Source organism: Homo sapiens, chromosome X (assembly GCF_000001405.40).
Source record: "Homo sapiens chromosome X, GRCh38.p14 Primary Assembly".
In the NCBI taxonomy this organism is placed as follows: Eukaryota; Metazoa; Chordata; class Mammalia; order Primates; family Hominidae; genus Homo; species Homo sapiens.
This window is the reverse complement of record NC_000023.11, coordinates 132,584,753-133,161,468: the sequence shown is the minus strand read 5'-3', so window position 1 is coordinate 133,161,468 and position 576,716 is coordinate 132,584,753. Positions and strand designations below refer to the sequence as shown.

Below are 576,716 nucleotides of genomic sequence, written 5' to 3'. Positions count from 1 at the left end.
AATTTGATACTGTCGTTATGATGCTAGCTGGTTGTTTTGCCAGTTAGTTGATGCAGTTTCTTCATAGTGTCAATGTTCTTTACAATTTGGTATGTTTTTGCAGTGTCTGGTACTGGTTTTTTCTTTCCATGTTTAGTGCTTCCTTTAGGAGCTCTTGTAAGGCAGGCCTGGTGGTAACAAAATCTCTCATGTGCTTGTCTGTAAAGGATTTTATTTCTCCTTCGCTTGTGAAGCTTAGTTTGGCTGGATATGAAATTCTGGGTTGAAAATTCTTTTCTTTAAGAATGTTGAATATTAGCCCTCACTCTCTTCTGGCTTGTAGGGTTTCTGCAGAGAGATCCACTGTTAGTCTGATGGGCTTCCCTTTATGGATACCCCGACCTTTCTCTCTGGCTGCCCTTAACATTTTTTCCTTCATTTCAACCTTGGTGAATCTGACGATTATGTCTTGGGTTTGCTCTTCTCGAGGAGTATCTTTGTGGTGTTCTATTTCCTGAATTTGAATATTGGCCTGTCTTGCTAAGTTGGGGAAGTTCTCCTAGGTAATATCCTGAAGAGTGTTTTCCAATTTGGTTCCATTCTCCTCGTCTCTTTCATGTACACCAATCAAACTTAGGTTTGGTCTTTTTACATAGTCCCGTATTTCTTGGAGGCTTTGTTCATTCCTTTTTATTCTTTTTTCTCTAATCTTGTCTTCTGTCTTTATTTCATCAAGTTGATCTTCAATCACTGATATCCTTTCTTCTGCTTGATTGATTTGGCTATTGAAACTTGTGTATGCTTCACGAAGTTTTCGTCCTGTGTTTTTCAGCTCCATCAGGTCATTCATGTTCTTCTCTGAACTGCTTATTCTAGTTAGCAATTCCTCTAGCCTTTTTTCTAGGTTTTTAGCTTCCTTGCTTTGGTTTAGAACATGCACCTTTAGCTTAGAGGAGTTTGTTATTACCTACCTTCTGAAGCCTACTTCTGTCAATTTGTCAAACTCATTCTCCGTCCAGTTTTGTTCCTTTGCTGGTGAAGAGTTGTGATCCTTTGGAGGAGAAGAAGCATTCTGGTTTTTGGAATTTTCAGCCTTTTTCTGCTGGTTTCTCCCAATCTTTGTGGATTTATCTACCTTTGGTCTTTGAGGTTGGTGACCTTTGGATAGGGTCTTTGAGTGGATGTGCTATTCCTTTCTGTTTGTTAGTTTTCCTTCTGACAGTCAGTCCCTTCTACTGCCAGTTTGCTGGAGTTTTCTGGAGGTCCACTCCTGACCCTGTTTGCCTGGGTATCGCCAGTGGAGGCTGCAGAACAGCAATGATTGCTGCCTGATCTTTCATCTGGAAGCTTCATCGCAGAGGGGCACCTGCCAGATGCCAACCAGAGCTCTCCTGTGTGAGGTATCTGTTGGCCCCTACTGGGAGGTGTCTCCCAGTCAGGATACATGGGGGTCAGCGACCCACTTGAGGAGGCAGTCTGACCCTTAGCAGAGCTCGAATGCTGTGCTGGGAGGTCTGTTGCTCTCTTCAGAGCTGTCAGGCAGGTACGTTTAAGTCTGCTGAAGCTTTGCCCACAGCCACCCCTTTCCCCAGGTGCTTTGTCCCAGGGAGATGGGAGGTTTTTTTGTTTTTTTTTTTTTTTTGATGGAGTCTCGCTCTGTTGCCCAGGCTGGAGTGCAGTGGCACCATCTTGGCTCACTGCAAGCTCTGCCTCGCAGGTTCATGCCATTCTCCTGCCTCAGCTTCCCAAGTAACTGGGACTACAGGTGCCCACCACCACACCCGGCTAATTTTTTGTATTTTTTAGTAGAGATGGGGTTTCACTGTGTTAGCCAGGATGGTCTCGATCTCCTGACCTCATGATCCGCCCACCTCGGCCTCCCAAAGTGCTGGGATTACAGGTGTGAGCCACCGCACCCAGCCTGGGAGTTTTATCTATAAGTCCCTGAATGGGGCTGCTGCCTTTTTTTCACAGAGGCCCTGCCCAGAGAAGAGAAATCTGGCAGTCTGGCCACAGCAGCCTTGCCGAGCTGCAGTGGACTTCACCCAGTTTGAACTTCCCAGTGGCTTTGTTTACACTGTGAACATAAAGCCACCTACTCAAGCCTCAGCAATGGCGGACACGCCTTCCCCCACCAAGTTTGAATTCCCTGGGTTGATCTCAGACTGCTGCTGTGCTGGCAGTGGGAATTTCAAGCCAGTGGATCTTAGTTTGCTGGGCTCTGTGGGGGTGGGCCCTGCCAAGCCAGACCACTTGGCTCCCTAGCTTCAGTACCCCTTTCCAGGGGAATGAACGGTTATGTCTCGCTGGGGTGCCACTGGGGTATGGAAAAAACTCCTGCAGCTAGTTGGGTGTCTGCCCAAATGGCCGCCCAGTTTTGTGCTTGAAACCCAGGGCCCTGGTGGGGTGGGCACGGGAGGGATTATCCTCATTTGTGGGTTGCGAAGACCGTGGGACAAGCATAGTATCTGTGCTGGAGTTCCTCAGGCTTAGTCCCTCACGGCTTCCCTTGGGTAGGGGAGAAACTTTCCCAACCCCTTGTGCTTCCCACGTGAGGTGGCACCCCAGCCTGCTTCGGCTTGCCCTCTGTGGGCTGCACCCACTGTCCAACCAGTCCCAATGAGATGAACCGGGTACCTCAGTTGGAAATGCAGAAATCACCTGCCTTGTGCATCGATCTCGCTGAGAGCTGCAGACCGGAGCTGTTCCTATTCAGCCATCTTGCCAGCAATCCCCATCAGGAATTTTTATTTAGAATTTTATCTAGATATAAAAAAATGTATCTATAAAAATATATCTATTTGATATAGAATTTTATCTATGTAATCCCCTTGTTGAAGAGTTATTTAAGAATAATGAACTTAGTGGATATTCTCAGATAAACAAAAGCTTAAAAAGTTCATTACCACTAGAACTTCGCTATAAGAAATGCTTAAGGGACTCCTTCAGAATGAAATAAAAGGATGTTAGACAGTTACTCATAGCCACATGAAGATATAAAGATCTCCAATAAAGGCAAATACATGGGCAAATATGAAAAGTCATTTTTTATTGTAATTTTGGTTAGTAACTCCACTTTACATTTTCTATGGAATGTAAAAGACACTTGCAAAAAATTATAAATTTATGCTAGTGGGTACACAATCTATAAAGATATAATTTGTGATATCAATAACATGAACAGTATGAGGGGATAGAGCTGTATAGGAATAGAGTTTTTGTATGCAAGTTAGGTTAAGTGCGTATCAACTCAAAGTAAATTTTTATAACATTACCGTATTATATGTAGTCTCATGGTAACCACAGATGAAATATTTATAGAATACACACAAAAGGAAATGGGAAGGGAATCAAGATATGTCATTACAAAAAATTACATAGACACACGAAAAAGGCAGTAATGAAGGGAATGAGGGACAAAGAAAGCTCTGAGACGTATGGAAAACAGAACAGGTTTTTAAAAAACATGATCTAACTATATATTGCCAACAAGAGACTCACTTTAGACATAAGGACCCAAATAGACTGAAAATGAAAGGCTGAAAGAAGATACTCCATGCAAATAGTAACCAGAAGAGAGCAGAAGTGGCTCTATTAACATCAGACAAAATGGAATTTAAGTCAAAAACTATTATAAGAGATAAAAAAAGGACATTATATGTTGTTTAGAAGGTTAATTCATGAAGAAGAAATAACAATTATAAACATGTATGTACCAAACACCAGAGCTCAAAAATATATGAAGCAAACATTGACAGAACTGAAGGGAGAAATAGACAACTCTACAATGAAAGTTGGATATTTCAATACCCCAAATATCCCACTTTAAATAATGGATAGAACAACCAAACAGAAGATCAACAAGTAATGAGAGAACTTGAAAAACACTACAAACCAACTGGATATAACAGACATATGTAGAACACTCCACACAACAACAGCAGAATACACATTTTTCTCAAATATACTTGGAGTATTTTCCAGGATAGACCATATGTTAGGCCACAAAACAAGCCTTAATAAAGTTTAAAGGACTGAAATCAGACAGAGTGTCTTTTCTGATCACAATGGAATGAAAATAGAAATCAGCAGAAGGAAAACTGGAAAATTCATGAATACATGGATATTAAAAAACACGCTCTTAAATAACCAATGTGTCAAATAAGAAATCACAAGAGAGAGCATATCTTGAGACAAATGAAAATGAAATACAACATGCCAAAAATTTTGGAACGCAGCAAAAGCAATGCTAAAAGAGAAATTTATAACTAAATGCTTACATTAAAAAGGAATAATGGTCTCAAATCAACAACCCAACTTTATACCTTAAGGAAATAGAAAAAGAAGAACCCTAACGCTAGCATAAGAAAATAATCAATAAAGTTTAAAACAGCAATAAATAAAGTAGAGAATAGAAAAACAGTAGAGAAGAATGACAAACCATAATTTGATTCTTCAAAAAGATCAGCAAAATTGACAAACCTTTAGCTAGATTAACTAAGAAAAAAATTTGGTAAAAATTATATGTTGGGGCTGGGTGCAGTGTCTCATGCCTGTAATCCCAGCACTTTGGGAGGCTGAGGCAGGAGGATCACTTTAGCCCAGGAGTTTGAGAGCAGTCTGGGCAACATAGTGAGACTCTGTCTCTACAAAAAAATTTTTTTAAATAGCAGGGCATGGTGTTGTGCACCTGTAGTCCCAATTACTTGGGACAGTAAGGTGGAAGGATCATTTGAGCCTGGGAAGTTGAGGTTGCAGTGAGCTATGATCACGCCACTGCACTCCAGCCTGGGCAACAGAGCACACTCTGTCTCAAAAAGAAATTATGTGTTTGCAACATCACACACTGGGGCCCGTTGTGGGGTGGGGGGATGGGGGAGGGATAGCATTAGGAGAAATACCTAATGTAAATGATGAGTTAATGGGTGCAGCAAACCAACACGGCACATGTATACATATGTAACCTGCACGTTGTGCATATGCACCCTAGAACTTAAAGTATAATATAAAAAAAATATTTGTTTGCAGAAGGCAGAAAAATATTTTAAAATTACTAAAATCAGAAATGAAACCGGGACATTAGTAATGATTTTAGAAAGATAAAAAGGATTATAAGAGAGTACTGTGAACATCTGTATGCCAACAAATTGGATAACCTGGATGAAATGAACAAATTTGTAGAAAGACACGACCTGCCAAGACTGAATGATGAAGAAACAGAAAATCTAAATAAACCCACAACTAGTTCGGAGATTGACTCAGTAGTCAAAAGCCTCCCACTAAAAACATGCCTGGATGAGATGGTTTCACTGGTGAATTCTATGAATTACAAGAAGAACTAACTCCAGTCCTTCTTAAACTCTTCCAAGAAATTCAAGAGGAGTAACACTTTCTAACTCATTCTATGAGGCCAGCATTACTCTGACATCAAAGCCAGACAAAGACACTACAAGAAAAAAAAAAACCTAATATCTCTTATAAATATTGATGCAAAAATCCTCAAGAAAATACTAGCAAACTAAATTCAGCAGCATATTAAAATGATTATATACCATGACCAAGTGGGATTTATTTCTGGAGTACAAGGATGGTTCAACATATGAAAATCAATCAATATATTATACTATGTTAACACAATGAAAAAAAACCCATATTATCATTTCAATGGATATAGAAAAAGCATTTGACAAAATTCAACTCCGCTTCATAATAAAAGCAATCAACAGATTAGAAATAGAAGAATACGTCAGCTGGTGGTGGTGGCTTATATCTGTAAACCTAGCACTTTGGGAGGTCAAGATGGGAGGATTGCTTGAGTCCAGGATTTCAAGACCAGCCTGGGCAACATAGTGAGACCCGGTCTCTACAAAAAATTTTTAAAATTAGCCAGGTTTGGCATGGTGGCACACGCCTGTAGTCCCACCTACTTGGGAGGCTGAGGTGGAACGATCACTCAAGCCTGGGAGGTTGATGCTGCAGTGAGCTGTGATTGTACCACTGCAGTCCAGCCTGGAAGACAAAGTGAGACCCTATCTCAAAAAAAGAGAAAACTTCCTCAACATAATAAAGGCTATATATGAAAAGCCCACAACTAATGTCATACTCAATGGTAAAAGACTGAAAGCTTTCCCTCTAAGATCAGGAAAAATAGAGGGATGTCTGCATTTGCCACTTCTATTCAACATAATATTGCAAGTTCTAGTTGAAACAATTAGACAAGAAAAAGAAATGAAAGACCTTCAAATTGGGGGAAAAAAAGAAGTAAAATTATCTCTGTTCACAGATGGTATGATCTTATGTGTAGAAAACCTTAAAGATTCCAGAACATTTCTTACAATAAATGAACTCAGCACAATTTCAGGATACAAGATAAAAACAGAAAAAAATCAGTTGTGTTTCTATGTGCTAACAAGGAATCTGAAAAGAAAATTAAGAAAATTCCTTTTACAATAGCATCAAAATAATAAAATACTTCGAAATAAACTTAACCAAGGAGGTGAAAGATATACAGTGAAAACTATAAACCATTGATGAAATAAAGACAAAAATAAGAAGGCATCATGTGTTCATGAATTGGAAGACCCAATATTGTTAAAATGTCCATACTACCCAAAACAATCTACAGATTTCATGCAATCCCTGTCAAAATCCCAATTTTTTGCAGAAATACAAAAATACATCTTAAAATTCATATAGAATGTCAAGGGACCTCAAATAGCCAAAATAAGCTTAAGAAAATAAAATTGACCAAGCACAGTAGTTCATGCCTGTAATCCCAGCACTTTGGGAGGCCAAGGCTGGCAGACTGCTTGACCCCAGGAGTTTGAGACCAGCTGGGCAACATGGGAAAACACTGTTTCTACAAAAAATACAAAAATTAACTGGGCTTGGTGGCATGCACCTATAATCCCAGCTACTGAAGAGGCTGAGGTAGGAGGATCACCTGAGCTCAGGAGGTCGAGGCTGTGGTGAGCTGTGATCATGCCACTGTACTCCAGTCTGGGTGACAGAGTGAAACCCTGTCTCATCTCAAAAAAAAAAAAAAAAAAAAAAAAAAAAAAAAAAAAGAAAGAAAGAAAAAAAAAGAAAAAAATTGGGAACTGACCTTTTCCAATTTGAAATCTTACTACAAAGCTATGGTAATCAAAACAGTATGATACTGGAATAAAAACAGACATATAGACCAATGAAATAGAATAGAGGTCCAGAAATAAACCTTCACATATATGGTTAAATTATTTTCAGCAGTATGGTGCTGTATTAATCTGTTCTCATGCTGCTAATAAAGACATACCCGAGATTGAGTAATTTATAAAAGAAAGAAGTTTAATGGACTCACAGTTTCACATGGCTGGGGAAGCCTTATAATCATGGCAGAAGGCAAATGAGGAGCAAAGTCACATCTTACATGGCAGCAGGCAAGAGAGCTTGTGCAGGGGAACTCCCCTGTATAAAACCATCAGATCTCGTGAGACTTATTCACTACCACGAGAACAGTATAGGGGAAACACCTCCGTGATTCAATTATCTCCACTTGGCCCTGCCCTGGACGCATGGGGAATGTTACAATTCAGGGTGAGATTTGGGTGGGGACACAGCCAAACCATATCAGGTGCCAAGACCACTCAATGGAGAAAGACAGTTCTTTCAACAAATGGCACTGGGAAAATGGAATATCCACATGCAAAAGAAAGAAATTGGACCCATACCTTATACCATATACAAAAATTAACTCAAAATGGGTCAAAGACCTAAATATAAGAACTATGATTAGTGCTTCTCTGTAAATGCATTCAGCACCCCCAAGGGAGTTTACTCTTTCCCTGGAAAGGCTTAAGCAGAAGCTGCAAGACCAGGTAACTTGGTAGGAATGCAGTGTAGGCTAGTGGCTAACAAATGCCAAATCAGACAGCTGAAAATCTGGTTGTATCAACATCACCTGGGGAGCTTTTTAAAAAATCTAGATATGCAGCCTACAAGAGAATCTGACTCAAGAAATTTGGAGTGGAACTCAAGGGTCTGCATTTCAAAGCTCCTTGGGTGATTCTGAGGCAAAGCCAGGTTGGGGAAGTTCCAGGTAGGGGATTCAAGCATCAGATTTGGACTAGAGGCCTACAACTCAATGTGTGGTCCATAGACAAACAGCATTGGTATCACCTGGAAGCCTTTTTTTGTTTTGTTTTGTTTTTAAATCAATACATTTTTATTCAAGGAATTTTATGTTGTAATCCCTTCTACTGTCCATCAAGGTCACTTTGGATCCTCTAAAGAGCTGGAGTCAAAATTTGTCTTCAAGAGATTTATTAATATCTTCAAGTTAGCCCTTTTTAATAGAACTGATGCTTAATCCAGTTGTCCTGTCAGCCCGTAATTCTTTTATTTTGGTTTCTTTCATCTCTTTTTAATATGAATATACTGATGAAGGCATCAGAATTCACCAAGAATCTTTGGGATCTAATTTCTTCAACCAATTTACTTTAGGGTCATTTTCACAGTAGGAGGATCTGCTTCATTCTCAATTTGACACCTTAGAAAAAGAAAAGCATTGCTTACTCTTAGAATATATCAAACTGAAGAGTATGAGAAACCTATACAAATGCTGTATCAATAGAAATACCAGGTTTAACAAGCACAAAGCCAAGAAAACCAATGAAACCAGATACTGGATTTCTATGGCACTGACCTTTGAACACCCTAGCAGGAGTAAACTGCTGAGTGCAGATACCACGCAGTGCATCCTGGAAGCTTTTAAGGAACAAAGACCCTAAGGCCTCACCCTAGACCTCCTGAATCAGAACTTGCATTTAATTTATATATATTTATATATATATATATATATTTTTTTTTTTTTTTTTTTTTTGGAGGCAGGGTCTCACTCTTTCACCCAGACTGGAGTGTAGAGGTGCAATCATGGCTCACTGCAGCCTCGACCTCCTGGGCTCAAGGGATCCTCCTGCCTCAGCCTCCTGAGTAGCAGGAACTACAGGTGCATGCATTACCATGCCCAGCTAAATTTTAAGTTTTTGTAGAGACAGGGTTCCACCATGCTGCCTAAGTTGGGTCTCAAACTCCTGGGCTCAAGCAATTCTCCCAGTGTGGCCTCTCAAAGTGCTGGGACTGCAGGCGTGAGCCACTATGCCCGGCCAGAACCTGTATTTTAAAAAAATTCCCAAATATTTCTATGCACATTAAAGTTTGAGAAGCAGTACGTGACATGATCTTTGCAGTCTTCTAATCCTGAGAAACTAGGGTGCCATGACCTTTTGTTTCTGTATTTTGTTACTGAATGATTATTAAATACAAACTGTGTTACTGGAGAAATATTTCCTATGGCTATGGCTCAACTTTCAAATATAGTTATCCAGTAAGGTTGTTCAGGGAAGGAGGAGAACCCTGCTCACTGTAAGGAGTGCTAAGCTTGCTCTGACTGGCCATTTAAAGACCCAGAATTCTTCAGCCAGGTGTGGTGGCTCACGCCTGTAATCCCAGCAATTTGGGAGACTGAGGTGGGAGGATGCTTGAGCCCAGGAGTTTGAGACCAGCCTGGGCAACATGGCAAGACCCCCATCTCTAAAATGAAATAAACAAATACATTTTAAAGACCCAGAATTCTACTCTAAGAACGGGGCCAACCACAACCACCTACAACAGTGGTTCTCAGACTTAAGCCTGCATCTGAATCGCCTGGAGGGCTTACTAAAATAGATTGCTGGGCCCCAACCACAGTTTCCAACTCAATAGATCTTGGATGGGGCCCCACAATTTGTATTTCTAACAACTTTCTAAGTAATGCTGGTGTGCTAGTCTGGGAATGACACTTTTGGAACCATTTGCCCAGGTTAAAAGGCTTCAGTCCATAGGAGAATTTCTTTAGATTAGCAACCTCCTTTAGGCCGGAAGTGGCCTGGTTGCAATTTAACTTGCTTGCTTGGAAATGTGCTGAGGTTTACAGCATGGTATGCAGTCTGGCTACATATTCACTTGGAGCCAGGTCAACCAGCCTGCCAGTGGCTGTGACCCATGGATGTAAAGTGCTTGATGTGTCAGCTTGGGATTTGCTGAATCTTGCTCAATGAACAGGATCTGTGTTGGCTTTATGGTTTTCCCAGATCAATTGTGGTATCAAGATGATGAGGCCACCCCTGCACAGGCTTTTATAGCTTTTATGTATAGAGTGTTTCCAAAGGGAGTTATTAAATTGAATTCACTTATAATCACAGGTGAACTTACCCTTTATTTCATATCACCCTGCTGAAAGCCAATCACAAGTGTCCCTGATCTTTTTTACTATGTGGTTTCAGAGTCCCTAGCCTTCCCTTTCTATAGTAGTCTGAATTCTAAGATAAAATTTGTCTTTTGATGGAAAGCTGCCTTTCTGCAACTCTCCTTTAAGAAAGAAGCCAATCTTTGGGAGCATTTCTCTGCCATGTGATTTTAAAGTTTTACAATTTCCTTGAGCATGTCTCCTTCCCCAATGTCTTCCTGAGGCGAGCCTTTCATCTGAGCTCTTTTCTGCCTTTCTGTACTAGAAGCCTGTGGTGAGGCCACTCTGCTTCTGTTGATTCTAAGCAAGCCCTTCAAGGTGAAACTAGGCAAATAACATGGCCAGTTGCTCTTTGAAAGGGCCAAGTTTATAAATGATTGCTGCATGCTGGCTTTAAACAAATTTGACCATGGAATAATTCTAAAAGCAGAGATTTTTTACGTTTGGAGCAGGGCAAGTACCTTGTTCTCATTAAAGGGTAGACAAGTTAACTTTTGCTGTGTAAGAAACTACCCCAAAATAAGTGACTTAAAACAATGTAGTTCAGAATTTCCTGGGTTGGCAATTTGGGCAGGGATCATTTAGTGGTTTACTTGGTCTTGGCTGGGTTTTCTCTGACAACTGTGGCCAGCTGTTGGATCAGCTGTGGGCTAGCTGGTCTAAGATGACTTGCCTCAGCTGAAATGGCACATCTCCATTCTGGGGTCTCTCATCCTCCAGTGGGCCAAACCTGGCTTCTTCACATGATAACTGTGCAGGGTTTCAAGGGAAAAAAAAGTGTGTAGGGCATGTTGAGGCCTATGTTCCAAATTGGCACACTGTCACTTCTGCCATGTTCTATTGGCCAGAGCAAGGTACAAATCCAGCCCAGATTCAAGGGGAGTAAAAATAATTTCCACTTCTTGGTGGGAGAAGCTGAAAAGTCACATTGCAAAGGGACTGGATAGAGTAAGAAAAGACAGATTGTTGCCATTTTGCAATAGACTGCAAAGAGCTAACTCAGGGCCCTTGAACATGCCAGTCTCTCTTCCTAGAACTTGTTTTTCTCCACTTTTCCTATGGCTGGTACTTCTCATCTTTCAGATCTCAGCTTACATATCATGTTTTCTGAGAGGACTTCCTACCAGCATGTCCTGCTATTCTCGATCTAAATCCCTGTTTTTCTTCTTTCATATGCTTCTCTCATTTTGTAATTGTTTCATTTATGAGATTATTGGTTTCTCTTGATTACATTCCTAGAACAAAAATTCCATAAAGTCATGGAATAGTTTTGTTTTGTTTTGTTTTGTTTTGAAGAGACAGTGTCAGAACTTCTGGACTCAGGTAGTCTTCCTGTCTCAGCCTCCCAAAGTGCTGGGATTACATGCATGAGCCTCTGTGCCCAACCAGTTTGTCATTTTTATTTAATTATTATATCAATAGTACTTAGCATAATGCCTGACACATAGTAGGCCCTCAATAAATATATATCCAAAGAGTGAATTGAATGAAAGATGGAGGTAACATAATCTATTTGATTAAGGAAAAGATTGAACATTTCAGAAGAGGATAGAAGAGTTGGCCTGGCAGTGTGATATAGAAAATAATCCAAGGAGATCAATAAAAAGGTTTGGGGAGCTCTCACTACCTGCACGATATCTTTAAAAGGCCACTGGTAAAATATTCCCTCTCCCAGATGGCCTGAATACATGGGATTAAAGCACATTGAGGCTTAGCAAGGACCTTGAAGCCCAAGATAACTTATTTCCAACCAAGAATTAAGGTACATAGTTTTCCAAGGGATCATTTCTTCTGGTTCATGATTATGTTAAAATAAGAGTACCAGATATGTAATAGAAATAGCAAGTTTTAAAACATTTTTTTGAGACAAGGTCTTGCTCTGTCAGCCAGGCTAGAGTGCAGTGGCACAATCATGGCTTACTGTAGCCTCAGCCTCCCAGGCTCAAGCGATCCTCTCACCTCAGCTACCCAAGTAGCCGGGACTATAGGTGCATGCCATTACACCCAGTAATTTTTGTATTTTTTGTAGAGGTGGTGTTTCACCTTGTTGCCCAGGCTGTTCTTGAACTCCTGGGCTCAAGCAATCCACCCATCTCGGTTTCCTAAAGTATTGAGATTACAGGTGTGAGCCACCATGCCCAGCCAGCAATTTTCTATGTTTCACAAATCAATATCACCAGAGGAATAAACTGATGAGAAATCAAGACTTTTGGAGGGTGGGAGGGAAGGAGGATATATAGTTACCATGGTTCAAGGCCACCTAGAGCTGGAAATTTCAGTGTCAGAGTGTCAATCCTTTAAGTCTTGAGGCTTTTAGCATTTAACCCACTGCTAATCTACAATTATCCTGAGAATCAGCCCTGTTTCCAGCCCTACTTTGCTGGACTGTAACTCCAGGGAAATGGTTCTTACCTAGGCTGACTGACTTTGCTCCCCAGGTGATTTTGACAATGTCTGCACATAGTTTTGGTGATCATAATTGGGAGAGTGTTACCAGTATATAGTGAGTAGAGGCCAGAGTTTGCACCATTACCCTCTAGCCTGGGGAACAGAGCAAGACCCTGTCTATGACACCCCTCCCTAGTAGCTGGGACCACAGACATATGCAACCATGCCTGGCTAATTTCTTTCTTTTTCTTTTATTTTACATATATTATTTGAAACAGGGTCTTACTCTGTCACCCAGGCTAGAGTGCAGTGGCATGATCATGGCTCACTGCAGCCTCAATCTTCCAGGTTCAAGCGATCTTTCCACCTTAGCCTCCTGAGCTGCTGGCACTACAGGCATGCACCACCACACATGGCTGATTAGTTTTTATTTTTAGTAAAGACAAGGTCTCACTATGTTGCCCAGGCTGGTCTCAAGCAATCCTCCTGCCTTGGCCTCCCAATCTTTTCATTTTTTGCAGAGACAGGGTCTTCCTATTTTGCCCAGGCTGGTCTTAAAATCCTGGTCTCAAGTGATCCTCCAGCCTTGGTCTCCCAAAGTGCTGGGACTACAGGCATGAGCCACTGCACCCAGCCTATCACTATTTGACCCATCTGCCAGTTCCCAGGAAAGCTCCATTCTCGGAATTTGTCTTCATTTAATCTGGCTTAGAGGTTACTCTGTGTGAACAGTCTTATCCCTAGGTCATTTGTGGGGAAAAAAAAAGTGATGATGGCTTAGTATCATAGTCATTGGAGGTGGTGTTACCAGTTGGGGTTAACAAGAGGCTGACCAAGAAAGTTAAAAGGAAAAACTGGGGAATGAGATGCCCAAAAGGGTCTTTGAAAAGCTCCAGTATATTCTTGGGACATAGAAATCCACTGACATATGCAAGACTTGTGCACATGCCAAAGAAAGTCCTATAAAGGCCCTAATCTCTCATCTCTGGCTGATCTTAAGGCTATGCACATGCAGGAGATGAATGCTAAAGCAGAATTGCTAACTGCCTGGCAGAGTGTTGAAGCTATGCCGCAATCCACATGAAGAAACCTTCAACAAAGGGACAGGTAGGGTGGCTCATGCCTGTAATCCCAGTACTTTCAGAGGCTGAGGCAGGAAGATTGTTTGAGGCCATGAGTTCAAGACCAGTCTAGGCAACATAATAAGACTTGTCTCCCTCAAAAAAGTAAAAAAAAAAAAAAAAAAAAAAAAAAAAGCTGAGCATAGTGGTGCTTGTGCCTCTAGTCATAGCTACTTGGGAAGCTGAGGCAGGAGGATTGCTTGAGCCCAAGAGTTTGAGGCTGCTGTGAGCTATGATCCTGCCACTACACTCCAGCTTGGGTGACAGAGCAAGACCCTGTCTCAAAAAAAAAAAAAAAAAAAAGACAAACCATAAAATGAAACCTTCAGCAAAGACTGAGAGACTTAGTGGTTGAAGGTATTAAAGGAGATCTCTGTCCAATTATTAGCTGACCACTAGGTTAAGCAAGCAGAGACTTCGGTGGCCACACACAATAAAAATTACAGACAGGATGGGCATGGTGGCTCATGCCTGTAATCCCAGCACTTTGGGAGGCCAAGGTGGGAGGATTGCTTGAGCCCAGGAGTTAAGACCAGCCTGGGCAACATGGGGAAACCCCATCTCTTCAAAAAAATATAAAAATTAGCTGGGTGTGGTGGCATGTGCCTCTGGTCCCAGCTACTTGGGAAGCTGAGGTAGAAGGTTTGCTTGAGCCTGGGAGGTCAAGGGGATAATGGACCATGATTGCACCACTACACTCCAGTTTGGACAACAGAGTGAGACCCTGTTTCAAAAATTAGAAAAAATTATAGACATAACATAATTAATTCTGAAAGGTTATTAAACAAACAAACAGCAGCAGCAACAAGAACAACAAAGAGAAACAACAAACCCTGGGGGAGAATCTGATTTCCAGAGTTGCCATATTATTTTAAACATTGAGTTTTCAACAAAATTATAGGGCACACAGAGAAACAGGAAAGTACAGCCTTTATACATGAAGGAAGAAGTAATAGGTGAATTCAGCAAATTTCCAGGAAACAAGGTTGGTTGCTATTAAAAGAATGAGCAAAGTATCTGAATAGACTTGTATCCAAGGAAGATATATAAATGGCCAATAAACACATAAGACTCTCAACTTCATTAGTCATTAGGGAAAAGCAAATCAAAAGCACAATGAGATACTACTTCAAACCCAGTAGGATAGCTAAAATCAGAAGCAGACTAGAAAAGTGCTAATAAGGATATGGAGAAAGTAGAACCTTCATAGCTTCTGCTGGAATTGTAAAATGGTGCAACCACTTTGAAAAACAGCGTGGTAACTCCTCACAAAGTTAAACATATAGCTACAAAATGATCTAGCAGTTCCACTCCTTGGTATATACACCAGCAAATTGAAAAACCTGTCTACACAACTTGTGCACAAACGTTTTACAGCAGCATTATTCCTAATAGCTAAAAAATAGAAGGAACCTAAATGCCCCTCAACTGATGAATGGATAATGAATATGTGGTGCAGTTGACCCTTGAACCTTGAACGACATGGGTTTGAACTGCATGGGTCCACTTATACGTGATTTTTTTTTTCAATAAAATTTACACTGAATGTGCCTGCCTCTCTTGTTACCTCTTCCACCTCCTCCATTTCTGCCTCTGCCACCCCTGAGACAGCAAAACCAACTCTTCCTCTTCCTCTTCCTCCTCCTCCTCAGCCTACTCAATGTGAAGACAATGAGGATGAAGGCCTTTATGATGATCCATTTCCATTTAATGAATAGTAAATGTCTTTTCTCTTACTTATGATTTTCTTAATAACATTTTCTTTTCTCTAGCTTACACATCACATACAAAATCTGTGACAATCAACTGTTTATGTTATTGGTAAGGCTGCTGGTCAACAGTAGGCTATTAACAGTTAAGTTTTAGGGGAGTCAAAAATTATATTTTCTTTCTTTCTTTCTTTCTTTCTTTCTTTCTTTCTTTCTTTCTTTCTTTCTTTCTTTCTTCTTTCTTTCTTTTGGCAGATTCTCACTCTGTTGTCCAGGCTAGAGTGCAGTGATGCAATCAAGGCTCACTGCAGCCTTGAACTCCCTGGCTCAAGCAATCCTCCCACCTCACAGCCTCCCAAATGGCTGGGGAGTACAGGCATGCACCTCCATGCCTGGCTGATTTTTGTATCTTTAGTAAAGATGGAGTTTCACCATGTTGGCCTAGGCTGGTCTCAAATTCCAGGGCTCAAGCAATCCTCCTGCCTGAGCTTCTCAAAGTGCTGGGATTACAGGCGTGAGCCATCATGCCCAGCCTATACTTGAACTTTTTACTGCACAGGAGGTCAGTTCCCCTAGCCCCCACATTGTTAAAAGGTCAACTGTATATGTACACAATGGATTATTATTTGACCATAAAAAGAAATGAAGTACAAATACATGTTACAACATGGATGAACACTGAAAATATCAATGCTAAGTGAAAGAAGCAAGTCAGTAGAGACCACATACTATATGACTCCATTTATATAAAATTTCCAGTATAGATGAATGTTACAGTCACCAAATAGATTAGTGGTTACTAGAACCTGGGTGGAAAGGGAACTAGGGAGTGACTGCTAATGAGTACAGGATTTGTTTTGAGAGTGATGGAAATGTTTTAAAATTAAATATTGGTGATCATTTCACAATTTAGTAATGTGCTAAAAACCACTAAAATGTAGACTTTAAACGAATGAATTTTTTAGATGTTCCATGATATCTCAATAAAGCTGTTTTTTTGTTTTTTGTTTTTTGTTTTTTTTGAGATGGAGTTTCACTCTTGTCACCCAGGCTGGAGTGCAATGGCATGATCTCTGCTCACTGCAACCTCCGCCTCCCAGATTCAAGCAATTCTCCTGCCTCAGCCTCCTGAGTAGCTGGGATTACAGGCACACACCACCATGCCTGGCTAACTTTTGTGTTTTTAGTAGAGATGGAGTTTCACCATGTTGGCCAGGCTGGTCTCGAATTCCTGACTTCAGGTGATCCACTCACCTCGGCCTCCCAAAGTGCAGGGATTACGGGCATGAACCATCACACCTGGCCAATAAAGCTGTTTTAAACAATGTTAGACAATATTGTTATTAAAAACTAGAATAAAACTACAATTCAGAATCCAGTGTTGGTACTGTTGCATTCCCACTTTCTGTTGTAAAAAATTTAACAAAGACTACAACATTGTTATAGAAAATCAGCCATGGATAGTATGGGTCCAAATTCTAGCACATATTATATAGTGGGAAAAACAAAAGTGGGCAGATTTACCTCAGATTAGTAGAAATGTTTATGTATAGTCAGCAGTAAGTCCAATGTCATAAGTGCAAGCAGACAACTGGAGATAGGAAAAGTGTAATGTAATGTGTGAAGACTTGAAAGATGGTGAAAAAGGTCTCATCCCATCTCACTTGCAAATTTTATGATGTCTAAGTTTTATCCTGAAGTTATTTATTTTTTATTTCTTTCTTTATTTTTTGAGATGGAGTGTTGCTCTTGTTGCCCAGGCTGGAGTGCAGTGGCCGCGGTCTTGGCTCACTGCAACCTCCGTCTCCCAGGTTCAAGCTATTCTCCTGCCTCAGCCTCCCAAGTAGCTGGGATTACAGGCACCCGCCATGTCCAGCTAATTTTTGTAATTTTAGTAGAGATGGGGTTTCACCATGTTGGCCAGGCTGATCTTGAACTCCTGACCTCAGGTGATCTGCCCACCTTGGCCTCCCAAAGTGCTGGGATTACAGGCATGAGCCACCACGCCCAGCCCTGAGGTTATGAAAAACACAAAAAGGCATGTTTCTAATGCCAACTCCAACTCTGTCACAGATATAACCAATAGTTCTTCAGTCAATAGATGTTATGATTACCAAACTGGAAGAGAGAAGACACTGTCTTGTACAATGCCTAGACTCATTTTCCTTAAATGAGAAAAGGAATGGGCTTGGCATTGTAGTTCTTACACCTACTAGAGTATTAGCTCTTCAAAAAGAGGCTGAATGTTCTAAATCAAGCTTGTTCCACCTGTGGCCCATGGGCCTCATGCGACCCAGGATAGTGTTGAATGCGGCCCAACACAAATTTGTAAGCTTCCTTAAAACATTAAGAGATTTTTTTGCAATTGCTTTTTGTAGCTCATCAGCTATCATTAGTGTTAATGTATTTTATGTGTGGCCCAAGACAATTCTTCTTCTTCCACTGTGGCCCAAGGAAGCCAAAAGATTGGACACCACTGCTCTAACTATTCGTCTTGTCCTATTCCATTTGTGTTGCTGTAAAGGAATACCTGAAGCTCGGTGATTTATAATGAAAAGAGGTTTATTTGACCCACAGTTCTGTAGGCTGTACAAGAAGCATTGCACCAATGTCTGCTTCTGGTGAGGGCTCCAGGCTACTTCCACTTATGGTGGAAGGCAAGGGGGAGTCAGTGTGTACAGAGATCACATGGTAAGAGAGGAAGCAAGAGAGAGGGAGAAGAGAGGTGCCAAGCTGTTTATCACAACCAGCTTTTGTGGGAATCAATAGAGTGAGAACTCACTCACCCCAGCCACCTGCCAGAGAGGACATGAATCTACTCATGAGGGAACAGCCTCCATGACCCAAACACCTCCCATTAGGCCCCACCTCTAACACTGGAGATCACATTTCAGCATGAGGTTTGGTGGGGACAAAGATCCGAGCTAGAGGACACATGATAGCCTTAAAAGTGTTTGCATAGGTGGGCACAGAAGCTCATGCCTGCAATCCCAGCACTATGGGAGGCTGAGGTGGGAGAATCACTTGGGTGCCAGGAGTTAGAGACCAGCCTGGGCAACATGGTGAAACCCCATCTCTACAAAAAACATTTATTTTAATTAGGCGGGCATGGTCAAACCTGCATGTAGTCCTGGCTATTCAGAAGGCTGAGGCAGGAGGATGGCTTGAGCCCAGGAGTTCGAGGTTGCAGTGAGCTATGATCACGCCACTGTACTCCAGCCTGGGAAACACAGCAAGACCCTGACTCAAAAAAAAAAAAAAAAAAAAAAAAAAAAAAGCATTTGTATATGTGGTGATGGAAACAGAGAGGGAAAAATTCAAGACTTTATCAAAGGTATAGAAATCAGTGTTGAAATTCTTGAAAGACTGGATGATCTGTAAATGAATAACTCTGTCAACCTGAAAACCTGATTTACTTGATCTTATACAAAGCATATAAGATGCTAGGCATGGATTTTAATGCCAGATAATGCAAATTGTATTAGATGTATGTTCAGACAGACAGACAAACAGACTCTTAGGGGAAGTACAGCTTGGCCAGACCCTATCCATTGACTTGCACAATCTTACTTATAAGAGCCTTATGAATATACATATATTCACACATATATATGTATATATGATCCAAAATGTGTGTGCTATATAACTATATATGCACTGTATAAGTACAAACTCATATACATATATATGTACTTTGGACCTAGTTGATGCAAACACAGTGAAACAAAATATAATTGTTACCACAGGTGAAGGGAAATAATCTTTTAGCCAAATACTCCTAGAGAACATATCTCCCAAATACAAAGTCATCATGTTTGTCAGCAAAAAAGTTGTTTCTGATTATTTCCCAAGTGATCTGAGTGACCCAGGCATACCAGGACAATATCTTTCTTCTTTTTTTGAGACACAGTCTCATTCTGTCACCCAGGCTGGAGTGTAGTGGCACGATCTTGGCTCACTGCAGCTTCTAACTCTTAGGCTCAGGCAATCCTCCCACCTCAGCCTCCTGAGTAGCTTGCACTACAGGTGTGCATCACCATGCCTGGCTAAGTTTTTTGACTTTTTGTAGAGATGGAGGTCTCGCCATGTTGCCCATGCTAGTCTCAAACTCCTGGGTTCAAGCGATCCACCTGCCTCAGACTTCCAAAGTACTAGGTTTATAGGTATGAACCACCACATGTGGCCACCAAGACAATTTCTTTATGGCAATAGAGAACAGAGAAAGGAGGGTAAGCATTAAAGTACTCTAAAAAAGGAAAAGTGACAATACTGATTGCTACCAGTCTAGCACCCCAAGTTCGTATTGTTCATAATGTCACACTCATCTATGACTTCCCCCAGAACATTGAATAATAGGTCCACTGAGTGTGGTGTTCCAGAAAAGCAGAAATGACAGGAATATCTGTTACCTTTATCACTAAACATGATTGGAAGATTGCCACAAAACTGTTTAAAATTCTGAAAAGAGAAAATTAGAATATCCTGGATGGTCTTGTGTCAATAGGTGAAAAGTATAAGTTATATAAGCAAATAAGCAAAAAGGAATAGAAATAAGATTAGTAAAACTCAAGGAAAACCCAAGAAGTTTTCTTGATGTTTATATGCAAAAGTGGACCAGGCCATTGGAGAATTCAAGATTTCTTTTAAAATATATAATATTTAAGATATATTTGGAAGTACTGGAAGCATACTGGCAGTCTGAAGAGATTTGAGCAGCCAGAGTGAAACTCTATTTGTCTGCAGCACTTAGGCATGTGAGGAGAGCGTGAGTGATTAAATAGCATCTGAACATTGTTTCCTGCAGAGAGCATCCAGTGCTCATGGATGGGGGGAGGCTCTGCTGCATAATCAGTTTTGTGAATGGGTCTAAGACTAGTGTTTACACCTGACTGATATTAATACTTAGTGTTTTGGCTTTCTGTTTTTTTTTGAGACAGGGTCTTGCTCTGTTGCTCACACTGGAGTGCAGTGGTGTGATCATGGTTCACTGCAGTCTCAATCTCCAGGCTCAAGCGATCCTCCCACCTCAGCTTCCCAAGTAGCTGAAACCAGGTGCATGCCATACTACCTGGCTAATTTTTGTATTTTTTGTAGAGACGGAATTTCACTATGTTGCCCAGTCTGGTCTTGAACTCCTGGGCTCAAGCAATTCTCTTGCCTCTGCCTCCCAAAGCATTGGGTTTGCAGGCGTGAGCCACCGCACCCCGCCTGTTTTGGCATTTTTAAGAGTTGTTTCTGTTCTCCCACCTTTAAAATAATTGCACACTGTTTGCCTCAGAGAGCTGGGGGTCTTTGTCAAGATTGTCTCCAGCTCTTCATTTCACAGACAGGGAAACTAAAGCCAAAATGGAGTTAGTGGTACTTAGTTCTTAACGCAAAGCTGAAACAACAGCCTAGGTCTTCTGATTTCACGGTCAGCACCTGTACTACATTGCCTCTGTTTTGTTGACATCTTTCTAAAAGCCACTTATACACTTTTTAATTTAAAAAACTTTGGGAAACAACCCCTACAGTTACATTTCCTTTTGCTGTTATTGTTTGGGAAGCAATAGAGGAGGAAGTAAGTCAAGACCCACAGGCCTCAGAATGAAACCATTTTGGGTTTTCTTCCCGGCTTTAGCCATTGCTAGGTGTGCACCCTCGGGAAGATTTCTTAAAGTCTTTGAGTCTCTGTTTCAGCACTTTTCAATGGGGTAGTAACAGGACTACTTCATGGGATAGTGAAAAAGTAAATTAATGCATGTGCAGCACTGGGAACATAACTCTTATCAAGATATAGCTGTGATCATAATGATGCTGACCATCGTGATCATGGGGCTGTTTTGAGCCAGGCTACACCTTTTTGCCAGCCAGGGGCCTATTGGGAGGATCCTGGTGCTGGGATGGCACTTAATATTCTTTGAAAGCAGCTTTTCAGTCCCCTTCAATACTTCCTGGCACCCTGAAACTGCCACCCCTAGCTCTTCCTCTTGACAGCTCCCACATCTAGTTTGCTGCTGGCACAACCATTTTAAAGTCTTACACAGCCTATGGTAATAGGGAGAACCAAAATATTTCTCTTTCAAACTTGTCTCTCTCCTATCTTCCACTACCTCAAATACCACTACCTCCCCGAATAGATACTCCTCTCTGTCCTAGGCATTACCAGCATGATGGAATTGGGGCTGCGACAGCCTCAGGCTATTTCCTATGAAAAGAAGTACAGAGGTGATTTCTCACCCTTGAACTCTACATTTCACCCTTCTCCCTTTATCTCCAGTAGTAAGGCCTTGGAATCAGCCAATCTCTCTCTCTCTCTCTCTCTGTCTCTCTCTCTCTCTCTCTGTGTGTGTGTGTGTGTCTGTCTGTCTGTCTGTCTCTCATTAAAGATGACACATTGAAGGCAAGTATTTGCGAGGCCAAATACCCTCCCTTTATAAATATTCTCATAAAAAGAAAAAGAAAACATCATTTAAAAAATTCTTTAAGCGTCCCTGGATGAAGATTCCCAAAGCAAGATACCTGGACAGGAAAGCACCTACAGTCACAGTAGAGAGTTAATGATTGGAAAAGAAGGAGGAAAACCAAAACGGCCTGAGCCACTGCTTTCTGGGGTCATTGGAGCCCAGCAAAGCTAGTAGAAAGAAGTAGTGATGACTATATGCATGAGAAAAATAACTTTTTTTTTTTTTTTTTGGAGACAGAATCTCACTGTGTCGCCCAGGCTGGAGTGCAGTGGCACTATCTCAGCTCACTACAACCTCCACCTTCCGGGTTCAAGCGATTCTCATGCCTTGGCCTCTCGAGTAGCTGGGATTACAGGCACGTACCACCACAGCTGGCTAATTTTTGTATTTTTAGTAGAGAGGGGGTTTCACCATGTTGGTCATGCTGATCTTGAACTCCTGGCCTCAGGTGATCTGCCCACCTTGACCTCCCAAAGTGCTGGGGTTACAGGTGTGAGCCACTGCGCCTGGCCTGAGACAATAACTTAATAAGATAGAGCATACTTGCCCTTCAAATTTTTTATGGTACTCATTATTTCATTTTGGTAAAGGAAAATGTGACAGTATGGTATCAGTGGAGTAGAATGTGGCATCAGTGGGCAGTATCACCTGGTTGCCAGTAGGCCTTAATGAGATCCATTGTATTCAGGCCATACCTGTGCTGGGGAAGAACAGATAGAAGAGAAAGATACGAAGTTTAAGAGAAATGCTAACTTGACTGTAACCATTTACTCATAGAAACCAGGTAAGAGTCACTACAGTGACAAATGTCAAAGAAAAGAGGGACAATGGGGCATTGCACCTCTGATCCAAGCAAGGCAGAACCAGTATCCTCTTACCTGCCTTCCAAGAGTGTTTCAAGGGTTTTTCTTGTTTCAAAAACTCTCCAAGAGTGGAGGCTGTTCTATTTCTCTCTGTTTCTGTCTTTGTCTGCCTCTGCCTCCCTCCTTTCTTTTCTCCCTCCCTCTCTCGCCTCATGCCTATATCTTTGTCTGTGCCTGTATTTTCAGTGTATATTTAACTTGTAGGTAGCCATGCAATATTACCCAAACCCACTTATTCATCTTACCTTTGGGACAGGGGACTGAACTGGGGAAGGGGGAGTACTCAGATAGGTTTTCTTTGTAGTTGATCACAGCCATCCATGTGGCTTCAGTTAACTGCTGGAAATGACATGACACCCTGGAAAACAGTAGAGGGTTAGCTTCAGAGTGCCATTTGCTGTTCTCTGTGGGCTTTGGAAGCATGCAGAGGAAATACCAAGATGTAAAGCCAAATGCATGACTAGGAATACTAAGGGGGTCTAAAGCAGCAGCTACAACATAGATGAAGTACAAATTCTGTCTGGAATATGTCTCTGACATCCACGGGAGAGAAATATTATACACTGCTTTTCAGGCTAGCATAGAGTCTTAAAATGCATATGAAAATACGCCAATGATTTTTAAAGCATTTTGATTTCTTCTTGCTCTGCAAAGCATATAGAGCAATACCAAAATCAGAAAACTTCCATTCAGCAGAAGATCCCTACAATGGACTTTCATTAAAATGTCTTGTTTTATGTGGTTCCTTAAGTTCCCAGTGCCTGTGCCCATGGAAATCTGATAGATCAAAGACATTAATGATTGTGTAAATACTAGGTGACCTCTTCTGGGTATTTTGTATGTTCTTGATTTGATGAGTGAGTGCTCTACTACTAGCGATCTTTAACAAAGATACCTTATTAGAGAACCCCCGCATGCTGACTCTAGCTATCTTTATCCCTGGCTATCTCTGCAGTTTGGTCCAATAGTTATTTTGGTTTAATATAGCTACACTATCACTGTTGATGGGAATGTAAAATGGCACAGCCACTGTGGATAACAGAAAGGAGGTTCCTCAAAACTTTTAAAATAGAATTACAATGTGATCCAGCAATCCCACTGCTGGGTATCTATCCAAAAGAATTGAAAGCAGGATCTCAGAGATGTTTGCACACATATGTTCATGGAAGCATTATTCACAATGGCCAAGAGGTAGAAACAAATTAAACCTCCATCCATGGATGAATGGATAAACAAAATGTGTCATATACATACAATAGAATATGATTCAGTCTTTAAAAAGGCTATCACATGCTACAATGTGAATGAACTTTGAGGACATTTTGTTAAATGAAATGTCAGTCACAAAAAGACAAACACTGTATGATTCCATGTATATGAGGTATCTAAAGTAGTCTAATTTATAGAAACAGAATGTAGAGTGGTGATTGCCAGGGGCTGGGAGAAGGGAGAAATGGGGAGTTGTTGTTCAAGGGGTATAGAGTTTCAGTTTCATAAGATGAAAAAATTTGCTGCACAACAATGTGAACAGACTTAACACTATTGAACTCTACACTTAAAAATGGTCAAGATGGTAAAGTTTGCTATTTTTTTTAACCACAATTAAAAATAAAAATAGGCTGAGCGTGGTGGCTCACACCTGTAATCCCAGCACTTTGGGAGGCTGAAACAGGAGGATTGCTTGAGCCCAGGAGTTTGAGACCAGCCTAGGCAACAAAGCAAGACCCCATCTCTACAGTTTTTTTTTTCAATTAGCCGAGTGTAGTGGCATGCACCTATAGTTCCAGTTACTCAGGAGGCCAGGACGGGACGATTGTTTGAGCCTGGGCAGTCAAGGCTGCAGTGAGCCAAGATTGCACCACTGCACTCCTGCCTGGATGACCGAGTGAGACCTTGTCTCAATAAATAACCTGTTAAAAATAAATAAAAAATAGAACTGCACTATGAAGTTTCTGTTTTTGTGTAGGTCTTGGAGTTAGTTTTGTTTTAAAGACTCCTACGGTGTGCTATTGTTGTGTTAGCAGGAACATTAAAAGTTAGGCTTTTCCTAATATGCTGATTGTGTTGAGAGGTGGAGTTAGCCCCTTAAGATCTTTGCCTTGGCCAGGTGCGGTGGCTCATGCCTGTAATTCCAGCACTTTGGGAGGCCAAGGCAGACAGATCACCTGAGGTCAGGAGTTTGAGACCAGCCTGACCAACATGGTGAAACCCCGTCTCTACTAAAAATACAAAAAAATTAGCCAAGCGTGGTCGCAGGTACCTGTAATCCCACCTACTTGGGAGGCTGAGGCAGGAGAATCACTTGAACCTGGGAGGTGGAGGTTGCAGTAAGCCAAGATTATGCCATTGCACTCCAGCCTGGGCAACAAGAACGGAACTCCATCTCAAAAATAAATAAATAAATAAATAAAAATAGAGATATTTGCCTTCTTTCCCTCTATCCCTGGGCAAGGTATGGCCTTGCAGACAGATCCTCCATGTACGTTCTGAAGACCTGGCTTTCAGACAATTCAGGTGAAAAGATGTGTATAGAAATCACCCCAGATCTGACCAAACTGTTCTGATTTCCAACAGTGGCATCGTACACCATGAACAACGTCAGGGGTTACAAAGTTGGGGTTCTATTTTTCCTCTCCTCTACTAATGTACACTAACGTGGTTCTGCAGACGACTCTTTTCTCATCTTTATTCCATTTTGTTCTAGAGGAGGAAGTGGCAGCAGTTTATTACGTTTCTACTCATTAGTTATTTGCTTGAGAGAGGCTTTGGTTCCACATCTCGGGGAAAATGTGGTAAATAACGTTAAACACAAGTACAGACAGTTCCCAACTTAACGATGTTTTGACTTATGATGATTCAACTTTAGGATGTTGTGAAAATGATACACATTAGCTTTTGTTTTGGATGATTTTGCCCAACTATAGGCTAATGTATGGGTTTTGATCATGTTTAAGGTAGGCTAGGCCAAGCTATCATGTTTGGTAAGTTAAGTGTATTAAATATGATCCTGTCTTAAGTCAAGGAGTATCTGTAAGGTCTTCTTTGCATTTATTTTCACCATGATAATAATTGTTTTAAAGAGACATCGATCTGTCACCCAGGCTGGAGTGCAGTGGTGTGATCATAGCTCAATACAGCATTGAATTCCTGCAATCAAGTGATCCTCTCACCTCAGCCTCTGGAGTAGCTGGGACCACAGATGTGCACCACCACACCCAGCTTATTTTTTAGAAAGTTTTTTGTAGAGATGGAGTCTCAAACATAGGAGCTCATACACCAGCCTATGTTGCCCAGGCTGTTCTTGAATCCCTGTCCTCAAGCAATCCTCCTGCCTCAGCCTCCCAGTGTGCTGGGACTACAGGCATGAGCCTCCGTGCCTAACCGATATTAGTTCTTTAAAATGATTTGACATAGTTTTACTCCTTCACTCCAATTTTTAATTTCAATTTAGGAAACCAGAAATTGCTTATCTCCCTCCTGTTTGTATTCCTTTTCTTCAATATACCCACTGTCTCCTGTTTTTCTTTGCTGTCTTTCATTTTTCTCTTCCATATAATTTTCTTCTCTCTTTTTTATTTTTTGTTGAGTGGGGTCTCACTATATTGCCTAGGCGGGTCTCAAACTCCTGGGTTCAAGCAATCCTCCCACCTTGGCCTCCTGAAGTGTTGAGATTACAGGCGTGAGCCACTGTGCCTAGCCTAATTGTTCTTTATCCATGTTTCTCACCTCTTTTAGTTTATCTCCTTTCATTTTCTTTCTCTTTCCTTTTTTCTTTCCATATCTCTCCTTTCTCTCTTTTTCTATTATCCCCATTGCCCTCTCATCCCCTCCCCTCCCCATTCTCTTTTCTCCTTTCCCTTTCCCTTTCTTATCCTCTCCTCTTCTCTCACCCTTTAAATTTAGGAAGCATAAAGGAACTTTGGAGAGAAGTGAAACAACCACTGACCTACCACCCACTGTACCCATTACAGAGAGACAGGCTGCCTAGGTGTTGTGCTTCCTTCCTGGTGGCAGGAGGTACAAATAATATGCCCTTCACTTTAGAGAGGATATCCTGGCATGCTACAAATCACTGAGTATCTAGAAACTTCACTGATGTGGCATGTTCTCTGAATCTTCATTGTGTTTTTTGTCTACCCTTCGGATATGTATGTGTTTTACCAAGGTCTCCAATGCACTTACTACTTCTTCCTTATCTGGTCCAATTAGCATGACGTCATCACTATAGCCCACTGAGTGATGTTTCAAGGTATGTCCAGATCCCTTTGGACTATGTTGAGATAGAGGCCTGGAAAGTTAATATAGCCTTGGAACAAGATCATAAATGTATGCTATTGGCTGGACGTCGTGGCTTATGCCTGAATCCCAGCACTTTGGGACACTGAGGCAGGTGGATCACTTGAGGTCAGGAGTTCAAGACCAGCCTGGCCAACATGGTGAAAACACATCTCTACTTAAAAATAATAAAAAATACAAAAATTAGCTGGGCATGGTGGTGCACACCTTTAATCCCAGCTACTCAGGAGGCTGAAGCAGGAGAATCACTTGAACCTGAGAGGCAGAGGTTGCAGTGAGCTGAGATCACGCCACTGTACTTCAGCCTGGGTGGCAGAGCGAGACTCCATCTCAAAAAAAAAAAAAAAAGGATGCTATTGTCTTGTCAGTTACATGTGAATATGAACTGCCTCTGGTAATCTTTCCTGACTGGGGTGGAAAAGAAAAGTAGTATTTTTCTGATCTCAATGACCACATACCATCAACCTGAGGCTGTGTTAATTTACTCTAGAAAAGATACTGTATCTGGCACAGCAGGAACAATTAGGGGTACTACTTGGTTGAGTTTAGAGTATTCTGTTGTCATTCTTCAGAATATGTCAGCTTTTTTTGTAGTGTTCAATCTGGCGAATTAAATGGGAATATGATGGATACAACAACCCCTACATCATTTAGGCGTCTAAAGGTGACACTGATCCCTGCCATTTATCCAGAGTATTTTAATTCACCATTTTTCTAGGGGTTAAAGGGCTGTTTCAGTAATGCAGGTTGTCTTATAAGACAAAGGCCTTTTTGTTGTCTGCAAGCAAGGGAGGAGGTACACTAGTTTTTCACAGGGAGGAGTGGGCCACTTCTACAAGCCTAGAGGGTTTAGAGGAATTGGAGAATCGAGATTTTTGAGTGCATCAACCCAGATCTACCAGCCGAAGTCTCAGCATCCTACTCCTTCCTAACCAGGGCCCTGACCTTAGCATACAAGACTTGCTGTGGTTGAGGATTCAACGTCCTCTGGAGATCTGCTACTCTTTCCCCCGCCAGCTTTACTGTGGAATGATTGACAATTAAAAATGGAATATATCTACATTGTACAACATGATGTTTTAATATATGTCTAGATTTTGAAATGACCACATACCAGCTAATTTATAATTAAGTCATCGACTTGATATTTAGCTTTTTTTTCACATGCCAAGGAGCAAACTTAAAGTCATAGGCACCTTAATGTGAGTTAATCTGTAAATAATATAGGTGCATCATGTATAGATTAACATAATCACATATAGATGTAGGGAGCGAGATAATATACATCTCTCTGCCTAGTAGCATGATTCAGAATAGCATGAGAATTCTGAGTTTCAGACTGATTAAAAAAGACAAAGTAGGGATGTGGATAAAGAAAGTGGAGGCAATAGAGAGGATGGTAGATAGAAAGTACACAGAAGAAAAACTTCATAAACTTGGCAATTTTTGTTCTGTTGCGGTGCTAGACTTCATCTGTAGCGGTGTGCTAATGAGCCAGGCTATCACAAAGCTCCAGCTTTGATGGGTGAAGAAACACCAATCTGCAGCCCTGTTGGGGCCCTGTGGGGGAGGAAGATTTGTTTGCTGAGCAATCTGGTAGCAGGGGATTCATACCTTCCATACTAGAATTCTTGGCCTGAAGGTGTGACTGAGTTGTAAGTACAGTATGTTGTCCCTGACTCCAGTGCCATCATAACAAATCATTTACCTCAGGTTGCTTTTTAAAATTTTCATAAATAAATAATTACTCTGGCTCTCTGGGCAAAGTCATTCTAAGCACTATTGTGGACAAATGAATATCTTGAAATGCTTCCTTGAAATTGCATACCAGAAAGAAAACAGCCAAGGCAGTAAGTTTTTCACTAGTTTACAGTGAGAGCTGGGGACCACCATGTGCTTTAACTCCAGGTGATCAAGTGGCCTTATTATCTGATAAAGGTATGTACAGGTAACCAAAAGGATCTGTTTATCACGTGGTGTTTTGCTTTTGTTTGTTATTGTTCTAAACAAGAAGAACATGATATATCTGCTTAATCATTTATGGCATCCATTTCTATTTCTACTACCCCAGCTCAGCTATCTCTCGGGCTTCTCCTGGACCACTACAATAGTTTCCTAATTGATTTCCCTGTTACCAGTCTCATCCCCTCTGATTTTTTTCTTCCAATTAGCCAAGATAAATGTTTCTATACCACAACCCTGTTCTATACCACCTCCCTTCCTTAAATCCCTTCACCTAGTATCTCGAAGTTTCTGTGGGTCAGAAGTCTGGGCACAGTTTAGCAGGCCCTCTGCTAAAGGTCTTAAAAGAGACCTTCAAGGCAGTCAAGGTATCAGCTGGGGCTGTTGCCTTTTCTGAGGTTTGACAGAAAGGATCTGCTTCCAAGCTCATGTAGTTGTTGACAGGATTCAGTTCCTTGTAGGCTGCCAGATTGAGAGCCTCAGTCTGTTGTTGGTCATTGTTGGAGGCCAACTTTAGCTTCTTCTACGTGTGACAGCTTGCTTCTTCAAGGCCAGCAAGGAAGAAAGTGTCACTCTTAGCTAGATGGGCATTAGAGTCTTTGTTTTTGCTTGTTTGTTTATTTTGTTTTGTTTTGACACAGTCACATTCTGTCACCCAGGCTGGAGTACAGTGGTGCAATCTCAGCTCACTGCAGCCTCAACCTCCTGGGCTCAAGCAATCCTCCCACCTCAGCCTCCTGAGTAGCTGGGACTGCAGGTGTGCACCACCACGCCTGGCTACTTTTTGTATATTTTTTAGTCGAGACGGGGTTTTGCCATGTTGCCCAGGTCGGTCTCGAACTCCTGACCTCAGGCAATCCTCCTGCCTCAGCCTCCCAAGTAGCAGGGACTGCAGGCATATGCCAGCATGCCCAACTGGGCATTAGCACCTTATGTAATATAATCACATATATGTATTTTTTGTTACCTTTGCAGTTTCCTATTAGTTAGAAGTAGTCATAGCTCCTACCAACACTCAAGGGGAAGGAATCACACAAGGGTGTGAACACCAGGAGTAGGGATTATGAAGGCCAACCTGGAGTCCATCAGCCACAGTATTTCACCACCTAGACATAGAGCCACTATATTGCACAACTTCCTGGAGTTGTGCATTATGACAATCCTTTGCTATGTGTTGACTGGAAGAATAGATAAACCAGAGTTGGACCACCTTAGGCATAAAATTAGCTGAGATGTAACATTATAGAAAGAGTTTTAATGTGGGAATCCAGCATTTCCTCTGTCTGGGCCTTGGTTTCCTTATCTGTAAAATGAGTGACATAAACCAGCTGATCTCTAGATCAGCTTTCATCTTCAGAATTCTGAAATTCTACAGCATCTGTTTGTTTTCATCTTCATCCATCCCTATCTTCTTCATGACATAATAATAGCTAGCACTTACATAGCACTTACTTTGTGCTGGATATTTTTCTAAATGTTTTATATGTTTCAAATTCTCACAAAAACACTAGGGATGTAGGTTTTATTCTTTTCTGCATTATATGAATGAGGCAGTTGAGATTCAGATAGTTAAGTAATATCAGTCTTCCCCAAGGTGTATGCAGTAACCCCGATGCAGTACTATCTCTCTAATAGACACAAACAGAGGAAGGAGTGAAGGAAAGGAAACTAGTTTATGAGGGCTGACTGGTTATATTTAGGATTTTTTTTTCTTCAAGGTTCAAATTTGAGGGTTAGGCCCCATGAGATTCAGAAAAGGAAAACCAGACAGTTATTGCAGCTCTTTCTCAAACCTGGCATCTCCCCAGAGCATGGAAAGGGTATTAGTGGAACCAAAGCTCAGTACTTCCAGCAGTGGGAAGGAGAATACTGAAAAGCTGTAACGGGAAATTGAAAGACTCCCTCCTCCCTCTCCTGCCCCAGGCAATGACAGGCAGGTGCCCTCTCCCTTATGTCCTTTCTTCATCTGTCTTGGCTGAACAATGCCCCCTCCATGTTGGGAATTTCCAAGGAGAAAGACAAGTAGATAGGGGTCAGTCTGCTCTGGATGGTGCAAGGGAACTGGGTGAGAAAGGCAGTGAAGCAGAACATACCCAAGAGTGACAGTTTCTTGTTCATTAAATGATCAACTCCCCGACAGAACAAACTGAGTCAAAGTAAATCCTTATTAGCCCTGAACTGGACTGGCCTAGTCCTAACACCTTGCTCTGCAAGTCATTCTTTTATTTCTCCACTAGGCATAATCCTATATCAAGGAGCAAGGTGCATTCTGGCTTTGTATTACTTTCCTATGAAGTGGTAGTTTCTGGTGCATGGAAAGGTATAAGGCTAAATCATGCACTGTGATCTCTCAACCCCTTTCTATCTAAATTAAATAGAAAGTCAGATGCATGGCAAGCCGCCTACTTTGTCCCACACTTGGAGACTACATTTTAGCTTTTATAGAATGGAATCAACAATTTAATGGAGAGAAATAAAAATGTATGTCCTTAATGACAACCTTGTAAAGAATGAAAACTCTGTCAACCTCCTTGACCCAGCCTGCAGACACAAAATGGGATGTGTGGGCTGAAGATGCATCCAGGCAACATCGTGGAGTGTGGGGTGGGTAGGGGGCAGGCTCTGAGGCTCCAGGGCCCCACCTCTATTTATTTAGCAATGGTACCTAGGAAAATTTGCCCTGGGAGACAAGGTAACTTGCTGCAGTGTTTCTGAACATGCTGCCAGCTAATAGTGCCTCCTGCATCAAAATAGCTTGCAGAAGTTCAAATTTAATGGGGGAAAATAAAATACAAAATCCTTCTGTTTGGATAAATCATTAGAAGGTTTTAATGACGGAGACTTCAGAAATTGCAGCTTAACATAATGTTTAAGTAATATAATGGTTAAGAGTGCAGACAGACTCTCAAGCTAGACTGTCTGTGTTCAAATCTCGGTGCTCCTGTTCACTATCTGTGCAACCGTGGGCAAGTCACTCAGCCTTTCTGTGTCTCAGTTTTCTCATCTCTGCAATGAAAATAATAGCATTTATACCTAGTAAGTAGTATTTACACCTAGTATTTATACCTAGAAAGTTGTTATGAGGATTAAATGAGTTAAATTTTGTGAAGTGCTTAGAATAGTGCTCAGCATGTAGTAAGTATATGTAAACAAAAAATAAATATTTGTTCACTTCCTGCTAGGTCTTATACAGATTTCCAGTTTTTGAGACAGGCTCTTGCTCTGTCTCCCAGGCTGGAGTGCGGTAGCACAGTCATGGCTCACTGCAGCCTCAACCTCCTAGGCTCAAGTGATCCTCCTGCCTCAGCTTCCCAAGTAGCACGGACCACAGGTGTATGCCACCATGCCCAGTTAATTAAAAAATTTGTAGAGACAGAGTCATACTATGTTGCTCAGGCTGGTACTGATCTCCTGGGCTCAAGCAATACTCCTGCCTCAGCCTCCCAAAGTGTTGGGATTACAGGCATGAGCCACTGCCTACAGCCAGATTTTTTTCTTGTTTCACGTAATTACCCTGGAAAGTACATACTATTATTCGCCATTTATTGATATGGAAACTGAGCTTCAACTAGGTTACACGGGTTCCCAAAGGTCATACCGGTTGTATGTTTGAGATCAAGATTCCAAATAGAATGTGCCTGATGTAAAAGTGAAGACTCCTTCCATCACACCTCAATAGCTTTCCATTTGTAGCTCAGTGGAATTTTGCTCCCCACTTTGTTGAAGGATGTGGACTTTGAACAAACTTCTCATATCAACCCCTCCAGCTGCCCTGGAGCAGTGGCTGCAAGGGCCTTCAGCTGTCATAGGACTCAGTGTAGGTAGCTTCTTGTTTTGTTACTTCTCACTTTCAGACTATTCCTCTGGACAGTTATAAGTTCTCATAGTAGGTACACAGAAATGTATTGAATCCATATCCTCTGTTATCTCACAAAATAACTTGTTTAATTCTTCTCCAACAAACCATATTGTTGTTCACAAGCAGGTTACATTTAATCTCTGGCTCATTGTAGCCCTTTACAAATTTTTCTAACTAGCCTGATTTTGAGCAGACTGTATGATTCCAGCTGCTGCTCCTCCCTTCCAACTTTTACTGTAGATCTGTAAATCCTTACTTCCCTTAGACATCAGCCATCAGGACCCCTACCCTGGTTCTTGTACCTTAGAGGACCGCCTCTGGCCCCATCAGGCAAAGGAGTTGGAGTTGGACATAACTGAATTTGAAGGTCCACTTATTTATTTATTTATGAGACAGGGTCTCACTGTGTTGCCCAGGCAAGAGTGCAGTGGTGTGATCATAGCTCACTGCAGCCTTGAGCTCCCAAGCTTAAGCAATCCTCTGGCCACAGCCTCCTGAGTAGCTGGGACCACAGGCACACACCACCACACCCGGCCTCCACCTGTTTATTAGGTGTGATAAGTTGGGCAAGTTAATCTAATTTTCTGGACCCCAATTTCCTCATCTAGAGAATGGAGACAATAAAATACACCTCAAAATGCTGTGAAAATTAAATAAGGTGATTAATAATATAAAATATTTATAATGGTGCCTCGCACATAGACACTAGAAAATTTGGGCTCTTTTTTGCAGAATAAATTTCTAGAATCACAGACTATACATTTTAACAAACAGCACCACAATTTCTCCCTTGAACTCCTTAAAATCCTCAGATAGATATTGCCTGGTTCCATTCCCCGTGATTGATCTATACTGACATAGTTTGCAAACTAAGAGCACAACATCTTGTGCACTTAATATATTCTAATCTGGTTCATCTACCTGATCTGATTAAAAATCCAATATATGGAGAAAATGAGAAGTAAAGCAGCAAAGGGGAAAGTAAAAAGCAAATTTCAGGATTGTGGTGGAATATGTTACTAAAGCTGGTTGCAGCATGAACTCCCATCCCACATGCTCTTTTGCAATGTGCTTTTGCCATTCCTCCCACTGAGAGGTAAATTTGGACTGGCCCTGTGACCTGTTTTGACCAGCAGAATGTGGTGGAAGTGACAGTGTATTTTCCAAGGTTGAACCTTGAGTGATCTTCAGTTTCTGCCTTTCTGTTTGGAATGCTTCTTCTTGGAGTCCAGCCACCACACCATGATAAAACCCAAGAAGCCCCATAGACAGGCCCACATGGAGGAAAACTGAGGCCCCCAACCAACAGCCTCAGCCAAGCTCCCAACCAGGAGCCAGCACCAATTGCCAGCCCTGGGAAGAAAGCCACTTTGGATCTTCCAGCCATCCCAGGGACCTAGGCAACACCACACAAAGTAGAACCACCCAGTCAATCAACACAGCATAAGAAATTAAGAAATTGATACTGTTCTAAGCTGTGGAGTTTTAGGGTTGTTTGTTACACAGCAATAGGCAACTGACACTGAAACATTTAGTAATCATGCTGTGTCCACGTACACTGTTTACCAGAGAACATCTTTAAATGATGAAAATCAGGAAAAAAGAAACACATCACATTACCTTGTAACAGATTTGAGAGGAGAGGCTATTAGAAATATTAATGGAACTTCCGAATTAGTAGTACGTAAATTTATTCATATTTATAGAAGTGACCTCTTTGCTATTTTAATGTTTTAAACAGATATGCATAGTGGTCAACGTAAAGAATATGTATCTATTTCCCATTGTGATTTGAATTGGTAACCATTAAAAAAACCCTGCTGCTGATAGGGGTGGAAATTATTGAGTTCTCTGTCTGACTTTCACATAAAGGCACTGAGACCTGCTGAGGGAAAATGTGTGTCTTTCTGTGTCATGACTTTGGATTCTGTAGATTTTTCTTGTCTTTGTAACAAAATGTTATTTCCTGCTCTATGTCACAGGTATAAGCAGGAATAGGATGCCTAGCAAAGAAATATACATATAAGAATCCTAACATGAATGGCATGTGTGATGGACAATTCTTCATTTATTCTTTTAAAAGTCATGGCCTCCAACCTCCTCAGGGCTCAAGTGCTTTTTTTGGTATGAAGACTCTAAAACTGTAATATACTATAGTAAGACTAGATATTCTGTTTTTGCTCTACCATTGTCTCATTGTCTTGAATATATGATTGTACAAATGTAATCCAGCATCTTGCTCAATTAAGGTAAGACCTTCCACATATGCCTAACTAGAAATTATCATTTGGCACTGAACCCTGTGAAGACCTAGATGAGAGGCCTTCTCTTTAGCAATGGCATCTACCTGCCTAATGTTCTATTCTACATCTAGCAGCTAAAATGCCTCCAGGAAAATAGAAACCATATTTTGTAGACCTACTCTAAATGAAAACCTCCCTTGGAAAACACAGTCATCATTACTAATTATTGTTCAGTTGATTTTATTTGGATGAAGAAGGTATCTGATCAGAGGTAGCCAGAATTTTCAGTTGCTGTCAGTGAATTCTCTGAATAAGAGAAAATTTGTTTTCAAGGCAAAGGAGCAAATATTCACTTGATTCATTGTTGAATATTACTTAGAAAATTATGTCTGGGAAGTAAAAGATCCACAATGAAAGGCATTTAAATACTGACCTACTGAATGCAAGTGCTGGGCCTATTTCTTCACTTGGCCAGTCTCTTTGACTCATTTTTTTTCTGTCTCTAAAGGACATTTCCCTCAAATGACAGCGCTCAAAGAATAGATAAAGCAAGCCTGTGATGCAGGCCATTGAGTTATAATTTCATTTAAACTACAATTCATTATTTTCTTCCTGCACTTATTCAAGAACCCATTGTTCATTACTCTTTCACTCTGAGATTAGAACAATTTGTATGTGTCCCTTGTACGTTGGTCAGATAATGAAATAATCATTTCTGCATCTACAAAGTATTTTTCACATATTGTTCACAGTCTAATTCACTCTACAAAGCCATTTTATCATTTTCTAACAAGAGGGAGGTGAATCTCTGAGGCATCTGGTTAGTGAAGACAGTTCATTTATTTATGAAACAAATATTTACTGAGAACCTATTATGTACCAGGCACTCTTCTAGGCACTAGGAAAACAGACAAGAATCCCTGTTTTAGAGGAGCTTACCTGCTAAAGAGAAAAGACAGTTGAAGGAAATTAAAATATTTTATCCCAGCTGGGTGCTGTGGTTCATACCTATAATCCCAGCACTTTCAGAGGCCAAGGCGGGTGGATCACTTGAGCCCAAAAGTTCAAGACCACCCTGGGCAACATTGTGAAACCCTGCCTCTACTGATAATACAAAACTTAGCTGGACATGGTGGTGCATGCCAGAAATCTCAGCTACTTGGGAGGCTGAGGTGAGAGGATTGCTTTAGCATGGGAGGTCGAGGCTGCAGTGAGCTGAGATCATACCACTGCACTCCAGCCTGGGCAACAGAGCAAGATCCTGTCTCAAAAAATATTTTTACTCCCAAAATATATGTATTTGACATATTTTTAAATGGCTGCCACCTGACCATCCCTACAGAAGTGGCCTTGCAAAACTGTCTTAAGTAGGGAAAATTTGTATCTATAAAGAATCTCCATTAATGCAGCCATGCCCCCTCCCCTTTCTCTGCCTTTCCCTGGATCCAGGAGAGATTTAGAGTCTGACACCTTTAAAAGTCTGAAAAGAAGAGATAACAAAAACAAATGGAAAAATATTCCCTGCTCATGGATAGGAAAATCAATATTATTTGAATGGCCATACTGCCCCAAACAATTTACAGATTCAATGCTATTCCTATCAAACTACCAATGACATTCTTCACAGAATTAGAAAAAACATTCTAAAATTCATGTGGAACCAAAAAAGAGCCCAATGCAATCCTAAGCAAAAAGAACAAAGCTGGAGGCATCACACTACTCAACTTCAAACTGTACTACAAAGCTACAGTAACCAAAACAGAACGTACAAAAACAGACACACAGACCAATGGAACAGATTGGAGAACTCAGAAATAAAGCCACACAGCTACAGCCATCTGTTCAACAAAGTCAACAAAAACAAGCAATGGGGAAAAGACTCCCTATTCAGTAAATGGTGCAGGGGTAGCTGGCTAGCCATATGCAGAAGATTGAAACTGGACCCCTTCCTTTCACCATATACAAAAATCAATTCAAGATGGATTAAGGGCTTAAACATAAGACCTAAAAACTATAAAAACCCTAGAAGAAAACCTAGGAAATACCATTCTGGACATAGTCCCTGGCAAAGATTTCATGATGACTCCAAAAGGAATTGCAACAAAAATAAAAATTGACAAATGGGACCTAATTAAACTAAAGAGCTTCTGCACAGCAAAAGAAACTGTCAACAGAGTAAACAGACAACCTACAGAATGGGAGAAAATATTCGCATACTATGCATCTGACAAAGGTCTAATATCAACAATCTATAATGAACTTAAACAAACTGAAAAGCAGAAAATGGCTCCATTAAAAAGGGACAAAGGATATGAACAGGCGCTTCTCAAGAAAAGACATACACACCACCAACAATCATGAAAAAAATGCTCAACATCACTAATCATTAGAGGAATGCAAATCAAAACCACAATGAGATATCATCTCACACCAGTCAGAATGGCTATTATTAAAAAGTCAAAAAATAACTGATGCTGGCAATGCTGCAGAGAAAAGGAACACTTATACACTTCTGGTAGGAATGTAAAATAGTTCAGCCACTGTGGAAAGCAGTTCCGAGTTTTCTCAAAGAACTTAAAGCAGAATTATTCAACCCAGCAACCCCATTACTGGGTATATACCCAAAGGAATATAAATTGTTCTACAATAAAGACGCATGCATATGTTCATTGCAGCACTATTCACAATAGCAAGGACATGTAATCAACCTAAATGCCCATCAGTGGTGGGCTGGTTAAAGAAAATGTGGTACATATATACCACGGAATACTATGCAGCCATAGAAAGAATGAGATCATGTGCTCTGCAGCAACATAGATGCATCTGGAGGCCATTATCCTAAGCTAATTAATGCAGAAACAGAAAACCAAATGCCACATATTCTCACTTATAAGTGGAAGCTAAACATTGAGGTACACATGGACACAAAGAAGGGAACAACAGACACCTGGGCCTTCTTGAGGGTGGAGGGTGGGAGGAAAGTGAGGATGGAAAAACTACCTGTTGGATAATATGCTTTATTACCTGAATGAAAAAATAATCTGTACACCAAAGCCTCACGACACACAGTTTACCCATGTCACAAACATGCACATATACTTCATGAACCTAAGATAAAAGAAAGAAAAACAAAGTCTGAAAAGAAACATTTACCATCTGTTCTCTCTGAGGGAGGCTTCATCAGCATAACAAGGCCACCTTTGCTAGCCAAGCCTCTTCTCTCCTTTCCATAAACTTTTTACCAGAATCTAACCCCCATTCTTTCTGTAATTTCAAAATGGTATATAAGTTTCTGTAACTCACTGGAAAGTTGGATCTTCATTCTGAAGGCTCCCATGTATGCACATTAAATAAATGTATGTGCTTTCTCTCCTATAAATCAATCCATTTCATGTCGGTGATTTTTAGCAAACCTTTAGGGGGCCAAGAGCCTGTGGCTTCCACACAGACAATAAACAAATAAGGAAGTAAAATACATGATGTGTAACAGGATAAAAAGTGTTATACAAAAGATAGATAAGAGAAGGAGGGAAAGGCATACTTGGCAAGAGATGTGTGTAATTTTAAATAAGATTATTGAGGAAGGTCTTACTGATAAGATGGCATTTCAACCACAATCTGAAGAAAGTGAGGGAATCAGTATGCTCTGTGGATACCTGGAAAAGAGCTATCCAGGGCAGGGGGAATAACAAATGCAAAGACCCTGAGGCAGGAGAATGTCTGGGTGTGTTTGAGAAACAGACAAGAAGCCCTGTGTCTGGAATGGAGTGAGAGAGGGGAAGAAGAATAAAAGATGAACTTGCATTGCCAATGGGCAGAGCTATTGTTTAGGTTTGTATAGGCCACTGTAAGGGCTTTGGACTGATATAATCTTACATTTTAACAGAATCCTCTGTTACATAGAGAATTGTGTAGAAGGCAGTAAGATCAGAAGCAGGAATACAGGCAGTAAGATCAGAAGCAGGAATACAGGAGGCTACTGCAATCTAGGTGAGAGATGATGATGGTTTCCATCAAGGATCAAGCAGTGGGCATGGTGAGAAGTGGTGGCATTCTATATATATTTTATAGACAGAAATTGCAGGATTTGTTAATAGATTGGGTAGAGGGTGTGAGAGAAAGAGAAGTCAAAAATAACTGCAAGATTTTGGCCTGAGCAACTGAAATTAGGTGGTTGCCATCTCCGAAGATGGAAAGATTGGTGGAAGAGTTATTTTAGGTAAAAAAATATAAACAAATAAATTAAAAATGAGGATGCTTTTTTTGGACATGTTAAGTGTGAGGTGCCTATTAAGCTCCCAAGAAGAGATGTCTTGTATGTCATGGGAGAGCAGCGACTATCTGAGTTCGGTGGCGTGGGGGTAAGAAGACTTTACTAAGACAATTGTAGGTAAAGAAAGGTAGATTTATTAGAGGAAGTATGAAAATATGTTTCAAGGGAACAACAGGCAGACCAGCAAGAGAGAAGCTGACTGCAAGGAGACAAAGGCTTGCTGGGGATTTTATAGAATGTTGCTGTGTGCTAAAGGGGGCTTTGTGCAATAGTGATAATGCCAAGGTTGCATGGAGCTAACTTGCATTTTTCTATCAGTTGAGGGTCTAGGGATAAGTTGGGTGCAGGAAGATTGTGAGTTATTTGCGCAGGAGGGCTATGTGTCCTGGATCACAAAGAAAGGCAGACTTATAGCTTATCTGCTTTTTCTTTTTGCTTTCCCCTGGTCCCTCCAGACTGACTCCTCTTCCCTAATTTGGATTCCACACTGTAGGCAGTTGGGTATATATGACTGTAATACAAAGGAGAGGGCTGGGCTGAGGATATATATTATGGAGTCATCACTGTTCAGATGGTATTTAAACCATGAGAACAGATGAGGTCACTACAGGGGTTAAGAAAGATGGAGAAGAGGCCCGAGGTTTGAGCTCTGGGTACTCCAATGTTTAGAAGTACAGGTGAATCAGGAACCAGCAAGGAGTCTTAGAGAAGAAACTAGCTGTAGCTAGTTGCAGCTGTTTGAATGTTGCCACCAATGGACAAAACACAATGGACAAAAGTGTTCATGACTAGAATCCTTTGGTAAATCTAACTGATCCTCTAACAAAGACCCTCTGATGAAAATCAAATGAAAGGGAGCAGGATGATTCTTTGTATTTAAAACACTAGTATTATAGAACGTTTAAACTCAAAGAGACTTTAGGGGTCATCTTGTCCAAGTCCTTCAGTGTTTAGGGAAACAGAGGTCAAAGTCATAGGTCTGTTAGGTACACAGCTAGAACTCAGGCATCCTTGGGTGCCCAGCTGAGGTCTCTTATCATCCTGGCACGTGATCTTCAGTACAAAGCCAGTTCCTTGAGAGCACCATGGCAGCACTAAAGATTTCCCTCAAGTGTCAAGAGTTGAGGTTAATAAAAGAATTATTATGCCATAAAGGAGGACTATTACCAGCTGGTGTTTCCATTTCCTTTCATACGACTGTTTCTAATCAATTAATTAAAAAGACATATGCTTTGCTCTCCAGATAGCACATATCATTATATAAAAGCAGGTTTAGTTGTTACTTAGAAAAGGTCAGAGCCTGCCTTTTAATGCTGTAGTGAGCTACTGTTTCTCTCAGAAACTTTGTAATCACTCATTCATTGAGATCTTATGATGGTAAGTGGTTTCTAGGTCAAAAGATTAGATGTCATTCTTGGCGACAAAATTGCCCATGAATGACAGTTTCAATTTACGCTTATTCTTTTGACAGTTATTGAGGGAGATAATTCAGGCGCTCTGCCTCCAAGAGAATGAACTTCCCTGCCCAAGTGCAAGTTGACATCTTATGCAACATACAGTTAAGTAACACGAAAAGTGCTCTCACCGCCCATCCCCTCCTTTGTAGTAGCTCATGATTCCATGATAGGAAGAGAGGTTTGATGTTCAGAAATAGAGTTGTATCTTAGATAGGTCCCAGCACTTAGATCCAGAGCTGAGTTCAGCTCAGAAAGGCAACCATGTGAGGACTGGGACTTTCATATGATTTTTGCTTTCTCCGCATTTAATGCTTATGTAGCCATGGGTAGTCCTGAATAATTTTGATAGAAACCGTTTTGAAGTGGCTGAATTTTCCCTTTTGGTGATATCAGATTGAGCTAGCCAGCTCCTTTTCATCCCTGTCTCCCAGAGAAAGGGATGCATTAGCCTGAATTCCCTAGGGAATTATTTCCGTGAAATCCTTGTCAGAACTAGGACAGAGCTGAGCCTCTGTGGGCCAATGGTCATCCAGCCAACTGTGACAGATGCTGGATTAGGCCAGGTGAGGTTTGCAAAGAGCTGATCATAGAGCATCATTTGTGAACAGAGTCAAATAATTAGCCCAGAAGGCAGATACAAAGATGTATGCCTGTTCCCCATCTTTAGTAGGAAGCCTAAGGTCCCAGTTATGAGATGAGAGTGAGAGGGAGTGGTTGGAGGATGCCCCAGAGACAAAGGAGGGCAATTCATGAGTACAAGCAGGGAAGGAAGTCATATGTGCATGGGAGCCAACCTAAGAACAAGAAAGAAGGGAAGGAACTTTCTGGCACCTATTTTGAGGCAGGTACCTTATCTGTGATAATAACTACTATTTACGCAGAAACAAATACCATTTTTTAATCAGTTACTATGTGTCAGGTATTATGCTAGGTTGCTAAATGCTTATGTACATGTATATGTACACATATACATACATACATACATACACATATGTATACATGCACACATGTACATGTGTGTCTGTGTAGATAGATAAATAATATTTAAGCCATGACAGCAGATTAAATCACGACCTGGGTAAGGGTGGATAGAGTCTCAAGGCTGAAGCCCTGGGCACTCCATTGTTTAGAAATAAAAGAGAAGCAGAAAAACTAGTGAAAAACCCTAGAAAGAAGCAGATAGTTTGCTGGAATATGTTATGTTATATATAATGCTTCACTGTATAATTTATGATTTCCCTTCTTTCACTCCTGATATTGATGATTTTTATCTTCTCTGTTTTTTTTCTCCCCCAGTCAAACTGGCTAGACTTTTCTTATATAGGCCTGAGTCCAATCAAGAGACTGAATCCATACAGTAATTTGAACAGAAGTTTAATATAAAGAATTATTAAATAAGATAGGAGATTAATATAAATATTGAAAGAGAAATAAAACATGTACCCTAGGGCTGAGGAGAGTACCGAACAAAGTTGGAAGGGGAATTCCTTTTTTTTTTTTTTTGAGACAGGGTCTCGCTCTGTCACCCAGGCTGCAATGCAATGGCACAATCACAGCTCACTGCAGCCTCAATCTCCAGGGGCTCAAGTGATCCTCCCACCTCAGCCTCCTGAGTATCTGGGACTATAGGCCTGTGCCACTATGCCTGGCTAATTTTGCATCCTTTTTTTGTAGAGACAGGGTGTCACTTTGTTGCCCAGGCTTGTCTTAAACTCCTGGGCTCAAGTGATCCTCCTGCCTTGGCATCCCAAAGTGCTGGAATTACAGGCATGAGCCTCCATGCCTGGCTGAAGGAGAATGCCTTACCAAGGCTGAGGAAAAGGTGTGGATGCAAACCACTGGATGATGGAGAATTTCACTGTGTTTCTGGGCAGTGAGAGTCTGCAGTCACTGGACAAACAGGAAACAACAACCATCCAGGGTGCTGGTGAGGCAAAGCTAGTGGGTGGGTGCACAGCATGAGTTTTGGGATACTATTGCTGCTGTGAGGCCTGGAACATGAAGTGTTCATATTGGCAGGGCTGCAGGGAACAACTCTTTGGTACACAGCTGTGTCACCACTGGCAGGCAAACTTGCAGAGGGAGTTGGGATGTGGCTGCAGATATAAAACATGGAGCATGTGGAGTCCATATTCTGAAGACCACACAAAGGTAGGCACTAGGGATGGGCTACAACTGTGAATTTGCAAAAGGACTGCATGTTTCTGGTATGCATCTTGGCTTGGGCTTCACTGGATATCCCCACACACCTGCATCACTGACTGACAAAAACAAAACCAAACCCACAGCGCACCAGTAAGAGAAGCCTCCTTCCTCATGCAATTCCTCCATCTTCTTCTGCTGACAAATCTTATCATGTTTACTACAAAGGAGGAATACTAAACCATCCAGTGCAGTTTTGCAGAGCAGACACTGAAGGGCAAATTCAGAGATGAGAAGTAATGAATTGATAACTGGTACAGTCCACCCTTTGGCTACTAAGCTTCCATATGCACCCTCTACACACATTTAAATTGCCTCATAATCTAAACTGTTTACATTTTGACATAAGAAAATACCACTAACATCCTTAGAAGTGTTCTCGTCCTTTTGCAAAATGAAAAGACATGCAGTCTGAAGTCATTATATCCATAGATATATTGAGTGAGAATTATTCCTCAAACTCAGTCACAGTCTCACTGAATATGCTGTTATTTAAACACTAAGCTATAGAACTAGGCTCCAATAATGTGTATATAAGAACAAAGATAGGAAAAAAGAAAGAGGAGAAAAAATGGTTAGTATATACAGATTAACACATGTACATATCAAGTAAAGAGAAAATATGAAAAGCTACCACAATTCTTGTTTCTCTAATTGTTCACATGGTTGTAGTTGATATCTATGGCCATTTTCTTCAACTAGTAGTTGAAAAAATTTCTATTTACTTTGCCCTCAGCCAGAACTTCAGCTGCTCTTAGTTTTTTTTACATGGCAGAGTGCTCCAAACTTTTATTCCTAAAGGGTATGATTACTCAGTCATCTTGCTTTGGGTGGGGGTGCTATAGTTTTCCATTAACCTTTACTATTGGACATAGAAGTATCAAGAAGCACCTCAGAGAATCTCCTGGATTCCAGATATAGTAATTCTTGATTGCATTGTATAGCAGCAAACAGATTTCCTCTTGATAATCTGGATCAATCTCTCCAGTCAGTAACCCCTTTTTCTCCTGTTAGTTCAGTGGTATGAGAAGCCCTATATATTCAGGCAGTATAGTCTCAACTTCCAATTCAGTGTAACTATTTTGTCTCTCTTGGTGGAAGCATGTGATCGCCAATCCAACAGAGCTCCAAGTTGCTGGAATGGGAGGCAAAAATGCTGTGAGTTAGTTATTAGTTGTAATAGTGACAGGAGTTATTCCCACTTCTACACCTTAATTTCTGGAACTATGTGATCTGGCTATGGGGGAAACAGCACCAGATAATTCTGCTCTGATTTAAAGCAAAAACTACATCCTGTGAGACTGAATCCCATCCTCGCAAGGTGTTTTCTCCCATTTGGTGTTGTAACTGAGTGTTCAGTAACCAATTTCACCTTTCAGTTAGACCAGCTGCTTCTGGATTGTGTCATAAGAGCAGTTATTTCCATGGCATGAGGACTTTGCTACACACTTCCTTTGCTGTGAGATGAGTTCCTTGGTGATGCATACAGTCACGCACTGTGTAACTACATTTTGGTAAATGATGGACCACATATATGAAGGTGGACTCATAAGATTATAATGGAGCTGAAAAATTCCTATCACCTAGTAACATTATAGTGCAATGCATTACTCATGTGTTTATGATGATGCTGGTGTAACCAAACCTATTGTGCTGCCAGTCATAGAAAAGTCTTGCACATACAATTATGAACAGTACATAATACTTGATGATGATAATAAATGATGATGTTACTGGTTTATATCTTTACTATACTATACTTATAATTATTATTTTAGAGTGTACTCCTTCTACTTTTTTTTTTAAAGTTAACTGTAAATCAGTCTCAGGCAGGTTTTTCTTTTTTTTGCCATTTTATTTTATTTCATTTTATTTTTATTTATTATTATTATACTTTAAGTTTTAGGGTACATGTGCACAATGTGCAGGTTTGTTACATATGTATACATGTGCCATGCTGGTGCACTGCACCCACTAACTCGTCATCTAGCATTAGGTATATCTCCCAATGCTATCCCTCCCCGCTCCCCCCACCCCACAACAGGCCCCAGAGTGTGATGTTCCCCTTCCTGTGTCCATGTGTTCTCATTGTTCAATTCCCACCTATGAGTGAGAATATGCGGTGTTTGGTTTTTTGTTCTTGCGATAGTTTACTGAGAATGATGATTTCCAATTTCATCCATGTCCCTACAAAGGACATGAACTCATCACTTTTATGGCTGCATAGTATTCCATGGTGTATATGTGCCACATTTTCTTAATCCAGTCTATCATTGTTGGACATTTGGGTTGGTTCCAAGTCTTTGCTATTGTGAATAATGCCGCAATAAACATACGTGTGTAAGTGTCTTTATAGCAGCATCATTTATAGTCCTTTGGGTATATACCCAGTAATGAGATGGCTGGGTCAAATGGTATTTCTAGTTCTAGATCCCTGAGGAATAGCCACACTGACTTCCACAATGGTTGAACTAGTTTACAGTCCCACCAACAGTGTAAAAGTGTTCCTATTTCCCCACATCCTCTCCAGCACCTGTTGTTTCCTGACTTTTTAATGATTGCCATTCTAACTGGTGTGAGATGGTATCTCATTGTGGTTTTGATTTGCATTTCTCTGATGGCCAGTGATGGTGAGCATTTTTTCATGTGTTTTTTGGCTGCATAAATGTCTTCTTTTGAGAAGTGTCTTTTCATGTCCTTCACCCACTTTTTAATGGGGTTGTTTGTTTTTTTTCTTGTAAATTTGTTTGAGTTCATTGTAGATTCTGGATATTAGCCCTTTGTCAGATGAGTAGGTTGCTAAAATTTTCTCCCATTTTGTAGGTTGCCTGTTCAATCTGATGGTAGTTTCTTTTGCTGTGCAGAAGCTCTTTAGTTTAATTAGATACCATTTGTCAATTTTGTCTTTTGTTGCCATTGCTTTTGGTGTTTTAGACATGAAGTCCTTGCCCATGCCTATGTCCTGAATGGTAATGCCTAGGTTTTCTTCTAGGGTTTTTACGGTTTTAGGTCTAACGTGTAAGTCTTTAATCCATCTTGAATTGATTTTTGTATAAGGTGTAAGGAAGGGATCCAGTTTCAGCTTTCTACATATGGCTAGCCAGTTTTCCCAGCACCATTTATTAAATAGGGAATCCTTTCCCCATTGCTTGTTTTTCTCAGGTTTGTCAAAGATCAGATAGTTGTAGATATGCGGCGTTATTTCTGAGGGCTCTGTTCTGTTCCATTGATCTATATCTCTGTTTTGGTACCAGTACCATGCTGTCTTGTTTACTGTAGCCTTGTAGTATAGTTTGAAGTCAGGTAGTGTGATGCCTCCAGCTTTGTTCTTTTGGCTTAGGATTGACTTGGCAATGCGGGCTCTTTTTTGATTCCATATGAACTTTAAAGTAGTTTTTTCCAATTCTGTGAAGAAAGTCATTGGTAGCTTGATGGGGATGGCATTGAATCTATAAATTACCTTGGGCAGTATGGCCATTTTCACAATATTGATTCTTCCTACCCATAAGCATGGAATGTTCTTCCATTTGTTTGTGTCCTCTTTCATTTCCTTGAGCAGTGGTTTGTAGTTCTCCTCGAAGAGGTCCTTCACAACCCTTGTAAGTTGGATTCCTAGGTATTTTATTCTCTTTGAAGCAATTGTGAATGGGAGTTCACTCATGATTTGGCTCTCTGTTTGTCTGTTGTTGGTGTATAAGAATGCTTGTGATTTTTGTACATTGATTTTGTATCCTGAGACTTTGCTGAAGTTGCTTATGAGCTTAAGGGGATTTTGGGCTGAGACGACGGGGTTTTCTAGATATACAATCATGTCGTCTGCAAACAGGGACAATTTGACTTCCTCTTTTCCTAATTGAATACCCTTTATTTCCTTCTCCTGCCTAATTGCCCTGGCCAGAACTTCCAACACTATGTTGAATAGGAGTGGTGAGAGAGGGCATCCCTGTCTTGTGCCAGTTTTCAAAGGGAATGCTTCCAGTTTTTGCCCATTCAGTATGATATTGGCTGTGGGTTTGTCATAGATAGCTCTTATTATTTTGAAATACATCCCATCAATACCTAATTTATTGAGAGTTTTTAGCGTGAAGAGTTGTTGAATTTTGCCAAAGGCCTTTTCTGCATCTATTGAGATAATCATGTGGTTTTTGTCTTTGCTTCTGTTTATATGCTGGATTACATTTATTGATTTGCGTATATTGAACCAGCCTTGCATCCCAGGGATGAAGCCCACTTGATCATGGTGGATAAGCTTTTTGATGTGCTGCTGGATTCGGTTTGCCAGTATTTTATTGAGGATTTTTGCATCAATGTTCATCAAGGATATTGGTCTAAAATTCTCTTTTTTGGTTGTGTCTCTGCCCGGCTTTGGTGTCAGGATGATACTGGCCTCATAAAATGAGTTAGGGAAGATTCCCTCTTTTTCTACTGATTGGAATAGTTTCAGAAGGAATGGTACCAGTTCCTCCTTGTACCTCTGGTAGAATTCAGCTGTGAATCCATCTCGTCCTGGACTCTTTTTGGTTGGTAAGCTATTGATTATTGCCACAATTTCAGATCCTGTTATTGGTCTATTGAGAGATTCAACTTCTTCCTGGTTTAGTCTTGGGAGGGTGTGTGTGTCGAGGAATTTATCCATTTCTTCTAGATTTTCTAGTTTATTTGCGTAGAGGTGGTTGTAGTATTCTCTGATGGTAGTTTGTATTTCTGTGGGATCAGTGGTGATATCCCCTTTATCATTTTTTATTGTCTCTATTTGATTCTTCTCTCTTTTTTTCTTTATTAGTCTTGCTAGCGGTCTATCAACTTTGTTGATCCTTTCAAAAAACCAGCTCCTGGATTCATCAATTTTTTGAAGGGTTTTTTGTGTCTCTATTTCCTTCAGTTCTGCTCTGATTTTAGTTATTTCTTGCCTTCTGCTAGCTTTCGAATGTGTTTGCTCTTGCTTTTCTAGTTCATTTAATTGTGATGTTAGGGTGTCAATTTTAGATCTTTCCTGCTTTCTCTTGTGGGCATTTAGTGCTATAAATTTCCCTCTACACACTGCTTTAAATGTGTCCCAGAGATTCTGGTATGTTGTGTCGTTGTTCTCGTTGGTTTCAAAGAACATCTTTATTTCTGCCTTCATTTCGTTATGTACCTAGTAGTCATTCAGGAGCAGGTTGTTCAGTTTCCATGTAGTTGAGCGGTTTTGAGTGAGTTTCTTAATCCTGAGTTCTAGTTTGATTGCACTGTAGTCTGAGAGACAGTTTGCAATAATTTCTGTTCTTTTACATTTGCTGAGGAGTGCTTTACTTCCAACTATGTGGTCAATTTTGGAATAGGTGTGGTGTGGTGCTGAAAAGAATGTATATTCTGTTGATTTGGGGTGGAGAGTTCTGTAGATGTCTATTAGGTCTGCTTGGTGCAGAGCTGAGTTCAAGTCCTGGATATCCTTGTTAACTTTGTGTCTCGTTGATCTGTCTAATGTTGACAGTGGAGTGTTAAAGTCTCCCATTATTATTGTGCGGGAGTCTAAGTCTCTTAGTAGGTCTCTAAGGACTTGCTTTATGAATCTGGGTGCTCCTGTATTGGGTGCATATATATTTAGGATAGTTAGCTCTTCTTGTTGAATTGATCCCTTTACCATTACGTAATGACCTTCTTTGTCTCTTGTGATCTTTGTTGATTTAAAGTCTGTTTTATCAGAGACTAGGATTGCAACCCCTGCCTTTTTTTGTTTTCCATTTGCTTGGTAGATCTTCCTCCATCCCTTTATTTTGAGCCTATGTGTGTCTCTGCACGTGAGATGGGTTTCCTGAATACAGCACACTGATGGGTCTTGACTCTTTATCCAATTTGCCAGTCTGTGCCTTTTAATTGGAGCATTTAGCCCATTTACGTTTAAGGTTAATACTGTTATGTGTGAATTTGATCCTGTCATTATGATGTTAGCTGGTTATTTCGCTCGTTAGTTGATGCAGTTTCTTCCTAGCCTCGATGGTCTTTACAATTTGGCATGTTTTTGCAGTGGCTGGTACCGGTTGTTCCCTTCCATGTTTAGTGCTTCCTTCAGGAGCCCTTTTAGGGCAGGCCTGGGGGTGACAAAATCTCTCAGCATTTGCTTGTCTGTAAAGGATTTTATTTCTCCTTCACTTATGAAGCTTAGTTTGGCTGGATATGAAATTCTGGGTTGAAAATTCTTTTCTTTAAGAATGTTGAATATTGGCCCCCACTCTCTTCTAGCTTGTAGAGTTTCTGTCGAGAGATCAGCTGTTAGTCTGATGGGCTTCCCTTTGTGGGTAACCTGACCTTTCTCTCTGGCTGCCCTTAATATTTTTTCCTTCTTTTCAACTTTGGTGAATCTGACAATTATGTGTCTTGGAGTTGCTCTTCTCGAGGAGTATCTTTGTGGCATTCTCTGTATTTCCTGAATGTGAATGTTGGCCTGCCTTGCTAGATTGAGGAAGTTCTCCTGGATAATATCCTGCAGAGTGTTTTCCAACTTGGTTCCATTCTCCCCATCACTTTCAGGTACACCAATCAGACGTAGATTTGGTGTTTTCACATAGTCCAATACTTCTTGGAGGCTTTGTTCATTTCTTTTTATTCTTTTTTCTCTAAACTTCTCTTCTCACTTCATTTCATTCATTTCATCTTCCATCACTGATACCCTTTCTTCCAGTTGATCGAATTGGCTACTGAAGCTTGTGCATTTGTCACGTAGTTCTTGTGCCATGGTTTTCAGCTCCATCAGCTCCTTTAAGGACTTCTCAGCATTGGTTATTCTAGTTAGCCATTCGTCTAATCTTTTTTCAAGGTTTTTAACTTCTTTGCCATGGGTTCGAACTTCCTCCTTTAGCTCAGAGAAGTTTGATTGTCTGAAGCCTTCTTCTCTCAACTCGTCAAAGTCATTCTCCATTCAGCTTTGTTCCATTGCTGGTGAGGAACTGCGTTCCTTTGGAGGAGGAGAGGCACTCTGATTTTTAGAATTTTCAGTTTTTCTGCTCTATTTTTTCCCCATCTTTTGGTTTTATATACCTTTGGTCTGAATCCAGGAGCTGGTGTTTTTGAAAAGATCAACAAAATTGATAGACCGCTAGCAAGACTAATAAAGAAGAAAAGAGAGAAGACTCAAATAGACACAATAAAAAATGATAAACGGGATATCACCACTGATCCCACAGAAATACAAACTACCATCAGATAATACTATAAACACCCCTACGCAAATAAACTAGAAAATCTAGAAGAAGTGGGTAAATTCCTCGACACATACACCCTCCCAAGACTAAACCAGGAAGAAGTTGAATCTCTCAATAGACCAATAACAGGCTCTGAAATTGAGGCAATAATTAATAGCTTACCAACCAAAAAAAGTCCAGGACCAGACGGATTCACAGGTGAATTCTACCAGAGGTACAAGGAGGAGCTGGTACCATTCCTTCTGAAACTATTCCAATCAATAGAAAAAGAGGGAATCCTCCCTAACTCATTTTATGAGGCCAGATTCATCCTGAAACCAAAGCTTGGCAGAGACACAATAAAAAAATAGAATTTTAGACCAATATCCATGATGAACATCGATGCAAAAATCCTGAATAAAACACTGGCAAAGAGAATCCAGCAACACATCAAAAAGCTTATCCACCATAATCAAGTGGGCTTCATCCCTGGGATGCAAGGCTGGTTCAACATACACAAATCAATAAACATAATCCAGCATATAAACAGAACCAATGACAAGAACCACATGATTATCTCAATAGATGCAGAAAAGGCCTTTGACAAAATTCAACAACCTTCATGCTAAAAACTCTCAATAAATTAGGTATTGATGGGACGTATCTCAAAATAATAAGAGCTATTTATGACAAACCCACAGCCAGTATCATACTGAATGGACAAAAACTGGAAGCATTCCCTTTGAAAACTGGCACAAGACAGGGATGCCCTCTCTCACCACTCTTATTCAACATAGTGTTGGAAGTTCTGGCCAGGGCAATTAGGCAGGAGAAGGAAATAAAAGGTATTCAATTAGGAATAGAGGAAGTCAAACTGTCCCTATTTGCAGATGACATGACTGTATATCTAGAAAACCCCATCGTCTCAGCCCAAAATCTCCTTAAGCTCATAAGCAACTTCAGCAAAGTCTCAGGATACAAAATCAATGTACAAAAATCACAAGCATTCTTATACATCAATAACAGACAAACAGAGAGCTAAATCATGAATGAACTCCCATTCACAATTGCTTCAAAGAGAATAAAATACCTAAGAATCCAACTTACAAGGGAAGTGAAGGACCTCTTCAAGGAGAACTACAAACCACTGCTCAATGAAATAAAAGAGGACACAAACAAATGGAAGAACATTCCATGCTTATGGATAGGAAGAATCAATATTGTGAAAATGGCCATACTGCCCAAGGTAATTTATAGATTCAATGCCATCCCCATCAAGCTACCAATGACTTTCTTCACAGAATTGGAAAAAACTACTTTAAAGTTCATATGGAACCAAAAAAGAGCCCGCATTGCCAAGTCAATCCTAAGCCAAAAGAACAAAGCTGGCGGCATCACACTACCTGACTCCAAACTATACTACAAGGCTACAGTAACCAAAATATCATGGTACTGCTACCAAAACAGAGACATAGACCAATGGAACGGAACAGGGCCCTCAGAAATAATGCCACACATCTACAACTATCTGATCTTTGACAAACCTGAGAAAAACAAGCAATGGGGAAAGGATTCCCTATTTAATAAATGGTGCGGGGAAAACTGTCTAGCCATATGTAGAAAGCTGAAACTGGATCCCTTCCTTACACCTTATACAAAAATCAATTCAAGATGGATTAAAGACTTACACGTTAGACCTAAAACCGTAAAAACCCTAGAAGAAAACCTAGGCAATACCATTCAGGACATAGGCATGGGCAAGGACTTCATGTCTAAAACACCAAAAGCAATGGCAATGAAAGCCAAAATTGACAAATGGGATCTAATTAAAGTAAAGAGCTTCTGCACAGCAAAAGAAACTACCATCAGAGTGAACAGGCAACCAAAGAATGGGAGAAAATTTTAGCAACCTACTCATCTGACAAAGGGCTAATATCCAGAATCTACAATGAACTCAAACAAATTTACAAGAAAAAAAACAAACAACCCCATTAAAAAGTGGGTGAAGGACATGAAAAGACACTTCTCAAAAGAAGACATATATGCAGCCAACAGACACATGAAAAAATGCTCATCATCACTGGCCATCAGAGAAATGCAAATCAAAACCACAATGAGATACCATCTCACACCAGTTAGCATGGCGATCATTAAAAATTCAGGAAACAACAGGTACTGGAGAGGATGTGGAGAAATAGGTACACTTTTACACTGTTGGTGGGACTGTAAACTAGTTCAACCATTGTGGAAGTCAGTGTGTTGACTCCTCAGGGATCCAGAACTAGAAATACCATTTGACCCAGCCATCCCATTACTGGGTATATACCCAAAGGATTATAAATCATGCTGCTATAAAGACACATGCACACGTATGTTTATTGCAGCACTATTCACAATAGGAAAGACTTGGAACCAACTCAAATGTCCAACAACGATAGACTGGATTAAGAAAATGTGGCACATATACACCATGGAATACTATGCAGCCATAAAAAATGATGAGTTCATGTCCTTTGTAGGGATATGGATGAAGCTGGAAACCATCATTCTCAGCAAACTATCGCAAGGACAAAAAACCAAACATCGCATGTTCTCACTCATAGGTGGGAATTGAACAATGAGAACACTTGGACGCAGGAAGGGGAACATCACACGCCAGGGCCTGTTGTGGGGTGGGGGAAGGGGGGAGGGATAGTATTAGGAGATACACCTAATGTTAAATGACGAGTTAATGGGTGCAGCACACCAACATGGCACATGTATACATATGTAACAAACCTGCACGTTGTGCACATGTACCCTAAAACTTAAAGTATAATAATAAAAAACAGATAAGAGAGCACAGAGTAGCTACCCCTACAGATATTTAAAAAATAATAATAATAAATTCTATGGTAGTATACAGTAATGTCCTAGGCCCTAACATTCACTCACCTCTCACTCACTGACTCAAAGCAACCTCCGGTCCTGCAAGCTCCATTCATGGTAAGAGTCCTATTAGATGTACCCTTTTAAAAAATTTTTTTATAACATATTTCTGCTGTACTTTTTCTATGTTTAGATACACAGATACTTGCCATTGTGTTACAATTGCCTACAGTATTCGGTACAGTAACATGCTGTACAGATTTGTAACCTAGGAGCAAGAGGCTATACCATCTATTTGTGTAAGTACATTCTGTGACATTTGCACGTTGACAAAATCACCTAGTTATACATTTCTCAGAATGTATTCCCATTGTGAAGTGACACATGGCCATAATTCTCTATAGAATGCCACGATGGTAGACAAGACATTCTATGAATCCCCAGATGGATGCTACTGGAAGAAGCATTATAGGAAAGGAAGACAAATTCATATACAGAGTACGTGTCCATTCCTGTGAGAATGAAACTCTTCCCCACCAATGATGAAAGACATCTAATGGAATCCATCTGCTACCAGGTAGCTGGCTGGTCACCATAGAAAATGATGCTATATCGGAGACTCAATGTTGGTTTCTACTCTTGGTAGATTAGGTACTGAACTGTAGTATTATGCAAGCCAGCCTTGATAAGAGGACACCTATATTGTTGAGCCCATCCATAGCATCCATCCCTGTCACCATTGACTCTTATATTCATGGGCCCATTGAGCAAACACTCAAGTGACTAGAGAAAGAAGCTGACTGCCATTCACAAAGTGTGTCATTTTGTTCACCTATTATTATGTCCTTTGATGGACATTCACATGGAACACAAATATCTTTATAGCTTGTACCAATTCAAAAAGATCTATCCCATACCTTTCCCCAGACTTCTTTGTCGCCTGTCTTCCAATCCTATTCCTTTCAAATCTCTAATCATTCAGCTAAACCCTTAGCAAATGCTTAAGAATCGCTGTAGGTATGTACTTCTGGGCATCCTTCAGCTCTCAATTTTAAGATGATATAAGCATATCTTGCAGGCCCATTTGTAAACTAAGCTTAAGGTTTTTCCTGCCTCAGTCAGCTAACCACAAGGAATGCCCCAAGGACACTGTAGGCATGGATTGAGAGAGACAGGGCGCTATAACAGGAATTGGTGTTTAAGGGGTTTGCCCATTTGCTCATGCAACTTATCTGTACCTTCTGGATCTGCCAAGCTGAGTCTATTATTGTGGTAGACAGAATTCTAAGATAGCCTTTGATATAGTTTGGATGTTTGTCCCCTCCAAATATCATGTTGAAATGTGATCCCCACAATGTTAGAGGTGGGACCTGGTGGAATGTGTTTGGGTCATGGGGGCAGTAGCTGGAGTTAGGTATGCACCCCCATGCCCAGCTAATTTTTAATATATATTTTTTAGAGACAGGGTCTTGCTATATTTCACAGGCTGGTCTTGAACTCCTGGCCTCAAGCAATCCTCCTACCTCAGCCTCCCAAATAGCTGGTATTACAGAAGTGAGAAACTTAACTTGGCTACTATAATTCTTTTTCTGTGTTGCTGGATCCAGTTTGCTAGTACTTTGTTAAGGAATTCTGTACCCATATTAATAAGATATTGGTCTGCAGCATTGTTTTTGTTTTTGTTTTTGCATATCTTTCTCTGGTTTTAGTATCAGGATAATGTGGGCCCCATAAAATAAAATGAATCGGGAAGTGTTCCCTCCTTTTTTAATTTTTGAAGAATTTATGAAGAATTGTGTATTAGTCAGGGTTCTCTGGAGAAATAGAAACAATAGGGTACGTGTGGGTCTGTGTGTATAGTCACGTGTCACTTAATGACAGGGATACATTCTGAGAAATGCATCATTAGGCAATTTTGTCATTGTGTGAACATCATAGAGTGTATTTACACAAACCTAGACGGTATAGCCTACTACACACCTAAGCTACATGGTATAGGCTATTGTTCCTAGGTTACAAATCTGTATGGCATGTTACCGTACTGAATTCTGTAGGCCAGCAGTCCCCAACCTTTTTGGCACCAGGGACCAGTTTTGTGAACGACAATTTTTCCACAGACAGGGAGGATGGTTTCAGGATGAAACTGTTACACCTCAGATCATCAGGCATTAGATTCTCATATGGAGTGTACGACCTAGATCCCTCGCATACACAGTTCACAATACAGTTCACACTCCTATGAGAATCTAATGCTGCCACTGATTACACAGGAGGTGGAGTTCAGGCGGTAACGCTTGCCTGCTGCTCACCTCCTGCTGTGCAGCCTGGCTCCTAATAGGCCACAGACCAGTACCAGTCCATGGCCCTGGGATTGAAGACTCTTGCTCTAGGCGATTGTAACACAATGATAAATATTTGTGTAACTAAACATAGAAAAGATACAGTAAAAATACAATATTATAATCTTATGGGACCACCATTGTATACATGGTTGGTCATTGAGCAAAACATAAATATAAATAAATTAAATTAAATATATTTATATTATAAATATATATTTATATATATATAGTGTGTGTATATATATCCATGTGTGTGTATATAGATATATATACACACATATATAAAGAGACCCACATGATAGTGTATATATATGAGTATATATTTGTGTATATATATATATATATATATATATGAGTATATATTCGTATATATGGAGAGACTTATATTTATTACAAGGTAATTATTATAAAATATTGGTTTACATTTACATGATTATAGAGGCTAAGGAGTCCCACAATCTGCCATCTGTAAGCTGGAGACCCAGGAAAGCCAGTGACATCATTTAAGGGTGTGAGAGCCAGAAAACTGATATTGTAGATTCCAGTCAGAGTCTGAAGGCCTTAGAACCAAGAGCACTAAGGGCAGGAGAAGACTAATTTCCCAATTCAGCCATCAGAGTTCACTCAACTTTCCTTCACCTTTTTGTTCTATTGAGGTCCTCTATAGATTGGATGAGTTCACCCACACTGGGGAGGGCCATTTGCTTCCCTCAGTCTGCCAATTCAAGTGCTAATCTCTTCTGGAAACATCCTCACAGACACACCCAGAAATGTTGAACCAGCTATCTGGGCATCCTGTGGCCTAGTCAAGTTGACAGATTAAATTAACCGTGACAAATTGGTATTGTTCTTTGAATGTTTTATATAATTGATTGGTGAAGCCACCTGGCGGAGCCTTGTTTTGGGTATAGTTTTTTAAATTACTGATTTAGTCTTTTACCTTGATATAGGTTTGTTCATATGGTCTATTTCTCTCAAATTACTACTTTAGCTGCATCCCATCTCAAAGTATTTTCTCATTTCCCTTTTAATTTCTTCTTGGTCCATTAGGTGCTTGAGTGTGTTGTTTAATTTCCACTTATGAGTGAGTTTCTCAAATTTATACTTATTACTGATTTCTATTTTAATTGCAATTTCGTTGGAGATCATACTCTGTGTTCTAGAGATATTTGTTAGCACTAATTGGTTTATAGTGTTCTGCAAGTTGATTGCTTTGTTGATCTTTTAAGTTGTTCCATTTATTATTGAAAGTGAGTTACTAAATTCTATAAATGTTACTGGTGAATTGTTTATCTCTTCAGTTCTGTCAGCTTTGTTTAATGTATTTTGTATTATATTTTTGTTTAATGTAATTACCATATATATTTATACTTACTATATCTTCCAGATAGATTGACCCTTTGCCATTATAAAATGTCTTTATCTCAATAACATTTTTTGTTTTAAAGTCTATTTTGTCTGATATTAGTATAACCATTCAAGTTTCCCCTTGATTGTTATTTGCATGATATATCCTTTTGTATCCCTTTATTTTCAATTTCTTTATTTTGTTTAAAGTATATATTCTATAGACAGCATGTAGATGGATCACATGTTTTTAAAATCCATTTGGACAATCCCTGTGTTTTGGTTGGATTGTTTTATCCATCCACAGATAGTAGTTTTTTTTTTTTTTTTTTTTTATACAAGGTCTCACTTTGTTGCCCAGGCTGGAGTGCAGTGGCACGACCTCTGCTCACTGAAGCCTTGACCTCTGGGGCTCAAGTGACACTTTCACCTTCACTTCCCTAGTAGCTTGGACTACAGGTGTGTGACACCATGACCAGCTAATTTTTTTTTGTATTTGTAGAGACAGGGTTTTGCCATGTTGCCCAGGCTGGTCTTAAACGTCTGGGCTCAAGCGATCTGCCCTCCTTGGCCTCCCAAAATGCTGGGATTAAAGGTGTGTGCCATGGTGCTTAGCTAGTTTTCATATTTTATCCAAAATTTATAGTTATAATCAGCAGGAGGAAAAGGCTGTTAGGATCTCACACTGCTTTTGCAAAACTAGAATATGCTTGCCTATTTTGTGTTAGGTACAATTTATATATAATGAATTTACTAATCTTAAGAATATCATTTGCAAGCTTTTGACAAATCTATGCATCTGGGCAACCAAAACACAAATAAGAATATAGAATAATACTATCAACCAGAAACTACCCATATATATGTATATGTATTTCCATTCAGCATCTGCTCCAATTCCCCCAAACAACCCCAGTTGTAATTTATGACACCATAGTTTAGCCTTTTCTGTTCTAGAACTTATGTGGATATGATCATGATGGAAGCTGACGATTTTTTCCTATTGTTTATAGCTTTAGTCTACAATAATGTAGGATAAAAGGGAAAATTTTATTTTATTACAAATATGTGTTTGGATGCAGCCAATAAACATGAAAAAAAGCTCATCATCACTGGTTATTAGAGAAATGCAAATCAAAACCACGATGAGGTAACATCTCACGCCAGTTAGAATGGTGATCATTAAAAAGTCAGGAAACAACAGATGCTGGAGAGGATGTGGAGAAATAGGAACACTTTACACTGTTGGGAGTGTAAATTAGTTCAACCATTGTGGAAAACAGTGTGGCAATTCCTCGAGGATCTAGAACCAGAAATACCATTTGACTCAGCAATCCCATTGCTGGGTATAAACCCAAAGGATGATAAATCATTCTCCTATAAAGACACATGCACACGTTTGTTTATTGCAGCACTATTCACAATAGCAAAGACTGGGAACCAACCCAAATGTCCAACAATGATTGACTGGATAAAGAAAATGTAGCACATACACACCATGGAATACTATGAAGCCATAAAAAAGAATGAGTTCATGTCCTTTGCAGGGACATGGATAAAGCTAGAAACCATCATTCTCAGCAAACTAACAAAGGAACAGAAAACCAAACGCTTGCATGTTCTCAATCATAAGTGGGAGTTGAACAATGAGAACACATGGACACAGGAAGGGGAACATCACACACTGGGGCCTGTTGGGGGGTGGATGGCTAGAAGAGGGATAGCATTAGGAGAAATACCTAATATACATGATGGGTTGATGGGTGCAGCAAACCACCATGGCAGGTGTATACCTATGTAACAAAACTGCACATTCTGCATATGTATCCCAGAACTTATAGTATAATAAAATAAAATAAAATAATATAATATAAAATAAAAAAATACACATCTGTTTCTTAATACATTTTACTTTTCACAAATGAAACTTGATCAAATATCAAAATTTTACAAAAACATATTTTCTAAAGCAGGAAAATAGTCAAGTTACCAGGAATCTTTTATACTTAATTCACTTAAAAGTATTATACATTCTTTTATACAAAATTATTTTGCACTATTTTTTTCTTAAGCAAATTTGTCTGGAAACCTAGTGAGTAATTTTCTGCTGTTTGGTGCAAATTGTTATTTTTGATGCTAAATGTATGTGCACATATTTGATTTTAAATATTATAATTTATATTAATTAATTTAAAAGTTATATTTGTTAACTAATATAACTTATATGAACGAATTTAAATTATATAAATTAATCAAATCTTTGCTATGTTTTTACTCGTTAAATGTATTCATTAATAATAAACATTTTAAATACATACTAAACATTTTTTAGACAAATATGGCATACAAACAGCTAAGTGGTGCAATGTTTAGGAAAAGGAGAAATATCCATGTGGAAAGGAATTAAAAGTATAAAAGCAGTTAGAAATTTAGATAGAAAAATGCAGAAAATTATCATGTCTTTAACATTATTAGAACAAAATAACTATCAAATTCAGAGTTAAATAAAGAATCTTCTGTCAACAGTGAAGAAAAAAAATGAAGGAAGGGAGATTTTAGAAATTTCAGAAACTATTGAACATAATTGTAAACAGATAAGTAAGATGATACTATTTGAAATAAATTTGACCAGGCACAGTGGCTTATACCTGTAATCCAGAACTTTGGGAGGCCGAGGTGGGCGAATCGTTTGAGCCCAGGAGTTTGAGACCAGCCTGGGCAACACGGTGAAACCCCATCTCTACAAAAAAATTTAAAAGCTAGAAAGGCGTGGTGGTGTGCATGTGTAGTCTCAGTTACTCGAGAGGCTGAAGTGGGAGGACCACCTGAGCTCGAGAGACTGAGATTGCAGTGAGATAAGATCACACCACTGCACTCCAGCCTGGGCGACAGAGTAAGATGGTCTCAAAAAAAAAAAAAAAAGAACGAAAGAAATTTTTGAAATCCTCTATTATGACCACCAGTTTCTGATAAAGTAAAAATGAATTTAATAGAACATGTACTCAATTGAGAACAGACTTTGCAGTTTTAGAAAGTCTATTTAACATGACAGGCAAAAAATTTCACATGACTTTTTAAAAACTTAAAATGATGAGTTGAACATTGAGACTAGCTAATTTATTCCAAAAGGTCCTTGTCTTTATTTTGTTTTCCATAGGTATTTTTTAGCAGTGATATAATAGAAAACAAAGTTGTAGAACTCTTATTATTTAAAATAGTTTGATTGTAGATTTTCTTGCATTTTCCATATAGACAATTATGGTATCTGCGATTAATGGCAAAATTCTCTCATCATTTTCAATTTTCATCCCTTTTATTGGGGGTGGTCAATTCCATAGTGAGCACCTCCAATATAATGTTGACTATTAGTAGCCATAGAAGTTATCTTACTTCTATTTCTGCTTTTGGTGAGAACATTTATAAATTTTTGCCATTCATTCTGATATTTTTTAAAGGTTTTGTTATATATCCTTTATTGATTTAAGAACATTATTTTCTATTTCATGCTTGCTGAGACTTTTAAAAATATGTGAATGAGTTGACATTATCCAAAGCTTTTTCTGCAACTGTTGATAGGTGATATGGTTTTTATTCATTAATGTGTGCATCACTCAATGCCCTCACGAGCACCACATACCATTATCAGAAGATTAATTGGGCCAGGCATGGTGGCTCATGCCTGTAATCCCAGCACTTTGGGAGACCAAGGCAGGTGGATCACTTGAAGTCAGGAGTTCGAGACCAGCCTGGCCAACAAGGCGAAACCCGTCTCTACTAAAACACAAAAATTAGCCAGGCATGGTGGCACACGCCTGATATAAACTCAGGGTCTAGCAACTATTGGAATCTGTTACTACCAATGCCATAAAGGTACAAGAGGAGAGAATAGAGTTATTAGAATGAGGAAAATCTGCAGTTGTGAGAGATGGGCTTTTTTGCAGGCAGTGTAACTCTAGAGGGGGAATACAGACACTGCAATGACCTCTTTAATGTCCTCTCAAATTTCTTACCTCTGCTTCTCTGTGGTTTAACACAACTGGAAGACAAAAGACAAGGCAGACTGGATGATGTAGTAGTCCATAGAGGTCGGTCCTCAGGTAACATAGAACAAGATAGAGAAAGTAAAGAATGAATTTGGTTGGGTGAATGGAACATATGTAGCTCAGTGCTTTCATGTGGTGAACTATGATCAATTTTCCAAAGGTGAATTACACTTGCATTAGTGGGATAAGCAATACCTGCTTTATATACTGATGGGTTTGATTTAGTAATGTTATACGCAGGACTTAAGCATAAAATGTTTATAAGCCAATTTGGCCTGTAATATTTCTTCTCCTGTCATTTCCTGAGTTTGGCTATCAAGGTTATCCTAGCCTCATAAAATGTTGGGATTATTAATCAGTATTTCAAAAGCCAAGTTTTAATTTTAGAAGCATCTTAGCATATCTGTATAATTCTTTTCATCCCAGCCCATGGACAGTCACAGTAGGTTATTTTTAATCCCAACCTAGACTATGATTCCCACCCCAAACTTCAGCCAAATGATTCTGAAATTATCAGAATCACCTGGAGTTCTTGTTTAAAATGTAGATACCTGACCCCATCCACAAAATTCTGATTCAGAAGGGTTAAGGTGGAGTGAAAAGCCTGCATGGTTAAGAAGCCCTCCAAGTACGTGTACATGAATATTCATGGCAGCACTAATCACAGTAGCCAAAAGGTGAATACAGTCCATATGTTCATAAATGGGTGAATGGATAAAGAAATTCTGGTATCGACATATAATCAATATTGTTTAGCCATAAAAAGGAATAAAGGACTGATACATGTTATAATATGAATAAACTTCAAAAACAGTATACTAAATGAAAAAGACTAAACACAAAAGGTCATGTGTGTGATTCCATTTATATGAAATGTCCAGAATAAGCAAACTCATAAAGATAAAAAGCAGATTGGTGGTTTACAGAGGCTAAGGGAAGGAGAATGTTATAAACAATGCTACTGAGATTCCTTCTGGGGTGGGCCAGATGTTTCAAGATTGTGTAGAGGTGGTGGTTACACATTGTAAATGTACTAAATACCACCGAATTGTTCACTTCAAAATGCTTAATTGTGTGTTATGTGAATTTCACCTCCATAACATAAAAAAGGCAGCTTCCCAACTGATTTGGATGGAATGGAAGACCATACTTTGGTCATTCAATCTAAATCATAAAACAATGGGCCTCCAAGGAATGAGGTCTGTAATCTTTGGTGTTCTTTCAACTTGAAGGACGCTGAAGAGTTAAGTAGAACTGAAGTAGCAGAAGATACCCCTCCCACTTCATCCCATTACTGTACACGTACACTTGTTTATTTCAGTCACTTTATCTTATTGGGAACACTCTTCTAGTTTCTTCTCTTAATGGTTTCTTCCTACCCATCCTCAAATGTGGTTAACAACATAGGTTGAATTCCTGGCTCTGACCAATCCTGGGGGCTATTATACCTTACTTGGTTTACCAACTTTGTTGTTTGGCTTATTTACATTTTTTTTTTTTCAGATGGAGTCTGACTCTGTTACCCAGGCTGGAGTGCAGTGGTGTGATTGCAACTCACTGCAACCCCCGACGCCTGGGATCAAGTGATTCTTCTGTCTCAGCCTTCCGAGTAGCTGCGACTACAAGTGTGTGCCACCACGCCTAGGTAGTTTTTGTATTTTTAGTAGAGACGGGGATTCACCATATTGCTCAGGCTGGGCACAAACACCTGACCTCAGATGATCCACCCGCCTTGGCCTCCAAAAGGGCTGGGATTACAGGCATGAGCCACAATGCTCGGTAAATAGTATACTTTAATATGTTTAATAGCATACTTAAACAGTCTAGAGGGCTTTGGATTTAAGACAGTTTGGGTCCCTTAGCTGAATTTGGTCACAGTGTTGTGTTTTACCTTCCAAAGTGATGACTCTAACATTTTACTTGTTTAAATATTGTTTTTGGTCCCCTCATGTATGCTGTCTAAAGTTTTGTGGTGGTTTTCACTTAAAAATAAGGAAATACATGCCACGGTTGGTTGAGCAGGTGCAGGGACAGCACAGTGGCTGTCAGGAAACTGATTTTGCATTTTATCTTATATTTTGCAGTGCTTTTTTTCTTTTCTTTTCTTTTCTTTTTTTTTTTTTTCTTTTTCTTCGGACAGACTCTCACTCTGTCGCCGAGGCTGGAGTGCAGTGGAGCTATCTCGGCTCACTGCAACCTCTGCTTCTGGGATTCAAGAGATTCTCCTTCCTCAGCCTCCCGAGTAGCTGGGATCAGAGGAACGCACCACCACGCGTGGCTAATTTTTTTCTCCTTTTAGTAGAGATGCGGTTTCACCATGTTGGCCAGGCTGGCCTCAGACTCCTGGCCTCAGGTGATCCACCTGCTCGGCCTACCAAGGTGCTGGGATTACAGGCGTGAGTCACCACGCCCAGCCCTACCAAGTTTACTTTCAACTGTAGTCTAAATTTATAATTCTCTGACCAGTCAGGAGACAGGTATGGGCTAGGTTATTTTTTTGCACTGGATTTTGCAGAATTTCTGCAACCTAACAAATGCAAACATCCCAGTACAAATCTGGGTCCTTCTCGCCACATCCAGCCCGGTGCTAACTGATGCCAGTGCTGACAGCACTCCCTTGCACCCCAATTCTAATGTTTTCCCATATTCCCCACCTGATAGCAGCAAGAGAGGGCCTGGTAAGAGAGGGAAAGGATCAGTGAATGCATCATGGAGGCGGCTGTGTTTGAGCTGGGACCTAATTGGTGGACAGAGATGGGGGGAAAGGAAATTCTAGTAGGAGGCTGATTACTCTTAAATAGTGGTCTACGACACAGACATTGGTGCTAGAGGGTCATGGATTCAAACGCTAGTATGGCCATTTCCTAGTTCTACTCGTGATCCCCTTCCTCAGTCCTCTTATCACCCCACATCCATTCTCCCAGTCGTATAAACTCTCTCCTAACTGCTTATGCTCACTTAGTTTAATGCCCATTCTGTTTAACTCACCTGCAATGGCGGCACCATCCCCAATTTAATGCCCTTACTTCCTATGCACAATTGTTAGGTGTACAGCTATTTAGGCTCATTTTTCACTGTAGATCCCCGTCCTGGCATCACGCCCGTTCCTTTTTCCCAAACGTAAATGCTGAGGGGTGGGTTTCAATTCCCTGCTACGAATTGAGTCTCATCCCAATGGTAGAAATGGCTGGGAAGATCTTTCCCGTACAAGGCAATAATATGCAAAAAATGTAAAAGCGGTTGGCGCGTTATTTGAATTCATTGCGGGAACCACGCAGAAAGTCTCGTGGGAGTTACTTTGTGATAGTTTTTTCCTTCCATTCCCCACAGTTCCTGCCACTGCACGCGCAACACCTCCAAGCAATAATCCTTCCCACCAATAAGGAGCAAAGGCCCGGGGTGTGGACGGACTTTCCTGTTATAGAGAAGGTGGGAGTAGACAGTATCCTGGTCAATTGTTTCAGTCACAACCAATCAGGATCTTTGAGGGTGGAGCCATACACTGGCAATAAAAGAAGCCTGCCCCTGTGGCGGGGCCCATTTTGTTTTCGATCGTTAAGTGGGCACGTGGTGGAGCGTTGGTGTGTCAGGGGTGTCGACTTCTTCCACAAACTATTGTAAGATCAATTTGCTTTTCATTTGTAATAGTTATTGAGAGTTAGATATTTGTAGTGTGCTTTCTATATGTGGCTATATGAAATGTAGTAGTATACTTTTTCTTTTCTTTTCGTTTTTCTGTTTTTGTTTTTTTTGAGACGGAGTCTCATTCTGTCATCCAGGCTGTAGTGCAGTGGCATGATCTCGGCCCATTGCAACCTCCGCCTCCTGGGTTTAAGCGATTCTCCTGCCTCATCCTCCTGAGTAACTGGGATTACAGGCGCCTGCCACGACGCCTGGCTAGTTTTTGTATTTTTAGTAGAGACAGAGATTCACCATATTTCTCAGGCTGAGCTCCAACACCTGACCTCAGGTGGTCCACCCGCCTCAGTGTCCCACACTGCTGGGATTACAGGCGTGAGTCACCACGCCTGGCCTCTCTTTCTGTTACTTTGGACCTGGAAAGAATCAGCTTCCCATTGGGAGGGATTGTGCACGGTATTAGGACAGTTAATGGCCATTAGCTGCTGCGATGTTGTTTGTATTTCTTTCTTTTAAAAATGTAATATTTGTGGTTATCTTTTGGAGTCGGTTCTTTCATCCACTCACTTTCAAATAAAAGAAAAGTTTTCTGGTGTTTAAAACTTGAAAATGTTGTCTGGTCAGTGCAGGAATTGTTCATTGACAACTTCAGATAGCCTCCTGTTGGTCATTCGCTATTTTGCATTTTTATACAGTATAGTTGTGAATTTAATTGTATTCCACGAAGAGTGCTTCTCATATTTTTCATTCATTTGCCTTTAAAAGTTTGGTCTTAATTGCAGTTGATGTTTTACAAACAATATGGATGCTCTGCCTCTCTAGCTGTGGTGGCTAGTGTTTGTAATCCCAGTGCTTTGGGAGGTGGGAAGGAGGCTTGAGTCCAGGAGTTAGAGACCAGCCTGAACAGCAGAGGGAGACCTCATTTCTACAAAAAAAAAAAAAAAAAAAAAAAAAAAAAAATTAGGCCGGGCGCCGTGGCTCATGCCTGTAATCCCAGCACTTTGGGAGGCTGAAGTGAGTGGATCTCCTGAGGTCAGGAGTTCGAGACTAGCCTGGTCAACACGGTGAAACCCCGTCTCTACTAAAAATATGAAAATCAGCCAGGCGTGGTGATATGTGCCTGTAATCCCATCTACTGGGGAGGCTGAGGCAAGAGAATCACTTGAAACCAGGAGGCGAAGGTTGCAGTGAGCCGAAATTGTGCCACTGCACTCTAGCCTGGGCGACACAGTGAGACTACATCTCAAAATAAATAAATAGCCAGATGTAGTCTCCCCGAGTAGTCTTGGCCACGTATGAGGACCTCTTTAGCCCAGGAGGACGAGGCTGAAGTGAGCTGCGTCTGTGCCACTGTACTGCAGCCTAGGCGACAGAGCGAGACCCTGTCTCTTAAAAAAATATTGTTGGCATTGGAAACTTCATAGGTTTCTTATGAAAGGTTTTGTACAAGTTTCAGTTTGCAGTAGAGGAAATTAACTGTCGATTGAGTGCATTTTATAACAGAACAGCCTATTTGGTATAATTTTATTTGTCCAAATTCTGGTCTTGTTTCCTCTTCATTAATTTCCTTATAAAATAAAAGTTTTGGAGTAATCTTGATTTACAAATGCACAATTTAATCATCTGGCTGTGTCCTTAATGTTTTGCACCAGTGACTGCACTTAAGTGTCTTATCATCGGCTGCCATTTAATGGAATTTGGAATTTTATTTTACAGAGGAATTCTGTGTTAGGTAGCATTTTATTCCATTAAATGTGGGTCCTAGTCCTTTTCATAAATTTTGTGTGAAGAAAGTTTTGTATTATCTTCAATTTACAAATAACGAAAAGAATTTTCTAATTGAAAGAATGTTTTGTGGCATTTTCTTTCTTTTCTTTTCTTTTCTTTCTTTCTTTCTTTTTTTTTTTTTTTTTTGACAAGAGTCTTGTTCTGTCGCCCAGGCTGGAGCGCAGTGGCACGATCCCAGCTCACTGCAACGTCTGCCTCCCAGGTTCAAGTGATTCTGTTGCCTCAGCCTCCCAAGTAGCTGGGATTACAGGTGCCCGCCCCTATGCCCAGCTAATTTTTCTATTTTTAGTAGAGACGGGGTTTCACCAAGTTGGCCAGACTGGTCTTGAACTCCTTACCTCAGGTGATCCACCCTCCTCGGCTTTCCAAAGTGCTGGGATTACAGGCGTGAGCCACTGTGCCCAGCCCGTTTGTGGTATTTTTAATGTAAAAATGCACACATTGCTAATTTGCCTGAGAGCTTGTTTTAGGACACTAAATTGTCACAAGTGCCAATCACCAGCCACTGCAGAAAGTTTTTTGGGATATCATATCCTGAAACAATTGTGTGTTGAGGTTCAATGTATTCAATTCTGCTCGAGTTTTTTGCATACGTTTCCTTTAAAAGACGGAGGTATTTCAGTGTGTAAATGAGGAAATTAACTGTAACGTCAAATGTTTACTTTCTGGCAGTGAACAGCCGTTGGAAGTCATGTTGCCTCATCTGAATTTTATTGTACAGTATAGTTGTGTGTTTAATATAATGGTATTTATACATTTTGGCATAGGTCCTCTTTCCAAGGTGTTCCTTCCCAGAAAAAAAAAAAAAAGGTTTCTATTTAAGAATAAGGAGGACAGAAGTTGTCTAGGGCCAGGTTAGGAGAGAAAATGGAAGTAGATCCTTCTAGATCCTTCTGGATCTTCTGCTCGCTTCCTGGCTGGCATGCACCAACCCTGTCCCTTAGCCACGCAGTGTGCCACAGTGCTACAAGTAACACTTAAAAGGTAGCCGTTTTAAATTGGCAGCACTGGCTTCTTTACATTCCTACTGCCATTTTGTGACTCCTATTGTGTATTCAGTGGGATAATTAAAATTAAAGGAAAACTTTAGTCTCTCTCAAAAACTTGAGCATAATCACTGAGAAACAAGATTTTTGCTTTGAGGATAAAGTGTAAGTATTTTTTTAAATGGTGCTGATTGAATTTACTTATTAGTCTTTGGCCTGGTTTACTCTTTTTTTTTTTTTTTTTTTTTTTTTTGAGACAGGGTCTGGCTTTGTTACCCAGGATGGAGTGCAGTGGTGTGATCACGGCACTCTACAGCCTCGACCTCCTGGGCTCAAGTGATCCTTCCACCTCAGCCTCCTGAGTAGCTGGGACTGAAGGCATATGCCAACCCACCTGGCTAATTTTTGTATTTTTTATAGAGACGGAATTTTGCCATGTTGCCCAGGCTGATCTCCAACTCCTGGGTTTAAGTGATCCACCCCACTTGGCCTTCCAAAGTGCTCAGATTATAGACGTGAGCCACTGCACCTGGCTTATATTTCTTTTTTGACATTATCTGTTAAATAATGCTATGAGAGTTGAGGATTTTTTTTTCTTTTTTGGACACAGAGTCTCACTCTGTCGCCTAGGCTAGAGTGCAGTGGTGCCATCGTGGTTCACTGCAGCCTTGACTTCTGGGCTCAAGCAATCCTTCCACCTCAGCCTCCTGAGTAGCTGAGACTATAGGCATGTGCCACCATGCCTGGCTAATTTTTCTTCCTCCTCAATAGACTTTAAGCTCCATGGGGGCAAGAACTTTTTTCTTCCGTGCTATAAACGTGGTGTCTCTAATAGTGCCTGATATATAGCAGGCACTCAAGTAATATTTGTTGAATGATTTAATCTAGTAATTTTTCTGGATACTGATTAAAATGTTTATTTAATTTTACTTTTTGTTTTTTTGAGAGAGAGAGGTTTCACTCTGTCACCCAGGCTGGAGTGCAGTGGCAGTAATCTTAGCTCACTGCAACCTCTGCCTTCCTGGGCTCAAGTGATCCCCCCACCTCATCCTCCCAAGTAGCTGGTAGCTGGGATGTGCACACCGCAATGCATGGTTTGTTGTCATTGTTGTTGTTTTGTTTTGTTTTTCTTTTTGTTTTTGAGAGATGGGGTTTTGCCATGTTGCCCAGGCTGGTCTCCAACTCCTGGGCTCAAGACATTCACCTGCCTCAACCTCCCAAGTGTTGAGATTACAGGCGTGAGCCACTGTGCCTGGCCTAGCCTGGTTTATTCTTGATTTGGATTTGAATTATATATATTATCTAGCATCTGAATGACTTATTAGTACCTTTATTGGTAGAAAGTTGGTGTTTTCCAAATATCCTTCTAGATTGAATTTAGAAACCTGAAAAATCAGTTGCTGGTAAGAATGAAAGTTACCTCTGCCTTTGCTAATATAAGGTGCCAAGATTTCAGGAATTAAGATATTAACTAGCCTCATAGATCCTGACTTTTTGAGCAGAGCCCTAGATCTTAAATAATAATTTAACCCTAGAATTTAGAATTTAGATCCAGGTATTAGGCCGAAGGCACTTTTCTTATGTCCACTTCGCCCATAGAATCCTAGAGGGGATATTTTCCAAAGAGCATACCCACAAAAGCCAATATTAGCAACTGTAAACTTTTGTGGATTATTTCTTTGAAGATCTATTCTCAGTGTCAGATGGCACCAACATTATTTAATGGTTGCAATTATTCGTGAAATTATCCTAAATGATACTAGCTTCCTTCTGATGTCCATGTTTTTCTAACTTACTGTGTTACTAATTACTTACACGAATACACCATGAGAATGCTATTGTATAAGCTGGTGAACAACTCAAACCTCCGATTTCAAAAATTTGTTATCTGTGATCCTGTATGAGTCTTTTTCACCATGGTAATGAATACAATCAACTGACATCTTTGAGACTCCCCTTTCTAGAAGTTGAGATCTTGCCTATTAGCTTAATATATAATTCCCCTATAATGTTTGATTAAAGCAAGATGAACTATAGTTTATTTTGAAGGGACAATCAAACCTCTGAAGCAATAGTCTTGTCTGATCTTGTAACCACAAGATTAATGCAGTTCCTATTATATTATGTTTCACCCTGTATGATTGGGTACCTTGATCCAACCAACCATTTTCAGAAGTTTCTCTGAATAAGTGGAAAAGGAAGTGTTCCCCAGCCATCCACCAAAATGAGTTCCAAGTTATGTAATTTTCCTGCAGTGGTGCTGGGCTGTCCATCCACAGGCAAGTCTCTTGGCAGATTCATACAGTCACCATCTCCTTCAGAACCTGTGATGGAAAAGTCCAGTACCAGTGAGCCTATGGTTCTGTAATGTGAAAAAGATGGAATTGGAATCAATTGTCAAGATCACCTAGACAAGTTCAGGGTGTCCTTACATTGTGTGAGGTGACTAGTGTCTTATGAAGGGCAGCCCCCTCCTCCTGTCCCCTGTGCATCATTAATGATGGCATTGAAACCCCTTCCTAGAGTTCTAGAGATAGGGACTACCAACAGTGGTAGTCACTCTTCCTAAGTACTGCTGACTCCATGATACTGACTCTGTTTCTACAACCTGTTCCTTTCATTAGACAGGGGCATATTTTTCTACTTCTTAATTGTGTTCCTCATGTACACTGTGGGTGCCGCTGTTACAGAGACATTGACAAACTTAGACTGTTCTGATTTCAAATAAACCTGATTTTGACTTTTTAACACCAAAGTTCTGATCTTTATTTCTATTTTTTGGAAAACCAGTAAGAGACAGCAGCAGGAGGGACTGGACTGGATTGTAGAAAACTTCAAGAGTTAAGGAGTGCGGAGTGCTGCTCAGGTGCCTTTGTTTCAGGTATGAGAATATGGGTCTGAAGGTAATTTGAAAGCCAGCCTTATATATACAAGGAGGGAAAAGATAGGTCCTGAGGACCAAGTAGGTGTCAGGGAATGGTAGTCTGCCAGCCTGCTCCACTTGTGACATTTATTTGCTAGGGTTCCTGAAGGTATACGCCAGCAATTAAAGTAATATGTAGGTTATTACTCCTTCAGATGTTTACTGTTCCATACATTGTTGTCCATTTCCTTGCTCTGCAGACATTGCTGGTATGACAAGGTTCCAGTTTCTGAGTCTGAAAGACACTGGGCTCATTTTCACTCTAAGGCAGTAGTCTGGCAGCTCAGCTGGTTTCTAACATAGTATTTTCACACTTTGTGACACTGTTAAAAATTGTCAATGAATTCAGGCATTGGAAGCTGGGGACAAAGATTTGGGGTTTGCATGCTAAGGCTCCCTAAGCCTTGTGTTTCCTGTCTTGTTACACAAAAGAAGTACAGTGGGATGAATGAATTTGGGTAAATAGATCATGACAAAAAGTGCTAATGTTATTTGGGTTATGTTGAATGCTCCCATATAATAAATGCTCTCTCTTGTGCCTGTCCAGGTCATAGTCTCTGTTCTATATAGCAGCCAACCACAAGGGTTGATTGGTAAGCATTCCTGCATCTGTGCTGTTCCCCCTAGATTGCTATCTGATATGTTTGTTTCAAACATGTGGAGATCCTGTGTCTGAACTTGATTTCACCATTGCTGTCAATTTTCAGGCAAGGTATACAGTAACTGGGTCAAAATTCCTTTCTGATGAATGATAGAATTTCATATCAATTTGGGATTCAAGCTTTCAGTACATGGGAATACCAAACCTTAGAGTGGGGATCTTCTAACCAAAGTTTACACTTCTGGAGTTGTTGCCTGCTATGGCATATGTTCTGGAATGTGGTCTTTCCCTGTAGCCATTTAACAGTAAGCCTTATGATTTGTACTTATTAATAACATCTGTAGAGTAAATGCCTGAATTATGTAGTTTTCACTCTTGGTGCTTTGTAAATTTCCTCTTGGATTGCTTTTGAGTCAGACAGACCTCAGTTTAAGCCTGATTTACCAGTAACTAACTTTCTTTCTTTTTTTTTTCTTGAGACAGAGTCTCACTCTGTTACCCAAGCTGGAGTGTAGTGATGCAATCACAGCTCACTGCAGCCTTGACCTCCTGAACTCAAGTGATCCTCCCACCTCAGCCTCCTAACTGGGGCTACAGGTATGTCACTATGCTCAGCTAATTTTTTATTTTTTGTAGAACTCCTGGCTGTTCTCAAACTCCTTGGCTCAAGTGATCCTCCAACTTCAGCCTTCTGAGTAAATGGGGCTACATATGTGTGTCACCACACTCAGCTAATTTTTTATTTTCTGTAGAGTGGGGTCTCACTGTGTTGCCCAGGCTATTCTCAAACTCCTAGGCTCAAGCAGTCCTCCTACCTCAGCCTCCCAAAGTGCTGGGATTACAGGCATGAGCCACTGCATCTGGCCATCAGTAACTTTCTATCCTTAGTTCCCAACTAACTCTTTGGGCCTCAGTTTTCCTTTTCTGCAAAACAGGAATCCTTCTTTGCTATCAGAATGTTGTAAGAATCAAGTGTCATAATCTTTGTAATGCATCTAGTACACAATAGGCACTCATGAATGAGCTCTCCATTTCCTGAATGCACATATTGGAGGGAGGACATACAGTGCTTGGTTTAGCACCTCTCCCACCTTCCTTTATTTATTTTCTTTCCTTTCTCAGGTATTGCACATTCCTCATAGATTATACTGTCTTCTCTTGGGAAACCACAACCCTGTAATCTGGCTAAGGATCTCAGATTTTTTCTTGCTCTGAGCTGAGTTCTGTTCTGACCAACTAGGACACATTACACTGAGGCTAGCATCATAGTTCAGCATCCAGCAGGACTCTAGCTATCTGGGATGGAAGATGCCTATTAACTAGCAGTCCTAGAAATTTCTTTCCTCGCCTGTAAAAAGTCACATTTGGGTTGTGATTAGTTCACTGAAGATTAGGTGAAGACACTTGACAACGTAAGAAATGGAGGATTAAATGCTAAATATAAATATGCACTATCCTAAGAGTATCTTTTAACCTTTAGTCTCAGTAGATACCTGTGATTCCTCTACTTTTCTGTTAGCACATATTTTATTCTGGTAGCATCATGTAATCTGAAGTTCACCCAACCAAGGTAAAAAAAAAAAATCCTCATTTCTTTTTTTTAGAAACTAAAGTGTCTGTTACATAGCACATTGACATTTCAAAGCCTTTTGATTTATCCCTGTAAATGGCTAAATTACTTTAAACCATGGAAGGTGGAAATCATTGTTGTTATTTCCTGTCCAGTAAAAACTGGGGCCAGAGTTATTTAGAAAAAAAAAAAAAAACTCTACCTAAAACCACTTAATGGAGCTTTGCCACCAAGTTCCTTCATCAAGTGGTCTGATAGTGACCTTAGCTCGTTTGCTAGATGAAAAAAAGAGTGAATCCTAACTATAACTGTGACACCTTCTCCTTTTGCACACACTTGTTCTACCCACTGCTCTTCACAGTCATCTTGGGTCTCTTCTTTGGTAGTTTCTCTAAGTATTGGCATTTAAAAAGTAAGTCACAAGGTAGAGGAATCCAAAAGGGTTAATCTCTGTTTGGGCAGATAAGCCCAAGAGGTAGAAACCTAGGAAAGGTGAAAGTGACCCTATTCAGAACTTAAAGTGGGACCTGGCTTCTTGATTCCTAAGAGGTCCAGTCCTTTGCCCTTTAACTCAGGGGTTTCCAAACTCCGGGCCGTGGACTGGTACTGGGCGGTGGCCTGTTAGGAACCGGGCCACACAGTGAGAGGTAAGCAGCCGGGCGAGCAAACATTACCACCTGAGCTCCACCTCCTGTCAGCTCAGCAGCGGTATTAGATTTTCATAGGAGCATGAACCCTATTGTAAACTGCACATGCAAGGGATCTAGGTTGCACACTCCTTATGAGAATCTAATGTCTTATGATCCTGAGGTGGATCCAATTTTATCCCGAAACCATCCCTCCACCCCCGGTCTGTGGAAAATTTGTCTTCCACAAAACTGATCCCTGGTACCAACAAGGTTGGGGACTGCTGCTTTAACTCATCTGGGGTCTACTCTGTCAATGGCTACTAATTGAAAGAAAAAATTTTGAGACAGGGTCTCACTCTGTCACCCAGGCTGGAGTGCAGTGGCATGATCATGGTTCACTGCAGTCTTGAACTCCTGGGCTCAAGCAGTCCTCATGCCTCAGCCCCCTGAGTAGCTAGGACTAGAGGCACTACCACCATGCCCAACTGATTTTTTACTTTTTTTGTTGAAATGGGATGTCCCTATGTTGCCCAGGCTTGTCTGGAACTTCTGGCCTCAAGCAATCCTCTCACCTTAGTCTCACAAAGTTCTGGGATTACAAGTGTGAGCCACCATACCTGGCCTTGAAATTTTCACGTTCTATAAATTCTTGGTGTGACTTCCTCTCTCCACACTCATGTTTTCATGCTTGTTTATATGGGTACAGGAGAGAGATTAAATTATAGCAGAAATTTTAGGGCAAGGCTATTTGGGTTTATAGATCTTTTATGGAGAAAAACATATTTTTCTTAATACTTCATGAAAACGTGCTATACACACAAAGATTAATTTGCTCAAATTTCATTTTCTTTAAAAGTAACCTCAAATTATAATTTTATGTGTTCACAAGGAAAGTCTAGAGACTACAAAAAGTGGTATGCTTTTTGTTTAACAAGTGACTCTCCAAAAGAAGAGAAAAAACCTGATATGTGGCATTTGTCAATTTCTAAGGTGTAAATAATTCCACCATCACCAATTTCAAGTGTTGTCACACTGAATGCAGATTTTGGAAGAGATGTGCACTTACCACCTCATATGAGCCAGCTCTTACACAACACTGAATAAATTAAAAAATTACTGGCAATCAAACTGCATAGAATTATGACCACTGCTAACATTTTAATGTTCTTCTAACTAATCTTTCTATGAAAAATATCCATATTTGTTCTAGTGAGGAGTCTTTATATTGAATTTTAGTAAGTACAGTAAGTCCTCACTTAATGTCTTCAATAAGTTCCAGTGAACTGCAACTTTTGAAGCAAAATGACTTATGACAAAACCAAATTTACCATTGGCTGATTGATATAAGCAAGAGTTAGGTCTCCATGGCGTATATTTCTGGTCATGAAAACATCACCAAACTTCTAAATAAAGACTGAAAACACTTTTACTATTAAACACTGAAATAAAGGTGAGCTATCTATACCTTTAAGAAAGGTTAACAAAAACAAGATACAATAATTACCCAGCTCTTGGTGAATCAGTGAGTCGTGGTGGTCATTGTGGTGGTGGGTTTATTTGTTTTTATTATTGTTACCTTTTTTTTTTTTTTTTTTTTGAGGCAGAGTCTCTCTCTGTCACCGACACTGAAGTGCAGTGGTGTGATCTCGGCTCACTGCAAACTCCGCCTCCCAGATTCAAGCAATTCTCCTGCCTCAGCCTCCCGAGTAGCTAGGATTACAGGCTCCTGCCATGATGCCTGGCTAATTTTTTTGTATTTTTAGTAGAGATGGCGTTTCACCATGTTGGTCAGGCTGGTCTTGAACTCCTGACCTCAAATGATCCGCCCGCCTTGGCCTCCCAAAGTGCTGGGATTACAGGCGTGAGCCACTGCGTCCGGCCTTATTATTATTACTTTTTAAGAGTTGGGGTCTTGCTGTGTCACCCGGGCTGGAGTGCTGTGATGTAAACATGGCTCACTGCAGCCTCAAACTCCTGGGCTCAAGTGATCCTCCCACCTCAGCCTCCAGAGTAGCTGGGACTACAGGTGTGTGCCACCATGCCTGGCTAATTCTTTTTAAAAAATTGTGGAGACAAGGTCTCACCACGTTGCCCAGGCTGGTCTTTAACTCTTGGCATCAAACAACCCTCCCACCTCAGCCTTCCAAAGTGCTAGTTTTACAGGCATGAGCCACCATTCCCAGCCGTGATGGTGGATTTAAATTAAGGAAGAAACATTTGCAAAGTGAAAATTCTAAGAAGTATCTCCTACCACCATGCAGTTCAAAAACAATCACAAATATGGCAAGCTCACTGAGCACTTTAGCACAACGTCATTTATTGTTGTGCATTTGTATGATTATCATAGACTTTCTGAATTTTTATTTTACAATATTTTGTATTCATTCATTGAGTCATTTTCTAACCTACTTACTCTGTTTCAAGCGGTCACAGGTGGCTGGATCTTATCCCAGCAGCTCAGGGTGCAAGGCTGGAACCAACCCTGGGCAGGACATTACATCACCAGGTGCACTCACACACACACCCACGCTGACTCACACTGGGACCATTTAGGCATGCCAGTTAACCCCATCTACACATCTTCTGGATGTGGGAGGAAGTGAGTACCTGGAGAAAACTCATGCAGACTCCACCCAGACAGTAGCCCCAGCCGGGAATTGATTTTTTTTTTTCCTCATCAATTTTATAAGGAAACAATGTTGTAGAAAATGACCTTATTTGAGGACCTGCAGTAAATCTATGCTTTCTCATTCAGATATCTGACTCTAGTCCATGTTACTAGACTCAAATATTATGCATACAATTGGGAAAGACATAAAAATTCAGTGAATTTATTTTAAAGATTCTAGTTTTCGTTGAATCTAATGTTCTGAAAAGCACTGTACAGTGTAGCATTTAACAAGTTGTATGGTTAATGCAGATGTATCATCTGTATGACTTCAGTAGCAGCATATATAGGAGTGGTGAAAAGACCTTGTAGGATCCTTGTAGGAACAGTTGCAGTTCTGTTCATTTGGCTTGATGCAGACCAGTTGTAGGACTGCCCATTGATGTAAACACAAGTGAGAGAGGCTTTCTATGTCCTGTTCATATTTCTATTCTTAGTGTGTGGAATTGGTACTAGGAATAAGCTGCCTCCTAGTGAAGGACCTCAGGTTTAAGTGAGGCATCTATTATTCTAAGTGAAGTAACTCAGGAATGGAAAACCAAACATTGTTCTCATGCATAAGTGGGAGCTAAGCTATGAGGATGCAAAAGCATAAGAATGACGCAATGGGCCAGGCGCAGTGGCTCATGCCTATAATCCCAACACTTTGGGAGGCTGAGGTAGGTGGGTCACCTGAGGTCCTGACCTCAAGTTCAAGACCAGCCTGGCCAACATGGCAAAACCCCGTCTCTGCTAAAAATACAAAAATTAGCCAGGCGTGGTGGTAGTCACCTATAATCCCAGCTACTTGGGAGGCTGAGGCACGAGAATCACTTGGACCTGGGGGGCAGAGGTTGCAGTGAGCCAAGATTGTGCCACTGTATTCCAGCCTGGGTGACAGAGTGAGACTCCGTCTCAAAAGAAAAAGACTGATACAATGGACTTAGGAGACTCAGGAGGAAAGGGTGGGAAGGGGGTGAGGGATAAAAGACTACAAATTGAGTGCAGTGTATACTGCTTAGGAGTTGGGTGCACCCAAATCTCACACATCACCACTAAAGAACTTATTCATGTAACCAAACACCACCCGTTCCCCAATAACCTATGGAAATAAAAAAATTAAAAATAAAGGGGACAAAAGACACTTACACATGTTTGTGTGTAGACACAATTTAAGAAGTTATGGGCCAGGCACGGTGGCTCATGCCTGTAATCCTAGCACTTTGGGAGGCTGAGGCAGGAGAATCGCTTGAACCTGGGAGGCAGAGGTTGCCATGAGCCGAGATCGCACCACTGCACCCCAGCCTGGGCGACAGGGTGAGGTTCCATCTCAAAAAAAAAAAAAAAAAAAGAAGTTCTGCCCCAGGCCAGGCCCGGTGGCTTACGCCTGTAATCCCAGCACTTTGGGCAGCCAAGGCAGGAGGATAGCTTCAGCACAGCAGTTTGAGACCAGCCTGGGCAATGTGGCTAGACCCCATCTCTACAAAAAATTTTAAAAAATTAGCTGGGGGTGGTGTCACGCCTGTAGTCCCAGCAGCTTGGGAGGCTGAGGTGGGAGGATCACTTGAGCCTGGGAGGTTAAGGCTGCAGTAAGCTGTGATCACACCACTGCCCTCCAGCCTGGGTGACAGAGTGACACTAAATAAATAAATAAACAAACAAACTAAATAAATAAATAAGAAGTTGTGCTCAAGGCCTAGAAGAAGCTGATGAGAGTGCTGTACTGTGGCTGGATCAGGCAGAATCTTCAGGCCATTGGAGTGGAGTACTGCATAAGCACTCTGGATAGCCACAAGTACTTCAGGAGAGCCTCATACTGCCAGATTTCTCAAATAGAAGACCTGTGAGCTTTGGCTTGAGCTCTTCTCCCAGAGTCAGGATAGAGGCTCTGCTCTCCTTGCATGGGTCCTTCTGGTGATATAGTGATTGATGACGGGGCAAGGACTTCAGTAGAAGGGACAGGGAAAGATGGGAACTGGAAGCATGGTGGGAAGAGAGCAAGAAGAAGTATTTATAGTACACAAAGGAGTATGTATAAACTGCTGCTTAGAGCAACTTCTTTTTTCCCCTAATTTTGACCTCTTCCCAACAGATTCCCTGTTTCTGCTTTAACCTGGGCTGCTTGCTAAGTGCTTGCCTCTCAGGATCCTTGTGGAGGTAAGGATATATATAAGTCACAGAGGAGAATTATTTTAAAAATATGTATTATTTTGACTCACAAAACAAAATGGATGCAGATGAAGGTTTTCACAGCCTATATGAGTGTTAATTAGAACCAATTAGAGGCCTTGTCCATCAAAGGTGCTTATTTAATTCAAATATGTACACAAAGAAACTGGGCCTTATCAACTAAATCCATAGCTGGCACCAAGCCATCAGGAAACCCACAACCCAACAAGTCCTGTTTCCTTGGATTTTTGATCAAAACGAAGTCACCCTACACGCCTGGTCAGTATAAGCATAGGTCATTTGGGTATTTAAACCCAGTGGATATTTTGATTCCTCTATTAAGCAGAAAACACTGTCCAGCTACCAATTGTCAGCCTCTCTCATTTTTGGCCATTACGTAAACCTGTCCTCCATTTGCACATGTATGTTAGCTTGGAAATATCAAGAGATCACAGAGGGATGTTTATAAAATTCCATAGAAAAATGCTTTAACTATACTGAAGTTTATTGCTATTCCAGAGGAGTTGATAATGACTTGTTTCCCATCTGAGTCTGCTCCTCGCCTCCTCCCCTCCCCTTGAACTTTTACTGGAGTCTAGGAATCAATTTTATCTAATTTCCAAATGTTTCTTGTCCATGGTTTAGCTGGATTCATTATATATATACCCAGAGTAGAAGGTAACTTGGTGCATCTTAATGACATAAATATTGCCCTTACCTTGAAAAGCTTTTTCTCCCTTCTTGCTACCTTATTTTGTCATTGTTAGTAGAATCAAGGGCTGTAATGATTATTTTATTAAAATGAGGGGTTCTCTCATAGTGCATTGACCCTACTGTCTCATTTCATTTTACTTATCACATGCAGGCATTTTTTGAAACTTTTATTTTTCATGGTGTTCTAATGAGTCAGAAGTGATCCCAAAAATCTTATCTCTTGGTCACTGAGAGTCCAGCTCTGGGACTGACATGCATTTCCTGCAGTTTCTCTGTGCAGGGCTCTTCAGAGTAGAGGTTAGCCAGCTACTCATTGGGTATACAAACCAGTTAGGAGCTAGAGGTTTGTGTTTTGTTTTAATTTCTATCAAACTTCTATGAAATGTGTGGAGTTTAGAGACTCAAATATCTCCAGGAGGTTTACTCACAAAAATAATAGTTCCTTAACCTACCATCATTCCTCCATTTCTTAATCACTTTGTTTATCCAGAAGCTACAACATGTGGTTGTGTGATTGTAGAAAAAACTACTGAAAACCGCTCAGAAAAATGTGAGAGCACTAAAAGGCTTTAAGATGTGGTTCTCTGACCACTTTTGTTGTCTGTCTGAGGGGAGAAGAGTTACAGGGGAGAAGTGTTACAGAGGTTGGATCCCCAGAAAACGGGGATCAGGAAACATGGAATAACAAATAAAAATGGTTTCTTACCTTCAAGGACCTACAGTCTAGAGGTAGGGAGAGGGCTGTGAACAGCGGCTTTTTGTAGAGCTGCTTTTGAGGATGACAATAAAGCAAACAGGAAGACAAAGGCCTTTGATGTGAAAGGTGATGTGGGCCATGTATGTTCAAGGCACTGTCTCCTGTCTGCTTCTCCCTTCCTACTTCTCTCTCTGCTTCAACATCTCCCCAACTGGACAAGCAACCCAAGGGATATCACAGGTCTGGGACTTTCGTTATGTGGCCCAAGATACAGCCAGCAAATATGGAAGAACATGTATATATACATAGCTAGAGATAAAACTATGGCATTTTGCAGACACTACTCCTCCCTCTGGCTTTCAGCTTTAGAATGTGGGCATTCAAAAGAAATGTCCAGTACTGTTGCCGCTCAGTTTTTTTTAAACTTTCATGTCTCTTCACACCCTGTGCCTTGTAGTTTGCTTCAACTAATAATAATACCTAAAGATGATTTTTAGTTGGACATTAGATGAATCTTTAAATTTTAGTACCCTTGAAGGCAATCTCAGTTTGAGATGTATCAGTTGCTTTAAATACTTCACTTAAATGTGTGTTACATCTGTGGTCCACTTTTTAAACACTTGGGCAAAAAGCTGGTAGCTCCATGCTCCTAATGCTATCATCTTTCTGTCTGTTATTAAAGTGACATAGCCGGGCATGGTGGCTCATGCCTGTAATCCCAGCACTTTGGGAGGCTGAGGCTTGTGGATCACCTGAGGTCAAGAGTTCAACACCAACCTGACCAACAAGGTGAAACCCCATCTCTACTAAAAATACAAACTTAGCCAGGTGTGGTGGCGCATGCCTGTAATCCCAGCTACTTGGGAGGCTGAGGCTGGAAAATCTCTTGAATCCAGGAGGCGGAGGTTGCAGTGAGTGGAGATCGTGCCACTGCACTCCAGCCTGGAGTGACAGAAAGACTGAGTGCTCTTTATACATGAGAAAAGGATAGTAAGTAGTGTTAATCATCATCTTTTTATCATCTGGAGACTGAGAACAATTTTTTTTATCCCAGAAAAGTATTTTTATTCACCAAAATGCAGGAGATTTGGGCTCCACTGCAGGTGTTTTAACTACGAATTTATTAGTCGTAGCTTCTCAGCCTGCAAAATGATAGCTCAAAGTCTTAGGCATATGAGCTTCATGAGTTCACAGAAAACCAGGAGGAGACAGGCCAAATTAGGCAATATAAAAGGAGTAAAGGGGAAGTGTGTGTGAGCTGGGAAGTACTTTGGGGGCAATTTGATCATCCCATTTGTAAGGGTATCACCGTCTGAGAACCTTTCCCTTCTTATAATTAGTTTATATATTTGATTCATTTCTTTCTAAACACCTTTGCCTCAGTGGAAAATGAGTAGTTCGGAATTGGATTGGATTGCCTCTGTTCAGAACAGCAGGGCATCAAAGAATTACAGAGAAATAAAGGTCCTTGGTAAAATGCTCTAAATAAGTGTAAGGAAGAAGCAGATACCAATGCCCATTTTGAGTATATGAGAGAGTACTACCTTCTTGCAAAGTTGGGATATTGGTGATGGGTGCAGCTCCTTTCCATTTTCGCTGTGAATTCTGCAATTCTGAGCTGGTATAGGTTTTGCTGCTATAGGGTTTGCTGGCCCTGCCTTTTTTGTGGATTTCTTTTGGGCCTGTGAAAAACGGTTCTGGGGAGAGGTGGCATCTTAAACTCCTCACTTAATTGGGGAGTTGTGTTACTTAGAACAGACTTCTAAGTAAGTGATGTTGTTCCAACATAATCCTTGACAGTTTTCCTTCAGCTTTTCCCTATTCCATGTCTTTCTGCTGTGCCTTAATCTGCAGTGGTGGTTGCTGCCTGTAATACTTCAGTTCCCTCTTGTAATCCCTCACTGATTTTCAGGAGGGCTTAGCTGAATTTAAAATTTTAATTCCTTACATTTGTCAGTGTCTTTTTCTGATGTTGGGCTAGTTCTATGTACCAGGTTTCAGTGCCTTCTTTCTTCTGATTCTCCTGGTTTTCTGGTCTAGATCTTTATTTTTTTAAATATGATCTTGTTTGTGAGGCCTAACTATAGTGACACCTCTGAAATGATATGTTTTATGTCTGTTAAAAGCATCCATTCTTCAACTAAATCCTGCTTTCTTTTCATGAACTTCATCAGACTATCCACAGTAAACAAAACCAAGCCTCGTTTTTGTCTGTACTTCTTCCATTTGGCTCTTCTTTATCATGTTTTTATCTTTGATGTGCCTTTCCTCTGGACACTAATTCCATAAATTTTTCTGCCATGTGGCCTTAGGAAACATGTAACTAATATATGTCCACCTACAATAACTGTCACTAGAAAATCATCTAGTAAGTCTTGTTAGTATTTTATACTGATATTTCTGCACTTTCCTTCTCATTCATCTATATTTTTTATCTTAATTTTCAAGAAGTGATTTCCTAATTGCCAGTTTCCCAATTACCGCCACATTTCTTCTGCAGCTCCACCATGTGCTTCTTAATAATTTTCTCTTTCTTGGCTTCTGTAAGAAATGGGAATTGGAGTCACTCCATTCCAATGTTTAAATTCTTGCCTCATTTCAATTGTTAGCTTCTTGGGTACTGGTCATCCTTTGTCATCTTTAACAATTTAAACATCCTTCTGTATCTAAATGCACTCTTGAAGAGAATGGAGGCCTGGGTTTATGTCTTTTCTATTTTTATCTGTCCCTTCTGGTCTTCAAGATCTTTTATTCCCCTGTATGTACAGGTCGACTTCTAAGATCTCATACTTGGTATTAAGAAGTCTCTTATTCTGTTTTCTTCTATTTAAAAAAATTCTTCCACTGCTCATGATCTTTGATTTGGCAGATTACTTAACTCCTCTGAACTTTCGTTTCCTTAACTATAAAATGGAGCTAAGATCTGTTCCAGCTTCTTAAAGGGGCTGTTGTGAGAGTAGAAGGAGTTAGGAGTATTGTTAATTCTGGGTCCTCAAAAATGCCACCGGAATAATCTGTTGCTAAGGCAAAATTGAGTTTATCCTGACTGTGGTGAGGAGGAGCACTACCTTGACAGAGTCTTAATAGCATGATGGAGGGGCATGCACAGTCTGGATATTTATGAGGTTTTGGAGTGTGATTTAAGGTAGCTCTTTGAATGTAGAAGCTTGATCAGGATTGGGTAAGGATCATGATAGAATAGTTTTGATTGGTGGACACAACTAGGGGAAGCTTTTGAGGGAAGAGCTTTGATTTTAATCCTATCATCTGCTGAATGTCTGTTTGCTGTTCATTTGAATATTTCTTCTGGAAGTTTCTGAAATGAACAGTTATTTTCAGGTTCTTTCTTCCTGTGCAAGAATGACCTGGACTAGTAAAGTTATGTTGATGGGTACAGTAGAAGTTTCTGAAATGAACAGTTATTTGCATTTGTTCCTTCCTGTGCAAGAGTTACCTGGACTAGTAAAGTTATGTTGATGGGTATGGTAGAATAATAAAATTATATTACTGAAGACAACCAAAGAGTAGAATCTTGTCCATGCAGACAGTGAGCTGTAAGGAGGTAGATGCTTTTAGTTGTCAGCATACAGAAGCACTTTGTACTTTATGAATGGTTGTGGTAGCATTGATAAGGCAAATGATTTTGCTTGTTGTCGATTTTTATGCCTTTCTACCTAAGTGCAATTATGTTTTCTGCTTAAACTTAGTCGAAAAGAAAATATTTATTCAGGATGACTAAGCTTCTGAAATGTCATTTAACTAACTTTCTTCAATACCTGGGCTCAGCCTAGCTTGAAAAAGTCAAGTGTATATTAACAACAGCGATTGTACATGATTTTCCTCTACTCCTTCAGAAAGTGACTAATCAAGAGAGAGAATGGAGGGCAAGTTCAGAGGGGTTTTCATTAAGGTTAATCCTTAAAAACAAAATAAAATATTTGGGGGCTGTGTTAGTCTATTTTGGGTTGCTACAAAGGGATACGTCAGACTGGGTAGTTTATAAAGTAAAGAGACTTATTTGCACTCAGAGTTCTGCAGGCAAATAGAGGCATGGCACTAGCATCTGCTTGGCTTCTGGTGAGGCCTCAGGAAGCTTACAATCATAGTGGAAGGCAAAGGGGGAGCAGGCGTGTCACATGGCAAGAGCAGGAGCAAGCAAGGGAGGAAGTGGCTGGCTCTTTTTTTGTTTTGTTTTGTTTGAGACAGAGTCTGACTGCCGTTGCCCAAGATGGAGTGCAGTGACATGATCACGACTCACTGCAGCCTCAACTTCCTGGGCTCAGGTGATTCTCCCACCTCAGCCTCTTGAGTTGCTGAGACTACAGGCACACACCACCATGCTTGGCTAATTTTTTTGTATTTTTAGTAGAGGCGAGGTTTCATCATGTTGTCCAGCCTGGTCTAGAACTACTGGTCTCAAGTGATCTGCCCGCCTTGGCCTCTCAAAGTATTGGGGTTACAGGCGTAAGCCACCGCACCCAGCCAAGGTTATTTTAAACAACTAGATCTCACATGAACTCAGAGTGAGAACTCATTTATTACTGCAAGGACCAAAACATTCATGAGGGATCCGCCCCATAATCCAAACACCTTCCACTAGGCCCACCTCCAACATTATCGGTCATATTTCAACATGAGATTTGGAGGGAGCATACATCCAAACTATATTGGGGCAGATATACTCTAACATGCTGAGTGCAACACTAGAAGCAAAACTCATCTGGCCAACCTGAGGCAGCTTTTTGCCTTCTTTGTAGTATATCTGAAAATGAAATCCTGGTGATTCTTTCCTGTCTAGCTTCCATTCTGGTCCTATTGCTGGCTTCACTAGTTAGCTGCAGCTACAAGCTACATAGTATAGATTTTTAAAAAATTCATCATGCTGTATACTGGAGAATGGGTTGCTCAGCTCACAGATTAGGGTAGGTAAAATATAGGAGGATTATATTTAACATTGGGCCAGCAGTTAAAATTTGGTTCTCCCAAGATAAATAGTTACACCAAAGTCAGATAGCTCTAGGCTACACAAACATCAAGTCAATATTATTGATTAGTTCTCTTAACTTAATAGTCAGGTGTGATTTCCTTCTAATGGTTCTGACACTGTTGTAGAAAATAAATGGACACAGGGGAAAGTACATTGTACTTTGGCATATGTTATGGCTTCTTGATAACCTAGAGCTTGTGTATTCGTTTGTTAATTTTGAAGAGCTTTTGAGACTTTGTAGTGAAGAAGGAAATTGCTACAGGAGGCTGTCCCCAGTACTTAGTATTGGTTACTCTTCCAAATGGATGTCTGTATTAGCTATATATTGATTTATAAGAAATTACTTCAAAGCTTAGCTTAAAATAATACACATTTATTATTTCCAAGTTTCTGTGGATGTGGAATATGTGAGTGTGGCTTATCTGAATGGCTTGTAGCACAGGGTCTCCTAGGAAGCTATGATCCAGTTGTTTGCCAGAGCTGTATTATCTGCAGGGAGCACCTTGAGGAAGATCTGCTTCCAAGATCACTCATGTGGCTATTGGCAGGCCTCAGATCCTTACTGGTTGTTGGCTGGAGACATCAGTTCCTTGCCACCTGGGCTTCTCCATTGGACAGCTCCCAACATGGCAGCTAGTTTCTTTCAGAGTGAGTAATAGCAAGAGAAGTCTGTCAAAATGGAAGCCAGTCTTTTTGTAACTCAATCTTGGAAGCAACATCCTGTCCTTTCTACTGTGTTCTCTTTGATAGAAACTAGTCAGTAAGACCAGTCCACCCTCAAGGGGAGGAGATTGCACAAGGGTGTGAATACCAGAACATAAGGACTGTTGGGGGCCATCTTAAAGGCTGCCTTGCATAATTTTTGACCCAGTCCTATAGTTACTTCAAAGGCCCAGCAATCAGCAGTACTCTCTTCTGAGTACCCTGAGTATCATAAGATTGCATAAGATTATGCAATCTTATGAACTCAAAGAGTTAGCCTTTATATGAGTCTGTCACCATTGTGGAAGAGGAAATTTCATAGCATCATAAATTCATTCTGTTTCTTGCTAGATGAAAGGCATCACGTAGTTTAAAGCTCCATAGCATCTAGAGCACCAAGAGAAACCCTTTGATGGTTTTCCCTAGAGACTGCATGTTTGAAAATTTCGTATGAACCAAATAAACTACATTATAGTGAATTTGGTTCTTAATCATATGGAAATTTTTGGTACTGGAAGCTATCAGTTTGGGCTTCTGATGACCTGTTAATCCATCAAGTTGATAAATTCCTGCCTTTCTACCTATTTGTACATATTTATCCTAAACTCTCAGACTTTGGTAATTTAAATAATACTGTAACCCTATTTGCATTGCCTCTGATTTCACAAAGGATTTAATAGACTAATGCAACTCTAAAAAGATGGGATAACGTGTGTAAAGGTACTCAAATAGTCTGGATTTCCTATTAAGCTAGAATAGGATTTTCTCTTCTTCTAATTTCCCTTCACCTGTAGCTATAGGGCTGTGGATAAAATAGCTGTATTTAAAACACAACACCTCTGCATCTCAGCTCTGTTTAATGTTGGTGAACTGTCTGACAACCTGTCTGACATATTTTTTTTTCTTATTTTTTACCTCCTCCTATAACTCTGGGACTTCTTTTTGTTCCATTTGCATGCCAAATACTTTCCGTCTAAGGGCTTTTACTTGTGCTGTTTTCTCTGCCTGGAATGCTGCTCTTAGCGATTCCTGCCCTAATATCTTACCATCTCCCATTGCAGTGTGGTACTAGACCATCAGAGTACAAATCTGTACCATCATGAAATAGGAGAACTGGAGAGAACTTCAGAGTAATTTTCCTATCTCATTTGGTAGATACAAACATTGAAGAAAATAGATTTGCTCAGGAAATAATGCATGACATACTTGAAATAACTCAGGACAAGGCCAGACATTGCAGAAAATGTGAAAACACGTGGCAAAGAAAGAAATTTTCCCTCAGAACCTCACAGTCTAGTTAGAGAGGCAAAAGTAACTTAAATTCACTCTATCTGTATTATGACTTGAAGGAAAGGATACATTGCAGTTTAGGTCGAGAAATCTTAGAAAATCTTAATGGTGGGGTGCAACTTGTTCTAGCTTTGCAAGGATAGAGCGAGAGTAAGAATCAACAGAGGGGAGGGAGAGAGTACTGGAGAAGAAAAAGGTATGTGGTAAGGGTATAAAAGTGGGAGGACACAATAGGAACTGCCGTCTTTAATGCTGAGTTGCTGATTGCAATCTGCTGCTGCAACCAGACTTACATCTTTCCTAAGCACTAATGTCATTTGACCCTGAGTACAGAGGCTTTATTAGATTATTACATCTGTGACACTATAGCTATTAGTCACACTCAGCCATAGGACTTGACAATCTATTGGTTTTCTATTTTTACTTCTGTCCTGGTAATATCCCTGAAGTACTGAAATTATGACCAGAAAATTAATTTCTTTGCATTTGAATGAGAAATAAAAGAACAGCAGAATAATTCTACATTCAGGCTATAAATCTCTAGAGTTGTCAGAAACACTGTGTTAAAAGTTTGGACTAAATTTTGCATTAAGCTTTGCTGCTCCTCTCCAGAGGAACTGATGAGAGAAATACCAGATCATAGCATGTTAATGTAGTTCAAGGCTACTAAACAGATGCATGCACATACATGTACACATGGTTGTAATGTTGATTATTTTGCAAGATCAGGAAAGGAATGGCTGTTTGTTGTGCCACATACAATTTTCTTTCCTGAGTATGCAAATGAGACCAGCTACTTCTTAATCTAAGCTTCTCAGAGTTGTTTTTCTGAGGGATCTGCTTATGTGTGTGCAGTGTGTGTCTGTATGTTTGATTCCTCAACGGAGTATTCAAAGAACTATTCCAGTGCACTCTGGAAGTGAAAAAAGCACAGGGTACATAGAGGTTAAGAAGTTACATACATGTAAAGAAAGGACATCACATCTAATACTGAGAAATGAACACACAGGACCATATATGTTCTCTTTCATATTGAATTCCTGATAAGATGAGCTAGGCCACGTTCAAGGGCTTCCCAGAACTCTTCCCTAATACTTAGTCCACAGTCTGATACTGGCAAAGCCAGAAGGGCTCTTGGGGATCACTTCCCAATGTTTCAGTAAAGAAGTGGCCTTTAGTGGGATAAAGGCCACCCAGATTGTGATTGAGCTGAGACCAAAGTCTTGCCTCCTGCTATATGTTGTTGGTTCCATTCCACTGTGCACCTTCCCTCTCTGGAGAACTCAAAACTCAAACTTCCAGGAAGTTGATAGTTATAAAGGCAGTACATTATCTCTTTTTTTCAGATGGAGGAATGGAACTATAGTGAAATGATTTATCTACAGTCACAAGGCCAGATATGGGACTAGGTCAGGAATCTCGGTGACCATGCTCTGGCCACACCTCTGTTTAATAACTGCATCAATATTTAGGAAGAAATGTCATGCAACTAAGTGGTGAATGTTATTACTTAGACTAACTAATATGTATTGCATGAGACATTTGGTCATTAGAAAGGCTTTGCCATCCTTCTGGAATTCAAAGTCATACAGGGTTTCTTGAATGCTTATTTCCAGAGCTAGACTGGGGTTAGGGTTGAGGTATTAGGGGTAGAAGGGGAGAGTGGTGTGAGCATGCATAGTTGAAGTTAATAGGGGTTTAGCTGTCCAGCAGCTTCTAAGCATATAATAAACGTGCTTTGTAAGAGTGAAATTCATAGGTAGAAAGTAGTAAGCGCTACCTTTGAGGTCTGGACCTGGATCTAAGGCTTTATATCAGCATTCAAGTGTTTCTATAAGGTATAGGCACAAGGGAGTTTCTTAGGCACTTATTTTCTGTGAAGTTGGAGAACTCATTGGGCAAAATAAGAAATAAATAGAACCATTAGATGTCCTTGGAGAAAAGTGGTTTTTTTTTTTTTTTTTTTTTAGTCCCATGAAACAGCTTTGGACAACCGTCATCTCTAGCTCCATGAACTCAGCAAATAAGCATGGAGTTCTATTATATTAATAGAGTAGATTGAGGACATTTAATAACTCATTATTTTGCTTATATATTGAAATGAGTAATGAGAGTGAAGTACAAAGCCAATGTTAACTCTGTGAATGGAGTACTGGTTTTCTACTTAATAAAAGCTACAATTAGTATGAATGTTGTTGTACACTGATTGCCAACTGCCTTGGAGTGCATATCACCCCCGTTTATTGCAATTTCTTTGACATTATTCCATTTGAATTATTTATCCTAGTTTTAAAGGGACTCTACGAAAAAATGCAATAAATGCTTATAATACTTTTTCAGAAAACTGTATTCCAAATCATTTTATAAAGCAGTGTGAAAACAGTAAAACAGTTATGAACCAAGTTGGCTGTCTATTGTTCTGGCTGATTGTCCAATTCAGGCCAGTCTGTGTTCACAGGCTGTCAAGTGCTATGAAAGGGTCTCCTCAAGAGGGTAGGAGGTCAGCCCATGTGACCTATAAGGTTTCTTCCAGCTCTTGAGTATACAATTTGGTGAAAAGCTAAACTGGTGGTAGACAGGATACAAACCATCTGCAAATGTCATTTAAAGTGTTTTGGATTTTTTTTCTTAGAGCTTATAAGGACCAAAATTCTTGCCAAAAGGCACAGCTTATACCTTCCTGTTTATGATAGCCATTATTCATTTGTTCACATGATTTGAAATAATAGTGTTATGTTCAAATGCACAGTGCTATCACTTTAAAATGTAGTAAATTTTTCTTTACATGCCATTTACAGAATGCTCTGTCATACTTAACCATTGTGTTATTGAAGGGTGAAGGCAGTCAAGGACTTTATAGAGGTCCTATATATGTGAATGTATATATTTGAAATGGCTGAGTAGAGAGTTAAAGGATACGTGATAGCGTGCCTGTTTGTGGGTAATACTTTTCCTCATCTGGTGCATTTTCGTGTGCCGTGCATGCGCATGCATACACACATGCACACAGAACAGGGTTATCATAGCAGGTTATACCATCTGTAAGGCCAAGAGTTCTGTTTGTAGGGCTGCATTTTTATTTGTTCTAAAGTAGTGATTCTTAACATTTTCTTTGATCACAGATCAATTTGTTACTCTGTTGACATTGTATATTATCTACTTGGAAAAATAGGCCTTTGCACATAGCCATACACTTTTGTAGTTTTCTAGAGATTCAAGGATTACATTGGGTGCCCAATGTATTACCCAGGGTAGGAATTCCTGTTAATCTTACCTAAGTAGTTATTTCTTTATTGGGTAATAAGATATTTGACTGCCTACCATGTACTGTGGCCCCTGTGCTGGATGTCTTTACTAAGCAGCCAGGTGACCTTGGGGCCAACCCTTTACCTTCCCAGGTTTCCTATGATGTAAAATTAGAGCGTTCCAATGGATGATCCCTAAAGTCCCTTATAATGTTTTATTTACTCAGTCTTATTCTAGGCAATGAAGGGAATGCACAGTCCAAGCATCCAATAAGGTAGGACAGTGCCCAGAACCAGGCAAACGAAATAAACAAAGAGAAAAATGCTCTCACTAGGTAATCTGAAGACCAAACATTTAGGCAAAAAACTGTGTCACATTGGTACAAGTGTACTGCAGCACCAAGCCTGCTTCTATATATGGCATTTGATATTAGAATAATAATTAATTATGTTGTTAATCCTTTTGGACTATTGCATGGTTGTTTTACTTTATTGTTGGGTTGCTTTTAAAGTTTTTTTTTTTAATTGAATCTTTTTCAACCTAATATTTAATGAGTTGAGTTACTGTTTCTGGACTGTAAGAGGTGGGAGGAGATATATCCTGTGTGAGGAAGCTATGAGTGGTATTTCACACAAATCCTTTCAAATAAATCAGATTTAAAGTGTTTATGTTATTATAGGCTGTACTGAAAACATTTCAAAAGCTCTTAGTAAACTTGTCCCTAGGCTGCTTATGTCTGCATTTATTCAGCTTTCAGATGTTCATTTGCTCATGTTGGGGGTGTGTTTGTTTTAGTTTTTATCCAGTACCATTTATTTATGTATTATTATTATTATTATTTTTGTGATGGAGTTTCACTCGTTTCCCAGCCTGGAGTGCAGTGGTGCAATCTCAGCTCACTGCAACATCCGCCTCCTGGGTTCAAGCAATTCTCCTGCCTTAACCTCTCCAGTAGCTAGGACCACAGGGGCGTGCCACCATGCCTGGCTAATTTTTGTATTTTTAATAGAGATGGCGTTTCACCATGTTGGCCAGGCTGGTCCCGAACTCCTGATCTCAGGTGATCCTCCCGCCTCAGCCTCCCAAATTGCTGGGATTACAGGAGTGAGCCACCACACCCGGCCACCATTTAATTTTATAGTCAAGGTTTGTATAACTGAGGCTTCAAGCTGTATCAGGATGTCCAAATAGGTTCATTAATTCTGGAAGATTTTCTCCTAACAAGTAGAAATTCATCAGCATGGAATGATGACATCTTAAACCTATTAAATTGAAAATATCTTTATACTCACCCTGGAGCTTAAATATGTCAGCCAATAATAATTAAATACCACCCAAACACTCACAATTTTCTGAGAAGAGAAAATTAGCTGGTTTTAATATGACTGGAAGATAAATCAGACCATCAACATTCAATCATTCATATGAGAAATTTATATAACTCACATTAAACACATCAGATCAACTGGAAAATTAGAGTAATTAAATGTTAGAGGGGAATGAATTTTGTTAGAAGAGCAACAAAGAATTGACATGCTGAGAGTGCTGCAAAGACCACATCCTAAAGACTCTCGAGAAAATGCAGACATACAAGACTGGAGGGTATCATGAATGAACAGATTCCCTGGAGTTCTTAGGAGTAAACAGGAGGAGTCCAAGGTGTCCAGATTCTTAATAGGTGGATGGCTAGACCTGGAATATAACAGCACACTGGAGAAGAGGACAGAAATACCATAAAGGTTGACTTTACTCCATTTATCTAAATTAAAAGCCTTTTGAAGTTAAAAAAATATAAATGTCTTCAAATGTACAGATGGGTTTCTGATAAAGATCAACAGCCTTCTCTCCAATGTTTCTCTATCCCCTTCTACCCTCTTCATATTTGTTTTAAATTCTTCTGGCTATTTCTCTGTCTCCATATACTAGCTTGACCATTATTTAAATTTTTATCTTAGGAGATCCTCTATCGTCTTTTGCTGTAATAGTTCATGTGCCCTACCCTCATCTTTCCTCTTGTCTCTTCTGCCAAAATGTATGTCACTACTAAGTTCTCTGTTCGTTGCTTCTGCAACTTCAGCCACTGTACTTCAACTTCCATCTCTTCTTGGGTCAAGACTCCATGCTTACAAGGACATTTATTTTGCAATTCTCTCCTTCCTTTCACTTCTGTCCCTTTCACATTCTGCCCTCTGCCCTTTACTTTTACATTTCATGGTTGTCAAGAGCACTCTTTCTTTTTTATGACCCTCTTATTTTGTTGGAGAAAATCATTAAGTAAACTCCTAGGAAACGTGTGTGTGAGGCAGTTTCTGAATTGTTGACTTTTTGAAAATATATTTATTTAGACCTCACATTTGATTGATAGAATTCGAAGTTCAAACCCATAAGCCTATGGTTATTTTCTTTCCTCTGTTTTCTTTTTTCTATCTTTGTGGATCTTTTATTACTCAGATATTGTGTCTCCTGGACCAGTCCTCTGTAATATTTATATTTCTTATATGTGTCTCTTTGACATTTCACCTTTATTTTCTGGGAATACATTCCCAAGATTGTGAGACTCATACTTCACTGGACACCTTTTTTTAGGCTGCAGTGCACTCCCCACCACCTCCATTCCCTGGGTCTTTCTGGGTCCCATTCTTCTCTCTTAAGCTTCTCATTCATAATTGTGACTCCAACCATGATGTTAGTAGACAAAGAAGTTTTTGTTTCTAATCCTTAGATTTGTTCTCTAACAAATAAAAGATATTCGTTTTCCTTTCCTCTCTGTCGTCCTCCTTAATTTCTCATGAAAATGCACCTTCTCCTTCTCTTGGAATGCCATTATGCAATGTAAGGCACAATTAAAGACTTCCTTATAATTGTCAAAATATCACGTAATTGCCTTTCACAATGCCAGACTTGGGCTTTGAGTAGAATTTATCATGTGAACTGTGCTACAACTGATTTTTATACCATTTTCTCTGTAATTGGAGTAAATAAAAGTAGTATAAGGGTCATACATTATTAAATGAGCCATTAAAAAACATCTCGAATAACAAATGGAAGAAGAGGACATGTTACTTGCGTAGGAGTCTCCCTATCAGAAAATTATGAATTTTTAAATCTACAGTAAGCACTCTATTGATATGAGTTAATAATTAGCTCATTCTTAATTAGCGGAACACCTCCAAAATAACCGCCTTGATAATCCAAATTGTTTTTGCTTATTATATATAAAGAAGTAATTTAATTTAAGCACTGCATCTAACTTTACATCTTGAAATATATTGCATTCCTCTTGTTCCACAAGTTCTTTAGAATTTTCCTGCAATGTTGTGTTTTGTGCTGATTGGAATCTCCAGATAATGGACTCATCCAGCCACTTACTTGCTGCAAGATTCCTGGCACACTTAGCTCTAAGCATTTCTCTTGCTGGGTAATTGACCAAAGCCTTCTGCCTACAGGCAATGGGTAAATGAAAAAATTTCCCACCATTACTTAAACTGTCTTGGGATGCTGAAAGCAAGATTGAGAGAAGGGTGAGGCTTCTGATTTTAGAGCTTCGTCTTAGAATTTAGAGCTAGAAAGCACCGCTTATTTTTCAGAGTGTAATACTATTTTATATTTTATTTTTTAACATTTCTTCTTGATATTTTATTTTCTCTTTCCAACTTTTAGGTTCAGGAGGTATATGTGCAGGTTTGTTACATGGGTAAATTGAGTGTTGTGGAGGTTTTGTGTACAGATTACTTAATCATCCAGGTAATTAGCATAGTAATCAATAGGTAGTTTTTTGATCCTCACCCTCCTTCCTCCCTCTACCCTCAAGTAGGCCCTGGTGTCTATTGTTCTCTTCTTTGTGTCCACTGGTATTCAATATTTAACTCCCACTTAAAAGTGAAAATATGCAGTATTGGTTTTTCTGTTCCCATGTTAATTTGCTTAGGATAATAGCTTCCAGCTCCATCCATATTGCTGCAAGGGACATCATTTCATTCTTTTTTATGGTTACATAGTATTCTATGGTATATATGTACTACATTTTCTTTATGCAGCCCACCATTGATAATAACAAGTGTTTAGGCTGATCCCATGTCTTTGCTATTGAGGCACTGCTTCTTTAAGGAACTGTTTTCTTTATCTATTTTTTTAATTCATTGTTAACATAAGCTGCTCTTACTTTGTAAACTTTACTTTAAGTTCTGGGATACATGTGCTGAATGTGCAGGTTCGTCACATAGGTATACATGTGCCATGGTGGTTAGCTCTACCTATCAACACATCATCTAGGTTTTAAGCCCCACATGCATTAGGTATTTGTCTTAATGCTCTCCCTCCCTTTCCCCTCACTCCCTGAGAGGCCCCTGTGTCTGATGTTCTTCTTCCTGTGTCCATGTGTTCTCATTGTTCAACTGCCAATTATGAGTGAGAACATGCGGTGTTTGTTTTCTGTTCCTGTGTTAGTTTGCTGAGGATGATGGTTTCCAGCTTTATCCATGTCCCTGCAAAGGACATGAACTCATTCTTTTTTATGGCTGCATAGTATTCCATGGCTATATGTGCAACATTTTCTTTATTCATTCGGTCATTGATGGGCATTTGGGTTGGTTCCAAGTCTTTGCTGTTGGAAATAGTGCTGCAATAAACATATGTATGTGTGTGTCTTTATAGTAGAATGATTTATAATCCTTTGGGTCTATACCCAGTAATGGGATTGCCAGGCCAAATGGTATTTCTGGTTCTAGATCCATGAGGAATCACCACACTGTCTTCCACAATGGTTGAACTAATTTACACTCCCACCTACAGTGTAAAAGAGTTCATATTTCTGCACATCCTTGCCAGCATCTGTTGTTTACAGACTTTTTAAAGATTGCCATTCTAATTGGTGTGAGATGGTATCTCATTATGGTTTTGACTTGCATTTCTCTAATGACCAGTGATGATGAACTTTTTTTCATATGTCTGTTGGCTGCATAAATGTCTTCTTTTGAGAATTGTCTGTTCATATTCTTCACCTAATTTTTGATGGGGTTGTTTGCTTTTTTCTTGTAAATGTGTTTAAGTTCCTTGTAGATTCTGGATATTAGCCCTTTGTCAGATGGATAGACTGCAAAAATTTTTTCCCATTCTGTGGGTTGCCTGTTCACTCTGATGATAGTTTCTTTTGCTGAGCAGAAGTTCTTTAGTTTAATTAGATCCCATTTGTCAATTCTGGCTTTTGTTGCAGTTGCTTTTGGTGTTTTATTCATGAAGTCTTTGCCCATCCCTATGTCCTGGGTGGTATTGCCTAGGTTTTCTTCTAGAGTTTTTATGGTTTTTGAGTTTTACATTTAAGTCTTTAATTCATCTTGAGTTAATTTTTGCATAAGGTGGAAGGAAGGGATTCACTTTCTGTTTTCTGCATATCACTAGCCAGTTTTCCCAGCACCATTTATTAAATAGGGAATGCTTTCCCCATTGCTTGTTTTTGTCAGATTTCTCCAGATCAGATAGTTGTATATGTGTGGAGTTATTTCTGAGGCCTCTGTTCTGTTCTATTGGTCTACGTATCTGTTTTGGTACCAGTACCATGCTGTTTGGGTTACTGTAGCCTTGTAGACTAGTTTGAAGCCAGGTAGCATGGTGCCTCCAGCTTTGTTCTTTTTGCTTAGGATTCTCTTGGTTATGTGGGCTGCTTTTTGGTTCCATATGAAATTTACAGTAGTTTTTTGTAGTTCTGTGAAGAAAGTAAATGGTAGCTTGATGGAAATAGCATTGAATTTATAAATTACTTTGGGTGGTATGGCCATTTTCATGATTTTGATTCATCTATCCATGAGTGTGGAATTTTTTTCCATTTATTTGTGTCCTCTCTGATTTCCTTGAACAGCGGTTTGTAGTTCTCCTTGAAGAGGTTCTTCATGTCCCTTGTAAGTTGTATTCCTAGGTGTTTTATTATCTTTGTAGCAATTGTGAATGGGAGTTCACTCATGATTTGGCTCTCTGCTTGTCTATTATTGGTGTTAGGAATGCTTGTGATTTTTGCACATTCATTTCGTATCCTGAGAATTTGCTGAAGTTGTTTATTAGCTTAAGGAGATTTTGGGCTGAGACGATGGGGTTTTCTAGATATACAATCATGTCATCTGCAAACAGAGACAATTTGACTTCCTCTCTTCCTATTTGAATACCCTTTATTTCTTTCTCTTGCCTGATGGCTCTGGCCAGAACTTCCAATACTATGTTGAATAGAAGTGGTGAGAGAGGGCATCCTTGTCTTGTGCCAGTTTCAAAGGGAATGCTTCCAGCTTTTGCTCATTCAGTATGATATTGGCTGTGGGTTTGTCATAAATAGCTCTTATTATTTTGAGATATGTTGCATCAATACCTACTTTATTAAGAGTTTTTAGCATGAAGGGGTATTGGATTTTATCGAAGGCCTTTTCTGCATCCATTGAGATATTCATGTGGTTTTTGTCATTGGTTCTGTTTATGTGATGGAGTACATTTATTGTTTTGGGTATATTGAACTAGCCTTGCATCCCAGGGTGAAGCTGATGTGATCATGGTGGATAAGCTTTTTGATTAGCTGCTGGATTCAGTTTGCCAGTATTGTTGAGGATTTTTGCATTGATATTCATCAGGGATATTAGCCTGAAATTTTCTTTTTTTGTTGTGTCTCTGCCAGGTTTTGGTATCAGGTTGATGCTGGCCTCATAAAATGAGTTAGGGAGGAGTCCCTCTTTTTCTATTGTTTGGAATGGTTTCAGAAGGAATGGTACCAGCTCCTCTTTGTATGTCTGGTAGAATTCGGCTGTGAATCTGTCTGGTCCTGGGCTTTTTTTGGTTGGTAGGCTATTAATTACTGCCTCAATTTCAGAACTTGTTTTTGGTCTATTCAGGGATTTGACTTCTTCCTGGTTTAGTCTTGGGGCGGGTGTATGTGTCCAGGAATTCATCCATTTCATCTAGACTTTCTAGTTTATTTGCATAGAGGTGTTTATAGTATTCTCTGATGGTAGTTTGTATTTCTGTGGCATCAGTGATGATACCCCCTTTATCGTTTTTTATTGTGTCTATTTGATTCTTCTCTCTTTTCTTCTTTATTAGTCTGGCTAGTGTTCTATCTATTTTGTTAATCTTTCCAAAAATGAGCTCCTGGATTCACTGATTTTTTGAAAGGTTTTATGTGTCTCTATCTCCTTCAGTTCTGCTCTGACATTGGTTATTTCCTGTCTTCTGCTAGATTTTGTATTTGCTTGCTCTTGCTTCTCTGGGTCTTTTAATTGTGATGTTAGGGTGTCACTTTTAGATCTTTCCCACTTTCTGCTGTGGGTATTTAGTGCTATAAATTTCTCTCTTAATACTGCTTAGTAGCTGTGTCCCAGAGATTCTGGTACGTTGTGTCTTTGTTCTTATTGGTTTCAAAGAACTTTGATATTTCTGCCTTCATTTCATTATCTACCTAGTAGTCATTCAGGAGCAGATTGTTCAGTTTCCATGTAGTTGTGTGGTTTTGAGTGAGTTTCTTAATCCTGAGTTCTAATTTGATTGCACTGTGGTCTGAGAAGCTGTTATGATTTCTGTTCTTTTGCATTTGTTGTGGAGTGTTTTACTTCCAATTATGTGGTCGATTTTAGAATAAGTGTGATGTGGTGCTGAGAAGAATGTATATTCTGTTGATTTGGGGTGGAGAGTTCTGTAGATGTCTATTAAGTCTGCTTGGTCCAGAGTTGACTTCAAGTCCTGAATATCCGTGTTAATTTTCTGTCTTGTTGAGCTGTCTAATATTGACAGTGGGGTGTTAAAGTCTCCCACTATTATTGTGTGGGATTATAAGTGTCTTTGTAGGTCTCTAAGAACTTGTTTTATGAATCTGGGTGCTCCTGTATTGGGTGCATGTATATTTAGGATAGTTAGCTCTTCTTGTTTCATCAATCCCTTTACCATTATGTAATTCCCTTCTTTGTCTTTTTTGATCTTTGTTGGTTCAAAGTCTGTTTTATCAGAGACTAGGATGGCAACCCCTGCTTTTTTTGCTTTCCATTTGCTTGGTAAATATTCCTCCATCCCTTTATTTTGAACCTATGTGTGCCTTTGCACATAAGATAGGTCTTCTGATTACAGCATACCAATGGGTCTTTATTCTTTATCCAGTTTGCCAGTCTGTGTCTTTTAATTGGGGCATTTTGTCCATTTACATTTAAGGTTGATATTTTTGTGTGTGAATTTGATCTTGTCATCATGCTGCTAGCTGGTTATTTTGCACATTAGTTGATGGAGTTTTTTCATAGTGTCATTGGTCTTTATATTTTGGTGTGTTTTTGCAGTGTCTGGTACCGGTTTTTCCTTTCCATGTTTAGTGCTTCCTTCAGGAGCTCTTGTAAGGCAGGCCTGTTGGTGACAAAATCCCTCAGCATTTGCTTGCCTGTAAGGGTTTTTATTTCTCCCTCACTGGTGAACCTTAGTTTGTCTGGATATGAAATTCTGGGTTGAAAATTCTTTTATTTAAGTATGTTGAATATTGGCCCTCACTCTCTTCTGGGTTGTAGGTTTTTTGCAGAGAGATCCACTGTTAGTGTGATGGGCTTCCCTTTGTAGGTAACCTGACTTTTTTCCCTGGCTGACCTTAACATTTTTTCCTTCATTTCAACCTTGGAGAATATGATGATTATGTGTCTTGGGGTTGCTCTTCTTGAGGAATATCTTAGTGGTGTTCTCTGTATTTCCTGAATTTGAACGTTGGCCTGTCTTGCTAGGTTGGGGAAGTTTTCCGTGATAATATCCTGAAGTGTGTTTTCCAACTTGGTTCCATTCTCCCCATCACTTTCAGGTACCCCAATCAATCGTAGGTTTGGTCTTTTCACATAGTCCCATATTTCTTGGAGGCTTTGTTCATTCCCTTTCATCCTTTTTTCTCTAATCCTGTCCTCACACCTTATTTCAGTAAGTCGATCATCAATCTCTGATATCCTTTCTTCCACTTGATCGATTCGGCTGTTGATACTTGTGTATGCTTCACAAAGTTCCTGTGCTGTGTTTTTCAGCTCCATCAGGTCATTTTTGTTCTTCTCTAAACTGATTATTCTAGCTAGCAGTTCCTGTAACTTTTTTCAGTGTTCTTTGCTTCCTTGCATTGGGTTAGAACACACTCCTTTAGCTCAGAGGAGTTTGTTATTACCCGCCCTCTGAAGCCTACTTCTGTCAATTCATCAAACTCTTTCTCTATCCAGTTTTGTGCCCTTGCTGGAGAAGAGTTGTGATCATGTGGAGATGAGGCATTCTGGTTTTTGGAATTATCAATAATTTGTGCTGTTTTTTCCTCATCTTTGTGGATTTACTTTGGAAGGGGTTTTGTGGCGGGGGGGTCCTTTTTGTTGATGTGGATGTTATTGCTTTCTCTTTGTTAGTTTTTCCTCTAACAGGCCCCTCTTCTGCAGGTGTGCTGCAATTTGTTGGAGGTCCACTCCAGACCCTACTTGCCTGGGTATTACCAGCGGGGGCTACAGAATAGCAAAGATTGCTGCCTGCTCCTTCCTCTGGAAGCTTCATCCCAGAAGGGTGCCGGCCTGTTGCCAGCCAGACCTCTCCTGTATGAGGTGTCTGTTAACCCCTCTTAGGAAGTCTCTCCCAGTCAGGAGGCACAGGGGTCAGGGACCTACTTGAGGAGACAGTCTGTTCCTTAGCAGAGCTCAAGTGCTATGCTGAGAGAACCCTCCTTGTCAGGATCCACTGCTCTCTTCAGAGCTGGCAGGCAGAGATGTTTAAGTCAGCTGAAGCTGTGCCCACAGCTGCCCCTTCCCCCAGGTGCTCTGTCCCTGGGAGATGGGAGTTTTATCTATAAGCCGCTGACTGGGGCTGCTGCCATTCTTTCACAGATGCCCTGCCCAGTGAAGAGGAATCTAGAGAGGCAGTCTTACCACAGCCACTTTACCATGCTGTGTTGAGTTCCACCCAGTCCTTACCACTGAAGGGAAAACCACCTACTCAAGCCTCATTAATGGTGGAAGCCCCTCCCCACGCCAAGCTCGATTGTCTCAGGTCGACTTCAGACTGCTGTGCTGGCTGTGAGAATTTCAAGCCAGTGGTTCTTAGCTTACTGGGCTTCATGGGAGTGGGACCTGCTGAGTGGGGAGGGAACTTTTCAGGGGAATGAATGGTTCTGTCTCGCTCAGGTTCCAGGCACCACTGGTGAGGGGGAACCTCCTGCAGCTAGCTCAGTGTCTGCCCTAACAGTCGCCCGGTTTTTTGCTTGAAACCCAGGGGCCTGGTGGTATAAGCACAGAGGGAATCTCCTGATCTCTGGATTGCAGAAACCCTGGGAAAAGTGTAGTGTCTAGGCTGGATAGCAAAGTCCCTCATGGCTTCCTTTGGTTGGGAAAGGGAGGCCCCCCAGCTCCTTGCACTTCCTGGGTGAGGTGATGTCCCACCCTGCTTCTGCTCGCCCTCTGTAGGCTGCACCCACTGCCTAACCAGTCCCAGTGAGATTAACAGGGTACCTCAGTTGGAAATGCAGAAATCACCCGCCTTCTGCGTTGGTCTTGCTGGGAGCTGCCGACTGGAGCTGTTCCTATTCGGCCATCTTTCCCCCATAAGCTGCTCTTATTAGGGCAAACATTTCACATGCCATTCCTCACTTTACAATCATTACAATACAGATTGTAATTTTGAAAGTGACAGATGGGGGCGTGTCAGCATGTCTTCCATACTTAAAAGTGATTGAGAGAAATAAGACCCTCAGCACACATTGCTATTCATTCTGCCTCATTGGAGCTTTCATGAAAGACTCTCAAATGACCATGCTTTTGCATATCTGGATTTAAGAAGAAGAGAAGGTGTTCCAGAGTACAGTATCTTAGGACTTGAGAAATCATTAACTTCAACCAACCAACCAATTAATAAATTCCTGTTATAGTCTTTCTTTTTTTTAACATGTGTCAAGGTAATGAGCAAACTTTTTTGTTATTAATATTTAGAAAAACCACCATAAATACAATTGTTCTTTGGTATCTCTGGGGGATTGGTTCCAGGAATCCCCACAGATACCAAAATCCTTGGATGCTTGAATCCCATATGTAAAATGGCATAATATTTGCATATAATCTACCTATGTCCTCCTGTGTACTTTAAATAATCTCTAGATTACTTAGAATACCTAATATAATACAGTGACTACATATCAATTCATTCCTGAAGATTCAAAGTTTTGCTTTTTGAAACTTTTTGGGATTTTTTTTCTGAATATTTTTGATCCTTAGTTGAATCCACAGATACAGAACCCATGGAATACAGAGGACCAACTATTTAGCTTTAGTGTATTCTGAAACTGAGTCTTAAACTATTCTGATAATATTAAGATAAACTTAGCTTTTACAGAGTTTGGAAAGGGTTTGCCTTTAAGATTGCCCCAGTATATTTGTTAGTGAATTTTTTACATGAATTAATGCAACTTTAAAAAATATTAATTTTTTTCTCTTATGTTTTCTTTAATTATCTTTATTTTAAATAGATATTTTAGAATAGTAAATTATCTTTCACAGCAGTGCCTCCTGGACTGATAATATAGTACCCAATTTCTAAATGTAAAGATTTTAAAGTGCAGTTATAATGTTCTATATAAGCATTTGAAACAACTGTAAGAAGAAGGATTTTTCTTTTTTGCTATCCAGGAAGAAAAAGTAAATTATTAGATCATTAGCATTAGAAAAATAACATTTAAGTAAAATATTTATACTGTGGTGAATAATGGTTTCTTTTTATTTTTGTCTAATTTCAAGGCAAGATCTAGTGTCAGATTTTAGTACTTTCAGCATTAACCTACTGAACAGAATGCATTTCAACAGAGCAGAACCATAGGGTATTAGGAATTATTAGGACTCCTGTATGTCACACTGTCTCCTGCTACAGCAGAAGAGGGCTTCAGGCTCTTAGAGAAGTGCTTACATAAAAATAAAAACTATTCTCATACACTAAATCTTCATTTCACTGCAGTATTGAATACCAGTTTGATTAATGCCTATTTCTGCCATTTAGCATCTTGGACTTGGGAAATTTTGGGTTGCAGGGAAGGATTTGGCAATGGCCTGTTGTCAGTCTTCTGTGCTCTTATACTAATCTGCTGAACAGGCTGCATTTCAACAGAGCAGAACCATAGGGTATTAGCAATTATTAGCACTCTTATACCTCCAAATTATTAGCATTTTCTTGTATCGTAAGTCTGAGATCATTCATTCCTTTGTAACAATCTGTTGGAGATCATTGTCAGTGATTTTAAGGAAGAGGAAGAGTGGAAGGTAAGCAAGCTTCTGTTAAACAGAAGTCCTTATCTAGGTCCTGAACCCGTTTATGGAGTAGTCTGGATCTTTGAGGGTTTGAAGTCACTCAGAAAAGTGGCCTGGCTAGCCAAGAACTTTAGGGGGAGAGAAGTCCTAAGAATTAATTTAATAGACTGTTTTGTACCTAGAGCGATCCTGTGATCCCAGGGAGCCTCCAAATCTAGGATGCTTGGATTCTTTTTGACATTGTCAACTTTGTCACCAGATTTTGGTTCTGTGAAGTAATGGCACCAACAACAATAACAATTAGCATTTGTTGAGTGCTTAATATGTGCCAGCCAAAGTGCAAATACGTTAAATTCTTACAGCTACCTGGTAAGGTAAAGTCTAGTTCTCAGTGTATAAATGTGAGATAAGATGCTGAGCCTTAAAGAGGTTGGGTTATTGTTCATCCAGTGAGGCTTTTGGATTTAAACCACAGGCATTGGAACAATAGAGCAGTTGCTCTTAACTGCTATGTGTGTTATCATGCCTCCTGTTACAATAAAATGATTGAGAGAGACTCAACTTGTATTAGGAGCTCCTGAAGTTTTTTGTCTTACTTTGGTAAAAGTATTATTAATATGCTAGGAGAGGGGATGAAAGGAGATCGTATGAAATGCTCAGTTAAAACCAGAGATGGCAGAAATGGAGGGGAAGAGAAAAGAGACTGGGCACAGTGGCTCACACTGTAATCTCAGCATTTTGGGAGGCCGAGGCAGGTGGATCACTTGAGGTCAGGAGTTCGAGACCAGCCTGGCCAACATTGCAAAACCCTGTCTCTACTAAAAATATAAAAATTACCCAGGTATGGTGGCAGACGCCTGTAATCCCAGCTACTAGGGAGGCTGAGGTGGGAGGATTGCTTGAGCCCAGGAGGCAGAAATTGCAGTGAAACAAGCTGAGATCACGCCACTGCACTCTAGCCTGGGCAACAGAGTGAGACTCTATCTCAAAAAGAAAAAAGAAAGATAAAGAACAATAAATAGAAAATGGTTACCAACATAGTAGTTATTAATCCATCTATGTCAATAATCACTTTGAATGTGAATTGTATGAATATGTAGATTAAAAAAGACTGCCAAAGTAGATGAAAAACTAAGGCCCCAAATATATGTCGTCTAAAGATTTAAGTACTTCATAAGGAAAGAGATGGAGGAAGATAAATCAAAAGAAACATGGAGTTAACTATATCATTTTCAGACAGAGCAAACTTCAGAACATGGAATTTTTTCAGGGATAAAAGTAGGCATTGCATAATGATAAAAGGGGTCAATTCACCAGTAAGACATAACAATCCTTAATCTGTGTGTATCTAACAATAGTTTGTTGAAATGTGTAAGACAAAAGCTGATAGAACTGCAAGAAGAATAGACCTCCACTATTTATACTTGGAGGTTTTAACACACCTCTTTAATTAATAGATCAAGCAGGCAGAAAATCAGTAATGTGTGGTTGACTTGAACAGCACCATAAATCAACTTGATCTAATTGACATTTATAGATTACTTTGACAACAGTAGCATACATATTCTCAAGCTCACATGGAACATTCATCATTATAGAACAGGTTCTGGTCCATATGAAACACCTAAACAAATTTAAAAGAATATATATCATGCCTGTAATCCCAGCACTTTGGGAGGCCAAGACAGGTGGATCAAGAGGTCAGGAGATCGAGACCATCCTGGCTAACATGGTGAAACCCCGTCTCTACTGAAAAAAAATACAAAAAATTAGCCAGGCATGGTGGCGGGCACCTGTAGTCCCAGCTACTTGGGAGGCTGAAGCAGGAGAACAGCGTGAACCCGGGAGGCGGAGCTTGCAGTGAGCCAAGATCGCACCACTGCACTCCAACCTGGGTGACAGAGTGAGACTCTGTCTCAAAAAAAAAAAAAAAAAAAAAAAAAAAAATATATATATATATATATATATAATGTAAAGTATATTCTCAGACCCCAATGAAATTAAAATTAAAATAACAAAGATGATTGTAAACTCCCAAAACATTTGGTGATTAAACAGCACATTTTTAAGTAACAGCTGGGTCAACAACAGAGTGTACAGATAAATTAGAAAGTATTTTAAACTAAGCAAAAGTGAAAATACAACTTACCAAAATCTGTAGGGATGTAGCAAAAGCAATGCTTAGAGGAAAATTTATAGCGTTAAATACGTATACTAGAAAAGAAGAAAGATCTCAAATCAATTAGTTTAGCTTATACTTTAGGAAACTAGAGAAAGAAGAACAATTTAATCCTAAGGCAAACATAAGTAAAAGAGACAATATGAATTAAAGGGGAAATCACTGAAATTAAAAATAGGAAAACAATAGAGAATGAGAAAATCAACAAAACCAAAATCTGGTTCTTTGGAAAGCTCTGTAAAATCGACAAACTTCTAGCAAGGCTAACAAATAAAACAAAGCCACAAATTACTAATACCAGAAATGAAAGAGAGAGGTCATCACTACTGATCCTGTGGTATATTAGTTTTAGTTTTAGAAAATCTAAAACTTTCTAAAATAATAAAGTCTGTTTAAAATATTAAAACTTTTTATACCTAATGCATGCAGGGCTTAAAACCTAGATGAAGGACTGATAGGTGCAGCAAACCACTATGGCACATGTATACCTATGTAACAAAGCTGCACATTCTGCACATGTATCCCAGAACTTAAAGTAAAATAAAAAAAAAAATTAAACATTTTTAAATGAATAGTGATTGATCAGGAGTTTGCTGAAGCATAGGGGTCTCTATGTAGATGATAGAGTGCATGCAAAGGCTGACTCATAAAAGATCTTGTTTAGTTTATGTATCAGTGTCTAGCATGCTATGGCTGCAAGGGATAGTAGAATAAAGACTCCAGAGAGCCTGGGTTACTTAGCCAGACCTGTGAATGCATTTGGGGGCCATGTTTAATTGGCACTCACCAGTCTTAGAAGCTCTGTTGAATTAATATGTTTCACAAGAATTTAAGCGAAATTTTTCAAGGTGAAGACTGACTTGCCTTTTATTTTCCCTTAAGAGGAAATGGGCCGTTGGTAGTAAAAGGAAGAAAGATTGAATATAGTGACAACAGCCATAATAGCAGCTGATAATGAACAGTGCCTATCATTTGTTTTTTTCAACTGCCTTATGCCAAGGTTCTTTGAGCAAATAACTTTTGAATGACTTTTAAAATTTACATTAAGGATGACTCACCTGAGGTATACCTTATGATTGTATGTAATTTCAAATGCTGAATTCCTGTCCCAAATCTCTGCCTGTGAGTCACAGGGCTGCTAGTCTAGCTTCTAACAAAGAGAAATCCCCTAATTGGCTCTTCCTAGGAATCTCTAGCTTTGGGTTTTCAGAAAATAAAATCATATGGGTCACAAAGGACTGACGGTGGGGAATGTCAAGGGGTCCACAGATAGGAAGAAGGAAAAGGCCCAAACCAATTGTCATCACACCTTCCCTATTAGCAGCCAGGGATTGTGAGAGAGAAGAGTTAGAAAATGGGAGGGCTCAGATATTTGGGGAGGAGGATCCAGACATCCACAGTTTGATGTACCTGAACTAATATTGCCAAGATTTATTTGGCTCTTTGAAAAATTTGCTATTAAACACTACTGTGCACTTACTTATGTTCTACATGGGCAGTGTGTTTAATAGATCACTGCAGGACCCTGATTATACCCCTTTTGCTTATTATATTCTGTGGATTATTTCCACGTAGAGAAAACAAGTCTCACTGGAACAAAATAATCATACTCACTCCCAACCCAAAAGGGCATTACCTCTGTTACAGACTGAATTGTATTTTCCTGCAAAATTTATATTTTGAAGCTCTAACCCCCAATACGACTGTATTTGGAGATAAAGCTTTTAGGAGGTAATTAAAGTTAAATGAAGTCATAAAGGTAGGCTTCTAATCTGATAGAATTGGTGGCCTTACAAGGAGAGATCTCTTTCTCTTCCCATACGTACATACACACCAAGAAAAGGCCACAAGAAGACAAATGACCACATCTGCAAGTCAGGAAGAGAGGCCTCACCAGAAACAAAACCTTGCTGGACTTTTTCTTGGACTTTGCAGCCTCCAGAACTGTGTGAACATACGTTTCTGTTGTTTAGGCAACCCAGTCTTTGGTATCTGTTATGGCAACCTGAGCTGACTATGACATCTTCCATCTTTTTCTCTAGCCCTGGAGGATCATTAGAGGCAATAGCTACTGAGTATTGCCTACATGTAAAGGACAAATAAATTCCCTCAGTGGAAGCTTGGTGTTTACATGTTTAAAGGGCAGTTTGGCTTGTCTCTTTGTCTCTTTGTGTTTTAATAGCAGAATGGCATTTCACGTAATAATTTAACTCCATGGCTGACTCTAATCTGGGTCTGCCAATGGGGGTTTGCATTCCTTGCTTGTGATTTCCATCACCTGACACCTAATGTAATGATTTCCACTGCAAGGGCCATCTCTGTGTCTATGAAGCTCTAATCTCATTGGCAACCTTGTGATAGCTGGGATATCCTATTCAATCAGGAAACTAGTGCTGTGTATAATTAACTACATCCCTTCCCCAACCCCAGCAACTGTTATACATCACTTCCCCTAAAACTAAGTGAAAGAAATATTTTTCCCACTTCCTTTTCAGTAAGTGCAGACAGCCACTTTAAGCTTTTTTTGTCATTCAAAGTATTCATCATGAGCATGTATCTGTTGAAAATTTCAGATGCATTCTTTTAAGGATGTCATTAGTACCTGAGCTCCCTCACTAGCTACTGTACTTCAGGTCAGTCATTGTAACTGGAGTTCCAGCCATCTGCATTTAAGCAGCAGCCATCTCTGTGATTGTCCTCTAGGACTACAATAGATCTTTAAGCTGATAAATAGTACATGTAATTTTACTGTCAACACTGCAGTTCATTGGCAGTACCTAAGAACCAGTTATTCTGTAAGTTAGGCTGATTCAATAGCCTTATGGGGTAATAGGATATGGGACTGGGATCTTGAGGGCAGGGTTTGCTATGATTATTTAGGTTGTATCGTTAGGCATTATTACACCAAATAATTTATCCAAGTGGATGGTCTTCAATTTTCAAGTCACTCAGATTTTGAGTGACTGATAAATTAAGAGAATGAGGTTCATTTTGGGGAGTGAGAAGAAAAAAAGTACATCAGAAGCTTGGAAAGGGCCAGAATCTTAAAACCAGCTAAGCCCATAATGCATTCCAGCGAATTGTTAAGATGCTATTATTATGTTAAGAAGTCCTCTGCTTTCCTATAAAGGTCTCTGAGAGTATTTTCTGTTGGCCATTAAGCAGAGCTAGGCAAACCAGACAGCAAATGTGACTTGAATGCTCAGTGCTGTAAAACTATTATGTGAATCCATTTCAGTTTAGGTATGGAAGATGATGGTGCCTCAGTGCTGTTTGCATCATTAAAACTCAGGAGGGAAAATGTAAAGTGAGTGGAAAAGAGGAAGGTAAAATAATTAATTGGAGCTGTAAGACCAATGACACTCCCACCCGGTCAAACCCCATCTATAGTTAAAGAATTAAATGCTGTCTAGAGGACTCTGAATGAGTCACTTCTTGAGAATCTCTGAAAGGCTGTTAACCTTTTGCCCGTATGTAGGAAGCATAACCCCTAGAACATATTCTGACTGTAAGGACTAGAAAATAGAAATCAGGATTAGGCAGACATTCTTAGAGCTTATCCAGGAGAGTTTAGTTACTGAAACAACAAATATCCTCATTACCCAAACTCTCCTCTCTAGCCCAGCACAACTCCTTGTACTTTCTGACTTTTCTGTTGCTTCCCATCTCTGGAATGTGCCCTCCCAGCCTTTCACTTAATGAGTAAAAAGGCTTAGCCCAATGCTAAGGTAGACTGGAAAAAGGAGACTGTACTTAAGTAGGTACTTTTTCTAGTCTTGGTTCAAACACTTAAAACCTCTCTGACCTGAATTTACCTATCTGACAAACTTGGTTGTGAAACTAGGGATCTCTTATATCCCATCATCACCAAGAATTCTTAAATCCCTACATTTACCAACCTAAGAGATCTCCCTGCTTTGTGGCCCGTTGCCGTGCAGGATTTACTTACGTCTAGAAAAGAACATTAACTTGGCTCCTGAGTTTTCACATTAAAAAATTAATCCTATACTCTTTGCTTGTCTCAGGTATGAATCTGTTTTATACCAGCAGGGAATATTAGCCCTCTATACTTTTTTTTTCCTTTTTTTTTTTTTTTTAAAAAAGAGTCTCACTCTGTTGCCCAGACTGGAGTGCAGTGGTACAATCTCAGCTCACTGCAACTTCTGTCTCTCAGGTTCAAGTGATTCTCCTGCCTCAGCCTCCTGAGTAGCTGGGATTACAGGCATGCACCACCGTGCCTGGATAATTTTTGTATTTTCAATAGAGACAGGGTTTCACCGTGTTGCCCAGACTGGTCTCAAACTTCTGACCTCAAGTAATCCACCCGCCTTGGCCTCCCAAAGTGCTGGGATTATAGGTGTGAGCAACCACGCCAGCCCTCTGTACTTTTTCTATTCATATTTTAAGAAGACATGAGCTCATATTATACTCATGGTTAATATCCTGCTTTCTTAACATTATACTTATGTCATGGGCTTCTTAGAATAACCGTATATTCTGAAATGAGTACTGTAGACATGGTATATGAGTGGGGTCACTTTTGATTGAAGGTGTCAGAAAAACAATTCGAAGTGGCTTTTAAGTAAGGGAATTTATGGCATGTTACTGGGAAATTATTTGGTGACACTTAGTTTCACATATAGTATTTTCTTTCTTTTTCCCAGCCCTGCTTTCTCTGGTTCTCTGAGTCTTGGCTCTTTCCTCACACAGGAAGATGCCTTTTCCATGTGGCAATAGGAGACAGCTACCAGTCCTCTCACCCCCCTCCCCATCTACATTATAAGGAGAGACCTTCAAACTGGAAGGGAGATCTCATTTTCCCCACATGGCTTGGATGCCCTGTTGTCCCATGATGGGCAGGCAGCGCTCTGATTGTCTGCTGACTAACAAAATCAACAGCAGTCTACTATATTCTATTCCTACTCTGCTCAGCAATCTTCAGACTCTCCCTGAAATGCACATGGCAGTCCCACTGCTTTTCCTGGGACTTTTTGTTAAACAACTTCCTGGCTGGAATCACAAACACACTCATTCTCTTTCCAACTGAAAATAACCAAAAGACAATCAAGTTGATGTTTTCAGTGATATCTGTGGAGGAACTTCTTTCCAGAATTGTGGAATCAGTTATGTGAATAGACTTTAATAGGAATAAAAATCCAATTTTACTTTTTTTTCCACCTTTTCGGTAGTCACAAACACATTCACTCCCTTTCCCGCATTTTAAAGTGTTTCTTCAAATGGTTTTAAAGCCCTGTAAACATTGAGACCCACTTAAATGCCATTTGTGATCTGAATGTCAAGTCCCCATTTCCACCCAAGTGGTGCTGCCTGAACTCTCTAAGTGTGTAACTGATTGTCTACTGTAATCTCTCTTGAATTCAGACTCCACTATCGTAAGTCAATTTTTCACCTTTTATCTCTGGGGCCACATCTTGGACTCAGTAAATTCCACATTCTCGTGACTTTGGACTACATCCATAAGGATATTAACTGCTATTGCACCATTCTTCATGCTTTTCTACTGCCTTTTACTGATATTGATCACTCTTTTCTACAGTTTGATCTCTATTGTTTGTCAGTGCATCATTATCTGTCAAAATCCCATCTACGTCATACTATAAGCAAACCTTGAATGTAAAATAGAGACTTAAACAGAACATCAGTTAGGAAGCCATTCACTGCAAGGAACTCTAGCGACTTAAGTAGGAGTTTAATTATTTTAATTGTTTCACATAACAACTGTATCTTGGGCGGTCAAAATTTCTATTTAAGGCTTCTTCCCTATATGAATATGGAATTAATGATTAAAACTAAGTACAGAATCATTTAGGCATGTTTGACTTTGAAGTAACAAAAATTTTTACTGCATGTAACCCCAACTACAGGCTCTTAATCAAATAAGAGTTTGTTTAACTGTCATATCACAGAAAATGTGATGGTAGTAAATTCAGTCCTTGTGTAGTAGCTAGCTCCACATCATTAAGGATCAATGCTCTTGTGATCTTTCATTTTACCTTGCCATCCTGCACTTGCTAGCTTTCCAATTCAACTAATCTAAAATGACTTTTCTTCTCAACTTTTAGTCTTAAACCTCATGGTATTCCATATCCGGTGGTCCTGGGCTTTCAACTGCAAGTAACAAAACACAGCTACAATAGCTTAAATAAGTAGGGTGGTTATTGCAGTGGCTCAATGGCATCTTCAAGGAACAATGTTCTTAAATCTTTTTACTTTTCAATTCTGGTTGTATTTCATCTTCATATTTCTTGTCTCATGAGCCTAGGAAGGCTTCCTTACTCCAGTCATCTTCTTTATACTTGTCTCATGGTGCTTTATTTCCTTATTCCAGCTGTCATATATGTATTCAGCCAGTGAAAAGGGAAAAAGTGAATGTCAAATGGCAAAATGGGTCCTTCTAAACGTGTCTGTCTTTATCAGGCCAACAAACTCAGTAGACTTCTGCTGTTGGTTGACAGCTGTGTCATATGTCCTCCATATCCTAGAAAGGGGATTGGAAAGGGAAATGCTGTGCATGGGGGTTTGGGTCAGCAAACCTCTAGTACCTGCCAAACGGAATTAGATATCACAATAGATTTTCCAGAACTGTCAAGGTATTAAGCTATGCCTAGAGTCACCTTATTTTATAGATCTTAGATCTGTACTGTCAAATATGATAGCTACTAGCTACTTGCAACTATTTAAATTAAAAATTAAATAAAATTCAGGTTCCTACTCTCATTAGTCATATTCAAGCATTCAGTAACCACATATGGCTTGTGGCTACCATATTAACAGTGTGGATATAGTACTTTTCTGTCACTGTGAAGTGTTCTGTTGCACAGTGCTGTAGTAGATAAAATAGGGTCAGTGAAGGAACATAGTTAATTTACAGTTCTCAGAGCTTGCTAGCAGCAGAGCAGACACTAAGCACGTGGTCTTCTGATGTTTGATCAACATTCTTTTAAGTAGATAACATGGCTTCTTAAACATTTCTGTCCTCCTGCTTAATATTATTGCTTCTTTTTTTAAAAAAAAATTATACCTTTATAGTTTATTCTATCCTCTAGTGAATATGATTAGCTAAAAGTATATGAGCAATTTGTGGTGTTTTCACTCATTAAACTGCTTAACATTACAATATAATGAGGACCTGAGTGGTCACAAATAGGTCATTTGAGACTAGTTAAAAATTGTGGTGATGATGAAGCAATCTGTTTTAGCCTTAATTCTATGTTTTCATTTTTATGGTGGTTAAAATGCATTGCCTCTTTAAGAAACCAGATGGTAAAATTGAGTGTTTTAAAAGACAGAAGGTGGAATAGCTGGAGGCTCAAAGTGTTGCTCACCCTTCAGAAAGCTTTTTAGATCCTCAGCATAGAGAAGGGCTAGAGTGGGAGAAGTGCAGAAGCAAAGTTGTATGTAAGAGTAATAAAAAGCAGAAAGGCCGTTATCACCTAGATTCTATGCAATATCAAGCTATAAATGGAAACACCTGGTTTAAAGTGTGCAAATAACCTTGGGTGATGGTGAGGGGGACAAAAGACGTTAGTTAGAATAAAAGGAATATTAGAAGTCAGAGATAAGAGTGCTCTATGTATTTGAATTCCTTCTTTCTTTGGTCATTTATTTAAGTGGGCTATTTTACAAATAGTAAATGGGAAATGTTAAACTGCTTTCTTATTTATCTAAAAGTATATGCACACATAATCTGGTTTATTGCTGGTATTCTTGATTTCTTAACAAAAATTTATCTGGTTTGCCTGTGCTGCCTGAAGTAGACATCATTAATCACCTTGTGGCTATAGCTAGAGGTGAAAGTATTTCAGAGGAGTAAACATCATCCTCTCATACCTGGCCTTCATTTCTAACTCCCTTTGTATAAGGAATAAAACCTTAGCAATGAAAACCAAATACTTAGCGACCACCCACTCTAGTGCATTAGTTAGAACATGTCCAATATTCTTGAGCATTGGTCTCATTTTTTTCATACAAAGAAATTTAACCTTTCACCTAACTCATTTCCCTGGTCCATTCAGTCTCTGTGTATGTGTCTGTGCATGTTTTTCAAGCACTCAGCAAGGAAGTAAATAACTAGGATAAGCATCTATAGGTTGAGAAGATCTTGGTTTCTTCTAGAGATGTGCTTTGTTTTCACATATCCAGAAGACACAAATGGAAATTGTGTTTTTTAGGAAAATACAGCACAGGTAATCAGTGGAGAATCTGATCTGAGTTCAGTCCCTAGCTATGAGGATGTGTATTTGACAGTCTATGTACTGATATTGAAAGAATATGAGGGAATTAGCTTTGTGCCCTTGAACAAGTAATTTACCCATAGGCTTATTTTTCTCATTTGTAAATGAGGAGCATGAACAAGTTTTTTTTGTGACCCAAGTTTCATGATTCAGTGGGAAATATCCCTGGCTTAGTATTTAGAAGTCATTAAATGTGTAACCCCTCCACACACATGAAAAAGTACACTAGAAATTGCTGAAAACAACCGCAGTAGAAAATGCCCAGTACAACTCATTGTCTCTTTCAGTGAGAAAATTGCAAGTTCCAAAGGAAATTCTCATGAATTCTGACTCTCATCAGGAGGCACTGAGTAAATCAATGTATTATTGATCAACCTGCTCTCATGAATCTTTTCTCTCCATTTGTCTCTTTACCTATATGGTGAGTGACATGTCCAGCAGCTCCTCAGAGAAGTAAGCATAGGTGGCTCACCAAATTCCAAGGGAGTTGTGCTTAGTGGAGCAAAAACAAGTGGACTTTAAAGAATGCAACTGGGCCAGGCGCAGTGGCTCACGCCTGTAATCCAAGCACTTTGGGAGGCCAAGGCGGGCAGATCATGAGGTCAGGAGATCGAGACCATCCTGGCTAACACGGTGAAACCCCGTCTTTACTAAAAATACAAAAAATTAGCCGGGCGTGGTGGCGGGCGCCTGTAGTCCCAGCTACTCCGGAGGCTGAGGCAGAAGAATGGAGTGAACCCGGGAGGCGGAGCTTGCAGTGAGCCGAGATTGTGCCACTGCACTCCAGCCTGGGCGACAGAGCCAGACTCTGTCTCAAAAAAAAAAAAAAAATGCAACTGTTCCACTATGTTGTTGGCTTTAAAATAGCACCTGCTCCAGGGTATGAAGGTTCTGTCACATGTGCTCTCATGTGTTCAGTCAAAGGCATGAAAAAGTAAAATCCACGAAGGAATAATTATGAAAATAGGGATATACAAACAATCAAAGCCAAATCCCCTTCAATGGCTCCAAAGTCAAACCCCAAATAAGAACTCTGTAATTATACTATGCATGTCATATCCAAACCAATCCTGTCATTTAGCCCCATGAATTAATTACTTTATAATTAACAGTTATTGTTTGGGCATGTCAAATACTGGCTCTTCAAAATATCACCAGAATAACCTGTTGCCAAGGTAAAGCTACCTGAGTTTAGGGTTTAGCACTGTAGGGGGTAACTCTACCTTGACAAAATCTGATAGCATTTTAGGAAGGGAAAGGCAATGCCAGGATATTGAGACTTTAAAGTCTGGCTTAGTGAGAGGGGGGAATTGATTAAAATTAGGTAAAGATTATGATGTAATGGTTTAAAATTGGTGAGCGTGGAAAAACAGATTGGGAGGGAAGAAATTCAAAAAGTCTCAGGGTACAAGGTTCATGCTTTTTGTCTTGGTCTGTTTGGTCTGCTATAACAAAATATCACAAACTGGGTGGCTTGTAAACAATGAAAATTTATTTCTCACAGTTCTGGAGACTGGGAAGTTTGAGGTTAAGGTGCCAGCAGATTTGGTGTCTAGTAAGGGCACTCTTCTTGGTTCATAGATGGGGTCTTCTTGCTGTGTCATCACCATGGTGAAAAGGGCTAAGTAGTTCTCTGTGATCTCTTTAATAAGGGCACTAATTCCAGTCATAAGGCCTCTGCCCTCATGACCTAATCACCTCCCCCAAACCACACCTCCTTCTACCATCACTTTGGAGTTAGGATTTCAACATCTGAATATGGGGGGAAGGTGGGGATAAACGTTCAGTCCATTGCACATTCTATTGAAGAGTTGCTGGAATGAGCAGCAAAGCTATTTGCAATTTATATCTTCCTGGGCAAGAGTCTTGTGGAATAGTAAAGCAATGTTGATGAATACAGTGCAACAGTAGACTCATGTTAATGAAGAAACTAAACTGTGTTGGGGTAGATGGTTTGCTTCTTGGAACCTATGTACTAGAAGAAATATATATGCCCTGCTGCTCTCCAAGTACTTCAGGTATTTTAAAATTCACAGAGGCAAAGGCCAAGAATTGAGGGAATAGACATACTATTAGGTTTGGAGAATGGTGGACACATTCATGGAGAAGATAGCATTTGAGCTAGGCCCTGATCACTGGACATAAGTTTGTAGAGTTTGGATGGTAGCCTGCTGTTTCAGGCTAAAGGCTACTACTGCTTGGCTGGTCACGGCTTCCTTTCTTCTTTATGGGTTCATTCGGGGCAAGTAAGGGTTTTCATTTTGCCATAGTCCTGTGGAGGAAAAATGAAAGCAGAGTCATTGGTTGAGGTTTAAACTCTTATTTTTGAAGGCTGCTGGGCGCTTTCTGTAGCTAAGTAGCATGTTTTCTTGGCTCTGCTTTTTATAAATGAAGCTCAACATGGAGCAGTTTTCTTGGTTCTGTGCATTCCTTACTTTGAGGATGGCCTCCATTAGCATCACATAAAAATCACTAAAATAGCAGGGAAAGAAGAGGGATGAGGTGGTTTATTGGACTCTTAGGATTATGTTGAAGTATGCAAATCCACAGCAGCTGCTCATTCTCTCATCAGAGCTTTATGGGTTCCTTTTTTTCCAAAGGTGACTGAGCTGAGAGCCCTGTTTTTGTCAAACAGTGGGTTATAGACTCCAGGAAGCAGGAGCTGCAAAGCTCCAAATAACTGTGCAAGCATTGATTTTCTTTTATTTTTGGGTCTCTCTGTTTCTCTCTCTCTCTCTCTCTCTCTCGTCTCACACACACTTTTTAAATGGCAGCAAAGAGGAAGAAGATCTGGTATGCAGAATCAGGGACCACCTAAGTAGGGAGATGAATGAGAATCACCTTTTTAGGGGTTAGAGGTATGATTTAGGTTTTGGGAATCCAATCTTAAGGATATCTCAGGACAAGTTTTAAAAACAATGGACAAATTAAGGCAACTTTACAAATCTGCTCAGGAGACTGATCCTTTAGATAAGACAAATTGGTATTTTTAAGCCATTCTGAGGGATTTTCATTCCAATACCTGTGGCATTTAATACATTTTCAAGTTCATTTTCCAAACAAGCGTCTATATAAAATACCCTCACAGCTCTTGCTAGGTGTATGTTACAGTTCTCCTTAACTAAGCTGAAGATGCATTGAAGAATTGCTGCCCTCTTTACCTTGGAAATGAAAATGCTATAGCTCCCTCTTGTGTCGTGTGAGGCCAAACAACCCCTGATTGATCCACAGCAGTGGAATCTATTCCATTAGTGTCCCAATAGTATCTCTGCAAGGCTTTTTGGGGATGAGGACATTGATAGAAGGATAAGTACCAAGGAATCCTTGTAGGACCACCCCAAAACATTCCAGGGAGACCTCTGTCATACTCCTGCTTTTTGAAAAATGAACTTACCCACTACTCCGTAGTTGGATCAATACCTTTTCCTTTCCAGAATTGGACCTGTGGTCATGGATGTTCCCAGGATGACCTTGACCCAACAATGATTGTTGGAATAATCAATGGCAAGAAGTAACTGTTTTTTATTATTGTGTCCGGAATTGGTGGGTTCTTGGTCTCACTGACTTCAAGAATGAAGCCGTGGACGCTCGCGGTGAGTGTTACAGTTCTTAAAGGCTGCGTGTCTGGATTTTGTTCCTGCTGATGTTCGGATGTGTTTGGAGTTTCTTCCTTCTGGTGGGTTTGTGGTCTCGCTGGCTCAGGAGCGAAGCTGCAGACCTTCACGGTGAGTGTTACAGCTCATAAGGCGGCCCGTCTGGAGTTGTTCGTTCCTCCCGGTGGGTTCGTGGTCTTGATGGCTTCAGGAGTGAAGGTGTAGACCTTTGCGATGAATGTTACAGCTCATAAAGGCAGTGTGGACCCAAAGAGTGAGCAGTAGCAAGATTTATTGCAAAGAGTGAAAGAACAAAGTTTCCACAGTGTGGAAGAGGACTCCAGTGGGTTGCCACTGCTGGCTCGGGCAGCCTGCTTTTATTCTCTTATCTGGCCCCACCCACATCCTGCTGATTGGTCCATTTTACAGAGAGCTGATTGGTATGTTTTACAGAGAGCTGATTGGTCCGTTTTGACAGGGTGCTGATTGGTGCGTTTACAATCCCTGAGCTAGACACAAAAGTTCTCCAAGTCCCCACTAGATTAGCTAGATACAGAGTGCTGGTTGGTGTATTTACAAACCCTGAGCTAGACACAGAGTGTTGATTGGTGCATTTACAAACCTTGCGCTAGATACAGAGTGCTCATTGGTGTATTCACAATCCCTTAGCTAGACAAAAAGGTTCTCTAAGTCCCCACCAGATCAGCTAGACACAGAGCACAGATTGGTGCATTTACAAACCTTGAGCTAGACACAGAGTGCTGATTGGTGTATTCACAATCCTGTAGCTAGACAAAAAGGTTCTCCAAGTCCCCACCAGATTAGCTAGATACAGAGCACTGATTGGTGCATTTACAAACCCTGAGCTAGACACAGAGTGCTGATTGGTGTATTTACAATCCCTTAGCTGGACATAAAGGTTCTCCAAGTCCCCACTAGACTCAGGAGCCCAGCTGGCTTCACTCAGTGGATCCCACACTGGGGCTGCAGGTGGAGCTGCCTGCCAGTCCTGCACCTTGTGCTTGCACTCCTCAGCCCTTGGGTGGTCGATGGGACCAGGCACTGTGGAGCAGGGGGTGACGCTCGTCGGGGAGGCTTGGGCCACACAGGAGCCCACGGTGGGGAGCAGGGGAGGCTCAGGCATGGCAGGCTGCAGGTCCTGAGCCTGCCCCACGGGGAGGCAGCTAAGGCCGTGTGAAAAATCGAGCGCACCGCCAGTGGGCCGGCACTGCTGGGGGACCTGGCGCACCCTCCGCAGCTGCTGGTCCAGGTGCTAAGCCCCTCACTGCCTGGGGCCGGCAGGGCCGGCCAGCCACTCTGAGTGCAGGGCCTGCCAAGCCCATGCCCACCCGGAACTCTAGCTGGCCCGCAAGCACTGCGTGCAGCCCCGGTTCCCGCCCATGCCTCTGCCTCCACACCTCCCTGCAAGCTGAGGGAGCCGGCTCTGGCCTTGGCCATCCCAGGAAGGGGCTCCCACAGTGCAGCGGTGGGCTGAAGGGCTCCTCAAGCGCGGCCAGAGTGGGCGCTGAGGCTGAGGAGGCGCCAAGAGTGAGCGAGGGCTGCGAGGGCTGCCAGCATGCTGTCACCTCTCATTATCATAAGCTGTCAGCTTGTGATTTGTTTTCCTTATTCAGACTTCCCAGCATATTTATTTCAAGGAAGAATGTGAAGAGAGTAGTAGATGGGTGGGTGGGCACAAATAGTGCAGTTTACCCTCAGATTTCCTTCAAAGGTCAAGTGCCTGAGCTTTTTGACAGAAATTGAAAGACAAAACTGATGCATACTTAACCATCTGCTCACTTGTGGACTTACTTCTTTTTGAGCTATTTTTTTTTTAATGGAGCAATAATCTTTGTTTGCAATGGCTTTGGAAGTTTTTTGTTTTGTTTTGTTTTTTGTTTTTTGTAACACAGGCCCAGGCTTGAGTGCAATCACGGCTCACTGCCACCTCGGCCTCCTGAACTGATCCTCCCACCTCAGCCTCCTGAGTAGCTAGGACTACAGGAACATGCCACCACACCTGGCTATTTTTTTTCTATTTTTCGTAGAGATGGAGTCTTGCTATGTTGCCCAGGTTAGTCTCAAACTCCTGGGCTCAAGTGATTCTCCCATCTTGGCCTCCCAAAGTGTTGAGATTACAGGCATGAGCCACTGCTCCCAGCAGGAAGCACTTGATATGGGACAAGCCCCAGCCCCGCCTGTCTGCTATGGCAGCGCTCCTTAGTCAAGTGTCAGGACTTGCAAGCAAAGATGTCAGTGAAGGGTTAGAAATAGGTTTACCAGTAAGGACAAGAGAGCACAGTATAGCAGGATCAGGGCTGGAAGTTCTGCTGAGCAAAGAACGTTGTAATGGGATGTCAGATATGAGTAAAGTTGAGGGTTACTCTGGACAGAAAGTCCAAACTAAGTAAGATTACACAAACAGTGTGAGGGAAAAGGACCTGTGTGTCTGGGGGCTTCAGTAGCCCAGGAAATCTTTTAGCACTGGTAGCTCAGTTATCATTGGCCTACAGTAGGCTTCTAAAACTTCCTACAATCTCACCTTTCTTTTTACCTAATGAAATTTTAAAGCAAGTGAATCCCTGTACAGCACAGTGCTTAAGGTGTTCCCAATCCAGTACCTTCTCAAAATTCTCATCCTTTTTCTGGTCCCCCCTTCAATTTGACTACTTTCTGATAGCTTAAACCACCTCCACCAGTTCCTTCTCTGAATGCTTAAGCACTTATTGTCTGAATCAGTTTATTGACACCAAACTAACTCTGCCCAGAAATACTTCGTACCTTTCCTGGATTCCTGTCAGCACTCCAGATATTTGAGGGAATTAAACAAAGGCCTTTTTTTTTTCCTTTCCTAACTCAAGTCTAGACTGTGTGTTTTTTAAGGCTTCATGTTGCTTTACTGTCAAAATTGGTTCCAGGTCTTCCCTCTTACTTTTTGAGTATAGTGTCTAGCCATTCACATGCTTAGAGAATAAGGATTCCTAGCAGTGACAGGCACTGATACTGTACACATAAATACAATTAATACTGTGTCCTCAATAGGTGGAAGCACTCCTTGCTTGCCAAAAAAGTGGCAGTTTGGTTTTCTGTTGTTGTTGACAAACTTAAATAAATATTGAGCTCCTTGGAGGAGGGGCCAAGATGGCTGAATAGAAACAGTGCCAGTCTGCAGCTCCCAGCGAGACCAATGCAGAAGGCAGGTGATTTCTGCATTTCCAACTGAGGTGCCCAGTTCATCTCACAGGGACTGGTTAGGCAGTGGGTGCAACCCACAGAGAGTGAGCAGAAGCAGGGTGGGGCATTACTTCACCCAGGAAATACAAGGAGCTAGGGAACCTCCCTCCCTCAGCCAAGGGAAGGCGGGAGGGACTGTGCTATCTGGCCTGGGTACTATGCTTTTCCCATGGTTTTTGGAATCTGCAGATCAAGAGATTCCCTCATATGTCTACACCACCAGGGCCCTGGGTCTCAAGCACAAACTGGGTGGCTGTTTGGGCAGACACTGAGCTAGCTGCAGGAGTTTTTATTTCATACCCCAGCAGTGCCTGGAACCCCAGCGAGACAGAACTATTCACTCCCTTGGAAAGGGGGCTGAAGTCAGGGAGCCAAGTGGTCTCACTCAGTGGGTCCCGGTCCCATGGAGCCCAGCAAGCTAAGAACCACTGGCTTGAAATTCTCACTGCCAGCACAGCAGTCTGAAGTCAACCTGGGGTGATCGGGCTTGATGTGGGGAGGAGCATCCACAATTACTGAGGCTTTAGTAGGCGGTTTTACCCTGACAATGCTAAGGAGACTGGAAGATTTGGACTGGGCAGAATTCACCACAGTGTGGCAAAATGGCTATGGCCAGACTGCCTCTCTAGATTCCTCCTCACTGGGCAGGGCACCTTTGGAGGAAAGGAAGCAGCCCCAGTCGGAGGCTTATAGATAAAACTCTCATCTCCCTAGGACAGAGCACGTAGGAGGAAGGGTGGCTGTGGGCACAGCTTCAGCAAACTTAATCCTTCCTGCCTGCCGGCTCTGAAGAGAGCAGTGGATCCTGACAAAGGGGATTCTCCCAGCACAGCACACCAGCTCTGCTAAGGGACAGACTGCCTCCTTAAGTGGGTCCCTGTCTTCCATGACTCCTGACTGGGAGAGACTTCCCAACAGGGGTTGACAGACACCTCATACAGGAGAATTCCAGCTGGCATCAGGCTGGTGCACCTCTGGGATGAAGCTTCCAGAGGAAGGAGCAGGCAGCAATCTTTGCTGTTCTGCAACCTCCACTGGTGATACCCAGGTGAACAGGGCCTGGAGTGAACCTCAAGCAAGCTGCAGCAGACCTGAAGAAGAGGGGCCTGACTGTTAGAGGAAAAACTAACAAACAGAAAGCAACAACATCAACATCAATAAAAAAGACCCCCACACAAAAATGCCATCCAAAGGTCATCAGCCTCAAAGATCAAAGGTAGATAAATCAATGAAGATGAGGAAAAACCAGCACAAAAACCCTGAAAATTCCAAAAACCAGAATGCCTCATCTCCTCCAAATGATTGCAACTCCTCTCCAGCAAAGGCACAAAACTAAATGGAGAATGAGACTGACAAATTGGCAGAAGTAGTCTTCAGAAGGTGGGTAATAACAAACCCCTCTGAGCTCAAGGAGCATGTTTTAAACCAATGCAAGGAAGCGAAGAACCTTGATAAAAAGTTACAAGAACTGCTAACTAGAATAACTAGTTTAGAGAAGAACATAAATTACCCAATGGAGCTGAAAAACACGGCAGAACTTCGTGAAGCATAAACAAGTATCAATAGCTGAATCAATCAAGCAGAAGAAAGGTTATCACAGAATGAAGATCACCTTACTGAAATAAGGCATGAAGACAAGTTTAGAGAAAAAAGAATGAGAAGGAACAAACAAAGCTTCTAAGAAATATGGGACTATGTGAAAAGACCAAACCTATTATTTGATTGGGGTACCTGAAAGTGACAGGGAGAATGGAACCAAGTCGGAAAACACACTTCAGGATATTATTGTGGACAACTTCCCCAACCTAGCAAGACAGGCCAACATTCAAATTCAGGAAATACAGAGAATACCACTAAGATACTCCTCAAGAAGAGCAACCCCAAGACACATAATCGTCAGATTCTCCAAGGTTGAAATGAAGGAAAAAGTGTTAAGAGCAGCCAGAGAGAAAGGTCAGGTCATCTACAAAGGGAACCCCATCAGACTAACAGCAAATCTCTCTACAGAAACCCTACAAGCCAGAAAAGAGTAGGGGCCAATATTCAACATTCTTAAACAAAAGAACTTTCAACCCAGAATTTCATATCCAGCCAAACTAAGGTTCACCAGTGAAGGAGAAATAAAATCCTTTCCAGACAAGCAAATGCTGAGGGATTTTGTCACCACCAGGCCTGCATTACAAGAGCTCCTGAAGGAAGCACTAAATATGGAAGGAAAAACCGGTACCAGCCACTGCAAAAACACACCAAAATATAAAGACTAATGATACTGTGAAGAAACTGCATCAACTAATGTGCAAAATAACCAGCTAGCATTATGATAATAGGATCAAATTCAAACATAACAATATTAACCTTAAACGTAAATGGGCTAAATGCTCCAATTAAAAGACACAGACTGGCAAATTGTATAAAGAGTCAAGATCGTTCAGTGTGCTGTATTCAAGAGGCACATCTCACATGCAAAGACACACATAGGCTCGAAATAAAGAGGTGGAGGAATATTTACCAAGCAAATGGAAAGCAAAAAAAAGCAGGAGTTGCAATCTTAGTCTCTGATAAAACAGACTTTAAACCAACAAAGATCAAAAAAGGCAAAGAAGGGCATTACATAATGGTAAAGGGATCAATGCAACAAGAAGAACTAACTATCCTAAATGTATATGCACCCGATACAGGAGCACCCAGATTCATAAAAAAAGTTCTTAGAGACCTACAAAGACACATATACTCCCACACAATAATAGTGGGAGACTTTAACACACCACTGTCGATATTAGACGGATCAATGAAACAGAAAATTAACAAGGATATTTAGGACTTGAACTCAGCTCTGGACCAAGCAGACCTAATAGATATCTACAGAACTCTCCACCCCAAATCAACAGAATATACATTCCTCTCAGCACCACAAAGCACATATTCTCCTTTCAGCACCACAAAGCACATATTCTAAATTTGACCACATAATTGGAAGTAAAACACTCCTCAGCAAGTGCAAAATAATGGAAATCAAACAAACAGCCTCTCAGACCACAGTGCAATCAAATTAGAACTCAGGATTAAGAAACTCACTCAAAACCACACAACTGCATGGAAACAGAACAACCTGCTTCTGAATGACTACTGAGTAAATAACACATTTAAGACAGAAATAACGAAGTCCTTTGAAACCAAGGAGAACAAAGAGACAATGTAACAGAATCTCTGGGACACAGCTAAAGCAGTGTTTAGAGGGAAATTTATAGCACGAAATGCCCACATCAGAAAGCAGGAAAGATCTAAAATTGACACCCTAACATCACAATTAAAAGAACTAGAGAAGGAAGAGCAAACAAATTCAAAAGCTAGCAGAAGACAAGAAATAACTAAGATTAGAGAAGAACTGAAAGAGATAGAGACACGAAAAACTGTTAAAAAAAATCAATGAGTCCAGGAGCTGGTTTTTTGAAAAGATTAACAAAAATAGGTAGACCAATAGTCAGACTAATAAAGAAGAAAAGAGAGAATAATCAAGTAGATGCAATAAAAATGATAAAGGGGCTGTCACCACTGACCCCACAGAAATACAAACTACCATCAGAGAATACTATAAACACCTCTACACAGATAAACTAGAAAATCTAGAAGAAACGGATACATTCCTGGACACATACACCCTCCCAAGACTAAACCAGGAAGAAGTCAAATCCCTGAATAGACCAAAAACAAGTTCTGAAATTGAGGCAGTAATTAAAAGCCTACCAACCAAAAACAGCCCAGGACCACATGGATTCACAGCCAAATTCTACCAGAGGTACAAAGAGGAGCTGGTATCATTCCTTCTGAAACTATTCCAAACAATAGAAAAAGAGGGACTACTCCCTAACTCATTTTATGAGGCCAGCATCATCCTGATTCCAAAACCTGGCAGAGACAACAAAAAAGAAAATTTCAGGACAGTATCACTGATGAACATCAATGTAAAAATCCTCAACAAAATACTGGCAAACTGAATCCAGCAGCTCATCAAAAAGCTTATCTACCACAATCAAGCCGGCTTCGTCCCTGGGATGCAAGACTGGTTAAACATATGCAAATCAATAAACTTAATCCATCACATAAACAGAACCAATGACAAAAACCACATGATTATCTCAATGGATGCGGAAAAGGCCTTCAATAAAATTCAACACCCCTTCATGCTAAAATCTCTCAATAAACTAGGTATTGATGCAACATATCTCAAAATAATAAGAGCTATTTATTGACAAACCCATAGCCAATATCATACTGAATGGGCAAAAGCTGGAAACATTCCCTTTGAAAACCAGCAGAAGACAAGGATGCCCTCTCTCACCACTCCTATTCAACATAGTATTGGAAGTTCTGGCCAGAGCAATCAGGCAAGAGAAAGAAATAAAGGGCATTCAAATAGGAAGAGAAGAATTCAAATTGTCTCTGTTTGCAGACATGATTGTATATTTAGAAAACCCCATTTTCTCAGCCCCAAATCTCCTTAAGCTAATAAACAACTTCAGCAAATTCTTAGGATACAAAATGAATGTGCTAAAATCACAAGCATTCCTATACACCAATAATAGACAAGCAGAGAGCCAAATCATGAGTAAACTCCCATTCACAATTGCTACAAAGAAAATACCTAGGAATACAACTTACAAGGACATGAAGGACCTCTTCAAGGAGAACTACAAACCACTGTTCAAGGAAATCAGAGAGGACACAAACAAATGGAAAAAAAATTCCATGTTCATGGATAGGAAGAATCAGTATGAACATGACCATACTGCCCAAAGTAATTTATAGATTCAATGCTATTCCCATCAAGCTACCATTTAGTTTTTCACATAACTAGAAAAAACTTCCTTAAACTTCATATGGAACCAAAAAAGAGCCCATATAGCTAAGACAATCCTGAGCAAAAAGAACAATGCTGGAGGCATCATGCTACCTGAGTTCAAACTATACTACAAGGCTACAGTAACCAAAACAGCATGGTACTGGTACCAAAACAGATATATAGACCAGTGGAACAAAACAGAGTCTTCAGAAATAACAGCACACATCTACAACCATCTGATCTTCACCAAACCTGACAAAAACAAACAATGGGGAAAGGATTCCCTATTTAACAAATGGTGTTAGGAAAACTGGCTAGCCATATGCAGAAAACAGAAACTGGAGCCTCTTCTTACCTCTTAAACAAAAATTAACTCAAGATGGATTAAAGACTTAAATGTAAAACCTAAAACTATAAAAACCCTAGAAGAAAACCTAGGCAATACCATTCAGGACATAGGTATGGGCGAAGACTTCATGACTAAAACACCAAAAGCAATTGCAACAAAAGCCAAAATTGACAAATGGGATCTAATTAAACTAAAGTGCTTCTGCTCAGCAAAAGAATTTATCCTCAGAGTGAACAGGCAACCTACCAAATGGGAGAAATTTTTTGCAATCTATCCATCTGACAAAAGTCTAATATCCAGAATCTACAAAGAACTTAAACAAATTTACAAGAAAAAAACAACCCCATCAAAAAGTGCGTGAAGGATATAAACAGATACTCCTCAAAAGAAGACATTTATGTGGCCAACAAACGTATGAATAAAAGCTTGTCATCACTGGTCATTAGAGAAATGCAAATCAAAACCACAGTGAGATACAATCTTACGCCAGTTAGAATGTGATCATTAAAAAGTCTGGAAACAACAGATGCTGTCAAGGATGCAGAGAAATAGGAACGCTTTTACACTGTTATTGGGAGTGTGAACTAGTTCAACCATTGTGGAAGACAGTGTGGCAATTCCTCAAGGATCTAGAACCAGAAATACCATTTGACCTGGCAATCCCATTACTGGGTATAGACCCAAAGAATTATAAATCATTCTACTATAAAGACACATGCACATGTGTGTTTATTGCAGCACTATTTACAATAGCAAAGACTTGGAACCAGCCCAAATGCCCTTCGATGACTGAATGAATAAAGAAAATGTGGCACATATACACCATGGAATACCGTGCAGCCATAAAAAAGAATGAGTTCATGTCCTTTGCAGGGACATGGATGAAGCTGGAAACCATCATCCTCAGCAAACTAACACAGGAACAGAAAACCAAACACCGCATGTTCTCACTCATAAGTGGGAGCTGAACAATGAGCTGAACACATGGACACAGGGAGAGGAACATCATACACCAGGGCCTGCTGGTGGGTGGGGGGAAAGGGGAGGAAGAGCATTAGGAGAAATACCTAATGCATATGGAGCTTAAAACCTAGATGATGGGTTCATAGGTGTAGCAAACGACCATGGCACATGTATACCTATGTAACAAACCTGCACATTCAGCACATGTATCCCAGAACTTAAAGAAAAAAAACCTTAAAAAAATGAGCTTCTTCAACTGGTACATATATATATATATAATTTTTTTTAGAGGGTCTTGCTCTGTCACCCAGGCTGGAGTGCAATGGCATGATCACAGCTCACTGTAGCCTCCACCTCCTGGGTTCAAGCAATCCTCCTGTCTCGGCCCACATTTTTGTATTTTTTGTAGAGACGGGGTCTTACCATGTTGCCCAGCCTGGTCTCAAACTCTTGGGCTCAAGTGGTCCACCTGCCTTGGCCTCCCAAAGTGCTGGGATTACAGGCATGAGCCACCGCACTCAGCCTCAACTGGTACTTTAAAGCTGGAATCATTTGATGATTTCTGTTCTGCTGTGATTCTCCTCTACTTTGGGACAGAATTGCTTTATCTCTTGTTTCTACTCTTTACCTGCTGATCCATTATTGTGGATATTTGCTTAAAAGGTCTGTAAGATTTGGATGTCTCATTTGGAAAAGACAAGGGAAAGAAAGGAAATGAGAGAAAAAGCCTAAGAAATGCAAGTTGATTCTCCATCCAGATGAGACAGGAAAAAAATAATAATAATAAAGGAGGCAGGTGGGATGTTGGCTAAATTAGTCTCCACAGATGAAAAAAATATGGACAAAACATTTTTATTTAGCACCACATGTGTTTGTGGTTTTAGCTCCCCAATGTTTTCTGTCATAATAGGCTCTAAAAGCTGGTTCTGTCATGGGAGGCATTACCAAATTCTTTGGAAACTCTTCCCCTTGGGACCAACACTTAGTACCATTCTTTGATAAGGTGAGGTCTCCAGCTAATCTTTTGTGATTTCCCCCTTATTTTCTGCTCTCCTGCAGTGTGTCCAAAAGAGCCTCTTTCTTGCAGGATCACATTTTTCCAGCAAATAATTCCTTTGGATGATTTTCTTGTAATCCAGTTATCTCCCACTTAGTACATAGAATCTTGTACCATTTCTTCTCCAAATAGAGGGAGTAGAACTTGCTTTCACTTTTGCCTCCTTTTGCCATGTCATGTGGGATTCTTTCAGTATCATGACTTAACCAGTTTCAGTCAGGCACCAGTGTTTTTGCCCCTCTAACTCCAGAGTAAAGATGTCAGATTTTCCCATGACTCTCATACTCTACTATCAGTGTAGCTTACAGATTTTGGCTTCTCAGTGAGTATCCAGCCAGGGTGTAAGATGCAGTCTGAAATCTTTTGTAAATGATTTTCCAATTTTACTACCCCTTCCCCTACTTGACTTGGACATGGGAATCGGGGAAATGCCACAGTGTTCTCTATTAATGAATTTCCTTACTTTAAATATTTTTTTTTTTTGTAAGAGACATGGTCTTGCTCTATTGCCAGGTTGGCACTATCACAGCTCACTGTAGTCTTGAGCTCCTGAGCTCAAGAGATCCTCCCACCTCGGTCTCCCAAAGTGCTGGGATTACAGGCATGAGCCACCATGCCCAGCCTTCTTTAAATAATCTTTGATAACTATATTCTTCACATGTATGGTAATTCTTGTGCAGTGTATTATAGTTCTTGTTACTCAGTTTTGCATCTTTGCCAGTATCATGAGACAAGAAGAAAAGTCTCATTTTATAGGTCCTTTAAAAATGATCAAAGATACTGATTGTTAGAAAGATTTATAGTTTTCAACTATGTAGGACACAAACTTAATAGAATAATTGCTTCATTAAAGTGTGTATGCATTTAAAATTTGATAGATTGAGGTGTACATCTGTTTAGTCTCCTGTCTTATTTAACCTTGCCTTCATGTCATAGTCAGCTTGATGTTCCCATAACAGTTCTAGCCCATTAATTTCATCTTTTCCTGACCCGTCAGCCCTTATTTTAAAACTTTAGATGCTGTTTTCCTCAGGAAAGTTAAGATTCTTTGGTCCTAGCCCTTAAAGGGGTCCTACTTCTCCAACTTTATGGTTTCTCTCGGCAAAGGAAAATTTGGCTGCACACACGCACTGAAAATAAATTTATCCTCTGATAGCTATTAACTTTGTGGTCGGGTAATATAAGCAGCATTGCAGGGTATCACAGGCAAAGTAACAGTCTTAGAAAAAGTGAATGATTGGTGAATTCTGAGGCAGGAAAACTCAAACGTGGGAATCATCGAAATAAAGTGTGACTTGAACTGGGTCTTTAGAAATTAAGAAGGATAGAACTAAGACAAAAGTAAGGGAATTATTAGGGAATTCCAGGCAGAGAGGAAATGCTACAAAAAGCTAAGATAGCAGAAAATACATGGACTTTTAGGTAACACTAACTGAATTTTACTTTTTTAATTAAGACATTTTCCGTTGCATGGCCATTGTTTGTATTTATCTTAAAACCCGAGGTCAGGAATATTTTACTGCTTCATGTTTGGATATGGACCATAGTTAATGTCCATAGTTGACTAGGTATCAACATATTTTGGTTAGTAAGTGAATAAACAAATGAATTGCAATAGTTAGCAGAAAGGGCTGCAAAATACTAGGAAGATTCCAACAGGAGAAGAAGGATTAATTTCAAGAAAACCTCATTTATCATTATTTCAGTGTAACAAATACATGCTTTCTTATGAAACAGCACTCTTTCTTAATGAATTCATATTTAAATTTTGGAAAATAATCTTTGCATTCTGTTTTCCTAATCAACTATGTTGTATTAATAGCACTAGCATAATTTTAAAAGAATGAAAAAAATGCTCTGCCAAATCTGTCCCTCAGAAAGGGTTCAAACTTGAATAGTTCATGGGAACAATTTGCTAGTCTAGAGAATTCTTCCCATTTTGGTCAGGGCCTCCTATGGAGAGATTTATGTGCAGTGTATGTCAAGAGACAAAATAATGGCATTTCTCTGCAACACAATGACTCGGACGTTTGTTGAGTACAGAAATGCACCTTTAAACTAGAGAAAGAAAAAGAAAGTCTGCCCTGATCCAATCATTTTGAAAAGCCATGCACACTGAAGCTGGGACCAAACATAATAACAGGATTTAATTGCTAATGCTCTAGAGGCAGTGTGTCTCTTGATGTGTTGACCTTTAACCCAAACTTGGGAGGGTAAAAAAAAGGGAGGGGAGGATTTCCTTTCCCCTTCTGCCTGCTGTCCCCGACTCCCTGCATCTGATCATGTCTGTCTCTAACGCAGTCTACGTGCCCCTAACATTCAACTCTCCACTTCCATTTCCATTAGTTACTTCCAGCTTTGGAGCCGGGATGAGAATGAATAGAAGAACAGAAAGGAAGGTGGGAGGAGAATAGGAGAAGAAAGTCTGCAAGCAGTTGACAGCTGCTTAGAATCAGGGGATGGAATTGTAGCTGCTGAAATGAGAGCTGGACACCTACTCCCCTGATGCTTCTCCCCTACTCCGTAGTATTTTGTGATATTTAGGCCTTTTCATGTGTTTCTGTTCATTGTTCCATTCCACCCTTTCTGGGTCCGTACTTATAATCATTTTTTTCTCTACACCTTCAGCTCCCATTTTCCTCTTACTCGGTTACTTATGAATGGCAAAATTTCAAGCAAGTTAAATTCAAGGCTCTGCCTATTACACACCTGAACCATGGCAACTAGACAGCTAAACGTGGCTGGAGAAAAAATATGCAGATTGGTCTTGCTGTAAATATATGACTATTAGCCTAAGTCAGCCCTTGGTGCTACTCAGCAAGGTTACTAGTCCATTCAGTCTCCCGCTCTTTTACAAAACTTCCACAACTTCTTTCTCTTCAATTCTTTTACCATGCTCCAGTCATGCTGGCCTGCTTTCTGTTTCCAACATGCCAAGTCCATTCCCACCTGAGGACCTTTTCATTTACTCTTCCTCCTGCCTGGGGCACCCTACATTTAGGTATTTGTTCACTTCCTTCAACACCCTGCTGCATATTGTCATCACGTGTTAGGCCTTCCCAGAACCCCCTATATAAGGCAGCACATCCCCATCACCACTGACAAATTCAGTTCCTCTAACTTTGGGTTTTTGTTTGTTTGTTTGGTTGGTTGGTTGGTTGGTTGGTTGGTTGGGTTTTTTTCTTTTGCTTTTTTGAGACAGAGTTTCGCTCTGTTGCCCAGGCTAGAGTGCAGTGGCATGAACTCGGCGCACTGCAACCTCCGTTTCCCAGGTTCAAGTGATTCTCCTGCCTCAGCCTCCCGAGTAGCTGGATATAAACAGACACAGGCCACCATGCCTGGCTAATTTTTGTATTTTTAGTAGAGACAGGATTTCGCCATGTTGACCAGGCTGGTCTCAAACTCCTGACCTGAGGTGATCCATCTGCCTCAGCCTCCCCAAATTCTGGGATTACAGGCATGAGCCACTGTACCTAGCCTCCTCTAACTTTGTTTTCTTTAGCAGTTGCCACCATCTGGTGTTCTCCATATTTTGTGTGTATGTACTGTATTTTCTATCCCCCTGCTAGAATTAAAATTTTTCGAGAGCATGGATTTTGTGGGGTTTTTTCATTCTTCTATACCTAAAGCTTAATGTAATGCTTTCTAGTACTCCATACATATTTATTTAATGAATGAATGGATGCTTGCTGGCTTTTGAATATCTTCTATTCCCAATTGCCAAACCTAGAATATCCCTTCCCTACCCATCCTCCCATGTTTTTTTGTATTGTGCCCCTGGTATGCAAGTCCAGATTTAGTGCATACCATCTAACTGTTGGAGAAAGTATCTTTTATTTGGCCTGTCTTAAGAAATCCAATGTAAGTATTTTGTACTTAGAAGTATAGTCTCACAGAATGGAGTCCTCAAAGAGAGTTCTATGATCATTTCCCGATTTGTTTAATGGGCCCTAATAGAGGAATTGGCTTATCCAAGATCACTAAGCTAAGTGTAGTTTAAAATAAATGTGAGTTGAAGTTGTTTTGCTTTTCAAAACTCTTGCTTGGGATTATTGGAGATACCCAGAAATGGTTAGAAACTCATATAGTCATTACCTGGCTCCGTCTTTCCACTTACTGCATTCATGGGTTGGCACACCACCTCATGGGTACTTCATTTTTATTCCGTGAGATTTGCTTAGGTAACTTAGCGGGATTTCTCAGTATATCTTTGTTCTCTTCACATGTTTTCATGAAGTTGTGAAAAAATGATAATTAAAACACACACCACCTGTACCACACTGCCATATATCTTGACCTTAACCTATTCAGTAAGATAAACACATACTCGATTTTATATAATTGATGACAGTCTGTACTCATGTCAGCAGAGGAGAACTGACCTAGAAATGTTAGTTTCTCATAGTCATTGAGCCTAACGACCCTTCTAGAGGTTATTAATCTGCCTCCAGGCCATAGCTCCCTCTAAACTTTTCAAAACAAATGGTTCTCTTCTTAAAGCATCATCCATTTCACCAAAATACTTGAAAGAAAATAATTTTTGTCTCGTTTTCTTATTTTTATTACTCTTTGGTAATGTACACTTTGGGATTGAGAAATGCAAATTCAGATTTGAAAGGTATATACGGATTTGTCTTCAAGTTCTTCTACCTCTTGAAATAATGAAAGCCTGAGTGGTGTGAGATATAAATGGAGGATACAGAGGGTAAATACTCCAAAAGCAACACAAACCTTCATTAAATTACAGGAGTCCCCTCTTTTATTGTGACGATTACACAGTGATGTTTAGAGTCTAAATCATTTAGGTACAGTGAATCCTCACATCCATTGTGTCCCTGAGAGCACCGGCTGCAATACCCAACATTGAGCAGATACTCAGCAAATCATAATATGCAGACAGCATAGAGTAGATGCTCAGCAACTGTCTCAGTGAACACGAAGATCAATGTAGAGTGAATTAGTAAATTAATAATGGAGCAGACATTTCTATTAGGGTTTTTTTTTAACTGGACAACCAGCTGCTTGGCACCATAGATCATGCCTCCAAATCTGACAGAAGTGGTACAGTTTTGTGAGTGTCTGGCTATCCTTTGAGTCTGAAGTGTTGCACTAGTGGTTGATCAATCAAATTGAATGGATTGAATTTGTAGGTAAAATGAGAGAAAAGCCTGTTGGCTTTCATAACTTTTGAATGCAGCTGTCATCTATACGTTTTGAATCTGGTGTGGGGGTGAGAAAGGAGGAGGAATGCTGAAGTTTATTTTAGGCTGTATGGAATAGTCACATAGTGCTCTTCAATGGAGTCTTGGAGAAACAATACATTTTAGTTTAAAATACTCTCAAAGCAAGCAATCAAGGCAGAATGAAGAACAGGATTTAAGCTTGAGATGTCTTAGGGATGTAGGCAGTGGTTAGACCACTCAACTTGTACATCAGCAAGATGGTTCTTAACCTTTACTTTCCATGCTCAGTGGGCTCAAATAAGCCTCCTTTCATCTGGAATGAAATGTAGTCAGGATGGACTGTGAGAAAGGAATGTCTCTTAACTGTATTTTTGAGGGCAGAGAGAAGAAATATCAAGAGGGTCTTAGATTATTTCATCTACCAATAGAAAGAAGATAATAATTTTTGATAAATACAGATGAGCTGGGTGCAAAATTTTAAAATAAGCTGCAAGTGGTTCTATGGTTGCAGGTTCTCTCAAGTTGTTGAAATAAAAAGGAACAATTAAGACTGCCTTTTCTGTGGAGAGAAAATTGTTTAAATCCTTACTTAGCATCTATAGTAGGACAGTGAAATAGAAATAATCCAGAGAACTTAAATTTGTGCTGTGCTTGAATGTTTTTATGGCCCCATTTCTACCATGAAAAATATAACCATTCTCTTACTTGGATGCATATGCACTTTCGTATATGGATGGATGCCATCTCTATTTCGCTGAACATAGGTTGATAGATGAAATACTTTATAAAACAAAAATCTCATTAATTTATGTTTCACCAATTTTAAGATTTTGATAATTTGGACAGGGACTGAGCAGAAGTTTCCTTCAGTATTATTCATAAAGATGGGGTTTGCTTAAGCAAGTTAATAGCATAGAGAAGATTCAGGAAGAATATTTAACTACTGAGGAGGAAACAGCTTCCAACTAATTCTTGGATGTATACTTTCTGATGCAAACATTTGTAGTGCTGTCTGCTAACTTATTCAGTAATTCACATTGGCTCCAGAGTTGTTCAGAGATTCTGATTTTCAATAATTAAGTACATCTAATTCTTCCTCACTGGTTTTGAATACAGGGAGCTAGCTCCGGTTAAGTGGGCCTTATAGCCAGAGTTGCCTGCAGGAGCCTCACTAGCCTATATATCTAATGGGTAAGAAGTTGTTATTCTTAAACTTTTGTTGAATGAGCAAGTACAATGTAATGATGTTCCCCAGTGCCAAGTGAAATATAGGAACATAGCTAGATTTGGAGGGAGGTAGACTGGTTTACTTTGAGTGGCCCATATATGAGATCCTCTAGAAATCAAGGAACAATTCATCTGTTACTGAGTTGAGGGCCACATAGTGCCTTCACTTTCTCATTCACTTATTGTAGTTGCCCCATGGGGTCATTCTGTGACAGGAAGATTAGCATATTGTATGCATGCACTTGAGACTCTATTGAGTATACTTTCAGTTATGTACTGAAAGTCTTCCAAGTGTTTCATGATTTCAATTGAAGTTGGGAAATTAATCAGAATGGAGTCCAGTATTTTGGTGGAAACTACATGTAGTGTATGAGTGTAGAGTTTGAGTTTTGTTGAAGCAAAGCATTTCTGTAATAGTTTAAAGAATGTTTCCTGATTTTTGCCATAGTGTGCTTGTCTTGGGAATCAAGACTCTGCCTTCATGCAGCCATGGAAGGCTCTCAAAAGGCATTGGTCTCGTTACTGAAGAGCTGGATATCTAGAACCTGAACTAGACTCTAGTATAAAACCAATACTAGAAATAGGATCATTCTGTGTAGAGAACTAATGAACTATTTCTTTGGTGTTGTCTTCACAGCTGAACTTGCAAAACAGATTGGAACTTCAAGATTATCAATAATCGGAGATACGTATATTTTATTTGTAAAGAAAACATGGCTGCCCTATTCCTACGTGGTTTTGTCCAAATAGGGAACTGCAAGACTGGGATATCTAAGTCAAAAGAAGCATTCATTGAAGCAGTGGAAAGAAAGAAGAAAGATAGACTGGTGCTGTATTTCAAAAGTGGAAAATATAGCACTTTTCGGCTAAGTGATAATATTCAAAATGTAGTCCTTAAATCCTATAGAGGAAACCAAAATCACCTGCATTTAACTTTACAAAATAATAATGGCTTGTTTATTGAAGGATTATCCTCCACAGATGCTGAACAATTGAAGATATTCTTGGACAGAGTTCATCAAAACGAGGTTCAGCCACCTGTGAGACCTGGTAAGGGTGGGAGTGTCTTTTCTAGCACAACACAGAAGGAAATCAACAAAACTTCATTCCACAAAGTTGATGAGAAATCAAGTAGCAAATCTTTTGAGATAGCAAAAGGAAGTGGGACAGGTGTCCTTCAGAGGATGCCTTTGCTTACATCAAAATTGACACTTACTTGCGGAGAGTTATCAGAAAATCAGCACAAGAAGAGGAAAAGAATGCTCTCATCTAGCTCAGAGATGAATGAGGAATTCTTGAAAGAAAATAATTCTGTAGAATACAAGAAATCCAAGGCAGATTGTTCGAGGTGTGTAAGCTATAATCGAGAGAAACAATTGAAGTTAAAAGAGTTAGAAGAGAATAAGAAATTGGAATGTGAATCTTCATGCATCATGAACGCCACTGGAAATCCTTACCTAGATGACATTGGTCTTCTCCAAGCTCTCACTGAGAAAATGGTTTTGGTATTTCTGTTACAACAAGGGTATAGTGACGGTTACACAAAGTGGGATAAATTAAAACTATTTTTTGAATTATTTCCAGAGAAAATATGCCACGGCCTCCCCAATTTGGGAAACACCTGTTATATGAATGCAGTGTTACAGTCTCTACTTTCAATCCCATCGTTTGCTGATGATTTACTTAATCAGAGTTTCCCATGGGGTAAAATTCCCCTTAATGCTCTTACCATGTGCTTGGCACGGCTACTTTTTTTTAAAGATACCTATAATATAGAAATCAAGGAGATGTTACTCTTGAATCTTAAAAAGGCCATTTCAGCAGCTGCAGAGATATTCCATGGCAATGCACAGAACGATGCTCATGAGTTTTTAGCTCACTGTTTAGATCAACTGAAAGATAACATGGAAAAACTCAACACAATTTGGAAGCCTAAAAGTGAATTTGGGGAAGATAATTTTCCTAAACAGGTTTTTGCTGATGATCCTGACACCAGTGGGTTTTCTTGCCCTGTCATTACTAATTTTGAGTTAGAGTTGTTGCACTCCATTGCTTGTAAAGCTTGTGGTCAGGTTATTCTCAAGACAGAACTGAATAATTACCTCTCCATCAACCTTCCCCAAAGAATAAAAGCACATCCTTCATCTATTCAGTCTACTTTTGATCTTTTTTTTGGAGCAGAAGAGCTTGAGTATAAATGTGCAAAATGTGAGCACAAGACTTCCGTTGGAGTGCACTCATTCAGTAGGCTACCTAGAATCCTTATTGTTCACCTCAAACGCTATAGCTTGAATGAGTTTTGTGCATTAAAGAAGAATGACCAGGAAGTCATCATTTCCAAATATTTAAAGGTGTCTTCTCATTGCAATGAAGGCACCAGACCACCTCTTCCCTTGAGTGAGGATGGAGAAATTACAGATTTCCAATTATTAAAAGTTATTCGAAAGATGACTTCTGGAAACATCAGTGTATCATGGCCTGCAACAAAGGAATCCAAAGATATCCTGGCTCCACACATTGGATCAGATAAGGAGTCTGAACAAAAAAAAGGCCAGACAGTCTTTAAAGGGGCAAGCAGAAGACAGCAGCAAAAGTACCTTGGAAAAAATTCTAAACCAAATGAGCTAGAATCTGTATACTCAGGAGATCGAGCATTCATTGAAAAAGAACCGTTAGCTCACTTAATGACGTATCTGGAAGATACCTCACTTTGTCAGTTCCACAAAGCTGGAGGTAAACCTGCCAGCAGCCCAGGCACACCTCTCTCAAAAGTTGACTTTCAAACAGTGCCCGAAAATCCAAAACGAAAGAAATATGTGAAAACCAGTAAGTTTGTAGCTTTTGATAGGATTATCAATCCTACTAAAGATTTGTATGAAGATAAAAATATCAGAATTCCAGAAAGATTCCAAAAAGTGTCTGAACAGACTCAGCAGTGTGACGGTATGAGAATCTGTGAACAAGCCCCTCAGCAGGCACTGCCTCAAAGCTTTCCAAAGCCAGGCACCCAGGGGCACACAAAGAACCTCCTAAGACCTACAAAATTAAATCTACAGAAGTCTAACAGGAATTCCCTACTTGCACTGGGTTCCAATAAGAATCCAAGAAACAAAGACATTTTAGATAAGATAAAATCTAAAGCCAAGGAAACAAAAAGAAATGATGATAAGGGAGATCATACCTACCGGCTCATTAGTGTTGTCAGCCATCTTGGGAAGACTCTAAAGTCAGGCCATTATATCTGTGATGCCTATGACTTTGAGAAACAGATCTGGTTCACTTACGATGATATGCGGGTGTTAGGTATCCAGGAGGCCCAGATGCAGGAGGATAGGCGTTGCACTGGGTACATCTTCTTTTACATGCATAATGAGATCTTTGAAGAGATGTTGAAAAGAGAAGAGAATGCCCAGCTTAATAGCAAGGAGGTAGAGGAGACCCTTCAGAAGGAATAAGAGGAACGTACTCCTCCTTGTACAGATCTGCCTGACTGTCTCACTCGATACCACTTCCTCCATGGAAGGAAAACTGTGAACTTTATCCAGAGATGAAAATGCAATTAGTCTAGGACCAAAGGTCAAACAGAAACACTTAATGGGGAGATCTGCATTCTAATCCTGACACAGACACCTCAATCCCATAGCTCTGGCTGATGAGCATCCTTCTCTCCTACAAGACTGAAATTGTGTTTTTCATGTTCTTCTTCATTTTAATATAGTCAGGGTCTTGCTCTGTCATCCTGGCTAGAGTGCAGTCCTTCAATAATAACTCACTGCAGCCTCAAACTCCTGGCATCAAGCGATTCTCTCTCAGCCTCCTGAAAAGAGAGGGACTTATCTTCTTGCTTGAGATGGGACTATAGATGTGTGCCACCAGGCCTAGCTATTTTTTTTTTTTTTTTTGCTTTTTGCAGAGACAGGGTCTCACTATGCTGCCCAGGTTGGACTTGAACTCCTGGCCTCAAGCAATCTTCCTGCCTCTTTCCATGTTCTAATACAGTGGTTTAAAAAGTATGCTCCTTAAACTAGCAGCACCAGGAGCATGGGGGTAGTCATTTGAAATGCAAAATCTTGGGTTCCACTGTAGACCTACTGATTCAGAAACTTGGGGTAAGGGATAGCAATCTGATGGAGACCGTGATGCTTGATACAGTTTGAGAACCACTACTGTACTACATACACTACCTTGGTTGTATATTTAAATTGCTTATTTTGTAAAAGGTTTTGATTACATTTTTGTGTTTTTCATATTAATGTATGCCTTGCCTTTGTGAACTTATTAAAAGCCAAACTCACAAAAATCACTTCTGATCATACTCTGCAATTTGGTGGAAAAAAATAGTTGCTGGGATCCTGGCAATAAAAAATGAGGCTGATAACTTTTGAATCCTCTTGGGCATATATAGATGAGGCTAAACGCCAAGTCAAATCTCCAGATTGATTTGCTTTTAAGAAATTGGCCCACATTTCCTGTGTGTCTGCTAGCAAGCTCTTGGCCCTTGGTGGTCTGAGCCCACCTTGCCATGTTAGTTTTCTTAGAGGGGCACTTTCATTGCCTCAGAGGAACTTTGTTTACCTGGACTTCATCTGCGAAACCTTGAACAATCCTCTGCATTCAACATTACATGACTAATTCCAGATTTTTTTTTTTTTTTTACATCTCTGTACCTTATAGTGTGGTGGTCTTGTTTCTTCAATGAGTAAGCAATATATGCTTTAAAGTGGACTTGTAGAATTTGAAAGTATTACTTGTTACTTATTTGACACAACATCAGAAACTCCATATGAAGATGTTCTGCTTCTGGGGAAAGATGCATGGATCCTAGGGTGGTCATATTTCATTAAAATCCAGGGGATTTAATAATTTTGCCATCAAGCATGTGCCACCACTATTATCATAACCTTTTCCTGCCTTTGAGGCAGTGAATCTGTTGTACTTTGTGCCTTTGCTGTGAACAAATGACTTGTACTAAGAGGTTTTCTCACATAACATAGGATTGAATTTTCAGTCACACCTTTACCAATAGGAATATGCCCCCTTGTATATGGGGTATGGCTTCAGTATAGTTGTATTAATCCAAGAGCTTGTTGATGCTCTTAAGCCTAGGGTCCTTTAAAATAGGTGAGTTGGATTTTAGTGATGTGGGGAAGTTATTAGTAGGTAATACCCTGTAAGAGGAAAACCAGATTCCAAAGTTTGGAGATTGTATTCAGAACACAGTTTATCTAGAAGGAGGTCTTATGAGACCTGAAGATTGCTAAGGTATATAGGAGGGAATATCATAGATTGAATTGATCACTCTTAGGGAAGAAGGTGTTACAGACACAATGAGTGATTGTTCAACTTCTGTAGTACTTCAGCAGCTGAAGGATAAGGCTGGAGTTGCATTTAGAGGAGAGTGACAGTTTGGTTTCTAAATTTCAGTTTTTTGGCCTCTAGAGTAGTTTATGTTGAGCCCAGTTACATAGATATCAGAACAGGATTTTGGTAAGAATGAAGGAAAGTTGTTTTGTTTTGAAAGGAGTGTGAAGATGCTAATAACTTGATATTTTAGTACAGAGTTTACATCCTGGTCATGCTGCTCTTCAGCATGTAGCACTTCCAAATGCAGGGCAAAATGAAATGTGAAGAAGATGGTAGGGGTATCCATGACAGGGAGGATCATGGCTGCAATCCATTGTTGCCCTGTGAGAAGAAATTCTGAATGCACTATGAATGCTTGTATAGTATCTACATGGTATGTTTTCAAATAAAAGATTAAAAGTTGTTAAGTGACTCAGTGACTATTATGTATATAAATTTGTTCTCTTAATTTATGGGTCAAGTTTTCAAGTAATCCATGGAAATAAAAGTTTGACTTTCAGTGTGTTCATTTCCTATTGCTTCTGTAACATATTACTACAGAAGCTTATAACAACATAGTTTTTTAAATCTTACAGTCCTGGAGATTAAGAGTCTAAGATGATTATCACTTGGCTAAAATGAAGGTGTCAGCGGGGCTGCAATCTTAGATGCTCTGAAGACACAATCTGTTTCTTTGCCTTTTCCAGCTTTCTGGAAGCTGCCTGCATTCCTGGACTCATGGCTTCATTCCTCCATCTTCAAAGTCAGCAATTTTGGATTGAGTTCTCACGCTGCCATCTCTGGTTCTCCCTTTTCTGTCTTCCTTTTCCACTTTTAAGAACCATTGTAATTAGATTGAGCTCACTGAGATAATCCAGGATAATATCCCTATTTTAAATCAGCAGTGTTTTAAAGATTCTATTTATTGAGACAGGGTCTTGCTCTGTTGCCCAGGCTGGAGTGCAGTAGTGCAATCATAGCTCAGTGTAACCTCGAATTCCTGGGCTCAAATGATCCTCCCACCTCAGCCTCCTGAATAGCTAGGACTATAGGTGCTCACCATCACACCTGTTTAATGTGTATGTGTGTGTGTGTGTGTGTGTGTGTAGAGACTGGGTCTTGTTGCCCATGCTGGTCTCAAACCCCTGGCTTCAAGCAGTCCTCCCACCTTGGCCTCCCAAAGCACAGGGATTGCATACATGAGCCACCATGCCCAGCCTAAATCAGCAATCTTAATTCCCATATGTCTTGTAACACAACATATTAAATTTTCAAGGATTAGGATGTGGACATCTTTGCAATGCCATTATTCTCCATATTGCACATGCTCAATAGTAAATGTTATTGGAAATCTACCTCAACAACAAAAAATGTAGGGTGGTTCAGGGCTGAGACCCCTGGGAAATGAAAGTTTGGATAGCCTTACTAGGTAAAGAACTGAAGTAAATAAAGCTTTTAAAATTTTAGCTGAGGTTGAGAGAAAATTATAATTGGTAATTGAAGAGCTCAGACCTTGAGACAAATTACAAAAACAAAGACTATTGTTACTTTGCATATTTCTCTATGTTTATCATACGGATGCTTTTATTCAAATATGTGTACTTCTTTTTTTGCTATCCTGGTTCTTATTTTTAATTTTATGCACAACTTCATGGGAGATTAACTTTACTTGTCTTTAGGTAAGATAATATTCAGTGGGCACCTGACTGAATTTGAGGAATACTTAATGGATCCCATGATAATTGCAATCACTGGAGAATCCTGGTCATCTAACTTTAGGTAAGAGTGAGCACTTCACTTACAAGAAGGATTGGTGTATCATGTTAGGTAGAAAACGTTGTTTTGCTGCTGCAAGGGAATTTTGATGTGTGTCAAGGGGTTCACATGGAGGCAACCAAGAGAGTAGACTGTGCCTGTTACCAATGTATTGCACCTCACCTTCAAATTCACCTTCAATATATGCTCAGCGATAATGGACAGAATTGCTTTAGGCATTTCTCCTTTCCAGTAAACATATGTTGTGCTTTCTCAGTAGTGAGCACTACAGCTGCATTCCAAGTGGAAGGGATTTCTGCTGTTTCGTTTGTGGTGGGTTAACAGTGTGGCTGTGAGAGTATCTGGTGGTGCCCTATGCCAGCCACAGACCCAGAATGTGTGGTTTCTGATGCCCTCACAGCTCCAGCCTGGTCTGGTGATCACTTTGCTATTGCCATCTTTACATGGACACCTGCACCAGTGTCCTGACTCCCTCTGTTCCTGAGTCCTTCCCGGTTTGGTATTCCACAGTTCTTATAACATCCAGCTCTCCTGACAGGATATGGTACACTCCAGGCCTCCTGCCACACTAGCACTCCCAGTTCCTCTGCACGACCATATACTTGGCCATTGACTATAGCCCTGCCTATGTGCTAGAGGGTTACCGCTGGGGATCCCACTCCCTCTGCATGCCCTTGCATCGAGCGCTGTCTGGGGCTTGCCTGCATCCTAACTGTGCCTCATCTGCCCTCTGGAGGGTTGCTTCCTGTTTGCTCAGTGACTGCAGAACAGGTCTGCCTCAAACTGGCTGACTTTTCTGCAATCCATTGGACTGCAACTACAATAGACTTTCAGCAAGGTCTGAACCTTAGCCCTGTAGATTGGGGCACCTTTCCAAATTTGTCCTTCCTTGGGTACTCTTCTCAGCCTTTGGATATGTTGGGACTTAGAAAACAATACCCCCAAATGAAGGCCTCAGAAGCAAAAGTTTTTCTTTGACATCCTGCCCTCCTGTCTCAGTCCCATTCTCCCCTGAGGCTAGCCATAGAAGCTAGAATCTTACTTCCCCAAGGTGGGTCATAGAAACCAGAACCCTTTTTCCCCAAAGCCAGCATAAATGCTAAAAATATTACTCTAATTTTCCCTCTTCTTTTCTATATAAAAACTGGCAATAAAGAAATTATCTGACCTACCTTATTTGACTGTAGGTCACGAGACTCCCATTCCAGAGAGGGACCTACCCCATGCTCAGAGAGGACAGGAACAATCTAGATAGTGAAACTTTGCTGGATTTTCCCACTCAGTCTATTAGCATTAGAGCATATCTTTTTGTCCAATCATATTTCTATACAGCTCTCCATACATTGTTGAACCTAAGCATAAAAATGAGCAATGTCTCCTGTATGTTTGGGCCTTTCATTCTGAAGGCTGTCATCTATATATACATTAAATAAATGTGTATGACTTTTCTCTAATTAATCTGCCTTTTGCAAGTTGATTTTTAAGTGAAACCACAAGGCCAAGGGCCTTGTGCCCTACAGAAACTATATAGATTTTTCTTATAGATACTCTTACCATAGTTTAATAATTCCTTATATTAAAATTCTCCTGTTTAAATAGTTTCTTTCTCCTGATTGCACCCAGACTGATATGGAGGCCGAGCATATGAGATAGTCTAGCTATAATATTCCATCTAAAGACTTTAATGTGGGATCTTTTGTTCTGATTTTATTTAGTGTTGTATTTTGATGTAAAGCAGTGCAAAGAATGCTGGATTCAGAATCACAGGACTTTGGTTGCTTCTGTAACGTCTGAAAAGAGATAGCTGAGATATTAATTGAGCACCTCTTATTTTCATGCTTCATCTGCTATGTGGATGACAATAAGGAACACTAAGAGTTTTATGGGGTGACTGGAGATCAGTTTCACATGTCAATGACAGGGACTTCAGACATCACTCTCTACTGTCTATGTTCATCTCCTATCAACCTGCTTACATTTCTACTCTGTGTTGACCTCACCCAGTAAGAAATATTTCAAAAGAGAAGCCTTAGAAAAGTTTGTTTCTATAACCTAGCAGGGTGTTATATTTCCCCCAATGTACATCTGAAAGTTTTATATCTGAGATTACTGGTATTCTAGGCACAGCTGACCCTTGTCCTGGAATAATTTAGCCAACACATAGACATATTTTCCAGTTTTTCTGCTAGAAATACAGCCAGGCTAGCTACTCTTTCAATGTATCAGTGAGAGTTCACCAGAGAAACAACCAACAGGGTGTGTGTGTGTGTGTGTGTGTGTGTGTGTGTAGAGAGAGAGATTGATTTAAGGAATTGGCTCATGTGTTGGAGCTGGTGTGATGATTTATGCATCAATGTGACTGGGCTAAGGTATGCCCAGATAGCTGGTAAAACATTATTTCTGGTTGTGTCTGTGAATGTTTCTGGAAGAGATTAGGATTTGAATCAGACTCAGTGAAGAAGATCAGGCCGAGCATGGTGGCTTATGCTTGTAATCCCAGCACTTTGGGAGGCCAAGGCAGGTGGATCACTTGAGGCCAGGAGTTCAAGACCAGACTGACCAACATGGCAGAACCCCGTCTCTACTGAAAATACAAAAATTAGCTGGGTGTGGTGGTGCATGTCTGTAATCCCAGCTACTCAGGAGGCTGAGGCACAAGAATCACTTGAATCCTGGAGGCAGAGGTTGCAGTGAGCCAAGATTGCACCACTGCACTCCAGCCTGGGCAACAGAGTGAGACTCTGTTTCAAAACGAAAAAAAAGATGATGCTCATCAATGCATGTGAGCATCATCATCATCCAAATTGTTTAGCACCTGAATAGAACAAAAAGGCACAGGAAGGGCAAATTTGCTCTCTGCTACAGCTGGGATATCTGTGGTCTCTTGCCCTCAGACATCATTGCTCCTGATTCTCAGGCTTCAGAATCAAATTGGGATTTATACCGTTTACTCCCCTCATTCTCAGGCTTTTGGGTTTGAACTGGAAATACACCATTGGCTTTCCTGGGCCTCCAGTTTGCAGATGGCAGATCATGGGACTTCTCGGCCTCCATAATCACATAAGCCAATCCCTTATGATAAATGTCTGTCTATCTATCTATCTATCTATCTATCTATCTATCTATCTATCTATCATCTATTTATCCATCATCTATCTCTTTCCTATTGGTTGTTTTTCTATGGAGAACCCTAACTAATACAGCTAGCAGTCTGGATTTTGCAGGGCAGGCCAGCACGCTGGAGACTCATGAAGAGTCAGTGTTGCAGTCTTGATTCTGAAATCCACAAGGCAAGGAGGCAGGCTGAAAACTGCTGTAGTCCTAAGGCAAAAATTCCTCTGGTAACTCAGGTTTTGCTCTCAAAGCCTTCAACTGATTGGATGAGGCCCACCCACGTCATCAAGAGTAATCTCCTTTACTTAAAGTGAACTTATTGTAGATGTTAACCATACCTACAAAATACCTTCACAGCATCACCTAGATTACCGTTTGATTAAATAACTGGGGACTGTAGTCTAGCCAAGTTGACACATAAAACTTATCCTCACATGTATTATTTAAGTCCAGAAACTCAGAGTGCCTTAAGAAAAGCATGAACAAAATGGTCAGTTTTGTTAATACACATTATGTTTTGTGTTATAATCCTAAATCGTTATAGGATAAGCAGATTCTTAGGAAAAAAATTTCAGTTGGACAATATTAAGGACAAAAAAACCTACAAAAATCCACTTCTTGAGGAAATTGTTCCTTGGGCTACTTAGAAAAACTCTCAAACAACTATTCAGTTTCATTATTGCAGGAACTATGATTGTCTTACACTAGTCCATAAAACTTACTACATAAAATTGGAAGTTTTCCAAGAATGAGTATTTTCATCTGATAGACACTCTTTCTAATTTTCCTTCTTTAATTCTACTTCTATGCATAACCAGCCCCTGATGCTTCTCTAAGGCATCTGTGCAGTTCTGTCTGGAATGCTAGCATCTGTAACATTCACAGCCAAGGTTCTCAGTGGAAAAACATACTCCCTTGCCTTTTCTGCACATCACAAAGTTTCCTGTCACTGAAATGCAAGATATATATATATATATATACACACACACACATATATATATACATATATTTATACGTATATGGGATATGTATAAGAGAGCGATAGGTAGATGGCGAGAAATGGCCATTGCTTTTCTGTTATTATTTCACAGACAGTGGAAATGCCAAAAATTAAGACTGTAGACTAGAGTTGAGCAAACTATGGTCTGTGGACTAAATCTGGCCTGCTGTCTGTTTTTGTAAATTAAATTGTGTTGGAACACAGCCATTATCAGTCATTTACATATTGCCTAATAATTCATTTAGATATTGTCTAACTACAACAGCAGAGTTGAGCAGTTGTGAAAAGGCCTAGAAAAACTAAAAGATGTACTATCTGGCCCTTTAAAGACAAAGCTTGCCAATCCCTTCTTTAGGCTATCATCCCGCTAGTGCTTAAAATTCCCCATTAGGAAGATATCACTTGGGAATGTTCCTATTGGCAAAGGGAAAAGCCCTGGATAGATACAATACTCAGTGTTCATGAGGGGAGATGCTTTTCTCCTCCAAATTAAGCCTATGGTAGAAATGAAAATGGTTAGGAGGAGGGAGAAAGGAAGTTGGGGCATTGAGAGATGCATCAGGACAGAGTCTGTATCAGAGGGTGTGGTAGTGAACACGATTTACCCATGTAGGATACATGCAGAGAATAAGGAACACGGGGTGGCAGATTTGTATGAATACCATTTTCTGCAACGTCTGGCAAGAACAAGCCCAAATATGAGAGAATGGCATGGAGAGCACTACACTGAGACTTTGGACCAATACCAAAAAGATAGAGAAAAGGTTCCAGTTGAAGTGAATTCAATTAACCTCAACAAGGATTAATTGAGTACTTCATCTATACTAGCTGACAAAAGGTGGATAATCTAGCTGAGAATAGAAAGCTTGATTCATTTCTGTCAGTGGGGCTACCAACCTTGAAATAATAGCATCAACTTAAACTCCACCCTCTTTCTCAACCACCATATAGCCAATCAATCATCTGTCTCTTCTTTTTCACTCATTCCCAGTGCTGCACCTCTAGACCAGACTGCAAACAATCTAGTCAACTAATAACCCTTTGAGTCTATGATGTATACATGAAAATATAACTGGTGACACCATACAGTGCTAAAGAGAGGCACAAGACATTGAGAGTGATAAAATTCCAGAGGAAGGAGATTGCTATGGCTTCGGTTCATTAGAGAAAGCTTAAAGACAGACATGGCAACTGAGTTAAGCCTTGAAAGTTGCACAGAATTCAGACATGTTGGAAAAGGGCACCTCAAGTGAAAGGGTGAGTCTACCAATGGCATAAAATGTGGAATGCCTCATTCTCATATTACGACACACAGCGGCACTAAAGCAGAACCTAAAACTCTGCCCTCTAAATAGGAGGTAAGCCATCAAGAACAGTGACCAAACCCCCACCAAGCTGAGTGATCACTAAAGAGCTGGCTGAGCATATTTAGATTGCTTACTTACATTTAATTAATTTAAGAGGATGTGCTGATTAATGGACTCCTGTATCCAGGGAGACTGCTACTTATGCTAAAGATAACATAATTGTGTGTGCAGGAGAGCAAGTAACACCTCATCTACATTCTCCACAAAACAGTGTTCCAGTGAAACAAATCCAACATGAAGAAATAAAGTGGCATTTGTGCCTACATTGAGACAATAGTAAGAGGTTATACAATTCACTTATAACTTTGTGAAATTCTTTTTTTTTGGAGCTATAGGGAATTTTAATATTACAAATGCATAAAAGAAATATATAAAAGCAAAAGTAAAAAATTAGATTTGCCTATTCTAGCCATAGAGCACACCCAACCCTAATTTTGTAATTCATATATACTGATATTCTCCTCTATTAGCTTTGAATATATAGGGTATATCTCCAAACAGCGCTTTTTTTTAATACACTTTAAGTTTTAGGGTACATGTGCACAATGTGCAGGTTTGTTACATATGTATACATATGCCATGTTGGTGTGCTGCACCCATTAACTCGTCATTTAGCATTAGGTATATCTCCTAATGCTATCCCTCCCCCCTCCCCCCACCCCACAACAGTCCCCAGAGTGTGATGTTCCCCTTCCTGTGTCCATGTGTTCTCATTGTTCAATTCCCACCTATGAGTGAGAACATGTGGTGTTTGGTTTTTTGTCCTTGCGATAGTTTGCTGAGAATGATGGTTTCTAGTTTTATCCATGTCCCTACAAAGGACATGAACTCATCATTTTTTATGGCTGCATAGTATTCCATGGTGTATATGTGCCACATTTTCTTAATCCAGTCTACCGTTGTTGGACATTTGGGTTGGTTCCAAGTCTTTCCTATTGTGAATAGTGCCGCAATAAACATACGTGTGCATGTGTCTTTATAGCAGCATGATTTATAATCCTTTGGGTATATACCCAGTAATGGGTTGGCTGGGTCAAATGGTATTTCTAGTTCTAGATCCCTGAGGAATCACCACACTGACTTCCACAATGGTTGAACTAGTTTACAGTCCCACCAACAGTGTAAAAGTGTTCCTATTTCCCCACATCCTCTCCAGCACCTGTTGTTTCCTGACTTTTTAATGATTGCCATTCTAACTGGTGTGAGATGGTATCTCACTGTGGTTTTGATTTGCATTTCTCTGATGGCCAGTGATGATGAGCATTTTTTCATGTGTTTTTTGGCTGCATAATTGTCTTCTTTTGAGAAGTATCTGTTCATATCCTTCACCCACTTTTTGATGGGGTTCTTTGTTTTTTTCTTGTAAATTTGTTTGAGTTCATTGTAGATTCTGGATATTAGCCCTTTGTCAGATGAGTAGGTTGCGAAAATTTTCTCCCATTTTGTAGGTTGCCTGTTCACTCTGATGGTAGTTTCTTTTGCTGTGCAGAAGCTCTTTAGTTTAATTAGATCCCATTTGTCAATTTTGTCTTTTGTTGCCATTGCTTTTGGTGTTTTAGACATGAAGTCCTTGCCCATGCCTATGTCCTGAATGGTATTGCCTAGGTTTTCTTCTAGGGTTTTTATGGTTTTAGATCTAACATGTAAGTCTTTAATCCATCTTGAATTAATTTTTGTATAAGGTGTAAGGAAGGGATCCAGTTTCAGCTTTCTACATAAGGCTAGCCAGTTTTCCCAGCACCATTTATTAAATAGGGAATCCTTTCCCGATTTCTTGTTTTTGTCAAGTTTGTCAAAGATCAGATGGTTGTAGATATGTGGCATTATTTCTGAGGGCTCTGTTCTGTTCCATTGGTCTATATCTCTGTTTTGGTACCAGTACCATGCTGTTTTGGTTACTGTAGCCTTGTAGTATAGTTTGAAGTGAGGTAGTGTGATGCCTCCGGCTTTGTTCTTTTGGCTTAGGATTGACTTGGCAATGCAGGCTCTTTTTTATTTCCATATGAACTTTAAAGTAGTTTTTTCCAATTCTGTGAAGAAAGTCATTGGTAGCTTGATGGGGATGGCATTGAATCTATAAATTACCTTGGGCAGTATGGCCATTTTCACAATATTGATTCTTCCTACCCATAAGCATGGAATGTTCTTCCATTTGTTTATGTCCTCTTTTATTTCCTAGAGCAGTGGTTTGTAGTTCTCCTTGAAGAGGTCCTTCACATCCCTTGTAAGTTGGATTCCTAGGTATTTTATTCTCTTTGAAGCAATTATGAATGGTAGTTCACTCATGATTTGGCTCTCTGTTTGTCTGTTATTGGAGTATAAGAATGCTTGTGATTTTTGCACATTGATTTTGTATCCTGAGACTTTGTTGAAGTTGCTTATCAGCTTAAGGAGATTTTGGGCTGAGACAATGGGGTTTTCTAGATATACAATCATGTCATCTGCAAACAGGGACAATTTGACTTCCTCTTTTCCTAATTGAATACCCTTTATTTCCTTCTCCTGCCCGATTGCCCTGGACAGAACTTCCAACACTATGTTGAATAGGAGTGGTGAGAGAGGGCACCCCTGTCTTGTGCCAGTTTTCAACGGGAATGCTTCCAGTTTTTGCCCATTCAGTATGATTTTGGCTGTGGGTTTGTCATAAATAGCTCTTATTATTTTGAGAAACGTCCCATCAATACCTAACTTATTGAGAGTTTTTAGCATGAAGGGTTGTTGAATTTTGTCAAAGGCCTTTTCTGCATCTATTGAGATAATCATGTGGTTTTTGTCTTTGGTTCTGTTTATATGCTGGATTACATTTATTGATTTGCATATGTTGAACCAGCCTTGCATACCAGGGATGAAGCCCACTTGATCATGGTGGATAAGCTTTTTGATGTGTTGCTGGATTCGGTTTGCCAGTATTTTGTTGAGGATTTTTGCATCAATGTTCATCAAGGATATTGGTCTAAAATTCCTTTTTTGATTGTGTCTCTGCCCGGCTTTGGTATCAGGATGATACTGGCCTCATAAAATGAGTTAGGGAGGATTCCCTCTTTTTCTATTGATTGGAATAGTTTCAGAAGGAATGGTACCAGCTCCTCCTTGTACCTCTGGCAGAATTCAGCTGTGAATCCATCTGGTCCTGGACTTTTTTTGGTTAGTAAGCTATTGATTATTGCCACAATTTCAGATCCTGTTATTGGTCTATTCAGAGATTCAACTTCTTCCTGGTTTAGTCTTGGGAGGGTGTATGTGTCGAGGAATTTATCCATTTCTTCTATATTTTCTAATTTATTTGCATAGAGGTGTTTGTAGTATTCTCTGATAGTAGTTTGTATTTCTGTGGGATCGGTGGTGATATCCCCTTTATCATTTTTTATTGCGTCTATTTGATTCTTCTCTCTTTTCTTCTTTATTAGTGTTGCTAGCGGTCTATCAATTTTGTTGATCTTTTCAAAAAACCAGCTCCTGGATTTATTAATTTTTTGAAGGGTTTTTTGTGTCTCTATTGCCTTCAGTTCTGCTCTTATTTTAGTTATTTCTTGCCTTCTGCTAGCTTTTGAATGTGTTTGCTCTTGCTTTTCTAGTTCTTTTAATTGTGATGTTAGGGTGTCAATTTTGGATCTTTCCTGCTTTCTCTTGTGGGCATTTAGTGCTATAAATTTCCCTCTACACACTGCTTTGAATGTATCCCCGAGATTCTGGTATGTTGTATCTTTTTTCTCATTGGTTTCAAAGAACATCTTTATTTCTGCCTTCATTTCGTTATGTACCCAGTGGTCATTCAGGAGCAGGTTGTTTAGTTTCCATGTAGTTGAGCAGTTTTGAGTGAGTTTCTTAATCCTGACTTCTAGTTTGATTGCACTGTGGTCTGAGAGACAGTTTGTTATAATTTCTGTTCTTTTACATTTGCTGAGGAGTGCTTTACTTCCAACTATGTGGTCAATTTTGGAATAGGTGTGGTGTGGTGCTGAAAAAAATGTATATTCTGTTGATTTAGGGTGGAGAGTTCTGTAGATGTCTATTAGGTCCACTTGGTGCAGAGCTGAGTTCAAGTCCTTGATATCCTTGTTAACTTTCTGTCTCGTTGATCTGTCTAATGTTGACAGTGGGGTGTTAAAGTCTCCCATTATTATTGTGTGGGAGTCTAAGTCTCTTTGTAGGTCACTAAGGACTTGCTTTATGAATCTGGGTGCTCCCGTATTAGGTGCATATATATTTAGGATAGTTAGCTCTTCTTGTTGAATTGATCCCTTTTACCATTATGTAATGGCCTTCTTTGTCTCTTTTGATCTTTGTTGGTTTAAAGTCTGTTTTATCAGAGACTAGGATTGCAACCCCTGCCTTTTTTTGTTTTCCATTTCCTTGGTAGATCTTTCTCCATCCCTTTATTTTGAGCCTATGTGTGTCTCTGCATGTGAGATGGGTTTCCTGAATACAGCACACTGATGGGTCTTGACTCTTTATCCAATTTGCCAGTCTGTGTCTTTTACTTGGAGCATTTAGCCCATTTACATTTAAAGTTAATATTGTTATGCGTGAATTTGATCCTGTCATTATGATGTTAGCTGGTTATTTTGCTCGTTAGTTGATGCAGTTTCTTCCTAGCCTCGATGGTCTTTACATTTTGGCATGTTTTTGCAGTGGCTGCTACCGGTTGTTCCTTTCCATGTTTAGTGCTTCCTTCAGGAGCTCTTTTAGGGCAGGTCTGGTGGTGACAAAATGTCTCAGCATTTGTTTGTCTGTAAAGTATTTTATTTCTCCTTCACTTATGAAGCTTAGTTTGGCTGGGTATGAAATTCTGGGTTGAAAATTCTTTTCTTTAAGAATGTTGAATATTGGCCCCCACTCTCTTCTGGCTTGTAGAGTTTCTGCCGAGAGATCCGCTGTTAGTCTGATGGGCTTCCCTTTGTGGGTAACCTGACCTTTCTCTCTGGCTGCCCTTAACATTTTTTCCTTCATTTCAACTTTGGTGAATCTGACAATTATGTTTCTTGGAGTTGCTCTTCTTGAGGAGTATCTTTGTGGCGTTCTCTGTATTTCCTGAATCTGAATGTTGGCCTGCCTTGCTAGATTGGGGAAGTTCTCCTAGATAATATCCTACAGAGTGTTTTCCAACTTGGTTCCATTCTCCCCATTGCTTTCAGGTACACCAATCAGACGTAGATTTGGTCTTTTTACATAGTCCCATATTTCTTGGAGGCTTTGTTCATTTCTTTTTATTCTTTTTTCTCTAAACTTCCCTTCTTGCTTCATTTCATTCATTTTGTCTTCCATCACTGATACCCTTTCTTCCAGTTGATCGCATCGGCTCCTGAGGCTTCTGCATTCTTCATGTAGTTCTCGAGCCTTGGCTTTCAGCTCCATCAGCTCCTTTAAGGACTTTTCTGCATTGGTTATTCTAGTTATCCATTCGTCTAATTTTTTTTTCAAAGTTTTTAACTTCTTTGCCATTGGTTTGAATTTCCTCCTGTAGCTCGTAATAGTTTGATCATCTGAAGCCTTCTTCTCTCAACTCGTCAAAGTCATTCTCCATCCAGCTTTGTTCCGTTGCTGGTGAGGATCTGTGTTCCTTTGGAGGAGGAGAGGCACTCTGCTTTTGAGAGTTTCCAGTTTTTCTGCTCTGTTTTTTCCCCATCTTTGTGGTTTTATCTACTTTTGGTCTTTGATGATGGTGATGTACAGATGGGTTTTTGGTGTGGATGTCCTTTCTGTTTGTTAGTTTTCCTTCTAACAGGCAGGACCCTCAACTGCAGATCTGTTGGAGTTTGCTAGAGGTCCACTCCAGACCCTGTTTGCCTGGGTATCAGCAGCAGTAGCTGCAGAACAGTGGTGGCTGTAGAACAGCAGATATTGGTGATCCGCAAATGCTGCTGTCTGATCGTTCCTCTGGAAGTTTTGTCTCAGGGGAGTACCCGGCCATGTGAAGTGTCAGTCTGCCCCTACTGGGGGGTGCCTCCCAGTTAGGCTGCTCGGGGGTCAAGGACCCACTTGAGGAGGCAGTCTGCCAGATCTCACATCTCCAGCTGTGTTGTGTGAGAACTACTACTCTCTTCAAAGCTGTCAGACAGGGACATTTAAGTCTGCAGAGGTTACTGCTGTCTTTTTGTTTGTGTGTGCCCTGCCCCCAGAGGTGGAGCCTACAGAGGCAGGCAGGCCTGCTTGAGCTGTGGTGGGCTCCAACCAGTTCAAGCTTCCCGGCTCCTTTGTTTACCTAATCAAGCCTGGGCAATGGCAGATGCCCCTCCCCCAGCCTCACTGCCGCCTTGCAGTTTGATCTCAGACTGCTGTGCTAGCAATCAGCTAGACTCCGTGGGCGTAGGACCCTCCAAGCCATGTGTGGGATATAATCTCCTGGTGTGCCGTTTTTTTAAGCCCATTGGAAAAGTGCAGTATTAGGGTGGGAGTGACCCGATTTTCCAGGTGCCGTCTGTCACCCCTTCTTTGACTAGGAAAGGGAACTCCCTGACCCCTTGTGCTTCCCGAGTGAGTCAATGCCTCGCCCTGCTTTGGCTCGCGCCCGGTGCACTGCACCCACTGTCCTGTGCCCACTGTCTGGCACTCCCTAGTGAGATGAACCCGGTACGTCAGATGGAAATGCAGAAATCACCCGTCTTCTGCGTCGCTCACGCTGGGAGCTGTAGACCGGAGCTGTTCCTATTCAGCCATCTTCATGAAATTCTTAAGAAATGAATATAATGTAATTCACTTCTGGTTTCTTCAAGTCTGTATCAATTTATCTACCACAAACCACAAAATATTCTGCAAAACCAGTAGGAAAGCTAAATCTTGTAAAAACCTCTCATTTGCTATATCTTTTAGAAAGTAATTCAATCTAAAGAGCCACTGTTGAATAGAAATATGATATCTCTGCACTTTCCTACCTGTGTATGATGTATACAGCCTTTCCTCAGTATCTGTGGGGCATTGGTTCCAGGAACACCCCCACCTTGCAGATACCAACATCTGTAGATGCCAAGTCCCTTGTATAAAATGGCATAATATTTGTGTATTACCTATGTATGTCCTCCCATACACTTTAAATCATCTCTATATTGGTTATCATACCTAATACAATGTAAATTCTATGTAAATAGTTGTGCTGTATTGGTTATTCATATTTTTTGTTGTTTTGTTATTTTTTTTTCTTTTTTCCTAATATTTTCAATCCATGGTTGGTCGAATCCATGGATGTGGAACTCGAAGATACAGAAGATTAACTGTATTTTCTCACCTACCCCAGGGCTGTCATCTTCACGGCAGGTGACCAATATGGAGGAATGAACACTGATAAACTCTCACCCCACTGGGAGTTTTCAGTTTGTATTACCACATTGCCATTTAACATGTCCAGTGACCTCTACAATTCATATAATGGTCTCATTAAATATTTCAATAGGCTATCTGATGAATACAGTAATCCTTTTTGAGGTCATTCAGGATTTGGGAACTATACATTGTGTTCATCATATACACTGATTACTCTCATATCAATGCTGAATTCCACTCATCATCTGTCCCCACAACAGCCAACAGCATGTACTTGAAAAGCTGGTCAGTGCATGAATGATGTCATTCCTGCTGAACAACATTTAACAGGAGAAAGGCTGGCAGATGGGCAGTGTTGCCCAGGGTGGCAGAGGTGACTACAGACATGACCAATATACAGGAACAAACTCCTATTGCCAGATCCCTACTCATCATCCAAACATCAGGATAAACACTTTCTTGTATTCCCCAAAAGACAATGCTATGTCCCTACCAAATGACATACTTCCTTTGAATGAGTGGAAACCCATCCTAATCCCCAATAGACATAATATCCTGAATGTGGTTGGCAGAATAATGGCCCCCTCAAAGATAACCGTATCCTAATCCCCAGAATCTCTGAATATGATATGTTACATGGCAAAGGGAAATTACAGGTGGAATTAAGGCTGCTTATCACCTTATCTTAAAATGAAAGGTTATCCCTTCTGTGGAGGCGGAGGCAGGAGAATTGCTTGAACCTAGGAGGTGGAGGTTGCAGTGAGCCAAGACCGTACCATTGCACTCCAGCTTGGGCAACAAGAGCGAAACTCCATAAAAGAAAGGAAAGAAAGGAAAGGAAGGAAGGAAGAAAGGAAGGAAGGAAGGAAAAGAAAGAGAAAGAAAGGTGATCCTGGATGATCTGGGTGGGCCCAATGTAATCACAAAGGTTCTTAAAAGTAGAAGAAGGAGGAAGAACCAGAAAGATGATATCATAGGAAGGCTCAGCTTGACATTGCTGGCTTCAAATATGGAGGATGGGGCCATGAGCCAAGGAATACGGGTGGCCTCTAGAAGCTGGAAAAGGAAAGGAAATGGATTCCCTCTTAGCACCTCTGGAAGGAACACAGCCACTCTGGCACTTTGATTTAGCCCAGTAGGAGCTATTTCTGACTTAGGACCTCCAGAATTGTAAGATAATAAATTTGTGTTTTAAGCTGCTAATTTTGTGGTAATTTGTTACAGCAGCAATAGAAAACTAATATAGCATGGAATTACTAAGAGGTGCCCCAGAGACTCCCCTGGGTTCCAGATGACAATGTGGAACTTGGCCTGAGTGACCCTGTGACACTAGAAAACAGTGACGAATTCTCTCACCCTTTTGTGCTCCAGGAAATGACTTATTGCAAAGAATCATGCTTCTCCATATGAGTTGTGCATGACCTCCTTGTTTACTTACTGATGACAAGGCCAGACACAGACTCTCCAAATTCCCATTCTTCGTCATATAAATTTGTATTAGACTGTTCTCGCATTGCTATAAAGAACTACTGGAGACTTGGTAATTTATAAAGAAAAGAGGTTTAATTGGCTCATAGTTCTGCAGGCTGTATAGGTAACAAGGCTGGGGAGGCCTTAGGAAACTTGCAATTACGGTGGAAGGCAAAAGGGGAAGCAGGCACACCTTCACATGGTGGATCAGAAGAGAGAGAGCGAAGGGGAAGTTGCCACACACTTTTTTAAACAACCAGATCCTCATGAGAACTCTATTACAAGACAGCACTAAGCGGATGGTGCTAAACCATTAGAAACCACCTCCATAATCCAGTCACCTCTCACCAGGCCCCACCTCCAACACTGGGGATTTTCAACATGAGATTTGGGTGGGGACACAGAGTGAAACCGTATCAAAATTGAACTGACCTGGTTGTCCCCACTGACCAATCTGGACAAAATACCAACTAACTTGACTGGAGCAAACTTTAGTCTGGCTTCTCCCCTCTCCACAGACCCTTGAGCTTTGACCCACACTGTCAGCCTGAGCAAGTATCACAATGCAGAACAGCCCCTCCTTTCCTTAATGATCCCTCCAGGAAAATCAGCTGACCAAAAAGAAAGATTTTTTTTTTTTTTTTGAGACAGAGTCTCACTCTATCACCCAGGCTGGAGTGCAGTGGTGCGATCTCGGCTCACTGCAACCTCTGCCTCCAGGGTTTAAACAATTCTCCTGCTTCAGCCTCCCGAGTAGCTGGGACTACAGGTGCATGCCACCTTGCCCAGCTATGTTTTTGGTATTTTTAGTAGAGATGGGGTTTCACCATGTTGGCCACGCTGGTCTCAAACTCCTGACTTCAAATCATCCACCTGCCTCGGCCTCCCAAAGTGCTGGGATTACAGGCGTGAGCCACTGTGCCCGGCCAAGAAAGACATCTTTGATTGATTGTCCAATTATGCCACATACTCATTTCATGCCCTTGTATCTGGTTATTTCTAGCCTGCCTTAATTCTTCCTATAAAAGAAAAACCCTTTCTACCTGACTTTTGAGATACTTGCAGATATTATGGTCACAGGGTTATCCCTACCACAGTAGTCCCATTCCTTCTATTTCAACGGTCCCTTCAAATAAAGCGTCTCTTTACCAAAGTCCAGATTTGTTTGTTGTCGTTGTTGTTGTTGTTTTGACCCGTAGTCTTCCTTGGCTCCAATGTGTAGCAGCAACCTGATTTCTCTTTGGTAATCAGGATCCATGACTAGTAGATTAACCCCTCCTTATGCCAGTATTTTCAGCAGCACAAGGAGACCAAAATGGCCAAATGGCACTTTCAACTTCCAATTCAGTGGAAATACTGTTGTGCCTCTGGTGGAAGCATCCCCGCCTTGGGAACCAGTATCTCTAAATGAGCAGAGCTCAAAATTCCTGAAATGGAAAGCAAAAATTCAGGAAGTGGGTTATTAGGTGTAATCGTGAGAGGAGCCACCCCTACTGCCACTCCCTGATTTCTTAGCCCATTTATTATGGGTATGGAGAAGATAACACCACACTGTGGTCTCACATTTAAAGCACAAACTGCATCCTGTGAGCTGAATCCCATCCAGTCAGGATGTTTTTCTTCTAATTGGCACTGCAACTGAGTCTTCAGTAAGCCATTCCACCTTTCAGTTGGACCAGCTGTTTCTGGGTAATGAGGTATGTCACAACACCAGTTACATCCATGGGTATGAGACCTTTGCCACACTTCTTTTGCTGTGAGATGAATTCCTTTGCTGATAAGATTCAGGGCTGTGTGGAATGCCATGATGGAAGATTGGGCATTCTGTGAGTCTATGGATGGTGGTGCTAAGAGAAGCATTACTAGTAGGGAAGACAAACCATATCTATATTTATACCCAGATCTCTGTATCTATTTTAGTGAGGACAAATATTTGCCTCCATGGTGGAAGAGGTCCAGTGTCGTCAGTCTGGCAGTAGGTGGCTGGTTGGTCATCTTAGGAATGGTGCCGTATCTGGGGCTCAGTGTTCATCACTGCCATCAGCAGGTTAGGCCCTCAAGATAGCTTTAGCCAGGCCAGCCTTCATGAAGGGAGGTTCATGTTGTTTTGCCTGTGCCCAGCTTCCATCTCTGCCACCACTGCCACTTTGTCCACAGGCCTGTTCGGCAAGCACTCAGATGGCTGGAGAAAGAAGCTGACTGACATTGCCAGGGTGCATAATTTTGTCTACCTGATATTGTCACAGTCTGTGTCCATTCTGAGTCATCTGTCCACATACTTCTTCCCCAGACTTCCTCATATCCACACCGCTGACCCACTCCACAGTACCAGCTGCATGAAACAGCAGAGCCCCCTTTCTCCTGCAATGTCCTTCCATCGCCCTCTACTGGTAAAGCTCAGCATTTTCATTTTGGAATGTTTTAAAGAATTTTGTCCATTATCACAGAGCACTTATTGATGGATGAATTTGGAACTAAAAGATGATACATTGATAACTGGGAGAACTTCTTCACTTCAATATCACCAAAACCTTGGCCTATGTAGATTGGAATCTTGTTTGCTTAGCTAGTAAATTTCTGAGCCTCAGTTTTTTTTTGACCCTTGGTTAATAGCTCAAAAGGCATATTCCCCAACCCTGGATCCATCTGTAACATGAAAGGCTTAATACTTGTATGTTTTCAGCAACATAGTCCCCAAATACTTGAAAGGTCCCTTCATAATCTTGCCTAAAACCCCTGATCCCACCTTTTTCTACCCCACAGAATACTTGCTTCACCTAAAAATTTAAAAACAAGGTATGCATTCATTCCACAGTCATGGATGCTCCAAAAAGGTGATTAGGCTAGTTCATCTGCAAACACAGGCTTTAAGGCTCTTAGGTTTGAGGGAAGAAAGACACAGACACACATTTTTTTTTTTTTTTTTTTTTTTTTGAGACTGAGTCTTACTCTGTCGGCCAGGCTGGAGTGCAGTGGCACAATCTAGGATCAGTGCAACATCTGCCTCCCAGGTTTAGCGACGCTCATGCCTCAGCCTCCCGAGTAGCCTGGGATTACAGGCACACGCTACTATGCCCTGCTAATTTTTGTATTTTTAGTAGAGAAGGGGTTTCACCAAGATGGCCAGGCTGGCCTCAAACTCCTGACCACCCGCCTTGGCCTCCCAAAGTGCTGAGATTACAGGGCGAGCCACTGTGCCCAGTCAGAATTTTTTATACTAACATGCCACCCCTGCTTTCCTTCCAGTCTTTTTGACGCAGAGAAGGTCTACTGATTTGCATTAGGAAAGAATCGCTGGTGGTAATGAAAGTACTAGACAGAAGCTGACCTGATGTAACAATTGTTTTCCATACCTGAGATTTTACTGCTGCTACAGGGCCCTGGGCATCATGGTACTGAGCAGTTTCTGAGATAGCTTAGGCCACCAGTATGTCCTCTGGTGCATACTGGATATCCTTGGGCACGGTTGGTGCCCTTTGATCAGGGCCTACCCAGAAGGCCTAGGGTAGCTGCAAAACACTCATAGGACTGTCCCCAGTTCCCATAAAGCCTCTGCCTAGTTTTCAGGCAGACAGTTTTCTACTCTACTCGATGAAACATGCAAGCCCATTGTTCTTCAGCCCCTCCGTATGCAGCAGCCTGGTTCATTACATAATAGACTACTTTTACTTTGGATTGAGTCCACTCATCTCTCATAGCCCACTTTTATGTCTGCTGTCACTTCATTCAGTCTCTAAAACCTCTCCATTTATTAGCACCCTCCATTCAGTCTCCTCCCCAAGACTGCCTTTCCTCAAAGTATCACATTCTTCAATTGCCTCTTATTCATTCTTACATCTCTTTCACTCCTCTTAACCTTCCTTTACAGCACATGAAAACTTTCCTTTTCTCAGCCGGCTGGGCCTCCCCAGGTGTTGGCATGATAGCAGTTGCACTGTCAAGGTGAAGACTTCCTTACTAAAACTCCACTCTCCTCTGGCTGGTGTCATCCAGGGCCCTGGGGTAAAGAGACCAAGGATTGAGTCCAAAAAATCACTCCTGAGTCTGGTAGGGATAAAACATATTTAATTTAGTCATATGAGCCACTTGGTTTTTGCTGTAATGGCCATATTTTTTCCATTTGGGAGCACATTAGTAATTCTGAGGGAGAAGTTGGAGATTAGCAGAGAGAAATACAAGTAGGAAATGAAAAGTTTGCTAAGCAGAGAGTATCCTTTAGCAATAATTATGACCATTATTGAAAATGATTATCTTCTCTTAAGGATTTTCAGTTTCCTCTTTTAGAAGCTTCTAATTTTCTTTTTGCCCTTTTCATTTTACAAGCAATTATCCGTAAGTGCAACTGAAGTGCCAGGGATCTGAGTTGTTATTCTTAAAATTGAAAACTACCAAGTCTAAGGAGTAAATGTGAAAATTGATAATATTTTTCACATGCTGTCTCTGTGGGGTTTGTTGTTATTTTTAGGGGCATGACTTCCATAAAAAAAGAAAACAAGCTACTGTGTTTGTTTTCATTATAGAAACGACCACATTAGCCATGGTTTTAGGTCTTGATCCAACAGCCACTAAGTGAAACCTGCCTTGTCTGTTGCTCTACCCCAGACTGGTTGGGGTTGCAGTGAGACGAGTCCTCAAAGATTGCCACTTCTTTTTTTTTTTTTTTTAGACAGGGTCTTGCTCTGTCGCCCAGGCTGGGGTGCAGTGGCGTAATCATGGCTCACTGCAGCCTCAATCTCCTGAGCTCAAGCAATCCCACCTAAGCCTCCCAAATAACTGGGACCCCAGGTGCATGCCACCATGCCCGGCTATTGTGGTAGTGTTGTATTTTTAGTAGAGATGGATTTTCACAGTGAGCCAAGATTGTGCCATTGCACTCCAGCCTGGGCGACAGAGTGAGACTCCGAAAAAAAAACCAAAAATGAAAACAAAAACAAAAAACAAACAAAAAACACTAAACTAAGAATATAACTGGATTGTTTGTAACACAAAGAATAAATGCTTGAGGGGATGGATACCCTCCCTGCCAAAAAATGTCATGTATATTCTTAAGTGTTAAACAAGGGTACACCTGTATTCTAGGATTACATGATGGTTATGAGACCAAATTTAGGAGTAAAACGGAATAAATAAATACTGCAAAACACTTCCCACATTGTTAATATCTTAGAATTCTAAAGTTCTTAATCCCTGAAGAAAGCTATGGGTCAAAATTAATGTTTTCCAGTTTGGTAAGTAATTACAGACTCTAAAGAACTTACACTTTTCCCATTTCCCTCCTCTTTCCTATCCCTCTTCTCTATGCCACACCACCCCCTTTTCCAACGCCGTTTGTCTATGGGGTTATAGGCAATTTCTAAGCAAATTGCTTGAGTCTGGGTTCCTGAGAAGTGTAGATAGCACATATTCAATGATGTGCCAGAGTTGGTTTGTACTGGTACAAGATGATCGTGCACATTTCTTTCCAATCCTACATTCGGTGACATCTGTTGATAACTTGACCTTAGTCATGGTGGGAGTGTTTACTCCTTGGAAGTTGGTAAATACTACAAATCAGGTCTTTCCTTTTTGCCTTTCAGAGAGCTGGTTGTTAAACATTTACCACCACGCATATCCCTCTTGGGTTCTCTTAGAGAGACATTGACTATCTTCCTGAACAGGGTAGGAATGTATTTGGTAGCACATAATTGAAAACCCAACTGAACAATAGTGTAAACATATGTGTCTTATAGCAGGTAGTGTTGAGAATCATTGTTTGTACTGTAGGAAATCAACTGCCATGAGGAGTCATGCTTTAGCATTTGTTCAGCTCTGCCTTCCTTAGCATGTTGGCCATATGGTTCCCCTTTCAACCTATGTATTGCACCCCCAGACAATACATTTTGCATATGGCCACCAATAACTGCAAGATGGCCTGATAAATGTGTGTTTAGCTTTGCAACCTCTGCGGAAATGTTCAAAAATGTGAAAGCTGAAAAGTAATACAAAGAAACTTTATGTCCTCATCATCTGTCTATAACAATTATCAACCCATGATGAATGGGATGTAATCTCTACCTGCTCCCCCTTCCTAACAGCATGAGATTATTTTGAAGCAAAATCTAGGCATCATAACATTTCATTTATGTAAAATGTAAATATGTATGGGAGCCTGCTTGCTTTTTTTTGGGGGGGACAGAGTATCCTTCTGTCACTCAGGGTGGAGTGCAGTGGTATGAACATAGCTCACTACAGCCTTGACCTTCTGGGCTCAAGCAATCCTCACTCACTGCAACCTCTGCCTCTGGGGTTCAAGTGATTCTCCTGCTTCAGCCTCCCAAGTAGCTGGGACTACAGGTGTGTGCCACCACGCCCAGCTAATTTTTGTATTTTTTTTTGTAGGGACAGGGTTTCTCCATGTTGTCCAGGCTGGTCTCGAACTCCTAGGCTCAAGTGATCCATCTGCCTCCGCTTCCCAGAGTGCTGGGATTACAGGCATAAGCCACTGCACCTGGCCTGGGAGCTTGCTTTTAAAAGAAGGCATGGGAACATTTATGAATAGCCTTCATTAAATATGCAATTTACAGTGGTAGCTGTTTAGGGCCAGAATGTTTTCTCTTTTTGTGGGTGTAAGATGGGTGGCGGTGCAGAAAGAAGAATGATGACAGGTTCTGCCTGTAGTATTTTATAGACGGCCCTGTCCTTTCTTTATATCATACATATTTTTCTTCTCATTTTGATTATAAATTCCGTAAAAAAGAGAAAGCACTTATTCACATTGTATCTTCAGCTTTGCAAGAAAGTTTGCTTGTTTTTCAGAAGCTATAGGCCTACGCCAATATTTGTTTATTCAATTTTTCCATGGTGTCAGCCTTGTATACATAGTTTGGTCTCAGTTCTCTGTTATATACCAGTGTTTCAAAGTGGTGTTAGTTTCCTGGCTTCAGTATTGCAAAATGAATTGCAAGTTTGGGGCTCAAATTTACAATTCTAACTCTGTGTTCTGCCTCTTTATTAGACTATCCTAGGCTCGAGTACCTGGTAATGTCGCCTTCTTTATGAAGGAAAAAAAATCAGTACATTGTTAGTGGTGTTTTTCCAGATGAAATGAATGGATTAAATCAGCTTTTATTAATACCTTATTACAAGGTTTATTTCAAATAGTAAATGGGGGTCATGAGACCCCAAGAACTGAATGTTTCTGAAAAATTTTAATGACCGGATTTTATTTTAGATGAAACAGTTCCAGCCAAAGTTACTTTGTTTTCTATGACCTCATCCATAACTAGAGGCTGTGCTGAGGACGTCTAGCATTTGCCTCCCTTCCAGGCGGCTTGTGATAAAGTAGGCTAATGGTAAAGTAATGTATCTTATGCCATTGAGCATTAAGATCATACTTCATATTTTACAAAGTGCTTTTTCATTATTTATTCCTCACAACCTACCTATGAGAACTCCTGGCTGTCTTATCTCCCCATATTGTGGCTGAAATATGACTAACCTATGTTCATAAATGCTTCAGAAAGCTGAAATAAATATATGTGCTTGCTGACATACAAACACCCAGCCTTCAAAATGGTCACCCAACCCTACCCTTGGGAATTGGGAATGCAGCTCCCTCAGAGAGTGGGGAATAATTCCATTTCCCCTCCTAGCAGTAGCGGTCCCCAGAACTGCAGGTGTGGGGAATCAAAAATGAAGGGAATGAGGACAGGTGTTTGTACTCTTGTTGCTGTTCAACGGAGGATTCATATTTCTGTAAACACATTGCTATACCTAGGACTGCTGCACTTAGATCAGTTCATAAATGTCCATGTAACCGATGATCCATTTTTGCTTGTACTTCAGCTAGGGTCTATCATGGATTTTGTAATTTGTTTGGAGGAATATTATACTATTTACAAAAATTGGAACCCTGAGTTCACTTACCCATAAAAACTGCCCGTGTGAGGGAAGGACATTTGGCCCTTTGGCAGTATGCATATAGGGGAGGGTTGTCCGTTTTGCAGCAGTTTCCTTTTTCTTGTCTGAAGCTACCTATGTTGATACCTGATCATATTCCCCTCCAGAGGAGTTTCTAGAATAAGACAGTCTTTAAGTACTGTCTAATTTGGTGACATAGTAAAAGATGGGTGACCTCTGGCTACTCCATGGCTGCCGGGATGATCATGAATGGGAAACAGAATGTTATTTAGAGTCTCTTTGTTCTTGGTACACAGTGAGGTGCCATCTCAATGGACCTAGGTTGCTATGACTTCAGATTGCTTGCAGGGCATGGTGTATTCCTTCCAATGGTGCAGCATTTCCTGCTAGTTGGTGCCTGCAGATGAGTGCAGCCAAACTGAAGCATCAAACTAAGCCAAAGACAGAAAGATAAAAATCTATTTACATTATATATACAACATGTAGATGCAAATATGATTTCTCTGGTGAATCGGTCCAAGTGAAATTTCAGTTAGTACTTTTCAGTTTCAAAAGGTAAAAGATTTGCTGCCAGAGGAGTCATATCTAAACAGAAAAAAAATCTTTGAATTGATATTTTTTTTGAAAGATGCTGCAGATTACATGTGCCATATGATTTTTTGAGAGGAAGAATTTTATAGAGAAAGTGCACTAGATTCGATGTCAAGAGACTTGAACCTCACTCACCTCTAGTTCTGATATTGACTAGGTCCTTTATCAAGCCACCTCACCCTTTCTGGGCCTGTTTCTTCACATGTCAAATAAAGGTGTTGAACTATACTGACTGACTGTGATGTGTCTTTGTAGCATTAAGACCTTCTGCTCTATTCCAAAAGGAAGTAGATATTAATAGGTGAGCTAGTGATATATACGATTTATTGTCACAAAAAGCAGGCAGAGAATCATATCCTTATCTGAGAGGATGGCACTGGAATCTGTTCCTTCTTTTTCCTTTCTCTTCCCGAAAACTGTTCCCATTTGTGTACCTGCTTTCTGCTCAAGACATATACATACCAATCACCGATTACATTCCTTAGCAACAATTTTGTTCCAGGCTTTTTCATGTTTTGCAGCTCTTCCATACTTCCCTTCTAATAATTCGGCTGCTGGAGCTCTTTCTCCAGCACCACAGAAAGTCTTACTCAAAGTTTGCATTTGAAGGCTAATTAGTTAACTGCCTGGGTTACCAGGAGCAGGCTAGTTGGGTTTGTGGCTTTGCAACCCATTCACAAATGTACTTGTTTCATTGCCAGCACCACTTTATTGAAGCAGGTCAAGAAAGGAAAAGGGTGTATGTTCATTAAAAATGAAATCACCTGCATTGTTTCCTAGTAAGAACTTACATGATGCTTCCTGTCTAGAAGCATGGAGCATAGTAACTATCTTTCTCAAAGACAATGGAAGAAACTAGAAAAGCCCAGTCAAAGAAGGGGCTTAATAGCATTTTTGACCATTATTAATGTTTGAGATGATGATTATGTAGGCATATCTAAGAGAACAGAAAAAATACTAAACAGATAACTTTTTTCTATATTATGATTACAGCTGTGCATATACTTTATAGTTTGATTTTAGTCAACTGTGAACTCTTGAAGCAAAGACTGAATGGATTATCATATGATACTAAAAGTATTTTGTAGATAGTATATGGCATCCAAATTGTCCTTGAAAGCAAGGAGGCCCTCCAGGTGCAGACTGCCCCAGGTTGGGGCATGGGGGCTTGATGTTGGTACCTGGGATGAGGCACTGTGGCCCATATGTTCTATATGTAGAGATGAGAATAAGCCCATTGACATGGTCTAGGGCTGAAACTCAAGTCAGAACCCAGACAGACAGTGTGTCCATGCTAAAAACATGAAAGGATATGTGTGAGGTACAGAGTTTAGATCATTAAAATCTGAGACTGATAGCCAAATAAGAGCAACAGGAATCAGTCTGAGTTGTGGGTGGGTGTGCCATCTCTTATAGGCACCCTGTGACTCAGGTGTCTGCTATAAAATATTTGTGGAATTGCTCTGATTTAAAAAAAAATATTTTTTATTTTTGTGGGTACATAATAGGTGTATATATTTGTGGGGGACATGAGATATTTTGATACAGGCATGCAACGTGAAATAAACATATCATGTAGAATGAGGTATCCATCCCCTCAAGCATTTATCCTTTGAGTTACAATCCAATTATACTCTTTTCATTATCTAAAAATGTACAATTAAGTTATTATTGACTATAGCCACCCTGTTGTGCTATCAAACACTAGGCCTTATTTATTCTTTCTAACTATTTTTTGGTACCCATTAACCATCTCCACCTCCCCTGCCCCCTGTAGAATTGCTATGAATAAATAAGGTGAATGGAGTACTGTGTATAGCTATGTTAAAGTTACACAGTTGGGAGCATTTTTGCAATTATAAGTGCATTTGTCAGGTGCTTACCACCTATTATCTTTGTGGAAAGATGGGAGGGACTAGGGGGCTATATAGGCTCTGGGATTAGAAAGAAATATCCTCTTGCCTTTATAGCAGCAAAGAAGAAGAAAGAAAAAATTCTGATGCTTTTCTTTAAAATAAATTGGCCATGTCTCTTCCAATTCAGGATATTTGGCATGTACAGTGAAGCACTTCAGAGTAAGAGAATAATTGAGATTTATGGGAAGAGGTAAATGGAGGAGTGGATGATAGGAACATAATTTAGGTTTCAAAAATATCTGAAGGGTAAGAAAGAGAAGGTGACAACCAGGGGTTGGAGAGAGGTTGAAGACATTTTAAAAGACTGGTAGAGTGTTTGATTGCTTCAGCATTAGAAATGACTTAGCCTCTAAAATAACTACTTGTTGGGTTATGGAGAGCAGAGTTTAGCTTTTCTTGGGCTCTAGCTGTTTGCAACTGTTCATTAATAGGTATGGTTAATTAAATTGCAGTATGGCCAGAAAATGGAAAACGACTTTGTGGTTAAAAGTGAAGCAAATGTATATCTAATGTTACGGAAAAATGTTTAAGCAATATCAAATAAAAACAGGGAGTTTTAGAAAAGCTAATATGCTATGATCCCATTTTGATAGAGTCAGTATATGTGTAGAAAACAGTCTGGAAGAGAATAAAGCAACCTAATAACAGTAGTGATTTCTAGGAGACTTTTTTTTTTTTTTTTTTTACTTTCTGTGTTCTTCATTTTCATGACATGGCTTTGTGTAACATTGTGAAATCATATTAGTACCATTTAGAAATCAACTTTGCTATACTGAAGATCCTTAATATTTCAAAGTATTGAAAAATTCAAAACTGAAAAATTTTAAAATATTGAAGATAAGCTATAGAATAGTTTATTTTATTTATTTACTTCTTCTGAACCTATCAACTGAAGGTTTGGGAATCTAGTCCAAGCACAAATGTCATTTTGGAGGAGGGGATATAAAATTCAAAATATAAATTGTTCAGATATGATACATTTCTTAACCTGTGAATAAAAGTCTTTGAGGATCTCAGTTCCTATGTGAAGAAATTTATATTGGCTGCTTTGCTTTAAATTGAGGGCTTTAAATTTTTTAATCAGCAATGAGAAAGTTTTAAATTTCTTTGTGGTGAAAGTTTGCAGCAGCATGAAATGTAAAAATTGGGAAGTTGCCATGTAGTATTTAACCCATGCAAAGAATTTGGACATTATGCACACAACCTGAAGGAAGTTTATTAAACGAGGTGGACACATTGTCAGTCTTATTTTTTGTGTTGGGGGTGCGGGGTGGGGAAGAGGATGTTACACACAATTCTTGGAATTTATGATACCGAGGGATATAGGAATTGATTAAGTATACAATCTTTAGATCTTGGGTTTTTCATCTACAGTTTTACACAATATATGCAATTGTTTGTATTTGTGAACTTTTTCTTTTTTTGAGAGAGAGAGAGAGAGAGACGGAATCTTGCTCTGTTGCCCAGGTTGGAGTACACTGGCGCGATCTCGGCTCACTGCAACCTCCACCTCCCAGGTTCAAGCGACTCTCCTGCCTCAGCTTCCCAAGTAGCTGGGACTACAGGTGCGTGCCACCACGCCCGGCTAATTTTTGTATTTTTTAGTAAAGATGGGGTTTCACTATATGTTGGCCAGGCTGGTCTCGAACTCCTGACCTCAAGTGATCCGCCCACCTTGGCCTCCCAAAGTGCTGGGATTACAGGTGTGAGCCAATGTGCCCGGTCAGGTTGAAGTTCTTTTCACATATATCTGGCTGTCAAGGAGTACAAGACTCAACACACATTTAGAAAAACTTACATGGAGGGAGTTTGAGATTCCTCCAAATATTTTCCACATTTTTGTCATCCATTGTTCATTAATATAATCTAAAACATAATAGAAACGAACATGTGAGCATATTACATGTTAAGCATTTGTGAAAATTCACCTTGACTTGCTGACCATTGGAGCAAAAGGCCACCATGATAGGGAGATGAAGTAGAAGCCACGGGGGCTCTTTTTGCCTCTTAAATTGAGGCACAGGTCCTGCATCTAAAATTGGCAATGTGACCTTCATGGGGTTGTGTCTTGGTCCTACTTTTCTGTTGATGTTCTTTCTGGGAGTCCAGTTTTCTTTGTCAGACTGCCTATGCTGTTGGGCTGCCACTGGGGAATACCTTGATATATCTACACTCCTGAGCCAATTTCAGGGTACTTGTGTCAGTGGTTAAAAGGAAAACAATTATAATTGGGATTCCGCATGATTTTGATGTGTAATTTGTTTTTTCCATGCACTCTTATCTACTCGTGAACTACTTCAGATCTACCTCAAGCCCTGACTTGGTGGATGGGATAACTTAGGCATAATTTTATCAGTTTCTATTGGACAGGATTTATTGTATCCATGCATTCTATTGGCTTACAAACTGATTCAAACATCTCTGAAGAACTTAGGAGGCTATAGGATGATTGACGTGGCGGGTAATTTAGTTGTTTTCTCTGCATGTGAGATACAATGACAGTTTGAATGATCTCCTCTGGATGCCTCTGGATTTGGGTTTGTACTCTCACTCAGGCTGTTGTGCTTACTCCAGTATCACAATATAAGAATTTATATCTGATAATTTATCCAGAGAATCCTGGCAGGGCATGGTGCCTCACTCCTGTAATCCCAACATTTTGGGAGGCTGAAGCGGGAAGATTACATGAGGTCAGGAGTTCGAGACCAGCCTGGCCAATATGGCGAAAACCTGTTTTTACTAAAAATAGAAAAATTAGCCAGGCATGGTGGGACACATCTGTAATTCCAGCTACTTGGGAGGCTGGGGCATGAGAATCGCTTGAACCCGGGAGGCAGAGGTTGCAGTAAGCCGAGATTGCACCACTGCACTCTGGCCTGGGCAACAGAGAAAGACTCTGTCTCTAATAATAATAATAATAAGAAGAAGAAGAATTAATGAGTCCTGCCAGACAGGCCACCTAACATTGGATTGGGGTGGGGTTTCTGAGCTTCTCTTGCCCTTCGTTTTAATATTCACACCTACTGTACTACTGTACTACTTCTTAACAACTTGATCGAAGAATAGCAGTGGCTTGATGCCCAATGCTATTCACTGATTTTTCTCAATCTATACCATCAGTCAGGTATCATTATGCAGCCTTATGGAAAGCTGCAAAGACCTGTTATAGACTCCATTATAGTATGAACTTGGAAACTACAGACTATATAGTCAAAATGCCGATCTACAGCATGTGGAATGTACTTTTAGGCAGGACCCAAGCACCTGTGCTTCTCTTTCAGAGCCCAGAATAGATGGGTCTAGGAATCTGGCTTCATAGTCAAACACAGAACTTCCCAAAATAACAAATGAATGTTCCCCCTCAAATGTTTTTTGATATTAGAGCTCAGGGAGAAGAATGTTTCTACTGCAGAAATGGGAAATGCAATTTAGAGCTTCCACGTAATTATTTTTGCCTTGATTCTTCAGTTTGTATGTAATATTTTACATTGGCAGTGTTTCAGATTAATTTTCAGGCTGGGCACAGTGGCTCATGCTTGTAATTTCAGCACCTTGGGAGGCTGAAGCAGATGCATCACTTAAGCCCAGGAGTTCAAGACCAGCCTGGGCAACATGATGATACCCAGTCTCTACAAAAAATAAAAAAATTAGCTGTGTGTGGTGGCATGCTCTTGTACCCAGGAGGCTGAGATGGGAGGATCGCTTGAGCCTGGGAGGAGGAGGTTACAGTGAGACGAGATCGCACTACTGCACTCCAGCCTGGGTGACAGAGTGAGACCCTGTCTCAAAAAAGATTAACCTTCAGTCTGTAGATTTCTGAATCTCAAATAATCACAGCAGTTCTACAGAAGCCATAAACTTCACCTGGAGGATTTCAAATCAAAGAGGGGTCCTGTGACATCAGCCCTCAGTGTGCTGTACCTTTGGTTTGGCCTTGGCATGGACTTTGGGTTGTTTTCGTTGTTTATAGTATGTGTGCTTGTGCTTACACAAGGAACCTTGGAATTTTACATATCAGCAGATGTCAAAATATGATATGTAGTATATTTGTATCCTATGGGATGACAGTCTCAGGCTGATTGGTCTGTCCAGCAGGAATCTTTTCTCTGTGAACTATCCACTACACACACATCCTTCTATTTGCTGTGGTGACTGAGTTCACTGGCCATAGCTACTTGGTTTGATCTTTGTCGCCTCACTCTAGTTGAACCTATCTCAACACTTAACCTCTTAATTTTGGAGTTTGGAACTAGACGGCGAGACTGAGTGATGGCTTGCTAGGTCTCATTAATGCCGTCTTAGTACAGAGAACATTATTTAGAAGACCTAATGTTTAATCCTCCTGAGCTACCCTTGTTTATGCACCTGTGGTGTGTTGCTTTGGATTTTTTGGAATTGTATTTTGGGTTTTATGAAATACTTATATTTTCCCAATAATTTTGTTGTTATTATAAAGCTTCCACTTGTAGATTTTTAAAATTATTATTCACAATAAATACAAGTGTGACCAAGGAAGCTTGTGGTTCTAATAGGTACATCATGCAGTGTTCCAGGGCAAAACTCTGAGTTATATAAACTGATGTATTGAGGATGGGGAGTCAGTGGCAGGGTATAGGATCTCCAGGCCAAGCCAGGATGGAAGTTCTCCCCCTTGTTAAGGTAAGAAAGGCAGTAGGTAATCTAATATCGCCCTCTGAGAAGTGATCCTTTTGACCACTTCATGAAGGCCACAAATAAATATTTGGAGATTGTGGGTGTGGTGGGAGCATCTCTTGATCCTGCTAAGGGTATGGTAGAAGCAGAGACTTCACATGGTTCTGCTGAAGATCCGTCCAGAAGTCATGAGAAGCTGGACTGGAAGGAGTGGGTACACAGTTCACTTCTTGTCACATCTGCAGTAGACTGTTGATCCCTTGAGTCTGAAGTGTTTCTCATTATACCATATTGCCTGGTCTAATAAAGTCCCTGTAAGGACAGAATCCAAAGAGGTCAGCTAGTGAAAGATTATTTTTTGCATACGTGTTCCTTAAAAATTAATACTCTTAATACTGCTTGTATAAAATTTCCAATTTACTAAAATTGCATGTCCTGTCTGTACAGCTTACCATAGTTTACACATTTCATCCAATTGCCTTATTATCATAGTCATTAAAATCTCCCGCCATGGGAAAGGAGAGTAACACTGTGGCAGTCTGTCCATCTTATAGATGTGCCATGCTGGGTTGTCGGGCATGGAAGTCTCCCTGGGATTTCATACATATCTTGGGCTGCAAGTGTCAGCAACTCTATTCTTGCCATTTGAGCTGGAGGGGCCCAAGCTGCTGTGTCTCATGTCCTGTTGGAGCATTCAAATAACCTCCTCTCCTGGTCTCCTAAAGCAGCTGGAACTTTATTTATATCCCTATTATTACCTTTTCTGCATTAAGGAATGAGTTGTCCATTAGGCTGCGAGCCATTTTTACCCAGCTATCTTCACTTATGCACCAACCAACATAGTGTTCCCATTGTGTATGCCCCTCTCCCCAGAGATTCTTTGAAATGCTGCTCTGGGTGGTGGGGAGTTTGTAAGGGCCTAAAGTGTTAGGTTAGCAGATGACAGTGACATTTAGGATATTACTATTAACCTGACTCCATTTCAGAACATCGACTTAAGTTCATTTTTTATTTTTCTTTTTTTAAATTTTTTTAGAGACAAGGTCTCACTCTGCAGCCCAGGCTGGAGTATAGTGGCTTGATCATAGCTCACTGCAGCCTAGACCTCCCAGGCTCAAGTTAGCCTCCCACCTCAGCCTCCCGAGTAGCTGGAATCACAGGCACACACCATCATGCCTGGATAATTTTTAATTTTTGGTAGGGACGGGGTCTTCCTGTGTTGCCCAGGCTGGTCTTTGAACTCCTGGGCTCAAGTGATCCTCCCACCTTGGCCTCCCAAAGTGCTGGGATTACAGGTGTGAGCCACCACGCCTGACCCTACGCTTGTAATGAGAGTCTAATAATGAATTTTTGTTATAGTTCAGATAAGGCTTGCAATGCCCAGTTCCACTGGCCCCCAGCTGATGGGGAAAGATAACCAAGTGTTTGGTGTCTCCGTTCAGCCAGGCTCTGTGTGAGAGAGTTATGTGAGTAACCATGGTCTCAGAAAGCCCTGAGACAGGAATTGCTGCTGCTAGTATTTCTATGCACTGTCCACTTCCACAGATCAGAGAGAAGCCTGCATGTTTGTTTTCCATGAGAGCAAGGAATTTTGGAACTGCAGAAGTCATTAAGAATACAAGTAAGCTCAAGGAGTAGAATAATACTTGTTCTTATTTATTGAAGGCTTTTTTAGTGCCACAATCTGTGCTGTTGCCTAGTTGTAACATCTCACTTGATCATTCCAGCACTTCTTGGTAGAAGGTGCCATCATTTCAAAACATTCTTTGAGGTTCCACAGCTAAGATGGGAATTCTGACTTGGAGTCCATGTGTGACTGACTTGGACCTCATGCCCTGAACCACTAGTATCTGTTAATACTAAAAATTAAGGATGATTTCAAGAGGCAAAGAAAGCCTGAACCACTGGGCCATTTTAGAGCTGAGGGCAATGAAGAACTGAAGGTAGCTGCTTTTCACCAGCACAGAGCTGGGCAGTCTCCATGAGTTCCTCACCTCCTTGCCTTTGACTCTACACTTAGACTAGACTCAGCTAGTGTCCTGAATTTTGAAATTACTTTGTCTTCAAAACCCATGTTCCCTCAGACCTCATTCCCAGCTATCTGATTAGAGGAAGTCCCTAACAAATGAATGACACTGACATGTGATTGAATACACATTAATACTCCATTTTAGGAGAGTTAGGGAGTTGACCCAAAGGCTTGAATTGAATGATGGACCACGAGACAGAATGGACGTCCTGCAGAAAGATATTGGCGGGCATCCTTGAGTGTGTCTATATGTATGCCTCTCCATGCCCTATCTGAGCACCCGCCATTATTCCTTAAAAGCATGTGTATTTAGAAGAAGGAAAGGCATTGATTAAAAACACATCTTTGAGTTGAAGTTCAATAACCCAAGGTTGAGCACACTGACCAAAGTTGGAATTCACTTTGAATTCCAAGTGGGTTACCCAAGACAGAGACATCCATTGTGGGACTAGGAAGAACATGTTTTCATCCAAGTTCTCCTCTCTAGACTATTGACTAGTTTTCTCATGCTACAAGCAGGGTTCAGAAGACCTGCCAACTTCACCCCTACTTTTCTGGGGCCTGGCAAAGTAAGATCAAGAGTGAAGCCGAAGACACGCTAGTGAAAACCCCAAACTCATCAAGCGCCCCAACTCTAATGGCCACAAAGCTCTAGTGATTCTAGCAGAAATATGCTAAGCAATTAGCATCCATCATCTCCTTTCATGATCCTGGTAATCTGGGGAGCCAGGTGCTATGCTATTTTTCATATGAGTTTCTCAAAGAAAATAATTGCCAAAGGACACACAGCAAGTGAATTTCAGAGCCAAGGTGGGAGCTCACTTGTGACTGATTCTACAGCTTGTGTGCTCTTAGCTGCACAGCACCCTAGGTTGTGAGAACTGGGGATGGAGGTGGCAGGGAAGATGAAGGAACATGTAAACATTATTTAAAAATCACATTAATACAAATTTTTGTTTGAGACGGAGTCTCTCTCTGTCACCCAGGCTGGAGTAGAGTGATGCAATCTCAGCTCACTGCAACCTCGGCTCACTGCAACCTCTGCCTCCTGGGTTCAAGCGATTCTCCTGTCTCAGTCTCCTGAGTAGCTGAGACTACATGCATGCGCCACCACACCTGGCTAATTTTTGTGTTTTTAGTAGAGACGGGGTTTCACCATGTTGGCCAGGCTGATCTTGAACTCCTGACCTCAGGTGGTCTGCCCGCCTTGGCCTCACAAAGTGCTGGGATTACAGGCGTGAGCCATTGCGCCTGGCCTTAATACAATTTTTGAAAATAAAAAGCTATAGAAGAGATTCACTTTATTTTTGCCATTTAAACCCAAACATCTTTAATATTTTGTTGTGCTTTCATCTAATCCTTCCTCTGCAGAGTTATAATTATTTATGTGCATATCTTCATAAACTCTACTGTGTATGCAATTTTTATTTTTTTACTAAACATATCATAGGATTTTTCTGTTATTACTTTTTTATAATCTGCAGTTTTCATTTCTCTCAAAAATTACATTGTGTTCCTTCTGATCATAAAAGTGGTTTGTTTCTTACTAACGAGAATTCAAAATTCTGAAAGGCTCAAAGAAGAGACTAAAGAATGAACTCTAATTTCACCATAGAGAGAGAACCACCTTAACACTCTTTTACATTTTAAGACACTTTAAATATGCTAATGTATTTCTTTTCAGTCCTGTTTTCTTTACACATGCACACATTTTTCTTTCAACAAAATTGGGATCATAGTATACATACAATATTTTGATCATGTCCTTTTCCTTAAAATATTATAAATAGTTTCCTACACTATTAGAACACCATTTTTTTGTATTTATGTGATATTATAACATATAAAGAGCTATCACTTATCTAACTCATTAATTTGGAACCTTTAGTTTCCTTCTAGGTTTTTCATTTTTTAAAGTACTGTTTTAATGCACAGTTTTGCAAATAAGCCTCTTGCCAAATTTCTGATTATTACCTTAGGATAAGTTCCCAGAGAGTGAATTACTGGGGCAAAGAGTATGAACTTTGAAAAGACACTTTATGGAGATTGCTAAATTGCTTTCTGGAATGATTGTATCAGTTATTTTTTATTTTTATTTTTGTTTTTTTAAGAGGCGGGTCTCGCTTTGTTGCCCAGGCTGGAATGCAGTAGTGCAATCACAGCTCACTGCAGCCTCATACTCCTGGGCTCAAGCAATCCTCCCACTTCAGCCTCCCGAGTAGTTCAGACTATGGGCAAGAGCCACTGCACCTGGCTCAATGGTACCAATTTATTCTCTCATCTGCAGGATGTAAGGGTGCTTATCCATTTTAATGACTGCATACATCAAGTAGATGTGTAGTATATTCCCTAAACATTTATATACTATTTCTGGTTCATAAATAAGCCTGCTAAAAACATCTCTGGAACGTGGCATTAGAGACCTTGGACCTGGACTGAATTTCTATGTCACCTACTCTATGAAATCTTGTGCATTTGACCTCAGTTTCTTTATCTGTAAATGCAGGAAAACTGGTGCCTCAAACAATTGTGATGTGGAGTGACTCATTATTAATTGAGTCAAATTTTTATGTAATGGTATTGCCTGTTTGCATTTTGATTTTCTTCAGTTTTCTCATTTAATAAAATTATTTGATCTATAATCTGTCTTGATTATATGATTCCTTTTTTCAGCTCTTGAGGTTCTGTCAATTAAAACAGAAAGTTGCAGAAATCACAGACAAAATCAACTTGCTAATATTTCCTTGTTATTTATTGGCACTCAGAATATAGTTAAGAGGGTTTCTTAAAAGGCAGAGTGCAAGTAAAATAAGTGGATTAACTTTCATTTACCTCAGTTCTCCTCTTTAACCACTTTCCTTAAAACTAATTTAAATAAAATGCACAGAAAGCCAGTTCTTTGACTTTGTAGGCTACATATGCATTATACACTGAATGCCCAGGTAGAATGAAAGAGAAGCCTGGGAAGTGGGGATTGTTTCTTAAGAAGATAGTCTTGGTAGCTCCCTGAAGCACCAAACCTGCTTCTGCAAAGAGGCTGATCCTTTTTCCTGGCCTTCTATTAAAGGATACTTCCCAGGGCTATTTTTTTGCCTCTGAATTCAGGCAAGCAGGAAGATTGTTTAATCCAGTGTGTCCCAAACCCTGCTGTGGATCCAAGTCACTTGGGAGTGACTCTGTATGTATGTGCGTGCACGCACACACTTGTGTGTCTGTGTGTGTATGAAACTACAGATACCCTGGCCCAACTGCAAAGATATTCGTGAGTGGGCTAGGACCTGAAAATTAGCATTTTCAACAGCTTTCCAGGTGATTCTGATGCAACAGATCCACAGACCAGTCATCAACAAACCACACATTTTACAGATGGGGAAAGGGAGACCAAGAATGGCTGAATACACTTGCTCAAGGTCACATAGGTGTGCTTCCAGTGAAGACTAAAACAACTCCTTGTTTCTTCTGATTTGATGATCAATGATGTAGCTTCAACATAGTCAAACCTTGAGTGTGGAGGTGCTCATCCTTCCTGGAGAGACAAACTGAAGAAAGTTCTGGGATGCAGGAAGGACAAAAAAACAAAATGTTTAACATTGCACTTTGATAGCATCTGAAAAAATTTTTTTCCAACTAATTTTGCTTATTTGGATGACTGGTCTAAGTTCCATTTTGGCCAGCTTTCCCCACCTCACTTTTAGTTTCACAGGTTTTATATACTGTCATGCAGCAGAGAACCTTTTGATAGTTAATGATTGAGCATGATTCACTATCAGCTGAATATTTATTAAAAGGACATGATGACTAAATGCAATGTGGTATCCTGAATCAGATCCTGGAATAGAAAAAGAAAAACATCAATGACAAAACTAGTGAGATCTGAATGAAGTTTGTAGTTTAATAATAGTAATGTATCAATGCCAATTTCTCAGTTTTGACAAATGTACCACTGTTATGCAAGATGTTAGCATTAGGGGGGAACTGGATGACAAGCATACAGGAACTCTGCAACTTCTCTGTAAATATAAAATGATTCTAAACAAAGTTTATTTTTAAAAGTAGTCTTAAGAACAGATCAGAGCAGTCAAGAAACAATGAAAAATTGCTAATCAAAGTGCTGACTCCCTCACACACTGGGGGAAAATTCTTTAGGGAGGTGACTCCTTGATTTGTGTGAAAAATCTACTACTTAGGAGAAAAAGCATGTTATATCCCAGAAAGATAACCTGGCTGAGTTGGGGAGGGGCATTTTAATTTCAAGAGAATCAAATGGTGATTTTTTTCTTTGACAGCACATTTCTTTTGTGCAATTTTCATTAAGGTAATCGTATTAGGCCATTCTTGCATTGTTTTGAAGAAATACCTGAGACTGGGTAATTTATAAAGAAAAGAGGTTTAATTGGCTCACAGTTCCACAGGCTGAACAGGAATCATGGCACTGGACATCTGCTCCACTTCCGATGAGGACTCAGAAAGCTTACAATCATGGCAGAAGGCGAAGGGGGAGCAGGCACGTCACATGGTGAAAGCAGGTGAAACAACTTTGTTGTTGTTAAGTAATCAACAAAGATTGGAATCACCTCATAAGGGTGATCATATAGAGTAGGCTACAGTGAATAAACAGCTTAATCTGGAGGATAATTATATTACTTACATGCAATTTTAAAAAGTAATATTTCACAAAGGTTAGTCATTCTCATTGGGTTAGATTGGCCCACATTGGAGAAGGGGCCTTCACTTCATGCTATAAGATGTGAGGAGGCTCAAAAGTCTTCAAACCTCGTGCCCTCCTCCCATCTTCCTATTACAGTACCTGAGGCATCACCATAGTTCATTCTTATTCAATAAATATCTACTGAGTACATTAATAATAACAGCTAAAACCTATGGAACAATTACTATGGGCCAGGTGATTTACATGGATTCTCTTCATTCTCACATCAAAGACAGAGGCATGGATGAAGCATTATCTTTGCTTCTACAAATGGGGAAACTGACTCAGACTGGTGAAGAAACTTGTCCGAAGTCAGATTGGAAGTATGTGGCAGAGCTGGATGTTGAAGGTGTTTTTATCTGAATCTCTAACTTTGGACCGTAATAGTGAAATGCATGGCACCACAGTGAACTATGCCACAGGGGCAGAGGGCAAATGACGAAGAGGGAAGATTGTCTGTGTGACAGCAGGAGCGAGGAGCAAGGGGCAGCATGGTTGGCTGGATTCATAAATTTGAGAGCCAACCACAGAGTGATACCAGGTCATCTAAGTCATAGGAAAAGAAAACATCTGCGAGGGAAAGGAGAGGCAAGATGTGGACAGTTTTGAAGACACCCACATGTAGGTGGCAGGAATGGAGGAGTGCATTAGGGAAATGGTGTCAGAGGAGGTAAATATTGGAATCCTAAATGCAAAGAGAATTCCAGGCAGTCATCAAATACTTCTGAGAGGTGAGATGTGAAGGAGAACTGCTAAGAGGAAGTGGCATTCACTACCGAGACGTTCCCTTATGTCATTGGAAAGCAGGCCAGAAGGATGAGGGCGTCAGCTCTAGACTCAGGACAAAGGAGGCAAGGAAGGGTGAGCAAGGAGAGGGAGCAAGGATGGGGTGCGTCTACTGTCAGTTTGGTGTGGAAGGTAAGCAGAGAGGAAAGATGATGCAATTTAAGGATTTTGGGGGTTGAGAAGCTCTGAGAGGTGGAGGATCTACTGTCATGTGAGAGAGGGATGAGATGCAAGGAGGAGGAAGGTCACTGATGCAGCAGGAGACAGAGCTCACAGGATGGGGGTGGGGATCAGAGACACAATGAGCAGAGGAGGAAGCAACAGTTATTCCAGTTGGGGGTTGGGTGCATCTGTGGAAAGGTGTGCTCAGCAGACCTGTTCCTCTCTCAGAGAACATTCCTTCCCCTTCCTGTTCTGCATGCTCTTCTGTCTCCTGGTTTCTGCATAAGACAGGCAGGCTCAGAATTGTTACCGCAATCTGGGGTAGAGAGGACTCTGAGCAGCTGGGGCAGCCTGAGGGCACTGTCCACTGTGAGTGGCATCAGAGGGTTGAGGCCGTGACAGTTGTTGTCCCTGGTTCCCATTCGGGCCCTGTTTCAGATCAGCAGGTGCGATTTCACCAAGGGGCTCTGCTTTTAGTCTTTTACTAACACCACAAAATCACATTATCCCACTGTTCATTAGGTTACTTTCTCTAATATTATAATCACAATTGTATACCCACATATACGTCACCATTCACTTAGGGTAATCAGTTTTAATGACACTCATTTCAGTTTCTTTTATAAATCACATGCTTTTATGAGATAATGGAGGAGAAACATCTAATTTTGATCTAAGACAAACGAAAAGTGAATGCACGTGTTCTTTAATGTATTTTTCTTGGCTCATCATGTCCATTACTTAAAGAGGAAAGAATATTTCCTGGTTTCTTTTTTAGAACTAAATGAGGCAAAAGTACAGTGGATTTTGAATACCAAAACATTAGCTGTAATGTACTGCAAACAAATAATAAACACAACTCATCCTTAGTGGGTTTTGCACAAATCTCAATTGACTAGAAATCAGTGTTTGTGAACTACATGGGTCATATCCTCCTAATGTATTAAGAAGAAAAATCTTAACACTACACCCTCTTTATGTAAGCAAAATCAAACTCTGAGCCTGCTATGTTGTCTGCAGAAAATAGAATAAAATGTCTTTCATCCAGCAAACATATACTGAATTCCTATTATGCACCAGGCAATGTACAGAGATAGATGAAGCACATTCCCTGATCTTCAGCAGATGCATGCTCTAGTTGAGGAAGCAGGCATGTTCACAGATTCACACACTAGATTGCTCTAAGTGCAGGATAAAGGCAATTACGAGGTGAAATGGGAACGTCAAGGAGGAAGTATTATCTGTGGAGTGTGTCTGTGTGTGTAGAGTGATGGGGTTGGTCAGAGAGTCTCACAGAATCTGTGGTGATAGTGTTTGAGCTAAGTCTGTCCTGATGAATCCCCAGGGAGAGAAGAGGAAGAAGGATATCTTGCCAGTCTTTCCCCATTTATAGAATGCTCTCCTCTTTGCCCAAGGGCTTACTTTTCTCCAAAACCAAATACAAACTCAGTATGGCATAAGAAGCTCTATAAAATATGGTCCCAGACTCCCTTTAGGACCCTTTTTGGTCACCTACTCTATGTCACACTGTACTTGTCTATTTTTAGAATGCACTCTTTGATGGTTCCTTTCTTTTGCATGGACTAGTCCCATCACCGACAATACTCATCTGCCTGTTTTCAGCTTGGCAAGATGACCCTTGTTGGCGTAGTACGCAGAGCACCTTAGCAACAACCCTGGCTGCCACCATGTTCTCCCTGGTGGAGACACAGGTTGGTCAGCTTAATGAGCATGAACCACTCCCTGTCTTCAGACTGAGCTGATGGGATGTGGTCCTGATGCCCGGGTCTTTACTGTGGAAAGACGGCTCCTAAACCTGTACTCAGTTTCATTTGCAGACATTTTGGATCTTTTTGCTTTTAGCCTTCCAAACCAACTACTGTGGGGAAACTGAGGTAGGATGATGCTTTCCTCTGGTCTTATCACAGATAGGCATATTATAATTTTCTGTTAAGATTGCCCCAAAATTAAGCCTTATATTTTGTCTATTTATCAAAATTGCCTTCTGTTAAGTGAAGATTTGGCCCTCGTTACAAAAAGAAATCTGATACCTTTCAATATTGCCCATTAAGCCTCTCCTGAATGAATGCAAACGTTTGGACTAAGGCCTACTGTCTCGTTCATTTCGGCTTTAATTCTAGGTGCCCCCTTATGTCCTCTTCAGCATTTGCCAGAACAGAATTAAAGCAAAATAAGTTAAATACCATGGAATTGATACAAAATGCATAGAAGAAGAGGACTGAAATGAAGCCTTTTGAAGGAATGTTATTCCTCACTGTAATAGCTTTTACTTCTGTTAAGAATTAGTACATGATGGCTCCCACAATTGGATGAATTACACAAATGCTAATGTCAACATCAGACATAATTTAGAAGAGATATGGAGAAGCATTTTCTGTTTTTAAATGCCAAAACCATTTCTCATCCATCAGGTAATAATTTTTCAATTTTCTTTTCAAAAATATAGTACATTGTCAGTGCTACTGAAGTCATCATTGATTTCGCAGCTATGAAACCATGGAAAGCCAAAGAACCTTCATTGTAAGTTGGAACTTGAAAACACGAATAAGACACCACTTCCCCAATAACCACAAAATCAGTAGATGTCTATAGCAGATGGAGCTGAACCACACAGCTACTACATAATCTTGGTCTTGGATGAGTGCCAGGTGGCAATGAAGTTGGTCTTAAGTGACCACCAAGGGCTCAAATAGGTTGCTTTATGAAAAAAAAAATGATGCTTTCAATTAAATGTCAAAGATAATTACATGGGAAACATCAGAGACCTTCAGAAGGAGGGCAGAAAGATTACATTCCACTAACCTAACACTCCATTACCAAACTTTCCATATTTTGGAGTTTTGACAGAAACTTAGTTGTTCCAGGAGAGAATGGCACTCCACATTCATGGAAAAGCACAAGAAAGAGGCTTTAGAGTAAATATCACTTTCCCAATAACACGGGGGTTATTTAAGGTCACAAAAGTGTGAAATGGCAGAATTTTTCTGCTTTTGATCTCAGCCAACACCTAGGCCCCTGTTAAAATTATTGAACCTGGACATCATTCTTAGGGCAAAAACAAAAATAAAATATTCCAATAATCACACCCCTTCACTCTAGAACTGACAGATCCTTTCCCTGCCATTTTTATTGGATTCATTTCTCCCCCTCCTCCAAGTCCAACTAGCCGTCCATTATTGGTGAAATGTCTAGGAGCTATGACTTCAGGCTGCAGTCTTTGGGCATCATGTAAGTGACTGGGGTCCCCTGGTGGCTTGGAGGACCCTGCTGTTTGCCCTCTGGATTTATTTGCAAAGTGTTGGGCTAGACCCAGCCTAATCCCTGTTCACAGCTAGGCCTGCTAAAGAAGACTGGAAAGAAGCTGTACTTAGTGGAGTCAGTCAGAAGTTTGTCCACTACCCTCAGAAAAAACAAAAAGAAGGTTCTTACTATGACCAGCCCCGGGCCAGTCAAAGCAAATTTGAGAAGCTGGAAACGTTTGTCTTTGGAGCTCCATTGACGATTTTAGGGACCCCCATTTTTCCCCTCTGTGTTCTAGGTCTAGATACCCTAGAAAGCACCTTAAATTATAAAGCCATATTTTCCAAACTCTTTCAGGGACTACTAGATCAATGAGATATTAACAGGCATTTTGTGAACAATGAATTCCCTGACAAGTATGTTTAAGAAACTTTTTTGGTTTGGGAGGCTAAGGCGGGCGGATCACGAGGTCAGGAGATCGAGACCATCCTGGCTAACACGGTGAACCCCCGTCTCTACTAAAAATACAAAAAATTAGTGGGGCGTGGTGGCAGGCACCTGTAGTCCCAGCTACTGGGGAGGCTGAGGCAGGAGAATGGCGTGAACCCGGGAGGCAAAGGTTGCAGTGAGCCGAGATCACACCACTGCACTCCAGCCTGGAGGACAGAGCGAGACTCTGTCTCAAAAAAGAAAAAATGAAAAAAAAACTCTTTTTTTTTTTTTTTTTTTGAGACGGGGTCTTTCTCTGTCACCCCTGCTGGAGAGCAGTGATGCAATCACAGCTCGCTACAGCCTTGAACTCCTGGGCTCAAATGGTTCTCCTGACTCAGCTTCCCAAGTAATTGGTACTACAGGCACATGCCACCATGCCAACTAATTTTTAAATTTTTTGTAAAGACAGGGTCTTACTACATTGTCCAGGTTGATTTCGAACTACTGGGTTCAAGCGATCCTCCCTCTTCAGCCTCCAAAAGATTACAGGCTTGAGCCACTGCACCTGGCCAAGAAACTCTTTTTTAAAAAATATATATTTTAGGTTTAGGAGTACACACACAGGTTTGTTATATAGGTAAACAGCATGTCACAGGGGTTTGTTGTACAGATTATTTTGTCATCCAGGTAATAAGCATAGTACTCAATAGGTAGTTTTTTGATCCTTTCCTTCCTCCTGTCCTCCTCCCTCAAGTAGGCCCTGGTGTCTATTGTCCCCTTCTTTGCGTCCATGTGTTCTTGTTGTTTAGCTACCACTTATGTAAGTAAGAACATGTGGTATTTGGTTTTCTGTTCCTGCATAAATTCACTTAGGATAATGGCCTCCAGCTCCATCCATGTTGCTGAAAAGGACATGATCTCATTCTTTTTTATGGCTGCATAGTATTCCATGGTGTATATGTACCACATTTTTTTCAATCCAGTCTATTACAGATAGGCATTTAGGTTGATTCCATGTTTTTGCTGTTGTGAATAGTTCTGCAATGAACAGAAGCGTGCATATGTCTTTATGGTAGAATGATTTATATTTATTTGAGTATATACCCAAAATAGAATTGCTAGGCAAGAAACTTTTTATAATGTGCTACGTCCCCCTATGGGAGATGTACAATGTCAATTAGCAATAAAGATTCTGAGAAGCCCTGCAATTACAAATACCTGTCTCTTTTATTTAACTCAGCTTTTCCTATATTTCTTTATCCATGAAGCACTTTCTTCACATAATAGCTGATAATGTATTGCAAAACTACTATTCCGTGAAGTTCAATTGTAGATCAAGAGGAAGTTCCCAAAGACATGCAAACATTTTGATACCACTTGGAAATTTTGTAGGGGTTGGCATCTTGTCACAGATTTGTGATTTCGAGTAACTCATCTGTGTAGCAATGTAACTTTCTCTATAACTGATCTCAACCTATTCACGAGTCCCCATTTCCACTGATGAAGAAATTACTAAACCCTGCCTCTTTAAGATGTCTCATTCTTTTCTGGTTAAAAACTTAATTTCTTTTGGGTAATTAATTACTCATTTGGCTCCGCATTTCAGCTAGTGTATTTCAAGTTCAATATCCCTGTCAGTTTGGGCATGGTGTGCGCATGCACACACACACACACACACACACACACACACACACACCCCTATCAAGTCTGCTCTCAAGAATTTTCTTCCCCCACCACACTTCCTACCTTCCTTACCCCCTTTTCCCATCTCTTTTTCTCTTCTTCCACTTTCTCCTCTTCTTCCCCTCTCCTCTTTTCTTCTTTCTCCTCCTTGAGGACTGCAGTTTTGTAGGAAGCAATTCCCCTGTATGGGTAGCTGTTTTGCCACATTGCATGCCCAGAGAGCAGAGTATGTCATTGCAGAGTATGTCATTGAGACCATTGTATTCTTTAGAAACATGTAAGGAAATCATGTTAATTATTTTTATTTCCTGCTGAGAAAACTGTATCTTAGAGGTAAAATGTCAAAGTGACTGGACACTCTCATGATTCCAGGTAATTATAAGAAATAAATAAAAATCTCTTAAAAATTTGCTTTAATATAGGCTGGGCATGGTGGCTCATGCCTGTAATCCCAGCACTTTGGGAGGCCGAGGTAGGAGGATTGCTTCAGCCTAAGAATTCAGGACCAGCCTGAGCAACATAGCGAGACCTCGTCTCTACAAAAAATAAATTTGCTGGATATGGTGGCATTAGCTAGTAGTCCCAGCTGCTCCAGAGGCTGAAGTGTGAGGATCACTTGAGTCCAGGAGTGCAAGGCTGCACTGAGCCTTGATCACACCACTGTAGTGCAGCCTGGGCAATAGAGCAAGACTGTCTCAATAAAAATTTTTGCTTTAGGTGGGGCACAGTGGCTTACGCCTGTAATCCCAGCACTTTGGGAGGCCGAGGTGGGTGGATCACCTGAGGTCAGGAGTTCGAGACCAGCCTGGCCAACATGGTGAAACCCCATCTCTACTAAAAATACAAAAATTAACTGGGCATGGTGGTGCACACCTGTAATCCCAGCTACTCAGGAGGCTGAGGCAGGAGAATCGCTTGAACTCGGGAGGCGGAGGTTGCAGTGAGCCGAGATCATGTCATTGCACTCCAGCCTGGGTGACAGAGTGAGACTCCGTCTCAAAAAAAAAAATTTTTTTTTGCTTTAATATAGGAAGTATAGCAAAACTCACCACATTGAATATTTCATGGACATCAGCCATAATGCCACACCATTGCAGGGAAGTTGAGAAACATCATTTTTAATTATTTTTCATTTTATTGTAGGAAGCTTTGATCCAATTTCTTTATACAGCTGGTGAAAAGCTCTGTGTATCTAAGATGACAGCAGATTGAACAATAGGGAAGGTAACTGAGTTTTGTATATGAAGACAAACTAAACTAACCCACAGGAATCTGTTATTTATATGATGTAGGATCTGGCTTCGTTATTCTGTAAAATGCCTGCTATTTGTGTTCATATTTTTTCTGTTCTGTAAGGGTTTTCAGGAAGTAAGTTAACAAACACCTGTTGTTTTAAGAAAATTATTTAAAGAAATTGATTTTTGTGTGTATAGGCCAACTACTGCAGCAGGTATTGAACCCATGTTTTCTTGCCACCTGTTCACATAATCAACTAAGAGATCTAAACATCTGTCCTCAAGTGGGGAGGAAACTGCAAAGGATGATGGTAGGGAAGTGTAAAGTCAGTCACCACCACACCACAGGGGATCTCTCTTTTCTAAAACAATCTCTCTAATAGGGACACTTTGTCAATTAAAATCTAGGAGAACATGGCCGGGGGTGGTGGCTCATGCCTGTAGTCCCAGCACTTTGGGAGGCCAAGGTGTGGATCACTTGAGGTCAGGAGTTCGAGATCAGCCTGGCCAACGTGATGAAACCCTGTCTCTACTAAAAATACAAAAATTAGCCGGGCGTGGTGGCGAGTGTCTGCAATCCCAGCTACTGGGGAGGCTAAGGCATGAGAATTGTTTGAATTCAGGAGGCAGAGGTTGTAGTCAGCCACGATTGTGCCACTACACTGCAGCCTGGGCAACACACAGGGAGACACCGTCTTAAAAAAATAATGTAGGAGAACATAACAAGGCAGATGAAGAAAATCTATCTACACTATTCAATAAGTTGCATGGGTTTTGGAGTGGAAATGTTTTTGTACTCACAAACCTATGTAGTCATCTGAGGCTCATGTGTTTAAAGAAGTGGCAATGTTAACTGAGAGATGGAGAAAGTGAGAAAATCCTGCTTACTCCAGGTGGGTGTCTCACTTGCCTAACCAAACATTGGACAAAGATCTCAATGGCCAGGCTCTTCCCCACTCATCAGAAGTAAAGACTTGAAACTGATTTTCAGAACATTGTCTCTACATATAATGATGCTTAACTGTTGTTCTGAAAGCTCTAAAGTTTGAGCTGAACCTGGTAATCAGTATAGATCATGTTGAATACCCAAGACTTAGGGCTCAGAGTGACTTGGATGCCCATCCCACCTGATATGGTTTGGATCTGTGTACCAATCAAATCTAATATAGAATTGTAATCCCCAGTGTTGGAGGTGGTGCCTGGTGGGAGGTGACTGGATCGTGGGGGTGGTCCTTTATGAATGGCTTAGCACCATACCCTCAGTGCTGGTCTCATAATAGTGAGTGAGTTATCTTGAGATCTGGTTGTTTAAAAATGCGTACCACCTCCCCCCCACCTTGCTCCTACTCTATACCATGTAAAAAGCCTGGGTCCCCTTTCACCTTCCTCCATGATTGCAAGTTTCCTGAGGCCAACCCAGAAGCTGAGCAGATAGCTTCATGCTTCCTGTACAGTCTGTGGAACTGTTAGCCAATTAAACTTCTTTTCTTTATAAATTACCCAGTTTCAGGTATTTCTTTATAGCAACGTGAGAACGAACTAATACACCACCTCTGTAGCTGGCCAGTTCTCTGAACCTGGGCAAGTGGTTTAACCTCAGTTTTGTCATTTTTTAAAATGGGGATAACAAGAGTACTTTTTTTTTTTTTGTAACAACTTATTTAAGTAAGGAATGCAAAGCCCTGAGCACTTAGGAACATATGAATATGTTAGCTAGTGGAGAGCAGTAGGGAGTAGCAGTGGGTCCCATCAAAATCTGTGTATGTGGATCCTTGATAAACTCCAAAGCCCAGGGCTACTTTGGGATTGTTAGAACCAGTACAAACCCAAGTCACTCTGAAGACAGGCCTAGGTCCGTTCCCTAGTGAGAAGGCAGTCCCAGGTCCACACCTCCAGGAGGACAAGCAGCCTGAATGATCAATGGCTTTGCTTTTACTGTCTCTGAAGCCTAGATTAATTTTGGACTTAGAATCTATCTGTGGGACAGGGGTGGGAGCTGAAAGCCCCTTGAGTTTTATTGCAAAATTTATCATTCATGTTTACTTTTCTCTGGAGAAGACCCTTGATTTCATCGAATTCTCAAACCTAGGTCTTTTCACAATCCACAAAAGCTTGAGAAGGGCTGCTGTAGTCTCTTGAAGAATGATTTACTTCCTCCCTAGAGCTCTTATGTGGGGACACAGATCCCTTCATTATTCCCTACCCCCAGCTCCAATGCTATCTGTTCAAGCCTGCATTAGTCCATTTGCGTTGCTGTAAAGAATGCCTGAGACAGGATAATTTATAAAGAAAAGAGGTGTATTTTGGCTCGTGGTTCTGCAGGCTGTACCGGAAGCATGGTGCCAGCATCTGCTTCTGGTGAGGGCTTCAGGAAGCTTGCAATCATGGCGGAAGGTGAAGAGGGAGAAGGCATTGCACGGTGAGAGAGGGAGCTAGAAAGACAGCAGGGAGGTGCCACACACTTTTAAACAACCAAATCTCACATGAACTACCAGACCAAGAATTCACTCATCACCAACGGGATGGCGCTAAGCCATTCATGAGGGATCTGCCCCTGGCGTGATCCAAATACCTCCCACCAGGCCCCACCTCCAACAATGGGGATTACATTTAAACACGAGATTTGCAGGGGGCAAACATCCAAATCATCTCAATGCCCTAGTCCTAGACTTGTTCCTCTGATTTTGTTTGTTCTCTTGGCATCAGCCTTACTCTCATCTCTAGTCTGTCGTCTCTTAAACGTCTTTTCAAACTCTTTCCATCATTTTATCCAACCACATTTGTTCTGCCACTGTGTCTCTGACAAACTGTTCTCTGCTGCCCCCTGCTGTTCAAACTGACAGGGACCTAGAAGGTTTTCTTATTTATGGTAACTACCTGGGCAATTTCCATTGAGAAATGGTTGGGGCCCAGTGGGGTGGCTCACGCCTGTAATCTCAGCAATTTGGGAGGCCAAGGCGGGCGGATCACCTGAGGTCAGGAGTTCGAGACCAGCCTGGCCAGCAGGGCGAAACCCCGTCTCCACTAAAAAATGCAAAAAATTAGCTGAGCATGGTGGTGGGTGCCTGTAATCCTAGCTACTTGGGAGACTGAGGCAGGAGAATCGCTTGAACCCGGGAGGCGGAGGTTGCAGTGAGCCGAGATTGCTCCACTGCACTCCAGCCTGGGTGACAGAGTGAGACTGTCTAAAAAAAGAGAGAGAGAGAGAGAGAGAAATGGTTGGTCACGTCTGTAGTTCAAGAGGCTAGCAGTGTTGGCTTATTCCTGTGGGTATGTAATTACACAGTTCTACTTCCAGAACTCCAGAAAAGACCTTTGAAATGGAGGCAATTCTCCCACTGTTTGATGCCTGAGATGTCACATGCAGAGGAAGACAGGTTTTAACTGAAGATTCTGATCTATATGCAAATGTCCATGAACAGAGGGGGATTATCACTCACCCACACATTAGTATCATCGATTGGGAGTGGGGAAGGTTGATATGGTGCAAGAAGGGAAAAAGAGCGTACTGAGCCAACAGGTAGGGGCAGTAGGGAAGTAAATCACAGGGGTGAAGTGGGTGGGGAAGGAGGTATGTAATGAAGGTCCACTTCTGACTTTCCCCTTTTACACACGGTCTATCTGGCCCTGAATTGTTGATTTGAATATATGAATGCTTCCTGCTTTGTCCCATCACTTTATCCCTAGCAATGAAGGGCAGGGGGAAGAACAAGGGGGCAGCTTTTTACCATCCAGCTCTAGCTACTTTGCCAAGAACAGAATGGAGAGATGGGTGCATTTATGTTTACTGAGCACCTGATATCTGCCAGTTACTAGGAATGTCCACATCATATCAGCATTCATTATTGGAGGGAGGTTGAAATAACCCACTGAACAGAGCCACAGCGTGCTAGGAGAGAAAGGAAACTAAGTCAGAAGAAAGCAGTTAGTGGGAACCAGCCAAAAGTCTCACTTAGCCATCCTGCTGTCTTCCTTATTATTTACTTTTCAGCAGATGGTGAAGCTAAGAATCAGAGTAAATGACTCCCAAGATCCCACAGTTGGTTTATGGTAGAGTTGTGTTTGGGTTCTCTTCTGTCAGAGAGAAGCCACATACCCTTCTTGTACCAATATGGCATACAAAATAGAGAAAAGAGGGATGTCTGATTTTGGGTATATCTGTAGGTGCGCATCAGGTGTTAAACTGCAGGTACATACATTTCCAGAGGAACTCAATTAAAAAGGGAAAGACCATAAGATATAGTGTCTCATTCCTCCTTGGAAGCTGCATATATGGGGGAAAAGCAAAAGAAAAGAAAAGAAAGCAAAAGAAAAGAAAAAAAAGAAAAGAAAAGAAAAAAAAAGAAAGAAAGAAAAGAAAGAAAGAAAGGCAAGACAGCTGAAAGGCATACATTTCTGGAGAGCTCAAAAGATAAAAATGATAGTCTCGCTTGGAATTTATCTTAATGAGCAAGACTCAATCAATGGAAAGTGACAGATGAGATAATTTAAAGTTCAAGTTTCCTTCTTCTGTTTCTTTGTATAAAAGAGAACCAACTTTTTGATCATTTTTTGCTCAGCTGTAATATTCTGCTGCATAAAAAAGATTGAACACCGAATACCACATTAATATGTTATTGGCATCTTTCTTTTTTCATATCCTACATGTTGATTGTAAAACCGTCCAGGGAGACTGATAGCTGTAATATATTACAGTTCCTCAACTTCAAATTAATTTCATAACAGTACACTTAAGAGCCAGATATGCTTTGCTCCAAGAAGTATCTCAAAGTAGGAAATATTCTTTTTCTCTGAAGCCCTGGGTCTGGTTATTTTATTTATTGGATCACCTATCTAGACTTTACTTCCTTATGATCCATTACCTGCTTCAGTAATTACCATCATCTCTGAAATGTCCAAGCCCTGGCAAGTAGATTGAATGCCTCTCTGCACATGCCTCCAGGGTGAGCTGCACAAGCACAGTAGGAGCTGGGGAACTGTGTGGGATGTAAAATCTATGTCTCTGTAATTCGTATTTCACATTCAGACCTCCAGCTTGACTCAGTGGGTCTGTGTAGACACAGCCTAAACCAATGACCACATGAAGGAACAAGGCAAGGTGATGCCCAATGACTGCAAGGGCCTTAGTTGAACTCATCAAAAACATGTCCTCCTCCTCCCCTCTAGCCCAAGCTCCCCTACCTGAAGAGAATGGGTCAGAGCACTCTGTCCTTCTGTCTCTCATCTGGGGGCAGCAGTTGTAAAGAAAGGGACGTGAGTACCTTTCTGTCTGACCTGTGGGTCTTGAAATCCCTTTAGCTGCCACAGAGGATCAAAAATGGGTCCCGTTTTTCCACCCTTTTCTTTAGAGCTGTGCTGTCCAGTATGGCAGCCAGCAGCCACTTGTGCCCATTTAAATATAACTTACTTGAAATTAAATTCAATTAAAATTAAATTGATTAAAATTAAGCTCCTCAGCCGGGTGCAGTGGCTCACACCTGTAATCCCAACACTTTGGGAGCCCGAGGCAGGTGGACCACCTGAGGTCAGGAGTTCGAGACCAGCCTGGCCAACATGGTGAAACCCCATCTCTACTAAAAATACAAAAAATTAGCTGGGCGTGGTGGTGGGTACCTATAATCCTACCTACTCGGGAGGCTGAGGCAGGAGAATCACTTGAAGCCAACCCAGGAGGCGGAGGTTGCAGTGAGCCGAGATTGCGCCATTGCACTCCAGCCTGGGCAACAAGAGTGAAACTCTGTCTCAAAAAATAAAAATAAAAATAAATAAATAAAATAAAATTAAGCTCCTCAGTCACACTAGCCACATTTCAAGGGCTCAGTAGCTACGTGCAGCTGGTGGCTATCATATTGAAGAGTACAGATAAAGAATATTACCATCATCAAAGAAGTTCTCTTTGACAACTCTGCTGTAGACCCCAAATGACTCTGATCTTGAAGGAAGAGCAGAATATCAATAATTGCAGAAAGAAGGGAGGACATTTCAGGAAAGAATTTGCAAAAACAAATGTTCATTGGTTTTGTATGGTACAAAGCCCTGTGAAAGGAGCAACTTTAAATCTTGAGTTTCCTATAGCAGTCTCAATTTTATAGGAATGTTCAGAAAGAATGAAGAGTATCCAAAACTGATGTATAATGCAACTATGTAAAATAAAATTAAAAATGAGGTAGGGAAAGTGAAATAAATGACTTTCCATGGGTGTAAATGCATGATTAAATCTTTCCCCACATTTAAGTGCAGCTAAGTTTTTTTCCAGTCAGTGTTCTAATTGTTTTGTTTAGAAAATATGCTCACTGTAACTATGAAATTAATTTATTATTATTAATCATCATCATCAAATTTCATACCCTGAGTTAACACTTGTTCACTCAAATATTTTTAAGCACCTACTATGTATCAGAAATTTTTCTAGGCCCTTGGGATATATCAGTAAACTGGCTAAAGTAAAGAGATACCTGCATGCAGAAGCTTATATCCTAGTGGGTAGAGATAGAAAGCAAACAATAAACACTGTAAGTTTGGTAAACATATGGAATATCTAAGAGTGTTAAGTTCCATGAAATAATAGAGCACAGTACAGGATATCCATGGTGTGGGTTGATAATATTCATGCTGGGGCAGGCAGAGGGGTTAAGCATGTTCTCCTGGATCTTTACACAGGGCAGTGTCCTTATTTTATACATGTAGGAGATAAAGTTCAGGTTGGCCAAAGTTCATGCAAATATACACACATATATCATACCATGTGCTGGTAAGCATGTGGCTTACATGCCACATGTAAGGGCAATATGGCAATATGGCAGTATCTATTGCCTTTAGTAATAGCACTAATTCTATTCCCAGCTTTCTGAATCAGTCAAATAGGCTGGATTATATTGTGGCAACAAAGAACTCCAAATTCTTAGGGTCTTATAACAGAAAAAAAGTGTGTTTCTTCTTCAATCTATATGTACACATGTTCACCAAATGTCCTGTTTGTGGGATCACTATTCATAACAGCCCAGCACTTAAAATTAGGACAATGCCCATCAATATGAAGAAATTTTGGATGAATAAAATGTGGTGTATTCACACAATGGAATACTTCACAGCAATGAGAATGGATTAACTATAACCCCTTATGATATGGATGAATCTCATAAACATAATTTTGAGTGAAGAAAGCCTGAGACAGTAAATACTGTATGTGGTAGGCAGATTTCTAAGTGGTCCTCCAAGATTTCATGACCCTGGTGTACACAGACCGTCTCCCAGTTATCCAATCAAACACTAATCTAGGTACCACCATAAAGGAATTTTGCACATGTAATTAAAGTCCCAAATCAGTTACCTTAAAATAGGGAGATTATCTAGGTGGGCCTGATTTAACCACATGAGTTCCTTTAAAAGCAAAGTATATTCCTGGACTGCTTGCAGAATCAGAAGTCGGAGAGTTGAAGCTTGAGGGAGACTGATATGAGAGAAATTCTCTGTTGCTGGCTTGAAAGTGGAGGAGGGCTTGTGACAAGGAATGTAGATGACCTCTAGTTGTTGAGTGTGACCCCTGGTTGACACCCAACAAGAAAATAGAGACCTCCGTTTTTTAACTGCAAGGAAATGAACTCTGCCAACAACCAGTGAGCTTGGAAGAGGACCCCAGGCCCCAGATGAGATCACAGCCCTGGCTGATACCTTGATTTGAACCCCATAAGCCCCTAAGAAGGGAATCCACCCACACCGTGCCTGGATTTTTGACCTACAGAAACTCTGAGAATAGATCTGTGTTGTTTTAAGCTGTGGTATCTGTGGCAATTTGTTACATAGCAATATAAAATTAATACACTCTGTGATTTGATTTATATAAAGTACAAAAGCAGGCCAAACAAATCTATGCTGATATAAATCAGAAATAGTGGCCACTGGTTGGGATTTGTTGACTGGAACGGGGCACAAGAGAGGCTTTTGAGGTGATGGCAGCATTTCTTGGTATGAGGGCTGATTACATAGGTATGTTCAGTTCATGTATGTTTCATCAATTGTACACTTATGTTCACTTTTCCAAGTGTATATTATAGTTCAATAAAATATCAAAAGCATACATCCAAAACATACATTTTCCTTTTCAAAAAAAACCCACAAAAACAACATTCTTTATTTTAATATGTGTATTCATATGTGTACTTGGTTACAATAAAGGCCCTCCAACATACAAAACAAACTGAAAACAGCAGCTACCTCAGGGGAAGGGAATGGAATTGTATGGGGGTCAAGAGGAATTTTTGCACCTTCTATGATATTTGAACATTTACAAAGAGTTTCAGTCAAGCCTTACTTGGGTTATTAAAAACATGAAGGCAGAAAAGTATTAAAACGTATGTATAAGCTGGGCATGGCGGTTCACATCTGTAATCCCAGCACTTTGGGAGGCCAAGCTGGGAGGATTGCTTGAGCCCAGAAGTTCTAGAACAGCTTGGGCAACACGGTGAAACTCTGTTTCTACAAAATATACAAAAATTAGCCAGGCATAGAGGCATGCACCTGTAGTCCCAGCAACCCAGGAGGCTGAGGTGGGAGGATTGCTTGAGCCCAGGAGCTCAACACCAGCCTGGACAACATGTCAAAACCCTGCCTCTATGAAAAATACAAAACATTGGCCAGGCGTGGTGGCATGCACCTGCAGTCTCAGCTACTCGGGAGGCTGGGATGGGAGAATTGCTTGAGCCCAGGGAGGTCGAGGCTGCAGCGAGCCATGATTGTGCCACTGCACTCCAGCCTGGGCAACAGAGCGAGACCCTGTCTCAAAAAACAAAACAAAACAATGAAAAATAATAACATCTGTATAGATCCAATGATGTATTTGAACAGGGTAATTCTTGTCTAGATTGGATATAAACATTCACCTAGGGCTGTGATTTGAAAGACATTAAGAAGTTCCCAGACATCTCTCCTGCTTTGTTTAATAACAGTAACTGCCATTTGTTGGATACCCATTCTCTGTAAGGGCCTGTAAAAGGCCTTTTATGTATATTATCCTCTAGCTTTACATGCATACCTTACAAGGTTGTTGATTAGTATCATACCTATTGTACAGAGACAGAGGAGGAAACTGAGGCACTGGTAGGCTAACTGCTTGCCTAAGGCCACACAGTTAGTAAAGAGCAGAACTGAGTTTCAAATCCTGGTCTGATCCTAGAGGGTGTGCTCTTTGTATTACAGTTGCCTGCTCCTTTAATGGTCTTATTGACTCTTACCCTGGTATAAATTATTCATTCATTTCATTCTAAATGGAACTTTGGGAAAGGGAATCCTCTGAGTCCCTCACACCACGGTGGAAATGAGTGTTCCTCAGGTTACATTTTCCCTCATTGGCGTTGCAGGGCACCTCCAGGTATGGTGGGAAGTCTGGGAGAGTGGGTCTAATATAGAAAGATGCTGTGTCCCAGAAAGGGTAGACTCAGATGCTTCTCAATGTTCTCCAAGGGTGACTGGCTGCTCAGAGTTACCCAGTATCCCCCTGGGGGCTTGGCCCAGCGTAGTTTCAAGCCACAGGCTTTGTTATGTGAATTTCAGCTTGCTCTCAATATGATCCCTCCTGTAGAGAATATATTAATAACCTTAGTGCAAACACTGTAGACATGGAAAGTGAAATCCAATCCCTGCCCAGGAGATTCCAATCCTCAAGACATAAGGACCAAGCTATCCATCGAATTGCAAAAGAGTTACAATGGAGGCAGCTGACTCAAGCTTGGACTTGACTAAGAATTCACTGAATACCGGGGAGTGAGCCTGAGACCTGACCTCCAGGCCAGCTTTGCAAAGGCACTCCGGTTACTGAGATAAAAGAACAGCCTGTGGCACTGACCAAGAGCCTTTGCAGCAGACTTCTGAGAAAAGGACAGGAAGAGGGCTTGTTTAGAGTACTCTGTTTATTTAGCTTTTTGAGAGTTCTTATATTCTTTTATGTGAAGAATGGTCTGTAAATATTGCTAAGAGGAGCTCCTACCTTGTCATTTCAGACTAGTACAGGGGGTATTGGTGGAGAGGAGGGACAATTAAGCCTGAATCTTCTACCCTCAGTTTGTCTGAGTATTAGATGAACGGTAGTGTTACAAGGCAGAGCAAAAGAATAAAATACATCTTTATAGTGATTTTTTTAGAAGGGTCTCACTCTGTCACCCAGGCTGCAGTGCAGTGGCGTGATCATGGCTCACTGCAGGCTCAACCTCCCAGGCTCAGGTGATCCTCCCACTTCAGCTTCTGAATTAGCTGGGACCACAGGCGTGCCCCACCATGCCCCACTATTTATTTATTTATTTATTTATAGAAACAGGGTCTTGAACACCTGGAATCAAGCAATCTGATCCTCCTGCCTCTGCCTCTTAAAGTGCTGGGGTTACAGGTGTGAGCCTTGTGCCTTGTTGTGAATTTTTTTACATCATACTAATCTCCCTCATCATTTGATGAAATCTATATCAGCTGTTAAGTTTTTGATGAAACTAATGATGAATAAAAATAATTCTCTGTTGATATCCAGCCTAAAATGTCTCTGTTTAGAATGTCATGTTATGAGCATCTAATGTGGATGAAAAATCAAAACTAAACGTATTTCCAGATTACAGCCAACAAAGAAAATTGTCTGTCCTGCATTCTTGCAATCATCCTGGTAAATTATTGTTGTTGTTATTGTGGTTGTTAGTTTGCTATTGCAACAGCATCTTAGCATCTCAGCTGGCATAAGATTTGTCCTTGATAAGTGAGCCAAAAGCTGTTCATCTGGTAATTCATTAGCTGGCTCTCTTCCAGAAGACTCTGGAACACTAAATGTCAGTTTTTGCTTTGACTTGCTACCAACCACTGGCAAGATATAGAACAATGGAAACATTTAGGGTAAAATGCAGAGTGTCTTCTTGTTTAAACTGTGCCTATCCTGGTCCCTCTTCTCCCTGTGAAAAGCAGCTTATTGACTTGGTCTAAAAAAATCAACTATTTGCTCTGCAACTGAGTTGTGCATGTTGACACAGCCCGTACTGTGTTTGTGAGGCTACATACTGCTCTCTTGATGAAAGACTCCGCCATGTCACGCTCTTGTCACTGCAGATTGAGGGTGGAATTTGTAGCTGGGGAGGGCTAGGACACTTTGTATACAACCCTGTGAACAAGGAAGGGACTGATGCCCTGAGTACAACAAGAAAAGGTGGTCAAAACAGTTTCTGTCAGCAAAAGTTCCTCTTTCTGGGACCAAGACAAAAAAGAATGGGTGGGTGGGCAGATTGATTAGCTCCTCCAGGCCCTCCCAATGTTCAGTAGGGAGGCTTTTCTGGCCATTCCAGACATCTGTGAACCATCCGCTGAGTGTCACTGCATTAGAGCTAGTGCCACAGATTAGTCAGTCATTATCCTCAGGCTCTTGCATATTAGGTGTATTATATTTCCTTATATCGATGGTAAGTTCTCTGAGAATGTGGACTAGTCTCTGTTGAAGATATTGGGTACCTGGTAAAATGTAGTTAGTGGAAAGAAAACATTTTAAGTCATAAATTGGCAAGTAAGGGGAAAAACTAACATTTCTTGAGCACCTCTTCTGTCCCAGATCCGTTGTGAGGTGCTGTGGGCATTGTCTGACATTGGTATGTGTGCTTGGGGGAGCTAAGGGAGAGGTCAGAAGTGGCAATTCCACACGTTATGTGACCCTAGCCATGTTTCTTCAGCCCTGAGGGACTCCATTTCCTCATAAATAAAGTGAGGACACTAACAGCAGCCTTGCAGAATTATTGTAAAGATCCAATCAGTGTCTGTGAAAATATTGGGTAAACTGTGAAGCCCTAGACTAAATGTGATTGTTATTGAGCATTATGAAGAATTTTTAAAAATGAAGAAGCCAAGGTCCTAGACTTTCAGAAGGCTATTGTTTAGTAGAGTGGACAAAGTTGCTTGTGACATTTCCCAAAGATAACAGTGTCAGATCATGCGGGTGACATCCCAAGGTTGTGTGTGTATTGAGTTGTCTAGTCAGCAGTGTCTTCATCTCTGCTTCCCTCTTTACTAAAATTCAGGCTTTGGGCTCTCTATCTTCTTCACTGCTCTCAGAGCATGTGCATGACAGCATGTGTCCATGTGTGCTCACACACGCACACACACAATCCCTCTCTGTCCAGCTCTCCTGCCTGGGATGAGGATTATCTAAGTCTCTTGACATTGTATTTTGGAACAGGATGTCTCATATTCTCCAATCAAACTCAGACACCCTGGAGCTGGATGATGATCAGGGAGACATTAGAGTTATTATTGGCTCGTGACTTAGATAGATCTGGGTTCAAGTTCCACCTCTATAATTCCTAGTTGTGTGGCTGTAATATGGAACTCCAGTTTACTCATTTGTAAAGTAAGTACAACAGAAGTAACTATCTCATTGGGTTGCTGGCAATGCTAATTGAGATAGTGCATGCAAAGCGTTTAGTACAGTATCTGACATACAGCAGATGTTCAGTGTTCAGTATGTGAGCTACTATTGGCACTATTTGCTAACCATCCTGAGGTCAACCTACAGGAGACACCACTATAGCCAGCCATCCTGATCACTGTGCAGATCTTTGAAACTGGCACCCTCGACAACAGGTAGACCCCTCTCCCCATGCCTGTTGCATTTCTAACCCCTTGTTGAGCGCTACCAACCGCATTTTGTCTCTTCTCATTGGGGATTTGAATATCATCTTCTGCTTCAGCTAAATCTCCCACATGATGATAACCATTAAGGCAACTTTCTTCAGTACAGAAGATAAATATTCAAAGTGCTTATTACCAAGTTCATTTCCCTCATCTGCTCTAATGCTGTAGCTTTCTGCATTTTTATGCCATTTTGTGAAATGTGGATCTTGAAAATACGTATTAAAGAAGCAAGTCCTTTCTCAGGTTTTACTATAAAGCCCAGTTAAGGGCTTTAGGAGCCTCTGGTCTGGCTCTTTCTTATTAAAAATTAATTTTCATTTAGTCTGTGACAAGTATGGCTTCTCTAAAGTAATTTCTCTTTTCCTGGATTATGCTTATAAGGCATTTCCTTTCCAGCCCATTTGAATGACAAATAAATCCTTTTCCTGGGAGCAACTTTGGCCTTGAAGCCTGCTTCCTTCAAATTCTCCAGGTTGACCTAAGATATAATTTTCAACTCTTGTATTTTAGTATTCAGAACTAGGACTCCCACAGAGACCAGTCATGCAATGGGTGTGTTCCTCTCTTGCTGAGATCCCAGAGTATAAACATAAATGGGAAACTGTGGGTCAGGCAAGGCCATTTTTGTTTTTATCATTACCGTTATTAAAACCTACCTTAGGCTGTTGTGTTAGCTGGAGGTCACTTCTTTATTTTTATTTTGAGATGAAGTCTTGCTCTGTTGCCCAGGCTGGAGTGCAGTGGCATGTTCTCGGCTGACTGCAGCCTCTGCCTCCCAGGTCCAGGCGATTATCCTGCCTCAGTCTCCCAAGTAGCTGGGATTATAGGCACACACGACCACACCCAGCTAATTTTTGTATTTTTAGCAGAGATGTATTTTAGTAAAGTTTCACCATGTTGACCAGGCTGTTCTCGAACTCCTGACCTCAGGTGATCCATCCACCTCGGCCTCCCAAATTGCTGGAATTACAGGCATGAGCCGCTGCGCCTGGCCTTGGAGGTAAGTTCTTGACATGACTTTTTCCCAATCTTTCAGCCTTGACTTTACCATCCAAGTCAGTAGAGGCCCAGAAGCCTTATTTTCAACTTTCTGTCTTATCCCTATGATCTGAGAAACTTTGCTCCTCATTTAAGTCCTTCTTCCGCTTTTGTGACTCAGTGACTAACTGGAGGGTCATATTTGGTAGTGTATCTTTGCTGACACAACAGCCAGAAGAGAGTGGTGTCCCTCCCCAGCCTTCTCATTAGCTAGCATAGCTCAGATCACATAAGGCTCCTGCTGGGAGGGGCTTTCCCGGTCATCTAAGGCAGCCCCTCATTTTACGAAAGTTGGCAACTAAATCCCAGAGACATCAAGTGACTCACCCAGGGTCACACAGTGAGCCAGAGGCAGAACTGGGACTCAAACATTGTTTTCTTGGCATCCCACTTGGTGCTTTTTCTACTCTGCCACTGTGAACTGGTGCTGCCAGCCCAGGGCTCAGTTGATGGGGCTTGTTCAGCTAAGGCTCAAGCAGGATGAATGCAAACTTGACCTTGTTTTTTAATCCCAACTGCTGTGGTTTGACTAGTTGCTCAAATGGAAACCCCTCCGGCCAGATCAACCATTAACTTTTGAAGTGAATGGAGCTTAAAATTAGTGTCAAGAGTTTAAAGTAGGGCTCGCCCCGTAAGCTCTCCTCTTTACTTACCTATAGCTCTCTATCTCAGCTCTCCAAGCATCTCCTCCAGTGCCCTATTTTCTGTGTTTCCTAGTATCCCATGGGAAGGACCATTCATTAGGGTTAAGCAATGCCATCTCCTCTTTTCTTGTTGATATATCTTGGAAGGGGACACGTGTATTTGTCCCATCCCTCAATGTGACACAGTGGATCAGAGGCTTTCCTCCTCCATGGGACATGAGCCAGGAGAGCACTAGAGAGACATGGAGGGAGGGTGAGAAAAGACTGCAGATAAAAAAATAGGATGTGGCAAAGCCAGCCTAGGACAAAATTAGGCCCATAGCCAGTTGCCTGTCATTAAGTATATGTGTGTTGCTACTGTGAAGATATAACAAAGATATCAAATCAAAGACATTGAGTCAAAAGAGGCGGAAAAAAGCAAGCATTTTCTGAAGGTCTGCTTTTTCAAGAACTAGACTAAGTGTTCTCAGTAGATTATTTTAGTTAACTCGCATGACAGCCCACTGAGGTAGCCATCATTAACCTCATTTTCATGGATGAGAAAATTGAGGTTCTGATGAACTCACAGAGCCCTAATTAAACCCCACAGGGCAGTGTGCTCTCCAAACCTATGCTCTCTTCTCTTTAAAAGCACTCATTTGAGATTGGATTCCTCTTTACTATACCCCTAAACCAGCTTTTTGGAGGTACCTGGTCAGGCTACTTTCTTCTTCTTCTTTTTTTTTTTTTTCTCTTTTTTTGAGACAGGGTCTCACTCTGTCACCCAGGCTGGAGTGCAGTAGTATGGTCATGGCTCACTGCACCCTCAATCTCTCAGGCTCAATGGATCCTCCAACCTCAGCCTCCCGAGTAGCTTGGAACCACAGGTACATGCCACGACGCCCAGCTAATTTTTTGTATTTTTTTTTTTTTTTTTTTTTTTTGTAGACACGGGGTTTCACTATGTTGCCCAGGCTGGTCTCAAACTTCTGTGCTCCAGCGATCCACCTGCCTTGGCCTCCCAAAGTGTTGGAACTACAAGTGTGAGCCACCAAACCGAGCCCAGGATATTTTCTAAGAGTGGAAACTGAGGCCCAAAGAAGTGAGATGACTATTCCAGGAACAGTCTGGCCTGCTGCCTATGGTTGCTAGGCCTTGGCTTATTGTAGCTTTAAAAGCCCTGCATGAGCTGACTCTTCCATTCGTTGTCAGTGAAAAGTGGGAATTTTGGCTGGGCACAGTGGCCCATGCCTGTAATTCCAGCACTTTGGGAGGCCGAGGTGGGTGGATCACCTGCGGTCACAAGTTCGAGACCAGCCTGGCCAACATGGCCAAACCCCATCTCTACTAAAAATACAAAAAGTAGCCAGGCATGGTGGTGCATGTCTGTAATCCCAGCTACTTGGAGGTTGAGGCATGAGAATCGCTTGAACCCAGGAGGTGGAGGCTGCAGTGAGCTGAGAACATACCACTGCACTCCAGCCAGGGTGACAGAGTGAGACTCCATCTCAAAAAAAAAAAGGGAATTTCACTGCTAGTGAAATGGTGGGAACCCTTCATCAGTAGAGGGCCGGTCATTGGGCTGCTTGTTCACAGGGTTGGGTCTACTATGAGCCCCATTCCAGTGCTTATCCTACCTTCTCAGCACATATTCATTTAGCATATACAGCACCCTGGCACCTCCTTTTTTTTAACTCCTTGAGCCCCACGTTTTGTTAGGCTAGAAAAATAAAACTCAGTGTTCTGTGGGGGAAACTAAATGACTATTGAGAGTGATGCATATAACACACCCAGCCTGTTTATAATATTAAAGCCTGAATTGCCGGACAGTGTTTTCATTAAGTACTGCTATTCATTCCGTTTGGAGAGACACGTAAGAACAGAAACCAGTCAACTCAGTAGTTTGCATGCCTTCCATCTTTGTGACAGAATTGCCTATTATTGAGAGTATGAACGTTTTCACAAAATGAGAGACAGCTAGAAAGCCAGGGTTGAAGAGAATGCTCAGGATGAGGGGAAGGCATAATCTATGCTTTCTGGAAAGAATGTCATGCTTTCTTTAATATGAAGTTTCCACTATTTCTGTTCTAATTTGAACAGGGTACCCTGCTGTCACCCTTGTAATATGGGCCCAGAACAACTGCAGCTGCTGCTGGCCTGGTGGGATCCAGTGATGCAAATGCCACAGAATGCAGGTAGAACCAGGTCTAAGTCATTCCCCCCGGGCTAAGGCCCTGAGTCTTTGGCAGTCCTTCAGCCTTTGAGGAAGACAGTAAAGGTAAACATGTGACAAGGAATGTCAGATCAGGGAAGTGCCTCTTGAATCACAAAGTCAACCTTGCCATCTCACAGATAAGGAAGTTGAGCCCAAAAGTGAGCAAGTGGCTTCCTCAGGGTCATATATATATATATATAGTCTCATTAGTGTCAGAGTCAAGACATGAGCCCAGGTCTCTGGACTCCCAGGCCAGTGCTCTTGTAACTACCTCCCACTGTTGTCTCAGATTACAGGAACCAAATGCATGTCTGGCCTTGTGCTGCTTCGCATGCAAGCCAGGCTGACCTTTATGCTCCCAGAATCATCAGCCTTTTCATTGGAAACCATGGAAGGACGGTTCTGGGAAAATAATGAAAATCATACCACACCATAGAGACAACCAGAAGCCCTGCTCAGATGACAGAGTTCTCCTCGCCTTCCAGGTACTGAATCCCAAATATATGCATACACAGCAACTCCAGTTGGTGTTAGAATTAAGGAGATGGAAAACCGAACACTTGACAGTTCGGCCAGTTCTCTTCCCTTTTTTTTTTTTTTGCCTCCTACCCCCAGTCTTTCCCCAAAAGGCCAAAATCTAGAGCATTTGAGCCTTTGTCATTCACTGCCTGAGAGGAACTGGCTCCTGGGAGCAGAGACCAGCCGAGATTACAAGAAGCCTCTTCAACATGCAGCCAAGGCCCAGCCTTGGCCTCGGGAGAACATGGCTCTTGGGACACACGTAGGAAAAATTCCCTGCTTCTCAGCAAAAAGCCTCTTCAATCCTGGAGGGATCTTCTGAGGTTTGTGGGACTCCCTGCTCCCCACAAAGACTGTTTTCTTATACTTCCAGGAGCCCTGATATATGAATTCCTGTATGAGAGATTCATTTCTTTGTTCCTCACAGCATGAGGGGGTGGAGGAAGGGCTTCTAAATGCAAAAATCCTAGTGACATATTATATCTCAGAAACTGAACTTTACAGCCCCACCTTGTCCCTCTTGCTCTGCAACTACCAACCTCACTGGCCCTTTCTCTGAAGGTTGGACTGTGAGTGTGTGTGCAGGTGTGTGGACACCTTCCTTTTCACAACTCAAATGAGTAAAACCTGACTTTTCCCCCCGTACTGTTTACCACCTCCCCCTTCCCTCCACCCAAGGCACTTTCTTGTGTTCCAATGCCACTAATCCCTCTTACAGTAGAAACTCCGTAGTTTAGCTGCTGAGGGCTTGAATTTGTGACCCACCTGTTTCAGAAATATTTTCCTAGGGACCCAATGAATGCCATTACATACAAAGGTGGTGTAATGGCAGGGAATCTTTATGCGACACCATGAGGAGAGCCACCTATTGGGTAGGCTAAAGAGGTTGACTGCAGTGAGTGGCCAAGCAGAAGGCAGGGGCAGCTGGCAAGCAGAGCTCCGGGGCCACCCCCATAGCTTCCCACTACCCTGGCTCACACCCTAAGCTGCCCTCAGGGGGAGCAGGCCTAGGACTACCAGCCTGGGCACCAGGGGAGCTCTTGGGGAAGCTGAGAGGTCAACCTTGTAAGTTACTGCATCTGGCTTCTTCGCACAAGTTCATTGGGTTTTCAGAGTGTTCCTGGAACCTCAGGACAGGAGATGCCTGGAGTGCTAGAAATTCAGGATTCCCAAAAAATCCACTATCCCTTATGTCTGCAGCTGGACAAAGGGTCCCTCACGGTCCCCAGTAGGTTTGGGGGCACGTAGAAGTCTAGCCAGGGCTGGGAATTCTAGGGGGTGGTAAAGACAGGGTGCACAGCCACAGAATTGCCTGAGAACGGCCTGTTCCTTATTTGGCCTGTGACGCAGTTGGCACATTGAGCTTAGAGCAACAGGTAAACACAGCCTCACATTTGGAGTGGCCTAAAGGTTTCTACATTTCATCCCCACGGTGACTCAGTTGGTCAAAACAGGGGACATAATTGGTCCTATCTTACAGACAAGAAAACTGAGGCTCAGGAGGGGCAAGTGATTATCCCAGTGCTGCCCAGGGACAGATTTCCCAGGACTTCTGGACTATTCTTAGGCTTGCCGCTTCATGGCATAGATAGAACAGGAAACGGATGGAGCAGAGCTCAGCAAGGGAGATACTGGGAGAGCCTGTCTCCAGGAGGGACATGCCCCCACCCCAGGACTCAGCTCGTGGTCTGCATTCTCCCACTCAGTGGCCCCAGTGCCAACAGCACTGCTCAGAAACACTGCTGCCAACCGGTGCCCCTTCTGTAGCAGTGGGACTGGAGGGAGTTGCACACTCAGTCACGGAAACACCAGTGTCCTGATGTACAGCAAGCCCCTTTGATCAATCAGATGGGGACAGACTGACTCCTGAGTTCCCAGGGTCCTTTTCCTGAAGGAACATCCATTCTTTCCCTGTTAAACCCTGCATTCCTGGTCCAGCAGCAGAAAAGAGCCTTTCGGACACTGGAGCTTGAGGAAGATCTGTGCCTATTTATTAGAGAAGGTGGTGTTAGTATCAGGAAATAGGTGGATGGTGCTGGGTTTCTTGGGTTCAAACCCTGGGGCTCTGCTGTGTGACCTTGGGCACATCCCTACCCCTCTCTGGGCCTCAGTTTCCTCATGTGTCACATTACCTTGGATTAGACGGTCTCACTCTGATGGAGTTTTTAGTTATGTATCCATTCATTCAACAAACCTTTTATGAGTCAAGCCCTCCTGCAGGCACAGGGTTTGGTACACAGGATTCAGCAAGAAGACAGTCTGTGCTCTAAAAAAGGTCAGATTCTCATTCTGTAATGCTTTTTGGTCCTGCTGTCTTTTTATCATGCTGACTTACCTTTTCAGAAAATGCCCCCGCTTCCGCTGGAGAATGGAAATTGGCAAAGAGAGACGGAAAAGCTCCAATTTGCGCCTTTGCTATTTTAGGAGAGGTTGAAATTACGAGCCAAAGTGGAGTGATGCGCTAAGCGGAGTGACCTCCGTACTCCAAGAAAAGAGAAAACCCAGGTTCTCTGCTTGTGAAGTGGCTCGAGCTCTTAGGCGTGAGGCATTATTATATAAATTCAAGCTCGCTCGTGATCCTTAGTACCCTGAGTTGCCTGAAGGGGGGAATGGCACTGCCTGCGTGTGCAGTCCGGGAGTTCGAGCCGCCGCGGCAACCGGAGCGAGGAGCGCCCGTCCGCACCACCTGTCCCCGCCGGCATTCCAGAGTAGAGGCCGAATTGGCAGCGAGCCGGCCCGGGTCGGTCGCCGCCTCAGTTCGCGCGGGCCCTCCTAGGGGTGTGTCTCACGGATTCCACACCCGGCCGCTCCTGGACAAGCCCCGAAAGGCGTCTTCTTCCCTGGCGGGAGCCGCGTGCGCCCCGCTTTTCGCGCTGCTGTCCCGGGGCCGCCGCAGGCGGATGCACGTCCTCAGGCGACGCTGGGACCTGGGCTCCCTCTGCCGGGCCCTGCTCACTCGGGGCCTGGCCGCCCTGGGCCACTCGCTGAAGCACGTGCTCGGTGCGATCTTCTCCAAGATTTTCGGCCCCATGGCCAGGTACGTTCTAGGTGAAAGCGGGGTTCGCGCTCCCAGGCCAGGGCGCGAAGGTGCTGTACGGGGAGGGAAGGCAGCCGCGGGGGGTAGAGAAGGGCGTAAAGTTCCAGCTGGCCATTGGTGGCCCGGCTAGGGTCTCCGGAGGGGTGCGGCGCGCATTTGCCCACGCCGCGGCTCCGTCGCTACTGTTCCGCGGGCACCGGCAGCGCAGCGTCTCCGATAGCAAGTCGGGCTGCCGGCCGGCTCATTCCCCCAGGGTAACTCTGAGCCCCCGGCTCCGAGCTCCCTCGAGGCCGCCTACCGGGTGGGCAAGCGGGCGCGGGCGCCGGCAAAAGGAGGGCTTCGGGGCATGCGGGGAGAAACCCGGACAGAGGTGTGCGCTCCAAAGAGGATAGGGGCAGAAGAGCCCGGAGAGTCCGGCGGACGAAGCGGGATGGGGATGGGAGCGGGAGCCACCGAGAGTGGAGCGAGACACGCGGGGGCCCGGACTGGGGGCGTGAGTTGAGGAGTGGGGCGACTGGGCCCGGAGGGGTCCCACTGGGGCTAAACCCCGTGGAGGGGCTCCGGGGAGCTCCGGAGAGCTCTGGCGGGGGGAGGGGGCGAACGGCCCGCGGGAAGGAGTCGGGGTGGGGGTGTGTGTGTGCCGCAGAAGCCACAGCGCTGAGCCTGCCGGGAAGGAAGGAAGCGGGGAAGGGAGCCGCCGCCGCAGCCGCCGCCGCCGTGGAGTACTCGGTGCGGAGGGGAGGGGGAGAGGGGCGCAGCAGCGGCTCCAGGGGAAGGGGGCGGTGCGGGGGCACGACGAGCGCGGGCTGAGCTGCGGGATTGACGTAACGAGCTTGGGTTTCCCCCAGCGTCGGGAACATGGATGAGAAATCCAACAAGCTGCTGCTAGCTTTGGTGATGCTCTTCCTATTTGCCGTGATCGTCCTCCAATACGTGTGCCCCGGCACAGAATGCCAGCTCCTCCGCCTGCAGGCGTTCAGCTCCCCGGTGCCGGACCCGTACCGCTCGGAGGATGAGAGCTCCGCCAGGTTCGTGCCCCGCTACAATTTCACCCGCGGCGACCTCCTGCGCAAGGTAGACTTCGACATCAAGGGCGATGACCTGATCGTGTTCCTGCACATCCAGAAGACCGGGGGCACCACTTTCGGCCGCCACTTGGTGCGTAACATCCAGCTGGAGCAGCCGTGCGAGTGCCGCGTGGGTCAGAAGAAATGCACTTGCCACCGGCCGGGTAAGCGGGAAACCTGGCTCTTCTCCAGGTTCTCCACGGGCTGGAGCTGCGGGTTGCACGCCGACTGGACCGAGCTCACCAGCTGTGTGCCCTCCGTGGTGGACGGCAAGCGCGACGCCAGGCTGAGACCGTCCAGGTGAGTGCGCGCCGGTAGTCGAGCGGGACCCGGGCCTAGGCGGGCGGAGGGCTGGGAGGCGCGGCTGGCCCAAGCCGGGGACCTAGCGCGCACCCTGACGCCCGGGCGTTTGCACCCCGGCTGGGCAGGTGCTGGGCGCCCAGTAGCGCACGTTCGCCGCGCTGTGGCGGCCACAGAAAGGCTTTCCGCTCCGGCCCCGGACTGACCGTCTGTCTGTCCGCAGGGTGGCCTGCGTGATGGTTGGCAGAGCGTGCGGGGGAGGCGGCCGAGCGGCCGGAACGGGGCCGCTGGGACGGGGCATCGTACTCAGTCTCCGCACTGGAGAGCCCTAAAGAGCCGCGCTCTCCGTGCAGCGTCTCTGGATCCCTGCTTTCTTCTACTCTGCACCCGGGTTCCGAAGTCTCCTTTCAGCGCTCTCTTCCTCCTTTCGGCGCCCGCATTCTTCCCTCCCCCCGCTTTCCCCCCTATTTCGTCTATTTGCCTTGTTCTCCCTCTTTCTCTCTTGTGTCCTAGATGTTGTCTGCTCCTGTTTGCTCGCTGTTTCCTTCTTTCCATTCCCCTCTCTCGCTTTTATTCTTTTTCTCTCTTACCCTTTCTGTTTTTCTCTTCTTGCCGGACTTTTATCACCTCGCTCCTTCCCCGCTCTGGCTCTGGTCTTCCCGGGCGACTGGGTGTCCCTCTGTCGCTATTTTCCGACATCCAAGGAGAGCTCATGGTTCCCAGGCTTGCTTATCACTACTGGCTGCATGAGAGGCATCCGTGGCTCTTTGGGAGTGGCGGGGGGCACCCCGCGGACCGAAGGGCGGGCTGGGATGGTGCCCTGGACCCCATGTGGGGTTCAGTCACCAGGAGCCTCTCCTGATTTACAAAAAATATTTAAAAAGCTTGAGCCCCAGCATGGGGCGCTGCCAGCCCATGTTCTGTGAGCCTGGGCTGATGCGGTAAAAGCTGATTTATTAATAGTCTGTAGCCAGAAGCAAGGGTATTTTCCTCCCTCCAGACGCGATGTCCAGTTGCTAGAGGTCATGCAGTACTGTAAAGTGGGTGGTGGTGGGGTGGGGGAAGTGAGTGCTATGGGGTGCAGTTAGTCCAGCCAGGGCTACTGTTTCGCAAGTCTCCTTAAAACAAATCTGGGCTGAAGCAGGGAGTCCAGGGGGTGCACAAGGTGAGTTTCATGGCCTGGAGGCCTCTGGATGGGGTCTCTGGGCCGGCAAGGACATGTCTGTGTCCCATCCCCATCCCCCGGGTGCACTTGGTACCCTGGACAAGGGGATGCTTTGCAGGTGACTGTTAGAACGCAACAACCAGTGTGGATTTTTCTGTCCAACTGCAGCAAATAGAGCCCTAGAGCCCTCTGACTTTCAGATTACCATTGAGATTTAAGGGGAACATCACCCCCTGGCTCTCCTCTTCACTCTCTCTTCTCTCAGTTTACACTGTCCTTTCTCAAATGCTGGAATTGTGTCAGAATCTGCCAAACTTGTATTTCCTTTCCAATACTAACAAATTTTTTCTTCCACCCCAAGAAAACCTTAGCCCCAGGACCTCAATCCATTGGTACAATTGTGTAAGTCATTGTCACAACAATATTCTGGTGTTTAATAAGTTCCCAAACAATTTGGCAATATTGAAAAGAATTTCTCATACTGACAGACCTTGTAGGTGTATTGAGAGGTGGTAATATTTAAAAAGCTCTTCTGGGCAAAAGTAGAATTCCACAGCCATGACTATAGCAGAGAAGTGAAAACAAGGTCTTGGTCACCATGAAAGCCATGGCCTTGTCTGGAGTTCCATGGGGCACATGTGCCTTTACTGATCCTTTTGAACATGTAGGTCAGAGTATGATGTCTATAAACACACATTATTAATGTGGTCTAGATTATCTGTTTGGTGGCTACTGTCCTCTGGCAGATTCCTTCCCGCATTCTCCAGAAGATAACCAGAACCCCTCAAAGCCTCTTGGATTGTCCCAAATTGAAGCAAAATTATTTGAAATGACATAGGATTTTCTTGGTTATTAAAAGGGTGATACTACAGTAGCATCTAGTCTAATCAAAGAGCAACCATGTTCTAAAAAGTCACAGTTACTGGATTTTACGGTGTTTGCAAAAATGAAATAAAACTTGCTAGAGAAATGCATTGCTACCTCAAGGGCACCTTTTTATTTCATTCATTCCTGCCCACCTCCAGAAATATTCACTTTGAAGAATAGGGATAGCCTAGGGGTTCCAGAATTTCTCTGGATGTTGACAGATCCCCTAGGAGGTTGCAGGACCAGTTCTGTGAGTTCTGATAATCTGTAAGAGCTAAGGTGTGCATGTGTGTGTGAGAATGAGAGAGTGTGTGTATGTGACTGTTGTATGTGTCTGTGCGAGGCAAAAATTTAGAGGTAAAGGCAGCTGCACCGATGGTGAAATGTGGGGGTGAGAAGCTGGTGTCTGGAAATGGGAGAGTCTGCTTTTGGGAGTTCCTGTGTCAAACAGCCTCTCCATGCCAGCTGGTGGTCTCTGTGCTCCTCTCAACTGAGGGGAACAACAGTTCCACCTTTCTGGCCTGGGAGTTCAGACAGCTGGGCCTTAGTTCTAGGCCAGCCACTAACCAGCCATGTGACCCTCGACCAGATCCTGTGTAGAGAGTGCACTCCAGTTTATGATAAGCGTTCATATCCCTTATCTCTGGTATTCCTCTGTAAACCTGCACCATCTTCAGCAAGAGGCCAGAGTGGACAAAAGGATCCCCATTTATCAGATGAGAATGAAGCCCAAAAAGGCTAAAGGGCTTCCCCGGGGTCACTGAGTTTTTTTAGCGGCACAGCAGGAATCTGACTGCACTTCTGTCTGACTCCACAACCCTTGCTCTGTTGACTGCACCTTGATGAACAAGGGTTTTTTGCAAAACCACAGTGAGGTCTTGAGTTAGTCATTCCCACAAAGTGAATGAACACAATAAATGTTGGCTGTTGTTGTTATCACCTACATCATTATCATCGTCAGTCATTTTACAACATGTGAGTTTGGATGAGTTTTTGGGCCAGGATTACCACACCCATTGGGAGAAGAACGGATTTCTACATCCCTAAGGCTTTCTATTCACTGGGGATAGGTTTTGTGGCTAGATTGCAGAGGGGTCTTTCATTGCCATGTTGGGAATCCCTGCAAAGCTGAGCAGGATGGGAGCGGGCTGAGGCCTGGTTGGATGAGCTTCAGTAGGAGCCTTCAGCTGCGACAGGAACCACCTACTGACTCACAGCCATTCATCCACATTAGGGAGGTATCAGAGGCTATTGTGGCTGCAAGCCAAGACTCTGAATCCTGCTTCCAGTGCTACATTTGGGATGCTTCTCTGCCTCCGCGGATGGTTAAGTGCTTGGGTGATATATAACTGCTGAATAGAAACAACCGTGATCACGTTGCCTGGAGAGGACAAAGAGAGAGAGAGAGAGAGAGCTTGGCTGGTGAAAGGCTCAAGTTGTTTATTAAGAATAATATTTCTTTAAAAAAAATCAGAAATTGGATTTCATCCATCTGTCTGCCAGTATGTTGTTTGCAGTCACTCAGGGTCCTGCTCATTTTAGAATTTCTGAGACCATTTTTGAAAGTGTATCCAAACATTGTTGCTCACAAGCTGTTAAAAGTCCCAAATTCTGCAGGCTTTTCTTAGGCCAAATTTCCTCTGTTTGTAGCCAACTCTAGTGTGCCATTTGTTCTGTAGAGGGAATTCAGAACTGGGCCCAAAGAAATAGCACTAGCCCCCTTCTTCATCACTAAGTATCATGCTGGCCAGCATGCACAGAATGGGGTTGAGAGGTCAGGGTCCATGGCTATACAAGTCAAAGAATCTGATCATATTCATGTTGTACCCTAGACTTTTAGCATCTCTAAAATTTTCAGTTTGGATGAGTGATTGGGCCGGGGGTACCACACCCATTGGGAGAAGAACAGATTTCTACATCCCTGAGGTGTTTTATTCACCAGGGGTAGGTCTTGTGGCTAGATTGCAGAGGGGCCTTTCATTGCCATATTGGGAATCCCTGCAAAGCTGAGCAGGATGGGAGCAGGCTGAGGCATCTGGAAGAGTAATTAATTATCATCTCAAATCCAGTAGCATATCATTGATGGGAAAGGACTAAAAAGTGTTTGTTTAGATGGAGAAAAGCTTTTTTTGGTCATTCTATTTTTTTTTAATTGTGGGAAAAGCTTTCTTTTATTCCCATTTGTTTTTAAAAGGTGGCTCTATTTTGAAAGAGCTGTAACTATAGAGTGTGTGTACCTGATCATGCCTCACAAGCCCACGCTTTCCCTCTTTCTTCTCCTTGATTTTGCAGTGAGGCAAAATGACACAACAGGCTTGTGATATAGGCTGAGGCATTAAGCAGAATGGACTGTTACAGCCAGTGGTCAGTACTGGTCGTGTGGTTCATCAGGCTCTAAGCTGTTGGGCTCAGTTTTACTTAGCTGAGGATACATTTCTTCAGCTGTCTTTGAGAGCTGTGGTACCATCTTAGCTATTTCATAGAAGAGGGGGAGAAATCTACCATTACAATATCTGTAGAATTCCAGTAGTATTAATTAGCATCTTTGCATGGATGTCGAACATGGTGTTGGAGTCCTTACAAAGCTGTAAGTTCTCAGGTAGTACAAAAGGCTATTCAGAATTAACATCACTTAATAATAATTTTAGATCAGTGCTATGGGGCAATTAAAATGCTAGAGCTTGTCTTTCATGGATATCAGTCATCAACTGAGGTAGTATGTAATGACATTAAAAGAATAGCCATCCGTTTTTTTCTGTCATTCATTAAGCAAGATTTTGTGAAACTGTTCATTATATTCCAGGGAAGAGACATCATTCTCTGTCTCACAGAGCTTATGGTAGAACAGAACAATTTAGTACTTTAGATATTTAATTAAAAAATGGATTTTGTTTGAAAACAATTTGAAAATCAATAATGTCTTTAAAATGTCATACATTTACCAGAATATACAAAAAATAGACAAAAGTCCATCTGTTATGTTGTAGTTTGGGTCTAATCGGCAAAGCAGATGGAGTAACTATTATGTCTCTGGCATGGTGCTAGCAGTTGTGGGGAGATTAGAGCCAAGAAGAAACCAAAAAAGCCAAGATAACCATCTTCAGCCTCAAGTCCATAAAGATTAGCATGTGAAGTGCAGGACTATGTCATGTAGACAGGTGCTGGGAGAGGAAATTTAGATTTTGGACAGGCCCTTTTCCTTCCCTTGGTCTCAGTGTCTTATCTATAAAATTGGAGATTTAAATGACATGCTTTCCAGGGCCCTTTCCTTTCTAAAGTATGAGGAACAGGCCAGAAAAAGGAGACATCCTTTTGAGAAGGCCTCTGGGAGTAGGAGAGTTGTATTAAGAAGAAAGGAGGCATTGTGGGTGGGCACGGAGTCCTCATGACCTTTTGAGGTCCAGCAACCTCACCTAGGCAGGTCTGGCCAGACCCGAAAGGTTCATGCTTGGAGTAATAATGGTTAGGGAAGTAGATGGGGTTAGGCTCCACTGTGGAGGACTTGAATGGCAATGAGGAACCCCAGTAAGTATGAGAAGCTCTTGGATGGAAAGAGTGCAAAAACACCATGAAAGTAAATAAAGGTCGGAGTCTAGGTAAAGCTATCTCCCTGATATCTAGTCTGGAATGTAGGTGGTACCAGCCACCAAAACAGAGAGGTTGAGAAGGGGATCTGGTTCGGGCTGGAGAGTACTAAGAAGTCATGACTGGTTCCTGTTGCCTAGATTTCTAGTGGACAGGACTTATAAGGAGGTGACAACTGGGGCTCTGGGGCAGGTTAGGGCTCCATCGTACATTATATGTGGGAATCTGTGGACCCAGTTAATCTGAATTCACAATTGGCGTTGTTATTTAAGTGATAGCTGCAATTCACATATGGGACTCTTAGCCAAGGAAAAGGATGTTTGAATAAAGGAAAAAAGATCAATAGTTATGATTACATAAGAATAAGATATGCTTATCTGTCAAAAAAAAGCCAAAACGAAAAGGTTTCAAACTGGTAATAATATGCACAATTACAACAGACACAAAGTTGAAATCTTTACTGTACAAAGAACTCTCACGAGCTGATTAGAGAATCAAAGGACATGACCAGACAATTTACAACATAGGACCCCCAACTAGTTTGCAGACATGGAAAAACTGTTTTATTTCACTGGTACTAAAGAAATGCACATTTAAACATAGAATACTTTTTTTGCCTCTCTAACCCTGATTAAAACAAACAAACAAACAAAGCAAAACCCAACATATATCACCACCAAACAAAAAAAGTAGACAGTGCTGACAAGGGCATGGTAAATATCAAAATTCTCATACATTGTCAGTGGGAATGTAACTTGAATGATCTTTTTGGAAATAAATAGTGTAAACACAGAATATAAAAATATTTATTTCTATGACCCATAATTTCTTTTCTGGGATTTTGCAGAAAAACATACTTTTATACATGCTTTCATTCATTCACTCATTTATTTATTGATTCAGCAAATATTTATTGAGTATCTGGTATCCCTGTGCTATGTGCTGGGGTTACCGGGAAGAACCAGGTAGATGTGGTCCCTGCCTTCGTAGGAGTGGGAAAGATAGACAGAAAACAAATTATCAATTACTTAAAATTATATGAAGTGCCATGGGGGAAAAGTACAGGATGCTATGAGAACACATACTAGGAGACTAACTGGAGTTATCATAAGTGCAACAAATTGGAAACAATCTGAACATCCACATGGAGAAGAATGGTTCAAGAAATCTCAGTACATCCACTTGAAAGATTATTACAAAACCACTTAAATGTCCTTTGATAGAGCATGGAAAATTGCTAGTGATTTAATGCTAAGAGAAAAAGAGATAGAAAATTATGGACCCAGTACGACTACAATTATATTAAAGAAAAAAAGATAGCGAGCGAGCGAGCGAGAGAAATCATCTCCTACCCCTCCCAAATCTAAGCATAAAAGACAGAGACTGGAAGAAAAAAATAATAGAATATAAATAGATCTATTAGTGATTTATTTTCTTATTCTGCTTTTCTGAAGGTTTTGAGTTTTCTTTGAGTCTACATTACTTATATAATAACAATAAGCATTAACAATTTTTAAAATAATGTTTTACTAAGCTGTGATTAATTGCACACAGGTCTACTTTTTTGGTTCCTGGCTGGTTATTTCATTAGCCTCTTGATATCCTGGGAGCCTTTAATGAGGAGAGTAGCCTCAGCCCTAATAAACCCTCACCCTGAAAGGCAGAGGTGATGAGTCAGACATTGGCTGCTGATTTTCGATAACTGACTTTTATCATATTCCCACACAATGCATGGAACTCTTTTTATACCAGTATGGTATAGAGCTACTTGAGTGAATTGCTATTGTTTCTTTCTCATTTATAAATTATAAATTTTAATTTATAAATTATATGGAACAGGAAGTTAATAGTGGTACACAGTTGGAAATATAAAGCTTATTCTGCTCAGCCAGAGCCATCCGAGATAGTCTGGACTTTGGATCTCCATGAGCTTCTTTCTTAGTGAGTTGACACCAGGGCTGATGGTCTGGCTGGAAGAGTTAAAATCTTGGGGTTGGTAAAGGGCTATAGTTCTAAACATCCATAACTGGGAGCTTAGATCAGTTAGTGTATGTGTTGCTCTCGTCCAGCAGAAAAGGAGAGTTCACTTTGCTAAGCAGCGCCCCCTAGAGAAGTTTCACTGCATAAGAGTATTACCCCCAGTTAACCATAAATAAAGTTGATTAGAAATGTCATTGTCCAACTATTCCAATATCTGAGGGACCACTCTATGCACATATAGTGAGGTGCATAATCTTATTGTTGAAACTCCACTGAAACTACACCGTAGGTACAAGTTGTTTTGACAGTGTAAAGAATGTCCCTCACAGTTGAAAAGCTAATATTAACATTCTGTGACACATGAAATGAGGTATTTAGTCACTGAGTTTAAAAAGAGATGTATGGATGGGAATTTCCCCCTTTCCATTAAAGGATAATGAATAATCCACTTAATGGCGTATGTCCTCTAAAACAGTGTCCTTGTAAGCTTAGATAAATATTTGTCTAAACTTTAGTAAAATATTTATTGGCAAAAGAGCTTTTCTCATTTACTAGGTATTGAACTTTGCAGATTATTCAGTTGGTCTTATTGCATCCCATTTGTTATTTCTGCCATTTTGCCTCTAAAAACTGTGCTGAAGACTTTGACACATTTCAGAGCATTACACTAAATAAATCTGTCTTGCACATTCCACTGTGCTTTTTCTGGAATATTATAAATATTCAAATATAGGCACACACGCCGATTCAAAATACAATTTAATACATGCAAATTGTGCATAAATTCCATATTTATAACTTGGCAATAGTTTCGAACTTGTTATCCTATGATATAAATGTATCAAATAGGAGCTCATGGGAATTATCAATAAATGTATTTTTCTGATTAAACTGTGGGCTCTTTTTCAGTCACAATTTAAGCTTCAATTCTGAGTTATATTATAAGAGAATAATTTGCACTTCATTTACTCTGAATTGTCAAGAATCTTGTTCTTCCCCAATGTAAGTGTCTGCAAAGAGGACTTCTTATTCAGTTTGATTGCTTTTTAAATTTTACTAGTGGAGATGCCCTAGTGAGTCTGAGAGAATTGGTCTGTTTCTTATGAAGAGTTTAGTTCTAATGAGTTGCTTCCATGCACTGTTCTGTGCGAATACAGAGCAATTGAAATGTGCGGTGTATTGATTTACCTCAAATGGATTAGGCCTGTGTGCACCATTCCTTGCATTAATTGACTTTCTCCCATAACTGTACTAATAACTGCAAATCTTCAGTATAGTATTAGCTTCAATTTACTCATAAAGATCCTTGGGTTTTTGCTAACTTACTACAGGAGAGTCAATGCAAGCAAGAGTATTTAGAAATTGACTAGGGGGACCAAGTTACATCATACAACCCAGAAATACTTTTAAAGGGCTCTTTGATCATGGCAGCCAACTCTTCAGTTATTACAATAAATAGGAGTTGACTAAACTCACCAGTTAAGACCTAGATTATCACAATGGATGAAAATAAAAAATCCAGCTATATGCTGTGTATAAGAGACAAAGGTAAAACATAAGAACATAAAGCACACAAAAAGGATTGGAATAGGTACACTATGCAAACACTAGCCAGAAGTAAACTGATGTGGCTATGTTGATATCAGACAAAACAGACTTTAAGGTAGAACCATTATTGGGCATAAACAGATCACTGTGTAATGATTAACAGTTCAGTTTTTTTTTCAGATAACAATTCTAAACTTGCATATGCTTAATACCATAAGTTTGAAACGTATAAAGCAAAAGTTGGCAGAGCTAAAAGCAGAAATTATAAAATCTGATTTTTTTTCAGAAATTGATAGGTAAAATGAACAAAAAATGAATAAGGATACAGAGGATTTGAACAACATGATTAACAAACTCAATATAATGGGTATATATATATACACACACACATATACATATACATCTAAAATACACACATACACACACATACACGCACACACACACACATATATATATATAAAATCTGCACCCAATTGGAAGAATACACACACAAGTGCATATGAAACACTTTTGAAAATAGACCATATACTGAGCCCTAAAATTACTCTTGAAAAACTTCAGTGAATGAATTATCTTGTAGACCATACTATCTGATCATATGCAGTGCTTAGACATTGGGTGTTGTGTTAAACCTGAGTGCGTGTGAAGGAACGTTAGTAGTTTGCTATATTTGTAAGTATTACCAATCCTTCACCGACCACATAACATTTCTTAATTGACATACAAAAGTGAAGAACTCCAAGACTTAGGTAGTTTGACCCAGGTAACTTGGCCTTATTTTCCAAGAAGATCTATTACTATTTTGGGGTACCTATTGAGACAGGTCCTGTGCAAGGAGCATATTATATATTTTCTCATTTAATTCTCACGACAACCCTCTGAGGTAGATTTTTTAATATATACTTTAAGTTCTAGGGTACATGTGCACAACGTGCAGGTTTATTACATATGTATACATGTGCCATGTTGGTGTGCTGCACCCATTAACTCATCATTTACATTAGGTACATCTCCTAATGCTATCCCTCCCGCCTCCCCTCACCCCATGACAGGCCCCAGTGTGTGATGTTCCCCACCCTGTGTCCAAGTGTTGTCATTGTTCAATTCCCACCTATGAATGAGAACATGCGGTGTTTGGTTTTCTGTCCTTGGGATAGTTTGCTGAGAATGATGGTTTCCAGCTTCATCCATGTTCCTACAAAGGACATGAACTCATCCTTTTTATGGCTGCATAGTATTCCATGGCATATATGTGCCAAATTTTCTTAGTCCAGTCTATCAATGATGGACATTTGGGTTGGTTCCAAGACTTTGCTATTGTGAATAGTGTCACAATAAATGTGTGCATGTGTCTTTATAGCAGCATGATTTATAATCCTTTGGGTATATACCCAGTAATGGGATGGCTGGGTCAAACGGTATTTCTAGTTCTAGATCCTTGAGGAATCACCACACTGTCTTCCACAATGGTTGAACTAGTTTACAGACCCACCAACAGTGTAAAAGTGTTCCTATTTCTCCACATCCTCTCCAACACCTGTTGTTTCCTGAAATTTTAATGATCGCCATTCTAACTGGTGTGAGATGGTATCTCATTGTGGTTTTGATTTGCATTTCTCTGAAGGCCAGTGACGATGAGCATTTTTTCATTTCTTTTTTAATTATTACACTTTAAGTGCTAGGGTACATGTGCACAACGTGCAGGTTTGTTACATATGTATACATGTGCCATGTTGGTGTGCTGCACCCATTAACTCATCATTTACATTAGGTATATCTCCTAATGCTATCCCTCCCCCCTCCCCCCACCCCACAACAATCCCCAGTGTGTGATGCCCCCCTTCCTGTGTCCAAGTGTTCTTGTTGTTCAATTACCACCTATGAGTGATGTGATGTTTGGTTTTTTGTCCTTGGGATACTTTGCTGAGAATGATGGTTTCCAGCTTCATCCATGTCCCTGCAAAGGACATGAACTCATCATTTTTTATGGCTGCATAGTATTCCATGGTGTATATGTGCCACATTTTCTTAATCCAGTCTGTCATCATTGGACATTTGGGTTGGTTCCAGGTCTTTGCTATTGTGACTAATGCCGCAATAAATATATGTGTGCATGTGTCTTTATGGCAGCATGATTTATAATCCTTTGGGTATATACCCAGTAATGGGATGGCTGCGTCAAATGGTATTTCTAGTTCTAGATCCCTGAGGAATCGCCACACTGACTTCCACAATGGTTGAACCAGTTTACAGTCCCAGCAACAGTGTAAAAGTGTTCCTGTTTCTCCACATCCTCTCCAGCACCTGTTGTTTCTTGACTTTTTAATGATCGCCATTCTAACTGGTGTGAGATGGTATCTCATTGTGGTTTTGATTTGCATTTCTCTGATGGCCAGTGATGATGAGCATTTTTTCATGTGTCTTTTGGCTGCATAAATGTCTTCTTTTAAGAAGTGCCTGTTCATATCCTTTGCCCACTTGTTGATGGGTTTGTTTGTTTTTTTCTTGTAAATCTGTTTGAGTTCTTTGTAGATTCTGGATATTAGCCCTTTGTCAGATGGCTAGATTGCAAAAATTTTCCCCCATTCTGTAGGTTGCCTGTTCACTCTGATGGTAGTTTCTTTTGCTGTGCAGACGCTCTTGAGTTTAATTAGATATCATTTGTGAATTTTGGCTTTTGTTGTCATTGCTTTTGGTGTTTTAGACATGAAGTCCTTGCCCATGCCTATGTCCTGAATGGTATTGCCTAGGCTTTCTTCTAGGGTTTTTATGGTTTTAGGTCTAACATTTAAGTCTTTAATCCATCTTGAATTAATTTTTGTATAAGGTGTAAGGAAGGGATCCAGTTTCAGCTTTCTACATATGGCTAGCCAGTTTTCCCAGCACCATTTATTAAATAGGGAATCCTTTCCCCATTTCTTGTTTTTGTCAGGTTTGTCAAAGATCAGATGGTTGTAGATGTGTGGTATTATTTCTGAGGGCTCTGTTCTGTTCCATTGGTCTATATCTCTGTTTTGGCAGCAGTACCATGCTGTTTTGGTTACTGTAGCCTTGTAGTATAGTTTGAAGTCAGGTAGCGTGATGCCTCCAGCTTTGTTCTTTTGGCTTAGGATTGACTTGGCAATGTGAGCTCTTTTTTGGTTCCATATGAACTTTAAAGTAGTTTTTTCCAATTCTGTGAAGAAAGTCATTGGTAGCTTGATGGGGATGGCATTGAATCTATAAATTACCTTGGGCAGTACGGCCGTTTTCACAATATTGATTCTTCCTATCCATGAGCATGGAATGTTCTTCCATTTGTTTGTGTCCTCTTGTTTCATCGAGCAGTGGTTTGTAGTTCTCCTTGAAGAGGTCCTTCACTTCCCTTGTAAGTTGGATTCCTAGGTATTTTATTCTCTTTGAGGCAGTTGTGAATGGGAGTTCACTCATGATTTGGCTCTCTGTATGTTATTGGTGTATAAGAATGCTTGTGATTTTTGCACATTGATTTTGTATCCTGAGACTTTGCTGAAGTTGCTTATCAGCTTAAGGAGGTTTTGGGCTGAGACGATGGGGTTTTCTAGATATATAGTCATGTCATCTGCAAACAGGGACAATTTGACTTCCTCTTTTCCCAATTGAATACCCTTTATTTCCTTCTCCTGCCTGATTGCCCTGGCCAGAACTTCCAACACTATGTTGAATAGGAGTGGTGAGAGAGGGCATCCCTGTCTTGTGCCAGTTTTCAAAGGGAATGCTTCCAGTTTTTGCCCATTCAGTATGATTTTGGCTGTGGGTTTGTCATAAATAGCTGTTATTATTTTGAGATACGTCCCATCAATACCTAATTTATTGAGAGTTTTTAGCATGAAGGGCTATTGAATTTTGTCAAAGGCCTTTTCTGCATCTATTGAGATAATCATGTGGTTTTTGTCTTTGGTTCTGTTTATATGCTGGATTACATTTATTGATTTGTGTATGTTGAACCAGCCTTGCATCCCAGGGATGAAGCCCACTTGATCATGGTGGATAAGCTTTTTGATGTGCTGCTGGATTCGGTTTGCCAGTATTTTATTGAGGATTTTTGCATCAATGTTCATCATGGATATTGGTCTAAATTTCGCTTTTTTTGTGTGTCTCTGCCAGGCTTTGGTATCAGGATGATGCTGGCCTCATAAAATGAGTTAGGGAGGATTCCCTCTTTTTCTATTGATTGGAATAGTTTCAGAAGGAATGGTACCAGCTCCTCTTTGTACGTCTGAGGTAGATGTTTTAAAACCCCATTTAAAGATGAGAAAACAGAACTGGACAAGATACATAACCTCCTAAATCTTCACAGCTACACAGTATTGGAGCTGGCATTTAAAATCAACTGGGATATTTGGCCTGTCTGGTATATTTTAATGTCTACTAAATTCTCAGACAAATCTCCAAAAACCTTTTTCTTTTCTGTGGCTAAGTCTATACAAGCTAAGTGGAATGGAGACCTGAAGTAACTATCTGGAGATACCAAGATCCAACATATTAGCTTGTTTTTAAAAAAACACCTTTTAAAAATTTAATAAAAGTCACTCTTTCAAGGTGAACTCTGCAGCTCTTTTTTCCCGTCTTAAAGATTTAGATGCCGAAGTTATTTCAAATACTTTTTACATTGAAGATTTACACATAAGTATGATGTTTTAATGGAAATGAAAAAAGGCGCTAGAGAAAAGATTCAGGTTTTCTTTTTTCAAATAAGAAAAATGAGGACCTTAACTGTATTTTAATTTCTACCCCCTTGTAGACTGCATTTTTGGTACATACACTATGCAAAATTTGTAAGAGGCCAAAGAATCTTGCTCCTTTTAGAATGTTGGCATTTGTCTCATTAGCAGTTAGTTGCATTGCTTTGACCAATTGTGACCTGTTTCTATAAATGACCATTGCTTTTTGCTGCATTTGGTAAGTGTAGACACAGCCTTTGGAGGGTAATATAAATGAGTTCAGGCAGGGCATCTCTTGTAATCTGGGAACAGAGGAGCCAGTGAAATAAAGATGCTTTCTTTCAAAAACCAAGGGAGGAGTCCTAGATGAAATGAATCCTGAAGGCTATTCTTATTTTGGGGGCTCATCATGAAGATAATAAGAATCCATTTTGTTGCTGAAATAACCAAATAAGAGTGGCACATTCCCATAGGAGTGACCATTCTCTTCCTTTTGGAAGGGGCAGCTTTAGAAAAGTGCCATTATGCAAAGCTGAAGGCCATAAAAAAGTGCCATTAAAGAGAATGCAAATTAGCATGGGCCTACCAGCCTGGCAGGCATTATTAATGTTGGAGGTAAAGAAATTAGGTTGAAGGTATGGAAGAACCATAAAAAAACAACCAGAGGCCAGTGTGACATTGGGCTGATGGCCACTTAAGCTGATGCCTCATGGCTGAGACTTTGCTAAGTGGAAGATTAACTGACAAAACAGCTTGAAGGTTGACGAACTATTTGAGCTCATTGCCAGATACTCTAGAGGCAAAAATACTTATTTTTGTGATTTTTTTTTCTGAAAGTGGCACAGTATGTTCTAAGAGTATAATAGGCCAGCTCCAGAGCATTAAAGCAATGTTGAAATGAAGCATATTGGTGTGAATGATGCATAGTAGGCTATTTATGAAAAATTACTTCAATAAAAAACTTCATGAACATGTAAACATGATTTTATGTATAAACACACTATAAGATTTATGAAAGATAATCATACTAATATGAGAATATGAAGCTGAAGCAAGGTATTTTTTAAAAATTACATTGTTGAACAAAATGGTCTGAATATTTCTGCTTTTAGGTAAGGATCTATGCTTTGCAGCTGCCTCCTTCAGTTTGTTTTTATGACTTAAGCAAATAAAAAAAAAAGAGATCATTTTAGCATTAGTATAGCATTCTACAATCTTCTGGAAGCTTTTATATTTATCGCCATATGGGTGTACATTAAATCTGCATCTCCCTCTCGTTTATATGTTTATGAAGTTATAAAGATATACACATGCGCACACAAAATAATTAAGCAAGTGATGTGTGTTTGACAACGATTGGTGACTTAATGCCAATTAGAGGGTGTTAAAAAAGAACACTTGCTTTCTTAATCCAATTGTTCCCATGCTTTTTGGTTTATGCACTTAAGGAGAGAACCCATTTAAAGTGCCAGAATTTGCATACATGCAGCTTTGACTGAGCCTTCTATTTAATCCAGTGGTCTTAAAAAATTATTAGTGAGGGTTTTAGAGACCTACATGTCATGAGATCCATTAGGACGAGACTGAAAGTACACTTTTTGGCTGCCTCCTTTATGGGAAGGGGTGTGCTTTTGATATGGGGAGAGCTAAAGGTATGTGGATCAGCTGGACTGTTTAATGCAGCCAGATTAGCTCAGCTCATCTCAGTTAGAGCATCTTGTGTTGCAGCCACCTTGCCTAATGCCATTATGGGAAAGTGGCTCATAATTTTCCAGAGTTCAGCTGAATGCTAAGTGAAAGGCTACATACAGTGTTCGTATGTATGAAAGTTAGCAGTTGCATTGACGAACTCTTCTGTTTTAAAAATTCTGGTTGGACTGGAATGGGCAGGATTGTGATATTCCCCTTTCAATGTCATGTTTGTTTTGCTTTAAATCATGGTGATGTAACCATTATTCATTGTAGGAAGATTATGGCTTCAGTGTCCAAGGACTGGGTGCGGGGTTTCAGGTTGTGACCTTTGGCTGAGAATGCCTTCTCTAGAGAATGTCACAGAGGTCAGATTTCTATGCTGACTGCAAACAAACCTGCGACCACAAAATTCAGCTCTTCTGATTTGCTAGGATCTGACTCCAGGATGCAGTACTTTCTGGTTAACAGAGGGGGCTCTTGTATGCAGTAAACCTCCCAAGATGGAGAGATGTGGTATCAGCTATTTTCATTATAGCCATCTTAGGAGTGTGAAGTTGTATCTCATTGTGGTATTGATTTGCATTTTTCTGATGGCTAATGATGTTAAACATTTTTTCATGTGCCTATTGCCCATTTGAGTATCTTCTCTGGAGAAATATCTATACAGGTTGTTTGACATTCTTAATTGTGTTATTTCTTTTTCTTTTTAATATTAATTGGTTTTTTTTAAACATATTCTAGGTTCAAGTCTCTTATAAGATATACGCTTTGCAAACATTTTACCCCCATTCAGTGGTTGTTGCTTCACTTTCTTGAAGGTACCCATTGAAGCAGGAAAGTTTTAAATTTTGGTGAAGTCCAATTTAATTTTTTTCTTTGTCACTTCTGAAGGCTTTGCCTAGTGTTCACAAAAATTTACTCCTATATCTGCTTTTAAGAGTTTTATAGTTTAACCTTTTACAGTAAGGTCAATGATCTATTTCAGGTTAATTTTTGTGCATATTGTGAAAAAGGAGACACACCCATAAGATTGGTATAACTTTATCCTTTTTTATTTAGGTAATATTTGTCCCAGAATCCTTTGTTGAAGACTGTTTTTCTTTATTCATTTTCCTTGGTACCATTATACAAAACCGGTTGATCATAAATGTTTGGATTTATTTCTGGATTCTATTTTACTTGTCTATAAAGCTATCTTTAATCAAGTGACACACAGTCTTGACTACTGTTGCTTTGTAGCTAGTTTTGAAAGCAGGAAGTGCGAATCTTTTATTTATTTTTTCTTTCTCTAGATTGTTTTGGCTATTCTTGGCACCTTGAATTTCATTGTGAATTTTAGCATCAGCTTATCAATATCCACAAAGAAGCCGGCTGGGATTTTTTTAGGGATTGTATTAAATCTGTAGATCAATTTTGGGGAGTATTGCCATATGGACAATATTGTTTTTCAATTCAAAAACATGGGCTATTTTTCCATTTGTTTAGGTCTTCTTTAAATTCTTTCAGTGCTAATTTTGAAGCCTTTAGATTGTAAGTTTTGAATTTATTTTGTTAAATTTATTTAAAAGTATTTTACTCTTTTGATATTATTGTAAATTGAATTTTTTTCATTTTTGGATTGTTCATTGCTACTATATAAAAAGATAGTTTTTTTTGTTTGTTTGTTTTGCAACGGAGTCTCTGTCGGCCAGGCTGGAGTGCGGTGGTGCAATCTCGGCTCACTGCAACCTCTGCCCCCCATGTTCAAGCAATTCTCCTGCCTCAGCCTCCTGAGTAGCTGGGATTACAGGTGCACGCCACCATGCCCGGCTAATTTTTGTATTTTTAGTAGAGATGGGGTTTCACCATGTTGGCCAGTCTGGTCTCAAACTCCTGACCTCAAGTCATCTGCCCGCCTTGGCCTCCCAGAGTGCTGGGATTACAGGCATGAGCCACTGTGCCCGGCCAGTTAATTTTTAAATATTGATCTTGTATGCTGCAGCCTTGCTGAATTCATTTTTAAGTTCTAATAGTTTTTCAGAGTATCCCTCAAGATTTTCTGTATACAAATGATAGAGTTTGGATGTGTGTTCCCCACAATCTCATGTTGAAATGTAATCCCTAATGTTGGAGGTGGGGCCTGGTGGGAGGTGTTTGGATTATGGGAGCAGATCTCTCATGAAAGGCTCAGTGCCCTCCCTGTGATAATGAGGTCACATGACATCTGTTTGCTTAAAAGAGTCTAGCACTTCCACCTCTCTCTCTTGCTCCCTCTCTTGCCATGTGACACACTGGCTTCCCTTCACCTTCCACCATGATTCTAAGCTTCCTGAGGCCCTTGCCAGAAGCAGAAGCCAACACTATGCTAGCTGTACAGCCTGCAGAACTGTAAGCCAGATAAACTTCTTTTTTATGTTACCCAGTCTCAGACATTCCTTTATAGCAACACAAATGGACTAATACAACATGCTTATGCTATCTGTAAATAGACACTTTAATTTCTTACTATTCAGTGTTGATGAATTTTATTTCCTTTTCCTGCCTTACTTCCTTGGCTAAAATCTCCAGTAAAATGTGAACTGGAAGTGGCTATAATGAACTTCTTTATCTTGTTTTTGATCTCAGGGGAAAGCATTCAGTCTTTCATTATTATTATTATTATTATTATTTGAGACAAGGTCTCACTGTCATTCAGGTTGGGATGCAGTGGCATGATCACAGCTCACTGCACCCTCAACCTCCTGGGGCTTGAGGAAACCTCCCACCTCAGCCTTCCAAGTAGGAAGAACTATAGGCAAGGATCACTATGCCTGACTAATTTTTAAATTCTGTGTAGAGATGGGGTCTTGCTATGTTGCCCAGGCTGGTCTTGGACTCCTGGGCTCAAGTGGTGTACTGCCTCAGTCTCCCAAAGTGTTGGGATAACAGGTGTGAGCCACTGTTCTCTGCCCAGTCTATCACTATTAAATATGTGAGCTCTAGGTGTCTTTTATCAGATTGAGGAAGTTCTCTTATTCCTAGTTTGATGAGTGTTTCTTTAAAAAAAAAACAATGAATGGATATTGGATTTTGTCATGATTATTCTGCATCTCTTGAGATAATTGTGTTTTTTTCTCTTTATTTTTTATTTATTTGTTTTTTTTTTTTTGAGACAGGGTTTCCCTTTGTTGCCCAGGGTGGAGTGCAGTGGCATGATCATGGCTCACTGAAGCTTCAACTTCCTGGGCTCAAGCAATCCCCCCACCTCAGCCTCTTGAATAGCTGGGACTACAGGTGTGCATCACTATTCCCAGATAATTTTATTTTTTATTGTAGAGATGGGGTCTCACTATGTTGTCCAGGCTGGTCTCAAACTCCTGCGCTCAGGAGGTCCTCCTGCCTTGGCCTCCTACATGCTGGGATTACAGGTGTGAGTCACCACACCCTACCTCTTTATTCTATTGATATAGTGTTTTACATTAATTTACTCACAGGTAGTAAGCCAACCTCGCATTCTCTTGACAAATCCTACTTAGTCATGGTGCATAATCTTTTTTTATATATTGCTGGATTGCTTAGATTTTCTTCTAGTATTTTCATAGTTTCAGGTCTTAGGTTTAAGTCTTTAATCTTGAGTTGATTTTTGCACATGATGAGGGCTAAGGGTCCAGTTTTATTCTTCTGCATGTGGCTATCAAATTTTCCCAGCACAAGTTATTGAAGAGGGTGCCCTTTTCCCAATATATATTCTTAGTGCCTTTGTTGAAAATCAGTTAGATGTAAATACACAGATTTTTTTTCTGGGTTCTCTACTCTGTTCCATTGGTCTATGTATCTGTTTTTACAGCAATGTCATGTTGTTGTGGTTACTATAACTTTCTAGTATAATTTGAAGTCATGTAGTGTCTTGCCTCCAGCGTTGTCCTTTTTGCTCAGTATTGCTTCGGCTGTTCAGGGTCTTCTGTAGTTTCATACAAATTTCAGAATTTGTTTTTTCTATTTCTATGAAGAATGTTATTGGTATTTTGACAGGGATTGCATTGAATCTGTAGATTGCTTTGGGTAGTGTGGACATTTTAACAATATTAATTCTTTCAATCTATGAGCATGTGATGTCTTTCCTTTTTTGTGTCTTCTTCAATTTCTTCAGAGTTTTATTGTTTTTATTTTACTTCCTTGATTAAATTTATTCCTTGTTATTTTATTTTTTTGTAGCTGCTATAAATGGAATTACTTTCTTGATTTCCTTTTCAGCTAGTTTGTTAATGGTGTATCAAAACACTGTTGACTTTTGTATGTTGATTTTTGTGTCCTGCAACTTTACTAAATTCATTAAATAGTTCTAAGATATTTTTGATGGAGTTTTTAGGGTTTTCTATATATAAGACAATGTCATCTGCAAACAGAGACAATTTGACTTTCTCTTTTTCAATTTGGATGCATTTTCTTTCTTTTTTTTTTTTCTTTCTCAACTTTTATTTTAGGTTCAAGTGTACATGCGCAGGTTTGTTAGATGGGTAAATTGCATGTCACTGGGGTTTGGTGTACAAATGATTTCATGACCCAGGTAGTGGGCATAGTATCTGACAAGTAGTTTTTCAACCCTCATCCTCCTCCCAGTCTCCACCCTCAAGTAGGCCCTGGTTTCTATTGTTCCTCTCTTTGTATCTAAGTGTACTCAGTGTTTAGCTCTCACTTATAAGTAAGGACATGCAATATTTGGTTTTCTGTTCCTGTGTTAATTTGCTTAGAATAAATGGCCTCCAGCTGTATCTATATTCATAGGAGACATTGGTCTATAGTTTTCCTGTGATGTCTTTGTCTGAATTTGGTATTAGAGTAACACTAGTCTCACAGAATGTGTTGAGAGATATTTTCTCCTTTTCTATTTTTTTAAAGAGTTTGTGAAAGCTTGGTGTTAATTCTTTTTAAATTTTTGGTGTAATTCACTAGAGAAACATATGGGCCTGGGCTTTTCTCTGTGGTAAGTTAAAATTATTTATTTGATCACTTTACTTTTTATAGTTCAATTGAGTTTTTTATTTCTTTGTGAGTTAATTTCAGTAGTTTATTGTCTTTCTGGTAACTTGTGTGTTCTTTCCAAGTTATCCAGTTTATTGGCATGCAGCTGTTCATAGCATTACCTTATAATTCAATTTATTGTTAAAGGATAGTATTAATGTCCCCTCTTTCATTCCTGATTTTAATAATTGAGTCTTTTCTCTTTTTGTTCAGTATAAGTTCTGTTTATCAATTTTGTTGATCTCTTCAAAGAATCCATTTTTGTTTTCATGGAATTTATTATTCTTTTTCAACTCTCAATTCCCTAGAATCTATAATATTTCTTTTCTTCTGCTTGCTTTATGTTTAGTGTGTTCTTCCCTTTTCAGTATCTTATGATATAAAGTTATATTAGTGATTTGAAAATTTTCAAATTATAGTTGTAAATGCCTATATTTTCAAAAAGAAAATATTTCAAATCGCTTCATCCCATAAGCTTTGATATGTTTTGTTTCATCCCATAGGTTTTGGTATGTTTGGTTTCATTTTCATTTGTATCAAACAATTTTCTGATTTCCTTTGTGATTTTTTCCTTGACTTATTGGTTATTTTGCAGTGTGATGTTTAATTTTTCACGTTTGTCAATTTCCCAAATTTCCTTCTGTAAATGATTTATAATTTCATTCCACTGTGATTGGAGAACATACATTGTATGATTCAACTATTTTAAATATATTGAGACTTCATGACCAGTCTGGGCAACATGGCGAAACTCTATTTCTACCAAAAATACAAAAAATTAGCTGACTGTGGTGGTGCACACCTGCAGTCCCAGCTACTCTGGAGGCTGAGGTGGGAGGATCACTTGAGTCCTGGGAGGTGGAGGTTGCAGTGAGCTGAGATTGTGCCACTGCACTGAAGCCTAGGTGACAGAGTAAGACCCTAGCTGGAAAAAAAAATATGTTGAGACACATCTTGTGGCCTAACATATGCTCTATCCTGGAGAATGTCTGTGTGCATCTGAGAAGACTATTTTGCTGTTGGTGGTGGAGTGTTCTATAGATGTTGCTAAAACTTGGTAGTTTATTGTGCTGTTTAGACTTCTATTTCTCCATTGATCTTTTTCTAGTTGTTCCACCATTATTTAAATTGGGATAATGAAGTCTCCAATTATTATTATTGAATTATCTGTTTTTCCCTTTGGTCCTGTCAGTTTTTACTTCATGTGTTTTAGGGATCTGTTGTTAGCTGCATATATATTTATAATTGTTTTGTTTTCTTGATGCATTGTTTCTTTATCATTATAAAACTTCTTTCTTTAGTAATTTTGTAATATTTATTTTCTCTGATATTAGTATAGCCATTCCATATTTCTTGTGGTTCTTGTTTCCATGATATCTTTTCTCTTCTTTTTCCTCTCCAATGATTTCTATCTTTTTCTATCTATAATGTGTGTTTCTTGTAGACAGCAAATAGCTGGATCTTGTTTGGTTTTTATTTCATTCTGGCAGTCTGTGCCTTTTGATTGGATTGTTTCATCCATCTACATTTAACAATATTAATGATATAGCTTGATCCATCTTATTTTGATTTTCCATATATCTCATGTCTTTTTTGTTCCCCTATTGCTCCTGTACTGCTTTGTCTTATATTAAGTTAATGCTTTCCAGTGTAACATTTTAATTCCCTTAATGATTTTCTACTGTATTTTGTTGTTATTTTCTCAATGTATTCTCTAGGGCTTAATCTATGTATATTAAATTATCAGAATCTACTTCATATTTATAGTAACTTAATTACAATAAGCTCTTTAAGTGTTTTCCTAGATAGCTCTGTTTCTTCTTCTCTCTTTTTGTGCTGTTATTGTTATAAATTTTACATCTATACATGTTACAAACTCAGCAGCACATTGTTATAATTATTACTTAATGAAATTTTATGTCTTCTAAAGAAGGTAAGAGAAGTGAGAGAACAAGTATATTTATTGAGTTTCTTATAAACCACCTTATGTACCATTACTGGTTCTGTTTGTTTGTTTCTGTGCATTTAAGTTACCATTTTGTATTTCCTCACTCCAGTACAGCCTTGCTCCAACACATTTCTTTTGGTTTGTTATTGTCATATGTTAAATGTATATATTTTATGGTCCCAACAATACAATTATATACCTATTTTTTTATTGCTTTTCAAAGTTTGTTATGAGAAAAGGGGAGTAAATATGCATTTATACTGTATTTTGTTATTATTACATTATTATTTTATTATTACATTATTATCTTCAAATGAGCTGATTTTTTCTTTCATGTGGACTTGAATTACCACCTGGTCCCACTTGCTTTCAGCCGGAGAATTTTTCTTTATTATTTCTTGTAATGCAGGACTGTTAGCATGAGATTGTCTCATGCTAACATGAGATACTTTGTTTTCTGTGAATGTCTTTATATTGCTTTCGGTTTTGAAAATACTTTTGCTGGATATACAATTCTTAATTATTGGTTTCTTTTCCTAAGCATGTTGAATGCCATCCCACTGCCTTTGTCCTCTATTGTGTCTGATGAGAAGTTAGCTGTCAGTGTTATTGAGGTTCCTCTGTGTGATGGGTCACTTTTCTCTTACTGCTTTTAAGAATTTCTCTTTCTCTTTTTAACATTTTTAGTATGGTATGTCTGTGTTAGGATCTCTTTTTGGTTATCCTACTTGCAGTTCATTGAGCTACTTGCACGTGTAGATTAATTTTTCTTCCAGCTTAGAGAAAGTATTAGCCATTAAGATTTTTTTTTCTTTTCTGTTTCTTTCTCTTTCTGGTACTCTTCCATTAGGTGTATTCTGGTGTGCTTTTTGGTGTCCCATATTTCTCTGAGGTTCTGTCCATTTTTATACCTTCTTTCTCTCTCTGTTTTCAGATTGCGTAATGTCTACTGAAATATCTTCAAGGTTGCTGATTATTTATCCTGCCAGCTCAAATTGTCTGCGGAAGCCTTGTAGTAATTTTTTTTTAAATTGAGACAGAATCTCGCTCTGTCACCCAGGCTGGAGTGCACTGGTGCGATCTCGGCTCACTGCAACCTCCGTCTCCTGGGTTCAAGCAGTTCTCCCACCTCAGCCTCCCGAATAGCTGGGATTACAGACGCATGCCACCATGCCTGGCCAATTTTTGTATTTTTAGTAGAGAGGGGGTTTCACCATGTTGGCCAGGCTGGTCTCCATACTCCTGGCCTCAAGTGATCTGCCTACCTAGGCCCCCCAAAGTACTGGGATTACAGGTGTGAGCCACTGCACCCAGCCCTTGCAGTAAATTTGTAATTTCAATTATTCTTTTCAATTTCAGAGTGTTCATTAGTTTCATTTTTATAATGTCTATATTATATAACATAGACATTATATTATAGAAAATATATATAGAAAAATATATTATATATAAATATATATTATAGAATATAGAATATATATAGAATAGAATATATATTCTATTCTAAATACAGAAATATATAGAAAAATATTATATATTATATAATATAGACATAATATCCTTTTATGGATATTATATATTTAATGAGACATTGTCATTATACCTTCCTTTACTTCTTTAAGTATGGTTTTCATTAGTTTCAACACTATTTCTAAAGGCTACTTTGAATTCTTTGTTAAGTCTGACATCTGGGCTCTGTCACAGATAGATCCCATTGCTTGCCTTTTTCTCTTGTGTATGGGTCACGCCTTTCTACGTCTTTTCGTGTCTCATAATATTTTGTTGGAAACTGGACCTTTTGAAACTCTGGATAATGATTCTCCTCCACCTTCACTGGGTTGTGTATTTGTTGCTGTTTGCTTATTTATTCTGGGACTTGTCTGAACTATTTTACTAAAACCTATTTCTCCCCTGTGTGAATCCTTTGATGTCAGAGGGCTGTCTTGGGCATGTGCAGAGTCACAGTGGGATAACAGTTTTAGCAGGGATTTCTTTGGGTCTTTCCCTGATATTTCTGTTAAACAGTCTGTCTCTGTTGTTATCATGTCTATCTGTTGGACTCCACTAATTGTTGGGTGATTGCTGTATTGTTTTTGACAGTGTCCTGGGGCATCAATTGCTCCACAGTCTGATCAGATTTGGACACTTTTGCTGGGGTATTTTTTTTTTTTTTTTGAGGTGGAGTCTTGCTCTGTCACCCAGGCTGAAGTGCAGTGGCGCAATCTCGGTTCACTGCAAGCTCCGCCTCCCGGGTTCACGCCATTCTCCTGCCTCAGCCTCCTGAGTAGCTGGGACTACAGGCGCCCACCACCACGCCCGGCTAATTTTTTGTATTTTTAGTAGAGACGGGGTTTCACTGTGTTAGCCAGGATGGTCTCGATCTCCTGACCTTGTGATCCGCCCACCTTCGGCTCCCAAAGTGCTGGGATTACAGGCGTGAGCCACCTCGCCTGGCCTTGCTGGGGTATTTTTTGAGGCCAGTCTTTGAGATTTGTTCTAACCCCAAAAGGGCTCTTCTTTGCTGGTTCTTTTTCTGGTTATCTAATGTTAGCTTTCCTATGATTTAGCTTGTCACTGTTACACATCCTCTTAAATGCTTACCACCAAGATTTCCATTTTTTTCTCAGAGGACCTTTAGGGTTTTACTTTCCCTTATGCTATAATAAAAAGTCAGTTCCTTTGGGGAGAGCTTTGGAACTCTCTGTTTTATGGCTTGCCTTTCTGTTGGTGTACAGTGTCTGAGCCATTGCTTTGGAGTTGGAGGCAAGGACAGGGGTCTTGTTTCTCTCAAAATGACACTGCTTCTTTTCTAGCTGGGTATTCATGGAGTCAGTATCCTCTGGTCTTCTCAGTTTGCCTCTCCTGATATGGAGCTTCTTTGCTGATAGCGAGCTACACCAGTGGTGACTGGGGGGTCCAGTGTTGTTGCTCTGCTATGCCTGAAGTACAGTCTCCATCCTATAACTGGAGACATTGTTGAGGAAGGGAGCCCCTGTCTTCTTGGCCATGCTTGCCTGGAGTTTAGCCTTTGCAACAAAGAGCTGATGTTGATGAGAATTCTGGAGGCCTTGGTCTCCTGGGGAGATACATAGCTCTTGACTGGGAGCTAGGAATTGTGGGTATCTCCTCTTTTTGTCCACACCCACCTGTACTGGTCCTGCTGTGTGAAGGGGAGGGAGTAGATCATGGCTCAAGTGCTACAGACTCTCCCTCTTTCTACCAAAGGTTAGTAGACTTCCTTGAATAAATCTTTCCTTATTTGCTATATGCATTAAGAACATTTCCAGAGACAGTAAATGGCTGCTTTAGAATTTTCACCGGTATGGTTGTTTTACTGGGGAGAGGCCTGCAGAGCTAAGTCACAATTTTCTTGGTTTTAGGTATGATGGATGATTTTTTTTTATTGGCTCCAAGACATATTATACATTATGTTCAGGGATGCTGGGTCCTATTTAAATCTTTTATTTTAGCAAGCAGTCTCCCTGTTTAGGTTTAGCATATAGGTCTTGGCCTACTTTTTTTGTCTGTGGTTCCACTGTGAGTTTAATTTTCACAGCATTTGTGTTGTTATTTAGGTCTCCTCTGTTTATTTAGTATTATTGGACTTTTCACTGGTCTCTCTTAGTGCTGCCTAAGGAAGCCAAGGACTTTCCCCAAGCCAAGCCCTTGGGTGTCTTTTGGTGGGGGAGGGTTGTATTGAGATCCTCCTAATAGTATTATCCAGCCTGGTGTCTCAGGTTTGGGGAGGAAATTCTTGGGTCCATGGGGACTAACAGGCCTCTTAGACCCATATACTTGCTGCAGTTGTCTCTTTTGGTAGCTCTTCCAGCCTGCCTCAATGTCTCTGGTCAGGGGAGGAGAGTGTCAGGCCAATAGGGACAAAGAGCCTTTCCAGTGGCTGGGCGCAGTAGCTCATGCCTGTAATCCCAACACTTTGGGAGGCCGAGGTGGGTGGATCACCAGAAGTCAGGAGTTTGAGACCAGCCTGGCCAGCATGACGAAACCCTTTCTCTACAAAATTAAAATACAAAATTAGCCAGGCTTGGTGGCACATGTCTGTAATCCCAGCTACTGAGGAGGCTGAAGCATGAGAATCACTTGAACCTGGAAGGTGGAGGTTGCAGTGAGCCGAGATCATGCCAATGCACTCTAGCCTGGACGACAGAGCAAGGCTCCATCTAAAACAAAACAAAACAAAACAAAACAACAACAACAACAACGAAAAAAGCAAAGCGAAAAAAAAAAGCTTCCCAGAATGGGCTACTTGCCACAATTGGGTCTCTTTTATTGGTTCTGCCCACCCACCTTGATGCCTCTGGGAAAGGGAAGAGAGTCTTAGGCTCATGGGGACAAAGGAGCATCCTATATCTAGCTGTTAGGTATAACTGAGTCCCTTTTTCAATCTCCGTCTGCTTATCCTGATGTCTCTGGGGGAAGAGGGGTCTTGAGTCCTCGGGGGACTTCCTGAAATAAGTCTCCTAGCTGTGGTTAGGTCCTGTTTGCTTAATTTGGTTTTGTGGACCTTTTGCATATCCTTGTTGTTTTTCTCTCTAGTTTTTCTATCAGTTTTCCAGAGAGGAGGTCGAAGTTTCTAACTATAACTGTGGATTTGTCTATTTCTCCTTTTAGTTCCATCAGTTTTCACTTTATATATTTTGCATTTCTGTTGTTTGTTACACACACATTTAGAATGGCTGTGTGTTCTTGGTTGATTGACCCTTTTATCATTATGTAATGTCCCCCTACATTCTTGGTAATTTTGTGTTCCAAAGTCTACTTTATCTAATATTAGTATAGCTACTTATTGCTTTATTTTAATTGATGCCTACATGATATATCTTTCTATTTTTCAGTGCCTTCTTTTGCTTGTTTTATGTATTATGTCAGGCTGGAGTACAGTGGCTATTCATAGGTCTGATCACAGCTCACTGCAGCCTCAAATTACTGGCCTCAAGTGATCCTTCCACCTCAGCCTCCCAAGTAGGTAGGACGGTAGGCTCACACCATGGCACCTGGCTTGTCATGTGTGTTTTCTGTAAAATCTAGAATTAGTTGGAGGAATAGAGAGAAATGTGTATACTCTGTCTTGTCCAGAACCAGAAATCTAGTTCACCTATTTCTGTTTTCTTGAATGATCTGGGTTGGCTTTTTAAGTCTTTGAGGCTCCGTGTTGCACTCACCTAATTTTAGCTCAATAAGATCATGTTACTGAGTCTACTACTCTGTACATCAAGGGCTGTAGTGGCTCAATTTTTTTTTTCAAAGATCAAATTTTCAAAGTCCATATATTTTTATCAAATATGCCCTTAGCCTTTTGTTGCTTTGGTTGCATCTGTCCCTCCACTGCCTTTGTAGGCATTTGGTTTTGGAGAGTTGCAATGATGTATGATCTGCAAATCTCCATCTGCTGCCTGCCACTGACTCAGCATGAATAGAAACAAAAATTGACTATAAACTGGTTGACACCAAGATAGACCTAATAACATGGCTTATTTGTATGAAGTTGGACTCTGCTATTAATTCATTCAGTATGAAGTGCTTACTGTGTGCCAGGATCTGTGTTAGGTCCTGGGGTTACAGAGCTAGCAGTGCCATAGGTACTGATTTTGGAGAGTTCATAGACTACTGAGAGGAGACAATCAAATAGGGTATTCGGTGCTATGATAAAGGTGAGCACAGGTTGCTGTGACAATAGAGAACAAGGGTACTCAAATTAGGGTAGGCTCTGTTGATGGAAGTGACACCTGAGTTGAGTCCCTGATATAGTTTGGATATTTGTCTCTGCCCAAATCTCATGTTGAAATGTAATCCACAATAATTGGAGGTGGGGCCCGGTGGGAGGTATTTGGATCATGGAGGCAGATCCCTCATGAATGCCTTGGGCCATCCACTTGGTGATAAGGGAGCTCTCACTCTGAATTCACATGAGATCTGGTCATTTGAAAGTGTGTGGCAGCTGGGCGAAGTGGCACATGCCTGTAATCCCAGCATTTTGGGAGGCTGAGGTGGGAGTTTGAGGCCAGAAGTTTGAGACCAGCCTGACCAACATGGTGAAACTCCATCTCTACTAAAACTACAAAAATTAGCCAAGCATGGTGGTGTGTGCCTGTAATCCCAGCTACTTGAGAGGCTGAGGCAGGAGAATCGCTTGAACCCAGGAGGTGCAGTGAGCCAAGATTGCCCCACTGCACTCCAGCCTGGGCAACAGAGTGAGACTCCGTCTCAAAAAAAAAAAAAAAAAGTGTGTGGCAACTACTCTTGACCACTGTCTCTCTCCTCCTCCTGCTTTTGCCATGTGACATGCCTGCTACCCTTTCACCTTCCACCATGATTGGAATCTTCCTGAGGCCTCCCCAAAAGCCAAGCAGATGCTAACACTCTGTTTCTTGTGCAGCCTACAGAACCATGAGCTAATTAAACCTCTTTTCTTTATAAATTACCCAGTCTCTGGCATTTCTTTCTCTTTTTCTTTTTTCTTTTCTTTTCTTTTTTTTTTTTTTTTCTGAGACAGGGTTTCACTCTATAGCCCAGGCTGGAGTGTAATGTTGTGTTCTCTTATCACTGCAACCCCTGTCTCCCAGGCACAAGCGATCCTCCCCTCTCAGCCTCCAGAGTAGCTGGAACTACAGGCACATGCCTGGCTAATTTTTTGTATTTTTGGTAGACACGGGGTTTTGCCATGTTGCTCGGGCTGGTCTCAAACTCAAGCATTTCTTTATAGCAATGCAAGTATGGTCCAATGCAGTCCCCAAGGATCCATAACCAGTCAAGGATTGGGGGAAACCTTAGGAAGCAGCATGAGTAAAGGGAGTTTCAAGAGGAAGTGTTGCTTGTACTTATGGGCTAGAATGAGATCTGTGACCTCAGAATTTGATAGAAACCAGGACACCTAGAGCCCAGTAGGATATGCGACATATTTTGGACTTTAGTCTGAGAGCAGTGAGAAGGCATTGGGACTTTTTAAGTAGAGGAGTCATTTAATTTGATTTGTGTTTTTACTGAATTCCTCTGGCTTCTGTGTGAAGGGGCTGGAGAGTGGCAAGAACATGGCAGTGAGTTAGAAGGCTGCAGGGAGCAGCCCAGGGAGACAGGGTTGTGGCTTGGCTTGGGGAAGTGATTGTGGGGATGCAGAGAGGTGAATGGATTCAGGAGGTTTAGGAGGAAGAACAGAAAGAATGCTGCGAGTAAAAGATATAGATGGTAGGGATGAGAGTGAGGAAGCAAGGAAGTTTCTGCCAAGGATTCTGCCTTGAGAAGACTGGAGAAGCTGTGATAAGCAGGGCAGTGGGAGAGAGTCTTTGTTTACATGTGGAATTTGGGGAGACTGTGGAGTCGCCATGTTGAGATGCCCACGGGCAGTGGATCTGTGGATGGGGGGGCTCAGTACTGCAGACATAGACTGGGAGGGTTTTTTGTTTGTTCGTTTTGTTTTGTTTTTGAGACGGAGTCCCCCTCCGTCACCCAAGCTGGAGTGCATTGGTGCGATCTCAGTTTACTGCAACCTCCACCTCCTGGGTTCAAGTGATTCTCCTGCCTCGGCCTCCCGAGTAGCTGGGATTACAGGCACACACCACCATGCCCAGCTAATTTTTCTATTTTTAGTAGACATAGGTTTTCTCCATGTTGGCCAGACTGGTCTAGAACTCCTGGCCTCAAGTGATCCACCCGCCTTGGCCTCCCAAAGTGCTAGGATTATAGGTGTGAGCTACTGCGCTCAGCCAGACTGGGAGTTTTGAGGTGCTTTGTCTCATTTATCTCACTTAAAATAATTTCAAAATATGTTAAAAGGAAATGTTATTTGCAATGCATAGACAGGTTTTCCTCGCTAGTTGCTGAGGATAAAATCCAAACAACTGGACCTAAACAGACAGGATTGGAAGAGGCTGTTCTGGACCAAATGGGATGCTAAACCTTAGAATGGATTGACAAGAGAAGGCCATGCAGAATGGTGAGAAGGCCCTACTTACCTCAGCCCAGCTTCAAGGCCCTAAGTGAGGGATACCTGGAATGCCTCTGAAGACTGGCATTTGGATGCCCATTCCTTCCCATTGCAGTTGCCAAGCCCAAGAGCAGTGGAGAACAACTGTACCTTCTTGTCATGAAGTGTGTACACCGGAAAAAAGTAAATGCTTGTATTTTCTTTTTCCTCTCTTTCTTTTCTATATACAGCTCTCCAAAAACGCAGATTTCTCTAGATCACAGTTGTTCGTGGAGAAGTGAGAGTGACAATTTTAGAGTAAAAAATTTAATATTGTGGGAATTATCTCTAACCAGTCAAATTACTAATGAAGATATTTATTCTTGGGAATCTAGAATCAGCTATTTAAGCTTTCTAGGATCTGGAGTCACACAGACTTGAGTTCACATGATGGCTCTTTCACTTACCAATCATGAGACTTTGGGTTAATCACTGCATCTACTTCTGACCTTCAGTTTCCTCATTTGTAAAAGGAGAATGCTACCTCATGGGACTGTTTTGAGGCCCAAATACTGTATGTAAGTGAGAGGGCTTTATAACGTATAAGTTGCTCTTTAAATGTTATTTAATCATTATTTAGCTTCTGGTTTCATTCTATTAATAACATTTTAAAGTGTTATTAGAAAAATTGTAAGATTCTTGCTAATATTAAAATATGTTGCTTTATTTAAAAGTAACTCCTAATTCATGCCCACCTAATAATAAAGAATATCATTAGGTGGCTGTAAACAAAAAAATCAAACAGTTCTTTCTTTCCTCTATACACTCACACACTTCTGGTCATCAAAATGTGTGAATTTTTCCGACAGAGACCAATACTCCGACACTAGCTGGGTGTCTTACAATTCAATTCAGTTCTGAAACTAACCAGCATTAGTGCAGGCCCCATAGATTAAGAGCTCAGTCCCACAAGTCTGCCCCCTCCCCTTCAGACATCTATCTCAAGTCCCAGGTTGTCACCTGTACTTCTGGCTGTAAATCAAGGTTTCCACGACCCCCTCCTTGGGTTTGACAATTTGCTAGGACAGCTCACAGAACTCAAGGAACACTTGCTTACATTTACTGGTTTATTATTTAAGAAAGGATACAATAAAGGATACAGATGAACAGCCAGATGCCAAGGTACATAAGGAAAGGTATGTGGGGAGGGATGCAGAGCCTCTTGTCACCTCCATGTGTTCACCAATATGGAAGCATTCTAAACCCTGTCTTTTTGGGGTTTTGTGGAGGCTTCATTAGGCAGGACTGATTAAATCATTTGTCATTGGTAATAATTCAGTCTCTCTTTTTATCTTTTGTTTTGAGACAGGGTCTCACCCTATCACCTAGGCTGGAGTGCAGTGGCGCGATCACAGCTCACTGCAACGTCTGCCTCCTGGGTTCAAGTAATCGTCCCACTTCCACCTCCTGAGTAGCTGGGACCACAGGCGCACGGTCTCACTTTCTTTTCCAGGCTGGTCTCGAACTCCCAGGCTCAAGCAATCCTCCCACCTCAGCCTCCTGAGTCACTGGGACTGCTGGCACACACCACGACACACGGCTAATTTTTGTTTTTCCTAGAGGCGGCATTTCGCCATGTTGCCCAGGCTGGTCTGGAGCTCCTGAGCTCAAGCGATCTGCCTACCTCAGCCTCCCACAAAGTCCTGGGATTATGGACGTAAGCCACCATGCCCCGTCAACAACTCAATCTTAAACCCCTCTCCCTTTCCTAGAGGTGGTGGGGCTGGTCTGGCTGAAAGTTTCAACCCTCTAATCACATGGTTGGTTCCCTTGGCAACCAGCCTTCATCCTGAGGCTATCCAGGAGCCCCCAGCCATCAGTCATTCATTAGCACACAAAACATCTATCACTTCAGAGATTCCAACAGTTTTTGGAGGAATGAAAATCAAAATATATATTTCTTATTATAAATCACAATACCACAGTGATTATTGGTATGTATGCTTTTAATTTTAGGCTAAGCGAGGATTGATTCTATTCAATTTTTCCCTCAGGCTTATAGGAACACATTTAAGGGCATCTGTTGATGACTCATTAACTGTTTCAAACCTAAAATGTGTCAAATGCTGTGACTTTGCAACTATTGTTGCTCTTCCCTTTAGCACGAAATACTTTAATGATCTCAAGACATTTATATTATCAGATTTTTGCATATATTCACTAAAATTTGGTTTTATTAATGGTCTCGATGTGTCCCATAAATATTCCTGGTTTCCAACTTGAGCTGGATTTATTAGGAAGAGGCAAAATTTAGCTTATGTGCCATACCTGAAGGAAGTTACGTATCGTAGCTTGTGATGCTGTGGGACAGCTAAAGAACAAGCCTTTACCTGGTGACAGATTTTAACTGGGGAATAGTTATTGTAAAAAATATTTTCATTTTTTTTAGACTACAAGATATGCGGGCTAGCATTGGATGCTTGAAAGGAAAATTACATTTTTGCTGAAATCCAGGCAATGCAAAAATTTTATGGACTTCTATGGATATTTCTTGATGCTTAGAGATTTGTTTTTTTAATTGCAAATGTGAATTGTCTATTTACAAATGCTATTACATATGGAGCGGGCCTGTGGTGTATGGCACTATTCCTTGGACTAATGGTACCCAGGTTCCATTCTCTGCTCAGCTCGGTGGCTCTAGACAAAGCCCCTAAAATGCTGTCTGCTTCAGTCTCCTTAATGGTGAAGTGGAAATGAATACCTACTGTCACTTAACTCATGGAGATGCTGGACTGATAATTAGATCATGTAAGAGCACTTTGAGCTGTATTGAAAAATATGTTGTCTCAAATTAAGTAGAGTCTATGGTTTTGTAAATATAAATATATTGCCAGAAAATACATCACTGGGGGAGCAAAACATGTAGACCAAATATAACAGGGATTAGTAACATCAGTAAACATAGTTGGGAAAAGATGGCACTAAAGAAAGCCAAGAAGAAAGTGTTGCTCTTGTAAACCAAAAATAAAATGCTGAGACCTACCCCCCAACCATCTAAATGGACTTCCTCCTCGACCAAGGCACTCTTAAAATTTAACTTGAAAGACTGGTTCAAGTCATGACAGGTTGTGGCAGTGGGACATGCCTCATGATTACCTCTCTGGCATTAACATCAACACAGACCTTAAGTCTGATAAGAAGCATTTACAATCTGTTCTCTTGGAATCTTCCTACCTGGAGACTTCCTCTGCACAATAAGAACTTTGGTCTTCATAATCCTTTATCTTAACCCAAACATTTCCTTTCTATTGATCCTAGGCCTTTATTTAGATAAACTCAACCAGTTGTCAACCAGAATTTTTTTTTTTTTTTTTTTTTTTGAGACAGAGTCCAGCTCCGTCACCCAGACTGGAGTGCCCTACTGCAATCTTGGCTCACTGCAACCTATGCCTCCCAGGCTCAAGCGATTCTCATGTCTCAGCGTCCCAACTAGCTGGGATTAAAGGTGTGTGCTACCACGCCCGGCTAATTTTTGTATTTTTAGTAGAGACAGGGTTTTGCCATGTTGGGTAGACTGGTCTCAAATTCCTGGCCTCAAGTGATCCACCCGCCAAGGCCTCCCAAAGTGTTGGGATTACAGGCGTGAGCCACAGAAAAATTTTAAACCTACCTATAAAGCCGGAAGCTCTCCCCTTCAAGTTGTTCCGCCTTTCTGAACCGAACCAATATATTTCTTAAATGTATTTCATTGAAATCCCATGCCTCCCTAAAATGTATACAACCAAGCTGCACCGCGACCACCTTGGGCACATGGTCTCAAGACCTCCTGAGGGTTGTGTCATGGGCCGTGGTCACTCCTATTTGGCTCAAAATAAATCACTTCAAATATCTTACAGAGTTTAACTCTTTTCATTGACACTCTGCCAAAAGGAGCCCTGAAATGTTGGTCAGATTTGGATAAGGACCATGGCCATGTGGCTTAAATGGCATTTGCTCGCTTGTTGGTAATGAGTTGCATTTGAAGAGGTGGAATAAATGGAGACAACCGGCATCATTGGGCACCTGTGGACAAAGAAAAGCCTTTTTGGTTGAGCCAAGGTGATACTATCCACATCTGCCTAGGAAGTTGTTTTTTTGTTTGGAGTAGCTGGGACTACAGGTGCCCGCCACCACACCTGGCTAATTTGTTTGGTTTTGTATTTTTAGTAGAGACGGGGTTTCACCATGTTAGCCAGGATGGTCTCGATCTCCTGACCTCGTGATCCGCCTGCCTCGGCCTCCCAAAATGCTGGGATTACAGGCGTGAGCCACCATGCCCGGCCCTGCTTAGGAAGTTTTTTGAAAGAGTGTTTATTTGTGAAAATGAAGGTGCTTCTTTATGTCTATAGCTTTCTGGCTTTACTCCTTTCAGAGATTTGACTTGTAAGGCAATAGATAGAAATGATAGCTCATCAGCATCTAATGAGCCAAATTACTTACTCCATAAAATATTATCCTACTTTCTAACTCCAACCATACAATTTGAAGGAAAGAAGCCCAGGGGTCCCGATTAAGCCATTGACATGTCTGGCTGAAGGATGATATGGGCTTCTCATTGACTGAGCCAACAACATGACCTGCCCAGGCGGGATCCGGGCTGACTCCTAACTCCAGGATGAAAGCAGGAAGGTAAACAGTCTTTGGGTAATTTACTCAAATTGTAGCCAGTGAATACCTCAAGCATGGCACTCACCATGCTGTAGTGTAATTGCCTGGCTTTTGTTTTTGTTTTATTTTGTTTTACCTGATGGGAGCTCTCTAATACTTCAAACATGGCACTTACCATGCTGTAGTGTAATTGCCTGGTTTTTGTTTCTGTTTTCTTTTGTTTTACCAGATGGGAGACTATGTCTTTCATGTCTGTCTTCCCAGTGTCTTTGTCCGCAGTAATCAATTATTGTATGTTGAATAAGCAAAATTATAATTTTTAAGCACCATAAATTCAACCTGCCAAAAGCCAAATCCAATTTTTTGTCTTTCAGGGGATGGCACAATAGCCAGCTTTTCAGGAACCTGAGTGTTTTCCAAACCAGCACTTTTCAAACTTAACTATGCACATGAATCACTAAGTTTTGTGAAAATGAAGATTCTGATTCAGTAGGTCAGGGGTGGGGCATGAGATTCTGCATTTTTAACAATCTCCCAGGTGAGGCTGATGCTGTTGGTCTGCAGACTACACCTTAAGTAGTAAAGGTCTAGACCCTGGTCTCTACCTTATCTCCAAAATTTAATCCATCACCAAGTCATGTTGTCTCCATCTCCTTTGTCCCAACTCATGTCTGTTTCTGTTGCCACCACTTTAGCTGAAGCCTTCATCATTTCACTGCAGAGATTATTGCAATAGCTTTCATGTAGTCTACCTGCTCTTTATTCTCCACTCCACTGTCTATACTGCAGCCAAGATGATATCTCTCAAATACACCTTTGGGCATGTCAATCCATTGTTAAGGGGCTTTCAATGTAGGATAAAGTAACAGACCTTCTGTGGTTAGATTGCCTTTATATTGGGTGGGAGCAGAGGCAGGGGCAAAACAATGTGAGGACTGAAGAGCCAAGAGCTTAGAGTACTGGTGGACCAGTAGTAGGGACCAACCCATGCAGATGGAGCTGCCTACAGTTATTGTCTCCTCCATCCATCTAGCCAGTTGCTGGTTAGCTAGCTGCGCAGGCATCCAACATGCCAAAAGTATTGGCTCTTGGACCAGACAAGCTTTTTCATGTCATTTACGCTAAAACCCCAATAACTTGATGTCTATTCTTTCAGAGTCTCTGGCAGATAAGATGCCTCACTGTTTTTTTTCTTTTAAATCAAAATGTTAGCTAGTCTGGGTCCCATCAGTCCAAAATCCCTTGCTCATGTTGCTTTTACGTTTGAATTACTGAGAATTTTAGTGTACATCGATCAACAATTTGTTCTATATCCTGTACCTAAAAGATGTTTTGCCATTTCCTTTTTCTTCCAGATTTTTTTTTCTGTGTTTTAAGTTGGGGTTTGGTAGATGGTTACTGTGTGCACATTCTCACGGAGGTGTAAGCATCGATGATACTGTACCTGTCCTGGGAATGGGATGCAGTGCCTTGGGTGGTTTCAGGAGATTGACACACTTCCAGGACCAGGCATTTTCATTTCCACCTTAAAGAAGGAGCCTGCTGTGCTTTCTGAGACCTACTGTATCTGGGATGGCCAGACTTCAGGAGACAAGAAGAGGAAGGCATCCTATCCTTTTGGTGGGTGGATGGACGGGCCGAATCTATCTCAGAAATTTTTAATTTTTACTTCCATGTCACTTTCCAGTCTTCAGCCAGCCCCCCACCGTCTACCTCCCACTGCTGGAGTGTGGCTTCATTCAGGGGAGAATGCTGAGCTCTGTTGACATTTGGTAGAATTTGTTTTCTTCCCTCTTTAATTTAGCAACTAATCACGGGGGTTGTTCTTTGTTCATCTTTCCAGGGTTTTCCGTACGCTGACTAATGCTTACAGCTGGCTCTCTCTGGAGAGAAGTGCTGGGAAGATCAATCAAATGAAATCTTAAAGGGTAAATCAGGTTTTCAAATGTGTTCAGGCAGCTTTAAATCGTTTCAGTGAGAAGAAGTGCTTACAAGGGCAGAAATTTGCCCAGCGAAATGCCTCCCAATGGCAACAGAACAATCACACCTTGGATGGCTGCTTTGTAGCCTGAGTGTCCAGTTCTTCTGAGATTTCCAATGGCCATTTACAACTCAAGAGTGAGGGACAAAATGAAGTGCATTTGACTTGAAGGAATTCACTAATGCAAGATCAAAGTTGTAAAAACTGTACCTTAATATGCTCTATCAAAGGGCTGTATGCAGATGTTAAGAAAGGGAAGCTGCACAAAATATCCCTTTTCAATAATTTCACATTTTCTTTAGTTTTTCAGCTCCTATAAATCTCAAGAAATAATTAACATGAAACCTATATTATGTTTCAGGAAAAACTCCAGAGAGTCTTTCTTAGGCTTTTGGAAGTCAGTGATGCTGTTTTCTGTCTTCTTAGAGAAGTCCTAAAATGGAAAAATTTTATCATGGAAATTGACCCATTCAGAGCAGAGAGTTTATGTGACTTTATGGTACAGGAAATTTGAAAATCGCATCTCATCTTTTATTTTCTATTGTCATGTTAAACTATGGTTGTGCCTATGGGATTAAGTGAATATTCTAGCCACTTGCATTAAATGATTAGCCAGTCTTTTCATAGTGACAGTTGGTTGTATGTGCTGCTAGTCCTGCAGCGGTCTAGTCTGCTAGTGGTTAACTATGGAGAATTGGTCAGAGGAGTCCCTCCCCCTATTATACACATCTCATTAAAGACTCTCTGCCACTGCCAAACCAGAAAAGGCAACTTATTTCACGATTCATTAAAGAAAACATAATTGGGAAGGTAATTTTGTAAAGTCATCATCAAACATAGTCCACCACCCAGTAGGAATTATCCTCTCATTATCTCTTTTTCTAGATAGTCATTGACATTGTTCCCCTCTGTTAGCATGAATAATTAAGGACTGAGCATAAAGAAGTGGTGTGGACCTATGGTCAATCTGAAGGTGTCATCAGAAGAGTTAGCAGGGCTTTCTTGCCTTCAGCAGGCCATTTATTCTGAGCTAACCTGCCAATTGTATTTAGAACAGGGACCATTAACAGGGTGACTGTTTGGCTGGCTGTCAGTAGGCTGTGGGGCTTTTTCCAGAGCAAATAGAGAAGCCAGCTGGGCTTCACTAAGACCACCCAGGAAGAGAGATCATGTCCCACCTGATCACATTCCAAGCAGGTAGCAAATGGGCTCCAGTTGAATTGTACTTCTGAAGGCTTTCTGAAGGGGTAGGGGAAAATACCTCCCATCTTAGAAATTATGGCTGCTAGTGTCCAGTTTAAAAAATTTCTGGCCCTCAGCACCAAGTGTCTTAGCTTTTTGTCCATCTATAGCTGTCAGAAAGACACGCTTTGTCTTCCTGGCAAAACTGCCTCTCAAGGTCTATGCCATCATTATGGCTTGGTTTAATCAAGCTACCAGGGTTGCCCCTGTGTCTCTCATCTGGCTCTTCCAGAAGGGACAGTTTGGGAAACTTTCAGAGATTCTGAAGATTTCATAGGGGGAGACCACACTTAAGGAATAAGACCCTCCACACATTGCAGTGAGAGTGACATGTTCATTGCCACCAAAAGAAGCCCCTCTGTTAAAACAAACCTGATTCCAAACAGAGCTAAGGTTGCTTGGGGGCTCCGTATTGTAAGGCCTATGGGCATGCAATGAAATAGGAGTTGATGTGGACTCTGAACCCTGAAGAAGCAGTTTAAATCACTAGCACTGCTGTTTATTAGCTGGGAAATTTTGGGCAATCTATTTCAGTTGTCAGGTCTTCAGTTTCATCATCTCTAAAATGGGGAGGACAGTGCCTGTCTTTTTACACTCCTGGACTTGTGTTGAGGAGATCATGGATAAAGTGTGTTGCACACAGTAAGGGTAGTTATCATGGTTATTAACCACACTGCAGCTAATTGGGCTCTAGCTACCCCATTTGTCCCTGGTCAGGCAGGCCCAGGACTTTCTTAAGCTTTTCTCACCTTAAAGCGGAAACACATTCCCTCTCCTGTGGGGTCACGTGGCTCTGTTTAAATGTGGCTCTAAATGAGATGTGTGCCTTTTGACAGGTCACCTTGTAAAGATACACAGCATTTCCAACCATGTAAAGGTGGCTCTAACTTCTTGAAATCCTCTCTTTGAGAACTGCCTTTAGAGCTGGTCATTTTAGTCACAAAAGAAACATCTTTCAACAGGGTCTTTTTTTTTTTTTTGAGAGGGAGTCTCCACCCAGGCTGGAGTGCAGTGGTGCAGTCTTTGCTCACTGCAACTTCCGGTTCCCGGGTTCAAGCGATTCTCCTGCCTCAGCCTCCCAAGTAGCTGGGACTACAGGCACACACCACCATGCCCCGCTAATTTTTTGTGTTTTTAGTAGAGACATGATTTCATCATGTTGGCCAAACTGGTCTCAAACTCCTGGCCTCAAGTGATCCGCCCGCCTCAGCCTTCCAAAGTGGTGGGAATACAGGTGTAAGCCACCATGCCCAGCCTCAACATGGTCATGTTTTGAATATGCTTGGACAGAACCTTGCCACCATTTCTCATAGTCATGTGTATGGTATTTAAACCATAGAATGTCAGATTTGTAATGCCCCCTAGAAATCTTCTAGTCCAGTAGTTTTCAAACTATGTTCCCCAGATCTCAACTGTTTGGAGAAGGGACATCAAGGTCAGGGAAAATCCAAAGCACCATATGTTCTTGATGCTAAGATGCCATTAGTTGTAGTTTGCACCATCAATTAATACTGGCATTTCAGGAATATTAAAAGAATGTATGCAGTCATTCTAAGACCCATCCTTATTTTAGATATGAACTTCAATTAAATACAGTATTAGGGTTCTCTGGAGGAACAGAACTAATAGGATAGATGTATATATATGAAAGGGAGTTCATTAAGGAGAATTGACTCACACGATCACGAGGTGAAGTCCCACGATAGGCCATCTGCAAGCTGAGGAGCAAGGAAGCCAGTAGTGGCTCAGTTTGAGTCCCACAACCTCAAAAGTAGGGAAGCAGACAGTACAACCTTCAATCTGTGGCTGAAGGCCTGAGAGCCCTTGGTAAACCACTGGTGTAAGTCCCAGACTCCAAAAGCTGAAGAATCCGGAGTCTGATGTTCAGGGGCAGGAAGCATCCAGCACAGGAGAAAGATGAAAGCTGGAAGACTAGGAAGTCAGCTAATTCCACCTTCTTCTTCCTGCTTTGTTCTAGCCACGCTGGCAGCCAGTTGGATAGTGCTCACCCAGATTGAGGGTGGGTCTACCCATAACACTCTGCTGACTCAAATGTTAATCTCCTATGGCAACACCCTCACAAACATATCCAGGAACAATACTTTGCATCCGTAATCCAATCAAGTTGACACTTAATATTAACCATCACACTGTCCATCATCAAATTAAAGAAATATAATGTTTTCTGTTAAACAGTATAATTTTACACAATTGGGTAAGCACTGTTTCATTGCTATTTTATAGATTGGGCTAATGCCTATGGTTTCATGTCACAGATTTCTGCTCCTACAGAGTTTGAAAATTGACCTAATCTAACCCATTTCTTCTGTAGAGGTCCAGACAGGAGAAGGTCATACAGATAGTTAGCAGCAGGGCTGGGGCTAGAACTCAGGCTTCTTGACTGCCACTCCAGTTCTCTTCACAATGTTACAGTACCTTTTGTCTACAGCCATATTGCATACCAGCCCAGCTTTCCTTTGCCATGACTTGGTTTGCATGCAGGAATTGTAAACCCATCTTATTAAAAGTTACCAATGATAGGCTGGGCCCAGTGGCTCACGTCTGTAATCCCAGCACTTTGGGAGGCCGAGGCAGGTGGATCACGAGGTCAGGAGTTCGAGACCAGCCTGACCAATGTGGTGAAACCCTGTCTCTACTAAAAATACAAAAAAAAAAAATAGCCGGGCGTGGTGGCACACACCTGTAATCCCAGCTACTCGGGGGGCTGAGGCAGGAGAATAGCTTGAACCTGGGAGGTGGAGGTTGCAGTGAGCTGAGATTGCACCATTGCACTCTGGCCTGGGCAACAGAGAGAGACTCTCTCTCAAAAAAAAAAAAAAGTTACCAATGATAAGAACATTTTATGTTACTATAGCCCTTAACATTTTACAGAACAATTTTATATTCTCCTTTTCCTTACATCTTTACCACAGCTTGTTAGGTGGAGCAAGGAGGATATCATCATCATCATTATTATCATCATTATTAAGACAATCACCTCCATTTTATGGATGAGAAAACTGATACCCAGGGAGGATAAGCAATTGGCTCAAGATCATGCAGACAGTTAACAGAACTGAGAAGACCATCCGTGGGTCCTGATTTACTCATTCAATGTTGTTACACATTAAAGCAAAACATAAATCTAAAGATACGTCTTGAGGAAAGAGTTATTCACTAGAAGCTTGCAAGAACATCATTTTATTGCTGAAAGCAGCTCACCTTCACCAGGGACGTTGAGTCATTGATATCCCAGAAACCCCGTGTCATTGGGTGATTTCAACTACAAGTTGGTGCCATAGCCTGAGCCCTGAGCCCTGAGCCCTGAGGATGGCCTTATACTGAGCATTGGGTGTTTTATCATAACAGAGACAGTTAAGGTTTAACAATGGGCTAATGGCCGATGGCAGTGCTTCCTGCACTGCTAGTGAGAGTGCCAAACCAAGGAGGAGCTGAGGAACAGTCCAGTGGCTAATGTGGGGATTAGCTGCTGCTTTGGGTAATCTGTGTCCAGTTCAGGCTGGTTACAGGAGAGCCTCAAGGACTCATTTCACTTGGCTGCTTCTTGACCTGCAATTTTGCATGCTGCATGCTGCAATTTTCCCTTTGAAAATACATCTTTCCTTTTAAAAATGTGGTGACATGTGACTTCTCTGAAGTTTAAATGTTTGATCATTTTTAAGCTGGCACAAAAATGGTTATAAATCTTAATACTTAAAAATGTAAAAGGAAAGCATAAACCCTACCAACTTGTTTGGTCCCTTTTGTGTGTTTGAGAGAGCAAGCCCAGCTCAGCAGGCCCTTTGGATGTCCGCTGAGGTTCAGAAAGCAATGATCTAGTCGCATCAAGATATTGAATCTTCTGAATTCTGGCCTTGTGCCCCCCAGGTCAGGGCTGTTGTGTTGGTTAGATGGCTGCCCAAAAAATGGTCCTGCCATGCCCCTGAGTTTCCCTCTTGTGAATGAATAGAAAGTTTCCATCTACAGAGTTGGCAAGCTCTGTGCTGTTAATTTCACTTAGTTAAAAGGAAAAAAATAACTAAACACACAATTATTAGTAAACCACCCTGCAGACAAGTTTAGGATTCTAAAGAACATTTGGTGGTTAGGCTTAAATGCTGTAGGCTATGATTACCCTTAATTCTGCACACAGACAGGCTTCAGAGCCAGAAGTTACATGATTTGGTCTTGTCAGATGAGGTCCCCTTTTTGCCTTATTCACAGGGAGATTATGGAGGTGGTAATTGTCAGTGGATTCCAAAACTCCCTGGTCAATTTAAGCATTTATATGTGGGTTTAATAAAATGATGATATAATACAGAAAGCACACTGTCAGGGAAGGAAGTAACTATTAGCAACATCATGACACCTTAATCTTTTTCTCCCTCTGGGAGAGCAGAATGGGTTAAACAGAAGGTTTGCTTTTATTATTGAAGCACAAAAAATCACATTTTTGTCTAAGTTGTTTAGTCAGTGAGTTTTGTGTAATTCAATGGAAATAATTCCATAGTAACTTAGTAAGTCAGTATTGAAAAGGCTGGGTGAAAGGACAGCATTTTAGAGCAGGCAGTGGGAAGCCTGAGGGAGCAGGAGAGGGGGAGAGGGGCTGGTTAATCAGCCGTCATATGCCAGGACAATATATAATCCTGTTTGATTTGGTGGAACAGGCCCTTTATGGGTAACATATTCCCCAATCCCAAATCAGGAACTGTGAACTCATTTTACTTGCTATAACCTCAATCCTCATAGGACTGGGGCTTATAAATTGTGGTTGACTAAGTGGGGAGGGCTGAGTTGTGGAAGATGCCACCTAAGGGTAGTGGGGACAAGCACTTCACCAGGAAAATCAGTGACAGAGGATTTTTCAGTGTAACTTTGCCAGCTGGAGACCTCTGCAGCCAGCGATGGCCATGCCTGGATCTCACTCAGGCCCTGGGCTTGCCACAGGAGGCACCCTGCTCACTTGGCCCAGGGGGCTGTGCTTGGCTTGCACTCCTGCCCAGATCCCACACTTGCCACAGGATCCACACTCAGCCTGCAGCTGGGCCGGGCATGCTGCAACCAGCTTCCCCCTTGTGTGCTGACATCTGGATGAGGGGAACACAGTGGCATCTGAACAGGGATGCCAACAACCTCAAAGCCCCAGAGGGGGTGTTACAGTGTGCTAACAGTTGTTTTAGTCCCACCATCCACAGCCTGAGCAAACAGGGGTGTGTTAACAGCTCTTTCAGTCCTGTTGCCCTGCTCCAGCCCGCAGCCCCAGGGCTAGGCTGGCCCTGCTGCTGCTTCCTGGAGCATGAAGTGGCTGCCTGGCACTGGCGGAGGGCAGAGGGCTACAGTTTTACAGCCTTCTTTGTACCCACGTTTGGCAGGTTCTGAGTTCTTGTCCCACATCCAAGAAGAATGAGGGTACGTTGACAACTGAAGTGTGAGGAGAGTTTTATTGCATGGCAGCTCTCAGTAGAGAGGGGACTCGAGAGGCCAGCCCTCGAGTGGTGGTCCCAAAGTGTGGCTGAGTCCGGGGTTTTTATGGACTCGGAAGGGGATGCACGCTGATTGGTTTGTGAGTATTCAAAAAAGGCTAAAACAAGGGCACCACTCAAAGGTGGGCACGACAGTATAAAAAGCCAATTAGGGAAGGGTAGGTATATGTAAAATAGGTGAAGGGTGGGGATCAATTAAAGGAAAGCATGCCAGATGGGAAGAGAGGTTCTCAATTTTGTCCATGGATTTATCTAGGACTTGTAGCTTGGCTTTCAAGCTTTAAACTGTCTATGGTTTGAAGGTGGGGTTTTATCAGGGACTTGCCCCTGTCTGCCTAAGACTTGTCTGCCTTCTGCTGCTATGAGCAGTACACAGAGGCAGGAGCAAAAGCAGAATAGAGCCCCATCTGAGCCATGAGTTGGGAGATTTTACAATGGGTCAGTAAAAGGGACAAAATTTATCAAATGGAAGAGCACAAAGATGAGCATTTGGATTTGTCAGGAAAGTTCCAAGAGAAATGTTAGCACAATCACAGAGGGTTAAATTCTGTACCATGAACTACAGATGACCCTGACTCCTTTGTTGGTTATAAAATACCTTTCTAGCTCCATATAAAGCAGGATGCCACAGCCTACATGTATTAAATCATGCATTGTATTGAGTTGAATTGAATGGTATTTGGGAGAGGGAGGGGATAGCCCAAGTGGTCCCAGGTTAGGACCAACACTGGGGCAGCTGTGATCTTGGGACAGAAATGTGAAAACACAGACTGTCCAGATGCAGAACAGGTGACTTTCATCAAATCCAGTCCCTCCAATGAACATAAGAGGAAACTGATGCCCCATGAGGGGAAGCAACTTGTTTCAGGTCACCTACCAGGTTAGTTGCAGAACAGACCTAAAGGGTAGGCTACCTAATTTTCAATTTAGTGTTTGCTTCTCTTTAGGCTTTATTGTTACTTTGCAATGGAGATCATACAGATATGGGTCAGGAGACTCAAGAGGACAAGTGATTTGCCCCAGGCTACACTAGTGAGCGGCAGTAGCCAGTGTTTGTCTGATTCCAGAGTCTGTGGACGTAACTACAGGGATATATGATAGAGTGTTTTGTGGTTGGAGGAGGAGAGAATTCCTTAAGAGTGTGTGCTCATGAGGCCAGGTGTGGTGGCTGACGCCTGTAATCCCAGCACTTTGGGAGGCCGAGACAGGCAGATCACGAGGTCAGGAGATCGCAACCATCCTGGCTAACACAGTGAAACCCTGTCTCTACTAAAAATACAAAAAATTAGCCAGGCGTGGTGGCGGGCACCTGTAGTCCCAGCTACTCAGGAGGCTGAGGCAGGAGAATGGCGTGAACCTGGGAGGTGGAGCTTGCAGTGAGCCGAGATGGGCCACTGCACTCCAGCCTGGACAACAGAGCGAGACTCCGTCTCAAAAAAAAAAAAAAAAAAGAGTGTGTGCTCACGAAAGGCAGCTCTAAAGAGGTCACATTTAAACTGAAATCTAAGGGATCATGGGAAAGAATTAGCCATAGCAAAGCCAGGGGAAGTCCAGGCTGAAGTAATCACAATTGCAAAGACCCTGAGGTTGATTTGTCCCTGGGATAAATGTCCTTGCCTGATGATGTGCTTGCCTAAGTCCTTTTTTTAGAGGTAATTCTTTGACAGACCCATTGCTGTCTGGAACTCCCAATGGACAATTACTGCTTTGTTGGTGTATCTAATTCAAGAGTTAGCAGCAGAGGCTCATGTCATGAAACTTCCCTTCAAGCTTGTTTGTCTGCTGAGTTTTTGGTAGGAGCAGGATGGGATCAGGATGGTTAGGGGGCCAGGAGCGGTGGGAAGGAAATGAGTTAGGAATGGTCTTTTATGTGCCCATGAGACCAGGCTACTGGTAAAATACTGATAAATATTTCCCCTCTAAGTTTTTTTTTTTTTTTTGAGATAGCGTCTCGCTCTGTCACCCAGGCTGGAGTGCAGTGCTGCAATCTCAGCTCAATGCAACCTCTGCCTCCCGAGTTCAAGTGATTCTCCTGCCTCAGCCTCCCTGGTAGCTGGGATTACAGGCATGTGCCACCACACCCGGCTAATTTTTGTATTTTTAGTAGAGACGGGGTTTCACCATGTTGGCCAGGCTGGTCTCAAACTCCTGACCTCAAGTGAACCACCCGCCTCGGCCTCCCAAAGTGTTGGGATTACAAGCGTGAGCTACCACACCCAGCCCCTTCTAAGATTTTTAACATATGTCATGCTGCAGGATTCCTATTCCATTAGAGGCTTGTATTTACCGAGGCAAATGGACGAAAGGCAAGGAACCAGTACTAGAAATATAAAACCATCCCTGTGTTGGATACGCCCTGGAACAAAGGAATATAAGGCCAGGATTTTACTTTCTGCCCTGGAACTGACTTCCCTTTGACTCTGCAAGTTTTACTTTCCTGCTTTATGTCTGATAGGCATAAAATGCCTACCATTCTTCTTTCTAATACAATTGTAATTTCATCAATGGGATTAGTGAAGGCACTAACAAAATCTAAATTCTCCATAGTACTGATCATCAGGGTGTTCTTTAGTAGTGACTTAAAGAAAATCATGCTCTTTGAAAGAATATATATAAGTTGCCTTTACATTGCTCACTGAGAAAAGATAATGGAGCCCAAATCTAGGCTTCTTGTTCCTCGCCTCCCTTTTTTTTCCTGGGTGATCATACTTTTCAAGGTTATGTTCTTTCATATTCAGTGTTGACCATGCAAAACTGGTGAACAAGAATTGGTTCTGGGATGATTTGTTCCAGCTATAAAGTAGAAAGCATTTTACTAAAATAGGATGCTTAGATTTGTTTGGATCTACAGTTTATTCTTAACTAAAATTCCAGGAACTGTTGGTAACAGTCTAGATTCATGGCAACCAGTTTTTACAAGAATTAGAAAGAAACGAATAAAATGTTCTCATTATAAGGTTCAGGACCGAATTTGAAGGCTTTCAGGATTCCAGATGGCAAATGGTAGAGCGAACGTGAAAATATTAGAAATTTATGCTCAATGATCATCATCTTCTGTCCAGTGAAGAATGTAGTTTAAGCAGGATGGGTGCGGGCGTCTGATGTCCTCATTTATTTCCACCTCTGTAGCTATTTAAGTGATGATCATTCTTGGTGGTGGTTAAATTATGATGCACGAAATACTATCTCCCTAAGGACCTTGCTACAGGACAGAGGTGATTACAAGAAATTGTTGCTGCTGATGTAATGTTTCGTATACCAAGATTAAACCACAAGATGAAGTAATGTACATTTTTTGCCTTTGAAATGCAGCTGGAGGGAAACCAGGGTAAGAACTATTGCCAAATGAAATATAATGCCCCAGGAAAAATATAAGATACTGTAAATGTAAAATCATTACAAAACTGACCATCTGGGTCATATATTAAACCACAGCTTTCAATTTGTTATGGTTTGAGGAATGACTTCACAGTGTGTACCCCTTCCTCCGTACCTTCCTCAGCCTCAGGAAAGCATTCTATTTTCATGAGTGTAGAAAAAAAAGTAATCTTAAAGTTTTGTTTTTAAAAAAGAGTTCCAATCAATAGCTCTTAATAAAGGCACAGTGTTTGCTTACTTCTTTGCATTTAGTCCTACTATATAGTCTTGTGTTGCTAATTCCACTTTAGCTGTGGCAAATATACCAGTGTGTAGCCACCGGGCCATGAGGTAAATTGAATCCGTGTGGAGCTGACAGTTGAAAAACCTCTGTCTGCCTCAGTTCAGGAAACAAGAGCGTGTTCAACTCACTTTGGGAAACCCCCAGGCATTAAAATTTTGGCATTTTCATGTTTTGAGAGAACTGAGGAGTAGCCCTGTTTTGATAATCATTTAAAAATATTTTACTTAATTAGAGCAGAATTTGCTCAGGCAGAAAATCACATTTATATGGTAGCCAGGCTGTAACACCTCATAGCTACCCATTGTCTCTAATCAGAAATGACAGCCTGGTGACTGGCTCCATGCTGGGTGAAGTCCAGCAAACTGCAGGCCCTGTAAGTGCCTAATCCCAAACCTGGGCTTCCAGTGGAGTTGGTTTTTTTTTTTTTTTTTTTTTTTCAGTGGAGTTCTTCAATGGGTCTGGCTTTGAAATACTTCTATCCTTTCTAGTTTAGGAAAGCAATGGCACAAGAAACCCATATATAAGTCAGCTACTTTTTTGATGTGTAATTCACATACCATACAATTTCCCATTTAAAGGCTAAAATTCAGTGGTTTTTAGTATATTTACGAAGTTGTACATCCAAAACCACAATCAATTTTAGAATATTATAATTCCCCAGAAAAGAAACCCCTCACTCTTTAGCCTTCACTCCTAGTCTCCCCATTCCTCACACCTCTAGGCAACTACTAATCTACTTTCTGTTTCTAGAGATTTGTGCATTCTGATAATTTCACATAAATGGACAAATGCAGTGTGTGGTCCTTTGTGACTGTCTTCTTGGTTCAACATGTTGTAGCATCAAGCAGCAATTCATTTCATTTTATTGCTGAATAACATTCCATTGCATGAATGCACAATTTATTTATTCATTCATTGGTTGATGGACATTCAGATTGTTTTCAGTTTTTAACTATTGTGAATAATGCTGCTATGATTTGTGTACAACTCTTTGTGCAGACATTTGTTTTCATTTCTCATGGAGTAGAATTGCTGGGTCATGTGATAACTCTGTGTTTAATCATTTGAGGAATTGTCAGGCTGTTTTCCAATGTAGCTGCACCATTTTATATTTACACCAGCAATGTATGAGGGTTTCAGTTTCTCCACATCCTTTCCAACACTTGTTATAATCTGTCTTTTTCAAATAGCTGTCTTAGCAGGTTTGTGAAGGGTTACCTCACTGAAGTTTTGATTTGCATTTTCCTAATGATTAATTATATTGATCATCTTTATCTGCTTAATTTCTATTTGTATATTTTATATAGAGAAATATCTATTCAGATTCTTTGCTTATTTGAAAATTGGATTACTTGTCTTAAGTTATTGAGTTATAATTGTTCTTTATATAGTCTAGGTACAAGTCTTTTATCAGTGACAGGATTTGCAAAAACTTCCTCCCATTCTGTGAGTTTTCTTTCTTGATGTTCTTTGAAGCATGAAAGTTTAAAATTTTGATGATTTCCAGTTTATGTGTTTTTTCTTTTGTTGTTTGTGTTTTTGGCATCATAGCTAAGAAGTCATTGCCTATCCAAGGACATGAAGATTTACAACTGTGTTTTCTTCTAAGAGTTTTATTGTTTTAGCTCTTACATTTCTGTCTCCGATCGATTTCAAGTTAATTTTTGAATATGGCATAAAGTAGGGGTCCATCTTTGTCCATTTGCATGTGGACGTCGACTTGACCCAGAATCATTTGCTGAAAAGGCTATTGTTAACAGTTCCCTCCCTGCCCCATAGCAGCCATGCATGGGGCAACTTCCAGTGAGGTGAGTATGAGGTTGTGGCAAGCAGGCCTCAGTGATGGTGGCATGATGACCATGCTCTGGGGCTTCATCTGTAATGACCCGTTCAGTTTCAACAGCATTAACTTGGAGACACTTACAGAAACTTACAAGATTCCTTTTTACTTACAATATCTTGCCAGAGTATTTTATCATTGCAGAGGCATCTAGTGGAAAGTTAATGGATTGTATTGTGGGTAAAGCAGAAGGTTCAGTAGCTAGGGAAGAATGGCACCGTTATGCCACAGCTCTTTCTGTTGCCCAAAATTTCCATATCTTGGTTTGGCTGTTAAACTCATAGAGTTGTTGGAGGAAATTTCAGAAAGGCACAAGACAAGGGTGCCTTTGGTTGGCCCTTTAATAATTTACTGTACCCCTAGATAGCACAGGGAAACAAGTGTCTTAGTCCATTTATGTTGCTATAAAGGAAACTGAAGCTGGGTAATTTATAAAGAAAAGAGGTTTTATTTGGCTTATGGTTCTGTAGGCAGTACAAGAAATGTGGTGCTGGCATCTGCTTCTGGGATGACCTCAGAAAGCTTCCACTAATGGCAGAAGGCAAGGGAGAGCAGACATCACATTGTGTGAGAGAGGAAGAGAGTAGAGAGGGAGTGCTGGGCTCTGTTTCTGAATCACTTCTTGGCTGGGCATGGCGGCTCATGCCTGTAATCCCAGCACTTTGGGAGGCCGAGGTGGGCAGATCACCTGAGGTCAGGAGTTCAAGATCAGCCTGGCCATCATGGTAAAACCCTGTGTCTATTAAAAATATAAAAATTAACTGGGCGTGGTGGGTGCCTGTAATTCCAGCTACTCGGGAGGCTGAGGCAGGAGAATTGCTTGAACCCGGGAGGCAGAGGTTGCAGTGAGCCACTCCAGTCTGGGCAACAGAGTGAGACTCCATCTCAAAAAACAAAAAGAAAAAAAAATCACTTCTTGAGGGACCTGCTAGAGTGAGAACTCAGTCATTATCATGAGGATAGCACCAAGCCCATTCACGAGGGATCTACCCTCATGGCCCAAACACCTCCCATCAGGCCCCACCTCTAACACTGGGGATGAAATTTCAACATGAGATTGGAAGGGGCAAATATTCAAACTGTATCAGTGAGAAAAATAAAATAATATGAGAATTGAGAAAGAAGCAAAACTTTTATGTTGCATAGATATGATTGTACAAATAGAAAATCCACAATTATTCTTATGGATTTATTACAATAAATGTTTAGAATTAACAATGTTTAAGAAGTTGGATATAAATTCAGTACAAAAATCAATTGCATTTCAATATACAAAAAATAACATTTAGAGAAATATGTCATTTGCAGTGTTACCAAAAAACATTAAGTGTTTAGGAAAAACCTAACAAAAGCCATGCAAGACCTCTTTGAAGTTTATAAAGCTTTATTGAGAAGCATTCAACATGAGCTAGCTAAGTGGGCAGATAGACTGCACTTGTAGATTAGATGACGTGATATTATAAAACTGGTAATTCTCCCCAAATTGATCCACAGATCCAGTGTAATTGCAATCAAAACCTCAAGTATTTTTGTGGGATTTGTTAATCTGATTCCTTTTTTTTTGAAACAGTGTCTTCCTTTGTCACCCAGGCTGGAATGCAGTGGCATGATCTCGGCTCACTGTAGCCTCAACCTCCCAGACTCAAGTGATCCTCCCACCTGAGCCTCCTGAGTAGCTGGGACTGCAGGCCTACACCACCACACCTGGCTAATTAAAAACATTTTTTCATAGACACAGTGTCCCACTATGTTGCCTAGGCTGTTAAGCTGATTCTTAAACTTGTGAGGTAACGGAAATAGCTAAATTAAGACAAAATATTCTTTTAATTTTTTTTAATATAGAGATGGGGTCTCCCTGTGTTGCCCAGGCTGGTCTCAAATTCCTTGGCTCAAGTGATCCTCCCACCTCAGCTGACAAGGTATTCTTAAACAACAAAATGGGCATACTTGCCCCTCCAAATGTCAGGCTATAATAAATAAGACTTTGTGTTAGCGTTGTAGTAGTTGTCCAGACCAGTGGAACAGAATTTGAGAAACAGATCCAGGAATACATGGAATTTGACATTTCTTAGAGGAGAAATTGCAGATCAGTGGTGAAAGAATTGACTTTTCAAAGTGTGGTAGAACAATTTGACAGCCATGTGTGGAAAAATTTTTCCCAGATTACTACCTTATCATATGCACAAAAAATAAATTCCAGATTTATGAAAAATCTAGGTGTGAAAAGTAAAGCTAAAATGCTCTTTAAAGATAGATAATATAGGAGAGTGTCTCCATGACCTCAGGATAGAAAATAACTTCTTCAACAAGCCATTGAAGCAATAACTGTAAAGGAAAAGTTCATATATTCAGTTTCATTGAAGTGAAGTCATTTTGTTCTTCAAAAGATGTCATAAGGATCATAACAAGACCAACCACAAGTTGGAAGAAGATATTTGCAAAAGCATTACAACAGTGTTTGTTGGTTATCTGGAATACATAGAGAAGAACTATAGCTGGGAAAAATAAATAAATAAATAAATATGGGAAAGACCATTAAGTACTATACAAAAAGAGAAGAGTAAATGGGCAATAAACAAAAACTGCATTTGGCCTTATTAGTAATCAAAAATGCATATTAAAATCACGATGCGGCACCATTATACCATGAGATTGGCAAAACTAAAAATGTCCAAAGCACCAAGCCTTGGTACTGTGGGGATGGAGTTTTACTCAATTCTGTGAGTGTAAGCTGGTACAAGCAGGTTAGAAAACAGTTTGGGGCCGGCTGTGGTTGCTCACACCTGTAATCTCAGCACTTTGGGAGGCCAATGTGGGAGGATTGCTTGAGACCAGGAGTTTGAGACCAGCCTGGGCCACATAGCGAGATCTCTGTCTTTACAAAAAAAAAAAAAATAGCTGGGCCTGGTGGTGTGGGCCTGTAGTCCCAGCTGCTAAGGAGGCTGAGGTGGGAGGGTGCCTTGAGCCCAGGAGTTCGAGGTTGTGCCACTGCATTACGGCCTGAGCGAGAGTGAGACCCTGTCTCTATACACACACACACACACACACACACACAAAGAGAAAAAAAAGAAAATAAAAAAGGAAAGAAGGAAACAGTTTGACACTCTAATAAAGTGGAAGATATGCATACTCTTTTGACCCAGGAATGACCTCATAACTGTTGACCTTAGATATTGCACTATGAGACGCAAAATGAGAATATTCATAGTTTTTAATAGTAAAAGCCGGAAACTTTTAACAATAGGACTATGGGCAACTTATGATATATTCATACAATGGAATGCTAAACAACACACGAGGCTAAGTTTCACAATATTAACTGAGAAGGGCAAATCAAAAAAATTTAAAATATAACTCCATTTATATGAAGTTCATAAACAGGAGAAACTAAACTATATTAGGTGGTAAATTAGATATTACTTGGCAATGCCTAATTTCTTTCCATCTATATTAGGTAGTAATACCTAATTTATTGCTACTTAATATTGCTATATTAGGTAGCAAGCAGCAAGAAGATAATGATCACAAAAGTGAAGAAGTGGAGACCTCTTGGTGAGGGAGGGGAAGTTGATGACTAGAGGGACCTGAGGGAGGCTACCTTTGGGCCATGGCCACATGGGTGCTTACTGCAGTCTTTAATTTGTACATATGGATGAGAACATTGTATGTATGCTATGACTAATCTATAAAATGAGCATATCAATTACTGCAACATAACATATAGTAATTTTTAAAAACCAAGTAACAGAATTGTGGTTAAAAACTACTTTTTTGAGTTTATCTTTTAAGAAACTATATATTATAGATTGTGAAATATTAGCATGAAAACAAGAAAGTCATGTTTTTATGCTGCAAAATAATGGTCACAAATCCTATGTAATAAAAATTGATATTGTGATGTAAAACAAAGGCTATTATTTTCTCACTGGATTTTTCCCCACTGTTTTAGCACCCTTGTTGACAATCATTGACTAAAAATATGAGGATCTGGACTCTTAATTGTATTTATCTATACTTATGCCAACACCATATTTTATTGTCTTGATTAATGTTTTGAAATTGAGAAGTGAGTCCTCCAACTTTGTTCTGGTTTTCATGATTGTTTTGGATATTCTGGGTCTTTTATAGTTCTATGTGAATTTTATGATCAACTCATTGATTTCTGCAAAGAAAAGTAAGATTTTGATAGGGATTACATTGCATCTGTAGATCAATTAGGGGAGTATTGTCATGTTAACAATATCAAGTTTTCTGATTCATGCACATGGGATGTTTTCCCATTTATTTAGGTCCTCTTTAATTTCTTTCTGCAATGTATTTTAGTTTTCAGAGTATAAATTTTAGGCTTATTTTATTAAATTTATTCCTAAGTATTTAATTTCTAGCGATGCTATTGTAAATGGAACAGTGTTCTTAATTTCATTTTTGGTTTGTCCATTGCTACTATATAGATATAAAATTATTGTTGGATATTGGTCATGTATCCTGCAACCTTATTAAAATTGTTTATTAGTTCTAATAAATGTTTACTTTATTCCTTAGGATTTTCTATATACAAGATCATGTCATCTGCAAATAGTTTTACATCCTCTTTTCCAACTGGGGTGCCTGTATTTCCTTATCTTGCCTAATTGGCCTACCTAAAACTTCCAGTACAATGTTGAATAAAAGTGGCTAGAAAAATTATCCTTGTCTTGTTTCTGATCTCAAGGGGAAAGTATCATTCTTTCACCATGGAGTCTGATGTTAGTTGTGGGTTTTTTCTAGTTATTCTTTATCAGGTTGAGGAAGTCCATTCTCCTTTTTTCTTTAAGCTATTGATTATCAGGATGGATTTAGGTGGTCTTGCTGCTTTGGAAATTGTAGACTTCCTTCTTAAAGCCTGCTCCATTTTATCCTTCTAAGATATGCATGATTTTGGAAAGACTACAAGCTTCCCAGTTAGAGGAGGGCCTTCTTGTTTTTCACCCTACATACAATGAGCCTCCTTGTTGGATGCCAAAGTAAGGTCTTTACATCCTTCATTCCCTACAGACCAGGCTTCTTAAATTATCAGGCCACAGGTAACAAATATATTTCATCTCCTGTACCAATTCTGATGTTTTGGTAGTAGCTGCCCGAAGGATTGTTAAGAAGGAATCTGAGGCCAGGCACAGTCTCAGTGCTGTCATTAATTAGTGTTATCTGGCCTGGTGCACTGGCTCAGGCCTGTAATCCCAACACTTTGGGAAGCCAAGGCTGGCAGATTGTTTGAGCTCAGGAGTTTGAGACCTGCCTGGGCAACATGGTGAAACCCCGCCTCTACCAAAAAATACAAAAGCTAGCTGGGCATGGTGGCACACGCCTGTGGTCCCAGCTACTCAGGAGGCTGAGGTGGGAGGATTGCTTGAGCCCAGGAGGTGGAGGCTGTAGTGAGCCGAGATCACACAACTGCACTCCAGCCTGGGTTAAAGAGCAAGAGCCTGTCTCAAAAAAAAAAAAAAAAATGAGTGATATGTGTCACTGGTCTGGTAGTAGGGAAGGCTGCAAATTGATACAACTTCTGGATTAGACTGTGCCTGTGCCTCAACCAATTCCAGTGGCCTTTTTCTCAGTGCCCTCCGTACTCCTTCAACAACATTAAATCTTATGGTCCATACCCCTTTGTACCACCCTCTCTTCTTTAGATCTCTGTTACAAAGCAATATTCTGGGTCTCCTGTAAAGTCTCTGGCCTTCCCTCCCCCGACTTTTCCCCTCAACATATCTCTCTAGCTTTCTCAACTGAGCCTTTGATCCTGTGTACTGTTTGCTTGGGATATTTTGCCCTTCTTTTACATCTCTCCTTGCTGAAAATTGTGCCATTCTTCAAGGTCCATCTCAAATCTGCTTCCCTGGTTTTCCCCATACCTGAGAGACTGTTCTGCCCTTAAACTGCCAAGGCATAGGATATTTGGGTACCATACCTAGAATTGTTTTCCTTCATGTACTTTTCTGAGTTCCTGCCCAGTACTGAAAATATGAAATTTTTTAAGTCCAGGCAGGGACTTTATATTCTTAGCATATGACTCCCTGCTTTTACTATGGTGGATGCTCAATAAATGTTTGGTCCTTTTAAACTCTTTGCTTGCTGTCTATTGGAATGATTATTTTTAAGATTTCATGTTATTTCTATTATAGGCTCATTAGTAATGCTCTTTATTTTGTGTTTTTCCTGGTGTTTATTCCAGGACATACAATATATAACAATTTAGTATTAGTACACATATATAACTAGGTTATATATTGCTGCATGACAACCTGTCTTCGAATTTAGTGGCTTAAAACAACAAACATTTATTATCTAATAGTTTTAGTGAGTTAGGAATCTAGGCATGGCTTTGCTGGGTTCTCTGGCTCAAGGTCTCTCACAAGGCTGCAATCAAGATGTTGGCTGGGGCTGCAGTCATTTCTTCTGAAGGCTTGATTGAGGGAGGATGCAATTCTAAGCTCATGCATGTGGTTGTTGGAAGGATTCAGTTCCTTGTAGTCTGTTGGACTGAAGGCCTCAGTTCATCACTGACTGTCAGCTGGAAACCCCCATCAGTTCCTTGCCCCATGGAACTCTGCATAGGGCAATTTGCCACATAGCATCTATTTTCATCAGAGAAAGTGAAAGATAATAAGAGAGGGTGAACAAGAGAGAAGGCAGAGTCTTTTTTTTTGTACCATAATCTTGGAAGTGACATCTTAGTACTTTTGCGCTATTCCATTTGTTATGAGTCATTATATCCATCACCCATTCAAAGGGCAGGTATTACACAATGACATGAATAACAGATGTTGTGGATCATTGGAAGTCATCTTAGAGGCTGCCTACCATAACATCCTTCTAACTTTTAATATTCTACCTTGAAATAATAATATACCATTTTAGATGGTATATTATTCATGTGAAAACCTATAACAATATATTTTAATTTTCCTCTTCTCAGCCTTTGAACTACCTTTCTCATCATTTTTCTACATATGTTATACCACATATAGTACAATATAGTATTATTTAATTAATTTATTTATTAGAGATAGGGTCTTGCTATGTTGCCTAGGCTGTTTTTGAACTCTTGGCCTCAAGCAGTCCTCCCACTTCAGCCTCCAAAAGTGCTAGGATTATAGGCATGAGCCACTATATCTGGCCTATTATTTTTGATTTAAATAATTATCTTTTAAAGAGATTTTACAAATGAGAAACCAATATTTAATATTTATGCACATTTTTATCATTTACAGTGTTCTTCATTCCTTTTTGTAGCTCCAGCATCCCATCTGGTGTTATTTTCCTTGTGATGAAAGAACTTTATTATTTCTTATAGTGTTGGTCTCCTTGCAATGAATTCTCCCTCAAAAAAGGAAAAAGAAATAAGAAGTGTAAGAATTGATAGGGAAGATATAAAACTATCATTACTTGCAGTTGGTATGATCATCTGCAGAAGAAAAACAAGATAATGGATAGAAAAAATGATAAAAACTAATAAGAAAATGCAGCAACTTATAAAAATCAATAGCGTTTCTCTGTACCGATGATAACTGATCCAAAAACAGCTGGACTTCTGGCAGTAATTTTCTCAGACTGCTCCCTTATTTCACCTAATTTTTGAAAGACAGTTTTTTTTTTCTGTAAATAGAATGATAAGGTGTCAGTTTTTTCTTTCAATACTTCAAAGATGTCACACTATTGTTTTTGGTTTGCATAGCTTCTGATGAGAAGTATGCCATCATTTTTATCTTTGTTCCTTTGAACAACTTTCACATTTTTTCAGTACTTAGATAATGATTTGCTATGGTGTGGTTTTTTCCTTTTATTTTTGGCTTACAGTCCATTGAAATTTTTAGACTTGCGCATTTATAGTTTTCATAAAATTTGCAAAACTTTTGGTCCTTTTTCTTCGAATATTTTGGTACTTCATTGAACCCTGTGGTGTTTCCCATAGCTAACTGATGCTCTGTTCTGTTTGTCTCAGTCTTTTTTCTCTATGTATTTCATTTTGACCAGTTTCTATTGCTGTGTCTTTAGGTTCATTCATCTTTTCTTCCGCAGTGTCTATTGTACTAGAAATCCCAGCCTATGTATTTTTCATTACAGATACTGTATGTTTCATGTCTAGATGTTTGATTTGAGTCTTTCCTGTACCCTCCATGTTTCTACTTAACATGCCCAGTCTTTCCTCTAGCTCCCCTATTAAATGGGAGCATATATATAATGACTATATTTTAATGTCCTTATATGTTAAGTCTATAATTTGTGTCATCTTAGTTTGTTTCTGTTGATTGATTTTTCTCCATTTAAGAGTTGTATCTTTCTAATTCTTTGCATGTCTGATAATTTTTGATTGGATGTTGGACATTATGGATTTTATATTGTTGGGTGCTTTATTTTATCATATTTCTTTAAATACTATTAAACTTTGAACCAGCATGCAGTTAATTGGAATCAGTTTGATCCTTTTGAGGCTTGATTTTTATGCTTTCTTAGGGTAGTATCAACGTAGCCTTTAGCCTGCAGCTAATTTTATTTCACTACCAAGACAATACACTTTTCAGGGCTCTAATTATTGCCCCATATATCACAAGGTCTTTCCATTCTGCTGGTAGGAACACAAACTGTTCCTGTGTCTTTGTGAGCTTCTGGGGACTGGCCCTCCTACTTTTTCTTTTTTTAGCAATTCTTTTATTGGTCTTGGGTAGTTTCCTCCCATACGTATGCCAATCAGTACTCAGCCAAAGACATAAAGGGATCCATCTGAAGACCTCCAGAGCTCTCTCCTATGTAGCTCTCTTCTCTCTGGAACTTTTTCCCACAAGTTTTAATTATTTTGGCCTCCCTCTTCCCTGATTTCTGTCTTCTCAATGCAGGAAATCACTGGGCTGTTTGCACTGCATCGTGGAAAGCCTCTCCAGTCAGTAAGCTAGGGAAGATTTAGGGGTGCCTCACTTGTTCCCCTTCTCTGAGGGCTAGCAATCTTGTACTGACTGTTGTCTAGTGTCTGAAAGCCATTTTTTTTTCATGTATTTTGTCCAGTTTTTTAGTTGTTTAATCTGATTGCTTTTACTCCATCATGGTTGGAAGCAAAAGTTGTTAATACGTTTTTGTGATGCCAGACTGAACTTTCATTGTTTGGCTATTCAAGGGCTAACTCTTCAGCTTATTAAAATGCAGAGAAGCTTATATATATATATATATATATATATAACCTTATGTTGATAAAGAGAGCATATATGACAGGACACCTTTTTTTCAAACTGAGTAGTTAGTAGAAGCATCTAGAAGAGAAAACATTTGGTTTTCTAAACTATTAGGAAGATATTAAGCCATTTAGGGCAGTGTTCCCCAATCATTTTGGCACCAGGGAACAGTTTCGTAGAAGACAATTTTTCCACGGACAGGGGGAGGTGGGGGATGGTTTCGGGATGAAACTGTTCCACCTCAGATCATCAAGCATTAGATTCTCATGAGGAGCGCAACCTAGATCCGTTGCATGCAGAGTTCACAATAGGGTTGGCACTCCTATAAGAATCTAATGACGCCACTGATCTGACAGGAGGCGGAGCTCAGGCAGTAATGCTTGCTGGCCCGCTGCTCACCACCTGCTGTGCAGCCTGGTTCCTAACAAGCCATGGACCAGTACCCATTCGTGGCCCAGGGATGGGGACTTCTGATTTATAACTTTGAGTCACTCAGGCTAACAGCATCATGGTTAAGGGGATATTTAGCAACAGAAATAAAGTGACTTTTCTGAGAGTATGCAATGACTCCATTCGCCCTAGGTCCAAAATGATGAGAATTGAAACACATATGTTACTAAGATTGTAAATGGAAGAGGGCGGAGGGAGGTGGTGAACATCAGCATAGGGCAGAAGTTGTCACATCCACACTTTCTTGTATGTCCCCTATTCCTGGAGCTGCCTTCCCTATTTTTTTGCATGTCTAAAGAGCAAGTCATATCACTGATCTCTGAATAATAAAAGTTACCATTTATTCAGTGCTTATTATGTTCCTTGCACTGTGCTAAGTTTATATATTATCTTTCACTGAATCCTCACATCTGCCTATGAGGTGGGTGCTATTACTATTACCATTTTATAGATGAGGAAATTCAGATATAGAGAGGTTTAATTATGTACTTAAAGGCTATACAGATTAGTGATTGGCTGAGCTAGGACTAGAACCCAGGCTTTTTGACTCCATACTCTGTACTTTTGCCTTCATGTCTCCACCTGAGTTGGGATTTCCTGTTCTTCCAAATCAATCTCGGCATTATTTAGCACTGACCACGATTCTTTGCATCCCTTGCCCCCGCTCCCCCCGCCCCCAGCACCTCCAAGTATCTATTTTAGGCGACTCCAGCTCAGGAAGAGCCTCGATGTTACTCGGCAACAGGTATCTCTCAACCTCTAAAATGTTCCACCTTCTGATAGAATTCCACCTTATAGTTTTGTCATGTTGCTTCCTTCAACACTAGATGGTGGACTTCCTCATTGTCTCCTGATTAGACCTTAATCACTGCTGCCTTTAAATGTCATGTTCCTTCAAAGCTCAAGACTTAGTTGGCTCTTTCAGTTAGTCTTTCCTGATGGATCACATGCTGTCGAAATCCTTCTAATGCTTTGAATTATCAGCATTTACCTTGGATTTGGTTAGATGGTCTTTCTGACTTTCTCTGAGATTCTCTGGTACTTTGAATCTCTTTCTAGATGTTTATGACATAGCACCCCTATATTCATATTATAACCTGCTCAAAATTCCCAATCATAGAATATTTACTGAGTTCCTAATATGAGCAAAACACTGATTTTAACATTGCCCTTCTCTTTTGAGACAATCAGTGTTTCCACTGTTTAATTTTTAATTTTTTGTGGGTACATAGTAGATATATGTATTTATGGGGTATGTGAGATATTTTAATACAGGCATGTAATACGTAATAATCACATCATGTAAAATGGGGTATCCATCCCCTCAAGCATTTACCCTTTGAGTTACAAACAATCCAATTACACTCTTTAAGTTATTTTATAATGTGCATTTAAGTTATTATTGACTCTAGTCACCTTATTGTGCTATCAAATAGTAGGTCTTACTCATTCTTTTTTTTTTTTTTTTGAGACGGAGTCTGGCTCTGTAGCCCAGGATGGAGTGCAGTGGCACAATCTTGGCTCACTACAAGCTCCGCCTCCTGGGTTTATGACATTCTCCCACCTCAGCCTCCCGAGTAGCTGGGACTACAGGTGTTCACCACCACGCCTGGGTAATTTTTTTGTATTTTTAGTAGAGACGAGGTTTTACCGTGTTAGCCAGGATGGTCTCGATCTCCTGACCTCGTGATCCACCCGCCTCCGCCTCCCAAAGTGCTGGGATTACAGGCATGAGCCAACACTCCCGGCTCATTCTTTCTAACTATTGTTTTTGTACCCATTAACCATCCTCACCCATCCCCAGTCCCCCACTTCCCTTCCCAGCCTCTGGTAATCATCCTTCTACTCTCTGTCTCCTTGAGTTCAACTGTTTTGACTTTTAGATCCCACAAATAAGTGAGAACATATGATGTTTGTCTTTCTATGCTTGGATTAATTCACTTAACATAAAGTCTTTAAACTCTTCATGTTTATTATTCCTCCAATTATTTAATATGAAGATCTGCCTGGTGACAGTATTGGAGTGACGCTCCTATAGAACCAAAAGAGGCACCTGAGTTGCAGTTTTCATCAAAGTCATGTAGTATACACCATAGGCATTCAGAGTCACTGTCAGTCCATTGATAAGATGTAAGGCAACAGATTAGAACCCACAGCCCAGTGTCAGCAAGCAGAAGTGATGATTGATACCAGTGAGAGGAAATAGATGAACTAACAAGTATGGCCAGCTGCCAGATAGTTGTTTATATGTCAGTATCATCATTGAGCATCACATTATCATAACCTAGTACAGTAATAGATATTCCTAAAGACTGAGACAAAATGCATATAAAGCCCTCATCTAATGCCTGACACGCATAAAGCACAGAATAAAGTGTGTGTCTATGTATATACATTTTATATATACACACAAATATACAAATGAAAAGGCTAAATTATAATCATTGTATTTTATATATATCATATATATGTGTATATGTATGTATATCATTATATACATTGTACCTTATAGAAGAGAAGTATACATGACATTTTAGAATGATTTCCGTGGAAGTAGCTAGAATTAAAAAATATTTTTCGTTTATTGAGAAGTACTTTCAGTTATCACAGTGCAACACTGCTTTCTGTAATGAGGCTAGAAAAATGAGGAGCCATTGTATTTAATAAAATAAGAATTTTTTCTGTCTCCATGGTAAGATTAACGAACACACTTCAACATAAAGTAATACAATTGCTACCTTCTTCCTGGTGGCATGCTCCCTGTGTTAAATTTAAGTGACAGTAAAACGTAATGAGTTAGAGGAGAAAAATTTTAATTTATTCGTTTATTTGAATAGGGAAACCCAAGAGATCAGTGATAGAATTTGAACTGCGAGACAAAAAGAAAGAAGAGGTTTTAGTTTTGTAGCTAAAATTAAGGTGGTGGCACTTGAAGTGAAATTTAAAAATACACATTCACTTAGTTTTCTTGGCCATATTCTGCTTCTCATGTGAAACTGGACTTCCTGCCTTTTAGCCTTGTATTCTGTCCCTTTGGAAACTGTATCATCTTTTAAAAATGAAGTACGTGACTTTCCTAATGATCTTTTATATTATAAAAATAGGCCGGGCTCAGTGGCTCATGCCTGTAATCCCAGCATTTTGGGAGGCCGAGGCTGGTGGATCACTTGAGGTCAGGAGCTCGAGACCAGCCTGGCCAACATGGTGAAACCCTGTCTCTACAAAAATACAAAAATTAGTCGGACATGGTGGCACATGCCTGTAATCCCAGCTACTCAGGAGGCTGAAGCAGGAGAATCACTTGAACCCCAGAGGCAGAGGTTGCAGTGAGCTGAGATTGTGCCACTGCACTCCAGCCTGGGCAACAGAACAAGACTCCATCTCAGAAAAGAAAATAACATCAAAATAAATAACATAACATAACATAACATAACATAACATAACATAACATAACATAACATAACATAACAATAGGAATTTCAAAAAATCTGAAACCCGGGCCTGGCACAGTGGCTCACACCTGTAATTCCAGCACTTTGGGAGGCTGAGACGGGTGGATCACCTGACGTCAGGAGTTTGTGACTAGCCTGACCAACATGGTGAAACCCCATCTCTACTAAAAATACAAAAATCAGCCGGGCGTGGTGGCGCATGCTGTAATCCCAGCTACTCAGGAGGCTGAGGTACAAGAATCGCTTGAACCCAGGAGGTAGAGGTTGCAGTGAGCTGAGATTGCGCCATTGCAATCCAGACTGGGCAACAAGAACAAAACTTCGTCTCTCTCCCCACCTCCCCCCCCACAAAAAAAAAAAAAACCTGAAACCCATCATGACTATATCATGATGCTGTAGCCTCAAAATGGACTTCACAAGTTCACCTGTGATTCCCTCAAAAGCACTTGAGTTTTGATTTGCTGATTGCCAGAAGTGTATTTGAACAGTCCCACTTTATATGGAGCCCCAAGCATATTAAATGGAGATTCCAGATAATTAGTGAGCTCTGGATGAAGCTCCTGGGATGCAGTGGGGAAAAAACTGGATCTGGAGTGTTAAGGTTTGGGCTCTGGGCCTGACTTTTTCCCTTATCATTTGGAAATTAGGCTCAGGATTGTGTATTGGGGAAACACAGCAAGCTGTATGCCTATAGTAAATAGACACCCTGTTTAGTGGCATTCAATAGACCTCAATGCCATATTCATTCTTCCCCAACCCTATCTGTCTTGGCTTCAGGCAGATCTTGGCATAGGGCACCCTCATCCTCCCCCACTGCCACCTAGCTCCTGGGTGAATGTCTCCCAGCCTGGGAAGAGTTCTGTTGAACTTCATGAACAATGCTGTCTGCCTAGCATTGGAGCTCATACCCTGAGACTTTGCCTTAGTCCTCTCCTTTGTGCCCAGAGGCATACATTTGAGAGACAGTCAATAGAGCCTTAGACCCCTAACTTTGCACATATAAGTCCTATGAACCATCTGGGCCACTCACTCTGCTTAGAGCAATTGCACACTGCTCCCTCTCCTTTCCTTCCATTTACATCTACAGGGAGATTTTTAGTTTACTAAGCCCTGGTAAATGACAGTTACTAAGATGTAATACAAATCTTAACAGTGGGAACAGTGACTACTGTTTATCACGTGAATACTATAAGTCAAGCACAACAACCCTTTGTGGTGCTGCTAGAGTTAAGGAGGCATCCTCAGAGGTTGAGGAATGTGCCCAACCTCAGATGCTAGCAAATGGTAGAGCTTTGTTCAGAGTCCAGGTCCTCATTCTACCACATCTCACTGCCTCTTTATGTTCTGATGTCTCTACTGTGTATATCAATGCTTCTCAAACGCAGTATGTACACAGTTGGCCCTCTATATCCGTGGGTTCCACATTTATGGATTCAACCTACCACAGACAGAAAATATTTCAAATAAAAAGCAATAAAACATAACAATACAACAATAAAAATAAGACAAATTTTAAAAGCAATACAGTGTAATAACTGTTTATATAGCATTTACATTTATTGGATACGAGAAGCACTCTAGAGATGACTTAAAGCATATGGGGGATGTGTAGAGGTTATACACAAATACTTTGCCATTTTATTTATTTGTGTGTTTGGGTTTCTTTTTAAGATGGAGTCTCACTCTGTCACCCAGGCTGGAGTGCAGTGGCACAATCTCGGCTCACTGCAACTTCCACCTCCCAGGTTCAGATGATTCTCCTGCCTCAGCTTCCGGGGTAGCTGGGATTACAGACATGCACACCCACGCCCAACTAATTTTTGTATTTTTAGTAGAGACGGGGTTTCACCATATTGGCCAGGCTGGTATCGAACTCCTGACCTCAAGTGATCAGGCTGCTTTGGCCTCCCAAAATGCTGGGATTACAGGCGTGAGCCACCATGCCCAGCCTGTGTTGCCATTTTATATCAGGCTCTTGAACATTTGTGGATTTTGGTACCACAGGGGGTCTTGGAACATTGCAATACTCTATGAATACTGAGGGACGACTGTATACATATCACCTGGGAATCTTGGGAAATGCAGATTCTGATCTTGTACCTCTGGCATGAGGCCTTGATTCTGTGTTTCTATCAAGTTCCAAGGTGCTGCTGCTGCTACTGATCCATGGACCACATTTTGAGTAGCAAGAGTGTGCACTATCAGAAATACAAGGGGAGTCAAGAATCTTATAACCGGATTGGACATTTTTAACAAAAATACTGTTGAAAATTTACAGGATAAATTTTTGAACATTTTGAAAGAACAAAATGTTTTATCAACTAGAACTTTGCTTCATTTTCAATATGGTCTTCAAAAACAAAAACAAAAAATCAAAACCACAATGAGATACCATCTCACACCAGTTAGAATGGCGATCATCAAAAAGTCAGGAAACAACAGGTGCTGAAGAGGATGTGGAGAAATAGGAACACTTTTACACTGTTGCTGGGACTGTAAACTAGTTCAACCATTGTGGAAGTCAGTGTGGTGATTCCTCAGGGATCTAGAACTAGAAATACCATTTGACCCAGCCATCCCATTACTGGGTATATACCCAAAGGACTATAAATCATGCTGCTATAAAGACACATGCACACATATGTTTGTTGTGGCACTATTCACAATAGGAAAGACTTGGAACCAACCCAAATGTCCAACAATGATAGACTGGATTAAGAAAATGTGGCACATATACACCGTGGAATACTATGCAGCCATAAAAAATGAGGAGTTCATGTCCTTTGTAGGGACATGGATGAAACTGGAAATCATTATTGTCAGTAAACTATCGCAAGGACAAAAAATCAAACACCGCATGTTCTCACTCATAGGTGGGAATTGAACAATGAGAACACATGGACACAGGAAGGGGAACATCACACTCTGGGGCCTGTTGTGGGGTGGGGGGAGTGTGGAGGGATAGCATTAGGAGATATACCTAATGCTAAATGACGAGTTAATGGGTGCAGCACACCAGCATGGCACATGTATACATATGTAACTAACCTGCACATTGTGCACATGTACCCTAAAACTTAAAGTAGAATAATAATAAAAAAAAAAATAAAAAAAACTTTTGTTCTTTCAGTTAACATTTTTTTTTTTTTGGTAAACATTTGGATAAGGAAACCTGCTTATCCAAATGTTTACCAAAACAGTATCATCCAGATGATGACAGTTTTGCCCCACTTGCTGAATTCAGCTTCACATTGCTGACACTCTAAGCAGGGGTCTTTGAATGTGCTTCGGGAGATTCACACTTCTCCTCCCCATGATCATATACACAGTCATTCATATATGTTTCTTTGTACATGTTCTGAGGAAGAATCGGAACTGTTCATCACATTCTCCTTGGACTTGCAAACCAGTGCTCCAGGAGAAAGGTGCACTCCTTCTAATGGTTCTGGAATTCCCCATCACCAAATCCTTGACCAAGAAGAATACATAGTAATATATGCAATTTATTTGTATCAGGTGCTATGAGTTCTCAGGCTGCTGACTACATAATTGAAGCCCTTGGAAAATGCCAGTTGAATGCTATAATTAGGTAAAAATAAATGCACTAGGCCTTTTAGATAACTTTCCAGATGATTGTCAGCCAAAGCCCAGGCAGAAGTACTCCCTAATTTCCCTAGAGCTGAAAGTCAGTGACCTTCAGCTTCCCTTTTCCACCCTTGTGATTGTCATTAGGGCTGTGCATGTAGCACCCTCAGCCAGCAATACGGTAGAAGTGAGGCTCATCGTTACTTACCTAGGTCTCTGCATTTTCAATATCTATCTGCAAAATGAGCTTGATCAATATTTAATTATTAGTCACCAGGAGGTAATTAGAGTTACAGAAACCAAAAAGAATACATATAGATGAGCTCAAGGTGTTCTGAGCACACCAAACCATTCTGACGATTCAACATGGAAACAGCTCTGATCCCAATAATAGCCATAGAAGCCTACCTTTAAAACCCATCCCTGCTCATTTTTATTAGGTTGGTGCACAAGTAATTGCGGGTTTTGCCATTACTTTTAATGGCAAAAACTGCAATTACTTATGCACCAACCTAATGCATTTCCATCATTTTCATAGACCTGAGCACTTATGAGCCATGGCCTTGTAGTCAGACTGCATGGATTCAAATCCCAATTATTCCACTTAATAGTTGTATGACCTTGGTACATTATTGTCCTCTCTAGTCTCAGTTTCTTCTTCCTGCAACATAAGAATAATGATGCTAATAATAATAGTGATAGATAGTACTGCTCTCATGGGGTAGTTTTCAGATTAAATGAAATGATCTATGTCAAGCACACAGCCAAATGACTGGCACATAGCAAGTACTCACTAAATGCTAACTGTTGTTATTACTTTCTAGGCCAAAAACAATATGTCCTCTTTAACAGGAGCATTGGGTACAAAGAGTTACTGTTGCCTATGAACCTTAACTCTTTCAGTTAGTGGAGGAGAAATTAAAAATCTTTGTGTTATCTATTCTGTTCCCTTGGTCTTTGTGCCTATTTTTATACTAGTACCATGTTGTTTTGGTGACTGTAGCCTTGTAGTATAGTTTGAAGTCAGGCAATGTGATGCCTCCAGATATGTTCTTTTTGCTTAGTCTTGCTTTGGCTATGTGGGCTAATTTTAGGATTGTTTTTTCTAGTTCTGTAAAGAATGATGGTGGCATTTATCTATCATCGTCTTTCCTTCCACCCAGAACATCAGAGCTAGTTGCTACTTACTTCCACATTGCCTCTCTGTTTCTCCACCTTCCTAGCTTTGATGATCTGCATTTCTGCTCCATTGTACTTCCCTCACATACCCACTACCAAGGTCACATATTTAACCTTACACTTTCGTATGTGGATCCACTCCTAAGACCTCAACCTCTGACTACATTCATCTTGGACTACATACATCTCTTCCTTTCTCACCTCAGAATCTGCTCTTGGTATTCCCAGGACTCATTGATCTTCATACCGTTCCCTTTGACCCAGTATAGAAGCTTCTCCCTACTTTCAGCCACTTCCCCCCTTCTCTTGCCATGGATTCACACTCTCCTGTATCCTGCACACCATTGCCAGTCATTTCAACAGATGACTCATAATTCCAAAATCCCTCAACACCATAATCTTATATCATTCTTGATTTAATCCCCAGCATAATCTCTCTGCTCTTGAAGTACCAAGTGTTGGTGGAAAAAGTTGCAAAATGATGCTCATTGGGTACACAGATCAGTAGTACTTTCTGATCTTAGCTGGGCCCTCCCTACTGCTTGAATGCTCTCTTGGATGCTCTTGTATTCCTCTCTTGCCATCTTCTCAGAGAGGCAGGATGGCACAGCAGTTAATAGCCCAAGCACAGGCAACTGATGAGACTTAGACGCTGAAATCCTGGGTCTGCTACTTGCTGCCTGTATGATTGGGAAAATTGATCTAATCTTAGGCTTTAGTTTTCTTCACCTGTAAATTGGGATTGCTCCTCACCTTAGGGGATTGCTTGTGAATACCAAATGAGATCATATATGGAAAGCACTTATAACACAGTGAATGGCACACGAAGTACAAACACACACACACACACATGCACACAAGCACATACACATCAGCTCTATTGAGGTATGAATTATATACCATAAAATCTACCAATTGTGGCAGGACACGTTGGCTCACACCTGTAATCCCAGCGCTTTGGGAGGCCAAGGAGGGCAGATCACTTGAGCCCAAGAGTTCACGACCAGCCCAAGCAACATGGTGAAACCCTGTCTCTACAAAAAATAGAAAAATTAGCAGGACATGGTGGTGCGTGCCTGTAATCCAGCTACTCGGGAGGCTGAGGCATGAGAATTGCTTGAGCCCAGGAGGCGGAGGTTGCAGTGAGCTGTGATCATGCTGTTGCACTCCAGCCTGGGCAACTGTAATGAAACTCTGATATGGTTTGGCTGTGTCCCCACCCAAATTTCATCTTGAATTGTAACTCTCATAATTCCCACGTGTCGTGGGAGGGACCTGGTGGGAGATAATTGAATCATGGGGGCGGGTATTTCTTGTGCTGTTCTTGTGACAGTGAATAAGTCTCATGAGATCTGATGGTTTTATAAATGGGAGTTCCCCTGCACAAGCTCTTTATTGCCTGCCACCATGTAAGATGTCCCTTTGTTCTTCCTTTGTCTTCCACCATGATTGTGCGGCCTCCCCAGCCATGTGGAACTAAGAGTCCATTATTAATCTTTATAAATTACCCAGTCTCGGGAATGTCTTTATTAACAGCATGAGAACAGACGAATACAAACTCTTTCTTAAAAAAAATCTACCAACTGTAATTGTACAATTTAATGATTTTAGAATATTTATACAGTTGTGCAATTGTCATAATCTAGTTTTAGAACACTTCCATTACCCCACAAAATTCCAATGTGCCTGTTTACAAACAGGCAATTGTAGTCAATTGCCATTTTCACTCTTGACCTCTGGCAACCACTGAGTGAACCACTTTCTATAATTTTGCTTTTTCTTGACATTCACATAAATGGAGCCATATAACATGTAGTCTTTTGCATCTGACTTCTTTCACACATTATAATATTTTGGGGGTTTGTGCATGTGGCATCATGTATCAGTACTTTATTCCTTTTGATGGCCAAATAATATTCCATTTTGTGGCTATACCACATTTTGTGTGTCCATTCATCAGTAGATGGATATTTGAATTGTTTCCTCAGTGTTTCCAATTGTGAATAATGTTGCTATGAATATTTGTATACAGCTCTTTGTGTGGAAATATATTTTCATTCCTCTTAGATCTGTACCTAGGAGTGGAATTGCTGGGTTATATGGTAAGTGTGTGTTTAATTTTTAAGAAACTGCCAAAGAATGTTTTAAAGTGTCAGTACCATTATACCTTCTCAATAGCAATATATGAGATTCCAGTTTCACCACATTCTCAACAATACTTGTTAGTGTCTATCTTTTATTACAGTCACTCTAGTGAATGTACAGTGGTTCTCCTTTTGCTTTTAATTTAATTTCCCTGATGTCTAATGACAATTGATGGCATATACTTATTAAACATTCACAGATCTCCTTTGATGAAATGCCTATTCAAATATTTTGCTTATAATTGGTTTATGTTCTCATTATTGAGTTGTAAGAGCTCTTTATATAGTATAGATACAAGTCCTTTATCAGTTCTGCCCATAATGAATTCTCTCAGACTTTGTTTATCTGGGAATAGCCTTATTTTGCCTTCATTTTCAAAGGACAGTTTTACTGCATGTAGAATTATTGGTTACCTTTTTTCATCTTTCAGCATTTTTTTTTTTTGAGACAGAGTCTTGCTCTGTCACCAAGGCTGGAGTGCAGTGGCCTAATCTCAGCTCACTGCAACCTCTGTTCCCAGGTTCAAGCAATTCTCCTGCCTCAGCCTCCTGAGTAGCTGGGACTACAGGTGTGTGCCACTACGCTCAGCTAATTTTTGTATTTTTAGTAGAGACGGGGTTTCATCATGTTGGTCAGGCTGGTCTCAAACTCCTGACCTCAAGTGATCTGCCCTCCTTGGCCTCCCAAAGTGCTGGGATTACAGGCGTGAGCCACCATGCCTGGCCCTCTCAGCATTTTGAATGTTACTCCACTACCTACAGCCTCCATTGTTTCAGACAAAAAGAGCATTAATTGTATTGATGCTCTACTGTACATAAGAGGCTTTTTTCTGTTGTTTCTTTCTAGATTTTTCTATCCTGTCTTCTCTTTTTTGTTTTTGTCTACATCATTATCTTCCCCTTCCCTCCCCTCAGTCTCTCTCTTTGGGCTTTCAACATTTTGGCCATTATGTTCCTAGGTGTAGAATTTTTGTATTAATCCTACTTGGGATTCTTTGATCTTTTTGGTTGTAGGCTATTTATTTTTTAATCAAATTTGGGAAATTTTTAGCTATTATTTCTTCAAATTCTTTTACTCCCTTTTTGTCTTCTCTCCTAGAATTTTCATTAATCACATGATACTTGATGTTTCACAGGTCTCTGAGGCTGTTTATTTTTATTCAGTCCTTTTTCTTTTCTTCTTCAAATAAGATAATTTCTATAGATTTATCTTCCAGTTCACAAATTCTTTCTTCTGCCATCTTGAATCTGCTGATGGGGCTCTGTGGGAAAATTTTAATTTCTCTTTCTCCAATTTTCCAGTTCAGAATTTCCATTTAGTCTTTTGTAAAATAATTTTTCTGTCCTTACTGAGGATTTTAAAAATTTGTTATTTTTGTTGTCATACTTCAACTCTTTAAACGTGGGTTCCTTTAGTTCTGTGGTGAACATATTTATAAGAGGTCTTTTGAAGTTCTCATCCAGCAAGTCCAATATATGGGGACATCCAGAAACTTTATTGATTGCTTTGTTTTTCCTGAGCACATCTCACTTTTCTGTTTCTCTCTAATTTTTTGTTCAAAACTCACATTTTACATAATATATTGTAGCAACTATGGATTCTGGTGTTTTTCCTCTGATGGTTGGTGTTGTTGCTGTTTTTCTTTGTTTGTTTGTTTGTTTGGTAGTTTCTTTGTTTATTAACTTGCCTGATCTAAATATGTGAATTATGTCTCCCACATCGTGTGTAGCCCCCGATGTCTGTGCTCAGTTTTTAAATTCTTGTTTTTTATTTTTAAGCATGGCTTTCTATTGGTTCTTTTCTCTGTCTGTGTAGTTTAGTGTACAGAGGCTGTGACCAAACATCTTGTGCCATTAAGGCTACTATCTTCTGTTGGTGGGTCTGTGTTTGGTAGAGTTGCTCATTCAGGGTTTAAGCTATTTTCAAGTCTGCCCTGGCTATTACTTTCTACTGGGCCATCTTACATCATATGTGTTCTCTGTAAGTTTTAGTTGTTATGATTATTATGACTGTATATTCTTTCCTCTCAGCAGTTGTACCAAAGGCTTTTTTGCTCTCCAGTAGCTCTCCTTTCTAGCTTCTTCAATCTCAGCAGGTGACCCTCCTTCTTGCTTTCTGAAAAGATGTCGGCCACACAGTATAGAACCCATGACTTCCGATTTCATTTTTTTTATTGAGATATAATTTACCTAAGGTAAAATTCACCATTCAGAGTACACAGCTCTGTGTGACTGTTAGTATAATCACAAAGATGTACAACTACCATCACTGTCTGATTCCAGAATGTTTTCATCACCCAGAAATAAACCCTGTGCCCATTAGCAATCTCTTCTCATTTCTGTTTCCCACCAACTCCTGGATACCAGAAGTTGTAGCATGAATCATTGCTTCATTCCTTTTCATTGCTGAATAATAGTCCATTATAAGGGTAGATCATATTTGGTTTATCTGTTTATCACTTGATGGACATTGGATTGGTTCCACATTTTTTCTGTTGTGGATAATGCTGCTATGAACTTTTGCATACAAATTTTAGTGCAGACATCTTTTTGGTTCTCTTGGGTTTACACCTCCCCACTTTATATTTTATTTAATGTAAAGTATATATTATAATAATGTTGTTACTTACTTCTCATTGTTGAAGAATTACCTTCTACGCCATGAAGAATTCTTAAATTTTATTCCCACTCTCTATCACCACTTGCAGGACCTTGCTCCAACAATATCACTCCTCATCAGTATCTCTCTTCTTGCTCCCACAGTATCTCTCCTTACCAGTCATTTCATCTTCTCCTCTGAGTCCATGCTGTTAGTCTACAAACATGATCTGATATGTTTGATCCCAAGCCTTCAGTTACCTTTAACACTTCCCATCATTCTTCTTATCTAATTGGTTGCCAAATCTGGCCAATTTTATCTTCAAATTAATTTTGAAAATTATTTTGTACTCCTCTTCCACATTCCTACCAGTCAAATCACTCTCTATGCCCCAGATTAGACACAGTTACTCTTTTCTCTATAGCACTTTGTACTTTGTGATGGCACTTAGTGTCTTGTGGAATAGTCATTTTTGTTTTAGTTGTAATTTGTTAATTTCCTCCTGGCTGCAAGAATAATCTTTTATTCTTACTCATTCTTGCATCCCCAGAGCAGCCTAGCATTGGATCAGAGCAAAGGAGTAGCACTCAAAACATCATAACATCTGCAGATTGTGGTTTAATTTGGACTTTCAAATTTATTATTTCTCATGGTCTCTCTCCTTTCCATCCTTCATCTCTCTCCCTCCTTCTCTTACTACCATTGTATATAAAACTAATTTCTATTTATATGTATCTTGAATGGTGTAAGGTCAGAGATAACCAGTTTCACACATGTTTGTGTCTTTCCACAGTGTCAGACTTTTATTGATGCTATTTCAATCACAAAATCCATGAGCCACATGGAGTTCCCAAGGAGGCAATTCTCCTTCGTACTTCCCATTCACTCGGAAGTCAGAGCCATGCCACAGAGGCACAAGCCACTCCATAAGTCAGTCAATATTGCAAACCACACAAAACAGTACATTTCATCTATATATATATGTTACAGATTGAACATTCCACAACAAACAAATTAACATTTAACATCAAGAGAAAGAGGATAGGAAAAGGGGTTAATGAACCAGTCTAGGAAGACAGATATAGACAAAAAGAATGTCCTGGTCTGGACCAGCTGGTTTGTCAATTTTGCAAGGAAAAGTCTCATGTGGGCAGAGCCTTTGGTGGCAGATGCTGGGTGCTTATCACGAGTGAAAGCAAGACGGTGTCAGTTAAGACAGCCATTTGGAGCTGCTGAAGTCCTGCTCCTTTTATGGCCACAGAGTCCTCTGGTGAGGACTGATAGTGGAAAAGTATGCCTATGTCCTTATCTGGTTGGTTGCAGTCTTTATTTATTAAGCAAAACATCTTGACCCTCTTAAAAAAGTGCCCTATGAAATGTAAGATGGAGTCTTTTTCTAAGATGGAGTTACTTATGTTAAGGGCGCTCTGTACAATATATGCTTGACATATGTTAGGCACTCAATAAAAAGCTGTTGGTTAACGCAATAAAAAATGGTAAAGGAGATATCACCACCGATTCCACAGAAATACAAACTACCATCAGAGAATACTATAAACACCTCTACACAAATAAACCAAAAATCTAGAAGAAATGGATAAATTCTTGGACACATACACCCTCCCAAGACTAAACCAGGAAGAAGTTGAATCCCTGAATAGACCAATAACAGGCTCTGAAATTGAGGCAATAATTAATAGCCTACCAGCCAAAAAAAGTCCAGGACCAGACAGATTCACAGCTGAATTCTACCAGAGGTACAAGGAGGAGCTGGTACCATTCCTTCTGAAACTATTCCAATCAGTAGAAAAAGAGGGAATCCTCCCTAACTCATTTTATGAGGCCAACATCATCCTGATACCAAAGCCTGGCAGAGACACAACAAAAAAAAAGAGAATTTTAGACCAATATCCCTGATGAACATTGATGCAAAAATCCTCAATAAAATACTGGCAAACCGAATCCAGCAGCACATCAAAAAGCTTATCCACCATGATCAACTGGGCTTCATCCCTGGTATGCAAGGCTGGTTCAACATATGCAAATCAATGAACGTAATCCAGCATATAAACAGTCCCAAAGACAAAAACCACATGATTATCTCAGTAGATGCAGAAAAGGCCTTTGACAAAATTCAACAGCCCTTCATGCTAAAAACTCTCAATAAATTAGGTATTGATGGGATGTATCTCAAAATAATAAGAACTATTTATGACAATCCCACAGCCAATATCATACTGAATGGGCAAAAACTGGAAGCATTCCCTTTGAAAACTGACACAAGACAGGGATGCCCTCTCTCACCACTCCTATTCAACATAGTGTTGGAAGTTCTGGCCAGGGCAATCAGGCAGGAGAAGGAAATAAAGGGTATTCAATTAGGAAAAGAGGAAGTCAAATTGTCCCTGTTTGCAGATGACATGATTGTATATTTAGAAAACCCCATCGTCTCAGCCCAAAATGTCCTTAAGCTCATAAGCAACTTCAGCAAAGTCTCAGGATACAAAATCAATGTGCAAAAATCACAAGCATTCTTATACACCAATAACAGACAAACAGAGAGCCAAATCATGAGTGAACTCCCATTCACAATTGCTTCAAAGAGAATAAAATACCTAGGAACCCAACTTACAAGGGATGTGAAGGACCTCTTCAAGGAGAACTACAAACCACTGCTCAAGGAAATAAAAGAGGACACAAACAAATGGAAGAGCATTCTATGCTCATGGATAGGAAGAATCAATATTGTGAAAATGGCCATACTGCCCAAGGTAATTTACAGATTCAATGCCATCCCCATCAAGCTACCAATGACTTTCTTCACAGAATTGGAAAAAACTACTTTAAAGTTCATATGGAACCAAAAAAGAGCCTGCATCGCCAAGTCAATCCTAAGCCAAAAGAACAAGGCTGGAGGCATCACGCTACCTGACATCAAACTATACTACAAGGCTACAGTAACCAAAACAGCATGGTACTGGTACCAAAACAGAGATATAGACCAATGGAACAGAACAGGGCCCTCAGAAATAATACCACACATCTACAACCATCTGATCTTTGACAAACCTGACAAAAACCAGAAATGGGGAAGGGATTCCCTATTTAATAAATGCTGTTGGGAAAACTGGCTAGCCATATGTAGAAAGCTGAAACTGGATCCCTTCCTTACACCTTATACAAAAATTAATTCAAGATGGATTAAAGACATACATGTTAGACCTAAAACCATAAAAACCCTAGAAGAAAACCTAGACAATACCATTCAGGACATAAGCATGGGCAAGGACTTCATGACTAAAACACCAAAAGCAATGACAACAAAAGCCAAAATTGACAAATGGGATCTAATTAAACTCAAGAGCTTCTGCACAGCAAAAGAAACTACCATCAGAGTGAACAGGCAACCTACAGAATAGGAGAAAATTTTTGCAATCTACCCATCTGACAAAGGGCTAATATCCAGAATCTACAAAGAACTCAACAAATTTACAAGAAAAACAAACAACCCCATCAACAAGTAGGCAAAGTATATGAACAGACACTTCTCAAAAGAAGACATTTATGCAGCCAAAAAACACATGAAAAAATGCTCATCATCACTGGCCATCAGAGAAATGCAAATGAAAACCACAATGAGATACCATCTCACACCAGTTAGAATGGCGATCATTAAAAAGTCAGGAAACAACAGGTGCTGGAGAGGATGTGGAGAAATAGGAATACTTTTACACTGTTGGTGGGACTGTAAACTAGTTCAACCATTGTGGAAGACAGTGTGGCGAGTCCTCAGGGATCTAGAACTAGAAATACCATTTGACCCAGCCATCCCATTACTGGGTATATACCCAAAGGATTATAAATCGTGCTGCTATAAAGACACATGCACATGTATGTTTATTGTGGCACTATTCACAATAGCAAAGACTTGGAACCAACCCAAATGTCCAACAATGATAGACTGGATTAAGAAAATGTGGCACATACACACCATGGAATACTATGCAGCCATAAAAAATGATGAGTGCATGTCCTTTGTAGGGACATGGATGAAGCTGGAAACCATCATTCTCAGCAAACTATCGCAAGGACAGAAACCAAACACTGCATGTTCTCACTCATAGGTGGGAATTGAACAATGAGTACACTTGGACACAGGAAGAGGAACATCACACATGAGGGCCTGTTGTGGGGTGGGGGGAGGGGGGAGGGATAGCATTAGGAGATATACCTAATGTAAATGATGAGTTAATGGGTGCAGCACACCAACATGGCACATGTATACATATGTAACAAAGCTGCACGTTGTGCACATGTACCCTGGAACTTAAAGTATAGTAATAAAAAAAAAAAGAAAAAAAAAGTTGTTGGTTAAATAGTCTCTGCTAAATTTGCGACACATCTTCCCAGATAAGATTCTTCTCTCCGAACCTTTTTTTTTTTCCTTTTTTTTTTTACACAGAGTCTCACTCTGCCATCCAGGCTGGAGTGTAGTGGCTCGCTGCAACTTCTGCCTCCCAGGTTCAAGTGATTCTCCTGCCTCAGCCTCCCAAGTAGCTGGGACTACAGGTGCATGCCACCACGCCCAGCTAATTTTTGTATTTTTAGGAGAGACAGTGTTTCACCATGTTGACCAGGCTGGTCTCGAACTCCTGACCTCAGTTGATCCACCCACCTTGACCTCCCAAAGTGCTAGGATTACGGGCATGAGCCACCGCACCTGGCCTCTCTGAACTTTTTTACCAGTATTTATTTTAATTTTGGTTGGGGGCAGTAGAGAGATGCAGAAAAGGAAAGGAAGGCATGAAACTGCTTGAGAAATACATCAGTGAATAAAAGTTTTTTAACATTTGTGGTGTAATGACAAATCCTGGAGAAGTTTTAGTTCACACCTGGAGTATTCCAGCAGAAGTTGGATGCCAGCCGCTAGGCATTCATTCTGCAGAGGGGCTTCTCTGTTAGGTACAAGGTTGGGTTCAAGTACCTTCTGAAGTCTAGCTCAGTGTATTTTTTGGAGTGTAGTATACTAACAGGCAAGAACAAGAAGTGGAGGAGATGTGCCAGGGGAGGAATAGTGATGACGTTGTAGGTGCTCAGCTCCCAGATGATGGGAAAAGTGTTTCATGGCCTCACACATCTTTTGGGTTTTTTGTTGACTGTCTCCCCCATTACTCAATGAGCTGCTACAGCATAGGGAATGAATCTTCAACTTGTATTTCCAGTACCCAGAACAGAGGCTTGTACTAAGAAGGCATTCAATTGGTATGTAATGGATTAGAATAAGTTGAATTGAAGATTGAACTGAAGTCAAAATCTGATTTCTAAGGTTCCTTCTGGCCTGAAAATTCAGACTCCTCTGATTTCAACCATAACAGCCTGGCTAAGCCTCCTTGAGAGAAACCCTGTGCTTCCTTAGTTTAACCACCTCTTTGTGGTTGAATAGTATAGGTTTTCAATCAAGTCCTAGGAGGGTGTCAGTTTCTTGTTGTACTTACCAGGATGTGATAGGATTTCAAACAAGGCCCAAAAGAATGTATTTTCAGGAGTTGAGATGTAGCCACACTTTCTACATTTACAATGGCCTGAAATGGGTTACAGTTTAGAACAAGCTTTCTTCTTTATGATGCACAGGATTTCTATGATGGGTGGCTGTTAGGCAATGAGTGTGATGGGGGAGCATTTTCAATCTTAGCTCACCTTAGCACACCTTAGCACAGGACTCTAGTTACAGGGTCATAATTCCCCATGAGGTTAGCCCCTGTAGTATCAGCTACTTTGTATGTGATTTAAGCCAGTACTGATTATTCTCCTGCTTAGGGAGAAGCGGTAGAAGGCCCTTGGAACTGTGAGTTTTGCATTCCAACTTGCTAATTCAACATAGATCCTAATTCCTTAAATGCTTGTAATTAGAAATTCTCGTGAACTGTATTGGTTTTTGTCAAGCAATCTGTTTGGGGAACTTGACCAACTGGGGCACTGCTGGCTAGGGTGAAATTTATTTAATTTGTTTTTATGACATTCTTCATCTTGGAAATGGGGTTTTCAAATATTGCTTTCCCAGGCATCATTACTTATTTGCTGGTTTTTATTTCAGGATTGGGACTAGCTCAGGGTGCCAGGGAAGCGTTTTGTGGTGCTCTATATTAGAGTCGTAATATCCAAGAAAATTGTCTGATTGTATGTGGTATCTTGGATGTGGTACCTTATGACAAATGTTCCACATTTTGACAATATGATAGGTTTATGATTATTTATATTCCAAATGATCTTACTTTTTAAAAGTAATATTTTGTGCAGTCTTTGCAATTCTGTTTTCCTTTCTATTGTTATTTAGAAGCTATTCATTGGCGTTTGGCATCATTCACCATCTTTGAGCATTAAAAAGAAAAAGAAAAAAGCAAGTACACTCTGTGTAGCATAGAATCTCTGTTCACTTTAGAATTCACATTGAACATGAGCTGATCCAATTGCTACAGCCTTGGCAGTGATAGAGGCAGGAGACAGCCAAATCCCTAGGCAGATAGGGAAAGGTCCCCGGAGAATCTCCGACCTGCCCCACAAGTGTTGACACCAGATGTTTTGTGCAGATAAGGGAACCTGCACAGGGGGCTTGCCTGGGCATGCCCACAGCATACTGGAGGCCCACTGGGGGAATGGGATGGAGCCACTAGGAGTTCACACCTTATGCAGGGGTGGAGCCTGGCCTCATCAGTTCTTGTGTGGTGGCCCTGGTATTCAATTGTGAGGGGGAAACCTGCTTGGAGGACCCCTCTCCTTACTGAGAGCTTTCTTTTCACTTAATAAATTCTGCCCTCTTCACCCTTTAATGTGTCTGCATGCCTAATTCTTCCTAGTCATGAGACGAGAACCTGGATTTAACTGAGCCAGGGAGCAGAAACTCCTGCATCAGTAGCAATTTTACAACTGTTTATTAAGGAATACATCTTGCCCGAGGAGGTTTTATATTGTATCCCTCAAATGGCTATTTTCCCCTCCTCCGTTTAAATATTTTTACTCAAGTGGTTTCCTTCTTTTGGAATGCCAGTCAACTCCATCTCCTACTTGATTTCCAAGACCGTCTCCTCCAAGATGCCTCTCCTGTCTCCCCTTTCCATACAATAGAATTTATGGGTTTATCACTGTTAGTACCAAGGGCTTCATCATCTGCTCTCTTATGTTCCCTGCTTGTCAAGGTGTAGCTTATTGTAGGGTTCAATGAGCTGCTAGCCACTGTCCCATTTGACTAGCAGATGCTTGAGAAAAGCAAGTACACAGTTTGGATTCGATCCTACAGTGTCTTACATAGTTCTTGGCACCTGCATGTTTGCTCTAGGAACAACCTTCCTTATTATACCGAGCTGATCCTTTTGGGCAGCATTCATTGAGTCAAATGGCCTGTGTGAAACGGGGTCTGACCCTAAGTGGACAGAGCTGAGAGGTTAGAGCTGAAGGACTCAAGCCCCAGACTTGCTACAGATTAGTAGGGTGACTTCCAGTTACTTCAGTTTTCTGAGTGTAGTTTCCTCATTTTAAGCTTTGTAAATATTAATATCTGGCATACATAATTTGAAAAAATGCTGTAAGGATTAGAAGAACGAATATACGTGCAAACCTTTAAGAAATTATAAGTGCAAACACACGTAGTACATTTCCATTTTTAGAGCTTCATTTTTTTCTTATCTGTAAAATAGACATGTAAATGCCTACCTTTCTTATTGGGTTATTGTGAGGATTAAGTAGAATAACATATGTGGAAGTGCTTAGCAAATAGGAGGTGTTTAATAAATGTTGCCTGGATATGAATTCCCCTCTCGGGACTGTCCTGATGTGAGGCTTTTCCAGCCCTTGGGGGATGTGCATTTAAATCAGGCTGCTTGTACCTTGGATTAGGCAACTTAAAAAAAGTGTAGCCTTGTTAGTTCCAACTTCTCAGCTATAAAATGCAGAGTAATTAAATTTGCTAGTAAATGTTTCCAGGCCTTTGAATGGCAGCCAATAAAAAGGACTAAATATTATTCTTTTAGAATTCATGTCCTTGATGTAGAGGAAATATCATATTTACTTACACATACTCCTGCCTTGGCTTTTTAGAAGAAAACTAAGAAAAATGTTTTCCCCTCTACATTTCCCACTTGAAGGTGTTATCTGTATTGAAACAGCAATGACAGCTGCCAGCAAAGGAGTGTGATTTTTCTTTGCCAAGGTAAACCAAGGGTTAACATCAAGGAGTGTTGGGGCCCCTGCTGGTGGGCTGGAACCAGAGCTAATTCCTTAGCAGTCACTCACTCTTCTGCCTCTTCAGCTGTCTCTCACCCCCCTCCCACCATAAAGGAGTGGGTGTTCCTTCAGGACTGTGCACTCGCCTCCCTCCCTCTATCCCTCTTTTTCCCACCCACACATACTTCCCAGAACCTCTCCACCCTGTGGCTGATTTATCTTTCCTGGGACCAAAGGCAATAAAGCCTCAAAACTAAAACTTGCAAGGAAAGACAATCCTAATGGTAAACACCTAACCCGCAATGCTGATTACTTGAAAATAAGCTGTTATTCTGTCTCCAGATCACAAATAGCCTCACTTAAAGCTCTACCCCTGAAAGAACTACTGAAAGATTCAGGAAGGTCAGGAGATCCAGATTCCAATTAACTTAGCACCTGATGCCTGTGTAACTCTGGATGGGTCTCAGTTCTCTAGTAGTTGAGGACTGGTATCTCAAAGGTTAATGAAATTTGCCTAAGGTGAAGGTAGATTAAGCCTTCCATTCTCACACAAATTGCCCATCTTCCAATCCCCTTTGTACCTTGACATTTTCAACACAAAGGGGTTGGGGTGCTCAGAGGATTACACAAGCAAGCACATATTTGTCACAGCACCTGATTATAGACCTGCATTTTGGAAGAGAGGTATTTCAGGATCTTCTCATTACTGAAGCCTCTCATTGTAGGACCATGGTCATTTTTAAATCTCCCACATTGAAATGACCAGTTGGCAAAAACCTTCAATTACAAAATCTCTTCCAAAGAGGCTGAGTTTTTTTTTTTTCTTGGATCACTTCACATCCTTTTGAATACCCTGAGGCAGTATTTTTATGGGCTAACAGCAAACAGAGTGTCGTGTAGAACCAAGTGTGTCCCTTCACTTTCTCCACCCCCTGCAAAGTTTGTGATCTTCAAAGCATGCTGGATTTTAAAATAAAACATCTACTTCTAGTCCAAGCCTTTGGCTGTAGACTTTGGGCTTAAGTGTGTTTTTCCACAGAGGTGTTACATCCCCATTTCTATCAGCTAAGGAAAATGAATTCATTCAAGGTCTCCCCTGCCATTCATCGAGGCTCCCCAAGAGGAGCTTTCCAGAAAGATCTGTGCCAATTGTAAACTTACAAGATCCTCAGCCCATAACAAAATGCCCAGACACCTTGGCTCTGCTGACACAGGCTGAGAGAGATAAAGGAAACAGCTGGCTGAGGTCCTGACTTTTTTTTCACATTTTTTTCACTTTTTTTTTCACAAAGGCCCGCTAGCCTTTGCAGACTGGGGACTTTAAGATTGTTCACTACCCATCCAGCAGGGCTGGGCATACAGATACCAAAGCTCCATCTCCAGAGACGTGAACTCTAACCAAGGATCCTCAAACCACTTAAATCATGAACCTGAACCTTGAAATGAAGCAAACATTACATTTAAACTCCCATGTTTAAAATCAGTTTGCCCTTTTCGCTCACTCTTTACTCTGGGGGATGCATAAACACCTTGGGTGCCTGCTGTGACAATCAAGTTGGCAATACATGCCACCTGCTGGAACCATAGTCTCCAATCTGAACTCCTTCCCCAGCTACCTGTTTCCTGTCACAGGCCTTGGCATTCCCTGTAGCTTCATTGCTTACCTCATAGAATCATGCTTCTCATTAGAGAGTATTCAACAGCTTCTTGTCACTGGGGGGTGCACTTCATTTCCTCTACTCTTGGACTTCTGCTCTACTTGGACTTCATACTCTTGGCTGTCTCTGAGGTAGAGGCAGAGAGAACATCCCTGACTCTCTGCTGCCCATTTTCTGCCATGGGCCGCCCCCCCCTTCCAGAGGAGGAGGTGTTGGGGAACCTCTCCCACATGGCAGAACAACCACTCAAGTCTGGGGAGGTCTTTGGCAGTCATCTTGGGCCAGATGTTGTGCTAGACCAAGACTGAGCTGGGATTTGGGTTTTCTATTCTCACATAGCCAGTTGGAAAGGGTGGAAACACATGTGGGGGTCCCAAGGAACCATGAGAGACTTCTCATCATTACTGCGGAGTTTGACTATGATCTGGCATCCTGGGCTGTTGTGTGGAGGTCTCTATCATGACCGACCTCTTTGGCTTCTCTTGTGCCCTAAGGAAGGTGTTTTTTTTGCTAGTTTTGTTTTATGTTTTTAGACTGAGTCTTGCTCTTTTGCCAGGCTGGAGTGCAGTGGCATGATCTCCACTCACTGCAACCTCGGCCTCCCGGGTTCAAGCAATTCTCCTGCCTCAGCCTCCTGAGTAGCTGGGACTACAGGTGTGTGCCACCACACCCAGCTAATTTTCGTATTTTTAGTAGAGACGGGGTTTCACCATGTTGGCCAGGATGGCCTCAATCTCTTGACCTCGTGATCCGCCTGCCTCAGCCTCCCAAAGTGCTGAGATTACAGGAGTGAGCCACCATGCCCAGCCGGAAGGTGTTTTAAAATTGAAACAAAGTTGCATAGTTGGTTGTGTTAATTGATTCAAAATCTTTCTTTTTTGCAGGGGCAGCTCTAGGCCAAATTCTTCTTGCAAGTTTTTATGGATCACATGTTTGTCTAAAGTACACACAGATCATTCCCAAGGCCAGAGCAGGAATGCTCTGGAAGTGCCCTCTCTGATCTAGGGCAAGCCTGTAGTTTCAGGGTTATCGATAGACCTCGCGGAGGGCAGTGTACAAGGCCTCTGGCTGCATGAAGAGAAATCTGGTGTGTGGGACTGCTCTCAGAAGCAGAGAGGTGTAGAAGGCTGTCAAATGCATAAAGACAATGTCTCTTCACTTGGAGGACAATTTGTCTGCCAAGGGGACGGTGAGATTTGGCTTCATCTCTTAAGAACCTGCATTGAGGGCTGCTCACAATTTCACCCGAGGTCCAGGGCAATTCTCTCCTCTCCAGATCCCATATCTAGTGCTTGTTGCTGCTCATTCAGTATATGGATACTTCTATTCTTAACAAGTTCATAAGTTTGTTTAACCGATGACTGCTCATGTCTTTAAAGCCATTCATTCATTCATCCATTCATTCTCTCCCTCCCTTGTCAATCAACAAATGTGTTTTGAAATTAAGTCTATGCTGGAATTTAGTGATTAATAAGACCCAGATCCACCAAACTATGAGCTTCCTAAGAGCAGGGAGTGCATATTTCATTTATGCATACACAGTGCTGGGCATATGATTTCCATAAATATGAATGGATGCTTCAGGCAAATGCACTTTAATGAAGTTTGCCACAGAGGCATCTAATTCTCAAACCAAATGCTGGTATTTTAATATCTTTTCATAACCAGAGGTCTGAGGGCATGGGAAAATTGCTGGGAAGGAGGGCTCTGGAATAACATGATATTAAGATAGATGCATGAGTGATGACCCAAAGCTTCTTGTTGTCACCCATAGAATAACTTAGTTTCCTGTCTTCCCTGGAAGAAATGTAAGAGGATGTGTGGGGCTAGAAAGAGCAACAAGCTTATATCACCCATATAGTAGAAAAGGAGTGAGTGGAGCATCGAGCCTGATCCTGTGCATTTACAGTAGCAGTAATAGAGTAAAACAGAGCAATTAGTGCCTCATGTAGACTTGGCATTGAGCACCCCATCGCAAAATAGCCATGTTACATATTTCAGTGTTTACCAGTGACAACGTTTTCCTCTTCTTTATGATTTTTGGTTCCTGAGATGTTTAACTGGCCTTAATGCAGTTTTGAGAGATTGCAGGAAGTGATGGGCTGGGTTGGGAATGGCTGGGCATTCAAGTGATTTAGCCATGGGACTCAGCAGTGCATTGCTTTTACTCCTGAAGGACTCTTGGAAGAAAGCTCTGGGCCTCTGCAGAGCTTTGATCAGCTTGTTCAGAAAGAGAGCGTTTTATCGATTTTATCATGGTTACCTTTTTTTATTGTTAAAAGTGTCTATGTTGTAAGGCCTCTTTGTGTGATAAAATTCTGAAATGATCTCACATTGATTTATTTTTTCCTGCTTTCAAAACACAGCAATCTTGGTAGTTTCTTAGTATCCCAAAGGGATAAGGAGTCAGCTTCTCAATAAACCTTTTCTGGTTATGAACACTGTATGTATTAAATAATAAGCAAGCCTTACAGAGTTTATATGATCACATTAAGGGATCTGTTAAATTCCAAGAGTTATTGTTATGTGTGCAAAATACTACAGAAGCACTTGATTTTGTTCCAGAAGCACTCTGCTGGGAATGAGTGCATATTGGTTCTAGTGACTCTGCCAGTAATTAGCTGTGACCTTTGGTAAGTCACTTCTCCTCCATTCCCTCTTGCATCCTGATCTGTAAAACGAGGAGTCTCTTAGTCCCTTCTAAGTCCCTCACCAGCTTTAACATTCTGAGGCTTAAAAAAGCTCATAGGAGACAGGCTGTTCTTTGCAATATTTTCCATACAGGTAGTATAAACAAGTGGAGAGGTAATTGAAAGACTGACTTTCAAAATCTAGTACAAGGACCTTATTTATATGGGATTTTAAACTGATATCTTGAGTCGGACTATGAATGACTACGACTATCAATCAGTTATCTGCACCAATAAAGGACAACCGATGTGAATCATTTGGAGATCTTCCTACTCCCAGTAGATGCAGGTTTCGTGCCCCAGAATAATACTGGAATGTGCTCATGTCTTTAGCACATACCAACTAATCTTGGTGAGAAGTGACCCCCTAAAAAGGTGTTGGAAGGCAAGGGAACACAGTGGCTAGAGCTTAACACATTTGTTGGAAAGAAGAGCATTTTTACACTGCTGACAATATGAGGACTATTTGTTTTCTTATTTTATTATTATACTTTTAAGTATTAAGATACATGTGCGGAACGTTCAGGTTTGTTACATATGTATACACATGCCATGGTGGTTTGCTGCACTTATCAACCCGTCATCTACATTAGATATTTCTCCTAATAATATCCCTCCCCTAGCCCCTCACTCCCCCAACAGGCCCCCGTGAGTTATGTTCCCCTCCCTGAGTCCATGAGTTCTCATTGTTCACCTCCCATTTATGAGTGAGAATATGTGGTGTTTGGTTTTCTGTTCCTGTGTTAGTTCGCTGAGAATGATGGTTTCCAACTTCATCCATGTCCCTGCAAAGAACATGAAATCATCCTTTTTCTGGCTGCATAGTATTCCATGGTGTATATGTGCCACATTTTCTTTATCCAGTCTGTCATTGATGGGCATTTGGGTTGGTTCCAAAACTTTGCTATTGTGAACAGTGCTGCAATAAACATACGTGTGCATGTGTCTTTATAGTAGAATGATTTATTACCCTTTGGGTATATACCCAGTAATGGGATTGCTGGGTCAAATGGTATTTCTGGTTCTAGATCCTTGAGGAATTGCCACACTGTCTTCCACAATGGTTGAACTAATTTACACTCCCACCAACAGTGCAGTGTAAAAGCATTCCTATTTCTCCACATCCTCTCCAGCATCTGTTGTTTCCTGACGTTTTAATGATCACCATTCTAACTGGGCATGAGATAGTATCTCGTTGTGGTTTTGATTTGCATTTCTCTAATGACCACTGATGATGAGCTTTTTTTCATATGTTTGTTGGCCACATAAATGTCTTCTTTGGAGAAGTGTTTGTTCATATCCTTCACCCACTTTTTGATGGGGTTGTTTGTTTTTTTCTTGTAAATTTAAGTTCCTTGTAGATTCTGGATATTGGCCCTTTGTCAGATGGGTAGATTGCAAAAATTTTCTCCCAATCTGTAGGTTGCCTGTAGGTTGCCTGTTCACTCTGATGATAGTTTTTTTTTTGCTGTGCACAGCTGTTTAGTTTAATTAGATTCCGTTTGTCCATTTTGGCTTTTGTTGCAGTTGCTTTCGGTCTTTTAGTCATGAAGTCTTTGCCCATGCCAATGCCTGAATGGTATTGCCTAGGTTTTCTTCTAGGGATTTTATGGTTTTAGGTCTTATGTTTAAGTCTTTAATCCATCTTGAGTTAATTTTTGTATAAGGTGTAAGGAAGGGGCCCAGTTTCAGTTTTCTGCATGTGGCTAGCTGTTTTCCCAATACCATTTATTAAATAGGAAATCCTTTCCCCATTGCTTGTTTTTGATAGTTTTGTCAAAATCAGATGGCTGTAGATGTGTGGTATTATTTCTGAGGCCTCTGTTCTGTTCCATTGGTCAATTTATCTGTTTTGGTACCAGTACTATGCTGTTTTGGTTACTCTAGCCTTATAGTATAGTTTGAAGTCAGGTAGCGTGATGCCTCCAGCTTTGTTCTTTTTGCTTAGGATTGTCTTGGCTACATGGGCTCTTTTTTTGTTCCATATGAACTTGAAAGTAGTTTTTTCCAATTCTGTGAAGAAAGCCAATGGTAGCTTGATGGGGATAGCATTGAATCTATAAATTACTTCGGGCAGTATGGCCATTTTCATGATATTCATTCTTCCTATCCATGAAAATTGAATATTTTTCCATTTGTTTGTGTCCTCTCTTATTTCCTTGAACAGTGGTTTGTAGTTCTCCTTGAAGAGGTCCTTCACATCCCTTATAAGTTGGATTCCTAGGTATTTTATTCTCTTTGTAGCAATTGTGAATGGGAGTTCACTCATGATTTGGCTCTCTGCTTGTCTATTATTGGTGTATAGGAATGCTTGTGATTTTTACACATTGATTTTGTATCCTGAGACTTTGCTGAAGTTGTTTATTAGCTTAAGGAGATTTTGGGCTGAGACGATGGGGTTTTCTAGATATACAATCATGTCATCTGCAAACAGAGACAATTCGACTTCCTCTCTTCCTATTTGAATACCCTTTATTTCTTTCTCTTGCCTGATTTCCCTGGCCAGAACTTCCAATACTATGTTGAATAGAAGTGTTGAGAGAGGGCATCCTTGTCTTGTGCCAGTTTTCAGAGGGAATCCTTCCAGCTTTTGCCCATTCATTATGATATTGGCTGTGGGTTTGTACTAAATAGCTCTTGTTATTTTGAGATACATTCCATCAATACCTAGTTTATTGAGAGTTTTTAGCATGAAGGCATGTTGAATTTTATCAAAGGCCTTTTCTGCATGTATTGAGATAATCATGTGGTTTTTGTCATTGGTTCTCTTTTTGTGATGGATTACGTTTATTGATTTGCATATGTTGAACCAGCCTTGCTTCCCAGGAATGAAGCTGACTTGATCATGGTGGATAAGCTTTTTGATGTGCTGCTGGATTCGGTTTGCCAGTATTTCATTGAGGATTTTCACGTCAATGTTCATAAAGGATATTGGCCTGAAATTTTCTTTTTTTGTTGTGTCTCTGCCAGGTTTTGGTATCAGGTTGATGCTGGCCTCATAAAATGAGTTAGGGAGGCGTCCCTCTTTTTCTATTGATTGGAATAGTTTCAGAAGGAATAGTACCAGCTCTTCTTTGTACCTCTGGTAGAATTCAGCTGTGAACCCATCTGGTCCTTCGTTGGTAGGCTATTACTGCCTCAATTTCAGAACTTGTTATTGGCCTATTCAGGGATTTGACTTCTTCCTGGTTTACTCTTGGGAGGGTGTATGTGTCCAGGAATTTACCCATTTCTTCTAGATTTTCTAGTTTATTTGCATAGAGGTGTTTATAGTATTCTCTGATGGTAGTTTGTATTTCTTTGGGATCCGTGATGATATCCCATTGATCATTTTATTGTGTCTATTTGATTCTTCTCTCTTTTCTTCTTTATTAGTCTGGCTAGCCTTCTATCTATTTTGTTAGTCTTTAAAAAAAAAATACCTCCTGGATTCATTGATTTTTTGAAGGGTTTTTCGTCTCTCTATCTCCTTCAGTTCTGCTCTGATGTTAGTTATTTCTTGTCTTCTGCTAGGTTTTGAATTTGTTTGCTCTTGCTTCTCTAGTTCTGTTAATTGTGATGTTAGGGTGTCTATTTTAGATCTTTCCCAGTTTCTCCTGTGGGCATTTAGTGCTATAAATTTCCTTCTAAACACTGCTTTAGCTGTGTCCCAGAGATTCTGGTATGTAGTGTCTTTGTTCTCGTCGGTTTCAAAGAACTTATTTATTTCTGCCTTAATTTCGTTATTTACTCAGTAGTCATTCAGGAGCAGGTTGTTTAGTTTCCATGTAGTCATGAGGTTTTGAGTAAGGTTCTTAATCCTGAATTCTAATTTGATTGCACTGTGGTCTGAGAGACTGTTTGTTATGATTTCTGTTCTTTTGCATTTGCTGAGGAATGTTTTACTTCCAATTATGTGGTCAGTTTTAGAATAAGTGCCATGTGGTGCTGAGAAGAATGTATATTCTGTTGATTTGGGGTGGAGAATTCTGTAGATGTCTGTTAGGTCCACTTGGTCCAGAGCTGAGCTCAAGTCCTGAATATCCTTGATAATTTTTTGTCTTGCTGATCTAATATTGACAGTGAGGTGTTAAAGTCTCCCACTATTATTGTGTTGGAGTCTAAGTTTCTTCATAGGTCTCTAAGAACTTGCTATATGAATCTGGGTGCTCATGTACTGGGTACACGTATATTTAGGATAGTTAGCTCTTCTTGTTGCATTGATCCCTTTATCATTATGTAATGCCCTTCTTTGTCTTTTTGATCTTTGTTGGTTTAAAGTCTGTTTCATCTGAGACTAGGATTGCAACCCTTTCTTTGTTTTACTTTCCATTTACTTGGTAAACCTTTCTCCATCCCTTTATTTTGAGCCTATTTGTGTCTTTGCACATGAGATGGGACTCCTGAATACAGCACACTGATGGGTCTTGACTCTTTATCCAATTTGCCAGTCTTTGTCTTTTAATTAGGGCATTTAGCCCATTTACATTTAAGGTTAATATTGTTATGTGTGAATTTGATCCTTTCATTATGATGCTAGCTGGTTATTTTTCCTGTTAGTTGATGCAGTTTCTTCATAGTGTCGATGGTCTTTACAATTTTGTATGTTTTTGCAGTGACTGGTACTGGTTTTTCCTTTCCATGTTAGTGCTTCCTTCAGGCGCTGTTGTAAGGCAGCCTATTGGTGACAAAATCTCTCAGCATTTGCTCGTCTGTAAAGGATTTTATTTCTCCTTTGCTTATGAAGCTCAGTTTCGCTGGATATGAAATTCTGGGTTGAAAATTGTTTTCTTATAATCAATAGCTTACCAACCAAAAACAGTTCAGGACCAGATGGATTCACAGCCGAATTCTACCAGAGGTACAAGGAGGAACTGGTACCATTCCTTCTGAAACTATTCCAATCAGTAGAAAAAGAGGGAATCCTCCCTAACTCATTCTATGAGGCCAGCGTCATCCTGATACCAAAGCCGGGCAAAGACACAACGAAAAAAGAGAATTTTAGACCAATATCCTTGATGAACATTGATGCAAAAATCCTCAATAAAATACTGGCAAACCGAATCCAGCAGCACATCAAAAAGCTTATCCACCATGATCAAGTGGGCTTCATCCCTGGTATGCAAGGCTGGTTCAATATATGCAAATCAATAAATGTAATCCAGCATATAAACAGAAGCAAAGACAAAAACCACATGATTATCTCAATAGATGCAGAAAAGGCCTTTGACAAAATTCAACAACCCTTCATGCTAAAAACTCTCAATAAATTAGGTATTGATGGGACCTATCTCAAAATAATAAGAGCTATCTATGACAAACCCACAGCCAATATCATACTGAATGGGCAAAAACTGGAAGCATTCCCTTTGAAAACTGACACAAGACAGGGATGCCCTCTCTCACCACTCCTATTCAACATAGTGTTGGAAGTTCTGGCCAGGGCAATCAGGCAGGAGAAGGAAATAAAGGGTATTCAATTAGGAAAAGAGGAAGTCAAATTGTCCCTGTTTGCAGACGACATGATTGTATATCTAGAAAACCCCATCGTCTCAGCCCAAAATGTCCTTAAGCTCATAAGCAACTTCAGCAAAGTCTCAGGATACAAAATCAATGTACAAAAATCACAAGCATTCTTATACACCAACAACAGACAAACAGAGAGCCAAATCATGAGTGAACTCCCATTCACAATTGCTTCAAAGAGAATAAAATACCTAGGAATCCAACTTACAAGGGATGTGAAGGACCTCTTCAAGGAGAACTACAAACCACTGCTCAAGGAAATAAAAGAGGACACAAACAAATGGAAGAACATTCCATGCTCATGGATAGGAAGAATCAATATCGTGAAAATGGCCATACTGCCCAAGGTAATTTACAGATTCAATGCCATCCCCATCAAGCTACCAATGACTTTCTTCACAGAATTGGAAAAAACTACTTTAAAGTTCATATGGAACCAAAAAAGAGCCTGCATCGCCAAGTCAATCCTAAGCCAAAAGAACAAAGCTGGAGGCATCACACTACCTGACTTCAAACTATACTACAAGGCTACAGTAACCAAAACAGCATGGTACTGGTACCAAAACAGAGATATAGATCAATGGAACAGAACAGAGCCCTCAGAAATAACGCTGCTATCTACAACTATCTGATCTTTGACAAACCTCAGAAAAACAAACAATGGGGAAAGGATTCCCTATTTAATAAATGGTGCTGGGAAAACTGGCTAGCCTTATGTAGAAAGATGAAACTGGATCCCTTCCTTACACCTTATACAAAAATCAATTCAAGATGGATTAAAGACTTAAACGTTAGACCTAAAACCATAAAAACCCTAGAAGAAAACCTAGGCATTACCATTCAGGACATAGGCATGGGCAAGGACTTCATGTCTAAAACACCAAAAGCAACTGCAACAAAAGCCAAAATTGACAAATGGGATCTAATTAAACTCAAGAGCTTCTGCACAGAAAAAGAAATTACCATCAGAGTGAACAGGCAACCTACAAAATGGGAGAAAATTTTCGCAACCTGCTCATCTGACAAAGGGCTAATATCCAGAATCTACAATGAACTCAAACAAATTTACAAGAAAAAAAACAAACAACCCCATCAAAAAGTGGGCGAAGGACATGAACAGACACTTCTCAAAAGAAGACATTTATCCAGCCAAAAAACACATGAAATAATGCTCACCATCACTGGCCATCAGAGAAATGCCAATCAAAACCACAATGAGATATCATCTCACACCAGTTAGAATGGCAATCATTAAAAAGTCAGGAAACAACAGGTGCTGGAGAGGATGTGGAGAAATAGGAACACTTTTACACTGTTGGTGAGACTGTAAACTAGTTCAACCATTGTGGAAGTCAGTGTGGTGATTCCTCAGGGATCTAGAACTAGAAATACCATTTGACCCAGCCATCCCATTACTGGGTATATACCCAAAGGACTATAAATCATGCTGCTATAAAGACACATGCACACGTATGTTTATTGCGGCATTATTCACAATAGCAAAGACTTGGAACCAACCCAGATGTCCAACAATGATAGACTGGATAAAGAAAATGTGGCACATATACACCATGGAATACTATGCAGCCATAAAAAATGATGAGTTCATGTCCTTTGTAGGGACATGGATGAAATTGGAAATCATCATTCTCAGTAAACTACCGCAAAAACAGAAAACCAAACACCGCATATTCTCACTCATAGGTGGGAATTGAACAATGAGATCACGTGGACACAGGAAGGGGAACATCACACTCTGGGGACTGTTGTGGGGTGGGGGGAGGGGGGAGGGATAGCATTGGGAGATATACCTCATGCTGGATGACGAGTTAGTGGGTGCAGCGCACCAGCATGACACATGTATACATATGTAAGTAAGCTGCACATGGTGCACATGTACCCTAAAATTTAAAGTATAATAATAATAAAAAAAATTGTTTTCTTTAAGAATGTTGAATATTGGCCCCCATTCTCTTCTGGCTTGTAGGGTTTCTGCAGAGAGATCTGCTGTTAGTCTGATGGGCTTCCGTTGATGGGTAACGCGACCTTTCTTTCTGGCTGCCCTTAACATTTTTTTCCTTCATTTCAACCTTGGTGAATCTGATGATTACGTGTCTTAGGGTTGCTCTTCTGGAGGTGTATCTTTGTGGTGTTCTCTGTATTTCCTCAATTTGAATGTTGGCCTGTCTTGCTAGGTCGGGGACGTTCTCCTGGAAAATATCCTGAAGAGTGTTTTACAACTTGGTTCCATTCTTCCCATCAATTTCAAGTACACCGATCAAGTGTAGGTTTGGTCTTTTCACATAGTCCCATATTTCTTGGAGGTTTTGTTTGTTCCTTTTCATTCTTTTCTTTTTTTTTCCAATCTTGTCTTCACACTTTATTTCATTAAGTTGATTTTCAATCTCTGATATCCTTTCTTCTGCTTGATCAATTTGGCTGTTTATACTTGTGTATCCTTCGTGAAGTTCTCATGCTGTGTTTTCAGCTCCATCAGGTCATTTATGTTCTTCTCCAAACTGGTTATTCTAGTTAGCAATTCCTCTAACCTTTTTTCAAGGTTCTTAGTTTCCTTGTGTTGGGTTAGAATGTGCTCCTTTAGCTTGAAGGAGTTTGTTATTACCCACCTTCTGAAGCCTACTTCTGTCAATTCGTCCATGTCATTCTCCTTCCATTTTTGTTCCCTTGCTCGCGAGGAGTTGTGATCCTTTGGAGGTGAAGAGGCGTGCTGGTTTTTGGAATTTTCAGCCGTTTTGTGATGGTTTTTCCTCATCTTCATGAATTTATCTACCTTTGGTCTTTGATGTTGGTGAGCTTCATATGGGGTTTCTCTGTGGATGTCCTTTTTGTTGATGTTGATGCTATTCTTTTCTGTTTGTTAGTTTTCCTTCTGACAGTCAGGCCCCTCTGCTGCAGGCCTGCTGGAGTTTGCTGGAGGTCCAGTCCAGACCCTGTTTGCCTGGGTATCATCAGCGGAGGCTGCAGAACAGCAAAGATTGCTGCCCGTTCATTCTTGAGTAATGTTTAGCAGGCATAGTAAGCCTTCTTCAATATTTAATTGTCTGCATACTGATGGATATTTTTAGGGATGAAGATAAGTGGTTCTTGTTTGCAGTGGATACGATGCTTATGAGGAAAGAAGAGCTCTTTTTAAATAGAGTCTCTTGGGTAGAAACTCCCTTGATTAAGTTCCTGAAGTCTTTTACTTTGCTGATCCTCAATTCAGTTTCATCAGCTCACCCAGAGTTTATCAAACTTTGGAGGAATGATTTTAAGAACCAAATATGGCCAGATGCAGTGGCTCATGCCTATAATCCGAGCAGTTTGGGAGGCCAAGGCAGGAGGATCACTTGAGGCAAGGAGTTTGAGACCAGCCTGGGCAACACAGTGAAACCCCGTCTCAAAAAAAAAAAAAAAATTAAGTTAGCTGGGTGTGTCACTGTGCGCCTGCAGTCCCAGCTACTCGGGAGGCTGAGTTGGGAGGATCACTTAAGCCCAGGAATTGGGGGCTGCAGTGAGCCATGATTGTGCCACTGCCCTTGAGCCTGGGCAACAGCGTGAGACTCTGTCTCTTTAAATAAATAAATATGTAATAAAAGTGGAAAAAACAGGCAAATGTATAAGTCACTGATCTATAACTCTAACGTGATAGTTTGTTTATTTACTAATTATATTGCCAACTGACACTGATTGCTCAGACCCTTAAGAGGCACTCTTGTGTGAGGATTTCACTCAAGACACCAAATTACAGACAGTGAATGTTCCATGGAGAACAGAGTTGAAATACTTCCATGCATATTGTCTCTGAGAAAACCACCTCTTTTCCAGGAGAGGTTGTTCTGCAGAGGGTGCCAGATCCCAATCCTGAAGAATCCAAACACCTTTTGAAATTGTATTCTGGGGCTGAGGCCCTGCTTGTTCACCTTGATCAGACAGGTGAATTTCCTCAGCTTCCTCAGCCATTGATTTCTAAATGATCTCTTACTTTGAGGTGCAGATAAGCTTTCTTGATGTAGATCCTTTCCATTTTCCTTGTAGGTACTTCGTGGTTCAAACTTTCACTACTGCAACTACGGTTACCATAAAGTGATTACTATGTGCTAGATTGTGTACTAAGTGCTTTCCATGAAATATTTAGTTGTCACGGCAACCCTACACAGGTCTGGCCAATAAACATTTCTGCAATGATGGAAATGTTTTATAATACTAGCACCACCTAACTCTGGTAGCCATTAACACATGTGAATATTGAGCATTGAAAATGTTTCTAGTGTGACTAAGAAACTAAAGTTTTAATTTTGTTTAGTTTTGATTAATTAAAATGTAAATAGCTAGTGTGGCCAGTAGCTATGGTATTGACATGATGCAGATACAAGTACTTTGATTCTCATATTACATGTAGAGAAGCTACAGTTCAAAGAAATTAAATAATTTTCTCAAGGTCACAGAACTTGCAAATGGCAGAGCAAGGATTTGATTTTGAAGTCAGTGTCCTTATCCCTATAGTGTATGGCCACTATTTAGACTGTGCCTGCTCTTTTTGTATCCAAATTTGTTAAGAAACACCTCTGGTACATTTGCAATTAACCATTGAAAGAAATAAAACTGATAATTATACAATAAAGGACAACAGTCATTAAAACAGCACTACCCTGGTCCCAAAATAGAAGTATGGCTAATGGAACAGAAGAAAAAATGTACAGGTATGAAAATAGATGTTCTTGTGTTATATTTATATTCTTATATTACTGTGATGAACTGAGCATCACAAAAGAATAAGAAAGGAAGAGCTATTTAACTAATGACTTGGGAAAAACTGGTTATCAATTAAACATTCATAAGCTCCCAACCTAGTATATTGTATGAAAATATATTTCAAATGGCATAAGATTCAATTATTAAAGAACAAACTTGTTTAAAAAATCAAATCACAAGAAACAGCAGAAAATTCATTTAAGAAACCATCTGTTCCATGGTAAGTTCTGAAGAAATCATGAAGGAAAAAATTACAGATTTGACTGCTTAAGAAATAAAGACTAATGAACAATAAAAATATACATAGAATAAAAAGGATAACAGATTTGGGGAATATTTGCAACGAATAAGAAAGACAAGGGTGATAATTACATTATCAATAAGAAAACCTTAAGATACCCGGGAAAGTTAATGGAAAAGAACGTGAACAGACAGTTCACACACCAGGGAATATAACTAGTGATTGAGCTTATGGGGAATAGTTGAATTAGGGCTTTTCAAAGAGGTACAAATTAAGTGATGACAAGATAGCATCTTATGCCTTTTGAATTAGCAAACATTTAAGAAAATAGTAATTCTTTGTGTTGAAGATAAGGCAGAAAACTGCTGTATATGCTGCCTGCGGCAGCTAAAATTACTCTGATTTAGGAAGCAAATTTGATGAAGTAATCAAGAACCATAAAAATGTTCATTCAGTCTGACTTAATAATCCGCCCCTGAAAATTTATCTGAGAAAAAAATCCTAAGGAAAATTCACCTCCTTTTACCATCAAACCTTTAAAGTAGAGGAAAGGCCATATATTAAATAATGTGAAGATTTTAATTTATAGAGTTAGCCCTAATAAGGAAAGGAAGGGAAGCAATCTAAAATGCTGAGTCATTGGTGAAGGCCATTAAATATATTATGACACATATACTCTGTAGAATATTATGCATCTGTTAAAGTGATAATTATGGCCACTGTGTAGCAACATGGAAAATGTTTATAATGGCAAACGAAAAACAGCAGGATACACATTTGTATCTTGTCTAAAATTTCAATCCTGTCGAAAGATACACATGAGGGCCAGGTGGTGGCTCATGCCTGTAATCCCAGCACTTAGGGAGGCCAAGGCAGGCAGATCACTTGAGGTCAGGAGTTCAAGACCAGCCTGGCCAACATGGTGAAACCCCTTCTCTACTAAAAAAATACAAAAATTAGCTGGGTGTGGTGGCATACTATGACTGTAATCCCAGCTACTTGCGAGGCTGAGGCAGGAAAATCACTTGAACCTGTGAAATGGAGGTTGTGGTGAGCCGAGATTGCACCACTGCACTCCAGCCTGGGTGACACAGCAAGACTCCATGTCCAAAAAAAAAAAAAAAAAAAAAAAAAAAGATACACATGCCTAAGGACCCAGACTGGAAGGGAACTCAAGGCAAACAAAAACAGTTGGTATGTTAGGGTCATGGGACTTGTTTTTATTTTTATTTACCTTTGTCCTATTTTCTCAATAAACTCAAACTAGAAATGGAAACACAGTCACAGAAATGAAGGATATTCATAAAGCATTGTTTCCTGTTGGAAGCTGCCTTTTATTCTCCTTTGCCCTCAGACATGTACTCCTCATTTTGATGAGCAGCAAGTGATCAGAATTATCCAGCCTTCAGTCAAACATAATCTGTAGAAGAAAGCACTGCTTTATGCAAGGAGATTTACTGTGTGATGGTTGGCAAAAGAAAGGATGCACAAAGACTCTGTGTGGGCAGATTTAGCAGAGGTACTGAAAGTGAAAGGAGAGGCCATCTGGTAGAATGTGCTGTGGCAAATTAAACTGAGTTTTATGAACATGAAATACCAGAAGAAAATCCAAATGCCCTGGACTTGGAAAAAGCCCATCTGAGGCACCATAAAACCAATCAACTACAGACTGACAATATGCCACTCATAAGCTCAGATATGCCCATTACTAGGGACAGCATCATTCAAGCCAGATTTTGCAGAGCTCATTTGATGTGGATTTCCCGTAGGGGAAAAAATCAACAAATTACCCACCGTGTCCCCCACACATGCGCAGATGCCTGATACAGAGCTACTGTTTCAATAAATATGGTAAATGCATAATGATCTGGAAGGCATTGGTTTGGCTTCTCCTGCCTCACATTCATTAGTGAACTCTGACACCCAAACCAGACAACTAGACTTGGGTATGGATATAAGGAGCCATTTTTCCCTCCCTCCCTCCCTCCTTTCCCTGCTTGCCTTTCTCTTTTCCCTCCCAATTATTTTCATTCTTTCCTCTCCCCTCCCTCCATCTCTCCCTCCTTCTCTCCCTTCCTTCCCTCTGTCCCTCCCTCCCTCACTTCCTTCCTTCTTTCCTTCCTTTGTTTCTCTCTCCCTCCCTTCCTCCCTCCCTTCCTTCCTTTCTTTCTCGCTCCCTCCCTTCCTCCCTCCCTTCCTGCCTTCTTTTCTTCATTCTTTCTTTCCTGTCCCTCCCTCCCTCCCTCTTCCTCCCTTCCTTCCTTCCCTCCTTCCTCTGACTCTCTCCTTCCCTCCCTTTCTTTCCTCCCCTCCTCTTTTCTTTTCTTCTTTTCCTAAGCAGTTCATATCCCTATCCTTTAGCCTGTATGTCTGGAATTCTTTATAGTTCCACTACACTTGCCCCCTCATTTTGTCCTAATGTTCCTCCAATTCTCCATTTCCTCTTTATTTTTACTCTGGGGCTCTTTCGAGTGCATGTATCCTGCATATTCAGCTACTTCTGCTTTTCCTCACCTTTAATGCTTTGATTGCTTCCATTAGAGTGTTGATAATTCTGTCATGATCCTTGTCTGTATATAGTTCTTCCTTATATTTCAAGTCCCTTTATGATAGCTCTGCTACAAGTGTGTTTTCAATGGCACTGTAGTTCTGCTGTGGCTTTGGGGCTGCTTTGGTTTTCTTTGGAAGGAGATAGCTACATGGGTAGCTTGATTGAGGAAGGGCACAAAAGCAGTCTAAGTGTTTGAAGGACTGTCTCTGGGAAGAGGAGCTTAGCTATTCCCATGTGGCTAGAAAGGGCACAACAAATCCCACTGGGAGGTGTACTTAGACTCTGTAAAAGGAAGCACATTCTAATATAGCAGGTCAAAGACTGAATGGGCTATTTCCAGGGCCGACATATCTGGGTGTTCAGTTTGTGCATTGTACAAAGACACCTGGCCGAGAAAATGAATGGGAGCTGAAATGCAGCCCGTGCTTTGCTCACTAAGCCCTGTGCTCTGGAGTGAGGCCATGCCGACCTAGAAGAACGGGTGCCAAGATAAGTTACCTTTTGATATTCCACATAAAGACACCAGTATGTGCTAGTGGTAGCCCTAGCTATCCCAGGAGGGGATATTGTCTACTGTTGCAGAACAAGGGAGAGAATAGATGAACTTGTGTGCTAGAGGAAGTGCTTGCCTCTTCTCCACCATCTCCACATTTCCTGGATGTGCTTTGATTCTATTGCACTGCCAAACAATCCCTTTTTCTAAACTTGTCTGTGCCAATCTTGTGTCTTCTTATCTCACATATGCTAACAACATCCACATTAAGACTCTCAACTTCCCCGAGATGGATAGGTGCCATCACATACCGTGCTGGATTGAATTCTCATTTCAGAGAATACATCTTCTTTCTACTTTTCAATGAGGATCAGCATCCCATTCTTGCCCACCACCTAGTACTTTGTTAGGAACACAGGAGGTAAGGCAAACTGAAAGCACTTTGAAAACTGTGAAGAATTTTTTCATCAATATCATTAGACAAGATCCTGTTACACCAGGAAGTCAAGAGGCTTTACTGGCATTTAGTGCCTCTTGTTTCACCATCAAGATTCCCTGTCTACAACAGTTCATAGCTGAGTCTCTATTCATCAAACTTTCTGCAGGGTTGACATACACACCATTTATTTGGCTCTCAGTGTATAACATTTGGTGGTGAGTCACCCTTTCCTGTGTACATCTTGTTTACCCCAGATAGACTGTAAGCTCCTGGACCAATTCAGGAAACCACATACTGGTTTCCTGGTATGGAAAGGAAATGTTTTATTTCAGAAAGTCACTTCTCTCCATGAGCAAAGAACAGTGAGGGTCATTTTAAACTGTTGTAGCTGAATTCCAAATGGCAACTGAGATGGTCCCAAGATTTGGGCCATGTCAATTTAGGGAGTAGGTAATTAAAGGCAGTCCAACAATTTCACAAATTTATAGTTAGGTGCCATGCCGTGCACTGTCTTGGAATTCCTCACAAGGACATTGTGTAATGTATACTTTTTGAATTCAATTGAATTTATCCTTCCTTCCACCTTTCCTCCCTTCCTTCAACAAATATTCATTGAGACTGTACTATGTTTCAGTCTTTGTTCCAATGAACCTAAACAGACAAAAGTCTGTGCCGTCATGGAACTTTCTATTCTTGTCCAGATCTGCCATTTACTAGTTGTGTGTAGACTCAACCAAATCACTTCCTTCTCCGGACCAAGTGTGTTCTTCTGTGTACACTGAAGGTTTCACAGATGTTTCCATTTTTCCTTCCTATTATTTTTTCTTTAATCAACCTCCGTACTTTTAATTGCTTTCTTGGTTATCTATTTTTGCCTAATATCCAGTACTGTAAGGAAAATAACAAGGATGTACTTTTTCTTTTCTTTTTTTTTTCTTTTTTTTTTTGAGACAGAGTCTCACTCTGTCGCCCAGGCTGGAGTGCAGTGGCGTGATAACGGCTCACTGCAACCTCTGCCTCCTGGGTTCAAGCAATTCTCCTTCCTCAGCCTCCTGAGTAGCTGGGATTACAGGCGCCCGCCACCACACCCAGCTAATTTTTGTATTTTTAGTAGAGGCGGGGTTTCACCATGTTGGTCAGGTTGATCTCGAACCCTTGACCTCGTGATCCACCCGCCTTGGCCTCCCAAAGTGCTGGGATTACAGGCGTGAGCCACCGCGCCCGGCCGAGGATGCCCTTTTTCAATGGTTCACCTTTGGGTATTTTTATATCTATGTTTGCCTAGATCATTCCTTTGTTTTGATATCATCAATTTGTTTAGCCCAAAGATAATGGCTGTTGTATTTCCGTCTTGAGTGCCAAGCTCACAATGAGCTGTTACTCAGTTTTTGAAGTATTTTCTCCCATTATAACATCAACCTTCTTTCATTTATTTCCTTTAGTCCTCTGTCCTGAGAGCATCCCCCAGAGTTATAGCCTTGGATTCTCAAGCTGCAGGAGATTGCATGTTTAACCATGATAAATACTCAGGACAAAATTGAGCCTTTTTTTCTCTCATAATTTTATTTGTTTAAATCTTGACTGCTTATAGTAAATATCCTCTCAAAGATAATTTCATTTCCAAACAATTTGGTACCTGATCTGACGCAGCTTGAGTGTTTATTTTGGGGATGTTGTTTTTCTTTTTTAATGAGTTCCCCAAAATAGCTTTTATTGTTTTTACATCTTTCTTTTTTTTCCCCGGGCTATCAGAGGGATTGTAGTTAGCATTGCTGGAGGATTATTAGTTTATTAATAATAATTATCTCTTAAATTTCTTTTTTGGAAGCAGCATTTGGTCATTATTGAAAAAACAGAGCTTTTAAAAAATGGAATGACTTTAAGGAATCTGAAGAAAAGATAAATGTACTCCTGTATGATTTTTATAGTGTTTGCAATCCAGTGATCATTCTCACATTGTTTAAGTTTCAGTTTCAAGGTGCGTTGTCCCCCTTTATCTGTGGGGAATGTGTTCCAAGACCCCCGGCGGATGCCTGAAACCCTATATATACTATGTTCTTTCCTACACATACTTACCTATGATAAAGTTTAACTTATAAATTAGGCACAGTAAGATTAACAACGACAACAATAAAATAGAACAATTATAATAATATGCTGTAATAAAAATTATATGAATGTAGTCTTTTTCTCTCAGAATATCTTATACTGTGATCACGTATTTCCTGACTGTGAGTGACCATGGCTCACTGAAAATTGAAAGTGAAACCACAGATAAGGGTGGGGACTATGATAGTAAGGTAAGATTGGTATTAATATATTGTCTGAGCAAGGCAACTAAATGTGTTCCTTTTGGAATGCATACTGTTACAATTCAGGTTTAATTATTAAACAGCATTGGTCTAAGTGGATGAAGGTTCTGTTTTCGACCCATAATTTAACACATGTCAAGTTTAAATGTACACAGTAACTCAAAAAACGGCCTGCCTTTGGTTGTTGTTTCCAGGATACTGTGAGCATTGCAATTAGCAATAAGGAAAGCACTGACCAACTCCCGGAACCACATCTAGTTGCCTGGCATGGAAAGGAAATGCTTTTATTTTAGAAAGTCACTTCTCTGCATGAGCAAGGAACAGCGAGAGTCATTTTAAACTATTGTAGTTGAATTCCAAATGGCAACTGAGGTGGTCCCAAGATTTGGGCCATGCCAATGTAGGGAGTAGAGGATTAAACACAGTCCAACAGTTTTACAAATTTCTAGTTGGTGGGTGGCTGGGAACTGTTTATTATTGTTAATGTTACTGAAAAATCACTTGTTTCGTGTTAATACATCATCCCTTCTCCAGTCCTCCAGCCCCAGTGAATTTTGTGTTGATATAGCAATGTGTTCATAGTGCCACTTTACTGAATCAGTTGTTAAACAAATATTTGTGCCATACCTACTATTTTACAGACATTATGTCAGGCACTGGGGAATTTATGTTGGTGAATAAATAGACATGGTTCCTGCTCTCATGAAACTTAAAATCTGGTCTTTTTAAGCAAGCTATTTCACTTTTCTGAGAGTCAGTTTCATTATCTTAAAATAGGCATAATGCCTATCTGGAAGGATTGTGGTGAGAATAAAATGAGACTATGTCTATAAAGCACTGGTGTGATGTTTGGCACATAGAACATGGTAGAACCTCAACAAATGATGGCTCTTATAATCATTGTGAGTGCTGGAGAGCCCCAGTGCTGGTCTATGGATTGAAGAGCTATCGAAGAGGTTCTTGCTGAAGGTTCACCCCTTGGAGTATCTCTACTCAATCCACTGAGTGGGAAGATTTGAAGGTAACAGGCTACGGGGGTTGAACTTTTCCCACATGGACATTTTAAACTCAGTTCAAATACATTTGAATGAGAGAGCAAAGTACATTAAGCACAGAATTTCTAGAACTCACCTTGGGAAATTTAAAGCTGACCATTTTCTCTAGCATTTTGGAAATTATCAAAAGGCCAGACGGAATGCACAATTCACTTCTTGGCTGCCAGGAGTGAAGGAGAGAAGAGGTGAGGTTGAATGATTTGAAATTCAGTTCGTCTGTGTTAGAACAAGTCAAAACAATTCTAGCTGTTAATTTTAGTTAGTTGAGTCCAGAGTAAAGGTTTGTAAAGGGCATAAGAAAGCAACATTACTTTTTTCTCACAATGAGCACTTAAAAGATCTTTTAAAAGTGTTTCTGTAATGTAAAAGAAATAGTCTTACTGCAGTTTTTAAAAGCAGAAGGTTCCTTGTGTCTATTAAAATTATTTTAATTTATTGTCATATTACTGTAAATTGGAAAGGACCACAAATATATTATGCTTAACTTCCAGATTCAAGTGTCTTGCAATAAGTTAAACACATGTAATGGTTTATGCTCTTTAAAATGTTTTTGCACTTATTTTATTCTGCCCAGCAGGGCAGAGATTATTGTCTGAGTTTCATAGGTGAAGGCGTTGAAGTACAGATGCTTATCCAAGACCCTGCTGTTTGTTAGAAGCAGATACCAGGACAAGAAACACAGCTTTTCTTATTTCACAGCACTTGGCCATAGCAACTACTTTTTGCTGTTTTATTCACATTGACATGAATAGGTTAGTACCTGAATTCTTTAAGACAGATGAAAAGTAATTAAGTCTGAGTCTCCTCAAACAAGATATCCCTCTGAAAAGATGGATGTTGTAGGATCATGAAGATGGCAGTCTTTAAAAATCTCAGCAAGGAACAGCATTGTGACTAGCGATAGAGTAAAAGCTGTGAGAATTGCACAGATTCCAAAACGCTGTTAAGATGATCTGCTGGTCCTTTTTCCAAATGGGGAATATGGTGATATGGTTTTGGGGTATTTGTGCTTTATTTATTTATTTATTTTGAGACAGGGTCTCACTGTCACCTGAGCTGGAGTGCAGTGGTGTGATCACCACTGCACTGAAGGCTCACTGCAGCCTTCACCTCCACAGGCTCAGATAATCCTCCCACCTCAGCCTCCCGAGTAGTTTCGACTACCTGTGCATACCACCAGATCCAGCTAATTTTTGTATTTTTTGTAGAATCAGGGTTTTGTCATGTTGCCCAGGCTGGTCTCAATCTCCTGGGCTCAAGTGATCCTCCCACAGTGCTGGGATTATAGGCATGAGCCATCGTGCCTGGCCTATTTGTGCTTTTGATGTACATTAGTCCCTAACTGGCTCTTGAGCTTCTGCTTCATGCCTCCCACAGTGCCAACTCTAGGATTGTAAGCTCCCCACCCTGATTCACTTACAATCATAATGTAGGGCTTGATGTAAAACATGAGAAGACTTGATGTTTCTGGGTAACAATGGGTGCAGCTCTTGATTATTCATAGTCTGATTATCCTTACTGGGGAGTATCCTGTCTCATTTTACTTCTTGTTGTCTGAATGCCTACCTTTTACCTTTGTAAACTCCAGATTTAAAGTTTGTGTAGGGTGGGGTGCGGTGGCTGACGCCTGTAATCTCAGCACTTTGGGAGGCTGAGGCAGGAGGATCGCTTGAGCCCAGGAATTCAAGACAAGCCTGGGCAACAAAGCAAGAGACCATCTCTAAAAAAAAAGAAAAAAAAAAAAAAGCCAGGCACCCTAGCACACGCCTGTAGTCCCAGCTACTCAGGAAGCTGATTCAGGAGGATTGCTTGAGCCCAGGAGTTGGAGGTTGCAGTGAGCTATGATTGCATCACTGCACTCCAGTCTGGGTGACACAGCAGGAGACACTGTCTCAAAACAAGAACAAAAACAAATTTTGTTTAAAACTGAAAATGGGGGGATAGATGGAAACTATTTTACTTTTTATCTTAACAGCTTGTGCAGGTAGAACAGTTTAATGAGGAAGGAGCTGACACTCTTGCCTATGGTGTGTTGGGAGATTATAGATTTTAGTTATCCATGTTTATGTTGTACCCCAGGACTACAGATTATTGGCAGCTGGCTATAAACAAATGACCAAATAAATCTACAGTTGAAGTTACCTAGTGTCTCCAAGATTTCAGGGATGATCAAGGACAGGTAGCAGAGCCTGGGGCCATCAGCTGTGTGTTGGCCTCATCTCATTCTGAACCCCTCTCCTACTTTAATCAGAACCCTGATACTTAAGGGACTGAACTAGCTGTGACATCCATTTATCCATTTTATAGAATGGCTGTAGGTAACTACAGGGCCATAATCGGAATTCTATACAGGGATGGGTCCCTAGGCTCATTAATTGATGACAGGGTAGGAGAAGACTTTGACACCTACAGATTCATTAGAGACAGCTGAATGGATTTATTCCAAGGAGGTCACCTTTGAAAACGCAATGAATTTCTATGGGTGGATAACAATGCAAATAGGCAAGGATGAAGCTTTAGATTTAATCTACATCTGCTGCAACAATGTTCTGATATAGAATTGTTTAGCCCAAGTCCTAATTGAAAAGGTGAGTAACATTGATATTGTCTTTCTGAAATGGATTAGAAATAGGGCTGGAAATTGGATGCTAGGAAGAGGGACATATAAGGTTTATGAGGTAAACCCCAATAAATGGAATTTACTATGATTATATTAAAAATAGAGACAATGTCATGTTTATACAGCGTGTAATATCATGCATAATGTCAAATGCCCTTTGGAGTTACTCCTGTCCCTTGTACTGATAACATGGCAGTTTTTTGAGTCCTAGCATAGGGAAACAGTGAAAATTTCCAGGAGTGCATCTTTTCAATAATGCAAAGGATACATATCAGTGTTTCACAAATTTCTCTCTTTTTTTTAAGAGACAGGGTCTCACTCTGTTGCCCAGGCTGGAGGGCAGTGGTGCAATCAGCTCACTGCAGCCTTGAACTCCTGGGCTCAAGCGATCCTCCCTCCTCAGCCTCTGGAATATTTAAAACTACAGGCGTGCATCACCACACCCAGCTAAGTTTTAAAGTTTTTTGTAGAGACACGGTCTTGCTGTGTTGCCCAGACTGGTCTGGAACTCCTGGCCTCAAGCTATTCTTTCTCCTTAGCCTCCCAAAGTGCTGGGATAATGGGTGTGAGCCACCCTGCCTGGCCTCACAACCTTTTGAAAAAGATCATCCCCTAAGGAGGAAATTCAATTTAAATAATCCTAATGAGAGAACTTAAATACTAAGGAAAAAGATTTAGGGGAGGAGGATTGGATGTGAAGGGCCACAATCTACTGTAATATCTTTTTTTTTCACTTTCCCCCCAAATCAATTTTCTTCCCCTTATGGACAATATCACCCTTGTTGGAAATGCATGATATAGATCTGTGAAGCCAGCCAATTTATGATGTGATATTTAAATTGTCTCTGGTTATGGATATTGTTTCCATTGCCCACATTAACCCTCAAGAGGAGGGCAGTAATGCCAATTAAGTTCTTGCTATGTGTTAGATCCTTTCCATGCATTGTTTAATTTCACCCTTACAACAACCCTGAAGTTGAGAAGTTAAGCGACTTTCCCAGACTCATACAGTGGCAAGTCAGGGGTTGAACCCAGGCCTTTCTGATGCCAGAGACTAGAATATTTCTAACACTTACTTATCTTACGGGAGGCATTACAAGATGTGTCTTACATAGAAAGGACATAATGGTGGGTGTTTATTTCTGAAGTTGATTTTGGAGTCTCTGGATTGCATTTTGGTTACCCTCAGGTAGAATAGAAAAGAGAAACTTGATTAATACTAAATTTTCTCTTTTATTCTCTCCACCCCTCTTTAATGGTTTGTATTGTGTTTCTTAGTATTATGTGGAAATAACCTTAGCTTCTTGATATGTGCTGAGATCCTAGGAACTCAGTGACTTACAGCACAGGTTGGATAAGGTTAATATTATGTTAATAACACAGATTTTATAGCTCTTCTACTAATCTTTACATAGATTAATGCCTCTCAATTTTACAAAAAATAGACCATTAATTGTGAAGCTGGAAGAGGACAATTCATGGCAGAAAATGTTAGGTTAGTAGAACAATAGTCATTTACACAGGATTGTTAAAGAAAGGGAAAGGTAAACTGATGTTCAACATCTAGTGCTTGAGAAGTTGCTCTGCACATAAAATCAAACCAGGCAGCTTTGACCTAGCTCTTGGGAGAGAATATATCAGGTTGTATTGATGATGCATTGATGAGAATACATCAGTGTGTATGATGTGGGAGCGTGTGTGTGTGTGTGTGTAGATGTAGAAAATAGCATTTTCTTATCTGGACTTTAGACTTCATAGTTAAAGTAAATTATGTTCATACATCTGTATGTGTAGACTTCCTACCTGTGCTTTAACGCCTCTATCTCCACCTCCATCCCTTTCTTCTGTCTCCCCAGGGGGCAATGGTGCAAGTAAACCAAATTCGAAATGCTTGGTCCCAGTGTTGTTAGCAGCTGATTCATAGGTGCTCCCCTCATTTTAGATAAGAAGAAATTGAGATTTGCAAAAGTCACACAAACTGGAGCTCAGATTGCCTGATTTGTACTGGTATATTGCACTGTCTGTCGGCCTTCACTCTTTCTGACTCTCTGCTTCTTAGAAAAAGAGAGTGTGGGAAAATGTGCTGGCACCTTCATCTGGTGGCCAGAGACCAATTCTAGGCCAGAGGTAAGCTTTAAAGAGAATAAAAAGTGAGGAAAATTGGCTCACCAGAGCACGTCATTATTTACATAATAATACATTGACTACGATGTGGGCTTTAAAAGAAAAAGAAAATGAAAGTCTTTCTCACAAAATACTCTAAAAATAAACTTTTTAGGGAACATTATAAAACCATACAATGTATTTTTTCCCAAACACAAAGTCCCACTGAAATCTGTCTCTTGGTTTTTTAGATGCCAAAAGTCAACTCATCTTGATGTAGAAAATGAGGAGGTGCTGTTAGTGCATGGAGAAATAGCCTTCTGCTAAGAGGTAGTTGACTTAGTTTCTAACTTATGTTTTCGTTTCATGCTATGTGATCTTGGTCAAATCATTTTGCCTCTCTGGACTTTGATATCCTTTTCTGCAAAATAAAAGGGTTCAACTGGATGATTTTGAAAGCACCTCTCTCTTCTATAAGTCTCTGCAAGTGGGAAGATGATTAGTTTGTAGTCTTATAATGTTTAGATGGTTTAACACTGCTATCTTCTAGCTTTTCTAAAAGTTTTCTGATGTTGTCATAGGCAGTTTTGTGTACAAAGGTCATTTGATGGATGCTAATGTACCTTTGGTTGATAGGAGGTTCGTAAAAGAAATATGCATCAAACCTTATTATTCGTGTATTAGATAAAGCAGATCTACTGACATTTTAATGTCACCAAGTAAGTAATTTATAAAGTCAGTGTGCCCCACTGAAACATTTCCAAAGATATTTACTATTGAGTACTTGGGTTCTGCTGAGGGTGAATACTGAAATGTATTCTTTTTGTGCTAATGTTTGCAGTACAGTGTTTCCCAGCAGTCAGAATGATTGTCTGATATTGTTAGTGTAACCCCTGTGATCTAACATAGGCTTCTGTGATTATAATGATTTTTATTTGAAAAGGTAATTGTGTTTGCCTGGCAACCTCCCCACTTGATTTTTTTTCTGTATACACCTCTTTCTTTGGCTCTTTAAAAGCCAGCAGTAGAGTATGTGTAGTTAAAATACCTTCTTCTTCTTGCATCCACGTTTTTGACTGTGTCTTTGCATTGCCATTGGGGGGACTGGAGAGTTAATATGCTGTGTTGCCTAAAGGAATAAAAGCAAAAATTATCTTTGCAATCAAAATATTACCAGAAAGAATTTATTAAAAATTACAACAGAGAGAAAAACGGACATTAAAAAGAGATTTTTATCTTTGTTTGCTTTTTGTTTTATTGGCTTGCCGAGCTTTATCAGTCATTAATGATGAAGGAAATAGAAGACCTCTCCAAACCTATGCATTTGAATTTTGTCCAGTTATCAAGCTTTCCCCTGTGCACACCCAATTTTTTTTACTAGCTCAAGGACAAAGAGATTTTTCTCATTTTCCCATTTTAAGATAAGCTATATAGGAATCTGGGTACATTTGAGTATGTGAGGAAAGATCAAGGACTCTGTAAGCATGCATCTTTCCAATCATGGCCCTTTTAGCAATTTGCAGTCATTGGAATGTGGGAGTTTAGGGAGAGTGCTGTTTCCAGAGTTAGACACTTCGGTAATTCCACTACTTTAGGGTTTCCTGCCACATGCTGTTGGCTTTCAGTAACAAGTTTCAGTAAGGATTCTCTTGGAGTATGCATAGAATTTTCTTAACAATCTGTGAGTGATTATAAGCAGTATATTCTGGGCTCTTGTGTTTTCGGGAGTTAAGAGACCTCTCTTTTGCAGTCCCCAAGAGTCCATGGCGCTCATCTATGAAAACGGCCCAAGTGACAGCCAGATGAATGTGTGCTGAGCGCCACTGAGGCTAAGTGCCAGGAAAGTAGAAGGCACCACCCTGTGGAAGAGGGCCAGGAATTCTAGAGGACACTACTCCTTTGAACAAAAAGGATGTGGAAAACAGTTTTCTTTGTTTCCTTTTGAGTTAGCTTTGGGCATGGGCTGATGCCAAGCTTCGTCCTATGACAGGCTCATTGCCATCCATCCTACCCAGGAGGGATGCATCTCTGAGCATGGAGACAGTGCTGAGGAAGGCAGGTTGGATGGTGCTTCCTTATCTGATTATCAGACAAGCCATATTTTTTCAAAGGAACAGTGAGAACAGATGATCTTTCTGATCTCGTGTTAAATACAGTACTGGGCATCTTTAGCATATGTGCTTTAGGTTATTGCCTTCTTAGCCTGCTCAGAAAAAAAACACAGCACTGGCAGCATTCCGTTTACTTACTCATTAGAATCTAAGGGCTGGAAGATCCCTTGAAAGTCATCTACTCCACCACCCACCCCCATCTGATGCACCAGCTGTTTCTACAACCAAGTCGTTATCCTTGCCTATGCATGATGTTCTCAAAGACACGGCATTAGAACACCTTCCATTGATTGAGTTGAAATCTTTTTCCCATTGCTGTCATGCACTGATGCTAGCTGGGCTTCTTGGAACCATACAAAACAAGTCTAATGTTCTTCTCTATGCCAGCCCTTCGGAGCTTTATGTCACATTCCAGTCTCACCCTTCCTTTCCATCTCAGCTGCAGTAAGGTTGATTAACCTGAATTAAGGAAGACTTGAGGGTGGGGTGAGAAGTTGCACATCTGTTCCTCTGATAACATGGATTTGATTCTCCCTCTCCCTTTTGGTCCCTCTGATAGAAATAGGCTCTAGTTCTTCCATATTCCTCTTAACAATGTTCAGATGTGGTCTCACTAGTGTTGATGATCTCCGTCTTTATACTTAACTTTGATTCAGCAGTGGAGTCCAAGATTCTGTTAGTTCTTTTGGTGATCTCACCATACTAGAGATTCCTATTCAACTTGTACTTGATAAAAATTTTATTATTGTCTGTGCTTCCTCTAAGCCACTGGTGCTCAACCGGGGTGATACTGTCATCCCCCACAACGTCCCCAGGACATTTGGCAATGTCTGGAGACAATTTTGATTTTTATGGCTTGGGGGATGGTATACTACTGGCATCTAATGGGTAGAGTCCAGAGATACTGCTAACCATCCAACAAGGATGCACAAAACAGCCCCCCATGACAAAGAATTATCCAGCCCAGAATGTTAATAGCATCAAGGTTACAGAACCCTGCTTCAAGCCACTTGTGTCCATATTCCTTCCAAATTTTTTCTCTGTACTGTGAAGGTAGCTTTGTTGACTCAAGTCAGGATCTTTTGCTTATTCCTATTTAATTTCATCTGGTTAGAAATCATACAGCTGTAGTGTTTCAAGACCTTCTTGGACTTGATATATATCATCAACGAACATATCTGCAGTACCTCCAGCTTCATGCATGAACCCCTCTTGCTTCTGATGGACTATTAATACCAAATTCAGGGAACTCTCCTCTTAACCAAAAGCAAATTGTTTTCCTAGACTGGCATGGGATTCCATGGCAGGTGGACTGATGATCATTAGGAGGTGCTGTGCTCAGTTTTTTTTCTTTTTTACATTTTTGGTACTCCCAGACTTCCTTAGTAGAGAGCTGGTGTGATCTAGAATGGCATTTGTATCTTCTCCCACCCAATTAGATTAGCAAGAGAGAGTTTAGCCAAGCACCACTGCTCTGCAAATGGAGTCTCCAAATGCCACATCAGCAGAAAGAAAAGTATCTACACTCATAAGAGCATGGGGTAGGGGGAAACAAGGATGCATAGGTTGTTGCTTGGCAAATCCATTCACTCCTAGCACTGTTCCAGTGATATTAGTTCCACATGCCTAGACAGATAGAGAATCACTGCGACTGGTAGGCAGGTCCTGCTGTCTCTAATGGGATCTGTTTTAAGGAAAAAGTTCTTGCATCTATTCTGATTTCTGTATCAGGCCAAACAATGCTAGAGTTGCTGACTTAATGACCACATTGGCTCCGCTGTTGGTCAAGATCATCAGACTCTCATTTCAGCTTTCAATGATATTGCATCCTGCAAACAAACCACTTGAGATGAGCTTGGTATAAGGGTCCTACTAAGAGAGTTCTGATTACCTTATTCACTTGAGATGAAATTTTTCACTGGAGTGAAATTACCAGACAACTAAAATGTTTTTTCCAAGGGACAAATGTGCAATTTTTGATCCCCAAGAGTAGACCAGAGGCCAAAAGCTACAGCCATTCTACCTTGCCTGCTGTGTTTCTGTGGCACACAAACTAAGAATGGTTTTTACCTGGTTAAATGGTAGGAAACAGTCAAAAGAAGATTTTGTGACATGTGAAAGTTGTATGAAATTATATGAAATTCACATTTCATTGTCCTTATGGCGGGGTCATCAGAACGCAACCACACTTATTTATGTGTTATTTATGCTGCTTTCTTGAAACAAAACTAGAGTAGTTGCAACAGAGACCTTATGGCCCACAAAGCCTAAAATATTTATTTTCTGGCCTTTTACAGGAAAAGCATGCCAATCCCTGGTCTAGAGCTTAATTTGTGTAAAAGACCCTTCATTTTGTGACTTTTATTCTGTTAGGGGCTGAGAAAATAAACTTCTTATGAATAACGTATTTGATGGGAGTCTTTTGGTGTCTGAGTGTGGACTCAAGGAAGGCACCGAGGGCTTTTGAGACTGCTAAATAAGGCATCTATTTCTATATATACTGTCATGGTCTGGGAGCTGGAAGAAATACTTTAAGAAGCTCAAGTTGCCGGATGGGATTTCTGGATTTTTTATGTGCACAACTAATAGCCTCTCAACCTAGAGTTGTAAGGTAACTTCTAATGTTCATAGGGATTTTGAGAATTGCTTCCTGATTAACTCTAAGAGTTGTTCAGTTATTTACATTCTTTCAGTAGAATTCTTTTATACCTCCTATGTGCCAGGTAATAAATGTGGAGACCTTTCCCAAAGCTTTTTGTATATATTTAATTTAGAGAGCTTCTACCTCAATTTTGTTGCAATTAAACTGATGCTAAATTATGTTCTTCCCTTTTGAATTATGGCTGATTGTGTCTCTCATCATACATAGAGATGTTAGAAAGCTAAGCTTTACATTTCAGCTGCTTATATTATATATACACACATGCAACACACATTCACATATAATTGAACTAAATTGACATTGACATTGAGAGAATATCCCCTGATATTTATCTATGTAATTTTTATTCTTAGGATTAGATTAATCAGTGATTGAGACTGATCCTCTGAATCAATCTCTCTCTCGATGAAATACACAATATGTATAATGTATATATTAATAATTATAATTATTAATTGTTAATATATAATAATTAGATATTATAACTACACATATATATTTAAAATTTATATTTTCTCCAGAACTTTGAGTTTTAACCCTAGAGAGACTCTATCACAGCACCCAGAATATTCTATTTTAATAGTTCATTTAGGATACCAACACTGGAAAACTCCAGTTTTCCAGTGATGAATAAAGTTGGAAACTTTATTCATCTAGCACGACGTATGGTGCTCAGCATAGTAGATGCCTCTGAAATGCTGATTGAATGGAACTAAACTGACTTTAATCGAGAGAATAGCCTTGAGATTTCTTTATCTATATAATTTTTATCCTTAGGATTAGATTATTCAGTGATGGAGACTTGACCTAAAAATATGGCTCTGTAATTTCACTGATATTGTCAAGAGCTTGTTTATGCTCCATCAGCATCAGGTCCGTGGGTGTTGATTCCACTTATAGGAGTCCCTGTGGTGTTGGGAGGGGGCCAGAAAAGTAAAGAGTGGTCTGCTGGAAGTCAGTGGATTAGCTGGAGAGCTCATTCTGCTGATGGCTGCCCTGGTAGAGCACCCCATTTGGAAGTGGAGCTGAAGGGAGAGACAGTAGTGATGCTAAGAGAAATGAGAGGAAGATGAGAAGGGAAAAATTAGCTCATCCAGGCAGAACCTTTATTAAATTTAGTTCCAGATCTTGAGTTCACAACTTAAATACCCTGTAAGATCAGAAATGTTATTATTTGTACCTGTAGATCAAGACTTAGAATACAGGAGGATCATGGCTATCCAGGATGGAAGAGACATTGGAGCCTCTCTATTTCAGCCCTCTAGCTCAATGGTTCTTCATCTGGGTTAGTCAGTGGCTTCCCTGAAAAGGCTATGTGTCTATGCATTTTTCTTGAGAAGAGATTCCACGCTTTCATTATTTTCTATAGGATGAGTCCAGGAAACCTCCTTCATCCCCACTCCCCCAAAAAGTTAAAAGCCACCTCTCTAGAAGATGTGTGAACTCTTCACAGGGATTCTGATAAACAATTGCTGACAGATCTCATGTAAACCTTCCTATAAAAGCGAATGTAGGATTTCATGAGGCAGCACAGCTGGAATTGTTGTGAAATTATTCCCCACATTGAGTGGAAATTTATCTCTATGTAACTTTCCCCAACTTCATTTTATTTGTTTGTTCTCTGCTCCCTAAAGTAACTGAAAGTAAGTTCCACCCCTCTTCTATGGTCCTTTGAATATAAGGACACAATTTGTATGCCTTCCTTAAGGCGACTTCCCCAGGGAAAAGAGCCTTTCCAAACTTTTCTCATGTATTTGTGCTTTACAGACTCTTCCCTGTGTTGGTTGTTTTGTCTGTTTTGTCTTTGTCCCTCATAAAGTCATGGCAGCTAGAATTGAAGATCGCATTTCGGGAGTGTTCTGACCAGCACAAATCAGAATGCTATCATCTACAATCCCCTCGTTCTAGGTAATATATTTCTAGTAATGCCCAATTAACTAGTTTCTGTGATAGTGCCTCACACTGCTGACTCATAATGAACTGTTGATTGCTAAAGCCTCCTCCAAGCTGCGTTTGGAGGTTTGGCATGTGAATCTATTTATACCCACTTTTTTATATTTAAAAAAGGCATCACATTGATGCCCAAATCAGGACTGTTATGCACATGTATGTAGATGAGTAAGTTTCCCTTTATGAATTTAAAAAAACACACACACGTCATTTAACTTTATTATTCTTGTTGCTTTGCAAAATATTAAGGACATCTTGATGCTTTCAGAATGAACACCAAAACCCATGTAAGTGGTATAATACTTAACAATGTTCACACATGAAAATACATAAGTGGTTTATTTAATTCATGATCAATTATTTGTTTTTGAAGGAATTTTCAGCATTTTTTATTTGGACATTCTGGAAATGAAATAGTAAACATGATTAGTTCAGGTAGCATTGAGAACTTTTAACGGATATAATACTTATGAAGAATTTATTTGCAGCAGAAAGTGGTCACTTGCTATTTATAAGATGAGGAAGATAGTGTGAGCCAAGTAGGAGGTGGAGATAACCTCCTGCCAACAGATGCCAAAATGGGAGACTGCCACTCGGGGCTGCCTGGAATGCAACTGCACCTAGAAGCATACTGTGTTGTATGTGTAAACAAGCAAGAACATCCTTGTGTAAATGTGTGGTGGCTCTGCTCCTTGGAGAAATAGAATGGTTTCTCAACATCATTTTCTTATAAATTCCTTGCTGTTAAATCAGTAGCCATTTATCCAGATACTTGTAGTGGAGCTAGAGATCCCCCTCTGGTTCCAAGTCTATAATGAATTGTGGATAAAGACTGGGCTGGCTTAAACATCCCAGGCATGGCAGGCCCCTCATATGGGAATAGAGTCACCAGGATCTATCTCCTTCAGAGGCTGCTTCTGTCGGATGCACTGATGACCAGTGAGAGTATTCTACTGTGTGTGGTAATCTGGAAAGGCCCCTGCCTTCATCCACAGATCTGTCTATTCAGGGCAGGGGGAGGGGAGGAAGAGAACAGGCCAGCCTGGAAGCACTGTTTCTCTCTGTCTTTCTCTCTCGGGATTTTCTGGGAATCAAAAGGAAAATATTTTCCTGATAGTTTAGCAAAACATTTAATTAGGGGTGGTAATGAAAAGTGATTACAGCAGCACAATGCGCTTGCATTATGAGTTCGAGTTAACATATTTAGGGGTACTTGCGCACAAGCTGTTTGGTGATTAGGGACCAATCCGCTGAACATGAAAATAAATAAATAAATGAAACTGCTGTGTGAAAAATGAATGTGCTGAAATTAGGCTGTGTATAATTGCAACGAAACCAAAATTGAGCAGATACAGTTCCCACAGAGAGGTGGAAAACCTTGTCAGGGAGCATTCGCCAGCCTGAGCTGTTGTTTGTGGCTGTGTGTGGAATGGACTCAAAGCCCACTGTGGCTGCTGGAAAGTGGTAGGGTGATTTGATCTATTCAGTCAGAACTAGCTGATGTAGTGACCGAATTATCTCAAGTGCTTCCCCTCCTGTTATGTAGGCAAAACCTCTAAATTCAATGGGTTGGATTTTTTCTAACCTTTAATCATTTGCGTTTGATATCATGTCTTCATTGCCAGTTTCCTCCTTAACCCAACGTCTTTCATCTTCAATCTTCTTAAACTTTAAAAGATACAACCCTTCATCTTTCCTTTGATCTTCACCTGATGGGCATGTTAGCTGTGTCCATCAGTTTCACTAACCTATTTCTATGAAAACAGAGAAAATGTTTAACCTAGTATGACGGGCCTATAGATTATAAAAATAATTGACTAATTTTGTTGTAAAAAAATACTACTCTTTGTAAAAACAAATCAGCAAAGCTGGAGTTTTGTCTTTATAAAACATGATGCTTGGTTGCTTGCTTTTTTCACCTTTTAACTGGCTATTTGGGTATCAAGTTCAACTGAAGTGTACTTTTGAGAACTGTCACAGTAGGGCCTCCCCATTTTATATGGTAGCTCACCAAACTGACTGCTGCTGCCAGCACCCTTTTGGTTTGCTCTTAATTCTATTGGGAGCCCTATTGCTGGCAAGAAGGCTCCTCATTTAATTCCCATAATAAGCTTCATTTTCAGCAATGCCTCCCTACCCTGAGCTTCATAAAGAGTATCATGCCTGTCGATTTTCTTTACAGAAAGGTGAGCGGTACTTCTGTTGCCCAGTTTGATACCCAGTAGGGAGATTCACAAGATGCCAAGGGTCTTCTACAGAGGAGGTACTAGAAGAGTATTTGTGGAGTATATGAAGGACCAAGGATGCAGCAACTAAGCAATATGTATACTGATTATAGATATTTTCTTGATTTTGGGGGGAAAAACCTCCAGATAAGAAAAGCAGTCTCATTGGAGACCTTTGGAAAAATGAACAATAAATCTTTGGAGCTCTTCTAAAGTTGGTAAGTCTCAAGTTTCTCCCATAGTTCTACGTAAGAGTACTAGCTCATTATTTCTCATAGAAATAATTGAGAGACTGAATTTCCTTCAAAGTATGAAATTGGGTGATTGTATGAGATCATGTGATTTCATTTCCTCTGTTAGGGCTTTCTCACCACTTGTAACTAGAATTTAAGAACAACTTTGTTGCACTTGAAAAAGAATTAAGCTCTGTAAGCCTACTGCTTTCCACTGGCCCACTCCAGTTTTAAAATTGCTTTGCGATTTTTATGAACCACCCCTGTGAAGTTAATAAAACACAAACATGGTATGCATTATATATGAGAGGGAAATAGAAAATGTTCAACATAACCGCTTTTATCATTAAGAACAGGCAGCATACAGAATGATTTAAGAATAAGTGCTAATGTTTATGCATTTTTGTACCTGCACATATATTAGAATTGACTTCAATTCTTAGTCATGGCCAGATAAGGACACAATGGCTGTAGGAAGGGCAAAGTAGGAAGAAGAAAAAAAGGGGAAGGAAAGGAGAAATAGAGTGAAATTAATATTTTATGAGCTTCCAAAATGTATCAGGCACTGTACTAGGCATTTTCACACACCCAATTCCATTTAATCCTTAAAACATTCTTGCAATATACAGGCTTTTAAAATCCCAATAATATTAATAACATGTGTTAGGTACTTAGAGAGAAAGGGAGGGAGGGAGAGAGAGGGAGGATGAAGAGGAAGGGGAAGAGGAGGAGGAGGGAGTGACAAAGGGAAAGAGAAAGGGAGAGTGGGGAGGAGGGAAACCCAACGCTTGCCTCATTCCAAAATATTTGGGCTTGATTGACTTTGGGAACCTGCATTATTGATCTCATGATTCTGAGTCTCCCCTCTACCTCATGCAACTAAATTCAATTGTTAAATTAACTGGATCTTTGTGGGTATAATATCAAATTAGAACTAAAGATACTTGTTTCATAGTCAAGAGCCAAGTGGTTGACCCAGTTCACAGCTCTTCAGCTGCTCTTACTACTTCTGCAGAGGCTCTAATTTATTTATTATTTTTTTTTGAGACAGAGTCTCACTCTGTTGCTCAGGCTGGAGTGCAGTGGCAAAATCTCAGCTCACTGCAAACTCTGCCTGCTGGGTTCAAGTGATTCTCCTGCTCAGCTTCCCGAGTAGCTGAGATTACAGGCGTGCACCACCATGCCTGGCTAATTTTTGTATTTTTAGTAGAGATGGGGTTTCACCATGTTGGCCAGGCTGGTTTTGAACTCCTAACCTCAAGTGATTTACGTGTCTCGGCCTCCCAAAGTGTTGGGATCACAGACATGAACCACCGTGCCCGGCCAGAGGTTCTAATTTGAAGAGGATACTCATTTGCATCTTCCCACTTCCATGGGAAGCTGTTTTTTACCCTCCTCTTCTGGTTGCAGATCCTTATCATCTTGAACAATTGTTGATCCTCATAGGTAACTTTTTTTTATGTGTATAAATTTAAGGTTTACAAGTGCAGTTTTGTTACATGGATATATTGCCTAGTGATGGAGTTTAGGCTTTTAGTGTAATCATCATTGGAATGATGTACACTGTATCTATTAAGTAATTTCTCATCCCTCAACCCCTTCCCACACTCCCACCCTTCCGAGGTTCCAGTGTTTATTATTCCACACTCTATGTGCATGTGTGCACATTATTTAGTGCCCACTTATAAGTGACAACGCTAGGTATTTGACTGTTTCTGAGTTGTTTGACATAAGATAATGGCCGTCAGTTACATCCATGTTGCTGCAGAAGACATAATTTCCTTCTTTTTTATGGTTGCATAGTATGCCACGGTGTGTGTGTGTATATACATACATGTGTGTGTATATATATATATATATATATATATATATATATATATATATATACACACACTACATTTTCTGTATGCAGTCATCCGTTGATGGGCACTTAGATCGATTCCGTGTCTTTGCTATTGTGAATAGTGTTGTGATTAACATGAGTGCAGATGTCTTTTTGATATAATGATTTCTTTTCCTTTGGGTAAATCACAGTAGTAGGATTGCTGGATCAAATGGTGGTTCTATTTTTTTTTTTTTTTGAGGAATCTTCATACTGTTTTCCATAGAGGTTGTACTAACTTGCATTCCCACCAACAGTGTATAAGCTTTCTCTTTTCTCTGCATTCTTGCCAACATCTGTTTTTTTTTTTTCCGACTTTTTAATAATAACCATTCTGACTGGTGTAAGATGGTATCTCATTGTGGTTTTAATTTGCATTTCTCTGATGAGTAATGATTTTGAGCATTTTATTATATGCTTGTTGGTCATTTGTATGTCTTCTTGAAAAATGACTATTCATGTCTTTTGCCCGCTTTTTAATTGGGGTGTTTTTTTAAAAAAAAATAGTGACGGCAGGTGGTATGTTCCTCACACTTGACTTGTCATTTACAACTGAATTTTTCAGCTCACGATATTGAAATCCAGAACCACTTTTTCTATAGTCAAGTGTGATTCAGCAAAAAATAAAACCTTCTTGCATTCATTTGGAAGTAATATATGTCCTTTTGGAATTTCTGTGTAAGTCCTTTTTTAGTGAGAAAAAAATCAAGTCCAAGTTAAAATGATAAAATACTAAATTCGGTGTTGCCAAGTAGAGTTTAATTTCAATTCAGATACTATAATTTATAATTCTGGGTCTTAGGAGCCAAAGCCTCCTTAGACCATCCCTTTAATCCAGGCCTATCATTTGGAGATCTCATAGCTCCCTTCACTGTAATCACCGTCTGGTGCTAGATAGTGGAACTGAGATACTTCTTTGCTAATGACCTACTTGCTTTCAGATACAGGGCAACCAGCGGATGGTTCCTGGGATCTCATCTGATGAGTGACATCTTTCCGGACAGAACTGATGACTCTCTGGCAGTAAAAGGGTGGAGAGGGCAGGGCAGATATGTTTCACGAGCAAGAAGGGAAATAGTGTGTTGTAAAGCTTTGCTGTAGGCCTGCCAGGATCTGGTGAAGTGGGTGGGCGGGGAGAGCTTGTGTTCACAGAAGAGTCAGATGGTTAAAGAATTTATGATAATTAAAATGACGTTTCTATGTAAGTCTGAAGGAATACAGCCATAAAAACATAATTGCTGTAAAACATGCTGCATCAGACTAAATAACCACTTGATGATGGCAACTATGCCTGTGCCATAAAGAAACCTGTGCTTTTGTGAGGAGAAAAAAATATGTATTTATTATGGCTATTTGCGTCTCATGTTAATTGTTCACAACAAAGCCATTGATTAAGCAATGACTCCTTACAAGATGGGGCTGGATCAAATAATGCACAGAGTACAGCAAACAAAAAATGGTTGTGAGATGAAAGGATGATTCTGAGAAACAGGGTCAAGCTGAGAACTCTCTGAACTCTCCTTGGGCACCTGCAGTCATAGTTCTAGAAGTGTGCGGAACAATTTGAATGAGAGATTAGATCTGAGTTTCGGGGTTTTCTTTTCCCAAATTCTACTCTGTAAAGAATGGCTTGCCTGGATATGGAAGAAGTGCTAATGGAGGGAAACAATAAGGACTGTTTCACAGGAACCTGCCACACAGGGTTCCTGTTTGAGGTAGAGATTTAGTGACACTGCCTGAACTCAATCAGAGTGAAGCCAGGCTTTCTGCATTCTGCTAGTTTCACTGCAAACTGTGGCCAGTGGGGCCAGCATTCAGTCAGAAACACCTGTCTAGGAAGTCACAAGGCCATTTATGATTAGTCTTCCCAATCTGGACATCATGGAGCAGACTCAGGCACGTGAATGGCGTCTATTTACACACACACACACACACACACACACACGGCTATACTGTTTTCCTGGACAATCATTTTTCCCACATTTCCTGGAGGAACTACTGGAATCACAAATCACAATTTGTGGCTTGCCCTGGGTAATGAGTCATTGGATGGAATTTCATTTGGTAGATTTAAAGAGAGTTAGTGTTGATCTATGAAGCCAGATGATTTAAGAAATTGAAGCAGTAACAAGTAAATTGCTTTTCTCTTGTACTGCAAAATGCTTTCTAGGCGTTTTTGGCTTTTCTTTTTAAAATGGATTTATAATGCCATTTCTCTCCACCTCACGGCTCAAGTAAACCTCTTTGCTCTGATGAATCCTAAATGACTCCTCATTTCCCACAAACAGATTGTTCAAAGGAGTTCTTAATATCTTGTTTTACACTGTGGAAGCTAGAATTTTTAATTCTATAGGACACACAAATGAATATACATTCCCTGTTAGAGGCTTTATTTATTCTGACTCCTCTCATGAAAAATTATGTCCAACTATGTTCAAATTCCTTGACCTTATAATCAAGGCCTGCCACTAACCAACCTAAACTCACTTGCCTTTATTTATTTGTTCATCTGGAAGCAATAGGAAAGGCTTAGAATCTGCCATGTAGTATGCTAGTTGTTAAAGAGGATACAGAAAAGAAAAAGGATCTGGGATACAGATAAGTCCAGCTGCTTCCTTCAAGCAATTTACTGGCCATTGGCCAGGGCAGATATGAGAGTGGACACTTCTATGAGATATGTTGAACCTGTGTTGAAGTGTGTGCAAAGGACTATGAGAGGAGAGGAGAGCTGTTGCTTCTCACAGCAGCACCTCCTCTACATGGGATGCAGAGAGTCCAAGAATGCTCCAAAATGGCCTTTTCCATCTTCATAATGGCCTTCCAGCCTTCCCATTTGTGGGCACAGGGGCCCCCTGCCCTAGCAACCTTAAGGTGCCCTGTTGCCAGTACCCTTGAGACTCCCTCATGTTTACGGATAGATTGTAAATTACACATGAAAAAGGTCTCATATTAACTATTTTAACTTTACAGAAACCCCACAGAAGTGCAGCCCACTTGGTCTTGAGCTCCTTGAAGGCGAGGACTATGTGATGCCACATCTGTAACCCAAGAACCCAGCACAAAGTGTTGCACATAGCAGATGCTCAATAAAAGTTTTAAACTGCTGGGGGAAGAAAGTACTATGGGCATCTGGAAGAGGGGCCAGCTAACTCCACATAGGGGACTCTGGAGCTGTGCTAAAAAATGTGTGGTCCACTGCTTCACTTGAAGAGCCTAAAAAATGTGTAGAGATTTATGAGGGATTAATAGGCTCAAGAATTCGAAAGGGTACTCCAGACAGCTCAGAGCTCTTGCCCCCAGAATATGTGAGGCATCGAAACAGGAAAGTAAAATGTTTCTAGCAGATTTCTTCCCCCCTCCACCCCAGACAGTCTTGCTCTGTCACCCAAGCTGGAGTGCAGTGTCGCAATCTCAGCTCACTGCAACCTCCACCTCCCAGGTTCAAGCGATTCTCCTGCCTCAGCCTCCCGAGTAGCTAGGATTACAGGCGCCTGCCACCTTGCCCGGCTAATTTTTGTATTTTTAGTGGAGACGGGGTTTCGCCATGTTGGCCAGGCTGGTCTCAAACTCCTGACCTCAGGTGATCTGCCTGCCTTGGCCTCCAAAGTGCTGGCATTACAGGCGTGGCCTAAAATGTTTATAACAGATTTCTTATCAATCTGGTTCTCTAAACCACAGGGACCACTTGGTGAACCTGAAGTTTTGTGACTACAAGGAGATACATAAATGTGTATTTGAGTTACCTTCATACAGCTACAATTTGGAGAAGGACGTCCAGGAAGATACTGAGAGGAGAAGTAATCATCGGGTACTGTTTAAGAGAGCCGCTGTCATTACTGCCTTTACTGGGTTGGGGTCAGAGACAGGTGGGGGAGGTGCTCTGCAGGTTGTGTTTTATGTAATTGGTGCTCCGTCCTCCTCCTTCTGTTATATCACTCATCTGTGCAGCTTTTCATCTCATATGTATTTTCCACCATGGTGGCCTTTGTAAGACATAAGGTGAGCAAACTGCTTATTAAGGTAAGACAATGGAGGCCCCATTTTAAAAAGGTTAAGATGTCCTCAAAAGTGTCAGCGCATCCCAGGAATCATTAACAGTGTATGGAATGCACAGCCTGGTATTTTCCAAAGGCCACACTAACCTTTTCAAGCATGGAACAGGCTAAAAGGAATGGATTTCTTCACCATTTGATGAGAGAAGAAATCTTTTTAAATGCTTATTTTTATTTGCTTGCTGAGAATCATCTCTGTGAAGCTCAATATGGAGAAATGAATTCTGAACATTTTAGCAACTCACTTAAAATACCATTAGAAAGCACTTGGGTTATTAAAAGCTGAAAACAAAGGACTAGGAGCCCTCTGGCACTAATAACACTTAGGGAGAAAGCGAGAGCCACCTATGCCCTCATGTTTGCCAAAAATGTATTTGAATTTAAACTCTTCATTGTTAAGAAGGGAAGCTTAAGTTTTGCCAAACCCTTTTTGCCTTTCAGTACAACCACTTTTCCATGTAATTGGCTCAACACTGCTATTTGCATAATTGTCATATTTTTCTGCTTCCCAAGAGGGCTGTAAAGCGTAAAGGTGAACTGCAAAGCTTTGACAAAGTGCACATTTATGTGTGATGTGCAATTCTCAAATTACGAAGAAAATTATATCTTTTTCATTGAGTTTATCTTACACTTGGAAATGAAGTATTCAGAACTCATTGCCCCCTGAGATGAGTTTAGCCTGCTTTTCTTTAACTTGGCCAAAGTGCAATTTCCTGAGCCTTGGGTCTTCAAATAATGATGTTGCCACAGGACCTTGACTGTATGAATGACCTAAAGCAGAGGCATTTTTCTTTAAGCCGCGGAATAACAATAAGCTCTTTTAGTTGGAATCAGAGATTTCATCACAGCTGGGCCATCCGTTAAGCTCTGAGAGGTCAAACAGATCATTTAACCTCTCAAAGCCTCAGTTTGTTTAACTGTAAAATGGGCATGCCTTTAACTCACACATGTATTGAGTGCTTATATGTGAGGAAGTATTTTACCCAGGGCTTGGTGCATAGTAAGTGTTCTAATAAACACATGATATTGCCTCGTTCCTCTTCTTTTATAGCAGGTGGATGGCATTTAAATGAATGAGAGGGCTTGAACTTTGGCACGGGAAAAGAATGGAGTTGAGTCCTGCCTATGTCACCTTTTTAGGGAGTGGGAGGATGGGGTTGCAGAGAGCTGTGTGACCTTGGGCAGGTTACATAGCAGGAGAGCCTCAGTTTCTGTATCTGCCAAATGAGGATGGATAATAGAATGTGATTGTGCATATAAACAGCATGTAAATGCTCAGTGTTACCTGTAGTTATTAACATTTCATCCTTAACAGCGGTCATTATCAGGTTTAAGATATGGCCCTATGAGGAGTTAATGGGTGCAGCACACCAGCGTGGCACATATATACATATGTAACTAACCTGCACATTGTGCACATGTACCCTAAAACTTAAAGTATAATAATTTAAAAAAAAAAAAAAAGATCTGGCCGTGAAAACTTATGTTCCCTCCAGGTTTGCTGTGTGTTGTCCCATCACTTTTCACATTGGGGAGAGTGGAATGTTCAACTTCCCTTCCTGTGAATGCTCCTGGAAGCCTCCTGCTTACTTCCCCAAGTGGGGACTAGATTTTTACAGGTTTCCTAATTGCTGTGTGCTTCTGGCTGCAGCCTGAGGGCATCAGATTACAGTGCCAAATGGAGGAATAGTATTCTGGGTGTGATACTGATCAGATCAGGAAGATATCAGGACACTAGACATCCGGCATCTGACAGCTGGTCACAGGGGTCACTTTTGATCCCTAGTTTCCCCTTGACAAGGTTAGCCACTACATGCCAAGTGTTTCATGGGCAGAATTCTAGCCAAGCACTAAACTCTGACAGAGAAGGAGAAATACAGGCTGGCAGGAGGGCTGGCATTGCCCTAATGTCACAGCTGGCACTCACATTCCAATGAATGAATCTTGGATCAATTGCTAATGTACGGGGCCCAACACAACATTAACAGATCAAAATAAGAGGAAGTTGGAAAGTATTCAAGTTTCCAGAAACAGGTAGTTAAATATATTAACGTAAATCTACTTGATAAACTTATCTAATCATTTTAAAAAAATGAAAACATGGTAATTAATGTTAGAAAATGCTTATGTTGTAATGTTAGGTCAAAAAGGATAAAAATATATAGTATAATTAGAAATGTAAAACAACAACAATAGACAAATCTATAAAGACAGAAAGTGGATTAGTAGTTGCCAGGGTCTGGGAATAATGAGGGTTGTGGAATCATTGGCCAAGGGACGTGGGGTTTGTTCTGGGAGTGATGAAAATGTTACAAAATTGATTGTGGTGAGGGTTGCATCAGTGAATATACTAAAAACCACTGAATGGTACACTTTACATGGATGTGTTGTATGTTATGTAAATTATATCTCAATAAAGCTGTTACTGACAACAAGAACAAGTCTTATACATACAAAAATAGAACAGAAAGAAATTTTCCAGAAGGCTAACAGTGTATATAAGTTAGTAGCAAATTGGGACTGATTTTTCTTCTGTATTTTTTCACATTTTAAAATACAGTGATTAAGTTTAATGATCACATATGTAGTCTCATATATTAAAATAAAAAAACTATTGGAAAGGCAAATAAACAAAAATGAATTAATGCCAACTTTTTTAGCTCATGGAATTGAAAATATAAATAATTTAAAAAGTAAGAGAAAAAATTATTTTTAAACTAGATGAAAATGTAGCATAGAGTATGTGGCCCCGTGTACTCTGGATTAAATATCAATACTTAACCTTTTCATTAATATTTTGGCTTGTAATGAAATTGCCAAACACAATGGTATACATAAGACACATGGCATAAATATTGGAAAATCTGTGATAAAAAAATTTTTAATAAACTGTTTTCTCAGAATTGACGTCTATCCTTGTTTAGATTTAGAGCTTTTGAAACTTTCAGAATATAAATTAAAAATTATCTTTGTAATCATAATGCACCCCTAATTTACATGTCCTGATCTTAAATCTATTATTTATATTAGCTTTTATCAAAACATTCAGATAAGTGATCTTCAAATGATTAGTACTTAAGTACTGGTTGGAGATGAACTTTTGCAAGTGAACGTCATACAATCTATTATTTCTATTGGAGCTTAATTCTGAAGCTCAGAGACTCCCTAGCTCTCCTCGCCTCACCATGGTAATTTATTATTATCCTTTGTCTCCTATAATGTTTGCTTCTTTGGCCTACCTGTAGCATAAACCTTTTGGTTGTTCTGCAGCTATTTCAGTTAAATAACTCAAGCCCTAAAAACCACAGAAAGAAGAGAATGTGCAAAGCGATCATATTTATGGACCACCAGATCCTTCTCAGCATAATTGCCAGGCTTTTTATACTGAAAGGCAAGAAACAGCTGCCTTGTTCTACTTTGGTGTCCAACTCAGCTGTTTCAGATTCATCCTGTTGCTTTAAGCATCTGTTGACAGGTGGGAAAGCTCACTGTGAAGAGAAACATTGTTGCCCTGGGTGGCTTCTGCCTAAGACAGGCCTGACCCTTTTGTTTCTCCCCTGGAAAAGGACCGAAGTGTTCCTTCCAGCCTTATTAAGTACAGCTGTCGGGTACATTTTAGTAGATGAGAACCATTTCCAAAGTATCTCGGTTCTGAGAACTGAGAGGCAGTGTCCAGAAGGTAGTTGGACAAGCTCGTGTGCTGTAGAATGTCTGTAAGTGGCTGGGACTTACAGAGGAGAGGCCCGCACGTTGCTAGTCCTCCTTGTCTTGGACATCTTGAGCCTCCCACTTGAATATCCTCTTAGGCTCTCATTTTGTACCAGAAATTCTGGAAACTGGAAGGCTATTTTGTTGGAACCCCTTATTTTACAGATTAGAAGACCGATGCCAGGGTTAGTTAAGTGTTTTGTTTTATGCTACAAAGTTGGTTAGTGGAATTCTTCTGCCTATATAATAACATCACAGTATTTCAGAGTTGTTTTCTGTCCTCTCTTTGTCAGGTTTCTGGGAAATCTCTTTCTCCTCATGTTTATTATTTGGCCCTTAATCCAGCATAATAAAATTACAGGTACATATAGTTTGTCACAGGATTTCCAGTTAGGTCTCAGAGACCTAAAGGAAAGAAAGTTATTGAAAGTTCTGGAAAAACAAAAGTCCTGAGATAGTTTCTTGACATACATCTTCTTTGAAATCTTTAAAATCAAACAAAACAACCCCTAGTGTCTTCCCTGTCGCCCCCTTCACTACCTTCTTTTGTATTCTGCATATGTAGCCATTCTCTTGGGCAATAGCAGAAAGGTACATGTGGATTAATGGAATTTATGTATTCACTGGCGGTAAAAGGCACTGGGAATTCCTGCACTGGGTGTAAAAACTTGGGCCTTGGGGACCTCACTAATGACTTTTCAAGAGCAGTTCTTTACAGAGCCCAAGTCTTCAATCTTGTAACTGGACCATCAACCCCAGTGACAGCCTACTTTGAAGGAGGCCTCATAAAGACAAGGTTCAGGCTCTTTCTAACGGTTTTGGCTAATGGAAGACCTGGAGGGGAAAAATGAAATTGTTCTCAAACTTCTTACAGGTAGAAAGGAGAAAATCTCTGGAAGTTCTGAGAAGTGACAGGAATGTAAAATTTTGTGTTTAAAATGTAAGAAGTAGCAGGGGATGATGAAGAATGCTTAAAAATGCTTGTTTTTATTATAGGCAGTGGAAAAAATGTGAGTCTCAATTTGCTTGCCCTGGAATTGCTCCAGCTAGCAGAATAAATCAAGGCTAGAACCAGATCAGAATTTCTTACGAGATGACAGGGATCTGAAGGACTTTACCTCTATAGTCGTTTTGCCTTTTTAGGCACTGGGTGACCTGGTCCCATGTCCATCCTAGTGGGCCCTGTATGATCCAATCCAAAGGCCCCTTTAGGTTTGCGTTTTATCATTCCCTCTTTCTCAGAATTTGATGTTTGTATGTAAAAGCACTCTGGAAAATATTTAAATCATGGTACAAATATAAGAGAAGTCATGCAGGTATGGAATTGCTTTGAGAAGTATCATTTTATTAATTTGTCTGGCTTGATACCAATTACCTGATGCAGTTGTTAAGGGCAGATCCATCCAGAAACCTTTGGGTTCTCTGCTCCCTGATTTTGTTTTGCAAATTATATAACCATACTTCATAGAAAACACCAGTGGTGGCTATGTTGTTCACAGACACAAAGTGATTCTAAGGCAACCACAGGAGAGAGACACAAAAGAAATCACACAAAAATCTCTCATCACAACATAAATATTGTGACAATTGTGTGGTACTTTTTGTCTTTTTTGTTCTCTCTGTTCCTTTTTTGTCAGTACAAGTAAGTCATCATGAACAAATAAGCTTTTGTATCCTGCTTTTTTAACCTGACATGTTCACAGAACATAACCTAGTCACACACGGGCAAGTACATCTTCTATCCAGTGATTTGTTTCACCATCACCCTGCACATCACTTTTCTCATGTTTCAAATGATTTCCTCAGAAGAGACATCTGGAAATGGGATTACTGAGTCAAAGATTCTCAACCTCTTTTAAGGCCCTTGATATGTAGTGGCAAATTGCCTTCCTGAAGGGCTGTGCCAGTTGACATGGCTGGCAGGGGCAAGGCTTGAGTCTTCCTCTGGACCTGTACATGGGTACAGTTAACATTAAATTTTTTTAATGAGTATAATTTACATACAATAAACTGGACAAGCCTTCAGTGCATAGGCTTGGGGAATTTTTACATACCTACATTTGGGTAAATGCCACCCAGATCCCAGATCTCTCTCTCTGTAGACAGATAGATACATACATACATAAATACATAGATACATAGATTGATCTATCTGAGCAGCATTTATATTTATATATGATATATCACATATGATTTATATATTTAATATTATATATGATTTATATGTTAGTATGAATCATATACACATAGGCTTAATTTATGCATAAACATATGTGCTTCACATATCTTTACATAGATAAATATAAATATAAGTATGTATATATATATATATATATATATGTTCCTTACCTACAGGATCCAACACAAGATTAACTTAGATACTTTCCAGCTTAGATATTAACTTAGATCTTTCCAGATCAGAATAAGAGGAAGTTGGAAAGTATCTAGGTTTCCAGCAACAAGTAGTTAATTATATTAACATGAATCTACTCGATAGACTATTATGTCATCATTTTTTAAAAATGAAAACATTGTAATTAATGTTAGAAAATTCTTATGTTATAATGCTAGGTTAAAAAAGGATAGGTGTGATTTTTATATATAAAATATATGTACAGCATATATATAGCTACATATTTAAATATATAAATACAGCATATATATATTTATATACTTAAATTATAAATATATGTACAGCATATATATACTTAAATATATAAATATGTATATGCTGTGTATATATTTATATATATAAATCACACCTATGTTTGTGTGTGTATGTGTGTGTGTGTGTGTGTGTGTGTGTGTGTGTGTGTGTGTGTGTATATATATATATATAAAATATGATATTTCCATTATCCCCAGGAAGTTTTCTAGTGCCTAGTTGGTATGTAGTGCCCAGTCGGTGTCTCCACCCACCCCCAAGGTAACCACTATTCTGAAAGTCCCTCATTTTTGAGTGATTTCGGAAATGTTCTTCTCTCATCTGAAATGATTTGACAGGCAGTCTCTGAAGGGAGATTGCCATGGCTTTGGTGTTGCTCGGATTTCTGCCACCTTACATTGGCAGGCTCAAGAAGATATGCACAGTCTTTATTTCATTGATGTCCAGTTGCCTGTATTGAGCTTAGCTATCCTGTGCCCAGGTTGCCTTAGGGATCACTTTGTGACTATGTGCAGCTTATCCACTACCTTTTTTTTCCCTTCAAGAATTAACAAAACCACTACCATCTGTTCTGAACCATGTGCGGTAGCAGGTAGGGGGTGACAATGAAGGTGTGTTACAGAAATAAAGTAGGAGCCATGCTGACTTTAAAGAAACACCCCCACCCCCAAATGCTCCTGGCTGTTTTCTTTCTATAGATGAGTTAAAACAGAGGGTATGAAGTGCTTGGTTTGCAAATCCTGCAATACTTTGCCATGGCAAGTCCCTAGGAAGTAGATTAAAAGTGGATCTCCCAGAGTGATTAGGATTGGGCAGATAAAATGATATGTTTGTTTTGGTCAATTGAGTTCGAAATACAGGTTCAGACAGTAAATACTCCCTTGCTGAGACTAAACAGTCATTTTGTTGTTCATTTTGATGAAAATCATGGCTCCCAATTTTCCGTGAAAGCTATCCTTTCTGAGATAGACTGGCTCTTCATGAGTTATGAAGCACCTGAAATCCTCTCTAACAGCAAAATCGAGGGGCAACATCAAGGTTAGGAACATCACGAGCAAGAACTTACGGCTCAGCAGTGGTTGTAGGTGTAAATTCAGTGTCCCAAGTCAGAAACCAAGAGGTGTAAGCCCAACATGAAAGGCAAAGAGGGGAGGAAATTAACAAAGATGGAGGCTAGGAACAACGTTAGGGGCTTTCATATGTAATAATCCATTTAATATTTGCAATAAGTTTATGAGGTTGATCTATATAAATCTCCCTTTAAAGGGAGGGAATTGAAACATGTCCAGAGTCTCACAGTTACATTTCTTCTTTGCCTCTTTCCTTCCCTCTTTTCTTTCTTTTTTCCCCTTTTCCCACTGTTGACACATTCCAGGACACACATCCTCCTCCTGTTTTCCTTTTCCTTCACATCTTTCTCGTCCTTTGCTGTAACATCCTGTGCCATAACAAACTGTCACTTATCCAGTGTGGCATGCCCTGTGAAGCCTTCCCTGACACCGTGAACCATAGTAAGTTTACAGGACCCTTCAGTGTTGGAGTTCTATCTTTTGCAGCTCCCACAGCACCTATAGAAGTTGTGTTCACAGAGCACTCAACAATTTCTAGGCTTGAATAATGCTGTGACAAAGATGGGGTTCTGTTGGGAAGACACTGTAGCCACTGTCAGCATAAAGATACAAATGGTCCTTGTAAATGGATGGAGGGCCTTTGAGTGATTTCTTATCAATGGAAGTGCCTTAGGAAATGCCCAGTTGCTGCCTTAAAATCAATATAATTATCCAACATTGGTCACTGAGTTTGTTCCTTTGCCACCCTCCCCACTTGCATGTGGAAACCTTTTTGGCCATATTTTATTTTAGTATTTCGCCAAGGAGTTTTCAGTCATCTTAATTAATAACAAAAACACATCAAGCTGGAAGGAGATGGCCTGACCATAGTACATTCCTTTACCAGGACTCTGTAGACAGGTCCCCAGCTGGCATACGGATCAGGAGCTCCCATTCCCTCCAAGGACCCGTGAACAGTTCACACCTACAGTGTTAGATTAGAACAGATGTGAAATTCAAATGCCACTAGGTTGTTATAGGTGTTCTCTGAAAAGAACAGTGGTAAAATAATTAGTGCATCTAATTATCAGTGTGTTCACATGCTTTATATTTTTAAAGGGCCACAGCAGTGGCCCTTTATATATATATATAATGTGAGCTATATATATATAATGTGAGCCATATATATATATAAAATGTGAGCCATATATATAATTTTAAAGTTTTTTAGTAGTCAATTTAAAAATGTTGAAACGTGAAATTAATTTTAATAATATATATTTAATTTAACTGAGTAGGCCCCAAATATTATCACCTTGACATGTAAATAATATAAAAATATTAATGAGATATTTTACTTGTTTTTGTTCTAAGTCTTAGAAATCTGGTGTGTAATTTATACTTACAGCCTACCTCCTTTTAAGCTGGCTATATTTCAAGTGCTCAAGAGCTATATGTGGCTACTGGCGATCATATTGGCCAGCACAGGCCCAAAGAAACTTCTAGTGGAGTCTTTCTTATAAAGATGGAGCTACGTTTGTTCATAGGCAAAACCAAAACCAAAACAAAAAATGACTCTGTATGTTTATTGGTCCCATGCTCTGTGCTAGGCACTAGAGTGGGGAGACAAAAGGGTGCAGTGCAGCCTCTACCGTAAAGCAGTCACACGTGAAAAGTGAAATCATTTTGGTTGTAATTTATAATGTGTCCAAGCACAAGGCAGTTTTTGTGATTAATTCTCAAGCAAGTGATTCTGGCAGCTTAGGACTGTGAGTTTAAAGGAGAAAGTAATCCCTACTATTTGAGATGGTCATGGAGGACAGGGGACATTGGACAAAGTATAATATTTGTCTGAGATGGGGAAAGAGGAGAACAAGCAGTTCATGTGGGGGAGACAGCTTGAACACATCTACAGAAGCATTGTGACACAGAGAGTAGATTAGCTTGGCTATAACTGAGAATTCACATAAAGGAAATTGTGGAAAGAAAGATGGGATTCCTTTTGGCTGTATTAAAGAGAGTTGGACTATATAGAGAGATGGCTAAGAGACCTCAGTTAACAACAGGAATGAAAATAATAATCGCAGCTAGCATGTTCCTGATTAGGGTCCAGTCCCTGTATCAAATTCTTTGCATTTTTTTGTCACTGAATATTACAAATGAGAAAGTGGAATCTCTAGAGAGGTAGAAGTACTTGTCCAAGGTCACACATCCAGAAAGTTGGCCTAGCAAAATTTTGAATACAGAACCTTCTGAGTTCAGAGCATTTACTTTAACCATCAGGAGATATGCTCCTGAGAACGTTGGAAGCAGTGATCTCTGTGTTTGATTAATGGGACGCCCCCCAGCCCTATTGACAAAGGTGCTGCCCAAGTGCTGACGTACCACCTCAACATAGGACAGAGAATTTCCAGGCCAAGGATTCTCTGCAGTTTGTGTCCTCTGAACAGATACAAATGGGCCTTTTAGCATGATGCCCCTGAAAGTTGACTGAAGTCACTGACTCAGGTCTTTACAACCCAGTGTTCCACTAGTTGGTTTCCTCCTTTCTCTCTCCTCGTATACCCCAGTATCATACTAGAATACTGGGATCTCAGAGACCTTTTAGTTCAAGGCCCTGTTCTTATAGAACAGAAAACAGAGGCTTAGAGAGGAAAGGACTTTGCCCAGAGTCACACAGTTTTAGAAGTGTCAGAGCTTGGGCCCACATCAGGACTCTCTCCACCCAATGAGCTATGCTAGTGTTTGCCAAAGGCCTTCTCCATAGAAAGCAACAAATTCAGATTAGGAAGTGTATTTCAATCACTAAGTAGTTGTTTTAGCTTTCTAGGGTTAACAGTTGACAAACTTTATCATAGATGAAGGTATCCCTGAATTAAGAGATGGATTTCAGTAATGATTGCTATAAAATGAGTTTTTGGTAAGTGGCCTCTATAGCCTTGTGGATTTCAATAAAATCAGATGTCCTTCAAATGGAAAAAATGTTGACCCTGCTGAATATAATAAAATGGCACTTTTTAATGCAGTAAATCTTTTAAACTCGCATTTAAGAGAAAAGCAATGACTTTTAAAGTTAAAGTTTAATGGTATCCCTTACTTGGAATACGATTCCAGTTGGAGAATAAATCATAGAATAAAAATACTTAGAGTAACAACAACAACAAAATGCTTAGAGTAACCATAGAATAGAGGCCAGGCCTTCTGGCAGGTATTCAGGCTGCCTTCCTTATCTGACAAACTATTCACAACATAGAGCAGTCAGTCCCTCTAAGTCTGGCCTCAAAGGTCCCAACACTTTGAATTCCTTTACCCTTTTTCTTCTGACTTTGGCCATCATTTCACTTTATGGCCTTTGTTCAAAGATACACTGTCTGCTTTTCTACTTTTGCTTGGAAGCAAAATCATTTTAGAAAGCTAAGGCCTGAAATAGCTAGTTGCTACTTAATGTTTGCTGCTTATCATTGCATTTGCTGGGACCTGGTGCTTGTCATGCTTATGCAGTACAAGGAGGGACCAAAGAGGCAGAAGACAGTCCCTGCCATAGTGAAGTGTAGTCATTTTAGAGGACAGGACTAAAAAACACGAAGCAATGAACAAACCCCCCAAAATACAATAGTGTGCTGAATGATGCAGTGCAGATACTTCTTAGAGGTATTTAGGTGTAGCTGGGCTAGATTGTTTCTGTATTGCATCAATAGATTGGTCCATGTTGACTATTCCACTTCACAATATCTCAGGGATGGACAAGATGGCAGAGTTCAGGCCCCAAATTTACCAAAATAGAAATTTTCTCCATCAACTAATGAGTGGATAAAGAAAATGTGGTATATATAACCCACGGAATACTACTCAGCCATTAAAAATGAAATAATGAAATAATGTCTTTTGCAGCAACTTGGATGGAGCTGAAGGCCATTATTATTATTATTATTATTATTATTATTATTATTTTTTATGAAGTCTCACTCTTGCCCAGGCTGGAGTACAGTGGTGTGATTGATATCAGCTGACTGCAACCTCCACCTCCTGGGTTCAAGTGATTTTTGTGCCTCAGCCTCCTAAGTAGCTGGGTCTACAGGTGGGTTTTTTTTTTTTTTTTTTTGTATTTTTAGTGGAGACAGGGTTTCACCATGTTGGCCAGGCTGGTCTCGAACTCCCAACCTCAAGTGATCCACCAGCTTTGGCCTCCCAAAGTGCTGGCTTTACAGGTATGAGCCATCGTGCCTGGCCTAGAGGCATTATTCTAAGTGAAGTAACATAGGAGTGAAAAACCAAAATTCATTTGTTCTGACTTATAAGTGGAAGCTAAGCTGTGAGTCTACAAAGGCATGCAGAGTGATACAGTGGACTTTAGAGACTCAGAAGGAGGAGGGTGGGAGTGGGCCAGGGATTAAAAAAAACTACACATTAGGTACAACATATACTACTCAGGTGACAGGTGCACTGAAATCTCAGAATTCACCACTATATAATTCATACATATAACCCAAAACCACTTGTACCCCAAAAGCTATTGAAATAAAAAAATTAAAAAAATATGTAAGTTCCATTTCAGCATGAGAAATACTTCTTAGAGGAGTGTTCATAACATAGGTTAGTCCCCATGAGATTTGTGCATAAAGAGGACTCCATAGGCAAGCCATTCCATATCTTCCTCTTGGAGACTTAAAAGACATGTTCGTTCGTATATTAAAGGCTATACAGCTTTCAAACTTTTTTATCAAAGTCTTGCAGTTTGTAACTTTGACTTTAACCCAGTATTAACCAAACTAGTCTTCCTACAGAGCCTTTATTTCGTAGTCCATGTTCCATGGGCCTTGTGGCAGAACACACAATGGGAAATGCTGCTTTACAGTGGACTCTTGGCTCCCCAGTAATGGCTAAATGCCTGATTTGGTTATAGTTCTGTCAGCCCCTGTTCCTTCCAGACGAGAATCTTGTGCAGGAAGTAAGAAAGAGAAACTAGCCCAAGCTATTTTGACAACAGGCCTCTGACTGAAACAACCTCCCTGAATGGTTGATAAACATTTTCCCTCTCTTAAGGGAAAATCATGCACAGAAACAAGCACATATAAATAATTTACCAAGCTGTAATATGCTGTAAATAACAACCCTGCTAAATAATGAATTAACCCAACTGCTGATTCATAGGTAAATGTCTCTTGTAAAGCAGCATTTTTATGGATTTTATAGCTTAGTTAATATCCACTCATATTTCATTAGGACACTTCAGGTGAAGTATTGGGGTAATAATCTGGATATATTTGAAACTGACATAGCACATATCAGGAGTCCAGGCAGAGTTTGGGGAGCTGCCAGGATCCTTTTGTCTTAGCTAGAGCATGAGGAGAGATTGTACTGGGCCTTACTCTTCTCCTTCCTCCATGGTCTTGGTTTGCCCAGCTCCTCAGTGCAAGCCTGAGTTGCTGAGCAGGATGCGGCTCTGATATCAGAGAGGGTGTCCTCTCTGAGACCACGGGCAGGGATGGAAGGAGAGGTAGCTCTGGGCCAGGGGAAGAAAGGGACACAGAAATCACTTTGGCCTACTCGACAGAGCCAGCTCTTCTGAGTTTTTATGACACAGGTGTGCAGACTCTGGAGCTGAACTCTGGATATTTGCATCTTTACCACTTATTAACTTTCTGACTTGGGCAAGTCACTTATACACTCTGTGGCTCAGTACCCTCACCTGTTAACAGGGACAATAAAAGTACCTACTCCTAGGGTTATTATGAAGATTAAATGAGTTTGTATTGTCAAGTGCTGGAACATTGCTTGGCACATAAGCAAGTGCTTTCATTTATTTATTTTTTGAGATGGGGTCTGGCTCTGTCACCCAGGCTGGAGTGCAGTGGGGAGATCTCAGCTCATAGCAACCTCCACTTCCCAGACTCAAGTGATCCTCCCACCTCAGCCTCCCGAGTAGCTGGGATTACAGGCGCATGCCACCACTCTCAGCTAATTTTAGTATTTTTAGTAGAGATAGGGTTTCGCCATGTTGCCCAGGCTGATCTCAAACTCCTGGGCTCAAGCAATCCTCCTACCTCAGCCTCCCAAAGTGTTGGAATTATAGGCGTGAACCACCATGCCGTGCCAGCAAATGCTTTTTGAGTACAGTATTAGCTGTTATATTTGTTAGAACTGGACTCTTTTAGATTCTTCATTTTGGCATTCTCCAGCTCTGGTGTTGGATTCTGAGAACCTAGACCCTGGGGATTGGAGGGCCTGGGTGGGGAGGGGGTCACCGGGATCACTCAGATGCCTCTTCTTGCCTCTAAAGAATGGGAACGGGGGCCAAGTGCGGTGGCTCACGCTTGTAATCCCAGCACTTTGGGAGGCCGAGGTGGGCGGATCACAAGGTCAGGAGATCAAGACCATCCTGGCTAACACGGTGAAACCCCGTCTCTACTAAAAATACAAAAAATTAGCTGGGCGTGGTGGTGGGTGCCTGTAGTCCCAGCTACTTGTGAGGCTGAGGAAGGAGAATGGCGTGAACCCGGGAGGTGGAACTTGCAGTGAGCCGAGATCCCGCCACTGCACTCCAGCCTGGGCGACAGAGAGAGACTCTGTCTTGAAAAAAAAAAAAAAAAAAAGAATGGGAATGGGAAGCAGGAACTATGATTTCATTACAGTGAGGAAAAACTGCTTTTGATGATCTCTCAGTAACTATAAGTAAGAAATATTCTCTTATTTAAAAGGAATGTTATCTATCTTTGTTAATGAGGGTTTTATGGTGGGGGGAGGTGATGAGAATTATCAGTCAAATCACTTTGAGAAGGAGGAGATCTGAATTTCATAAATAAACCCTAATTTGTTAATGGGAACTGATGCCAAAAACAAGGAGTTTTTCCTCCTTGCGGTGACACTGAATGTCCTGGGCTGTGGAGGGTAGAAACAGGACATTCTCAGTGTTCCAGCTCACAGGGGTGGAGTTAGAGTAAATATCCTGCCCAGTTTGCCATCACACTAACACTGCATACCCTATCATCAGCCTAATGACCTTTCAATTCTGATTGAATGGAAGAGCACTCCGGCCCTTGATCCAACTCGTGGTTGATTACAGTGCTCATGCCCCATTACCCCAAATATTCCTATAAATTACCAGAGCGAGCATTCACGCTTATACACCATCATAGATTTAGCTCATGCCGGTGGTTCTCGATAGCAGCCATCTGAAGCTCCTTTTGCCCACAGCTCCCTGGATAGCTCCACCATTCCCTGCATGCTAGTCTTGTGGTTTGGTCTTCAGCCTGCTGTCTGTACTTTCTCACACGTTGCATGGGCTTTCTCCGATGCCTACAAGCAAAATCTCTTTTCCATTCTTCCTTTCTCTGGCTCCTGGGTTCAGAAATCTCTAGGGATCATTATCAGTCCTCTGGCTGCCCCCTCTCCTACCTACCTCCATCTACCCTAGCTCTAGGACAGACCTATGGCGATGCCCAACTTTCTGCATTTTGAAATAGGGGTGATTGCTTTGACTTGGGCCCTATCTATTAGGGTCTTTCATCTGTCTATTTTGGACAAAGACAATAGCAGTGAAGCAGGGGGCCTTTGCATTGAGAGGCTCAGACTCTCAAACTCTCTCTTAAAAAAAAAACTGTCTGGCATTAAGGGGCATAGTCTGCTTGCCTTCAATAGACCTCAGGCTGGGGAGGCTCGAGGTGCCTACTAGGGCAGCCAGTTTGCATAGTGCCTTCTAAAAGCAGGAAGAGCCACCCTTGCTGCCTTACAGCCTTTGTCCTTGGGCCTTAGAATGAAACGCTTCAGAGCTCACAATTAACATTTGGCCAAGCCTCTTCCTCACCCCCACCCCCGTGAAGTGGGAAGAAATACGGTGGCGTGACATTCACTTTGACAAAGCTCTTTTTCTTTTCTCTACTTCTCAAAAAAGCCTAAAGAAATAAAAACAGTTGCTAAGCTACTGGGTGGGCTCTATCGGTGTGTTTTGTTGCAGTCTTGGCGTTAAGGACTCATGCTATCATATATGCAGCAGCTTAGACTAAAGGGAGGAAGCAAAGTGCTTGAGAGGGCTCTCTTGCAAGTTCACTTTTTTGTCAGGTCAAGTGCTTGGCTCTGGGATGGCAGGGGACATGGAGCATGACAACTGCAATTCTCTCTCCAGATGGGAAAGTAGAAGGGAGGATTTCTTCCAATCCTCAAATTCTTCCAAAAGAGAATGCTGTTTTGGAACCTTGTCTTTCTTTACCATTTATTTCAGAAAGGTTGGATCTCTAGGAAGCATGGGTCATACTCTTAGTTCTCTGGGTATTGTCTTTTGTACACATCACATGCAGTTGGTGCTACTGATGGGGCCTGGACACTAGCTAGTTCTGGTGAGCTCCTAGCTCAGTGTGCCAGACCGTTGTACTGTATTGTATTTAATTTTTTTGTCTCCAGCATTTTCTTTTCAAAGCTGGTGAATCCCAGGTTTTGCAAGTTTTCATTTAACAACATTCACATAATCCCTAAATTCAGCATGGTTTATAACTTGTTAGGTCCGTTTGCTATATACAAATGCCATACCTCCAATTGGTACTGAGGAATGGTTCCCCACTCCTGATTTAAAGGCATTAACACTGAGAATGGTGGAAAGAGAGCCTATTTCCCAACACTGCTTTGCAACATCCTCTAAATCTTTCATAATGGCCTAATCCACCCATTGCGCGTTGGTTCTCAGTGTGGGGACAATGGGGGCATTACTGATTTTAAACTTGTTTTCATCAACTAGCTCATTCTGTGTAGAGTTGAGTTTAGAAAAAAAAAACATAAAAATTAATGCAGCCTGGGACACCCTCTGTGGAGGATACATTGAAAATACATCTTAAATAAAAACCCAGGAAATTGTCCCTTCTGTCTTTCACCTGTCAGAATCAGCAATAGAATTCTATAGACCATTCAGTGGCATACTTAATTAAGCAACCTATCTGCTGAATGTGCTGGGGGTTGGCTGACAGTGCTTTTCACTGCTGATTTGGATGACAAAGGATATGGTGAGATACTCAACAGTCTGGTGGAATGGAAAGAAACTCCCAATTGGTCACACCTACCTATTTCTCTTGGCATGTTGCATTAGCTCTGATAATACAGAAAATAGACTGGCTTTTATGCATTGAGAAAGTCAGTGGACACCAACCTCTTGCCTTTTGCTCTTCCACAGCAAGCCCTGAGTTTTGCACACATTTCCATTACAGATGAATACAGATTTTAGTTGTAGGTGAGAAACATGAGCTTGTAATTTTCAAGAGACAAAACCTCCAGCTGCTTTTTTTAATCCTAGTGCAGAATAGTTCCTTCCTGATCATCATTCTATATTTTGATGGCAGTTATTGCCTATCCCTAATGTATATTATTAGTATTAGGGACAGTTTTGCAGTGTTTATCTGGTGCCAGACACATGCCAAAGCATCATCCCTCTTGCCAACTCTGTAGGGTAATACTCTATTTTGCAGATATGAAAATTGAGGCTCAAAAAACTTAAGTGACTTGCCTGAAGTCACTCAACCAAACAGTAAGTGGTGGGTCAAGCTTAGAACATAGAGCTCTTCTACCCTGCAGTCCGTGCTTTTAACCGCTCTCTTGCATCGTCTCTCTTGAAAGCCGAAAGAGTGTCACACAGTACAACTATTAATAACTAGGGGTTGGGGCACACGTGTATTAGGATTACAAACCTTTTGGGAGTCTCTCCCACAAAATTGGGCTCTTCACCTAGGTTTTGTAGAGCCTTTCAGTATCCATAAAGCCCTTCAAACTAGATGCAAAAATATGTGTGTATATTCAAGGGAGATAGGCCAGAGTTTTCATCAACTTCTTGAAGAAGTCCATCACACACAAGAGGGTTAGTAACTTCCACATAATCCTAAAGTGCATGTAGCACTTGCCAGGCATGAATATGATTCATGAATATGTGCATGAACTTAAGCAAACTCATTTCATTCTCACCATAGCTATCAGAGGTAGGTATGATTATCATGCCCATTTTACAGAAGGGGAAACTGAGACTAAGAGAGGTTATAAAGCTAATAAGTGACAGCACTGGGATTTGAGGCCAAGCAGTCTAGCTCCTGCTTTTAATCACTTTTGACTGCAATTTCCTTTTTATTTACTTGCATATCTCCAGCACAGTGCCCGACACATAATGGGATGTTTATTGATATTTGTTCAATTGAATTGATTTGCACACTGCCGGCTCTGTGTAGATTTCATCTTAGGAATCATTCTCAAAGGTGTGACTCCGTAAGTCTTGGCTGGACGAATGAAAAGAATCAACATGGTCAAAAGATAATTTATTAGAGTTTCTAAAGACAAATGGCTTGGCAAAGCATAGGCATTTTACTTTCAATCAGTGTTCCCTGGAGGGCTGTTACACTGATTTCCAAGCCCATTCTTCTCCCAACTGGCTCACTAGATTGTTCCAATTGGTTATGTGGTGCCCCTGAGTATGGGCTAGGTAACTCTGCAGGCCCCATGAATCTATGTGATGTTTCATTTCCTGATTACTATGCATAATCTCCCCTGCCTTTTATTTCCAAGTGACCAACCAGAAGCCACCCAAACCCTCTGCATATTGACATGATTCAAATGTAGGTCTCTACAAGGTATGCCAAGCTTATTGAGGGGAAGGTGGGGGGAGATGCGAATCCTGTTCAACCACCTCAATGCAAGTTGACTGTAGTTGAGTCTCTAGGATGGGGCATTCTTAAAAATCAGAACAAAAATTGGCTGTGATTGTGAAGAGTGTATGGTGAATTGGCAAGATGGTGAGTAACAAGGTGGAGCAGCCTGAGTTTTTAATCACCTTGATTACATGTTCCAAGGTTTAACTTTGTGGCCTCCACTGTTTCCCTAATTTTACCTGCTGCGATCTTATTTTACTTTTCATTTTATTCTCTAATCACCGCCAATTAGAGCCCTGAGTCCATGCTGGTTCTGTTGTCTGCCTCTCAGCCTAATGGGCCTCTTTGTACTGAGGCACAGAACCCAGCTGGCAGCGAGACTTCCTAGGGCCCGGAAGCTTCATTACTCTTTGTTGGCAGTGAACTCTAAAGTTGCTGTCTTTGGAGTTGGGTTTTCTCAAGTACAGTCACTTAACATTTGGTCTCAAAGTTGTTGTTTTTCAGATTTTTTTCTCTTTTTTCCTAAGTCAATCAGATGCATGAGCTAATTATAAGCCAGCAAATATTTTGAGAAAACTTCCCTCCAGTGGAGACCCTTGCACAAACTTCAGACTATATTCCCAGTAATTAATATGCTCCTTTTATTTCCTTTGAGGTGGAAAACAGTCATTGACAATCATTCCCTACCCATTTGGTTCAAATAACTAATTTTGTACCTGAAGACTAATTACAGTAGTGACACCATCTTTTCCTATTAGGTCTCTCACTTGAAGAACTCAGAGCAATTTATAACCTTTGAATCTTGGGGACTAGTTTAATCTGTTCGTGGGCAGCATAGCAGTGAACATTGTTATCAGAAATATAGTTAAACCTCTTTAATTGAGCCCCTATTAATTCAAAAGGTAATAATTCAAACAGTGTGAAGAACAAACTTGAAACGTCTATGACAAGAAGAAAGTAAGTTGGCAAAGGGGTTATTTAAACTGCCAAGTAGAGCACACTTTTAGAAGTGCCAGTTCACATGCAAAGAACTGGTAAGTACACACAAATTGTTCCATTAATAGACTCAGAATCTTAAGATTAAAAGCCCTGTAGTACAACTGTTCATAACTCAAAAAACATTTGTTGAGTAATGCTATGTGCTGGGGCCTGGGGATATAATTTTTTTGTTAATAGCTTCATTGAGATATAATAAATACACCATATAATTCACTCATTTAAAATGTACAGTTCAGTGATTTTTGGTATAGTCAAAGAGTTGTGAAACCATCACTACAGTCTATTTTAGAACATTTCATCACTCTAGAAAGAAACCCTGCATCCTTTAGCCATCACTTTCCCATCCCCCTATTACTCACAGCCCTAGGCAACCACTGTGGGGATACAAATTTGACTAAAACACAGTACCTGCCTTTGAGAGGATGGCAAGCTATTGAAAGAGACATCAGGCAGGTGAAGCGTACTTATCATAGCATCGTAGAATGTTGATATTGAGAGGCACTAAGAAGATCATCAGATATAATCTTCTCATTTCACATATGAGGAAACTGAGGCCCAAAGACAAGAAATGACTTGCCCAAGAACAAAAAGCTAACAGAGCCAAAATTAAAACTCATGTATTGTGCCATCTTAGCCTGTTGCAATGTTAATTACAATACAAACTTCTGGAGCATAGTAACAGTTGAGAGCATGGATTCTAGAGCCAGACTGCGTGGATTTGATTCTCAGCTTACCTTTTATAGGCTGTGTGACCTCAGGCAAGTTACTTAACCTCTCTCAGCTTCAGTTTCCTCATTTGTTGTCTTGAAATAATAATTGTAACTACCTTATAGGACTCTTGTGAAGATTAAATGAGTTTCTATATGAAGTACTTAAAATAGTGTTTGGCACAGAATAATCGATACATAAAATGATTGTTATTATTATTTCATTACCTAGTTATTAAATATAAAAACATTTCGTAATGTCCTAAAGTATATTTTAAATATTTGTTCTTCAGGTTTTAAATCCTGACTGTATTCATACATAATTTCTATTTCGTTTCTTCCAACATATATTTTTGAGTGTTAGGGGCTAGGTATAAAAATGATGTTTAAAACAGAGTTCAAATGCCTAAGAAGTTCAGTCAGGTAAGGAAGGCAGGTGAACAGATATGTAGCTATAAATCAAGGCAAGCAACAGGAAGTGCCCCAAATAAAGTATGTATGAAGCATAAAGGGTATAAGAAAGGCTTCAAGGAGGCTGTGGCATTTGACTTGGGTTTTAAAATGTGAGCCAGATTTCACCAGACTGAAGAGGGCGAGAGAAGAAGACATTCCAGGCTGAGGTAACAGTAGAAGTGGAGAAAAGAAAGTATTTGCCATGGTTTGGGAAAGGCTAAGTGTTGTATGTGTTCATCGCATAGGGTTTTGCAAGATGTCCTGGGAGACGAGCCTGAATATAGATGGGGCCGTGCTCAGTAGGAAAAGGGAGGAGAATTTATACTTACTGAACACCTTTTATATACCAGGTTCTGAGGTTGGGCGCAGTGGCTCACTCCTGTAATCCCAGCTACTTGGGAGGCTGAGGCACAAGAATCGCTTGATCCTGGGAGGCAGAGAAGTGAGCCGAGATCGTGCCACTGCACTCCAACCTGGGTGACAGAGTGAGACAATGTCTAAGAAAAAGAAAAACAAAAACAAAAAAACTATATAACAGGCTCTGTAAAATACCAAGTACTAGATATGTATGGGTAACTATTTTGATTCTCACAATCATCCTGAGGAAGCAGTGTAGACAGGTGATATAAATTGATCAATATCACACCCAATATGTGGCAGACTCCAGATTCAAACTGAAGTCTCTCTCTGATGCTAATGCTTATTCCCTCTCCATATACCACACCAACTCCTGAACTTCTGTACCAGCTTGGACGTTATGGAAAATGGGAGCTTTAAATGTTCTTGAAGGCCAGGCACGGTGGCTCACGCCTATAATCCCAGCACTTTGGGAGGCCGAGGCGGGTGGATCACAAGGTCAGGAGTTCGAGACCATCCTGGGCAAGATGGTGAAATCCCGTCTCTACTAAAAATACAAAAAAATTATCCGGGCGTGGTGGTGGGTGCCTGTAATCCCAGCTACACAGGAGGCTGAGGCAGAGAATTGCTTGAACCTGGGAGGCAAAGGTTGCAGTGACCTGAGATTGTGCCACTGCACTCCAGCCTGGGCGACAGAGCGAGACTCCATCTCAAATAAATAAATAAATAAATTAAATTAAATAAATGTTCTTGAACATGGGGAAACATATTTTCATTGCAGTTTATTTATCCAACTGAGTATTTATTCACTTATTTATTTGCTTTCTCTAGTGGCAGTGTAGGGGACAACTTAAATGGAGGGGAGATCAGAGGCAAAAAAGTCAATTGTGAGGCTTTTACGGTAGGTAAAAGGCAGCGAGGACATGAACTAGGGGCGTGGTAATGGAGAGGAGGGGACACATATAAGAGAGGGATTGACAAGACAGGACATGTGACCAATTTGATGTGGTCAGAGCAAGAGTCAAAGAGAGTCACCAATGAAGGCATGATTTTTTCAGCCTGTATGTTGTGATGGGTTGAACTGATGGACTGAGATAAGAAGCCTGGGCATCGGTTTAGAAAAGGAAGGAAAGTCAATTCAATTTTATTATAATCTAACTTTCTCTGAGTCCTCCACGTGTTCAGTAAGCAGATGGACATATGGGTCTGAAGCTTGAGGGAAAACAAGGATGGAACCCTGGGGAATATCTATATGTGTGATCTGGGCGGAATAAATGTAACAAACAACCTGAACCATGAGGAAACAGTTGGAGAGGTAGCAAGAGGACCAAGAGTAAGTGAGAGAGAGCATCTAAATCATGGGAGAAGGGAATTTCAATAAGGAAACGGAGGTCAACATTGCTAAGCGCTAAAGAATGGCCAAGTTAGATAGACTGAAAAATGTCCCTTGGATTTAGTAATTAAGTAATTTAGTAATTAAAGAGGTTATTGAGTAATAAGAAGCAAACCAAGTAGAATATTATGGGTGGAAATTATGTGGCAGTGGTTTGGAAACTGAATGAGGAATGGAGACCTGGAGACATAAATGTAGACAACTCTTTCTAGAAACTTGTCTGGTAAGGTATAGAGAGATGACAGAATCTTGAAGACAAACAGATCCTGAATAACTTTTTTTTAATTATGGAGAAAGTTGAGCATTTATTTTGGCTGAGAGGAGTGAGTCAGTGAAGAAAGAGCTAGTAAAAGGGGAGAAATCGGGGGATAACGGATAAAGATTGGAGAGGTAGCAAGAGGACCAAAAGGAAATAGGAAACCACAGAGAGATGGTTAGCTATGGACTTGAGCCCTTCCTCTGAGATGGGGTTTTGAAGCGAGGATGCACAGGGGCACAGATAAACTAAAGGCTTTTTCCAACAGAGTCTGAGGTATTTGTGATTGATTATTTTCTTTAATTTAGAATTCTCTGCGTAAGAAACCTTGCTCTTTTTACACTATGTAAAATCCTTATGGAAACAAGAACAACAAAACCAAACACAAAAACCTACTTTATTTAAATGTGGGAGAAGGGCTTGAATAATTTCTCCCCCCCCCAAAAAAAAAAAGATATACAAATGGCCAATAAGCAAATGAAAAGATGCTCAACAGCATTAATCATTAGGGAAATGCAAATCAAAATCACACTGAAATACCACTTCACACCCATTAGGATGGCCATTATTATTATTATTTTATTATTATTATTATTATTATTATTATTATTATTATTATTTGAGACAGAGTCTTGCTCTGTTGCCCAGGCTGGAGTGCAGTGGTGCAATCTCGGCTCACTGCAACCTCCACCTCCTGGGTTCAAGCAATTCTCCTGCCTCAGCCTCCGGAGTAGCTGGGATTACAGGTGTGCACCACCATGCCTGGATAATTTTTGTATTCTTAGTAGAGACAGGGTTTCACCATGTTGGCCAGGCTGATTTCGAACTCCTGACCTCGTGATCTGCCCACCTTGGCCTCTCAAAGTGCTGGGATTACAGGTGTGAACCACCGCGCCCGGCCAGGATGTCCATTATTAAAAGAAAATTAAAAGTAAGTATTGTTGAGGATGCGGAGAAATTGCAACCTTTGTGCACTGCTGGTGGGAATATAAAATGGTGCAGCTACTGTGGAAAACAGCATGGTGCTTTCTCAAAAAAATTAAAAGTAGAATTACCATATAATCCAGCCATTCCACTTATGAATACAGAACCAAAAGAACTGAAAGCAAGGATTTAAATAGATATTTGTGACTATAGTCAATAATAATTTAATTGTACATTTTAAAATAACTAAAAGAGTATAATTAGATTATTTGTAACACAAAGGATAATAAATACATGAGGGGACAGATATCCCATTTTACGTGATGTGATTAATACACATTGCATGCCTGTATCAAGACTGTACAAACAAAATGTGATATATATATATATATATATATATATATATATATATATATTATTCAGCCTTTAAAACAAAGTTCTGACACAGCTACACCTTGAAGACATTATGGTAAGTGACGGATGGGTGAACTTTGAAGACATTATGCTAAGTGAAATAAGCCAGTTACAAAATCACTGTATGATTCCCCTTGTATGAAGTACCTAGAGTAGTCATATTCATAGAGCCAGAGAGTAGAGGTTGCCAGAGGTTGCGAAAGGGAGGAATGGAGTATGGACTTTCAATTTGGAAAGATGAAAAAAGTTCTGGAGATGGTGGTGATGGTTGCACAACAATGTGAATGTACTTAATGCCACTGAACTATATACTTAATAATACTTAAAATAAGTTTTACCACCATTAAAAAAAAACTTTCTAGAGCCACCATTTTAGCTTGACTGGGGTCTCCTGGGTTGTTCGTAACCTAGAGTAGTGGCTCTTTCCACTGCTGACAGATAGCAAATCCAGAGCAGACACCTCGTGTAAGAGCTACCTCTTAGCAGAACTATGATTCAGGTTTGTGTGCATTACATTTAAGCCAGCTGACATATCACTTTCTTTCTCACTGCTGTGTACACAATAGTGACATGATCAAACTTGAAAGTGCATGAGAAACAATCACTTGGAGAACTTGTTAAAAATGCGGATTCACAAAATCATCTCTTCCATCAAACTAATGTAGTAGGTATATCAGCTAGTTTGTGCTATATAACAAGCCACCCCCAAAACTAAGTGATTTAACATAACTGTTTATTATTTTATAGCCTATGAGTTGGCTGGATGGTTCTGCTCATCTGGGCCAGGCTTCGCTGATCATAGATGTACTCAGCTGCAGTCAGCCAGTGGGTTAACCAGGGCTTGGCTTTTCCAGGATGGCCTCAGTTGGGATGACTTTAATCTGCTCTACGTGGCCTCTCATCCTCAAAACATCAGCCCAGGCTTGTTTTTGTGCTGTGGCAGGAGTCTAAGCAAGCAAGCACAATAATATGAGGGAACAAGAAGAAATGCACATGAGCTCTTCAAGTTTCTGCTTGCATCCTATTTGCTAACGTCCTATTGGCCAAAGCAAGTTACATGGCTGAGTGGAGATTCAGAGTGGGAGGGGTGTACAAAGAGGGCAATAGCAAGGATGTAGAGAGGTCACTGGGTCCACTAATGCAGTTAATCTACTACAGTAGGTTTCAGTAAAGCCTCGGAATCTACATATTTAGCAAGCTTCTCAAAGTGATTTTTTTCTTTCTCTCTTTCTCTCTTTCTGTCTCTCTCTTTCTCTCTCCTTCCTTCCTTCCTTCCTTCTTTCTTTCTCATGATCTCACTGTCACCCAGGCTGGAGTGCAATGGTGCCATCACAGCTCACTGCAGCCTCAAACTCACAGGCTCAAGCAATCCTCCCGCCTCAGCCTCCCAAATAGCTGGAACTACAGGCATGCACCACCAGGCCTAGCTGTTTAAAAAAAAAATTACAGAGATGAGGTGTCATTATGTTGCCAAGGCTGATCTCAAACTCCTGGGCTCAAGCAATCCTCCCACCTCGGCCTGTCAAAGCACTGGGATTACAGGTGTGAGCCACCATGCCCAGCCTAAAGTGATACTGATGCAGGCTATCCCTTAATATTTTCAGAAATATTATTCTAGTATCTCTTAACACCAAGATTGGAACCAGCATCATTGAACGTTCAGAAAACGAAGACTCAGTGGGGAAGGGAGCACTTATTCTTCTCCTTATTTCCAGCTTATGATTCAGGCCTCTTGGTCTCTTAGAGGCAGATGCTGAAACGAACACTCTCTGTCTGCTTTTCAGACAATCTCATATAATCATTTACTTGTTACAAAGAACAATGGAGTTGGATTAAACTGATAAAGTGTTATTTTTCAATGCAGGTCAGGAAGGCATTGTTGGTTTGTTTTGCATTGCTCATTATAATTTCTATTTTTGTCCTGGGGAAGCTCATGGTAATGGAATGAAGCATCGAGGTGGTTTATGGGCCATGTGATAGGATCATAAAGTTGAGGTTGTTGCTTGGACAATACCTTTCTTAGAATAGTAATCCAAGCAAAGAGAACATGGACAGGAAAGAAAAGAAACAATAAGAAGAAACTTCAGTTATTTAGCCAGTTGTATGAGGTTTTCATTGCTCAGATCCTTAGTTAAAATGTGGGATCAGAGGCCTGCAGGTAATGCCTGAGCTCAGGAAAGGCAGGGACCATGATGCTTTTGCATTCCTGATACGAACCACAGTGCCAACCACATTGTCAGTACTCAAAACGTATTTGTTGAATGAATTTCTGCTAATTCCTGGGATCTATTCTCAGAGATTCTGATTGAGCAGGATAAGTAAATAGTTTTTCACAGTGTGGTCCCTGAACCATCTGCATCAGAATCACCTACAGGGCTTGTTTAAAAAATGAATGCCAGGGCCGGGCATGGTAGCTCATGCCTATAATCCCAGCACTTTCGGAGGCTGAGGCTGGAGGATCACCTGAGGTCAGGAGTCTGAGATCAGCCTGGCCAACATGGGGAAACCCAGTCTCTACTAAAAATACAAAAATTAGCCAGGCGTGGTAGCACAGGCCTGTAGTCCCAGCTACTCTGTAGGCTGATGCAGGAGAATGGCTTGAACCCAGGAGGTGGAGGTTGCAGTGAGCCAAGATCACACCAGTGCACTCCAGCCTGGGTGACAAAGTGAGTGAGACTCCATCTCAAAAAACAAACAAACAAACAAAAATGAATGCCAGGATCCCACCTTCTACTTCTTGCGTTTGATGCATGAGAAATCCTAGTTTACACATTTTATTAAATCTGGGACTGGTTGTAACTGGCACTAATGTAGTCTTGTGTGAAGGTAGTGGTGCGATGGTCATTCTCTACCCTTGCCCCACCTGAGAGCCTCTAGAGGGAAGGCTGTGGTCCAGTGCACTGACCTGAACCCTCACCACATGCGTCCCACACATATGGAATTGGGAGCAGTCATTTAGCATCTCTTAGCCATTTCGCTCTAATTTCTTTGTTTGCCATTTTTGTTGACTTTTTCCTTGGGAACCTGAATTTAAACTCATGCCACTTTTTTGTCTTCCTTATTCTAGTGGGTAGGAATTTGATCTTGACCCCAAAAGCAATGATAGGTTCCTACAGTTCTGTAAAGTATCCATTGCTTCTGAAAGGCCTTCTTTCCCCATTGTCTTTGACAATTTAGATTTTCCAAGTGCTAGGATTTTGGAGAAAGTGGAGCCATGAGCCCAGGCAAGTGGGGTAGCCTGATAATGCCCTCCCATGACACATGGGGCTGGGGATGTAAAAACTTCAGAGTTTCCATGTCAAATAATCTCCTTTGCCCTGTGGCCTTCGGTTACAGGAATCATTTATATTACAGGCACATTTTGAAATATCAAAACAAATTGGACACTTTTTCCCTATTAGGAAGAAAGGCATGTTAATTTAAGTGTGGAGTGTGACATTTGGAAATGTAAAAAGAGGCTTTTGGGGAGTAGTTGGGGGTTTGAGTGGAATATCTCCCTTTTTGTATATCTCTCTTGTTTTTATTCATCCTGTGTCTTATTCAGATAGTGATTTTCATTCACCTGCCTGATCTTCTGGAACAGGGATTTTAGAGAAAGCCATTTTCTCAGCAGCTCCACAAGGGCGAGATTTCCAAATGGGCAAGGAAAGGCTGCAGAGACACATCTAGCTTGGAAGTAAATGCACCAAGCCAGCCAAATTGGAATTGTCTTATAGGGATCCTTGTGTGCTGTCACAGAAGAGTTTTCAGGAGGCTTTCCTTTGGGCACTAATGGCCAACCACTGCTGCTGAGTTTCTCCCAGCCTTCTGGAGGGAATGCCAGCCAGCGCACTCTCAGCTGTGACATGACCCTCCTAGGAGCTGTTCAATGCTAGCGCCGTTTTGCTCTGATGCCCAGCACCCTCTGCTTTTAGTCACTTTCCTTAGCGTCCTTTCGCAGTGCTTGCATTTCAGCCAAAATCGTGCCTCGTGACTTTTCTTTTCCTAGAGTTTTCGCTTCTCACAGTGAAGAATCTATCAGCTGTTTCCTGAATCCTTCTATGTCTTTTAAGGTGTTAACATTTTCAATTTTGCCACATTCAGCATTTTTGGCCTACTCTGACCTGAGCTCGATAAAGAGCATCAGAAATTGAGTAAAGACAGAAATAAGTCCCTATAAGCATGAGCCCTGGCACTGTCCACTTCCTCCTCCTCCCCTACCCTGACAGCACTAATCTCCCTTCAGCTCTACTCATTGGACCCCCTTTATTCTTTAGGCTCTCTTTAGTGATTTATCTTAGTTTAGCTATGAGAAGAATCAAGCTTTTTAAGGGCTTCGCTGAAAACGTAATGAAAGTTGTTTCAACTCTTTAAATTTTAAGTGAATTGTGGCCATCTCAGGCCCACTAGTTCATGTACCTGATACAATTTTTATTTGGAGCCACTGTATTCACATCTTCCTGGGACAGGATTTCACATAATTGGGGTAGGTTAATGAGTGTGGATTTGGCACTCCCTTTCTATAGAGAGTGGTAAGGAGCTCAGGCCTTGGAGTCAGTCAGGTGTGGTTCCAATCCTGGATCTACTATTAGGTTGGTCCGAAAGTAATTGCCATTTCGGCCATTAAAAGTAACCGCAAATACTTTTGCACCAACCTAATACTTAGTAGCTGTGCAGTCTTGGGTAACTCGTTTCACCTTTCTTGTGTCTCAATGTCCTCATTTGTAAAATGGGCACAATAGTCCCAATCACATAGGTTGAAGACTAAACCAAAGACCCCATTTCATTAGCTTAGCCTTATCCCTGGCAGATACCATGAACTCATATGTCATTATAATTATGATAATTTACTTACCCTTTCAATTAGGGGTATAAGATGCTACACAGTTTTCCTCTAGGACAGGGCCCGCAAACCATGGCCTGCAGCTTGCCTGTGAGCTAACAATGATTTTCATATTTTTAAAAGGTTGAAAAAAATCAAAAGAAGAGTGCCGTTTCGTGGCATAGGGAAATTATATGAAATTCAAATTTCAGTGTCCATAAATAAAGTTTTATTGGAACACAACTGTGCTCACTCATTTATATATTGTCTATGGCTGCTTTTGCTCTATCATAGCAGAGTTGAGTGGTTGTGATAGAGATTCTATGGCCTAGAAAGCCTAAATATTTGCCACCTTGCCGACCACTTGCCCTAAGACATTTAGCCATGTCTCTGGAACATCACTGTGATAGATAGTTCAGGAATTATTTGCATATTATCATCACTGTTATTCCAAAACTCTGACTGCGTGTGTTTCTGTGTGGAGAGTGATTTACAAAGGAAGAAATTATACAAGTCATAACAAAAAGAAAAAAAAAAAATTACACAGGTCCATGTAAGACAAATGAGATGAGGCTTTTGTGGCAGTTTTAGCTAAGGACTCACTTTGTGCCTTCGAGGGATCAGAAAGAATTTAGAAGTAGTAGCAATATTGGTTAGGAGAATTTACAGATTCTCTTGTTTTCTTTTCCTCTATCAGTACCTTCTCTGCAAGGAGGAGAGAATGGATGTTAGTTTCTCCTTGTAAGATGAATTGAATTGCTTGTGTTAGTGTACTAGGACTCTGGGTTGGTTGTGAATGTGGTATACCAAGGCAAAGTCTCATCTGAGCAAATACCACCATAACACCCTGTTCTCCCCCAAAAGGCAATCTCTGTAGAGAATTATAAAATCTTAGAATATCAAGATTGGAAGGAGCCTGGAGATCTGAGGGAATGATATTGATATTAATATCTCCTTGCCGATGTAGATACAATATCCTGTTTGAAGGCAAAACATTGTGTAATAAACCCAGTCTACTCAATCTATTCAACTAAGGTGGCCTCTAGTGGGTGTCTGAGTACTGGAACTAGATTTGAATACTTGTGAGATATTAAATTTCATATGCTTTACAAAACGTGCAGCCATCCGGGCACACAAACAAAATGCCCACTTTTGGATGTGAAAGTGGGGGCAGGAGTTTTTCCCATTTAGGAGCTAAAAGCTCTGGAGCTCTGGTCCTCAGATTCATCTTGTGTCTGGCCTGTGGTCGCAGTGAGATGCCTTTTCAGTAGGGATGAGGTATACTTGGGGCTGGGAGAGGGGGGACATTTGGAGGTCTGGCCTCCCAGGGGTAGGTATGTGTTTAGCCGGGCTATGCAGATGAACCAATCTGGGTGTCTCTGTCAGGGAAGAGGCTAGGAAAGCTGCTGGTGAGAGGGGTCAGAGACTGGTTTGCCCCAAGGGGGATGGGGGAGGCAGGGAGGCTGTAGAGGAGCTGTTGGGCCAGATCTTGTTGAGAAAATCTCTCAGACCCGAGACTTCTCCCCTCCTCTCATTTCCTATATTTGGGCTTTCACACTTAAGGGACTGGTCTTAAGGAGAGATGTACTTTTTAACATTTGATTTGCCCATGTTGTGCCCCGTACTTCTGCGTACCACCAGAAGACCACAATGACAAAGACCAGCGAAGGCCAAAGGTGGCCATGTGTGTATAGAATTGACACTCCAAGGTCACCGGATCTGCAATCTACCAAACAGTCTTGACTCACACCCTCAGGTTTCATATTTGAACCTCCTTTGCAGGGCTGGTCCTGGCTCCTTTCACCTTCTAGACTGCCTTTCCTTTCTTACTGTCCTCTGAGAGGCACACTGAACATCTGTGGACAGTGGCAGTTGGTAGCTATATATATACATGTATATATATCAGAATTTCCTCTTTGTACACTGTAGCAGTGGACTTCCATTTTGATGATATTATACAGGGTATAAATCTGCCTATCTCAACAAGTTGCTTTAAAGAAGAATCAGTTTCAATGTCCAAACTACCACTTCAGTAAAGTAACAGAGCCAATGCCCTGTGTCTTTTTCCTTTATTTATTTATTTATTTTGACATAGGTTCTTGTTCTGTTGCTCAGGCTGGAGTGTAGTGGTTTGATCTCGGCTCATAGCAGCCTCAACCTCCCGGGCTCAAGCAATCCTCCCATCTCAGCCTCCCAAGTAGCTGGGACTATAGGCACATAGCTAACTAATTTTTAAAAATTTTTTATTTTGTAGAAATGAGGTTTCACCATGTTGCCCAGGCTGGTCTCAAACTTCTGAGCTCAAGCGATCCTCCTGCCTCAGCCTCCCAAAGTGCTGGGATTACAGGTGTGAACCACCATGCCCACCCCCCTTTTTCTTATGAATGGGTGAAGCAGGAGAAGAGCAGTGAGTATGGCTAGAGATGCTGACACCATGTAGTATAGCAACTTGTGGGCTTCTGCCTTCTTCCTCAAGATGAGGCCAAGAAGAGCACTGGGACTTCCAGCCTCTGGTGCATGTGTTTCCTCTGGGCTAGGTGGTATGTGGTGTCCAGGTATCTGCACACTTGCTCGGGGCAGGGTTCTAAGCAGTGGATGGTGGCAATGGATATGGCCAACAAGAGACAATCATGGCAGTGTCACTGAGCTGTGAACTCCCACAGAATCTTTTGGCCTCCCAAGCTCAGAGAAGAAGCTTAAGGGAGAAAACCTGTCAACAGTCCTTTTGCCATATTTATTCACTGGAGTCACACTTTTATAACAGGCATAGGCTCAAAGGTGTAAATAAAGCCAATTATTTTAGTTCAGCATTGATTTTCATATATAAATTATCAATATAGTTTTGATTTAGTAATAAAAATAACAGCCTGGAGTTTTATCCCCTGCCATGGCCAGTGAGAGCTGTTTTTAAGCTGTTTCTTTGTACAGGGAAGCATGTGTCAAAGTCACACCTCCTGATTAATAAAAACAATAACCTTTTAGTCCTTCCTATGTTCCAGGCATTGTGCAGAGGGCTCACAAATACTATTTCATGTAATGCTACTCATAATTCTCTGAGGTAGATTAGTATTTGTATACGTATGTTATAGACGGGGAAGCTGAGGCTCAGGAAATCACTTACCCAAGACAGCAGCTGGCAATTCTAAGAAAATTTTTGAAATTCTAAAATGCATCTGAGGACCTGGCACTGTGGCTCATGCCTGTAATCCCAGCACTTTGAGAGGCCGAGGTGGGTGGATCACTTGAGGCCAGGAGTTCGAGACTAGCCTGGCCAACATGGCGAAACCCCATCTCTACTAAAAATACAAAAATTAGCCAGGAATGGTGGTGGGCACCTGTAATCCCAGTTACTCAGGAGGCTAAGGCACGAGAATCGCTTGAACCAGAGAGGTGGAGGCTGCAGTGAGCCGAGATTGTGCCACTGCACTCCAGCCTGGGTGACAAAGCAAGACTCTGACTCAAATAATAAAATAAAATAAAGCACGTCTGCTGCCTTCACACCCCATTTTCTGTACCATGCATGTCAACTTCTATAGGGCCCTTCTCTTGTATGGGTGTCCATTAGGTCATATCTTGCAGATATGGCAGAGCTAGAGACCTAGAGGTAAAGCAAGATACTAGGAAAACAAGTAAAAGGGAGCTATTTTCTGGGAGACTAGGAAAAAGAAGAGACTAGGAAAAGTAAGTGAAGAAGCTCTAACTAGTAGGGGGCCAATAAGGGGCAAACAAAGGAGAGAAGCTGGCTGCTTAGCTAACCAAGTAGAGAGCCTCGGATCTGGAAGGAACTGGACCGAACATCTGTAACTGGGCAGGGCTGGCCTTGGGCCTGTCTTGACTTCCTTGAAATGTCTCTTTTACCTGGCCTCCTTCTCATGGCTGTCATCAAGCAGCCCTGTTGATCATGTTCCTGAGGAAGGACAGAATGGGGTTGGGGAGATTAAGTTTATTAGCAAGGCAATTTCCTCTAGGGAGACCCCAAACCTGGCTTGGTAACTACAGTGAAAGGAGAGCGTTTGAGCCCCTTCCCCCTTCTGCTTGATCTCCTCTCCTTCACCAGGCTTTCTTCAGACCTGGTTCCAATCATTATAAGGCAGATCTAAAGCCACTCTTCCTGACACTGAAACTTTGCTGAGCCTGGAAAAATCACAGAGGCTCAGTTTGGTGTTTTTGCATGCAAAATACGAGAGGCAGAGGTGAAGGTGCATTCCTGGTGCCCTGCGGTTCCCAGGCAGTATCTGAGTGCATTTTCACCTGTTATCGCTTGCCTTTCAAATATTCGTTAGCTCCCCCAGAAGTTTAGCCACGAGTCATCTTCTAGGGGAAATAGCTGCTCTGCTCTGTTTGTAGAATCTCATAGTTTATTTTGGAATGAAGATGTATTTTCCTGGAAAAGTGTTACTACTTTACAGTGTCCCCTTCATCTGCGAAACTGAAAAGGCAGGCAGCCTTGCTGTATGAGAAGACCACACACTTGCGGACAGAAAAAAGATGCATCCGGGCTTCTCTTCAAGTCCAAGACAATTGATGACAAAGGAAGTATGACACAAACTTATTGAGATCTGTTATTATCCTTGTGCTGCCCGGGTTTTAGACAAAAACAATAAGCAGATTACATAAGTGAGTGTCACCACTTTTGCATAACCAAGGTTTCATTTTTCTCTTCTCACTTGGTTAGTCTTCCGTGAGCTAAGCAACATCATGGTAGTTTTCTGTAGTACCACTTATGGCTTTCCTTGTTATCATCACCTGCCTTTGACACATGCCTTCATTAATGAGTTGATATATTTAATTATATGTTATACAGATATTTTATATTACAAGCAATGTTAATTGCATTCATTCAGAACAGCTCCCAATTAAAATCTATAAACTACTTAGACCTCTATAAAAATCCCACCATTTACCTTACAGCTTCACATTAATATTTACCCTGGAGAGGATAAACATCTCATCCTGTATTTATCTGTTAGATCATTTTTGTTGTCATAAAAAACAAAAGCCACATGTTTAATTGGATCCCTTCGGTATGAATTTTTAAAATAATAGTAGGAATCCTTACTTGGGAAGATGGTTTCATAGGGCATCCTAAAACCATCCTTTGTTCCAAATCCTTTGAGGATGCACACATTTAATGTTTTCCTTCTTACTACTATGCTATGAACTTAACAGTGCTACATGCTAAAGTACAGGCAGCAGAAGTTCTCTGGGAAAGTGGAGATCCCTAGCAAGTAAGGAACCCAAGAGAAGGCCATTCTAAGCTGTAGTCCCTTGTTGGACCAAGGGAGGAAGGAAACAGATAGCATCCACCTGGCGCTGCAATTCTACTGGCCTGTGGGGTGGTCTGGCTTTAGGAAGCTCACTGTGTAATCCATCAGAGGACAATCCTGCCAAGTCTTCTTTTCAAGTAAAAAATGTTAATGTTTCTTTCCATACTTTGTCTCATAATCAATATTCAATTTTCAAGGCAGTAAAACTAATCAAAGAATATAAAATGAATCCAACACAAGAGAAAGGAGGGAGAATGAGTAAGCTGCAAATGGGACTGAGCAAGAAAATAGGAGGATATTATAACTATAGAATTTTTTTTTTTTGAGACAGAGTCTTGCTTTGTCACCCAGGCTGGAGTGCAGTGACGCGATCTCGACTCACTGCAACCTCTGCCTCCCGGGTTCAAGCAATTCTCTTCTTCCTGTTGGTGAATTTCTCCCAGGAGGCATGAGCCAAGATCCTGTTTCATGGGTTTCTGGGTATACCCCTTGAAACACCAGAGTCAGGAGTCAGGAACAACACCTAGTGTATTAGTTGGTTTTCACACTGCTGTAAATAACTGCCCGAGACTGGATAATTTATAAAGAAAAGAGATTTAATGGACTCAAAGTTCCACAGGGCTGGGGAGGCCTCAGGAAACTTACAATTATGGCTGAAGGGGAAGCAGGAACGTCTTACATGGCAGCAGGTGAGAGAAGAAAGTGAAGGAGGAACAGCCAAACACTTATAAAACCATCAGATGTCATGAGAATTCACTCACTGTCACAAGAACAGCATGGGAGAAACCACCCCTATGATCCAATCACTTCCCACCAGGTTTCTCCCTCAACACCTGGGGATTACAATTTGAGATGAGATTTGGGTGGGGGCACAAAACCAAACTCTGTTACCCAGTTAGAAACCGGCCAGTCAGCATGTAGTCCCTCTGGAGCTCACAATTGCAGATCATGGTATGATGGAGTTCTCCACTGCACGGTAGGCTCTGGGGCTTAGGCAGGCATATGGGGCAGCAGTCAACATAGGGGATGGTGGGAGTGAGGTGCTCTACAGCAGTGGTCCTCGACTTTTTTAGCACCAGGGACCAGTTTCATGGAAAACAATGTTTCCATGGGCTTAGGGGGTGGGAGATGGTTTCAGGATGCTTCAAGTGCATTACATTTATTGTGCACTTTATTTTGATAATTATTATGTTGTAATATATAATGAAATAATTATACAACTCACTATAATGTGGAATCAGTGGGAGCCCTGAGCTTGTTTTCCTGCAATTAGATGGTCCCATCTGGAGGTGATGGGAGACAGTGACAGATCATCAGGCATTAGATTCTCATAAAGAGCACACAACTTAGATCCCTCACATGTGCAGTTCACAATAGGGTTTGCACTGCCATGAGAATCTAATGCCACTACTGATCTGACTGGAGGCAGAACAGAGCTCAGGCAGTAATGCAAGTGATAGGGAATGGCTGTAAATACAGATGAAGCTTAGCTCGCTCATCTACCGCTCACCTCCTGCTGTGTGACCCGGTCCATGGCCTGAGGGTTGGGGACCCATGCTCTACAGCACTGTTATGGCATGTTCCAGACTCTTGAGAATCGGTCCTTCCTTGCATCTCACCTCACCTTCAACTTTATTGTTCACTTTTAGTTCAACCTTTGCCAGCAGGTAAAGAGGTAAAGAGAACAATGTGTCCTGTGAAGTATTTATGAGAGAAGCAGATAAATCATTAGATTTATTGAGAACTTTTGAAGTGCACTAGGCATCTCACACACATTACTTCATTGAATCACCTCCATAATCCTATGTGGTTGATAATTATATTATCCCCACATTCTGGATGAAGAAAGTGGAGCTCAGAGAGGTTATCATGACATACATACTGCTCACAAAACCATTCTGTGGCAGAAGTAGATTCAACAGCTCAAAAATAAAAGAGGGCTGGGCACAGCAGCTCACACCTGTAATCCTAGCACTTTTGGAGGCTAAAGTGGGTGGATTGCTTGATCCCAGGAGTTTGAGACCAGCCTGGGCAACATAGTGAGACCCTGTTTCTACCAAAAAATGCAAAAAACAAAAATTAGGCAGGCGTGATGGCATGCACCTGTAGTATAGCTTCTTGGGAGGCTGAGGTTGGAGGATTGATTAAGCCTGGAAGGTTGAGGCTGCAGTGAGCAGTGATTGTACCACTGCACTCCAGCCTGGATGACAGGGCAAGACCCTGTCTCAAAATAATTAAAAAAAAAAAAAGTAAAAGAGAACATGATGATTTATGGGGAAATTGACACTAAAAATGTCTTGGATGAAATAAAGTGACCCAGGCATCAGGATTTAGGGGCTTACATGGGATAACACTGTTCTACTCCATAGCACCTCACCTGTCTAATTAGTGTCTAATTAGAGACATTTTTAATCAGATAAGTGCATTTATGAACATTGCAATTTTTCCCAAAGTTTAACCATCAGTTTCTCTGAAAGGACTTCTAAAGCCTAGAAACTCACCTCTTGTTAATAGTGCTGCTCTTCCTCTTAAGGATTCTGCCCAGGAGTTCAACACCAGCCTGGGCAACATAGGTAGAACTTTGTAAAGTGGAATAATGCTATTCTAATAACTTATTTAGCAAACATTTACTGAGCAATTACCCTGGGTCAGGCCTCCTTGCAAGGTTCTGGGGACATAGACATGAGGGAATTCTCACCCTTGAGGCCATCACAGTCAGCTAGGGAAGAAAAGAAGTAAACAGATCATTATAAAACCCTGAGATAAGTGCTACTGTGAAGGTATGTAACTCTGTCCCCTGGGTGCTTTGGAAGTGTGAGAGCTTGGGACATTGTAGCAGGATGTTGGTAGCTCCATCAGATCTGGAGTCTTTTCCACCTTGAACTTGAGATCAGCCTAAAGCCAAACACTTGACTTTTAAATGATTTGATTTTAACAGAATCAACTTTTTATTATGCAAACTCAAAAGATGTATTCTGTAGAGTTTTACTGAGCCTTTTTTCCCTTTAAAATAACTAACTATATGTTTTGACATGCTTCAGGGGACTTTTTTTGTAAAATAGCACAAATAGGACAATACTGGAATACATCAGTGTGCTGTGAAGCCTGAATGAGTAATACACAAGTGACTGCACTTTCAAAAATGTAAAGAAAAGTAACATGCTAAAAATCATAAACTACAAAGAGGCGGCATAGCTTGGTGAGACAAGCGTTGACTTGTGAACAGGAAAAAAAGGATCCCTGCTGGCTATTCTGCTGAGTGACCCCAGGAGGTCCCTGTTCCTCTTGGGACCTCAGTTTCCTGGTTGGTGGAATGGGTATTGGATGAGAATCTCAATCTGAAGATCTGCATTCCCTTTCAAGTCGCTAAAATCCTGGACTTCTACGATAATGCTGCATCCTTCTGAGGTTCCAAACAACAATATGCAGTAGGGGCCCCTTTTGCTTCCTTCCTTGCATGTATCCAGGCAGTCTCCTGAGAGCATCCAGCATTGGGGAGGAATGGGGTGTATTGAAGGGAAAAGCAGGTGCCCCATTGGGAATGGGACACTCCCGCCCCCCGCCCTACCTCCTTCTTTCAACTTGACTTCCTTTTTTTTTTTTTTTTGAGACAAAGTCTCATTCTGTTGCCCAGGCTGGAGTGCAGAGGCGCGATCTGGGCTCACTGCAACCTCCACCTCCCAGGTTCAAGCGATTCTCCTGCCTCAGTCTCTTGAGTAGCTGGGATTACAGGCATGCACTATTATGCCCAGCTAATTTTGTATTTTTTTAGTAGAGACTGGCTTTCACCATGTTGGCCAGGCTGGTCTTGAACTCCTGACCTCAGGTGATCCACCTGCCTCAGCCTCCCAAAGTGCTGGGATTACAGGCATAAGCCACCGCACCCGGCCTCAACTTGACTCCCTTTCTTGTCACTGTTTCTAGATGGTCAACTAGATCAATACTCAGATCAGCTCTTCTTTCAGAGGAACAAATGAGAACTTTCCTCTTGTTCTCCATCTCCTCCTTCTCCTAATGCACACACATGTGCATACACACACTCCACTGCCATCACTAGAGAGAAGGAATTAGGTCCAAACCTCTGTTCGCACTCAGAGTCTTAAAGTGACAGCTTTACGTTTACAAGTTAGGCATTAAATGGAATTCCATTCTCCCTGTCAAGTTTCAGACAGGGGAAAGCCCAGAATTCCAATAGTGATGGTGTTCTTGGCAAGCGCTTTTTACAGGGTGGTAAGCTAATCAGTCTGCAGTTCGGCAGTCTGAAGGCTTGAGCTTTCATCTGACTTGGAATATATAAAGGGCTTGGCATTGCAGCTTCCAACCCTATGACTTAGCTTTGAGCTTCGCATCTTCCCATCAACTTCGTAGCTCTCTCCATCAACCAAGTACCCACTACAATCAAGGAGAAAGGATATGGCAGATTAATTGAATCTTTGTGTCTTTTTAGCACCTGTGGGCTATGGACTTCTTGAAATTGGAGTTACTTTTATTCCTTTGAATTGAGCCCAATACCCCGCTTCAGTCAGGGTGCTTTTACCTTCCCAGAATCCTCTTGCTAAGGACAAGCAGGCAGGCTAATCGGGGACTACTGAAGTTTTCTGGCTCAAAGAACATAATGCAGTGTGTTTACAAATCCACCTCTTCGCCTTCACCCTAAATTTTCCTTTCCTTTATATGATTTTAGCACTTTGGGTTTACATTAAGCTCTCAGTTACTTAAAGTAGGCTGAAGAAAATAAGAAGTGTAGTAGTGCTTCACTCCCCAGTGATGAAATAGGGGGTAATTGGCTCCAAAAATCGTTGCATGTCTTGTCCCTTTCAGGGACTTTAACTGCTCTGTTGCCCTTGCTCCATGGATTGGGGCTGCATCAGTAGCCTAATGTGAGGGGAATGGTTGAAAGTAATTGTCAGAGCCCAGAGCTCCACTTGCCATGGAAAGCCTATTGACTTTAATAGTGACCATCTGGCTGGGCACCTCTGAAGATGTCTCAGTTAAGGCCTATTTGGTGAATGGACCTTTGCTTATTTGAAAGCTACACTGCTGTTCCAACCTGATCATTGCATTTTATGTGATGGGCACTGGAAGTCCAAATGAAAGTTTCTTAGAAAACACTCCCATTAAATTTACCAGTCCATGTGTGATTGCCACTTTCAGTGCAGTCAGAGCACAGTCATTCTCTTTTTATTGAAAGCATATGGTAGGTACTTAGAGCATACCCTAGGCCAGACTCAGTTATGGTGCCATCAAGGGCAGCAAGAATTAAAAAGAGGAAAATGGTATCCAGGTGGCAGTAGGAATTCGGTAGGTTGGATGGAAAATATTCATAGTTAACGAGCTTTCATAAGGAGAACAGAAACAAGTTAGATGTGATTTGCAGATCCATAGGCAATCAGTCTCTGCTGAGCAGAGGGGAAACTTGGAGAAGATTCTCAGAAGTGTGCCTCACCCTTGACCCAAACCTTTCCCTGAACATGTGCAATAAATATTATTAAGCTTTGAGAATTTCTTTAAAATAATATCTGTCAATGGTAAGTGCCACATGCCAGGCCCTATGCTACCAGCATCATCTCATATCATCCTCACATGTATCCTGTGAGGTGGAGGATACTATCCCAATGTTACAGATGAGAAAACTGAGACTTAAACATTAAGTTGTTCAAGGTCATACAGCTAAGAAGTCACAGAGCTGCTTTGATTAAAGTTCTGTCTGAGGCTGGGTGCGGTAGTGCATGCCTGTAATCCAAGCACTTTGGGAGGCCAAGGTGGGCGGATTGCTTGAGCCCTGGAGTTTGAGACCAGCCTGGGCAACATGGCAAAACCCTGTCCCTACCAAAAAATTACAAAAGTTAGCCAGGCATAGTGGTGCACACCTGTAGTCCAAGCTACTTGGGAGGCTGAGGTGGGAGAATTACCTGAGCCTGGGGAGCTTGAGGCTGAAGTGAGCCAAGACTATACCACTGCACTCCAGCCTGAGGGACACAGTGAAACTCTGTTTCATAAAAAAAAAGGTCTCTGTGACTTCAAGGCCTTTGTTCTCTATACTATTAGGAAGTCCAGTAAGTGAAGAAAAGTACATGTAAATTTCACTAAAGGATCACAGCTTCTTGTACGGAAGGGCTTTGAGCACGTCGGCTGTGGCTCCTGTGCAGCCAGCCAGATCTGCCTAAGCAGCTCTGGGAGTAGGGCCACACAGGAATCTGTCACAGGGAGGATTCCACATTCCTTCAGCCCCTATCAGCACAGTCAAAGAATGGTAAGAAGAATGCAGAGGGTGGCTTTGAAATACTCACAGCCTTCCATGGATAAACCATGGAGACATTACACTCATTTGATAGAAGCCAGACACAAAAGGCCATATTATTGTATGATTCCATTTATATGAAATATCAGAATAGGCAAATCCATAGAAACAGAAAGCAGATTCGTGGTTGGTAGGTGATGGGGGAAAGACTTCAGCACCATCCCCTTCCCTCTCAGTCTCAGTGAAGTGGAAGGAAGGAGTAGTCTCAGCTAGGGAAAAGAGGGGAAAAGCTGAAGACGACAGATTTCTATGTCTCCCAGTTTAATTACCTTTCCCTTTGCTCTCGCCTATGAATGCCACTGCCTGCAGGTTCTTAGGGAATCAAACTGGGACTTCAGTCTGGAAATGTGCTTTCAGGACAAAGACCCATGCATACGAGACAAGGTGACAATCCTAAGGTGGCCCCCAGTACTTCGGGGCAGTGGAAAGGACCTTGCGATGGGTGCCAGAAGGACTAACATCAAGGCCAGCTCTACCATGTCTGAGGTGTATGACTGTGGGCAAGTTTCTTCATTACAACTTCTGCAACTGCACAGTGACTAGCATAATCCTTTCCCATTAGGCACTGCTGGATCATTGCAAAGATTAAATGAGGGCCAGGTGCAGTGGCTTACGCCTGTAATCCCAGAACTGTGGGAGGCCGAGGTGGGTGGATTGCTTGAGCCCAGGAGTTCGAGACCAGCCTGGGCAACATGGCAAAACCCAGTCTCTACAAATAATAATAATAATAATAATAATAATAATCATCATCATCATCATCATCCAGGAGTGGTGAAATGCACCTGTAGTCCCAGCTAATCAGGAAACTGAGGTGAGAGGATCGCTTGAGCCTGGGAGGACAGGGCTGCAGTGAGCCATGATCATGCCACTACACTCCAGCCTGGGCAACAGAGTAAGACCCTATTTCAAAAATAAATAAATAAATAAGGAGACATATGTGAAAGCATTTCCGAAGTCTAAAGCTCCACATACACATAAGTGATTATAAGAAATTTAACAAAGGGTAGTCACATAATTGACATTGTCCTTTGGAGGAGAGAAAATTGGTGCTATCCCCTTGGTGGACAGGTTCCCTCATCCTTAAAGCACATTTCCAGAGCAGAAGGAAGCCTTCATCTAAGTCCAAGCGCTACATTTCTGATATGAGAGCTAGTTTGAGATTTAAATGAACCCTGTCTCTCAAGACACAGCTTTGCATCTATTTTGCATTCAAATTTATTTATCTAGAGACAAAATTGTGCATTCTTTAATTCTACTCACAGCGTATGCACGCAGACCAAATGAGGTGCTGATCCAGCAAAACGGCAAGTAGCCTTTTGCTTCCCTGAAATTGCTAATTTTACAAATGGCAGAGTGGTGAAACGTGGCACGGAATATCTATTTTACTAGAATCCGGCAAAACGGGCACATATGGTCTTGTCAAGAATGAATCAAACACAGTTTCGGGATTATAATTAAGTAGTTGAAATTCCAAAAGGAAGAAGTTAATATGAACAAAGTGAGATTTCGATTGCTTTTGGTTAGCATTCTCTCAGGCTCCTTCCTTTACACATTATCAGGAACATAGCTACTTTGATTTCTTGTCCTGAAAAATGTTTAATTGTAAAATATCAAACGTTTTCACCCCAACTCTAATTGTACTTGATTTGACATCTGTACACCATGCTCAGGGTACCAAATATTATTAAATGTAATAAGTCCAGGCATAGAAGTCAAGCCAAATGTTCCTACGTAAGTATTTAGGTTGACACCTTCTGTCAACAAAGCTAAACCTCTGACCAATTCTGTAGCAGGCCAATAAAGATACAGGAGGAAGATGGGAACCATTAGAAGAAAACACTCTCTCCTCATCTCTCTCTCTTTCAGTACTGTTTCTACCTGAAATCAGGGACATATTCCATTCTGGTCCACAAGCCCAGCATCTAGCACAGGGGCTGGCATGTAAAAAGAGTTGATTTGGGCTGGGCGCAGTGGCTCATGCTGTAATCCCAGTACTTTGGGAGGCTGAGATGGGTGGATCACCTGAGGTCAGGAGTTTGAGACCAGTCTGACCAACATGGTGAAACCCCATCTCTACTAAAAATACAAAAATTAGCCAGGCGTGGTGGTGGGTGCCTATAATCCCAGCTACTCAGGAGGCTGAGGAGGGAAAATTGCCTGAACCCAGGAGGCGGAGGTTGTGGTGAGCTGAGATTGCGCCACTGCACTCCAGCCTGAGTGACAGAGCAAGACTCCATCTCAAAAAAAAAAAAAAAAAAAAAAAAAAAAAAGGAGTTTATTTGGAGATTTGCAACTTGTCATGGGAAACATTCCCAGGGTTTCTTCTAGAGTTGTTGTGGACCTGATTTTGGGTGCTAAGTGGTAACTCACTATATCTTAAAAACACATCAGCTAAAAGGTGGAAGCAATCTACATGCCCATCAACTGACGAAGGGGTAAACAACATGTGGTATATCCATATAATGGCACGCTATTTATTCATAAACAGGACTGATATATGCTACAACATGGATAAACTATGGAGACATTACACTAAGTGATAGAAGCCAGACACAAAGGCCATTTATTGTATGATTCCATTTATATGAAATATTAGAATAAGCAAATCCATAGAGACAGAAAGCAGATTAGTGGTGGGCAGGTGATGGGGGAAGAGGGAGATTGGTAGATAATAGTTAAAGGATATGAAGTTTCTATTTGAGGTGTTAAAAATGTTCTTAAATTGATTATGGCAATGGTTGCATGACTGATAATATACTAAAAACCTCAAATTTTACACTTTAAATGGGAGAATTGTATGGTATGTGAATTATATTTCAATAAAGCTGTTATATAAATAAAAGTTTACTTCAGATTATTTTGATGTGCACTTGCAGTTCAGAAGCTTGAGCTAGATTAACAGTTCCTAACCTTAGTTTTGGCTCCTAACTCCTGTCTCCTCTCAGATCTTAGGACCTTCAGGTTCCACACAGCCTACCTTGCTGCTACCTAGTTTTTGAAGTTCTAATTCCCGAAACAAAGAACTCCCTTGAAGAGCATTGATGCCATGGCGGAGGAGAGGAAACAAGAACTTTTGGTTTTAAGCTGTGTCTACACTTAACCACCTTGTGCCCACTTGGGTAGGTGCTCTATCATTGAGGATCAGGACCCAATTATTCCCATTCTCATGTTTTTCCAGGACCTGACAAATCCTAATTCAGATTGCTATTCCCTTTGAGAGTGAAATAGCTTAGGTACGTTTCTTCTACAACAATGCAGATATTCTATTAATGAAAGGAGCTGCTACAAAGTAATTTTTAATGTTTATATAGGAAAGTGTAACTTTTTTTTTTTCTGGAGACAGGCTCTTGCTTTGTTGCCCAGGCTGAAGTGCAGTGGCACGGTTATGGCTTACTGCAGCCTCAATTTCCTGGGCTCAAGTGATCCTCCCACTTCATCCTCTCAAGTAGCTGGAACTACAAGTATGTGCCACTACACCCAGCTATTTGTTTGATTTTTTTTTTTTTTTGTAGAAATGGGCTCTCACTAGGAAATTGTAAGAAAAAGGAGTAGCTTTCTTAAAACCCTGGTTTAACATGACAAACCCAAAACATTGAGCTGTACACTTCATTGGTTAAATCTTCTTTTTGCTTATTTAAAGAAAGGACAAGAAAAAAGAAAAGAAAAACTTTTTTGCTAGTTCACACCTCAAGGTACACCCAGTTTCTGACTTTAAAGGGAATCAGTCCAAAGTAACAAAATATTATTTTGACATCTGAAAAAGAAAATGCTCGTTTTATAAATTGGATAGTGATTTCTAACCATTGTTGATGGACATAGATATCTTTTGTTAAAGCCTCATCAATAAGCTCATATTTCTAGGAGATCATATTGCGATGAGAATTATGAAGAGGGAACTGGAGGTCCATGCTGGAAAGTCAGTACTCCTTTAATTCAACTAAAAATATTTATTCAATAGTTAAATATTGACTGTGATATCAAGTATTTTGAATGTTGGTAAAAATTAAAGGTTTTGGCAAAATAGACAATGGTATACTTACAAGTTTTCTGAGGGTGGTTCCCAGAATATATTACCCAAAATACTATACAGTGAGAAGTGATAGTCACCATTCCATGTCTTTGACCACAAACATATCTTAAGATTTTCTTTGAAGAGGGTTTTTTAGCTTTTTGAGACAGAGTCTTGCTCTATCACCCAGGCTGGAATGCAGCGGTGCAGTCATGGGTCACTGCAGCCTCAAACTCCTGGGCTCAAGCAATCCTCCTGCCTCAGCCTCCCAAGTAGCCGGGACTACAAGCACATGCCACCACATTTGGCTAATTAAAAAAAAAAATGTAGAGACGGGATCTCACCATGTTGACCAGACTAGGCTGGTCTTGAACTTCTGGCCTCAAGTCATTTTCCCACCCCGGCTTCCCAAAGTGTTGAGATTACAGGCCTGAGCCACCACACCCAGCCTGAAGAGGGTTTACAAAATTATTTCACCAACATGTAAGAAAATGTAATAGGCATTTTAAAGTTTAACCATTGTCAGTCACTCTTTTAATGCCTTAGTACCCAGAACAGTGCTACTTTTAGAGATACGTATGTATCTATTTTCTGAATTCATTTTTGGTTGCAAAGCATCATTCTACAAACATTATGAAAGAGAGCCAAATACTGTGACTTCAAGGATTATCCAATACTCTATAATTAGTTTCATGACCAAAATGCTTTGAATAACTGAAAAGATGAGTGAATGACTGGATACATGAATACATATCATCCATTTATATGAAAATACTTTTGAATACAGGCATATCTTAGAGATACTGCGGGTTTCGTTCCAGACCACCCCACAATAACATGAATATTGCAAAACAGTGAGTCACATGAATTTTTTGGTTTCCTAGTGCATATAGAAGTTATATTTACAACATACTATGTTCTATTAAGTGTGAAATAACATTATGATGACTAAAAAATGTACATGCCTTAATTTAAAAAGAGTTTACTGCTAAAAAAAAGAGGCTATCATCTAAGCTTTCAATGAGTTGTCGTTGTTTTGCTGGTGAAGGGTCTTGCCTCGATGTGCATGGTTGCTGACTAATCAGGGTGGTCGTTGCTAAAGGTTGGGGTGGCTGTGGCACTTTCTTAAAATAAGACAACAGTGAAGTTTGCCACATCAATTGACTCTTCCTTTCACAAAAGATTTCTCTGTAGCATGTGATGCTGTTTGAGAGGATTTTACCCACAGTAAAACTTCTTTCAAAATTGGAGTCCATCTTCTCAAACTCTGCTGTTGCTTTATCAACTAAGTTTATGTAATATTCTAAATGTTTTCTTGTCATTTCAACACGATTATTCACAGCATCTTCACCAGGAGTAGATCCTATCTCAAGAAACCACTTTCTTTGCTAATCCTTAAGAAGCAGCTACTCATTCCTTCAAGTTTGATCATGAGATTGTAGCAATCCAGTCACATCTTGCTCCTCCTCTAATTCTAGTTCTCTTGCTGTTTCCACCACATCTGCAGTGACTTCCTCCACTGAAGTCTTGAGCCCCCAAAGTGATTAATGAGGGTTGGAATCAGCTTCTTCCAAACTCCCGTTAATGTTGAAATTTTGACCTCCTCCATTGAATTACAAATGTTCTTAATGACATCTAGAGTGGTAGATCAGTTCCAGAAGGTTTTTACTTTACTTTTCCCAGATCCATCAGAATCAATATGGCAGCTATAGCCTTACAAAATGTATTTATTAAATGATAAGACTTGAAAGTTGAAATTATTCCTTGATCCGTCAACTGAAGAATGGATGTTGTGTTAGCAGGCATGAAAACAACATTGATCTCTTTGTAGAGCTCTGTGTAGATCTCCATGAGAGCTCTCAGGTGACCAGATCAGTGAGCAACAATATTTTGAAAGGAATCATTTTTCTGAGCAGTAGGTCTCAATGGTGGGTTTAAAATATTCACTAAATCATGCTATAAACAGATGTGCTTTAATCCAGGTTTTGTTGTTCCATTTATAGATTACTGACTGAGTAGATTTAACATAATTCTTAATGGCCCTAGGAGTTTTGAAATGGTAAATGAGCATTAGCTTCAACTTAAAGTCATCAGCTACATTAGCTCCTAACGAGAGAGTGATGCTGTTCGTTGAAGCTTTGAAGCCAAATATAGATTTCTCTCTAGCTATGAAAGCCCTAGATGGCATTTACTTCCAATATAAGTCTGATTAATCTACATTGAAAATCTGTTGTTTGGCATAGCCACCTTCATAAATGATCTTACCTGTGTCTTCTGGATAACTGGCTATAGCTTTTAACTCAGTACTTGCTGTTTCACTTTGAACTTTTATGTTCTGGAGACAGCTTATTTCCTTAAACCTCATGAACCAACCTCTGCTAGCTTCCAACTTGTGTTCTGCAGCTTCCTCAGCACTCTTAGCCTTTACAGAATTGAAGAGAGTTAGAGCCTTGCTCTGGATCAGGCTTTGGCTTAAGGGAATTTTGTGGCTGTTTTGATCTATCCAGACCACTAAAATGTTCTCCATATCCGCAATAAGGCTGTTTTGCTTTCTTATCATTTGTGGGTTCACCAGAGTGGCACTTTTAATTTCCTTCAAGAACTCTTCCTGATCAATCACAACTTGACAAACTGTTTGGCACAAGAGGCCTAGCTTTTACCAAGAGGCCTAGTTTTCAGACTATCTTGGCTTTTAACGTGCCTTCCTCACTAAGTTTAATCATTTCCAGCTTTTGATTTAAAGTGAGAGATGTGGGACTCTTTCTTTCACTTGAACACTTAGAGACCATTGTAGGGTAGTTACTGGCCTAATTTCAGTATTGTTGTGTCTCAGGAAATAGCGAGGCCCAAGGAGAGGGAGAGAGATGAAGGAATGGCTAGTTAGTGGAGCAGTCTGAACACGCACAACTTCTACCAATTAAGTTCACCAGTTTATTTGGGTGCAGTTTATGGTGCCCGCAAGTAATTACAAGAGTAACATCAATGATCACTGATTACAGATGACCATAACAGATATAGTAATAATGAAAAAATTTGAAATATTGTGAAAATTACCAAAATGTAACACAGAGACATGAAGTGAGCACATGCTGTTGGAAAAATGGAGCCAATAGACTTACTCAATGCAGGGTTACTACAAATCTTCAATTTGTAAAAATCCCAGTATCTTTGAGGCACAATGAAATGAGGTATGCTTGTCTCTACTTTCTGAATATGCTTTTGGTTGCAAAGAATCATTCTGCAAACAACATGAAAAAAGATCCAAACACTGAGACTTCAAAGGTTATTCAATACCCTATCGTTAGTTTCATAACCAAACAAAGAGAAATGCCTTGAATAACCAAAGGGATGAATGAATGAATGATGGATAGATAAACACATGTCATCAATTCATCCAAAAATACCTCTTTTTTTTTTTTGAGATGGAGTCTCGCTCTGTCACCTAGGCTGGAGTGCAGTGGCTTGAACTCTGCTCACTGCAATCTCTGCCTCCCGGGTTCAAGTGATTCTCCGGCCTCAGCCTCCTGAGCAGCTGGCATTACAGGCATGTACCACAACGCCCAGCTAAGTTTTGTATTCTTAGTAGAGATGGGGGTTTCGCCGTGCTCACCAGGCTGGTCTCGAACTCCTGACCTCAGGTGATCCACCTGCCTCGGCCTCCCAAAGTGCAGGGATTACAGGCGTGAGCCTCTGTGTTAAAAATACTTTGGAGTATATAGGCCAGGCACGGTGGCTCACGCCTGTAATCCCAGCACTTTGGGAGGCCAAGACAGGTGGATCATGAGGTCAGGAGCTCGAGACCAGCCTGGCCAAAATGGTGAAACCCCCATCTCTACTAAAAATACAAAAATTAGCTGGACGTGGTGGTGGGTGCCTGTAATCCCAGCTACTTGGGAGGCTGAGGCAGGAGAATCGTTTGAATCTGGGAGATGGAGGTTGCAGTGAGCTGAGATCGCACCACTGCACTCCAGCCTGGGCGACAGAGCAAGACTCTGTATTGAAAAAATATATATATATATTATATAAATATAATAATATATTATAAATATATACATATATATACATATATGTATATATATGTGTATATATATATGTGTATATATATATGTGTATATATATATGTATATATATATATATATATACATATATATATACACACACACACTTTGGAGTATATAGTTTTAATGGTGGTAAGTGCTCTAAAAGAAGAAGCAAGTGCTATGAGAGCATATATTAGGGACCTTTGACCCAGCTTGGGATTTATGTTTAATTTGAGACGTGAAAATGATTAGGAGCTAAGAGGGGTTAGGCTGGAGAGAGGGTCCAGGTAGAGACAATATGTGGATCCAAGAAGGAAGAACAAAGGGATCAACAAAGTGATAGAAATAGGCCGGGAGGGGTGGCTCACGTCTGTAATCCCAGCACTTTGGGAGGCTAAGGCGAGTGGATTGCCTGAGGTCAGGAGTTCGAGACCAGCCTGACCAACATGGTGAAACCTCGTCTCTACTGAAAATACAAAAATTAGCTGGGCATGGTGGCAGGCGCCTGTAATCCCAGCTACTTGGGAGGCTGAGGTAGGAGAGTCACTTGAAACCGGGAGCCGGAGGTTGCAGTGAGCTGAGACAGGGCCTTGGCACTCCATCCAGCCTAGGTAACAAGAGCGAAACTCTGTCAAAAAAAAAAAAGTAATAGAAACAAAGACAGGAAGCAAAGAGAAAGAAGATAATGACAAGGATTAAAGATGCAGCTTTGAGGATGGCAAAACCGCAGAGAGGAGAACTATTAGGATGGTGCAAAGGTAATTGCCAGTTTCACCACTAAAAGTAATGACAAAGCTCAAGGTGGTGGTAGGAGGGACAGCTGAGTGACTCCTGAGAAAATGTAAAGTGCTGAACCTTTGTAGTTTGGAAGACTTGGTTAACCAGAATGATTCATTCCCCAATTATGCCACATCTTCAAGATTTTACTGTAAAAGCAAGCAGGCTGGCCCTGGCATTCCTACCATAAGCTGGTGCTTCAACTTCCACATCTGGCAGAGGCTCTAGATGTCACATAAATTGAACATAGTCATCCAGCTCAAAGGGGGCTTGGGGTCATTGAGTCCAATTTTCATTTTATAGCTACAAAGTACTGATAACTAAAATTTACAAAGTAATGCACACGTGGCAGCCACTGTTCTAAGTGTTTACTGTGTATTACCCCATTTAACCCTCAGAACAACCCAGTGAAGTAGAAACTATTATGATTCCCATTTACAGATGAGGGAACTGAGACACAGAGAAGTTAAGTGACTTGCCTATGGGGTCACACAGCTCATTAGTGGTGCTGTAGACCTTGGGTATAATCACTTGTCTGTATCTCTCAAAAATCATACAGCTGGATAGCAGCAGATCCAAGAATGGACTCGGCTGTCTCCCAGTGCAGTGCCCTTTCTACTATGGTAACCAGAACTCGACGGTGCTCCCTCAGTTGGTTGTAAATAACATAATCCCATAGTAATTGCAAGGATGAGAATGAACTTTTCAGTCTCCCTGTCCCCACGTTTTTGGAATGGTTCTACCTCTGAGAGCACATGAACTCAGCCTAGTTTTGGGGCTGGTCTGCCCCCAATTTTAACTTCCATCATGGCATTGCCATTTGAACAGTGAGTGTTTTGGAGCTGGCAGAAGGTATTTTTGCGCTTCAATTCAATTCAGCGATCGTGTTAGAAGCCATCCTCCAAGTGTCCAATGATGTTAGTGTGTCCCTTTGGGAGTGATTTATAGTCAAATGGGCTGCATTATAGGGTGATGTGCTGAACAGGGGACCAAAGTATGACCAGCAATGCTAGAGATTAGATTTCAAGGTCGTTGAGTAAACCTGTTGTCAGGATTTCCAGGGATGATTTGATTGGGAAGAAAATGCATCTTTGTTTCATCATTTCAAAGCAATTTTATGCTTTGGTTCTCCCCGTTTCTGTCTTCTGAACACTTCCAAGGCCACACTTGAGCCTCAGCATCAGCCTGAAGTCTTGTGTGATAGAGTTGCCATGCAAGGTCTCTCTGGGGGTATGTTGAAAGCTACCAGTAAGACTTGACTTTGATAAAACGTTTAATTGTTTTCTTTTGCCTCAATTAAGTTGAGAAGACTCAAATGTAGCTTTTAAATTGAAAAGTGTAACTGAGTGAGAAGGTTTATATCAAATATTGAAAGGCTAAGGAGCCTTTTAATACATTGTTAGCTGTCAATGTGTTTCAACAAATTGTTTCAGTCACTGTTGTGTTTCAGTCACTATTACAACTGGGGCCTGCAATCTGAAGTGACTCAGGGGTCCATATCTCTGGACAAGGATATCCACTTTTCTGAACCGAACCAAGGACGAGGTAGAGTGGGACAGAAAAGGACAGATTCTAGAGAGCTTTCCCAAGGGACACGTCTGGCACCTGGAAGTGGTCGAGCCTAATGTGTAAAGATTTCAAATACCATCTGGTCATTTCTTTAGGACCTCATTTGACAATCTGTGGGATTGTTTTTTGATGTGGTGCCAGCCCGACCAAATGAAGTTTCTTTCAATGGTGTGGTTGGTGTCTGCTGAGAAAGCAGAAGAGGGGGCTCTTGTTTAGCTCACAACCATTGTGTGTTAGGCATTATGCTTGAGCATTTTACATGTTCTGGAAGTATTCTCAACCCTGGCTGCGATTTCAGTCACCCAGGGAGCTTTTCAGAAACACTGAGGCTCACACCTGTGATCCCAGCACGTTTGGAGGCCAAGGCGGGCAGATCACTTGAGGCCAGGAGTTTGAGACCAGCCTAGCTAACATAGCAAAACCCTGTCTCTACTAAAAATACAAAAACTAGCCAGGCGTGGTGGCGTGTGCCTGTAATCCCAGCTACTTGGGAGGCTGAGGCAGGAGAATCACTTGAACCTGGGAGGCGCCGGTTGTGGTGAGCCGAGAGTGCACCACTGCTCTCCAGCCTGGGTGACGGAGCGAGACTGCCTCAACAAACAAACAAACAAACAAACAAGCAAAAAGAGACATTGAGGCTCAGTTCCCATATCCTAAGATTCTAATTCATTCAGTCTTAAGTAAGAATCGGGGCGTTTGTAATTTTAAAGGCTTGTCAGATGACTCATGTGCAACCGAGGTGGAGAACCCCTAACTTAGAGTGTCTTGTTGAATTTGGGGATATTTTTCTGCTCTGCTCATCCATCCGCTTGCAACTTAGAGGGAGAGTCACATTCTTCATGGTGACAAGAGTGAGAAGTGTATACGTTGGCCTCAATACTCCGAATGCCTGTGCCAAATTCCTTCGGCACCTTGCTTTGATGGTTTGGATTGCCTCCCTCTCCTGCCTGATTCCAGCTAATATTGCTAGCTTTCCAGGCGAATATTTTTGGCAACCCTTGCCTTCTGCATTCAAAAGAATTGCTTGCCTTCATTACTTTATGACTCTCCCAGTGTGCAAAAGTCTATGGAGAGGAGACTTTTAGGAGGCCCCAAGCAAATAAGGCCTCATCTTCCATTTAAGGCTTCATTCCCAGGAACTTTCCCAATACAAACCTCAGTGCTCCTGGGCTGGCCTTGCTGGAGAGGGCTTCCTGAGGCGGAGTTATTGGGACCTGAGGGAGGGGTTCCTAGAGTGCAGCAATTCCAGACTGAAATTCCCAGGCTTGGGGTCTCCCTGGGAATTCCCTCAGGAGGACCCTGTGTGCATTTGGGTGAAAGAAAGCTATTGTTGAGGAAATTTGCCCTGCCAGGGACCCCAGGGCCTACTTTGGGTGTGTGTGGGTGGGTAGAGATGAAGGGGAAAGTTCCAGCTGCTTCAGATGGTGGCGAATGACTTAAACAAACAAGGACTGGGGCTTGGAAGAGGAGAGACTGCACGTGCCTGGGCAGGTTTCAGGTTCCTGACAAAGAGACAAATCTGAGAGAGATTTACAGACACCCTCTCCATCTATCACACAAATCTGTGTCAAGATTTTGAGTCTGCAAAACAGCACCAGCATTATTTCATTGTCTCTGTGATTTAGGAAATGAGATTGAACACTTGTGGAATACCCACTGTGTGCCAAGCACCAGGCACCAGGGTATTCATTCACCCATATGTTACCCTAGCAAATGATTTGATTTTCAAAGTATGCCCTGAAGTGCCTATGATTACTATCCCAATTTTATGGATTTAGAAACTGAGGCCCAGGTCACTGACATGATTTACTCAAGGTTACACAAACTGTGTAAGAACCTGGGTTAACCTGACATATAATTGAAGTTATGCTTCTTTTACTTCACCTCTCATGACCCTCTTCCCCTATGTCTTTTTAAAAGGATATACATATTGTTACTTTTCTTCTCCTAAATGTTGCCTAGATTTGCTTTCTCCATAGTTTCACCTTTCATTCTTCTTTGGTTCCTGAATCTGGCTTCTATCCCAGCATCTCCAATGAAGCAGTACTCCTGTAGGTCATTTGATGACCAAACCATCAAACCCAACCCTAATCAGTCCTTATCTAACCTGCCTTCATAGTATTTAGCATGAATGGTCTCTCTCTCTCTCTTGAATTGGACTATCTCATTCATTTTCATAGGTGTACCAGCTCTATGCTGATCAATCTCAAATCTACCTCTGCAGTCCTGACCTCTCTCCTAAGCTTCAGGCTTATCCATCTACTGCCTACTAGACTTATTCATCTGGGATATCCTACAGAGGCTCCACACACTCCCAAAAGGAATCCAGCATTTCTCCTAACCACCACCCCATTCAACCCCCTTTGCAGGATCTATGAAGCCAGCAACTTGGGTGTATCTTTTCCCTCACCCACTCATCTAAATCAGTCCATCAAGTTCTCTCCATTCTGTTTTGTGATTATTTCTTAAAGACGATCTCTCTCTTCTCTACGCCCAAGACTCCTTCTTTAAGTGAGGATTCTTTTCAAGAGCCTTCTAAAAAGTCTCTCTGAATCTGCTTCACTGCATGAGTCTGTTTTCCATGCCGCTGACAGAGATCTTTTGAGGTGCTAATTAAACTGTTCCATGGCTCTCAGAACCTCTATTTTCCAAAGTACATTTGCAACCTATTTTTCCAGGATACTCTGTGAAAAATAGGACCACTGTGGTCAAGTAGCTTTGGAAACTTTCTGTGTACTATACTTTTTGTTTCCTTTTGGAGATTCAGATAGCATATTAAATGTCCTGAGAATCCCTTAAGTTAAAAACAGGCTTACATTTACATACTTCAGCATCCCAAATGGATTTCATCATGGAATCACCCCTCCTCCCAAACACTCATATTTTTAAGCATGAGTCCTGCTCACAACCTTCTGCAGAACACATTTGAAACCACAGGATGAATGCTGTGATCCTTGGCCTGCCATACAAGGCTCTTGTTCATCTGACCTCTGTTCACCTGTTGATATGGTTAGGCTTTGTGTCCCCACCCAAATCACATCTTGAATTGTAATCCCCATAATCCCCATGTTTCAAGGGAGAGACCAGGTGGAGGTGATTGAATCATGGGGGCAATTCCCACCATGCTATTCTTGTGATAGTGAGTGAGTTCTCATGAGATCGGATGGTTTTATAAGTAGCAGTTTCCCCTGCCTGTGCTCTGTCTCCTGCCACCATGTAAGACGTGCCTTGCTTCCCGTTCACCTTCCACCTCAATTATAGGTTCCCTGAGGCCTCCCCAGCCATGTGGAACTGTGAGTCAGTTAAACCTCTTTCTTTATAAATTGCCCAGTCTCGGGCAGTTCTTTATAGCAGTATAAAAACGGACTAATACACTTGTCTAGCCACCTCTCCCCCTTAAATTCTCACTACTCTCACCATTCTTGAGAATACTCATCTTCCTCACATACCTCTGTGTTGTGGTTTTGTTTTTGTTTTTTGCTTGAAAAGCTATTCCCCTCCCCTCACCATCTCGGCCTGCCTTCAACTCATCATTGAAGACCCAGCTCAACTGTCTTCCCCTCTATGAAGCTTTCTCTTATTTTCTGCAAGGGAGAAGTAGACACCCCTTCTTTTTACTTAGAATCTTCCTTTATACCTTGAATATTACACTTAGGACATACGAAGTTATTCTATGTCTACCTAGCCTTTTAACCTTTCAAACCAATTGGGTTATTGTCTTATATCTTTTCATGTTATGACTACCTTTATCTCCTGTCAGAAGTTTGGACTCATCACTGACCCAACAGAAAACAGTCTTATCCTTTCTAGTTTTTGGTAAGACAGTGTATGTGAGAAACCTTACAGTTAGGTATGGGTGGAGGACATGTCAATCCAGAGTGTTTGCTAATGTGTTCAGCTACAGTCCACAATAGCATGTGCCACAGTATGCTGTCTCACCTAGATGGTGTGTAGATTGGCTTGATTGTAGGTATATGGTGGATAATAACATCTTGGCACAGAAACAAAACCCAAAGGCACCTTATCCCCTGCTCCTAAGACAGGCTCAAGGCTCAGCTTCAGCTAGTTAGCCTGGATCTGTATTCAGTTTTCCAGTCATCTTGAGGCTGGGGGCTCGGAGTAGCAGCCCACCTCATGAATCCTGCTCGTCAGTAAGGGGAATATTCATTGTCAAGGGCTTACTCTGTTCAGGCACTGTGCTAAGTCTTTGCCTGCATTATCTCATGTCATTCTCACAACAACTCCATTAGGTGGAAACTCTTATTTTCATCATGTAACAGATGAGTGAGCGCACTGAGGCTGGGCAAGTAAAATGACCTGTCAACGAGCCATAGCTTCAGGCCCTAATCCAGCCTGTGGCACTGCCCTGATGGGTTACCTTGGGCAAATCAATTGATCTAACTGAGACTCAATGTCGTCATCTGTAAAATAGGAACAATACTAGTGTCTATCTCATGGAATAGTTATGAGGGTTCAATGATAGGATGCATGCAAAGTGCCTGGCATAGTGCCTGACACTTGGTAAGTGCTCTATAAATGGTAGCTATTATGCGCTCACATCAGAGACGTTGTTTTCAGCCAGGATGAAGGGAGGCATGAGGGCAGTTTTATACTGAAGGAGAGGGTAGGTCTAAAAATTATTTGGATGATGAAAAGGTCACAATCCTTTGGGAGGCAAAGGAGGAAAAATTTATCTTAAACACAGGGAGGGAGATGGCAGCCAGGTACCAGAACTCTTGATGTGTAAAGGGCTGGCCATATGGAGACTGAACAAAGTCAGTGAAGCTTGGCTCCTGTGCAAATCAGAGATGGGCTCAACATGTATTCCATGTAGCTGATCTTGCATGTGCACGGTGGTTTCTGATGCCTCCCCCGTAAGGGCAGCTTCATCCACTCCTGTGAGAAATGCAGCTCACAGATGTGGAGGACCATCTGGAGAAGGGATGTGAGTGAAGGTGGGTGACTGACAGTGGGTGGAGCTGGAGCTAGGGACTCAGGCGGCAGACCTACTGGGTTAGAATTACGACTGTGCCACTTGCTAGCTGTGTGGGTTTGGGCTATCCACTATCTCTCTGAGTCTCAGTTTCCTTATCTGTAAACTGGCAATAGTAAGGGTACCAACCTTATAGGGTTATTGGGAGGAACAGGGGAATTTATTCCTGTGAACTACTTAGCACAGACCAGGCACATGGTAAAGGTTCAAGAAATGCTGATTTTTCATCATTATTATGTGTTCTGGACGTGGCAGGGGAGATGGGGCCAATGTGGAGGATCATAGGGCTTGCTGAAACAGTCCCAAATGAATCTTCTTCAAATTAACCTCTGCAAATATTGCCTCTGCCTCCATTAATTTAGAGAAGCTTTGCATTCTTTTCTCTTAAGTTTATTTTGCAGCTCATGTCTTAATGAGCTAAAAAAAAAACTATAGAGGTTTTGATCCAATTTCAGACTACCCTGTAAGATATCAGCATCTGACAGTTCTGCTGTACTCTTTCAGGCATTTTACTTGAAATGATAGTAATGTGATATTTGCATCCAGTGCAAATTATGAATTTTCACTAATTCTTAGATTAGATGGGGCTTAACTGCTAGGATGCAGCTTGCACATTTAATCTACTTCAGAGCAGCTTCACTTACTAGATGGTCCTCATGGGTCTGGGGAAAGGATGTAAAATATCATCAATGAGGTATGAAGCATGTTTTAAAAGATGGAGTCTTGTTTTCAGAGTGGATTGAACTGCTGCTAAATCACAGCCATTACCCAAGCACACATAGCATGTATTCCAGCCTGAGTTGCCACCAGTTTTTCCTTGTGACTTGATCCAGTCCTCCATTCCCTGCTGGCAGTTTGTGCACCCCTTTGCTTTTCCCTGTGCTGCTCAGGCAGGTGGTTGCTGCCTAATTAAACACCCACACAGCAATTCTCTCTGTTTTCTTCCTCCATTCCAGGATACTGTTTATTCTTGTTTTTACATTTTTTTGGAAAAATGTTTTGAAGCACCTTTTGAAAAAAGAAACATAGTGCTGATGATCAGCTAAATGTTTTTATAGCTTTTCAGGAAGTGTGAAATGTTCTGATAGCTGGCAGCCAAGTGTCAAGAAGGCCTTGGAGAAAAAGAAAAGGCCAATTCCAACTCCTTTAAGGCAACTTTTAGAAAAGATTTAGGGCTTTAAATTCAGCTTCACATACTACCTCCCAAGTCCTCTCTAATTAGTAGAAGGTAAAAACATTTTGGCCGGGCCTGTAATCCTAGCACTTTGGGAGGCTGAGGCGGGCAGATCACGAGCTCAGGAGTTTGAGACCAGTCTGACCAACATGGTGAAACCCCATCTCTACTAAAAATACAAAAAAAAAAATTAGCTGGGTGTGGTGGCACGCACCTGTAATCCCAGCTACTCAGGAGGCTGAGACAGGAGAATCACTTGAACCTGGGAGGCGGAAGTTGCAGTGAGCCAAGATTATGCCACTGCACTCCAGCCTGTGCAACAGAGTGAGACTCCATCTCAAAAACAAAAAACAAAAAAACAAAACAAAACAAAACAAAACAACGTTTTTTGCTCAATCCAGCATCTGATATACATTTTAACTACTTTATTGAGTTGAATTTATATTTAATAGAGTTGTATTCTGCATGTTGAATACATACATCATTGTATCCAGAGGCCATTGTTTATTTAAAGAACTTATAGAACAATTGTCTATTTTAATTTATTATAGAAGCTACACTATAATTTGGTTGTGATTGCCTTTATGTTACATGCATAGTCGTATCTGTGATATACTTGGAGCCTAATCTCTGGTCAAGATTGCAGCATTATTTTCATGGGAAAATGTATGCCATGACAGTGACATGACTTCTGGCCTGCAGCAATAAATGCATCATACCAAAACTGGAGAAGTGAGCATAGCCCGGTGTCTGCTGCATAATCGGAATTCATTCAAAGTCTGCTGAATGAGTGAATTAATTGTCTATATTCTGTTCAGACACAACTACGTGGAACATGAAAGACTGAGAACTGTTCTCTCAAGTTCCATCATAATCGACAACTTCAGACAAGCCCCTCAACTACTCGCTGTCCCCATTTCCTTAGTAAGGGCTATCCATCTCATAAAGATCTTAAGAAGAAAGGACATGGAGCATTAGTCTAAAATGCCATTCTTTAAAAGTGATATTTAGGCCGGGTGTGGTGGCTCAGGCCTGTAATCCCAGCACTTTGGGAGGCCTAGGTGGGTGGATCACCTGAGGTCAGAAGTTTGAGACCAGCCTGGCCAACATGGTGAAACCTCGTCTCTACTGAAAATCCAAAAAAAAAAAAAAAAAAAATTAGCCGGGTGTGGTGGTGGCATGCCTGTAATCTCAGCTACTCGGGAGGCTGAGGCAGGAGAATCGCCTGAATCCTAGAGGCAGAGGTTGCAGTGAGCCAAGATCGTGCCACTGCACTCCAGCCTGGGCAACAGAGTGAGACTCTGTCTCAAAAAATAAATAAATAAAATAAAATAAAAGTGATATTTAAACTTCATTAAAAGTAGAAGAAAGCCAAATGCATCATTTTAACTTATTTTTTTTCTTTTTACTCAACCAGATAGTTGGTGACATATAATCAACACACATTTATCGAGGGATGCTATTGTAGGTACTCAGCACCGTGCTAGACACAGGGAATGCCAATGTTCCTGCTCAGACAGCTTCCAATCCTGTTGAAGAGACAACCCTTCTCAACACTGGTTCTATTGACATTCTGAGCTAGATAATTCTTTGTTGTAGGGGGTTGCCCTGTGCATTGTAGGAAGTTTAGCAGCATCCCTGGCCTGGCCCTGGCCTACTAGATGCCAGTTGTACCCCCTTCCTAGTTGTAACAATGAGAAATGTCTAGACATTTCCACGGCCTTCCATTTCCTCTGTGATGCAAAATCGCCTCCTACTGCAAACCACTGGTGTAAAAAGTGATCTGTCATGCAAATTAGTATGAGACAGTCAAATGAGGAAGTAATAGGGAGTGGAATTCACTGGCGTGAATGAGCTGGAGTAATCAGAGACTTAAACTGGACCTTTAAAAAACTGAGTGGGATTTTGATAAGTGGCAAGATTATTGCAGGTATAGAAAATTGCATGTGCTATGGTTCTAAGACTGCGGTGCTGCAATTTGGTGGGTTTGTGGGATGGCCTAGTGACTAACTGACTGGCTTGAGTGAATGGAGAGGAATGCAGATAGTGGACAATGAGGCGAATAAGGTAGGCTGGTTGCCACAATGTCAGTTTAAAAGAGCGGCAGGATGCAGGGGGGGTTTGGATAGTGACTCTGCCAGTAGTGTGTAGGATGGTTTGGAGTGAGGATGGATGGGGGAAGGGCTGTAACTCCCCTTATCCATGCTTTTACAAAGAGAGAGGGGAAAACAAGTTGAAATAGTGAACACAGATTCCTAATGCAGCAATAGCATCTCCTAAGCTTTGTGTGCACTAGACATCACATCGCTCATGTCATAGGGTAGATTCTGCAGATTTGTTTTTCTTTCTTCTTTTTGCCTGTGATTTGGAGATCAGAAGATGTAGATGCCACAGATTTGTCTTTGAAAGTAATTGTCTTGTTCTTCACATTAATATACTTCATTAGGTCTTTTAGATTAGCTCCTGGGACTAAAATCCATATTCTTCAGACAGCTCTCTTTGCAACTGTGTCTTGCGACAATTCTCTTTTCAATTATGTTGTGCCACTTTCATATTTCTTTCAAAATGTTCTCAATCAATTTTGCCGGCACTTTCTCTCCTCCAATAATATGGCAATGTATTATCTTATTCGCCATCCACCCCATGATCATACAATTGTTGCAAGCACCTGGAAAAAACTTTTTTTTCATTTTGTCAAACTTCATAGTATTTACATTGATGAGTTTAACAACTACATGGCATGTAGAATGTCCATGAAGAACTCCACATAATCAGCATCTAAATTTGAGTATTTGAATGTTTAGGGCAACAACATGATCTCAGGACTTCTTTTTTTCAGGACCTAAGACAAACAAAAATGGCTGCAAAACATGAGCCTTGTACTGTGGCTGATATCATTGAAGCACGAGTTAGCTGCAAGAGGAAAATTCACTTGGTTTAGTAGCGGAAAGGTGATAGAGAAGATCTCTAGCACAACTAATCTGAAAATTATTAAAATCTAAAAATTAAGGTAGAAAATGGCATGAGAACAGTTTTAAAAGTCCCATAGTTCTGTTCAGTGAATCTGAGCTCAATCGGCTTGCCATTTGGTAATACAATGATGTGGCCTTGGCAGATGGTGAGTCAGTGGAAGGCTCAGTATTATTCAAGCTCAGTTTATATAGGAAAGAAGCAGAAACAACACCCCCGTTTTCTTGCATTATGTCTCATAAAGAAATCTTTTTAGTAATTTCACTTAGAAAAGGAAATACTCAATGTACCCTTTCACATATCTGAGGTAGGATAAGCTCGCAGAATCAGTACTAGCCCTGAAGCTTCTACATGCCTCTTATTGTGTGAGAGGAACTGGAGGAAGAGCGGCAAACCATATGATCGCTGACCTCAAGGAGCTCACGACTGAGCTGAGGTAATTGAGTAGCTGTGTGTGGCACACCTAAGGTCACTATGGTCTGGAGAACTGTAGAAAGTTTCCTGGAGGAGGTTGAATTTATACTTGGTTTTGAAAAGTAATGTAGAGAGAAAGGTATGGGCATTTTGAGTAACATGAGAACAGAACTAGCGTGGTGTCTATAGGGAAAAGCTAGGTGCTCTGCTCAGCTGGTGGAGGGAAGCAGAGAAGCTGTATATTTAGGGAAAGAGTGGAAGTAAGGCTGATGGACAGGATGCCCCTGGCTGTGATGAGAGTGTTTTGGAAAACAGGCTACTTAGTGTCGTCAGCAGTGGTAACCACTGCAGTCCATGGAGCAGAGATGGATCATGAAGAAAACGGTACTTTGGGCCGGGCACAGTGGCTCACGCTTGTAATCCCAGCAATTTTGGAGGCCGAGGTGGGAAGATCTCTTGAGGTCAGAAGCTCGAGACCAGCCTGGCCAACATGGTGAAACCCCATCTCTACTAAAACTACCCAAATTAGCTGGGTGTGGTTGTGCACACCTGTAATCCCCACTACTCTGGAGGCTGAGGCAGGAGAATCACTTGAACTCAGAAGGCAGAGGTTGCAGTGAGCCAGGACCACGGGACTGCACTCCAGCCTGGGCGACAGAGCGAGACTCCAGATCAAAAAAGAAAAAAAAGCTACTTTGAAGGGGAAACTCCTTTAAAACTGGAGCAGTCCTAAAGTGTTCAACAACCCAAGTTTACATAAAATGAATTGTGATGATTCCTGTAAATCTGTAAATATAGGTCATGCTGATCTGTTCCCTGAAGGTGCTTAAACCAACCTCAACTTCAGTCGTCCATGCCTTTCATGACTCACTCTGGCTTTCCCCAGATAGATAAGGTCTCTCTGCATGAGAAGCTGGGATTTAGCTTCATAGCAGTTTTGAGACACGGTCTGTAGGAGCAATTTTTCAAGAAGCAAGACTATTTGCACTTCGTCCTAAAAATAAATGTTTGGGGTGGAGAGCAGAAAACAGCAAATAGCACTGTTTTATAAATGAACAAGGAGGTTCAGGAGCTTTTCTCTCAACCCCCTAAACCTTCTTCTGGGAGTTCCTCCAAACCTAAAGTCACACCCATCTGCCAGATTGTGTAAAGCTGAGTCCTCGGAATGTGAAATTTATGAGGGCAGGGACTTTGTTATGTCCATTCTTTATTCCCAGCCCTTAAAACAGTGTCTGGAACACAGTAGATGTTCTACATTTCCCCCTTTAAATCATATGCTGTGGAATTCATAAACTTTCCATTTTTGACACAGACATTATTTGAATAATCATCTTTATTTTCAGTTCATCCATTTCATATTGAGTTTTTAAAATAGCAGCTTTATTGAAGTACAATTCCTAAGATACACAATTCACCCTTTTAAGGCATACAGTTGGGTGGTTTTTAGTTTATTCAGAGTTGTGCCACCATCACTACTAATTCTGGAGCAGTTTTCACACCTCCATAGGAAATCCCATAATTGTCAGCAGGCACTCCACATTTCCTTTTCCCTCCAGCTTTTGGTGGTCACAAATCTGCTTACTATCTCTATGGATTTACCTATATTGAACATTTCATGTAAACAGAATCACACACTATGTGATCTTTTGTGTCTGGCTTTTTTCATTTAGCTAAATGTTTTCAAGGTGCATCCCTGCTCTAGCACTATCAGAGCTTCACTTCTTTTTTGTGACCAATAACATTCCCTTGTATGAGTTAATCACATTTTATTTATCTATTTATCCATTGATGGACATTTGGGTTATTTCCATTTCTCAGCTATTATGAATGGAGCTGCTATGAGCATTCATATAGAGGTTTTTGGGTGGACAGGTGATTTCAGTTCTCTTGGATATATACCTAGGAGTGGAATTGCTGGGTCATATGATGATTTCAAATTTAACTTTTTGAGGGACTGTCAGACTGTATTGCAAAATGGCTGCAACATTTTGCACTTCTACCAGTAGTGCATGAGGGTTCCAATTTCTCCACATCTTTGTCAACACTGGTTATTCCTGGTCTTTTTTATATAACCATCCTATAATGTTAATGAGTTAATGTTGACTTTTGGATTATAAATATATTATATGTATATATTATATTATAAATATATAATACATATTTATTATATATTACATATTTATAATATGCATTAATATATATTATATAGTATATATAATCAATATATTCACATGATTAATATATTAATATCTTTAATATTATATATTTATAATCTATTTATAGATTGTAAATCTATAAATATGAAAGTTTATGTTAATACATTATAATATATAAACATATATATAATCTATTATTTTTATATCTTTACATAAATATATAAATATAAAAGATTACATTAATATATTATATATTAATATATAATCTAAATTATATATTAATATAATTGGATTATATAAAATATATTATATTTTATATTACATAATATATAATATATGTTATATTTTATATTATAGACTATATTATATGTTATATTTTATATTATAGAATATATAATATAATATATATTATATTTTATATTATATCATATATAAAATAATATATATATTATATATTATATTAAGTATATATTATATTAATAATGTAGTTCTATATTTTTATATATTGTATATTAATCATTACAGTTAATTATATTGTATACAATATAATTATATTGCATACAATTATATTGTGTACAATATCATTATATAGAATACAATTATTTATATTGTGTACAATATCATTATATAGAATACAATTATTTTTATTGTGTACAATATAATTATATTGCATACAATTATTTATATTGTATGCAATATATACATATATTAATTATATATATATTAACAAGTGTGAAAGTCTTATACTTTGCCTCAGAAATGGCCTTGCCAGCACAATATTTCCCTTCTTGCATCTTTAGTTTGATGTGTTGTTGTTTTATTTCCTCATAAAGCAAATGAAAAAGAGGGATTGGGGATCTGCTAAACCAGATGTTAGCACTTTTTAAATTTAGAGTGTGGTGGTCACAAGAAAACACAACTGGGCCTTGAGACGGCATGGAAAATTCTAGAAATGTGTCATTTCACAGCATCTGTGCAGAAACTGCTTCTGTGCCAGCATGTTACATTTGAAACCACATTTTGTGTGTGTTCAACTTTTACACAGATCTCGAGAAAAGTGAAATTGAATTTTATGCATCTGTAATTTGATTTCAGTCCATGACCAGGCCATTTCTTTATAATAATTATAAGAATGTATCCAATATATGACTTTCATCTTCTGGTAATTACAACAATTTACCATTTATAGAACACATAGTTTAAGACACCATAAGTAACATTTCATGCTAATTGCTTTTCTGAAAATAAAGGGCTCTGTTGTACACATCCAAGAACAATGGTAGGAGAAAAGAAAATTGATTGATACATCACATCAAAGAGGAGATCAAAATGAAGTCATCCAATATATGCCAAAGGCTCTCATAAATTACAAATTTTGAACTCACTCCAAACTTTATTTTTAGGCAAATACAGTATCTTCAAGTCTCATTATGAAAGTTACTTCAAAGATGATTTGATGTGACAGTATTTTTCCCAAGGCTTTGCCTGTTTTCTATTCCTAAGGCTTCCCATGCGAGCAGGGATTCCTGGGGCCCAAGCTCAAGCAACCAACTTATACTTTGAATTTGAACTCAAAGGACAAGAAGCCCATTTTTGTGATGTGCTTCCCCATTTCCTTCTTTTGAGCCTAATTGAAGAATTAAAAGTTGTCTTCATTTCTAAAGTTATATGCCGAACACAAAGGGGGGTTTCAACAGCTGCTTCTTGTCATGCTGTGGGAAAAAAATAACATCTCATCTGAAAAATACCTCCAGGTTCTCCAGATAGTTCTTGCTTTTCTCACTCACATTTTTCTCTTTACATGAACAGATTTGGCTCCTCTTCTTCTTTTGTAGGTAGTATCCATTCAGTAAGATATTTTTCAGATATTGAGAGTAATACATTGTTCATTAGAAAACAAAGTTAAACATCCATAAAATACTAAAAAGAAAATAAAGATCACCTGCAGTGTCACAACCCAAAGTGTATCATTTTGCTTTAGTTTCTTACACTGTTTGTTTGCTTGCATTCATTCTTTCTTTCACTCGTTGCATATTTACTGAGCACCTACTATGTGCCTTGCATTGTGGTAAGATACAAATTGTGATCCTAATTTTCTTTATAATAATTAGGTTTATAATTGTTGGCATAGTCCATGCCTCCTCTCCTAGACTTTAGTGTCTGGGACCATCTTACTCACCATACATCGTATTATGACCATTTACCAGGTCATTAAATATTATCTGAAAATAAAAAGTTTAATGGCTGCATAAGACTTCACTTTCAGCATCTACTAGAATTTACTATTTCCTTATTGATCATTTAAGATATTTTCTTTTTATTCTGCTATTTTTGATAATTATAATTAATTAATTCCATTTTGAACATCATTTGTAAGGGTATACACATTTTTATGGCTTGTGTTGTATTAGCCACACTGCCCACCAGAAGAGCCCTACTAATTTAAGCATTTACCGCAGTAGGTGAATATTTCTCAAATGAAGTTGAAGGAAGTTCCAAAATGGCAGACCCAAGGAACTGAAAGACTTACCCAATACATCCCTTTGCCTCCAAGGAGAGACAGAATGACCACTACCACCAGAGGGGAAGCCAGTTTGTTTAAGAGAATTGAAAAACACCAGGGAGAGCTCTCTCAATATAATAGTACTGGGATTTGGGGGCAAGAATAAGCAGTGGTGCAGGTTGTTTATTTACATACGTTTATAAATTATCTTTACAGGGCTAAGAGTGAACTGGATGAATGGTGTTGGCATAACCTCAGAGAGGCAATCCAAATTTTATTAATTCTCTGTTATGTGTCAGAGCTTGAGTTAGGTGCTATGAGTGATGCATGGATGAACTAAACACAGTTCTTGGCCTCCCAGAATGTTAAAATCCAGTAGCAGGGAAAAGTGTGTGCGAGCTGGAATTTGAATGACCTGGGTTCCAATTCTGATTCTTCTACCCATTATAGCAGTGACTTTGGAGAGGTTACCTGATGTCTCTGATCTTCTGTTTTCTCATGTGTAAAACAGGGTGAATAACAGAGTTCTTGTAAGAAGGAAATGAGATAATGTGTATAATGTTCTTAGGAGAGTGTGTGGCACATAACACTATAGCAGCACTCAGGAGATGATAACTACCATTGCTTTGGTAATGATGTTTCCTATCTTCCAAGGGTTTTGTGATGATTCAATGAAGTAACAAATGCAAAACACTTAGTGCTACTACAGTCTCAAATTAAGATGACGATCTGATGATAATGACAACCTTTTTGGTGAAGAACATATCACAAGCGAGTTGTACCAAACATAAATGAGTAACAAAAGGGTAGCTTGCCCCTTGTCTCAGAGAAAGTGAGTCTCGGCATGGGTTGCTGCAGAAGACAGTGTTGGCTCTCCACATCCTGTGACACCAAGACTTATTAAAACCAGACATTCAAAGCAATTGCAAGTTCTGATCTACACAACTGTTGGTCACTTCCGCTTTTGCGCCTACCTCATTTGAGGCACCTGGAGTGTGTTTTTTCTTGGTAGAACCGTGACAACATGCCTATTGCTGGCCTGGAATTGTCTACCAAGCCCAAAGCTTTTTAGCAGTGGGTGATATTTGTTTCTTGTGCCATCGCTGAATAATGACTTTTGTAGTCTGAAATTAAACAAGCATTCAAGGGCTCTAAGTGTCTGGCAAAAAAAGTTAGTGGCTGGAAAAGCTGCAGAGGATGTCTATGAAATGCAATTGATGAACACACTTTTCCCCCTGAGCTGCTTTCCTGTTAGGTGGTGGAAACTGGTCTATTTCGGTGATGTGTGCTGACTTCTTCCCTTCTGGAGCCCATGCATTGGGTGCCTCCAGGTTTCAAAAGAATGAGGACAAATTAACTGTTCTTCTAAAGTACTAATGCTGCAGGCCCTTCTGAAATAAAACCTTTGCAGAATGGAAAATATTATTGTCTTCTTGCTTTCAAAAGTTACTTGTTTACCTGTTGCTCATAAAATGCAGGATAATTTGTGGTTGGGAAAAGGTATTCTTTGCCTGATGGGTTTAATTTCAGCACCGTAGACTTCCCTGAAGATTACAAAGCTATTCTATTGCTACACATTTATAGAGCTCACCCCGAGGAAAGGGAATTAGTGTCTGGCATTACCTTCCTGCCTGCCAATTTTACCTCACTGATTCAACCTTTGAAACTGATTTAATCAATGGATCAGCACATTATTCAAAGGTGGAAATGTTATTACAGAGAAGCTTTCAGGAGGGTGGATGATTCGTACAGGCACTACACAGGACTTTTAATCACACCACATAAAAGAAGCAAATTTGAATGTTGCTTATGCCCAGAATTTTGATGAAAAGTAAAATTTTGATGAAACGTGAAAAGGAGTACTAGGAGAAGCCCATGGCTTGGATTTATGTTGGCAGACATTTCTTCTGAGAAAGAAAACTCAGTATGTTCTAATGTAAAGATCCACAAAATCCAAAAACCACACCAATGGGTAAGCCTATTGAAAGTAAGAGAGATGAGAGGTTGAACATGATAAGGAAGCTGAAAAGCCAAGCCTGTTCCCAATAGTCACTACACTCCAGTGGAAGAATTCTCAGTTTTTGTGCAGAGTCCTGCATTTTGCATAGCTCAGTTGCTGGACAAGTGAATGATCATTTTCCTCATCTGTCAAATGGGAATAGTAATACTTCTCAAGGTGTTTGTGAGGATCATCAGATACTAAGGATTTTACAGGTTTTTATTTTCCTTATATGATGTACACGTTCTTTACATTGAAAAAATTATTTCTCCAAACTAGAATCTTAAGTTCCATGGGTATGATGGGTCTGATAAAGTATTTGGCATCTCTTTTACTAGGTAGATCCCACTCACCCTGAGTTTTTTTTTTTTTTTTTTTTGAGACAGAGTCTCACTCTGTCACCCAGGCTGGAGTACAATGGCATGATCTTGGCTCACTGCAGCCTCCACCTCTGGGGTTCAAGTGATTCTCCCACCCTAGCCCCCGAGTAGCTGGGACTAAAGGTGTCCACCACCACACCTGGCTAATTTTTGTATTTTTAGTAGAGATGGGGTTTCACCATGTTGGCCAGGCTGGTCTCAAACTCCTGACCCCAAGTGATCTGCCTGCCTCAGCCTCCCAAAGTGCTGCCACCCTGAGATTTGACTTAATGGAGCCCATGGGAGATATAGATACCTTGGGTCATTAGCAAAACCTTCAACGTAAAGATGTATCAACTCTGAGAGACCCTGGCTAGGTCTACTAAGTTAAGTGGAAGCACCACAACATCATGGTTAAAAGGAAAGCCTTTGTGTTGAGCCAGGTGTTGTTTTGAATCTCAGCCCTCCTGCTTAGGAATTATGATCTTGGGCAAGTTACTTAACCTCTCTGTGGTTCAGGTTCATCATTCAAAAAGTAACAAGCATCATACTACCCACCTCAAAGGGGAGCAGAAATTAAATGAGATTAAGCATGCAAAGCATAGGAGCACCATGCCGAGCATAGAGGCACAATAAAGGGCAGTTGAGAGGAGTGGCGGCCTGGCAGGGTGGCTCATGCCTGCAATCTCAGCATTTTGGGAGGCCGAGGTGGGAGGATCACTTGGTTACTTTATCAAACCCACCATACCCATGGAACTTAGATTCTAGTTTGGAGAAATAATTTTTTTTCAATGTAAACAATGTGTACATCATATAAGGAAAATAAAAACAAGTAAAATCCTTAGTATCTGATGATCCTCGCAAACACCTTGGAAATTATTACTATTCCCATTTGACAGTGATCACTTGATCACTTCAAGACCAGCTTGGGCAAAACAGCGAGACCTCTTCACTACTAAAAATTTAAAAAATCACTGGGCATGGTGATGTGCGCCTGTAGTCCCAGCTACTCAGGATGCTGAGGTGGGAGGATTGCTTGAGCACTGGAAGTCGAGGCTACAGTGAGCTGTGATTACGCCACTGCACTCCAGCCTGGGTGACAGAGCGAGACCTTGTCTCAAAAAGAGAAAAGGGAGAGGAGTAGCAGGATTGACAGCAGCGGTGGCGTTGCCCCTTGAGGATGGAAGGTCTCAGTCATCTTGAAGTCTGCTGGAGCATTAGTTCCATTGAACCTCTCTTTGAGGGAGACTATGTTCTTTGTCCTTGGCCTTTTTTGCCTACCTAGAACTGGCTGATCTTGCATGGACTGCTATAGAAGTCCTTTGTAATCAGGTCGTTGAGGTCAGATAATCGAGTTCCAATCCAAGCTCTGTCATTTGCCAGCTGTGTGACACTGGGCAAGTTGAGTTACTCAACCTCGCAGAGCCCCTTGTTCTCAGCTGCAAAATGATAATACAATAATTATTTGCTGCATAGGGTTATTGAGAGAATGAAATAGGATAATCCATGTAAAAGTACCTCAACCATTCACTGGAACATGGTAAGTGCCTAATAAAGATATCTTCTGAGTATGGAAGCAAGACTTCATTACATGTGGTATTGATTTACAATTGAGTGCATTTCATGATATTAAAATTAGGTGAGAATTGGTGGTATGAAAATGCAACCACATCACCACAGGCCTCACACCCATGCTTCCTGTGCAGTCTGTGGAACTGTGCATCAATTAAACCTCTCTTCTTCATAAATTACCCAGTCTCACGTATGTCTTTATAGCAGTGTGAGTACAGACTAATATACCTGGAAAAGTTGAGTGCTCTAGGTCAACTGGCCTGTTTAGTGGCAGGGCTAGGATTAGACTGTCAGGACCCCAAGATTCCACTTTGTGACATTGTCCTCCAGAGCCATTGCCTTCGCATACTGATTCACCTTCCTTTCTATAGTTTCTGCCCTCCATTTAACCACTTCTTTTGTTCCCCTCAAATCCCAGATGGCCAGCCTTTTAGGCCTGCCTTTCTTAGATATGATATCAATCATATCATTTCAAAATATAAAATGAATTTGTTATTTTAGTTAGTTAAATTAATGGTGAAAGATTCATTTACCAATAATTTTGACTGCTCTTCATTTGTTCTGGGATCCCTGTAGTAATATTCTAGCTTTCTCCATGCAAGTGAATGCTGTACTACAGTGATTTTCAAACATTAGTTGAATTAGTTTCACCTTGGGGTCTGGTTGAAAATACAAATTCCTGTGCCCCATATAACAGGATTCTGGTTCCTGAGTCTGGGCCGAGGCTCAGAATCTGCACTTTTAACAGGCTTTGCCACGTGAGTCTAAGGCTAGTGGTATATGCAGCCCACACCTTTAGAAAACTGCTTGGCTTTGAGTCAGACTGCCTGGCTTGAAATCCAGGCTCTGCCATTGACTAGCTGGAAGTCCTTGGGCCTTGGTTTCCTAAACTTAAAAAGGAGAATAATACATACTAGTCCATGTAAGGTTGCTATGATGATTACATGAGATAATAAATGTGGAGCACTTAGTATTGTGCTGAACCTACAGTTGGCACTCAAGAAATGTTAAGTAATATTATTTTAAAATCTAGGGCCGGGTGCAGTGGCTCATGCCTCTAATCCCAGCACTTTGGGAGGCCAAGGCGGGAGGATTGCTTGAGCCCAGGAGTTGAAGACCAGCCTGGGCAACAATATGAGACCGTGTCTTTACAAAAAACATTAGCTGGGCATGGTGGTGCATGCCCGTGGTGCCAGCTACTCGGGAGACTGAGGTGGGAGGATCACTTGAGCCCAGGAGGTTGAGGCTTCAGCAAGATATGTTCATACCACTGCACTCCAGTCTGGGAGACAGTGCAAGACCATGTGTCAAAAAAATAAAAATAAAAAATAGAAATAAATCTATTGAAACACACACACACACACATGCACACACACAAAGTCTACAATGTGTTTTTCTGGTTATTAAATGGTAATTAGTGTTAACAGAAGATTCTCCTTGCATTAACACACGTGTGTCTCCACACGCATTCTTTAAAGCTTAGTGCTAATGTTCTCTTGTCCTTGAGGTGTTTGTGATCTTCCTCTTCACTGGAATAATTGTTCATTTTATATCTCTCCCACTTGTGCCTCCCATAGAAGGCATTTTGTTCTGCAACAAATTCTAGTGAGAATTTTGCATCTCTCTCTTCCAGGCTTGCAAGCTGCTGAAGGACAGGGGAGCAGTTGTAGCCATCCTGCACCCCAACTCATACACCGTGGCCCAGGTCTTACCCAGTGCTTAGCACTCTGTAGTACTTAAAACCACACTTGCTATATTCACCTGAAGTTCTGGAAGTGAGAAGCCTCAAATGAAATACTCAAGACCAGAATCTCTTTACTCTTTCTGGTCTGAGCAAGTGGGAGGTGAGAGAATAAAACTGGGAAGTGTTGGATCTTCTCTGGCTTGTTTGTTCTGCAGTACGATTGGGAGAAAATGTCCAAAAATGTAGAATTGAGAAGAACACCCCCAAAACCACCCCAGCAATTACTGTTGTTTTAAAAAATCGTAACCAGATGGAAGACATTTCCTGAAATCACACCTTTGTTTCTTGGAGAAAGAAAAAGCCCATTCCTGTGAGTGGGTGTTCATTAACTTGGTAAGTAGGGAAGATTGAGCTTGGCCTGGAAGGAGGTGGATTTTTGCAGGGGCACTCAACAGACAATTAAATAAGGAGGGGCATTTCCCATCAGAACACATGAAACAAGAGGCTGGTTGAATTTTCTGCAACTGTCTGCTTGAAGGTTTATATTCAATGGGTGTCACCACAACTTACACCTCATAGAACAGGGATTTGGTCCCCAAGAGATGTAATGCAAATGTCACATCATAAACTCCCAGACTGCCAATACTGAAGGGATTTTAGGAATCGTCTAGAATAAGAAGTACAGACCACCCACCATTGTTTTGTTAGTGTTACCAAAATGTCAATGGTTGTTCAAATGCCTTTAGTTGCTGTTTTACTGCATATTTTCTGATTCCAAAATGATTAGTATTTCTTGGATTTATACTCTGGCTCTGCCACTGACTGGCTGTGTGACCTTGGGCATGTCAGTTGCCCTTTTGGGACTTCATTTCCTTTTATAAAAGGAGCAAACTAGGTTGAAAGATCTTAAGGTTCTTTTTAGCTCTAAATATGGGAGAGTCTCCCAGAAATAGAAATGCACCACTCCTTTTTTTGGAAAATTCATTCTTTCCTAATGTTGAAATGCTGGCAGTCCAGTGAGTCAGGTAACCATGTTACAAGAATTGTCTCACAAATTCTGTAAGGAGGTAGGGAACAAAGATACATTCTGATGTATGTTTCTTCTATTAAATCTATTTTGGTATTCCAAGTGACATTTGTTCTTGCACAGCTTATGCTTCACACCAACATGCTATCTGTCAGGGCACACACTGATTAAGACCTATTCTGAGAAAACATATTCTCTGTGATTGAAATCCAAACGTATTGATTGTTTTATTTCCATCAGGAGAGATTGCTTTCTATTTGGTGATGGATGACAACTCTTCACACCTCTCTGTCTGCCAGCTGGACAGAGGATGACACAAGCAGCCTCTAAGTCTTGTGTGGGCTGAGCCATTAGCTATGACAGGCAGCTCCAAGCCCTCAGTCACTTCGCCATGGCCCTAGCATCGTCAAGTGAGCAAGATTAGACATGTCACAGTTGCAAGATGATGCCTAAAACTGATGGCTTGGTGAAAAGAACCTTTAAAAATGACAAGGCCATCTTAAAAGCTCCTGAACAGGGTGGGACATGGAGGGGTTTGAGAGCAGAGCCCAGCTCGGTGCAGAGAGAACATCTCGAGTCTGCACTGTCTGCTGTTTCTCCGTACCACGGTGTGCTAGCAGGAAAGCCTTCAAAGGATTAAAACCCAAGTATTTATGAGCTAAACATAATGTTTCCCTCTCTCTGGGAATGCCCAGTGAGAATACCACTTACATCTGCACAGAATGATTGCATTTCGCAAAGTACTTTCACATGCGTTAGCTCATTAAATTCTTAAAACTTTTACTCGTGGGAAATAGATAGACACTACATTTTTACCATGTTACAAATGAGTAACTAGGTATGCCCTTTAATCTCTGATCCCTGACCCCACAAGCCACTCTTCAAGGCTTGAACCCATGGCTTCTAGTCCGGTCTTTCCATCATCCTGAGGTGCTCAGTTATTCGAGCCTGTAGCTAATGACTGCAGGACACATAATCATAGCAACTCACATTTATTGAACTCTTACTATGTCCCAGACACTTCACATAATTTTAATTTAATCTTCACAACAACCTAGTGAGGATCATATCATTATTGTCATCGGCATTTTACAGAGGAGGAAAATGACATTCAGAGAGGTTAAGAAACTTACCCAGGGTCACATGATAGTAAGTGACAGAGTTAAGACTGAAGCTGAGTCAATTGAAAAGTAGAAAAATTCTTAACCATGATGCTCTGTTGCTGGCAACTCCCTGTCCCTTACCCTTTCCAAAAACATTAAGAATAGGAAAAAAAAGAAGAGTGAGTTTTCCCTCTTGGGCTATGCTAGCAACAGAGGCCCAAGGGGAAATGCTGTTTTAAGCCAACCTCTTGGAAAGGGTCATTAGCAGCTGACATGATGCCAATATGGACCAATATGTCTGAAAGCTTGTTTCTGGGTCTTTTGTGGTCTCTGCCATTCTTGTCCCTGTCCCTGGCCTCCACATTCCTTTCCCTCTGGATCCTCAGTAACATTGTCATCCTACTTTGGACATGCACCACTCTCCATTTTAGGTGAGATATGTAGGGTTATTGTAAATAAATATTTCAGAATCAGTATTATTTATTCCCCACCTATTTCTGAAAAGGATCTGAATAAAATCTGTCTATTAAGTAATTTGAAGTTTACAAAAAGATCTGAAACCTTGTGGAAGAAAGTCAAGGGAGAAGAAGACATGAACAATGGTTCTATCAAGAACTTGGGGTGGAAGTCATCTCACACATTTCATAAGCACTGTGAACCTGGCCCTGGGATTGCCACTAAAAATACAGAGCTGAGTAAAACATGGCTCCTGCCCTCAAAGAGCTCAATATCTAGTAGCATTAGAATTACTGAATTTGAACATTCAATTTGACTTTGAGTTCAAACCAAGACAATAAGTGAAACATGATGGATTATCTAGTACTCATCTGATAAATGGAGTAGTGTCTGTTCTTCAGAAGACACAAGCTGCTTATAATGCTGAATAATAATGATGAATTATTTCATATCAGTAATAGCTAATATTCTTTGAGAGCTCATCATGCGCCAGCTATTGCACTAAGCAATAGCTGCATTATCCCATTTGCATGCATTATCCCATTTAATCCTCACAAATGTCTTCATGATGTATGCATATAATTACCCCCATTGTACAGATGAAGTAATTAGGGTAAGGAGGAATTACCTTGTGGATCCATAAGTAATACAAGGGGTGAAAACTTCAATGGAGTTTTTACAGAAGATTCAGACCCGTATTTCATAAGGCCAGTGCACACATTTCTCGGCCATTTCTGTCTTCCCTGTCACTCTACGGGAAGTGGCTATGAATATACTGTCTCCAAAGGCTGTGACTGTAGCCATTGTGCTTCGGTATTGCCATTTGGGACCTAACGGTTCAGAAGATGTAATAACTCTCCTTGCATGGACCAATTACAGAAAAACTCCCTTTGTAAAGCAACAGCATGAGCCAGAACAGGCACTTCATTATCTGCCTCTGCCCACAGGGAAGTAGAGACGCTGGCGAGAGGATGATTGACCTGGGAAATGGCAGGGCTTGGGATCCATGCTTTCAGGGTCAAAGGCCTTCGTGCCCACTTCCAGGATTGGCTTCTCAGGATGCCCTGGTGCTGGCTCGCCCCCTGCTGGGGTGGGCTCCTGGGGTTTCTCTCTCAGTGGGATCCCATTGGCAGTCTCTCCCCTCCCACAGCAGCAGGCCCATTGACTTCTGGGCACTCACTTCCCAGGACCCTTTTCAGTCCCTGAGAATCAGAAGTTCTTTTCACTCTGAGAGTTTGCAGACGGTGTTGCACCAAGAATGGATGTACTTTGCCTGTAGAGGGCTTTAATCTAGTGAATTGTGCTCAGACAGATAAAGGGTAATTTTGCTTCATTTTCTGTACCTTTCTGAAAGTTTCCAGGGTCAGTTAGCCAGGTCTCTGCAGGCTTCTCAGCTCCAAAGCAGAGGCAAAAGTCTTTTTCCACCATTTATTCCTTGCATATATGGAAGATTCTTAGGCAAAAAGTGATTTTTTTTCACCCATATCTTATCCCAGAAAACAATGCCCTCTTTTTAGTTAAACTGAATGACTACAAATCATATCACCCCAAATTGAGTAATTGCAAGTCTTGTTAGTTATCAAGGTTTTATTGAGCCTTATTTCAGTTGCTTACATATGTTTTTGTTTTTAAAGAAAAAAAAAGTGTAACGCCTTTGGCCCGGGCCTCAAATTCCTTTTTTTCCCTCAGGCAAGCACGCTTACAAGTGAGGGATTCCCAGCCTACAAGGGTGAGTTATGTGTGTTGAGAGCAGAGTGGAAAGGTGGGCATTTACTCGCCCTGCCCCCTCCACTGAACTCGAAGTGCTCATTCTCTCCCATGCCTGTGTCCTCTCTCTCTTCACACATGGTCATGTATACACACAGTTGTACATGCACACTTTCTCCTTGCTAAAACTTTTCTTTGCTCTGAGTAGATGCAGTCCGTTCTCACACTGCTACAAAGAAATAGCCGAGACTGGATAATCTATAAAGGGAAGAAGTTTAATTGACTCACAGTTTCGCAGGGCTGAAGAGGCCTCAGGAAACTTACAATTATGGTGGAAGGGGAAGCAAATATGTCCTTCTTCACATGGTGGCAGGAAGGAGAAGAATGAGCAAAAGGGGAAAAGTTCCTTATAAAAACATCAGATGTCGTGAGAACTCACTGTCACAAGAACAGCATGGGGGTAACCGCCTCCATGATTCAATTACCTCCCACCAAGTCCCTCCCATGACACATGGGGATTATAGGAACTGCAACTCAAGATGAGATTTTGGTGGGGACACAGCCAAACCATATCATCTACTCTCTCCCTGGCCTCACCCCACATTACTGCTCTGGTGGCCAATGCTGTAGTCACGAATTCTGCCTTTTCTCATGTCTGCCATTTCAAGGAGCTCACCCCACTCACCTCAAAAACCGAGCTTTTATAGACGCAGAAAACTCTTCCTCCTATATGCACACTGATTGATCACCTACACATGCCATCAAGAGCATGTACTCTGGAATTAGATAGTAGTGAGTTGGAGCCATGTCTTTACTTATTAGCCATGTGACCTTGAGGATACTACTTAACTTCTCTGAGCCTCTACTTCCTCAGTGAATCATAAATAGAACCTACCTCATAGGATTGTTGTGTGGGGATTCAGTGAAATAGGGCATGTAATTTAGTACAGTGCCTGGCCCATGTGATCAATAAATGTTTGCTATTATCATTAAGCGTGGTGATCTTAGCTGATTGTATTGTTGTTGTTGTTGTTGCTGTTGAAGATTTTGCATCTTCTAGGTTATGTTTCTTTGCTGCTCAGGAGGCAGAACAAGTTTCTCCATTGCCAAATTGTTTGCTTTTTTTTATTGGGGTGAAATTCACATAACATAACATTCACTATTTAAAATTATACTATTCAGTGGCATTTAGTGACACTCATTATGTTGTGAAATTATCACCACTATCTAGTTTCAAAACATTTTCAGCACCCCAAAATGAGACCCGTATGCATTAAACAATCACTCCCCATCACCCCCACCTACCAAATCTTTTTTTAATGTTGCTTTCAGATCATATGCCATTCCATAAATCTGAGAAGTTCAGGAAGGCTAGATAGTGAGCTTTTTTCCAAAAATCAATCAGAAACATATTCCTAAATAAAAGAAATATACTCTGATATTCTGGGACTGCCTTATCAGAGAGTGAAGTGAAAAATCAGAAGTGATATAGTCTCATTCAGGCCAACACAGAAATTACTCCTTTAATACTTATTGCCCATATTTCACATTATTTTCTTTGCCTGGTAGCTGAGAGAGAAAAGGAGCTTGAAACTTTGAGTAAGGGGAGGGAAAGATTTTCTAAACCCCCTATAAACAAATGATGGTAAAGCCTAGGAAGAGGTTAGCAGGTCAGCCTCTTTGCATTTAATTTCCATCTTGCCACATTCCAAGGAAGGAATTTTAGTCTTGGGAGGCACCAAATAACCCTCAGGGGAAATGTGACCCTTTGAAGCTCCTGGTTGTCTATTTCTGCAGCTGCCCATCTACTCACACCACCCAGGTTGGAGGGGCCCAGCTCTTCAGCACTCAAATACAGTGGAGCTGGCCACTTCTTTGCACGGGGATGGTTTATAGGCTTTCTATATCAGGCTGTGTGCAGACGAGACAGGCTTGATGAGTCAGCTGAAAAGGGGAAAGGAGGGGAACTCCAGTTGGCTTGATGCTCAAGTGAGAAGTGGGAAGAAGGACCAACAGTTAAGAGGACTCGGTGAAAATACTACGGGATTTGGCAAATGTATGTGAAGGCTTTTGTAGGTCAGCCAGTTTGCCCTTGGAGCTGTGGGCCTGCCTGAGAAGGCTTTTGTTGGCCTTGGGAGCTGAAAGGGAGACCCTTTCTTTAGGCTCTGCAGGCTACTTGGCAATCAATGTTGAGGCAGGTTTTCTGCTTCTGTGGGGTGCAAAGCTTTGGTCAATGTCATCAAGAGCATCCTCTTCTTAGGAAACCATGACCTTGCCTTGGGCAACTTTTCTGTAGCCTTTAAGACCAGAAAAGTGAGTAGAGAAGACTAACGTAATTGGACAAACCTTGCTTTGATGGGTGGTGATTGGGACTCTCATATGAATTCCAGAAGGAAATATATGAAGAGTGTCTGTAACTTGAATGTGCTTCCTCTGTTGGGTCTTGCATTAAATCACTGATCTGCACACTTTAGCCTGCAGCAGAATCACCTGGCGAGGAGGTGCCTGTTGAAAAAGATAAGAAGTTTCATTCAGAAAAGATGACCCTGAAGTAAGTCTTCTCACTCATTTCTATTTATTCACAGTTCCTACTTTACTAAGAAAGTTTTTAATTATTGGCCATTATCCGTGACTGAAAATACATTAAGTAAAGTTGCAGGATGAGTTTTAACATTTATGAGTTAACTTCATCCACATCAGTAAATTTGACAAGTATTTTTGAAGACCCATCTTTGGGTTTTATTAAATAGAAATTTCTGAAAGTTGTATGCCCAAGGGTATTTTGTTTTTCTCATGTGTGTTCAAATTTGGGAAGAATGAATTTTGCCTCCTATTCACTCGGTAGGAGATTTAGTGTCTCCTTCTGAATTAGCCCTTTCTGTTCCTGAAGGAAAGTATTTATGAAAAATCAGACTCCATTCTGGAAACTGAATGATTTTTGTATTTTGCTGCAGTTAGATGGAGTCCTATAAATGAGCCCAAAACATGCTGGCTAAATCTCTCATAAAAGGCAAATATCACAAAGAGGAATGGCCCAAGTCTTATTTTGGCCCCTGGCCTGTGTTTGTCTAAAAAGACTTTTAGAAGTGTCACAAAACACTAAAGCACTGCCTAAATCATCCCTTCCTAACTTTTTGCTTATGGGGGTGCAAGGGAAGTTGCACGTGGTGGGTGGGGGTGCTGAGAGAGAGAGAGAGAGAACACAAAGGGCCAGCTCCCACTTGGAGCTCCCCTCGTTTCTCTCCATTTTGCTCTTCAGGATGTCCCCACCCCACTCTGCATTCTCACCACACCCACACATGAACCCAGCATCTGCCCAGGTGCCACGAATCATATTACAACTTTGCTCCCTGGCAGAGAGTGGCCAGAGAGAAGTTTCTGGAGGTGAGGAAGTGAGCCTGCCTGACTGCTTTGGTGGCAGAAACCAGGGGCTTAACCAGTGACTCTGTGCTCGAGGCTTGTTTGTGAAATCCTTTAGCAACTCTTCAGAAGCCTCTCCTCTCTGACTTCTCAGAGATGCTGGCTCTTCTACTTTGGGAAGTTCCTTTGCTAGTAACACATTTGAGGTGAGTTAAATGTCTTCCTCCTTCAGCCTCAGCTTCCTGTGCCTAAGGGTGAGTTAAGCAATTAGTCCTAAATAGCCCCAGCTGTTAGGGTTTCTCCAGAGGATGCTCCTTGTGACTTTGATTGCTTCTAATGAGGCTATTGGCTTTATCTGTAATAGACAATGTTAGATTACACATCTATGTCTTTTACAGCACCTTTTACCCCCAGGGCTTTACGTTTTCTGAGACCACTCTTGAGAACCTTGGATCCAGTGGCATTTTTCTTCTTGTGAATAAAAAATTATTATCTTTCCTGTTCTCCCTGTGAGATCAGCCTTGTTCTTGTTCTGCTCTGGGGTACTCTGTATTTAGGGAAATTACTCATGACTCTCGGGTACTGAAAAGACACACACACACACACACACACACACACACACACACCATGCACAGGGGAATGGGAGAGCAAGAACGTGTGAGAGAGAGCCACTTGAAGAGAGACAGGGAGAAAGAAAGAGAGTAGGAGAAAGCAATAAAGAAAGCGAGATCACAGTCAGGCCTGAGAAGGTGACAGCAAGCCAGTGTTTTAGAGGTAGGGAAAGAGCCCAAGATGGATGGAGAAAGCTCATGCAGGAGCAAGAGAGCACACATGGGAGTGCCAGCAACCTTGAAAAAAAGCACCAGTGACAGCAAAGGGAATCTATGAGGCCAGGAGGCTGGGCGAGCAAAAGCAAGAGAGTGCAAGAGATCAAGAAAGGGGGAAAGGAGGTGGGAGAGGGAGAGCGAGCCTTCAGGGCAAAGGAGTCAATGAGAGAGATCAGCACATTATTTGTGGGCAGATGAAGAGAAAGTCTAAATGAGGAGCTGCTTTCCCCTCATCTTGTTGAGTTGGTGGAAGAGGAAGAGAAGATGCACAGGGCACAGACTCCAGCTTTCATTAATCCAAAATGGAATTTCTGGGACATACATGCTCAGGATCAATGTCATCTTTAAAGACCCAGATTCCAATTAGAACCACAAGTACACCTCCCCATCCTTCAGTATTATTTGAAATTTTAGAACAACTGCCATTATTCTACACAAAGTAAAGGATGATCATTTTGGAGTATGTTTTTATCAAACCACCTCCCTATCCACAGACCTGTGTTAGACAGCTTACCTTAGTGGTTGCCAAACACCAGAAGTAGATCATTGTCATGATTTTGGAGGGCTGGGCCGAGGCCTGGAATTCTATGGCTTTAATACGTGGCTCCATTGGGAGATTCCATTGCCCAGGAAGACACTGGCCTTAAGCTACACCCTTTTTCAGAAAGCAGTAACAAATTCAGTTGGACCACTGACCTGAAGCCAGATTGCTTTCCAACAAGGCCCAAACTAAAGGGGGTACCAAAAAATCAGTAATCAACATAAATAACATTTTAATGATATGATTTTTTAAAAGAGAAGTTTCTACTTATGTTGCCCAGGCTGGAGTGCAGTGTCTATTCATAGGCGCGATCATGGAACTCTTGAGCTCAAGTGATCCTCCTGCCTTGGTTTCCTGAGTAGCTGTAATGATATGTTTTAAAGACTTAAAATTAATGTAGACAAATCCAAAATGAACAAATATCAAAATTTTAAATACAGTTTCCAACTCTGCCCTTGCACACCCCTGCCTCTCTTGACCCACCCTAACACCATCCTTGGTTCCAGTTAAACTTTATATACAGAATCAGGCAGCCATCCTGTGGGCCATATTTTCTTGACTTAAAAAAAAAAAACCATTGCCTTAAATATCATTTATTCAAGTAGAATCCAAATCTTGTTTGTTTTCTAATACTGTTTTTCAATAAAAGCAACCAGGGCTCCTTGGAGAAATGACCGATTCCAGGACTGAGGCAGAAAATACACAAGATAAGCCTGGAACATCTTGTATTGCCAGAAAGTAAGGAAGTGTTAACAAATACACAAACAAAAACAAAAAGCAGAACATCACAGGAGCCAACTAAAAGAGCTACCAACAGCCAAAGGTATAAAAACTTGAGAAAATATACTAGTATTATTGGACTATAACCCAAAGTATAAAATAAACATCCAAGAGTCCATACTGATATAATTAAATGGTTAAATAAATGGATGATAGACACATCTTTTGTGCAGGGTAATTCCAAATAATTTGTGTAGATTCTCTGCCCTCAAGGAGGTGGAGTGTAACTCCTCACTCCTTAAGTATGAACTGCGAATAGTGACTTCCTTGTAAAAGAGTATAGTATGGGCCAGGCATGGTGCCGCATGCCGGAAATCCCAGCACTTTAGGAGGTTGAGGCAGGAGGATTGCTTGAGACCAGGAGTTTGAGACCAGCCTGGGCAACATAGTGAGACTCCCTCTCTACAAAAAAATTAAAAATTAGCCAGGCATGGTGGCATGTGCCTGTAGTCCCAGCTACTCTTGAGGCTGACATGGGAGGATCACTTGGGCCTGGGAGGTTGAGGCTGCAGTGAGTCCTGATCATGCCACTGCACTCCAGCCTGGGCAGCAGAGCAAGATCCTGTCAAAAAAAAAGGGTGCAGGCCGGGTGTGGTGGCTCACATCTGTAATCCCAGCACTTTGGGAGGCCGAGGTGGGCAGATCATGAGGTCAGAGATCAAGACCATCCTGGCTAACATGGTGAAACCCAGTCTCTACTAAAAATATAAAAAAATTAGATGGGCGTGGTGGCAGGCACCTGTAGTCCCAGCTACTCAGGAGGCTGAGGCAGGAGAATGGCGTGAACCAGGGGGGCGGAGGTTGCAGTGAGTCAAGATTGCTCCACTGCACTCCAACCTGGGCGACAGAGCAAGACTCCGTTTCAAAAAAAAAAAAAAAAGTGCAGTATGGAAAGGGAAAGACAAGTATCCTTACCATGGATTAACCTGACAAATACTGCCTCAGCCAGGTGATCAATGTGAACATCACCAATCATAAATCATGCTGATTGTATGTGTCTTTGGATATGATGAGATGCGAATGGCACTTTATCTCTGTGGTCTTCTTCCCTATAATCCATAACCACAGCCTACTTATGAGAAAAACATCAGAAAAATTCCAATAGAATGGGATTCTACAAAATAGTTGACCAGTACTCCTCAAAATTATCAAGTCATCAAAATCCAGAAAAGTCTGAGAAATTGTCACAGCCAAGAGGAGCTCAAGGATATGTGACAACTAGATGTAATGTGGGATCCTGCAACCGAAAAAAGTAAAAACTAAGGAAATCTAAATAAAGCATAGACTTTAGTTAATAACAAATTGATATTAGCTCATTAATTGTGACAAAGGTACCTTATTAATCAAGAGATGTTTATGTGGGAAACTGGGTGTGGGGCTTATGGGAACTCATTGTACTATTTCACAATTTTTCTAGAAATCCAAAACTATTCTAAAATACAAAACATTCTTTGAAAAAGTATCTTGATGGCTGAATGTTTTGGTGCCCCCTTAAATTTTACACACAAGGTGAGCACCTTGCTTGCCTCACCTTCATCCTGGCCCTGCTGTCTGAGTGCAAAATACATTTGTAGCACTGGATTTCCTAGGAGACACCTGTTGTATTAGTCTGTTCTCATGCTGCTAATAAAGACATACCCGAAACTGGGTAATTTATAAAGTAAAGTGGTTTAATGAACTCACAGTTCCACATGGCTAGGGAGGTCTCACAGTCGTGGCAGAAGGCAAAGGAGAAGCAAAGTCACACCTTACATGGTGGCAGGCAAGAGAGCTTGTGCAGGGGAACTCCCATTTATAAAACCATCAGATCTCATGAGACTTATTCACTACCACGAGAACAGTATGGGGGGAACGGCCCCCATGAGTCAATTATCTCCACCTCTCCCCATGTTGACATGGGGGATTATTACAATCAAGGTGAGATTTGGGTGGGGACACAGCCAAACCCTATCACCTGTACACACTGCATTCTCTTTATTTGTATATAAATAAATCCATAGTATTCTTTCCTCCACAACCTTCTCCTTAGCATAAGCTGAATTACATTCCTTGGCTTCTGACAAGGAATGAATTTAGATGAAGCTCAGTGTGCACTTCCCAAAGTTGCAGTTGTACAGCCCTGTGAAGAGAAGAGGCAGTGGTTGGAAGCCTAAGCCACAGAAACAGAGTATAGTCCAAGAAAGGTTATAATGCTGTGCCCAGCAGCCAGAGCTTCTCCTGCAGCTGCTTTATTCCTGCCAAGCAAAGCCATGAGCTTCTCCTGCAGCTGATTTATTCCTGCCAAGCAAAGCCATCCTCGCAAAGAGCATTGGCCCCTCTGCTGCCTGGGCCTGCCTCTCAGATAGAGCTCTGGAAGCCTGGACCTTTGTCCTAGAAAATGACATGACTAAAGTGGGTTTTGTCTTTCCTGTTGCTCTCTTTCCTCCTTTCCCTCTTTTCACATCAATACCAATTAGAGAGGACAAGTGTTCAATCAAGACATAATGTCATAGGCACGGACTTCTCCTCACTGTCTTCCTCAGGGCGAAGAAGCTGCCAGCCTGGAGCAGAAAGCTGGGTAGAGACACTGCTTTAACTTTATTCCCTCAGGGAAAACTGCAGCCATGAAAGTACAACATTGAGCTGACTTGACTTGGCAGAAAGATGTGTTTTGCGAGGAATTGGGATCTGGGAGAAGGTGATTCTGATACTAACTCACAGAGCATACCATCCCATTTCTGATCAGCGTCTGCGTGAGAAGATCGTTCAAAGCTAGGCAGTCTGAGTCTCATTGGAAGAAGTGGCTAAATCTAAATCTGGTGTCAGTTCTTTTTTTTTTTTTTTTTTTGAGACGGAGTCTCACTATGTCACCCAGGCTGGAGTGCAGTGATGCAATCTTGGCTCATTGCAACCTCCGCCTCCCAGATTCAAGCAATTCTCCTGCTTCAGTCACCCAAGTAGTTGTGACCACAGATGTGCGCCACCACACCCGGCTAAATTTTGTGTTTTTAGTAGAGATGGGGATTCACCATGTTGGCCAGGCTGGTCTCGAACTCCTGACCTCAGGCGATCTGCCCACCTCGGCCTTCCAAAGTGCTGGGATTACAGGCATGAGCCACCATGCCAGGCCTGGTGTCAGTTCTTTAACAGTTCCACCACATGGGATTTAGCAGGGGAAATGCTGCAGAGTGAATGCCAGAGACTTTGTCCAGTTTCATGTATATGACCATTGGCTCTGGTTTCAGAGAGACTTGGGTTTGGGTCCCAGAATTTCTTAATTGTGTGACCTGGGCAAGTCATGTAGCCCCCACAGAGCCACAGTGTCTTTATCTATAAAATGAGGATGCTGGTAGAGTTGCTGTGAGATTAAAGGAGCTAATTCAAACACTCATCCCATTGCCTGGTGCAGGAAAGGTGCCTACTGGATGATAGCTCTCATCGTTGAAACTCTGAAGCTTGGGACTGGGGTAGGGGACACTTCCACTAGAGTACAGACCCAGGAATAACTCTGGAGACATGTTGCAGGAGGCCTGCCAGCTTTGTTGGAGTGTGTCCTTCGTGCTGGTTAATACATGGGAAATGGCTCAGGAACAATAGCTTGCTCTTGGGAGAATCCCGGAAGTGACAGTGTGAAAAATGATGGTTTTCCAAGGTGGTATTCCCTAGGGCTGAGATTTCTTGTCCTTCCTTTTCCATGCTCACAGGAAGAAGGGGAGGTATTTGGTCAAGAAAGGGTTTCCAGAAGAAAGTGGCTCAGAGTCTTGCTCCTCCTTCCTCCCCTGTCTGTAAATTCTTTGCATTTGGAATGTGTGATGACCCCTGTCTGGGCTTTGCACTCAGATCCCTGGGAGCTAGGAGCAGCCCTGAGAATGGGCAGCATCCTGCATCTGCCTTCCCAGGTGCAGTCCTGAGAATGTGCTGATGGAGTTTAGTTTTAATGACAATCATAACTCCAGAGGCCTGCTCTTTACTGTTTTTGATTGTGCAGCTGAAGACTAGATGACCTCATTGAAAAGTGGGAGACAGAAGCAGCTGTTGCCACAGGAAATAAGCCCCCCCGCCCCGCCCCACCTCAGGAGACACACTGCTTCTAAGAGTTCTTTGGAGTGGGGGTGGATCCAGAATGGCAGCTGTCCTCTACCCAGATCTTTCTTTGTGTACCCAGAGGTTGGGCTGAGCTGTGGGTGACTAGACTGTGGATTAAGAAACCATGAATAGCGTTTCCAGAACAAATTCTTGGCCTGTGAAATCTCCATTTAGCTTGCTCTACCAGGACCACATGTGTCTATGATTTGCCTCCTTTCTCTTTTTGGATTAGAGTCTGTGCCCTGCACCTCATCCCCTGGTTAAGCTACCATCCCTCCCACTGTCGGCTTGGAGCTGGTTTGCTATGCTGTCAAAGATCTGAGTAGCAACAGATCACGCAGCCTGGTGTTTGTGGCTTATTACATACTCCCCACCTTGGCTGAGTAAAACATCAAGAGAGATGTACTAAGCTTCCAAGCACAGGGGTGAATACTGAAGCCGAAGGCTTGGTGTACTAATGGTGTAATTTGAGGTCCCAGCTACAGGTTAGAGGTGGTGGGGATTTAGAGACAGGGGAATTTCCTGGGTATTTGTTAAATTGCAGTATCCTGAGAGCTCCTTTATCTTCTGTAGACAACATTATGCCTGTTTGGGGAACTTCACACATATATATCCACGTGATTCTACCCAGTTCCCATACCCTTGGCCCATCACACCACAAAATAAAGTGCTGGAGCCAAAGAAACTCTAAACAGATGTCTTTAGATGAAAACAAAGCTAGCAGCACTACTGTACAGCCCACATATTGTTGTAGTTTTAAAAGTAGATTGTTGTGGCTTTTGGTTTACTTGCTCACTCCTTACCCCATTTCCTGTTGGTGTGATACTGACCAGCAAAGTCGCCTTTGCAGCGTTTCCTTGGATCTCTTTTTTTTTTTTTTTTTTTTCTTGATGGGCATCTTTCACTTCTAGGAAAACCAAACAAAAATTTCCTCCAAAAATTCAAGTCAGTCAACATTTATTGAGCACCTAACAGGTTCATGGTGTTGTACCAGGCACTGCAATTGGAGAAGAATGTTACAAGTACACATGCCCAAACTCGACTGTGTCCAGTCTGGAGAGAAGGCTGGATCTGGCCCCACAGATTGTGGTGGGAGACTGGCTGGGGATGAGGCTGTTGGCTCTTGGTGTTTTGCAGGAAACTTCAAGAAGGAAGCTGGGGGGTGTGTCCTCCCTAGGCCCCCCACCCCGGTTAATTTGCTTTGTTTCTGAAACACACTGACCAGTAGCTAAATGGGCCTAGCTCATGTTCAGGGCTGCGTGCTGAAACTTCATTAGCTCTTTTCAAAGCCCTTTCCTATTGGTATAGAGGTTCCTCTTAACACTGCCAGCTTCCTTGAAAGGTTTTTCAGCTGCTCCTTATAGAATCACTTCGAATTAAAATGCTTCATTCCAGGGGAGATTTTATTTACAGCCAAGCAACTGTAACTAGTAGCACTCCCCCCACCAGGCTGCAGTGACTATAGATCTTTGATACTGCTGAATGACTCTGTCAAGGGTTCCAATTTGCTTTTATACAAGTGCATCACCCAATTCAAAATAAATGCATCCAGACTCCCTTGTCCTCTCCCAACCCCCACACACTATTCCATTTCCCATAAGCACGTGGCCTGCGGCTCAGGGGTGTCAGTCACTTAGCCAGCTGTCTGTTGCCTGACACAGACATATCAAGTTGGTTCACCTTAACTAAGTGATTGAGCTTGATTGCCAACCATCTGGTGAGTTTAGTTAAGGGAATTGTGATTTCTAGACCAGTCTAACACGGCCAAATATGTACCTCCCCAAGCCCCCAAAACAAGTGTGTCTGTGGGACCACATTTTATTTGTACAGTTACAGAATTTTATGGCTGGGGAGGACTGCTTTCCAACTTCATTGCTGAAGTCTGAATTTACCCCTTCAATTCAAGCTCTGAAAATTTTATGGGCTGAGCCCAAGGCTAATTGTTCCAATATTAGATGAAGCCCCTGTCCTCAAGAAGCTCACAGTCACTCAGAGGTAAAAGGCAGTCACCACTTGGCTCTAATGTAATGTAATAAGTGCCATGGTAGCGGCAAGAACAAAGTGTGCTGTGAGAATCCGAAGGAAGGATGGATTACTCTGCCTGTGAGGGGAGAGGGTCAGGAAAGGCTGCTCAGAGGAGGTGATATTTGAGCTGGGTCAGGTGGGAAGGCTATTCCAAGCGAGGAGAACTGTGTGAGCAATGGCATGCATGCATTTGCCATATTTGGGGAATCTCGGTTTAGAGATGAGAGGCCTCCCATGGGCACAGGTTTTCCAGAGAATAAATGAAATCAAGAGTGTCTGAGGCTGGGAACAGTGGCCCACGCTTGTAACCCCAGCACTTTGGGAGGCTTGCCTGTGTTATATGCCTTTGGCAGGTGGATTGCTTGAGCCCAGGAGTTCAAGACCAGCCTGAGTAACACTGCAAAGCCCTGTCTCTACAAATAATAGTAATAATAATAAATCATCTGCATGTGGTGGCACACACCTGTGGTCCTAGATTCTTGGGCAGCTGAGGTAGGAGGATTGTTTGAGCCCAGGAGATCAAGGCTGCAGTGAGCCATGATTGCACCACTGCACTCCAGCCTGGGTGACAGAGTGAGACCCCGTCTCAAAAAAAGAGCATCTGGCTGTAGAAAGGTTTTTCCCAAGTATGATCCAAGCGTTAGGACTCAGCTCCATCCTGGTCAGCATTCGTAGATGGCCAAGTGTGTGTCATTGTGGATGGCTCCTCCCTGGGCACCAAAGGTTGGTATGTAGCCACCTTCCTTTAAATTGTGGCAACAGTGGTGGCAGCCAAGGACAGCTGCTTTGTGGGAGAGAGGAGTTAAATGTGAGAAGATTTATTTTGGTTCTATTACCAGCGGTCCTTTTCTGAGTGAGGCTTAACAAGAGGCAAACGCCTAATGACCTCCTGAGTATCACCAAAGTGTTCAAGATAGGCTTGAAAAGCCAAAGAAGATGAAAAGAAAGAAAGAAATCAAAGGGTCCTTCAAAAGAAAAGAAGTAGACAGTAACGGCTATAGGATTTGGGATCACTTTTTCCCTGCTTGGCAGGTTGGAATTGCAGCTTAGGTATGTTGAAGGGTAGTTCCCCTCTAATGGTATTATTGATACTAGACTCTCTGTTCCCACAGAGAGAGCTATGTTGGGGAAGAAAGAAAATATTTGATGTCTGATTCATGAACACGCTAACTGGCCCATGCATTGTGGCAGAGAAGTAACAGCTTTATTTTGAAAAATGTCAACCTTTTAAAAAAAAATCAAAGAAAATAACATAGGATTTTTGTCACTCATGGCATGCCTTCCACATGGCTTTGTTTTCCAAACCTGGCCAGCCTGCAGTTTCCTTCCCATAGTGGGGAGGAGAATGAGCCTCCCACCTGGAGAGTGTGGAGCCCCAAGAAGCAGCATCCTCTGGTGGTCCCAACATCTGCAAATAGATGAGACAGCTGACTCCTCTCTGGCTGGACTTTTGTTTTTGCCCTGTGCCTGTCTAACCTTGGGCAAGCAAAAGATCTGAGAGCATTAGGGCTGGAAGGGGCCTTGGAGAACATTGAGCCCAACCTCCCTCCCCCTTGTACAAATGGGAAAACTGAGGCCCACAGAGAGGGAGGGACTTGCTCATGGTCACACAGCCATGGAGATAGAGCCAAGATTTGAACTCAGGGTTCTTTCTTCTAGTCTTTGCAACTATGGGCTGCAGTCTCTCTCAGCAGTCCCAAGCAGCAGATTAGTCTCCTGGAGAGGCAGGGGCATGCTTTAATTGCTGCCAATAGGGAAAGTTATAGAAAAGAGGGACAGACCTACTTGCTGCTCTCCTCCCTTAGGTAAACAGCCTTGTCTATTTCTAGTCACATTTCCCTTCCAGCGAGCTTTCCTATGTTATATGCCTTGTAAGTAGAGAATCAATGAAGTTCCTCAGTTACAGAGGAGATTCAGGTGGACAAAGCCATGTTATAGACCTAAGTCCCCTTGTGGCACAGGTTTTGTCCTCAAACCATCATACTGAGGCACAGTTCATGCATCACCTCCTCCAGGGAGCATTTCCTGATTTCCAAGACTGAGTTGCACAACCCCTCCTCACCTTAGCCTTTATCAACTGTCTGTCATGGTTGACTCATCTGTCTCTTTCTCTGGGCTTTGAACTTCTTGAGGACAGGGACCTTGTCTTCTCCATGTCCCAAGTGGATAGCACGGGGTCCAGCCCAAAGTAGACAATCAGTGTTTTTTAAATGACCGAGGACTCAGATTCCCATGGTAACAAAAGTTTGACTCTTGTTTCCTCGGTGAATTGAAAAACCAACCACTGTAGGTAGGGAAATGGGAAATCCAAACGAGTTGTTTGTTATTCACTGGGCAGGATACTTCATGGGACTCTGCTAGCTCAAGTCCTGAAGAGCCCTGCTCTGTGGTGGTATGTCTGCCATAGGCCCACCTGTGCAATCCCTGGTGGGTCCATGGGATTGTTTCGCTTGGATGTCTGTGACTGTAGACTTCAGGAACAGGATACAGGTTGTTCAATAGATTTCAGTTAGACTGAAAGGCCATGGCTGAATTCTGTTGTCCTTCACCTAAACATTATTGGAGGGAGGCATCTTCCTAGGCAGAGGGAGTGAGGTGGGGATTGGCTGATTATGAGGAGGCCAGAGCTTCAGGTCAGAATGTTTTTTCTCATCTAAATGTATTAGGTTGGTGCAAAAGTAATTGTGGTTTTTGCCCTTACCTTTTTTTTTTGAGACGGAGTCTCGCTCTGTTGCTGGAGTGCAGTGGCGCGATTTTGGCTCACTGCAAGCTCTGCCTCCTGGGTTCACGCCATTCTCCTGCCTCAGCCTCCCAAGTAGCTGGGACTACAGGCGCCCGCCACCACGCCCGGCTAATTTTTTTGTATTTTTAGTAGAGACGGGTTTTCACCGTGTTAGCCAGGATGGTCTCGATCTCCTGACCTCATGATCCGCCTGCCTCAGCCTCCCAAAGTGCTGGGATTACACCGTGCCCGGCCGCCCTTACTTTTAATGGCAAAAACCACATTAACTTTTGCACCAATCTATAGCTTGGTTTTCATTCTCTGGCCTTGGAGTAAGCCCTACAGGTTTACATGCAAAGATATTCCCATTCCTAAAAGCCGTGTACCGTAGGATCCTGGGTCATTGGAGGCAGTATCTTTTACTTAGACTCATTTGCTCCAGGAAAGTGAGCAAAACATCTCTTTTTTTGTACTGTAGCCAAGGCTGTTGTAGGAAGCGTTGTCTGTCATTCTCAATGCTGACTGCACATTCAAACCTTTTTATGTAAAGTTGAAAATTCACCTAAGATTTTAAGTAAGAAAAAAACAGAAACTGATACCAGAGTTAATAAGAAAAACAATTGTTGCTCAGGCCCTACTCATACCAATTGCGTCAGAATCTCATGGGTCAGCCTTGGAAACACTCTCTAGATGTTTTTTAATATGCAGCCAGAATTGAGAACCACTGATCTAAGTAGAAGGTGATAATGTGTTCTCTTCTTGTTCTCAGTTACTTTCTAAGGGATTCTAAAGCCAGTGACCCTTGAAACCAGAACTCTCAGGATTTTCCCCAACTCTGTGAAGGTTTGAGACACAACAGATTTTGAGAGAAATACTCATTCTGCTCTCACCTAGAGCTTTGCTTCAGTCTAAGTTGTGTCTGGGTCCACATCAAGCACATGGGTAAGGGTACAAAGTATTTGGGGAAGGCAATTCTCTTCCCACTATGCTTTATAAGGCCCCAGACACTCATAATTTTGACTTCGATTTCATTGCTTGGGCAGAGTATCTAGTCCTTTCTCACAGATTACAGAATTTCAGGTCTTAAAAAAAAAACTATCGGGGCTGGGCGCGGTGGCTCACGCCTGTAATCCCAGCACTTCGGGAGGCTAAGGCAGGCAGATCCTTTGAGGTCAGAAGTTGGAGACAGCCTGGCCAATATGGTGAAACCCTGTTTCCACCAAAAATACGAAAATTAGCTGGGCACAGTGATGTGCTCCTGTAGTCCCAGCTATTCAGGAGGCTGAGGCAGGAGGATTGCTTGAACCTGGGAGGCAGAGGTTACAGTGAGCCAAGATTGTGCCACTGCACTCCAGCCTGGGTGACACAGCAAGACTCTGTCTCAAAAAAATAATAATAAAAAAACCTGTGGATATTTTGCTCAGTACCTGGGTGATGGGATCATTCTTACCCCAAACCTCAGCAATTACACAATATACCCAGGTAACAAACCTGTACATGTAACGCCTGAATCTAAACTAAAAGTTAAAACAAACAAACAAAAAAACCCAAATCATAAAAAAGTTACCTCCAAAGTACATTCATAATAGTATAGCCAGAGCAGTTCTAAGTAATTTTAAACGGTGAGTGAGAGAATGTTTGATACCTGGCTTCCATTCATTCATTTTCTTTGGTCTGAATGTGTAGTGGGCACATGGTGGAAACAGATCTTTGACTTTGGGGCTTTTGAGGTTTGAGGCTTACAGAGAGAGCCCTCAGTAGGAGGAGGGGTGTGTTTACATAACCCTGGGGCACCCTGTCAATGTATTCTGTGCAGCCAAACAGATCAATAGAGTGAAAAAAACAATTCAGCTGAGTGAACTGATAGGCTGATAGGTTATTTGATTGACTGGGCTGGTGGAGCCACTCAAGAAGAAACTACAGTGCTATAACTTGGGAGGCCAGATAAACAGCTGATGCCAAAAGCATCTGCTTAGCAATCACTGGAGCCCAGTTGACACAAGCTATTGGAACCACATTTGAGTAAAAAAGATATAAAGTGCACTGGGGTACCATGACTATGGGTGAATCTTCTTCCTCATCATACTGTAGTCCTTCAGATCTCAGGGGCCGTGTAGCTTATTACCTCCAAGTTTCTTCTTAAGGAGAGAAGAGAGCACAGCTCTGTAGTGACTCTAAAGCTTCTCAGCTGTGTGGACTTGAGCAAGTGATTTGACCTCTCTGAGCCTCAGTTGCTTCCTCCAGCCATAGGAGTAAATATATTATGTACTTCATAGGGTTGATGGGAGAGTTCAGTGAGGTTAGACACAGAAAATGCTTAGAAAAATGCTTGATGCATATACATAGGAAGCATCTAATAAATGGTAGCATTGATGATTCTTATAAAATAGAATGCTGCAGGCCAGGCATGGTGGCTCATGCCTGTAATCCAAGCACTTTGGGAGGCCAAGGCAGGAGATCACTTGAGGCCAGGAGTTTGAGATCAACCTGGGCAACATGGCAAGACCCGTTTCTCCACACACACACACACACAGACAAAATTAGCCAAGCATGGCAGCACACCTTTGCTCAGTACCTGGGTGTCACAGCTACTCAGGAGGGTGAGGTGAGAGAATTCTTTAAGCCCAGGAGATTGAGGCTGCAGTAAGCCATGTTCACATCATTGCATTCCAGCCTGGGCAACAGAGTGAGACCTTGTCTCAAAAAACAAACAAACAAACAAACAAAAAACGCTGCAATTGGTGCAGTGGATAGGACACAGACTTTGGTGTCAGATGATCTGGGTTCAAATTCTGGCTCTACCACTTCCTAGCTGGGTGCCTAGGGCAAGTCAGTATAAAATCTCTTGGTAGGTCCCACTTCCCTCGCCCTCTCTCATAGCTGAAGGGTGAGGTGAGGTAAGCCTTTAGCAATGGGCTTGGTATGTAAGTGGTCAATAAATGCTGGTTTTTATGATTATCAATCGCCATCAATATGATAGTTACTGGGAAATTGCCCTAGTTCTTCAGTCACTCCTCAGTAGGACGCAATTTCCTTAGTGCTAGTCATTGCAGTCCCCTTTTTTTGGTTGTGTTTTGGTTTGCCATTTACTCCCATGTGGAGTGTGGGATACAAAATGAACCCTAGATCCATGCCCTGGGGCCTAGCCTTTTCATAACCCTGCCCCACTCATTCCTGTTTGCTTATGCAGAGCTTCCCGTCAATGAAAGCCCCAAGGTCCTATTGTAAGGCCTGCTGTGAAACCAGGTCTCCCCCAGCTTCTAGCTAATTGATATTCTAAAACCTTGGATTGCAGCTTGACCTTTATCCTTGTCAAATATCTCTTGGGTTTTGGCCCATGATTCCAGCCAGTCATTGGCTCTTTGTATCCCACTTTCTTGATTATTTTGGTTGCGTTTTTTAATTAGGCGTTGTGTGTTGCAGAGACACATGATGGTGCTTAATCATGCCACCATCTCCCTCATTGCTCTTTGTGGTTTTGTGAGTCTTGAATTGACATGTGTGCTCCTCATTTAGCCTTCCTGAAAACCCTACCTGCTGCACCTATACTTTCAAACATGCACTGCTGGTCATCTGGAGGCATTTACCTGAAATGTTACCATGGTGCCTAGACAGGACTCTATAAGGCTTACCCTGAACTCCTAAATCCTTTAAGTGTTGAGGAATGTGAGAAATGTGTATGATTTTAAGTATTTGTCTGAACTTCATAAATTAGGGAAATTACGTAGTGACACGGAAAGCCAGATATACATGTGTGACTTGTGGATTATCCATGTAATTGTTTCCTTAAATCGGTGCATACAAAAATAAGAGTCAGATTTTGAATGGGCAGAAACACACAAAAAACCTGTATTGCACCTGTTGTTGGGAAGATTTGGCTGGTTACAATAAGGCTAGATGGGCTAGATGAGGATACACAACAATGGCTCACCCCAATTTGGGGAAGTCCTTTTTGGCCTTTATGCAATGGGCTCTCTAAAGGACTAGCCATGTGGTAGCCTGTCTAGGGGTGGGGTACACAGTGGGAGGAGCCCTTATTGATGGTCTTGGGGTCTGGAACCCATTTCCTGCTAGGCAACTGACTCATCCTGTGACTTAGGGAAGCAAGCCATTGCCCATCTCTGGGTTTCAGTTTCCAGAGGGTGTTAGATTGGAAGGTTTCTTCCAGATTTGAACTTTGACTATTTTAGTGACTTAAGAGAAACAGCTGAATCCAAGTGCAAACGTCTGTCTTGCACCTTTAAAAAGAACCAAAACCACATTGTAGGCAAACGATCCCCAGTTTGAAATAGCAGCTTCCGTCTTTGGATTGTGTCCTGCTGCCCATTCTTTCTCAGACCTGCCTGGTTCCACACACTGGCTGACCATACAAGACCTTTTCATCTCAGCACTAGATGTGCACGTCTTTTTTCTTGACTGTGCTCTCAGAATACTGGGAGAGATTTTTTACAATACTGTTACTACTGCCATGAATAGCACCTACCAATGACTGTGTCTTGTGTGACAGGCACTGTGCTGTATGCTTTGTGTACATTTTCTCTTTTGATCCTTATAATATCCTATGGAGTTGGCATTGTTATTAATCCCTTTTACAGATAGAGAGGAGGGATGACTCATGGAAGTGACACACAGCTAGTAAGTTGCAGACTTAGTACTGCCAGATCCCAGGGTCTTAATGAGTATTATAAGTATGCTTTTTGCATCCCTGGGTGGAACTTGGATGTATTAATAATAACAACAGTGGCAGTATCTCTTATACGCAGTGAGGTAGGTGCTGTTATCCTCCATTTTATAGAGGAAGACAGCAAGGCTGAGAGAGATGTGGTAACTTGCCCAAAACTGCATAACTATAAGAATCCAAGCTGAAACGAATCTGAGGCTAATTGCCCTCAAACCCATGCTGTTGGCCAGGCATGGTGGCTCATGCCTGTAATCCCAGCACTTTGGGATACTGAGGTGGGCGGATCACTTGAGGTCAGGAGTTCGAGACCAGCCTGACCAACATGGTGAAATCCAATCTCTACTAAAAATACACAAGTTAGCCAGGCATGGTGGCGTGCTTGGGATGCTGAGGCAGGAGAATTGCTTGGACCTGGGAGGCAGAGGCTTCAGTGAGCCAAGATCACACCACTGTACTCCAGCTTGGGCAACAGAGCAAGACTCTGTCTCAAAAAAAAAAAAAAACAAAACCAAAAACAAAACCCGTGCTGTTTCTTCTACACCATGCTGCCTTTAGGGCTAGAACAAGTCTTAAAGAGGCTGTGGGTTTGCTTTCTATTCTCTGCTCCCAGGAACTGTGGCACTGCTTTTCTGAATGGCTTTGCCGGCGCAGCTGGCCAGGCTTGGGCAATTCAGGGTTCCCATAGTGCAAGAGCAGCATCCACCCGACTCCATCTCCCAGAAGCATGCAGTACTTACTGACAATTGTATGCCCAAAGTAGGTAATTTTGCCTTTTCAAGCACAAAAAGGTAAATCAAATTATACCCAATATAGAGCAGAGGAAAAGAAGGAACAAATGAAGTAGGAAGAAATGCATTCCCTTCTGTGACTCTCCTCAGCCACTGTCTGTGTCACTGTCTATAATATATACTCCTTGCTTTTCATTTCCTTGCATATCAGTGATCCATGTTCCCAGTGGTGTCTAAAGGCCACCTGTATTCAACTGTTAGCTGCCTTGCATGTGCCTATCTCTCAGTTTCAGCAGCTGCTTCCTCAGTTTCCCTAGTCTTGGCAGGTAGGAGCTTTTTACCTAACCAATAGAGGATTGCCATCCAGTGGTACATATTGGGAACTGCATGGCTGAAAAAAAAAAAGTCCTGAATTTTTTTCCCCCTTTCTAAAGGCAAACACCACCCATTCCTCAATCCTACTTAAGGGATTAACTATGCCCTTTCTTCTCTTTTTTCTTAGTCTTTTGTCAGCTTTGCTGCTCATTAGCTCTTATACAAGAAGCAGAGCAGGAGAAGTAAATGCAGGGAAATACAAATCACTGCCGGATTTCAGCACCCCCACACCCCCGCTATTGTGAATGGTTTGCTGGGAGAGAAGCTCTAGGAACTGATGGGGTTCAGCTCATTCAGAAAATCCTGTTCTCCTTTGGTATTGATGGCTGAAAACTCTGATTACATCTGCAGAGCAGTGTGAATAGTAGGTTCTAAAAGGGGCTGATACAAAGGACAATTCACAACAGATTACGTACAAGTAGGTAATAAACAAAAGGCAAAAAATCAACTTCACTTGTAATCAATGAACTGTAAATTAAAACTAACAAGAGAAATTATTTTTGCATATAAAATTGGCTGAGAAATGTTAAAATCAAAATTCCCAGGGTTGACGAAGATTTCGTGAAATGGTTGTTTTTCTACACTACTGCTGGGAGTCATAAATTACTCAGCCTTTATGGAGAACATGTTGACAATGTAATCAAGAGAATTAAAAATGTCTATGCGCTTTGACCCCATAGCTTTGTTACTAGATTTCACATAAAGAATTCATCAGACACTACTGTTTATGTCTACAAATCTTAACTTTCCCTATTATAATAGAAAAAAACAAGACTCTGAATGTCTAAAAAGTGTTTCTTAAACTAAGGCATAATCATAGGCTAGAATATTACATAGCAATTTATCCAAAATCATGTTCTTAGCAAATATTTAAGGATTTAAGGTTTTAGGAAAACGCTTATGGCATAATATTTTTTAAAAAATTCTCTCAGGGTACAAAACTAATCATATCTCCTCTTTGTACGATATACCTTTTTTTTTTTTTTTTGAAATGGAGTCTTGCTCTGTCACCCAGGCTGGAGTGCAGTGATGTGATCTTGGCTCACTGCAACCTCTGCCCCCTGGGTTCAAGCAATTATCGTGCCTCAGCCTCAGGAGTAGCTGAGATTACAGGCACCCAGCACCACACCTGACTAATTTTTGTATTTTTAGTAGAAACGGAGTTTAACCATGTTGGCCAGGCTGGTCTCGATCTCCTGACCTCAAGTGATCCGTCTGCCTCGGCCTCCCAAAGTGCTGCGATTACAGGCATGAGCCACAATTTATAGAATAAAAAATGAGGCTAAGGGAATGATAGTCCAGCTTAAACACACAGTCACTACTAAGAAAATGATTAAAAGCCTGTACATTCTGGACTCATGGAGTTAGAACTTAAAAGGACCTTGGAGTACATCTAGTGTCAGCCCCACCAATGCCACTGAAATCCCCTCGGTGACTACCTGACACACTGGTTCAGGCAGTCTCTCTTTAAATACTGTGGTTAAGGAACTTGCTCACCGCCTCTGGCAACCGCTTCTTCAAAGTAAATGATAGTGATAATCCCATCCCTGGTGCGCGTCTAGTGATTTATAGTCTGTGAAGCTTCTAAAGGCACATTTTCCTCTCACGAACCCTGGGAGGCAGGGAGAACAAGTACATTTATCTGCATTTTCCAGATGAGGATCCTGAGTTGAAGTGACTCCCAGTGGTAAAGTGACTTGTGTAGCTGGTGGATAAGATAGGACTGCAGTCCAGGTTTCCTGACTCCCACTCTGAGGCTTGTTCCAGCCCTCCACAAAATCCAGGGTCTAGTTTCATTCAAGTATCTCCTTTTATTGAGTTTATGTTGGTCTTGCTATAGCTGTGACCCCTCCCATGATACCTCATACATCGTCTCTTAGACCTTGAAAGATGTGCTTGGATGTGGGGCCACATGCTAGCTAGCTAAGGTCCAGAGTAGGGTGAACATGGAAAGAGCTCAGGGGGAGAATGAAGAAACCAATGAGTCCACCTTGCTGCAAATTCTAGCAGTCTCCACACAGGAATCTGCAACCATATTTATGAAACGTTGTTTTCATAAACTGCTGCTTGTTCAATAAGGCATAAAATAGCCAGTATAAGATAGTTATTTGCTCTACAATATCGTTTCTGCAACACAGCTTCAATGTCATAGCAGTTACTGCATTTTGTTTAGTTTCTTAAGAGATGTGACACAGTAGATTAACCATTGACATCAAAATGCAGAGGTTCCCTTAGAGCTGTCAGCAATCTTGTTCCATTCTTTTCCCACAACTCTGCATCCCGCCTTGGGAAAGCATTTGTACACTTCCACTGCAAGGTCTAGTCACAGACCCACTCGGATTTGTCAATGTCATGGGAAAGCAACAGGCAGGAAGACAACTTTCTATGACCTTGGGATGCTATCTGTGAGTTAGGCAAAGGAAGCTGAGATTCAGTCCATTACTGGTTATCCCTGTACACGGATGGTCCACATCCCATTCCAGGGACTATGAAGAAGGGCAAGGAAGACACAGTAGAGTTTTCCTTCTCACAGAGGTGGCAAGAGAAATACACAGGAAAGGAAGAACAAGCCAGAAAAGACAGGATAGGCTGACTCTTCCAAGTGCAGTGAGAGCTCTAAGAGGGAGGTGACTCACTGAGGGCTGCCGGTTCAGGTCAGGACTAGGTCAGAAACCTGCTCTGGCCTAGACCCAAGGGTTGGCAGAGAACAGAAACAGCTCAGTGGGTTTGAGAACAGGATGGGCACTGGCCACGGGAGCCAACACCATGAGGTCCTGATCAAACCCTGCAGGCGTCTTCTCTGGTGCAGAGGCACCTACTTCCAGGAACTCAGTCTCAGAACTCAGCAGGAAGTCACACCAGCCCTCCCACGCCTAATCTGCCAGCTGCTGCAGCGGGCACTTGCCTGCCCTGGCTTTGGAGCCTTCATTCTTGCCCTAGTGGGGGCAGGGTATGTTCTAACTAGAGAAATGCCAAACACCTATGCTTGCCCCTTCCGCTGGTTTGACTGTTTTCCCGGAATGGACCTGAGAAATTCAGTGAAATGATTCAAAGAAACAATTAGTTGATTCCATTAGAAAGTTAGTCAAACTGGTATTTAAGCTGAATTTATTCTGGCAGATGGGCTTGCAGGGGTAGACTCCTGCCATAGTTCCTGACCATCTCTCCCCACCGTGTTGCTAAAGGTGGGAGGAACTAGAAGATAAAGGGAGGGCCCCAGTGGGAACGAATGGAAATACCAAAAGCTTTGTGCGTGTCTGCTTCCATCCAGCTGCTAACTGTTGTCCCACTCCATTAGCCCAATCTTGCCCAGTAAGTTCTCATGACAGCAGTGCACATCCCTTCCCAAGAGCACCAGAAACTGTTGTCTAGCAGATGTTAGGATACGTAAGGGGCCAAGTGAGTTACCACGAAGGGACTCTCAGGTCCATACATTGATATGAAGACTAGGTTTGAAGCCATTTTTCACTATGTTCTTCAGTTTGTCCAGGTTCCCAAAGCCCAGGTTATTCTCAGTCTAAGATTTTTTTGCTCGACTCCCCACAGGGTCGAGCTATGTGATCTATGTCAAGTGGTACCTCCCTTCTGAGCCTCAGGGTCTCCATGTGTAAAATGAGATCGTTAAGTCAGATGAGCTCAGTGGTACCTTACAGCTCAAGCATTCATTCTGTGAATTCAGGTTTGTCCTCTTTTGGTCCAAACTGAAATTGCCTTCATGGGATGACCCAAGTGTCTTGTTCCTACCAATATTCTTATAAACTCAATTCTTTTCTATCTTTTTAATTCCCTACCAATGTGGGCATATGGGTCCACTTTGTTCCTTTCACAAAGAAAATGGTCTGCATTGAGGTTTCTTTTCAAGAGGGGCAAGGAGGAATCTCGTATTTATATAAGATACTCAGGCCCATCACCTGATACCACCCTTCCATCTTAGGTGTGTTTGATCATTCATTCATGTATATATTTATTCATTCTCTCATTCAGCAATATCAACGGTGTGACTACCTCATGCATAGTATCATGGTGGGCAATGCATATGCATAAGAATATACAGCATGATCACTTTTGTAAGATGGGAGGTGATTCACAATGAACCCTGCTGCCATCCTGAGCTGTCACCCTACTGGAGTCACTCTGCGCTACTACATACCACCCCTGGCAGAGACCCTGAAACTTACACCATATCATTAGAAAGACAAGCTACCTGTGTTTAAGAGTATTGCAAATGATCAATTCATAGGCTAAGCAATCTAGAATAGAGAGTACTTAAAAGACGTTAAACCTAAAAGAAAAGAGGAAAAATTGTGCAAACTAACAGAAGCTATATGTGTGTGTTTTCATTCCTTTGATGGGACACTCAGGAGACTTTGAGTATCAGACCTAGTGTTAAGAGGGCTATTCTTAAGACCTTTGATTAAATCAGTCAAACTTGGAGTCAGATGCTTTCAATGATACTCTTGTATAATTCTTACCCCTTTACCTGTTTTACAGAAAGGGAAACTGAGGCCCTATGTGGCCTTCACTATAATGTCTGGTTGCTTAGAACACAGTTGCAGTTGTCCGGGCACGGTAGCTCACACCTGTAATCCCAGCACTTTGGGAGGCCGAGGCGGGTGGATCACTTGAGGTCAGGAGTTCGAGACCAGCCTGGACAACATGGTGAAACCCCGTCTCTACTAAAAATACAAAAATTAGCCGGGCCTGGTGGTGCACGCATGGCATGTAATCCCAGCTACTCAGGAGGCTGAGGCAGGACAATCACTTGAACCCAGGAGGTGGAGTTTGTAGTGAGCCAGGATCGCATTACTGCACTCCACTCTGGGTAACAGAGTGAAACTCCAACTCAAAAAAATAAATAAATAAATAAATAAAAGCACACAGTTGCAGTGCTGCAAAATTCCTCTTTCTTTAAGGGAGAAGATGAATAGTGCTCAATCCTGATATCAGGAAAAGTCACAAGGCCCTGGGTCTCCAGCTCCAACAGTTCTTTCTCTGTGGCGTCCTCGGGCCAAAGCCCAGCTATATCCCAGCTCCATGTGGGCATCCAGAGAAAGCAGAACTGGAGAAAGCCTTGAGACCAGCCTTCCTGTTTAAGCTGTAGTGATTGACACCAGGAACTTTCCTCACACACCTTTATTTCAGATTACTGGCCTACTCAGACCTTTGCAACCTTCCTGACCCCACAGGCATGATTAACTGCCTGAATTTTTTGTCACGGGTCGGTTTTCCCACCTGGTGTCTTGCGTGCTTTTTTCCTTGGAATTTCTTGGAATCTTTACACGTTTTTGACACCTGCTTTGACCTTCTAGATCCTGGAGCTTTTGCCCAAAAGGCTCTGAAACATGCATCTTGCCTATGGAGCCCGCATCCTAGCCTGCCTTACTTGGGCTGCCTTGATACCATCCCCCATCAGTGTGACAATGATGATTCTGGGCACGTACAAGCCTCTTTCCCAGGAAGCTGGAGCACCAAATGACAGCTGTGTTTGAGGGATGGCTCCGTTGACAACTGATTCAGAATATTGACAAGACTTCATTATGTTTTTGCTCTTGTGTTTACATCTTTCAAGTGTGTTTGAAAAATCAAGAAAACAATACAATTTGGTTTCCCAAATTGAAATGACAATGAAACTGCCTTTTTATTTATTTAATTTTTGTTATTCTCATATTTCTCTAGGCCTCTTCTCACACACACCACCAGCCACCACCCCCCATCCCCATCTCCCCACCAACTTTCTTTCTGGAAAAGACACATCCCATTGTAGCTGTACTGATCTCTAGTCACATACTGTATCTTTGCAGATCTCTCTGTCATTGCTCTTTCTGTTCTCATTCATAGATGACACAGCTAAAGACGGTATCCAGGCCTATGCAGGTTTGGCTGAAAGGGCCAACATGGCATTTTCTTTTCCTAAAGATGGTGCTTTGGTTTGTAGCTGTTTGCTCCTGCCTTTCTGTTTTTCGGGAAGCCTGTTGGCTTTGCTTGTAAAGAGACAGCCTGTAAGGCTATGGTGATTGAAACCAGTCAGCCCAGTGCAATTCAATTCGGTGGAAGAACACTGAGTGCCTATTACAACCAGGAATCTAAAGGAAGGGGGAGATTCACCCTTACCTTGGGAGCCCATGTGGGGAAATGCATATCTTCAGAGAGGGGAAAAGGCTGTGAGAGTTCACAAGTGGGAGTGACTTGGCTCTCTCACCTAGTTTTCACCAACTCTGACCACTTTATTTCACCTCCCATTTTAAAATGCTATCTTGTCTTGGCTTGATTGATATGTTATTTCTGTGATTTTTTTTCCTGCTTTTCTTCGTTGCTAGGTCTTCTTTCTCCCTCTCTCTAACTGGGATTTCTTAGATTTCTTAAAGACCTCATGGACATTCCTATAAGTATGTGTTGCCAACCTTCTAGACCCACCAATCAGAAACCAAACTCATCATCATGCCTTCCCGTTTTGTTAATGAAGTGCCACTTTTTTGTCCAAGATAGAAACATCACTGTCATCTTGAGCTATTCCGTCACCATCCTTTCTCTGCCGTCTGCATATTAATTGCAAGTTTTCTTGATTCTATTAAGAATAAAGAAATTTGAGAGCTGCCAGTAACCTAAGAGGTGATCTAGTATGGAGTTTTCATTGTCTCAGGGAGTCAGAGGATTAGTAGTTAAGCTGAGACTAGAACTCAAGTCTAAGATTCCTAGACTGTTGCTTTTTTTTTTACTTCACATGACCCTAAAATATAGGTAAAGTTCATAGACTTTAGAAAGAAATGACTAAGTTCAAGTCTCCACTCATCTCTACCATTTGCTAGCTTTGATCGTGGGTAAGTAGCTTAATCTCTGTGCTTCATCTGTAAAATGAAATGAAAATACCTTATGTAAAGGAATGGTTGTTAGAATCACATGAGAAAATAGCATAAAACACTTAGCATCAGATGGACTCTACATGAGATCACCTCAGTTCCAGATCTACTGCTAACACTCTTCTAGACCTTTCCATGCTTACTGTTAAATCTTATCTTTCTAATATGGAACATTTAGACTCTAAAGCTTTTTGCTGTTCTGAATCCTATGGTCTTAACTATGTAAGGAATTCAAATTGAAGTAGAGTTTCAACATCTTTTGAAAAAGAGAGTTTCTGCAAATGTTAATACCTCAGATTAGCTCAAAGAAAGATAAAACAGAGAGCTCATTAGTAAGTACTTGTGAGGTACTTCCAAAATTCTGCTTTGTTAACTTTGAGAGGCAAGCAAAAGAGACCCGTAGCTAGTCTAGACTTAAGCCATGTCCAGAAAGAGTGGCTGATTGGTTTACTTGTGAGGTTTGGGTAGGGGGAATAGTATCATACTAGATATCCTGTTTAATAGCCTGTTCTTATTTTCACTTAACAATATATCTTGGTCATGTATTGTCAATGAGCAAATAACTCCTTATGAGCCCTAGTGTACATGCACATTTAGTAGGGGAACCCTAAGAGATTGGAAAATGCATGAGAGGAAGAGATTTCTGGAACTGCAGGGCTGTCTAAAGGAGTGGGAATATCCTTGGAGCCATTGAGAAAGGGACAGAGACAGCTGACATCTTTCTGAGAGTAGAGGACAAAGGGAGGAAAGGTAGAGGAAGAAGGTTGCCTAAGAACTCATGGCTCTAATGTCCTTGGTGATTGCTTGGCCTAAAACACTTCAAGCCTTACAAACTGCTTTTTAAGACAAACCAGTGTCATTTAAAATCACTGCTAGGGATAGCCTTTCTATGTCTAGTTACCTTAGATTATCAGAGCTGAAAGAACTTCAGAGATCTCTTTAAATGTAATATGAGGAAACTGAGGCCCAGAGAGCAGAGGAATAGTTCAAAGCCCTCCCAATGGTTTGATCCTTGGTAGCATAATGAGCAGCATATTAGCTCATTTTCATGCTGCTAATAAAGACATAGCCGAGACTGGGTAATTTATAAAGGAAAGACATTTAATGGACTCACAGTTCCACATGGCTGGGGAGCCCTCACAATCATGGCAGAAGGTAAAGGAGAAGCAAAGTCACATATTACATGGCAGCAGGTAAGAGAGCTTGTGCAGAGGAACTCCCATTTATAAAACCATCAAATCTAGTGAGACTTACCACCACAACAACAGCATAGGGGAAACCAGCCCCATGATTCAATTATCTCCACCTGGCCTCGCCTTTGACAAGTGGGGATTATTACAATTCAAGGTGAGATTTGGATGGGAACACGGCCAAACGGTATCAAGCAGTATTTAACTGGTTTTGTGTGTGTGGAGAGGGAACAGATGAATCATTTGTATTATTATTCCTATGCCTAACGAAACTAAGTCATATGTGTACTTAAGACAGAGAACCAAAACCTTGATTTTTCTCTTGTAGGGGGTGGCTAAACTGGAGTTAGAAGCCTACTTTGCCTGACCTTTTTAGCTTTGATAAAGGCAACCTTGATTCATGATGCATGAGCCTGGGTCTTTGAAACCAATAAGAAATGGTTTGTTCATTGAACGTGCAAACAAATTACTTTCCAAAGACTAAAATTTAAACTGACATTAAGCTCCAAGAGCATCTATATTTAATTATACGTAAAGGCCAGAAAACAATTTGTAACCTTAACATAGTAAAATTAAAAGAGAAATCCCACCTATGCAAATAATTTATTTCAGTGCAACACTACCCTTTAGGATTGCCATCGTTTGCCTGTATTAGCAGTGCTGGCTTTACCAATATTTCCAGGGCGGCCCTGAAATATGAGTTTAGATTGGAAAAAAAGCAGTCAGAGTAGCTCCCAGGGCAGGCTGATGCTATAGAACCACGGAGTGTGCTGGCTTCCCCAATTTCCTTTTTTTTTTCCTTTTCTTCTGAGACGGAGTCTCACTCTGTCACCCAGGCTGGAGTGCAGTGGCGCGATCTCCACTCACTGCAAGCTCCGCCTCCCAGGTTCACACCATTCTCCTGCCTCAGCCTCCCGAGTAGCTGGGACTACAGGTGCCCGCCACCACACTCAGCTAATTTTTTGTATTTTTAGTAGAGACGGGGTTTCACCGTGTTAGCCAGGATGGTCTCGATCTCCTGACCTCGTGATCCGCCCACCTTGGCTTCCCAAAGTGCTGGGATTATAGGCGTGAGCCACTGCGCCTGGCCTGAGTGTGCTGGCTTCTAACAAGATTTGCCTCTTGGTAGGAGGAATAATAATGAAATACCGTCTATGATAATATATTTCTCTCGGGATGTATCTTAGGGGTCAAAATGTAGTAGAAGGAACACAGGCAAGAAAGCACAGAGATCTGGGTCCTAAATTGGATCCAGAGCAACTCCCATCTCCACTCTGGCCCTCAGGCTCTTCATCTATAAACTATGAGGCTTGGACCCAGTCAGTGATTACATTGGAAGAAAAGGGAGAGAATGTGAAATGAAGAGGATGAATCAAATAAAAGTGGCTTCGTTATTTCTGAATGCTCCCTCACCTTCCTCCACTCCTTGACATACACACATGCATGCATACACTAGTTTTCCCCTCAGTTGAGCATGAGAGTCAGTTCCCCTCAGTTGAGCATGGGAGCATGAGAGTCAGGATATCTGGGTTCTCATCCCAGCTGTTTCTTGAACTCTCTGTGTATCCTAAAGTAAATCTCTTGCCCTCTATCTCTGTTCCCCATCTGTAGGATGAGGAGAGGGTGTTGGGTTTTCATTGGTACCCACCAGGAGTGTGTATATATGTACACACACACACAGAGTCCATCCCCAGCTAACTAAAGCAGGGCTTCCCCTGGGGCAGGGCTCTGCAGGTCTGTGTGTTTCAATGGCTTCCCAGGTCACTCTGATGTGTACTTCTAGCTTAGTTCCCTGGCTGGCCAGTCTCTGTGGGCCTTCCCAGCTCTGCCATTCTGGAAGACGAATGGGCAATTTTAGGGGCCTTTTCAGGAACTGTGTGTCCTGCTGCTGTATTCTGGTGGCACAGGGATTAGCTCAACTGCATTTTCAGCTCACCCCTTCCGAGCAGAGTGATTTCACAGGATGGGAGCTGTGCAGAGGGCAGGAGGCACAAAGAAACACTCTGTGGAGTCACAATGTGGCAAGCCGCCATGACGCTGCTCTTAACCTCCCAGTTGTTGCCCACGTGGGCTTTTCTTGAACTATGCAGGAACCTGATTAAATTAATTGATTCCTGGCTTTTCGAAAATCCCTCTCTGGTGGGTTGCATGCTGCTTATCAAGATGTTCTCGGGAAGCTGATGCCAGGTTAAATTCCTTGCACTGAGAAGGCCAGAGCCGGCTTGATTCAGACATGGATATGGTAGAGGAGGGAGGGCAGCCTGTTGCCTGCTTTTCTTTCCTTGTCGCTTTAGCAAACATGGAGCATTACAGGCCAAATGTGCTTGCTGAGTGGAAACCAGGAGGCACTGAGCGGGTGGCTCAGTCTGGAACGCACAGGGCGTAGTGCTTCTTAGCACAGCTTCTGAGCACAGAGGAGACTGCAACAAATGATAGCTGCTGTGTTATTGTAGTGGCAGCGCAGTGTAAGGGAAGAGAAGCTCCCTGAAGAAGACTTGGATGTAACCCCAGCTCTTCTGCTCTTCTTGACTTGCAGATCCAAAATTCTCAGCTTCCTTAAGTTTCTTGGTCTCTAAAATGAGGAGGCTGGACTCAATCAATTATTTTCAAACTTGGACTCTCAGGGTTCTGAGGAGGCACCCTGAGGGCTGCCTCAGGGGTATGGAAGGTGGAAGAGGAGGCTGAGCAGGCAGAACCCAGACCCTCTAACTGACCACCTAGAGCCTCAAGAACAAACTGCCATTCACATCATAGTCTATGTCACCAGTTCTCAAACTTTTCCATCTCAGGACTCCTTTATACTCTTAAAAATGACTGAGGACCTCAAAGAGCTTTGGTTCATGTGGGATTTATCTATTGATATTGACTGCATTAGAATTTAAAACTGAGAAATTTTCAAAAATATGTATTAATCCATTTAAAAGAACAATAGTACCTATTGCATATTAACATATTTTTATTAAAAATAACCTATTTCCAAAGTAAAAAAAAATAACTGAGTGGCATTGTTTTATATTTTGCAAATGTCTTTGATATCTGGCTCCATAGATGATACATGGATTCTCATATCAGCTTCTACATTTGATCTGTTGTGATATGTTGTTTCGGTTGAAGTATATGAAGAAAATCCAGCCTCACACAGACATATATTTGGAAAAGAGAGGCCCTTACGGACTCCCTGAATGATTCTGGGGACCACCAGTGTCTTTATACCACACTTTGAGAACTGCTTCTCTACCTGAATTGCACTCCCTGGAGATGTACAGTGCCCATCCTGCTGGGCAATGAATGGCAGCTCTTCTCTCACTCCCTCCCCCTTCACTGTATCCCCTCTTTATTTAAAGCAGCTCAGTTTTTCTATTTTATATAATGGAGATCCTGGAAGATTTTATTTGAAAAAAGGAGTCTGCTTCTAAAAGTGTTTGAAATTCACCCACCTTAATCTTAGGTTACTGAAGATATAAGGATTTGGAAGCTGATTGAGATCCTATCACTCGGATTTTTCTCCCCTAAGGATGCAAACTCTTGGGCTTTGAGGAGGGTCCTTTGGCATTGTGCCTCAGCTCTTCCTGGACAGTGACTGGCATGTCATCTTGACAGTGACAGTCTTAGCACATGAAAATGCCACTGAATGACTTGAAAGATTTAATGCCACTTCACAATGGGACTGACCTGCCCAGGGAGTGATACAGGCTGAAGGTGGAGGGGATTCAATATTTGTTGAGCTGTCTGATCACTGAAGCAGAGAGATGGGCCATAAGGGCAAGTTTCAGTGATATACTTCTATGTCGTCATCTTTAGAGCTAGACATTCATCATCATTATTTATTTCCTAGATTTATGTCGAACTTTCATTCCAAGGGACAGGAGCCAGTGTTGAATACCATGGGATCTAAGTGCCTTCACAACCCATTGAAGCTTCCTCCAATTTCTTGTTTAATAAAGAAGGCCGTGCTCTTCTTTCCCTTATTGCCAGAGTCATTATTGATTTCATGTTATTCCTTTTATAAAATCACCTCCTGGGTTTTCCTAGGCTTGGCTCTTATAGCCGAGAATGTTCTCTCCTCAGCCTTCTGCTGGGCCTGATGCTGTGAATCCCATCTATGTGGGTCAGGGGACAATTCCACAGCCATCTTGCCAACATGCCCGCGTTAGGCTGTGAGCATGCGCAGAAGTACTCTCAGAGCTGTGGAGGAGGGGAGGCTCCCACACCCGCTGCCTTGTCCTTATTTGTTTTGTTTCTCCCACCAGCCTAGGCATTAATTAAGAGGCCCAGACTCAAAAGCCCACCGTTAGGGTCAATCATTTGGGCTAATTGAGTGTTTCCAATTTAGTGGAACTCTTCTCTGAAAGTAAGAAATAAAACTGAATCCCTGGGAGAAACCGGAACCCTTGTCCATTGCTGGTGGGAATGTAAAATGTTGCAGCTGCTATGGAAAACACTTTGGCAGTTTCTCAGAAAGTTAGAGTATTATATGATCCGGCAATTCTACTCTTAGGTATATATCTAAGAGAAATGAAAACACATGTTCACATAGAAACTTGTACATTAACATTCATAGCAGCATTAATCATGATAGTGAAAAAATGAAAACAACCCCAATGCCCATCAGTGGATGAATGGATAAACAAAACGTGCTGTGTTCATACAATGGAATATTGTTTAGCTGTAAAAAAGACTGACATGATGATTGGTACATGCTACAACATGCATGAACCTCAGAAACTTGATGCCCTAAGTGAAAGAAGCCAGACAAAAAAGACCACATACTGTATGATTCCATTTATATGAATAATCCACAATAGACAAATCCATAGAGACAGAAAACAGATGATTGCCAGGAGCTGAGGGGAGGGTGGAAGGGAGAGTGACTACTTTACTTAATGGGTACAAGGTTTTCTTCTAGGGTGATGAACTAGATAGAGGTGACAGCTGCACAACATGTACTAAATTCCACTGAATTACACACTTTAAAATGGTTCATTTTGTGTTACATGAATTTCTCCTCAATAAAAAATTCAAAACAAATGAACAACAAAACAAAACAAAACACCTGAATCCGTGGCTGCTACCCTCTTTCGAGCTAGTTTCTCTTATGAATGTGTGTGGAATAAGGAACCCAAGCCTGGGCCGTGAACTCTTCCAGAGTGGGAAATGGGCTTCCAATAACTCGTAGACACTCAATAGTTATATACTATTGAGTATATAACTATTATCATGTATGGAGATATCATATATGGTTTCCCATATTGCTGTCTTCACTGTAGGCTCATGGAAAGCAGGGACCATGTCTTATTCACCCTTGAATTCCAAGCGCCTAAGCACCATTCCCAGCACATAGGAGACAATAGATGTTTGCTGAATGAATGAATGAATATGTTTGTGACTCCTCTTTATTCATCTCTATGCCCCCCCCCCCAATAATGCTAGTAATAGTTCTACCACAGCTGGTGCTCAGAACAGATCTATGGATTTGTCAAGTGAGTGGGGATGAGATTGTTTTAGTTTTAGTTTTTTTTTAAGGTTATTTATTTCAAATGAACCTTAAAGTAAACTTAAGTTCCATAAAGAGTCATATTGGGGTTTTGATTAGCGTTTCATTACTATTCACTAAAAACACTTTTTTCAAAAATGAGATATAAAAATTGGACAGGATGTAGAAAAATAGGAGATTTGGCCTATGGAGATTCAAAAAGAGTAAGAGAGAGATCTCAGCTTTAATAAGGGGATGAGACTGATTAGATGCATTTTACTTTAAAAAAAAATTGTGGATATCTATAAAATGGAACATTATCCAGGCCATGAAATGGAATGAAGTACTGATAAATGCTACAATATGGATGAACCTTGAAAACATTATGTGAGTGAAAAAAAAGCCAGATACAAAAGGTCACTGTTATATGATTACATTTATTTGAAATGTCCAGAATAGGAAAATCCACTGAGATGGAAAGTAGATGACTGGTAGTAGGGGCTGGAAGGAATAGCCAGATAGGCCAGGGACAGCTAAAGGGTACAGGGTTTCTTTGGAGGTGACTGAAGATGTTCAGAAATGGACTGGTGGTGATGGTTGCACATGTCTGTGAATATACTAAAACCCATTGTATACTTTAATTGGATGAATTGCATGGTATGTGAGTTATACCTTCATAAAGCTGTTAGAAATTTAGATAAATGTCAGAAAAGTAAAGAATACAATTTGAATCAAAAACAAGTGTGACTGTGTTTTGGGAGAGATCTTCATCTAAAATATAAAATAACTGCCTGGCTAGATTCAAAGGGTTTCTCTAGGAAAAGATTCCTTTACTTTTTATTTTTTATTATTTTTTCATTTTTAATTTTAATTTTTTGTGGGTACATAGTAGGTGTATATATTTCTGGGGTACTTGAGATGTTTTGGCATAGGCATGCAATGCATAATAATCACATCATGGAAAATGGGGTATCCATCCCCTCAAGTATTTATCCTTTGTGTTACAAACAGCCTGATTACACACCTAGTTATTTTAAAGGGTACAATTAAATTATTATTGACTATAGTCACCGTGTTGTTGAGATATCAAATACTAGGTCTTATTCATTCTTTCTATTTTTGTATTCATTAACCATCCCCACCTTCCCCCTACCCCCCTCCACTACCCTTCCCATCCTCTGGTAACTATCCCTCCACTTTCTATCTTTATGAGTTCAATTGTTTTGATTTTTAGATCCCACAAATAAGTGAGAACATGTGATGTTTGTTCTTCTATGCCTGGCTTATTTCCCTTAGCATAATGGCCCAGTTCCACCCATTTGTTGCAATGACACGGTCTCATTCTTTTTTATGGCTGAATAGTACTCCATTGTATATAAGTACCACATTTTCTTTATCCATCCATCTGTTGATGGACACCTTAGGTTGCTTCCAGATTTTAGCTATTGTGAACAGTGCTGCAACAAACATGGGAGTGCAGATATCTTTTCCATATACTGATTTCCTTTCTCTTGCATATATACTCAGCAGTGGAATTGCTGGATCATATGGTAGCTCTATTTTTAGTTTTTGAGGAACCTCCAAACTGTTCTCCATGGCAGTCATACTAATTTACATTCCCATCGGCAGTGTATGAGGGTTCTCTTTTCTCCACATTCTTGCCAGCATTTGTTATTGCCTGTCTTTTAGATATAAGCCATTTTAACTGGGGTGAGATGAGATCTTATTGTAGTTTTTATTTCTCTGATAATCAGTGATGTTGAGCACCTTTTCATATACCTGTTTGCCATTTGCATGTCTTCTTTTGAGAAATGTCTGTTTAAATCTTTTGCCCATTGCTTAATCAGATTATTAGATTTTTCTGTAAACTTGTTTGAGCTCCTTATGTATTATGTTTATTAATCACTTGTAATGTCAGTAGTTTAAAAATATTTTCCCTTCACTTTATTATATTATTATATTATATTATTTCTCTCTTCACTTTATTTATTATATCCTTTGCTCTGCAGAAGCTTTTTAACTTGATGTGAGCCCATTTGTCCATTTTGCTTTGGTTGCCTGTGCGTGTAGGGTATTGCTCAAGAAATCTTTGCCCAAACAAATGTCCTGGAAACTTTCCCTAATGTTTTCTTGTAGTAGTTTTAGAGTTTGATGTCTTAGATTTAAGTCTTTAATCTATTTTGATTTGATTTTCATATGGCAAGAAATAGGGGTCTAGTTTCATTCTTTTGCATATGGATATTCAGGTTTTCCAGCACCACTTATTGAAAGGACTGTCTTTTCCCCAGTGTATGTTCTTGGCAATTTTATCAAAAATCAGTTCAATGTCCATGTATGGATTTGTGTTGGGGTCCTCTATTCTGTTCCATTGACCTGTCTGTTTTTATGCCAGTGCCATGCTGTTTTGGTTGCTATAGCTCTGTAGTATAACTTGAAATCAAGTAGTGTGATTCCTCCAGTTTTGTTCTTTTTGCTTAGGATAGTTTTGGCTATTCTGGGTCTTTTGTGGTTCCGTAGAAATTTTAGGATGATTTTTTTGCTATTTCTGTGAAGGATATCACTGTTATTTTGATAGGGATTGCATCAAATCTGTAGATTGCTTTGGTAGTATGGACGTTTTAACAATACTGATTCTTCCAATCCAGGGACATGGAATATCTTTCCATTTTTTGGTGTCCTCTTCAATTTCCTTCATCAGTGTTTCATAGTTTTTTTATAGAGATCTTTTTCTTTGACTAAGTTGATTCCTAGATATTTGATTATATTTGTGGCTATTGTAAATGGGATTACTTTTTAAATTTCTTTTTTAGATTGTTCGCTGTTGGCATATAGAAATGCTACTGATTTTTGTATGTTGATTTTGTAATTGCAATTTTACTGAATTTGTTTACCAGTTCTAATAGTTTTTTGGTGGAGTCTTTAGGTTTTACCAATATAAGATCATATCATCTGCAAACAAGGCCAATTTGATTTCTTCTTTTTCAATTTGGATGCCATCATTTGTTTCTTTCTTTTCTTTTCTTTTCTTTTCTTTTCTTTTCTTTTTGAAATGGAGTCTTGCTTTGTCACCAGGCTGGAGTGCAGTGGCACGATCTCAGCCGCAGCCACGCGTGATCCCAGGTTCACGCCATTCTCCTGCCTCAGCCTCCCAAGTAGCTGGGGCTACAGGCGCCCGCCACCACACCTGGCTAATTTTTTTTTTGTATTTTTAGTAGAGATGGGGTTTCACTGTGTTAACCAGGATGGTCTCAATCTCCTGACCTTGTGATCCGCCTGCCTCGGCCTCCCAAAGTGCTGGGATTACAGGCATGAGCCACTGTGCTTGGCCAAAACTACAAGTTTCATTCTCTTGTCTGATTATGCTAGCTAGGACTTTCAGTACTATATTGGTTAACAGTGGTGACAGCAGGCATCCTTGTCATGTTCCAGATCTTAGGGGAAAGACTTTCAATTTTTCCTCATTTAGTATGATACTAGCTGTGGCTCTGTCATACATAGCTTTTATTATGTTGAGCTATGTTCCTTGTATACCCAGTTTTTTGAGGGTTTTTATCATGGAGAGATTGAATTTTATGAGATGTGTTTTCAGCGTTAATTGAAATGATCATATAGTTTTTGTCCTTCATTCTGCTGATACGATGTATCACATTGGTTGATTTGTGTATGTTGAACCATTCTAGCATCCACAGGATATTTCTCACTTGGTCATGATGAATGATCTTTTTAATATATTGTTGAATTCAGTTTGCTAGTGTTTTGTTGAGGATTTCTGCATCAATATTCATTAGCGATATTGGCCTGTAGTTTTCTTTTTTTGATGTGTCTTTGGTTTTGGTATCAGGGTAATACTGGCCTGGTAGAATGAGTTTGGAAGTATTCCCTCTTCCTCTATTTCCCAGAATAGTTTGAGTAGGATTGGTATTAGCTCTTCTTTAAATGTTTGGTAGAATTCAGCAGTGAGGCCATGAGGTCCAGGGCTTTTCTTTACTAGGAGTCTTTTATTACAGCTTTGATCTCATGACTTGCTATTGGTCTGTTCAGGTTTAGGATTTCCTCATGGTTCAGTCTTGGTAGGTTGTATGTGTCTAGGAATTTGTCCATTTCTTCTGGATTTTCCAATTTTTTGGCATATACTTGCTCATACTGGCCACTAATGATCCTTTGAATTTTTCCACTATCAGTTGGAATGTCTCCTTTTTCATTTCTGATTTTTTATTTATTTGGATCTTTTCTCTTTTCCCTTAGTAAGAAAAACCAACTTTTTGGTTTTTTTGTTTGCTTTTTGTTTTTTTTTTTTTGTTTTTTTATTTTTAACATAATTTTATTTTAATACACCTATATGTTTGAATATTTGAAATCTCAATCACCTTCACAGCACAATGATTCTACAAAGCATTCTTTCCTTTAGCCTCACTGTATATTTTATCAAATGACATGACTGTTCCTAATTCATAATTGGGACCTAAACCTAATGGAAAATACTATTTCATGTATTCAAAAATATTTGTGGTCTTTTTCTACTATGTATATCTGGCATTGTTCTCAGGACTGGACTCTATTAGTTTTATTATGAAAATGTTAACATTTCTCCATAGAGTTGTTTTACAAAAACACCTGTTTTTCAAAAACATTCTGGGGAACAACCTGAAAACTTTTAAATAACATTTAGAGCATGGATTTATTTTAAAAATTACCTGATCCCTTTTTTAATGCATATTGTGACTTTCTTTAATCATGAAAAGTTTTCAACATTATTTTGGCATACCTGAAAGCTTTTAACTGTCCTTAAAAACCCCAACTTTGCAATAGTAAATTATTTCATGCATCACAAAATAGTCTTATAAACCAACTTTTTGTTTCACTGATCTTTTGTATTGTTTTCTTCATTTACATTGCATTTATTTCTGCTCTGATCTTCGTTATTTCTTTTCTTCTACTGTTTTGGGTTTGGTTTGCTCTTGTTTCTCTGGTTCTTTTTTTTTTTTTTTTTTTTTTGAGACGGAGTCTCGCTGTGTCTCCCAGGTTGGAGTGCAGTGGCGCGATCTCCACTCATTGCAAGCTCCGCCTCCCAGGTTCATGCCATTCTCCTGCCTCAGCCTCCCAAGTAGCTGGGACTACAGGCGCCCGCCAACACGCCCGGCTAATTTTTTGTATTTTTAGTAGAAACGGGGTTTCACCGTGTTAGCCAAGATGGTCTCGATCTCCTGACCTCGTGATCCGCCCGTCTCGGCCTCCCAAAGTGCTAGGATTACAGGCGTGAGCCACCGCGCCCGGCCGTTTCTCTGGTTCTTTAAGATGCATTGTTAGGTTGCTTATTTGAAGTTTTTCCTCTTTTTTGCAAGAAGGGTAATAAGCCATATTTATTTTAAAACATAAATTTAAAAGTACCTACATCAATTATTATTAAATTGAACCAGCAATATATAAAATAAATAATGCATTGAGTCCAATTTCAGTTGGGTTCACACTAGAAAACCTAATTAGTATAATTCAACCACTTCAGCAAAAGGAAAGAAATAAATATTTCAATGGATGGGGGAAATGAATTTTTATTATTCCAAAATAATTCATGATTTTGAAGAACTCTTAGCAAATAAAAATTAAAATGAACTTTCTTAACCTGATAAGCAGAATCTAATGAAAGCTTACAACAGTCACCCCAAATGGCAAGAAGTTAGATCATTCCCTTTGAAGACAGGTTTTTCCTCTTTTTTGATGTAGGCACTTATAGCTATAAACTTATCTCTTAGTACTGCTTTTACTGTATCCCATAGGCTTTGGGATGTTGTGCTTCTACTATCATTTGTTTCAAGACGTTTTTCAATTCCTTCTTAATTTCTTCATTATCCACTCTTCATTCATGAGCATATTGTTTAGTTTTTATATATTTTTGTAGTTCCCCAAATTCTTCTCATTTTTTATTTCTAGCTTTATTCCATTGCAGACAGAAAAGATGCTTGATACTATTTCAGGCTTTTAAAATGTTTTATGGCTGGTTTTCTGACCTAACATATGGTCTATCCTTGAGAATGATCCATGTGCTGAGGAAAATAAAGTGTATTCTGCAGCCATTGGATGAAATGTTCTGTAAGTATCTATTAGATCCATTTAGTCTATAGTGCAGATTAAGTCTGGTGTCTCTTTCTTGGTTTTCTGTCTGGAAGATAGATCCAATGCTGAAAGTGGGTGTTGGAATCTCTGATTATTATCGTATTGGGACCTATCTCTCTCTTTCACTCTAATGGTATTTGCTTTATATATCTAGGTGCTCCAGTGTTGGGTGCATATATATTTAAAATTATTATATCCTCTTTCTGAATTGACCCCTTTATCATTATATAGTGACCTTCTTTTTCTCTTCTTATTGTTTTTGTCTTGAAATCTATTTTGTCTGATACAAGTATAGCTAGTCCTACTCTTTTTTTTTTTTGGTTTCCATTGGCATGGAATATCTTTTTCCATCCCTTTATTTTCAGTCTATTTGTGTCTTTATAAGTGCAATGTGTTTCTTGTAGGCAACAAATCATTGGGTCATTTTTTTTTTAAATAAACTCAGCCACTCTATGTCTTTTGATTGAAGAGTTTAGTCCATTTATATTCAATGTTATTATTGATGAGTAAGGACTTACTCCTTCCATTTTGTTATTTATTTTCTGGTTGTTTTGGAAAGATCCCTTTAAATTGGGCTTTCCTTTCAGCAGCAATTCATGTGAGTTTCCAGATCATTACCTACTTGATGAGGGGCTAGGGGCAGAGTAGCTTAAAGGCAGAGTATGAAGGGCAACTGCCAACTGTTGGGCAGTTGGAGATTGATCAGAATGTATGTCAGTGGGAAACTAGGATTCGATTTACACAAACCCAGCTGCCTGATGATTTCTGCACTGCCTGTAGGATATATGGGGTGTCCACATTTTCATGAGGAGGAATGAGCAAGCAGTCTAATGATGTGCCACTTATACAATTAGCAATTCAGCAAGTTCAACTTCAAATAAGCAGTTCTGAATTCTTCTTCCTACTCCAGGGGCCGTCCCCACTACTTCAGTGTCTATCAGCTTTTCTGAAAGAAGAGACACCATGGCTACAGGGAAACCATGGTGGGGCTGTGTGTGGAGGCAAGTACTGCCTAGTGTTGGATGCAGACTGCAGCTGTATCCTTTGCCCTTAGGCAGGAAGAAACTCCCACAGCATCATCCCAGCTAGAGAGTAGCTTGGATGTCACAGTCAGACAGGCAGCCCCAGCAACCTTAGGTGGTACAGCAGTTTCTGTGGGGAGATTATAAAGCCCTCTGTGGTTACGAAGGAGTTGACAAGCTATTCTGATGGCTTTCTGCCTGTTTTCCTTGGATCCTGAAGACAAGAGCAGTCCAAAGTTATTCCTGGGAAGTGAGAATCAGGCATCAGCCAAGGCTTTGTCAGATCTGGGTTTGCAGATGAGGGCTCATTCAATGTTCCTTACAATTGCAAAAAAATGGACATGTGAAAACTCACTTGTAACTTGAAGGGGCATCATTTCTAATTGGGAGATAGCCACAGAGAAACGAAGGGGCCAAAACATTGCTAGTGTGAAAAGCACATAGGCTTTGGAGTCAGATCAACCTGCAAGTCCCATTCTTTATGTCTTAGATGCATGACCTTGTCCAAGGCCTTCACCTCTGAGCCTTGATTTCCTCACGTGTAAAAGGAGATAGGAAAGAGCATCCTACAGGGGCTATTCTTCTAATTAAACAATGTCCAGTCCTCATGCCTGGATCTCCGCCACTGGCTCTCAACTCACCTTTTTCCTCCTATCTCTCTAGCATAGATTGCTGCGTTCATTTTATTGTAGAGGGACCTTGGTACTTTTAAGATTCCTGAACTGGAATTCACAAGGTCTGAGAGATGGTTTTGACCCTGTTATGACTGTGTGACCTTGGTTGAGTCCCTTTCTCTCTCAGGACCTATAAAATGCAGAGTTTGGGCTTGATGGTCTTTAAGGGTACCTTCCAACTTTGATAGGTTTCTAAACGATGTCAAGGTCAAATTCTGAATGGCCTGGTTCACTGTGCTAGAGGATGGCCCTGATCATTTGGCAAGCACAACTCTTTCCCAAGGCGACATTGCCCTTCTTACCATTGTAGTTACATGGGCCCTGCTGGAATGAGTCACATACTCTAGCTTCTTCCAGTTTCTTCCCCCCCTTGGTTAACTTGGCTTGGACATTTTGGATTCTGTCTATATGTAATTTGATTGCATTTTCCTATAGATAAGAAATATAGGTATAATAGCAAGGAGCACCTCACCCCCCACTGCTTCAAAGAGAGAGAGAGAGAGAGAGAGACCTGATCTGTCTGCCAACTTCTCTTTCCCTGTGGGTCCCTGGCCTATCCACTGCTACCTGATTTATGTCCTAGGGGAGCAGCATAGCTATGGTGAAGATTTATACCAGGTTTTCATCTTCAAATGAGCTACTACCTCTGTTCCTTGTGTATTCAAGTGCTTGGCACTCATAGCCAAGCACTTGAATTCTGGAATTCAAAATGAAAAATAGTCCCATGAGAGGCCTAAAGAGAGGCAAACAGGAAGCACTTCAGAGTGTGCTGCAGCCTTGTACAGTAAGTAGGATGCAGTCCCCAGCTCTCAGTGGAGGTGTGATATGCCCAGAGAGATTATATACAGTGATCCCTCTCCACATTAGTGCCTTGTGTAGGCATGGTACACAATGCATTAGAATTAGACAAGGCGTAGGATTTGGAGACAGGAAATATTGAATATTCCCATCTCAGCGCCTTCACTTATTAACTGTATGACCTTGAGCAAATTTCTCTTTGAGCCTCTCTGACTTCCCTGTAAAGTGAGAAGAATGCCGCCTACCTCACAGGGTTGCTGTGAAGGCAAAATGAAATACAGTTAGTACAGCTGAGTGGCTCATGAGCTTGGTCCCAGCACCCTACAACTCTGGATTTGAATCCAGACTCTACCACTTATCATGCAAGTCCGTCTGAGCCTCAGTTTTCTCATTTAGGCAATGAGTATAGACTTTTGTTCAGGATGAAATGAGATAATTCCTATAGTGTGTGGCATCTGGCATATAGTAAGCACTCATTAAATGTTAGCTAATGGTATGATTGTTATTGTTTGTCATTTAGGTAAAATTTCCAATAATTCTAGAAAAGATATTTTGTGTACTGTGCCAGATGGTTTGGCAAACTTGGTCCATATTTTATATGCTTGGGGAAAAAGCACTGGGTATTTTTTTGGTCCTGGTTTTGAAACTACAGGTAAGACATGAAACTGAGACTCTTCCAATAAAAGGATACCTGTTTCCTCATGGAAAGCAAGTTTGCGCTCACAATGGTGCTACACCTTCATGTAGACAGTTGTCTGCAGCCCACAAAACTGTTGAAGTGGTCATGATATTTCAAAAGTAGCACCTCCATCGGGAGCAGCAGTGTTAATCCAGTTATGAATATTACACCTGCCAAACAGAAAGAATCCTTTAGCCACGGGTCTCAAGCACAGCCCTGGATGTGTGGATTTGCCACAGTGACAAAGACTACTAGCAAGGTGCATGGGGACAAGAACAGCAATGGCTTAAAGCCTTTTTCATGGATTTTTGACAATGAAGTTAATTATCCAGATGTTTCATGTACTTGACCCCGGACACTCAGATCTTTGGAAACATCTGGACAATGTGGGGGTAGTTTTCATATCTTTCATCAAAACCGTTGGTTGTATTAAATTCAGCAGGTTTCATTAATCACCTGGTTTGTGCCCTGTTAGGTATTATTGATCACAAGGAAGTCACAGTTTTATTGAGAAAAATTAGACTAACAGGTTTGAAGTGACCAATGAAAAGTAGGAGAGCTGGGATATGAACATAGTTCCATCAACTCCTATGCTTGTGCTCACTTCACTCTAGCACATGGCCTCTTTTCATTTGGGGCTGGCTGAAAGGAAGTTTCAGACCAAATCCAGTGGTTCCCACCATGCCTTGACTTCAGCAGCGACCTAAGCTCCTTTGCTGAAAGCAGGTGACATATATCCAAATGGACCATTTCATGTGTCTCCATTGTCTGATCCTTTTAGTGACTTGGTGGAATATTCCCTGAGAATTATCTTGATCCTTATTTTAGCACTAGCCAAATCATTACTTGTTAGGGAGTTTTTCGTTCTCTGTGTTTTAAATGTGTAAAAATGTGAATGAAGCAGTTATATCTTGTGTTGGCAGCTTGCCATCCTTGGTCTGTGTCAGCATAAAATATTTTGGATTCCATAGAGTAGCAGCCCCTTGCGAAGCTGTGTAAAAGATACAATGAAAACCTTCCTTCTGATTTGAAACAGTGCTGAAATAGCATCATTTGTGGACCTTCCAGACCCAACGATCTGAAACATGGAAATGAAATGGGATAAAATAACTCCCAGTACACATATATATACTTACCTTGTAAATGAAACTTTTCGGCCTTTATTAACAGAAAGCAGGCCCTGTTATACCCAGAAAATTTCTAAGAGATTCCTTATTCGTTCTTTCTTTCCTTTAAGTCAAAAATACTGTATGTATATGATCAAACTGAAATGCATCACTGGAACCTACCATACAAATACAGGTGCTTGCGTTTGGAGAATTCCAAAACACATATGAAAATCATTGTCAAGTTTCAGTTGAAGAAGTCAGCCTGTACCTATGCACATTTTTTTTATAACTCAACTAGCTCCCCCACATCATGAGTGGAAAGGCTTCTCAGAAGGGAAAACAAGCCAGGTTTTATTTTATGGCCTTCAATTTTGTTTTATTTCGTTTTACTTTGTTTGTTCAATGGCAAAACATCCTTTTCACTGCTTTCTGAAAGACTAAATTGTCAAATAGGTGCTGTGGTAATGTTTTCAGAAACAATGTATCCTGCCATAGCCAAGGACAAGTTATAGACAAACCCGTTTTCCACGGAAACAAGAATCCTTCAGTGTCTAGATTGTTAATTAGATCAGCACTAGAGGGCACTCTTATGATGCCAAAATGGGAAATTTTTACTAAAATCTGCTGGGCAGGGGTGTGAGAGAGGAGATGAGGAGGGGGCAGTTTCTGTAAGGACTGCAGACCACAGACAAACAGCTTAGACAAGACATGTGCAACTGAGAATTGACTGGATCGCCAACAGATAAAACACTATTTGAAAAGGGCTGTTTGGCAGTGTTCCCTATCAGATCCACTTGGTTTCCAAAATGCAGTCGGTGCTTTGGCAATACACGATCCAGGTATAAGGCATTATTTCTCAAAATGAAAGAGATATAAGAAGCTCTGATTGTTACCATGTGATGTAGTAAAAGCACATTTAGGCAGAAAACAAAATGTGGAGAGAAGCATAGGAGAATGTGTTTACAACTTAACAGCTACTGAGAAAGAAGAATTTCAAATCCTTGGGGTCTTTTATGGTTGTTTTCCCCATCTTTTGCAGCCCTTGCTCTGTGAATTGTTCTGAAGGGTTGTGTGATTGAGTCTGGGAGAGCAGGTGCTTGCTTGTCTGCTGCCCCTAGGCAGGCTCTGATGGACACAGGGTGGATGATGTGCTGTCAAGTAAAGGGACAAATGGACTTGGTTTTGTCTCTGGCATTGATGTGCTCTGTGATCTGTGGCAAGTCCCTGCCCTCTCAAAGTCTCAGGGTCAGGGAAGAGTTGGGTGACACTAGAGGTCTCTAAAAGATCACTAGAAGACATATCCCCGAGTTTGTGATTTATGATTGCGGAAATAACTTTTGTTTTGTTTTGGTTTTAGAGACAGTGTTACTCTGTTGCCCAAGCTGGAGTGCAGTGACATGATCATGGCTCACTGCAGCCTTGAACTCCTGGGCTCAAGCCGCTCCTCCTGCCTCAGCCTCCAGAGTAGCTGGGACCACAGGCACATGACAACATGCCCAGCTATTTTTCGTATTTTTTGTAGAGATGGGGTGTCACTATGTTATCCAGGTTGGTCTTGAACTCCTGGGCTCAAGAGTTCCTCCCACCTTGGCTTCCCAAAGTGTTGGGAATACAGACATGAGCCACTGTGTTCTGCCAGAACTTCCCATATCAGTCATTTATAGCAGCCACTTGAGTTCTGAATCGAACAAGATATGGTAGGCACCCTGGGGTAGAAGGTGACTCTATGCTGTCAGTAGGATGGTACCGAAATGATTTGCCAGCACAGAGGGGCTTATTTGCCTGTATTAGTCATTGCTTTAGGTTTATGGCTCAGTCCAAATATAACCTCAGAGAGTGACCACACTAAGCCGTCAGTAGGTCCCCTCAAATTCGCTCATTATGTCCAAGTTAAGCCTGATCCCTCACTTGTGTGCTAGGCACCAGCCAGAATCTCAGGCATGCCCATGTGTCCTTCCCTGAGGAGCCAGTGTGGGGCAGGGGCTCTGGGCACTTGATGGGAAGAGTGGCACACTGAAGACAGACTTATCTACTCTGACTTTGGCCCCAGTGTTTGCTAGAGAAATGCATGAGTGTTTTTGTTTAAGTCTCTGCTTGTAAGAACCCAGGCTATCCTTCATAGGAATGTTCCTGATTGAGTCAAATTCATTATAAAGTCTTAGAATGTTATTGGCCGGGCACGGTGGCTTATGCCTGTAATCCCAACACTTTGGGAGGCTGAGGCAGGTGGATAACTTGAGGTCAGGAGTTTGAGACCAGACCAGCCTGGCCAATATGGCAAAACCTTATCTCTACTAAAAATACAAAAAATTAGCCGGGTGTGGTGGCAGGCACCTGTAGTCCCAGCTACTCAGGAGGCTGAGGCAGGAGAATCGCTTGATCCTGGGAGGCAGAGGTTGCAGTGAGCTGAGATCATGCCGCTGCACAGCCTGGGCAACAGAGGGAGACTCCCTCTAAAAAAAAAATGTTATCATGAACAGGGACCTTTGGGAAATCAGCTAGTCCAACACCATCACTGTAGAGATAGGGAAACGGGGAGCCATCTTCATTTGGGAATGGGGTTGCCTAGGGTTTCACAGCCAGTTAATGGCAGAGCTGGCATTGGGGTATCAGTTTTTTATTTCTATTCCAGGCCTCTTTCTGTTACCTTGTGCTATATTTTTCTCTCTCCTGCAATGTCCATTCTAGGGAATAAGTGACCAATGGCTCTGAACCTAAGGGTTTTTGACATAGCTAGAATAGCTCCGTGTTTATGGATTGTGTCATTTAAGGTAGTACAAGTGGAAAGATATGAGGACACATCCCTATCAAAAATATGTCCTGTTTAAATGTCATAGGACTGGAGATCAAACCAATATAGGATCATTCCTCTGGATCTAGAAGGCTCTGAAGTCTTGAGATGCTCTTGCCCAAAAGCAAGGATCAGGTTGGAATCCTTGTCAGCTGGCAGGGAACGAAAGGATGGGAGGGTAGGTCTGGAAACCAGGTTTAGTATCTCGGGGGAGGGCAGACACTGTGAAAAGAGCAGTCAAGACAACCTCAGGGAACTTCACAGTTGTGCCAAAGGCTATTCCTTGGGAGGTTAAAACAAATACTCAAAGAATACATATTTGAAAGAATATTCTGGGTTCCAGTATTCTCATGCCAAACATAAGGAGCTCCCTCTCATGAGGTATGCATGATTTCCAGTGGACTTGGCATGGAACAAGGAGGAATTAAGAGCGGTCAAACAGTAGAACACAGATGCAGGGGACAACCCTCTCCCATATCAGTGATGTGGTTACTTTCCGCATGGCCTTTAACTGCACGTGTCTTTGAGCTCTGCTTTTGAAAAGCTGGTTCCTTTCCCAGGGCAACAAGATGGCTCAGGTACAGGGGGCTGCGAGCTGTGTGGCAGGCCTGCCGCAGACTCACTATGCCTCTAGACAATTCTCTGATTGGTCTTCCTCCCTAGGTGACAGTAATAATGCCTAAAACGTATTGTATGATGACTGTGGACCTGACATTCTGCTACATGATTTACAGGCATGATCACATCTAATCCTCCCAAGTACTTTAGGAACTACCCTTCTAGACTGAAACACATGGGCCTACCTACCCATGTCGTTTGCTGTTGGTTTCTCCTCTGATAGGGCTGTCTTTTCTTCTGATTGGTCAGTTCCGATACCATATCTGTTGTTAAAGATGGTGATCATCACCAGTGTAGGCATTATACTTGTCCCCACTTTGTTTTTTGCTGTTTTTTTTGTTTTGTTTTGCTTTGTTGAGACAGAGTCTCACCCTGTCACCTAGGCTGCAGTGCAGTGGCATAATCTCGGCTTACTGCAACCTCCTCCTCCCGGGTTCAAGTGATTCTCCTGCCTCAGCCTCCTTTGTAGCTGGGAATACAGGCGCCTGCCACCACGCCAGGCTAATTTTTGTATTTTTAGTAGAGACGAGGTTTCTCCATGTTGGCCAGGCTGATCTCGAACTCCTGACCTCAGGTGATCCATCTGCTCCGCCTCCCAAAGTGCTGGGATTACAGGCGTGAGCTACCATGCCCCACCTTGTCCCCATTTTCTAGGTGAGGAAATCAGGGCTGAGAGATTAAGTTGCCTTTTCAGTGTCATGCAGTTGGTAAGTGAAAGAGCTTTAGGACCAGATTCCAGTCTGTGTGACTAATGGACTTATTTCATGGTCCCACACCACCTCTCAGGACTGTGCATAAGCAAAAGGCTGAGGTCAAGCATTTTAACACTTTGCAAGTAAAAAAGACCAGCAGCTTGTTTTGCATAGGGCCTTAAGAAACACCCAGGCCCTTTGCCTGGCTCCTCCATTCACCTCCACCAGTTTGAGCAACAGTCCTTAGCCTGGGACTTTGGGGGCACCACACCCCTTTCCATTTAGGGAAATAAAATTTAGCATGTATTAACATAAGGCATTTTTTGCTAGGATATACTACTGTATTTGGCCTTCAGAGATCAAATGAGGAAGGTGGCTTGAGATACAAAAGGAAGTGGTGGGTTTCTGAGCAGCAATAGAGTAGGTGAAGACCAGAATGATGGTGGAAGGGCATTCTACATGGGAGAACGTGGAAATTCTAAAACACGTCAGCTCTTGGTGTGGCAGTTAAAGGGAGGGTGAGCACACCAGTTCAGTGTCAGAAAGCAGAGAGGTTGAATGGACCATTTGCTTGGCAGCTCTGGAACAGTGGTAGGCAGTTATTTATCATAGAGTGTACTATCTGCTGCAGATTTGCAATCTGACCCAAACAGTGTTGGTGTGGGTTTCTTAACAACTTCCTTCTCTCTAGCTGTTATATGGAAGTGTGTGGCTGTGGAGGTCTCTGCTGTTGAACAGCCATCACCAATATCCCAGGCTCCTGGCAGATGAAGAACCTGCATGAACAGAAAGAGAAATGTGGAGGGTGGTGGCGGTGCAAGAGGGTCAATTGTTCATCAATTCGATTTTTCTTGTTTTTCTCAATTAAGTTTCCTTCTATAATTTTTCCATCATAAAGAATCTGCCACTCTATGTTTCAAATTAACAAAGCTGTTTCTCTGGACAGAATGATGTTCAGCTGCATTTAAATTTGGCCATTATGATTTTGGACATACTCTCATTTACTCATAAACTCTTCGAAGGCTGTGCTCTGGGCTCTGTGAACTACTAATAGCATGTTGTACTGAGAAAATGACTAGGGATTGGTATACTTCTAAGTAACATCAAGGGAAAGCTATTAGAGAATGAAAGAATATTGGAACTGGGGGAATTTTAGAAACCATCTTGTCAAGCTCGTTCATGTCATACAGCCCACTGGGAGAGTGGAGAAGAGAATTTGCCCAAGATCAAATGAGTCATTGGTAAAACCTGGATTAAAAACCAGGGATCCTGATTCTCAGTCAAGGGCTCTTGGATTTTTACCTCATCCTGGGTTTTCCAAGTCTTAATTTGGATCCTTCATACAAAAGTGAATCGTTTCACTTTCATTTCTCAAGCCCTAAGCACCCACCCTGAGAATGTAAATGCCAAGCATAAGTGTCATGGTCTGAGGTTCCTGATTAGGATGAATCCACATCTGGAGCTTTTGGATTCCCAAGTCTCCCGCTATTCCCATTACTCCAGTGCTATATATGTGTTCTCTTCATTTTCATCTTTTGCCTTCCCTGCTTATTGGATGCTTAGTCAGTTGCCTAAGTACCATTTGAGTGACATTTAGTCACATCTTCTGGAACCTGGCTCAGAGGAAGGTTATTCCTATGGCTTTTTCTCCAGCCAGTGTCTGGGTCATGGGCATGGTAACCACAGCTCCTTTTGTCCTTCCAGTGCTGCTGCTTTCCCAGGATGTGGCTTGCTGAGGGCTGATGAATCCCATCTTAGAGTGTCAGCCAGGCCAGCTGTTAAAGAACATGACAGCAACAAATGAGAAAGACTCTGTTGGGATGTGGGACTACAGTATTATGAAACTGCCACTTAGAGGCTTCCTGTTTTTACAGTATTTCAAGGTGCAAGCAAGTGGCATTCTCTGGGCAGCAAATGGCCCAGCTGAAAAGAAACCTGATTTACAGCCTGTTGGGAGGGCTTTCCACAAGGAGAAATTATGAATTTGTAACGTCCCTTCCAATCCAAAAGAGAATTCTTTCTAATGCAAATGTTTAATCTGATGCCATCGAGTATGTTCTCCATACATAAACAAAGGCATAAATAAAACAGGGAGAAACTCTTTCCTAGAATTGATAATATACAGTATATTTCTGTAGAACTCTTTTCCAAGCAGATGGCCTAAAAATATTCCACAAGATTGTAAACTCTGTAGAGTCAGGGATTTTTGTCTGTTTTATTCACTACTCAGTACCTCTAACCTCAGTACCTCTAACAATGGCTAGCACATAATAGATAATAAATATTTTTTAATAAAACATCATGATTAAAGGGCCTTTTTAAAGGATTTCATTAAACAACCTTCCCAAAGAGAGTGTGTGTGTGTATGCATAAAATGGGTTCTTAAAATTAATTCATTCTCTTCTAATTAGTATGTATCTTTTGTTTTACCTTTTCCCTATGAACTTTGGCTCACTTCTGATGACTGGCCACCCTTTTGATTGATGCACCTGTAACGTCTTCATGGATCGTCACTCAATACTCCACCTCTTCCCACCTGGGCTCCCAGGTAAGGCAATGAGCTTCCAAAAGTCTTCTCAGTGCAATCACCAGGCAAATTTTATAAGGCAGTCAAGAAGTTTACCTAGAAATAAAAAAACTCAAGAGACAATAATAGTGATTAAAGTTAAATTTGATCCCGTTCCCATATAAATCAATTATTTATACACTTAACATCATTTGAGAATTTCTGTTAGTACAGTGAAATAAAAATTATGGCTTTGGAAACTGCTGCATACTTAACTTTGGAATTTTCTGATCCTAGGAATCAATATATGGCTTTATGTTTTCCTTCTAAAAATATTTTCTTGTGTGTGTGTGTGTGTGTGTGTGTGTGTTTTGTCTTTTCACCCAAAGTTGTGTTGTTTTTGTTCACAAGGCCAAATTTTGTGGAAGGGATCATAGCCTCTCTTCACTGTGTAGGGACTCTAAATCATGGGGTAGGTCAGTACATTGTAGATTACTTATTTCTTGCGGCTGGAGTAGAAGACGAGCACATTGGGCTCTGGATGGTAAGTCCACTAATAGGAGTGTCTTGTCTAACAGATTTGATGTTAGGCCTCACCAAGTATATCGCTTTTGTTTCTCATGACATTTGCTTCCCCAGCAGTCTTAACAGCTCAGAAACAGGGAAAGGGGGCTTAACCGCACCAGAGACTGATAATAAAAGAGCCATGTATTGCTTCTCAAATGATGATTCAAAGGCTCTGCTGCTAGCCATGCTATTAAAAAAGGCTCTCTTAACTCACTTCTAAGGCCTGCAAAGCGTATTTGCTGTAAAGAAACATTTCTCCCAAGAAAATGCACAGGCTATATAGCCCACTTCGGGCATAAAAGAAGTGTTGCTACATTGTAAAATTCCTTGTTCTGGCATAATAAAAAACAAAAGGCTAACTGAGCCCATTTGAACCCTCAAATTAGCAACTGACCTGTGTATAACTTCACAGTCTCCGCCTGCTAATAATATCAGTAATTCACACAGTGGAATGAGTGTTTTGTGACCCTTAAGACATACATTATAAAAACAGCTGAGCATGTTTTTTGAATGGGGAGACATTGCTTACTTTGATGGATGTCTTGTGTTTGGGTGGAAGGGACTAGAGAGATGATTTATATATCACCTTATGTGTGCTTTGAATTTTCATCTTTTTAAAGAGCATCAGTAAAGTTTAATTGTTCTTTATTTTCCTTTTGTTATTTGTGTTTCGTATATTCCTGATAATATGAAAAATCCCTGCCAATTCCTCCTAGGACCTTTCAATCAGTCATTTCCATTTCAGTGATGCCACAGGGTTGGGTTTGGTTTGGGTTTTGTTTTATTGGCTTTTGTTTTTTTACCTAGATTCCCATTGCTCTCTGTGAAGGGGAATGGAATTAGCATGAGTGAGTGGTAGATCCATCATTCCCAGACCACAGCACTCCAGGGATCTGGCTCTCAGTGCAGCCTTGCCCCTTTTAGCCTTCTGATTGGGAATCTCCCCATTACTTGAGAGGAGCCAGTGGGGAACAAAGTGGAGAAGCCATCTATGAGCTGTTTCCCTAAGGTTTGGGAAGCTGGAGAAATATGCTCTTAAAGCACAATGGAAAACTTTTATTATTTTATCTCCTCTCCTACCAAGCTCTTGCTAGCGACTGGTTTTACTGTTCCTTTAACAGGTGGAGGATTTTTCAGATTCTAGATGCAGCAAGGTAAGTAACAATGTATTTTTAGTTTGACTGAACCCAAGTAAGCTAGAAAAAAGAGACTCTGCAGTTGCCTGTCCGTTTAATTTCAGTACAACAAATAGTTAAGTTTTTGGCTTGGACAAATTCTTTCCAGGGCTTTTTTTTTTTTTTTTTTTTTTTTTTTTTAGTTTAAAACAGCTGAAACTACCCAGGCTTGGAGTCTCAGTTCTGAAGGCTGACTTAGTTCAGAAGGGGGATGAATGTTCAGGGCGACCACCCCAGACAGGTGTGCAGTAGGTCATTAGCTCTTTTTCCTCTTTTTGCTGAAATAGGATGACACAGTAGAGTGTGTTGTTGAGAAGACCCCAACCGTTGGCAAAGTGTTCTTTACAGTGCTTCAGGCACGTCTGCCTGTCCCTAGGCTGGATTGTGATTTAGAGAACAAGTAGGTCAGCATTTCCTTGAAGGGAAATCAATTATTTGAAAATATCAGGGCTTTTAACGTATGTAAATACGTAGACTTGCATATTTACAAGTAATCCCATAGGCCAGAGGCCTTTTTGACATGAAGCCTGCAGGAGAGCAAATCTAATCAAATACAAGAAAGTTCCTCTCTGTGGGGAAGACGGACGCTGAGAATGCTCCCAGATGATGCCCCTGCAGGCAACAACTGTTGCTAAGAGCTGTACCATCATATTGCCACCAGAACCGGAGAGTCTAGCAAGAACCATAAGTCATTTTGGAAATGTGTGCTCTAGTCGCTTGGCACATTGTTTTCTAAGGTCATGATGCTCACCAGTACTGTCTTTGGCTTTTTGTAGGCTTATTGGCTCCAGAAATATTTACTAGTGCCTCTGTTTTTTCTTAATACCCACCTACAATCCACCCTGTGCTCCCTGGCCAAATAGGTTAGCAAGAGCAAAGACTGTAGCTCTGGCATTTCTCCACAAGGACAGACTCCCATTAAAATAGACTACTTGAGCCATTTTGGGGATGCCCAGTTTAGCTTTCTGTAGCTGGGCTTCCATACTCCCATTAGAGCCTCAATGGATTTACTTGACAGCTGAGAATAGTAAATTTAGTGTTTAATTTTGTAGTCAGATTATAATTTATTGAGCTAAATGGCACAGACACACATAGACACCTAATCACACAGTATTAGTATGGGAGAACATTTAAATATCATAGATTGGGTGTGTCATGGAGGCAAAGTACCAAGTTCTGTTACTAATGAGGTGACTTTTGTCAAGCACTAGCTCCACTCTGAGCCTTAATTTCCTCGCCTGTAAAATAAAATGGAGCGGATGACCATTAAGACAATGGTCAATAACATAGGTACCACTATCCCTATAATAGCTTTTATGGGGAAGTCTTGAGAATTTTGTTTTCTTTTTGCTTTAAAATTGCTAGATGATAGGACCATCTCTTTAAAACAGTTTTGCTGTATAACAAAGCAAATCCTGACACACTCTTTATTTTTACTATGGTGTTGATTAGTTGGACCAGATTATTGCCAGAGCAACTAATACCTGGTCTTAATGAGAGAAAACAAGAGGAGTACAGATGGTGAGATGGGAAAGAAACGGTTTTGGTAAATATCAATGGGGCCCTTTTTGAATTTTGGTGAGCTGAATGATGTATGAAAACTATTTGCAAGGCTAGCATATTTTTCAACCACTAGTAAAGCAATAAAACAAATAACATTTTTGGTAATCCCCATTGTATATGCAGTTTCATAAATATACAAGATTATGATTATCGCTGCCTCATAATTAACAATTTGCATAAGTACTTGCTATTTTTTAGTTGTCTGAATAGATTTTTGTAATCCAGAGAAAGAAGGGAACAATCAGTGGAAGCCATCCCAAATGCCTAGTATTATTGCTACACACTTGCACAATTAACAGCGATACTAATTGCTTCAGACCAGAACCTCATTTGTTTTTCTAAGGACAGCAAAAACATTAATAGCCAGAGTGCCTGTCAATCTCTCTCTCTTTTTCCTATAGCCAACTGTATCATAGGGTCTGCAGTTGACTGTAAGCAAATTATTTTGTTGGATTTTCAGTGTATCATCTTGTAATGGAGTTTCCAAGTTTCAGTTAGCAATCAATGCCTTGAACAGCCAGACTTATTTTTATAATATTTTAACAATAGACCTCTATAAAGTTAATGAATAAAAGGATGCTGACATGCCAATCAGTTCTGCTGCTGCATTTACATTCTACTACATATTTCATATCTTTAAAATTATTGGCATTAGACCTGCATATAAGAATCATAGAAAGTCCAGGCTGGAGGGGAGCTTTAAGATCATCCCGTCACACTCCCTCCTTTTTCAGATGAGTATGATTGTCAGTAATTTGAATCTTGATAACAACCACCAAATCAATGATGCCACACTTTTTTTTTTTTGTACCTTTCAAACGTTGGGAACTATTATAGTAAGTTTGAATGATAACTGGTTGTTTGGGAATCATATAGTTTCAACTTATTTTCAAAACAACTGAATCAGAATTTTAAAAATATGCCCTCATAAGGCTTACCTAAACATAGCCATAATGTTGATGGTATATGTGTGAAAGGAGATGTTCTATGCAAATCACCTGGCAATGAGACACTCAACCAATATCAGCTCTCTTTCCTTCATGCATAGATTACCTAATTAACATTACTATAGTGGAAACATTACATCAGTGACTGACAGTCTAGGCGTTTAGAGTCAAACTGACCTCGGGTCCAATCCTGGCGCTGCTACTTTCCAGCTGTGTGACGTTGGGTAATTTAGTTCATCTCTGTTGGCTTCAGGTAGTTTTCTTATATGTGAAATGTAGCCAGTATATAGGCTTGTTTTGAGGATTAAAATGAGATCGTGCATATCAAGTGCTTAGCACTGTTCCTGTCACATAGTAAACAGTCGATAATGGTGGTTATTACCATCGTTTTTTGGCATACCCAGCGGCAGCCTCACTCAATAGTATATTTAATCTTACAGTGATTTGGGGTACTTACACATACACCTGTACACATGCATATTTGGGCACACAAGTTCATAAGATTTGCATCAGAAAGACTGCTTTCCCAAAGGTTACCTGTGACCACCATGTTTCACAATTCAATGGCCTCTTCCCTGGCCTCAGTCTTCTTGACCTCTTTGGAGATTCTGGCACTTTTGCACATATTCTCTTGCTTGAAAGGGTTCATAATCTATCTTGATGTCTTCTCTACATTCCTTAGGTTTCCTTTGTTGGGATCTCTTTTCCACACGTACACACACACACACACACACACACACACGCGTGCCCACATCTTCTCCCTCCCCCACTGCCCCTTTAAATAGAGCAATTCCCAAGGTCCTGTCATTGATCTGCTTCTCTTCTGTTGCTATATTTTCTCCCTGGGTAACTTCACCTCCTCACATAGCTTCACCTTTAACCTCTACACTAATGATTCCCAAATTGACCTCTCCAACCCTTAATTCATTCCGGAGCCCCAGGCTAACTCCAATTTCCAATTGCCTGCTGAGAATCTCCAGGGCAGGATGTCCTAGGAGACTGAAAGCGTAGTCTGGCTTTTGTCATCCTTCTCAGGAATGCAGATGGAGGAATCTAGCTTCAGAAGTATTAAGGGTTGAAAACAAGGCACAAGTATGGAGCATTAGTCTGAGCAGAAGTAACAGTGGTCTAAGTTAGCAAAGTGCTTCAAACTGAGCTTTCCAGGGGAGGCATAACAGATAAACTGTGAATTTCTGTTATTATGCACTGGAGATGTCAATTGGCAGTTGGAACTTTAAAAGGTTTATATTTTCTAGGGATAAGGGAACAGCTTCCTAAGATGAAAATTGAGTTCAGTTTTTAGGTGCTGGAAGATTGGCATGTTTGGAAGAAGTGTTAATTAAAATCATCTTTCTTTTCTTTTCTTTTTTTTTGAGACGAGTTTTTTTCGCTCTTGTTACCCAGACTGGAGTTCAATGGCGCGATCTCAGTTCACTGCAACCTCCGCCTCCTGGGTTCAAGCAATTCTCCTGCCTCAGCCTCCCAAGTAGCTGGGATTTCAGGCATGTGCCACCACACCTGGCTAATTTTGTATTTTTAGTAGAGACAGAGTTTCACTATGTTGGTCAGGCTGGTCTTGGACTCCTGACCTCAGGTGATCCACCCACCTTGGCCTCCCAAAGTACTGGGATTACCGGCGTGAGCCACCATGCCTGGCCAAAATCGTCTTTCTTTGGACACTTATTATCATTAATCTTGTTTCAGTGTTTTGTTTAAGAAACGCACGTGCCAAGGGGAAAGATGATGTACTGAACTTGAATGATGAGCAGGTGGGAATTTTGTGAGAGCAAATGTGTGTGTAGACACATACACATATGCTGGGTCAGGTGTGCCTGAGATTTTGAATGTGTGCAAATAATTCTATCAGTGATAGATTTTTTTCTTTCATTCATTCTGCAGATATTTACAGAACATGCCAAGCTCTCTGTGGAGCAACACAGCTGTGAATATAGAACATATAGGGTCTCTGTCCTTAAGTGTCTAATACATTTTTTTTTGTTATATGCAGGTACATTGACAATTTAATTTAGTTTAGAAATATCTGCAACATGTCACAAATTGTTCAATGGCCATAATCTTGCTGACAATCTTAATGACCAAAGAGGAACTTAAGGGAAATAAGACAGTGTTAAAGTGGGAAAGGAATGTACATAAATCTGAATTAGAAATTGATTACTTCCTTTAAATTTAGTAAATATTGAATTGCTTTGGGGTTTTACATTTCAAGTTGGCTTGCCAGTGTTCCAGGCCAGGGTAAGAATGATTATGTCTAACCCTAAAACTTAATTAGAGTAAAGGAATAGACAACTCCTGGTTAATGTGTGTACTATTGTCAGGAGAATTAGTTGTAAATGAGTTATTTCTACAGAAACTGCAGGCTCAGGGCTGATATCTTTAGCACAGAGGACAATATCCCTTTTTGCAGAAGAATGGTCCCATTCTCTACCTTCTCAAAATGCAGTACAGTCACTCCTGTTTGAGCTACTACCATATGGCATATTTGAAGACCATTTTGTCCTCCAAGTGGGAATCATCTACTTGTGAGTTCCTTGACTTCATGGTTGCATGCCATTCTCCCCTTCAGAAATTTGGCATGGGCCTTTGTCTGTAAGTCTCAATTCCAAGTGTTCTTGGTCCCAGCTGTCAGTTTCAAAGTCCCCTTCATGGTCCCTCTCAGGTCCCAAGGATCCCTCATTGCATCAGTAAACCTAGAGATCTACTTGGATGCCCAGAGCTCCTGTCAGAGCTATGTAGATGGCAGCCACCCTCTGTTCCACTATGCTAGCTTCTCCTTCAGATCTCTCACGGCACAAAACCTCTCATTATAATGATGTGCACATTGGCCAGTGCTTCTATTTCCTTTGCCTTGCGTGAGTTAGAGACATTCTGTTATTCTCACTGGAGGTAAGAATGATTAAAAACATCCTTGAATTTAGAGTCTCAAATGCCTTTATTCTCATGGTTTTCATCAATCATAATATAACTTCTCTTTCCTTTCTTAGATTTATTCATTCAATATGTATCTATTGAGCACTTATTATGATCCAGGCACTGTTCTAGACATGGGGGACAATACGACAGACAAGGTCCCTTCTCTTGTGTTTCTTAAAGTGTGTGTGTGTGTGTGTGTTGGAGGGAAATTGAAAACAAAGTACACAAGTAAATGAACAAGATTATCATAGGGAGTGGTAAGTGCCATGAAGAAATCAAACACATTGGACAGAGAATGGTCAGACAGTTGGAGAGTGATCAGAGAAGGCCTCCCTAAGGAGGTGAATTTTGCTCTTTGCTTTTGTTGATTTTGTACAGACTTCAGTTACACTTTGGGTCCTTTGGTTTCCTCCATTTCATGATATCCTGGACTCGGTATGCATTCTCATTTTGTTGCTTCTTGCCACTGTACTATTAGGACAACCTCCCTTCAGCTAGTCCTGAAGAGTAAACTAATGTAGCCTCCTGTCAAATATGTGTTCCACACTTTTCTTGTCGTAGTCAGTATTAGAATTCAGCATGTTCACGCTCTTCCCTGTTATAGAATATAAATGGATGCTAATCCTTTAAGGATATTTTACTTGATTACTCAGTGCATTTTTGTTACTCAAGGCAAACTACCTATTGAAAGAAAAACGCAAGCATTAAGAGTTAGTAAGCATTTGGCTTTGCCTATTTCTGTAAAGGGAAAAGCTATTGTTAAAATTAGTGTTCAAAGTTAAATAGATGATCCTGGAGGTTCTCTTTAGTTCGAAAGTAGTACAATTAGTTGTTTTCAGAGACGGAGCCAAAATCTCTTTTCAATATGCTGTTTAATTTTGTAAAGTGGATATGCAGGAACATTTTCCAGTGTATCAGAAGTGCTTAGATTAAGCATACATTTTCCGACAAAAGCTAGCTTTACAATTCTTGTAAATGTCACAGGAACTTAAAACATTGTGTCTTGTTTTAACCTCTGCCAGCTAGAGCAGCAATTCAGCACAGCAGATTCAATTGTCAGTTTCTTAAATGTGAATATCTGAAAGTTCATTGTCTTTTCAGCTTGACCACAGGGAATCTTCAAAAAACTAAAAAGCCAAACACCACTAAAATGTTTGGTGGTTTCAAAATGCTATGGCATAGGTGTTGCTTGCTAGTGAGTTAGGTGCCAAGAAAAGCATGTTAACTCTTAGAAGGCCATTCGGATTCTTCCAGCCATCATTTTGTTGTCTTCCTCAGCACCTAGTTAAAGCCCCAGGTAGGAACTGAGGTAGGAGTTAGAAAGTTTGCCTTCCCTAACTCCTCTCACACCTCCCGTCCTGTCCCATTGAGCTCTGTGGGAGAAGATGGGGAAGCAGGTGGGGTGGGTTTGGAGAAGGTGCACCAGAATGTTGCCAATATCCCAAGTACCCTTGCATCTCCCTTCTTTAAAACTTCTGTGTCGTCACTTACTATTCCACTTATCACTCAGATACTTGGCTGTGTTCTAAATACAACAATCAACTCCATGACTAGATTTTGGGAAAGCAGTTTTTTAAAAATCCAGAGAAAAGCTGAGCATGATTCTGTGGTAAAGGAATCTTCAGGAGAAGAGGAACCAAGAGAGTTTGGAAACTCCTAGAAATGCAACTCTGATTTACAGTCACAGAGATTCTTGACATAGAAAAGGAGTGGGGTATAGAGAAAGAAGTGAGGAAGGCACACAGCACAGTGAGTCCTTGTATGATTTTAATTGAAAAGGCTGTTATTTTCTGCAGGTGAGAAAATAGATGCACATCAAGGCAATGACTTATCTAAGTACGTGCAGCTAATTAGTGGCAGATGCAAGAGAAGAACACAAGTCAACTGAATCCTATCCAGTATCTTGATTGGTAATTAACTAAACTCGCTGAATTTTTGGCTTGCTTTTGCCGTTTAATTCTTAGCGCTACGTTTGTTGCCAGCACTTTTAATTCATTATGCTCAAAGGACTTTATCAACAAAGGTGGACAAAATCCCTTAGAAACAGGTAAAAGGAATTTTGTTTTGGAGGGGTTGGGGCCAGCTGACAGATAGTACAGGATCGCATAGAGGTGAGAGTGGTTGGATTGGAAATAAAGCCTAAAACTCAAGATTTAGCTTAAAATAAAATGAAGAAAGAGAGGATTGCGGCTATAGACTGGGGATCCATATTTAAAGGTACACATCATCTCTTTAATGCTCATTCTTAATGACAGCTGTAGCCCATTCTCCATCTGAAGATTGAAATGTCTTTTGTTTAGGGTTCTCAGTACTTTGAGTCTCTTTCCAGGCATATTTGTGGCCTTCTCCTTGTCTTTCTGTTTTTCTATTCTGTATGGTTTTTCATCTCTAATGTTTTCCATTAGTTTGGTCTCACGGTCTTGACCAGGGCACTCATGGCACAACCATATATATATATATATATATGATCTTATGTGCACATAAAATGGAGAACACTATTTAACAAGTTAGAAACTATTAGATTATTTCTGTTCCTCTTTCGGAACTGAAAGATTTCCTCTTGACAAATGGCTCTTCTCCAAAATCTTAAAATTGCACCTCAGAAAAAAATGACGGTCACTGTGCTACCATGAAGCTTCCTGTCCCTTCACTTTCATTGGCTTACTATTCAATGAGCTCCATTGATTTTCCAGACCTCCATTGATTTTCTCAACCTTGCCTCATCAGCCAGACACTAGAATTACAAGGGAGCTTCATCAATATCTTGTGTGGTTTCAAAACTTTTCCACTTTTCTAATTTGGGCAATGGGTATGGTACAAACCATCCGTAAACGGCATTTGGTGGTGCATTGGTCTTTCTTCTCATGGCTTCTACAATTCTAACTTGATTTCTGCTCACCACAGGGCACAGTTTGCCTTCTCTTCCCTGGGAGCTCTTGTTCATTTGTCAGGAGACCTAAAAGAAGGCTACTATGTACAGTGGTGGAATGTCAGAGTCATCCTAAACTGGCATAAATAGGTCTTTAATGGCCTTTACTGATTGTTTCTATATTGACATATAAATCCACATGAGGCTGTGTGAGGAGACTGTGCATAGTCTTTCTCCCGTTTTTTCATATGAATTGATTTGACAATGTCATAGATGATGCATGAGACAAAGTAAAGTGTTTCTTAAGCTCACTGCTGCTTGTTTGCATGAAAAGGAATAAAAGCTACAGGGAAGAAATGGACATTGTGTGATGCTTTAGGCAGGAGCCATTTTCTGACTCACACCTTTTAGACCATAATCCACTTTCTGAACCTGTGCAGGGGAAAGTGGTCACTGTGATATTCTTTTGCTGGAAAACCTCCTAATTAATAGAGGTTTTCTGAAATTCATAAGAGATGAAATACAGAGTCTCAAAAAACGAATTAGTTGTAATTATAAATGCTTGCATCTTATATGAGAAAATGAAATGGGATAAGAGCTTTTTGAGGAAGAGTCTCTGAAAATAACACAATGTTTTATTGTTGAAGAGCCATGTGATTTAATACTCAGTGATCATGAAATCACATGTAAAGCAATCCACCAGGAGAGTCCAGAAAGCCTCATTTATTCCTCTCTATATGAGCAGATTCAGTGTCTCCTTTACAATGCTATCAAAATATGTATAAATAAAACAACACTCTTGGGGCTGATTTTAAATTTAACCCACAGTAACTGTAATTTAACATGAGTACCTGAATATTTCCCTATTTGGAGTCAAAGTGGGATAACTGGGGTAGGGGTTGGGGAGAGGCCCCTAGCTTTCTGTCCTACAACAATCTCAAGCACAGGATCTCTGATTTCCCCTTCTCATGCAGGAGGTATTTTATGTCTTGGCAATGGGTACTTTTGTTCACTAATTTTCATGGCCTACAATCATAGGTCAATTGGCTCTGGGTCATTCTGGGGCTGAGGGAAAACAGGTAGTGTCCTTCAATAGATTTGGAGAAACTGGAGGGGGCCTCTTAACTTGGTGATTTTCCAGTAATGTGATTGAAAATGTACTACTACATTAATTAATTCAGTCATTACAGATACACTTATTGAGCACCTACCATAATTCAGCACGATTCTTAATGCTAGAGATATGACAATTGAATAAGACAAATATAGTTCCTTCTCTCAGGGAGCTTATATTCTGGTGGCAGATATAGATAATTTGGAGGAAGCAAGTCAACAAAATGTGTCCATATTGTGATGAATGTTATGAAAGAATTAAGTGGAGTGCTAGATAGGGGATATGTAGCCTTTGGAATAACCTCATTGTGGGGCAAACTTATCCTTTGTGGATGGATTTGATTTTTGGAAACATCAAAAATGATATGGGGCCAGGTCTTATAAATATATAATGGAAGATCAAATTGATTGATAAAAGTTTTGCCCCCAAATGAGGGTATATATGTAATTACTGTAATATTTTTGAGTGTCAGTAAAAATATATACTACACTAACTAGTGATAAGCACGCCCATGTTTTTAAAGGCAGTGAAAGGGCTCCAGCAATGGGTGTTATCCTTTGGCAAGCATTTAGGCATCTATAGCTACCAACAGCACTGTCTCCAGTTCTCTGCCTCTCCTCAATTCTGGTCAACCCTTGTCATCATTGGCAAATGTACTTTAGCTGTTATATTGGTACATAAAATAAACATTCAGAGACATTCCAAACTATGTAGTACAGCAGTAACATGTGAAATTTGATTCTGTCACAATTATAATTTAGTTCTCTCATTTCATTAGTCCAAATAAAGTGGAGTTTCATTTATGCTATTTTGTATCAAATAAATCTGTAGAATGCTAATACACCACTTCGATGAGATACAATCAATTTGAGTCTAGGAAAGGCAAGAATGTTATAAGCTAGAATGTCAAGATGAAGATGAACAGACAAAGGAAGCCATGATAGGAGAATTGAGGACCCCTTGTGTGCTCCTTCTTGTACTAACTTAAGTGATATCTACCATGTCCGTTTAGTGATCGTTCTAGACATGTCCCCATTAAAGGATATCTAATAGAGATGGTTTTGTAAAATGAGAAGAAGCCAATGATAGCCATTTAATTACATCTTTAGTGTGACGTTAGCTCCCTGTCTTGAGAAGCATTGATATTCTCCATGGGTGTTTACTTGAGCAACTACTCTGCCAGGCACTGGGAGTACAGAGGTGAATTAGAGAGAGATCCTGTCTTTATGGAGCTCACATTGAATTTGGGAGATAGAACTAACCGTTGTGGTAGAATATGGTTCATACTAATATGTATAAACGTAGATACTTGGTACTTCAAGGAGTCTGCTCTAGGTTGAGTCGTTGGGTCAGAAACTACTAAGGGAACTATTCTATGGTTTGCTAAAGCTAGTGATGGGGCAGGTATGTTCATTTCTTCACCTCATATAAATATCTTTGGACTCTTGGCATGATTCACATGCATACACTTTCAATCTATCTGCCAGTTTTAAAGGCAGGTATAATGGTGAGGTCTAGTTTCAAAATAAGTAGCTTTTATAGGTAATATTCTGTGGTTTCTTCTTGAATGTAGAACCAGACCGATTCAGAATAACTCTCATGTGACCTGTTGTGAAGAGCCGGCCTTAATTTTTCTTTCTCTTTTTTTCTTTTTGCAACACCAGCTCCATTTCTAGTAGCAAATCTGAGCCAAAAGCACAGATTCATTGACTGTTTGCATAAGACACTAAATAGACACTGAACAGAGGATTAATGTAGCCCTGTCTTCTGGGAGCTTATAGTCTAAAACAGACAACAAACTGGAAAGAATATCCAACACACCTGATATGCTCATTTCCCTTCTCATATAAATCCAAAGAAAACAGAAAGTGGCAAGTCACATTCTACAGGATTGGGAAAATCCCCTAGAGAGTATTTTCTTTTTGTGACTTTTCAAGTTAAAAGGTATTTTGTATATGACATGTAATAGATTACAGTGTTATTTGATGAAAATGCAAGCAATGTTCTTCCTTTCTTTTTTACTATCAACAAGTTACATTGGAAGGTGTGGATCAAATTAAAAGTGAATTCTTGATTTGCCATGGGGAAATATGTGCAGTATTTTAAATACTCTAAGGTAAGGGTCAACTTGTGGGAAGAAGAGGTATCATAAAAATTAATTTAAGAAACTAGCCTTGAGATATTTCCTAATAATCCCACAGGGAAAGCAACATCTGTGTCATAATAAAGGCGCTTAGTGTGACCTTTTTGCAAAAGGGAATATTACCGAAACATGACCAAAGTTTGGAGCTGAGGTACTGCAGTAAAATAATGGGAGTCTACTAAATATTTATAAGGATGTATTCATTTGTAAGAAAGTAGTGAAACAGTAGAACATCTGCCAAACCAAGGTTAATTTCCCAAAGCTCATGTGTTTGTGAGAGACACAGAGACAGGCACAGGAATAGAAATGCAGAGATAAAGAGACACAGAGAGAGAAAGTAGCAAGAGGCTGAGCCAGAGGTGGACAGAGACCAAGAACTGAAAATCAGCCACCCTATTGATTACCTTCCAACTCTGTCATGAAATTTACTGAGAGACCTTGGTCAGGTCACTGCTCTCTGGGCCTTGGTTTCTTCATGTGTAAGATGAAGGGATGGACTAGAATATGACTCTATAGAACTTACCAACTCCCTGGTTCTACTCTTAGCTGCAAGGTAAATGAAAAGGCAGGCAGGTGGGTAGGTAAAGATATACACGGGCAGGCATGGAGACAGACAGACTGGCCACATACATGCATACACAAGTTTCACAAAAATAGAACAAAGCCCAAATCATGGTAGACCAGTGAACTGTGAATCACAGAGAGCAGCAGCCAGATCCACAAAATCGTCTCATCGCTTTTGATACTGCCATGGTGAAAACTTGGCAGATTTCCTTTTACCTAGCACTTGCCCAGCTTCCTGGAGGCCAGCATTCAGACCTTTTCTGACTGGCTTGGCCGACCCTTTCCTCCACCGACTCAGAGGATTAGTTATGTCAGGATCTGCAAATGACCTCTGATGCCCAAATGGAAGAACTCAGCCTACTCTTCTAACTCTTAACACTTGAGGATGAAAAAACTCACATAACCTACCATGCATATTCTTGTCCAACTTTCTGTCTGGATATCTGTCTGGTTGTAATGTTCTATGGATAATTTTAAGCACGCTGTGTTCACCAGGCTTTCAAAGGTAACCACTTTTAAACTTTTGTGAGTCTTGTTTGCAGGGGCATGGAAATGAAGAGAATAATTAGTACTTGTCGAGCTCCCAGCCAGCGAATGACTTTAGTAAGGTGCTAACAATGCACTCAAGTGAGTGCAGCAAAATGATGAGGACTTACAGATGGATTTTAGTATCTGGTTTATTTCACTTCCATTGGTTTTTGCAAGATGTAATATAGTGTGATTTTTCTTACTTTGACTGCTTATAATTTATCAGCCTTCCCCAAAATAATACCCCCATAGTTTAATCTGAGGGCACATGAGCTGATAGTAGGTACCCCTTTGGGAAAATCTGATTAAGCATTTGTTTCTCAAGAAACTCCTTTGGTATCTGGGACACCATTTTGAATACATCTAGAGCTTCACATTTTGATGCTAGTACATTTTATAAGAATCTATGAAAAGCAACTCCATCAAAATTGTGTTTCCTTAGAGAAAGATAGTGCATTAGGATAACAATCTGTATTGCACCCATTACCATAGTACTTTCTTAAGAGGTTTTTGCCATCACTGGAAGCCTTACTCTTCCAGGACAAGTGAGCCCTGAGAACACAGGCTAGGGTGGGCATGATGTGTGAGGATGAAGAAGCCAGGCTGGCTGCAGTCAAGCTTGCTCTTATACCAAGTGGCGGATGGGTTTGGTTGAGTCATTGTAGCTAGCGAGAGAGGATGCTGAAAGACACAAGAGAGGCTTGGCTTCCACATATATCTCCAGCGCCACCTCGTCCCTGGGGTCCAGACTCCTGCAACTCTCACACCACTCCTGTCTCTACTGGGAGGTTTAGTTGGGATCTCAAACTTCACCTGCCCCCAGACAAACTCCTGACATTTCCCCAGAACGTGGTCCTCTCCCAATCTTCCCCGCCTCAGTGAGTGGCATCTCTGTCCTTACCAGTTGCTCAGGGGAAAATCTTCAAGGTATCTTTTGCATATCTTTTTCTCCCCCAGGCCATGTCTAATCCACTAGCAAATTCTGTCTACTTCACCTGCATAATATATCTGGAATTTGACCGCCTCTCGCCACCATCAGCTCTGTCATCCTAGTCCAAGCCGCCATCATTTCTTACATGGGCTTCTGTAAAAGCCTACTAGCTGGCTCCCCTGCTTCCTTTATTGGACCCCTACAGTCTTGTCTAACCACAGTGATAACCCTTTTAAAATGTTAATTGAGATGTTGTCATTCCTCTTTTCCCAGCCCAGCAGTGGCTCTCCATCTCCTTCAACAACCAACCCTGCAAGGTTCCTGCAAGCTCCATCTCTGACTTTATATTTTATTACCCTGCCTCAGGCCCATTTTTCTCTAATCACACTGGTCTCCTTGCTTTACCTTAAATATACCAGGCCTCTTGCTGCCTCAGGGCCTTTGTATTTGCTCCTCTTTCTACCTGGAATGCTCTTCCCCTAGATATCTGCAGGGCTGGGTCCTTATGTTCATTCCAGTCTTTCTTGAAATGTCATAGGAATAGGATTGCCAAGGAGTCCAATTCTTAAAAAGAGGTCACTGGTCTTGGCCAGCAGGAAGTCACTGATGACTTTTTAGAGGGCAGCTGCAGTCAAGTGGTAGAAGAGGAGCCACATTGTTTTTGAATCATCTGTATCCCTTACCAGGCTGTGCACCGCTCGAGTCTGGTGCTGTTGTCTCATTCATTTTTGTCTGTCTAGTACCCTCCACAGTGCCTGGCACCAGTAGGCACTCAGTGTTTGTGGGATGAGGGCACGAGTCTTATTTTCAAACAATTGGTTATGTTAAAACACGTTAAATTGCTGAATGTTTGTGATTGCTTTCTCAGTTTTTCTCAGGGAATATGTTTGAAAAACAAAATCTGTGCATTTATTGTAGACCCATTCCCTGAGTATTGACGGGTGACATGGTGCTGTACATGTGATTTAGAGGTTTTCAGTGCACACAGGTTGTGGGGGAGGCTGAGACCATCCTCAGTGTCTTAGGGAGATAAGAAAGTTCAATCTCTGCTTGTGTATTTACTAGCTCACTTCCCTTTTAAAATCCCCTTTCTAGACTGGAAGGGCTATTTAAATTCAAAAGCTATCCTTGGGTTCAAGCAAAATCTTAATGACTTTAGGGACAGATATTTAACAGGTGGTTTAGATAGTTAACACTCGGCTGGTGGTGAAAAACCACATTGAACCACATTGAACATGGGGTTCCCTAATAATTTTAACTGAGCTCAACCTTCATCTCCTTTATCGCCTCTCCTTTATTTAACTATCTACTGGAGTTCAAAACACCACTGTAGGAATGGCTTTTCTTCTTGTATCTTGCCCCCCTTCCAGGCTCTGCCCTCTGAGATCTTTCCCTAGACACCAGTTAGAGAAGGTTGGCCTTCCCTGAAACTCTTTATTCCTAGATCCTTTTGACACCACTAGTAAATCCTGCTTTCTTTGCTGTCTGAGAATTTTATGAAGGTCACTTCTGCAGCATCGGCCTCTACACCAATGGCTAGGAAGCCGTGGCAGGACTCTGATCCCATTTCTAGTATTGCTCTTAAACCAGCTCTGCCTGCAAATGTCAGAGTTTTAGACCTCAAGCCCTCTATCTCCTGAAAGTAATTGTGACTTGTAGCCTATCACCTGGGTCAGTCCACAGGGTCTGCTCTGCCTGTCCTGATATCTACCATATTCGTCATATGAGACATTTACCTATGTGGGAGGGAAAATGGTATCACGAGTGTGGCCAAGAATAGGTAGCTATTTCTACCGGGAGTGGAGGAGGTCATTTCATACCCCTACAAAAGAGGATTTTTCTGTTACCCCCTCTGCTATAAATCAAATACACACTTAACAGTTATATGCCATCCAGGCTCATTCAACAAACATTTGCCGAGAACCACACAGCCTGGGTGTAAAGGAGTTGGGGGAAATAGGGACATGAGACATGGTCCATATGCCCTCAAAAAGCCTGCAATCCACAGAAGGTGGAAATAGTGAGAAAGGTACAGACAGAGCCTATGAATCAGTGCAATATAATCAGGTCTGAGCAAAGTGGAGCCAAGAGGAAGCAATTTGTTGTTGCCTGAGGCTGTAGAGAAGACTATTCAACAGGAAAGGCAGATGTGGGTTTTCAAAGAGAAGCAGGATTTTGTGGAGAGGAGAAGATGGGGAAGTGCTATCCTGTTAGAGAAAGTGGCTTTGTAAAGGCCCAGAGGCAAGGACCAGCATGGAGGATCTGGGAAGGGTTGTGGTGTGGCATTTAGAAAATATGTAAGGCCAGGTTCCATCTCGGAGGGTATTGAAAGCCATGCTGAGACATAGACCTGATTAAGTAGGCAATAAGGAGCTGCGTACGGTTGTCAAGCAGGGGAAGGAGAAAACAGCTGTTTCTTCCAAAGATAATAGTAGCTTAACTGTGGAGCAAAGAAGGGAGCGGGTTGGCGCTGTGATGGATAAATACCATACTCTCACCATCACTGCACTGACCACACTGAGCAAACAACTCTCAGTGTGAAAGCGGGGAAGTGATAGTCCTAAGGGCTGTGTCACCCGGGCGGAAGAACTGCAGTTGCATCACTTGTCCTGATCATTGTTAAACTGAGCGTGGGCTGGGAGCTCCTTGTTCCTAGGCAAAAGTCCTCAGTAGGAGACTGTAATCATGCCTAAAATTACTTCATTATTGGAACCAGTGTTTGATCTGTGATTAAGAGCTGGATGAAGAAATCAAGTAATCAGCCATTGAAATTGTAACCATAAATTGTTCTATAAACAACTAACTTCCCCTGTCTCCCGGACTCCAAGCAACAAACTTGAAAACAGATACTTTTCCTGTTGTTTCTTCACCCGATGGGTTTTAGCCAGTGCTTTTGAGCCTTGCAGAAGTCAGAGGGTAACACCTGCCAGCCACAGTGCCCCTTTGTCCCTCACATATGGATCACTCATGATGTTGTACCTTGTCAGACTAAGACAAGATACCCAAGGAGTGTGGAGCTGTTAAAAATATGCAACTTATTAAGATTTGTCTAGTGAGGGTAAAGAGATTTATTTTTAACAGAACTGGGGAGAAACTGCCTGGATTTCAAGATAAAGAATAGAGAAAGCCCTCAGCGGTTGTTGCCTTTTCAATGATGTGTTAGAAGTAGCTTTTGTCCTGAAGGGTTTTATTTTGCCCAAAGCATTCAAATACTACAGCCCATAGAGACATTTCTGTAAAACAACATTAGGGCTTATTGACTTTTTCTTGTTTGGGGTTGCGCTGTGCTTAACCTTCCAGATATGTAATAAATAGTAACAAATTTTAAGAAAGATCTAAACTTTGTTTTGGGGAAGACCATGGCAGCAACCAGGCAATCTTGACACATGAAGTAACTGACTGTGGAACCACAACCTGCTTTGCTCCTATAATGCCTAGGGACAACCAGACAAGAGCGGTTAAGGGAGTTATTTCATGTGATCATTTTTCTGACGTTAAGAGGTAGCACCTAGTAGTTGCTCAGCAAGGTTCATTTTCCTCCTCTGTTGTCATTTACAGCCCAAACCCTTAGAGATCATAACATGGAAGAGCCCTTAAGGGTCTGCCCAAACCTTTCCATTTTGCAAGATAAGTAGGAAGGCTCACAGAAGTTAATGACTTACCCTTTGTCCTCGACTGGTCCTTAGCAGAAGCAGAGCTAGAATCGGGTCTACAATCCAGCTGCTTTGCCTTCTTCGATGGGAGCAGTACTTCATCTGTCTCTTGGGAATAACTCCAGTAGCCCAGTGAAAACATTGCCTCTTTCACAAAAATTCACTTTCACAAGTTAGCATCCTTGGCACTTGGCATAATAATGCGACCAACGATAACATAGATACCACTTTATAGTCTGCATAGTGCTTTTCACCATAACATCTTGTGTTGAACTCCCATTGTTATCCATGGCTCTACTGGTGGCATTTTAAAGGACAGTGTGTTGTAGACTGGGATCCCTTACCCAAAGAGGAGTTTGAACTCCTTTTTTAAAAAGAGGGCTGAGAAAGGTTTCACTTTATGTTCCTGTAATTTCTTAAAGGATTTATAGATAAAAACATTAAAATATTCTGGGTGTAAAATAAAATTGTCTCAGAATGGGAATAGACTTAAGGTACAGTGAGGAGATATAGGAGACAAATCAATGGAAGATTTAAAGTCAGGAATAAATGCTGATAATGGATTTCTAGATACTTCTCTTGAATTCCAAAAACACGAAAAATAAACTGTTGTTACTGGGGTGGAGACAAAACAGAAGAAGATAAAGAGAACAGGCTAAGGAGAAAGGAAGAGGTTAAGGGAGAAACCTCTGTATGAGGAACAAACCAAAGTTGACTCTTTTTTCAAAATTCCTACATTCTCTGGGATAAACAGCTAATGTTTGAACATAAAACAGCTGAATCTCCCAGAGCTTCAACTACTTTCTGTTTTGGAAGTTAGTACTTTGGGAAATTGAAGACTCTTTCCATTTCCTAGGGAAGTTGCCAATTTAGGGTTTTACATCAGAGGTTGGCAAATTATGTCCCCAGGCCAAATCCAGTCCATTACATGTTTGTTTGTTTGTTTTTGGTATGGCCAGTAAGCTAATAATAGTTTTTATATTCTCAAACAGGTGAAAAAATTAAGAACAATGTTTTGTGACATTTGAAAAATATATGCAATTCGCATTTCAATGTCTGTAAATAAAGTTTTGTTGGAACACAGCCATGCATTCATTTACATGTTGTGTATGACTGCTTTTGTACTGTAACAGCAGAGTCTGCAACTCTGAAAAGATTTACTATCTGGCCATTTACATAAAGAGTTTGTCAACCGTTGCTTTAAGCCAATCTTTTGGTTTCCCTGGGTCACATTGGAAGAAGGATAATTGTCTTGGGCTACACATAAAACACACGAACACAAATGATTGCTGATAAGCTTAAAAAAAAAAGCGAAAAAAATCTCATAATGTTTTAAGAAAGCTTACGAATTTGTGTTGGGCTGCATTCAAAGCCATTCTGGGCTGCATGCAGCCTGCAGGCTGCGGTTTGTACAAGCTTGCTTCAAACTGAAGTATCTTCATGATCTGAAAGTGTTAAATAACTTTCTCTAGAGCCCAGCTCTTAACCAGAGGGGAGTTTAGACATTGGGATAATCTGGTTCAATATAACTTAATTCAATGACTTGTACTTAGAATCAAGTTACAAAAGTGGAATATTATGCTTCCTGTCTAACTATAAATTGTATTCCATAGAGGTACGTCAAATATTTCAATTTTCTAAAATGTAATATTAAGCTTCCCAGTAATTCAAAATGAGATTAAGGGGAATTTTTTTTCATTTGCTCTTTGTAACAACCAGCTTCATATAACCAGCAGCAAACAATGGGGTCCCCAGACTGTTTGAGGACACTTTTGTATCGATTAGCTGTAGTTAAAGCCTGAATGGTTAAGTCAGCAATTTGACTTAAAAAAATGCTGTAGATTCTAATTTATAATACCTCTACAGCAACAGACTTCCTATCAGGCAGATTGTGGAGACAAGCAGTTGTTTGTACCGATTTCTGGCTAATTACTTATCTATTTGATATGGCATCTCCCACCAAAATGCCATACCAAGCTGTGCTTTCCAAGGGCATTTTTGAATAATGGGATTCAAACAGGAATTTAAATGTTCACCCGAACCTTCTCTCTCGATCTGTGCACTAGGATGAAGGAGGGTTGATTCCAGCTTGGGACAGATGACCAGGAGGTATGGGACAGATGACCAGGAGGTAAATGAAGGGGTTGAGGATCAGTATTGGAAGGTCAGGAAGGACACATTTTACAAGTTGGGACATTCAACCTATGAATCATTTCTTATGCAGTTTCAAGATATATTTTGCATTGATTAGCTGTCTTTGAAGCCCATACAGTTAAGGCAGTTTTCTGCCTTCTGCCTCTTCACTGAGCACCTGTATTAGCTAGAGCTTAGATCTAAGAATTCTGTGACTTGCTGAAATTTATTCTGCTAGCTAAGAGGACCAAGGGCCTTTAAGCTTCAGATTTGCATCACTGTCTCTTCAAACTAGATTACTTTAATGAGTACTTGATATGGTTTGGCTGTGTCCCCACCCAAATCTCATCTTGAATTGTAGTTTCCATAATCCCCACTTGTTGTGGAAGGGACCTGGTGGGAGGTAATTTAATCATGGGGGTGGTTAACCCCATGCTGTTCTCATGATAGGGGGTGAGTTCTCAGGAGGTCTGATGGTTTCATAAGGGGCTTTTCCCCCTTTTGCTCAGCACTTCTCCTTGCTGCCACCATGCAAAGAAGGATGTGTTTGCTTCCCCTTCCACCATGCTTGTAAGTTTCCTGAGGCCTCCCCAGTCATGCTGAACTGTGAGTCAATTGAACCTCTTTCCTTTATAAATTACCCAGTCTTGGGTATGTCTTTATTAGCAGCATGAGAATGGACTAATGCAGTACTGTACTTTTGTAATTTTCATAATTGTTTCTTACATTTTGAATCAATAGTTTCATACCATTATGACCATATATTTTCAATTACATGTTATTTTGGAGACCATGTCATTTTTCATGGGTTTTCATAGCTCTCTTACTTTTGGCTCTGTGGAGCCTAGGAGAAAGGTTCCTGTCATCCCCATCCCCTGGCTTTTCTGCTCTGCTAAAATCATTATAACTAGCTTAAATTTATATTTCAGGAACCTTCTGTAAAATCACAACAGAGTTATCTTCTGATGAGTCTGGTTGCTAGACTAAAGATTTGTATGAGGATTGTCAGAAATGTTGGCTGGGCATGGTGGCTCACGCCTGTAATCCCAGTACTTTGGGAGGCCGAGGCGGGTGGATCACCTGATGTCAGGAGTTCGAGAGCAGCCTGGCGAACATGATGAAACCCCGTCTCTACTAAAAATACAAAAATTAGCTGGGCGTGGTGGTGGGCACCTGTAATCCCAACTACTGGGGAGGCTGAGGCAGGAGAATCACTTGCACCTGGGAGGCAGAGGTTGCAGTGAGCCGAGATTGCGCCATTGCACTCAGCCTGGGGGACAAGAGCAAGACTTTGTCTCAAAAAAAAAACAAATGTTGACTAGTGTCTTCTGTTTGGGCTGGTTATAGACAACACAGCTTTTGTCATGATTTCTTGTAGGGCCACTGGTTTAAGTTCCAAATGTTGCACCTGAATACTCTAGAAACTATCGTTTAGCTGATAACCTTGAATAATTTCCAGTCAGCCCTTTTTTATTCCAAAGGGGTGTCACTTAAGATCAAATTCATTCAGAGAAGTATTGATCCGCCAGCTGCCACTCTCCATTAACTCTCCCCTCCCCCAGCGGCTGAAAGAGTGCCCTTCTTGGGGCCAATAAATGTTTATATTGCCCCTAGGTACGATTGTTCCTCCAGCAAGAGCCTTCATTAAGCCCAGCAACATGATAAGGTAATGAGGCTTCTGCTTTAACATAGCAGAACATATATATCCAAATGAGCATGGTTCCCTGGCTCTCCTTTTTTATTATCCTGCCTTCTCCCAGGAGAAAGTAGTGCATTGAGGGGACCATCAAAACTCCTCCTCCCTTCCCCTTCTGCTGAGTTCCCCAAGACACCTGGTCTCAACTCCTATTCCAAATTGCCCAGAGAAAGAGAGATGATAAGTGGACAGAAGACATACAGGCGGCATGGCAAAGAAGCTCAAGACTGGCAAAGAACGAAAAGCGCTGAATACAATGGTCACAACAGAGGACTCATATTGGTCTAGAAGGGATGCAGAAAGCCAGACTGGTGTGGACTAATTATTTCTTTATTTCTTCTAAACATTCTATGACTGAGCTTGAAGGGTCAAGGAAGATGGCTCATTGGAGTGTCCTAGAATTCCATATTACAATTCAGTAGTTTTCTTTGAAAGTATGGAACACATAATAGATATATCTTTGTATCACTAGCATTTTGCCCGTAGCAGGTGGTAAGTGGGTTGTTATTGCAACAACAGTAGATCTGAGCTGTGAACTTATACAATAAGGCCTATACTGCCATAATGAGTATAGCACCAGAATCATCACCACATTTTAATTATAAAAAATATTATTGTACTCTGCCATTTCCCACTTATAAGCATCATGACTCTGTGAAGTCAGGTGGCAAGCTTGGATTATTTTTATCCTATTTTTCATTTGTGTGAACCAAGGCATACCAATCACTTGGGGGGACTGGTGTGATGGCTTAGAATAAGAGCTCCAGGTTTTCAGCTCTGCATGTGGCACTCTTCTCAACAATCTGGATGAAATCAGGAGCTAGCATCACACACTGTTGCTATTTACAAAAGCCTAATTAATACCTCTCATTCCCTAATGAGATACTTTTTCTGACTCCACAGACAAGCAGAGCCAAGCAAGTGATGTCAGAATGCCAGAGTGAATTATTGGGCTTGTGTCAACCCAAGCAGAGATGAAAAATCACCCCTGTGAACTTGCTCCAGGAGCAATCAAAGGGCCAAAGTTTTAATTAGTGAGGGTTGTGATTTACATTTGCATTCAGCATCCTAAGAATCTACATTAGTCTTCAAGCTCCTGCACTTCCCTAGTTGTTGTCTGACACTGGTTAGGATAGTTAATATGCTTTTAAATAACATTATATTTAATGGACCTTTGAAAGCACTGACATATGAATCCATTTTCTCACCTGTCAGCAGAACTGTTTTCATTAAAGAAGTCAGTGAAAGACCACATGCTGAGAGGAGCTAAAAGTTGGTGGCAGGGAACATTTCAGCTTGGTATCTTGTCCTTTCACCTATATCTACTGTGAAAATTAATGAACAGTTATCTAGGAATACTAATATTAGGATTGATTTCTAATCAAAGGGAAAATGATGTCAAAGCACTATAGTGAATAAAGGAATGCAATGGATTTATTTTTAACAAACATAGCAGAACTGACATAATGGAAAAGGGTGCTGATTTCTTCAACATATTCAACATTTGCATGTTGCTGTATTGGTTAGTACATTTGACAGCTGTAGCATGTTCTCTTGACTCTGCTTGGTTGAGAGATATCTTTGTCCTTTGAGAGTGGATTGAATTTTGGGAATCAGTCAAATGTCCTGAGAAGGTAATGATGATGTACTAATTGGATGATCAGACTGGGTCCTATGGTTGGGGGCCAGAAGTGAGGTGTGACTACACAGTCATGAGTGATATTTCTCATGTGGCTCATAACTGTCTATGAAGATAGTTCCCAGGGAACAGCTCTGGAAATGTGAACGCCAGCAGTATCCTTGGAATCTGTATACAGCTTCTCTGGGTAACAACTTTGAGAGGACCAGCATGCATTGGGTACAACACAGGCCCTCGTGCGCTTGCTAAAGATCTGCTTCAATACTTTGTCACACCGCCTACACTGGCTCCACATTTGCCAAGTAACTATGAGCATGGTTCTCCTTCCAACAATCTGGATGGAGCTAGCATCCTTCATGAGTGTAAATTTACAAAAGTTTAATTAATATATCTTGCTTGCTAATGAGTTATTCCTTTTGACTCCATAGACATGCAGGGCCAAATACATGATGTCAGAATTCCCTGAGTGAATTATTGAGCTTGTGACAACCTGGGTCAGAATGAAAAATCACCTTAGTATATTTAATCCAGAAGCAAATAAAGGGCCAGAGAATTAATTAATATGGGTTTTAATTTGTTAAGGTCTTAAGAGGGAGCCTCTGTTTGCTCTGGTACCTTTTTGTGTGTGTCCTCTTTGATTACAGGTGAATATGCCTTTGGGAAAAGATATCTACTTCTTTACTGTGCTCCTCGGTAACCTATAGACAAGAAAGAAAAAAGTGGGTTCTTAGTCTTCAGAGAGCATCAAATCATTGAATTTATTGTTTAGGTGATGAGCCAATGCCCTGTTCCCAGGAATAGGTTTCATGAGGAATTGCTAGGAGGCATAGAAAAAGAATTGCACATAGTGGAAGTAGATGATGATAAAAGAAAACAAGTGCTAGAGCTGGACAACAGAGCAACACCCCATGAGTCCTGAACAAAGAACTAGAAAGAAACCCAAGGAAAATCAGAGTGCTTCTTTGCAGCCTTTGGCTAAGTCTCCCTAGCTCCCAAAAGGATGTAGACAGCAGATAACACTGCTGATGAGAGGGCAGGATCCAGACAGGTGAGCTGTGCTAGGGAAGGGGCTGCCAAGGAAAGCCCCAAATGCAATGGTACAAGGTGATCCAGTGGGAGCAATCCTTCCTATTGTCCCATGAGCAGGTGCTTTAGGGAGCCACTGGTCCAAGGCCTGCATTCAAATTCATGCCTCCTGGTTTTTCACCATCTTTCCAGGATCAGGTTAGATCACAGAAAGGCCGCCCATTTGCCACTTTAGCTTAGCTGTTACTGGCCTACCTTCCAATGTGGTATCCCCAGCTGCTATTAAAAGAAATGGACATGAGTAAATTTTACTGAATGGAAAGTATATCCCAATTAACTTGACTTTTTAAAATGTCTCTCTATATACATACATATATATGTATATACATATATATACATATATGTGTGTGCGTGTATATATATATGTATATACATATATATACATATATATGTGTGTGTGTATATATATATATATATATGTATATATATGACACTGTCCTGTGGAGACTGCTCCTACATATCCTGTAAAAATCAGTGCTTCATAGTTTTGGCACCAGGAATAAGTTTGATTCTCCTGACAAAATGATACCTTCTCTTTAATCACAAGTTGAGAATGCTATTATCCAGCGTGTTTCTTTTAATGTTTATTGCCTTCGTTGCTGGGAAACTCAGAGCTAACCCCAGCATTCAATTTCAGTAATCTTGCTCTTTAAGATTTTGAGAATTAGTCTCTTATCCCTTCTAAAATATTTCTACTGATCTTGTTCTTCCCCAGGGTCATATTACAGGTACGCTTTAGGTTAAGCTTTCTCAAAATTGGGGTACTGGATGGGTTATAAACTATAAAAAATAGTGCTCTGACCCTAGTCTGTGATGGTCCGAACACACCAACCTGTGTTCTTCCTGGCCCATGCTACTTGCTCTGACCTGGTGCTCCTTGAAATAAAATGGATTTCTGTTAGTTACAGCCCCTATTTTTACACTAGAGTTGATGCTTTTTTCCTATGTTAGTCATGAATTATAATTTCTGTATGCCCCCAAATATCAGAACAAGTGGGGATGGGGAGGCAAATAGCGGCATGCATTTCTCTAATATTTATTCTTATCTCTGGAGCTGGTTGTATAAAGCTGTCAAGAAGAAAATTTCCACTTAAACCAGAACCTTCCAGCACTAGGAGTGCTGACCTGTAGCAATTACGGGTGCTAGGATTGTTTTACTTGGTGTCTTACTTGACTTTCAGTTTGTGACCATCACTTGACAGGATTAAAAATTGCCTCTGTTCTATCTGCTAATTTCTTGAAGGGGACAGCCTATTCCAGAAGAGACAGTCTGAGCAGGAAACAAAGGCTCTGTACTGTGCTCAGAAACTAAAACTAGATAGGTCAGGGCCCATGCCTGAAAGCAGTTGGTTCTCCACAGCCCATTGTTATCCATAGGTCATGGATACATCCTGGCAAGCAGGCTGTAAAGGACATGACCCCTTAATTGAAATAAAATGCCCACCTAGGCATACAAAGGATGAGTAGAGAAAGAGTCCTTAAGGGAAATTTTTAATTGTTTACCTCGATTGATTGATTGATTGATTGATTGAGACAGGGTCTCACCCTGTCGCCCAGGCTGGAGTGCAGTGGTGTGGTCATAGCTCACTGCAGCCTTGACCTACCTGGCTCAAGTGATCCTCTCATCTCAGCCTCTGGAGTAGCTGGGCCTACAGGCAAGTGCCACCATGCCCGGATCATTTTAATTATTATTATTATTATTTAGAGACGAGCCCTCACTATGTTGTCCAGACTTGTCTTGAACACCTGAGCTCAAGCGATCATCCTGCATCAGCCACCCAAAGTGTTGGGATTACAGGTGTGAGCCACCGTGCCTGGCCTGGGAAATTTTTAAAAAGAAACAGCAGAACTTTTTGAGAGTAAGAGGGGCATACTCCCCTTCTGGGGTTTTATTTCCCCCTTGGGCTTCTGAAACTTTAATGCTGAACTGGCCTCTCACAAGCCACAGACAAAGCTGAGAATGTCAAAGGTAACTAATAAACTGCTCTGAAAAAAAAAAAAAAAAGTAAACGTCATTAGAGTGGATGGAGTCTAAAAATCCATAATTCTAAGAATCCCAGGAGAAGCACTGAACAGCTTTTTAAAGCCATTTCTTTTGCCCCCAAGCCACAAAGGATTGTTTATATCCTTTTGAGGCAGCTAGCTGGATGCCCCTCTTCCCAATTCTGGGATTCCCTGAGATAAATACTATCTTGTTCCCTTATATGCCAACTCTACTTTCTGCTGTTGGAAACTTCTTTGCTACTTGCAGGGCCTTCTCCTTTCAGATCTGAAGGTCTGGTCTACTTCCCCAAGGCATGATGATAGACTGACGTTCTTGAGCCCCAGTGAAGGTTCTAGCCTTTCACAGCTTACATTATCTTCCCATCTCACATAGAATCATTCTGTAAAATGTATATTTCTGAGGTGTCTGGACTCATACATCCTCCATTGAGAGGGGGTCTGAAAATTGTTTAATATAGTTTAACATTTATGGCATCTCTTCCTTGACAGTGTCAGTAACAGAGTGAAGACTGCCATTTTCTCACCAACGTTAAGGGAAGTCAGGGATAGGGCAGGTTCTTCCTACAGTAGCATCTGGTCCACCAGTACTGAGAACATTCTCTGCAAGGAGTTTGCTCTTTATGTCATTTAGACATTAGACATTTTAAATAATAAGCATGATTTCTACCTTTCATGTTTTTATCACTGGAGTTTTCTACCTCTCCACTCCTCCATCTGCTCTAAGCCAAGAAGTGCCTCCAGACAGTGACATCTTGCACTGTGATTAAAGTGCTTAGTATAGAGAAATGAGTGGACACCAGGTTTGTATAGGTTTAAAGACTTTATTAAGTAAGAAGTTGATTGTTTTGTGGCTGGAGAGAACCAGAGGACCATTGTTTGAAAGCTGACAACCTATATTACAAAGAGGTGACGGAGATGATATCATGACTTTCAGGAAGCACAGGCTTTTGGAAGTGTTCATCAAGTGGGTCGTGGCATAAGGCTGACTTAAATTTTTTTTTAATGTTTTAATTTGTTGTAGAGACAGGGGTCTCCCCATGTTGCTCAGGCTGGTCTCAAACTCCTGGCCTCAATTGATCCTCCTGCCTTGGCCTCCCGAATTGCTGGGATAATAGGCATGAGCCACCATGCCCAGCCCTTAAATTCTGATTATATCAGAGCCAAGACTTTCTTGACGTTTTGAAGCCAAGTTGAGAGCAAAACGACCCATTTCTGATTTTCTACATAATAAAGGAAACAAACCAGGAACAATAATCAAAGGTGGATTTTTTGTTTCTTTGGGAAGTTATAACCATATTTGCATAAACTTTAAAACAGTTATGACATCTAGTTGAGGTACTAAAACAGTTTCTTTTTTTAATTAACTTTTGTTGCAATAAATAAGGCCAGACTAACAAAAATATATCCAAAGCCAATAATTCTATATTTGTTTGGCACATGTTGCTTCCTTCAGCATACTTCAGGTCATCTTTGCCAGGAATTGAGAACAGGTTGCATGTAATTACAAAGGCTCCTTGGTGGGATGAAGGACAGGATGACTGACGAAATACCACAGCTAATCAGATAAGTGCACCAGGGAAAAAGCAACATGTAATGGCTGGAAACCCAAAACACAAGACTTTTTTTTTTTTTTTAAGACAGAGTTTTGCTCTTGTTGCCCAGGCTGGAATGCAATGGCGCGATCTGATCTTGGCTCACTGCAACCTCTGCCTCCCAGGTTTAAGTGATTATCCTGCCTCAGCCTTCCCAAGTAGCTGGGAATACAGGCACCCACCACCATGCCCAGCTAATTTTTTTATATTTTTAGTAGAGACAGGGTTTTCACCATGTTGGCCAGGCTGGTCTTGAACTCCTGACCTCAGGTGATCCACCGACTCAGCCTCCCAAAGTGCTAGGATTACAGGTGTGAGCCACCATGCCCAGCCATCAGCAAATGAGTCTATTATGATGGGAATACTCATGCCCCCAGACTAGATCTAGTTTCTCCTTTGATCCCAAGCCTTCTGGTGTTGTTCTCCTTTGAGCCCACTGTCCCTTCTCTGGCCTGTCCTCCTTAATCTTCTTCCAAGGCTATTCTCTTCTCATGCTACACACTCTCCTCATGTAATCTCTTCTAAAGGTTTGAACTACCATAGACTCCCAAATCTCTAAAGACCATTCTTCAGCTGAGATCTCTATATCCAGCTAAGTTCTGCATCCGTCTATCCAATTGCCAACTAAACATCTTACCTAGAGGTACCAACAGGCACACAAAACTCAACATAGCTCAAAACTGAACATGTCATCTTCTTCCACATACTCTCCCCAACAAAAAAAGAAGGCTGTGTTGCGGGAAGTCAGGGACCCCAAACAGAGGGACCGGCTGAAGCCATGGCAGAAGAACGTGGATTGTGAAGATTTCTTGGACATTTATTAGTTCCCCAAATTAATACTTTTATAATTTCTTATGCCTGTCTTTACTGCAATCTCTAAACATAAATTGTGAAGATTTCATGGACACTTATCACTTCCCCAATCAATACACTTGTGATTTCCTATGCCTGTCTTTACTTTAATCTCTTAATCGTCATCTCGTAAGCCGAGGAGGATGTATGTCACCTCAGGACCCTGTGATAATTGCGTTAACTGCACAAATTGTAGAGCATGTGTGTTTGAACAATATGAAATCTGGCCACCTTGAAAAAAGAACAGGATAACAGCAATGTTTAGGAAACAAGAGAGATAACCTTAAACTCTGACCGCTGGTGAGCCAGGTGGAACAGAGCCATATTTCTCGTCTTTCAAAAGCAAATGGGAGAAATATCGCTGAATTCTTTTTCTCAGTAAGGAACATCCCTGGGAAAGAGAATACGCGCCTGGGGGTGGGTCTCTGAACTGGCCCCCCCCCAGGCGTGGTTGTCTTCTATGGTCGAGGCTGTAGGGGTGAAATAGACCCCAGTCTCCCATAGCGCTCCCAGGCTTAATAGGAAGAGGAAATTCCCACCTAATAAATTTTGGTCAGACTGGTTGCTCTCAAAACCCTGTCTCCTGATAAGATGTTATCAATGACAATGGTGCCTGAAACTTCATTAGCAATTTTAATTTCGCCCCAGTCCTGTGGTCCTGTGATCTCGCCCTGCCTCCATTTGTCTTGTGATATTCTATTACCTTGTGAAGTATGTGATCTTTGTGACCAACACCCTATTCGTACACTGCCTCCCCTTTTGAAACTCCCTAATAAAAACTTGCTGGTTTTGCGGCTTGTGGGGCATCACGGAACCTACTGACATGTGATGTCTCCCCCAGATGCCCAGCCTTAAAATGTCTCTCTTTTGTACTCTGTCCCTTTATTTCTCAAACTGGCTGACGCTTAGGGAAAATAGAAAAGAACCTACGTGACTATAGGGGCAGGTTCCCTGATAAGACTGCCAACCCTTCTTGTATGGCTGATATTGGCAAATGGAGCCACAATTAATTCATGTTACAGCATCTTTGATCCCACACCTTCTGGCCTTGTTCTGTACTCCGTGGTGGCTATGGCCCTGTCTGCTATATGCTAGCTAAGTTCTGTCAAGTCAGTACTGCATCCTTGGATACTTACCTTGAATACATCCCTTCTCTCTGGACCTTACTTTTCTATTTCTAAGGATTCCTCTAACTCTATATTTCTAGGCGTCTTTCCCTTGTCTGGGGAGGGGTCAATAAAGAGCCTCACTCTTTGGCTCAGTTAAGCATCTTGGGTTTAACCAGACTGTGATTAAAAACTCATGTGCATGAAGCGAAGTAGATTGGTTTAAGTTATACAAGGTTTAGCGTTTAACAGTGATTAGTGGATGATATAAAAAAGATGTGCTTTGTTTCCATAAATTGTCAGAATTTTAGTCTTCTGTTTTCATGCACACTAAAATAATGCTCAATTTTCCAAATTGTAACACAATACAAAGAGGCTGACAATTGGGTTTCACTTGGAAAGGAAAATTAAAAGTGGTCAATACAGATCACAGAATAGATAATATTTGCAAAGGAGACCCTACTTAGAAATAACACGCATTCAAACAAAGGTATGATGCCTGAATGTGTGATAACTAAGTAGTTTAAAAATTGAAATAGTTTCATCTGTCCCTGTAAATAAACGTGAAGAGAAAAGTACAAAGTCCTTTGGTTTAAAGGGTCAGTGTTTTTAACAGACACATGAACGCATAGTTTAGGGGAACTTTCCTTTCTACCCCAGAAGGCATTTTCAATATCTTGTTGGCATGGCCCTTCTACTTGATTTCTAAGGAGCCAGATGCACTGTTTGCTTTTAAGACAAGGTCTCGCTCTGTTGCCCAGCCTGGAGTGCAGTGGTGCAATCACAGCTCACTGCAGCCTTGACTTCCCAGGCTCCAGCCATTTTCCCAACTCAGCCTCTCAAGTAGCTAGGATGACAGGCATGTGCCACCACACTCAGCTAATTTTGTTTTTGTTTTTGTAGAGACAGGGTATTGCTATGTTGCCCAAGCTGGTCTTGGACTCCTGAGCGCAAACAATCCTCCTGCCTCAGCCACCCAAAGTGCTGGGATTACAAACATGAGCCACCACACCTAGCCCAGATGCACTTTTAGGTATAGATGCATTTGGCCCCCTAGAAAGTACTCAAGATGCCAAGTTCAGCAACAAGGAAATATTTGAATACTCTTGGCTTTGGGCACAACATGGAGCTAGAGAATGGGTACCCCATGCCCCAATGTCAAAATCAGCAGTCTTGGTTAAGTAGGACCAACCCTGCCTCAATGACCCAACTTGTTCAAGTTCTAGCTATAAAGACAGAATATGACCTCAGCTCTTCCTAATTTCAGTGCCCAAGCTTTTTCCACAACACCAGGGCTGCTTCCAGTTAGTATGGCAACACCATTCTCCAGAGTTGCTAATTTTCACTGGTTTTACTCTACTTGAGTTTCCTATCTGTGGGCACTAGAGCTAAGAAATACTTCTGCAATAGGCTGTCACTTTTTAGTCATAAAGTGTGAGTTAACATATAATTTGAACAAAAAGCCAAAGCCACATGACTCCTTTAGTAAACCTCTAACCTAGTTTGCGTCAGTCAGTCAATTCAATTCAGTAAACATGTTAGAAGCCCAATTTACCAGGTATGGTTTTCAGTCAGCAGGTGCTGAAAACCTTGTATATGGCAAGTGTGATCAGAGATATTGTGAACAGATGTGAATACAATTTGCCCTTGTCCTTAAAGAAGTTAATATGTAATGTGCAGGCAGAGTGGACATTCTTGAAAATCCCATAAGAACATATTAAGTAGAAAGTGAAACAAAGTGGTAATTCACCAGGGAGGAGGAAATGAGCCTCTCCACCAACACTTAGTTCGTATCATTCTGTAGTGTAAAATCAGAATCTCACCTCCAAATGAATAGGCTGACTGACTTCTCTTTGTTCTCCGTGTGCTAATTCTTGCCATTGCAGTTGGCTCCTTTGGCTTTTCCTAAAAAGTTCACTGAGAATTTTCTGGCCTACTCTGGGGACTCCCTAATGTGTAATGTTCACCAACTAGGCTCCAGTTGTGAATTTTTAATTATGCCGGATCATTTTCAGTAAATAGAACTTCGGGCTCAACTAATGCTGTCAGATCTAATCTTTGTCTCACCTGCTATGGAGCTCCACTCTGTGGTGTTTGCAGTAATTGCCACTTCCCCAGGAAAGAGGAGCTTTTGCAGAGATGGATGTCAGCAGCCCTTTGCATTCTCATCTGCCCTCCTCAGAAGCCCTACAGCGGGGCACTTTATCCAGCAGATTTGAATTTTGATGTTTGGAAAGTAGAGACAATGGATACAGCTGATTGTTCTCTTTCAATTTTCACCAAGTGTGATTGTCTCATGCTTCCTGTGAGGCAGTAGTTCTCAAAGTGTGGGCCATAGACAGGAAACATTACCGTCATCTGGGAACCTGATAGAATTGTAAATTCTCAGGTCCCATCTTAGACCTGCTGAATCAGAAACTCTGGGGGTCCCTGCCACCTGCATTTAAAAAATACTCTAGGTTATCTGATGTATGATTAAGTCTATGAGCCCACTATTGAGAGAGAACTGTTTCAAACTAAGGATAAGCATAATTTCGTTCTATTTTGTGAAAATTCTCATAACTCATTTTTCTGATTTACAATTCTTCAAAAACAAAAATCCTAATTTTCATAATGGAAACTCACATTTACCTTTGCTTTCCCTAACTTTCCCAAGCATAGGCAGTTGTTTCCTGTTTTATTTCCCTAGCATTTTTTCACACTTGTTTATTCCACTTGGTACATTACATTGTTATGTAGCTGTTAACATGCTTGCCTTCTCCACTAGCCTTGGGGCCACCTGCCGGCGGGAACCTTGTCACACTCATCATAGTATCCCCAAGGCTACATAGTAAACACACATTAAAGGGCACAGAGTAAACACATTCAATATTTTCTGAGTGGATAAATTGGTTAACATTGTATAATTTTCAAAACTAGGTAATGGCCTTAAGAAGTACGACTGGCAGAATAGGAAACTGAGACCCAGAGACATTAAAGGATTCAGTTGGTAAGAAGTTGCAGAGGCAGGGCTAACAACAAAAGCTTACCTCAGTATGGGAAAGGTGATGGCCACAGGTCCCTCAAAACTGGCCTAATACACTAAACTCCACTCAGGAAGCTTGGGATACTTTGGCTCTTCAAGGGCAAAGCCCTTGATTTACTCCCAGACAGGTTGCTTTCTGCCCCAAAACCAAGGATGCTAAGAGAGGGTAGCTGAGGTTGCCAGTTAGTGAGACACGTGCAGAGACTGAGAATCAAGAGGGAAGGGAATCATGTAAAAAAAAAAAAGGAGATTTTAGTACTATTGGAGGTATAAATTCTAGTACTCGGTTAGGCCGTGGTAAAGAGAAAAGATGTGAACTGCAAGTGAAGCCAAGGTAGAAAGCTCAATTTTGCTCATTTGCCAGAGTGTCCTTCTTACACCAAGGTGAAAACAGCATAGGATGTACTCTGTGAGGTATTTGTTATAGGAATGGGCTGCCAATGATTGCCACCAATCTCTTGGTACCCAGCTTGCCTTGTCATCTGTAAGCAATCTGGGTGGGCTGGGAGAATGGGGAGAAGCAGACTATGGGCATGGGATGAAGAAAGCCACTGGCCTGCACCAGGAACGAGGCCTTCACTTTCCCTCATTAACCTTAGCATTAATCTCTACATAACTAAGTTACCTGATTTAGATGCTTTTACTTGGACCTCTGGCATACAAGTCTTTGTAACGCAGTTGTAAATCCTCATAGAGTGGGGTGGGAGTAAACAGATTCTGGCATAGGATGCTTCTTGAAACACTCCTTAATCATAGTGGATCACTGTCTCATCAGGCCTCACTGTTTATCTCATGGCTTTGAGTCCCACTTTGGAGCAATGACCGCACATCTGCCTTGTCTTTCTTCTTGAGCTCCAGTTCCATTTCTCTAATTGCCTACTGGGACACTGTCCATCAATACCCCAACTCGATAGGCCCCAAACTGAATCCGTCATCTTCTCCTCTAGTCCAGATCTCCCTCCCAACTACTCTCTCTTTCACTGGCAGAGTAAATTTGTTCTCAGTCATCCAACTTGCAAACCTTCTCAGTGACTTTCATTTAGGGTTTATTCTCATTCCCCAAACATAGTCAATCCCCAAGTTCTGTCATATTTTCTTTTGCCATGCCAGGCATAGTTATTTTCCACCCCTATAACTGCCATTCCAGCCCAGCCTCTCATTATATTTCAGATCTCAATTACCCCAAACCATCCAATTCCATAACTATGGTTTCTGCTCCTCAATCCCTGATGTGATGGAGAAGCCCAGAGTTAGATGCGAACGCAACAGTTTTATAATACCACTTACAATTGTTAGATACCGTTCTATTGGCCTCTGATAGTTTGTAACTACGGTCCATACTGTTGGTAAAGACACATGGGATTAGTCAGCTTAAATGAGAAAATAATATAATTTAGAAACTGACTCATGTTCTTTCTTGATCCCAATGAGGCATTCAGGGACGTGACTGTCACTCTCTGGGCAAAAACAACATGTACCAAGAGGTGAAGAGAGCAAAATAGCAACAAAAATAAATGAGCCCATTGCTGCAGTCCCTGATGCCCTGTGGTGAGCTGCTAGAGTGAAAAGTTAATGGAATGGGAGAGGGCAAGATAATGTGAGCGCCCTGGTTGCCTTTTCCAAGAGCTTTTCAATTCCAGAGTAACTGTGAGCTTCATTGTGAATGGTTTACCTGATCAGTATAATTCCCTCTCCTTTGTAGATAAGAAGACTAAGACAGCAAGAAGTTAAATGCCTTGCTGGCAGCCAGGATTAGAACCTGGGATTCCTGAATAAATGCTTTGAACTTATGAGGCTGCTTCTGAGAGATCATAGTTACACTGGGCTTCATAGCAATAAAAATGAGCTTTTCCCTTCCCTCAGAAATCCTGTTATTATCCATAGTTAGGCAAAGGGAAACTAGAAGAGGATGCTAAATAAAAGCACATCTCAATGAACTGAACTATCTTTGCCAGGTGATTATCAGAAATATAGATAATGAGCGTAAGATACTTAAAGGGGCAAGGACTCTAATTTAGACACCTCGGGCAAAAGAAGTGAAAAAGTTTGGAACAAAGAAAACCACTCAGGACATAACCTAACAAGATAGAAAAAAATGAAATGCGAAAGTATTATCAGCTTTAATTAAAGGAAATCAATATTTGAAGAGGTGTCTTGCTCAACAATAGAACAAGGGCAAACATACTTCAGAAATGTGAGTCTCTTAGAAAAGAGAAAAGCAAGTTTTCATGGGGAAACAACCACGATTGAAAAACCTTTCAAAAGATGACGACTTGGTGTATCTGTTGGAGAGGGGCCTGAAGCACCTGTTGGGGAGGCCGACTAGATGAGCTTTTATCCCTGGGAGAGTCTGTTTTAAGTGCATTTTTTCAGTCAGGGAGTGTTCAGGAGCCTAGAGGCATCTCTAGGGAGTAAAGAATAGCCAGTATTTCCCTCAGAGAGACTTGAAACAAACCCTCAACAATAAAGTGGGTTTCATCTCAGTTATCACTTACAAGAACACACATTGGAAAACATTAAGGACTATACAAATGCAACAGATGTGTTATTTCAGAGGCACTCTGCAACCATCCAAGCAAGCTTGCTTGAGAATCCTTTCTAAGCTCACGTTTTTTGTGATGCACATGATGACCAACCTTCAGTGACTGGAGTCCAATTCTCCCAGACCATTCCTCTTCAGGGATGGAAGATATGTGACATGTGTCACCACTTCCTTCTCTCAAACTGGTGCAAGACATTAATACTCAATCATGACACTTCTTTCCATTGAGCCCAAATGCAGCTTTTTCATTTATTTGTTCAATGAATACCTCTTGACTGCCCATTTAAAAGTGAGTTGGAGAGACAGATAAATAATAAAATATAAGCAACACTACGAGCACCACATGCTAAGTGCCTAGTAAAAGATATGTAGACAATAAATATCATAGCCAAACCTGTTCTCTTGAAATACAATTTCAATTTCCTGGGACCCTGAAAATTAATTCTTAAAATTTCAGTACTATTGTAGTTGTATCAGCACAACTATTTTTCAGGGATCTGAGATGAATTAATTCCGAAAAGAGCTTACAAAGGAGATGCAGAAGTTTCTATATGCCACCCATCAAAAAAGTGAGTCAGGTGTGTTTTAAGCCACAGGGTTCTTCTCCCACAATTAGCTTTGACCAAACAGCAAAACTCAGATTGGAGTGGGTCTGATTGCCATTTTGGTTTAAGTACACTGGATACCATTTCAGCATCAAATCATTCAATCAGAAACACTGAAAATGCTGAAGAGTTGGGTTAGTTGCAATTTTCCCACCTGAATAGAATGTGCATAATACTGCAAATTGTTTTTTCACTTTTGTAGTGCTGGAGACATTTATGGAACCTGTGGGAAAGGGTTTTCTTGACAGATGGAGATGGACAGCCAACCAGACAGAAGGAGAGCTAGCACTCATTAACTTTTCCCAACAGAAACTCACCTGTAATTGTTTTCACAGGCCTTTAATGAGGCTTGGTTGTGAGGCACTAGAGAGAGGAAAGCAGCTTATCCATAGAAAAGGATAGCTACTCAGGTGAGGTAGAGGAAGCCTGGATCCATAGCCTTGGAAATTGTAGGACATAAGGTTTGAGATTACAATTCAAAGACAAGATGAAAGTGATGAGGGCTGACAAGTAGTCTAGAGATGGGCAAATCAAAAGAATAACTACTGGGGTAGATCTGTTTCGGTTATGTAAGTTAGGAACTCTAAATCAAGGAGCACCCACCCCCCCCCACCAATCTCATATATCCAAAATTATATCTATGTGTCTTTGAAACAGGTTGGATTTATTCTTGTAAATCCCTGGGATTGCGGGATGTTTCAGTGACCAGAGTTCTTGGCAGGATCTTAATCTTTAGGTCTTTGCCCCAAAGATCTTTGAAGTTCCCAGACAGTCTGCAGCTGCAGTATTTTCTCTTTATTTTTCATGGGACCCTTCTAGAAACTGCAGTGTCCTTGATATCACTGCTTTAGATCTCCTTCTCTCTCAAAGTTTCAGAATTATGGCATCTTGCCCAGGCTTATCTAACTGACCTGGATTTTGGTGGAGGAATGAAGACTTTTTCTGTCAATGTTAGGTAAACTTTTCTATACCACAGTCATTAGTACATCTACAAAATTAAGCTCCGAGGATCCAAGCCAGCCACAAGTTCTTCTTGATCCCCCTTTCAGATACATTTCATCACTGTTAATGGATCTGTTATTTGCACAGAACAAACATTTCCAGTTACTTGATTAATTTTACCCCTATTCTTGGTGCAATGCCTTCCCTGTGTGATTTATTCCTGAGAATGTTTTTGTTTTCATTTCCCCAATATCTGTACTTGGGGGATTTGGCAGTAGGTTAGAGGGGCCCTTATTCCTATCTTTTAAAGGATTACTGCTCCAGGACCACCTCCCGCTAGAGCACCAGTTGACAATAATGAGGCTGCCGCTGCCAGCTGATAGCTTTCCCTGATGTCCTACTGTGTCCTGCATTGAGCTTAAACAGGGTCAATTATAATGTAAACTATAGAGGACCCTAGTGCCCAAGGCGCAGACATGGGAATTTAGCAGTGGGGGATTTTGCTTTATCAAAAAAAAAAAAAAAAAAAGTGAATGAATGAACTTAGTGACTCAGCACTTAGTGATTTAGTGATGACTTAAATGACCACCTACTCTGAGCCCAGTAGTGTGCATGAGACACATCAAAAACATCCCTTGTATCTGAATGCTTCCAGCCAAGTTTCCCACTGCCTACTGCTTAAGTGAGGGGCTAGGAGGAGGAAGGCTCAGTGGCCAGTGACCAGGGTGCAAGAGTGACACAGAGCATATTAGCATATTGCATTCTTTGCATCAGGCTATGCCAAACTTCTGGAAGAGACAATTTTGAATTTGTGAGGAGGATAGCCAGGATGGTCCCTGGTCTCAGGTCCCTAAGGAATCCTTTGCCAGGAAGTCATCGAGGACGGATAGAGGCAGCACCAAATGAATTCTTCAGTCCCCACTCAGAATGTGGCCACATTCTGGTGAGTCTGTGAGTGGTACGGGGTAATGGTCCCTGCACTGTGCAGGAATCCCAGCACTTCATTCCAGTGGATTTCTGCCCCCTCCTCTGGGATAGAATGTGTGTCCACTCTCTCCAGAGCCATCCACTCCAGCAGCAGAGCCAGAGCTCACATGGGTATCTCCCACTTCTAAGAGCTGCTTTTCATACCCCCTAGACGTTTTTTGTTTTGTTTTATTCTTGAGACGGAGTCTCGCACTGTTGCCCGGGCTGGAGTGCAATCGCACAATTTTGGCTCACTGCAACCTCCACCTCCCGGGTTCAAGCTATTCTCCTGCCTCAGCCTCCCAAGTAGCTGGGATTACAGACGCCCGCCACCATGCCCTGGGTAATTTTTTATTTTTTATTTTTGTATTTTTAGTAGAGATGGGGTTTTGCTATGTTGGCCAGGCTGGTCTCGAACTCCTGACCTCGTGATCCGCCTGACTTGGCCTCCCAAAGTGCTGGGATTACAGGCATGAGCCACCGCGCCCAGCCTAGACACTGACTCTTAAGTGCTTGGACAGTTGCTATCTCTCTGACTTTTCCTGATCAGCCTTTTTCCATGCCCACACACATCTTTATTACCTTTGCAATCACCAGGAACCCATCATTATCTCTTGTTCCAATCATATCCATGAAGTCATTTGAAGCTGATGGGTGCATGGCAGAATATCTTTTGTGACCCCCAGCCCACCCCACATATAAATACAGCTACTTGCAGACATCTATTTTGGAGATACTTAAAAGGTTCATAAATATCTGAAAAGATGTTTGACATTTTCTGAGACAATATTCTTTGCCACTGGAAGGTTCTATTATACACATTAAAAGCAAAGATACATATTTTTCTTTCTTACCTTCACTTTTTATAAAAGGTTATGCTGACGTAGAACTTACTAACAAAAAAAAAAAAATCTTCCTGATGAAATCAGGATAAATAATTCCACACATCTTCAAGTGGAGAGAAAGGCTTTGAATTGGTTTCCATGGAAATCTGAAGATGAAGTAAAGGAATAATTTCAAGGCAGAGCAGCTGAACTGAAGATAATGGTAAAATAGTTTGATAAAGGAAATAGAATAAAGTAATCAAGAAGACTCCAATCAATTATTCCTTTTTGTTTACCTTTAGGTGATTAATTCGTCTGCGTTTATTAACCTGATGAGATTAAGCAGGCCTTCCTTGTGATTTATTTCGTAATTGTTTCCAAGGTTTGACATAAGCTGTGGAGTTATTGAAGGTGGAGATTTAAATTCAATTACTATGAAGCAGGTGGTGATTCTCCTGAAAGAATATCTGAATTCACGGACTTCCCATGTAACATTATGAGTGAAAATTATTAATTCATCTGATAGTATCTCCCAAAGACTTTTAGAAGTCATTTGGCATCCACATACTTCACCAAAAGTCAGCAGCTTCAGAACTGAACATGTAATGAAGAGAATTCAGTGCCTGGAAAGAAAGGATTTTATTTTAAAGACTAGTTATTTTTATACTTTTTTTTTTAAAACTAGAGGCCCCCTTGGGGCCTGGGCTGTGGTGCTATCATTGATGGAATCCATGAGCTCAAGCTTTGAATGCCAAAAGGATAGCTTTCTTTGAACTTGACCAGTGGTTCCCACTCTCTACCTTTAAAGGGCACAACTGGATAAGATCATACTTTGACAGGAGAGAGAGAGAGAGAGAGAGATTGGCCAGGGGGTGGTGGGGGGATATGCAGGCTGGCCTTGAGAGTCTTTAAATGAAGTGACTAATTGCTTTTTGTCTCTGTGGTCCTTGTTGTGTATATGTTTTCTATTCTTTCTGTGGGTATAGTAAGGATAAACGGGGTTCTCCAAACACTAACGCAGGCGCCAACTCTCCGTCATCCACAAAGACCCGGAACACATCTAAGAGTGGGAAGTAAGTGAAAAAGTGCTCCTGTACATCTGACATAGCTGTCAAAAAGTCAAGTGCTGTCCTCCTTTTGTCATTTATTCATATTCATTCAACAAAGATTTGTGGAATGTCTTCTGTGTGCCTCCCACTGGGCTCGTCACTGGGGAATTGAAACGAGCAAGGCATGTGTCAGTAATATTGGGTGCATGAAGAACTAGGGAAGAGGGAGGAGAGGGATGGAAAAGTCAGGAGATGACTCTGGAAAGATAGCTTAGGGCTGACTGTGAAGGGCAAGGACATAAGTCCATAAGGGCAATGTAAGAGTTGGATTACAAGTTTTAAGAATTAAAGCAGCAGCAGCAGCAGCACTGATTTATGACTTACAAAGTCCATGAAAACCTGTCCTGATCCATACACTGAGTTTAGGCTTGAGTTAGAAGAATCTGGTAAGCTTTTCCATAAATTTCCTGGTTTAAGTACATTTATGTTTTAACCATATCACTGATTTATATGATATGTATATTCTTTTCCTAGTAACTAATATGCACCAAGTCCTACATGAAGCTGTTTTTTTGGTATTACCAAAACTTGTATGGGCTGAATATTTGCGATATTAGATTGACCTTTTCTGGGCTTATTCCAGAAGACAACACCAGCCGATCTCTCCCTTTGGCTTCAGCAAAGTGTGGCAAACTCAGGCAGTGTGATCCCACGCAGATGACATACCTCTAATTAGACACTTCCCCTTGGAAGTTGCTTCAACCCTGTGGTGAATGGCTCGAGTTCTCCGTAAGCTCTCTCTCCAGGGTGTGGGGCATTGTGACACGCAGAAACTCAGTCCAGAAAGAGCACCCAGCCTGCATCTAGGAGAAAATGAAAGATACCTTCATCATGCTAAAAGCTCTAATCTAGCAATAAGATATGTCACTACAAGAGCACAGCTTTGCAATGAAAGGTGAATTTGTAATGGTCATATATTTTATGTATTCAGCATTGGACCGTAAATGCTGCACTTTGAATATGATCTTATATTCAATTCCCAAAGTGAAAGATCTACTGGCTGCCTTTTTTTCCTTCTTTTCCTCTGAATACCATTTCAGGTTTGCATATAAAGTTGAATGCGGGTTATCTTGCAAAATATAAAAAACGGTGTTAAAGACATAAAACTAAATCTCCAAGCAGTTAGAACTCATTTCAGTTATTTATTGCTGAGCACCATAATCAAAATGCTGTATAAATTATGAAGGAAGGGAATTGATGCACACATTCCCAGGCAGCTGAATGTTTTCAAATTAGTCCCAATTCATTGTTAACACGCACTCTTAGTTAACAGGGATGGCATTGCAGAACTTCTTTTAACTCCATGCTTACAACAATGGCAGACCCTACCTGGGCACCCTGTACCTACCTGTCACACCAAAAACCACAGGGCACAATCTCCATTTATTAGTCCCTGATGTATAATTATGGATGTTTGTGATTTGCTGTTGCCTTTCCAAAGGGGCCTTCCCTTGTTTCTTTTGGCTTTGCAGGAGTTCACTGTCTTACTTTTTGAGTGAAGAATCTCCATTTGAGCTACAAAAGGAGCAATTGGTAGAATCTGAGTTAAGATGACATAGAGAATGCATACCTAATACCATACCCAGGTTTTCAACAGTGGGAGGGCTGAATAAATACATTCTTAAGGAGATAAAAAATGATCTATATCTCACTTGCCATACTTGGTCACATCCCAAGCTTCTGCCATGGTGAAGGGTCTCTCTCTTTGCACATTTTGAGATAGGTAACTTTTACTTGACATGTATAGTGACTCATAGACTGAGCTAGTTCTGAATTCTTCATTGTTTTTATTGGTTGTTAGTGAAAAATTACAAGTTCTCCGACATCCTCTTCCTAGATATGTGTGCCAGGGTTTCTTGCACTGTTCTCCTCCTCTTAGTCCTCTCCCATCAGTTTTCAGGAGATTTTTCTTTTTTTCCATTAGTGTACATTTTCTCCTTCTTGGGATATCATTTTCAACAGGAGCAGTACTGACCTTCTGTGCATATGGTGAGACTATGAAGGGCATTTTTCACACTTTATAGAACAGTGCCTATGGATGTTTAGGCACTGTGTTCTAGTTCAGAGAGAGTTGTGATTGCCAGTTCCTGCTGCACTGTCTATGCATTTCCTTAGCTTTGGTGTGTGTGGTGGTGAGGAGGGGATAGGTAGATGTCTCCACCCCAAGGCTTTTCCCCATGGTGTATTTTCTTTCACAACAACCAGCCCAGAGGATGCCATGTTCTGATGTTATTTGACCTAATGACAATAGGATATAGAGCAGTTTTTAAGAATTTCCCTATGTTATTTTGAGGCCAGACACAGGCTGGGAGATAGAAGGAGGGTTCTTTCCTTCTCTGAAAAGAAATTCAGTCTTCTCTGTTTTTGAAGAAAACAAAAAAGCAAAAGTCAAGCTGCCCCAAATATGCATCATGGCTAAAAATAAGGAATATGTGTTGACTGAGTGTTACGGGCCAACCTGTGTCCCAAGCACTTGGTACATTTTGTCTCATTAATCCTTGCCTACCAAAAGCTCATGAAACAGGCACTATTATTTCTATTGCACACATGAGGAAATTGAGGCTCCAAGAGGATAATGATATGCCCACCTGAGGTATCCAAATGAACAATTTTGGTAAAAAACCTTCTTTGGCACCAATGATAATAATAGTAGTAGTAATTAAAATATATTAAGCATTTACTTTGTGCCATTGCACTAGACTCTGGGGCCATATAAATATAAAATACTATAGGTGCCCCCAAGCAGTTCACAGTCTTAGTAGGGAGGACAGAGGATGACAACGTGGTATTTAAGTGCTACAATCCCTAGCTGATGCCAGGGTTGGGGTGGGAAATAGGTCATATGGGGATATCAATAAAGGCTCCTGAGAAGCAATCCCTGAGCTCTTTAATTTTATCCATTTACCCTTCATGTAGCAAGGTTAGGTCAGAGAAAGAAAATGCAAGTCGGTCACTCCAGAGGGGCAGAATCCTCTGTGTCTTGGTCAGAACACGTTGGAGTTGTGGATTAGGTCAAAGCTAAAATGAAATGTCTAATTCCACCTTTTTCCAACTTTCAATCCATTTGGAGCCTACTGAGATTCAGTGTAGCATGCTGAGTCGCTTAGGAAACCTACAGCTTGAATGTTGCGTCAGTTCTGGTTGCTCTATTTCATTGCCTGGATGTGAAGCTGGGTAGCCAGCCCTCTGTTTCAGGGAGGAACAGATGGAATGGGATATGTCTGAGCAGCAGAGCCAGACTACCCTGGAAATGACTTTCAGGGAGGTGCAAGCAGTTTCTTCTATGCCAACAGTGAGCCAAATTGACAAGACAGAAAAAAAAAAAACTTCAGTGCAGAACTGTGTCACTGAGATCAGGAAGCATAGGTTTTGCAGAGGTTGACCCATGACCAATCAGGCCAGACCACTGCATTTAGCCTCACATATGGTTCCCTTTGGTAATGTGAACCTGTTATTCTGGCCAACACAGCAGAACACAGTCAATCCATTTGCTGACCCATTGGATTATCCCCAGAAAGCAAGTAACTGTCAAAGCTGGGCATGTGTAGTAGCCACCAAGAGCCTTTATAATGTTCATTTGGTATTGGAACATTTTCATACTTTACATGAGACCAATTATTTTGCTGAACACAAGGACACTGAGACTCAAGAAAGGTAAGTCACTTTCCATGAGGCACACACCTAGCTACTAGCAGAGGGCAGCCTAGACACCTGGTCTTCTCATACTTGTCCCATGATCTTTCCACTGCAATGTATGCTACAGTTCTTCTCCCAGAGAGCAAGATACTTCAGCTAATTGCACCAAGGGAGGCCAGGAGCCAGATCTCAGGATGTCCAGCCAGGTGCTCTTCCCTCTTTTTGTGTGGGCTCTGCCAGCTACTGTGAAAATGGAGACTTTTTGGAAAAATTAGAATCATCCTACTTTTAAAAAAATGTAGCAGTAGCGGTGATGAAAGGAAAAAGCATGTACTTCTCAACTGCTTCATTTTTTCTTCTAAAATAATGGTATCTCTGGTTCTATTTGGACAGCTACCTTTCCTCAACAGTATTGTTGAGCCATCTCAAGCCTCTAATCTACTCCATCAATGAAGCAATAGAGAACTCATATATCACTATAGCTATTCTCTCTCGAATCAGCCAACCAAAGCTAAGGAGATGTAGATTAGATAGGTAGATAGACAAACAGACACACATATATCTACATCTACGTATGACATTCAGAGGCATCCACTTAAAAATTAAATTGCCCAAAGTTGAGATGATGATGGAACTCGATCACTCCTCTCAGTCTGAGATGTTTTTCACATAGGCTCAGGCTAGGGAATAACAAGGACCAAGTCCAGTTTTCAAGTACTAGTGAAGGCCACAAATATGGGGCCAGGGCAGAGCAACCAAGCACAGTGCCTGGCAAACAATACTATAAATGTTGAATTAAGCACTATAAGTGATGGGTTAAATGAATTAAGCTAGGGGAAGGAGGGATATTAAAATGGAGAAAAAGAAGGTGTACAGAAGGGGAATATGAGATGATCAAGTCAAACCCTGCTTACTCCACAAATCTACTTGGAGCTGACTCTGGTAAGACCGGCTCTAACCTGCCTTTGCCGGAAGTACCTTATAGTGAACAAACCTGTTTATCTATTCAGTAGTATCCAGATAAGAGTAGTCAAGAGCACATAGCTTCATAAATAAACATACCAGCACCCCTTTGCTTTTGGCTGGCAGGAGTCAAATGAAAAACTTTTCAGCTTTAGAAAAATAAAGTGAAGGCTGGGCGTGGTGGCTCACACCTGTAATCCCAGCACTTTGGGAGGCCGAGGTGGGCGGACCATGAGGTCAGGAGATCAAGACCACCCTGTCTAACACAGTGAAACCCCATCTCTACAAAAATACAAAAAATTAGCTGGGCATGGTGGCACACGCCTGTAGTCCCAGCTACTCGGGAGGCTGAGGCAGGTGAATCATTTGAACCCAGGAGGCAGAGGTTGCAGTGAGCTGAGATTGCACCACTGCATTCTAGCCTGGGTGACAGAGTGAGACTCCGTCTCAAAAAAAAGAAAAGAAAAAAATGAAAGATAAAATGAAGTCTTGCTTGCTCTGTTTGGACTCAGCATGGTGCATTTTCATGTTTGACTTCAGCTGTTTCTATGTCCATTGCTGGCACCAGAGTCCTGCATATTATATCGTGATTATGTTTTTTCCTCTAATTGAGACCCATGTATTTTTTCTAAGACATTGGGTTGTGACTGTTGCTAACCCCCACTAATTTTGCCACTGTGTGTGTATGAAAGTATGTGTGTGTATGAAAGTATGTGTGTGTGAGTGTTCTCTTCAAAATGGTTGTATGTTGCATGAAGATAGCAATCCACTGGCCAAGTATTTGACTTTGCCAGTAATTGCTGTAGTTTTATGTGATGATAATGTCAATAGTTCCTTAGTTTAGCTACTAGACTAAGTCTAATATCACAAAAGCTTGTGACAAATGAAAGCATTAATATTACTGCTTATTTTTTCTTTTACTTTCTTTTTTCTTTTTTGCAATTGCACCTTTGTAGAAAAAGACGAATGACAAAAGCATAAACTGATGTCAGAATGTATTCCTAAAGATGGCTTTTAGTGGAGTGTGCTCAAGGATGAATTCATTTATAGCCTAACTACCTTTTCCTTCAGTAGTCCCCCATCCAGAATAGTGTGAGATCTTTGATCACAACAAAAAATTCCAGTTTATCCCAGAAAGTGCATTTATTAATAAGGCAGGAAAGTAGCCTAAGCTATTTGAAAAGGACTTTCAATAACCGGGGATAAATAACATAGGCTGGACATGCTTTGATATTTAACCTAGTGCTAGTCAGCTGTGGCAAAGGGCTGTTTAAAGATATCTTTAAATAAATTAGGCAGCCTTTTGTGTATTTGAAAGAACATCAGCTTTGGAGTTAAATAGACCTGTATTTGAGTCCTGACTCTATCATTCATTAACTTTGTACCTACCTCATTGGGCTGTTGGTGAGGATTAAATGTCATAAACTAAGTAAGGCTCTCATAGTGCCTGGCTCGTGACAAGCCCTCAATAAATGTCAACTAGTGATTATGCTTGTTTCAGCTGCCAACGTATTGCAGTGGGGGACAGTGTGACCTGGCCAGTATGATTCTGATGAGCTCTGTTTGGCTCAGTTTTTCTGGTTGTCTGCTTTTGCCAGTTACTGAAATGTGGAAGCAAAAGCCCCAGCACCATAATAACAATATAACATAATAACATAACATAAACAGTGCCCATAGATTAGATGCTACAAGAAATGAGTAACAGATCCAGGAAGAAAGAGTCCAGCCATGGAAATGTTTCTTAGCAAGTTCACCTGCATCTCTGTGATGGTTAGGATATACAGTACACTTCGTGACATAATAAATCCACCCCCCCAACCCAACATATATGACTTTCCATGCTGGTCATGCTTCTATAGCTTAGTCAAGAAGAGTGTTCTGTTAATCAAGCCTTGAAAAGCAGGAACCATTTTTCTCTCCCTTCAACTGCCATACAAAAATCAGGGAGGCAATGTGCTGCTGCTCTCTAGAACAGGGGTCCTCAGTGACTCTTTTTCTACCTCTGTGTCATACATGGTTGAGAATTCTCACTTATATTGCTCTAGCAGAGCTCAGGGTTCTGTCCAGTTCCCAGGCACTGTCTGGAATTCCACTCTTCTCTCTCCCTATTGGGAAAGACTAGGAATGCAAGGAAGAGTGATGTTAAACAGTATGCTATTTTTTTCCACGTAATAAAAAGCAAATCTCTCTCTCTCTCTCTCCTTCTCTTTCACTTTTCCCTCCTTCCTTCCCTCATCTGTTTGTTCATTGATCTATTAATTCTTCCACCCCATTTTTCTGGCTCTCAACTGAGCTTTCTTTGAACTACCTTGGCAACTTTCTTGAAGATCATTTGTCCATATGTATTTGGGTCTATATCTGGACTCAGTGTTATTCCATTGATTGATATGTTTATCGTTATGCCAGCACCACACTGTCTTGATTACTATAGCTTTATACTAGTATTGCAATTAGATGTTGTGAGCTCTCCAACTTCATTCTTTTTTCTTTCTTTTTTTTGAGATAAGACTGTCAACCCAGGCTGGAGTACAGTGGTGCAATCATGGCCCACTTCAACCTCCCAAGTAACTGATACGACTGGCACATGCCACCATGCCTGGCTAATTTTTTTGTAGAGATGGGGTCTCACTATGTTGCCCAGGCTGGTCTCAAACAATCCTCCTGCCTTGGCCTCCTAAAGTGGTGGGATTACAGGTGTGAGCCAATGCACCCAACCATTCTTCCTTTATAACTTGTTTTGGATGTTGTACGTCCTTTCCATTTCCATATGAATTTTAGAATCGGTCTATAAATTTTTGCAAAAAGAAAAAAGAAGCCTGCTGGGATTTTGGCAAGGATTGCCTTGAATCTGTATATCAAATTTGGAGAAAACTGACATCTTAACAATATTGAGTTACCATGAACTCAGGGTATCTATCCATTTATTTGGGTTTTTTAAATTTCACTCATCAGTGTTTTATAGTTTTCAGGATACACGCTTTTCCTATTTTTTTTGTCAGATATATCCCTAAATATTTCACACTTTTGGTGCTATGGTAAATAGTATTGTTTTATTTCAATTTCTGATTATTTCTAATAGATAACAGAAGTATAATTGATTTTTGTAGATTAATCTTGTATTCTGCAAAACTTACTAAGTTTTAGGAGCTTTTTTTTTTTTGGTAGATTCCACTGGATATTCATTGGATATTCAACATAGATGATTGTTATCTGTGACTAAAGACAGATTTATTCTTCCTTTTCAATATGGATGTCTTTTTCTTCTTGCCTTATTGCACTGGTTAAAGCCTTTAGTACAGTGTTGAATAGTGATATGGTTAGGCTATGTGTCCCCACCCAAATCTCATCTTGAATTATAATCCCCATAATCCCCATGTGTCAAGGGAGAGAAAAGGTGGAAGTAATTGAATCATGGGGGCGGTTTCCTCGTGCTGTTCTTGTGATAGTGAGTTCTCACAACAACTGATGGTTTTATAAGGGGCTCTTACCTCTTCGATCAGCACTTCTTCCTCCAGCCACGTTGTGAATAAGGTGCCTTGCTTCCCCTTCACCTTAGACCATGATTGTAAGTTTCCTGAGTCCTCTCCAGCCATACAGAACTGTGAGTAGTCAATTAAACCTCTTTCCTTTCTAAATTACTCAGTCTTTGGAAGTTCTTTATGGCAGTGTGAGAACGGACTAATACAAATAGCTATGAGTTTTTTGGTGTGTAAATAATTTCTACCCACTTAAGTCTGGAAAAAGACACATACAATAATGGAGAGATAGTTGAACAATGGAAGCGTCCTCCGAAGATGCTATTTTGGGAACAAATGGTTGATCCCTGCCTTTATTGCATGTCCAAAGCTAGATTCCCATAGCACTGCACAGATATATTTCATCAGAGAAAAGTAGATCCTATTCATGGGGAGGAGGGGGAGGTGGAGGAGAAAAAGTGAAAAACAAGAAGAAAAATAAACCCTAAAGTTCATAGAATCATATATACTTTTCTCATTATTCTCATTCTTTCATTCATGTTCTCTCTCTCTCTCTCTTCTTTGAAAGAGGTAGTATAGTATAATGGTTAAGACAGCAAATGCTGGAGCCTAATTACTGCCTTAAAAGCCTAGCATTGCCCTCGGAAGGTTACCGGCTCTCCCTCTGCATCAGTTTCTTCACTTATAAGAAGAAACTATTAGTAGTGCATGCTTCATAGGGTTTTCTTGAGGATTAAATTCTTTATTCATTCAAAAATTTTACTGAGTGCATAGTAGGTACAAGATGCTACTCTAGGCTCTGGGGATACAGCAGAGAACAAAACAGGCAAAATTCCCTGTCCTTATGCCCATTATAATAGAGGGATACAGTCATTAAACAAGTAAAAGACGTATTATTTTAAAAGGGAATAAGTCATAATTTGGAAAAAGCAGGGGAGAGGTATAAGGAATCGTGGAGGCAAGAAACTTGTAAATTTAAAGTAGTTGAGGGAAACATCACTAAAGGTGACATTTGAGGAAGGGTTTGATTTATATTAAGTCAGTTAATGCATGTAAAGAAATGGGAATAGTTCTTTACATACAGCAAAAATATAGTACTTTTATGAATTATAATTTATTGAGTACTTTCTGTGTGTCCAACACTGTGCGAGATGCTTTACATATTATCTTGTTTAATTATTATAATAGGCCTATAAAGTAAGGGTTATTAGCCCTTTCTACTGAGGAGGAATCTCAAGACATTGGCTTGTCCAAAGTCACATAGTAGGTGATAGGGCCAATACTCAGATCACATCTGAGCTTGTCTCACGAGGCTAAGTTCATCTACCCCTTCTGAAGACATCCTGCATGCTTAGGGACTATATTAGACTAGACTTTGATTCACAAATATTAGAAGACTGGTCCTGCTGCTGGAGGCCTCAGATGGGATAGGATTATGTAGCTAAAAGCTTCTACAAGGGCTGTGGGGAGTGGTGAAATATCACCTTATCTTTAGTATTTCAACTTGAGAATAAGGGCAATATTGCCTGGCACTCCAATACCAGCACCTGGCTCTGACACTTTCACTACTATGTATGTTGTGGGCAAGCAACCTAAGAATGGGAAGTGGGGAGGACAGAAATAAAACAACGTTACTGGGCAATAGCTATTACTCCATTACAAAAGATGATTTGGGTTTTCAGGATGGTCGCTTGCTGAAGTTTAAACGAAAAAAGAAAAATGAGGCTGGACTCAGCTCACTGATGACTGAACTATAAATTTTGCTTGGAAAATGCTGGCAATGCTATAAAATTCAGGCCACCATCTGTTAGTGCTTGCTTAAAGTAGCATTTGCACTGGATAATTAAGATGTCACATGCATTTGAAGCACAAATCATCAGTGCATGGGTGCCTAGCATCCCTGGAAAGATTGTGGATGGTGAAGATGTTCTGAGAGGAATATCATGTTGCTTGAAGGATACATTTATATGAAATCACAGGAGCTAGTGTTTTGGATCACCTGAGTGGGGTTGAGTAGAGGAGGAGATGAGGACACTGAGAAAACTGCTTTCTTGAGTTGACTGGATCATTTAATCAAAATGATCAACTGGCTAGGCCCATGCAGTATGGCAGGCGTAATAATATGTTTGGCCATCACTGTCTGCAAAGCTCATAGTGAATTCAGGGATATAAGGAAGAAGGGAGGCAAGTCTGGCTAAGCCTAAAATTCCTAATTAAAAAAGAATTTGCTTGTAAAGCACTTTATAATTTGCAAACAGCCTTCTCTTTTGTTATTTCATTTAATTAATTTTACCCACCATCCTAGGAAGCAGGAATTATATCTACATCTTACAGACTGGAAAACTAAGGCTGAGGGAAATAGCATATTTTTGCCCAAAGCCACATAGATAGTAAGTGGTAGAACCATGATTCAAAACAGGGCCCTTTTAACTCTAAATCCTAAAGTATTTTTTGGCCAAAGCACAACGTGCTCTGATATTAGAGTCAAATAATTTTACATACCTGACCAAAAAAAAAGAAAAAGAAAAAAACCATATTTTACAACTTTACAGGCAGGTAGAGAAACTTACAGACTTCAATTCCAACAAAGATGCCAGAGACTGCCAAATATAGCAAGGGCCTGGAATTTTTAAATAATAAGAAATAACATTTATTGAGTGCTTCCTATGCACCAGGCCCTGTTCGGAGTGCTTTAAATGCATGCATTATTTCATTTAATCCTGAGAACTACTCCATGACGTTGATTCAGGGAGAGTTCATCAGTAGCTTAGATGGTGTTGCCCATACCCAAATATTGAAGGTTCTCTTTGGGGTGATGTCTGGGTACTTTCAGCAGACACAGCATGGCTGGATTGTGGAGCTGAGCCAAGGTAATGATTCTCCCAGCTTTGGAGTCTAAAGAGTTTCGCTGTTTTGGCATCAAAGACCATAATTAATGGAATTAAGAAGGCTGGGCTTGCTTCCAAGTGGCTCTTCAAGAGTGTCCTTCTTTCTCATCATGGTTGGGGAGGAGATTTGTGCTCCACGGGCTTTAATGAGATGTTCTGTACCCAACGTCTGCATGTTTATCTTCACTTCCCCAATACGTGCCTATGGACCCTTCAAGGATGATCAAGCTATTTTGTGCCTTCACCCTAGGCACCAGGGTATGTTGTTCAGTTGTGATATTTGTCAGAAAAATCTTAGGTTGGTGCAAAAGTAATTGCAGTTTTTGCCATTACTTTTAATGGCAAACACCACAATTACTTTTGCACCAACCTAATAGTATGCTGCCACTGCCCACTCTCCTAGTACTGCTCCCCCTTCTTCTGTGAAATGCAGGTAATCATTCTCATCACTCCTCCTGGCATCACCAGGAGGATATGAAAACAAGCAATATAATGTCTCCAAAGACCTTACAAAAAATAAATAATTACAAAAACATACTTCATGGTGGTTTTCAGTAACTTTGGGGGGAAAAAATGCATCTCCATATAAGTAAAGTTGACAGACTCTTACCCCTTTCCCTGAGAATGTCTTCTTGCCATCTATGTGCCAGGTTTGCAGAGGTTGCCCCTTTTCTCCCACAGATCGTTATGTCCTTTCCCAACCACATGCCTAGTGTCTCACCGACTATTCATTTCTCACTTGCCCTCCATTGGCAGCCATATTTTCAGGGGCTAACTACACATACCCAGCTTTGTCCTAAAAACACACACCAAGTCTGGAGGCCACGAGTTTCCTTACCTGATTATCTGGGTTTCTATTCCCCCACTTGGTGGTGAGGAAACACATGCATAATGTTGTTATTTTTTTCTGCTTGCTTGTAATTTGGGAGGCAGTGCGACCATTCATTACTGAATGCCTACAATGGACAAGGCATTTGTGTTAGTCAACAGGAATACCAAGGAAAAGGCATATTGTCCCTCTCCCCTGCAAATGCCTCCTGGTGGGGAATCTCTGCCTGCTGTAGCCATTCTTCATTCCAATTCTGGCTTCTAGCAGATGAAAAAGGACGAAAAGAGGTATAAAGAAGCCACCCAGGCCATTGAGCCTGAGTTCATAGAGCCATTGTGATGCACTTACCATGTCCTTCCTCTGTGTAGACCAGTGGTTTTCAGTCTATGTTCTGTACAGCCCTTGGGTTCTGAGGGAGGACCTCAAAGCCTGCCATGAGTGAAAGTGATGGGGTAGTCTGGAGTGGTAAATAGATGGGGCTCCAGGCCCTCACTCTACCTCTTCCTGAGTGACTCCATTTTAATCTGTTTTACATATTGGGATCTGCCTAGATTTCATTTTTTAAAGCCCTGCTGCTGCTAGAATGGAAAACCAAAAACCATATGTTCACACTTATACATGGGAGCTAAACTATGAGTTTGCAAAGGCATACAGAGCAATATAATGGACCTTGAGACTCAAGAGGCCAGGGATAAAAATCTACACATTAGATACAATGTACACTGCTTGGGTGATGGGTGCACTAAAATCTCAGAATTCACCACTGTGTAATTCATCCATATAACACAAAACTACTTGTACTCCAAAAGCTATTGAAATAAAAATAAATAAATAAAAATAAAAAATACAAAAGCCCCGTTGCTAAGAAGGAACTGATAACTACCAGTGTAGACCCAGCCAGAGAATACTCAGGGAGCAAGGTTTTTATTGGAAAACCGCCTTTATCCACCATGCCTCAGCTCCCCAGTGACAGGCAAAGCAGTTCTGGCTATTGGACAATCTCACAGTCCCCTTTCTCAATTCTGCAAGCTTTTTTAAAAAAAGAAGAAAAAAAGAAATGCTTCCTTTCATATGGCCAAATTGCTCTGAACAGATGAAAGGGACCAGACTGACAGGTGATTGTTCCCTAAGATTACAGCCTACACCCAGGCTGAATCTGAAACACTTGGAGGAAAAAAAAATGCTACAGGTTTTGAGTAATGCTCCCCGACTGGCATCTGCTCTCAAGACTAAATGAACACACACTATTTCCACTCCATTTCCTTAAACTGGCCTCTGTGCTAGGCTGTAATGAAACCTGTAGGGGAAGAAAGACCATTTGCTTGGGGAAAGGATTATTTTAGTTGCTTAAGCCATCCTCTCCCAAAAAATAGGCGGATGGTTAGGCTGGAGTCTTTGTTTTTAATTTAAATGTCATTAGGAGGTCCATGAGTTTTCCTCATATTTATTGTATGCTATACATACACATTGTAGCTATTTTATATAACCCTATAAACAATTTTTAAAATAAATTTTAAATTGTCTCTTTATATTATATTCACTAACAAATTCAACCTTATCACCAACAATATAATGTTATCATCAGGCCCAACCTTCATCCCCTTCGTTATACTGGTCTTCTTCTTGTCTATAAAATGTCTGCTTTTCCATACCATTGCACCTATCTTGAATAACCTGTGTCCTTCAACTACCCATGTCCAAACACTAGTTCATTGAAAAGAGCTCATTCTTTCAAAATAGATAAGATATGTATTTCTATCCCAGCTCTAGTACCTTGGACAAGTTAATCTCTTTGAGCCTCAGTTTTCTCATTTGTAAAATGGGGAGAATAACTGGACCTTCCTCTCTGCTAGAAATTCCTTGAATGTTCACTGAGATGACTTAGGCAGATCTTCTGGTACATACTGGTACTCATTAAATGGAATCGTTGTTATTACTTATATTTCAAGACAATTACTGTGCCCCTTACTCCATCATGTCTCCCTTGATGCAACCTGAGGGCATCTCTCCCTCCTCTGAACAGCATCTATTTAGCATTGAACCAGACACTAAGATGTGCCATTCATTTGTTTATTAATTCAATGAGCAACTATTTATTGTGCATTTAGAATGTGATAGGCACATTACCAGATGCTGGGGCAGGGTGGGCATAGAGAGGTGGATGTGAAAGAAGGAGGAGAGAAGGTGGAGACAGCAGGGCTGAAACAGATACTGCTCTTAAGCACCTAATTTTCTAGTAAAGAAGATATTCATATACAAAAATAACTAGAATACAAGGAACAAAGCTATGTGCTTTGTAAGAAAGGTGCAGCTGGAGACTCGGCTGGAGGACTGTCTCCACTGGAAGAAAAAGTTCTGGAAATGTCAACTGTCTTCTTTCTTGTTAACTTTCCCTTTGTTTGCTTATCTCTCCAGCAAAGTTCTGGCTGTGGCTCCTTGAGGAAGAGTGGGAGTACTTCTTTATCTTCCACAGAGCCTACCAAAGTACAAAATGAGCTCTCAGTGTATGCGCTGATGTGAGTAAAGTATCTGCAGTATCTGTAGTAAAGTACCTGCAAAGTATCTGCAGTAAACAGAATAGGTATACAACACATGCCAGAAAAGACCACCTATTCTCTTATTCCATCTTATAGCATCTCATAAAAAGTGCATGCACTGCAACTCGATATGTGAAAAAGTTCTAAAAAAAATGGATACATAAAGAAGTATTCTTCCTCCTTGAACTTTAAAGATTCTTGAGCTTATTTTAAACAAAGAGCATTTTGTTGAGGATTTTGGTATTGAGCCAACTATAGTACACATTGCATTTCCCTGAACCTCATGATGTTACAGAGAGGGGCTAGGAGCACTTCTGGGGTACACTTACCCTACAGGCACTTCTATTTGAACCTACTGCTTGTCCCTGCCTTTCTGAATCTGAGAAATTATACCTGAGAGTACTTTTTAAAAACCAGTTGATTGAAGTATGATTGACATATAAAAAGCTGCATACATTTAATATTTATTTATATTTAATGTATATATCTCATTGAGTTTTGGAGGTAAATATACATCTATGAAATCATCACCATCATTAAGGACATAAATATATCTATCATGCCCTAAAGGTTTCCTCCTGCCCCATGATTATTATTGTTTTGTTTTTTGATAAGAACACTTACAACATAAGATCTACCCTGTTAGCAAATTTTACATATAAAATCAAGTATTGTTAGCCATAGGCACTATGCTGTGTAGTAGATTCCCAGAACTTATTTATCTTGTGTAATTGAAAGTTTGTACCCTTTAACCATCACCACCCCCTTGCCCAGCCCCTGGTAGCTACCATTCTCCTTTCTGCTTCTATGAGTTTGACCTGATTGTGCTTTTGATGGATGTTAGAACTATCTTCCTTGACCTGGCTTCAGCCATATAAGACTGCTGCAGTGTCTGTTGAAAGTTGCATCCCCTACCCCATCTCAGCACAACATTCTCCTCCTCCTGTTCATCTTCATCCCTCTTTCAACCCACAGTAGTCCTTTCATTAACAGAGTTGCTTATTCAGTAGTGCACAGTTCTTTTAAGGCAGATTCCAATGACTTAGGGTTTGTCCTAATTGACTAAGCTGGATGCAAAAAACCCTGAGAGTCAAATGACTGTGGACATCTGTCCCCATACCTAACCCTAAGCAACTCTGACACCTTGAGAAAGTCACCTAGCCTCTCTGAATCTGTTTTCTCTGCTGTTAAATGATGGGGCTGGCTTTGCTGACTAAAGTACAAACAAATCGTGAGACAAGCCCCCGTCACCACTATCAACACAAATAATGGAGCTAGAAACACGAGATCCTTTCCAGGTAATTTAATACTGCTGCATTTTAAAAGTCGTGGGCCGAGAAGATGAGTTTTAAAAGGAGGGAAAAAGTAATTCACATCTCCCAAGATAGTGTTTATAATGGTCTATTAAGAACACATTGAAAAGAAATGGACTAATTCTGTAGTGTTTTACCCAGGACAGCAGGCCAGTTCAGTCAAAGTGTTTTTTGAATAGGGCTATAAGCAAATCTCTTTCGGTGAAACCTAGAGCTGCTTTGCAGAAAGCAGAAAAGTGGAGTTTTCCCCTAATACTTTAAAAAATGGTCACTTCACCATTGCCAAACTTCATTACCACTCCCAGGAGCTAAAGCTTCGAGATTAATGATCCTCATCTTAAAGAGAAGGCAGTGACCGCTAAAAGAAAAAAAGAAATTACAAGCACATGGTATTTACTGTTCTGCATTCTTTGAGAATTAATGTCAGTAATACTGTTGCAACATTTTTCAAAATAAAGGATGGCGTTTTCTAATTGTCTAGTTAAAAAAAAAATCTAAGTCTGAATCCCCAGAGAAGAAACCTGAGTTTAAATCATTAACACCACAAATCTCTGATAATTGTGGCATGTTTGCAAGTGCCTTAATCAGGATGGTATGTCTTAGTGGCCTGTTTTAATTTGATCACACTGATTAAGCTTCTGTAAGCTAATATACGTTGCATTTCCAATTCAATTAAATGAGAATCTCCTGGCCTTACTAGATATTACCAAAATGCCCTGATGGGTGAACACTAGACTTGGTATTTTCAATTGCTACCGACTTTCTGATTATATAATCTTTGTATTAAATGAAATCGATGAAAGCTCAAATTAAATTCAGCAAACTTTAAGGAGTAAATATGTTTTCCCTGTATTTTTGGCATACTTTCACCTCAAGGTGTGGAGCATGTTAGTCGGAACTCATTGATTACCTTTAGTGATAAATTTTATAGGGCTCTCTCCCCCGTATACCAATTCCTAGAACAGTCTATCCTGTTAGAAGGCACTGTAAATGTGGGTGATGAATAGGCACTCTCTCTATTATATATGTATTATAGTTGTGCCTTTTTCAGCTGTAGATAAGAGCTATCTTATGTAAATGTGATTGCTTTGTAAATGTAAATGCCTATTGGGTCATCGATCATCTTGGAGATAGAAGAAACAGAACAATAGGGGGAGGTGTGAGAGAAACTGTCTAGGGACAGAAATGAAGAAAATTGCTAAGTGGGTAACAGATTGAATCATTAGAGCTGGAGAACTTTGTGGAGGTGGCTAGGATGGAAACAGCAGCCGCGAAACTACTGGAAGCCTGGCTTGTGCCTGCAGAGCCCTCCAAAAGGCTTGCTTCCTTGAGGTTCTGAGGACTGACTGCTAAATGAGAAATGGGCCTCTTCAGTGTAGGTTTGAAGCAGGAAGGAACTGAAAAGAAAAGCCCAACTTCATTGTTAGGTGAGCACTGTGGGTGCCTGTCGTTTGCCTGCGCATAACAGGTTTGGAATCTCTCAAATCCTTCCCACTCTCAACAACCCACACAAGTTGTGAGAGTACTACCTAAAAACAGCCCCTTGGTGTGCCAGTCATATGCCACCCCCTGGAGGAGGAGGGTACTGAATAATACCTACTGCTGCTGATTCCCATGCCCTAGCAGTTCTCTCAATTTTTTGGGTGGTATCAGGAGGCAGGCAGGCCCAGCAGTGAACTCAGGAACCATCAGGGTGAAAGTGCCTCTGGAATTTTCTCACAATCTGTTAGGCCCTTTTTATGGAGTCTGGTTTTCAAAACCTGCTATAAGCCAAATGTGTGACTCACAGAGTAATAAAGGCCTCTAAATCAATTTGTAAGACATCTTGAAGTTAAACAAGAAGGAAAGGCTGTTTTTGCCCCACATATTTTTTTAGATCCTGCCTACTTCCACAAAGGATTTGAGATGACTTCCAAAGCCTTTCTTACTCATGCCTAAGAGTATTTAAGAACTATTTCTGAAAGTTGAATCCATGTGTACCATATAAATAGAGGAGAATGATTATATGGAAACACAAACAGATTGGGGCTCTCTCACTTTATACAATAGATCAACTCTGGGGAAGTGGTTAAATGAGGGAAGTATTTGGGGCACTTGCTCCAGTCTTCCCTTGGTTGTCCTTTTACTTCCTTCTCCCAGCATCTGCACTCTCCAAGTATTGCCTGCCCTTCCAAGCAAAACTTCCCTGTCTTGTATTCCATACCTGCAAGGAACTTTATTTACTTTCTAATAAACTCTGCTAATAAATATGAAATAGTGAGTACTAGAGGCTTAATACATATGTTAGTTGTTCTAATGTTCAAAGGAATTCCTACAATGGTAGGAGAGAAATTTGAGGCCAGAAATAATGCCATTAAGCATTTATCCCAGCTGGGCATGGTGGCTCACGCCTGAACTCCAACACTTTGGGAGGCCAAGGTGGGAGGATAATTTGAGACCAGGAGTTCAAGACAAGCCTGGGCAACATAGTGAGACCCCTATCTCTAAAAAAAATTGTTTTAAATTAGTCAGGTGTGGTGACATGTGCCTGTAGTCATAGCCACTTGGGAAGCTAAGATGCAAGAATCAGGAGTTTGAGTCTGCAGTGAGCTATGGTCACACCACTGCACTCCAGCCTGGGCGATAGAGTGAGACCTCATCTCTTAAAACAAAACAAAAAAGAAGAGAGAGAGAGAGAGAGAGAGAGAGAGAGATCCCTCCTATGGATTTAATAATCATATCCTGCATTGGGGCAGGGGTGGGTTGAGGTGGAAAAGGGGGTGTGAAAGCCATATTATAGAGATGGGCACCAAGACCGAGTTTTAAGGAAAGAAAAAGAGGCCAAGAAGGATCACTGAGGACCCCAAAGGCAAACTTGGCTGCCTTAGAATTTTGCTGGGGCTGAGGACTCTCTGGTTTAAAAATAAATATGAAAGCAAAGATATTAAAGGCAAAGCACAAGGATTTACAGAGAAAATGAGCAGACTGATTTTTAGTTGAAAGATGTCCACAATTTATCACTAAGTTATTGGTCCAAGCTCATATTCCATCCTATCACTGTTCTCCTGCACAGTGACCTCCATACTCTAAGCAAACCAAACTTCCTGAGCCGCACATTGCCACCCCATACCTTGGCTCATACTGTTCTCTCCAGACACATTTCCTGCTCTACCTCTTTGTCCAAATAGGACTGACTTCTCAAGACTTCATTCCTCCTGATGTTCAACAGCTGAAGCAGCCATACCTTCCTCTGAACCTCCGGAATGGGTTTTCTGGACTTCTCTTAGGGGACGCTGTTCATCTGGCTTTATCATGTATATTCATGTCCAAGTCTTCTCTTCCCTTCAAGGCTGCAGACATCTTGGAAGGAGGGCAAGTCCTCTTTATATCTTTACTCCTCTCTTCCCATGGACTGAGCTGGCCCAGAATCTTGAAAAATAGCCAACCACTGATAAATGCTTTCTAGTTAAGAGTTCAGACTCTGGAGTCAGGAAGTTCTGGCAGCAAGCCTCAGCTTGTGTTTATTACTTCACCTCTCTAAGTCTTGGTTTCCTCATCTGTAATCACCTACTTCGGAGTTGTGTTTTTTTTTTTTTTTTAGATAGAGTCTCGCTCTGTCACCCAGGCTGGAGTGCAGTGGCATGATCTAGGCTTACTGCAACCTCCGCCTCCTGGGTTCAAGAGATTCTCCTGCCTCAGCCTCCCAAGTAGCTGGGATTACAGGTGGCCGCCACTGCGCCCAGCTAATTTTTGTATTTTTAGTAGACACAAGGTTTCACCATATTGGCCAGGCTGGTCTCGAACTCCTGACCTCAGGTGATCCACCTGCTTCAGCCTCTCAAAATACTGGGATTACAGGCGTGAGCCACCATGCCCAGCCTGGAGTTGTGATTTTTCAATGAGATAACCCATGTAGAATGCTTAGCATGGTGCAAGACACATGGTATACATTCCACAATTATTTGTTATTGATACCATTTTTCCCTTAAGGAAAGGTGCAGTCTTCTCTGGCTCCCTGTGGCAATAATCCAACTGAGCCATTATTCCAGAAGGAAATCACATTAGGGGGCTTTTGGGCAAGGGTTTGCTAAATGCCCTGACTCACACTATGTCTACAGTGACATTTACCCCATCAAAATGCAGGGAAAGACAGGAACTGGTTTCAACTTGAATTCGATATTTCTGTGGCCCACATGCTGAATGCCACCAAAGCCTCCACTCCCAGAGCAGCAGTTTGTAGAGATGGAATAGTGGCAGTTTTTCATTTTCCAGAGTCCACTCATCCTTCCAAGAATCTCAATGCCTCATTGATTCATAATACAGTGCATAAAGATTTCATTTTTCCTGCCCACAGTGATACATTATGGAGGCAATCTGTTTTGCCACTGAAAAGTTTGCTTAGTAGAAAAATTTGGAGTTTTGACATTCAGGAAATTACAGTCATCTGTAAAACACGATTGATATGCCGAGGCTAACATTTTCATTGCACTTGCAGAGCCAGAATAACTATGATAAAATATGTGTTACCCCACACACATTTCAGGATCTTTTAGAAACATTAGCTCTGAGAACCTCCTCCCAGGGCTCCAGGACTAGAATAGCTATCCCCATTAGTTGTTTGTTTGCCACTCACAAGGATAATATCTCCATTGACCCAACCAAGAATCAGACTGTAAGACAAAGTGATGGCTTTCCCGTACCACCAGGTTAAAGGCATGAAAGAAAGTAAAAAGATAGAGAGATAAAGAATTCCACCCCGTTTTGGAATTGTTAACCAGCCACAAAAAGCGCAGGTATAGGTTAGGTAGAACTAGAAGCTGAAGGCTTACAAAAGAGAAATTAGACTGTTCTACATCTGCCTACAATTTAAACTTGTTCTCTGTATTTTTACACCCAACCTTTTTTTTTTTTTTTTTTGTCTCTTTCCACATGCAATTTTCAGTGTTAAATGACATCAAAAGCCTAGGGCTCCGGAACTATCCACTTGTTCAAAATTTGATTTCAGAATGATAAATACAGTTGTTTTAGCTGAGAGATGTAGTTGATTTCCACTGGCATACTGAGAAAGTGGTCCATTCAGGGTCAGATTTGGCCAGGTTGTGAGCACTTTTCACTTGGTCCTCATGCACTGGGACCCACGGGAAGTGCACAAAGTCTGTGGTTCCAAGGCAAATGACAGGTACCACTGCTTTTGACTTTGGAAGTGGCTTAGAGTGAACCCCATTCAGCTCTGGGACAGCTTCTTCAGGCACTGAGAACACATTCTGCCCAAAGTGTGTAAGTCTGACTCATGAATCAAGCAGTTTTTAGAGGTGTCATTGAAGTCCTGCATGCAACCCTATGCAAACAATTATTGCCAGTGCTTACTGACCTTATATTATGTGTCAAACACAATTCTAAGTATTAATTCATTTAGTTATTACAGCCACTCTATGAGGCAAGTGATAGAATTATCATCTTCACTTTATGAAGAAACTGAAGCACAGAGTCTGAGCATCTCTCCCAAAGTCACACTGCTATCTCATAAGAGGTAGAGCTGGATTCAAATCCTCAACAGAATGGCTGCAGAGCTCATGCTCATGATCTATATTATATTGCCTTGCATAAAGAAATTTTATAAAAGCCCTCTGTTGTCAGACATGCTGCCTGGATTATCTCACAAGTGCCCCATGCCCATGGTAGGAAGGCTTTCTTGTCCTCCTAAAACACTTGGCCAAACTTCACTCTCCTCCTGTCCCATGGTTAAGCCTCTTGCATCCAACAACTTGGCTTCATTCATTTCCTACCAGTGTTTGCACAGATGCTAGAGGAGCAAGAATAAAGCCAATGGGTATAGGGAGGAGAGGAGATGGATGCCAAAGACACACTTGGGCAAAGACCATGCCTGCCTAGGAGTTTTGGGACTCTCCAGCAGGGGAATAAGGGGAAAAGTGATTTCCCAGAGGCATGTTGAGGATTCACTTGCTTGTCCCCAGGCTGAAGCTTTGGGGGTACCCATATTCAGCTTTCTCTCCTGCTGCTCACCTCTGGGCCTTATTTCAGCTGATCTGGCCACTGACAAGGGAAACTAAGAGACAGTGGAGCAAAGAGGACTCATCAGAATACAATGAGGGGACATAGAGGCTGGAGGGGTGGAGAAGATAGAGGGGGAGAAAGGGGAGTTATGGCGTCAGGACAGGAAAAAAAGATGAAGAGAGAATGGCAAAACAACCAGGAGGAGGAGGAAGTCACTGAAAAAGAAGAGGGGATGCACACAGCATGAGGTGGGATGTGGAGAAGACTGAGAGAGGAAGGAAACTGAGGGGAAAGGCTGATGGAGATGTTCTCTCTCCTCACTTCTGTGATCTCAGTCCTGTCCATATGGGCAGTCTGATATGGTTTGGCTGTGTCCCCACTCAAATCTCATCTTGAATTGTAGCTCCCAAAATCCCCATACGTCGTGGGAGGGACCCAGCAGCAGGTAATTGAATCACAGGGGTGGGTTTTCCATGCTGTTCTTGTGATAGTGAATAAATCTCACAAGATCTGATGGTTTTATAAAGGGCAGTCCCCCTGCACACACTGTCTTGCCTGCTGCCATGGAAAACATGCCTTTGCTCCTCCTTTGCCTTCCGCCATGACTGTGAGGCCTCCTCAGACATGTGGAACTGTGAGTCCATTAAACCTCTTTTCTTTATAAATTACCCAGTCTCGGGTATGTCTTTATCAGCAGCATGGGAATGGACTAATACACTCTCCTCACCACCAGTAGTCTTCCTTGACTGCCTGCTGGGCACCACTGAAAGGCTCTTACGTTGCACGGTGTTCCAACTAGATGGCCTTGCTCTTTTCCTTCTGTGAGCTCCAGGTACACTTAGAGATGAGGCCTGTCTTCTTGTCCTGAATTTGGACACATGACTTTTTTTTTTTTTTTTTTTTTTAAGAGACAGGGTCTTGCTCTGTTATTCAGACTAGAGTGCAGAGCTGCTATCATGGCTCACTGCAGCCTCAACCTCCTGGGCTCAAGTGGTCCTCCCACTTCAGCGTCCCAAGTATCAGGGACTACAGGCACATGCCACCACACCTAGCAGGAGGGATATCTTAGAGGTCATTTAGTCCCTCCCCCATGCAAATGACCAATAAGTCTTCATTGCTTTTGACCCCGTACTCCTTATCTCCTATCATCCCCTACGCACAGGAGGCAGATTCTTAAACCAAAGGAATAAACTTTACATTGTGGATTGCTGGCCAACTGTGTTGGGGAGGGGCTGTGCTTCCCAGCACTCCTGAACTTATGCCACCCCACAAGGCTGGCCCTGGTTGCCTGTCCCATTATGGTGTTGTAGAAAGCTCTCCGCTGTCATGCAAATTACCTTTTAAAATAAAATGAACAAAGTGGCATGGGGTAGAAAAATGAGTCTGGATATCTAGACTTGGGTTTAAAACATATGTAACTTGATGACTTACTGGCTGTGTGACCTTTCACCTCTCTGTGCACTAATATCAGTGTCTATGAAATGGACTGGAACTGTCTATTTCTCAGTCATGGTGTAAGGCTCTATGAAGAAGAAGATGTGTTTTGTTAAAAATAAATATATATTTGCTATAAAGAACTTTTTAGAAGTAGAAGAGAAAGAGGGTGCTATTCCTTTCAAAAGATTTGGAATAATAGCTCTTTAATCCTTGAAAATGAACTGAGAAATATAAATACTTATGATTATTTAAAAACCTCAAAGGTGACCTGCTCATCACCTGAACTGTGCTTGGTATGCTGAAATGCAGCAATGCCAGTCTCCCAAAAATGTACCTGCCCATATTTCAACTGTCAGCACATTCTTTCCACCACGTAGAAGGTGAAGGTCGACATGTTCTCCCTGCGTGCATTTCTAGTAACACCTTAACTCATGAATGTTAAATGGAAGGAGGTGGGATAGGGGAACAACAGGACTTCAAAAATAGCCTTGGGGAAATCAAATCTTGCTTTAACTTAGTGTGTTCATGACCGATTCATGGCTCTGAAAAGGAAAAAGTGTTTGATCAAAACTGTCACCAAAAGACCTCATTTTAAATTCCTCTACTTTCTTTGAGCAGAAAGGAATAGGTATCCTGATTATGACTATTGAAGCAGGCTTTACCTGTGCATAATAGCTGGTCTCCTATATTCTGTGATTTTTGGATGGCCTCCTGCCCCATAGAACTTGCCCTACTGCTGCCTGAAATTCTACCATAAGAGGGCATAGCATTGCCCCTTAGGGGCTGCCCCTTTAAAATGGAAATGCTTCTGGTGGTGCTAAGTACATGACACTTTGACAAAATGAGTTTTTCTAATGACTTTCCTTCTAGGTCTCAGATTTTGAACAGACTAAGCCCAGAGAGAGAGTCCAGTGGGGGAAAGGCTGGAAGAAGGGGGAGGTGTAGGAGGAGGAATGGAGAAGCTTGGAGGGCCGAGGTCTCCCAGCTACAACAAAGGACCAAAGAAATAGTAACTAAGGATGGGATTTCAGGCCTCAGTGGGGTACATTTGGAGGAGAAGGGGCCTCCTTTACCCTTACAAGTTGTATTGTGGGTGCAGCAGTCTCTCCTGACTGGGGAAATGCCAACCTGGGGACCTGAGGCACTGCACCAGCCAGAGGTGGAGTCACTTTGGGACTCGTTTCAGGGCCTGTGTAGTTTAGGGGACAATGCCCTTTGTTTCTGATTGGTGGGAGGAGGAACTGATGTGCAGTGGGATGGGAGAGGATAAAATGGAGCATCCTGGGTGATTTCAAGGCTTCATGCTAGAAGGCTCATCAATTAACCCACCAGTCTGAGTTCCCATAAGGTGCTGGGCCCTGTGTTGAGAGACAGGAGAGATATCAAATAGTTTGGCTCTTAAGGAATGTCTAGCCTGGTTTGCAAGACAAAATAAGAGAAATGGAGTATGCAGCCATTTATTTGAGGCTTAATGTGCAACAGAGAAAACATGGGGGAAACACTGAATTGGGAGTTAGGAAACCTGGGTTCTGGTCCTAGACCCACTGCTGACCAACTATATATCCTTGGGAAAGTTGCCTCCTTTGTTTGAGGTTCAGTTTCCTTAGCTGCAAAATGGGAATTTTATATCTTGTCCTGTATACTTCATAGGATTGAGTGAGAAACTAACTTTATAAAAACAGTGGAAACCTTTTCAAATTTCTCATTGTGATTAATCAGCCCTCCCTCCCTCACTCCTATCTTCCCACTTTCCCTTTTTCTGTCCTTCCCTCCTTCCCTCCCTCCCCCCTTTCTTCCTCCCTTCCTTCCCTCTTTCTGTCCTTTCTCTCTCCCTCGCTCCTTCCCATCTTCCTTCTTTCCTTCCTTCCTTCTCTCAGGCACTGATATCAATGAATTTTCTTCAGATGACTTTTCTGAAAAACTATTTTGAGAAGGGCAATGTCGTTTAGAGTAATTATCTCTGGCCTTAAATCCACTTTGCAGTGAGTCACTATTTCTGAGAATTAAGCTCAATTCCAGACAAAAAAGCCCAAGCCAGGAGGGAAAGCTCTGTAGGTGGCTCACGCAGCACGCAAGCAGATCTCTCTTCTCATTGACATGTCCTCACAGTAAATGATGACTTGAAGAATCTAAGGGAGGTTCTGCCCTCTAGCATTTGCCTTAGTTGGAAAGTCAGGGTCAGGCATCTGTCTTAATGTGAGCATTGACTTTGAGTCCTTTTTTATGGGTTTAAAGTCTTGCAGTAAAGAATAAGTGAACGTCAACCAAATAGAGGGGTTGCCTTTGCCTAAAGCCGATTCCTGTTCATTGGTCATCTTAAGGGTGATATTCAGGAAAGTGAACAAGGAGTCAGAGACTTGGTTTTGGGTCCCTTCTGTGCCATAAACTGGCCAAATGACCCTGGATGAGTCCCTATCCTTCACCTCTGGGCTTTAGCATTCTCATTGCTAAAGTGATTGGAGCAGGTAACCTCTGAGAGGTCTGCCAAACCATCTACTCTATGAAAAATATGAGTTTGTCACTTTCATCTTTCATTTGTGAGTGGCTCTCATTGGTTCCATTCACAGGAACCTTGCCCTTCATCGGTTGGCCAGTTTCCACACATGGGACATGGCTCTTACTCAACGAGAGAGTAATCCAGAGCTCACTGTATGCATGGAGGGAGGTGTGGAACACTCTCAGGCTCCCCCTTGGTTGAACTGCCCCCAACCATGATGAGTAAAATGGCCTCACCCACTTTCAGTGAAGTAAGATCCCGTTTTGCACAAGATGAGGTTTGTAAAGTGCCCCTTTAAAAAAAAAAAGATTCTATTCTGTCAAAAATTATGGAATGTTCATGCTTTCATCAAAGTAGAGCCATGGCTTATATTTTACAACACGCATAGCTGTCTAATTTCACATACTGTTTTTCTATTCTGTCACATTTTGGACAAAAATGTCTTTTCTCTAGGATTCAGGACATTGCAGTGTGATGTAAAATTGCAATCTGGAGGAATATACTGTGCGTGGAGAAGGGATGATGAGGGCAACTGCCCCGTGACTCCCCAATACTAGGCCACTGATTTCAGGGAAGGTCTCCTTTTTGCCTTAAAGGGGAAACACAGTTGTCCAAAGTCTCTATGCCATCAAAAAGAAACCTCTGATGCACGAAACTTATAGAACGCTTGTCAGTTTCAGCATTAACATAACCTTCAAAATAATTCCTTCTGCTCAATCAGGATCTTCATGTCTTCAGTCCTCCTTCCTGTACTTGCCCCAGTGTGACATCACATTCCTTAGCTAGAGAGGTGGGATGGGGGATGGATGAGTTTTTTTCACCACCCAGTATTATCATTGCAAAGAAACAAGGCTGTGCCTGTTACTGTATAGAATGCTTATTTCCCCACACATGTAGCCCAGCCATGTTATTCAGTAATTATGCCTTTTGCAGCTTGAATATCTGAAGGAAAAACTTTCCCAGGTGAAAGGAGGCATGACCCTGCCAGCCCTTGAAATTCTGAATGGCTTCAATTCTTTACAGTTCAAATGGTTAAAAAGTTCTGTTCCCCCACACCCCCCCAGAAAAAGCCAGGGTTTGCACTTCATATCTCTCAGCACCTTGAAGCAATATTAGAGCTCATTAAAATCAACCCAGGGCTCAAGAAGGGAAGCCTTCATTTAGGGGGAAAACTTTTCCCCTGTGCTGCTCTGGAAAATAGCACAATGCTGAGAGCAGGCATTTTTCCTGACTAGGTTTCCTCTAACGATTTCTCCAAAGCACAGTTAGGGTACCTGCCTCCCAGACAGCACATGTCCAGCAGGCCCAGGTGAATGCGTGGGACTGGCTATCACTAGCTCAAAATTGCCTTAATATTTATTGACGGCCTACCATGTGAAAAAGGCCTCTTACTTGATTTCTTGTCTCTGTGGAGGTCCCTAAAGAAATGATTCTGTGTGTCTCTGGATTTCTCACAATCTAGAGACATGGAAAGGGAGCTGGCTATCTGGTTCGGGATCCGTAGAATACGAAGTATGGTCTAAAATGGTGTCCAGCTATACCCCTGCCCCCAGGCCCCTCAGCTCTAAAATGCTCAGATCCCAGCCCTGCGGTTCTGTAAGGGGCCCACAAAAACCACAGAATTGGATCCCTCATTTCACATCCCAGCATATCCAACTGCCTCCTACTCAAATGTCCTGCTGCATTCAGGCCAGTTGTGCTCCTGGCCTGTGACTCCTGAGGCTGTGCTCAGGCACAAATGAGAATGAACAGCCCAGTGGGTGAGAGCACACACATTGGAGGCTCAGACACATCTGTCAGTGAGGACACAAAGACCAAATATAAAGACCAGATTTTATCTTCATAAAGACTCTATGGTTTTCATGCATTGTAAATGAGAAAAGTAGAAGCACAGAGAGGTTATTTGCCCAAGATGACACAGCTAGTAACTGCCAGAACTGGAATTTGAACACAGGCAGTCTGGCTGTAGATCAGCATTGTCAAATAGAAATACAATGCAATGGATGCACCTGGAGGCGATAAACGTAAGCGAATTAATGCAGGAACAGAAAACCAAATATTGCTGGGTGTGGTGGCTCATGCCTGTAATCCCAACACTTTGGGAGGTCGAGGCGGGCAGATCACTTGAGATGGTCAGGAGTTTGAGACCAGCCTGGCCAACATGGTGAAACCTCATCTCCACTAAAAATACAAAAATCAGCTGGGCATTGTGGTGCATGCCTGTAATCCCAGCTACTCGGGAGGCTAAGGCAGGAGAATCACTTAAACCTGGGAGGTGGAAGTTGCAGTGAGCTGAGATCGCACCACTTCACTCCAGCCTAGGAGACAGAGCGAGACTGCATCTCCAAAAACAAACAAACAAAAACAAAAATCCAAGTATTTCATGTTCTCGCTTATAAGTGGGAGCTAAACATTGAGCACACATGAACACAAACAGGGAAACAATAGACACCATGGACTACTTGGTTGGGTGAGGAAGGGGTTGTGGGTTGAAAAACTACCAATTGGGAACTGTGCTCACCACCTGAGTGATGGGATCCATACCCTAAACCTCAGCATCGTGCAATATATCCATATAACAAGCCTGCACATGTACCCCTGTATTTGAAATAAAAGTTGAAATTCAAAAAAAGAAATGTGATGCAAGTCACCTATGTAATTTTAAATTTTATAGTATCCACATTAAAAATGGGGATACAGATGAAATTAATTTTAATAATACATTTTATTTAACCCAATATATCCACATTATTATTTCAACATATAATCAGTATAAATAATAATTAATTCATGAGATATTTTCTCTACCTCTAAGTCTTGGAAATCTTAGTATGCTTGAAAACTTAAATCACTTCTTAGTTCAGACTAGCCACATTTCAAGAGCTCAGTAGTCACATGTTGCTGATGGCTACCATATTGGACAGTGCAGCTCTAGAACAAGCCCTTTTCATGATATACACTGTGACTAAAATGAAGGCATTAACACCTATTTGATAGGTTTTCTGAAAAAGCTTCTAGCCTAGTGTCTGACATACTGTAGGCACCTGTTAAATCAAAACATCTATTAGTTTCCTGTGTGTTTTGCTCTTTGCTGATGTCAGAATGCCGTCCACCCACCCCACCACCATACACGCACCTAGTCAAATCCTTTTTGTCCTTCAGAATCCATCATATTCCTCCTCTTCTATGAAGCCTTCCTTGATGACCATAATACAGTCAACTCTCTTCTCCCCACTCATTTCTCACTTAATCTCTGTATGACACAATTAGCACTGAAATATACTGTGCCTCTATCTGCCCCCGCCCCCTCCAATTCTAAGCCCGTTGAAAGCTGGCACCCGTATACATGCAACTTCCTCACCATGCCTACAGCTCTAATTATGGCGACTTCTAGGTCAGAGTTGATACGTTGTTCATGGATTGATTAAACTTCTGTCTTGCAACCCAAGGCCAAGCCCCTCACCTCCAGGGCTAAAAGGGCACTATGTACCCTCTTTGCACATGCCTGTTTCTGGATTGAGTTTCATGAAAGTACCAGTTTTATTACTTTTTAGTTAAGACCTGAAACATGCAGGGTTTTATGTGGATGTACTAATCAATCAAAAGGCAGGACCAAAGCAATGGATTCCTGGGACAAGAGGCACTAGGGATGTTTATCTGAAGAGCAAACCATGATAGTCCCAGTGGGGACACTTAGAAATTTCCCCAACCTCCTCCCATCCACTGTGGCATGGAGCTTATGATTCTTCCCCTCTGTGCACTCTTGTTTCAGGGTTGGGAGAAGGAAGAGAACCAACCCCTAGCTCTGGCAGTTCCAGATGCCAATCCTCAAGGGATGGCAATTTGACAGAAGATGTCACATAGAAACACTCAGTAAGCTGAGAAGTTCCATATGTGGAGGGAGGAGTTCCTAGAAGGAAAGTCAGGCAGGAAGCTTGAGTGTGTTAATCAGTGGCAGATCTGGTCTCCATGTGACTTGGGCAGATCATATCCCTTCATGGGACCCCAGTCCCCTAATCTGCATGCTGTAGGGTATTTTCATAAAAGTTTCTTCCACCTCAAGAATACACTGACTATTAATGAACCAAGACTCACAAAATAATTTTAGAATGCAAAAAATTGGGAGAAAGGCAGTGTAATCTACAAAATTTTTCATGATGTCAAGCAATTGGATGGATTCTGGGTAAAGGCCTGCAACTATGGGTCATAAAGTTTGGAATTTCACATCTTGTTAAAGAACTCAGCTTTTTCACTATTTGCAAAAGCCCTTAGAGTTATGTACTTTGAAACCTACTGGGCTTTGGGAAAAAGGAGAGTGATTTCTTTTAAAAAGAAGTAAATATCACCAGGACTCATTGTGTGAAGAATTCCACCTTGAGTTTGAATTCAAAGGCATTAGAAATCTTCTTTATTTTCAACAAAGGAAAAAAATTTCTGCTTTGTTAAAGAAAAAGAATCGCATAGAAAAACATCCTTCTGTTTAATGAAAGCCCATTTGTGCTCCTTTGAGCACTCCCCACAATACACACAGATGGGTTTACTTTTAGTTAATCAGAGGAAAAGAATCAATGAATGAAGGTGTTACTTTATATACACAGAACTGGTCCTTTGGGTGAGGTATGAAGAAGAGCAGAAAACTCCTTCAAGGAGAACTAATAGCATGTTTGGTGGGTGCAAGACCTTCAGCCTCTTCAGATTTGGTTTTGTGTCTGGTAGATCTTTTGTCTAATAAGTCTTGCTTGTCTCATGGATCACTGTGCTCCCAAGAGTTCACCTTGCTCCCCACCTCCTGTGGGTAGCCCAGAAAGTCTGGCTAAGTCAGCAGCCCACAGCATGAACTTCAAGGGGAAAGGAAGAGGTTCAGCATCCAGATCATTTAGGTCTTTCTAGTGTTGTGAAGACAATTAAATGAAGTCATGTGTCACACTGCTCTATGTAACCCACTGTCTGCAAATGCAACAGCTCACTCTTCTCACTAGGTAAAGCATGACTACTAAGCCATAAAACTTGTGACAAATGTGCCAAAAACAACACATCTACAGGCACGTCTGTCTGCTTCAAAGTAGTCCCCTTGTGAAGTCCCACACTTCTTTTATGAGACTGCTGCCACTGCTGATAACAGCATTTATTAAACTCCTGTTTGGGGACTACTAATATGAGCTACACAAGAAAAGCACTTAAAACAGCACCTCCAGGGCTTAAGGGGTCCAGCTCCATCAGAAGCATGTTTGCCTTTGATTCAATTTACCATACTTTTATTTAGTTTGTGCTCACATATTAATATTGTTTGATTTGAACGCCTTCCTCCTTGCTTTGACCCAGTCATTTACATGCAATGGGAGGATCCATGTGGTTGCTTTAGACTTCATTAGCCAAGGAAGGAGACCAGACCTTCAACATTAATGACTCAGTGTCATATACAACCACCCCAACTATTGGCAGAGTTACTTAGGACCACCAACCACAGTTCTTTTTCTACCACTCATTGTTTCTCCAAGAACAAGATGTGCAAAGGCTGAACTTTTATATATATATATAAAATATTTTATATATATTATATATAAAATATTATATATAATATATATATAAAATATTATATATAATATTATATATAAAATATTATATATATATTATATATAATATATTATATATATATTATATATAAAATATTATATATAATATTATATATATAAAATAATATATAATATTATATATATAAAATATTATATATATAAATATATAATATTTTATATATATATTTTTTATATATATATAGCACATATATATGCTACAGGTATAATAGAATGTTCACTCCTATTGATTTGGGATAAGAATTTGTTTCCTTTCTTAAATTAACTTTTTATTGATCACTCCTATGACCTTAACTGCTACGGGTTTTCTGGCCTTCTTCTATTAAAAAATGTCTTTGATATTTATTTCCCCTTTGAGTAGTGCAGGGAAAACCTTATCATGGCCTTTCGTGAACCAGTAGCCTCAAAGGAAAGTAAATGTTTACAGCATGATCCTCAGAACTTTGCTCAAGTAACATTCCCTGGACTTTCCCTTGATGGAAATGGGTGCCCCCAGGGTTTCTCCAAGGGGTAGAGAGAAGATAGGGCTTGCATCCGGGGGCACAGTTGGCTTGTCTACACTCTAGATACCACCTGGGATTTCTGAGAGACTTCTGATCTCTGAAGCCACATGCCTAGGACAGTGATTCTCAAACTCAACTGTGTGTATATCAGAATTTCTGGATGGGCTTCCCAAAATGCAGATTGGCAAGCCCCAGCCTCTGAGTTTCAGATTCAGTGAGTGGACCTGAGAGTGTGCATTTCTAACAAGTTCCTAAATGATGCTGATGCTGATGGTTCTGGGCTCACACTTTAGGAACCACTTTTTTAGTTAACTCATAGAATTAGAAGTCCTGGGCTTGTGCCCTAGCACCAGGATGGAAAGAATACCATTTCTAGAGTGAGAGAGACCTGGATTGAAGCCTGAACACACCTACTTAACTTGAGGCGTGACCCAGAGTCACATCATCTCTGAGTCTCAGTTTCTTCATTCTGGAAAAGGGAATAATAATATATGATTCACAGGATTGTTGGGAGTTAACGTATAAGTGTCAGGCACAGAGCACCCCCAGTTCCTGGCTATGTAGTTGGTGTAAGAAAGTGTCCTCTTTGAGCAGCCAAATGTTTACCCTTCATGGGGGTTAGTGAGTTCTTTCAGGCCTGGTTGAGTGTGCCATCCTAGGTAACTAGCAGACACAAAGAGGGTCTGCTAAAATAACAGGACTTCGGCCCAGAAATAGTTCTCTCAGGTAGATTGATTCTCAAGGGCTACTGGCAAGGTGTGATTTGGGGACAAGTCCTTGCCTGTCTCTCTCTGGGCCTCAGTATCCCCACCTTTAAAGTGAAGGGTTTGACCTAAATGATTTACTGTCTCAAAGGTTTCCTCCTGTTCTGACGAGTGTAGGACTCTGTGACTTAGAACTTGGGCACTTATTTCAGAATGGTCTATTAAAAGGAGAATAAAAAATAAGATTCTTGTTTTTAACCATTTAGTTATTTTTAACGTCCTTAAACTTTCCAGCCTTCTTTTAAACTGGGATACTGCACAAAAAGTCAGGGACAACAGCTAAATATAACAATGTCCTTCACAGCTACATCTCCTTAAAATGCTCCATTACAGGTATAAAATGGTATATCTGTTATTTCATAGTGACATCTAGTGGCTTTTCCTTATCAAAGAATAAGATACGCATTTTCCTATTTGCTCATCATAAGCTCTGCTGCTTCTCCTGCAGAAATTCATTCAACAATCTTTTATTAATTGCTTACTTTATGTCAAACATTGTGCTAGGCCCTGAGGATAGATACATGGTTCTTACCCTCCCAGAGCTCATAGTCCAGCGGAAGAGGCAGAAAAATCGCTTGACAATCCCAGCACATTGTGATACATGTTACAATGGGAGAACACCAGGGCGTCTGGAGCAGAGAAGGGGGTGCTTAACTCCATCCAGGGAGGTCAAGGAAGGTTTCGCGGAGGAGACAGTCTTTGAGTTGAGTTTTGAAAGACTTTGCCAGGTAACCTACAAAGGATAAATAGAAGCCATTCAAAAGAGTGGGCACTCCATATACAGAGGCAAAGCACCTGTGGAGTCACTGCCTGGGACTTTGATTTGGAAAATTCAGCATATAGGGTATAGAGCAAGGTTCCTCAACCTTGGCATTATTGGCATCTGAGGCAGGGTATTTCTTTGTTGTAGGGGGACTGTGCATGATAGGATATTTAGCAACATCCCTGGACTTGACTTACTAGATGCCAGTACCAACCCCCTCCCCAAGTCATTACAACCAAAATATCCCCAGATATTGCCAAGTGGCCCAGAGTTGGGGGTTTGGGGAGTGGAGATGGAAGATCACTCACAATTGAGAAAGACTTGTATAGAGGGAGCTCACTTGAGAAGGCTGGACAGAAAGAAAGGTGGTTGCTGGATTCCACAAGGCTGTCTGTAGCATGTGGAGGAGCTTGGCTTCATGTCATAGTTGATAGGGAGCCATTGGGAGGGCTTAATTAGGGAATGACAGGTCAGGTATGTGCCATCTGGGGGTGTGGAAGTGGCATGGGACTGGAGACCTGAAGAGTAGGACGGGATGCTACTGCAATGTTTTAGTAGAGAAGTGATGAAGGCCTGACCCCAGGCAGTGGTGCAAAGGATGGATTTCAGAGCTATTAGAAACTGGAAAGGACTTAAGCGAATGTTTAGCTCTTAGTAGTGAGGGGAGATTAGAGGAGTCAAGGATGGCCCTTTGGTTTCTTGCTTGGACAACTCTTTCATTTGTTGCTATTATTTCGACAATTGCTTATCAGTGACAGGAAAAAGTTGGCCTAAACTTGTAGACACAAAGCAGGTTCACTGTGCATTGTTTATAAACTTCTATGGGTTTGGTGAGACAGAACACACTCATAAGCAACAAGTTACATGAAGTGGGTTTATTACTTACAGATAGGCAGCAAGGGACAAAAGAAGCCTAGGATCCACTGTGAGATGGTTTCCCAAGACTCAAGAAAGCTGCCTGGGTGAATGAGTCTCGATTAAGCATGCCTCACTTGCACCATAGCTGAGAGACCCCAAAAGGCAGCCTTTCCTGAGTTATATACCTCAGGGGCCATGTGACTCATTTAGCAAAGCTTTGAAGGACATCCTGCTTCTGAGAGAAAGGAACAAAGGCTGGGCTGTCCCAGGCAGTTCCTCCCTATCTCAAGATGTTAGATTCTCCAGGAAGGACTGGAACAAGGCTTTTGCTGTTTCAGGCAGTTCCTCCCTATCTCAGGATACTGCACTCCCAGCACATTCTACAGTTATTCTTAAGAATGACAAGCAAGAATGAGGGGAGTATTGTGTTGGTCCAAGGCCACCCAGAGAACTGTCATTCAGTAGAAGGTGGTAAACCTTTAACTGTGTAGTGCCTGTAAAGTCACCATGGGCATACAGAAGCACCAATCAGCCATTCAATTAACCCATGTAACCCAATGGGGAGTCATGGCTCCAATTTAAAAATGTGACACCTTGTCATTTTAATTAGGTGATACATTTGGTCACAAGAAAGTCCTGTCCAATTACTACTAAGTGAAACAGGTGGCGTATGATTTTCCTGGGGCTGAACTGGCCTCATTCAGTTAAAATTCAGTCAGTCCATTCAGCGGCACCCTTCAGTTTCATGTCAACCTGAAGAAAGATTTCCAGCAACTATCAGAGACTTGCTCTCACCTGCATCTTGCTCTGTTTTGATCAATGCCTGAATCCAGGCATTGCCAACAGGAACAGGAAAGTATGGTGAAGATATTGGGGGATATAATCAGAATGTAGATGTCTTTTGACAGGCTTAGATTTCCTCCATCAAGAAGAGATTAAACAGGGCCACAAATACACTGCATCAGTTCCTGACAATATAGATTGCGTTCCAGCGTGGCATATATGTGAAAGTATGAAACAATTGAGCTTACTGTGTATCAGTGGTGTGGTGTGGCCGCCAAAATGGTCCATGTGATCTGAGGCCACATTAAGAGAAATGGTGTCAAGAATGAGGAAGGTGATAGGCTGTCCCTTCTTGTTGCTTGTCAGATCGTGCTTAGCAGGCCATGTTCCAATAAAGTGGAATGCACTTGCAGGCAGACAACAGGATAGCGGGGCCTTGAAGCTATATAGAGAATAGTTGAAAACCATTTTTAGCATAAAGAAGAGAAGCCCTGGGGTAAATGCTGTCTTCGAATATCTGAAGCCACACAAGTGGAATTTTAAAAAGGTCCCTAAATAGACCATGATGGTCTGGAAATTACCACTTTGTGCTGACCACTCCGTACCTTATCTTCAGCCCAGGTTGCTCTCTGAGTGCCAGATCTGTTCATTCAACTCTACTCAGATGTCCCGCAGGCACCTCAGTCCTTCCTCCAGAGCTCTAGGAGGCATCCTTAAGTCCTCCTCCTCTTTCTCCCCCGAATCCCTTTTGTCACTTTTACCCGCTAAATATTTCTCTAGTCTGCTCCTCCTTCTCTTTTGCCTTGTCTTCTGCAGTGGCCTCTTAACTAACTTCACGAATTTCATCTTCATATACATAATGATCTTTCTAAAACACAGACCTCATCATGTCATTCCCCTGCTTAAAGCCCTTCAAAGCCTCTCTGTTGCCTGCAGAATTAACTTTGAATGCTTTAATATGGCATCTGTGGCCTTTCACAACCAGGTCCTGGGCTCCCTCTCCATCTTCAATTCCTGCCACTACTCCTTCACTCCCCGGGAGGTTTTTTGATGCACGTTTCTCTTGCACAATAGGCTGGTTTATGCCTCTGTGCCTCTGCTCATGCTGATCCTTCTGTCTCATACTCCTTTCCTCTCTCCTTGACTCATTTTTTTTTTTTTTTTTTTGAGATGGAGTCTCACACTCTGTCACCCAGGCTGGAGTGCAGTGGTGATACCATGGTGCACTGCAGCTTCTACCTCCTAGGCTCAAGTGATCCTCTCGCCTCAGCCTCCCTAGTAGCTGAGACTACAGGTGTGCACCACCACGCCCACTAATTTTTCTATTTTTTGCAGAGACAGGGTTTCACCATGTTGTTCAGGCTGGTCTTGAACTATTGGGTTCAAGTGATCTGCCCACCTTGGCCTCCCAAAGTGCTGGAATTACAGGTGTGAGCCACCGTGCCCAGTTGCCTCATCTAATTCTTGTTTTTCAAAATAAAGCTGCAGAAACCCTTGTCTTATCTTTAGGCTAGGTTAGAAATCAGTGTGAGGTGTTTTTTTTTAATCATACCCTGCACTTGCTCCAAGCATTCATGGCACACACAATTGAAACACTTTCCCCGGGTTTCCATGTCTTATCCCTGTCTGTATCCCCAGTGCCTGCCATAGTGCCAGGCACACATTAGGTGCCAAGACTAAGCAAGTCTTGACCTGACCTGACCACTGAGGGAAAACTGGCCATGTCTCTGTTTGCCCCCGACCCCAGCTGCATTCCCCAGCGTGCTTCTCTGATATTGCCCTAAAAGCTCTTCCTTGGATATAATGAGCATCCTGGATTCTTTTTCTGACATAACCTCCAAGGTGTTATCTTTACCTGCCTTCCTACTTCCAACACACCATGAAATTCAGGAGACCCCTGGACCCTGGACACCTACCCTTCAGCAGATCTTTCTTTCTTTCTACACATGGAATATTTCTAAGCAGCATCAAGTGCTTTCAGTTGAGGCATTCTGGGTCCCCAAGGCTATTTGCCCTGGAAGAAGGGGGCTGTTGACACTCACTGAATCTCTGCAGGTTTTGTCATATGAGTCTAGGTGGCTGTTATCACCAAGGCAGCAGTGTGTGTATGTGTGTGCCCCTCTAACTTCTCTGCTGCAGTGAAAATCCCTACAGTGTAGACACTGAGGCTGCCTACGTTGGGCTGTCCGTATTTCTTAAGGGCACTAGGTGACCTTCAAGTTGAATGCATACTGGATCCACACACCCACAACATGAGAGACCCTCTCTGAAAGTCTGTCTCTGTGTTGCCTTCTCTCTATCCATGTTGGGGTAGGGGTGGTGCTTATGAAACATTGATTGTGTCATTAACCCTGGTGGTTGGGATGTATTTGCTCTGAAAGGCTAGGAACAATGTTTAGGAAGGAGAGCTGCAGACTTCCACTGTGGTGCACTCTTAATATTTACCAGAAGATGTCACTGTAGGCTTAAACCAATACAAGAAGTTAGGGCAAGAAGACTTCCAGCTAAGCATGAAGGTGACTCCATTTTGGGGGGTTAGAACACCGAGCAGCCCCCATTACAATGCATGCCTGGAAAAGCTGGTTGAAAGGTTAATCCAAATGTGTCACAGACCTTAATAAATTTCTTTTTTTTTTTTTCCAAATAATCAGACTAATTGCCACTAAACTGTTGCCTCAGGGCTAGCATAAAGGCTCAATAAGTATGCACTGAATGGATGAGTACTAAAGCTAGGAGTGGAAGGAGGGAACCCAGGGCTTTAGTAGTCATCTTTGTTGGTAAAGGCTACTGGAGAACAAAAGCTGCTACTCTTTAGCAGTGGCTTCTCATAGAGATGAATTTTAGTGGCACCAACAAGATCAGGTCCTAGGGAAAGTAGTGAGACAAGTGAAAGTGCTCTTGGCCCCTTTTCCATCCTCACTCCCAGATGCTTCTCCTGTGCCCAATGCTTGTTTCTTCCTGAAAAAATATATAAAGTGATTTATTTTAAGAAAAACCTTCCTGTGATTTTTTGCAAGGCACTTAGAAGATTATCCAGAGTTTTTATGTCATGAGGCATGTCCCTAGCTCTCTCCTTCCTCTTCCCCAGGATAGTTCATCAAGTAAGCAGTTAAAGAAGTTACTGAGATTCTGCTTTATGCCAGGGATGAAGGCCAATGTACAAAGCTGGAATGGATGGGATGAGGGCTATATAGAAGAATAGGACAGAGCCCCTGTCCTTGAAAACATAGTTTAAGTGGAAATATAAACAATTAATTGTAATTCAGTATCACACATTTTTGGGGGAGGCAGTGGGGTGGAGGGGTAGGGTCTCACTCTATTGCTCAGGCTGAAATGCAGTGGCACAACCACAGCTCACTGCAACCTCCGTCTCCTGGGTTCAAGTGATTCTCGTGCCTCAGCCTCCTGAGTAGCTAGGATTACGGGAGCGCACAACCACACCTGGCTAATTTTTGTATTTTTAACAGATGGGGTTTCACCGTGTTGTCCAGGCTGGTCTCAAACTCCTTACCTCAAGCAACCCACCCACCTCAGCCTCCCAAACTGCTGGGATTACAGGCATGAGCCACCGTGCCCAGCCCCAGTATCACAAATATTTTAACAAAGGCTAAGTATAGAAGTGCTATGGCAACACAGAGGAAGAAATGATAACTGGCAACACAGAGTGGGGTACATTTTTTCACAAAAGAGATGGTACTTGAACTGGTATTGAAGGATGAGTAGAATTTTCCAGCCAAAGAGGGAAGATCATGGCAGGCAGAGCAAGCACCATGTACAGGATAGAGGCATAGGAGATAGATTTCAGGATGCCTGAGGTGATGGAAGCCCCAGTTGGGAGAAACGTTTCCTCAATGAACATCAGCCAATATTCAGTTAAGCAGGTGGCTGAGCAGGTTCCCTGTGGCTCCTCATGTATGTGTAGAGAACAACCACTCCCTCAGATGGGAATGAATATTTCAGAAAAGTTGCAAGCCATTCTCCGGGTTTCCTTTAAGAAGCTAAATGCTAATATTCAATGTTTATTGTTGCTTTCTTTCCACAATATGCCCTTCTGTGGCCTCGTCCTTCATCTTCTGTACCTGAGTGGTAACCCATTTCTCATGAAAAGCACAATGACACGGTTCTCTCCTTAAGTATGCCTGATTGTATCATGGACTTGATGTTTCTGGGGCGTGTGCCTACCATGTATGGTGTGAGTGTGTTAACATGTGGTTTAAATGTTTGCTAGTCTGCTATTTGAGCAAAGAACTTTGTTTGAAGCCCTAAAGAGAAGACAGCCATACAGCAAAGCCTCCACACTTGCTGACATCCACGTGCCCTTTTAGTAGATAAGGAAAAGGGACATTTTGAAGCTGCTGATAGAGTTAAGTTTCCTATCCTGGGAATATTATCATAGGAGCAAAGGTGGAAACCAAGGTAGTAGCTTGCATACATGCCATTGGCAGCTACCATGTCTATTTCAGTCAGTGACTAACCACAGCGTTTATTGCTGGAGGCCCTGGGCTACTCTGCCTATCTCTACATTCCACTTCCATAATGTATGAGCCATAATATGACAACAGCCAGAATCAAGAGTATCATATCATACACTCTTTTAATGAGTTTTTTAAAAACAAAAAGATATGCAGATTAGACTGGATATTAGAAAAAATGCTATTGCATATTTAATAAGATTCGAATTTGAACCCACTTGTCAACTCCATTTCACTCCAATAAAGTATGTGCTTCCAATGAGTCTCCATTTCATGATCACTAAATGGTTTAGAGTGGGGGGCATGAAATAAAGTGGTTGCCTAGTTAGCCAATGGTGTCATTGGGAAGATTTTGTCTTTGGTTAGAGAGGGAGAAAAAGAGGGGAAGGGGGAACGAACGGGAGTGAAGCATGACAAGGTCAATGTCTGGAATCTAACCTTTTCATACCTGTTTTAGCTGAAGTATCAGCAAATTGGTTGAAAAAATTAGCTATCTCTAGGCTAGTGAGACTCAGAGAGGGGACTGCAGTACAGTTTACAGGACAAATGCCATCAGATCCCTGTCATTTTTGCTTTGCCTTCCTTTTTAGCCAGTGAACACCACATATGCCATGTACCTCCATGACTCCACTTATTTCGCCCATATCTCTGACTGTTGGTTTTTGTGCTTCATCCATAGGAACTTCCACTACATCACCATCCTCCGAGACCCAGTGTCCCGGTACTTGAGTGAGTGGAGGCATGTCCAGAGAGGGGCAACATGGAAAGCATCCCTGCATGTCTGCGATGGAAGGCCTCCAACCTCCGAAGAGCTGCCCAGCTGCTACACTGGCGATGACTGGTCTGGCTGCCCCCTCAAAGAGTTTATGGACTGTCCCTACAATCTAGCCAACAACCGCCAGGTGCGCATGCTCTCCGACCTGACCCTGGTAGGCTGCTACAACCTCTCTGTCATGCCTGAAAAGCAAAGAAACAAGGTCCTTCTGGAAAGTGCCAAGTCAAATCTGAAGCACATGGCGTTCTTCGGCCTCACTGAGTTTCAGCGGAAGACCCAATATCTGTTTGAGAAAACCTTCAACATGAACTTTATTTCGCCATTTACCCAGTATAATACCACTAGGGCCTCTAGTGTAGAGATCAATGAGGAAATTCAAAAGCGTATTGAGGGACTGAATTTTCTGGATATGGAGTTGTACAGCTATGCCAAAGACCTTTTTTTGCAGAGGTATCAGTTTATGAGGCAGAAAGAGCATCAGGAGGCCAGGCGAAAGCGTCAGGAACAACGCAAATTTCTGAAGGGAAGGCTCCTTCAGACCCATTTCCAGAGCCAGGGTCAGGGCCAGAGCCAGAATCCGAATCAGAATCAGAGTCAGAACCCAAATCCGAATGCCAATCAGAACCTGACTCAGAATCTGATGCAGAATCTGACTCAGAGTTTGAGCCAGAAGGAGAACCGGGAAAGCCCGAAGCAGAACTCAGGCAAGGAGCAGAATGATAACACCAGCAATGGCACCAACGACTACATAGGCAGTGTAGAGAAATGGCGTTAAATGGCTCAAAAAGGCCTGTACATACTTCTCCCAAAGCGCCACTGAAAAGATGGCATAGCTTAAAAGATGAAAGTGTCCAAACACATCCTGCTTCCTTCATTGGGGAAGTTTTAAAAAAAAGTTTAGATGTTGCCTTTACAGTTGCCTTTCAATTCAGTGTTATACTGTGTGTAGGTAAAACAAATCTCAATATGGAATTAAATTGTCTTTTTGGGGTTGGACTAAATATGAAATCCGAAAGCCAAACCAGACTCACCAGAAATTGCTGTTTAGATATTTTAAGAAGTTCTTAAATTAGTTATGGAGACAAAGTGAAAACATAAAATGTGACCATTTAACTTATGGCTAAGAAATGGACTTTAAATTATTCATGATACACTGTTAAAACCCAATCTTGGAATCAAATATTTTTTCCAGGGGTGAGAATAAGTATAAACATAAAGCAACTAAAATGAAACATAAAACCTTTTATTTTCTTCTGATTTTAACAAGGAATCTATTTAAATAGAATAACAACTGATGGTGAATCTTACCGAGCTGTAGAAAATAAAAAATTCCTCTCCAAACATGGGTAGTTTTATGTCAAAATATTGGCTTTTCAAGAACAGGACTCATATCTTGATATTTAAGAGATGTTTAAAATTTTAAACTTTTTCTACCTTCTACTGTTTAAAGGTTTTACACAGGGTGTATCTCACATTAAACAAAACACCTTTTTTTCAAAATGAAATACCAATGTAAAGATCTAATTTCCAGGCGCTTTCAGGGCACTGTAATTTCAACAATACTGGAATCATTTTGGCGCTGCTTCTCATTCATTTTAAGGCTTCTCTGAATTGTGCTCATTCCAAATTAACCCATGTATAGAATCTTTCTTCATCATCTAAATGGTGTGTTGCTGAAGTTATTGTGGTATATAATCCTGGATTAAAGTCAGGACTTTCTTTCTATAGAATTATTTTATCAATATTTGTGTAGTGAGGTCCTAATCAAGAAACTTGAACAGGATAATGTGTCTAAAAATATTGCTGAAGTTATTCTTGATCAGATAGAATTTAACCTAAAATGTGAACTCTTACTTACTTTTTGTACATCTCTATTGTAATGTTTCCAGTTGGGCCAACTATTTCTAGCCCTTTAGTTCTTTTTCATGTTGACAGATTTGTAGACAATTACAAAAGCCAAAAAAGGATAAAATAAGCATTAGGAAGGCTAGCCAGTTATTCAATAGCACCTTGATAATGTGGGCAAACCCTTCTACAAAGTTTTTGTTTTGAAAAGAGCAAAAGTAAAAAGTGTTCTGTAGTGAGGTTACATATCAGGAACATATGAGTTGAGCAGAGTAATTTGGTAGTGTAAGTCGATGCAAAAATACTTCTATGGTACCTATTACAAGCTGACCAAGATAAAAAGAAGTATGTAACCCACTGTGCTGTCAAGCATCATGATTCCGGGCAGTTTTCATTTTACTGTGGATTTTGCTATACTTATGCAAGGACTTACACTAACCTCCTGGCTGTAAATCAAACAAGGTGACTGAAAGTGGCATTTATGTTTTCACAAGGGACATGCTTAGAAGTGTGACCATAAAGTCACATCTTGTACAATCTGCTCATGTGTTTCATCTGTAGTAATATAGCCACAAACTGGACAAGAAGCTGGGTATTTGGGTTTAAAATAGATTTTCTTGACTCTGAGCTTGTATCAGTATTTCTAGCTTTTGTTTTGTCTGACAGTATTGCAGTCTTGAAAATCCTGAGAGCTAAAAAACTGAAAGGAATTTTTCCACACCTTGAAGTCACAGTGTTTTAGAGTAAAACTATTTTGTGTACAATTGTGTTTTTAAAATAGTTAGTAGATCACTATGGTATTTCAATTTTCTTTAGTTTTAATTGAAAATGTTTGCTTTTAAAACTGATAGGTATTGTTGGAAAGCAGGATGAAGCCTGAGCCAGTGGAAAAGCTTGTTACAGAAAAAACATTTTGTGTTATTGCTGTGGTGTGCATGATTTGCAAAGATTAAGTGCATTTTCTCTGTCTATACTGATTATTGTATATAGAGGATGTTATAAATATACATATACATTTTTGCCATTATGTAAATCCCATGATTTCAACTGTAAACATCTGTCCATTGGTGTAGCTTTACAAACCATTCACTGATTTTGTGTAATTTAACAATAGATATGAAATAAAGTTTAAATTACAGGCTCTGAGTAATCTCATAATTTCAAGATTTGCAGCTGCTAGACATTGTGATCTCACAAACCAGAACAGAATTTTTTTCAACAAGACATTTCCTTTTATCCTCTTGGCAGCCAGGTATGAAAATTAGATGGCCCATTCTAATCCCTCACACTAAAATGGCCTTAATTTGGGGTGATTCCTTCTGGGAGTCCATGTTTTTTGTACAAGCGTGTCCAACCCACAATGGTGCTCTTCATTCTCCCTTCTATCCACAGGGTAGAGTTTAAATGTAAGCATTAATGTATTGGTTTTTAAAGTCCCAAACACAAAATGTGCACATTTTTTCAAACAAACTCTTATAGTTAGCACTATGGGGGAGTGGGGTATGATTTGTCCTTGCGCTTTTCCAAAGAGACTTTAAATGTCAGTCCCAAGGGGTTAGAGGAAGAAAGCTACAAATTTGGTTGGAGATGTAGTTAAGTAGCCTTAGCCTGTAAACTATTCATATGTATTGTATAAGTCCATTTTCATACTGCTATAAAGAACTGCCTGAGACTGGGTAATTTATAAAGGAAAGAGGTTTAATTGACTCACAGTTCTGCATGGTTGAGGAGGCCTCAGGAAACTCACAATCATGGCAGAAAGTGAAGGAAAAGCAAGGCATCTTCTTCACAAGGTGGCAGGAAGGAGAAGTGCTGAGTGAAGGGGGAAGAGCCCCTTATAAAACCATCAGATCTCGTGAGAACTCACTATCACAAGAACAGCAAAGGGGAAACCACCCTCATGATTCAATCACCTCCACCTGGTCTCTCCCTTGACACATGGGGATTATGGGGATTACAATTCAAGATGAGATTTGGGTGGGGACAAAAAGTCTAACCATATCAGCTTACATGGTTTTGCCTGTCAACTGCTTCTTGATCAATATTTGGGCTGCCAAAGGGCCTGATTGTATAAAGATCCTACACCCCCTTGGGAGGATCTGTGAACAGGAACATAAAGTCCAAGAACTTGAAATATTTCAGAAATAAAGTTTGGTTCCCTTTTCCCCTGAGGAGGGTAGGTACTCATGGAGAGCAGGGCGCTCTAACTGTAGTGGAGAAAAGATAGGAAACCTGCTAAGGAAATGAGCTATTGAGGCAGCCCAGGGAGGAGCTAAAATGAAGAAACAACGAATTGGCTCGGTTCCTCAGGACTTAATTAGGATTCTCAATAGGGGTGATAACCAAGTACAACCAGAACTACCTTTGGGTGATGGGTCTAATAAAGCTGTCACAATGGGAAGGATGGTTTCCTTCCATGGGTGGAGTACGGGGGTAAAAAGAAGCATAAAACTTGCATGCTGGGTCTGAGTCACAGAAGAGAACCACAGAATATTCCAGGTTGGCGATGTGCAACCCACAGCTTTCTTGCATTCATTGACCTGAAGACACTGCTTTTGACACTGAAAGTTGGGAAAGGGGAGACAGCATATTCCTTTTGCACAAATGGCCATCAGAGGTGGACTGGAAGTTTCTTCTCTCTTGTCTTCTCTAGAGATTGAACCAAGCAAAGAAACAAAAGCCGAGTACTTTGTAGAAAGTTCTAGCAAAAACACAGAGTATGCTGACTCTGAAAGTAACCCTCTGGGACTGTGGAATAAGGCAACTCAAATCTCTCACTTGGCAAGAATGAGGCCGCCTGACAGTTTTAAGTGTCCAAGGAATTTGATCAACACCTCACAATTTCCAAGGTACATCCCTCAGACCTTCACAAATGGGCAAAGCCCTCAGAACTTCAGGAGAAAACTATCCTGAAAACAAAGCAAATGAGCTGTTTCTCAGTACAAATGGCACTGTTCTGAGCAGCTAGAGCAGGGTCCAAAAACTACTGTCCTGGGGCCAAATGCAGCCCTCTGCCTGCTTTTGTAAATATAGTATTATTGGAACACAGCACGCCCATTTCTTTGCATATTTTCCCTGGCTGCTCTCATGCAACAGTGGCAGGAGTCGTTGCAACAGAGATCTTATGGCCCCAAAAGCCTAAAATACTTATTTTCTTGCCCCCCAAAGAAAAAGTTGGTCAGCCCTGGAACGAGAGAGCAGATCAAAATTTCCTAAGTATTGAAAACTTGGCGGAGTTTATAATGACCCCAGAGTCTGAGAGAATAAAAGGATGTGATTCAAACAACATACTTTCCAATACCATATCACCACAAACAACATTTACTGAGTACCTACTATGTGAGAGTCACTGCTTTTAGGCCTGAAAGCACGGGAGAACCTGGTCTTTTCTCTCAGGATTGCAGAAATCCCAGCCACATGCTGTGTCAGTAATTATAGGTGAGAGCTTAATTAGTTCTTCATTAGTCTTACATAGCTGATGCCTGCCAGTTCCTTGGAGTGTGTGCGTGTGTGTATGTGTTTTATCACATGCTTTTAAAAATTAAAACAATATATAAGTATGTAAAGTAAAAAGTGAAATTACCTATACAACTCCCACTTCCCCAAAATAACTACTGTGATTATGATTTCCTCCAGACCTCCTTGTCCTAGCCACATTCAAATCTGCTATCTCTCCCCCTCCCCCTTCCCTCCTGCTCTTCCTCCAACCCAACCGCACACACAAACACATATATTTATTTAAAAGGATAAAACCATATTGTTCTCATTGTTACCTGATTTCTTTTTTTTTTTATGAAAAAGTTCAGCAGTGTATCATGGATTCCCTTCCAAAACAGGAATATAGTGGATGGTTTATCCCAACAAAATTGATTACTGCTGATGTTATAGGTTGAGAGTATAGACTCTATATGCATGCTGCCTGGGTTTGAATCCCAGCTCCACCATTTACCAGCTCTGTGACCTTGAGAAAGTCTCTAACCTCTCCATGCCTCAGTTTCTTCACCTATAAATGGAGAAAATAAAAGCTGTAACTTCAGAGAGTTGTTGTGAGGATTAAATGAGTTAGTATCTGTAAAGCACTTAACACTGTGCCTGATATAGAATAAACTTTACTTTTCATTTTTATTTTTTTAGAGACAGACTCTCACTCTGTCACTGAGGTCAGAGTGCAGTGGTGTGATCATAGTTCATAGCAGCCTCAACCTCTTGAGCTCAACTGATCCTTCAGCCTCAGCCTCTCGAGTAGCTGGGACTACAGGTGCACGCTACCACTGCCAGCTAATTTTTTACAATTTTAGTAGAGATAAGGTCTCATTATGTTGCCCAGGCTGATCTGGAACTCCTGAGCTCAATCCTCCCACCATGGCCTCCCAAAGTTCCGAGATTACAGGCATGATAAAATAAACTTTATATGTGTTTGATAGTATTATAATAATCATTATTACTGTTATTAGCATAAGGACTAGATGTCTGCTGAATTCCTATATCTTCAGTAGCTAAAGACTGACTCTGAGATCAAGAATTAAAAATATTTGCAAGAAAAAGAGTATATTTCCTGTTGTGACTAATTTAAGGAAACCTTTCTAAAAAATAAAACAAATGTGTTTCAAATGTAACATAATCAAATGTATAAAGACTTATCTTAAAGTTTACTTCTGAGCTTCGAATGCAGCCAGTGACAGAAACATTCTGAAAGATGTAACCCACAAAATGCCAAGTGAGTCACAGATTCTCTCTCCAGCAATGAAAAGGCATTATCTGGTGTCTCTGGCTGATTGGGGACCTACTTTATCACACTTAGCCAAGGATGACTCACTTCCAGCCCCGCCCGTTTCCCACTCATCTCTCCACCCAATATTGCTGGAGTATGGGCTTGTCTGCCTGATGAGATCTGCGAGGACCCCAAAGGTCTAGCTGCTTCCCTTATGGGCCTAGCTTGGTGCCTGGAATGCCTACACTCCAAGGTTCTCTTCTGTGGGTGAAAGGAGCATGTCCAGAAGACCCTATTAAGATGCATTTATGCCACCTAGGAGGGAGGAGAGAGAGTAACCCATTAAAAGTTAGCACATATTAGTTTTCAAATTAGTAGTCACAGAGGGCCCTCGGGGAATGGGACACACAGGGCTTGTAAATTCAGCTAGCTCACTTTACTTAAACAAAAAAAAAAAAAAAAAAAAAAAAGAAGAAAAATGAACTTCTGCATTTATCCAATTTGAATTTTTAAATTTTAGTCCTATTGCCTTAAGGACAGAATAAGGTTCAATAATCTTCATCAAATCTCATTAAGTTGTACAAATTCTATTTTCATTATGCCTGGTTCAATCTTGTGACTTCACTAATATTAGTAAGATTTAATGATGCCTAACTGGGCCTAAGAAAAGTTTAACAGTTTTTGTGACTTAAAAATGCTCTACTGGATTTCATGTAACTTATAAGGACCTGAGAAGAACAGTCAAGTCTTAAAAGAGAGTGCTACACCATAGCTTGATAGGACCTAACCAGCCAACTAGAGCCAATCTTAATCAGCCTTTTCATGGATTCATCCAAAACACAAGATTGCTTTTTTTTTTCTCAGTCCTGAAGGCGGTCTTCTGTCCCTGAAACTACCTAGAGTAGGATTACATGTTCATCAAGGCCCTTGAGACCATATGGCAAAGACATTATGAATTCGGTCAAAAAGATGGATTCTGGCTTCACAAGGCTGAACACATAGGAAGGAAGTTGAAATAAGGAGCCTGAACACTGATTAGTTAAGATGAATAGCATTTATCAAGGATAAGCTTGAAGGCTGGGCACTGTGGCTCATGCCTGTAATCCCTGTAATTCCAATACTTTGGGAGGCTGAGTGGGGAGGATCACTTGAACCCAGGAGTTCGAGACCAGCCCAGGTAACATGGCGAAACCTCTCTCTACAATATAGATAAAAATTAGCTGGGCATGGTATTGTGTGCCTGTAGTCTCAGCTACTCAGGAGGCCGAGTCAGGAGGATTATGTAAACCTGGGAGGTCAAGGTTGCAGTGAGCTGTGATTGTGCCACTGCACTCCAGCCTGGGTGACAAAGAGAGACCGAGACCCTGTCTCAAAAAAAAAAAAAAAATGGCTTGACCTAAGAAGCACTAACAAGCATCAGTAAGTTGTCCAGTTTCCCATCCCTTCCCAGTGTCCACATGCTTTCTCCAAACTCCCAGGACCTTGGCATATTCCCAGCACTCCCACTCTAAGGCAGGTTTGTATGTAGCCCACCTGGATGGTCCCAATGTCTTCTTAACTATCCTTCTGTCTTCAGCCTCTTTCTTGATCACCGGGCTCATCTTCCTAAAACTTTCTCAGAACAGAAGCTATGAGCCTGTGGCTTCAGAATCCTCCCTGATGTGGTTCAGAAATGCAGATTCTCTAGGCCGCACTGCAGATGATCTGAATCAGAATCTCCCACCTCAGCCTCCCAAGTAGCTGGGACCACAGGGGCAAGCCACCACACCTGGATAATTTTATTTTGTGTTGAGACAGGGTCTTACTATGTTGGCCAGGCTGGTCTCAAAATCCCGGGCTCAAGTGATCCTCCCACCTTGGCTTCCCAACGTGCTGGGATTACAGGCATGAGCTGCCAACCCTGGCCTGGAAGCATTTATTTACCTAGCTCTAGCTTGCTGATCTAGCGTCCAGCTTCTGGTAACTTGATTTCTGTCTTGTAGCCCATTCATTTGACAAACCTGTGTTGAGCACTTTACTGTGAGTTAGGGCCAGTGAAACAGGAAGCCAGGAGGGAGGTCAGAGAATACTTATTAAGGAAGTGATTCCCAGCTGTATCCCTTTCCTGGGGCCAAGAGCCCTGCTCTAACCCCCTCCCCCCATGAATGAAACAACCTGGTGTTGAATCTCCAGCTGTCTCCTGCCTTCTTGAATCTTGAATCTGCCTTCTTGAATGTCCAGTTGTCTCCTGCTCCAGAAGCTCTGTGGAGGATGGTTTTGACAGTTTAACTTGAAGCTACTTAGTTGGTCCTATTCTTGAATGGAAATTTCTGAACTTCAGGCACTGAAACAGTTATTACAGCCCCACACCACTAAGGGAAGACAGTTCTTATTCAGCCAGGAGACTTCAATGCCAATATATGCCCATCCTGACCAGGTGTGAAGAGTCTGACTCTTGATGCTAATTATAATGATGATGATCTATACCATTTATTAAGTGCGTACTGTATGCCAGGTGCTCTTCTTGGCCCTTCATATAACAGCAGCAGTGGCAGTTAATATTTGTGGAAATTACATTATAGTTCAGACAGTGTACTAAGCCTTTTTATGCATCACCTCATTTTGTTTTTTGTTTGTTTGTTTTTTTTTTTTTGGAGAGACGAGGGTCTCACCATGTTGCCCAGGCTGGTCTCAAACTCCTGAGCCCAAGCAATCCTCCTGCCTTAGCCTCCCAAAGTGCTAGGATTACAGGCATGAGCCACTGTGCCTGGTCTGCATCACCTCACTTAATCTTCACAACCACCCAGTGAGGCAGGAAAAATTCTTTCCCACATTTTACAGAGGAATATGCTGAGACTCAGGAGAGCTTCATTAACTTGCCTAATACTTTAGAATCAAGCCTAGTTCTAAATCCAGAGTGCAGTATCTTCACCTTATTCATGATTTAAAACATTTTATTATGGAAAGATTCTATCTGCAAAACTAGGGAGAACAGCATCATGAACCTCCTTTCCCAATCACTCAACTTCAGTAATTATCAACTCAGCCAATCTAATTTAATCTGTGTCCTCACTAATTTCCCTACAATCTGTAATATATTAAAGCAACTCCCGGACATCATCTGTATATATTTTGTTATGTATGTATCTCTGAAAGAAGCTTTATTTCATTTTTCTAAAAACACTTGCAGGTAAACTTTATTATCTCCCCATTATACAGAAAAGTAAATGGAGGTTCAGGGAGGAGTGTCTCAAGCCACATAACTAGCAAGCGGCAGGTCCGAGTGTCACACCCAGGTTTGTCTACCTCCAAAGCCTTTGCTTTGCTGGTGTTTTCTTTGCTAAAACTGGAGCTTTCTTCTATAGCAAAAACTTCTTCCAGGACAGCACTGGGGAATGGAGGGCCTTGAGCTCCTGATACTGCCAAGCTAGGAAACCATTCCTGGCTTCATTAATAATTAACAGCGGGTTCTTTTCCAATGAGGAATATTCACAAAGCAACTGCCTTCTTTCAGGTTCTTTGGACATTGGTTCTTTCCCTGCTCAGTACTTGGCCCTGGACCTGAAGATAGCCAGTTCACATTTTTTGGGAGGGAATTGCCTGGTACCTTATCCTTGGAGAGGCAGCTTGGGAGCCCCTGGTCCTTGAACACAGTGTTACTACACCCACAAATATTCTTCAAGTGTTCGTAAATGAAAGCGGACAAGCTTGGCCCTTGGTGTCAGGGTTTTTGACCAATAATTCTGTGTTTTGCTTTCCACAGGCCTAATTCCTGGTCCAACTGGAGGGCATTAGATAATACTTTTAATGTTCAACAAAATAGTTTGGTCTCTCTGGTCTGAGTTGGGCCCTCTGTGCTTTATATATTGCATTTCTTACTAAAAACCATCACTATACACAGTCTCTACACTGTACTTTTGTAAATCGAAGAGAGAATGTGATCTCCACACTTCGTGGGTGGGATACATCTGAAGCAGCAAAATTTCTTTTGAAATCATCAAAAAGCATTTTTAAAGCTTCTTTCAACTCCGACACCATCATACAAACCCATGTCAAGTTTCCACCCCTCTTTTTCCATTTTACCTTGAGGTCCAGAGAGAACAATTGACTCGCCTAAGGTCACACAGGGAATTAGTGGCAGAGCTGAGACTAAATCTCAGGTTTCTCTGTGGCTAGTGTTCACAGCACTACACTAATGTTTTAACAAAATATTTTTTAAAGGATTTCTATCTTACTTTTCTTTTGCACACTCTGTTCCATTTCCTAATGGAATGGATTTCTATTACAATAGTATAGTGGTCAAGAACACAGTCTCTGGAGCCAAATTTTGGGGGTCCATAGTCCTGGCTCCACCACATATTAGCTGTGTAACCTGAGGTAAGTCACATCATCTTTCTGAGCCTTACTTTCCTCATTTCTAAAGTTGAATTTATAACAGTATTCACCCCATAGATTTGAGGGAATGATTAAATGAATTAAAGCATGCACCGTATTTTAGAGCAGAGTTCTGGTGCTTGGCAATTTAATTGGATCAATAGTGGCAAACATTTCCAGCACTAAAGCAATTGATTATTGTTTTTGACTAACATGTTTTATTCATTCAGTACATTTTTATGGAACACCTACACTGTTTTTCTCAGTAGGGTTTTACATTATTTTCCCCATTCATTGTGTTCTGATAGGTTACCCAGTAATTGAATTCACCATAGCTAAAAGGAAATGCTTCTACCTGAAATCCCTGCAGAGACTAGATTTCTTTTTTGCTGGACATTTTCTCTCATTCTCTTCTCATAGAGTCTTGTGCTGCATTTTACACATAGTGGGCACTTTTTTGGACAGAGTAACATCTGCCTGAAGTTGGCAGATGTCTTTTTTTCTGGTGGATAAGAACAATGTCAATGTTGATTCCCAACAATGCCTACTAGTTAATGGATGCATACGGTGTCCTCGTCTCTGTCCTTCGGATTCCTTGTGTGTTGCATACAGCATTGGCAATATATACATCAACCACATGCTCTGCATTTTCCATGGCAATCACAGTTTCTATCATTTTATTCCACTGTGTATCTACATGCTTCAGTATTTGTCCTGAAAAACTAGGGAAATCTGTAGTATTAGTACTAAATGTTAATTTTTTTGTGTATTTCATTTTAATCCCTGGCGATGCATAATCAATGAAATGGCATCTTTGTAAATAAAGCACACCCAGTGAATATCTTCAAGCATCATTCCTAATTATTTAGTCTGGCATTCAAGGCCTTTCATGATCCGGCCTCTGTTGACTTGCCTGTCCCATCGCTTAACACTTGCCTCTCACACTCCAGGTATGAGCCATGAGGAGCTCTTTGAGTTCTCCTCTCTTGCCATCATCTCTCATTTCACCTCTAGACATTTTGCATGTGGTAATCTCTGCCTTCCATGCTATTCCTTATCTGTTTCACTCTATTATTCTCCATTATCAGTGAATGCTCCTCCACTCAATAATACACACACACCCCCCTCACACACATGCACACATACACAAATATGCATGCATGCAGATACACCATCTTAGCCTAGTTAATCCCTACTTCGCCTCAGACCCTGCTCAGATGTTACCACTTCTAGCAAGTCTTCCCTGACCTTCCTGAAACCGAATTTAGTTTTCTCTCCTCTGTGCCCCGCTCTCACTGTGTCAGCTGCCATCCCAGCACTCATTCCAGTAAGGTAAGGAATAGTATTTTGTGTGATGAATTAGGATCCTATCTGCCTTGACTTAAGTACATTTTCCAAAACTTGGTAGGTGTGTGTGTAGTTTTGGGAGGTAATAAGTAAGACTGCCTGTGGCCATTTCCGTCACTCATTCTCATGGCCACTCATTTGTCTCCTTTACTAGATTGTTGGCTTGGGGAAGGCAGAGAGGTGGACTATGCCAGTCACCTTCATAGAGCCACACCTTGTGCTGTGCCTTGGTAGTCATTCATTCATTTATTCACTTATTTCACAAATATTTACTGAGTCCCTAACCTACTACATGCCACGGTCTGCTCATGCCGGGTATTCAGACATGAATAAAAGAGATGCAGTATCTGCTCCTGTGGAGCTAATAGTCTAAGCATTGGAGACTGATGTTAATCAAAACATCTTCCAAGCCAATTAGAATGCCAAACCATGCTAAGTGCCACGAATGAAATATATAGAGGAAAGTGATAAAGGGTAACAGAGAGAGTACATTTAGGTTAATGGAGGAAGGCTACTCCAGGAGGTAACATTTAAATGGAGACATGAAGGATGAGAAGAAGCTGGCCATGCAAAAAGGCATGCTGTCACAGGAGAGGAAGAATGTTTTAGATACCCAATACAGTAGTGGCCCCTTATCCATGAGGTACATGTTCTCAGACTCCCTGTGGATGCATGAAACCATGGATAGTACCAAACCCTGTATATACTATGTTTTTTCCATCTGATAACTGAGATGGCTACTAAAGTGACTAATGGGCAGGTAGTGTCTACAGCATGGATCCACTGCACAAAAGGATGCATCATATCTTAGGCAGGATGGGGCAGGAAGGCATGAGATTTCATCACACTCCTCAAAGCAGTGTGCAATCTAAAACTTATGAGTTGTTTATTTCTAGAATTTTCCACTTAATAGTTTCAGACTGCAGTTGGTCACAGTAACTGAAACCATGGAAAAGGAAACCACAAATAAAGTGGGACTACTATACCATGTTTATTGAATGAATTAATCAATGAGTGATGGAGATTGAAATGAATTCTGTTGCAAAGGCTTTTGTCATGAAGGATCACTCATAATAGAATTAGTCATCCCTGATCTCCATGTTTTCTATCTTGAGTTTCCTCTGCAGTGGCCCTGGGCTATCAGCAGGCCCATATCAATCCTCCGGCTGGTGGTTCTTGAGGTTATGGAGTCATTTTCAGCAGGGGGCGCTCTATCTCAGTCATCCACGCAGCTCACTTTCTAACAGGCCCCAGTGCACATGATCCAGCATACTGACCCCTGGTCTTGGGCAGCCTCCCAACTTAGCAACTCCTCCCGAGGAGCTCTCTTCAAGCAATAAACAGCCTTTCATGTGACTAATTAGGATGTTGTCCTACCTGATTTATGTACACTTTGAAAAACTTGAAAGCAAGTAGTCATGTCCTTGGAGGTGATAAAGTAGAGTGTTTGTGGTTCTTTCTATACACAGTTAGATATTAGATCCTTGGTCAGGAAGATTATCTGACAACACTTTGAACCTCTCTTACAAAGCTTATCACATTTTGCCTTACATTTTATTTTTGTGTGCCTAACTTATCTCCCTTACTGAACTGTAGATATATTCTTTAGGGTAAGAATGTGCTTTTTAGACACTATCCATCTCCCATTATTGACTTGCCCATAGCAGACACTCAAGACATATGTTTGGATTAAATTTTTTCCGAGAGGAAATTTATGAGGCCTTGCTTCATTGAAGTTATATTCTTGGAAAAGCTTCACTAACTTCAAGGGCAGCTCATGGTGTGGTGGGTTTTCTTTGTGTGAGGCCCTTCCATAATGTGGCTGTATCCATCAGGGTTCAATGAGAGAAACAGAACTACAAGTATGCACGCTTAACTATAAAGAGATTTGTTTCAGGAATTTGAAATCACGTAATTGTAGGAGCTGGTTAAACCATCTTTGTAAGGTAGTTTTTGGTGTCTGATGTTGAAGCTTGACATCTACAGGATGGGCAGTTGGGAAGTGAAGATGGATGTAAAGTTGGGGAAAGCAGGAACCCAATGGAAGCTGCGAGGATTAACTGAAACGCGTGTTAATACTTGCTGCCTTGACCTTGATGTCACAGGCGGCCAGCAGAGACTAGGACACTGTTACAGAGACCAGCACACACACACACCTGGCCCAAAAGTTGGAGAAGGAGAAAGAGGATACAGGGAGAGATGGAGCAGTTGCAGGCCCAGCCATGCCCTGACACCAACAGAGGGAGCCAGAACATAAGCAACAAGGTGTGTGAGCTGCAAAATTGTTGCTGCTTCCCCTCTACCTTCTGAATGGCCCCCAATAATCTGTCTTGTGGACAGATGATTAGAGTGTGGACACTCTAATCAAAACGTACAGGAGAAGGGCCAGGCACCATGGCTCAGGCCTGTAATCCCAGCACTTTTGGAGGCTGAGGCAGGCGGATCACTTGAGGTCAGGAGTTCGAGACCAGCCTGGCCAACATGGTGAAACCTCACCTCTACTAAAAATACAAAAATTAGTCAAGTGTGGTGACACGCGCCTGTAATCCCAGCTACTCAGGAGGCTGAGACAGGAGAATTGCTTGAACCCGGGAGGTGAAGGTTACAGTGAGCTGAGATTGCACCACTGCTCTCCAGCCTGGGTGATAGAGTGAGACTCCGTCTCAAAAACAAACAAACAACAACCGAAAGAAAACATACAGGAGAGAGAATGCTGGGAAATGTGGTCAAGCCTACCCAAGTTGACACATTACAAAGCCAAGGCAATGGCCTTGACTCAGCCCTTACTCTTTAGAGCTTGTGAGTTGTCAAATGCTCCATACTCCCTTACAAAAGAAGGCAGTGACCTGTTTTCGTCAACACTGCCTGAGTGTGTCATATATTTCTTGTTTCACTGATCCAGCCTCAGTCTACTTTGACGGAAACTCTGTTAAATATGTCACATCATCATACACCTCAGAGACATACCATTTTACTGACTTCGTAAGGTGATTTCCATCTGTAGTGTTTAAGCTGATTTTTGTTTGTTTATTTGTTGCTATTGCTTTTAATGAGGGCATTACTTTGGGTCATTTTTACTGCTGAAGCAAAATATGTCTGTTTCTGTCAAAATCACTTCAGAAGCTATGTAGTATTACAGGGGAATTCTTTTAAAAATCAAATACAGAGCTGCTATTTGGGGAAGATGATATCGATGATTGAAGGGAATAGGACCTTTGTGCAGTATTTATTCTGGAAGTCCCATTATCTGAATTTCAGGATTTCTGATTCAGCCTTTAAAGCCGGTTGAGGCATTGAGGCAGTCCTGACAGGGTGTGTAGGCACATACACACACACACGCACACACACACACACACACACACCCTCTAAAAGAGAGAAAGATAAGAAAATACCATGGATAAGCTTCGCTAGCATTGCCTTTCCTTTCTAATTTGGTGGTTGGAAAGAGGCAAAGAGGAGACAAGATGGTGATAGACCGGTTGCAAGGTTTCAGCAGAGGGGACCTTGGCAGGCTGCCTACGAGCAGCGAGTGTGCAGTTTCCAGGCATGGCCACAGGATGGTGCAGTGACTGTGCAGATGGTGTATGGCACCAGGAGGGAAATCAAGGCCCTCTAAATATTCAGTGTTCTTGTTCTTGTTTTTCCATATGGGACCTAAACATGGGGAAGATAGCAAACATGGAAGAGAGCCAGGAAATGTAAGTGTTTTACCAAATATCATCCACAGTGTTTGAGAATAAAGAAAATCTATTTACACCCATCCTTGGCACTGAAATCCTGGTGAAGGGGACCGGGTATGCAATCTGTAAATCTGTCAGCTAATTATGAGCTCGGTTTTGTCAGTTATGCAGCAAGCTACTAAACTGTGGTGCATATTGGCACTTTTTATATGACAGATTCTGTTCCCATTGGACATGCGTGGTGGGCTATGGGTGGGATGGGACACAGATTTTTTTTTATCCTTCTTACTACAGACTTTTCTCTCAAGGCTGGATTATGAGGTTCTTTACATTATGCCACATAAATCCTGTACAGGGTGGTGAAAGAAATATCAGTACAAGATGGCTTATGAGTCTCAATTCACTGCAGCCTCAATCTCCTAGGCTCAAACAATCCTCCCACTTCAGCCTTCCTCCCGAGTAGCTAAGGGCTACAAGTGTGCCCTACCACTCCAGGCTAATTTTTTGTTATTTTTTATAGAAATGAGGTCTCCCTATGTTGCCTAGGCTGGTCTCAAACTCCTGGCCTCAATTGATTCTCCCGCCTTGGCCTCCCAAAGTGCTGGGATTACAGGCATGAGCCATAGCACTAGGGATAAAGATTGTTTTACGATGTTACAATACATGGAAGACAAATGATAGTCTGCAAGAAAATAACTATACGACATATGACAAAGGATTCACATCCATAATGTACAAAGAACTTATATAAACCCATAAGAAAGAGATAAACATACCAAATAAGTATAAGTCATTAAACAAGCAATTCACAGAAAAAATATAAACTAACATTTGAAAAGGTGCTTAATCTCACTGGATAGTGTAGGTATTGATAATGGGGAAATGCAGGTCCAAACAAAAAGCATTATTTTTGCCTCTCAGACAGGCAAAAATAAAAATAAAAAATAATATCCAGAGGTTTTGATAGTATCGACAGATACTGTCATATATCCTTGAGAGTAAATTGGAATAGCAATTCTGGATGGCAGTTTGGCAGTTTCTATCAAAAATTCGAATGCATATGCCAAGAAATTAGACTCTGAGGAATGTCTCCTCTCCTATAGAAATATTCAGTATGTGCCCAAATTTGTGTATACAAAGCCTTTCATCACAACATTAATTATACTAGAACAAAATGGAGAAAATGAGAATCAATCTAATTGTCTATCAATTAGGCCAGTAATAAATAAACTATCAATACCATAGGATATGCAGTTGTTAAAAGGAGTGAGGCAGAACTGCATGTGCTGACATGGGCCAATCTCTGGTCTATGTACTTAAAGAACTGTGTGTGTGTGTCTACGTACTTAAAGAAGTGTGTGCGTAAATATACAGAAACAGACCTGGTAGAACACACTCCAAACTGATAATACTAATTAGTTCTAGCTCTGCGGAGAGAATTTGAATTGCCAATGTGAAGGAACATTATCATATTTTGCCTTATATACTTCTCTCTATGTTTTTAATAATGAGCAGGTATTAACATATTATGAAATTTAAAAATAAATTTCTTTAAAAAGACATTACCAGGATTATAAGAGTTATTATTTCTCTTCTCAAAGCTTCACAGGTACCCAAATAATCCTCAATAACAAATCAAAAAGCTAAGACCTGCATGAGATGGAGATTAACAACTACATGCTCCTAATACCCCTTAATTTTGTTCTTTTCAGGCCCACACAATTCACTTGTATTATGAGTGTTTCCTGGTTGTCATCTGGCAGTAGCTCTCCGAGGGATGATGTGAGGGTCTGGGGGGAGGAACAAGAGAGATGACTGGAAAATCATGTTTTTCTTACCTTCAGCCTCCTTTGTTGCCTTAACTAATTGAAGAATGTTTTTCTCTTGACTTTTTGTGTCCTGTCTCACTTTAGGGCTTTCTAAGTCACTTAACACACAATCATGTACTTTTTAGTACTTGTCATCAGAGTTTTGTGATCTGGCTAGATTGGCCTTTGGTATAAAGCATTCCAATTTGCTTTCTGGGGCTCTGGGGAATTCTTGCTTCAGCCAACTCTATCTCTTATTCTCCCTCCTCTTCTTTCTTCCCCTGGACTAATAATGACAAATCCATTCCTGGACCTGTAGAATTGCCCCCACACTTCCCTTATGACCACCTGGAAACTTCTATCCGGGTTTTCGGCTTGTTGAAAGCATTTGCCTTCCTATTCTGCATTTTCTTGAATGCTTGTGATTTCTGAGTGACCTGTATGTTCTTGCACCATGGTAACATTCCATCAAGATTCTGTCCACATTCAACCCCTTGACTATTTACCCTCACAGAAAAAAAATGCCATGACGAATGCCATCCATTTTAGCTGAGTATTTTACCTTTTGCTGAGTTGTTGCCTTAAACATATTCCTAAGGCATATTTGGCAATTTGTGGCCTGGTGTACTTTTTTCCAACAGGCCTATGGATTGCTAGTCACATAACACCGTCAGATCCTGACCTGCAGTTATATTTGTAAGTGACTTTTCAGCTTTCTCCACTGGCTCCCCTTATCTGTACACTTATAAAGAACTCCTTCTCTGAGATCCCCATCATTTACTTACTCTCTCATCTTCACGCTCTTTGACCTCCTTTTTGTCTTATTCTAGAAGGTGCTACGTGTCAAAGATTAGTGTCTTATCTCCCTTCTTCCCTTCATTCCTATATTCTTCCAAATCTGTTTTCGTTTTGCTGTTAGAGGTAGAGGATAAAATAGTTACCATTTATCATGTATTTTCTTATCTCTGGGTTTAAAAATCTTCATTCCTTTATTTTCCTGTAATTAACAGGCATGTTTTCTCTTCCACCCACTGAAGTTTTGATGAAAATATTAAATTGTATCAGACTTAGGTCAGTTCCCTGAGAAACAATATGCACTGTGATTCCCTATCTCTGGTTCTTACTGAGCTATCAAAACCCAGCTGGTCACTATCATCCACTAGTGCCACTTGTATGTGGTGTGAACAATATTTTTCAAGCTAGTTAATGAGTAGGTCACGGCTAGGAGCAGAATCAAAAGCCTTTCCAAGGTTAATACATATTACGTTGTTTGCTGCCCCAAATCCATTAGGCTTGTCATCTGTTACCCAACAAAAATTAGATTGGGTCAGCATGACTATTTTCTTCATAATGTAGTGCTGATTGTTACTCAGTACTCTGTGCTATTCTTATCGTTCTTTTTATTTTCATTGAGGAATTTTAAAAACATATTATCCTGTGAGTAAAATTGGGTTATTCAATCTTTCATCTCTATGTTGACTCTCTATCCTTTCTGAAAAGGTAGATTTTTTTTAGTTGGCTTTTTCTAATCTCCAGGAACTCCGGTTTCCAAGAATTTCCAAAGATGAGACATCTCTGTAATTCTTCAAAGGATCAAGATGCATTCTTTGCACACTTTAGGGTGAAAGTCCTGCAAGACAGTTTGGAATGTTCAGTATCAATTGGCATTGCTCAATATGAATTCTGTGCATATGGAGAGTTAGGCAGCTCATGGCTGCCTGCTGTGATGGCTAGTGTGTGTGTGTGTGTGTGTCTGTGTGTGTGTATGTACATTAAAATTTCCTTTTACTTTAGTGTCATGGTTTGAACTACCTTCCCACACAGTCCAACACAAAGACCCACATTATTTCCCCTTCCTTCCATGCAATAAAGAATACTTTCCCATACATCTGTTCCTAGTAGGAACTTATTCCTTGCTTTGGCTCTCCCCATTTTCTTTTTAAATGTAGCTGTCTCAAATCTATTGTGGGCAAGAGAAAGGTATTAATAAATAAACCCACTTTCTGAATGTTCACCAGGTAGATCTGTCACAATCCACTTATGCCAAGGACTGCAATTGTTTGCTCCTGGAAGTAGTGCTGGGGGAGTAGGCTAATGCCTGAGAGAGCCCCCTTCTAATCCTACAGTGAGGTGTGGCACCCAGAGTTTAAATGAGTAACCTGCAGTTTCATAAACCCCATGCTCTTTCTCTACATAGTGCAATGAGTCTTTTGAAATAAATATATAAAAGAAACCTGTTCTCTGACCTTTGCTGTTTAGATGCCTCCCTTGCCTGTGTCATGACTCTGTGTTAATTAATGTAAGTAAAATGTAAACATTAGAGAAGTCATTTTGTGGATGCAGACCTACCAAACCCATCCTCACATTTTCACATACAAAAGGAAAACTTCTTGCTGGAAATTTTCTCTAATCATTTTTGCTTTCTATCAGAATTAGAGGGAAGACATTGCAATACTATTACAAGCAATAATAACTAACTTTTATTGAGTGCAAGTTTCAGGCTTGGTGCTAAGCTGTTTTGTGGAATTAACTTCTATTTTATACCTGGCATAAATGGAAGTTCAGAGAGTTTAAGTGACTTGCCCATAATCAGATGGATAAAGAGTGGCAGAGTTGGCCACTGTTTTGTAGGGCTAGAGTTGGGCAGTCCTAGGGTCTCACATAAGTTTTTTGGACATTTTATTGTCCATGAAGTCAGAATCCATCTTATAATTCATGGCATTCTAGATACTTTTAAACAGAATTTTAAATAAACTGTTTTCCTTTCCTTTCCTTTCCCTTTCCCTTTCTTTCCTTTCCTTTCCCTTTCTTTCTCTTTTCTTTCTTTCTTTCTTTCTTTCTTTCTTTCTTTCTTTCTTTCTTTCCTTCTTTCTCTTTCTTTCTCTTTCTTTCTTTCTTTCTTCTCTTTCTTTCTTTCTTTCTTTCTTTCCTTCTTTCTTTCTTTTTTTTCTTTTCTTTTCTTTTTCTTTTTTTTTTCGGAGTTTCACTCTTGTTGTCCAGGCTGGAGTACAGTGGTGCCATCTTGGTTCACAGAAACCTCCACCTCCCGGGTTCATGAGATTCTCCTGCCTCAGCCTCCCGAGTAACTGGGATTACAGGCACCCGCCACCATGCCTGGCTAATTTTGTATTTTTAGTAGAGACCGGTTTTCACCATGTTGGTCAGGCTTGTCTTGAACTCCTGACCTCAGGTGATCCACCTGCCTCAGCCTCCCAAAGTGCCAGGATTACAGGTGTGAGCCACTGCACCCAGCCCACAGTATTATTTCTATTATAAAAGAAATATAGATTCGTATTTTAAAAGTTGGTAGAAAATTTATACCAAGTCTCACCATTTTGTTATATTTCCTTCCAGTCTTTCTTTTATGCATAATTTTTCTTATGATTTGTTTGTTTTACATGATCATAAGAATACATGTAACTTTGTGAAGTTTCACAATTTTATCTTTTAAAATTATATCTTAGCATAAACATTTTCCCTGCTATGTAATTTTTTAAAGCCTACATAGTAATCAATTGATCGAGTATATAGTTTAGCCTTTTCCAAGTGATTTAGCATTTAGCCTGTTTTTGTTTTCATTGTTATAAATATCACTGTATTTAAACTTTTTATGCATGAAACTTTGCTGTATTTCGAATGATTTCATGGAAATGAAAGTATTGGATCAAAGAATGTGAACTTCTATAAAGTTCTGGTTAAGCATGGCCAAGATTTCCATAGGTGTCTGAAAGTGTGCCTGAATTTTCACTATTTGATTCATGCAAGAATCTGAGTAATATATCCAGAGCTGAGAGGTGTTCCTTGTACCGTGGTTGAAAAGACCACATGGCTTCATTGGTGTTACTGGCAGAATTACTGCTTGCTTCCACCACTCCTCTATTCTATCCCCACCATCGTTAAACTCAGAATTTTCTTTATTGCCACAGTATTGAGGGAACAGGCTTCCAAAAAGAGTGAGTAATAGCTTTCCACTGTTGCGTGATTTCCCTCCTAGACAGCACCCTGTTTTAGGAGTCTGTAATCATACTGAGGAATAGAAGCAGGGAGGTAGGAAGAAGGATAATGGAAGCAGCAAAGCCTTTGTGAAGATTCTGGAAACAAGTGACTGAGACCTCTGACACTTTTCTGATAAATCCACTTAACAAAGTAGCAGATACTTGAATAATTGATGCCTCTTGTTCTTGGGCTTAAGCACTGAGCTGCTGGTCTTCTTACATTCAATCTTGATCTTCTAATTCAATTCGCATACTGCTACCAAAGACACAAAACTGATCATGTAACTCCACCACCATTTTGCTGTTTTGCTTCCAAAATTCCCAGTCCCTCAGGATACAGTCGAAATGCCTGAGCATGTCCTTCAAAGCCTTGTGGGACTTAAACCCTGCTTATTCTTCTAGCCTAGTTTCCCTTAACTCCTTGGATACATCTCAGCTGCACTGGGTATTCTACAGTTCCGCAAATTCATCATGGCTTTTCATGTTCCAAAGGAGGGTCTCCATACAGCAGAATGAGTTTGGGATTTGGAGTCTGCATGCCTGGGCTCTCCAGTTCCAGCTTTACTACTTACATGGATCACCTGAACCTCTTAAGATCGCAGTATCCTTATCTGTAAGATGTGTAGAAGGATGCTTACTTTATAACGTTATGTGGGGATTTCAAATAACATAGAAAGCACCTACTATAGTGTCTAGCACATAGAAGGTACTCAAAAGATAGGAAGAATGATGATGATGACAATGACAATGACGATGCCATTTTTGTCTCTGGGCCTTTGTGCATGTGGTTTCCTGTATCTGGAATGCCTTAACCCCCTTTCTTGATCAGCTCTCCTCACCCTTCACAATTCAATGTGAACATCCTCCAGGGAATTTTCTTAGGCCCTTTCTCTGGTCTCCTCATTTATGGAAGCTTCTTCATGCTTCCATCGCACTCTGCATTGACCTGAATGACAGTACATTTCCCAACAAGGCGTTAGTCATGTGGTTCCTTCACTGTTTAAAATTTCTTTTTTTTTAAATTATACTTTAAGTTTTGGGATACATGTGCAGAATGTGCTGGTTTGTTACGTAGGTATACACATGCCATGTTGGTTTGCTGCACCCATCAACCCGTCACCTACATTAGGTATTTCCCCTCATGCTATCCCTCCCCTAGTCCCCCGCCCCCCAACAGGCCCTGGTGTGTGACATTCCTCTCCCTGTGTCCATGTGTTCTCACTGTTCAACTCCCACTTATGAGTGAGAACCTGCAGTGTTTGGTTTTCTGTTCCTGTGTTAGTTTGCTGAGAATGACAAGGGCTAATATCCAGAATCCACTGTTTAAAATTTCAAATGCCCAAACCTTGAAAGCTGCTACTCTGAAAATCCATTCTGAACAGTCTCGTGCTTTTTTGAATTCTGAAAATGAATGTTTCAAAGTGCTCATAGGTGAGTCCCCTCTTCCATTAACTAAAGGTGACTATTTCCATGTCTTCTTCAGCTTTCTCCTCAATGAGTACTGTCCTGTGTTGGGAATTGGCATCAGTTGTCTCTCATACCTTTTTCCATTCAATCATCTTCAGAACTCTGCAAAGGAATATTAATCCTGTCTACAGATGGGAAAACTGAGACTCAGAGGATGTAGATAACTTTCTCAAAGTCACAGCTGGATGCTTCTTGGGGTACCTTGCCTGAAGAAATGTTGCATATAGATCTTTCACACTTGGATGTGGGCCAGTGGCAGTTGATAGGACCATTCTGAGGCAGGATCAAGAAACAACAGGCAATCAATCCTCCAGGCAGGTAAACAACATTTCATGTATGTTTTCTAAATTTAATGCTGAAAATGAAGCACGTCCTATGTGTCTCCACAGGGAGAGGACTCTTGGAAGCTTGTACATGGCTTCCTCTAAGACCTCCCTTCTCATGCCTTTTCCCTTTGCAGGTTTTGCATTGTATCCTTTAGCTGTGATAAATCTTATTTGTGAGTGCAAGTAAAAAAAAAATCCCCCAGGCAAAGGTAGGCAAGCATCCTGGCCCTGCCACTCACTGGCTGAGTGAGTTTGGCCCACTTAATTCACTCCCCATTGTCTCAGTTTCCTTATCTGTAAAATATGGATAATAATAGTACCAACATTACAGAGTTATAGAGAGAATTTAATGAGTCAATACATTTAAAGTATTTAGCACAGTGTCTGGCATGTGGTGAGCACTCAATTAAATGTTAGACATTATTATTGTTTCTAGGAAACAGAGGAGTGAGGGAAATGTATGAATGATATTATTACTACTAATAGGTCCAAAGGGGACTAATCCCATAGCAGCTTCAAGTTAAGTAAAGCTGAGTGTCTGGACAGCAGGGGGACATGGTGACCTAGGCAGGGAGTTAGCAATTCTCAGTGGTCAGAAGCAAGTCAAGAGGCAAAAAGCTAAAAAGGTAGTTGAAATGGTGACAAGACTTGAGATAAACCACTTTTTCATTTCATCCTTTCTCAGAAAGGCTGAGCCAGTGAGAGGCATACCCAGCCCTTGGAAGGTCCACTTATACAAGTACAGGGGATTTTGAAAGGGAAGATCACTCCACAGCATTGGGAATATCTCAGAAGTAATACACTGGAAAAATAGAAACCGCAGAGACACAAAAAGAAGCTTAAAAGACATTAAATATAGCCACTTTTGATATTTTTATGTTTATCTGTTTCTTTATTTTTTCCTATGCATGTGTAATTTTTAAGAAAATGAAAATCATGCTGTAAAGACAGTTTTTAACCTGTTTTCTTTAAATTCAAAATATAACTTGAATACCTTTTAATACCTGCTGTCAAGTATTTCTCCGCAGCATAATTTCTCATACCTGTCAAAATATAATTCTGATTATACAACTGCAATGAAAGAATAGGGGGAGGCATCCCAAGAAGCTAATGGGATCATATAAGGAGCTCTTGTATATGTTCAGCTTTGAAAAAGAACACATTCAAAACCTTGCAAGACCAGATTCTAAGCATTGCATCCCAGTGTCATCTGCAAACTTGATCATTTTGTCTTTTAGATATTTCTTCCATGTCATTCATTGTGGCCACCATGGTAATGTGCATTGCTGTTCCAACTACAGAGAACATCCTTGACCAAGGGCTCCAGCTGCCGTACTCTGCTGTTTGATCTCTCTCTGTTTGATTTTTCAAGGTCAGACTTACATTGCAGTCTGAGGCCACTCTGGGCCTCTCTGGCTCTAGTCCCATTTTCTCTCACACGTTTCCCCCAGTGAAATCATTGAACACTTAATCCGGTCTCTGTATCTACTTCTTGCAGGTCCCAAACTAACGCACTGATTAACAAGGGAGTAAATTGGGGCTGGGGTCAGAGGCCTACTGTACATGTCGCATTGCAGGTTACTATTTAGCCATCAGACCAGGAAGCTAGTCCATAATGACCCTGAACTGCCATCTATACCTTTTTGAAGCCATTTGGTCCAGCTGAACCCCAGGGGCTGGCAGGAACCAAATGTACCTTTTGGATACCGACAACTAAGGCTTCATAGGCTTCATAGGAAATATTTTTCATTTTCAAATTGCAGATGTCCTAGCTCACTATAGTCTATGAAATTAGCCAATTTTACCTGAAGGCCAGCCTGATTGAACAGCTACATGCTGACCCTGATGTTAGATAGCATCAGTCTTTCCAGCTCTTTGGTCAAAGTCATTACTCTCAAATATCACCACAGTCCCTGCCAATAATTATAATAAGAGCTAACATTTATTGAACACACAATTTGTGCCAAACACCAGGTATAGATTATTTTATTTCATTCTCATAACTACTCTATGAAGTAGGTCCTATTTTTTCACCCCAGGGAAGTTAGGTATTTGTTGAAGGTCACATAACTAATTAATAGCAACATTTAAAGTCAAGTCAGCTGGGCACAGTGACTCACGTCTGTAATCCCAGCACTTTGGGAGGCCGATCTGGGCACATCACGAGGTCAGGAGATCGGGACCATCCTGGCCAACATGGTGAAACCCCACTTCTACTAAAAATACAAAAAATTAGCTAGGCATGGTGGCGTGCACCTATAGTCCCAGCTACTCGGGAAGCTGAGGCAGGAGAATCGCTTAAACCCGGGAGGCAGAGGTTGCAGTGAGCCGAGATCGTGCCACTGCACTCCAGCCTGGCGACAGAGCAAGACTCTGTCAAAAAACAAAAACAAAAACAAAAACGAGTTAATTTAATTCACAACTTTTCCTCTGAATTACTAGAATAATCACACCAGGAACAGACTCACGGCAGCTTTTCCTGCCAGTGATATGTCTATGTGAGGACCTCAGGCTTTATTTACTCAACCTGCTTGCTAGGCAGTGACTTTGGCCTTCACCAGCCCTGACTCTCACTCCAGGATGGGAAGTGGTGCTGGATGGGGTGGACTTGGGTAAGGGGTTGTGTCCAAATTATCGTGCAGGGAAGTTTGCAGCTGAGAAGACAGCAGGTGTGCTCTAATCCTGAAAAGCCAGCTGGCAGAGGAGCTGGGATTACAGGAAAGCCCGTGCATCTCACTCTTTCCATTTGGGACACCATGCTCATGAATGATCTAATGGAGCAATCATGGGCTATAAGCACAAAAAGTAAAGAGAAATGATTTAGGCAGGGCTTTTTCCGCCCCCAAAAGTCCAGGGTGATTCTACCGAAAGAGAGTCCTCATTTGTTGTGTTAATACTTCATGGCATCGTGATGGCCTTAATTGCTGTCATTCCTCCTCTGGCAGATGAAGTATCTGTTCTTTTATGACCCATGGGATGCACAAGAATTAGCATAATAGCACCACCTCCAACCCCGGTGGCAGCTCAGCTAGCACCCAGGAACCCGCAGACCATCATTTGAGTCAATTAGGAAGCTACCGAGTGTCTCTTCAGCCACTCTGCCCACACTGATGACAGGTGCTCATTAGTTCAGTATTAGCACCGTGGATGTAACTAATGGCTGTGTCTATCAGTTACAGACACCGATCAGTTAAACCCTGATGGGTAGGGTGCTTGCTGCTGTTACTCCTGCTGCTTTCTCCCATCCCAGCTTCTTCATTTCGGCAGTATGGTTACTAAACAGGTTTTGCTTCAGGGAATTTCCTGTCGACACTGAAGTCAAAATGGGCCAGCAACTGGGTCTCTACATCAGTGGCAAACAAGCAAGAGGGGTCAAACCTGCAGCTTTCTTGCTGAAGGGCTCTGGCTCATGCATTCAAGAGGTTCAAGATACTGAAGCTCAGAATTGGGATGGAGTTCAAGGCATTTCTAGGGAGTGAGGATCTTTGGGCAATTCAGTGGGTCTTTATTAGGCATTTGAAATTATGTATTCTTAACTGGGCTAAGTGCTGAAGGGAGTGGGGGAGAAAAAAGAGGAAATTCCTTATTGTTATCATCATCACCACTACTGTTTATCATGTACCTACCATGTGCCAGGCACTGACATACAAATCTCAGTACTCAGAGATGAAGCATTACAAGAGAGGTACTCTCCCCATATTACAGACTAGGAAACTGACTCTTAGAGCAGCCAGATAATTTACCCAATATCACATGCAGGTAGTAAACAGCTAAGCTAGGAAAGGAGACACTACCTTTCCATAGGTGAATCATGTTCTGTTTGGGATTGAAAAAAAACATGTAAATAGAAAATAATTTTAACTTACATTACAAATGAGTATTTGTCAAATTACAAAATGTAATAAAACCCCAGGCTAAAGTGCACATTGCTGATCAATGCCATGGTGGAGGCAGGGAATGATCAGAAAGGAGAGAGGTTAAAGAGAAGTAGAGATGTCATGGAAGCCTCCTGAAGAAGACGGAATTTCAACAAAGTGTGGAAAGATGTACCAGACCTGGATAAACAGAAAGTGGAGGATGTCTCAGGTGGGAGGAATAAACAAAGGTGTGTGGAAGACAATGCTTCTCAATTCACCCTGTTTATGATTTGGTACAATTCAACTCAACAAATACTTAGTGAGGGCCTACTATGTGCTAGGTAGGCATTGGACTAGGCAGGTGGAGTATTGCATTGAGCAAAACGATAAAAAATCCTGGTTTTCATGGACCTTGCATTTCATTCTATTATCATCATAGCACTTACTACTATTTCTATCTTGCTTATTTATTTGTTTACTTGATTATTGTCAAGTCCCCCACCCCTCCCAAGAAAATATGCTCCACGACAACAGGGACGGTAAAAGTGATTTTAGTTGCCTTCTAACTTTCATTCTCCTTTCTCCTAGCAACAGCCCCAGATTCATAATTGGTGAAATGTACCAAGTATAAGTTTCAGCCATGTGCTTGGAGTGGATATGTTGACGCCATGACCTACTCCAAGCCCAGCCACATAATTGATTCACCCTCTTAAAGTTCTACTGATTGCTTCGCAGATGGAAATATACTCAGTGGTAAGCTGGTTGAATTAAGGTAAACCTCAGGACATTTGTTGTAAATGCTGAGACACAGACCCCCTTTTCCATGGGTGTGAGGATGTGTGACATTTAGCTGCTACAGCCATTTATGATCAAGAGGCACTTGACACTGCTTAGGGGCATCGTGTGAAACCTAAAGATAATGGTAACACTGCAGAGAACAAGACAGAAGGACAGAAAGAACCTTGGTGACATCATGGAGTTGCTAGATCAAACCTCATCTGAGACTAAATTTAGACATTTCAGTTACATGATCCACTTTGTGCTAGGTCTCCTGTCACTTGTAACGCAAAAGGTTTCAGACAAGGACTTTGTCTTATACGCTGTGTCTCCAGTGTCTTCTCTAAAACAACACCTGGCATGTAGTAGGAACTCGATATTTCTTTAGTGAATCCTTGATGAGTGAAAAAAGGAAGTTAAAGAGAAAATGATCAATTTTTTGCTGTTTTAAAAAATTATGTAATTGTTTAGATTTAATTTTGTGAAGTATGTGACATATAGAGAAATATATAAAGCATAGTCATATTTTTCAAAAATCATATTAAAGAGAACACCTATGTAACTTTCACCCCAGTTAAAAGTAGAATGATGCCAAAGTCTTTGAGGCTCCCTTTATTTCTTCCCCATTCATGTCCCCGCCTCACTCTTCCTCACAGAGAGACCCACAGCGCTGATTTTGTGTTAATAATTCTCTTGCTCATCTTTATAGTAGTACCACCTGGATGTGCATATCTAAAGTTTAGTTTGTCTGCTTTTTAAAAACTTCATATAAATAGAACGATCCAGTATACTTTTATGAATGGCATATTTCACTCAACATTATATTTGTGAGATTGCTCCATATTGCTTCATGTACCTGTAGTTCATTCACTTTCACTGCTGTGTGATAAAATATTCTGTTGTGGCTGGGTGCGGGGGCTGATGCCTGTAATACCGTCACTTTGAGAAGCCAAGGCAGGAGGATCACTTGAGCTTAGGAGTTCAAGACTAGCCTGGGCAACATGGCAAAACCCTGTCTCTGCAAAAAATCCAAAAATTAGCCGGGCATGGTGGTGCTTGCCTGTAGTCCCAGCTACTTGGGAGGCTGAGGTGGGAGGATCGCTTGAGCCCAGGAGGTCAAGGCTGCAGTGAGCTATGGTCGTGCCACTGCACTCCAGTCTGTATGACAGAGCAAGAGCCTGTTTTGAAAAAAAAATTGTTGTAAGAATATTTCACAACTTATTCATCTACATCATCGTCAGCATTATCAGCATTATTTCACAATGTATTCATTCACGTTATTGTTATTTTCATCAGCATTTTCATCATCAATATTTGGGCTACTTAATGGTTTAAGCTATTTCAAATGACAGTGCGATGAGCAGTCCTGTGCACAGCTGGGACACATGTGCAAAAGTGTCTAGGGTATATAGCTAGGAGTGAAATTGCTGGGTCATAAAGTATGCATATGTTCATGTAGGTTACTCGGATTTTTACTTTGTTGTACCAATTTATGTTTCAATCAGCAGCACAGGGGCATTCTCTTTGCTCTACAGACTCACCAACCTTTGGTATTGCCAGACAACTGAATTCTTGTCAATGCCATGGGTATGTAGTAGTCTCTCATTATGGTTTTCATTATCATTCAGCTCAAATTCCTTTCTAGTTTTCATTGTAATTTATTATTTCTCCCACTTAAAATTGTGTTTCTCTATTTCCAAATCTATTTTCCATGTCACTTTCAGTTATTCATTTCTAACTTTATTTCATTGCTGTAACATAAAGTAAACTTTGTGGCTCTGAAAATTGAAAATTTGTTGAAGCTTTAGTTTCATAAAACTGTTCTATGAATGCTTGGAAAAAATGTGTATTTTGCAGTTGCTGGGTATCAAGATCTTTATTTGTCCTTATGACAGTTGTTATATTTATTCTTTTTTGTATATGTATCATGAGACTTGTTATATGTATTATTTTTGTATATGTATCATTATATGTATACTTTTTTATATTCTTTTCTTTCCTGTTTGTTCTATGGCTTATTGAGAGGGGTATATTAAAAATCTTCGACTACTGTGAACTTTTTTTTTTTTTTTTGAGATAGAGTCTTGCTCTGTTGCCCAGACTGGAGTGCAGTGGCATGATCACAGCTCACTGCAGTGTTGATCTCCCAGGCTCAAGTAATCTTTCCACCTCAGCCTCCCAAGTAGCTGGGACTACAGTGTGTGCCACCATGTCCAGCTAATTTTTAGTAATTTTAGTAGAGACAAAGTCTGGCTATGTTGCCCGGGCTGGTCTTGAACTCCTGGCCTCCCCTGTCAGCTTCCCAAAATGCTGGGATTACAGGCATGAACCACCACGCTCGGCCTTTATTTCTTTTTATAGGCCATTTGCTTATACCTTTTTTGAGGCTATAGTGTTGGGAGATAAAAACTTATAATCATCATATCATTTTTGTGATTTAAGCTTATTGTTATTTCAAAGTGATTGCCTTCATCTTTAGAAATCATTTGTGTCTCAACGTTTATTTTAAGAGATGTTAACCTAGGTAATTTCAATTTTTCTTTAGCATGTTCATGGCATGCATTATTTCCGTATTTTTACTTTCAATCTTTCTGTATTTTTATCTTTCTGATGTATCTCTTATAAACAACATTTAGTTGGTCTTTTTACTAATCTAGTCAGAACATCTTTCTTATTACCTGGAGCTTTTAGTCCACTTACATTTGATATAACTAATGATCTATTTGGATTTATATCTATCAAATTATTTTTTGCTTTTCATTTGTCTCAGCCATTCTGTTTCAATTTGTACTCTGTTCCATGTTTCTTCATTATTTTAGAAGGATTTAATTTATTTTATCATTCCATTTTCCTCTCTCCTAATTTGGAAGTTATGGACTTTGTGTCTAATCTTTTAATGGGTATTTTTGAAATGGCAACATGCATGCTTAACTTATCAAAAATATTTTGATCATATTCTTACTCTCCTGGAGAACTATTAAATCTTAGAACACCAAATACATTTGCTCTTCTCCTGTGATAGAGAGATAGATATACTTGCGATGATTTTTGTTTGTATTCTGTTCTTTTAGGCCTACAAGGCATGATAATTATATAATCAATATTAGACTTTTTACTTTGAATAGTGCTGAACTTAATCTTCCGTCACCCATAGCTCAGGAGGCCATGAAAATTCAAATTGTGATTCCCCAGGTATAGTAAATACCTTTAGTTCAGAAGTACTATTAATGCTCCGCTAAATCCCTGGGTTTCAGTTTTGACTTATATTTTGGCCTGGAAATTACTAACTCTTTTGTTTGCTCTTTGCAGCTCTTAAGATCTTTTGAAGATTTCATTCAACATTTTTTTTTTAAGGCAGAAGGGTCAGTCAAGATACTTACTCTGCTGTGTTACCAGCAGTAAACTTGGCTTTGTCTTCAATTTTTTTTACACAGAGTTTCACTCTTGTCTTCATTTATACAATTTTATTTCAGCCTCTTTGTTACATTTTTCGGCGCATCTGCTTCAACCATCTTTTAGTCCTTTATTTCTGCTTCAATTATAATTTTGTCTCAGTAAAGTTTATTTTCTGTCTCCCTCCACAGTCATGTCATTTGTGTGTCAAGAAGAAAAAAATAATGACCCTAATCAAAAATGCCTAAGAGTAATGCTAGCAATGCACTCAAATCAAGGAGAAATTCATAAATTACAACATGAAATTAGACAATGAACCAGTGCCCTAATCTGCTGAAGTCCTTGAAACTGTCCAGAGATCCCTTCAGAATCTCAACAAAGGTACCTGCCTACCTTTGTCATCTTCTTCTAATTAAACCTGCTTTTCCTTAAGTACCACAGACATTCAAAGGAAGCATAAAAGTCTCATTTTTTCAATTTTATTCCAACAATGTAGTTTTATACTACTTTTATACTGAAAACTCACAGTGTTGCAGTTATAATTTGGTTAACTCCAGTAGAATATTTTGAAATCGCACAACCACCCTGCATAATATTTTGGTGTACTAGACATCTGACTTATAGATGAATGTCAGGTATGTAATCTGTTTTTAAAATAGGGCTCACTTTTAACTTAGTTTTAAGAAATGTATTAAAATAATGTTATAACCCCATTAAAGGACATTTTTTAAAAGACAATATTGTTAACCTTTAGTACAACTATTTTCCTTTCCCTTCATCTTCTTCCAAACATTATTTATATACTTAGAAAATTTGTCACTGTAATCATAATAAATAGACAACGCTGCATTCTTCTTTTGAAACCTTCCAGTGTTTCATAAACACTCCATATTGTTACAAAATTTCTTGTCTAGAATTTCAATGTTGGCTTTCTATTCCACCAAGCTGATATAATGTGCTTGATAATTTCACTATTGTTGGACTTTTTAAGTGATTTCAATATTCTTCTCATTGTAATATTATAGATGTATTTGTTCTTATATCCATTTTTTTGAATTATTGCCTGAAGATAAATTTATAGAGGTGAGTTTACTGAGTATGAGGCTGGTAACACTTTATGACTTTTGATACAAGTTGAGCCCTAAAAGTGTCATACCATTGTACAGTCGCCCCTCAGTATCTGCAGGAGCATTGGTTCCAGGCCACCTGTCAATACCAAAACCTGCAGATGCTCAAGCTCCTTATATGAAATGGCACAGTATTTGCACGTGACCTACAAATACACACACCCTGTTGTATACTTTAAATCCTCTCTAGATTACGTATAACACCGAATACACTATAAATGTTATGTAAATAGCTTTTTTTTTTTTTTTTTAGAAAAGTTCTTGCTCTGTTTCCAGGCTGGGGTGCAGTGGCATGATCACAGCTCACTGCAACCTCTTCCTCCCAGACTCAGGCTATCCTCCTACCTCAGCCTCCTAGTAGCTGGAACTACAGGTGTGCACCACCATGCCTGGCTAATTTTTGTATTTTTTGTAGAGATGGGCTTTTACCATGTTACCCAGGCTGGTCTTGAACTCCTGGGCTCAAGCAATTTGCCCATCTCAACCTTCTAAAATGCCGAGATTACAGGTGTGAGCTGCCGCTCCTGGCCAATATTGTGATACTGTATTGCTTCTCAATTTGTATTATTTTTATTGTTGTATTGTTATTTTTAATTTTTTGAATTTTTTTTGACGGAGTCTCGCTCAGACTGGAGTGCAGTGGTGCGATCTTGGCTCACTGCAACCTCTGCCTCTCAGGTTCAAGCTATTCTTATGCCTCAGCCCTCAGAGTAGCTGGGATTACAGGTGCCCACCATCACGCCCGGCTAATTTTTGTATTTTTAGTAGAGACAGGGTTTTGCCATGTTGGCCAGGCTGGTCTCGAACTCCTGACCTCAAGTGATCCACCTGCCTTGGCCTCCCAAAGTGCTGGGATTACATGCGTGAGTCACCGCACCCAGCATTTTCTGAATATTTTATTTTGTATCTGCAATTGGTTGAATCTATGGATGCAGACCCCACAGATATGGAGGGTGGACTATATTATGTAATGACACCAGTAGCTGATGGGTTTCCCTTCACAGCAATCTAAAATTAATTTTTTATTGAATAATGTGCATAAATGGTGCATTTACTCAGTATATGTTTATTGAGCTCCTAATGAGTTAGGCATCATGCTAGGTGCTGTGGACACACTGAGATGAATAAAATATGGGCGCTGCCTAGGAGAAATTCACAATCTCCTGGGGTAGATAAGGAGAAAAGAATGTGGTAAGTGCTGTGATGACAGAGGTGAGTATACATTTCCATAGGAATAAAAACGAGGAATGGATTCAATAGATGAGCTTACCTGTTTTTCTAGAACGTAGGCAGACTTGTGTGAGTTGGTTCCTACAGAATACATAGGCGTTTCCCAAATAGAGAAGGGGCACCTTATTTTAGTTTTTTTGTTGGAATCTACATTCCCTTATTTATTACATGCATTCCTAACATGTTTGCTTGCTTGCTATAGTTTCTCTTGTAGGATTACTGGTTTGTTTTATTGTACTGTAAAGTAGAATTAATAGTATTATAATATTTATGGTAACTTAGTATCACAATGAAGCAAAGCTAATAAATACAATAATGCCACAGCGCCATTTGCTGAAAGATAAAAGAGAAAAGAGTGTGATGTTGAGTTGAGAAGTGAAGGTGTTTGTAGGAGAGCATGATCACCTATGTCTGAAAGAAAAGTGATTCTCCCAGGTTAACTTTCCAGGCAAACAGAGTCATTTTGACAATGACTTTCCAAAAAAGACAAGTATACTTTCTTCATAAATCCATATTCAGTTTAGTCGCAGTACTAGGTTTTAAAATTTATTTTATAATTTTAGAATTCACAAGGATTCACTTATCCTTGAATTGTGGCAGAGTAGTTCCCAAGCTATCTGGCCCAGGCTCGTGAGCCCGGTTATCATGATCATGGATTAATGTAGAAAGAGCATGGACTTTGGAGTCAGTCAGACTTTGGATTCAAGTCCTGGTTTAACCCCTTACACACTGTATTACCTTGTTCATGTTTCCGCTTTCTCAGAGGCTGCTTACTCATCTGTTAAATGGGGATTAATCATACCTATCCCTATGAGACAGCATTAGTGTTCAATTAGATAATGCGTATAAAGTATTTAGCACAGCACATGGCACATGGCAGGCATTCAGTAAGTCCTCGTCATGTTGTTGTTGTGATTGTGGTCACTGGGTTGAAAAGATGAGACATAAGTCTAAGAAAGGCTAGTTCTGTTGTAACTTACTGATTATAACATGAACTAATTAAAAAATCCTGGCAAAGGCTCCACACACCACAAAATGGGAAAAATTGTATTATGAATTAAAGAGTAATCTGTTAAAAGATAATGGAAAGGTAGCAGCTCTCAAGTGCTTTTTGGGCAAGGAGAGATATAGGGTGCTATTCCCACCCTCTGGCAAGCTGAATAAATCCAGAAGCCAGCAAGCCAGAAAAGTGTTTTTTCTTTTCATCAACCAACCAATATTATGTTTCAAGTGTGTGCTTCAATAATATCACGTTTCCATTTTCACACTGAACAGAAACTCGGGAGCACTGAAAACCAGAGGTGCAAGGACTGGCCCTTAAGGCCCTCAAGCCCAAGCCTCTCATTTTCCAAATGAAGATACAAATGTCATCGTTGACATCATCTTGCTACTTAGTGGAGATTTGGCTCAGAGGGGAAAAAATTAGACTTTCTTACTCTCTGGTCCGTTTCCATTGGATCAGTGGTCTCCAATCTTTAGAACCACAAAGAGGTTGAGAATTAGTTGGAAGCACCATGGAGCATTTGGAAAATGGACTGAAAGCAAATTCTGGGTGTGTTTTGTTGTGGTTGTTACCAGGTGGGGATGAGCCCTTTTTGTTTAGAATCTCTCGAGTGTGTATCCCCTGACAAAGGCTAGTGCTAAAAGGAACATACATGTGAAGAGGCCACTTAGCATTACTCTCCTCGCTTCAGTGAGACAGCCATTACTTTTCATTAAATAAGTAATATTCTGAGCAATCCACCTACTCATCATTAAAGGCCATTAGTAGCTACTCTTTGTCAACATAAACCTTAATGGAGCCCTAGCAAGGGTTTTACTAAAGAGTTGCTAATTTTCAAAGGGAAAATTAGGAATACTGGAAGCAGAATTTCGTTTTCCCCTAAATCTCTTCTAAATATCCTTGCCTTTCCCCTTTGCCCTGGAAAACAAAGCAGCCACACAGTAATTATGGTGAGGCTACAGCAAGAAGAACCTCTGCTCTGGGTCTGCCCTTCTGTGGTGCAGTTCAGTCTTTGGTCACAGGGGAGCACAACTGATCTCTCAATTGAAAGCTCACAAAATACTCGCTGGCTTCTCTGGTCTTTTTGCACCCCAGTCTGCCCAATTTGAGGGCCAGGTCATTTAGAGTGATGAGGAGGCAACTAAACAGTCCTTCTTCAAGCCAAACAGACCAATTCTTATCTGTCCCAATATTTCAGCAGGGGAGATTTTCCTAGGCTAATTTGAAAATGCAACTGCAGAATGAATGGATTTGGATTGGCCGTGGCACATTGTATTTAATCTCCTGGTGGTAAATCTGCTTAGTGGGGCCAGAGAGGTCCTAGTTAACAAGCATAGCAGATAGGTAAGGTGGCCTACCTAGATGACTTCTAGGTAAGAGGGGTGAGAACTCTCTCCCCACTGCCACTTTTTCCTCACTCACCTTCTCTTCAATCATCCCATTGATTTAATTAATATCCTCTTTTTGAATTGGAAATTCCCTTAAACTTTGCAAAGCTTAATGTAAATTGGTTGAGTAGATCATTCCAAAAGTCCTAGCATAAACATTGGTGCTATTATTTGGCTAGAAATTCAGACAAAAGTAGGAGAAAAAAAATCAGATAAAATTAGAGCAAAACAAAATCAAACAACAACAAAAAAAAAACCCTTAAACTTCATTGTCATTCACAAACCCATAGAAAAACATACTTTATTTCCTTGGCCATCTGGCTGTTCATCAATTTAATTTTTGGCTTTGACATCATAAATAACAAAGTGGGTGACTTTCGATAGATCTTTTTTCCTTTGCTGGGGTCAGGATTAGGAGATAATCCTGAGACTGTTCATTGTATATTCTCAAAGCATGTAGACATTAAATGCATCAGGAGGCAGGGCACTTTGTGTTAGCCAGAAGACAATTCCAGTTGCAAATGCTTTTTAATTAACAGGGGCTTTGTATCAGCTTTCCTATCTACCCTGCTAGAGTTTCCATATCTGGGCAGGTGCATCCTGTTGTGTATTACTGAACAACAAAGGGGAATGCAAGGGCAGGGGCACTTTAGATAATTATGACTGGATGAGTGCATGCTTCCTCGCTCTCTGGCTCCTGCTACTTCTGTTGCTCCTCTGGCTGAATTCCCCAAGAAGTCTCCTTTAAGCAAACTGCAGCTCCAGTTGCTTGACTGATTCATTCATTCATTCATTCATTCATTCATTCATTCAACAAATGTTTACTGAACTCTGCTCTGCGCTAGATACTGTGCTAGGCCGTAGGTATATAGTGATGAACAAGGAGCATTCACCATCTAAAGTGGAAGGTAGTTATTCATGAAAGCAAAAAGGTAAAAGTGAGATGGATATTTTAATTCTAGAAGTCTTGGGAAATTGTCTCACATGGATTAACCACATCTTCCTCCCAGTAGTGTCTCTTTCTCTGTCTTCATGGGCCTACCTCACCAATGAAAATGGATTACCCCACTCTAAGATGCCATGGAATCCTAGAGAGGATCTTGCTGCCAATCCTGCCCATAATTTGATGTGGCAAAGAGTTCTACTAAAGCCAAGAGCTGGTAGCATAATAGATCCCAGATCAGGACTACTGGCATACAGTACACAAGCAACTGAAGTTAGCATATGGGTTCAGAATGGGGCAACAGTCTTCTTAGTTTCTGATTTTCCTACTTGGCCTCATCAGGAGACTCTGATTTTCCTACAGGCCCCATATCTGGGGCCAATCTTGACCTAGAGTGGGGAGAGGGGCTGATTGGAAGAGAGTGAGAAGTTACACATGGGATCATAGAATTTCAGAGCTGATAAGACACCCTGTAAGAACCTTGATGCTCGTAGCGTGGTCCATAGACCAGCAGCACCGACATCACCTGGAACTCATTGGAAATGCAGAGCCTCAGGCTCCTTATCAGATCTACGGAATCTGGATCTTCCTTTTAACAAAATTCCCAGATGATTTGTACACACATTAAAATTGGAGAAACAGTGCTTTAGATTAGTAATTATCAAACTTTTCCCTTGACAATCACACATTAGATGATAATTCTGTGCAGGACACATTTCCCTGAGTGTGGCCAAGGTCATGAACACTTCCTTACTGTGAGTGACAAATGATAAGAGATCATTGCAGTACACCAGTTCCATATCATGGTTAAAACAACTGATGTATCTTAGCCTCTTTATTTTATAAATGAGTGAATTTCCTGGCATCTGCACTATAAGCTCATGGCACAGCTGGGACCAAGAACCCAGGTCTTCAGTGGTCCTGTGGATCAGTCTTGAGTCAGTGGCTTCCTGCTGTTCCCTTATGACCCAACTCCACAAGCACTGTGTTTTTGTCATTTGTGTCTCAGGTTCAAGGTGCCAGCCACTAATATCTATAGACAGCTAACATGACTGTTTACCCACTTATCTTTGGCTTTGAATCTTATCTCTGTTGGTCGCAGCAAGGCATTTTCCTGCCTGTGACATCCTTTCATCTATAAGGACAGTTCTTGTCTGACCCTGACCACCCAGTTACCCTGCATGTAACTTTTGGGCCCTGGGCTCTACATTGAACTCTGTGAAGAGCACACATTGCCTAGTAGTTTGCTTTGAACTAGCCATGTGGACTCATATCTCCATGTCAACATCCCCTATAAAGTAGATTCCACAGTGAGGTAACCATATTTCGATTTTTCCACATTCTGGAGCCTGCCTGAGCTCTGGATTATAAGTCTAGATTTTTCTGTTGGGTCCTATCCAACTTCTATCTACCACCTTTAAAGTTAGATCCTAACCACCTTCTCTTCATTTCAAAGAATGTATTAATACAAGCCACAGAGATAAAGAGAAAAGAGTCTGTAAAGCAAAGATGGACTGAATCTTCAAATTAACCCAGGGTGGGGAGAAGTTAGAGAGAAAGGTTTTCCTCTACCAAAGAGGAAAATAAGAGGACTTCTTCCCTATGTTAAGAGTGTAATTCAATATCACCCAGACTGATTTAGTACTGAAATACTAGATTCTTCTTCAATTGTCAACATTTAAAAGAGAAGGTCATTTAGGTAGATGATATCTTAATTCTAAGACAATTTATTTCCCTTCAGTGTTGATATTTTTGTGATTAATGAGGAACATATTCCTGAATACATCTCTAAGAAACATGGCAAAGTCCCTTAACAACTTCACTTATCTCTTGGGGACCAGGGCCTGCTCCAGGCAACATGGAAAATAGGTGAATCTGATTGAAAACATCCTCCTCCCATAATTACCTCTTTTCGGGTTCTTGACATTTTGAGTAATGATCCCCTTTTCCTTGTTTCTCAGTGCTTTCCCCCTCCTTCTTCTCTCCCCTAGCAAAGAAGAAGTAACCTGCTAAATATATCCAATGTCATGCAACCCATTACTAGAGTATCTGCATGTTGAAAGACCCATAGGGAAGACAAAACTTAGCCCTAAGGAATCACTGCTCAAGATGGAACCTGAGCCATCAAAGATGGGGGAGGCCTATTGGCAGTGGGGTTTTCAGGCACCCTTCAGGTCCCATCAATAGTTGCTTGCCTGCTTTTCCCATGGATAAGGTCAGCTCTGAAGAAAATGACACCTGCCCCTGCCTTGCCTCATAAAGGGATTAGTAAGGATGAAATTAGGTCAGGGATGTTAAAGTGCTTTTTACACAGATCAAATCAGGGTTTTGATTTTTCCCAATCTAATCTAGACACTGCGTTGGGGTCGGTTTCTGCTTCAATCTCTCCATCTTTCAAAATGAGAATACCGTTCTCTTGCACTTCATGCAAGGCTACTGGGTGGGAAGGAAAAAAACGTGTTTACTGTAATGTCCACTGGATCAAAAATGAGTGAGATGATTGGCTTAATGGGACCAATGGCACTGCAGAAGGAACAAGTGGCTGTTTCCAGCCTGCATTTCAAATTAGTTTTGAGATAAGCAATGCCCAGGCAGTGAAAATTTGGTACCTTTGAACTACTTATTAGAGAAATCAATCCTCCTCCTGTGTTTAATGGCTTAAGGAAGGAAACAGTTCCACTTCATTATAAGAACAGACTTCCAAGCCATTTACCTGATTTCTTGTCTCAAAATTTACCCAAATGCTTTCTTATGGCAAGGGCAGTGGCTCTATGGTATTGTTTTTGATAGTGTGGTCTTCAGACCAATTGCATTAGAATCATGTGCTTATTACAAATGCAGATTCTTGGCTCATGCATATTGCCAAACTACCAATTCAGGATCTCTTGGCGTGGGCCCAAAGAAACCATATTTTAAACAAAAAAATAACTCTCTGGTATACCAACATGTAGGACCCACAATCATCAGTGGATTGAATTCCTCAAATATGCCTATCGTGCAGTGGCTCTTAACCTTGGCCATACACTAGAATCAACTGGAGGTTTAGTTAAAACACACACACACACACACACACACACATACACCTATGGCCAGCCCCACTCCAGAGCAATTAAATCAGATTTCCAGTGTGTGTGTTGAGGGGCGGGTAAGGCCCTGGCATCTGCATTTTAAAAGCTTTTCAGGTGATTTTAGGTATGCACACAGGGTTGGAAACCACTGATATGGGGCCATCACTGGGCTCACTCCTCCACCTTCCTTGAGTCACAAAGGAACTACTCAAGGGCACTCACAGCACAAATTTCCTGACTCCTAGCCCTTCTCAAACTTCTTTGGTGCTGATGCATTACAGGTCAGAAGAATCTACAGAGCACTTACTATGCACTATATACTGAGGAAGTCAGCAATGAACCAAACAAATGGACTTGACAGGAGCCCACATTCTAGTGGGAGAGAGATCCAATCACAAAAGTAGAAGCAGCATGAATCTCTCTAGAATCCTCCTATTGACTCTGCTGTTTCATTGAAATAAGGACTTTGGTCTCCCACACTCCAAAGAACTACTTCCTTATAAGGTTCCTTTGATTAACCCTCACCCCATCTCTGTGTTCAAAACATCCTTTAAAAGACCCAATTTTGAGAATTGCTAGAAGGTATTGTAGTTCTTAAGATGTTTTGGAGCTGTGTGAGTTTCTTTCCAAATCCCGAAGATTCTCTCAGATGTGAGTTACAAACTGTTGTCTCATCTTAGGCTCTGGCCTGTCTTAGCACGTGAATATTATAGCCTAATGGTGGTAGACTGACAACTACTAACTCATGGGGGTAAGAAATGAGCTGCTCTTCCCTCTGCCCCAAACATATCTTTATCCTTGAATGCAGTGCCCATGAAAATCTCTTTCTTAAAATAATTTTATTAGATTTTATCTGGAGATAACAGAGGCAGCTATTCCAGTTCAAGCAAATATATGGGATAATGTATAATATATTGCTATCCTGTAGAAGTTAATTAAAATTAAGATTTTGCTGTTTAATCATCTGATGCAGAACACAAGATATGGCCATTAGACAGCTTTCACTTCATTGCCTTCCTGTAATTATTTACTCCTTAGCTGTGAACTGTTAAGTCATGTCCTACATAACACCAAAATGTATTCTTTTCACAAAAAGGGAGAAGAAAACTTTCAGTGATCATGACCTTGTTTAATTTAACATGTAAAGGAGCCATGAATGAACCTTTCCCATTTCATTTACGATATTCATATGCTTTCAGTGCTAACCTGATCTGGTATCCTTTTGTTAAATCTAGCTATGTGAGAAAAATCTTTTTATTTTTTAATACCCATGTAGAAATGTCGAGTGCTTGCTTGCAACAGATAATTTAGACTCCTAGCTTCTACTTTAACAACAAGAACATCCCTTTTATTTATGCCTATTTAGGAAATGATTACAGTTTTAATTAACAGCAGTTAGAACTTCCTCAGCTTTTCAAGAGAGGGAAAGCGTCATTAATACTTGATTGTGGAAGTAATGGTAGGCTGTGGCAACTTATCTAGGCAAAGGTATAAATTGGACAGGGGGCACTTGGGGTGAGCTAGCACTCAGGAAATGAAATTAATCAATCTAGCTAAGGACAAACAGTGGGAAACTTACTCTGAAAGTCTTTTAAACATAAAGCAAAGGAATTATTTTACTGTTTACAAATATGTAATCACAATGATTAGCCTTTCCACTTCCATTGACAGGCTTAACCATTTCACCATACACTGTAAGCAGCAGTAGTGGAGAAGGGGGTTGTTCAGAAGTGAAACAAACATTCTAAATTCCAAGATAGGGAGCGTGCCAATGAGAAATTTTTAACAACTTCATTGAGATATTATATCTCAACAATAAACACTGAATACACACTGTACATTTCACCCATTTACAGAGTATAATTCAATTCTTTTTAGTGTACTCATTGAGTTGTGCAATCATCACCACTATCTAATTTTAGAATATTTTAATCACCCAAAAAGAAACCCTATACCCTTTAAGAACTAACTTCCCTCTCTCCTCTCCTCACAACCATTGGCAATTACTAATCTACATTCTGTCTCTGTAGATTTACCTATTCTGGATATTTAATATAAATGGAATGATGTATTATGTGGCATTCTTTGTCTGGCTTCTTTTACATGGCATAATGTCTTCAAGGTTCATCCATGTTGCAGCATGGATCAGCATTTCATTCCTTTTTATGGGTGAATAATATTCCATTGTATGATTATACCACATTTTGTTTATCCATTCATCAACTAATGGGCATTTCAGTTGAAATTCTATTTTGAATAATGCTGCTATGAACATTCCTTTACAAGCTTTTGTGTGGATATGTGTTTTCATTTATCTTGGGTACATATTTAGGATTGGAATTGCTGGCTCATATAGTAGCTGTATGTTCAGCATTTTGCCAGTGGGTTCTTAGCCATAGTTTTTAACACTCTTTTCTAAATTTAATTGAATTTAAAGAGATTGTAAATGAGTATGCTACATAGGCTTAATTAAGTAAAATTTTTCCTCAATACCATTTGTGAAGTTGAATTTAAAATTCAAAGTAAGTTTATACAAAACATGAATTCTTCAAATTGCCTTCTAATTAGATAATTAGTCATATTGGTACATTTTAGTATCTTATGCAGGTACATTGTCTTAAAAACAAGACCATTATCTGCTTGATAATGCATAGGCTAATTTCTGTGTTTCCCTGGATGTTCTTCCCTTAACATGAACTTGCCTGGAGAAGAAGGAAGAAAAACATAGCTTTTTCCATTTTCAGGTTAACAGTCTGTTATATTCCTAGTTGTTATGGCCACAGGTGTAACAATACAGAAGCTTGGGGACCCTCCTAAAGTGTAGTCAAGTCAAGCTCAACTGGTATGAAGTCAAAGCAATGGTGATAGAGGAAGACTTGAAAATCATCACTGGGATAACCAGTCCAAATTCAAGGCTCATTGCTTTTCTATGACAATCTTGGCCAACTGTGTTCAGACAATTGCAATAGCACGTTGATATAGTGCATTTGTATGTGCCTACCACTGTGCTAATTGCTTTACATGCATCATTTCATTAAACTCATTTTACAGCTGGAAAAACTAAGGCCTGGAGGTTTAAATAACTATCTCGAGATAATAAGACATATAGTAAGGCAAATTTAAAATGCAGGTCTGTCTGAATCCAGAGTCCACACTTTTAATTACCTAAGTTCTACTTTGATGAGAGCTTAACTTCACAGCTTTTAAATCTTCTGCCCTTGCCCGAGAGAGAGAGGAAAAAAAAAACCAAAATAATTGTTTTCTTCTTCCACACATTCTGGTACTCATGATTGCCAAGTGGCAATGCGGGTAGGTGGTCTCAAAATGACCCTTCTATTTACCGGATGTACCATAAAAACAGTCAGGAGAGGAATAGCCTTCTGCTCCTCTGGCGATAACTACTATAATTACATGTTCTGAATTTTCCAAGAAAGGATGGAGGAGAAGATTAAAGAGGGCCTGCCAATACCTTCCCTGCCCGTATCCCCATTCTCACCTCCGGCAACCTCCTCCCTCATATACTATGTTTTGGCAATATCCAAATGCTGGTAGTCTCCTGCACGTACTATGTTGTTTCTCACCTTTCTCACCCCTGAGGCTTTGCTCATGTTACTTCTATCTATGGAATGCCTTTCTCCTCTTCTTAACTTGGAAGAGCTCCCAATTAACCTTTAAGGCTCATCACCTGCTTTGGGAAGCCTGCCCTAATCTCTCTTTTGTTCCTTCCTAACAGCATATGCACAGATTTATATTGTGGTATTTTCCACACTGTAACTAAATTGTCTATTTCTTGGTCTCCTTGTCTTCATTGTGACCTCCTTAAGAACAGACACTCTATCTCATTTGTCTGAGTTTCAATGCCTAGTACAGTGATTGCCACACATAGCAAGTGCTCGATAAATATTTATTGAACGAATACATGAGTGA

General features: G+C 40.9%; 2 protein-coding genes, 2 long non-coding RNA genes, 1 other non-coding gene and 2 pseudogenes across 15 annotated transcripts, besides 14 other annotated features; 4 read left to right on the top strand and 3 right to left on the bottom strand.

The window, feature by feature from the left end:
- Positions 1-8,576: 8,576 nt before the first annotated feature.
- LOC124900495 (small nucleolar RNA SNORA8) lies at positions 8,577-8,715 on the bottom strand. Its single transcript, XR_007068425.1, has one exon. It is a non-coding gene; the product is annotated as a small nucleolar RNA SNORA8 (small nucleolar RNA).
- Positions 16,815-19,994, top strand: LOC100533716 (DEAD-box helicase 53 pseudogene; annotated as a pseudogene).
- USP26 (ubiquitin specific peptidase 26) lies at positions 64,360-138,301 on the top strand. Its single transcript, NM_031907.3, has 6 exons — positions 64,360-64,439; positions 70,026-70,116; positions 70,706-70,751; positions 71,243-71,356; positions 77,698-77,762; positions 133,173-138,301. Exon 6 carries the CDS (start codon positions 133,249-133,251, stop codon positions 135,988-135,990), a length of 2,742 nt encoding a protein of 913 aa, NP_114113.1. The 5' UTR covers positions 64,360-64,439; positions 70,026-70,116; positions 70,706-70,751; positions 71,243-71,356; positions 77,698-77,762; positions 133,173-133,248; the 3' UTR covers positions 135,991-138,301.
- Positions 106,213-106,714: an enhancer, noted in NCBI's record as "NANOG hESC enhancer chrX:132188783-132189284 (GRCh37/hg19 assembly coordinates)". NCBI's record gives its function as "activates a minimal SCP1, AML or CMV promoter by ChIP-STARR-seq in primed H9 embryonic stem cells {active_cell/tissue: H9 hESC(primed)}" and the evidence as "EXISTENCE:reporter gene assay evidence [ECO:0000049][PMID:30033119]".
- Positions 151,036-151,536: an enhancer, noted in NCBI's record as "H3K4me1 hESC enhancer chrX:132143961-132144461 (GRCh37/hg19 assembly coordinates)". NCBI's record gives its function as "activates a minimal SCP1, AML or CMV promoter by ChIP-STARR-seq in primed H9 embryonic stem cells {active_cell/tissue: H9 hESC(primed)}" and the evidence as "EXISTENCE:reporter gene assay evidence [ECO:0000049][PMID:30033119]".
- Positions 151,537-152,037: an enhancer, noted in NCBI's record as "H3K4me1 hESC enhancer chrX:132143460-132143960 (GRCh37/hg19 assembly coordinates)". NCBI's record gives its function as "activates a minimal SCP1, AML or CMV promoter by ChIP-STARR-seq in primed H9 embryonic stem cells {active_cell/tissue: H9 hESC(primed)}" and the evidence as "EXISTENCE:reporter gene assay evidence [ECO:0000049][PMID:30033119]".
- Positions 172,235-204,034, bottom strand: LOC124905219 (uncharacterized). 2 transcript variants are annotated; one of them, XR_007068337.1, is made up of 2 exons: positions 202,593-204,034; positions 172,235-174,501 (listed from the first exon to the last, which is right to left on the bottom strand). It is a non-coding gene; the product is annotated as an uncharacterized LOC124905219 (long non-coding RNA). The 2 variants fall into 2 exon arrangements; XR_007068338.1 differs by lacking the exon at positions 172,235-174,501 and adding an exon at positions 191,347-194,689.
- Positions 200,099-535,454, top strand: HS6ST2 (heparan sulfate 6-O-sulfotransferase 2). Of its 10 annotated transcripts, NM_001077188.2 has the most exons (6): positions 200,099-200,223; positions 202,601-203,294; positions 204,143-204,661; positions 452,975-453,007; positions 492,270-492,356; positions 532,376-535,454. In NM_001077188.2, exons 2-6 carry the CDS (start codon positions 202,867-202,869, stop codon positions 533,244-533,246), a joined length of 1,938 nt encoding a protein of 645 aa, NP_001070656.1. In that variant the 5' UTR covers positions 200,099-200,223; positions 202,601-202,866; the 3' UTR covers positions 533,247-535,454. The 10 variants fall into 10 exon arrangements, with proteins under 10 accessions (NP_001070656.1, XP_047298574.1, NP_671704.3 ...); XM_047442618.1 differs by lacking the exon at positions 492,270-492,356; NM_001394073.1 differs by lacking the exon at positions 200,099-200,223 and having other exon boundaries at positions 202,840-203,294.
- Positions 202,961-203,461: an enhancer, noted in NCBI's record as "H3K4me1 hESC enhancer chrX:132092036-132092536 (GRCh37/hg19 assembly coordinates)". NCBI's record gives its function as "activates a minimal SCP1, AML or CMV promoter by ChIP-STARR-seq in naive H9 embryonic stem cells {active_cell/tissue: H9 hESC(naive)}" and the evidence as "EXISTENCE:reporter gene assay evidence [ECO:0000049][PMID:30033119]".
- Positions 252,479-254,318, top strand: NAA20P1 (NAA20 pseudogene 1; annotated as a pseudogene).
- Positions 284,915-285,447: an enhancer, noted in NCBI's record as "OCT4-NANOG-H3K27ac hESC enhancer chrX:132010050-132010582 (GRCh37/hg19 assembly coordinates)". NCBI's record gives its function as "activates a minimal SCP1, AML or CMV promoter by ChIP-STARR-seq in naive H9 embryonic stem cells {active_cell/tissue: H9 hESC(naive)}" and the evidence as "EXISTENCE:reporter gene assay evidence [ECO:0000049][PMID:30033119]".
- Positions 342,362-342,947: an enhancer, noted in NCBI's record as "OCT4-NANOG hESC enhancer chrX:131952550-131953135 (GRCh37/hg19 assembly coordinates)". NCBI's record gives its function as "activates a minimal SCP1, AML or CMV promoter by ChIP-STARR-seq in primed H9 embryonic stem cells {active_cell/tissue: H9 hESC(primed)}" and the evidence as "EXISTENCE:reporter gene assay evidence [ECO:0000049][PMID:30033119]".
- Positions 409,299-409,880: an enhancer, noted in NCBI's record as "OCT4-NANOG-H3K27ac hESC enhancer chrX:131885617-131886198 (GRCh37/hg19 assembly coordinates)". NCBI's record gives its function as "activates a minimal SCP1, AML or CMV promoter by ChIP-STARR-seq in naive H9 embryonic stem cells {active_cell/tissue: H9 hESC(naive)}" and the evidence as "EXISTENCE:reporter gene assay evidence [ECO:0000049][PMID:30033119]".
- Positions 409,881-410,462: an enhancer, noted in NCBI's record as "OCT4-NANOG-H3K27ac hESC enhancer chrX:131885035-131885616 (GRCh37/hg19 assembly coordinates)". NCBI's record gives its function as "activates a minimal SCP1, AML or CMV promoter by ChIP-STARR-seq in naive H9 embryonic stem cells {active_cell/tissue: H9 hESC(naive)}" and the evidence as "EXISTENCE:reporter gene assay evidence [ECO:0000049][PMID:30033119]".
- Positions 417,780-418,581: an enhancer, noted in NCBI's record as "OCT4-NANOG hESC enhancer chrX:131876916-131877717 (GRCh37/hg19 assembly coordinates)". NCBI's record gives its function as "activates a minimal SCP1, AML or CMV promoter by ChIP-STARR-seq in naive H9 embryonic stem cells {active_cell/tissue: H9 hESC(naive)}" and the evidence as "EXISTENCE:reporter gene assay evidence [ECO:0000049][PMID:30033119]".
- Positions 423,120-423,620: an enhancer, noted in NCBI's record as "H3K4me1 hESC enhancer chrX:131871877-131872377 (GRCh37/hg19 assembly coordinates)". NCBI's record gives its function as "activates a minimal SCP1, AML or CMV promoter by ChIP-STARR-seq in primed H9 embryonic stem cells {active_cell/tissue: H9 hESC(primed)}" and the evidence as "EXISTENCE:reporter gene assay evidence [ECO:0000049][PMID:30033119]".
- Positions 449,925-451,124: an enhancer, noted in NCBI's record as "BRD4-independent group 4 enhancer chrX:131844373-131845572 (GRCh37/hg19 assembly coordinates)". NCBI's record gives its function as "activates an origin of replication core promoter dependent on BRD2, P300/CBP, MED14 and CDK7 cofactors, and independent of BRD4, by STARR-seq in HCT116 cells {active_cell/tissue: HCT116}" and the evidence as "EXISTENCE:reporter gene assay evidence [ECO:0000049][PMID:35650434]".
- Positions 489,299-489,862: an enhancer, noted in NCBI's record as "OCT4-NANOG hESC enhancer chrX:131805635-131806198 (GRCh37/hg19 assembly coordinates)". NCBI's record gives its function as "activates a minimal SCP1, AML or CMV promoter by ChIP-STARR-seq in naive and primed H9 embryonic stem cells {active_cell/tissue: H9 hESC(naive and primed)}" and the evidence as "EXISTENCE:reporter gene assay evidence [ECO:0000049][PMID:30033119]".
- Positions 489,863-490,424: an enhancer, noted in NCBI's record as "OCT4-NANOG-H3K27ac hESC enhancer chrX:131805073-131805634 (GRCh37/hg19 assembly coordinates)". NCBI's record gives its function as "activates a minimal SCP1, AML or CMV promoter by ChIP-STARR-seq in naive and primed H9 embryonic stem cells {active_cell/tissue: H9 hESC(naive and primed)}" and the evidence as "EXISTENCE:reporter gene assay evidence [ECO:0000049][PMID:30033119]".
- Positions 490,425-490,988: an enhancer, noted in NCBI's record as "H3K27ac hESC enhancer chrX:131804509-131805072 (GRCh37/hg19 assembly coordinates)". NCBI's record gives its function as "activates a minimal SCP1, AML or CMV promoter by ChIP-STARR-seq in naive and primed H9 embryonic stem cells {active_cell/tissue: H9 hESC(naive and primed)}" and the evidence as "EXISTENCE:reporter gene assay evidence [ECO:0000049][PMID:30033119]".
- HS6ST2-AS1 (HS6ST2 antisense RNA 1) lies at positions 491,581-493,827 on the bottom strand. The gene is made up of 3 exons (NR_046691.1): positions 493,741-493,827; positions 493,059-493,195; positions 491,581-491,906 (listed from the first exon to the last, which is right to left on the bottom strand). It is a non-coding gene; the product is annotated as an HS6ST2 antisense RNA 1 (long non-coding RNA).

Coding starts and splice junctions, on each gene's coding strand:
- HS6ST2 (NM_001077188.2), top strand. CDS start 202,867: ATGGCACTGCCTGCGTGTGCAGTCCGGGAGTTCGAGCCGCCGCGGCAA. Junction 203,295..204,142: donor ATTTTCGGCCCCATGGCCAG/GTACGTTCTAGG, acceptor GGTTTCCCCCAG/CGTCGGGAACATGGATGAGA. Junction 453,008..492,269: donor CAGATTCTAGATGCAGCAAG/GTAAGTAACAAT, acceptor CTGTGGGTATAG/TAAGGATAAACGGGGTTCTC.
- USP26 (NM_031907.3), top strand. CDS start 133,249: ATGGCTGCCCTATTCCTACGTGGTTTTGTCCAAATAGGGAACTGCAAG.